Source organism: Paramisgurnus dabryanus, chromosome 9 (assembly GCF_030506205.2).
Source record: "Paramisgurnus dabryanus chromosome 9, PD_genome_1.1, whole genome shotgun sequence".
Classification (NCBI taxonomy): domain Eukaryota; kingdom Metazoa; phylum Chordata; class Actinopteri; order Cypriniformes; family Cobitidae; genus Paramisgurnus; species Paramisgurnus dabryanus.
Genome location: NC_133345.1, coordinates 19062247 through 19546150, shown reverse-complemented (window position 1 = coordinate 19546150; position 483904 = coordinate 19062247). Strand labels below are relative to the sequence as shown.

At 38.0% G+C, this 483904-nt stretch overlaps 8 protein-coding genes and 2 long non-coding RNA genes across 27 annotated transcripts; 5 read left to right on the top strand and 5 right to left on the bottom strand.

Annotated features, from left to right (window-relative positions):
* The first annotated feature begins 2998 nt into the window (after nt 1-2998).
* On the top strand, nt 2999-16807 carry itpkcb (inositol-trisphosphate 3-kinase Cb). The gene is made up of 7 exons (XM_065283008.1): nt 2999-4015; nt 10954-11053; nt 11450-11663; nt 11833-12037; nt 14296-14397; nt 14598-14669; nt 14773-16807. Exons 1-7 carry the CDS (start codon nt 3014-3016, stop codon nt 14992-14994), a joined length of 1917 nt encoding a protein of 638 aa, XP_065139080.1. The 5' UTR covers nt 2999-3013; the 3' UTR covers nt 14995-16807.
* Nucleotides 16808-17287: 480 nt separating this feature from the next.
* On the bottom strand, nt 17288-19545 carry actmap (actin maturation protease). 3 transcript variants are annotated; one of them, XM_065283011.2, is made up of 8 exons: nt 19495-19541; nt 19215-19307; nt 18895-19069; nt 18747-18815; nt 18521-18645; nt 18316-18445; nt 18084-18154; nt 17288-17934 (listed from the first exon to the last, which is right to left on the bottom strand). In XM_065283011.2, exons 3-8 carry the CDS (start codon nt 19053-19055, stop codon nt 17603-17605), a joined length of 888 nt encoding a protein of 295 aa, XP_065139083.1. In that variant the 5' UTR covers nt 19056-19069; nt 19215-19307; nt 19495-19541; the 3' UTR covers nt 17288-17602. The 3 variants fall into 3 exon arrangements, with proteins under 3 accessions (XP_065139083.1, XP_065139082.1, XP_065139081.1); XM_065283010.2 differs by having other exon boundaries at nt 19489-19526; XM_065283009.1 differs by having other exon boundaries at nt 19215-19545.
* A 577-nt stretch (nt 19546-20122) lies between these two features.
* snrpa (small nuclear ribonucleoprotein polypeptide A) lies at nt 20123-22461 on the top strand. The gene is made up of 7 exons (XM_065283012.1): nt 20123-20205; nt 20555-20631; nt 20734-20906; nt 21008-21178; nt 21296-21457; nt 21550-21638; nt 21883-22461. Exons 2-7 carry the CDS (start codon nt 20559-20561, stop codon nt 22040-22042), a joined length of 828 nt encoding a protein of 275 aa, XP_065139084.1. The 5' UTR covers nt 20123-20205; nt 20555-20558; the 3' UTR covers nt 22043-22461.
* A 556-nt stretch (nt 22462-23017) lies between these two features.
* LOC135773436 (uncharacterized) lies at nt 23018-84312 on the top strand. Of its 2 annotated transcripts, none has more exons than XM_065283007.2 (14): nt 23018-28000; nt 31474-31791; nt 63489-63546; nt 67071-67325; nt 67500-67560; nt 67678-67808; nt 71292-71411; nt 71855-71968; nt 74306-74416; nt 75869-75982; nt 77876-77922; nt 78033-78200; nt 80973-81123; nt 81227-84312. In XM_065283007.2, the coding sequence occupies exons 1-14, from the start codon at nt 27842-27844 to the stop codon at nt 81661-81663; spliced, it is 2244 nt and encodes a 747-aa protein (XP_065139079.1). In that variant the 5' UTR covers nt 23018-27841; the 3' UTR covers nt 81664-84312. The 2 variants fall into 2 exon arrangements, with proteins under 2 accessions (XP_065139079.1, XP_065139078.1); XM_065283006.2 differs by having other exon boundaries at nt 23019-28000; nt 74303-74416.
* A 1271-nt stretch (nt 84313-85583) lies between these two features.
* Nucleotides 85584-95202, bottom strand: tbrg1 (transforming growth factor beta regulator 1). 3 transcript variants are annotated; one of them, XM_065279219.2, is made up of 15 exons: nt 95061-95202; nt 94784-94935; nt 93989-94046; nt 93543-93625; nt 93420-93456; nt 93083-93145; nt 90856-91068; nt 90278-90348; nt 89842-90062; nt 89622-89761; nt 89138-89284; nt 88678-88775; nt 88457-88567; nt 87905-88068; nt 85584-86062 (listed from the first exon to the last, which is right to left on the bottom strand). In XM_065279219.2, exons 2-15 carry the CDS (start codon nt 94897-94899, stop codon nt 85974-85976), a joined length of 1611 nt encoding a protein of 536 aa, XP_065135291.2. In that variant the 5' UTR covers nt 94900-94935; nt 95061-95202; the 3' UTR covers nt 85584-85973. The 3 variants fall into 3 exon arrangements, with proteins under 3 accessions (XP_065135291.2, XP_065135292.2, XP_065135293.2); XM_065279220.2 differs by having other exon boundaries at nt 94784-94914; XM_065279221.2 differs by lacking the exon at nt 93083-93145.
* A 33264-nt stretch (nt 95203-128466) lies between these two features.
* cfap45 (cilia and flagella associated protein 45) lies at nt 128467-138563 on the bottom strand. Of its 3 annotated transcripts, XM_065283000.2 has the most exons (12): nt 137707-137845; nt 137509-137628; nt 137310-137434; nt 136277-136421; nt 135316-135486; nt 134996-135174; nt 134461-134590; nt 134234-134380; nt 133939-134052; nt 132677-132870; nt 132194-132418; nt 128467-130095 (listed from the first exon to the last, which is right to left on the bottom strand). In XM_065283000.2, the coding sequence occupies exons 1-12, from the start codon at nt 137707-137709 to the stop codon at nt 130020-130022; spliced, it is 1629 nt and encodes a 542-aa protein (XP_065139072.1). In that variant the 5' UTR covers nt 137710-137845; the 3' UTR covers nt 128467-130019. The 3 variants fall into 3 exon arrangements, with proteins under 3 accessions (XP_065139072.1, XP_065139071.1, XP_065139073.1); XM_065282999.2 differs by having other exon boundaries at nt 137509-137862; XM_065283001.2 differs by lacking the exons at nt 128467-130095; nt 132194-132418 and having other exon boundaries at nt 132745-133844; nt 137509-138563.
* LOC135773433 (uncharacterized) lies at nt 136403-150617 on the top strand. Of its 2 annotated transcripts, XR_010543525.2 has the most exons (5): nt 136403-136521; nt 139062-139170; nt 139505-139660; nt 146275-146399; nt 150410-150617. It is a non-coding gene; the product is annotated as an uncharacterized lncRNA (long non-coding RNA). The 2 variants fall into 2 exon arrangements; XR_010543524.2 differs by lacking the exon at nt 136403-136521 and having other exon boundaries at nt 138747-139170.
* A 6083-nt stretch (nt 150618-156700) lies between these two features.
* Nucleotides 156701-163227, top strand: LOC135773192 (uncharacterized). Of its 4 annotated transcripts, none has more exons than XR_010543466.2 (6): nt 156701-158072; nt 160737-160779; nt 161392-161505; nt 161647-161712; nt 161778-161876; nt 162657-163227. It is a non-coding gene; the product is annotated as an uncharacterized lncRNA (long non-coding RNA). The 4 variants fall into 4 exon arrangements; XR_010543465.2 differs by having other exon boundaries at nt 156708-158072; nt 161448-161505; nt 162657-163226; XR_010543467.2 differs by lacking the exon at nt 161392-161505 and having other exon boundaries at nt 156717-158072; nt 162657-163224.
* Nucleotides 163228-192204: 28977 nt separating this feature from the next.
* On the bottom strand, nt 192205-353287 carry LOC135773430 (uncharacterized). Of its 7 annotated transcripts, none has more exons than XR_012337326.1 (13): nt 353044-353285; nt 339738-339851; nt 203896-203940; nt 200418-200445; nt 199844-199938; nt 199565-199699; nt 199383-199439; nt 199010-199037; nt 197942-197973; nt 196464-196513; nt 195411-195873; nt 194749-195315; nt 192205-194686 (listed from the first exon to the last, which is right to left on the bottom strand). XR_012337326.1 is itself a non-coding variant. In XM_065282994.2 (13 exons), exons 6-13 carry the CDS (start codon nt 199908-199910, stop codon nt 194990-194992), a joined length of 1158 nt encoding a protein of 385 aa, XP_065139066.1. In that variant the 5' UTR covers nt 199911-199938; nt 200418-200445; nt 203896-203940; nt 281364-281454; nt 322773-322886; nt 339738-339851; the 3' UTR covers nt 192205-194989. The 7 variants fall into 7 exon arrangements, 6 of the variants coding, with proteins under 6 accessions (XP_065139066.1, XP_065139064.1, XP_065139062.1 ...); XM_065282994.2 differs by lacking the exon at nt 353044-353285 and adding exons at nt 281364-281454; nt 322773-322886 and having other exon boundaries at nt 192205-195315; XM_065282992.2 differs by having other exon boundaries at nt 192205-195315; nt 199565-199645; nt 353044-353287.
* A 1064-nt stretch (nt 353288-354351) lies between these two features.
* Nucleotides 354352-474268, bottom strand: lekr1 (Leucine-, glutamate- and lysine-rich protein 1). Its single transcript, XM_065282673.2, has 13 exons — nt 474163-474268; nt 473736-473818; nt 465941-466155; nt 439399-439518; nt 429786-429949; nt 417677-417862; nt 411001-411082; nt 395738-395815; nt 388368-388550; nt 373962-374055; nt 369383-369547; nt 362790-362993; nt 354352-355526 (listed from the first exon to the last, which is right to left on the bottom strand). The coding sequence occupies exons 1-13, from the start codon at nt 474164-474166 to the stop codon at nt 355119-355121; spliced, it is 1986 nt and encodes a 661-aa protein (XP_065138745.1). The 5' UTR covers nt 474167-474268; the 3' UTR covers nt 354352-355118.
* Between the last annotated feature and the right edge of the window lie 9636 nt (nt 474269-483904).

The window sequence follows — 483904 nt, the reverse complement described above, 5'->3', positions numbered from 1 at the left end:
CTGTAATCATCTGTTCCTTTATCTCTCGTCTGAAGTAAAGTGTTTGGTGAGGGTGAATCATACAGTATCAAGTGTTATATAACTTATATGGGTGTTGTCTTATTCATGCTTACCTGTGCCATAGTCATGATGAAACACTTGTGTAACAAGCTGATTGACGTAAAGGAAATAAAATGATTCAAATTTGATCCAGCCTTTTTCAAACCTTCCCAAAAGTATATATGAAAATATAAATGTGCATGTTGGTGCTTGTAACATGCTGGCTTTTCATATCTCAGGGAAGGGCAAGGCACTGCAGAAACCTTTACAAAGAAAATCAGTTTAAATGAATGAAAATAAGTAATAACATCCATCCAAACACTAGAAAGTTATTGTGTCATTAATTTTATTTTACACTCTGAAAAATGAATTTGTAATTGAACATATGCTGGGATGTTTTATAAACATTTTTGCCTTCATTTAACCCCTCGGCTGATTTTCGGTTCCTTTTTGACTCACAGCTGGGTTGTAAATATCAACGTTTTGATTTCTTGAACAAAGTTGTGATTTTTGTGAAGTTGTAAAGACTATCAGGAAGTATAACAGGGGTCTCCAACCTTTTTGAGTACCACAATGGGTAAAACAATCTGGAGGGCTACTTTTTGATATGGTCTACTCAAAACATTTTTGTTTTACTTATTTTATTTTACTTGTTGATATGTTTTATCATTGTTTAAAATGTTAACATGCATAAAAGAAGCCAAGATAATATAAAAATATGTAAATATTACAATTGAGACTATTAATAGAATTTTTCATACTGATCAGTTTTGTTCAATTGTAGGTGGATATATAGGTTATCCTTAAGAAAATGTGAATCTGAATGTATTTGTTGGTTAGTATGTTTTGCAAGATCTTAGAACTGTATATTAGATTAGTCAAGGACATTTTACATCACAATAATTCCTAATTTCTTTGTTTACACAGATAATTAATATGTATAGGCAATCTACAAGCCTGTAAGGATGACATCATGTATTGCATTACATGTCATATCATATCAATAGGTGTTGTGTTGTTGCTCATATCTAAATATATTAGATACACAAATAATTACATAAAATATTTTTTTGCAAAATGTTTTTTCCACATCGGTTTATGTTCTCTAACCCTATTTAAAACTGCCTTTATTTGTCAATGAGGTAATGAAAATTGTGTGTAGCTTGGATTTTCCCTGAGACAGTGATATCATATACAATCAGGCAAATCCTGTTTTATGCCAATGAGTAAAACTTTATTGCATTCATCCTCTGTCTGCGATGATTTTTGTTTTGTTCATCATGAGTCATGATTTATTATGCAACTTGGAATAATTTAATAGGGACAATTCCTAAATGTTCAAGGCCTCATCAAGTGTTAATATGTCAAACATTGTGAAATGCAAAATGTTTTGCCTTTGTTGTGGTCTGTGCACTACAAAACCTCACAGCAAGAGCAGTTTTTCACTCACCAGATCACATCCTGTATTCGTGTGTGTCTGGATCCTTACTGAACTGTGCATGAAAGTAGACCTTTATTTTAAAGACATCTTTATTAAATAAATTAAACAAAAAGTTTCTATAGTATCTATTGCAAAGTGTTCATGTATAGCTCAGTGTTTGTGATGGCAGCACAAAAGTTTGTGGGTTCAAAACCAGGGAGCACATGTTCTGATAAATGTATGCATGCCTTGTAATGCACAGTAAGTTGCTTTGGATAAGTGTCTGGCAAATGCATAGATGTGAAGTAATCTTCATTTCTTTATAAGAGCAACAGAATTATTTGTGCTGCTTCGTGGTCTGTGTTATAAAGCTCATGTAACGGTGGTAAATGTGGTCTTATACCTTGAGAGGTGTGTGTCGTGTGGTCAAACTAACTGTGTGACGTCAGCCTGTATCGTCTGCTTAATTTTACAGCTACAGTTAGTGTAGTGCAAAAAAGTTAGTGTAGTGCAATATATATATAAAAAAACATTTAGTGCTCAATAAAAGTATGTTCACTCTTTAAACACTGGAGGGAGACAAATATCCAGACGGATAGACCTTTCTCACAACTTCCGTATTTATGACCGGAACTACGCAATCGTCGCGGAAATCTACTTCCTCCGCAGTCAAGGCAATGTAAAAAGCCGTATCTGTTCCATCAATTCCCTGTTGATGGTGAAGGTATACAGAAGTGGATTCAGGCTATCCGGCGAGACTTATAATGTGTCGTTTTAGTTAACAGTTCAGTAACAGTTATACTCGCTCTCTACTTACCTAGAAATTTATTGACAAATTCTTCATGGAAAAAGTTTTCCTCCATTAGTCGTGTCACATCAGCAAATGTAATATTTGGCAAATCCGTTAACGAAGTTTTGTAGACTCTTTGATCCATTTTAAACTTGCCCGGGTTTATGTTTTTCTAGTGTGTTGACGCTTGACAGGAACTCCGCTTACACGACGATTACGTATTTCCGGTTACTGTGAGAAAGGTCTATTGCAAAAAACAAATTTTAAAATTAATTAACTTAGTAAAAACCGTTTAAATCTGTCGTTCACCTCAGCAATAAAAACATGGTGTTTATCATATACAATAATGACACCTGGTGGCATTGTCTTTTTTAGCGAATCAAAATTTTAAAGAAATAGAGCAGTTTGGGAAATGTTGGAATTGTTTAGTTATTCATTACAATAGAAATAACTAAAAAAACGTGCTTTTTGTTGTTTAAGCTTTTTTAGCTCATAATCTTGAAAGTTTGTTGAAGGCCCCTAGTGGGCCCTGTACCCATGTTGAGCCCTGTACCCATGTTGAGAAAGGAAATCAAAATAAACATATCATCATGACTGCGATGAATATGTGTATTCTTTTCATGTTCATGCCATAAGACAGTGTGCGTCACATTTGTTATCTTTGTACATATTGCTTCCACGATTCAGACACATCAGGGTTGCGGATTCGACAGTGGGCGTGGCATTTAAAGGGCTACGCGTGAGAGAAGTGTACGGTATGCACAATGGGCCAATCTCTCTACAGCAGCAGCAGCGCTTCACACTGCGCTCACAACGCAGCTCTGGCAAACGCTGGACAACATCGCATACAAGGAATTGTTTGTTTGACCAAAATCGGTGACCGGTTAGACGACAATCCGATGAAAACTAAGGAGCTCCGAAGAGTTCAGAAGAGCTGGCAGGACGATTTTAAAGCGGGAAAGTGCGTTGGTATAAGTGTACATAAAGCGAGCAAAACTGTTACAAATGAGCGTTCTTCCGGTGAGCACCGTGTGCCCAAAAACTTCATACTTTTGAGACGGGAGACGGATTTAATCGATGCGAGCTTTGGTTCCGTGCCGGGTTCCCAAAGCGGAGAGAGGGGAGGACTGCGAGAGAACCATGAGTGTTGCGTGTCACGGTTGGACATGGAAGGAGTTGCCGTGACTCCGGGCGAGAGTTCAGCAGAAAGTTCGGCGATCCAGTGCGTGAACGCGCCGTGCTGTCGCGTAGAGGAGCTCACCAACTCTTTGGCGTTTAGCTGTTCGTCTCCGTTAGACAAAGACATGACTCCCGGTATCACTTCAGCCCCCAACGAGCTTAACACTTCAACAAGCCGGCGATGTGACACGTTTACGCACAGAGAGGAGGAGGACCAACCTCTCTCCAGTCCCTTGGAGCAAACCACAAGCCCGTTTTCAGGAACCATTCCTAAACTAATAGTAACTCATGATGATTTGGGTCCTAGCCAAGACAGTCCGCATATCAGTGATTTAACGCTAAGCATGGGGGGATTTTCACTGGACTTGCATCCCGATGAGTACTCGCCCTGCTCGGACAGCGGCTGTGGGGGCTCTCCTGCTCCATTTGTGTTCCACAGGAAGCTCTCCAGCTCCTCATCTGCGGGATTATCTTCTGCCTCATCGTTTGAAGAGTCGGAGGATGATGTTACTGGGAGTGACATAGAGCCCACCAGTCTCTCCCCCAGTATGTGCAACATGTTTGGGAGCCCTGATGAATTGGGAGGGGTAGGTACTTCTCATGTTTTTCAATGTCCTGGTACAATACGTTTATTTAAGTATATTGGTGAGTTTGTTGTTATACCATTATGCATTTATTTATTGTGGGATAGTCTCAAAGGTTAGGGGAAGGGCGCCTAAGTGACTGTGGGCCGACATTATTAAAGGTTTACATTATGGTTTTATCAGTTAGTACAGGCATGTTATCTTCCTGTTATCTACTGATATCCCATATTTGGAAATCACATTGATCAGGGAATCTTTTCCCAACAGCAGCAAAATATCTGATTCATCTGCAACTTTGTCTACAATGGTGCAATGGTTTTCAATGCTGTATTAAGTATATAGCTTGTTTATTTGTGTTTTTGTATTGAATGAGGAGGCTGATCATGGAGTACTTATCTGTACTAAAGTCTCATATCTTTACTAATGGTTTATATAACATCAGTTATAACTCATTAGACATTTAGAATAAAATCGTGGTTAAAAAGGTCACTGAAATATTACTAGTTTCTTTTTGCTGACAAGGAAAAACATCAGTTTTTCAGTTTCAGATGTATATTGCTAGAATTTGTTGGCCTTTGGAACAGTTGATGGGTGGAGGCTTATGAGAGAGATGTTTATAACTGGAAAGTTATAAACCTGAGAAAAAGAAAGCGAAAAGACACAAAGTGAGTAATATAAACCCAATGTAGGCTAAACTGAGCTTTTTCTAAAACCATGAGCAAAAGGGTTTACAAATTCTGCATAATTTCCAAAGGTCACTGATTAATTCCACAATATGCTGTCGTTCATAAATGACAAAAAGAGCAGTCAGACCCCTGTGACCAGACATTCCCACTAGGAAAATCCCAAGATTCCAGACAGTTTTTATACCCTGCCTACAGCACAGCTAACATGTACAGCCATGCTGTATGTCTTGGTGAATAATTGATCTGTGTCTTGTTTTCTGTTACTGCTTCTGCACAGTGAGACTATGAGTAACTTAATATTTAAATGAGACAGTTGTTTATGTTGACCTTGGTCTGAGTAGAAACTTAGACGGATTGACCTAGTAAGTCAGCTGACTGGATGTATCTTGCTATGTTACCCTTTAATATATCTATGTAATGTATAAGTATTATCTATAAAGGTTTTTAAGGTAGTATTGGTATCATATAGTTGTATAAATAGTTTCACTACACTGAGTGGAAAAAAATGGTCCTTAGCTGTCACTTAAGTGGTACCCTTTCAAAAAGTCAATTTTACACCTAAGAAATTCATATTAGTACCCCAGAAGTACATATTGGTACCAAATGTGTACATATCTTAAAATACATGATACATATCATCATTTTAAAGGAAAACAACAGTTTTTAAATATTTTACTATGTTCTTACCTCAACTTGGATGAATTAATAAATACCTATCTTTTTTCAATGCAATGCACTTTTAATCTTTGTACAGCGCTTCTTAAATATGTTGGCATTTAGCTTAACCCTATTTCATTCTTATGGCTCCAAACAAAAGTTTTATTTTGTGCCACCATACTTACTTGTGTAACTGCTCATGTAACAGTCTTTAAATAAGAAAAACATGGAAGTGTTTGATGGCTTATAAATTCTTCCCTGTTTGGAGCCATAGGAATGAATGAGGCTAGGCTAAATGCTAACCCATTCATGACGTGCTGTACAAAGATTAAAAGTGCACGCTTTTATAAAATATAGGTATGTATTAATGAATCTAAGTTGAGGTAAGAACATAGTAAAATATTGAAAAATGGTGGTGTTTTCCTTTAAAGGGTACTGTCCCAGTGGCAGCTTGGCACCATGTAGAAAACTGTGGCATTTATTATTCTGTTGGGACCATGAGTAAAGTCATAAAATAACAGTCTTTACATAATAAATTGGCGATTGGCCAACAGCCTAATATCCAAAACGGATATTATGTACACAATGTACTATACCTATCTCAAATGAAGTCACATGTTTCTTGTAATTTTAACAATCCCCGTTTTCTGAGAACAAATGTATCAGATGCAGTCATTGCATTGTCTTTTCACCAGCTCATCTGTGCTCATTTCCATTGCTTTCTCATTCTCCCATGTTCCAGATGAATAAGCAATAGTGTTGTTTAAGTTTCATCCTTCTGTGATTCAGGATGAATCAGTCTGGAATGATTGTCAGGAAATGTGCTGTGTTGCTACTCTCATTGTTTTTCTAGTTTATTTTTGTCATTCTTTAAACATTCTTAATCTTTTTTTTATTACACAACTTACTGGAAACAGTATCCTGATGGGACAATCAGGACATTTACATATTCTTGTAGTTACCACACAAGAAGACTATTAAATGGACCTAGGTTTATCCTTATCTTACAAGTCTTAAAAAATGCTGGGTTATTTTCAACCCAGCACTGGTCACAAAGGGGTGAATGAATTTAATTTAACCTACAGTATCCTAGATTGTTTCAATTCAAATTAAATACTGGGTTGCTTTAACCCCAGTCAAATATAAACTTTTTCTGGATTCATTTAACCCAACGGCTAGGCTTGTCCCTTTTTGGCCCAATGCTGGGCCTGGAATGAAAATAACCCAGCATGTTTGAAAGAAACAAGACCCTCTCTTTTAGTTTGTTTTGCAGGTATTTTTTAAGTAAATAATGCCCCTGAACACAAAAATAAGCATGCCATTGACCTATAGTCTTGAAAAAGTACATTCTTAGAACAGATGTATTAAAAACAACACACTAAATGCATTGTCCCAGAATCCAACCATCTCTGTGTTATTATTGAAACAACACTTTTGTGTTACTTTTAACACTACTTGTGTTTTATTTTAACACAAAATCAACCCAAAAAGACACATAATGTGTTAAAATTACACAAAATGTGTTAAAAGCTAAACACAAAAAGATGTGTAAAAAATTAACACATCATTTCTAAGAGTGATTTGTTGGAAGGAATTCAATTCACACATGTTTTTGTTGTGCTTTTCACAATACATATTGAATATATGACCAAAAATAAACCTTTTATATCAGCTGATGACATCCACAAACCAATACACACACACATACGCACATTCTGAGACGCTACAGAGATTATGTCATGGAAAATTGAGTTGTGGGCGGTTCCTTTGTCGCTTAGTAACCATGAAGCCATATATGGTAGTGCTTCTTACTTCTGTCTTTTCATCTCTTTCTTAATCTATGTTGCTCCTTAGATGTGATCACGACACAGATAATTTTGCTAAGATTACGATCTATCTCTACTTAATGACACGTTTGACAGTTTTCTTGTCTGACAAAATCTTTGACATTCCAGACGAAATGGTACATCACAGAGGGAGGGGTTAAAATTTTGGTTGCTGGAAAGTCACAAGCGTGCTTTTATTCCACCACCTCTCTCAGACAAAACAAAACACTCCATACACAATAGCAGCATGCAAATGAAAGAGAAAAAGTGCGTATTAAGTCTCTCTCCCCTGCTTCCTACACTGTTTCTGAATGGCCCGATCTCTATGTTGTGAAGCTGCTGTACAGGTTTATCGCCTTTGTTATGACAATGAGTTTCTTTGCTTTGGGAGCTTCTTGGAGAGCGAGAAGAGCGGGTGGTAAAGGAAGAAGAGGGTGGGGAGAAGTGGAAAATGGAATGGAGGGAGGTGGGTAGTGGGGGTGGATGGGTTTTTTATGCCACTTTCAAATACAAAAAGAAACTGAAAGCATTTTTATGAAGTTACATTTATTAGTTTTGTTTGCTAAGGCGAGCATTACTGTTACTACTGCTCAGGGATTTTTCATAGAGATTGAAACTTGATGTGAAACTAATCCTGCACCAGACAGGTTTTTTATAATGAACGATACCTGAAATCACAGGGCTTGTTGAGATGTTTGCTTTAACTTTCCATGGTGATCAAACTTAAAAAAAAAAAATGCATGGTGGATTATATAACAAGTGATAAAAGTACTTTGCAAAGTAGCTCAAGCCTAGAGCAAATAAGTTAAACCGCAACTATTTAGAGACCACATAGCAACATATATGACTTCATTCATGACATAATATTTGATGTATTGTGTGTGTAAAGGAAAAATAAATATATATGGTTATATATAAATAACTATTTTTACTATGCTTTGTTAAAGCTAATGAAAAAATTTGTAAATGGATTGGGGTCAAGTAGATAAGATGTTTGTGGGAAAGGACATCTGAGAAAGGAGAAAGCATTAACTGATGATGAGTAAGTAGATGTTGATATAGGCCACAGAATCCGAGACAGAGAGATCGAGAGTAAGTTAACACAAGTGTGTCGTGTGTTTTATTGTTCAGTCTGTTTCCCGGATGCGTGTGTGGTTGCAGGGCCATGGCAGAGTCGTGGGTCTCTGCGTGCTTTTGTTAAGTGTGTGTTTTAAGGAGTGCATGTCTGGTTTTGTGTAATTTCTCTTCGTGTTTTTGGCAGGGAAGTCGTGCATGCTGCTGCTTGCCAGGAAACACGCATGCACAGATGACATGTAAACAGACTGTATGTGAAATGATGTTCGATGGCAAAGAAAGGTCTGGATTTGCAGGCCTTTAACTCTTTTCAGTGCTGATATTCAGCGGGTCAGACGTGCACTAAATTGATTTAGAGATGCAGTAACTCAACACGAGTCTGGTTCATTCATCTCTTTGTGTGTGCGTCCTAGTGATAAGCCACAAGGAAGCTGGAGCAGATCTGTTTGTACACTCACCCACAGGTGTATCTCACAAACCTTGTTTGTTATCAGCACGAGATAGGAGTGCTGGCCATAAATTGATTTGGAGTGATGCAATCATAATTGAGTTGTTAAATATTATATGAGCATAAAACGTTTGTTTGGCAATTGCATATCCTAAGCGACTTGCAGTGCAGATGCATACATATTTTGTCAGTATGCATGTTTGTTTCCTGGAAACACACATGCTCTACAAGTTGAGCTACAGGAACACAATTTGCACTAGAGGTTTAACAATGGTGAATGTGATTCGGCCTTTCATGAAAGATAAAGGTTTTTATGTAAATAATGTTATGACCCTTTTCTCTTGTGCATGCCTGTGGGCATATATTGAACACATTACAATATGTGAAACGTCAAACATGTAAAACAAAGAGGACTGTGTAAAGGATCATTTGTCCCCCGGGGAAGAGAATAAAGACTAAAAGACATTTGTGTGTGGATAGGGAGATTTGAGAGCAGATGTTGAGAGGTGTTTGTGACTGCTGTATGCATTAGATCAGGGATGGGCAACTTTGATAATGACGAGGGCCAGTATTTTTCTCCTTCATACCAAGGGGGCCAGAACCACATGCACAATTTACATCATTCTTAATTTTCTTTATTAAGAAACCACAATATACAATCAACCGGTCTTTAAAAATTTTAACTATTAAACTCGGCAATTATGCTAATTCTAAATCATAACTTTATTTTCAGTGGAAAAGCATTTTTAGATAAAACTTAAGTTAACCTCTGTAACAAACAAGGCAGTTTTAAATTAGTATAGAGGAGTTTCACATCCTGCCCTCAGAGAACAAAATTATTTAAAATAAATAATAATAATAATAATAAATAATATATACATTCAAAACAAAATATATAAAAATGTTAATAACAAAGTATCTCGGGTCGGACCTTGGCTTTTCGGACCACGTGAACTTGAAGACCTCTTCTTCACATAAGCCCAAACATAGGACTATGCTTACTGTGACGAGTCGCGGAACCTAGCGCCCCCTCCTGGTTGGGAGGTTTTACGTCCGAATACAAAAATCATCATTTTAAAAGTATTTGATTAATTATAATATGGTCCAGAGGGCCGTATTAAAATTTACTCCGGGCCGTATGCGGCCCTCGGGCCGCCAGTTGCCCATCCCTGCATTAGATAAAGAGAATGGTTGTGGGGAAAGACAAGGCTTCTGTTTAGCATCTGTGTAATTTTAAGGGATAGTTCATCCAAAAATTAAAATCATTTACTCATCATACTAATTTTTTTCTGAACCTGTATGAGTTTCTTTATTCTGTTGAACACTAAAGAAGATGGTAAGCATACAGTTGATGGTACCCATTGACTTCCATGGTATTTGTTGATCCTACTATGGAAGTCAGTGGGTACCATCAACTGTGCTTACCACCATTTATCAAAATGTCTTCTTTTTTGTTCAATGGAATAAAGAAACTCATACAGATTTAGTTAAAACAACATGAAGGTAGTAACTGCACCTTTAAAACACATTTTCATTGGAAAACAAATCTTTAATGTCAGCAAAATATTTTAAGGGAAAGTTTTATTGAAAAATGCTTTGGGATTTCAGATTTTTTTCCACACCTTGCTACCTTGCAGCAAAGGTTTGCACGTAACTCAAGGTTTCTCACTTGCACCCACATGCTAAGCTCCACCCATTCAACAAGCATATGCGTTGAAATGGTCTGAAAAGGTCTTTACATGTTGTAGGTATGCTAAAAACTGCCAAATCATGTCCTTGAGACATTCTTTCCGGGCAGAGCTACTTTTCTTATTTACGTGTTCCTGTCAAAATGAAGAAAAACATCTGAGGAATTTTGTAAGGAAATAATATAAGCAAGTCAAGTAAATGTAAAAACCTAAGAGGAATCTAGGACATCATGAGAGTGTTTTATACAAACAGTTCAGTTACATCATTTCCCACAGTCTTACGTACAATCACAAGCTTTAGATCAATAACCTGTACTTTACTTTGTAGGACATGTGAGTCACATCTACGATGTTGACATTGTGTGGTTAATAAACTCTCATGGAACTTTAATTCCCATGCGTAACGAAACACTCAGTCCGTCTGGACAGATATGGATTGTTTTGCCTCGGTTTCAGGTTTGAGGCCATTCCCAGAAGAGCAAAGTCAAAAGTTTCTGTGCCAGAATCTGGAGCCTTTCAAATAAACGTTGAATTCAGTTGACCGTGTTTTTTTTTATTTCAGACTAAATCGTGGAGGAAGTTGAAGACCATGGTGCACTGCTCACCCTTTGTGGTTTCCTTTAAGAAACGATATCCCTGGGTTCAGCTCGCTGGACATGCAGGTATTAACACATTTATTTCATCACTAAATATAAAGGAAATGGGTTGTATTGATGGTTTCATCCGACGTATGTGCAGTGACGCGATATGCGTCTGATCTGAACTTTACTTCCCGTTTAAGTTTTTTTAATGGTCTGGCTAGTTGCTAAACTGAACACTTGAACAAATACATCATCGAAATAACAAATGTTTTGGTGTCCTAGGTAATCTACGTGTTGTTTATTTTGCTTGTTCCAAAAATAAATTAAGTTTAAAGTACTTTTGTTGTTATTTATTCTTAGTGGAGTTTACCGGAAGTTACGTGTTTACCACGAAAGCCGATTGTTTATGTTGTTACTGCTGAAACCGTCTATAGCAACAAGATGACCTTTATTATATATTTCTTTATGTGCTTGAAGGTAACTTCCAGGCGGGCGAGTACGGTAAACTGTTGAAGAAGTATTGTGAATGTGAGCACGAGTCCCTTCAAAAGCTGATGAATGACAAGCTCAGGCCATATGTACCTGGTTACCACGGCGTTGTGCGGCAAAACGGCCAGGATTACAATTCAATGGATGATCTGCTGGCAGAATTCGAGTCTCCTTCAATCATGGATTGCAAGATGGGAAGCAGGTGAGAGGAAACACAAAAGCCATAAACTTCGTGTGATATTAGGGCAATCATGAGTCAAGTCTTGTTTAATGCTAGGATTTCTTTCAACAAACTATGTCATTACCTGCATGATGGATACATGGTACTGCAAGGGGTGTGATTGGTTTGATCGACGGTTTCTTTTACACAGGACGTATCTGGAGGAAGAGCTGATGAAGGCTCGCGAGCATCCTCGCCTGAGAAAGGACATGTATGAGAAGATGGTGGCCGTGGATCCAGGAGCTCCCAGTCCAGAGGAGAGAGCCCAAAAGGCCATTCTCAAGCCCCGATACATGCAGTGGAGAGAGACACTGAGCTCAACAGCCACCCTCGGCTTTCGCATAGAGGGCATCAAGGTGATTAACTTTTTCATATTAGGATTATGGAATTAATCTTTTCATTGTAATTGTTATGATAATGGATTTATTTTCTAATCTTGTGAATTATGAAAATTAAATTTCTCTTCTTTTTGTACTCTAAAGATGGTAACAACATAAACAAAGGCTTTCGTGGAAAATACGTAACTTCCGGTAAACTCCGCTAAATAAATAACAACAAAAGTCCTTTTAAAATAGTTTACTTATATAACAAGCTAAATAAACAACACGTAGATTACCTAGGAAACCAAAACATTTGTTATTTTTGACCGGGTATTTGTTCAAGAGTTCAGTTTCAACAACTAGTCAGAACATTAAACAAACAGAAACCAGAAATTCCAACCAGACGCGTTATTACCGCACATGCATCCAATGAAATGGTCTATATGAAAAGCTTAGATGCAAAAGCCTCTACATCCGTCAGAAATGAGATATTGATATTAACCAAATGCTGTTTCCACACCTAATCCTGGCCTCGAGCATTCAGAAATACCGGTTTGTTGGCAGAATCCATTAAACGCCACGCCGATTGTTCTTGTAAGCAAGACGAATGTGAAACGATTGTTGCTAACATTTAAACGTGGGTCCCTTGTGAGTACTTGGACCTGAATACAACACGAATGTGGCAGCTACATGCATCACAGCGCCCCCTAATGTGTGCTTTACATTCTGAATGCTGACATTCATCATTTGCAGTGTTTCTAGTTGCATCTGTAGTGATTTTGCAACTGTTTGATATGTCTTGTCCAAAGAAGTAGAGTTTTTTCAGAAGTGGAGGTTTTTTCCAAAAAAAAAGCGGTTTTACAGCGAAAGTCACATTTGTTAAATACCAATGAAATGACTAAAGTGACATTTGTGAAATCAGGAATTTCAATTACTAACCCTTAAAGGGACATTCCACTTTTTTTGAAAATATGCTCATTTTCCAGCTCCCCTAGAGTTAAACATTTTGATTCTTATAGTTTTGGAATCCACTCAGCTGATCTCCGTGTCTGGCGCTACCACTTTTAGCATAGCTTAGCATAATCCATTGAATCTGATTAGACTATTAGCATCGCGCAAAAAAATAACCAAAAAGTTTCAACATTTTTCCTATTTAAACTTGTACTAAGACCGACAGAAATGAAAAGTTACGATTTTCTAGGCAGATATGGTTAGGACTAGACTCACATTCTGGAGTAATAATCAAGGACTTTGCTGATTTAACATGGCTACAGCAGGCGTAGTGATATTACACACTGCCCGAAAATAGTCCCACTGGTTACTTTCAATGGCAGGGGACTATTTTCGGGCAGTGCGTAATATCAGTACGCCTGCTGCAGCCATGTTATATCAGCAAAGTCACTTATTATTACGCCAGTTTGAGAGTATAGTTCCTAGCCATATCTGCCTAGAAAATCACAACTTTTAATTTTCTGTCGGTCTTAGTAGACGATGTAACTACAGAAGAGTCAAGTTTTAAATAGGAAAAATATCAAAACTTTTTGGTTATTTTTTAGCGCGATGCTAATGGTCTAATCAGATTCAATGGATTGTGCTAAGCTATGCTAAAAGTGCTAGCGCCAGACCTGGAGATCAGCTGTGAATGGATTTCAAAAAGGTAAAAATCAAATGTTTAACTCTGGGGAGCTGGAAAATTAGCATATTTAAAAAAAAAAATCACTTTAACACTTTTTAACATTGCCATTAAAGTGAAATTACTAAACTTTGGTTATTTACAAGAAAACGTCAGATGCTGAGTGTTTTGCATCTGAACTCTTCATATATTATCTGTTGTGGAACATCAGCTTTTACCAATGGGTATATGTAAATAACAATATAGTATTGCTTTAAAACATGCAAATGTTTCTACCCAAGAATAACTGGTGAATAAAATAACTATCGTAGTCAGCTTCACAAACACAGCTTGGCTATTTATAGATCATTTTATTGTTATTTTTAACCTGCGGTATTGCTTTGGTTTTGTTGTTTGCTTTTGGTTTGGATTTAAAGTTTGGCTGCATACATTTAACATTAGTTATGCATTAGTAATGAGAAATAATGATGTTTGTTCATTTACAAATAGAGATTGATTTAATGTACATTTATGATAATGCACACAGTATTTATTAAATACAGTTTAGCACTTACAAAGGAACACTATAAATGCTGTAAAAGTATTGTTTATTGTTATCTCATTATGCAGCATTTTTACTTTACAGAAACCTATATTAACACAAAATGTTCTCTCTATTTAGAAAGCAGATGGTACGTGTAACACCAGCTTTAAAAAAACAAAGCATAAGGAGCAGGTGATGAAGGCCTTGAATGACTTTGTGGATGGAAACACACAGTTATTGGTGAGTTCATCCTGAAGAAACATTCACTGGTTCTGGATTTTTTATTATATTGTTGCTTATGTTAATTGTATTAAATTTAATATTTAATTTGCTTTGTGGATTTGTTTACTGTGGAGTTACTGCCTTATCTCTGTGAAGGTTGACATAGTTGAATAGAGTTCACACAGATTTCCATTAATCTTCTCCTCCTGTTTGTTTAGAGGAGTTACCTGCAGAGACTGGAGGAATTGCGCAACGTTCTGGAAGTGTCAGACTTCTTCAAGACTCATGAGGTGAGGAGCGCTGTTCATTTTCTGTATACTGTGAAATAATTTCCTGATAGCGTAAAAAAAATCTGGCACGTTCATTTGAGGTATTCCATCTCTTTATCTCCAGGTTGTTGGGAGTTCTTTGCTCTTTGTGCATGATGCTACAGGCCTGGCCCGGGTCTGGATGATTGACTTTGGTAAGACAGTCCAACTTCCACCGCCCCAAACCCTGGACCACCGCACACATTGGGCAGAGGGAAACCGAGAGGATGGATACCTGTGGGGTCTGGACAATCTTATTCAGATCTTTGGTGATATGCTGCAGGACGCTTCATCTCCTCTGCCCTGATGGATATGCTGAATCTGCCTCAACCCTGAAGATCACGTGGAGGAACACGCTTGGCGAGGGATCATTAGCCCTGAGAGGATGGTGCTCTTTGTGACAGCGCTGACGGGGGAAATGCAAGAGAACCACAAATGGGTAAAAAACTGGAACTGATTTTGTTGCCCGGACTTTTGGAATTCAGTGCGCGGAAACTCCGAAATAGCCAAAATACACTGATACCAAGACTGTAAAAAGACTACTGATGATAAAAGACTGTGGCATGTGTTTTTAAAGAGCACACAGGCACGTTTATTCTTTAAAGAGTATATTTTATGTTCACTTGTCCCATTTTTTTTTTACCTTATGGTATATTGATAACACTATGAAACTGGAAATGTGCTTTGCTTTTTTCCATAAATTTCTGTTTGGGTTCCCACGGTTCTGTAAATAATACTTATTTAATTGTGTTGAAAGTGCTTTTTATAAGCTTTATATGCTTTTAATTTTTATTATTGGTTTATAACTAGATAATTTAGCTTCTGTTTCAATTTAACTTTTATCCTATAATCTTTACCATGTCTGTAATAATGTCTATCAAGATTGTGAATCATAGAAACGTTTTTATTTTCTGATTCGGTCAATTTTAGATAGATGACCGTTAATTTACTGACAAATAACTGTTAAATTCATGCGTCAGGGTAGTCTTACTTTTTTCCGAAATATAAACACTAACTGCTTTTCCTTGACCGTGAGAATGAGGATTATCAGAGGACTTCACCAAGATTGTATTTGGTCTATTTAATGACCAGATAGCACAATGTTAGTATTCTTTAATCTAGCCATAGTAACAAAGTTAGATAACAAGCATGATCACAAGAAATTTTGAATAGTTTGGTCTATTTGTGCACTCTTAGTTAACTTTTTTTAGGTGACTTATCAGTCTGCAGTTTTATTTGTGCGTTGTTTCAATCATATCGTTTCGTTTTTCGGGATACGTGCAACTTGAGAATAATTGGGTTTAAGCTGATAAGTCTCTTTATCTGCACCAACATTACCTGGTTTATTTTTTCTTGTATGACCTCTGACCTCATTTCATAGCAGGTGCTACCAGAGTTTCAGCTTAATGTTTATCACGGCATATAAGAAATCTCAATTCATTTACGTCAGCAAACTTTTTTGTCACAGGCCGATTCCTGAAACGTGCAAATCTGGTGGAAAATTTCTTTATGTACATAAGCAGCTAAGTGTCGTAGGCACTCATGTGCATTCGCACTAATGCTGTGGTCAGTATAAAGAAACCCTCAACACTTCCTCTTTGCGTAAGACCAAAAGCTGCATTCTTAAACATTTAATTTTGAAAATAAAAATCATAAAATAATATTCTCTAGCAGCAAAACCACGTTATTAAAGATCACTCACCTAGAGAGTTTGAGTTAACTTTACAATACCATACATACCTAATGTTCTGCCCTTTTTTTCCCCCAATTTTTTTTAAGTTTGTTTGACTTGAGCAGGTCTGTGCGTGTCTGTTGGTTTGTCTGTCAACATTCCAACACAACATTCCAGTCTCTCAGTATTTTTCCGGCTGTGGAAATGGTGACACTCTTTTCAAGAACAATTGCCTTGTTTACAAATTATATAAAGTATTAAAAGGTTTTTTAAAGTGCATGGTTTATATGGGAAAGAGAACTGGATGGTGCATCGTTTTGGCTCATTCAGTGTGCAAGTAAGATAAATGTCTAGTTGCCGGAGAGATCTACTTTGTTTCTGTGCTCAGGTGTCATTTAATGTATGTTGTCTTGAAAGCCAATACAATAAACTGGATCTGTTTATTATGTTTCTGTTCTTTACTTCCATTACTTAAAGCAAATGATTGCTAATACATTCAGGGTAGGATGGGTTTTATGTTTAATATAATATGGAATATTATCTTGAGAATGAGAAAAAAGTTACAATATCTGAAAAACAAGATTATTGTCCACTAACCCACTTCTATTTCTGCTGAATGATGTTTCTTCTGGTGTAATTTCCTGTTGAGTTAAGATCCGTCTTAACATAGCAGTTATCTAGAATAGTTCTGAAATTGGGATTACATCATAAAAGCTAAACATTTTGTCCTCTTACTCATGGACATCACTAAACGACATCTTTGTGGTTCAGGAAATCATGTTGAGCAATACCATTTCGTTTGCTCTGAACCGTATGTTGATGTGCAGTTTTACATCAGTCAGTGAGAAAATAAGCGGTCAGAGTTAAAATGTTACATTAACACTTTGTGGCATAGCAGAACATCACGAACATGAAACAGAAGCAAATCTGTCATAGGAACTTATTTTATTTTTTGAAATGCATATACAACGTGCAAAATAAATAAAAAAACACAACTGCAAATAAGGCTCGGTTTTTAAATATTTGTAACCATGAAAATTCATTATGATACCTGGTTTGTCTCCTAAATTAAAAACTTTAAGGAGTTACCATAAACATTTAAACCTTATTTAAACTTCACCGCTTCACATTTCCACTGGGATCTCTGCATTCACTTGTGCTTTACAAACTAAAATAATAACAATGAGGACATCTAGTGGATCAAAACTATAATACAGTATTTAAGTCTACATTTTTTTCATGATCAGGTCATGAGTGTTTGAGTATGAAGCAGCACCACTTGACCTGCGAGACCTTCCTGTACCCCACCAGAAGGAAGCACATAATGTGTCCCATCACTGGCCCTCTGTGGGTCCATCTCTTTGAGCTGGGCATTGCTCTGTGCTACGGTCTCATACTTCCACAGCTGGTAACGTAAACTCTTCCCATGTTTGGTCAGAACATACATGTCTTCAATACCATCAATCGGCCAAGAAACACATGAACCATTCTGTGACAGATGAAGCCAGGGAAGTGTGATGTCGGGGGGAAACAATTTGCTATCCACACACCCCTGCCTAAGGCCCAGTAATATACCTGGATAAAGACAGATCTATTGTTTAGGCTAATAATGAGTACATTGAGGTTATATAGTTAAACTTGTTTTTCAGTTTATGAGATTGTTTGTTAAAAGTTGCTTATTTTAGTCTTGTATAGTCTTATATATCGTCTTATATTAGTCTTACCCGAGATAACTGCCCAATGGGCTTTGTGGCCATTGCGTAGACAAGGCTCATGATTAAAATCTTCATCATATCTTTGTCAAAGTGGTTAGGGAAAGAACTATGCATGATTCACATATGTTAGTTTTTTGTGTTGTGTTTCTTCCACTAAAAGTAGCGAGTTTAAGTACATTGACAAACAATAAAAAAAACGATTAATCAATAAAAACAATGAAAATGTACGGGAAAAGGATACGGTACAAGAATAGGCTGCCCATCGGAGAGATGTTTCAGAATAACAGCAGAGTTATCTCCCATCATGCCTCCTGATAAAATCTGAACTCTGCATCCGCATACTTCTTCTGCCAGCTTGGCCATGTCACTGGCTAATTAAAAAAAAACATTATAGCATTTGAAGTAAGTGTTTTAAAAATCCAGAAACCTGTTTATTAACTGAGTACCAGAAAACATTTCCCCCTGTGCGGTGTAGCCTTTGTCCTTTGCAACCTGGACCACCATCTCTATGGATATGATCTTAGGAGGCTGCAGTAAATGACCGGCCATCCATAAGGCCACAAGGCCACATCTTAAGTCACACAGAATAATAACGACATGTAATTACAAACATCATCAGCAATTTTATCGATTTATTGTTGTGAAGAAGAAAACTGTTTTATAGTAACTTACTGTGGACCATCTTGAATGAGTGAAGGCACATACTTGTTGAACAGCAACCACTGTACATCCTTCCTAAAGCTTCAGGGAGAAACTGTATGATGAAATCACAGTCGCAGGAGTCTGCTGCACATGACAATGCAGTCTGTACATCTCTTACCTATTTTCTCTCCGTGCTATAATAATCCTGGCCTCCTCATGATCTCCCTCCACAGGACTCTTTCCTGCTGCTATAGCCTGGTAAAGCTTCTTCTGGCTGGACACTGAGGTAGTCAGTGATAGTGGTGGAGGTAGAGGGGGTGGAGGGTGAGCTCCTGACATGCTGGACCTTCACACTATGAAATAAATGATAAGATAGAACATCAGTGTTGTAACTTACATTACAATAAACGCATGCTTATTATATTGAATGTCGTATAAAACTGCATCAAATTTTATTGCAATGAATGTGCACATAAGATTATATAAAATGGCACGAACCCTTATAAGCGTGTTCTCATTATTTTCCAGCTTCTTTCCAGAAACTTTGATCCCTACCTTACCAGTACGGTAACGTCTGGCTAGTGTTCCCTACTGAATACCAAAAAAGGACATACGTTGGAAGCGGCAGTGAGAGAGTCAATTAAAAATAAATAAATCCAACACATTGCAACATCATGCAGATATTGTTTACAAAGCAAATCAAATGTCTATCATTTTAACATATTTTATAGATATAAAATGTATTTCTAGTTTCTGTTCACTGGCGTGATACCCGAACCGAATAAAGTGTTACACAAGACCGCCCTCATCCAGCATCAACCATCACCCAGTCGCACGCTGTAGTGACCATAGATATGTATAAAGGCTAGATGTCTCGCCCTCGCTGCTGGCCGATCGAGTGGAACAGCCGCATTTTGGCGGCCATCTTACTACAGGGCGCTCGCTCGCTCACTCGTTTCATTAAGTTTTAATGATGCAGGTACTTTTAAATTACCATAATTTGCTTGATTTTTTACTTATTTTCAAACGGTTTGGTTTTTTATAAACGTCAAAGATGTACCTATGACACTGCATACTTATACTAAAAATAAATAAAAAATTAATGAAACATGTTTAATCATCCAGAATTATAGCTACGTTAATAACGTTTGTAAAAAAAAAACCGTTCGAAAATCGGTAGAAAATTGAGCAAGTTATGGTCATTTAAAAGTACCTGCACCATTAAACTCAATGCTACGAGTGAGCGAGCTGTCTGAGGTAAGATGGCCGCCAGGTGATGCCGTTAGAGACTCCGCCGTAAGACATCTAGCGTTTATACATATCTATGGTAGTGACCGGATGCTCTCACTATTTGACCAATCAACAAGTTCCTTAGAAGTTCTTCTGTCCAATCAAATCCTGATTTTTCAGATGGGCGGGTTTTAAAGAGGCGGAAGTTAGTTACTTTTTTTTTTCAATCGAGTGTGTAGTCGACGGCCTTTCTTTGAATGTAAGTAGATTTTTTTGTTTGTTTTGTTTTATTTATTTTGCTGGATTCTTGTTTTATGTTAAAATACGTGCTTTCTGTCGCATGATTAGTTTTGTTTCCGTTTAGAAAGCGGGCTCGATGGATGTTAAAAACGTGATCGATCCTTTCTCATCGTATAATCGTATAACGTTAAGTTAAATAAACTACTTACATCTGATTACTTGATGTCTTTTGACTTAAGATAGATCAGTATTAAGATGTTTGGAAATGTTGGTGGATCATGCGGCAGGGATTAAAATGTATCTAAATTAATTGTTTAGTCTGTTTGTTGACGTTTTATTCCTCTCCTTCTCTTTTCTTTTCATTCCAGAATCATGGCTGGCCAGGAGATGCGTTTGAACCACACTATTTACATTAATAACTTAAATGAGAAGATCAAAAAAGATGGTATGTCTCGTATTTCAAAATAAGAGCTTTCTCGCTTCTATAGTCACACCTTTAGTTCACTGATCAATGTTGATTTTTTTTCTCTTTGTCCTCTTTAATTAGAATTGAAGAAGTCGCTGTATGCTATATTCTCCCAGTTTGGTCAAATCCTGGACATTCTTGTTTCCCGTACATTGAAAATGAAGGGTCAGGCCTTTGTGATATTTAAAGAGATAAACAGTGCGTCCAATGCTCTTCGATCTATGCAAGGCTTTCCATTTTACGACAAACCAATGGTACGATATGTTTTTGTATTACGAGTAAATGCTGTCTATTAAATTAATTTTTGATTAAATTAAGCAATGATCTATGCCTAATTGTTTTCTGTTCACTTTAGCGCATTCAATATGCAAAGCTGGACTCTGACATTATTGCTAAGATGAAGGGTACATATGTGGAGCGAGACCGTAAGAAGGAGAAGAAGAAGCCCAAAGCCCCTGAAGCAGGTTCTGGGAAACAGAAAGCTGCTGCCGCAACTGCAATGGCTGGAGTACCGGCAGCTATGCCTGTCAGTATATTTGGGAAGGGGTGTCCTGGTTACAGCATTGAATTTTTTAAGTATCAATCGCTTCAGAGTTTAAAAGTTTCTTGTAAACAAAGTATAACTCTTTTTGTGTCTTAACAGGGAATGCCACCTATGAGCCAAGCCCCTCGCATGATGGGAATGCCTGGTCAGCCTCCTTACATGCCTCCCCCTGGTATGATGCCGCCACCTGGTATGGCACCTGGCCAAATGCCTCCAGGCCAGATGATGCCTGGGCAAATGCCTGGCCAGATGCCACAACAGGTATGTTTGTTAACTAGAATAAATCCTGAATGTTTGGTTTGTTTTGGTTTAACCTTTATTTATTTATTTAATTTATTTATTTTTGTCTGCAGGTATCAGAAAACCCTCCCAATCACATCCTGTTCCTTACCAATTTGCCAGAGGAGACCAACGAGCTTATGCTGTCCATGCTTTTCAACCAGTAAGTAATTGAATGCTAAACCTAGCTTCCTGTTTAAAGTTGTGAGGGTTTTTTTTACAACAGCGTAAAACTATTTAATTGCTGATTTGTTGACTTTGTTCAAGTCTATAATTTGGAGTCCAATTCATTCCCCCCCCCCCTAAGTCTCTGACTCCGGTTTCTATTGCTTGGTGATGTGACAAGACACTTAATTCCAGGTTATCTTGAATCAGATTTGTTAATTAGGATATCTTTCTTCTCACAGGTTCCCTGGATTCAAAGAAGTTCGTCTTGTTCCTGGTCGCCACGATATCGCCTTTGTGGAGTTTGATAATGATGTGCAGGCTGGAGCTGCCAGAGAAGCTCTGCAAGGATTTAAGATCACACAAAGCAATGCTATGAAAATCTCCTTCGCAAAGAAATAACCTCTGTGTGCACAAACACTCCTGCGTACATTCAGAGTCTGACAAATCCCAGATACACTCTTAGGTGTTAAGATGTCTACCGGGTACAGTCCAGCATTTTTAGAGACAGTGTAGATCCCCCACACATTCTTAAAGTAAAAAGATTGATCTTAATTAGCTCTTTATATAACTTGGTTAGCCTTGCCACAGCTTGTATTTGTACTGGACAATACAAGGTAAGGAGTAAGTAAGGTTACTTTTAAGGTTTATGTCTTTTTTACTTTGTTCATTCTTATTTGAAAGGATCAGCATTGAGATTGTAAGTATGTGCTTCATTATTTTTTACAAACATTGTCTTCAGAGGCATTGCACCCAGAGTCTGGTCACCAGACATTGTACCTGGAGCTTTTTTTTTTATTAAATGATTTGTTTTACATGTGTATTGTGTGTGATCATTATAAGTTTTTAGTGACCAAATATGAGTATTTATATGAAACAAAGATTTTTAGACCTGATTCAAACTTTTTTCGTGTTTTTTCTTTTCTTCATAACCATCTTTTTATTCAAGATTGGTTTTTTTTTTGTCTTTACAACAGTTACAGTTCATATTCTAGTAGTGATGGAGATTTACCTTGAAACTAAACACACAAGGATGTTCATAAGGATGTCAGCCATGAGCTTAGTGTACCTAACAAGCACCAGTCTTTATTACTTGTGGCTGTCCTTATTCATCAGGCATCCTTTCTGAAGTCTAAAGCCAGCTTGATCGGAAGAGATTCTCTGTTCCACTTCTTGGTGGTTATCTACATCCATATGGTATATGGGCAGGAAAAGTGGTTGAGTGAATAATCAAACATCCAAAGCACTGAAATGGCGCAATGTTAAAATGTGTGTAGGTCATATGGTGTGACTGTAGTGTGGTCAAACATTTGAACTTCAGGCCTGTTTGTGTCATGAGGTGATTTGGTAAGTATATATTGGTATATTTCTTTTGCAAATATGGACTGTGATATTAATCTTAAACTTTTTCATGCTATAAAGTTTTTCTTTATTGTATAGAAGATAATTGGCCAAATAATAATAATGTTTAGGAATTTTCGAGTTATATTATAAAGCATGCCTTCAGAAGTGTTATGACCTAAATGACGACGTCAACTTTTTTTGTGTGCGAGCGTGCATTCCTCTGCAGTTTTCCCTAGCATCTGCACAGTGTTGTTTCGCCTTGAGAAAAACCTGACCTTAACTGCTGGTGGGTGGGTGTATTTCATGCAACTGGCATCATGCCTAGCACTTTTTTGTGCACCAACACTGCCCCTTTGAGCCACAGAACAGACACGCATCTCATCCCAATCAAGAGTGGGACACAGCTGTCCCCACACAAATCATAAGACCAACGACAGGTTGGTCAGTTTGGGGAAAAACATACAGTGTGTTATCACTGCTGTATTTTAAATCCAGTCTGGCACAAATATGTGATTAAAATCTGTTTGGGTTTAGTTTAAGTAACTAGTTTGTTATTTTCATGGCAAATATAAATAAATGGACATTCTAGTATATACTTAGACTAAGTATATACTAGAATGTCCATTTGTTTATATTATACTAAGTAACTTAGTTATGCTATTTTTTAGGGATGCACCGATAGGATTTTTTTTGGGCCGATACCGATTTAAACAGACAACTTCTGGCCGATACCGATATTAAACACTTGTATACAATACTATACAGTTGGTCTATTAGCTAGTTTATTTCTGCATCAAATAATTTTTACTGAACATGGATTGGATCTAATTAACATTCAACTGACCAACATAATAAGAGAGGCACAAATTAAGCTAAAACAAATATAATAAGAGAGCATGACAACTTTCAAAAATGGTTTTTGCAATTCAGCATTTATTTTATTAACAACATTAACAAATTTTTTACATATAATGGATTTCTTTATGCAGTTAATTAATAAACAATCGGTATCGGCCTTTTCTCGTGCTATTGCCGATATGCCGATGGTTCAATTCATCAAAAATCGGCCGATACATCGGTGCATCACTACTATTTTTGTAGTATTAAAGGGGACATTTCACAAGACTTTTTTTAAGATGTAAAATAAATCTTTGGTGTCCCTAGAGTACACATGTGAAGTTTTAGCTCAAAGTACCCTATAGATAATTTCTTATAGCTTGTTAAAATTACCACTTTGTAGGTATGTGCAAAAATGTGCCGTTTTTGGGTGTGTTTATAATGCCAATGAGTTGATCTCTGTACTTAATGGCAGTGCCGTGGTTGTACAGTGCGTATTAAGGGGCGGTAATATCCCCTTCTGGCATCACCAGGGGAGCCAAATTTCAATTACCTAATTTTTCACATGCTTGCAGAGACTTGTTTACCAAAACTAGTCTACTTGGTTGATCTTTATCACATTTTCTAAGTTCATAGAAGCACTGGGAACCAAATTATAGCTCTTAAACATTAAAAAAGTCAGATTTTCATGATATGTCCCCTTTAACAATTTTTGTTTGTTAGAAACAGCATTTGTGGTGTAATGTTACTGTGATTTTGATGTTACCATATGGCATTTAAAATGGGAGTGTATGGGGCTTTAAAAAAATACTTGCATGAAATTATAGCCAGATAAGGTTAGAAAGTGAATTTGTCTCTCTCTAAGTATGTTAATACATATTTACTTATTGTGGCTATATTTTTGTGCCTTATATTTTGTTTAGGGTTACTTTTTAATAAAGTTCCACAAGTAGAAAAATAAAGTCCCAGACTAAAAACATGTTTGAGCTGCTTTAATTAAAAAACACCTTGTCCTGATGCATCTTAACATATATCAATACTATTTTTTGTCTTAAGATGCACACCAATATTTTTTATGTAAGGTTTGTTTGTAAAAACTAAGTAAATGTCCTTTTATAACTAAGGCCTATTCCTGGATTAATCTAAATCCTGTCTGAGAAACTGCCTCTATGGGGCGGTTTCCTGGGATTAGTTTAAACCAGGACTAGGCTTTAGTTTAATTAGGAAATATAACTAAAAACATTACTTGTGTGCATTTTGAGGCAAAACAAAGGGCACTGCTGTATTTTAAGATATGTCAGTGCAAGTTGTTTTCAGTTTGGACAGCTCTTACATTTATTTTAGTCTAGGACTAGTCTAATCCCTGTCTGGGAAACCACCCCTATAAGATGTGACTAAAAAAAAACATATATCTAGCATTTTTATTGTAATCGCTCTAAAAGATTTGTAAAAATGTACAAAATGTACTTCTAATCAACCAACTTTTCATCAACCTGCTCGTTGAAGTAATAACCTTGGATGCTTTTTAAACCATATTGAAGTAGATCACATATTATTGGCTTTTTCTTTAATATTTGGTTCAGGTGTTACGTATTTAGTTTTTTTTTTAAATAAATGAATATGTTGCCATACTTAAATTTTTGTACGGCAGTGTATATTTTAAACATTTTTGGGCTTGCCCTATTCACTTAAAGGGGTCATAGCGTGAAAATTAGATTTTTTCCATGTTTAAGTGCTATAATTGGGTCCCCAGTGCTTCTATCAACCTAGAAAACATGAAAAATATCAACCTAGTAATTTTATTTAGGTAACCCATTTTCTGCAAGCATGTGAAAATTAGGTCGTTCAGATTTTGCCTGTTTTGTGAGGTAGGTAGCAAGGCGAATTACAATAATACCGCCCCCTTAAGCTGCACTATCCAACCACATCACTGCCATTTAGTTCAAAGAAAAAGAGAGAAAGAAGAAATACTTGACAGCACAATTGAGTTTCAATTACAACAAACAACTTTCATTGTGACCAGTGTTTGCATTTCATCAGCTCATTTGCATTTTAAATGACACACCCAAAAACGGCACACTTTTGATCAGGCCTACAAAGTGGCAATTTTAACATGCTGTAATTAATCTGTGGAGTATTTTGAGCTAAAACTTCACTTACGCACTCTGGGGACACCAAAGATTTATTTTACACCTTAAAAAAATCTCGTAATATGACCCCTTTAAGCATGGAGTTTAGCTGTTCAGACTATGCCCAACAGATGGCAACAGATCTCCAAGCCATAGCAGTGCTGTTCGAGCACAGGTTTAAACCATCAGCTGTATATGATATACTGTATATCACAGTATTAACTCTCAACATCAGCTCTCAATGCTGGACACTTTAGAGTCATTAGGCATCAAGTGCTATTCAAATGAATGAAAATGCAGTTGGCATCAAGCTCAGCAGCATTTTATGCTAATGACAGTCGGGTTTGAAGGACCCTCTGTTCTGGCCGGGGTCACTGTACTTTGGAAAATAGGGATGGAGTAGGGGGGCAGGATCCGGCCAATAAAATTGTCTGATTATATTTTCAGCATAAAGCAGTGGCTTTGTGTGATAGCCTTTGCAACCATGCCTTACATACACACAGTGGAAACGTATGACATTTTTCCTATAAGGGATCCTGATAAAAATTCTTAGGGAAAACTGTGCAATTTCCTTAGATAGATTCTAGAGATGAAGATGATAAGCAAACACTTTGGCATAATCTCAAAATGGCCAGATATCACTTGTGGAAACTCCTATAGAATTGTAAAGGTTATCACAGGATTTAACCTGAAATCTGCAAATATCGTCACAGGGAAATAACGATATTCACGATATTTTCCCATTAATATATTGCCAAAATATAATTTGACGTGCAGAGTTTATTTCTTTAGCAGTTTAGTGTTATAAAGAGTTTACATGTAGTGTGTGTGGTCCCGCAATGATAAACATCTTACTGTAAACACAAATATAAATCCTAAAAACTAACAATCCACGCGTGTTTGGGTAGCATAAGGGCCCCACAAACATTGTTTAGTGGCCAAAGCTCTGAATAGCCCAGGTTTGGTTGTTTGCCTTCACCCAACGACCTTTGATGATGCGACAGTAACCCATCTGTATTGAATGTGTCTCTGACTGCGTCTTTTGTCCTGTTTGATTTTTTAATTGGCGCCGCGGCTCTTTGATCACGCGGATGAAGTGAAGCTTGAGACGCAATATTCCTGAATTGCCATTGGAGTCCACGGGAAAAAAACTAACTGTGCGTTACAGGATACGGTCTGTTGAACCAATCGATTAAAAGTTCTTGTTTAAACAGTTAATACACTGTATAATGAACGGTATCTGTTTCTCTTAAACTTGCTTTCTGGCTGAATCCCAAAATACTGATACCGCAAATCCATCTATCCATGAACTAATCCAAGAGAAATACGCACAAGGTAGCGGATATTCCCATTCAGAGGACACGCCCTCTGACAACTTTAACTGTAGCCTATTTCCCACGGTGATGCTTAGTTAGAGAGAGCACATATCATCGCGTATCATGGCTGTTTTCTGCGCAATTTTACTTCACTTTCATCAGAGGTTATAAAGTGTCGCTTCGCCGAAGTACTCGGAAGAGTCCAGTCGTGCGCGCGCGCGGAGGTTACGCGGGGATAAAGAAACGCGCTTTCAGTGGGTGGGAAAGTAAATGGGATGAAAGCTCAGGTCAGTGAGGCAGCAGGTCGGACATTCAAAGCTTCTTAAGTGTAGCAGGTGGAAGAAGGAAGATCTAGAGGAGGAGGAGGAGGAGGCGAACCCACCCTGGACTCCGCACGGAGCCTGGAAAGCACCGGTGTGCGAGACAGATAGGTGGTCGTATCATCTACCTGTGCACCGCTTACCAAATTTATTTTGCACATTTTCACGCAGTTCTCCTGAAGGATGGAAGGATTAACAGTTTAAATAAGCGGCAGTAAGTAGGAGAGGCTGTTCCTTACGCGCAGAAGTCAGCAAATGTCTGCTATGAGAATGGATAGGGACCGAAAGAGTTGGCACTCTTGGGATAACAAATCGAGTATGGACAGAAGGAGTGATGGTAGGATGATAAAGGATGTAGAGCGCGGACAGCAATGGACCGTGATTTTTCTGGTGTCACTCGCTCTGCAGCCGCAGGTAAGCCGCCGATTACGCGCTATTTTCAGTTTAACCTCGTCTTGATTGTATTCAGGGTTGTTTTCTCTCCACAGTGCTGTCCAGATACGATCCTTGTTTTTGAAGGGTAATGTTTTTCGTACTTTACAGCTCTTTGCAAGAAATGTGCACCTATGGAGACAGAGACCTAGCTGCGTTTTCCTGTCACCTTTTGGAGACACCTGTTGTTCCATCTTCCTTTGTCGCGCGCTGCACTTGTCTCTGTTTTGGGCGTGTTGCTCTTTTCGCATGCGGATCTTTTATTCACACGCTTAGCAATATATCTAATTTATAAGGAATTTGTTTCTGAATGTGCACAAACTTACAAACAAGGCAAAACATGTTTGTGTGTAAAATGCACTTTTGACAGCACTCGTTTATTCGTACAAGACCATTATTCTTCATTTAGCTCTGTTTTAAGTGGGGATGCAGTGTTTTTTTGTTTTTGTTTTTTGTTTAGAGAGCTTATTGTTAATTGCATTATGTATGCATCAGGCAGTTAAGTAGCAGCCATGATGTTTTATAAAGAGAAATGGATCACTTTGTAGGCTTGTGATTTTGCTTTCGTTTGTGTGATTTTGTTTGGGTTCTGCTCGACCCACTCCTAACAGGATTCAAACCAGAGACCAAGCTGGCCTTGCTGGCATCCATTACGTTTTCCTTTCCAGAAAAGATTACTGACAAATTATGCTGGTCCATGTCTTCCATCTCATTGGCTATGCTGTATTTGGAAAACATATCCTGCTCTTAAGTGCACATCACACCCCAGCCACCTACCATCCAGGTCTTTGAGGTCTCCGCTGGGGTTGTTGACCTGCCGTGGAGGGCAGAGGCATGGTTATGAAAACCCTTTGAGTTTAAAGGCTGCATGTGTGTTCTGGTGGATCCCTGCAGTATAAACATACCTGTCCTGACACTAAGGGCATGTGAAAACTGCAAATATTTTGTTTCTACAGTTGTTTGCAATAAAAACGTTCATTCTGGAAAGCTTTGAACATTCTTGGATAATATCCTAAAAACATTTATCACAGTATGCTGCGGGGAAAAGAGAACGCAGATGAGGATTTTAGATGCCGATATTATAATTGTCACCGCTTTGTTAGATGGGTTAAAAATAAAATTACATTTGTGCTACATTTGTACAATAACAGCGGTGCTTCGGCTAGACCAACTGTGTCCCCCGGTAATGTCTTGGATTGTGACAACTTGTGCTGGGACTGTGGAGAGCAGCAGTTGTCTGGTAACAGCTGGAGGATGAGATATTTAAACTTTAAACAGTACAGTCTTTCATTTATTGTGGGATGTAGGAAAAAGTTAGATGATGGAAAGAATGATTCCTGGTTAAGCAACTAAATGGACTGGTACGGTAGGGTTAATGTAGATTTTCTCCGACCGGTTGGGATCTTATTCTACAGTTTTCAATCCGGTATTCATCCTCATAGACATAAACAGTAAACATGTTATGCAGTCTTTTGTTTTGAACAACAGCATCTCTTTGTCTCTGATTACGGATAGCCAAAGTTGTGCGGGGTTTTAATGTCTCGGTAATGAGCTCTGTGATGCAGCTCCACAAGAGAGCCTGCTGAAATACAGGTATGTTGGGAATGACCCTGGCAGAGGATCGAGGGAGAGGAAGAAAAAGACATGGAGAGTGATGGCCGGTGGTCTATCTGCCGACTGTTTGATGTGTCCATGTTTTGGGAGCAGGAATGGGACAACACGGCCTGATGGAACAATAGCAGGACAGTGTAGCCATTCAGCAGCCCTGTTGAGACGCGGGGTCACGGGTAAAAAACAGGCACCAACGAGTCTTACTGTCTGACCCGGGCAGGAATGTCTCATTCACAGGAGAATCTGTGTGTGCTTTTGTTTGTGTGTGTGTTGCATGAAGGTTTCACCTCACATTGCCATCTTACAGTAATTGTGAATTAATTATGTAAGTGGCTTTAATTAAAAAGTATTTAACATAAGGGAGGTATGCACCTGTCAAAAGTCTGGACACCTGATGATTCACACATTAGAATATTAGTAAAGTTTTCAAATCTATTAAATAATACAACGGTAAATGAAAGAGAGACCAAAACGGTACATTTTCTCAAACAATGTCTCTCTCGAGTAGTGTAGACATTCAGTTTGTCTGTGTCCATTCACTTGGCCGAGTTGCTACAACAGTTTTATTAGTTTGACAAAATTAAACAATAGGGCTTTTTCTAGGAAACAGTTTGTCGGCTAAAGAACCTGAAATGCACCTCTGCAGAGCTTTACTGTGTGTGTGTGTGTGTGTGTGTGTGTGTGTGTGTGTGTGTGTGTCCTTCACATGAGAAAGTTAGATATCAATAGAGAAATGGCAACAATGAAGACTGGGAAGAACATAACGCTGAGAAAAAAAACTGTTCCCAGGTGAAAAGGTAGAGAAGAAAAGAAAGACAGAGTCGGAGAGGGAATGATAAGAGCTGTGTTGTAAATGTCCTTTTCCCTGAGGAGAGAGAAAGAGAGAGAAAGTGCAAAAAGGGAGGGGTATTTAATGCTATAGAGAAAGAATGGAAGAACAGAAAGGGGGTGGAAGAATAGGAAGCTCATACATGGAAAGAAAGAATAGAAGGAAGGAAGGACAAGAAGAAGTAAATAACCTGCCGTTAGAAGGTTGAGATAATAAAGTTAAGTGTATGTGTGTAGATAAAGAGGGCGATTGCAGTTGGGAGGAGAACTGAAGTCGTCTGTTAAGACAGAGAGATTTTACTTTGAATCAATGTTATCGTCTTTACTTTTGTGTCTTAATCTGCCTTGAGATGCAAAGGCTACTAGAGTCATTGCTGTTTGAGTTGCAGATGGGTTCCCATGTGGTTTGTAGTTGTGATGTTTGAAGGTTGTCGGATGTAAAGAAAACATCATGTTGTATGGATGCCATTAAATTAGCATACAAAAACAGATGTAAAGCAACAGACCTGTGGGTACGGACACACATATATCACACATATATTGTATATTTTGTATGTGGTTTGTGTGTATCCGACTAAATTGCTTTTTCTGCTTGTGTTTTAATGCGGTTGGGTTTGTACTGTTATGTCTTAGGGATAGGTTACCCCAAATGTATTAATGTTTTTTTTACTCAACCTCATGTCCAAACACATAAGACTGACTTTCTTTGAATGGTACAGAAAATAAGTTTCGCAAGGTGATGAAAGACATTTCCTTACCTGTAGATTTAGATAATACTCTATTTTCTAAAATAAAAGTCATACTTTATTTACAAACCTTCTAGCCTGCATACAGAGAAGGAGGGTCAACCAAAGTCCAGAAATGATAAAACTCTTTACAAAAAACTGGTAACTGCAGGGAATATGAATGAGACTATTTAAATTCATAACACCTTTGAAGGGCCTGCTTTGCATCTTAATGCCTTCATCGACTTGTTTTCATATTTATTTTACATGTGCTTTTTTCAAATCTTATAGGTGACGTGTGCAGTGGGCACTTTTGAGGTGCAGATCCGGCAATGGCTGAACCCTCATGGCTTTCTACAGAGTGGTCAGTGCTGTGACCCCCAGGCCAGCGGGGGGCAGCGCTGTTCATCAGGTGATCAGTGTGACACCTTTTTCAAAGCTTGTCTGAAGGAGTACCAGGCTCGGGTTTCACCTACTGGGACTTGTAACTACGGTACCAGCAGCACAGCTGTACTGGGTGGCAACTCCCAAACCTTACATCACCATGGTAATGAGGGAACCGACAGCAGAAATGGGCGAATTCTCATCCCGTTTAAATACGCATGGCCAGTGAGTACAACTATGTTTATTCAAGTTTTTGTGTACTATATTTTTGTAAATATATTTCATGTACTGCAGTCATCTTTGCCATGCTCTGGAATTCAATTTGCAGGCCTAAATATCTGGTATTGCACAGACAATTGAGCATTTTTGCACATATCAGACTCTCGTTTTCATGTCACCATTAAGTTGTCACCATTGTCACCATGTCTCAGTTGCCAAGTTGCTTAGAAAATCACTTCTGTTGATCTTATCAAATTGATTATTAAAAAGAAACACAAAGCACTGCACATTGCACCCCTAAGTATTTTCTTAGGAATATAAGCTGATGTGCTATTTTTATTGACCTGCTGATAAGGAAGTATTTACTTCACCTTGACCTGACTTCAGCGGCATTATGGCAAGCATACACTGTTAGTAATGTAGTCCAACTGTTGGCCAGACCTCAAGCATGCTGTGCCAGGGATCTTTACTGAACCTTTATTGAACTTCACTGCTGTACTGTGGTCAGTGTTCGACTCTGTCTTTCTCTCCAGAGTCTTTGAATCGATTACACAGAGTCTTTAACTCATTGATATTCCTAAAACAAATAAAATAGCCTGGCGGCAGTGATATTCAATACAGCATCTCTCTCGCTTTTTGGCCGAAGTATGTTTCTAAGAGTGACACAAGGTATACATCCTGCTTTTGGAAACATTGGACCTGTAGCCTGTATATGTTTTAATGATGCCTCATTTGCATCATTCTTAATGTTTTGTATGTTTTATTTTTGTATAGTGTTGTCTCTATGGATCTTTGTGTCTTGAATAAAGTTGATATATATGGTCCATTTTAATGCATACGCAATTTTCCTAATTCGAAGAGTGCACGCTTAAAGGGATAGTTCACCAAAAAATAAAAATACAGTCATTATTACTCACCCTCATGTCGTCCTAGACCTGTAGCAATTTATTTTTTTAATGAACCCAAAAGAAGAAATTTTGATAAAGGATGATAAGCACACAGCTGGTGGAAACCATTGACTTCTAAAGTAAAAACAAATCCAATGAAATTCAATGGGAACCGTCAACCGTGTGCTTACCATATTATACAAAATATCTTCATTATTATTTATCACAATATTACCATATATTTGTTTTTCCTACTATGGAAGTCATTGGTTTCCACCACCTGTGTGCTTGTCTTCATTTATAAAAAAAAATGTTTGTGTTCGTCAGAAAAAGAAATTCATACAGGTCTGAAACAACATTAGAGTGAGTAAATAATGACAGAATTTTTATCTTTGGCTTTGATATTTATATTCATTGAGTTATTACTTTAAGGCTGAAGTATAGTCCCATTTTTAGGCATATGCGAGGATCCCCATACAGTGCGTGTGACACAATTTTTGTTATCAGAAGAGTGCGCACAGACTGTAAGCGCACCACCGGATTTTTCGAACCAGTGTACATTATACGGATAGGTAAAATTCTCCTACAGGAGAATGTAGTATGTAGTAGGGGTGTTATTACACGTGTGTCATGGTTTTAGGTTCACAGTTTCGGGACGTTTTGGTGTGTGTATGCTGACAAAAAGTCTACTGTCAAATTCAAAGAAAATAAAAGTATTTATTTGGTTACAAATACTTTGATCACAACAGGCTTCTTTATAAAAATAAAACCTAAGCAGTTTTTAACCTCTGCCAACATTTTCAGCAAGCGACTTGTCTTATTAGATGCATTGTCTTGAGCATATTTTTACAGCGAATTTTACAGTTTTGTCCACATTTTCTTTAGCATCGCTGCAGCAGTAGACTTAAATGAAGCTGCCGGTGCCTTTATTAGCAGCTTTTCTCCTTGTCTTGCCACGCTAAATGGTCCGCAACACACACGCACGCACGCACGCACACACACACACACACACACACACACACACACACACACACTCCTCTGAGGTGGAACTGTGAGGTTGGCAACAAATTTGCATACTACTAGTTGATTGGACAGTTACTCTCACATAAACACAGGCAGAGCATATTCAGAACCATACATTAGCAGTTTTATGCATTGTTTTTTCACCAAACTATAGTAGAAATGTGTGGTCGAAATCAAACATGGTGCACCGTGTCTTCCGTTGTTACATCGTGTACTAAGACTGACAGAAAATTAAAAGTTGTGATTTTCTAGGCAGATATGGCTAGGAACTATACTCTCATTCTGGCGTAATAATCAAGGACTTTTCTGCCATTACATGGCTGCAGGAGGTGCAATGATATTACGAAGCAGCCGAAAGTAGTCCCCTTGGTAACTTTCAATAGCAGGGGACTATTTTCGGGTACTGCGTAATATCATTGCACCATGTTATCATCGAGTATGAGTAGTACACGATGTAACTACAGAAGAGAGAAGTTTTAAATAGGAAAAATATAGAAACTCTTTTGTTATGCGTGCGATGCTAAATGGTCTAATCAGATTCAATGGATTATGCTAAGCTATGCTAAAAGTGGTAGCGCCAGACCCGGAGATCGGCTGAATGAATTCCAAAACGGTAAAAATCAAATGTTTAACTCTAGGGGAGCTGAAAAAATTAGCATATTTAAAAAAAGCTGAAAAGACAAACTATACTCTGGGCTTTAGTTTTTTAGTTTGCTGTGTGGTCATTGTTCTCACTAGAATTTGTCTCCTATCCACTTAAAGTGTCTTTTTCTTATTCCCACTTTATCATTTTTTGTCTGCATTAATGTGAAACATTGTTTACTGTCTCTTATCCTCCAGACATATTTACATCACTTTATAGTCTGAACTAGCGGAACATACAGACCCACTACTACAAATCTAGACCATTAATCATTGACTTTAAAGCGTATCTTTAATTACACAGTGATTTAATTCTGCTATGGTTTTTCATGTTATACCACAACTCACAGAAACATAAAGATAGATATATTCCCATATTGCATCTCTTTTGTTTGTCCTGTGGTTGCCATCATAAATGCCTTGTCACTAAGTCACAGTTTTTTATTCCTGTGATCAGAATCTTAATTTACAGAAGAGGTTGTGGATATCAACCTCTTTAGTGAGTCACAGAAATCCCAAATGAATGAATGATGAGTCTCATGAACCCAGTCCCCCATCTAAAAGACTTTACAGTATTCCCCCGAGGTATCACGGTGCAGCATTACAACCAACTTCAGGCCACAGAATCCAAAATAGAGGAAATAACTTCGTTGCTGTGGGAAGATGGATGGGACCTTGAAAGTTGAGTTTGAAGGCCCTGTTTGTTTTTTTGGTTGGGGAAAAGAGGAGTTCTCTGGTTCTGTTTCAAATCTACCTTGCTGTCTATATTCTATGTAAGCTGGGTTTTCACACAGACTGGGTCACAAATGTTAATGTGTCGCTTAAAACAAGGGGTAAATGTGTGATTTTTTTTTAATTAATGCTTTTAAATTATAAGTATACATTTTGTAACCTACCTAATAATCTATTAAACATTTTCTTGCCTTATACACTATGCTTGTTTGTTCCATTGCATTTTGGAATTGCATTCTGTGTGAAGGATAAATGCAATGATGGTGAAAGAGATGTTCTTACATTTGGAAATTGGAAATGCTTCATAGATAGGCAGCTCGTGGGGTTTAAGAATAGAGCTGTGATTGTTTTTCTCTGTATGCAGGGCTGGATTGGTAATCGGGCATACCGGGCATTTTCCCGGTGGGCCGACGCATTTTGGCGGCAGATACAGTGTTGATTTATTTATTTATTTTTGCCAATGACTGTCACTGGCCCATCATACAGGGACAAGAGCCCATTGGTTTGTTTTCTTTATTAATAGTGTAAATTCAATCATAATGCTCCACACATAACATGATGAAGTATCTGCTCCGCTTAAAATATTGCTTTTACCCTTGCCCTCCCCTCTCTCTCAGAATGGGTAAACCGAGCACAAAGGTGGTCCCGCAACCCTATCTTAAGGCTATATAGTCATAAAATTTTGTATTATTTATACATAATCATGGACACGATTTTTCTAGTTTTTCATGTCAAGGAGCATAAATTTGTCTTTTTTGTGCCTTATTTTCTATAAAAGTTTTTCGTGTCCCCAAGCATGACTTTCATTTTCGTGTCATTTTATATTCTCATTTTTTTACCATTATATTCAGTTTTTTTTCCAGTTTTTCATGTCAAGGAGCTTAAATTTGTCTTTTTTGTGCCTTGTTTTCTATAAAAGTTTTTCGTGTCCCCAAGCATGACTTTCATTTTCGTGTCATTTTATATTCTCATTTTTTTACAATTATATTCAGTTTTTTTTCCAGTTTTCAAGGAGCTTAAATTTGTCTTTTTTGTGCCTTGTTTTCTATAAAAGTTTTTCGTGTCCCCAAGCATGACTTTCATTTTCGTGTCATTTTATATTCTCATTTTTTTTACCATTATATTCAGTTTTTTTTCCCAGTTTTTCATGTCAAGGAACATAAATTTGTATTTTTTGTGCCTTATTTTCTATAAAAAAAAATTTGTGTCCCCAAGCATGACTTTCATTTTCATGTCATTTTATATTCTCTTTTTTTACCATTTATATTCAGTTTTTTTTCAGTTTTTCATGTCAAGGAGCATAAATTTGTCTTTTTTGTGCCTTATTTTCTATAAAAGTTTTTTGTGTCCCCAAGCATGACTTTCATTTTCGTGTCATTTTATATTCTCATTTTTTTAAATCATTTTTTTTTTACCAAACTGGGGTTAGGATGACTATCTGTTACATCTGTTACATCCTAACCCCAACTCTAACCCCAATCCCAAACAACAATAGTTTCAAAAAGTTTTTTTTAACCTATACATAAAATGACATCCTAACCCAAATCTCAGACCGCAAACGACTCCAGGCAGGATCCGCACAAGATCTGGCCCGGAGTTGCAAAGTCCAGAACAGATCCGCTAGGAATCTGGTCCGCAGTCATCTGCTGTACACTGTAAAACATATGCAACATTTTTGTCAAATCAACACATATTGTATGTTAATTTAACTTAAAAAATTAGGTTAAAAAAACTTGAATTTATAAGTTATGGCTTAAAAATAGGGGAAAATAACGGAAAACTCAATACATAAAATTATACAAAAAAGAAAGTTGTTCTCTGGGTAACGGAAAAAGGCAATTGTGTCCATTTACACAAATAAATAAATTAACTATTTTGTGAATTTAGAGGGTATCCACGTGACGTCATGTGACTGTGGTTATGCCCACTGAGTGGCAAAAGACAGAGCGGCAGAATTTGTGTACAGTGTGAAATCAGCGAAAACACGAGGCAAACACGTCTAAATGGGAAAAAACTGTTGTGCGATAGACTGTATTAACAGATTTAACAAGAATTCGGAGCTTTGGTTATACAGACTGCCAAAAAACACAGAAGTAAATTGATTGTTGATGCCAACGTCCACTGACCACAGGTGGGTTGACAAGTTGCTAGGGTCACTATCAACTTCAACTAAATTTAATTGTTGCTGATAATTGTCACTTATACTGACATTTTTGCGGCCACCGCTAGAACAGCCGGCCATTTTGCTAAATGTTTTGCCACTCAACAAGACGAGCTCCGGGGTGGTCACGTGGAGAAGTGACGACAATGCATATCCTCTATACTACGAAATGCCTTGGGATAAGGTTGGTCCATACAGTACCACGAAATGCCTTGAGATTGGGTTGGACTGTACAGTACCGCGAAATGCCTTGAGATAGATTTGGACTATACAGAACCACGAAATGCCTTGAGATAGATTTGGACTATACAATAACACGAAATGCTTTAAGATTGGGTTATGTGCTGAAAAACTCTGGTAGGCTAAGAACTTTAAGAACTGCACCGTCCCCAAATGCAGCTTTTAGATATGATTTCTTCTCTTTATCTCTGTGTGAATAAGGCAGTGCATGCTCTTAAGGACACATCGGATGTGTCACTAATGTGAGTGTGAGAAAATTTTACAGGAAAAAGGCCGTCAGGATTAGTTTCAGGTCTGGGCTGCAGGGCAAGAGAGAGGGAGTGAATGGATTACTGTGGGCATCAAGGGGGTGAAAGAACAGTATTATCTGTCCATCTTTGTGCGGTGGTTAAAGTGGAGGGAGGGAAGGGGGGTATCGAAATCTCACAGCCTCAGGTGAGGAGACAAACAGGTGAGGAGAGTTATTATAGGGAAAGTTGAGCCGTCTGTTCTCTGTCTCTTTCTCTTCTGATCTTCTCTGCCTCTCTCTGTTCACACTGATAGTGTTAGTTGAAGTGGGGGACCCATACAATGCGTTTCACTGGTAAACTGTGTTGTCATACTGTAACGTATTGTGGCTTTCCTATTGTTTAGTGTTTCCTGATTAATGGGGCTGGGATTGAAGCTTTTGGCCATTGTGTGGTTACAGAGAAAATGAGATCATCTCTCTTCTTTTATTCTGTTATGAAGAGAGATGACAGAGTGGAGGGCGTCTATGCTCAGGATGAATGGACATGGAGAGGAAGTTGATGTGTGTGACCTCCAGGTTGTGTTGTTTGGGAATCTTTGGTTGTTGATGTCTTCTGCTTCTCATCGCCTCTCTCCCGCCTCACAAATGCAGGAGCAGGCGGAAGATCAAATTATTCTCGATTTGGGTTAAATTGGGGTCCTTGCGGAGTCCACTATTGAGGGTTGTGAAAAATCATCATTCTGATGCAAAACATTTTTGCATTAGGTGAAACAGGCATGTTTCACTTCATGCAAAAATGACATCACAAAAATAAAAATCACAATTTTAAAGGGGTCATAGCGTGAAAATCTGAATTTTTCCATGTTAAAGTGCTTCTTTCAACCTAGAAAACGTGAAACTTAGTTTTGGTAGTTCAGATTTTGCTTGTTTTGTGAGGTAGGTAGCAAGGCCAATTACAATAATACTGCCCCTTAATCTGCACTATCCAACCATGGCACTGCCATTTAGTGCAGAGGTAAAGAGAGAGAGAAAAAAAATTGACAGCACAATTGAGTTTCAGTTGCAACAAACCACCATTGTGATCAGTGTTTGCATTTCATAAGCTCATTTGCATTTTAAATGACACAGTCAAAAACGGCACATTTTTGCTCGGAAATAAAAAATGGTAATTATAACATGCTATAATAAATTATCTGTGGGGTGTTTTAAGCTTAAACTTCACATAAGCAATGTAGGAACACCAAAGACTTATATTACATTTAAAAAAAAATTCATAATATGACCCCTTTAAATATCCAGTCATGTAGGAGGGTGCAGCAATTTTCAAATAGGAAGTACATTTCACTTTCAAGTGTGAAGTTCAAAAATTGTCCCACATTAGGCCTATTCACCCTATATGTGTGAACTCACCCTATATCAGTTAACTATAAAGTCATCCTACATAATGTAATGAACATTCTGTGAAAATATATCTATTGACTGAGTAACGTAATGTCAAGGATTGAAGTCAATGTGTAATCAATAACCAAAATCAAATGTTGACGCTTCTAATCTAATTGTGACGTTAGCCTGGATTTCACAGACAGGGTCACATATAGATATACAATATATATATTGTTTAAAATGAAGACTAAATGCATTTAGATGATCTTCTGGTTGTCACTTTAAAGGTTACTCTACATTTCTGTCCGATTCAGCCATAAAACAGAGTTTTATTCATTCGCAGCGAGGTTGTTTTTTAATTCTGCCTGGTTTTGAGCTTGGTTAGTGTGTGTTTCATTATCCGCTAAAATTTTAAGTGAGTCCTGAAGGTTATCTGATGTGATGAAGATCAGATACTTACCTCCTGCGATATTCCAAACTATCTATCACTGTCTCCGCAATGCCTTGGGTACTGCTTTCATAAGCAGTGGCTTTGCAGCTTCTGGTCTCTTTAAAGGAACATGCCCACATTTTGGGAATTTAGCTTATTCACCGTATCCCCCAGAGTTAGATAAGTCCATACATACCTTTCTCATCTCCGTGCATGCTGTAACTCTGTCTGACGCAGCCCCCGCTAGCTTAGCTTAGCACAAAGACTTGAACTGAATGGCTCCAGCTAGCATACTGCTCCCAATAGGTGCCAAAATAACGCGAGCATTTTCCTATTTATGTGTTGTGATTTGTATAGTACAAATAACAAGGTCATATGAGACACAGCCATCTTTTAACAGAAAATATTCTGGGAACTATATTCTCAGAAGGCGAAGCACTGCTACATGGGCGGAGTGATTTGCACAACTCTGACCGAACTCTCTGCTCCTCACCAGGGGGCTTCTCGGGTGCTGCAAGCATACAAATCACAACACATGAATAGGAAAATGTTTGCGTTATTTTGTCACTTATTGGGAGCAGTATGCTAGCTGGAGCCATTCACTTCCAGTCTTTATGCTAAGCTAAGCTAGCGGGGGCTGCGTCAGACAGAGTTACAGCACGCACGAAGATGAGAAAGGTATGTATGGACTTATCTAACTCTGGGGGATACTGTGAATAAGCTAAATTCCCAAAATGTGGGTGTGTTTCTTTAAGGTGTGATTAACAGTGAATCTACATCGTTACGTTTGACATACACCTTTATCCAAATTGACTAAAAGTGCATTACAAAGTATACATTTTTATAGTACGTGTGCTCCCTGGGTTTGAACCCATGAACTTTTACGCTGCTAATGCAATGATCTTCCACTGTGATATACAGGACTGAACCGATGCCTTATTTATTCAAACTAGTTTACAACATGGTTATTGTGAGGATATTTTGGTTGGATGCTTTGTTCAAGTGAAAAGTATTTGCATATTATTTTTGTAACATCACAAATCATCCACACCTGAGATTATATCTGAATGTAGATTTGGTTAGAGGCTCATACACTGCCTCTAAAGCCACATACTTCCCTACTATATAGTAGGTGAAAAGCAGTAGGCAAGGACGAGAATTCATACTATCCAAAAAACAACCAGGCGAATAGTACCTGGACGACCTACTACTTCCGGCAAGAATTTGAAGTGTGCATTTAATGGACACTTTACTATTCTGTAACCCACGGAAGAGGAGTCACCCAGCGAAGAAGAAAAAGAATAGGCATCATATTCAGAACTGTCGGAAAATGGTAACGCTGCTCTATTCAAATGCAAATACATAGGAAACAGCTCTTCCTTGTGGTTAAATTGCGCTTGTTTAAAAGCATCCAAGTTAACTGCTCACCTGCAGTTACATCCGAATTTCATTCACACCACCCACATTCATACTGTATAGAACATACTGTTTTAATGAGTAGGTGCTTCATCTTATTCAGTACATATGCAGTTCGAACCTGGGGAAAGTCTTAAGCAGGTGGGATAGTTACAGTATTATAGTATAGTAATTTGCCATTTAGCTGACGCTTAACTTTCTGAATGCTAATTATAGTTCAGCATATTTCATTAGTTCCCCACAGTCATTATTCACTCTAAAGTCAAGAGAAAAGAAATAATATATTGGATTATATAATTTTAGGACCATTGTGTCATTATTACTATATTACAATATGACATTTACATCCCAATAATGAGAATTTGGGGAAATTTAGTTAATTGTCGTGGAAATCATGTTTTGACAACCATTAGCTTAATTTCCCTTATGCAAAATGTTCTCCCCTAATCATTTTGAAAGAAAAAATATGACCTGGACATGTTCTTGACAGGTGGATTGACTCTGGCAAGGTTTGAACCTTCCAATCTTTCAGTTAGCGGCCCAAATCTTTATTTACTAAGCTGCAGCGCACCATTTATATTTTTCCTTCATTCCACTTTCATTAAGCCTGTAATCCTGCACTTTAAAGAGGGCTGTGTAATATACTTGATAGGGATAGACCCATTTAAATGGCATGTAAACCCAGTAGGCCCAAGCAGACATGAATACCGGCTGAGTCCCATCCATCAATTAAACACGTAAAGGGCAATTTACCCGTGACTCCACCTCAATTCAGATGAGGAGATTGAATCTGGATGAATAAAACCTAACCCATATGTTTAAAAGTCAATCTTGAAAATTGTTTCTAAACACATTATACATGTTAGAAATATATACTGAAACACATTACAAAAACTGTAAACTATGTCCTACTGAATTGCACAGTTTTTAACCATTTCTAAATTTAGGAGTTTTAGGCAGGCTCAAGTGTGTCATCGAGCCACCACGCATGGCCGCGCCCCTAACACAATTGTGATCATTCATTTAGGTGAGAGAGGACAGCTTTCCTGCAAGAGGGCGTGGTTCAATGCCGACAGTGGACATGCCCCCACCATTTGAAAGCAGAGAATGCTGCAAAAATTTTTACCTCCAAATTTGCTTTGGTGGTTAAATACCAAAAACGATTAATCGTTGATTCAAAATCGATTCTCAAAGAGCAGAATCGATTTGTTTTTTTTTTTCATATTTTTCTGCAAACATTGAACGTAAGATTAACGTTAATCTAATTACTAGTTGTCTTCACTAGATGTCACCCTCTTTTTTGCCTTGCGCAATGTTACCATTCATTCAGTGGCGGTTTCAGGTGCTTCATCGACGTTGATGCCACATTCACATAAAAAGTCAGGGGTATGGAAGCATTTTAGATTTCGCAAGCAAGAAGACGACGATAGTGTTGTGGCTTTTAATTTCTTTTTATTAATTACCCACTTGTAAACTGGTGTTCACTGTTCTTTTTTATTAATATAGTATTTGAATTAAATCTATATTCATTGAGTTGAATCGAGAATCGAGTACCCGAGAACCGGAATCGAAAACTGAATCGAAATCGAATCAATTTGATAGCTTGTGAATCAAAATTGAATTGATCTGGAACATCTGAATCGCCCTATTAAATACACGTTTTTGTGGTGTAACAAACATTTCATATTGGACTTTACCAGGACTTTAAGTTGCGTTCCTTTAGAAGAAAATGTAAATATATTTACGTTTAAAAATATTAAGTTAAATAAGTTATAAAGTATCCAGAAAGGGAAGAACCAAGGTAAAACCAAAACCAGGGAACGGGACCGGAACACACAGTGTTTTCATTGATTTTAATGTTTTAAACAGAGTGACTAACGTTTCCACGCCTATATGCGAGTCAAAGTTATAAAGTATGTCCTGAATGGGGCACATTTCTGTTGATTTGCTTCGATACTGCTTTGAAACTATGTTTATGTTGATATCATTACTGCTTACATTGATGTCAGCATTCTCCATGTAGGTCATGGGTTTACAAACATGCTGTTATTAGCAGGAAAACACACCCGTGAACCAGCAAAACAAAAATACACAATTATACATGGGAACGAAAATATGGGCTCCTTTTGTAAACTTTCATCAAAACAGTGCCTGTATTTCTGAATCATATTTAAAGGGATGGTTTATCCAATAATCCAGTCTTATTTTACTATGCCATTCCAAAACGCTGTGCTGTTACTTCTTTCCTGGAACACAAAAGTTGCATTCTTTAAGAACTGTTCAGGCGCTAACAAGCTCCAAAATGAACAAAGATAAATAAACAAATAATAAATTAAATATCAGCCAGCTTCTCATACAAAAGCTACTGATGACTTTAGTGTTTCTTCATCTTTTTTTTTTTTGAAAATTTAAGAAATGATTCTGGTTTCTGGTGAGCTCTAAGTAACAACAACCATTCATGGAACAGCCTTCTTTAAAAATGTTTTTGTATGAGATGTTTCAGTATATTGCATCTGTGTGTAGCTATATGTGTGAGAGAGAGAGAGAGAGAGAGAGAGAGAGAGAGAGAGAGAGAGAGAGAGAGAGAGAGAGAGAGAGAGAGAGAGAGAGAGAGAGAGAGAGAGAGAGAGAGAGAGAGTATGAGAGAATGTGTCTCAAGGGTAAGCTGTAAACCGATCCACTTCTATTATGACATGTTGTATTTTGGAAAGTTTCACCACTCAGTTACCTGGACATTCCTGCTGCCTGGGAACCAAAGAAACTCATTTACCACAGGGACTAAGAGAGAGAGAAGTCTGTCTTTCTCTCTCTCCCACTCTTTCTTCCTCTCTGTTAACTCCTACAAGCACACACACCACATACCTGTGCAGTCACGCAGTTAGACTAATGAATATCCACTCAATTGTTTCACCATTTTCATTCTAATGAATGACTCCAGGTGGGCCATAGGATTGTCAGAGTTGGTGGGTTGACGGGGGGTGGGGGTTTGCATTGCATATTATTTATGATTTTAAAATACTAATCGACTGAAATGTCTTTTTCATTGCCCAGTATCGATATTGAGAAAGCAGTGTGGTGGATTAGCCGAAATGAGCTTGATTTAGCACAATGTAAATGTTAAAATTGTCAAATTCTCGTTGCTCACCTAACAATGTTTGTATTTCATGCACCATATAACCCAGCTTTAATTTTCGTTATTTGAATCCTTAGGTAAACAGTGTCTTGTTTAAATGAACCCACGTATCTGAGGAAGAGACAGTTGCAGGATTTGTGATTGTTTGGGAGGTAAATGTTTACAGGTTGGTTTAAATTTGTTTATATCACCTCTGTGTCCCTAGAGGTAGCTGGGCTGTGGATCTAACATCTTACCTTGATGTTTGAATGACTGTGCTGCAAACAAAGTTGTTGTGGTGTATAACATATGATGGTGAATGATGATTGGTCAAGCGTCTCTCAGACGCTGTCATCAAAGCGGCTTTTCTCAAGAAACGAAACACTAATTGACTATGGGGCGGTTTCAGAGACAGGGCTTTGTCCCAGACTAAAATGCATGTTTGAGCTGCCTTACTTTAAAAAAACACCTTTATATATTTTAACATACATCCGTGCACACCAGTATTGGTTTTTGTAAGGTTTGTTTGTAAAAACTACTAATATAAAGTCCTAAAGCCACCTTTCCACTGCACACGACATAACCACACGATTGTCGGACTTCGCCCCCTAGTGGCACTCATAATGAAGTTTCAGTTTAATCGTAACATGGGAAAAAGCTCATTACAGTGCAAGAGCCTTCATTTGCCATAGTGGAATAAATAAACGAACCCAAAACAATGAAACAATAAACAGCTATACAAAGACTACAGCTATACAATATTTTTTATGCATCCGCAGATGGTCGGCACCTCACGCAGCCCCTTTGCGACTCTCTCTATAGGAAATGAATGACTTACGATTTATTGGGTGTCGTTTGTTGTGTACAGTGGAAAGGCGGCTTAAGGCCTTTTCCTGGATTAATCTAAACCCTGTTCGGAAAACCGTTTCTAAATGTTGAGCAAACATAAAGATTTATCAGCCGATAATTAAAAAATTCAACCACTACTAAGAAATATAGATTTTTTATTTCTAGTTTCCTAACGTACCAACCTAAAATGGCAAACTGAGCAAACTGAAATTGGTTACCATTTGCCCATTCCTGGGATGTGTTGTGATTGGATAGGACAGGTCCACACTCACTCTGACTGATCGACATGTCAAGTGACAGAGGACGGTCGCAAGTTAATTACATTAAGATTCATTTGTGAATGTGCTTTAGATAAGATTCAGCCCTGGGACAGAATAGTCTAGAGATGCTGGTACATTATTATGCTCTCATTTGTGTGCAAATTGGATTGAAGTGGGAATTTGTATAATAAGGACTGTAAAAGAGGGGCGCTGGTCTTGTTCACCTTTAGTCAAATAAGAACACAATATAATTTTGTATGTTTTGCAAGTTACCCTGGACAAATACACTACAATATTAAGAGTGACAACTACATTTAAATGCATCTAGTATTAAGAAAAAAAAAATCTGAATTTCAGGGTTGTGAGGAAGCATGCAATGGTTTTATCGAATATGTTTTTACTCAAGTAAATATCCATAATGTACAGGAAGATGTTGAGGTGTGATGCAGAGCATTTGTTTGCCCAATTTATATGTGTGTGTGTTTGTGTTGATTTGTGTAGTCAGTACTGGAGGGTCCTGTGATGAATTAATACTGTAAAAAATTATGCTCTCATTCATTGGATTATAAGCACCAAATGTGGTTGGTTTGATAGGGAACACACATATTGGGAACAAAATATTTCTGTAGTTTTTTTATTATAAATATCTGTTTTTGAACACACCGCAGTGCCGCAACCCAACCACATGACACAGCAGGCAAGCAGAGGGAGAGCGCTAACTAATAAGCATTAACAGGCATGACTGAACATGGACAGGGTGTGAGCAAGTCACGCTGTAAGGGACATGCAGGAAATATAAAAAATTCAAAGATAACATATCTCACCCAATATTATTTGCATTTTTGATATGTGGATCTTGGTTTGTTAATATCTGTTTATTCATGATTTTGTTGATTGTTCATTGATTTGTATTTTTGATTTTGGATGAAATGCGTTCATTCTCTCTTCTGATTTGAATTGGTTTTGCATTCATTAAACAGAAAATTGTGTTAAAATATGTTTCAGTTCTATATTCCAGTTTTTTTTGCATGGATTTCTATTGTCTGCTAGCAATAGAATCGGCTATCCCAGGGCTGACTTAAATGCTAAAGGTAATATTAATAATGTTACTGTAATTTTCAAAAGTTTGTTATGATTAGTGGTGCCTTAACTTTTACGGAAGCTGAATGAAACAAGAAATAATTTATTTAACTCTTTCCCCGCCATTGAAAAGTTTTTTTAGTTGCCAAAGACAAGTTTTTTATGTCAATCCATATTTCTGCTATATTTTTAGTGTTTAATAATAACATGATTAAAGAAAATGGCAAATAATAACTTTTTATTTTATAAAACATCTTATTAATTAAAAACAACATAGCAGCAGTGTTCATTTACAGTTAACAAACAGTAAACTTGTTTAAAATCAAATTAAATGCAAATGGTGATAACTGATGTACACAGTCATAAACATCATCTATCACCTCTGTCCTCCTTTCATCCACTCTTGACAAAGAAAACTATTTTTCCTGCCTTCATTGCTCAATATTATAAACAAAAGTTTAAGATCCTAACTATTTGCTTAATCTAATAGTAGTGTTATTTAAAAAATAAATTATATTTAACTCTTTCACCGCCAGCGTTAAAAAAAAAGTTGCCAGCCAGCGCCAGCGTTTTTCATGATTTTCACCAAAGTTTAATGCCTTCCAGAAAATGTTCTTCTTTAAATATATAAACATACAATATAAGAAATGAAAGAACAGACCCTCTGCTTTCAAACAAAAAAACCGTTTCATCATACCTTCAGTGGTTCTTTTGTAATCAGCTTTCGAATATGGGTAGGTTTCTGCAAAAACACCACATTTTGAGCAAAAAGCAGAGATGATTCCATTTTTGTGACGGACTTTTCAAAGAGATCCCATTCAGAGCAATCTTTAAAACAGACACGGACATGCAGCCGCTTGCCATAGGGCAATACTTCCAGGTTTAAAAAGTTGCGGTATTGCGGAAAGACGGAAAATCTCGTCATTGGCAGGGAAGCGTTTTCTCTCGTCATTGGCAGGGAAGCGTTTTCTCTTGATTGACGAGATATCTCGTCAATGGCGGCGAAAGAGTTAATAAAGTTAAATAAAAAAGGCACAAGCTCGTTGGGTTGTAATTCAACCTATGCGTGAGGTGGTTTAACCCAAAAACCTTTTTTTTTTGTGTAAGAAGCCCATATATTTTATGGTGTTTTCACACACCAGATTACATTGTATCATTTTTCAGTTAGTGCGGTTCGTGTTCACATAGGTTGTTTTTACCATACTCGAAACGCCGCACCATACACCATGTGACAACGGTCAGCGCTGTTATTGGTCTCTGACAGCTATGACCCCTGACCACCCCCATGATTTTTCCATGACAACCAGCCTGACACGAAGAGCAAAGCTAGCAAAATATGGAGATAAACAATGCACATCTTTGCGAAGGTTCTTTGCTTTAACGCAAAATTGATCTATTAAAGCCCTTCTCACAGAGCCGTTTGTTAAAAATACCGCAAACTATTTTTGTGTGTGGAGGACAGCTGTGCATTTATGACATCATCAGCTCATACCTCCAGGAGACAGCGAATCTATGCAACAAACCAAGATTGTCCTGTTTGTTGTTTACCCACTATATAAAATCCCGATTCATGTTACGTTGGAAGTCTAGTGGCACAAACATCTCGAGAACTTCCTTTATTTAATTCGACCAGGGTTCGGTGACAGCCGCTCCTGGACCACCTGTTTCGAGCGGTCTCAGAGCGGCCATTAAGTGTGCACCAGAGTGCGGCTGTTGTGTTCACACCGACCCAAACGAACCGACCTAAACAGTGCCAGTGTGAAAACACCCTTAGTCTGAATTTTGTTAAATTAGCTACTGTAAAGTTAAGTTTTTTTTAATATATAAATTCGGTTAAGTCATCAAACTTTTGTATGACTTGCCAGTGACTTGCCCAAGCTACGACTTGACTTGAATTGCTTGCCATAGATCAGGGACTCATAAAAATTGACTTGGACTTGCTTGAGACTTACTTGTGACTTGCACATGTCTGACGTACTCCCATCTCTGGTGTACCTTGTTAACTACACTGTCCTCCCTTGTCTTATCTACTCTGAACCCACAGCTCCATGTCTTTTTATCAGGCTGTCTTCTGTCTAATATGGGATGGTTAAATATTGAGCATCTGGGACTCAGAGACAGGTTTGAGTTCAGTGGAGATTTCAATTTACTCTGATTGGCAGCTTATTTTAATTGGCCACTCTCCTTATAAACAAGCCTTGTCATTTCTGCCAATTGCATTCGGCTTTTCACAATCTTTTCTTTGTTTTTGTTTTACCCCAGAGTGTTTTCCATTTCTCTCTCTGCTTCTGGTGAAAAATAGGGGTTAGTGTCTGAGCTAGATAACTGGTGGTTTAAGGGCCATTATTTTCACACTGGATAAGGCAGGTTGTTGTGAAACAGACCTTCTTTAGACAAATAAGAGCACCAAGGTCTGAACGCAATCAGTCTCGCAGGACGAAAACACCGTGAGGAATGAATACATTACATGCTGTGCTGCTGATGTTTTAAAGTAAACAACATAATTTCTAAAAACAGCTTCTTTCCTATTAATTTAAAAGAATGACTCGAGGACTCATTACTATACACACACATGCTAAACGTGCTTGTAAGGTTTTGTTTTTAGCATGCCAGACGAGGTAATTTCCTGTGGAAGACAAAAGAGGATGCCCACCCCCGCCGTGGGGCCTGTTGCGGAGCAGCGCGAGGGGGCCTGTGGATTTTAGTGTTCAGGAATCACATACCTTTGTCAGGACAATTAACCCAGGAAGAATTTGACTTTGAGAGACAAGGGAAATTACAGAGGGTTGGAAAAAGAGAGAAAGTGAGAGAGAAAGGGGTTGAGTAGACTGGTGTAATTATGCCTGAAATGAGAGAGAGAGAGAGAGAGAGAGAGAGAGAGAGAGAGAGAGAGAGAGAGCATAGAATCTTAAATATCACTAGAGATGCACAGATACTACATTTCTTTGCCAATGCGATAACCGATTTTTAGAAGTGATGTCTGCCAATACAGATTAGCGATACCTACAGTTATGTGGTTCTTCTTTTTTTTAATTAATGATATTTAATAACAAAATTTTGTAAGAAATGCAAATAAAAACAAGTCAATTCAATTTCAATTTTCAATTTTCAATTGAATTGTTGTGTCACTAACAAAATTATTACAGCAATCCAAGTTTGTTGACCATTAATCATTAAGATCTGAATGCTCAGGCAAACTATTGAAACACATCTTGTGCTGTCCCTTTTATTTATTCAAACACAAAATCAAGGCGAAATGACACATAATGTGTTAAAATAAAAATGAACACATCCTTTCTTACAGTGCAGCAGCTGATGGGTGTCTAGTCTCTATTTCAACAACTTGTTTTAAAGTATTTGGCCTTAGACATAAAACAACCTGTTTCTCAAATTAACATTCTTAACTCACATTAAAAAAATTCTGAATATTAAAATAATATTTCTTAAGTTTTATGAATTAATGGTGATGTTTTTTTAACATTTCCTTTCTACACACTGTTAATTCATACCAAAATGCTTTTTTTCATAGTTGTGTTTGAAAAATTAAAACGTCTCGGGTTACGTATGTAACTGTTGTTCCTTGAGAAGGGAACGAGACACTGCGTCTCCCTTGTCATACTTCCTGCGTCCCTGTAATGCCTTCTTTGGCAATATTTCAGATAGCGATATACTTCCTGGCTCCCGCATCACCCTGGCTTTTTTGTTAAGCCTCACCGTTGGTTGAATTTGATATACACATTCAGACGCACTTACCCCTGGAGGCGTCCCCAAAGTGTCACTGCAGTGACGCAGCGCGAGTTCCCTTGAAAGGAAATTGGAGCAATGTATCTTAAAAGGTAACACGGTGTAACCTTGCTCTCACTTGAAATGTGTTCCCACATTTAGTCCTTGAATTTGAGGGTATTGGAGATGGAAAGTCCTTAAAAGGTCCTTGAATTTGAAGTTAACTAAGGTGTGGGAACCCTGCCTAAACTAGTGACTAAACTAGTCTAAAATTAAAACTAGTCTGAAAAATTGTTGCTACTGGTTATTTGCCATTGCCAAAAAATCAGTGCATCTCTAAAAATGTGATGCTCGTTTTACTTGGTAACAACCCATAGTTACTGTATGTATGTAACTGTACCTGTTCTTTTTTATGTGTTTGAAAATTCAAGTAAATGCCCAGTGTGCCTCACTGCGGCCAAAATTCAAACCGCCTGAAGGCTTCTCAGAAACCATCCATTCTTCACAAAGAGACAAACAGCAGGACAAGAAGGAGACAGGAGATGGTGGATAGCAGAGAATGTTAAACAGTTTTGAAACAAGTATAAACAGCTTTAAAATGTCAAACATTAACCAATAAAAATACCCAGGACATGATTAGAAGATGGCCAGCAATGTTTTATTTGAGTATAGGAGATTATATGGTGTTCCTCCCTCTTTATATTTGAGGTCATTGAGGTAAAGGGAGAAGATCATTAATGTACCTGTTCTAATTTAGTCTCTGCCTCTTTTTAAACCCTCTATGGCACTTCGTACCTTGTTACTGTGCCGGTATCATCTTCTGCTGCCATTAGGATTAGATGGAATGGTGCGGCTTCCATGGCAACACCTGCTCTCTATAGATGTGTGGAAGAGAGAATAGATAAGTGTACTTATTATAGGGTTGGGTATATGTGTGTGAATGTGCATAATTACTGTATTGATGTTTTAGGAGACTGTTGTACTGCATTGGTCGATGTGTAGAATGTGTGCAGTAAAAGCACATTTGTCCTTATTAAAGCAAGGATATGCTGTGATTTTGTTTTTCAGAGGATAGGACAGTAGGAAGGGGCATGCGTAGAATGTGATGTTTTTAATAAGCCATGCCAGAAACATTTTTCAAGTTAAGGTATTACTATGGGGGTGGGGGGTTAAGGTGTTTTGAAGGGGTTGCTATAGGCGGTTGTGCCAGACAGATGAATAGACTGACCCATAGGAAGGACTTAAAGTTTTAAAGTCACAATGAAATTAAAATTAAATTATTATTTTTTTTGAATATTTCGCTAATTCTGACTTAATAATAATACGTTTGTATAATGCACTGATAAGATTTATTTTTTATTTATTTTATACCAATTTTAACAAACCGCTTTGTCGATTCCGATATTTGTTAACCAATATTAGCTTATTGCTCACGCATGAACTTTTGTCATTAAAAATATGCATTTTGGTATATTAGCCAGTTTGCACCAAAACCAGTCAAACGACATGCAGGTTAGATGAATTAGAAATACTAAACTGCCCTTACAAAGTACTGTGGACATAAACAATGCTTATCTCCACAAAGAAGCCGGAATAGCATTAATTAAGAAAGAAAAAAGCTATCAGTTTTTTACATTTGACTTTTCAAGCCATAGCTGATATGCCAGTGTATTTAAACTCATGAAAAATGTATGTATTGATAAAAAATATCAGATGCCAAAAAAAGGGTTTGATGGAGAGCTTGGTCTGAGTAGAGTTGTGAGTATGGGATAGAAAAGAGACAGTGTGTCATTCCTCTCAGAGGGTTGGGAGTTTTTCCTGTTACATTGAGCTCTGTTTGTACAGGCCGTTTCACGCGGGATATCCTCCTATATCCCTGTCTGTGAGAGATGTGAGCTTTCATAACTTCTTCTCAACATTTTGCCTATATGACTCTTGTATGTGCTCTATTTGTGTTAATAGCATTGAAAGTGATGTAATATCGTGTTTTGACAGTCACTGAACATGAGTGAGAGAGGAAGCAACTGCAAAAGAGAAAGACAGTGTGTGTTAAAGCAACGAGTATGAGAATGAATTGGTAGTTGGTGAATGTTTATGGATGGATGGACAGATATTTAGAGAGAAGAGGGAGAACAAAAGATAAAAGGCCCTTTAGCTAAATCTGTCATCAGAGATTAGGAGGAATAAAGTCTTTGAAACATGAGTTGTGCCCCAGATGTCCACTTCTATGTGAATAGAAGTGAACATAAACATTTGTTTTCATAATGGGAGTCTTTACTTAAACTTAACAGAGTAGTGCACTACATTACTACTTTATCCTCTCTATCACCATCTCAGTTTAAAACCTAACACTGCATTTAAAGACACCATTATGGTGATCAGTGTTTGTTTTAGTGAACTTGACCTTTGACTCTTAGCTCGTTAGTTTTTTCAAACTGCTATAACTTTGTGTGTTTAAAACATGTTGGTTATGGCATAGAAAATACAATAGTGCCATTATATGGTGGTGGTTAGTATATAAAGTCTTCACATTATCATCATCTTGAAAACTGATGTATTAATGTAGTGTTTGCACACTTATCAGAATTATCCTTTACTATTAAAGCGTAACTAAACCCCTGGTTAGAGCCTGACTCCACCCACTGGCAATATTTGAAAAATGCAAGAAAAGTGGGCAGATCCCAAGGAGATAGAGGGGACGAACTAAGTGTGTGGTGAGATCGTAACAAGGGCGTGGTAAGCTTGAAACTGCTTACGTCATGAGTCATTTTTTGGACCCACCATCCAATAGGAAAATTCAACTGTAGTAGCCACCGTTCAACCTGAAGAGGGCAGCACTCAGACGTTTTTACACCATATATTGTAGTATTGAAACACTTTACATGCAAATGTCAAAAAAAGTACTAAAATCAATGAACAGCACTAATAAAGCCCCATTCTTACAGATCATTATCTAAAAAAAGTTGGTTTAGGGTTTAGTTACTCTTTAAAATGCGATACTACAGTATGAGTTCCAGCACTCTCATAGTAGTTTGTCATTCTGAACAATTTTGAAACACTGACACCTAAAAATTACTCACTGGATAATGTAGACCCACAAACATCAATAATCCGATTATGAATCACAACAATTGTGACAATAAAATGAAAAGCTTCATGGTGCAATTCATGCTGGGTAACAAATTACTAATCTCATCCTGGACTCCCAGAATGCACTGCGACATGAATAAATAATGAAAATCTTTACCATATTCTTTGTCACCATTGTTAAGATTCATACTGATGTTTGTGTGTATAATTTACATAGCGCTTAAAATCCTTTAGAATGACAAACTGTTATGAAAGTTTTGGACCTTACACTATAGTATCACCTTATTAACAGAAAATAATCCTTCTGATGAGTGAGGAAACACTAAATTAATAAATCTTTTCCTTGATGGTTATGCTTGACATTATGTATTAACCATCACCATTGAATTGCACTATTGTATTTTCTTTGCCATAACAAACATGTTTTAAACCCACTTAGTTATAGCAGTTAGAAAAAACTAACAAGCTAAAAGTCAAGAGTCAAGTCCAACTAAAACAAACACTGATCACCATAATGGTGACTTTCAATGAAACCTCTAAACCAGGGATGGGCAACTTCGTCCTGGAGGGCCGGTTTCCTGGAGAGTTTAGCTCCAACTTGCCTCAACACACCTGCCTAAAAGTTTCTAGTATGCCTAGTAAGACCTTAATTGGCTGCTTCAGGTGTGTTTAATTATGGTTGGAACTAAACTCTGCAGGACACCGGCCCTCCAGGACGAAGTTGCCCATCCCTGCTCTAAACCTAAGTTAAGAATATAACTCTACAAGTAAGTTGTTAATGAAGTTTTAGGTTTCAAACAGAGATGGTGATAGAGAGGATAAAGTTACAGATTGCAACTTTTAACTCTGCTCTGTAAGGTTGAGACAATATATACACCCAACAATGTTCATTCAACTTCAGGGGACTTTGCTGTGTATAGGTGTTTTTCAATAATTTTATGTCTGTCTGTCTGTCTGTCTGTCTGTCTGTCTGTCTATCTATCTATCTCGACTTCACTTCAAAAGTAGAAACAGACTGCTTATGTCTGGACCATGGCCTGAATAAAAGGACCAGACTTAAACAAATACTAATCTACATCTTAACCCCCCACCAAACACAGATTTTCGGCTAGACCTTTTATTAAAGGCTACTGAATGGATGATGGACTGCAGATGTGGCACAAATATTAATTCAGAGAACCAGACAAAATATGAGGATACATCAGGTTATCTCCGATGAGCTTGTCACAAAGTTAAAAAGTTTGGAAAGTTTTAATTCCCTTTCGACTGCATGAAATGCTGCTATTTTTAAGAGGCCGATGCAGTGAACTTTGCATCGAAGCCCTCATTATGAATTCATTGCGGTGCAATTTTGCCTCTTTTTCCCTTAAGCCTGAATAGAGCTCTTTCATAAGGAGGCATTCAAGCATATTAAACTGTCGAAAAATACCCCTTGCCAAAAGCTTTCAGAAATAAAAACCGTTCCATTTAGGCATGAAATTAAAGGATATGCATATACTGATCATCTTTATCCATAGATAGAATGAAGGCTCTACTTCCAGAATATTTTCTTTGAAAGCTCATCATTCTCATAGTCACTATTGTTCATGAAGTGGTTTTGCATGCTCATCGTGTGTTTTAATGCTGTAACAGCAGAGCCCTCGCTAAAGCACATCTACCGTAAGCAATGAACACAAACGAAGGAATAAAAACAAATGCATCTGATATGCACATATATACAGTAAGCAGACCTACCCCCATGAGAGTTATTAAAGACCCCATAAAATCATTACGGTGGAACGCGTACGAAAGCTTGAACATACACTATAATTTGCTATTTGTTAGTCGGCTGCAGGTGGTATTAGTGGGAAGGATCATTGTAGTGCAACGTGAGCCATAAATACTTCTGCTTCATTTTCATATAAAGAGATAAATAAAATTTTAAATCATGAGTTTGCTAAGATGATTGTTTTAGGGTATATGAGTATGGTTGCTTTTTTGGGTTAAGGTTTCAAAACCCTTAAAGAGGACATTTCACAAGACTTTTTTAAGATGTAAAATAAAACGTTGGTGTCCCCAGAGTACATATGTGAAGTTTTAGCTCAAAATATCATATAGATAATTTATTATAGCATGTTAAAATTGTAATTTTGTAGGTGTGTGCAAAAATGTGCTGTTTTTGGGTGTGTCCTTTAACATGAAAATGAGCTGATCTCTGCAACACATCCTCATCCCGTGGCGTCAATATTTGACGCCACTTGACCATGCGTCAATATGTTACGCGGAGGGTATACCCTTCGCGTCATTTTTTGACGAACTGGGGACTTCAATACTATTAGGTACGCGAAATTAAACAGTTGTCGCCTGACATTGGGGTTAGGGATAGGTTTGGGTAGGGATGTCATTATGTAAATCTAACCCTAAACCGACGCGAAAATTGTAAGAAAATGGTACGAAAATAGGAAAGAGAATGCAACGGACTCAATAGTATTGAAGTCCCCAGTTCGTCAAAAAATGACGCGAAGGGTATACCCTCCGCGTAACATATTGACGCATGGTCAAGTGGCGTCAAATATTGACGCCATGGGGTGAGGATGGGCTCATCTCTGCACTAAATGGCAGTGATAGTGCAGATTAAGGGGCGGTATTATCCCCTTCTGACATCACCAGGGGAGCCAAATTTCAATGACCTATTTTTTCACATGCTTGTGGAGAATGATTTAAAAAAAAAAAACTAAGTTACCGAGTTGATCTAATTTACATTTTCTAGATTGTTAAAAGCACTGGGGACCCAATTATAGCACTTAAACATGGAAAAAATCTGATTTTCATGATATGTCCCCTTTAATGCACTCTTGTTGCTGCTTTTGTCTTAAGTTATACAATGTGAGAGTTTTGTCTCTGGGCTCTTATCTTATCTGTGTTGATGTTGTTTATTGCCTGATCTTCCGGCATCTGTGCGTCTTTTCCCTGTTTGTTAATTTGGAAGTTTATTAAATGTGTTTTGGGTGTGTGTGCAAGAGACTATGCATGATTGGATGAGAAACAGGCTCAAAAATTATAAACAGGATATGATGTATTTGTTGTGCGATGGGACAGTCATCGCTCCGGTGTAGATTGTTCCCACAGGTCTTAAGAATACAAAGCGATAATTATAACTGTCTGACATACGTTTTAACAGACAACATTAGTGTATTAACTATAGATTTACTCACATTACTATTTTTGTAGGCAGTGGGTTGTGTACTGTACTGTAAGCATTGTATATTAAAGGGTTAGTATGAATTCAGGTGGTTAAATAAATACATTACTTGTAACTCCGTCTGTGAAAACCAAACTAAAGTAATTTTTTGTGATTTAATCTTTTCTATTGAAAGGCATCCTACGAAAGCATAACCTTAATATCTTTAATATTGACTGAGTAAGGTCATGTCAAAGATTGAAATCAATGTAAAATGTTGATGCGCCTAATCTCAAAGTTAGATTATGAGACTTTAGCCTGGATTTCACATGAATAGTGAAAACATAACATTAAATCATAATTACTTTTAACTGACAGATCCCATTGTTTATGAAAATATAGTTGCAAAATGTAATTAATTTTTTTTATATCCACACCAGTGTCACAGTAACTTGGAGTACTATGTAAGTTGTACTTAAATATGGCATTAGTCATTCAGAGATATTTTTTGTCCAAACACCTCACGCCTGGACGATGATTCATAACTCATTTGTTATACCATGATGACATCAAATTTACATCATGGATAAATTCACAAGAATGGAAATGACAGTGGTTCATTCTGAGCCAAAGGTGTGGTAGACCAAAAGAGCATTGATTTAATAGATTTCGGATCTTGACCGCTGACAGGAGAAGCTCATACACCCATCCTGCATGTGCATTTGTGACTCACCTGTGTTTTATGCCTGGATCTGACCTTGGCTCAGAGAGAAAATCGAGGAAAGGAGAAATGGGAGATAACAGTCTGGACACTGTCCAGCTCTGATGTAATGGGTGTGTTAGTGTGGTTTTGTTTTAGAGAGCTTCACTTCCTAAACTCTGTTCTTGTGTCTCATCTCTTCCGCCAGGATGTCACAGAGTCAAAACACAGACAACCAGCAATCGGCTAAAGCCACCAAAACACAGACATTACACAACGCAGATCAGACTTATACATGGCATTATATAGGCTTAACAAGAATCCGCCTCACTAAAGTAAATATTTATTATGTCTGAATGCTACTTGTTCATCTTGTATCATTTTCCCATCAGGTGTGCAGTCTAGAGTCTGTTGGCACACGTGACAGTTGTTTTAAACAATGTTTCTAATTGACTATATCTGAAAATATACCAATCATAACAGTGAAAAAGTTTATTTGTAGCAAATGCATGCTTTTAAAGCCAAGAGGTAAAAGTCAAACTAGATTGATTGTAATTTTTTAAATAATTCTTAAAGCATGTTTTCTGTTCTAAGTAGTAGGATGCAAGACTTTCTGCTTTATTGTTAAAATTACTACAGCATCTTGAGGTTATAATAACATTAAAAATTCAAATTCATAATTTGATTTTCAAAGATTTTTTAGAAAAACTGATTATTTTTTGCAAAATGCAATAAAAATATTGAATCAATATGTAAATGTGCATTCATCTTTGCCATGTTATATTCATTTAGTTGTATACAATGATAAAAAAAACCATTAATGGCATCTTAAATGATCAAAACACTTACTTTGTCACATTAATAACACTGTCATTGCTGCTATCATCCTTGGGACATCGTCACTGAACTTTTTTGACAGCAATCAGCTGTAAAATGTTTTGGTCCTGCTTGATTTTTGTTGACTTTGCATAAAATAATGTAAAGTTTTTCATAAGATCCCCTGGGGTCAATGTGTTAGCGTGATAGAAGCTTGATGCTGTTGTGTAAGAACAAGCAACAGCCGGCATTTTTCCTTTGCCCGAGTGCCTATCACGCAAATTATTAGATTTTGATGACTAACGTTTCTTCCCCGCCACAGAAAACCACCACAGGTTTATTAATGCCATCAAAAGTATTATTTTATTTTTGTTTGTTTGTTGATCACAAAGTACAAAGTAGATGAGGAAAATTAGGATTCTGTTTGTATTCAAAGCGCTGCCATTTGTTGTTTACAATGCATGGAATGGTGAGCTGTGATTTGTTGAGCGGATTTATTGCATTCTGCAGAGAAGGAGGACTGGCATTTATTGCGTTTTGGGAAAAACGGGAGAAAAGATGACAGAATAACACGGCAGATATTGTATTTTGCTCACAATTAAGAATTTACTTTTAAATACTGACCTGATACAATACTGATTTTGGCGGTAACTCATTAAAAAAAGGCGATTATCACGTTTTGGAACCAAACTCTTCATATGTAGTTCCAAACGTTGGTTCGGGAGGAGCCTAAACATTCAGGCCTGTCAATCATCATTAAGAGTGTATACTGCATAAGCATCCCTCCTCCTCCCCATCTCCTCCTTGCTCTTTCTTCCTCAATGCAGGTTTGTTGCAGGCGGGGTTGAACTTGGGGCTTAAGACCAGGCCTCATGTTCGCTCTCTCTGAAGGTTCAGAGCTCAAGTTCAGAGCTCCTTTTGAGGACCCCAAGCCAAGTTCATTATATTCTGTCCAATAGATGTAGACAGTGCTCTGGGTTATCTCTCTTTTAAAGTTAAATAAAGACCCCCAGGGTTAAAGAGATGACCTCTGTGGGCATTTTTTGTGTCTGTCTGAGAAATTTGCTTTTGTTCTGGTTGTTTATTTAAGAGTGTGGGTGCTGTGAATGTTTCAGACTTGTCAGACCACTGAGGGCTGTTTTTTATTTTTTTTATTATAAGTGCAGACATACATCAGATAGTTAAGTAGTAAACAACGAAAACATAACAGACAACAAAAACAACAATTGTGACAATGATTTGTTCTGCTCAATGATATAGTAAATAAATGGATAATAAATTAAACGGAAATATAGATGATAATATTGTTATGAAGCAATGATAATAAGCAAAATAATAATAATAATAATAAGACAAAAAATAGTAATAATAATTTAAACAGATAATACATATTTGGGTAGTATTAATAATAATAATAATAATAAATATAATATCATGTATATTATGTCATAATAGTATTTACAATAATAATGGTAATACCAATGATAATTCTAGGGATTGTTATGGTTTTAGGATAGTTTTTTTTTCCTAATCCCATTATAATAACTTAATAATAATAAATAATAAACAATGATTATTATTAATGATTATTATTAATAGCAATGATCTTTATCAATAGCAATAACAGTAACAATACTGAAAACAATCAATATAATATTATATAAAATGATGGTGATGACATAACATTTTGTAAAAAACAGCGATAGTATTAGTATTATCACTAATAATAATAATAATAATAATAATAATACCAACAACTACTACATTAACAACATCAATAGCACACATACCCAACACATAACACACCAATCCAAACTTCTGTATCAGTGTTTGTTTCTTTTTCTTCTTTTTGATTCATGATAAAATGATTAATTGTATATGTAAATATGTCCAAGCTAAGGTGGTGCATTAAAAGAAAGATGCGGTGCATCAAAATCAGCATGTGGTGCATTAAAATCAAGGGTGGTATGTGTTGGGTAACTGAGGGCTGTTTGTGAATGTGTTATGAGGAAAAATTTGTGTGCTGCTCGGCTTGTTTTTTTTTTGAATGAGCTGTAGAGAGCAATTTTGGAAAGCCATTCTCATATATATTCCTATATATTTCAATGAGCAGATAATTGTGTGTTTGTACGTGTGTTCGTGTGTACTCTAAAATGTCTATATAAATATTTTCTTGTCAAATAATGATCTAAAACATGTGTTTACATTATGTAATTACCATTAGCTCATTAGCATTTAAAGGATTAGTTGGTTAGCATTGCCAGCACATTAATTAACAGAAAAGTGTTATAATAGTTTCTTAGTTGACGTCTGGGAATGTTACAAGCAATAACATGCAGCATATGCAGAAACAAGTAATTTGGCGAGTAATCAGTATAGTTTTATAGTAAAAAAAGGCCTAAAAATGTATTCAATAATTTAATATGGTTTAATTACCTGACCTAACACTTTTTTGTTACAATAAAATTGAGCTTCAGTCATTTTTCCCAGTTGTATACATATGCTTCCTATGAGTTTTTTCAGTCTCATGAAGCCATTCTACCTAATCTCATGTCTATTTCCCAGTCAGTCATTCAATCACTGAATCACTTTTCCTTAACTGCACTTTTATCATGTTCTCTCATTGCAATCGTTGTCATGTCCCATGTGTTCTCCCCTCTTCATCCCGCACATCACTCCTCTCTTCTCCTCGGCGGTGGGCACTTATGAGCCAGACGTGACTGCACATCCACTCTGCCTTTTAGAGTTTCCTTACCCAGAATGCTGCAGCTGTGTGATTTTTATTGCAGGGTTTGGACCTCCCTTACCAGAGAATGACAGTGTGGTTTTGAATTATTCATATAAGAGACACGAGAGAAAAAAAAGAAGTCCATTTCTCTCTTGTTTATTCATTGTTTCAGTCTATCTGTATCTGTTCATTCTGTGCTCTCAGGAATTTGTCATTTGCTCCTTTAAATTGAGATTTAATGGTTTGGGCCGCTTGCTCAATACCGCAGTGTTTAAAGTGCTCTATTTATTTAAGTTTTCATGACTGCTTGGTGTCTAGTGATGATGGTATATCGAGTGACTGCAGACAGCAGTAGTCTCTGTGGTACTGTCAATCGATACTGTCATTCTGCTGTTTTCTTGCTGTTTATCGGTTTTATGTCCGTAAGAGCTTAAACCACCGGATTTGAACACACATCACAAATACCCATGTTGGACAATTTCACATCAGTACTTTATAGTTCTTGTTAGGGGAAATATCTATTATAAACTTGCTATACTATACTATACAATGCTATTCTTAAAGGGACACTCTACTTTTTTTTGAAAATAGGCTCATTTTCCAGCTCCCCTAGAGTTAAACATTTGATTTTTACTGTTTTGGAATCTATTCTGCTTATCTTCGGAAAAATATCGAAACTCTTTGGTCATTTTTAGCGTGATGCTAATGGTCTAATCAGATTCGATGAATTATGCTAAGCTATGCTAAAAGTGTTAGCGCCAGACCCGGAGATCGGCTGAATGGATTCCAAAATAGTAAAAATCAAATGTTTAACTCTAAGGGAGCTGGAAAATGAGCCTATTTTTTTAAAAAAGTGGAGTGTCCCTTTAAAGGAACAGTTCACTTAAAAATTAAAATTCTGTTATGGTATACCTGCTAGTGTTGCTTTCGTCAACGAAAAGTATGACGAAATATAGTCGTCAACGAACCTTTTTCACGTGACGAAAACGAGACGAGACGTAACGAAAATGCTGGTCATGTGACGATGACTATAATAAAATGTATAATGCAATATTGTTGACGAATAAAAACGAGACTAAAAGTGGTTTACAAAATAAAAACTAAGCTAAAATGTCTCTTCATTTTCGTTGACCAAAACGAGACGAGACGAAATGTTATAACGTTATTTCGTCTTTTACCCATCTCAGCATCTCCGCGCCCCCACCACCTGACTGCAGGTGATCACGTGTGTTGTTGGCGCTGCGTAGATCAATCAAAACATGAAAGTACCGCGAGAGTGAGTAGAAAGCATGCGGAGCAGTCTGCTCTCGCGATGCTTTGATATCATACGCCTCCATTTGCACGTTAATGGGCATTTCAAACAGTGTACGCGGCAACCGCGAGACATGCGGAAAGCGGAGAAACGGGGGCGGTTACAGAGGTGAAGCAGAGTTGGTCCACAAGCCTTGCTCGTGCACCTAAGATCCTCTCCCTTTTACGGACACGACTCTTCATGGCAGTCGCTGTTGAAGATAAACACATTTCCACTAAATGCTGCACAAAATGCTTCCACTAACGTTACATGAGAAAAGCTGTAGCCGCGTGGCGATTCCGACCGGGAAGATGCAGCATTCTGGCTCCAAATGTAAAAGAAAAGTCCAAAATAAATCCCGTGCATCACTTTCAGGTCAGTTCAACAAGCCTGTTAAAATCTATAGCTTTGATTGCTGACAACACCAGTATAACAATGTACAAATTTATATCATGTAACAGTTGTTTAAATGACATTGTGCTGCGTTGCGTTTTGAAACATTGTAAATATATCTATGCTAAAGACATTCGTTGTTTTGTATATGCTTAATAACTACACTTATTTATTATTTAAATAAACAAAACATACTTCGCTGAATACTTGAGTATTAAATCAATCAAACACCTGTACTGTTGAGAACATAACCATACATACCAACTTTGCTTTTCTTAATAGACATCTGCTGTTTTCTTAAAGCTGACTTTTAATTTACTTACAGGAAAAACATTAAGTAATTCTCCAAAATCGCTTGGATTTATACTGACATTTAAGATCAGCTTTGTCACATTAGATTAAGCCAAAGTCCATTAGGTACACTGGTGGTAACGTACAGATGCAGAAATATAAACTATAATAATATATAATTACATATGTATGATTGTAGTTTGTGCTGCTGTCAAAATACAATTATAAATGTTAACAATAGCATATTTCTATTCTCACACATACTATAGTTATGTGTGACCCATTTGACCTTGTGTGTGTTTGCTTAGACTACTTTTGTTTTGATTATGTAGACTTTTATGTAGACTCTTACGAACAATCAAGTCACTCACTCAGAGGATAGTAAAATAAATATCTATTCAAATCAGAGCATCTTCCATGTCTGGAATGGATGTATTCTTGGGTCTATAAGGTAACAATAATATAACTTTTGTTTGAAATGGGTTTGGCTAAAAGAAAATATAGTTTTGTCTATAATATTATTAGGTCATTATACTATATGGGTTAAATAGAATTGCATTACTAAAAAGAGACTAAATACATTTTCACTGACTAAAACTAGACTAAAATGTCATCAGTTTTCGTCGACTAAAACTAGACTAAAATAGTAATGGATAAGTCTGACTAAAATAAGACTAAAATGGCAAGAATTTTAGTCGACTAAAACTTGACTAGACTAAAAAGAGTATGACGTGACTAAAACTAATAAAAACTAAAATGACAGCTTGACACAAAGACTAGACTAAAACTAAAATGAAAACAGGCTGCCAAAAACAACACTAATACCTGCATTCATATTATACAAACTTTGTGTGTGAAACTTTATCGCAGATATGCAATGAAAGTAAATCGTGACTTAGGCTGTCAGGTTTTTAATTGTGCCTGTATCTGTAGAACTTGTACTCCATGTATACAAATAAACATTTAAAGCATGTATGAATATATCATATGGCATGATGTGTTTGCTGTCACAGTATAATGATACCATGATTTCTCTAACATTGTTTCCTTTGTCTTCTTTTGTTTAGAAATCGTTTTCGCTTGTGATTGAGGCACTGGACCATGACAATGAAACATCACAGACAGGTATGAAGTGTGCATGTGTGTGTGTGTGTGTGTGTGTGTGTGTGTGTGTGTGTGTGTGTGTGTGTGTGTGTGTGTGTGTGTGTGTGTGTGTGTGTGTGTGTGTGTGTGTGTGTGTGTGTGTGTGTGTGTGCGTGCGTAAAAACAAAAATCCATGGATCATATGCTTCCTCACACAAGAGATTTCTTGTAGTATACCAGTACAGAGACAGAGAGACGGAAAGACATTTTTCAAATGTCGGAGACAACCCTTATTTACCCCTCATGCTTCCTTCAGGGGATTAGATGAGAACTGGGTAATGCATGAGGTCACTCGCTGTGACTTTTTCATTTCCTGTGTGGCTTTCTGATTGTTTCTTCTTATAATTGAAGAAAACCTCCGTGACTGAAAATATGTTGCTTCATTTTACCCACAGACGCACAAACACACTGATTATGTTCTCACACTCAGTTATGGTCGACTCTTTCATGAATACAAATTATACATTCATGCATGCTTCAAAAATTATCCTTTTAATCATTTGGATACTGGTAAATCATGTTAAGAAATACCCCCCCACAAAAAAATTTGTGCTAAATAGCACTAAAAGTGGTTCATTGGCTTGTAATCATTGGAAAGGATTAGTCAATTGTCTTTAAAAAAATCCAGATAATTTACTCACCTCCATTTCATCGAAAATGTTGATGTCTTTCTTTGTTCATTCGAGAAGAAATTATGTTTTTTAAAGGAAAATTTCCAGGATTTTCATTTTAATGGACCCCAACACTTAACAGTTTTAATGCAGTTTAAAATTGCAGTTTCAAAGGACTCTAAACAATCTCAAATGAGGCATAAGGGTCTTATCTAGCGAAAGGATTGTCATCTTTGGCAAGAAAAATAAAAAATATGCACTTTTAAACCACAACTTCTCGTCTTCCTCCGGCTGTATGACGAGCCTGCGTGACCTCCCGGAATTGCGTAATGACATTGAAAGGTCAGGTGTTACATATATGAAATGCACATTTGCAGACCATTTTAAACAATAAACTGACACAAAGCCATTAATTAGTATCATTTTACATACAACAACGTCGGAACGGTCCTCTTTCTAAACACTTGTAAACACTGGGGAGTAGTTTTGCATACATCATCCGTTGACCTCTTGACATGATGGACTGAAGGAAGAAGAGAAGTTGTGGTTTAAAAGTGCATTTTTTTTCTTGCCAAAAATGACAATCATTTTGCTAGATAAGACCCTTATGTCGCATTTTGGATCGTTTAGAGTCCTTTGAAACTGCAATTTTAAACTGCATTAAAACTGTTAAATGTTGGGGTCCATTAAAGTCCATTAAAATGATAAAAATCCTGGAATGTTTTCCTCAAAAAACATAATTTCTTCTCGATTGAACAAAGAAAGACATCAACATTTTCAATGAAATTGAGGTGAGTAAATTATCTGGATTTTTTTTAAGAAAATGGACTAATCCTTTAAGTGCTAGCCTATATGACACTGTAAAAATTATTTGCTGCCTTAATTTTTTTTACTTACTATTATTTAACTTGACTAGAGACAAGTTGTTATAACGTACAAAATTAGTTAAATAAGTCATTTTCATTTTATAAGTTGTAGCAATTCATATCTTGTCAAGATAAGTAATAATGTAAGTTGAAATTATAAATTTGAGTTGATTGAACAAAAAATTAAGGCAGCAAAGTGGGTTTTCACGAAAAACATAACAACGTTTGGTTGTGGGAAGACATGAGAGTAAGTGAACAGTAACAGTGTTTTTATTTTCGGGTGAACTATCCCTTTTTGGTCTTGAGACTAATATTCAAAACCCTTTTTGATCACCACATTAAGAATTCAATTCTGGTACACACAGCTTCAATTCATTTCACTCTTGCTCTCTTTTATCTTTAGTCATATTTTTTGTAATTTTCTGTTGTCTAACTTTCATTTCACCATGCAGGAAATCCCATTTTTATTATAATTTACTCTTCTTTCCCTTGTTTCTCTTCTCATCCTTTTGGTGTCTTTTCTCTTAATCCCTCAATGTCTTTGCCCTCCAGCTCATGTCATTTCGTTTCATTTGCTTTATCCATTCCTTCTCTCATTCGCTGGATTTATAGTCTGTCTGCCGTGAGGTTAGGCTTAGATGGGCTGACTTGGGAGTATAAATGACGTGAGTTAGAATTATAGAGGCATTTTTCCAGTTTGGATTATACCACGCCATGTTTCTGAGTGTCAAATAGCTTTAACAAAATGTCCATCCTGAGCCAATTTGTCCTTGATAAAAAGTTTGAGGGACAAAGAGCACCAAGGACACAAATGTTGTTCATTATAATATTATGTTATCTTTAGGTAAGTTTAAGCGTGTGCACATATCTTAGATACAAACATGCGATAATATAAAGGACATATATTCCCTATGCAGTGGTGTTTAAAGGAGTTCACCCAACATTATAAATCTCACACTTTATGTGAACCTGTGTGTTTCCAATTTGAGTTTTTATAGGGATTTGTGAAACTAAATATTTTTGAAATCGAGTCAGAGGAGGCCAGAGCAACTAGAGGATCATTCAGTATTAAACCTAATACAGTTCGGTTGGTTTCGGGTTCATCTCACCCTGATGATGACAGGTTTATTGAGGGTGTTTCCATAAGATGCATTCTTGGAAAACAGGTAGCCGGAGCAAACCTGAAACACAATACAGGGTCTTTAAAGTTGGATAATTTTTCTCATAGTGAAAAGGCAGTGCCCGTGGCGGGATGCTCAAACAACAGGGCGAGACATGATGCAATGGCCCAAGATGCTGTTTGGATGCGATTGTGTATTGTTGCGTCTGCCAGATGCGCCATTGTAAATGTAGGGCTGTAGCATGCATAATAGTTAAAGCTAAAAATAATCCTAAAACAAAAAGTAATAAATTATAGACTAGTCAAATTAACATTCTTACAATCTTTGTTTTTTTACCTTCAGAGTGCTTTGTTAGAGAAAATTCAATGTAGTGTGACCCGATTCAACACAGACAATCTCTCTTGGGAAAACTCTTTTCTCTTAGCTGATCTAGAGATCTGTCTACTACAACACACCAGGGAATAAAAAGAGAGACAATGAAAGAAACCAATGTCTTATCATATCCTATTGTCTACCACGAGCTTCAGTATGTTGCTGCGATCTTTCACTAAATGTAACTGGAAGTCTCTCTCCTCTTGGAAACCTGTTGGAAAAATAATCTTTTTTACAAATCTGGCTCGATCCATGCTGAAGTCTCATAATCTAATCGTGAGATTGGGAGGTCTTTGACGTGACCTTACTTGGTCAATATTAAAGATATCAAGGTTATTTTTTCACAGAATGTTTTTACATTAACTGGGTCTTTTACAGGCATGGTCACAATGATAGTATACGTTTTATCAGTACATGTTTGTCCTGGAAATTTAACTCATGACCTTTCTAGTGCGATGCTATACCAGTTAAGCTATTGAAATGCACACGAGTTATAGAGGTATGTGTGTATAAATAAGCTTTTTTTCTGTCTTCAGGTCGTGAAGAATTAATAGAACGAGTGTTGATTTCCTCCATGCTGAACCCAGGGGAAAAGTGGCAGTCATTCCACCATCACGGCCAGACGTTCACTCTTGAATACCGTCTGCGGTTCCGATGCGATACTAATTACTACGGGCCGTTCTGCAACAAGCTCTGCCGTGCACGCGATGACTTTTTCGGCCATTTCGACTGCGATCCTTCCGGTAGCAAAGTGTGTAAGGAGGGCTGGAATGGACCGGAGTGCACCCATGGTGAGTGGATCCAGCACGTGTTCTTCACCCTGACATTGTAGACAAGCATGGAAATAGCTTAGACATTGCTCAGTGTATATGTTGATGATGTTTTATGGCTTGTTCTCAGCACATACAGTGCATATCATTACTAATCTGAATTAATGCTGTCTCTGTACGGTGATTTCCATCTAGCGGTGTGCAAGCAGGGATGTCATCTGGATCACGGCACTTGTGATCTGCCTGGAGATTGCAAGTGAGTCCAAGGAAGATATTACATAGCACTGACACCTACTATATTCAGTACTTTTTGCTCATCACTTTTCTCATTTCATGTGTCATAGCCTTTCTTTGTGTGTGTATGGTTGTGTAGGTGTAATTATGGCTGGAAAGGGGAACTGTGTGATGAGTGCGAGACATTTCCCGGATGTGATCATGGCACTTGCACTGAACCCTGGAAGTGTGTTTGTGACACAAATTGGGGCGGCCTGCTCTGCGACAAAGGTGAGATGCACCGGTAGCAAAAATTTGTCAAAAAATTGTCACAGGACCCTTTGAAATTGTCCTAATATGTACCATTTAGGTACAATGCAGAGTTGTACTTTTTGAAAGGTACTTACCAGTGATGGCTAGGGAGCATTTTTTTCTGACAGCATATGTGCATGCATGCAAAAATGCATGTGGGTTGATAAGCTTTATTATTAGGGCTGTCAATTAATAAGAATATTTAATCACAATTAATCTGATAATTTATTTGTAATGACCTACAGTAGTAGTAGGCTCTTTATTCAAATATTTTATTAAATTTGCATTAAGGTTTTTGTACGCATTTTGCATTGGTGTATTTGGAATATAAACTGAAGCTCAGCTTTGAGAAAATTTTTAAGTGGCATGCACAGCATATGTGCATAGTTTATACATTAGGAACATAGCCCAGGACAATGATTATAAAATGTTACCACAAGAGAGGATCAACCAATATTAATAACAGCTTAGATTGTAGCTTTTTTAGGCATATTTAGATAAACCATGATTCCCAAAATGCTGTGGTTTGCCTTTCTGCCAAATTATTTTCTCCAATAAATATATTAAAGGTGATTTACCATGTACCTCATATTTTGATGGTTTAATGTAACCTGAGGTGACATTAAGGGCCCTTTTGTAACGATCTGAAACGCAAGTTCGAAGCGCAAGGCGCAAGTGAGTTTGTGGGCGGATCTTGGGCGCTGTTGCTATTTTCCCGGCGTGAGAAATAACTCTTGCGCCAGGCGCAAATCAATAAGGGGTTGATCTGAAGTAGGTTCATTATTCATAGGTGTGTTTTGGGCGTAACGTTAAATAAACCAATCAGAACGTCATCCAACATTCCCTTTAAATGCAAGTGCGCAAGCTCCATGGCGGGTTGCTATTATTATGACGGATTTACCAGGCGCACACCAGGAGCGGTTCACAGCCGAGGAGACCGACGTTCTTGTAAGAGCAGTCAAAGACAGAAAAGTTGTTTTGTATGGGGATGGGAGAAACCCGCCCAAATCAGCGTAGGTTAAACAGGCGTGGGAGGAAATGGCCACAATTGTCTCATCAGCCGGCATCCCCAGGACGTTGCGCCACAAGCGCTACAATGATGTCAGGAGACGGGGGAATCCCAAGCTTGCCAGCATAAATCGGGCACGCCGTGTAACGGGAGGTGGATCTGCCTCTATACAGGACCTGACGCCAGCAAAGGACATCGCTGCGTCCACCCTCACCGCTGAAAGCCAAGAAACGCAAGCAGTCCAACCCCAAAGTACATTTACAAATCAAGTACACATACATTAAGGTTTCTTATGAAAACATTTGAATTATTATTTACATAAAATAAACGTAATACAGCAACACAACAAACTTATGAAAATATTTTAATCGTTATTTGCATGATAATTTTTTAACGCAGCCACACAAAATAAATAAACTATCACTGTTCACCACTATGATTCCCCTTATCTCATGTGTTAATATTTTTTATTGTAACAATTTATGATTTGCTACAATAACTGTTGCATCTGTGTAGATTAGATAAGCAAAGTGTGTGCGCGTTGTGCACGCTATACATTATGGTCAAGCATGCGCCCTTAAAATAGCATAATGAACCACGCGCAACGCGCCACTGACTTTAGACTAGTTTTTTCTGGTCAGTGGCGCAATTGTTTTTTGAAACTGCAAAATAGCATCAGGCATGGTTTGCACCGCAACATGCCTCCTTTTTTGCGCTGAACCGCCCAGGGAGCGCAAGTTCATTCCCTAGTTTGCCGACGTGCGTCTGTGGAGGGAAAAACCCGCTGTGCGTCGGTGCAAAATACGAATGATACATGCGTCACTGACAAAGTCAATTGCGCTGGGTGCAAGATAGAGCCCTAAAAATCAAATACGGTACTATTTCCCCAAAAACATGTTTTGTGCAGGTAAAATGGAGTTCTTCAATTAATTTTAATAAAATGTATTCTTTTGTTAAACACATTGTTCAACAACTTAAAAAAAACTGAAATCGCACCTATATATGTTTTTTAAAAAGCAAAAAAAAAAAGAAAAATCAGGGAAGCATTTCACACTTTATTTCAGGAACACTCTCTACCTGTCAATCATTTTGCTCATGGGGGTTTGCAGCCATTAGGTTTCATGTCTTTGTCGGGATAGAGATCTTGGAGAGAGTGGGTGTGGTTGTTAGCTAGGAAAAACCGTTATAATGCCATTCTGAAAATAAATGTGTTGAAGGCTTAAAAAGCATTTTGACCTGCTCATTCAGTACTTGTGTATTCACCATCATCAAATTTGTTCATCTCCTGCATGAAAACATGCCTATTGCTTACCAAATTTCGCTCTATTGTAGCCTTTCGGCCCCTCAATGCTAGGCAACGTTTGTGTAAATGGATCCAGTTTAGTTGATATGTATCCACGCGTGGGGTTTCATCAAAGCTTTGTATAAGTGTAAATTGATAGTCTTGGGTAAACAAAACGTGAGCTTACCGCTTCTTTAGAGGTGAAGGCTAAAACAAGACTCCTGCCATTCACCGGTCATGTGAGGAGCACTGTCACACCCTCACAAACACATGCACACAAATGAATAGAGAGGCAGAAAACTGTAAGCTGGATTGATCTTTAAACCTCACTTAAATCTCAGGAGCCAGTTCTGCATCATGTTCACTGCAGCAGCGTTGTCCCTTTCTGTGTATGTTTTTAATTCAAACCAAGTCGTTTGCAAACCAAGTCGTTAGATTTTGTATGATTTATTGAACTAACTAGATTTCAACAATCTCTGGAATGTCAATCTTCACTTGTGTTTAGACCAAGCTGGCATTTTGTTTAACCTCATGAGTCTAAGCTTGAAATTACTGTGTATAAATAATAGTTGCTATAAACAACAAAGGTTCCCCCTGGTACATGGAAATTTGTTTCCCAGAGCTTTCATATGTTTGCAGACTCATTGCAACCATGTTTCCTTCTTGAATTTGTACTGTACGTGGTGGTGCATGAAGCAAGATTAGTGGCAGTTTAGTGATTTTGAGTAATTGATAAGGATCTTTATTAATAATTTCTATGTATTTATTTCTAAATGTGTTTTTGTTGTTGTGGTTGTTGTTGGGTTGTGCTTCTGTGTTGGTGGCGGTGCAAGGCGACCCTTCAAAATTATAGGGCAGATTTGCATTGATTTGCTTTTTTTATTTAACATAAAATGACTTTTCCAAGCCATTTTACTTTCATAATTGATATTTGTATATTGAAACAGGATTTTCAATGGCAGGAACCGTACTTATCCATCATTAAAATTTTGTGTTATACCGGTTTCCAGTCAATTGTGGAAAATTGCTCTCGTCCTGAACCATTGAAGCACAACCGGCGGAGTTTGAATAAATGAATAAATGAATATTTTGTATTCAAGCTGCTAATCAGTCTCTTTCCCTGATGTGGTTTCTCTCTCTCTCGCTCTTTCTCTCTCTCTTACTCATGCAGATCTAAATTATTGTGGTAATCATCAACCGTGTAAGAATGGTGGTACTTGTACGAACACCGAACCCAACGAGTACTTGTGTGTGTGTCAGGAAGGTTTCCATGGCCGCAAATGTGACATTGGTGAGCAAAGTCTATTAAACACAACTAAAGCCAATCACCCACATCTATAAATACCAAACCTCAAAGATGTGCTGGAATAAAATTAAACCAAGTGAATAATCTAGTAAAAACCCACTCCTGGGCTTTAACACATTTAGCTTTAATTTTTTTAACTGTGCCATCCTGTCTGAGCTTGACCAGTTATATCCTTGTCTCATCTGTATTCCTAATTTTAGTCTTTGTTAATAAGATTTTTTTAAATGTGGCTCTGTGAGGTGTTGATAAGAGATACATTTACATTAAGACTGCATAAGGAGTAGGATATCTCAAAGACAGAAAGTATTAGACTTAAACACATTCCAATCTTTAATTGTAAAGCTCATTTTAATAATTTCTTCATTAGTGTGATTGGATAAACAGGTGCATGACTAAAATAACAAATCTTTCCTCTCATTCTCTAACAGTGGAGCATGCATGTCTCTCTTCTCCATGTGAGAATGGTGGAACATGTATTGAAGACCCAACAGGATTCAGCTGTGTGTGCATGCAGGGTTGGACAGGACCCACCTGTGCCGCTGGTACACACACACACACACACACACACACACACACCTGCGCAGATGGCAATCAGCACCAATCAAAGGCAGATGTTATTTCTGTACTGCTGCAGCCGATTGCTGTCAGGAATATATACCAGAATAATTCAGCTCACCTAAAGCACAAACAGCGAGCAATCACATAGGATGTAACCTACATCAGCTTTTAAAACTTCCTCAGGTTTTAGGAGGCTAGCTGACTCTTCTAACAATGCAAGAGCTTAATAGTTTATTGAGGGGCACCAGTGGCTTCTAGGCTTAGGTGAGGTGATTACAAAAATAGACTTTTTAAAGGGGACAGAGAATGAAAAACCATTTTTACCTTGTCTTCTTTAAATAATGGTAGTCTACCCGCATTCACAAACATACAAAAAGTGCTAGACATGCTAAACATCTAAATCTCATAGAAATTCCTCTTTTAGAAATGTCAGCCAGAAAACGGCCCAATCTGAAAAACTGATGCTTATGACATCACAGGCATCTCACTGCCCCTCCACTTTAAAATAATTGGCTACATTTTTTGAGTGGCAGCAAAGTCAGCCAATCAGTAATGAGATTGCAAGTTAAGCCAGTAGGGGGAGCCAAATAGGTGCAAAACCACTTGTTTAAAATCCCCCACCCTAAAAGAGCTATCTGAGAGAGGTTTTTAGGAAACTTCTAAGGCATTACAGACCCAAACAAAAAAATGTTTGTCTACATGTCACATCACAGAACAAGGATAAATACCCCGTTCAATCATTCTATGTCACCTTTAACAATTTATTAGACCTTCAAGCATAGTATGCATTGAGACCATGATGGCACCCATAGGTTTGGGAAGAGCTTCTTTGAAGCTTAAATTAGGCGGTGCCTGCCATCGCCATCTTGGCCATGCATCACCGAGCATCACTCCCGGATCACAGAAAAAGGGTAAAGAGTGGCTGGTTGCTGAAACCATGCCCGCCTAGCTTGATTCTAGTGACTGTAGTGGCAGTTTATCCTTCACTCAAGTGGCCACGCCCTTAAAGGGATAGTTCGGCCAAAAATTATATGAAACCCATGATTTACTCACTCCCAAGCCGTCCGAGATGCATATGTCCATCAGACATTTTCAGACAAACTAACACATTGTCAGTTATTTAAGTAAATGTCTTTGATCTTTCAGTTAATCAAATGTAAAGTTATGGGGTCCACTCCTTCAAGTCCAAAAAAGTGTGTCCATCCTTCACAAAATAAATCCAAACGGCTCCACGATGATAAACAAAGGCCTTCTGAGAGTAATCTGCACCATTTTGTTGTAGAAATATTCATATTTAAAACTTTATAAACGAAAATTACTAGCTTCTGGTAATGCCGCCATCTTAGACTCCTCTGTATTCAGGAGAGAGGATCAGCGTAGTGTACGCACTTTTCTTAGTGACGTATGACAAATTCGGAGGACGGGGGCACAGAGCAGCAGCAGAGAAACCTCCGTAAACTGCATACGCTCTCATCTTGAATGTGGACGCGACCAAGATGGCGGCGTTACGGGAAGCAAGTTATTTAAGTTTATAAAGTTTTAAATATGGATATTTCTACAACAAAACAGCGCAGATTACCCTCAGAAGACCTTTGTTTATCATTGTGGAGCCGTTTGGATTTATTTTGTGAAGGATGGATGCAAATTTTTTGTACTTGAAGGAGTGGACCCGTAACTTTACATTTGATTAACTGAAAGATCTAAAACATTTTCTAAAATAACTGAAAATGTGTTTGTCTGAAAAATGATGGACATATGCATCTTGAACGGCTTGGGGGTGAGTAAATCATGGGTTTAATATCATTTTTTGCCAAACTATCCCTTTAATTATGCAGAGCTTTAAGGCTTGATATAATTTAAAAGGATGAGTTACAAAAAATTAAATTCAATATAATAATTATCATTCTTGTTCCTCCTCTATTCCTTTGTCTTCTTTCAGGTTTATATCACTGAAACTCCCACTTCTCTCCCTGTCGTCTTCTTTTATCTCTGCGCTATTTTGTTTTTAATTCTTCTTTAAAGGGCTGTATGTTTACGTTTTTCTCTGCTTCGCTGTGTCTCTCTGGGTTTGATTTATCTGTATTTGTTCAGGATCCACAGGGTGAGTGTAGAAATAACAAAAGAAGCCTCGAGAGCTAAAAGCACCAATAATCATTACACCATTCATCCCTGTCACAACTACACCTCCAGCATTTACACACACACACATGCACAGGCTTATCACATTATTAGCTCCTATCCTCACCCAGATGCACATGAAAATCACATAGACAAACAAATGAAATTATCTATAAATGAAATCATTGTCTTCTCTGCAGCAGTGTTGCATTGTGACTCCAGTCCTTGTGGGCGTGGGGCTACGTGTCAAGAGACGCCTCAGGGTTTCCAGTGTCTGTGTCCTCCGTTCTGGACCGGAAGAACCTGCCAGCTGGGTAGGCATATAAAGCAGCCTTCACCTGTCCTTAGCCGTCCGTGCAAGTTCACACTTGCCTAGCTCGGCCTTACTCTCATGCTCACCTGATGAAACCTGCCTCGGCCTGTCTAAGCTTGTTGTAAACGGTCTTTACCTGTTTGTAATGTGAAAACCTGTTCGTACTTGTTTATGCTTGCGTTCCTCATCTGACTCTCAGAGGGTTCACGGACCTGCCTAAACATTATAAGGGATTAAATACAGGAAATATGAACAAATCATACAGAAACGTTATAAACCAGCAAACCATATGCATTAGCATTTGTGCATTTTAGTACATTTATCAATGTGTTATCTAAGAATCAAACCTATGACCTTGGCATTATCAGATTAGAAATTAAAGTAAATGCATATTTTATTCAAAACTTGCGCGTGCCACATTAAAATTGTTATTCATCATGACCCCCATCACTGTTTCCTTTATTATTATCTGTTAAAGCAGATCAGACAATTTCATGGTGCGGTGTGCAGCTTATTTAATTGTTGAATCAAGATGACATATGGCTGGATGTGGCATTAATGTTGTTGACAGGATCTCTCTTGAGTTCATCTCGGGCCCTGTGGAGTGTATCTGTCTCTCTGGACTGCTGACTGCTCAGTAAAACGTAGCCATGTGTCAAAGTGACACTTTAGAAAGTACCAGCAGCGTCAGTATGAAAAGATCTGTCTTAAATGGCGAGATGCGGGCCGGAACAGACACCAGAAGTGTGATGAGAAGTAATATATTGCTATTTTGTGATGGCACAGCAAATGAATGCACATGTGAATAATATTTAATCATTAAATTGTTTGACATTCATTCTATTTTACGAATAGAGGAATTATGGTGATTATAATGATGTATTCAAGCTGCCTTATGATGTGCCTAACACAATATCGCACCAACATATTCTGTTTAACATTTTAAGCAGTAGTCAGTGAGCTATAGGGGCAGTTTCCTGGACAGGGCTTATTCATGTCCCAGACTAAAATTTATAAACCTCTTGTACTGATGTATGTTAACATATATCAGTGCCATTGTTTTGTCACAAGATGCACACCATTTTTGTTTTTGTAAGGTTTGTTAATGTCCTAATATATCTAAGCCCTAGTCCTGGATTAATCTAAACCGCCCCTCAGGGTCCCGGACAGGGATTAGACTAGTCCTAGACTAAAATAAATGTAAGAGCTGTCCAAACTGAAAACAACTTGCACTGACATATCTTAAAATATATCATTACTCTTTGTTTTGCCTCAAAATGCACCCAAGTAATGTTTTTAGTAAGGCATGTTTGTTAAAACTAGTTATATTTCCTAATTAAACTAAGGCCTAGCCCTGGCTTAAGATAGTCCATGTCTGGGAAACTGCCCTTAAATGTTACATGATCACATAAGTACCATGATTGTTAATGGTGTGTTGTGCTCTCTTCCTCAGACACTAATGAATGTGAGACTGGTGTGTGTGTCAATGCCCGCTCTTGCCGTAATCTGATTGGGGGATATTTGTGTGACTGCCTTTCTGGTTGGTCGGGGCCAAATTGTGACATCCGTAAGTATTGAATGTTGTAAAAAACAGTACATTTAACTAAGAGTAAAAAAAAACACAGCATGAAGTTAAAACAACTTGGTAATGCAAGTCAATTTAATTGACTATTTTTCGTTTTGACTTGTAATAAGTTGACATAGATTTGTTTTACTAATTTTTTTCAAGTTAAAGTAACATAAAATATATGTTGATTTAACAAAAATGCTGCATTTTTTACAGTGCATTTATGATAAGTTAAAGAGTAACTAAACCCTAAACCAACTTTTTTTGGTTAATGATCTGTAAGATTGATGCTTTATGCTGTTCATTGATTTTAGTAAGTTTTTTGACATTTGGATATAAAGTGTTTCAATACTACAATATATGGTGTAAAAACGTCTGAGTGCTGCCCTCTTCAGGTTGAACGGTGGCTACTGCAGTTTAATTTTCCTATTGAATGTTGGGTCCAAAAAATGACTTGTGACGTAAGCAGGTTCAAGCTCACCACGCCCTTGTTACGATCTCACCACACACTTAGTTCATCCCCTCTATCTCCGTTGGGATCTGCCCACTTTTCTTGCGTTTTTCAAATATTGCAGTGGGTGGAGTCAGGCTCTGACCAGGGGTTTAGTTACGCTTTAAGATGCAAAACCCTGTAAGTGCGTCCGATATGTTTTTTTGTAAATGCACATTTTTTTTTAATCAGGTTCTTATGTTTAGGTTCAGTTTTTCTTCCTTTAATTTTCTTCCAGTTTCTAAAATGACTTATTTTTAGAAATGTCACTTTAAACATTTGATTGAAATTTAACAAGTTTCCCTGCAAAACCCCCTCAAGTGCATGTAAGCTTTTTTGGAAAAATATTTCCACTTCTAAAAAATCTACCAAAGACGTAGTAAACAGTAGGGCTGGGCCGATACCACTTTTTCTTGTCCGAGACCGATGTCGATCGATACCACAACCTTGAGTATCTGTCTATACCGATCCCGATCCAGTACCATCTCTATTGCCCTTTTAATCAATTAAACTGCAAATAACACATTTGTTAGCCATAAAAATTTAATCTAAATGTGTGAAGTAAACCATAACTTAAGTATGATAAACATAAAAGAACCTCCGGACAGGTCTGATCTATTGCTTACGCTTAGGTACGATTTCTACTTGCCGCGCTTTACAGCATGTTGCTTATGTCACGCTTTTACAGCATGTTGCTCAGTAAGTCGCCTTTATGGCAAGTTGCCATGACAGTTAAGGTCCGTGTTGGTATTGGATCAGATTGTACTCCCCGACTTCTACAATATTTGATCCAGCCATTTTCGCCAATATCGGACTAATATCAATACAGAATATCGGATTTGCCCACAGTTGCAAAATCCCTAAAGATGCGACTAGAAACATTGCAAATGTTGAAAGTCAGAATGTAAAAGTGAAGAAACTGAAGCACACATTAGGGAGCACTGTGATCCATGTGACTGTCACATACGGGTTGTATTCAGGTCCAAGTGTTCCCAAGTGACACAAGTTTAAATAAGCCCTGAGTTCAATTCCTGTCTCTGAGGACCTTTGTTGATCCCGCTCCCCTATCTCCACCCAACACTTTCCTGTCTACTCTCCACTATTCTGTCTCATTAAAGGCACAAAAGCCCCTAAAATATAACTTAGCAACTTAATTATGCTTCCGTATACGAGAGCTAATTTTAGCTGGCTAAGAAAGCAAATATTGGCCGCTATAGATTTTCAAACAAATTACTTTATTCACGAGTAGTTCATTTGGTTCATCATATTTTATTAATAAAGTCTTACTATCTGATCCAATCTGAATTTAGTTAGCTAGTCTCTTTCTTCTATCTGAAACTTAATGTTGTGCAGGTTTCCACTTTGTTGCCTATTGATTTTTGTAAATATCATCTATTCATCAGGGAACAGTAGCTGCCAGGGTTTGTGTCTGAATGGAGGACGCTGTGAGGTGAGATGCACTGTTCATTTTGTAAATCAATGTCTTTCTTCCAACTGTATTTAATGCTCATAGATGTGAAGTTACTTTGGTTGTGTACCTGACATGCTGGTTGTGTACAGGGCTCTCAGTGCGTATGTTTGCCGGGTTTCTCTGGTAAACACTGCCAGGTGGTGCTGAATGCCTGTGACAGCAACCCCTGTCTGAATGGTGGGCACTGTAAGGAGCATCAAGGTGGCAGAGGCATCTTCTGTAGCTGTCAGATCGGATACACTGGCGCCCATTGTGAAGTGAGCGTTTATTATTTTGAATCATAATAACAGTACTTGGGCTGAGCCATGGGTGGCACTGCAATTTGCTATATTGTGGTATAGGCAGCTCAAAGTCATTTTTAGCAATTTACATTTTTTAAATCAACTTTTTTAAGCTTACATTAAACTTTAAAGGAATAGTCTACTCATTTTCATTATTAAAATATGTTATTACCTTAACTAAGAATTGTTGATACATCCCTCTATCATCTGTGTGCGTGCACGTAAGCGCTGGAGCGCGCTGCGACACTTCGATAGCATTTAGCTTAGCCCCATTCATTCAATGGTACCAGTGGTGTAGTCTAGATTTTTGTAGTGAGTATACTGTGATTTTTCCCTCTCACCCTTATGCTTACTCGTTCTAGCGCGACACCTCATAAGCACCACCACACTCACAGATGCATACAGTATAGATATTCATGTAACTAAGAGCATTCTGAAAGTGTACTCATAAACACATAAACTGAACGTGTTATCAACATGTCAGTTTATTATAAGAAAAAAAGACTTTAACAGCCAATGGGTTTACAGCTGGGGAAACTGGACTGATTTTTAGACTGGTTTAGTGTTAATCAACATCTAACTCAGGGACAAAAGTTACTTAACTGTTAATTAAAATTAAATAAATCTTCAATCTGTGGCTAACACATGCATTAAAGGAGAAAAAATATTAAATTCTTTCAAAAGCTATTATCTGACAACTATTGATAACATTACCATGTGTAATTTAATGGTGTAAATGTTTTTAATTAATACACATTTAAGAGGACCATGAATTAACTCTAATTTGCATAGTCATTGATATAAAAGCTTATTTTTGCATATAATATAAGCATTGTCTAAAAATGAAAATAGGCTTATACATAATTATTATTACAAGACCATCATGTAGCCTAATATTAGACACCCAAACCAAACAGAAGTTTAAGATCATATACATCTTGAACGTAGATATATAAATGAACACAGAGAAGGGAAGTTTAACACTGTGAAGCACAAGCAAACATTCAGAGGAACTGAAGGCAGCTAAAAACCATCAGGGTATAATCACGGGCTTATTTTATTGCATTTGGAGCCTTACCTCCAGATAAAGTAATAAACTGGACTGATGATTTAAATGTTGTTTACTCACATGTGCGTTGTAAACTATATGGAGTTTATGTTGCAGCACTCGTTCACTTCTCTGGACTGTTTGTTTACAGTGTCGCGTGAGCAGCTACACTGTAGGTTCGACTTCATTTGGCGCTAAGCAGACCTCTTGGTGATGTCAAAGTACCGCGAGAGCGAGTCAAAGCAGATTTCTCCATGTGATAACTGGAGTCTCTCTCGCGGTACTTTGCTGTCACTCGCCAGTCTGCTACCCAGTTACTTTCGCGTCACTATAGTAATCTGATTTCATAGAAATTCATACGCCGATCGGATCGCGCAGTTTGGCATGAAGTATATAGCCTAATATGTATTTCAACCCGCTAAAGTAGCAAGTGTAGCATGCTAATGGTCAATGCTTCACATCTATATTATGACAAAACTTTAAAAATGTCACAAAACCATGCTGTTACGCATCCTCGCGCTATTTTTAGTGGGTATACGGAAATCCTTGACAATTTCTAGTGGGTATACGGCGTATACCTGCGTATCACGTAGACTACACCACTGAATGGTACCAATCAGAGATAAAGTTAGAAGTGACCAAACACATCAACGTTTTTCCTATTTAAGACGAGTAGTTATACGAGCAAGTTTGGTGGTACAAAATAAAACGTAGCGCTTTTCTAAGCGGATTTAAAAGAGGAACTATATTGTATGGCGTAATAGCACTTTTGGGAGTACTTCGACTCGCCTGAAAAATCCGCGGAGAGGGAGGGTGTTACTGCGCCGAGTCGAAGTACTCCCAAAAGTGCTATTACGCCATAAAATATAGTTCCTTTTTTAAATCCGCTTAGAAAAGCACTACGTTTTATTTTGTACCACCAAACTTGCTCGTATAACTACTCATCTTAAATAGGAAAAACGTTGATGTGTTTGGTCACTTCTAACTTTATTTCTGTTTGGTACCATTGAATGAATGGGGCTAAGCTAAATGCTATCGAAGTGTCGCAGCGCGCTCCAGCGCTTACGTGCACGCACACAGATGATAGAGGGATGTATCAACAATTCTTAGTTAAAGCCGCTCTAAGCGAATAATGTGCGACGTCACTTCCTGTTGATGTTTGAACTGTTTTCAAACAGACAGAGCGTAGCTAACTCCTCCCCCTCCCCCTCCCTTCCGTGCTTTCATGAACGCGCCCAACCCCCACCCCCAAATCCTTCTTGTCGTTTATTGGCTGGAATACTTTGTTTAGTTTTGTGATGCTAGGTTTGGCCATTTGTTGATATTGCCGTTTGTGAAGCCTGGGCTGTCTACAGAGATCGCGTTTTTTTACAGTTTGATCAGCGGACAGGCAGCAAGCAGATAGTGAGGATATGTTTCCGGTATGTAACAAAAAATGTTTTATGGTCTAAAACGCTTCAATTCGCTTAGAGCACCTTTAAGGTAATAACATAGTTTAATATTGAAAATGAGTAGACTATTCCTTTAACAGTATCCAATTGCAAGCACTGGTATATCCTTCTGGTATTGCAAATCTAGCATACAAGGTAATACATTATTGGCATAGCTTTTGACTTTATCTGTATAGAGTCTTAGGTTGATACTGCATTGTATCCATTTTGTTATGATGATTAAAGTTAATAATACCTCTTGTACTTCAGTCTGTGCTGGATCTTTGCAATCCCACCCCCTGCCCAAAGGGGGTACCGTGTCGCAGTACAGAAGGAGGCTACTTGTGTGTCTGTCCCGAAGGTTACTTTGGAAACGAGTGCATGAGCCTTAAGGATTCATGTCATGGACCCCACTGCAAAGGTTGGAGCATAAATTTTGAAATTTAAGAGTTGCTCATTGTAATTTAAATGTATAACATCTCTAATGTTTCTCTCTCTCTCTCTCTCTCTTTCTCACTATCCAGGTGCAATGTCAGATCCAGGTGAAAGTAGGTTTAGTATATATATGGCGTTGGTGAGCGTATTTGCTCTGCTCGTCGCAGGCGGCTGTTCTGTGTGTGCGCTCCTGCTCTCCCGTCTGCACCACCGCAATCGAACCAAAGAGCAGCTACGTACTTCAGCAACAGAGGACAACGCCATTAACAACCAGCGGCAGTTCTGCACTCTCATCCGTAACCTCGACCACAGCGTGGCTGTCCTTTCTCCAACACAAACAGGGCCCACCTCAATGCTCTCTGTGCCTGCGCACTGCAGTGAAGAGATTGAACTTACTCTCCCCCCGTCGCCCGCCCCATCCCCAGCTCTGAAACCGGCCCACGGGCCAAAACTGGACATCTGCAACCGCGAGCGGGAGAAACTAAATCGTTTCCACTATGCAGACAACCAGGAACTTGAGGTGTGACCGTTCCTTGACCGCTGGGAGGGACTTTTGACTTCCTGGAGGATTGTGCTCTGATTTGGTTGATTTTTGTTAATCAACCTCTGCTGTAGAACCTTGACCTCTGAGATTTACTTTATAAAGACCAGAGACGGTTCCAACTGAGAAGATAATATTGGCACGGGACCAATCCATTGTCAACTGAAGTCACTATATTGACAGGTCAACAGGAGTTTAGGACAGCGCGATGATTTAAAGGCCAGTCGTTCACCTTTATTCTTGGATATTTAAGTGTATTTTATTATGTTTACAATTGTGCCCTTTATATTCGTACACATTTGTTTGTTTGTAAGTATGTGTGCATTTGTGAGCGTGTAACAGAGATGGAGTCTTGATCTTGTGGGGGCTCATACTGTGTAGAAAGCGTCCTAAATTTGATCGTACGATAATCTTTTAAAAGAGCGTACGTGCGATTCATGGAACGAATGTACGCACAGAAAAAGCGCATGTGTCTCACTTTCAGATCAGATGTGAAATCTATAAATCGCAAATGATCTTAAAAATTGTAAGCCTTTAAACAATGTTTAATTAATGTCATTGACATATAAAAAAGTTAAACACCTGTCAATGTTTAAATCCTTTTTGAGCAGCAAGAATGTCTTCCGAAAACCTGGAGGAATTGGAAAAGCAAAAGTGCGTACGTCTGCTTAAACCCTGATGAACTTAAAACTTTTCCAATTCAAAGGTGTTTTTATAAATAGAAACGTTGCCGTGGATTTTTGCGTATGCACACTCTACGATCAAATCTAGGTGTACGCATTTCTTATGAACTTGAGACCTTTTGAGAAAATAAACGGATTGGTTGGAGTCTTAAGCTTGAAGTATTGTTTGTTTTTTACGTGGCCGCGAACGTACGCGCATGGTCGAACGCACAGCAATGCAAAGCATAGTTTATTTGTACGTGAATGCAGATATTCGGCGCATTGTGACAATACAATGCATCTCCTGGGCTATTTACTACTTTTTTACAGTGCAATTCTGATGTCAAAATTTGTGTCATGCACTTTGTACGTGGACCCTCGTGTAAAAATGGGACTATACTTCTAGCTTTACTAGTAAATTTCTTTGGTCTGGATCTGTGTCGCTTCAAGTTTGGTGTCTTGATCTGGATTTGGCTGTAGTTTAATGGTCTTAAATATGACAAGTCACCCCTGACCTAAATAAAAAATAGCTAGAAATTAATTTAATTTTACCAAAATTGCCTTATTTGTATATAAGGATTCTTTAAAAGTTGTTGATAAATATTATATGTTCTTAAATCATATTTAGCTTCAACTGGAACGAATATGAAAGCCTTTATTATTATCACTTAGGACATTTTTTTATTCATCCTCAGTGCACTGTAGCTCACTGATGTTGATTTATTGTGTACTTTTAAAAGCAAACTTACATCAACACACAAACAAAAACTAAACTTGTTTAAGTCTTCTACTGAGCTTTGGGAATTTCACTTAAAATGTTTAGCCTCAGAACTCCTCAGAAAGTTCAGCAGATGTCAGATATTTGGTACTGCAGTAAAATAAACCACAGTAAATTAAAAATCTGCATTTTCTGTTTCATTTCATTTCAAATGCTTTTTGGACTCATGAGTCTTTGTATGGTTTTAGTCTTGATTGGGGTCTGTATCTGGATGGTTTGATCTTGACTCCAGCTCTGTTGTGTACCTGTGTGACTGTTTTTGTGGATGGATACATTTGTCATAAATTTCCATAGCCATGCACATCAAATGTTGGAGCTCCCTGACTTTTAAACATTTTTAAAGGGGACACATAATGAAAATCAGACTTTTTTCATGTTTAAGTGCTATAATTGGGTCCCCAGTGCTTGTGTCAACCTAGAAAATGTGAAAAAGAACAACCCAGTTACTTAGTTTTGGTAAACCATTCTCTGCAAGCATGTGAAAAATGTGGCTCCACTTATGATGTCAAAAGGGGATTAGACCGCCCCTTAATCTGCACTATCCAACCACGGCACTGTCATTTAGTGCAGAGATCAGCTCATTTGCATTTAAAAGAAGGATACACCCAAAACTGCAAATATTTGCTCACACCTACAAAGTGGCAATTTTGACATTATCTATATGGTATTTTGAACTAAAACTTCACATATGTACTCTGGGGACCCCAAATATTTATTTGACACCTTAAAAAATGTCTTGTGAAATGTCCCCTTTAAGAGAAGTAAACAGTTGATTTATGCTATTATTGACATCTGAATTATGGAGAAAGATGACAGCGCAGACTGATTGACGTCTCTAAAATTTCTTCAAATTTTTCCTGTTATGTTAGAGATGTATGATTTTATAATACATTAATGTATATAGTGCCATTGTACATATTTTGTACATATAATTTGTTTTCCTTTTGTACTCTGGCTCCTTGCAAAATGTCGCCATTTTCATTCGGCAGGTGTTTGCCGCAAGATCACATTGTAATTAAAGTGCATTTATCAACCAAAGCGTAAATAGCCTGTATGTGTGTGTGTGTCTTTCTGTATGTGAGACATTTGTAGAGCATTAGGGTGTATGTGTGTCAGGCTTGGCAGTATATTGTTCTGTATTGCTGACGTTTTCTACCATTACATAAAATGTATGGTGAATAAAATATTCGAGGATCCTGCCCTTATGTGTCAGTTCCTGCATTCACTATTCTTTCAACCACTTCCATCATATAAACAAAGGCACCGTTGGACTGGATTGTTAAGTATCGTGCAAATGATTGTGGTTGAGAATAAACATATATTGGAGCATGTCAGAGAAAATGAGTCAGAGGTCAGCAGAGAGTAAGAGTGCCAGACACGTGGACCTAACAAATGTGATCTCTGACCTCTCACGGACAGGGAATGGGCGGATATAATTCTTGCCTTCCTGTTCCCACCCGTCCGTTAGGAAATGTAGGAAGTTAAATCCTCTTAAAACACATAAATGATCATACTGGCATACAGTAAAGCGGGGACCCCTCCTTGTTCACACCTGCTGTGTTTCAGGATACCCAGCCTTTCCCTCATTAACTGCATTGTATAGTGGATCAGCATATGACAGAATACTGGTACACCCCAAACTTCTGATGTGTTTTATCATTGCGGTGAAGTCCTTAAGCACCCACGTTTAACCCTTTAACAACAACCATGGCTGTTTGTTTAATACAACATATAAAGATGTTATAAAAATTTAATTTACAGTATACACCACTTACAACATTAGGCCAAGAACTGAATAGTGATCATATTGATTAACAGTGTATAATAATAATGCCACTATAACAGAGCATTGTTTCATTCAGAAACAGCTGCAAGATTTTACATAAACATCTTATTTAGTTTACATGTATGTGCATCTGATCTGATGGTGCCAAGCAGTTATGCTATAAGAGCTATGAAGGCATCTTTCTCTAAGCTCTGTAGTGACCTTCAGTGGTTGTCTGGGGTATTTGCAGTCCTTCAATTTTTGGGAGTCTACCTCATTTTTGTGGTTTAAACAGAAAACATAAAATAATCCAAATATTTAACCTAGATCTTTGTTAATGCATTCTGAATGGAGAAAACTAACGTGGCAACATAAAATATTACAATAAATAAAACATTGCATTTGCCCTGCAGTGTGGACAAAGCACAGTATGTAGTGACTCAACGTCTCTCCGTTCCCACAAGATAATTATTACCACATATCTGTAAGGGCATGAAACTTATCTATATTTTAATACATTCTGAAATCTCACTTTGCTGTAACTACATTTGCCACACATGACGAATGATATGGTGTTACAAATGCCAAGAGATGTATTTCATGTCTAAAGATATTTTGTCATTCGATGAGAGCCTTTCTCAAGGTTCCAACTCTTCTCATCATATACATGACATGACCTACATAATGCAAAATGAAAGCCTTAAGGGTTGGTTTTTTATTGTGTTGTGTGATTTACTGACAAGCGATACATCAGGGTTTTTGAGCTTTATAAAACTGGATTAACAAGTTGCGTTAACCTAATTGTAACCTCAAACACAATCCATCCTTTCAGTTTATCCAATGCACATGACAGTAATTCCAAGTCAAATACTTTAATAACAAACAATAATAGTACAAATCAATACAGAACAAATTTTTTTTTCAATCACATCAAACGTAATCAGACCAATATTGCTCTGTACTGTGACATGCAGAAAGCTATCCAAAAAGTTGGCACAATGCAAACATTGAGCTCCACATTACAAATAAATTTGTAAGACTAATCGTGAATAATCTGAGCACTTTGTTAGGCAAGTGTGTAAGTTGTGCTTCATGTGTTGGAGAGAGCTGTCACAGCATTGGTCTGTAGCACTGTCGAGCTCAGCAGGTGAGATGATGTGTTGGGCTGTTGGGTTCGCACTGTAAAAAAAACACATTTCAATCAATTAGACAAGTACTAAATTAGTAGAGTATTATAATATGTATTATTTTATATATCAGACATTTTCAGTCCTTGAACCCAATTTGGATGAGGTGAGTTTTAATAATAATATTAACAACACTGTGATGCTTTACTGGTTTGTATCACCTGTCTCTGTGTGCGGTACCCTTTTTAAAAAGTACACTGCTGTACCTAAAGGGGGCATACTGGCAGAGGTGGGACCAAGTCATTGTTTTGCAAGTCACAAGTAAGTCTCGAGTCTTTGCATTCAAGTCTCGAGTCAAGTCCCGAGTCAAGACAGGCAAGTACAAGTCAAGTGCAAGTCATCAATTTTATATTGTTTAAAGTTGTTAGTGCTCTTTGCCCAAATGAGTGTACAGGTATCAGTATTAATAATCATTTAAAATTTATATTAATTTATATCAGAAAGGCAGGTAGAATAAGTTTAACATTGCTTTAATTTTTGAATGATTTTCATTTCTATGTTCATGCAGACATATCAAGTGACGTGGCACTGACTGTATATGATTGCCGCAAAAAAAACCTGCAAAAATATTTGAGAATCTGAATATTGAATAATGTAAATAAAAATTAAATTAAGTGTGTTGTTGAATGTTGTATGTTAAATGTTAAGTTTATAATGGACATCTGATCGTTAAATTTAGGGGCTAAGTGTTGCAAACTGAATTTACAAGACTTTATTAATTTGTATATCTCGAAAGAAATTAAAGTGAAAAAAAAAAACGGAATTAAATTTAATAGTTACATACACAACGCTCATTTGGTCATATAATTAATTAAAAACAAATTAATTATATTGCTTCTTGCCTATTGTGCAATTTTTAGCTGCATAGTTTGTAAGGATTTATCTAATAATTCTGTTGCACCAAACTTTAAACCTTGTTTAAAAAAAATGAGGTTTACATTTAACCCATCATTTTGATTTAAAGGATTTAAACTTTAGTCCTGTTGCACCGTAACTTTAAACTCAGATTTAAATCTCAGTTATGGCTTCATTTAATAAAGGTTTAAATAAAATGAAATTAACATGCAATCAAAATATGTGACAAAACAGTAGCAGTCTGACAAAAACAGACATCTGTGAGGTGTTTAAAAAGTAAAAAAAAATAAAGCACATTGTGCTGTCAAAGTACAGATGGTGTGGTTGGATTCCGGGGATGCAGATGTCGGACAAACAAAAGAAGTGAGGAATATGTTTAACATTTAACATGATAAGGCGAGTACCAGTGTTTTCATGCCTGTGTCCTCTTGTGTGTAAGCTGGGCGGCAATCAAACGAACAGAGCAGCGCTGTCAGGAGCAGAGATGTCAAGCACAGCGGGTCAAGTGCACGCTGCAGGGAGCCGTCTAGACTGATAAGGACTCTGATCTGATTATGAAGTCTTTCTGAGTCACAGGGCTCAAGTCCAAGTTAAGTCTTGAGTCATTGGTGTCAAAGTCTAAGTCCAGTCTCAAGTCATCTTTAATTATGTCGAGTCGAGTTGCAAGTCATGTGACTCGAGTACACATCCCTGCGTCAAAGGTTCATATTTAAAGGTACATATTATGATCTTTTCAAAGGCTACTGTCTCAGTGGCACTGTAAATATGTGACAGTGTAAGTGTTTCTCTACACACAGAGACCTTGTGTTTACCTTAAATTCAGCTGTGATGATATATAGCCATATTGCATTCTTGTTTATGTACTGTAACATTGTTTTAATGCATATTGTTTCGCTGTATATGTTGCAGGACCACAGTAAGTCCCAGCTTCCCAACTAAAGGTTCATGTTAAATAGTTTCTGCCGTGTAATTGGCTGACCTGTACTGTTCTGTTCTGGTGTGAGGTTCTGATTGGTCAGGCTCTCCTCGCAGCTTTGCAATCGCTGGAAGGATTCAAAGTTCACAGATGCATCATCTTCTGACAGGCCGTGTGCCACCTGTCCATCTCCAGGCCGACATACCTCAAAACGTACCCACTGATAACTGAAACACCCAGACAAAAAATTTACTTAGAGTTAAACTGTTACAGTGCTCAATCTTGTGCCATTAATAAACCAATTAGGACTTGCAGCTTTTTAAAACTCAAAGGGGCGGTTTCTGAGGAAGGGGGTTAAGACTATTTCTAGACTAAAATGCATGTTTGAACTGTCTCGCACAGACATACATTAAAATATGCCAGTACCACGGTTTTGTCACAAGTAAGGTATGTAAGGTATGTTTGTAAAAACAACTTAAATGTCTTAATATAACTAAGGCCTAATCCTGGATTAATCTAAACCCTGTCCAGGAAACCGCTCCTAAATGTTCCAAAGCATACAATGTAACAACTGTAAGGCTAATGACATCACCCAAAATAGAAATTGCTACTAACTTGTTGCATTTGCGAGCCCCAGGACAGCTCTGTATTAAGTTCTGCATGGTGGGGTGAGAGAAACCAAAAAAATCTGCTCCGGATGGCACAATGTTTGCCATTGGTTTGCCTCTATTTGACAAAAACAAGAAAAAAATCAAATTTTTCCTAAACAAGTCAACAAGTGACTGATTCCTTTTAAAGTACTTTCTTAAAACGTGTGTAATTCTACAGAATTTTACCTTCGGGCAACAATGGCTTTCAGCAGGTTTGCGTGGCAGGTTTGGGCTGATGAAGCCACTATTGCATTCTGTGGGTCATCCTCTGGCACAATCTCAAACTACATATAACAAGAAAAAGATCTGAGTTCAGCTACAGCAGACTTATAACAAAGAAACTAAATGATTTTGTCACTTTAGTCAAATGGTATTTAACAAATTTGACTGTCTTTTCCTGCAAAACCCTCTAAGTGCATTTCTAAAAGTTAATAAATTCTGTCAAAATTCAAATAAGTTGTATATTCGGTAAACTTTCTTTAACTGATAAGGCAGTTTTAAAGCAAAGGTATTTCATGGACGTATAATGCGTTTGGTCAAAATATCATGATCTCATTTTTGACATAGGTGGCTTTTCCATGTGAGCTTTTCATACATATTTATGCTCACGTTTACTCTATGCTTGTATACATGTGCATGCACGCACCTGCGGTCCTTGGCCACCGTCTTTGATTTGGCAGGTGTACAGGCACTTCTGATCAGGATTCTTCATACTTGCGAAAACTCTGGTGCTACAGAAGCCCACAGGATAAATAGCAGTCTCATCGTGAAACAGAGACCTGTCTGTGATGATCTACCATGAAGAAACAACAACAAATGAAAATGAATGAAAATACCTGTCAAAACTCAAGCATTCAAAAACTTAAAGCTGCAACGCATTATCATGAAACGCTTGATAACTTCGCACATAACTGCCCAACACTGTACAGGATGACGCATATACAAGTTAAACTGTACTTATACATAACAATACAAAAATATATATCCAGACTTTTAACTTCTTACACAATAACTTTATAAATTGATTATTAATATAATTAAAATGCTTATAATAAGTGTGAACATAATAAATTATAGCTTATGCCCTTGAGTACTCTGGTATTACAGAAGAACTGATTTGATTGGCTGACCTCCCCCAGACTGTAAACAGTGAGTCCCCCAAGCACAATGGGAAAAACCGGCCTGCCGGACGAGTCTAGAGTGATTGGCTGCACAAGTTTGCGAACTCCTCCCTCTGTGACTTTCCTCTTCTTGCAAATCTTCTTTATAACTAAGTAGAAATAAGCAAATACACAAAGTATTAGTCTAAGAAACACAGAAACAACTAATGCAAAATTGATGTTGACTCACGTTCTTCCCTTCCTTTGTCTTTTCGCTCTTTTTTAGGTTTCTTCAATAGGCTGTCTTCAGATCCTGATATCCCAGATCCCTGGCTGTGGCTTCCTGAGAGAACAGCGCCCCCTGGTGTGCCCGAGCTCAAAGTGACTGGAGTATGTGTACTGCAGCTGGAAGTTGGGATTGGCTCAACTTCACCCAGAGACTGATACTGCAATAAAGACTTCAGCAAGAATCTAAAAGACAAAGAAAGTCACTGAGATATCTCATTTCATCAACAATAATTTTGATAATTAAATACATTGCTGTTGTAATGCACTACAATGTATGTTAATTATAAACAAAGCATGAACATCTACATACATTTTTGTTTTTATATGTGCTCTGTGCCTTTATGTATGAAGTACAACCAAAGTAAAGAACTATACAGAGTTAGTTTAGCTTAACATACCTTCTTTCCTCTTTCGCCCGCACAAACTTCTCTTCCAGGTGAGCAATTTCATCATATAGTGCTGCATTTTCCTAAAAACACCACTACACAATTGACTTACATTTCACACACATTATGCTATTGATGTAAATGTGACCCTGGACCACAAAAAAAATCCAAAGCTGAATAAATAAGTGTTTCATTGATGTGTGGTTTGTTAGGATAGTACAATATTTGGCTGGGATACAACTATTTAAAAATCTGCAATCCTAGGGTGCAAAAAAATCTAAATATTGAGAAAATCACCTTTAAAGTTGTCCAAATGAAGTACTTAGCAACACTAACTACTAATATTACTTATGATAAATATATTTGATCATATTTATCATATTTACATAATATCTTCATGAATTATGAACTTCACTTAATATCCTAATGATTTTTGGCATTAAAAAATATATAATATGACCCATACAATGTATTGTTGCCTACTATAACAAATATACCTGTGTGACTTTTGACTTGCTGATTTTGAGGTCCAGGGTCACAAATGAAGTTGATATGGCAATAGCTGAATAAAAATAGTAAAAATTACTTACGAATATCATGGCACGGGCAGCTTTGCGCAGACGGATGTATTTCAGTCTGTATTTCTCATTTTGGTTCTTGCGAGGACCTTTCCTGACCTTAGGCTTCGGCTCAGTGTGACTGGTAGGAGAAGGTAGGGGACCAAGGGACGAGCCAGACCCCGAACTTGAGAAGGTCGGCTGGGCAGAGAATGACTGCAGTGCCTGCTGTCTTTCTGCATCTGTCTGTATACACAAGTCATAAATAATCAAAAGTGTATTTAGTGGTGACAACATGTCCACATCTGTCTCAACCAATGGCATGAGCTTGGGCCAAAACAAACAGGTGATGTTTCAGGGAAAGTTTTGGCTTGATTTTTAGTCAACTCTGTTTGGTGCCACTTAAGTTAAAATACTTTCTCCAAGTGCAACAAAAGCATAAACAACCAGTCTGGACAGCAACCTTTGACTCCTGGCAGATGGTTTTGGATTTCCCGAAAACCATAATTTTCCAGTTTTGTCACACAAAGGCTATTTCTCATACCCCTGATTTGGAGCTGGCACTAGAAACACTGTTTTGATAGGCAGGCCACATTAAAGTAAACACCCATTGCTATGATTAGATAACAGTTTTTCGTAGTAAACTAGCTCAATTCCTGTTCCGTCATTACCTGTTGAGAATTGTTTTGAAAACTTCCAATGTGGAAAAATAGCAGCCGGAGGGATTAACACAAGCCGCCAGATGTTCTATGCACAAGACATGATAGGGAAGAGCGGGCTGTTTGGGTCAAAGGTTGGTTTGCACACAGTTCAATGCTAGTACACTATTGGGTGCTTCCACAAAAAATTAAAATGTGTGCCCTCTTGACCTGAACACACACATTTACCCAAGGACTTCAAAATACCATTTAGCACACTAAGTAAATAGCTGGCCCAAGGAATTTTGGCTTCAGTGCCACTCACCATAAACACACACCCCACACACATACAAACGGTTGTTTAGTTCAAATGAATATAAATTAGTTTGTTTTAAGTTTAATGGTAATAGCCAGCCTGGGGAAGTTTATCTTCAATGCCACTCATACACAAACAAACTGTATTTACTTTTGGTTTGGTTAATAATTTGGTTAAAAATGAGCAGAAAGTCAGTTTTGAATTAAATGCTCAAGTTATTTATATTTGTCACTTCATTTTCTGTAACTACATCATCTGTGCCAACCAACCCCATTGCATGTGCCAACTAACCCCCATACGGGGGCTGGTTGGCACAGGTGCACAACATGACTTAAATGATGAATAAAACAAATTTAGGAATAATTTTTGAACATTACATTTATCTGTTGATTAGATAAGATCTTAACCTTACTGTTGTTACTGGTTAGACTTTTTTAACATATAACATGACTGAGAAATATGACAGAGAGTGAAAAGTGTGCCAGCCAACCCCGCTCTCCCCTACACATATATGACAATGCGTATGGGTGAAGTAGCAAACAACAAAACTTAAAACACGATGGGCCTAGAAATGACCTTAAGCAGGCATCAGAATTTTGACTGTGTTTTCAAACCGCAGCCGGCTTGACCATAGACACTAAAAATGCATCAGCATGTTAAAGCAATTTTGTGGTTAGACACAGATGTTACAAAAAATCAGGCAATCTCTAACAGAGCAATAGTGACACATAGGACCAGTGGAACTTCTTTAAAAAACAAAATTCAACCACATTCCTTATATATTTCTAAGGTAGGTTATGCAGCGACTGTGTGCGACCAAGCATATTTTGCAGTTTTTAACAACATGTTTGTTTTTTGGATACTATCTGGTTTGGGAAAACCAGCGAGTGGGGCTACTGAAGTAAACGTTATGTGAAGGCAGTGGTCAAAAGTCGACTAGTACTATGTCATAACTATGTATATGCCAGAACCTGGCATTTCCTGGGCTTGGTGTCAAGAACGTTTTAGTAACAAGGACGTTTTCAGTTCTGAAAATTACAGGATGTTCGTTCAAGTACGATGACCTCACATATATCAAAGCTGAAATCAAAATGGACCACTCCTTAAAACAATTAATTATATGATTACATGATACAAGATGAGTAACAACAACAAAACAACATGTACAATTTTGGTGGAGACTTTAAATGATGTTACAGTAAAGTTAAATTCAATCTAATACTGTGTGTGGCCAGTGGGTTGCAACCCTCGATGCTCCCAAATTTCATTTAGCAGAAGCTTTTTTGTATTTAACACAGGAACTTACCAACAGGGCAAAAACTCCATTTCTGCTCTCAATCCTCTTGAAGCGTCGACTCCCTTTCTGTGTCTGTAACACAGCGTGACACTAAAGAAAATGCTACAATCTAAAGCCTAAATTCAGCAGGAAGGTCTCCATGTGTCCATAAAAACTCATCTACAGGCTACTCTGATCTTTCCTTTATACATTAGTAATAATTGTAAAACTTCAATGAATTTAGAACTAAAAACCAATACAAATGAAATCATGCACACATAAACTGAACACTGAATGGAAAACGTATGGTAAATGATTGACATGTAACATACATCCAGTGTCACAACTAATGTATAGTGAATCTCACCTCTCGGTACATGACTGCCTCAAGACTCGACTTTGCACTGAGAAGGAGGTCGAGAAAACATATATGAATCCTAATGGGCAAAGTTATGAAGGGATAGAAATTAAGGAACTGAATGGTTTTTACTTGGACTGCACCAATCCACGATCAATGATACGCTGTTTGATCTCCTTGATGTGCATGGGGCGTCCAGCCTCTTCCAGAACAATCTAAAACCATCCAAGATCAAAATTGTAAAACCCAGACATGTGCCTAACTGAATTGATACGTGCATAGGCCACATAGGCCATTACTAAAAATCAATATAGAAACAAAAAAAATGCATCTAGGGGTGAATATCCCTAAATAAATTGTGAAATGCATTAACAATTTAATAATGGCCATTTGAGAGGTTATGTGATTGTTAAATTTTTGTGATGCAATAGTTTCACTGGCATTTATGCATTTTTGGGGGACCAACAGACCCTAGACCTTAGGTGTCCCACATTAGGGCAATTTACCTTAAAGGTGTAAAGTTACACATTTACATAAAACATATCTAAAATAAATCTAGTAAGGTTAAAATATTAAACCTGGGCAGCGTCGAGCCATGTAAGATTTGGTTTGTCTGTAACCTCATTGGGGGTTTCACTGAAAAACAAAAAAACACATAAAAGTTAAGGTTCTCTTTCCACACTGATAAACATACAATATTGAGTTCCCAGTGCTTCTATCAACCTAGAAAATGTAAAAAAAGATCAACCCAGTAACTTAGTTTGGTAAACCATTCTCTGCAATTATGTGAAAAAATAGTTTATTGAAATTTGGCTCCCCCTGTGATGTCAGAAGGGGATAATACCGCCCCTTAATCTGCACTATCCAACCACGCTACTGCCATTTAGTGCATATATCAGCTCATTTGCATTTTAAAGGACACACCCAAAATGGCAATTTTAGCTAGAACTTCAAATACGTACTCAGAAGACACCAAAGATTATTTGACATCTTAAAAAAATCTTGTGAAATGTCCCCTTTAAAAGTGTTATTTTTTATTAAAAGGTTATTGCAATGACATATGCATGGCAGAACTGGTTAAATGAATGCAAATATAATTCATAAAAATCATAAAGCATAAGGAAACCTTCTATTATTGATACTGTTATACTTTGTTTTGTATTGTATTCATTCGTGGTACTTTAGCATCAAGATCTATTGATGATTGTGATAGTTTGTTGTTGTTTTGTTAAGCTGTGATAGTATAAAATTTTGTTACATGACACTGTACCTAATGTTTTACATATTCGTGTACCATTCATGTTATGTGATAAAAAAAACATAACATTACCACGTGAAAATAAATAAACAAGGTATCGTTATCTGAAACTCACGCGTCCAGACTCTCGGTTGCCCCCGTAAGGCTGCTCATATTGTCCAGGGCTGGAAACAGAGAATAACTGCCCTGCCCATCTGCCTCCATCTCTGACTCAAAGTTTAGTGAATCCATCACTGATCTTCACCGCTGTGTGTGGATTACAGATATCTGTAAACATGCAACAACACTCAGACTGACTATGCTAGGCTACGGTAAAAATACAAAATCCACGCACGCAGAACATGCAGGAGACCTGATCATATAAAATCACCAATAATTAATGCAATCCTCACCCGAAATTATGTGCTTCTTATCTGTGGGACATAAATAATGTATTTTTCATCTTGTTGACGACATGCGACATATTAGCATTTGTTACCAGAATCCACATAGGAACCACTTATCGCAGTGGTTAATGTTTTGGGGGAAACATTTTAGAAAACACTTCTCCTTTCAAATGGACCTGGTGCATCCTTCGGAGGTTGCATTTGTAGGCTCCATACGTCATCAAGACTGTCTTATTTCAGAATATTAACAATTATAAAGTTGAATAATATTCTTAGTTGATCGTAAATTGTTGTAATATGCTTATGTCTTGCGAATGTAATGTTCAGTGAACTTAAATAAACCAGGTTTGATGACGTATGCAACCCGCATATGAGACCTCCGGAGGCTGCAGTCTTCAGTCTTTTTCAGACTGAAAAACGGCCAAATGCCATCTAGTGGATGTTTGTATGGTTTACATAAAATGCCAGAAACTAAATCAAAACCTATGTTGGGCTGAAAATGTTCTTCTGTCTTGTTCACATCACTATTAGATAAAAAGTTTTTTTTAATTCTGACCATTTTATTTTGTTAAATCCAGCAATTAATTTACTATTTTAGTGAAGTGAAGGATTTTAATAAAGCAATAGAATTTTTACGATTGAAGAAAGAGGGTAAAATATAAAGTGGGCAGAAATTGCTGTAAACCACAGTCTGGGCTAGAAATTGTCTCTAGGAACCATGAAATGTTGGAAGTCAAAACTATATTATTTTCTATTCAGATAACAATGCTTGTTGCCTATAAGCATCAAAATACAATATGTCCAAACATTTGGACACTACACAATAACAGTAATATGACCATTAGCCTATAGTATTAATGATGAAAGGGCAATAATAATGAAATCCATCTATACTACATTCAGGGAAGCCTCGTACTTTTCTTAGTTTCAGGTAAGCTAAAGCTTCTGGTTGCAAAGCTGTTGCTGGAGAGTTTTTGTATCAAAGGCAAGTGTTTTCTTCCAGGAATCGTAAAATCAAAATGCTTAAAAAATGGGTTATATCTACCGCATTCATCGTATCTTGCTCTTTCAACTTCCACTCTGTTAAATCCATGTTAGTAACGTGCTTGCAAGAAACGCCAAGTGGATGACATCATAGTAACACGAGAGCGATATGAAATCAGCCTCCTTCGCAAGATTTCTCGCGGTACTGTGATGTCATCTGCTTGTCGGCTTTTGCGGCACTGCAGCGTAAAGTTGAGCAAACTTAAAAAAAACTCAAAGCAGCTGAACTCGACAGAAATGCACTGTTACTTTTCAGGGTGAGAAATACAAGGTGTGGCGTATGAACTGACTGAAATGGGTGTGTCTCACTGTGAATGCGTGAGACTTGAGAGCCCTGTATTGTGTAGGTCCCCCTTTTCCCACCCAAACAGCCTTGACCCGGCATAGACTCCACTAGACCTTTCAGCAACTTCAGCTACAGTAGCTTGTCTGTTGAATCGGACCACAGGGGTCAGCCTTTGCTCCCCATGTGAATCAATGAGCCTTACTCAGATCCTTACACTTGCCCATTTTTCCTGCTTGTAACACATGAACTTTGAGGAAAAACACTTGTGATGTGTTTGAAGCAGGAAAAATGGGCAACTTTGAGTGACAAGTGCCAAATTGTGGCTATGTGACTGGGTCAGAGCATCTCCAAAACTGCAGCTCTTGTGGTGTGTTCCCGGTCTGCAGTGGTCAGTACCTATCAAAAGTGGTCCAAGGAAGGAAAAGTGGTGAACCGGCGACAGGGTCATGGATGGCCAAGGCTCATTAATGCACGTAAGGGAGGGAAGGCTGGCCCGTTCCAACAAACGAGCTACTGTAGTTAAAATTGCTGAAAAAGTGAATGCTGGTTCTGATAGAAAGGTGTAGTGGAGTCCATGCCTCGACGGTTTAGGGCTGTTTGCAATATGTAAGATTTGATCCTGGATGAGCATTTTTTGTTGATCCTGGATCAACGTTTTAATCAAAGATACCCGTACTTACCCTTAACTCAAACCCTAACCATTATTAAACCCTCAAATTAGTATGACCGGGTAAAATAATTTAATTGCACTTTAATAAAACAAAGCATGTGATAAACCATTAATTTAATGCACTTAAAACAGCGTTCTTGCTTGTGTGAATAAATAATGAGCAGTAATGTGCTTTAATAAAAAAAGTGTTGTGGCCCCTTTAAGAGTGCACGAGTATACGATGAGCACGTGAGCTTGAGCGCAGAACGCAAGAGACTGGGAAGTAAACAGAGCTCCATGCGGTGAGAAAGCGTTGATAAAGTTTATAAACTAAGGACAAAACCTAAAATATCAACTTGTGACCGTGTAATGATTGCATCTTTTAAAGATTGGTCAGTGGATGGCTTCGTGTTGTTGGTTTGTGCTGTGTTTTGATCTCCTCGAGCGAGCGGTTTTCGTCACGTTGTTTGTGCTGGTTGGAGATTTCTCATATTGAGCGTAAGTGCTGTATTATGATACTGAGTGATAAATTATGACTGTAATGCAGCTAATGTTCAATAAAGTGTTGTAATAAGGGTTTGGAAACTCTCTCTCTTTGTTGTATTAGAGGGGAGAGGTTAAATGTGAGTTCACACGCAAAGCTGTATGTCACGTGAGCTAAAGGAGACTGTTGCAAAGTAAGTTTTGTTTATTAATTTCTTTACTGATGTGTCTCTGATTTCATAAAATGTAATGGATGCGTGTTGAATGTGTTTATAATTGCTATTGATGTGATAATTGTGTTTTTGTTATGATTGGGGTTAAAATACTAAATGTTGCTTATGTTATTATGTAATGTAAGTGATGAGTGAATTCTAATTGGCCCTATTTGTATCTTTTTGTATTTTTATTATCTTTCAGAGCACAGTTGGGCCACTACCGTTGTTTGCTTAGGTAAAAAATAGTGTTTTCTTGTGTAACTAAGGGGCTTATTTGCATTACAGAGTATTACAGCCAAAGAAACAATTTCATTTTTTTTTTGTTTTCTTTTATTTCTATGTTATGCCAATTGAAGTAACTTTTGTTATTTCAGTGTTATGTTATTTTTGTCCACTTTAAAAATTGTCAAAACCAACACTAAAAGAAAGCAAGAAAATATTTAATGCTGCACTCCTTTTGAGTGTGGTCAGGAATAAAAGAACCCCAGTTTAATGTTAAGCCACTGTTTTGGTTTCCTTTATTTTAAACAAAGGTACTCTTAACCCGGCTACACATTTTTGGTACCAGGAGTGGGGTTCCTTTTTTTATTCGACTTTCTTTTATTTAAGTACTATTGTGGGTGTTTGCAAACAACAGTAGTGGTAAGGAGCGGCCAAGTGTTGGGAGATCCTGCAAAGCATTGTGTGCCAAACTGGGAGGAGCCGTGCGAGGACGAAGGACTGCTGTCGAGGATTACTAGAAACGTTAAGGACGTGGCTTGTTGGAAAGACTGTTAAAGACCTAAGACTTTTCGTAACGATTCAAAAACATGGACGTTGAACCCATAGAGGGTGCAGCTGGGCAGGCTGAGGACATTCAAGGAGCGGGCGCTGCAGCTCCAGAACTGGACACTGAGGGAGGTAACCCTATTTCACAGCTTCAATCACAGATCCTTGAGCTGGGACGTAGACATGATCAAGTAGTGTCAGCTCTTGCTAACATGACTAATGTAAATACTAGGTCCTATGTGTATATACCAAGGGAGAGACAAATTGTACCCTTTAGTGGGGACCTGAGTAAAGACAGCCAAAATGTTGATGAGTTCATTGAGGAACTGGAGCGAGTTATAAGAGTGAGAGGTTTGAATACTGAGGATCAGGTGGATTTTATCCTCTCACACTTAAGGGGTTCAGCTCTAGATGAGGTTAAGCTGTGCATGGGGGGGGGAGATAAGTCACCTCAAGACCTGTTCTCTTTCTTGCGCGCCGCATTCAGGGAAAAACGAAGCACTCCCCAATTGTTACATGCGTTTTACGCACGGAAACAATTGGATGGTGAGGATTTTCGCGATTACTCGCATGCTTTATCTTTGATGTTAAGCGCTGCGCTTCAGCAGTCACCAAATGCTGTTCCGAACATGCAGTTGGCGTTAAGAGATCAATTTATCGAGGGGGTGAGGGATTTAGCCCTCCGTAGAGAACTGCGTAAGGTGGTTCGAGAGCGCCCCCGTGCTACGTTATTTGACGTCCGTGAGGAGGCTTTGATGTGGTGTTCAGAAGAGAGACCTCGTGGGGCTAATGTTGCTAAAACTAGAAACTTAATGGGGGTAGAAGAAAATGTAGAACATACAAATGTGAGTAATACTGTAACAAACGACCTGACTGTAGCCCTGCAAGAGGTAATTAAGGTAATCTCACAACAAGGGAAAGCAATCGGAGAACTTACCAATGCTGTCCGTGATCTCACTACCCACAGGTCTGATCCAAGTTCTGAGAAACCCAGTAGGCGCCAGTTTAAGCCAAGGTACACGCGTGATGGCCAACCCATTTGTTTGAGATGTGAGGGCGTTGGGCATTTAGCTCGGCAATGCACTATACCTCGTGCCCCAGAGAGCACTAATGTGCCAGCTCCACCCGAGTCCTCACCCCAGGGAAACGAGGCACCTTCATCGCGAAGAGCCGAGCGATGAGGGGTGGCACTGATGGCTCAAAGAGTGGCACGCTGACTAAAGAGCGGTTCCTAGAGCGTGCAGTGGGCAAATGCCCAGAAGTAGAAATTTACATTGGGGGGGTAGCTGTCAGGTGCCTTTTGGACACTGGTAGTAATGTAAGCACTTTAACTGAGAGTTTCTTTAAAGAGCATCTTCATGGGGAAGATACAGACATACATTGTACCACCAAGTGGTTAAAAATCACTGCTGCTAATAGGTTGCCACTTCCTTACCTTGGGTATGTTGAACTTGATATCCAAGTAATGGGGTTGACTGTACCTGGGTGTGGGTTTTTGGTGATACGTGACCACGATGATGTGGAGACTGACACAGCACCTCCAGGCATACTCGGCATGAATATAGCACAACGCTGTAAACAACTGATTTTGGCTGAATTTGATAATGCCTTGGAGGGTACCTTGGATAATGACTGGAGGGCTGCTTTTAGCAGAGTGCAGGAAGCTACCTTAGGGGAGGCAAACCGTATGGTCCGAGTGGCAGGTACATGTAAGTCCTATGTGCCCGCAGCCTCGGTGGCAACAATTCAAGCTAGAATACCGAGAGAACTGATGGGAAACAGGGACATAGGTTTGTTTGAGCCAGGAAATACGCCATTGCCGGGTGGCCTGATCTTGGTTCCTACCTTAGTGTCGCCTGGCAGTCGTGTATTCCCTGTGCAGGTAGTAAACTTTTCACCAGAGGATGTGTGGTTACCAACTAAACTAAAACTCGGGGTACTTACCCAGGGTCATCACATTGACAGTAGCTCCTGTGAGGTTAAGTTCCAGCGGATCTCTGCTGATCATGAGGAGGTTATAGTTAGCCAGAGGTCAATGACAGGGGTTGAGCCTGGCTTGCAGTGTCCTCTAGAGAAAGTGCAGATAGGCGGTACCCCCACACAACAGGCAGAGCTAAAGGCACTTCTGATAGAATATCTGGATGTGTTCGCAGTATGCGATGATGATCTTGGCTATACTGAGAATGTCACACATGAGATTCCTGTAAGTGATGATGTTCCTGTCTCGCAGCCTTACCGAAGAATACCACCGAACCAATTGGAAGAGGTAAAAGAGCACATCTCAGGACTTCTAAAAAGGGGTGTCATCCGAGAAAGCTCCAGTTCGTATGCCTCCCCGGTGGTATTGGTTCGTAAAGCTGACGGGAATCTGCGATTATGCGTCGATTACAGGAAATTAAACTCCAAAACTAGACGCGACGCGTTTCCGTTGCCGCGGATAGATGAGAGTTTAGATGCTTTAAGTAAAGCTAAGGTGTTTTCCTCCATTGACTTAGCCAGTGGCTACCACCAGGTGGCAATGCATGAAAAGGACAGGCACAAAACTGCTTTCATTACACCATTTGGCCTCTATGAGTACCAACGGATGCCGTTTGGCCTTTGTAATGCGCCAGCGACATTCCAGCGGCTCATGCAGGCCATAATGAGTGACTTGGTCTTTCAAATGGTACTTGTCTATCTGGATGATTTGCTGGTGTATTCCAGTACATTTGAAGGGCATTTGGTGAGACTAGAGACTGTGCTTCAAAGATTGAGACAGGCTGGGCTGAAAGTTAAGGTGGAAAAGTGCCACTTCTTGCAGCCTGAGGTAAAGTTTTTGGGTCATGTTGTGTCTTCCCAAGGGGTGTCCACCGATCCTGAGAAAGTGGACGCAGTAAGGCAGTGGCCAGTCCCTAACACTCTGAAAGAGCTGCGATCCTTTTTAGGATTCTGCAGCTATTATCGTCGGTTCATCGAGGGGTTCTCCAAGGTGGCGGGTCCGCTTCATGATGTGGTAAACATTTGTGTACGCCAGGGCAGGGTTGCTCAGGCCAATAAGTTGTTCAAGGACTCCTGGACGACGGAATGCCAACAAGCCTTTGACCATCTCAAGGAGAAACTTACCTGTGCTCCAACGCTGGGCTACGCAGATTTTACTCTACCTTTCATTCTTGAGACGGATGCGAGTAACCTGGGGTTGGGCGCTGTGTTATACCAGCAGCAGGAGGGGAGAAAAACTGTCATAGCTTATGCAAGCCGGAGGTTAAGGGGTGCAGAGCGAAATGACAGAAACTACAGCAGTATGAAGCTGGAGCTTCTGGCACTCAAATGGGCAGTGGTGGAGAAATTCAGGAGTTACCTGCTCGGATCCAAGTTTACCATACTGACCGATAATAATCCCCTCTGCCACCTCAACACGGCCAAATTGGGTGCCATTGAACAGAGATGGGCTGCACAGCTTGCTGTATTTGATTTTAAGGTGCAGTATCGTCCTGGGCGGTGTAACACAGCAGCCGATGCCCTCTCCCGACGACCAGGACTAGACGGGGAAGTGGAGACTGACGATTCAGAGTATGATGGCTGTGTAGCTCTTTGCAATGGGCTGCGGACAGGAGCAGTTGTGGGGCCTGACCTGGCAGAACTAGTGGTGGGGCCTAGCCAGGAAAGAACAGGACAACTACATGCCGCCATAGAGGATGAAGGTACTGGAGAGGAATACCCTCTAGAGAATACCCCAACGTTACCTGGATACACGAAGGATGAGCTTCGTCAGTTTCAAGAGGCAGATCCAACCATCAGCGTGTTTAAGAGTTTCTGGGATATGAAGAGGAAACCCGCAAAACCTGAGAGAATGGGCTTGTCCAGACCAGTTCGATTATTGCTCAAGCAGTGGGACAAGGTCCAAGAAAAAGAAGGACTCTTGTACAGAATCGTTGATGAGGTGTCCAGTGGGGAATGCCATCAGCTGCTGCTCCCTGCATGTCTAGTTGAGCTGGTGCTGCGCAGTGTCCATGACGAAATGGGACACCAGGGAGTAGAGAGAACACTAAGTCTTCTCAGACAACGCTGCTATTGGGTGGGAATGTATGATGCTGTAGATAAATGGGTGAAGCAGTGCCAGAGGTGTGTGTTATCTAAAATGCCACAGCCCAAAATTCAGGCCCCTTGGACCCCCTTCTTAGCTTCTCATCCATTAGAAGTTGTCGCAATGGATTTTACCACATTGGAGCCTGCATCTGACGGCCGAGAAAATGTCCTGGTGTTAACCGATGTATTCACGAAGTTCAGCCAGGCATTTCCTACCCGCGATCAGAAGGCGGACACGACCGCTAAGGTCCTTCTGAGGGAATGGTTCCTAAAGTATGGCGTGCCACAGCGCCTCCATTCAGACCAGGGGCGCAATTTCGAGAGTGCGGTTATTGCAGAGCTCTGTAAATTATATGGGGTAAGAAAGTCCCGCACTACGCCTCATCACCCTCAGGGGAATGCACAGTGCGAGAGGTTTAACCGAACGCTGCACGACCTCTTGCGTTCATTACCGCCTGACAAGAAACGAAAGTGGCCGGAATACTTACCAGAACTGGTCTACGCCTATAATGTGACCCCCCATTCCTCTACAGGCCACTCTCCTTATTACATGCTGTTTGGGAGGCAGCCGCACTTACCAGTGGACGCGTTGTTAGGTCAGGAGCCAGTGAGAGAGAAGGAGCCTACCTGGTTGACTGTTCACAGAGACCGTCTCCAGGATGCGCACTCTAGGGCACGAGACTATGCGGAAAGGAAGGCAGCGGAACGGGTTGCAAGACATGAAAAAGGGGTATTTTGTCCAGAGGTATCAGTTGGTCAGCACGTGTACTTACGACATCGTCCCCCAGGACGGAACAAGATCCAGGATGCCTGGGCACCCGAACCCTATCAGGTGGTGGAAGTGCAGGGTACAACCTACATGGTGGAGCCTGTGGGAGGAGGTCCTGCGAAGAGGGTGCATAGGTCTAATATCAGGCCCTGTCCGAGGGCAGTTCCAGTCCCAAAACCAAGAAGCAGAGTTACACCAACAGAAGTACCTACCTCTGAGATGGAAAGAGAAGTGCCTTCGCTGGATGTAGAATGTGTGCTTGTGGAGGAGACTAGACAACCTGGAAGGAACCCAATGGACCCAGTTATTGAGGAATCACAAGAACCAAATATGGAACCAGAGAATGAGACTGCAGCTGTAATGGAGGAAGCACAAGAAAGTTATGATGATGATATACAGTTGGGCAATGAGGCAAATAATGTCAGGGAATTTTCCCATCAAGAAACAGAAAGAGCTGGTTTACCTTTAAATGTGGTGGTAACTAGGCCAGTTCCAGTGCCCAGGAAGCAAAGAGCTGCACGCAGTCAGGAGGATGCACCAAGTCCTTTGCCACGTAGAAGCCAACGGTCTACGGCTGGTTTTCATAGTAATCCGAACAGGTTGCCAAAGCCCACTTGTAGTGCTTTGTCTGTCAGTCCTGATGTTCTTTCCCAGGTTTTAGCTGGTATTGTTTTGTACACATCTGGGAAACTCCAGGAATAGAGATAAGTTTTAGCAGTCACCGCGGACGATGACTGTAAGCAGGGGAGAGTATGACCGGGTAAAATAATTTAATTGCACTTTAATAAAACAAAGCATGTGATAAACCATTAATTTAATGCACTTAAAACAGCGTTCTTGCTTGTGTGAATAAATAATGAGCAGTAATGTGCTTTAATAAAAAAAGTGTTGTGGCCCCTTTAAGAGTGCACGAGTATACGATGAGCACGTGAGCTTGAGCGCAGAACGCAAGAGACTGGGAAGTAAACAGAGCTCCATGCGGTGAGAAAGCGTTGATAAAGTTTATAAACTAAGGACAAAACCTAAAATATCAACTTGTGACCGTGTAATGATTGCATCTTTTAAAGATTGGTCAGTGGATGGCTTCGTGTTGTTGGTTTGTGCTGTGTTTTGATCTCCTCGAGCGAGCGGTTTTCGTCACGTTGTTTGTGCTGGTTGGAGATTTCTCATATTGAGCGTAAGTGCTGTATTATGATACTGAGTGATAAATTATGACTGTAATGCAGCTAATGTTCAATAAAGTGTTGTAATAAGGGTTTGGAAACTCTCTCTCTTTGTTGTATTAGAGGGGAGAGGTTAAATGTGAGTTCACACGCAAAGCTGTATGTCACGTGAGCTAAAGGAGACTGTTGCAAAGTAAGTTTTGTTTATTAATTTCTTTACTGATGTGTCTCTGATTTCATAAAATGTAATGGATGCGTGTTGAATGTGTTTATAATTGCTATTGATGTGATAATTGTGTTTTTGTTATGATTGGGGTTAAAATACTAAATGTTGCTTATGTTATTATGTAATGTAAGTGATGAGTGAATTCTAATTGGCCCTATTTGTATCTTTTTGTATTTTTATTATCTTTCAGAGCACAGTTGGGCCACTACCGTTGTTTGCTTAGGTAAAAAATAGTGTTTTCTTGTGTAACTAAGGGGCTTATTTGCATTACAGAGTATTACAGCCAAAGAAACAATTTCATTTTTTTTTGTTTTCTTTTATTTCTATGTTATGCCAATTGAAGTAACTTTTGTTATTTCAGTGTTATGTTATTTTTGTCCACTTTAAAAATTGTCAAAACCAACACTAAAAGAAAGCAAGAAAATATTTAATGCTGCACTCCTTTTGAGTGTGGTCAGGAATAAAAGAACCCCAGTTTAATGTTAAGCCACTGTTTTGGTTTCCTTTATTTTAAACAAAGGTACTCTTAACCCGGCTACATTAGTGTGAAATATTAGTTTGAGGGGTATTTTTTAAAAGCCCCTAACCCAATCCTAAACCTAAATCTAACATACACCCTAATCCTAATCCTGCAATCTTATTGGTTAATGAAAATGTTGATCCAGGACCAACCAGGATCACATCCTACTTGGTAAAATCACGTTCACCTGGTGGGTCAAAGGGGGACCTACACAAAATTAAGCAGGTGGTCATAATGTTATGGCTGACAGGAACCATACGTTTCTATATGAATTAGTGTTTGTGTGCATGTGTGTGCTAATGTGTTCTTGTGACGTTGATACATATTGGGCAGCAATAAATGTCCAGTCTCCTGACGTCAAAATCCAACGTTGATCCGACGTCAAAATCTAACATTGGATCCTGACGTCGGATCAACGTTGGATCCCGACGTCAGGCCAATGTTGGATTTTGACATCAGGCACATGTTGGATTTTGACGTCAATATCCAATTTTGAGCAGATGTTAAGGTGAATTAAGACTATTTAATTGCAGCTAATATTTAATAAGCTAATATAGGCTAATATTTAGCAGATACATCTGTAAGATGTCTGCTAAAGAGCTGTTTTACATACATTCTTCAAAAACTTATTCAATATGTGTACATGACATCTTTTAGGAAACATCTCAGAGAGGTATTGCAGATGAGCAAACAATCAAAAAACATCATCTTGCAGATGTAAATGCAGCCATCAAATAGACATCTCTGAGATGTATGTGTGCTATCAGTAACAACAAAATATTCACATTCTTAAAATTACAATGCTTGTCTTATCAAATTAAGATAACCAATCATAAATATCACCAAATTTGTGATTGTTGGCACACTTTGTAGACAAAAATACAAAAAACAATGCCATCACAAAAAAAAACGACAGAGTGGAAAGGGAGGATGCTAAAGGCTTGGATTCAAAGCTCCAGCAAGCCAGCAGGTAAATCATATAGAATATTTAGCAGATTGTCACACTTTTATTCTTGATATTAAATATATTATAAACTAGTTATATTATAAACTAGTATAAACTACTAGTAATTTATAATAAAAGTCATATTTTATTAAAACCATACCACCCCCCGTAACGAAATTTGTTCAGCTACATGCAGGAATCTTCACCCTTGTTATACACAAGTAACAGGCTTACACCAAAAGTCATAAAATTACAAAATTTATTGATACAACAATTTAAAAACAACTAACAGTAATATACACAATTAAAACGAAGGAAAGAGATTAGATATGGCAAGGCAAGGCAAGGCAAGGCAAGGCAAGTTTATTTGTATAGCACATTTCATACACAAAGGTCATTCAAAGTGCTTTACACAGAAATGAGAAAACAATATATAAAAAAGAAAAAGAAAATGTAAAAATAAGATTTACACGATAAGATCACAATAAAGACAAAGATACATGAGAATTTAAAATAACAATTAAAGAAAATAAATGTGATTTTAATAAAACAGTTTAAAATGTTAAAAAGAATAAAACAGGAGTAAAAGTGACTTGAGTTAAAGGTGCAGTCAGTGTGAAGCAGCACAGTGCTCATTCAGTAAATGCAGAGTTAAACAGATGTGTTTTTAATCTAGATTTAAAAGTGTTTACTGTTGAAGCACATCTGATCTCTTCTGGAAGTTGATTCCAGCTAGAGGTGGCATAAAAGCTAAATGCTGACGCACCTTGTTTTGAGTGAACCCTTGGTATTTCTAACTGACCTGATCCTAATGATCTGAGTAATCTGTTAGGTTTATATTCAGTTAGCATATCTGTCATGTATTTGGGTCCTAAGCCATGAAGTGATTTATAAACGAGTAACAATACTTTAAAGTCTATTCTAAATGTAACAGGAAGCCAGTGTAAGGACCTGAGGACTGGAGTGATGTGCTCAGATTTTTTGGTTCTGGTCAGAATTCTGGCAGCAGCGTTCTGTATGAGCTGCAGCTGTCTAATGGTCTTTTTGGGGATCCCAGTAAGGAGTCCATTGCAGTAATCCACCCTGCTGGTGATGAAAGCATGAACAAGTTTCTCTAAGTCCTGTCTTGAGACAAAACATCTAATTCTGGCAATATTTCTGAGATGGTAGTAAGCTGATTTGCTTATCGCTTTCACGTGACTACTGAAATTAAGGTCAGACTCTAAAATTACACCAAGATTTCTGACTTTATTTTGTGTCTTTAGACCCCTAGAGTCAAGGTATGTGTTAACTTTGAGAGTTTCATCTTTATTTCCAAATACAATGACTTCGGTTTTGTCTTTGTTTAACTGGAGGAAGTTTTGACGCATCCAACAGTTAATTTCATCAATGCATTTACATAGAGAGTCAATGGGGCTGTAGTCATTGGGTGACAGGGCTAAGTATATCTGGGTGTCATCTGCATAGCTGTGGTAAGCAATTTGGTTCTTTTTCATTATTTGACCAAGTGGGAGCATATACAAATTAAACAGAAGCGGTGCAAGAATTGAACCCTGTGGGACTCCACATGTCATGGATGTCCACTCAGATTTATGGTTACCTATGTTCACATAGTAACCTCTTCCTTGTAGGTATGTTTTAAACCATTTGAGAACCATCCCAGAGAGCCCTACCCAGTTTTCCAGTCTATGTAAGAGTATGGTGTGATCTACTGTGTCAAAGGCAGCACTAAGATCTAGTAGCACCAGCACTGATATTTTACCTGAATCAGAGTTTAAGCGAATATCATTTATTATCTTTATGAGCACTGTCTCTGTGCTGTGATGCTGACGGAAACCAGATTGAAAGTTGTCCAGATAACCATTTGAGTTTAAGAATTTGTTCAGCTGATTGAAAACAACCTTTTCAATGATCTTGCTTATAAACGGAAGATTTGAGATAGGTCTGTAGTTGCTAAGTATGGTTTTGTCTAGGTTACTCTTTTTTAGGAGAGGCTTTACAACTGCTGTTTTTAATGACTCTGGAAAAGTGCCTGTGATCAGAGAGGTGTTTACTATTTTTAAGAGGTCAGCTTCTAAGCAGTTAAGCACCTTTTTGAGAAAAGATGTGGGGAGAGTGTCAAGGCTGCAAGTTGATGCTTTAAGATGTTGTACTGTTTCTTCCAAGGTTTTTATATCAATTATGTCAAATTCTGAGAGAATGGCTAATTTCTGAGGTTGTTGCAATGATATCTGACTGACCACAATACAATTTGAGGTCGTATTGATTGCCATTCTGATATTACTGATCTTCTCAGAGAAAAACTTAGCAAACTCATTGCATTTGTTGTCAGAGAGCATTTCACTAGGAACTTGATTTGGGGGGTTTGTTAGTCTCTCTACAGTAGCAAAAAGAGTGCGAGTGTGGTTTATGTTGTTATTTATAATATTGGAGAAGAAGGTCTGTCTAGCTGTGCCTAGTTCTACATTGAAAGCACGAAGACTGTCCTTATAGATGCTATAATGTACTTCAAGTTTTGTTTTCCGCCACATACGTTCAGCTTTTCTGCATGTTCTTTTCATGTGCTGTACTGCTGTTGTGTTTCTCCAGGGTGCTTTACGTCTGCCAGTGATCATCCTGACCTTTACTGGAGCTATATCATCAATAGCATCTTTAACTTTTATGTTAAAGTTTTCAAGGAGAACATCAACAGAGTCTGCGGATATGTTTGGCAACATTGACATAGCATTCATAAATACCTCACTGGTGTTCTCATTTATGAACCTTTTTTTGATATAGACAGATCTAGCATCAGTGGCAGGACAGATCAATAAATCAAAGTAAACACAGAAATGGTCAGATAGCGCTTCATCCTTGATTACAGTGGATGAAATGTTTAGACCCTTGCTAATGAGCAGATCAAGAGTGTGTCCCCGATTGTGTGTAGGACCTTGCACGTGCTGGGTCAGATTAAAAGTGTTTAAAACATTTAACAGTTCAATCGCAGTATTGTTTTCTGAATTGTCTATATGAATATTGAAATCTCCAGCAATAACAAAATAATCAAATTCAGAGGAAATTGTTGACAAAAGTTCTGTGAATTCATCAACAAATGCTGAGGTGTATTTGGGAGGTCTATAAATAATTGTAAACAGAATGCGTGGTGTACCTTTTAGAGCAATACACAAATATTCAAAAGACTGGTAATCACCAAGTAACACTTGCTTGCATTTAAAGGCATCTTTGAATAAAGCAGCTATTCCTCCACCCCTTCTAACAGCTCTACAGACACTTATAAAAGTAAAGTTGGGTGGGGCTGATTCATTGAGGACTGTAGCACTGCAGCTGTCATCTAACCAAGTTTCATTTAGAAACATAAAGTCCAGGTTGTTAGTGGTGATAAGATAATTAACTAAAAAGGATTTGTTCTTTAGTGAACGGATGTTCAGAAGTGCTAACTTAACAGTAACTGGTTTTGGAACTGTATCAATCTCAGAATGACGTATAATAGGCAATAGATTAGATAGAATTGCTGTGCGGCTGGAGACGGCCTTCATCTTTCTATCACATGTCAGGACAGAGATAGGGAAAGCTAAAGGGACATTGGGCGCCCGCTTGTTCTTAAAATATTTATGATTGTTACTGCTGACGTAGCGGGAACCCAACACACATCAGTTACCAGTGCTGTTTGCAGATGAGGGCTGGTGTGATCCCTGACGTTGAGGCAGAGGTCGGAGTGCTCTCTGAAATGGAGAGGGAGGGCGGGCTGGGCCCGAAGGCTTTTGTGGTTGAGGAGCCCGCCGTTTCTTGGTTGATATTTGGGGACTCGCAGCAATAGAGTGGGAGAGCTTTGTTCCAGCAGATACCAGTTTCTCCATTTTCTCTGAAAAGCCCAGAAGTGGTGATGTTGGAGAGAGGGAGAGAGAGTGTGACGACATCAGCTGTGATTCTGGTGTTCCTGAAGGCTGGGAGGGAGTGTTATCATTCCTCTGGTCATTATCAACAGAAACGTCCTTGGGTGTTGATTCACAATCCAGCTGTAGCGAGGTCTGTGGGCAGGGCTCAGCCTGAGCTGTGTCTGTGAACAGTAGTTGTGACTGCAGAGTTTTATCCTTGTCATCTGAATGTCCATCCAGGTGCTGGTGTAAAATCCTGTGGTCATTTCCGCTGTTCAGTAGTGGACTGGCACACTCAGCTGATGGATGATGCATGGAGAAAAAGATATTGTCTTTAAGCAACCTAGCACCTAGTTTGTTTGGGTGGATACCATCTGTGTTAAAAAGTTGCCTTTGACTCCAGAAGATATTGAAGTTGTCAATGTAATTCAGTCCTCTCATGGTGCAGGTTTTTTGCAGCCATGAATTTAAGCTTAGTAGACGAGAAAACATATTTGTTCCTCGGGCTGGAAGAGTTCCACTGATGAAAAATTGAACTTTCAGTCTTGTAAGTGTTTCAAAAAGTTCATTGAAATCCCCCTCAAGGAGCTCAGACTGCTCTTTTCGAATATCATTCTTTCCCACATGTATGACAATCCGACTGACAGACTTATGTTTCATCAGAATGTTGCAAAGTTCCTTGTTAACATCAGAAACCGTTGCCCGAGGAAAACAGTATGTACGGGTAGCCTTGCTTTCAAAGTTTCTGATAATATTGTCACCCACTATCAGCGTGTTTGGCTCGGCTGCTGTCTGAGCGGAGCGCCGCTGCCTATATGATGTTGAGCGTCTGTTAGCTCTGTAAGCTACTGGCTGACGTGATCTGTGTCCATTAACATTTGGGGATTCTTCACCCAAACTCATTAGTGCTTCAAATCTATTTTCAAGCCGTACAGGGGGTGGTAGAATACCAATATTGGCTACTCGAGTTGTACCCATATCTGGGGTAGATGATGCTAATGCAGCAATTTGTGACACTCGTGACAGTCTAATGTCTTGAGCACTTTTGGGTCTCGCACCCTGTTTATGCCATCGGTTTGTGTCCTCAATTTCTTTAGGTTTCTCTGAGCTCACTATGACCTGTTTAAAAGCATTAGGTTCACAGGACTCACCAGCTTTATGTTGAGAAGGACCACGATGAAGCTCCGCTGTATGTTCTGGCAGGGTCGGCAGCGCCACAAGTAACTTTGTTTCGAGAACTGCAATCTTTTGTAAAAGTCTGTGGCAATTTGAGCAGCAGGTGGATTTAGATCCAGAAGAAGGCATTCTTTCTTCTTTTCTTCTGTTTGAGTGTGGGCAGCTGTGTTGTCCTCCCACATGGAAAGAACCTATATGTGGATATATGTGCATATATGAAACCTATATGCAGCTTATATGCACATATATGCTGCATATATACAGCATATATGCGCATATATGAAACATATATGCAGCTAATATGCACATATATGCAGCACATATACAGCATATATGCACATATATAATAATATATATGCACATATATGAAACCTATATGCAGCTACTATGCACATATATGCTGCACATATACAGCATATATGCCCATATATGATAATATATATGCTGCATATATGCAAAATTGAGGTGCATATATGTGCATATACAGGCCATAAATTATGTGAATTATTAAATAAAGTTATGATGTCTGCACATTTAAAACATTTACAAGATCTGTCTAGGACATGTATAACAAAATGTTTTAATTTAACAGCTACTGTTCAGTGTTATTTAACAGTGACAGTAGCGCAGATGGTAAAGCGAGTTGTCTAATGATCGGAAGGTTGGGTGTTCGAATCCCAGCAGTGGTGTGTGGGATTGCATTTTTTTTGTGATCGGAAGGTTGGAGGTTTGAATCCTGGCTCCTGCAGGTGCAGACTGTCATTGGTTGGACCTTTATTTATGTTTAATTTATTAGCAGCTACAGATTTTAATAATTTTACCAATATATAGGTTAACATATATGTGCATATATGTACATATATGTACATATAATATAGGAAAACGGCCAATTTTATATATGTCACATATATGTAAAACTTATATCAAAACCTATATTGAAACATATATGTTTATATATGTTTTTTCCATGTGGGCTGTTTTAGGATTGTCAGCTGCCGGCAATAGCAGACTGGTAGACCGCTTTGACAAATTCCCCAAGATTGTTGAATGTTCCAAATATCAATATAGTTCCAGGAATTTGTAGTTTTAGTGTGAGTGCCCAATTGTTTAGTTTGAGCACTGTGCTGAACTGCTGGTAGTTGAATCAAAAGATAAAAGCGAAAAAGAAAAAGCGCAAAGCACAGAGCGCAAGTAAAAGCGTCCGAACAGTAGCGAAGCAGGAAGTAGATATGATTATTTAAATTCAAGGGCAAGGGAATAATATCACAATCTGGCGCCCCCTGGTTAGACGGTGAATGAAAAGGGCTAACACCACAAATCACGCCAATAAATTCATATAATACAGCACACAGTCACACGTGAGATTTACACAGCAAGGGCAAATAATAAATTTAAAATCAGTGTAAATACTACAAAATGAACCCCACACATTTAGAAATAATAATATAACCAAATTGGTCTGATCAGTATAGAAGCCCTAAAACCCAATTCACAAGTATACATCAAACCCAGACGAGCAGCCAATATCCCACTAAACCAAGAGGAATTTACAAGTAACACATCACAATCATATTATGCATAAAGCAGGGTTTCGTCAAACACAGTCAACAGTTTCGTCACTCACGACTAGGGTTGTAACGGTATACCGCACCTTGATATTAACTTTTATGGTTATCATACCGTAAACATTTGCTTATACACGGTTTTGGAAAAAATAAAGCAGATCTCACCTGCGCTACTACGCACATGCAACTTCATTCGGCGTGACTGCTAGACTCCACTCATTGATGTACAGCAGATGAAATGTCAGAGACTACAAATTCTATCCTCTATCCCTCACCAGAAAAAAAGTTAAAATCTACAGTATGGGAATACTTTGGGTATACGAAAAACGAATGCCGGGTTGTCCTTGAAGATGGATATCCAGTTTGCAAGAAATGTGGACAAAGAGTTGCTGCAAAAAGAGGCAATAAAGCCCATTTAAGTGATTTATATTCCAGATCAATTTAAGTTGATTATACTTAGGCCATATAATAAAAACTATACATTTCACTCACTATATGACGATGTGAACATATGAATATATTTAGAGCAGCTCTAAGAGTATTTAATGAGTATTTTATCATTTTATTTAAAATAATAAAATAATTAAGAATCAAAGTTAATTTAAGGGTCATTTTAGCTAATGATGATGATAATAATAATAATAATAATATAAGGGTTTAATACCGCCAAACCGCGAAACCGCGAAAGTTTCTGAGACGATTATCATACCGTGGAAATCTCATACCGTTACAACCCTACTCACGACCCGGCCCACTTTGCGCCCATAGTGCGGGAAGAAGGAAGCGCTACAGATGAGGCGATGACAGCGATACACACGCAACTCCCAGAAACGATGGCCAGCGAAAGAAACCGGAACTGTAGAACGGATCTGTGAAACAGAGGAAGGGCAATCAGTCCCAAATCATTACACATCAGTGCCCACTCTCTCGTAACCGGGAAGAGTTCACACTTCCCTCAACATGAATGAATAGCGCACGTTGTTTTTCTCTCGTGGACCTCTCGCTGCCCAGAGTCGATCATCGTCACTGCATGGAATCGAATACCCAATCAATCGGCACAACAGCGGTCAAGCTTATCTCGTTGCAGTTCCCCTCCCGGTCCAGGAAAATCTGTCGAAAGGGCTGCATGCTGGTGCTTATATTCCATGAACCTTCCAATCGTGTTACAACCCTGGCTCATCAGCAGCATTGAACACACCTGCGAACAAAAGCTTGGAGATACACATGCACACCTGGTAAACATTAACCCACCCTCACAAGATGTCAGACGGTCAGTGTTCTCCTCCCGTTACATTTGTGCCCCTTTTTTTGGTTTGTGCCACTGCCCCACAAAATGTTTGTTCACGGCCTTGGTCTTCATTCACCTTGATATCTGCCCAACATTAAGTATTGACGTGAAAATCCAACCTTGGCCTGATGTCAAAATTCAACGTTGATCTGACATCAAGACTGAACTTTGGCGTATCGTCAAAATCCAACTTTGATCTGACGTCAAAATCCAACGTTGATCTGATGTCAAAATCCAACACTGATCTGACGTCAAGACTAACGTTGGCCTGACGTCAAGACCTAACTTTGCCTGACTTCAAAATCCAACATTGATCTGAATTCAAAATCCAACGTCGATCTGGATACAGCAAACTGACAACATAAATGTTTTTCCAGTATAAGTCTGTGGACATTTATTATGAAATTTTAGCTTACAACCTAAAGGGTTTCTGCAGGTCTTAAATAGTCTTACTTACGTTCCATGATATTTGCAGGCTCTCTATCAACACTAACGCCGCATTCACACAGTCCGTCAGCGTTAACGCTTAACGGAAGGCTTGTCTGAAGCGTGTCCAACAGCCAATCACTGTGGCCGCAACACAAGCTCCGGTCTTCCATAAACGTAATTGGCTGGCTCTGCCTAGGTTATTTGCAGAAGGCGATATGATTGGCTGACGCACGCGTTGCCGCTTGAAAAGTTGAGAAATGTTCAACTTCTGCCACGAGCAACGGCACTGACGCGGCGCCGACGGATCCACAATTCAGTTCGCCAACGCTTGACGTCACCCATTAAAAGTGAATGGGAAGCGTCAACGCTTACGCCCCGTGTGAATGCGGCGTAAGACCTTGTTCACACTGTCAGTCCAAATCTGATCTTGGTGCATATCCTATTGGACAGACTCACTCTCCACATTGTGTATCACAACTGTTCAGATCTGTTTCTACGGCAATGACGTCTCGACATCTGACGTGTTTATGTTTTACGTGATGCATAAGCATGACGTAACCAAAATGCGATCAGAACGGTCAGACTGAAATGGATTTCCAGAAATGCGATTTGAAAAGGATTTCAAACCACCTCTGGATGTAACCTGAATCTGATTAGAAAAAAACTGATTTCATATGATTTTTGGCCGGTTACACGTTCTAGATTGGATTCCAATTGTATATGCACTAAAATCGGATTTGGACTGACAGTGTGAACAAGGTCTAATACACCTCTTCATTTACTTCAAGTTTTAGAGATTAAAAGCTTAAACAAGAATCTCGAGTTCTCATTATTCCTGTTACTTTTACTTTTTTAATACTCAAGTACAATTTTAATGTGGTACTTTTTTCTTTTACTCAAGTATGATTCTGGCCAGATACTTTTACTTTTAATTGAGTAAAATTTACACTCAGTACTTGTACTTTCACTTGAGTACTTTTCACTTTAAGTACTTTTTACATCTTTATTGATAGCACACATACAGTACTGTGCAAAAGTCTTAGGCCACCACCACCAGACTTGCTGTTTTAATGTCCATCCATATTTATTTTTCAATCTATTTTATTAAGATACAAACAGAAAATACGGGAAATATGTACAAAAGAAAAAAACTATTTTTCAGGACTAAATGTTTTCTTTAAGCATCATTTGTCCATACTCCCTACTGAAAAATCCAGATAAGACCAGCATAAGCTGGTCAGCTGGTTTTAGCTGGTCTCCCAGTTTGGATTTAGCTGGTATTGCTGGTGTAGCAAGCTGGTCTAGCTGTGTTTTGGTCACTTTTTAAGCTGGTCTAGCTGGACTTAGCTGATCAGGCTGAAAGACCAGCTGACCCACCAGCTTGACTAGCTTTGCCAGACTGGGAGGACCAGCTTTAAACAGCAACTGCCATCAACTTACACTTCAAATTTAACTTCAAACCAGAAGCTTTGAAAAAATGTGACACTAAATTAATGGCAGCTGGGATCTGGTCTGCATCCCTAAGAAACAGAGTAGTATCATCAGTTGTGACGTTCGCGAACGATCCAAATCTTTTGAACGGCTCATAAACATGAACGATGGGAGCCGAGTCGCGGCTGGAGGGGAGCCGTTCTTTCTGTTATTCTTTTTTCCTATGCGTGTTTCACAGATGCACACAAATTAGCTCCTCCGCGAGACAGAACAGTTATAGGGGGAGGGGCGCAAAGTTTATTTTACTTATTTGCAAAGTTTACAGTAGTTAGCTATAGTAGTAATAGTGGACTGTACGTAGACATTTCAATTATATTTATTCTAATTGTATCCACAGTATATCTCTACTACTTTAAATATTTTTTGTTATCTATCAAAATGTTCTTTTTGATACTGTTCTTGAATGGAATTTTTTCACTAAAAGCTGTTTTGCACAGACATTCATTGCAGCCCACTTTGTTATTGTTCATTTAAGACCTGAAGGGGCTGATGTCTTATTTGCAAAGTTTACAGTAGTAATAGTGGACTGTATGTAGACATTTCCATTTTATTTGTTCTAATTTCCTTTGAACGGCTCTTTGAAAGGAACGGATCGCCAAGATCCGGATCCCCTTAAAGAGCCATAAATCCCATCACTATTGACTAGTAATACTGCCCTACAAAGGCTAAGTGTAGTAACTACGCAAACACTGAAACTGAGTAAAATGTTTGCAGGATGTTCATGTTGTCACGGTAGGAAATCCACTGTTTCCTCCGTGTCATGTTTGTGTGTGTGTTTGTTACTCACAGCTCTGCCATGTGCTCGTTAGGCTGATGCCGCTCACCTGTGTGTTGATTGCCTCGCTCCAGCTGCTCATCATTACATCTCCTCCATAAATACTCACATGACTCTCTGTTCCCTGCCAGATGATCACTTTCTGTTTGGTCCTCGTGTTGTGTGGTTCTTCGTCTCTGTCTTGGATTACGAGTCGCATTGTGGATTGTTTATTGTCGTCGTCGTCTCCGTGTGGATGTTCCGTGCACAGTCTGGATTTACCACTGCTCACCACTCCACCAACGCCGCACTCAATAATCATCTACCACCGTAGTCCTCGTCACCATTGCCAACAACACCGGACATTTCCTGCTTGTGTCTTTTCTCTCTCTGTGTTTATAAATAAACATTGTGTTTTCACCTGCAATTGCTTCCGCTCAGTTCGTGTCATTACAGAATCATCTGGCCATACATGGAAGCAGCAGGAGACCAACCCACGGCCACGCTGGAGGAATTTCTCCAGCGAACTCTGGCTCGGATGGATCTTCAGGACCAGTCGATCAACGAAATGCGAAAGGCCGTCCATCCAATGGTGACGAAGGTGTCCGAGCTCTCTCAGCGTTCCTCTCATCCTTCGCTTCCCACTGCGCCACCCACACCGCCCGCACCATCTTCTCCTCCAGGGGGTGGCTTTCATCCGGAGCCCCGATTACCGATCCCTGAGAAATACTCCGGTGAGCCTAATTATTGCCGTACATTTCTGTCTCACTGTTCTCTGCACTTCGCTCAACAGCCCCGATCGTTCTTCCTCGAGGAGACCAAGGTGGCGTTTACTCTCTCCCTACTGAAGGGCAAGGCTGCCCTCTGGGGGACGGCGGTGTGGGAGAATAATGACGTCTGCTGTTCTTCGTTCACCCTCTTATCTGAGGAAATGAAGAGGGTGTTCGACCGCTCCGTCGCCGGGAGAGAAGCTGCTCGCCTCCTCACCGAGCTAAGACAAGAGAACCGAACTGTATCTGACTACGCGATCGAGTTCCGGACCCTGGCGGCGGAGTGTAAGTGGAACGAGGAGGCGCAGTGGGATCATTTCCTGCATGGGCTTTCGGAGCGTATCCAGCGGGAGATCGTCACCTCTGAACTACCCACATCTCTCAACGGGCTGGTGGATCTGGCTATCCGGGTCGACGCTAGGCTGACCGTAGCGGACCGTAGACGGAGACCTACCAGCATACAGCGCCGACCTGAGTCGTCCAGCCCTCCCAGAAAGACGCCTAGCAACGTTCTCCCCGATCCTGAGCCCATGCAGGTGGGTAGAGCTCGGCTTTCCCGGGAGGAGAGAAACCGGCGGAGATCCCTTGGTCTTTGTTTGTACTGTGGCGAGACGGGTCATAACTGCCAGAGATGTCCGGTAAAAGACCAAGCCCGATAGTAAGACGGAGGCTACTATCGGGCGGGATCTCTGCTCGCAAGACCTCGACGACATCAACTCTCCTTCCGGTGAAACTACGGTGGTCCACCAAATCACACACCGACCACGCACTACTGGACTCCGGGGCAGAGGGGAATTTCATTGACTTTTCACTTGCACGTAAGCTACAAATCCCCGTCATCCCACTTACTCACCAGATTGCACCCTTCGCTCTCAATGGACAGGAATTACCCACCATCAGTCACACCACTGCCCCCATCACTCTTATCACCTCAGGCAACCATACCGAGAAGATCTCCTTTTTTGTTACAGACATCTCACTCTCTCCCATCGTCCTTGGTCATCCCTGGCTCCATACCCATAACCCTAAGGTCGACTGGAGACTGGGCTCAGTCACCAGCTGGAGCGAGGAGTGTCATAAGTCTTGTCTTGTCTCTGCGTGTCTTACTGTTTCTGAGTCTGTGTTTCAGGGGGAAGCAGTGGATTTGGCTAACGTGCCCGCGGAGTACCACGACCTGAAGGAGGTGTTCAGTAAGTCTCGGGCTGATTCTCTCCCTCCTCATCGTCCCTATGACTGTGCCATAGATTTATTGCCAGGTACGTTTCCGCCTAAAGGCAAGTTATACTCTCTATCCGTTCCTGAGATGGAGGCCATGGAGAAATACATTTCTGATTCTCTGGCAACGGGGTTCATTCGTCCTTCCTCTTCTCCAGCGGGGGCGGGGTTCTTTTTTGTGGGGAAGAAGGACGGATCCTTGCGACCTTGTATTGATTACCGAGGGCTGAATAACATAACGGTAAAGAATACTTATCCTTTGCCGTTGATGTCTTCAGCCTTCGAGAGGTTGCAGGGAGCGTCTCTCTTCACTAAATTGGACTTACGTAATGCTTATCATTTGGTTCGCATCAGGAAGGGGGATGAATGGAAGACTGCTTTTAACACCCCTCGTGGCCATTTTGAGTACTGCGTGATGCCTTTCGGTCTCACAAACTCGCCAGCAGTCTTCCAAGCACTCGTTAATGACGTGTTGCGAGACATGGTAGATCAGTTTATTTATGTTTACCTGGATGACATACTGATTTTTTCTTCGTCTCTCCAGGAACATTTGCAACACGTACGACGAGTGCTTCTGCGGTTGCTAGAGAATGGGCTTTTTGTCAAGGCGGAAAAATGCGTTTTTCATGCACAGTCTGTTTCTTTTCTAGGACACATCATTTCGACTGAGGGTGTTCGCATGGATCCTGAGAAGGTTAAGGCTGTGGTTGATTGGCCATCCCCAGAGTCTCGCAAGGCCCTGCAGAGATTTCTGGGGTTCGCCAATTTTTACCGGCGTTTCATTCGCAATTTCAGCCAACTAGCCGCACCTCTGACCGCCTTGACCTCCCCTAGTTTGACGTTCAGGTGGTCAGACGCAGCCGAGGCTGCGTTTGCCAAACTGAAAAGCTGCTTTCTTTCAGCTCCCATTCTCGTCTCACCTGATCGCACACGTCAATTCATAGTGGAGGTCGATGCGTCAGAGGTGGGGGTAGGAGCAGTGCTTTCCCAGCGCGCATCCTCAGACGGAAAGGTTCATCCTTGCGCGTATTTTTCTCATCGCTTATCTCCTGCGGAAGTTAATTATGACATTGGCAATCGAGAGTTGTTGGCAGTCAAGTTAGCACTGGAAGAATGGCGTCACTGGCTTGAAGGGTCAGGGGTACCCTTTATTGTATGGACGGACCATAAGAATCTCGAATACATTAGAACCGCCAAAAGACTTAACTCCAGGCAGGCTCGGTGGGCTTTGTTTTTCGGTCGTTTCGATTTTACTCTTTCTTACCGACCGGGTTCCAAGAACATCAAACCCGATGCTTTATCCCGCCTTTTTGAGCGTTCCGATCGTACTGCCACTCCCGAGCGGATTTTACCGGAGACCATCATTATCTCCGCGCTCAGATGGGAGGTCGAATCGAAGGTGTTGACAGCCTTAGAAGGGGTAACGCCCCCGGCCCGTTGCCCACCGAACCGCTTATTTGTGCCGGAGGAGTTACGGTCAGATGTCCTTCAGTGGGGTCATGGTTCCAGTGTTGCCTGTCATCCAGGGGTTAGTAGGACTAGATTCCTAGTTAAGCAACGATTTCGTCTTGGCTTGCTCGGTTTGTGCCACTGGTAAGACTTCCAATCGTCCTCCAGATGGGTTACTTTTACCGCTGTCAGTCCCTTCGAGACCCTGGTCCCACATCTCGCTAGACTTTATTACCGCCCTCCCACCCTCCCAGGGTAATACGGTGATTTTAACCGTAGTGGACCGGTTCTCGAAGGCGACTCACTTTATTCCCTTGCCCAAATTACCTTCAGCCAAGGAAACAGCGGTAACTGTCATTGACCACGTCTTCCGTATACATGGCGTCCCGACAGACGTGGTCTCTGACAGAGGTCCCCAATTCGTATCCAAATTTTGGCGTGAGTTTTGCAAATTGCTAGGAGCGACTGTTAGTCTTTCTTCAGGGTTCCATCCCCAGAGCAATGGCCAAACCGAGCGAGCCAATCAGGATGTCGAGAGGGTGTTACGATGTTTGGTTTCCAAGAATCCTTCGTCCTGGAGTCAACAACTCTCAGTTGTGGAGTACGCACACAACTCTCTGCCAGTGTCATCCACGGGCATGTCTCCTTTTAAGTGTAGTCTAGGTTACCAACCACCAAATTTTTCTAGTCTGGAATCCGAGGTTTCGGTCCCCTCCGCACACGCATTAGTCCAGAGGTGTCACCGCACCTGGACCAGAGCTCGTAGAGCTCTGCTCCAGGTGAGGTCGCGCACCAAGGCTAAGGCCGATCGCCACCGGTCGAAGCCTCCCCGTTACGTCGTCGGTCAAAGAGTGTGGCTTTCTACCCAGAACATTCCGATGCGTTCCGTCTCGAATAAACTTGCTCCCAAATTTATTGGCCCGTTTTCTGTTACCAAGATCATTAATCCGGTAACAGTGCGTCTGAGCCTTCCTCCGGCGTACAGGAGGGTTCACCCTGTGTTCCACGTCTCCAAAATTAAACCGGTGATTTTTTCCCGTCTTAATCCGCCTGTCCCGGTTCCCCCCCCGCCTCGTCTCGTTAATGGGGAACCGACTTATTCGGTTAATCGTATTCTGGACTCCAGACGGAGGGGACGCGGATTTCAGTACTTTGTGGATTGGGAAGGTTACGGTCCGGAGGAGAGAAGGTGGGTTCCTGCTCGGGACATACTGGATCACCGCCTTATTGATGTTTACAATCAACAGGTAAAGCAGGCTGGGAACGTCAAGGGGCGTTCCTAGGGGAGGGGGTACTGTCACGGTAGGAAATCCACTGTTTCCTCCGTGTCATGTTTGTGTGTGTGTTTGTTACTCACAGCTCTGCCATGTGCTCGTTAGGCTGATGCCGCTCACCTGTGTGTTGATTGCCTCGCTCCAGCTGCTCATCATTACATCTCCTCCATAAATACTCACATGACTCTCTGTTCCCTGCCAGATGATCACTTTCTGTTTGGTCCTCGTGTTGTGTGGTTCTTCGTCTCTGTCTTGGATTACGAGTCGCATTGTGGATTGTTTATTGTCGTCGTCGTCTCCGTGTGGATGTTCCGTGCACAGTCTGGATTTACCACTGCTCACCACTCCACCAACGCCGCACTCAATAATCATCTACCACCGTAGTCCTCGTCACCATTGCCAACAACACCGGACATTTCCTGCTTGTGTCTTTTCTCTCTCTGTGTTTATAAATAAACATTGTGTTTTCACCTGCAATTGCTTCCGCTCAGTTCGTGTCATTACACATGTAAGTATGATGACCTCTTATATAACAAAATATCAAGTTAAAATTGAATTTTTTATTCACTGCCCCTTTAAATCTTCCCAGAAATATTTGTAAAAATTGGTAGTTAGACCATCCTGACCAGGAGATTTACCTAAAGGCATTTTTTTTATCAATTTCTTCCAATCTCAGGTCTGTATCACAGCTTTCTTTAAATTCAATATCAATCTGCAGAATAAAATATTTTATATTTTCTACAAAATCTTGACCATATTTGACAGAATATGAGAAAGAATAAATATTACTATAAAATGAATAAACTTCCTCAGATATTAATTTGGGGTCTGTGTTTACCTTCTCATTAAAAATCGAACTATTCTGCCCTACAAAGCCAAAGCGCAGTAACTACGCATTTGGTCAAAATTGAGCTAAGGGTTGAAATGGGCTTTGTGAGATCTGATGTGTATTGTGACAAAGTCTCCTGGTTAATTTTTGTCACATTTCAGAGAAACGTGTGTGCCATAATTGCAGTAAGATGTTTGACTGGCATCTTTACGGGCATCTTTCTCGGTTTCAGTGTTTGCGTAGTTACTACATTCAGCTTTTGTGGGGAAGTTTTCACAGCATTGTTTTTTCTGTCTCCTCTTTTCTGACTAATAAAAATAAGTTGTATTCTTCTCTCCTTCCTTCAACCAATTTGCACGAGGCCGTACAAAAGCTCCTTGTGCTTTGATTAAATACAAATTATCTAATTTAGCTTGAAGAGAGAGTAATTTATCATCTTTTATCTTTTTATCTTTTAAAATTTCTGCATTAAACTTCCAGCAGTCTTTTCTAAAGGTATGTTTTGTTGGTGGTGTTAAAATTAATGAAATAAGGCAATGATCTGTCAAAGGAGCAGCAGAAATGAAAACAATAGTGGCAAACTCAGAATATTCCTTAGTAATAATAAGCCAAAAGTCTATCCGTGACTTAAAGGATCCATTTGGTTTGACCCATGAAAACTGAGACTTGAGATGCTTTATCGTCCAGATGTCATTAAGAGAATTTGACTGGCAAAGCTCCTGAAAAATGTTATTAAAATGGTGAGATCTGTCCAGCCACTCATCTGGTGCTAGATTAAATCACCTTCAATTAGTACACAATTTGTTTGAAATTTCGATTTAAGCTGTGTCAAAACATCAGTAATTTAAAAAGAAAAATCTTGTTTTGCCCACTGCTATTATACCCATAAACATTAACTAAAATAAGAAAAGTACCTTCACTATTAACCTCAACAGCAAGCCAATGACCAAGAACATCAGACTGGCAAGTCACAATCTTCCCAGGGCAATTGTTAAGGCATATGGCGACACCTGCTAAACGATAAGAGCCATGACTAAACAAAATTGTCTTTCCCCACTGCATCTTCAAAAAAACAGCATCTTCTTCAGTAGAGTCTGTTGTAGAAAAACAAAATGTGACTTCTGCCCCTCGCAAAACAAAAATATACCTTTGCGTTTTACATTGTCCTTTAGTCCCCTTGCATGTAACGAACAAAAAGATAGACGAGACTTCCACGAGAACATACGCTCACTGGAACTCACAGTGAAGGGATCGAGAGTGTCAATAAGCTATTGACAATGAGATTAGAAAAATAAAGTGCAACACTTACAAAAAAGCCTAACAAAAAACAACATTTCCCATTTTCCAAGACTTCATCATCAGGCTAAAATGTGCTTCCCTTCAAAGAAAGCAAAGGGACAGTGAAAGTATGCCACTTTCCCTTCAGCTTGTGCTTGTTTCATGTGTGGCCAAAGAACTCCCCTAGCCTGCTGGTTTTCTTTGTTCCTCAGCAAATTGAATGCCTGCCTCCTTGTACATGGTTCTTTAACAGAGTCCATATTTGATCTCTGTAGATTCGCTTTGAAAACTGTATGATGATCTGGCACGTGCAATTTCCTTCTCTTCTGCCAATACAATGAACCGTGTCAACCGCCTCTTCCATTTCCCAGTGCACATCAGTATCACCTCCTGTCAGATGTTCTTGTTATGCTTCTTGTTAAGTGTCTTTTGTAGCAATCCAATTTTCCCACCCTTGATCTCAGCTCTTTATTTTCTTTTTTACAGTTCCAGCTCCATTATAGACACCATCTGCTTTTGTGAGCTTTGATATCTTCCTTAACCTCAGAAATGGAGTTACAATCGTCATCCATTTTTTTTTTTTGGACAGCTCCTCCAGCTTTTTTTCCTGTTTGTCAGATCTTCTGCCAAGGGAGTGAATTGCCAGCATATCAGCATTAGAGACATCAATCACCTGATCAGGCCACACTTTTTTCATTATATGAACTTTGCTGGAAGTAACAAGTAGATTCTCAGCAGCATACAGTTGTGTACCTCCAAAATATGCTTGTTAGTTTCTGCAGACACCTACATCACGTTATCATGATCATTTCTGTTACTACTCACGATCTTCTCTTCAGAGTTACGTGATCTTCATGTCATCTTTAGATGATGAAAAAATGAACCTCTATCAAACCGTTTGGGAAAAGTCTAAAAATAAGAAATAAAACTTTGAGACTTTGCTGGTGATTAAACTATGCAGCTATCTAGTACGCCATCTTGGCCGAAAGTCAGCAGAAAGTAAACAGCTCTTTAGCAGACATCTTACAGACGTACCTTTTTCCTTGCTAAGTTGTTAGCAATTTAAGAAGACGGAGAGAAAATCATTACCAATGGAAATACAAAAACAAACTACCAAATTACAAATTCAGCTGATCAACAAACAAGGTAATGTAATGAATCTACATGTGCATGCAACAAATTTAGGGAACTGTCGTTTCCACTCTCTAAAGACCAGACTAAGATTGTGATAGATGCACTGGAGCGGCCTGGAAAAGACAAAGTGGATTATTGGAATTAGTGGATCTTTAGCAGAGTAACAGAACTCTTTAAGGGGGGTTGGCAGATGATGAGAAGGGCACCTCAGCTGATGAAGGCAGAAAGGCAGTGGCTCTAGCCAACATGCCACCCCCTGTGCAGAGACTCCCTGGTGAGCAGAGACTCCCTGGTGTCTTAAACACAGGCGTCTGTCTGTGTTGTCGGTTTCAAAGAAGCGAAAAAATGAACTGTTGGCCAATTTCTTAGAATGGTCCAAAGGCTCCAGAACAAATACAGTTATTATATGTGTATGTTATTACGTATTTGGGCGCATGTGTGTGCTCATGTGTTCTTGTGACACTGATATACATTAGGCAGCAATAAATGCCCAGTCTCCTTCCACTGGAAATGGTGGTCAATTATAAAATTTGTAATTACAGAGTCAACATGTTAATATACCTTATTTCAGAGTCATTTTTTTAATTCTCTACAACCTTTGAAATAACTGGTAAAAACAACCATAGCATGTTATTCAATCCTTATTTTATCTGATAATGAGCTAATTTATAATGAAAAGAATAGCTCAACATGAAGCTCTTGGTAACAAAGCGGCATAACACAACAGAAAGTATTAAGTTTGAAATAAATCTTTAAACTTGCTAGCACTTTTACAGCCATCCTGTAGTTTGTAGTCATTTAAAGTCCACAATCCTTTAGCCTGCAAAACAGCAGCTATGAGGTAAAGTATTAATTTTAAAAAGTGGCGATAGGTTTCCTGGGGTATTTTGTACCATAATGTCAACAGCAGGTCCTACAGTTCCCATATAGTGTGTGGGGGGGTGTTGATATAGCGCAAACCCATTTTTCCAAGTTGAACCACAAATATTCATCAAGTGAATTTGGAGGCCAAGGCATTAACAGAAATTCACCATCATGTTTTTCGAACCACTCTGGTACTGGCAGTGTGGCATATGCCGCATTAGGGGTTGTGTACACCAAAGCTTTTACGCCCGTGGCCGGCGCATGTTTCCAATTGTTTCCAATGGAAGCTCTGTGTTTTTCAAATAAGCCAGCAGCTAGCGGTTTTTCCGCGCTCACCGCTGAGCACTTAGGGTTGAAAAATGTTCAACTTTGGATGAAAAGCTCCGCTCGTCAATGTCAGTTCTCACGCGGCCATCCAATCACAGTGGAGGAGGGGCGGGACAAGTAGCACAGCAACCAACCGTCTCACAGCTGACGTATCAGAGCTACAAAGCGCTTAGCTGATGAAAGCTGGCACTCAGCTCAGCTGGCATTCGGTGTTGTCCAGGCATTTTCAGCCGCGTTTAAAAGTTTTGGTGTACACAACCCCTTATCCTGTTGGTAATAGGCTGTAGCCATTGCTGGCAGGGAACACAGTTGCCAGAAATGGGTGCACTTGGTCCACAATGATGTTCAGTTACCTGACAGCTGTCAGGAATGGTGCAGTTGTGATAACGTAGTCTAAAGTATCCCAGGAAAACATCGCCCAGCCTGTGGTCCTCCAACAGTTTATCCAGATGCCATTTCCTCTTGTGACGCACCAAGCCACTTTCTTCCAACTACCCACTGCCCAATCACAATAATAATGGGCCCATTTCATGCATTGTGGTGATGGAATACAGTTGGCATTGGATCTGTCTGGGACATTGGCTTTTCATGCCCACCCTCTAAAAATAGCTGGGTTATTTTTAACCCATAATGGGTAAATATTGGACAGTTATAATATCGGATTGATTACAATAGCTCAGAAGTTAGGTTAAAACAACCCAACATTGGTTCAATTTTAACCCAGCTGTGTGTTCTGTCCAATATTTACCCATTATGGGTTAAAAACAACCTAGCCATTTTTAGAATGAATACGCAAACTGTTGCGATGAACTGGGTATTCTGGCACATTGAACTGGTCATCACTGGTGTTTCTGCCCTGCGGTCCCTGTGAAAAATGGGTGACAGTCTCTACTCCCCTCTGGCATCAATGAGCTTCAGAGCTGGATGCCAGTTTGTCATTTTGTCATCCGTGCACCACTTTTAATATGTACTTAACACAGTGACACGTGAACAACCCAAATGGCACGCACATCGTTTCCAAGACTGAAGTTCTAGGGTGTTGTGTCATCACAATTTGCCCTCTATTCAAATCTGATAAATGGTCAGCTTTTCCAATTCTGACACCAAACACTCTATTGGTCTTTGTGTGTTATTTGCACTATGAACTGTACCTGTGCCCACAAAACAATGGGTTGCAAAGTCCACTCATTATTGTAGGATGATGTATTACAATCTCTATGTTATTTCTTTGTAAACAAGCAGTGCACGGTCATGTCCAACTCACAGGGTGAACTCTTCACTTTATAATCTGTTCCTTCTGTGTCTTCCATGTTACACATTCCCTTTTTTTAAGCAAAGCAATTTTTCATCACCCACACATATTAAAGGGATAGTTCACTTTAAAATGAAAATTCTGTCATCATTTACTCGTCTTCATGTTATTCTAAACTGTATGAATTTTTTTTCTGATGAACACAAAAGAAGATATTTTGAGAAATGATGGTAAACACAAAGCAGATAGTGACCATTGAGTTCCATATTAGAAAAAAAATATTTTGGAAGTATTGTGATGAATGATGAAGAAAATATTTTGATGAATGATGGTAAGCACACAGATGATGGTAGCCATTAAATTCCATCATATTTTTTATTCCTACTATGGAAGTCACTATCTGCTGTGTGTTTACCAACATTTCTCAAAATATCTTCTTTTGTGTTCATCAGAAAAAATAAATTAATACAAATAAAGAACAACATGAGCATGAGTAAATGAAGACAGAATTTTCTTTGAAAGTGAACTATCCCTTTAACTTTTCATTTTTCAACACAATAACAACACTTAACCTTCTCCATGTTCAAACGCATAAGCATTTCCATCTTTTCCCTTTTTCTTCTCCTGTCTTATTTATCGAAGTCTTTCTGGGGTTTCTTTCTGCCAATTCTGAAAACAAGATGTTTTCTGTTTCTCCGCAACACCCCTCTATCAGTTTCTAAAAATGTACCATGTTAAGGTCTGAGCCGGTCTGTGAACAGATCCATAAATGCCCTCTGTGACCCTCCACACTTTTGGATCCATTGTGCAATGAAAGCAAGTGACGTGTCTTATGACGACAATTGTAGTTCCAATCCTGTTTTCTTGCTTCCTCGTCCTTTTTTTCTGTATTCCTGCAGATCTGGCTACTCACGATGCTTCATCTGACCAAACGCAGTTGAGATGAGAAAACTCTGTGCTCCAGAGGTGTTGCTCTGTAAGAAGCAAGAATTTGTAGTCCACAATCCTTTAATTGTGCATTACGCTCGTTCAGCCTCTCCGTTTGAAAATGAAATGAAATGATATTCCTGTGTGAGCTGTTGGAGTATATGTGATACAAACTCTTGTCTGCTGTCGGAGCTGAGTGACCTCCTCTGGAATACCATGCCGAGCAAAGACCTTTTTAACAGCTTTGACTGTGATCTCTGCCGATTTGATATTTAGACGGACAACCTCTATATGGAAAAGTAGTCCACAATGAGCAGGTACATTTTCTTCTTTCATTCAAACAGAACCATTCTGAACCTCTGCCATGGATGTGCCGGAATTAAAGAAGGTAAGAGTGGTTCACAGTGAACTATTTTGTGATGATTGCATGGATGACACTGTTCCACCAAGTGATGAGGAATCTGTGATGTTGTGCTCTGGCACAGCACTTTGTTATTCCCGGTTGTCCCTCATGTAGTCATTTCAGGATGTCGCTCTGCAGTGTCTCTGGAATGAGAAGTCTGTCACCGTTCAACAAAATGTCATTAGATATAGACAGTTCTGCTCTTTAATGGCATTACTGCATCAGCTCTTTGCTCAATATGTGTCCATCCCGCAAGTATTCTTGTACCTTTTGGCAGGTGACATCCTCCGCCTGAGCTCCTACTATGGAAGTGAATGGGGCTCATGATCGGCTTGGTTACAAACATGCCTCAATTTATCTTTCTTCACATTTTAAGAAATGTAAACTGGTTTGTAACAACATAAGAATATGTGAGAATAATGAGAGAATTTTTGGATGAACTATCCCTTTGATCTGCTCCAGGCAGTTGCCAGCCACTTGAAAGAAATACACAAAGTCTGGGAAAGAAAGATTTTCGTCTGTTGCCAGGTAGTCTGACTGTGACCCACTGGCTCCAGTGTTGCCATTAATAGTCTGTCTGCTGCTCTGATTAGGTTTTTCCATAGAACATGCTAAATGTCAAAACTAATTCAGACAAATGCAGACAAAGATGAAATCTGAGAATTTTGGATGGGAGTTTGTTTAGTCCTCTCTGCTTCCCAGCAGTGCTATGAGACGTTTATGGACATTAACAATTTTGTGGCAAAAGTGCAGACCTTGAAAAAAATGAAACTAGTCTGTTCCATGTCCATGTCACTTCTAGCATCACATACATCATAACCCAGCACTCTCTTATGCATTATCAGTAATGCAGTCTCTATTGTTACAGATGGGAAGGTCATAATATAATGACTCAAACTCATCCACATGTGAGAGATTGGTTTCTGCACTTCACAATGTTTTCCATTATTTTCTTGGATAACTGTTTTTTTAATTCTTTGGCATGAATAAATAATAAAAAAGACTAATTTTTAACATACTGTTGTTGATTTGAAATTTACTGACTGAATGTACAATAAGTAGACTGTGAAAGGTCTAAGGAGAAGTACATTTAAAAGTGATTACATAAAATTTTTTGGACAACTGTATGTGTCATAAAGCCAACGACAGCAGAACCCAGACATATTTTTACTAATGCAATCTGTCTGTAAGTACTCCCCTAACGTAACACATTATAATCATCTATTTCCTTTGGTTGTTTTAGTCTAGCCTGTACGGTTGAAAAAATCAGTCTGGAAAAATGTGTCATTCTCAGGCAGTGCTTCCAACTTCCTTTATCTTCCCATGGTTCACTATAAATGCACTCTGCACGTACATGAGAGTTTTTTTCATTTATTCAAGAAAACTGTGGAAAGATGTACTCTTTATGAATAACATACAAGAAGAAAGTATTTTCCTACAACAGCTTTTTCTTTAATCATTTCACAATGAACAATTTTGCTTCTCGTTTATGTTTAGATTTTGGTGACATTTGCTTAGTTTGTGTTGCTCCTTAGTGTAACAAAGCAGGAAGAACTCGAACTTTGCGCTCCACTTCCTTGCAGTACTTCTCTGAGAGCCCAGCTGCCCTGAGATCAAAAGAAAAAAAAAAAACGAATTATTCCAAAAATACTGGGAAGTTAAGCTTTGTTCAGACCACCAGCGACTTTCTTCCTGTGTGTCCGGTGTTCCTCTCTTTTAATGAGGCATTCCTAAATCTAGCCGTCATAAACAAATGAGTACCATGAGAAAGCAGACGTTAACTGTACTCCTTTCAACTTTTTTTACATTCTCGCTTCATTGTTCACGCCATTCGGGTTGCCAACGGTCACTTTTACTTGTGTTGCCGGAATCCATTTAAAATCACTGCTAGTAAAAGTTGATGTAAGCTATGATTAGCGATGCTGGCACAAGTCACAAACTGCACAGACACGGTAAACATGCAGATAGCAACTTGTAAACAGAGCGAAGAGAAAAACCTTTGAGAAGAACCACAATGCGAAGTTCGTCACAACATTTATGTAACCCGTCAGGTGTGTGGTTCATCATTTTAAAATATGTGTTCGGCACGTTGTGTGAACCAATGTGCATCACGTGTTTTGTCAAAATAAGTGCCTGCTGCAGATGCATCTAAAGGGTTTATGAAAAAAAAGACGCTCACGTTTGCCAGATACTCGCATAATCTTATGTGTAATCAGAGTTTACTGTTAAGGGAGTGTCTTGCATGTATTTTGTGAACGTGAGCGTCTCTTTTATCATAAACAATTTTGATGCGTGTGCAGCAGACACTTATTTTGACAAAACACGTGATGCACATGGTTCACATGACGCAACAAACACATATTTTGTAAACACAAGCAACACACATGATACTCCGGACACATATTTTGAATTTGCGCCCCTCGGAAGAGCAGTCACCAGCCACCACTGGTATACAATGTTCATACCTGTCAACATTGGGATTTTGCCTGAAATTGCAAAAAAATTTAATTTATTATTGTGTTATCCTATTTGACACAGTATGTGTCATTTTGGATTGATTTTGAGTTCAAATAAATAAAAGGGACAACACAAGATGTGTTAAAACAACACAAAGTGTGTTGTTCCAAAAATAACACTGAGATGTGTTAAGTTAAGGATAGTCTCAGCCTCAGACGTCACGCACACAGATTGTTGGCTAAACGTCTGATGTTTTTCATACACTTTTCTGGAAACCCTGTGGGAATGTCGAAGTCGTCTTTGATTGGTTGAAATAAACCGGATTTCCAGGAGACGCGAGTGTCGCGATTAGTTTCGGTCCCTGGAAAACAAAGCTCTGACGTTCCATTGAGGAAGAGAATCGGTCGTGTTCACGTGGATAATAATGACCAGTTATCATGATCAGCTAAACATTGGATTCTCAAAAATATGCAAAGTTCGCGGCATAGACTCTCTAAAAGACGTCTCAAAAGTTTGGTTCTTCTGAATTGCTTGTAGGTGTTAAAAAGTGAAGAGATATGCTTCAAACAGATGTTTAACGGGAGCGTCTCATTGGTGTGGCTGTTGATGAAGTGCACAACGTTGTTCTATGGTGAGTAATGTTGTTTATTTAGATGCTATTCGGTTGGCTGGTTATTTCAATAACTTTGACTTGTTGCCAACCGGCTCGTTATCGTGGGGAGTCCGAAACATGACACTAGACTAAACAAACTGTGATTGGTTGTTTGACATGTCAGTTAAACAGCTCCTGAGTGGGCTTTGTCCAGAAAAAGCAGCGAAAAACACCAGACCTTCTGTATTGAAGGTCTGGCTACGTGAGACTGAGTTAAGGACAACACATTAAATGTGCTGTCCTTAACTATACACAAGGGGGTGGTTTCCCAGACAGAGATTAAAATGGTTTAAAGAGCTCACTTTACTAATGCCAAACTGGCTAACGTCTGCAACAGATGCAAACAGTCTCAGGCTGATGATCTTCATATGTTTTGGCCGAAGCTGAATGATTATTGGTCTGACATTTTCAAAACACTTTCACAGGCCATTAACATAACACATATTTTGTGTGCTAGTTTAGTTAATATTTTTTATTTGTTTGTGTGTGAGAGCGATTTATTAGTGTATAAAAGATCTTGTTTTTGTTACTGAGGCCTACTTGGTAAAAAAAATGCAGAGGAAAGTTTTTTGTATTTGTCTGGTTTTAAGACCTACTTCAGTTCCCTCAGCTTCTTTTCTTTTATCTCATCTAGACGGGCCCTGCGACTGCGCGCCTCCTCCTCCAGTCGCTCTCCATCGCGAAACAGCTCTCTCCTCTGGGTGATGGCCTGAAGCTCTCTCTCACGAACCTGTTGCCTCACAGCGTCGGCATGTCTACGAATCTGCTGATTTTTCTGCAGCTCTTTTTCTTGCTCTTTCTCAATAAGCTCCTGTTGTGCCCTAGAAAAGTTGGAAAAAACGTTTGCTGTGACTTTTGTTCTACATTCCTTCACTGTCCAATTTCTCGTGTGGGCTGGAGGTTCTTGGACCAAATTTGGACTGACTTAAGTGTTTCAGCAAGAATTTCTTGGCCCATGTAAGCACCATAAGTTATCAAAAGCATATGAAAAAACCATCACTTTGACCACACAAGCTGTTGTAGACATTAATAGCATTAAGTAAAACCCAGCTGCATGATGCATGCGGTGGTTCTTTAACCTTAGGACCCTCTCAAACTCTGCCCTCTCCCGCGCAGCCACAATGGACAGCAGGTGTTCCTTATGAGTGACCTGCTCCAAACGTGCAGCCTTCAGCCTTTCTTCCTCCTCCTGCTTTCTTTTCATCTCCTCTTTCTCTTTTTTTCTCCATTCCCTCTCAGCTGCTTCCTGGTTCCTCCGTGCTCGAATCTCATCCTCATAGTTCAGAAAAACAAATTACTGTAGACTACTAAGAAATACATTTCATTGTTTAAAATGAAAAAGGGTATCTTTTGAATGGGTACTGAAGGGTATATTGATTAAAGGTGTATTGTATAACTTTAAGACGGATTTCTTGACAGAAATGCAATATAATATAAATATCTATATTATCAGTGGTGTATAAAGACCATACATAATAAACTGTATTGTTTTTATTACCTTAGAATGAGCCATTTTTATCTACATACACCCTGGGTCCCCTTAAATGAAAGTAGCCGTCATGTTTCTACAGTAGCTCTAAACAGACAACTGTTTCTACAGAACAAGTTTCGTCCCTACGTTATCTCAGACGACAACAAGTTTGTCCTGTGGTGGCTAACAAATGCATTTTAAAATTAAGGGATGAGCTGTTGGTTGCAAATCGCAACCTCACCACTAGATGTCGCTAAAATTTACACACACCACCTTTAAGGCTTGTTGAATTTTTTTATATAAATTTCAACAGTGGTGGCCAGTGACTTCTTTTTCGAGGGCGCATGATGCGAAGATGGTCACATCATGTATTTAGCCCATCATGTGTGTGGCTCCTAAATACCTGTTCGGCGCGCCATGTGAATCATGTCTCGTCAAAATACGTACCTGCTGCACACACATCTAAAGGGTTTATGATAACAGAGGCGCTTGCGTTTGCCTCTGTTATCGCTTAATCTAATGTGTTTTCATACATGTAGTGTACTGTTAAGTGAGTGTCTTGTGAGTATTTTGTGAAAGTGAGCGTCTTTTTTTATAATAAAACCTTTTGACGCATGTGCAGCAGGCACGTATTTTGACAAGATGCACGATGCACATGGTTCACATGACGCAACGAACACATATTTTGACATGACAAGCAACACACACGACACTCCGAACACATATTTTGCACCCCTCGGAAGAGAAGTCACTGACCGCCACTGCATTTCACGGTTCTGTAATTCAGAAAAGGTATTAAATATTAAGTTATTTAATAATTGACCTTATGTGGCAAATTGATGTCACAGGAGAATTATAAAAGTGTTTTACCCGCTCAGCTTTGTGATCTCTGTCTCTTTCCTGAAGAGCTCTCAGTCGTGCCACCTCTTTCTCTTTCTCCTTCTTTATTCGTATCTGCTCAGCTTCATACTCTGCTGCTTGCTCCTAAAATAAATGTGCATTTTTTTATATATAGATTATTTTTCACTGTGGTCCACATAAAAGGACAGTTTCTATCAAATCATTGTCACATATTAAACAGGTAACAATTCTTATATGTGTTCAATGCTTGCTGTCGATTCTGTGTTGTCCAACTATACATTTATGTGGTTTACACTTTACTTACCAATTTCTTTTGTGTATACTCTACAGCGCGCAGATCTGCCAATTTCTCCTCTTCCTTCTTTCGCTCCTTAGCAAGCAGATTCTCCTCATTTATCTTCTGAATCTCATGCAGTAGTTTCCTCTGCTCCTCTTTTTTCCTTTCAATTGCCTGCATCATCAAACAGATACTTGCAAATACAAATCACTGAGGATTTACACACTAAACCCAATTTGACAATGTGCATGTACCTTGAGCTCCTCCATCTGCACCCTTTCCATGTTCTCTAGCATCTGCTGGCCCTCTTGCTCCTTCACCTCTTCCTGTAGCATCTTGTCCTCTAGACGCTGTTGGATCTGGTCCAGGATGCACAGCTTACCCCTGTGATTAACACCCAGCATTCGAAAGGATTCATATAGCCATACATTGCAGAGTATTTAAAGGGGACATATCATGAAAATCTGACTTTTCTATGTTTAAGTGCTATAATTGGGTCCCCAGTGCTTGTATCAACCTTGAAAATGTTAACAAGATACAACCCAGTAACTTAGTTTTGGTAAACCAAGCATGTGAAAAAATAGCTAATTGAAATTGGGCTACCCTTGTGATGTCAGAAGGGGATAATACCACCCCTTTTTTGCTCACACCTACAAAGTGGCAATTTTAACATGCTATAATAAATTATCTATATGATATTTTGAGCTAAAACTTCACATACGTACATAAGTATTTATTTAAAAAGTCTTGTGAAATGTCCCCTTAAATGCCAATCGAGAGCATCCTTACTCAATCCTTTGCTGTTTGTGTAGCTCTTCAGTTTCCTCCTGGGCTTCCAGGGCCCGGAGTCGTTCCACCTCCATCATAGCATCCAGTCTCCTCTCCTCCTCAACCCACTGTGAGACATTTTGCTGCTTCTCTTGAATCTGAGCATCCCGCACAACATGGCACTGCACCTGCTGGATCAACTGCAGCAAAACAAGGAAAAAACTTTACATATAGTAATAATTGGGTCATAGCATTTAAAAACTAGAGCTTTGAAAGATCGCAAAATAAAAGTAACAGAAAAGAGTGCCAATCTATAACCAGATTTTTATTACTCAGTCTACCTCATTTAGCTTCTTGACTTCGTCCTCTTGTTCCATTCTCAAGGTGTTGGCCCGTTCCAGCAGGTACTGAGCACGGTCCCTCGCCTCTGCCTCCAGCTCGCTTAGGTTCTGGTTCTTCTGTCGGGACAGGTCTGCTTGGCGCATCTGTGCTTTTCTCTGCTCTGCAGCATCCTGATACAGTATCAACAGCTAGATTAATATTACATGGCAGTGCTTACAAGACAGCTTATACAATACATAACTGCATAAGTTGAATGATTACAGAAGACTATAATGTCTGAGGAATGTCGATACAGTTCTATCAAATCCCTCATCATACAAAAAAATATATAATTGATAAAGAAACAAACAAACACTGGATAGAGAGTTAAACATAATTTGTACTTTTCGTAAGCTATGAGGTTATGTGGTTTCCTGAGATTTAAATATGTATAACTATGCACACATACATTTGTGCATATATACTGTTTATACTGTAGATATACTGTAACATTGAATCATGTACAGGGCATTAAATGTCTTTGGCTTATGACAACCAATGACTTTAAGGTAACTGCCAAACCACCCCTTTCCTGGCTTAAAAAACTTGGTTCCTTTCAGCCAAAAAAAGTAAACTGTGAAATGGCTCTTTAGTAAAAATGAGGATGCGGTGTAAGCTCTTTTGAACACTGAAATTATTCACCATTTCTTGGAGATGGGGTCACACTAAACAGCATACTATTTTAGTCTTTGAGGAGAACAAACTGCCGTCAGCTGAAAATATTTACATGTTTTACAAAAATCGTTTTGAAGATGACTGGCAATGACTGGTTATTCTGCACACTGACCCATGAGCCCAACTGAAACAGATCGGGTCTGACTGGGTACCAGTCATTGTGACCAAATAAAATTTGTAAAGGCCTGATCATTGTTTAATGTGTCCACAGCTTTTGAATACAGTTTAAAATGACTGGCTTCACACCATGGCTTCCTCTCGAGCTTTACGCTGGGCCTCTTGTATGGCCACTTTCTCCTCTTCACTGGCAACATATGACTCGGATATGATTCGCTTGAACTCAGCGGAGGACAGAATGATAGACTGCCCCGACGGGTCTTCGCCTGGGATTCTGGTTCAACAAAACAAGACAATACTGTATGAGGGTTTTTACACATCTCTGTTCAGTAAAAAAAATATTTTTTTCTAATTTGCGAACTACAGGCCTTCAAGTAAGTAACTCCCAAGAGACAAACTGCTGTTGATATTATTTAATATTTATTAATATGATTGAATCAACAGGATTACATCAAAGACTACAATCAGACCACACTTTCCAAAAATAAATCAGGTGACTATCTCATCCAGGGGTAGTCATAAGCAATTTTGGGCCTTTTATATATAAAAATATATGAGGTTGGACCCTCTACCACACCCATGTTACTAATAATAAAAATGATCTTTTAGGGCCCCAATAGTGCGTGGGCCCTTGGAATTGACCCACCTTTCCCCCATAGACATCAATGAGTGTAAAGAATGGCAAATGGAAACATTATTCTAGTGAAAGACACATATATCTCACAAATGTCTTAATTAGGCTTTCAGAAGAGATCTTAAATATATCAAAAACTGAGCTCGGATGTGGCAAGTCTGTATAGGATCAATCAAACGTCAATATTATTAAAACATTTCAATATGAACTCAAACCCACATTATTTTACATATATGATCAATCATAATGTTAATTGTACAGTCCCATAATCTATTTGAACCTTTGCAATTTCGTATTTTTACTTATTGTGCAACTTTAGGAGAAACATTACTGTAAGTTGATACTTAAATAAAACATGGCTTCTTAAAATCTCATGGGATGTAAAAGAGCAACATCTGAGCAAAAACATTATTGCTCAAACTATAAAGATAATATCTTTATATTTATAGATATCTTTATAATTTTAGTCATGTCAAACGTACACAGCTCTGCAAAAAGTCGCTAAATACAGTGATCGAAACGACTTACCTGAGTTCCCTGATTAGATCTTTGGTGATTATGCGGACTGTCTCGGATTTAGCAGGAGCGGAGCGTGACAGTGAGCGTGACCTTGCACTTTCCCCTTCAGAAACATCTTTAATATCGGCAAAATGCTAAGGAAGATCAAACGTTAGATGCACTTGAACATGTATTGGAAGGTATGACTGTGAACTAAGTTTACATATACCTGTTTGGGGGTCCCGAAGAGGGTCTCGTCCACGTGAGAGGTAAGAGCTCGCGTGCGATAGCGACGAGAAAAAGCGCTGCTGCCTGACATCTTTCCAGATAAGGACGTGGCACTTTGAGGCTTCAAAGACAGTAAATAGTTTATTCCTCCTGTCCACAAATTATAATGTTCGTGTGTGTGGGTTAAAGGAATACTAACCATTTCTCTGAAGCTGTAGTGACACTGTTGTCTCGTAAAAGTGAAAAATTTCAGGCACGGGTATTAAAAATGTCCCTTTAATATGAGGGATTTGAGAATAACATCCGTGTTCACCACAATGAATTACACTACCGGTCAAACTAGAGCAGTGGTTTGTTGTTACATTTCTATGGAGACACTGACACAGTAACTATGGTTACGGTCTCGCGCAACAGCGCCTTTCTTTGTTTTCGTACATTTAATGCCTGCATATCAACGTAGCTATAACTTAAAATACCATACGAAATACTAATGACCTTTAAGACTTAAAAAAAATACAATAGTTGCCAAACGTGATGTCCGGAGTGCGTATTTACATAATATTGGCTTTTAATAAATCCTCAGTTTTGATTAATCCAAAATATAGGTGTATGGTACAAAATAGAGAAAACTAAACTTGGCTGAGGTAGCCTATTTATTTTAACGAAATTATTTGGAAACAGAGGCCAACTAAAATGTATCAGTGAATATGGATTTTATTCTATAAACAAATGCATAATAAAACAAAAGTGCATATTATAACTGCATGTAATATACAAGCTATACGAGTTAAACATCACTTTTGGCTCATTCTTTGGCCCTATGTTAATTTTTAATCTTCCCAATTGCACAATAAATTATAATTGTAATACGCAAAAAAAATCCAATGGGCCACATGAGCAAGTGGGACTGTGGAGGGTCAAACCAATTGGGCTTAAAGGCATAGTTCACCTAAAAATAAAACTTCTGTCATCATTTACTCATCCTCATGTTGTTAAAAACTTGTATACATTTCTTTGTTCTGATGAACACAAAAGAAGATATTTTGAGAAATGTTTGTAACCAAACAGTTTGGGTCCCATTTACTTCTGTAGTATTCTTTTTTCCTACTATGGAAGTGAATGGGATCCACGAACGGTTTGGTTACAAACATTTCTCAAAATTCTACCTAAACTAGGAGGTCAGAGATACTTGATTTAGTTAAGCAGTTATCAAAGATGCACCCTGCCTTTCACTTGCAGTGGATGAGTCAACAAATGACACAGACCAAGCCCAGCTGTGTGTTTGTAAGATACTTCAGCAAGGCAAAGGGACATTCTGTAAAGACTACTGGGCCTTACAAAACTCTGTCACACTAAAGATGGGGACATCTATGAAGCTATCATGCAGATGCTTAATGAAATATGAACTGATGTCAAGAATTTTGTTTCCATCACTACTGATGGTGCTTCAGCTATGATAGGGAAGGAGAAGGGAGCTGTTCAGCATCTGAAAGAGAAGCACTTAGACCTGCTGACATACCACTGTATAATACACCAGTCTGTTCTGTGTGCTAGCCTAGGAGAAGAATATGCAGATGTCATGGAAACTACTATGAAGCTTGTGACCTACCTGAGAGCATCAGCACCATGTCAGCACCATCTTCTGTAAGCATTCCTGACTGATGTGAGTATTCAATTAACTTTATACTTCTACTGTGTTAAAGTGTGGGTGGGTCAAACAAGGGTTTTTCTGTGGTGGCCACTGGCCACACGCACACACAGACCACACACATGCACGCACGCACGCACGCACGCACGCACGCACGCACGCACGCACACACACACACACACACACACACACACACACACAGACCACACACACACAAACCACACATACAGACAAACAAACACTCATTTGGGCATCAATCAATCATGGTGCTAAATAAGAAACTTAAGTAAAAATCAAGAGTATTTTTGCAGAAAACACAACATATTTTTATTTTATTTTCTCTTACCAGGCAAATGCTGCATATAATGACACTCCTTTATAACAATGTGAGGTGGCTGAGCAAGGGAAGGGTCATGGAGAGGTTTTGGGCCACCAGGAAAGATTTGGAGATGTTTTTATCTCAACAGAAGAATGTCAAAGCCAGGCATTTCCTGGATCTTCTGAGGTATGATGACAGCAGGAGCTTGTGACCTTTCTTCTCAGCAATGAATGTTGTAAAGAACTCATAAATAATTTTGCACCTTATGTTACTTTTGACATACTTCTCGTGTTTCATGTTTATAATAAATGCTGATTTGCACTTGTTGTTATGAATGTATACATTTTCAAACAATTACAATAAACAAATGATTTACATGAAGTTATTGCCATGCATTACAATTTTGTAATAATCAGTTGTTCCTATATGAAAATGATGACAATTCAGATTTAGACCTTTGAATGTAAACTTTCAAAACCCCAGACCTAGACTATTATCTGGTGTTATTTACAGTTTTTCTCAGTCACTTTGGTACATTTCTCAGATCAGATTTGTAATTTCTTAAAACTACCTGTTCATTTTTCACATCATTGTGTCAGTTTCTCATTTCTTTGAACAAGTTTCAAATGCTTTGGTACATCAATGCAAATGATTATGTACAGTTCTCTGCTCTTTCCTACATTATCAACTGCTTATGTCATGTTGATCAAACTGTATTATAATGGGTCTCTATCTCACCCCTTCCAACATTTAGACACAAGTTCATAGTATAAGCCTTTACATGCAAAATGGTTGAACAAGTTATCATAATAGAGGGTTTGGTCGAACATATTTCTATACATTTCCATCAGGCATTTTTTTCTAAATCTGTCATGATTTGGTAAATTGCTCCCAGGTGAATCTTGACTTTCTCTAACAGACAGGAACGTCCCCAGCAAGCAAAAACCGAGACGTTGAAATGCCGGCTAACTATAGATCCAATATAGTCCGGCTATGAGTAACCCACTTCTACCCTAAATAACCTTGAATTTGTTTACATGCCATTTTTGCAAAAATAACTTGAAGATGTATGATATTCCAACATGAAAGCAAAGTCAACAGGTGTTCAATGTGTTTGCTTTAATTTCTTTTACATGTTCTAAAAGTATATGCATTGTCTATTTTTGGGCTATGGTTAGACGTCTATTAGACTTTCACTGGCAGCCCAAATTTAGCATTGTTTTAGCCAAACATGCTTGCTGGGCAGGCCCGGTGCCACGAGTGTGCCCCCTCTGTTTTATTTTTAAATTCATAGTTACAAATAAGATTTTCATCTTTTTGAGTTAAATAATAATTTAACCGTATCCCCATATGGGATTTAGTATGTTCAGTGACGTGACATTACTGCCAGATTCAAACGTCTTTCGCGTTGTTTGCCGCTGAACCAGAAGGACGAGCTCAGCGCTGTCATACTATATATCAACACTATGGGGTGTTTTCAACCTCATAATGTTTATTTTAGATTTCAGACATTTAAATACATATAAGCACTGGTAAAACTATAGCCTATAGTTTGTAAAATACACCCTGATGTCTGTGGAAGCAGCAATACAAATCTATTCAAATAAGATAATCATTTGCAAATAATAAATACAAATTATTTTCCAATAATAATAATTTGCCAACGTGTGTTATTCATATAAGACAAACACAGTGGAAGCAACTATAAAGTTTACTCTATTGTTATAAAGGTTATAATGATACCTGTTTGAGAGACGGAGATGCGCACCTGTCAATCAGCTATTACATAACAGAGCGAGGCCAGAGACGAACGTGCTCATAAACAGGAATTAATATATGGAATAATTTGTGCATCTTTGAATAACTGTAAGAATACATTTCTCTTAAATATCATTTTTGTCATATAAGAGATAATAATGTTTTATCCACTTTTATTGCTTATTTAAACTTGCGTTTAATAGCGTGTTTGGCGCATTTAGCATTTTGTCCAGTCTCTTGTAAACAAACTCCCACATAACTTACAGGTGTAACCTACAATTTGCAATAATTGTCATCAGAACTTTAACAGAAAAGAAAATCTACATAGAAAGTCTACATTTCTCTAATCATCCTCGACATTTGCAAAACAGTAAGTGCATTTCTCAAAACAATTTGTACAAATAGCAAACACCATGGATTACCTGCAAAAGCCACTCTCTTTCTCAAAATCCTTAGTTCATCTCTCCAAAGTACATATTGGTGTTTGGGCTGCCAGTGAAAGTCTAATAGACGTCTAACCATAGCCCAAGAATAGATGATGCGTATACTTTCAGAACATCTAAAAGAAATGCAAACAAACACCTTGAACACCTGTTAACTTTGCTTACATGTTGGAAAATTATACATATTAAAGTTACAGTATTTTGGCAAAAATGGCATGTAAACAAATTCAAGGTTATTTAGGGTAGAAGTGGGTTACTCATAGCCGGACTATATGGGGTTTATAGTTAGCCGTCATTTCCACATCTCAGTTTCCTGTCTGTTAGAAAAAGTCAAGATTCACCTGGGAGCAATTTACCAATTCAGGACAGATTTAGAAAAAAATGTCTGATGGACATGTTTGACCAAACCCTGTATTATGACAACTTGTTCAACCCTTTTGCATGTAAAGGCTTATGAACTAATGCCTAAATGTTGCGTGGAGTGAGACTATTCAACAGAGACCCATCATTATACATTTTGATCAACATGACATAAGCAACTGATAATGTAGGAAAAAGCAGAGAATTGTACATACTCATTTGCATGGATGTACGCAAGCATTTGAAACTTTTTGAAACAAAGAAATGAGAAACTGCTTTTTTGATGTGCACAAGTGACACAATGATGTGAGAATTGAACAGATAGTTTTGAGAAATTCAATTCTGATCTGAGAAATGTACCAAGGCGACCAAAAACTGTAATATACTTGTTATCTGACTGCTTTGTGTTAGCATTTGCTTCTGTTGTGTACTCTTGTCAGCTGTAGGCAATAAGATTCCTTTCGCTGCTTGTTTTTGTTGCACATTATAAGTTTTTCTCTTTTAGGGCGTAGCGCCTAGATCACAGTTTTGATAAATCTATCAGTGAGTCATTCAGACTTTGTTTTGCTAATTATTAAACTGTGTCCAGCTGTTTTCTGTCAGTTATTGTTGACGCACATATTTAAACAGTGCTACGCCAGTGGTAGCATCAGCCCTCATGTGCACCCCTCCTTGTGTGAAGACCTACGATTGCAACGACTACACCGAGCAAAGACACCAACAAGGCACTTGAGTATTTATACTCTTTGCATTACTACTGACAACATGTGCATCCAGTACATTCCTTTCATTTAGAACAGACACATTTTCATCCCAGACACAAAACCAAATGATTCACTTCATCATGCGACCCATCCACACCTCCACTCCTACACCTCTGTGGGACTTTGCTCTTGCCTCAAACTACTCCTTCTCTCACTTTCCACACCAGTCAAGCAGGGGGGAGGCACAGGTTTGCTTGTTAGTATTGTTTGTTTTCTCTTAGTACTTGGGGACTTTAACATCCACCTGGTAAAGCCCTACACTGCTGACTTCAAGACCCTCACCTCCTCATTCAACCTAACTCGCCTCACCGCTGCTGCCACTCACAGATCAGAAGAAAAGCTTGACCTCATCTTCACCCGTAACTGCACTACTGACAACTTTAAGGTCATACCTCTCCACATATCTGATCACTTTTTTTAAGTACTTTTAATATGCACCTTTCAACACCTCATACCCACACCACCACCAGTTTACTTTAGGCGTAACCTTCACTCTCTTTTTTTATTAGTACTTTCTCCGCTGAGGTGGCATCCTCCCTTGCCTCTCACTTCTCATCCTAAGAAACTGCTTAAAAACCCACACTAAACCACTCTTTCACGGACAGCTTCACACCCTTCTGACTCCTTCCACTTATTGAGAAACACTTGAAAGTGCTGTTTTCAATCTGGTATCTTTATTCCTAGAATAACCTACTAGACAATAAACAGTCCTTCAAGGTGTCATTGAGGTGCAGTTGTCCTCAGCTCACCAGATTGTCACTAGGGCCCCTTAGGGATCAGTGCTTGGTCCACTTCTTTTCCTCATTTACACATTATCCTTAGTACCTACAATAAAGGCTCATGGATTATCCCACTATCATGCGGATGACACCCAGATCTACTTCTCATTTCACCCAGATGATCCCACTATAGCAACATGCATTACAGCTTCCCAACTAAAGCTAAGTAGAGTTGAGGTCAGTACTTGGATGGGAGACCTCCTGGGAAAACCAGGTTGCTGCTGGTAAAGGTGTTAGTAAGACCAGCAGGGGGTGCTCCCCTGTGGGCTGTGTGGGTCCTAACACCCCAGTATAGTGATGGGGACACTATACTGTCAAAAAGCATCGTCTTTCGGGTGAAACGTTTAACCGAGGTCCTGACTCTCTGTAAAAATCCCAGGATGTCATCCGAAAAAGAGTAGGGGTGTGCCCTAGCATTCTGGCCAAACCTTGCCTGTTGGGCTATTAATCATCCCCTCCAGCTGAACCTAATATGGAGTTGCTTGTATTTCCTGCACAACCCAAGGTACAGCATGACCCCTCTATTTAATTTGGCAACACAACCACAACCAATTGCAAAAAACTTCCATGTTATCTTTGTCCTACACTGAGCCCATCTTCCAAAAGCTCAAAAGAGCTCATGTAATAATGCTCTTCATCAGGGCCGGTTCTAGATATTTGGAGGCCCTAGGCAAAATTTATGTTGGAGGCCCCTCACACCCCTCTAATTTTTAGAATAATCTGAGAAAGTGTTTTTTTTCTACCCTGTAAAAAATCATTTAAGCACTACAGTGATAAGATTTATTAAATGTATGTTAAAATTGAATTAGAAATTATGCAAAACCACATGTGTTAAACATTTTAAGGCAGGTCAAATTTGTTGTTGTGGATGCAGTAATTTATTTAAAACAGCACCTTTTGGGGATAACACAGGATAACAGTTTTCCTTTCTCCAAAGAGTAAAATTAAAATGACAACACTACATTGCAAAAACCCTAACTGTAAAAAACTACAGATAAACACCTAGAAAACCTTTGTTGTTTTTATATAAGCTGGGTATTAAGAGAAATTCCCCTCTTACTGAACCAATATACAGTATAAAGTTATCTATTAGACTATGGATATTATTCATATCTATTTCAATACCTTTTTATACCTTTAATATCCATACAAATCAGCTGCCACTGGAAGTTAAACTACTAAGCAGAAAAAATGTAATTGTGTTTTTCTTTTTAATAAATATGCATCATATCTCTTCACTGGCTACCGATTGAAGCCCATATCAGGTTTAAGTCACTACTGAATCACTGTCACTGTACCGGCATACTTCACAGCTTCCTACTTATGATACCTCCACAAAAGGGCACTAAATCACTTTTCCACTTATTCTCCTTCACTACTTCCTGCTGGTGGAGCGATCTTTCAAATTACAGTTTTTTTCGATTGCTAAACGACAGTGGGCACAACTGGAGTCACATGTGCAAAACTCTAACTACAGTCTGCACAGCAGCAGTTCATGTGGACTTAATTTTTCATTGCTTGAACACAGTATTCAAAACTTTACACACTTATCCCATGACTTTAACTACAACCTGCACAACACTGTGGATTTACAGCACTTTGTTCAAATGCTAACACACTGCTGTCAAAACCGTCAACCACACATTCAAAACAGAATTGATTTCAGCCTTGTGCCTTTCAAACACTGCTGATTGCAATTTCAAATAAATAAAAATTCCAATTTCAATTCCAATTTCATATATATATATATATATATATATATATATATATATATATATATATATATATATATATATATATATATATATTTTATATATATATATATATAAAAAATATTACTTTTTATATAAATATGATAGGTAGAGCTCAGAAAGACAAATTTTGGAAATGGAACGAGGAAGACGGGTTTGTGGAGGGAGAAGGGTGGCAGGTAGTGGCTTGATGCTAGAGAGAGGCAGGATTTGCCCCTCAATTATTTGTACTTTTAGTTTCTACCTTTTGTTCTCATTACTGTAATTCCATAAATTACTCCAGACTATTGAAGCAAACTGCTAATTTTCATTTACCTTAAAGAATTGTTCTGTTCTAAAAATTTCAATAAATCATGTGATAAATCAATCAATAAATAAATAATTATTTGAAGAAAACATTACTTTATGAAGTCACTGAAATTGTTCAATCTGTAAAGATAAAAAGTTAGTATTTTGTGTATTGGTGTTTGATGTTAGTGTTTTTTCTGTCAGTGTGTTCTGAGTGACAGTGTGTGTTATGTCAGTGAGGGTTGTGTTTAGTGTTTGGCTGCACTGAGCTGTTTTGAGTCATGTGTTTAGAGTTGTGTTGCTTGAAGTGAGTTTTGCAGGTGATATGTACAGTTTAGCTCAGGTGACTTTTGGTATTGCAGACTGTAGTTAAGAGTTTTGCACATGTAGCTCCAGTTGTGCCCACTGTCGTTTAGCAATCGAAAAAAACTGTAAATCTGGTTAGCCACATCTCTCGCAACTTTAAAAAAAAGAAACTTTTCCAAAGATACTTGACAAGTCGATGTTGACTGTTCTGCTATCTTATATTTAAAAAATCTAACTGTCTCTTTCTCTCAACAAGGTGGTGTTTCGGAATTGGGAAAACTTGAAATAAGCACTTTTTGTATTATTGCCTCCATATGACAAATTCGCTTAAGTATTTCCTTATCTTTGTAGGTCGCTTTGGATAAAAGCATCTGCTAAATGTCTACGTCAATTTGTCTGCACAGCAATGCATGAAGTTGAACACACTTATGATTTCTGCAGCAGTAAAAACTGAGGATCCATAATGCCATTGAGAGGTGACTAAAATAGCAGATTTCTCTGGATTTAAAAATTGTTAAAAACATTTGGAATGAAGTAAGTACAGTATAGCCTACAAGTAAAATAAATACATACATAACACTGTGCTAAGATTTTTTGTATTTTAATACAAAAATGTACATATTGTGCCTTTAAAGTATTGCTTGTTTATAATATATATTAAATATATCTACACTGTAAAAAATTACTCTGGAGGGTGTTAAATTTAACCCATGAAAATTAGTTATAATTTAATTAAGTATATAAGCTAGCAAGTAAAATAAAAAATAATGGGTATATTCTACCTTCACTATCCAATTTTTAACAGTAATAACTGCAATACTAAAAAAATAAGTAACATATACCCCAAAATATTGGCCTTAGCACCGCAAAGTGCGCATGAATCAACATCCAGGCGGGACTCGAGTCACCATTTTTTCATATCATATCGGCGGGAGAACTGTGGTTTGTTGACAGGTAAGTTTTTATTTAACTTGTTGATATCATCATGAATGGAAATGTTAAGTTGGTTAACTGTAAAATCTACCAGAAGTTTAGTCATTTGCGTGCTTCTCTGTCTCTGTTGTTGACAGATTGATAGGTTAGAATATGTCATTCAGGTTAGCTTTGAATGAAACATCGCCCAGTTCTTGCACCTGCGAATACGAATAAATATCCATATTTATGATTAAAATATTAACTTCCATTATTATTATTTACATGTCTGAATCTCGTGAACAGCGGAGCTGCTCAATATGAGTGGTTGAACTTGAGCAAGCCACGTGACGAGAGAGAGCAGCGGACGGTTGATGTACGATACAGACGGGAGGGCGTCGAGCAGACAAACAAACAACGGTAAAGCTGTCGATGCTAGATAATTACTGTAAAAGTTTTCTTGCATTTATCTGTTAATATATTGAGTTTTGTTTTAGAAGGGATCCATTTATGAAGCCATTTTATTATTATTATTATTATTATCATTTACGGATATATACTTAACGTTGCCTTTCGCTTTTTAATGTCTGTTCAAAAAAGTATTTCGGAGTTCATATGTTATATATGAGACTTGTATATGAAGTTGAATCACTTAAAATTGAATGTAAGTACTTCTTGTTAGTGTTCAATGTTTTATGCACGTGTACTGTGAGTTATAGCATAATATGAAGTTGTATTTTTGCACTTAATACGTTTTAAATGAAGTTGAAATGTTTGTTTGTATCGATATAGCATGCTAGTCTACTGAGGTAAATGAGATCAGTTTTTCCTCTCATATTATTGTCTTCTTTAATTTTCTAATGATAACGTGAAGAACAGTATTTAGGAATCTTGCTTTTAATGGTTTTTTAACATCTCATGAAGCCTTGGTTTATTTTGTTTTATGAAATAATATGTTCAAGAAGCTTTATGTAAAACTATGATATGTTGTATTTCACTTGAAATGTATTGGGGTTATTATACGTCCAATAATTAGTTTTAAATGTTTACAGAATGTTATTTGGTCAATAAAGCAAGCAATTTATGCAATCTTGTGCATGACTATTTTCTTATTCAACCCTCTCTGAATAAGTAATATGTAATGTTTCTTAATGGCTTATCATTATTAATAATAATTTAATAGATCTGTGCCTTAATACCAATAGGGTTAATGTTATTCATTTTTTTATAAGTAATTAGTTATGAAAAAAATAGGTAGACCTTACCTAATTTTTTTTACTTTATCATAGTAATTAAATTTAGGTACTTTTTAATCAAATATATAGGATATAATTTACTCAAACAAAGTGAGTGCAAATTGTTACAACAATTTTTTTGAGTAAATTCTATAGGTTGTTTTTTACAGTGTACAAACATGATTATAACATCCTAAAAACTTACAAAAAATGTGTTTTGGATGATGACAGATAAAAGTGATTAAAATCTTTGTCAAACAACTAGAAAGCCATGCTGTCTAAGTAATGTGACCACTCTATAAAGGAAAACATCAGAAATCATGTCGTGAAACAAGCCAAACCAGTTTTCTTCCTAATAAAATGTTACGGCTACGTGTTATTTCATGTTGAATTGAGTAACTGACCTTCTGGCACAGCAGCATTTTGAGCCTACAGAGTCACACCTGCATGATATGTAATTCAAACAGAGATGGAAACTCTAGCTTGTGACTTGGACATCAGAGACTCATAAATGTGTCTGTTTTTTTGAACAAAGTGTGGGCTTTCCTTGACCCTCTTGTTTTTGTTAGAGCATCCAAAGCACATGTTCACAGCCTACGTGCCGGGGAAAGCATAGCTCTTTTCTGAAACGTGAAAGTAGAGCAGCAGCACGTCTGCATTTGAAGACACACCCACACACTCACACAACAGTAGGTTTTTCTACCAAACTAAAATCTCTTCAGCTAACTTTTGTCCTGCCTGATGAATTTCCACAAATTTCAATCTGGTTGAAACAATCTTGTTCAATGGCTAAGGCAAGCCAATACAAGTTTCCAATCTCTATATGCATACACAAACACAAGTCATCGGAAGATAATTAAAACATTGCAATTTTAAGTCATTTTTGTAAGTTATTGCAACTCAACCTCATCCAAATATCTATTGTTTCTTTCAACATAAGATCCCAAAACATTTTTCAAAATTTGGCTCACAACACCAATTTATAAATTTGTTTTGGTGGGGAAAGTCCAACTCTTCATGATGCCTCTTCATAAATTTCACAACTTTTGGAAAAAGGATACCTAAGCAGATGTAATATAAGGTATCCCAAAACTGTGCTTATAAAGTTTCATTTCAAAATACACCTCAAATCATTTAATACACCACACCCAATAGCCATTTTTTTGGGTAGGAGCAAAAACTGATCACATCAAGAAAGATAAACTATCCTGCTCCATAGAATTTTCTTGGAATCTCCCAGTGTTATCTAGAGATTCTCATAGCTGTATGTGTTGGGTTTAAGAGAATTAGGATTAGTACCTTTCTATTTACAGTAGGAGAGGAGTTTGTTAAGGACCTCACATTTGAACCAGTCCCCTTGATGAGATGTGATTTCCTGATCTAACCTGATCCAATTTTTTTCAGGCCAGGCATTTCCCACATATTTTGAACATGATCTTCAAGGGAGAGAGCTACATTTTCTTCGGTATAAATGGCAGAAACTTTAAAGGAGTGATTTGAAAGCTTTAATCTATCGTCTCTACTCAACTCCTATTTCTTAGTCAGACTTTTTCGGTCCAAGCAAATGGTCTCCTGATGGGCTACATGCTAAACCAGCTGGAAATCTTGGAAATGTCAGTCTGATTTGTTTAGAGAGCTAGCACTACAGGGAGGCTATCATAAATTATTAGTGGCCAAAATATGTTTCTCAAGCAAATTTAAGAACAACAGAAGCATTGTTTTCTACTTCTTGCGTTCTTTTTCTATTTGTATCACATTGTTTTGTTATGGTAACTGGGGCTGTCAATCGATTCAAATATTTCATCTAAATAAATCACTATATTTTAATGAGTTCACAAGTTAACTCGTGATTAATCACACCTCAATCACACATTTTTATCTTTACTATATTTACCTTAATTAACACTTTTTGTATATTAACCTTAATTTAACATGCTTTTTAATACTCTAATCAACATGGGCATGGACAAATGCTCTATGCAAATGTACGTTTATTATTAGTAAAAGAGTCAGCAAAGTTAATTTAGAAAAAAAGCCAGTTAATCCAGATTTTTTAAGGTACAAAATCAAAATCACCACATCCATATCTTAAAATCATTGGTAAAACTAATAGATTTGGCACACACAAAGTGAAAAATATATCAATATATGTTAAACTTTTTTCTTACTTTTATTGTTTGATTGACATTGAAAAACAGACTTTAGTTTTAAGATCTATGTAGGGGTTTTGTCTCGTGTTCTGTTGTGTTTTGTACTTTTATTTTGACACCCTGTTCTGTTCAGGCTTTTATTTTGAAATGTCATCATGCCACGCTTCACTTCCCACTTCCTGTTTGTAGAGTACAAAGCCACCTGATTCTCCTGAGGCGCCTAGTTCACCTGATTCTCCTGAGTCGCCTGGTTCACCTGATTCTCCTGAGGCGCCTGGTTCACCTGATTCTCCTGAGGCACCTGGTTCACCTGATTCTCCTGAGGCGCCTAGTTCACCTGATTCTCCTGAGTCGCCTGGTTCACCTGATTCTCCTGAGGCGCCTGGTTCACCTGATTCTCCTGAGGCGCCTGATTCACCTGATTCTCCTGAGGCACCTGGTTCACCTGATTCTCCTGAGGCGCCTGATTCACCTGATTCTCCTGAGTCGCCTGGTTCACCTGATTCTCCTGAGGTACCTGGTTCACCTGATTCTCCTGAGTCGCCTGGTTCACCTGATTCTCCTAAAAACCTGGTTCACCTGATTCTCCTGAGGCGCCTGATTTACCTGATTCTCCTGAGGCACCTGGTTCACCTGATTCTCCTGAGGCACCTGGTTCACCTGATTCTGCTGAGGCGCCTGGTTCACCTGATTCTCATTCACGTCATGTTCCAGTTGGAGGGTCTAAAACACCTCCAGCGCCACCCTGGTCAGCAGAAGCTTCCCCAAGTTTTTTTTGGGGGGGTACTATCCGGACACAGGAGGGAGGCAGAGGACCCTGTTTCCTGGTCCTAGCCTGCCTCACCACCCTGGTCCATTCCTGCCCCATGACCCAGGTCCAAGCCTGCCCCATGACCCAGGTCCAAGCCTGCCCCATGACCCAGGTCCAAGCCTGCCCCATGACCCAGGTCCAAGCCTGCCCCATGACCCAGGTCCAAGCCTGCCCCATGACCCAGGTCCAAGCCTGCCCCATGACCCAGGTCCAAGCCTGCCCCATGACCCAGGTCCAAGCCTGCCCCATGACCCAGGTCCAAGCCTGCCCCATGACCCAGGTCCAAGCCTGCCCCATGACCCAGGTCCAAGCCTGCCCCCTGACCCAGGTCCAAGCCTGCCCCCTGACCCAGGTCCAAGCCTGCCCCATGACCCAGGTCCAAGCCTGCCCCATGACCCAGGTCCAAGCCTGCCCCATGACCCAGGTCCAAGCCTGCCCCATGACCCAGGTCCAAGCCTGCCCCATGAGTGAGCTGGAAAGCTTCATCCTGGTGAGGAACCAGTTGTCCACCAGTTTCCATCCCCATCCCCACTTTTACTCCTGTTTTATTCTTTTTAACATTTTAAACTTTTTTTTATTAAAATCAGATTTATTTTCTGTAATTGTTATTTTTAATTCTCATGTATCTTTGTTTTTATTGTGATTTTATCGTGTATCTCTTATTTTTACATTTTCTTTTTTATATATTGTTTTCTCATTTCTGTGTAAAGCACTTTGAATGACCTCTGTGTATGAAATGTGCTATACAAATAAACTTGCCTTGCTTTGCTTTGCCTTGCCTAAATCTGGGTGGGGGTGTGTGGTTTGAGTAGTCAAGGATGTATTTTGTTTGAGCAAAATGTAATACATTGTGCTGCCAACAACATTTCAATGAGGCAAGCAATATCAAATGTCAGGATTCTCTTCTACCATCTTCTTAATTGCTAACAATTGTGAATTTAGTTTTGTTAGGTTTAGTATAATGCCACTTTTGTACTCAAAAACATCTATAGAGGATGCACTTTATATATAATACCTTATTCAAATTGAATAACCATTAAAGAGGGCTCACACACAGGCCTCTGTTCAGGCTAATTCAGAGTTGTTTATGATCAAAGTTACACAACTGCGTTTAAAGTTTTTTTTTGGTGCAATACATTTTACATTGAATGTCAAGTCTGTGTTTTGCACTGTTTTAGCAAGAAAAGGGTATGTGTCTAAAACACATATTGAGTAGAGTTAGGCTACATCGTTTACATCTCTGGTTCACCCCAAACAAAGATAAAACCTTACAGTAATCTCACAAAATCATGTATTCCATAAGTATGTGATCATGTCAGTGCAATTTAGACAAGTCTAATGTGTTCATAGACCCATAAATCATGAGGTTAGACACCAAGATTACTTGGCTAGGTCAAATAATTAAGGAGTTAGGATATTTTAAAGGCTTTCTGCCCATCTTGGACGCCATCTTGAAAATTACACTTTTCTAGTGGTCAAACTTTGGTAAACTATTATTGTGTTATTAAGGTCACCTAATACTACAAAAACAGCTGGGAAACCTTTTGTTAGATTTTTTTTAGGGTCATGTGTTTTTTTCATATATTGCAGCCGCCTAAGAAGCCCCTTTATGTCTCATTCAACAGTGAAAAACTTTGCAGTACAAAGTGACTAACATTACCAAAATAACCAATATAAACAACTGTTTTAAATCGGAATTAAATACAGCACATTTTCGATTGTGTAGACGCAACGTTAGTAGTTTGCTTGTCATTTTGAAAACATATATCATTACGCTAATTCGTAAAGGTACATATATATTAGGAAGTGAGCTAATGGCGGAAGAGATGGGTTTTTTAGCTGATTCTTAAAGACAGCTTCAGATTCGGCAGATCATTCCACAGTTGTGGAACAGCTCCTGAAAAGGTACGCGATAATGTTTTTTTTCCTTTTTGAGATGGCACCACAAGCCGTCGCTCGGTGACAGAGCATAGGGATCAAGAGGGTAGATAAGGCTGTATAAGCAAGTGAAGGTAAGGGGGTGTTGAACAAGTGGTGGTTTTAAAGGCCAGGAGCTGGGCTTTAAATTTGATGCGAGCTGCTATAGGAAGCCAGTGTAACTTGACAAAGAGAGGATTGACGTGCGCCCTCTTTGGCTCATTGAAGATCATTCTTGCCACTGCGTTCTGAATCATCTGTAGGGGTTTGATCGTGCTGGCTGAAAGTCCAGCCAGTAACGCATTGCAGTAGTCCAGCCTGGACAGGACAAGAGCTTGGACTGGGACCTGCGTATCATACTCATTTAGGAAAGGTCTAATTTTCCTAATATTATAGAATAAACAACACAATGTTTCATCAAAGTAGAAGCACTGCAACAACCCTTTCAGACCCTTTGCCTCCTGCAGCTGCCTCCATCTCATGGAAAAGCAGTAAAGTTACCAATGTTAATTCAGGTTTTTGTTCTTTGCAGATCCAGACGGGTTTTGCCATTGTTGTTTCAAAAGTTGTCTTTCGTTTGTGGTTCCTGTAAAGGTTGTCAATTCAGCAGGAAAGTTTGTTTGCCTCTGTTTACAGACGGGAGGTGAACGCGCTGATGACATATGTCTGCGTGAACAGGGCATGCAAATCACGTTCACAGAAGAGGAGCAAAAAAGTGTCCAATTATTGCATTCACAAACCCAAACGTTAACAAACGTGCCTTACTAAAACCTTGCTTGTGTTCATTTTGAGGCAAAACAAAGGGCACTGAGGTATTTTAAGATATGCCAGTGCAAGTTGTTTTTTAGTTTGGACAGTAAACTATTTTAGGTAATTTATTTCACATTGCTTAATGTTTTTAAAGCAACCAGTTTACTCAATTTGTTATAACCCCAATTAAACCAACATGATCTCACAAAGTTCAGTGGGATAGTCACAGAATTTTTTGCTTATTTTTCCGTGGCATTCTCACGGATCTCCACATATTTCCGTGGCCCTGGCCTTTAGGGTTAGATTTGGTGTTTGCGTTATGTCACTTTAAGTATTGGTTTATACTATTTTTTCTGATGTATTCTTTTGTATTTTCTAAACTTTAATCAGTTGTCGCCTGGCGTTAGGGTTAGAGTTGGGTTTGGGTAGGGATGTCATTTTATGTAAATCTAACCCTAAACGGAAGCGACAATGGTAAGAAAATAGGACAAAACAGTTGAGTAACCAATCCGTGAGAATGCTGCGGAAAAGAAAGTCCGTGGCAGGTCCACGGAAATATGCAGAGATCCGGGAGAATGCCGCAGAAAAATGAGCAAAAAATTCTGTGACTATTCCACGGAAATTCGTGAGATCAGGTTGATTAAACACAGCTGAAGCAGCTCATCAAGGTGTTCAGGGTTGTTTGATAATTACAGATAAAGTGTAGGACCAGGGTTTCAGACACCTGACCTAGGGTTAAGGAATGCATGAAATTAGGGTGACCATACGTGCCATTCTTCCCGGATGCATACTATCCAGGATTTTGTGTTCGTCTTCCGGAAGTCGTATTTGTCGACCGCATACGTCATAGAGGATTATTATTATTATTACAGAAAAGCAACCGTTACATTTTAAGGTAAGAATTAAACTACGATTGTATATCTTATAGTTTTAACTGAATGGCGTAGGCGGTCAACAAATACAAATTCCGGAAGACACACCGAAATCCTGGACGAGATGCGTCCGGGAAGAATGGCACATATGGTCACCCTAGTGAAATGTCAGATTACCCAGGGTTATTTCTTAACCCCTGGTTAAGTAGGAACAGTGTGAAACATTAAACAAATAACCTAGGATTCTGTTAACCGGGGTTTAGAATAACCTGGGGTTAACTATTTTCTGTGTAAAAAGCATCTGTTGACTTGACCCAAAGTCATTAAAACAAGCCCCAAACTGACATGTTTCCTAATGTTGACTAAATCTCAGGGTTAGCTCAACATAGCACATCAGCTAAAGTATCAAAAGGCATGTTATTGTCTCCTCTATTTTGTGCAAAATAAAAAATGTTTACATTCATACCTAACAAAGTTGTATTGCATAAAATGTATAGTGCAATTCTTTTCCTTTTTAAGCCAAAAAATAAGAAAATTGTGCTAGCGTCAGATTAGAGCGATCTTGACCAGATGTAAACACGAAGGTGACTATAGAAGAAGTCGTCGCACAAAGTGGCCATTTGATTTTTGAGATAGAGCCTCTAGTGTTGGAGTTAAGTGACAACTTACCCCACTGTCCCCTACTGTGAATTCAGCTTTAAAAATACCATTAAACTGATACCCTCTAGAAATCTTACCCCAGTTGCTCTTCAAGTCTAAAATTGTGGGGAATGGGGACTTCAAGACTCAACTTTCAAGCAAATGAAAGCTCACAGAAACAGCATAAAACATGGGTTGCTGTTGTAAATCAAACAAGTAGCATCTAATATCTAAAACCCCATTCACACAGACCTTTGGTCCCATGAAATACCCCAAAAATTGCCAGACAAGCTTCTGTGTGAACGCAAACACATCCCATTAATCTTCTGGGATCGTTATCAGGAAAATGATAAATGAGTCACATAAACAATGACACGCGTGCCGTGGGGAGGACGCAAGTGTCATGGCAACATGAAATTGGTTCAACTATTTAAAATGAGGGATTTACATGGATGTAGCCAGGCAATTGCCTAGGGGGGTGTGGTTGGCTAATTATTCCAAGACTTTTTAAGGAGGCACTGGGCAAGAGGCCTTGAAATGTGGGCCTTGTTTTGAAAGCACATGGGATATAGTGCTGCTTTGTTTGGCTGTGTTTTGAATTTGCCCCAGATGAGTTAGGCCAAGTTTTTTTTGTTTTTTGTGGTTGATGTGTTTACAGTTTTTTACGTTTGCTATGACAGATTTTTCAATACTTTTAACAAGTTTCCAAATCTCTTAACACAGTTAGCACTACATCCACCTGTGTAAGCTATACTATTAACACATTTCTTGTTGGTTTAACACAAAATGCATATAATTAACACAAATTTAAAATGCTTTAACATCTTTTACATACAAGCTCAAACAAGACCAAAACAATAGATTTTTAATGTCAAATTTACAAATGCTTTCACACAGCATGTCAAACCCTGCTGAAAAAACCAGCTAAAACCAGCTTAAGCTGGTCAAGCTGGTTTTAGCTGGTTTAAGATGGAAATAGCTGGTTTTAGCTGGTCTCCCAGCCTGGCCAGGCTGGTCAAGTTGGTCTCCCAGCCTGGCCAAGGTGGTCTCCCAGGCTGGCCAGGCTGGTCAAGCTGGTCTCCCAGGCTGGCCAAGCTGGTCTCCCAGGCTGGCCAAGCTGGTCTCCCAGGCTGGTCAGGCTGGTCTCCCAGGCTTGTCAAGCTTGTCTCCCAGCCTGGCCAGGCTGGTCAAGCTGGTCTCCAAGCCTGGCCAGGCTGGTACTAGGGCTGGTCAAGCTGGTCTTCCAGCCTGGCTGGTCAAGCTGGTCTTCTATCCTGGCCAGCTTAAACCAGACAAGCCAGCCTGACCACCAAGCAGGCATGACCAACCTTCAACCTTGACATTGATACAATGTTGAAACAACGGTGAATGGTAAACGGTTGCAAAAGGTTAATACAATGCTTAAAAATCAACATTGAAATTTGATTGAAATAATGTCAGTACGGTGAATGGTAAATGGTTGTTTTATGACATTTTAATTTGTGAATCCTTTAGATAAAAATGTAAAAACTCATTTTATGAAAATACTTATATTTTTAAAATTTAACAAAAGTAATTGATCAAGTTAAAAATATATTAGACACATGCAAATAAATCATTTTTGTATCTTTATTTTTCCCTTTCAAAACAAGTGCCTTTTTGGTAAATATTTTTCTAGGTTGCTCATATTATATAAAGTTTAAGAAGATAAAAATATTTTATGTATACTATTTGATTGATTTTTACACTGGTGGGGCATGTGATTTCCATATGATGAATTCAGGAGATGGATTAGGCTATTTTTGTAAGCATTATTATGGTTGTTTTATTTTTAGTATATTTTCATCACAATGTCTAAAATATAACGTTTCAAATATAAATTTTAAGAATACCATTAATAATGTAATAACATCCAACCTTTTCTCTGCTTTCTTTACGGTGCCACAGACAGCTCCCTCAGCCTTTTGTAAGCAAAACATGCCCATGCGGGTCCACTGTGGGGTTTACTGTGGGAGAGTGTGGGCAGGGCAAACTCACACCACATCCCAAATAGGCCCCACACAGGGCCCATATGGGCAAGGCGTGCAGGCTCCTTATGACTTTGCCCTTTTGAGCCCCATGGGGTTTTTTAGTGGGCATGCCCACAGAAAACCCACACATGCCCCATATTTTTTTTAGCTAGCCCCCATTAGTTTGCCATTAATCATAGTAGGGCCTAATAATTTTTTTAAATATTTTAATTATTAAAATAAGTATTATTATGAAATTATTAAAATAATTATCATTGGTTGTTATTATCTTAGCAGATAATTTTTTTATGTTTATTGTTGTTGTTAAATCAAAAACCAGTTACTACACTTTTATTATAATAAAAACATTTATTTTATTTTTTTATAAAGCTCTGTCCATTTAGAACAAAATGTGCATGCATGTTTATGAAATAATTGAACCCACCCCCGGATGAAGATCTAAAAAGCTATGTTTTAAAAGCACAATATTTCTGTTTATTTTAATAGAAGAAATATTTATTGTTAAACAAGTTCTAATTTTCAGTTCTTCTGGACGTGGGACATCTTTTTACCATCTTTATTGTTTTTTTAACATTTTGTCTTTTGTTATGTGTTATTAGCTATGGTTATTATTAGTCATGTTCGACTTCATGCTGCGCTGCGAGAACCGACATCATACGTTGATGACGTCAATGTATCGCGAGAGCGAGTCAAGAAATTACACTCTCGCGGTACATTGACGTTATCAACCTGTCAGCGCAGCAAGAACTCGAACACACGTATTTGCGGGCGCGCGCCTCCGTCCTCGTGAGTTCAAAGTGGATTTTAACCGTTTACCTCAGACGACAGTTTTCATTTCTATGGCAAATTCTAAGGTAAGTTTTTATTAATTCCTGGTTAAGTCATTAAAATAAGTTCACAGTTATGTTTATTTTGTTTTTAGTAACAGTTAATTCGATATGACTAAAATATTCTGAACTTTAATGTTGACTGTTGATGCAGTGGTTTGACTGAGCTCGTGACGCATCTGAGCTAATGTAGTGCATATCTTTTATTTGTCTTCAGTGGCGGTTCTACACGGAGGCCAAGGGTGGCCCGTGCCTCTGTAGACATGTCCCTGGCCACCCCTGTGGCCACCCCGTGCTGACCAAATAAAAAAGTATAAATGTATTTTGATTTTACACGCGAGCGCCAAAAGCGGAACTAATGCGACGCAACGTTCTACACGGGCAAATTAGAGCGGCGCACCCAGTCACTGTAGCCGCCTGCGTTTGCTGCGAGTGCTGCTCGGCGAGTGTCTCAATTCATTCCCAATCTCCTGATGTTGAGAATGTGTATGCAGGTCTGGGCACTGGTAGGGACTCTAGCTCACTTGACATTGGGACACTGTTCACTTGTTCTCCTGTGACGTAGCTGCTTAAGCGCGTTGTGATCATTCACAGCTGTTATTCATCAACAACCGGCAAAACCAACATCTCGCTAAACTTTTTAAAGTTTACACATTGTAAAAAGCGCTGTAATTATGCTCTTACTTATACGTGCATAAAATTGTAGGAATATAATTAAATGTTACATATAAAAATGTTTACAATTTAATATTATTAAATATTATTTAATATTAATATTATTAATATTATTTTAAATACTGATTAGATTGTGGTCCCTAAATGTCTAGCAATGTATATTTATATGTAAACTAAAACAAATGTTTGTCTTTATAAAAGTTTGCATTTTATAAAGTTTATTGAGTAGGCTTGCATGATTTTCGGTTGAGGGGCTTTAGAAAAGAGCCAAGCTTCCCTTTTGCACCTGTACTCACTCTTGTATTAAATAAATATTTATATAATTGCAAAGTAAAATAAAGTTTACGGGGCAGTTTCCCGGAAAGGGGTTAGACTAGTCCTAGACTAAAATTAATGTAAGAGCTGTCCAAACTGAAAACAACTTGCACTGACATATCTTACACCAGTGCCCTTTGTTTTGCTTCAAAATGCACACAAGTAATGTTTTTAGTAAGGCATGTTTGTTAAAACTAGTTATATTTCCTAATTAAACTAAGGCCTAGTCCTGTCTTAAACTAATTCGTGTAACCAGCCCTATAGGGGTGGTTTCCCGGACCAGGATTAGCTTAATCCAGGACTAGGCCTTAGTTTAATTAGGAAATATAACTAGTTTTAACAAATATGCCTTACTAAAAGCATTACATGCATGTGCATTTTGAGAAACAAAGGGCACTGATGTATTTTAAGATATGTCAGTGCAAGTTGTTTTCAGTTTGGAGAGCTCTTAAAAGTGTTTAAGTCTAGGACCAGTCTAATCCCTGTCCGGGAAACCGCCCCATAATCTTTAAATATAATTTCTTGTCATTTTTTTATGTGCCCCTCTGGTAAAACACTGGCCCCTCCTTGGCCCCCCTAGTGAAATTTGTCTAGAACCGCCACTGTTTGTCTTTAACGTTAACGTAGACTAACTGTATTCCGTACACAACGATGTTCCGTACAGATGACCTTTAACTGCCAATAACTCAATAAATAATTTGAGATCACACACAAAATTCATATCTGTGTCATCCTCATTTCCCCATCTTTAATCCACGACCAGGAAAGAGAACCTCATGCAAACTGTTTCAGTGATTATTCAGTAAATCTGCAGGGTGCGCCTCTTGTGTTTGAAAACGGCCGGTGGGCAGGCTTATGCTAACAGACTGCAGCTTCAGGGGGAGACAAGTGGGGCAGCAAAAATGTGGACTTCGGTTTAATTTATGCTTCACACTTTATTTACGTCTTTATAAAATGAATGATTTTTATCACAAACTGTTAAATATATTACCTTTTGTTGAAAAAAATATTTGAAATTGGAGTATTTAATGTTTAAAGTCGGTTGCGTCCGATGACTGCACGTCTGTCAGTACCATCTTGTATGCAGTGATTATGTTTAACTAAACTTTCATCATGCTTTAACAAATTAAAAAACATCACAATCAAGTAAAATAAAACATTATTTCATCTTTAATGTCCATTTTCGTAGCTGAAATCAAGTTTTGCGATCTGTACGGAACATCATTGTTAGCATGTACGGAACACCGTTTTCTCTAATCATCTTTCGTACACAGGCGGAGGAGGTACTTTTTCTCACTTTTCTCAAAAACTATTGGTCCAAAAGACATCAATCAAAGTGTAAATCATACAATAGACCTTCCCCCAGAGAATGCCCACACAAACATGCTTATTTTGAGCAAGTTACATCGAGGAGTAGACGAAAGCTTGCGGAAAAGCCCGAAAGTGTACGGAACACAGTTAGTCTACGTTACCTTCTATAAAAATGTGTTATCCTCATTCTTTAAATGTATTTGACATTGTTTAGTTAATTATAACGCAACTTATTAAAATGTAGGGTTTGACGCGTAAATGTAAGGTTATTTAACTTACAGTACGGGCACACAGTTCACAGTAGCCTGTTAAAACTGTTAAGAATTTAAACAGAAGCCATTAATTCTGGATTAATAACTATTGTATATTTATGTTCACTTTTCTTTACAGGTCATTTTCTTGTTGTGTTTTGATGTTTTCCATTGGCTGAAGAGTAAGTATTATTACTTTGTGTTTATATTTGCATCCAAAACACAAGTGCTCAAAAAGTGCATATCTGGTTTCTCATTATCATTAGGAAAATATAAGAAAATAATTTAGGATACAATGGTTATTGTTCAGCAAAGCAATTCATTTATTTTGTATGTCACTATTCCTTCTACAGTATGTAGGCTTACATATTTCAAACCCTTTGTTTTCAATAGACAGAGACAAAAGTTAATTCATAGTTCAGAGTGGATGTTGACATAAGTTTTAGAGAAGCTTCATATTGACATATAAAATTGGTCTTTGTGGTGGTGTACATAACAGCATTATTTTCTATCTTTATGTATTATGGTTTTAATCATAATTTTTTAAATGATGGCTATGTCCATGAGCTACCACCCACCATTGTAACGCACCACCAAGCTAGCATGTTGTAATAGAAATCAATCATTTACAATTTATTTTTGAAGCATCTCCCCTACAACATTACAATGCATTTAGTATTTGTTTTGTGTTCAGATCAAATTCTAATAATCATAATAACTAAGAGACAGTGTTTTGTATTTCACAATTTATATTTTCTTTTGTTTTTTATTTTATTATGTGTTTTATATTGTAGGCAGATTAATTACCATGCAATTTGAAGAATTGTGATAAAGTCATGTGTCTTTCCAGATGCCCAATCTGTACCACTCAAAAAGTAATGAAGTGACAGTGTACCATGACAAAAAATGTAAACATTCTTTATTTCTTTCAAAGTTGTACTTGGGCCACAGTTTTTTGTATTTCTAACCAAAACATTACATTTATGATTCTATACTAATGAAATATGTTTTTCTTTTTCCAAACTTTATCAAATGCAATGATCGCTAAGATGAGCCTGAAGAGGAGATTTGGGAAGATGCTGTTTATAAGTCTTTGCTTTGCCAGATCACCTGTGGTAAGTTTGTAAAACATATATTAAAAATAGGATTAGAACATCTCCTAATCAAATTTTTTGATCAGGTCGAGATGTCTGCTAACAAGATGCCTTGTTGGTCTGGGCGAGTTTGAAGTCTCTCACAGACAGTCCAGAAGGTCTGGAGTCCATCTTAGCTTTTATTGGTAAGGGACTGCACAAAAAGCAACCAGTCAATGTTTGCTCTGCTCAGCATCTCTTTTGGGGGGGGGGTTAAAGTTGATATGACCTAAGTATTCCGACCCTTTACTCAGTACTTAGTTGAAGCACATTTTGAAGTAGCAGTTACAGCCTCAGGTCTTTTTGGGTATGACACAGCAATCTTTGCAACTTCTGGATTTATTTGTAACCAAAGCGATCAGAAGCACCATTCACTTCTATAGTATTCTTTTATTCTACTAAGGAAGTCAATGGTGCTTCCGGTCAGTTTGGTTACAGCCATTCTCAAAATATCTTCATGTGTTCATCAGAACCCATCAGCAACCATCAAGAGAAATTGGAGGCAGCTGAGCTAAATTGCAGATATTGATGCAAATGATCTGTATAATGTAAATATAATATTTATTTTTTCATACATTTGCAGAAGTTTCTAAAATTCAGTTTTTACTTTGTCATGGGGTATGTACTGTAGATTTATGAGGAAAATATCTAAACAATTACAGTATCATGCAACCACCTTAAAATTTAAATGTGAAAGGGGTCTATCCTGAATACTTTCTGAATGCACTGTAGGTGATCTTGATTGAAGCTTATGGTCACCTTTGTAAACACAACAGCTTTCTTCCTTCATCAGATGGCTATGCTATGTTTCTAGACAGACCATTAAAGAACACACAAACACCCTGATGTGCAATAACAAGATTTTTTTATATATACTAAAAATGCATCATTTTTTGAAAATTAAATAACTTTTGTTTCCTCTTTAGATGCTGTCATCAGGTTTTAAGTACAGTATGAGCCAGAATGGAAGGGTGTTGGTGGCCATAAGAAGACTGTGAGCTAAACCTACAACAAAATTCATATTTGCAGTTTTCCTAGAATATTTTTTTTCTATTCAGATGAATAAAATGACTTTTAAATATTATTTTGTTTTCATATTTTATGTTTTTATTCTGTATTTGGAATATTCCACTTTCGCACTACTAACTGGAAACCTAACTGTTTGAAAGAATTTGTTTTTATCTATAAAAGATCAATTTTAACAGCTGCTTTCATGTTTATTTAGAAAAGGCACATGCCATTGTTCACATTCAAACTTTACCTACTTTAGGTGTTTAGTTTTATGGATGGGGTTGTACTGTTGGTAATGAGCAGCAAGTTGCATTCTTGTAATAATTACACTAAAACATGATATATACAGCAAATCATTTGGTGAGTATTGAAATTTAAAAATCTATATTTAGTGTTAAAAAGTGCGTTAAAACTGCGTTGCGATATCAACCTTGATTCACCTATGTTGAAAGTCTGACGTTGAAACAACATTGAAACCACGTTGTGAAGTCAACTTTGATTCACTTTGCAAAACCAAAAGGTAATTCAACGTTGATTCAACGTTGAAATGCCGGCTGAGAAGCTAAGACCAACCTAAACCAGCTAAAACCAGCCTGGCCGGCTAAGACCAGCCTGGCCAGTTTAAACCAGCTAAAACCAGCCTGGCCAGCTAAGACCAGCCATCCTGACCAGCTAAAACCAGCCTGGCCAGCTAAGACCAGCCTGACCAGCTTAAACCAGCCTGGCCATCTTAAACCAGCCTGACCAGCTAAAACCAGCCTGACCAGCTAAGACGAGCCACCTGACCAGCTAAGACCAGCTTAAACCAGCCTGGCCAGCTTAAACCAGCTAAAACCAGCCTGACCAGCTAAAACCAGCCTGACCAGCTAAGACCAGCCATCCTGACCAGCTAAGACCAGCCTGACCAGCTAAAACCAGCCTGACCAGCTAAAAATTGTCGCCAAAACCCCTCTTAAACCAGCATGATACACCAGCTATGAACCAGGCTGGGAGACCAGCTAAAACCAGCTTGACCAGCTTAAGCTGGTTTTAGCTGTTTTTTTCAGCAGGGAAATAGATAACATCATGTGCTAAATTTCACTTGTAGTCCAAGTAAACAGCTGTTTATATGATAAATTGAAACATAAATATATCCCCTGTATTTTATTCCATTGGGATTGAAAAACAACTATAAATCAATATAAATCACAGCTGATTCCCACCTAGGAAACACACTCTGGTTCTTTCAATTGCATGACTATTTGGTATACAATAGAGTAAATGAGGGCCCCTTTAGGTCGATCTTGTGTGGAAAAGAAACAATATGAGCAACACAGAAAATAACATATATGTTTGCACAAGTCAACGGAAGACCACCAGAACAAGGGGAATGTTTTCCTCCAGTCCCACTTGCAATAGATGCAATAGATGGTGCATTCCCAGACATCACACCTGATCACTGTCAGGGGTGGAAAAGACCAACCCAGTATCACCCCATGTCGTCAATATTTGACGACACTTGACCATTCGTCATATTTTGACTGTTTAATTTTGCGTAATCTAACCCTAAACCGACGCGAAAATGGTAAGAAAATAGGAAAGAGAATGCAACGGACGTAATAGTATTGAAGTCCCCAGTTCGTCAAAAAATGACGCGAAAGGTATACCCTTCGCGTCAACATATGACGAATGGTCAAGTGTCGTCAAATATTGACGACATGGGGTGAGACTGTGTTAAAAAGACATGGCAAAGGATTCTTCCCAGGATGCCTTGCCAGACAAGATATCAGGTGTGATGTTAATGTGAACATGTGTCCAAATAGAAACGCAATAAATTAGATGATAAGATTTTCTTTTTTTGCTTTATTCTTCAGTGCATTTTTCTGTTTGTATTTTTTTATTACTTTTGTACTGTAAATTGAAGTAATTTTTTCATAAACTGTACTCTAAGATGGATGATTCATTTTTGTCTTGAATTGCTGCAGCAAAACAAACATAATGCATGCATTTACTAAACCAAACCAAACAAAAATATGAACAAGTTTTTAAAAGAAACTGCAGTGCAAAACTCAGTAATCAAATCTACTGTCTATTGTATAAGGACATACTTACACATAAACTTATGCTGTTTTTGTTTTTCCATCTTATGTTTGTGTTTTTCATGACATTGTGTTATGATTGACTAAATGTTTCTGTTGAAGAGAACATGTGTTGGTGATTTAGTATGACTAGTTGATTCTGGGACATGTTTACAGTGTTTTGGTATACAAGTTTAGTTTACAATGTGTGGTTTTGAGGATAAAATTAAGTGTTTTGCCAGTTATGTGTTGTAGCGGTGTTGGTGCGTTAAGAGTCTAGAAAATTTGTTAAAAGTATTGAAAAAAGTGTCATAGCAATCGTAAAAAACTGTATTTAAGGGGATTTGTTTTGATTGTATGGGAAAATTGTGTTTTTGTTTATTTAGATGCAGATAAATTGAGCAATGCTAACTAGGTATGTTGACCGCTGCTTGTGTAGGTAAATAAATGGGCTTTGTCTTATTTTTTAAATAAGATTGCATGAAAGGTTTCATTTGTATTTCTCTTTGGAAATGTGTTTTTGACTCTCACATCTGGATAAATGTTTGAACTTTAACTGATTGTTATCTGCCAGCTGCCAATGAAGGTAAATGTATTAAATATTGTAATGTTTCAGATGTGGATGAATGCTGGAATGGTTGCTTTTTGGGTAGCTGATGAAGGTTAATGTGTGGTTTTGGTTTACTAATTTTAAGTTAATAAAATGAAATGGGGCAGTTGGTAATTGCGTTTAAGAAAATGTTTGAATAAAACACATGATGCATTGTTAATTTTTGTTTGTTTTTCTGTTTTAGTCAAGTCGATTGCTGTTTCTCCCATGTTGTTTTGTTTAGTCCCCTGGTTGGCCGGTCTCAGAAGTGTGCTGCATGGTGGAAGCAAGTGTATTTTGTGAATTGTTTGTGTATGAGTCCAGTTGGCCCGGGTTTTGTTATTTTTTCCCAGCCTTATCTCACCAGCTTGACTCATGGTGCTTGTATTCTGTGGTTACGTTTGTGCATCCCTCTGGGTATGGGATCCATGTTTGCTGTGGTTTTTTTGTAGTTAAGTGTGAAGGGTTATGTTTTGAGTTGTTTTCTATTTGATTTGTGGTGTTTATTTCCTTTAAAGAAATTTATTTAATTACGCACCGATAATATAAGACAGACAAGAGCATGGTTGAGAGGTGATTGTGAGGCGCATTTTGCAAAGACAGAGTTTGGTCGATCAGCGTTTTCTGTAACAACAGTTAATACTTGGAATAATTTACCAACTTAGATTAGACAATGCACTACATTTGTGCAGTTTAAATCACATCTAAAAGGTTGGTTGAAGGCATGTCAGCATGGCCGGACTTACCATTGGGCTTGAGTGGGCTTGAGCCCAGGGGCCTCGGCCAATAGGGGCCTCCGTGCTTGCTTGCGTTCGTTTGATTTGTTCAGTCGTTTTCATTTTTTATTTTACAGCCTATTGGTTGGTGCAGAATTGTTTGGTGCTCCATTTAATTCGTTAATATATATATGTCAGTCATCTTGGTGCTGAATATGACGCGCTTAGTTTACTGCTTTTGAAACCCATAGATGCTAGTACAATAGCGAATACGCGAAATGCGAGTCATGAATAAGCTTTACAGATAATGAGAAAGAGCAACGCGAAAATGAAGCGCTCAGTATGAAAAAGATTACTAGAGTAGGCTATGGTCTTGTAACTCAGTTTTTTTCTTGTTTGTTTGTAATCTTACGTGATACGCAGGTATACGCAGTATATCCACTAGTAATGGTCAAGGATTTCCGTGTACCCATTTAAAAAAGCGTGAGGATACTTAACAGTGTGTGACAAACCTTTGACACTTTCATTCAGAAATTGACATCTGAATCACTCACCATTCGCATGCTGCACTTGCTACTTTGGCGGGTTTAACCTCATATACAGTCGGCTATTTGATATTTGCGATCCGATCATCATATGAAATCAAATTATCACAGCGCAAAAGTGACTGTAAAGCAGACGGGTGTTTTCTAGTGGTTCAACAACAGCAAAAACAATTACATCAGAGTACCGCGAGAGCGATTCGAGAAATCACACAGAGAAGTCTGCTTTCTAATCGCTCTCGCGGTACTTTGACAACACCAAGCGGTCTGCGTAGCGCCAAATGAAATCCAATCTGCTCGCAGTCTGCAGCTCACGCGACAAACAGTTTCTGTGGAGAAATAAACGAGTGAAGCAGAGCTACGAAACATAACAAAATCCGGAGAGTTAACAACGCACATATGATTATGTCAACATTTAAATCATCAGTCCAGTTCATTTCATTAAATTATGGCCATGTTGATGTCCTGATGGTTTTTGATATAATCCACTAGCTAGCCTAACTTTCCTGTAGTTTCTCTTTCAGCATGTTTGCTAACAGAATCACAGTTTAAACTTCTGAAAAGTGTTCATTTTTATATCTACGTTCAAGGTTTTAATGTATTACGTTCATATCAGACGCAAAAATTAATTAATGATCATCTTCTCTACTTTGGTTTTTGGTGTCTAATATTACATGATGGTCTTGTCATAATTATTAAATAACATCCTAAAATCTTTACTTTTTCATTCTTAAACACTGCACCCCTTGTACGCTATTTGCAAAAAAATACACTTGTTGATTATGTTTATAACATTATATGGTGTGTAATAAGGTGAATGTTTATCAAGACTATTATTATTTTCTTAAGCTAAGTCTTACACAATGATTTTAAATGTTGTTATGGGGTATTTTTTAATGTGCATGATTAATTTGAATGTGTGACAGCCCTAAAAATACATGATTTAATTTTAGACTGGGCTTATGTTCTGCTTTAGAGATATAGTGGCAGTTTCCTAGTCAGGTCTTATCCTAGTCCCAGACTAAAATGCATGTTTGATCTGTCTTAATTTAAACACATCTTGCACTGATATATCTTAACATTGTCTCAAGATGCACACCAGTAATGTTTTTTGTAAGGTTTGTTTGTAAAAACTACTTGAATGCCCTAATAATAACCTATAGCAATAGGCCTAGTGCTGGATTAATCTAAACCCTGTGGGGAAACTTCCCTAAAATATAGTTCTATGATATATTTTTTATTTTAGGTTGTTTACTGTATGTGCACTCTCAGAAGATAATTTACACAAGCTGTCACTGGGGTGGTACCCTTTCAAATAGTACACCTTTGTACCTAAAGAGTGCATGTAATGGGAACAAATGTATATATCTGTACCTAAATACTAAATATTAGGACCCATTTAAAGGGTACCATCCTAGTGACAGCTGTTGTACCTTTTGTTCTGAGAGTGTAGGGCCCAAAATTTATTCAAGCCCAGGGGCCTCCACCCTGGTAAGTCCTGCCCTGCATGTCAGGCTTGTGATCATTAATCATATAATGTAGTGAACATGTTTTTATACTTCTTTGTATATTACTGTGTTTAAATTTTATTTTATTTTTTCTGTGTTTGAATTGTGTATTTTACTGATATATTGGTGTACTCCAGGGACCAGCAGATTAAATTTAGCTTTGTAGGTACTTCTGGGGTAGGATCATTACTGTCCATTGTCCCTGTCAAATAAATAAATAACTAAATAATTTTTTTACTGTTTTTATTTTGCAAAACGGATATTTCCTCATGCCTTAAAGGTTTGTCACATGCAACTGAACCAGCTAGGGAGCTTTGAGCTGGCTGTTAACATCTTTGATAGCTGTCAAGGCCGTAGCCAGGATTTTTCAAATACCGAGGACATTTTTTTTATTATTTACATTTTTTCCATATTACAGAATAATAATAAACATGTCCAAACTACGACATAGCACAAATGTAACTGTGTCTGTGAGAATTTTGTTGGTGACTAAAAGATTCCAAAATAAATCAATCGTTACATTTCATCATCTGAAGTGCAAGCCACCCTTTGCCTAGAAACTGCAAAACTGTGTCATTTTTTCAAGAAGATTAGCATGGATTGTCTCGTCGGCTATTTTCACATTAAAATGAAACGAAACTTCAAGAAAAAACTACCGAGGACATGACCTCGGTGTCCTCAATGGTAGCTACGGCCATGATAGCTGTGACCAATTTTGGATGAGTTATTTAAATAAATAATTTTGTTTCTATATGTTTGATTGTTGTGCATATTATTTGTGTCCTATTTTTGTAATAAACTTTTAATAAACAAAAAAATCAAACAATCCCGGAAAAATGTGTGAAAGGGCTTTATGACTACAGCATAATAAAAAACAGGAATCCAGTAAAAGGGATCCACCCTAGACAGATGGCCGACTTAGCGCAGGGGAAACAAAGGATTGATACAAATATACAAAAATACACCAACAATCATGTAAAAAATATGCTGCTGAAAATGATGTCTTTTGGCAAGGCCCCAGAATGATAGAAGTGTACAATGGAATTCTGATTTATAAGATGCTTTTGCAACAGGATATGATTTAAAGACTTTATCCAAATGTGATAAAGAATTAAAAAAAAAGGTTATAAATGACGCAAAATCTGTATTCCTGTAGCTCAGCTGGTACAGTATTATGTTAGCAGTACAAAAGGTCATCCCATGTTTGATCCCAGGGGCAGTGTTGGGAAAGTTCACTTTCTACATGAACTAGTTCAGTTCACAGTTCACAAATTTTAAAATGAACTAGTTCAGTTCATAGTTTATATTTCAAAATTTTGAACTAGTTCACAGTTCCAAAAATGAACTAATTTATAGTTCTTTTTTCCCATATTATTTTTTAAAAATGATTGCCGTTATAGCCCATACAGAACCACAGACAGCAATTATTTTATTAGTTTTAACACTGAAGCTAAATGCGTCAGATTTCATCTTCATATCCAACTTTAAATCCTTATCCAACCAGGGTTTACATTAGCATTGACTGTCTTTTAATTTTTGTATTTGCTTGCACATACCTTGAAAGGCTAGCCTGGTGCTTCAAGGTGGTCGCACATCGGGTGAGAAGCGCTGCGAGGCGTCGCGTGTAGTACAACCACTGATCTATATAAATGACGGGATTGCGCATAGAACGCTTAACGTAACAGCGTGAGGTGAAGCCAGTGCAGAGTTCGAGCGGCCATCTTGGTATACCCAACTGGCAGAGGGAGTCATTGCCTTACATTCAAAAACATGATCTAATTTCACCCGCTTTACAGCGTATCAGTCACACAAGGTTAATTTTTCGGATATGTGTACGTAAAATAATAGTTAATTTTGGTGTTATTTGCAAAGTTTATGTTTTAATCGGGCAGGGTAATGGATTTATAAAAAAACGTTAAGGTGAGTGTGTCTGCTGCATTCTGTTAATGACACGGGTATAAATAAAGTTTTTTTGACCTTCAGCTACACGGTCAGCTTTATTTCTCTAAAAAAGTTTAGGTAACTTGTAAAGATTACATAATTAATAAACCAGCAAATTATTGCGTGCACATATGGTACAAAGCATGTTATTTATTCAGATTTTAGAATGAGCACGTTTGTCATTCATACTAAATATGCTGCGGTCTGTCCGCTGATCTGATACTGTAATAAAGATAAATGTATAATAACGGTTTAAAAAGCAAAATGTACAATGTCAGTAAATAACTATGTACATGGTAAGTTTGTTTGCTTTGTAATGATGTACAGGGAGACTTCAGATATAAAAACAGAGACTAGTAAAGTGATGTTTTATCGTTACAATCTGATAACGTCCATTGAATTAATAGAATGGTTGGGTATACCAACATGGCGGCGCGGTGGCTTCACAATTGTGACGTCATGAGCAATCCAGTCATTTATATAGATCAGTGAGTACAACTCGCAGGTATTGCACACCGCACGTGCACGTTAAATAGTGTGAGCTTATGCTGTGTTCCAGGCAGGTTTTTAAACCCGTGAATTACGACTTCAAAACCACGACTCTATGGGCCCTATCTTGAACCCAGCGCAATTGACTTTGTCAGTGACGCATGTATCATTCGTATTTTGCAACGGCGCACAGCAGGTTTTTCCCTCCACAGACGCACGTCGACAAACTAGGGAATGAACTTGTGCTCCCTGGGCGTTTCAGCGCAAAAAAAGAGGCGTGTTCCGGCGCAAACCATCCCTGATGCTATTTTGCAGTTTCAAAAAACAATTGCGCCACTGACCAGAAAAAAAAAGTTTAAAGTCAGTGGCGCGTTGCGCGTTGTTCATTATGCTATTTTAAGGGCGCATGCTTGACCATAATGTATAGCGTGCACAACGCGCACACTTTGCATCTAATCTACACAGATGCAACAGTTATTTTTGCAAATCATAAATTGTTACACTAAAAAATATTAATACACGAGATAAGGGGAATCATAGTGGTGAGCATTGTGGTGATAGTTTTTATTTATTGTGTGGCTGCGTTAAAAAATTCTCATGCAAATAACGATAAAAATATTTTCATAAGTTTGTTGTGTGGCTGTATTACGTTTATTTTATGTAAATAATAATTTAAATGTTTTCATAAGATACCTTAATGTATATGAACTTGATTTGTTAGTCTACTTTGGGGTTGGACCTTGCGTTTCTTGGGTCCGATTTCAAAGCCCCCAAACCCTTTCAGCGGTGAGGGTGGACGCAGCGATGTCCTCTGCTGGCGTCAGGTCCTGAGGCAGATCCACCTCCTGTTACACGGCGTGCCCGATTTATGCTGGCAAGCTTGGGATTCCCCCGTACAAGGACGTCGGTCTCCTCGGCTGTGAACCGCTCCTGGCGTGCGCCTGGTAAATCCGTCATAATAATAGCAACCCGCCACGGAACTTGCGCCCTTGCGTTTAAAGGGAATGTTGGATAGCGTTCTGATTGGTTTATTTGACGTTACGCCCAAACCACACCTATGAATAATGAACCTACTTCAGACCAGCCCCTTATTGATTTGCGCCCGGCGCAAGAGTTATTTCTCACGCCGGGAAAATAGTCCGCCCACAAACTCACTTGCGCGTTGCGCTTCGCACTTGCGTTTCAGATCGTTAAAATAGGGCCCTATGCGTTCCAGGCAGCCTGTAACCCGTGTTTTTACAACCTTCTACCTGTGAAAGTGCAGTGGAACGGCAGTCAAACTCGTGACTTCCCACCCGTGAACTCGTACTAGATCGATGTACTCCCAGTTCAGAGTCGTGAGTCGTGGTTTTGAAGTCGTGATTCACGGGTTACCGGTTGCCTGGAACGCAGCATTAGTCAAAGTTTATTTCAAGATCCAGAATATGCGTAAGCAGCCTATGTTAATCGTTAACGGTTTAGGACAAATATGATGTTATTTAATGTTAAAATATGTGAGTGGCGCGGCAGGGATTACAGTATGTTCAGATCACGTTCGCCCAAAATATGAGTTAAAATTTGTTATTGTTATTGTTATGCCTTTTCTTGTGGTCCAATTCATTCCCTATATGCCTTTGCATCTTGGACACATTTTCTGTTGTTTAGACATGTCTACATTCACTTAAAGTATCCAAAGCACACAATAATCCATTGTACTCCGTTCAGTTCTTCACACCGAGTGCCTCCACAATGGCCGCGCATCCGGATTACCGCCCAGAACGTGATGTCGGTGAAAACCCTCTATTGTTATTACATCATCATCATAATTATTACCATTATCATAACTGAGATTACTGTTGCCGTCATCACAAAATATAATTATCATCACCATTTTTTTATATAATGTTATAGTTATTATTATTATTATTTATATGAAGCTATTATTATGGACATTAACTATAGTTATCATCATCATATGTAGCATCACTTTTAGCATTGTAATTATTACAGTTATTGCTGATATTATTATTATTATTATTATTATTATTATTATTATTAATGCAGTCATTACAAAATATTTCTGTAATCATAACCACTACTATTATCATTATTTTTATTTTGTTGTATTTCGTTTGCAACGTAAATCTCTTTTCTTGAACTACAACAAACACATGGATTCTAGGCAACAGTTTACTTCCTGGGATTGGTAATGTAGACGAGACCAACATTATCATAATTCCTCCCGCTTCGACAACCGAATCTTTCAAACATTGTAAGGAGCGTCACATTTCCAGCTGACATCAGAGATATTAAGGCCAATCACAATGTACAGATTAGCTGGCCAATCAGGGACACAGAGCTTTGTGCGTTTCTGGAAGAGAGTGAAATCTAGAACTACGAAAATGGAAAATAATGTGTTTTGGGTACGAAATGTGGAAAATAATGTGTTTTTTTGCTACCATAAACCACGCAAACACATTGTATTATACCAAATACACAAAATAACAATTGTTTTTTCACTAAGATAAAAGTTTTGTATTTTCCTTGCTCAAAGTTTCTCCTAGACTGGTTCTTAATCTAAGACTGATTTAGGCTGAATTAGGAGCTTTCTGAGAGGACTCTAAAACACTTTAAAAACATGGGCCCTGGAACATGAATGATTTAAGGTACTGGGACTCAAATCACTATGATTAATATAAACCACTGAAATCAACGTAGTATTTGTGGAAGTATTTATACCTGTAGTCAAGTATTGCCAAATTAAAGGGATAGTTCACCTAAAAATAAAAATGCTGTCATCATTTCCTCACCCACATGTTGTTCTAAACCTGAATGGGTTTGTTTATTCTGTTGCATACCATCATTTATCAAAATATATTCTTTTGTGTTCAATAGAACAAAAGGTTTAGAAAAACATGAGGATAAATAAAGAATGACAAAACTTTCATTTTTGGTGAACTATCCCTTTAAAGCCATTCTAACTGTATACTATAGCATAAGAGCCAGAGCTGAGTAACGCTGATACTTTTGTTTCAGGCTACCACATGAGCCTTACTGCAGCGTCATTTTCAACACTGTTCCTCTTGTTTTTGTTTAAATATGTGCCAGGTCTTGGAGGTGGACTTCTCCAAGTGAGTCTTGGTTCTTCCCGAGGGTTTTTCTCATCTGTATAGGGAGTTTTAACTTGTCACATCTGAAAGTGCAAATTCTGTATTTCAGTTTAGACTTTTCGCAATGTAGAGATGCCAACAACAGGGGCTAAAAGTGCATTTCCCAACACTATAATTACTATAGAAGGCAACATATGTTACCCTGTCTGTGACATCCATGCTAAAGTCTCATAATGTAATTATAAGATAAGGAGCATCAAAATTTGTTTTTATTCTTTCACATGACCTTCCTCAGTCAATATTAAAGATATTAAGGTTATATTTTCACTGAATATTCTTTACATAATGTACATAGGATGATTGTATATGAAACACTAAATCACAAGAAATTTCTTTAGCTTGGGTTTCACAGGCAGGGTCACACATCTGTCGGACAATAAATATCTGCCTTTTGGTTTTATTAGCTCCTGCATCTATCCTTAACAACAACTGGACCAAGCCTGAAGTATCTACAGACTATTTTTATTTTTGCAGACCATTCTAGATTGTAATATGGCTACCACTACCTCTCAAGTCATTGGTCTGAGCCTCCTACCCTGAAAGTCCCTGACTCTCCAAAACAACTTTCTTGTTTTTGTTATTTTGTTTTTGCATATTGGCACATTTTAACAGCAGCTATTTTTTTTAAAGACACTGACTGCACTGACTAATCAAAAAGACCTGGGGTCTTATTTATAAAACTGTGCGTAGGATCCTTACTAAAGGTCTACTATACGTACACACAAAAGCCAAAAATGGCATACGGCAAAAAATATTAAGACTAAAGCACTGTTTGCTTTTTAGATCACAGATCACCTGCAACTGTGCATACATGAATCATCCTCAGATCCCACCCTGCAAGCCCATTCTCCCATCAAATTAGTTTTTTAGATCAAAAAGATCACAACCTTTGAGTGGAAACTAGCCAACATCGCACAAATTTCTGGTTGGAACTTGCATATGCACGTTTCCAGCTGCATTTTGTTTGTATACAGGCTTTATAAATTAAACCCATGATTATTTAATTTCCTACATTGTTGCTCAAATACTTTTTCTCCCATAGGTCATACTGTTTTCCAGTAATCTAATAACAAATGATTTATGGGCTCTTTCTTAACTTCCACTTTCTCTTTCTTGAGTACAAACTGAATTCCTTTCAATGCAGTGTGATGGGAGTTATTGTCAAGTATCACACTCTCTACTTTGCCAAATAGCACTAAACAACATACACAGACTAGATGATTTTAAGGCCACATGGTGTTGGTTTGAGATGGTTGAGCCTGTTTGAGATCTGTAATTATAAAGCATCCCTGAACACCTTGATTAGCTGCTTCAGCTGTGTTTGATTGGGGTTTGAGGTCAAATCTGTAGGACGGTAGCTCACTAGAAGCAGGCTTGGAGACCCCTGTGCTAGATGATCCTAGAGATGACATGAGCAATACCTGAAGTATTGCTGGTCATAGATTTATGAACCACAAGTCATCTTTATCTGGTATTGACTGTCTAGTATACGTGTTATATAATTTCGTACTGTGTACTGTGAACGTTTATTTGTATTTTGAGTTTCTGTTTCCTGTCCAGCATGATCTTATGACTCTTTTTTTCGTAACGTGTGGATGTACCACATGCATAATTACTTAAATTTGTATACATACTGAAATATATGTATAATATCTTAAGCATCGGTTGGATAGTAGGCTGTCCCCCTCCACCATTAAAGTAGACATTGCTGCAATATCCACTTACCATAAAATGGTACTGTAGGTCAGTGGATCAGCACGATTATTAGGTTTTTAAGAGTTGCACGATGGCTAAATTCCTCGCGTTCCCCCTCTATTACTCCTTGGGAGCTGTCCATGGTGCTGAAAACCCTGCAGGTTGCTCCCTTTGAGCCTTTGAAGTCAGTGAGTATCAAGTTTCTCTCAATAAAAACTCTGATCCTGGTTGCATTGGCCTCTGTTAAGAGGGTAGGGGACCTTCATGCATCTTAGGTCGATGATTTGTGCCTTCAGTTCTGGCCTGCTGACTTCAGCCTAACACTAAACCCCTGGTGAGCCTGCAAGCGCTGCCCCGGACGAGGCAGACCCAACTATGGCTTTGTTATGTCCCTTAAGCGCACTGCGATTGTCTTTGGACCGAACTCAAAGCTTCAGGACCTTAGAACAGCTCTTTGTCTGTTACGGTGGTCAGCAGAAAGGGAAAGTTGTCACCAAGCAGAGGATGTCCCATTGGATTGTGGCACCATTGCCCTTGCTTATCAAATGCAGGGAACCCCACGCCCCTTTACAAGAAGTGTTGCTTCATCTTGGGCATTAGCTTGTGGTTCCTTGCTGACAGACATCTGTAGAGATGCTGGCGGGGCAACACCTAACATGTTCACTAGACACAGTGGTGCCATTATGGAGCTAATTTAGTGCCATAAATACTTTGAGAAGTTTTCTACTCCTCCACCACCTTGACGGCCGATGTTGCGGAACAGCCTTTCATTAGATGTATGCTCTGCATCTCTGTCAAGTTCATGTGACTACTCAGGGGACTTCAATACAGGGAACCGATCGGTACTGTTGCTTTCGTCAAGGTAAAGTATGACCAAATTTCGTCGTCAACAAAAACGAGACGCGACATAAATGCTGGTTATGTGCCGATGACTATAATTAAATGTAGGGATGTGCATTAATCTAATTTTTTCATTTCGATTAACTGTTTCGCCGCCATTGACGAGATATCTCCTCAATCAAGAAAAAACGCCTTCCTGCAAATGACGAGTATTTCCGGCTTTCCGCAATACCGCTATTATCCACCAGGGGCGCCCTTCCGCAACTTTTTAAACCCGGAAGTATTGCCCTATGGCAAGCGGCTGCATGTCCGTGTCTGTTTTAAAGATTGCTCTGAATGGGATCTCTATGAAAAGTCTGTCACAAAAAAATTGAATGATCTCTGCTTTTTGCTCAAAATGTGGTGTTTTTGCAGAAACCTACCCATATTCAAAAGCTGATTACAAAAAAACTACTGTAGGTAGGATGAAACGTTTTTTTGTTGTTGTTTGAAAGCAGAGGGTCTGTTCTTTCATTTGGTATACTATATTGTATGTTTATATATTTAAAGAAGAAAATTTTCTGGAAGGCATTCAACTTTTGTGAAAATCATGAAAAACGCTGGCTGGCAACTTTTTTTAAAACGCTGGCGGCGAAAGAGTTAATCCATAGGTCGGGGGGTGGGGCAATCAAAGGTACATGTCATGGTGAAAATGAAAATATTTTTATTAAAAACACTCAAATAAAACTTAATTTTAAAGAAACTATGAAAGAACAATGAACACAAACTAGATTATTAATGAATTACATTTTTTTTAAAAGCTGCGTGATTAAGTGAAACTAAAAGGTTAATAAACACAAACTGATGCGCTTTCTATATGACGCACTCTACATACTGTAATATTAAGCCTTTATGCCACATAAATGTACAACATGCAGCTATCTGCATAAAATGCAAGACTTCAATTTCACTAAGTTATTTAACGTTACAGAAAGTTGAACTCCCTTTGTGGATGTGCACCATAAACAGCACTCTTTTTAAAACGTCCAGTCAAAGCACAAGCTTTATAACATTAAGCAGCTTTAAGTCTTTTGCTATCATTTTAGCGATTAGCTGTGTCATGCTCTCGCCTGTTGTCAGTCAAGATGTAATGCTCGTATGGCTCTCTGGTATCTCTTGACATTTGATGTTTAAATATGAGATGATAACCCACTAAACTTTTGCAAAAACCTGCAACATAAAGGGACTGAAATTCATAGACAACTTCAGTCTTTTCTGGAGTCAGAGACAATTGTTTAAACAGGATGGGATCCAAACAGACTGGGTGCAAGAGTACGAGAGGACAATATCTACTTCTCCCTTCATCATCCTTCAGCAGCGTGTGCCAATCCACTCAACCTGAATGGCACACACACACCTGGACAGAGGATGAATGACCACAGGACTTCTCTTCAGCACCTGACTGGACATGCCGTTGACAGATCCCACAAGGACAGAGATAACACCACGCAGCCAAAACAACCTCTGACTTCTCACTAGATATGTCATTCCTCTCTCCAGCATCCCCGCTTTTAACCTTCTCCGGAAAAATGGAGGAACTGGTTTATGCTGGAACTAAACTATCCCACTCTATTGCTGCGAGCCCCCAGATTTCAACCATAAAACGTCAAGCCCCACAAGCACCAAAGCCAGTGGGTCCAGCTCCCCCTCCTTGTCCTGTGAGAGCTCTTTGGTCTCTGACACAACACCAAGGCACGCACCCCCCTCCATTGGCTGTCGGTGAACCAAAACAACTAATAACAGCTCTCAATCAATATGTCGGGTCCCCGCTATGATTTCTGTCAGGGAAAAAATTGTACTGTTAAGTTAGCAATTTTAAACATATGTTCACTTAAAAATAAATAACTTCTAGTCAGCGACTTAACCACAACCAACCTGGATTTTATGTTTCTAAATGAAACATGGCTAGAAGAAAGCTACAGTGCAACAATCCTTAATGAAACAGCCCCTCCTAACTTTACTTTTATGAGTGTTAGGAGAGGTGGAGGTGTAGCTGCTCTTTTTAAAGATGTCTATCATGTAAGCAAGTGTCATTTGGGAATTACCCATCTTTTGAATATCTAGGTATTGTGTTAAAAGGTACTCCACGCATTCTACGTAATTATTTACAGGCCCACAAAATACTCTCCAGCATTTGTTGAGGACTTTACAGAACTGTTATCAACGATTTCCTCAGAGTTTGACTGTTTTACTATTGCTGGAGATTTTAACATTCACATAGATATAAGGCAGAAAGCATTATGGGAAAAGACATTAAAGCTGTTCAAAATACTTTTGATCTGACTCAACATGTACATGGACCCACACACAATCGTGAAAACACTCTAGATTTACTTATCAGTAAGGGTGTAAACATTTCATTGATTGTTATTAAGGATGTACTGTCTGATAATTTCTGTATTTTCTTTAATATATTGATCTCTCCTATTATTGAAGCTAGATCTGTGTCTGTCAAAAAGAGATGCTTAAATAGGAACACCACTATTTATGAAGGCTATATCTTTAACACCAAGCATATCTGTGGACTCTGTTGATTTTCTCCTTGAGTCCTTTAATTCGAAGCAATAGTGCCATCGATGATATTGCTCCTGTGAAAGTCAGGAAGAAGAATGGCAGGCAAAAATCACCTTGGAGAAACTCAACAGCGGTGCAGAATATGAAGAGACAATGCAGAAAAGCTGAGTGCATGTGGCGGAAGACAAAACTTGTAGTACATTATAATATCTATAAAGACAGCCTTTGTGCTTTCAGTGTAGAACTAGGCAAAGCTAGACAGACTTTCTTCTCAAATATTATAAACAGCAACATAAACAACACACACACTTTTTTGCTACTATAGAGAGACTAACAACCCCCCCAAGTCACATTCCAAGTGAAATGCTCACAAATGCAATGAGTTTGCTTACTTCTTCTCTGAGAAAATCAATAATATCAGAATGGTGATCAGCACATCCTTGAGCTGTGTCGGGGTCAGACAAATCAGACCACAACATCGTTAAGTAGTTACCATGTCTGATTTCGAAGCAGTTGATTGTAAAATTTTGGAAGAAACAGAACAGCATCTTAAAACATCAACCTGCGCCCTTGACACACTCCCCACATCTTCTTTCAAAAGTGTCTTTAACTGTTTAGAAGCAGATCTCCTAGAAGTGGTAAATTCAACATTTATCTCTGGGACTTTCCAAAGTAAATGTAAATGTATTCCAATGTAAAGCACTTTGAATGACCTCTGTGTATGAACTATACAATGTGCTATACAAATAAACTTGCCTTGCATGCCAAGTTCAATGACGCTTTAGTAGCTTCTCACAGTAGGGATTGGTTCCGTTAAGGGCGGTCTCAATATGTCGGTCACAACGTGACGTCTCTGTTTCCTTCCTTGAGGGAATGAGGGTTACATATGTAACAGAGATGTTCAGCATCATTAAAAAAATTCAACCTCATTCAACTGCGTGATAGCAGCTGGCACAAAGCTGTTTTTAGGCCGCTTACTTCTACAATATGGAAATACAAATCTACGTCTAGATGGCAGAAGCTTAAATTTGTTCAAAGGATGAAATTGTTCACATTATGAGAATCGTAATTTAGAATTGAGTGAGTCATCCGCTGTAACTGTCTGGTACAGGAATGCTGGACTAAGCTGTGACTCCCCAGTCAGCATACTAGACCATCTAACAATTTAACTCAGTGAATTCTTTCCAAACCAAGACACCAGAGAAAATGTTAAGAGTGTTTCAATAGAATCACGATAAAATAACATCATCATAGTCCTGCCAATGTGAAAATGGGCCAGTTTTCTTAAACAGAACAGACGTTGGTTCCCCTTTTTACACAACACTGCTTCACAGTTCGCTTCAAAGTTCAGCTTCGAGTCAGTGATGGTCCCAATATATTTGTAAGATTGCACAGATGACTTTTAATAGATGTAACTTCATGTGGGTGGGTTTGTTTCCTAAAATCAATAATCATATATTTTGTCTTAGATAAGTGTCATGTGTGGGGAGGACAAAACCCAATTGCAGACAGCTCTCAACCAAAAGCCTTTATTATAAAACAAAAACACCCTCAAGAGGGTAAATAATGACAATAATCAAATATAACATAAGACATGACAAGACTCACACGAAAGTGTTATAAGACACACAACGATCCGGCACAAGATATAGAATTAGACCTTAGAATTTCTTCCCTTACCAGTTTTTTCAAGGCTTTTAATTAAAATTGATGTAAGCGCAACTGGTCTAAAATCATTAAGGGACTACTGGACTTGGGAACCGGGACTACCAAAGCATGTTTCCACACCTTAGGTACATGCTGTACCTGTACAGACTTATTATAAAAGTATGTGAACTCTTTTACACAGGCTTTAAGCCTGGTTTCATTACAAAAATCAACAATTAAGTGCATTGGCAAAATCAGCATCTGAATTAAACCCTTTCAGGATGAGACAGCAGAAACTACCGGTTTTTATCGAGGGGAACTCATAGGAAGACACAGGATAGAAAAAATGAGAATACGTAATTCTTTATTAAGTATTATGATTATAAACAAGTGTTTTCGCAAGTCTGGCGCAAAGCATAATGAAGGAATGTATTCTGGCATGTACACTTCAGGTTTTCGTATTAGTTGTTTTAAGTAGAAGGCCAGCTAGTCAGTGAGAGTGGTGCAGTAAAGATAAACCTTACTCAGCAAACTCAAGAAGTGACAGATGTTAGAGCTCATGGCCTTTAGCCTTCTTGTTAGAGTGTTTGACTCTCAAGCCAGACCAGAGTGGATTGAATCTCGCTCAGTGTAGGTGCGAGTAGAACTGGTTACTGGAAAGATTAAAGACATTAAAACACTCTGTTTCACAAACAGTCACAAAGATTGAAGCAGAAGGCCCATATCAAGATTTCTGCTCTTGTTTATGATACTGAGATTGGATAAAAATATAAATTAAGCTCAGATTCTAGTCAGGCAATGCATCCAACAAACTAAAATATTTCCAGAAATTACATTGGCTTAATTTTTTTAGGAAATCGATCAATCACAATGATGAAGGGCCATTGTTACTATAATTTATACTATGCAGTACTATAGTAGTCAACATTTGAAGTGGATCAAACTCTTTTATAAAGATTTTCTTTACATTTTGAACAATATCTTGTCTTTAATAAACAACTTTGATAAACTTTTTGATCAACTTGGCCTCGTACATACTGCAAACTTTCGGGAGTGACAACCGCATTCAAATGCAGGAGTGAATCCCCTCAATGTTTGTTTCATGTCTGTACAGAACAAGCCTCACTACTGAAAATATGATGATTGACAAAGAAATAACCATAGCAACGTTCTGCCGTCTCGCATGCTCATCACTCACAGCTTTGACCAAAATAATTTAACAGCATTATGTTTTGCAATAAACCTCCATCTTGGCATTGTGTATTGCACCTATTTATTATTGGATTTTTCTTGTTCGCTGTTTTTTAGTGTAAGATCTGGCAACACTCGTGCCTCTGTCATTTTCTGCACCGCGCATACAGAATAATTTTTTTTCTTTTTTCAGAAGAGAGACCTGTCATGTCCATGATGCAAGTTTAAACACTTTATTAACCAATAATTGTTCAATTCGGTTATGTACACACTATGCAGAATTTCAGTAAATGCGGTTGTCACTACCTGCATTTTGCGGGAGTTAATCCGGTTGTAGAATGCGGTTGTCAGTCCCGTAAATTACTGAATTGTGTGTGTACAGAACAGAATTAAGCATTAAAAGGTGAAGTGACAACCGAATTAATATGCAGTGTGTACGGGACCTTCAAATTTTGACTAGTGTATTATTACACTGCTCACATGTAAGATTATTTTTACTGTTAAATTGTTTGAAAATATTGTAATGTTTTGGACTACAAAGTTTTAAAAAATCCACAAAATTTTAATTAAATATTGTTATGTTTATGTCTAAGGGACTATTAAAGTGCCCCCTTTATGCTCCGAAATCCGATGAATATGAATATAAATAAGTAAAGCTGTGATGATTAGTGTGGATAGGGGCCCCCACACTTCTTTATATGGCCCAAGATTCCGTGCTATGACCCTGACCAGGCGAATAATGAGCTACACTTTAAAATTTTAGATCTGGTAAATATTATAGTAAGTTAGTGGTTTATTTCCCAACTCTGATATTTTTGGCATCACACACTTTCACCACATATTAAATAAAAATGGTCCGTGCCAATGTAAATTCTTTGTTACTACTATACTGACAGCCCTTGCTAGTAGTTAAAGAAAAAAATGTCAGTTACAAATACAACTTATAGCCCTGAAAAAAAGTTTTAAAGCTCATGCAGCTTATTTAAAGGGGACAGAGAAAGAAAAAACATTTTACCTTGTCTCTGTTGAATAATGGTAGTCTACCCGCATTCACGAACATACAAAAAGTTCTAGACATGCTAAACATCTCAGTCTCATAGAAATTCCTCTTTTAGAAATGTGAGCCAGAAAACTGCCCAATCTGAAAAACTGATGCTTATGACATCACAAACATCTAACTGCCCCTCCACTTTAAAATAATTGGCTACATTTTTTGAGTGGCAGCAAAGTCAGCCAATCAGTAATGAGATTGCAAGTTAAGCCAGTAGGGGGAGCCTAATAGGTGCAAAACCACTTGTTTAAAATCCCCCACCCTAATAGAGCTATCTGAGAGAGGTTTTTAGGAAGCTTCTAAGGCATTACAGACCCAAACAAAAAAATTTTTTTCTACATGTCACATCACAGAACAAGGATAAATACCCCGTTCAATCATTCTATGTCACCTTTAAAAAACAAAGAGATGGACATTGGGGCTTGGGTTATATACTGTTTCTAGTTAAATACTTTCAACGCCTCAGTTCAGTATTGTGAAATATGTGTTTGAATAGGGAAACATCCAAAATGTGCACCACTGATCTAAACTAATATCAACACTTGTGTAAATGTTGTATTACTAACATCCTCAAGAGACACTGCCATTAAAAGCATTTGACATGAAAAACAGGATACAAATGAGCCACAGACAGTGACCACGTTTGAAGTGCCCCCCGCAAATATTTGAAAGGTCTAGTCCAGATACAGTGAACTGGCCACCTGTCGGTCATATCTTTGTTTGATTTAAAATCAACGTGGTTACTTTTAACTTTCCAATGTACAAGCCAAATGATGGCAGATAAACCAGAAGGAATGGGTCTGCGTGGGGGACCAACCATCTGTGGTATGTAATTACAGATCCGATTTGAGCTTTGAAAGCACAAAAAATAAACAAACTTGTGTGACTACACCTCATGTGATACACCACAAATGTAACAATTTATTAAAGTTAAACAGCTATTAACAAAAAAGTTTAAGAGCTCTACGTTACAGTTAGTGCTATACAAAATACATGTGTTGATTATTTACACTTGCACTTTTTTGGAGATGGTCCTCACTGCAGAACATGAGATCAAGGGGGAGGGGTTGGATCTAGATCCAACTTCTCCCACTTTATATACTTCGTTCCACCAAATGAACCAGTATATTTGTGTTGTTGCAGCCCACAATTAGTTGCATCCTGTGGTCACCAACGTTTGCTCTTATCAGTTTAAGTGTTTGTTTGATTAATAATATAGTCGAGAATGAATCATAATTTAGTAAGTGATGATCACAGTTAGTGTAAGGGGAGGTAAGGGATACGTTCCAGACAGTGATATCACTGAAGGGATATATTTGCGACCCGCTTGGCTGTACATTATCACACTTATTACACATAAAAACACACATTTATTTGATATCTTTTATTAGCACATTAAAAAAACGTAAACCATGTTTAGGAAACCTGTTTCCTAATGGCTGTAAGCAAAGACGCGTAAATTCAAAGTCCCTACAATATAAACATTCAGTTTATTAATTTCTAAATAACTTGCCATATATATGTTAATAATTATGCATATTTATACTGTATACACTCATAGGTATTATACTGAATGTGGTAAGATTACTCGTAGTGCTCGAAATGTTTTACTTCAAAACATAGCAAAAACACTTACATTTCATCTTAAAGTCACTACTCTTTTTGTAGTCATAAATAAAGTTTGTTTTTCTGTCAAAAGAATAACTTTATTTAGTTACGACTCAATGTGGAAATGGTAACGCAACAACACGTGTATGACGTGTCTTGTGGTAAAACTGCCGACCAATCAAAATGCAGTGGGAAGAGATCCAGCTCCGCCCCTGGATCTGAATCCAACCCCGCCCCCTGGATGTCGTGTTCTGCAGTGAGGCGCTACTGCTTTTTTGTGCAATGTTCTAACTATTAACATTTGGCTCTTGCAATATTAAAATGCAATTGTTTTTAAAATATTAATAAAGAAAATGCATGTTTAATTTAAGACCTATAACAAAAAGTAAAATTGTGAGTAACATAAGTTATAATCAGTATTGTATCAGGGTAGTATTAAAATGTAAATTCTTCATTTTACGCAAAATTCAAATGAGCGGTAAATATTCTGTCGCACATTCTGTTTTTGTCCCATCCGCAAAAAGCCGTCCTGGGCAGCTGCTCATGTCACCCATGTGTAATTCCACAACTGCACATTGGTGACCGTGCGTTCTACTCATCTTTTAACATAGCATATAACAATCATAAAAAAATTCCAGATTTGTAGGTCACATATGTGCGAATGCTTCTGCTGTCTCAAAAAAACTGATTGCAAAATGTCTGGGGCTCTTAGTGACCTTCATTGGCTGGTTCCCCAGGGCACTCACCCAATCCCATGGATAATTCACCCTGGCCACAGACCATAACTAATCCAAAAACTGTATGACCACATACACACAGACAGTGTCTGCTTAAATGAGACATGAATGCCACTCTAGTTCTGTGGGTCTGTATGTGCTGCTGAAAAACTGTGTTAAATTCATCAGTAGTCATCAAAAACATTGACCACATTAAAAAAATACAAATTTTACTACACACTGAGAATTTTGTAGTGAATGAATACTGAAGAGCCTTGTATCTCCCTACGTCACAGGAACAGAAAAAGCAAACATTGCTTAGTTCCAAAATTCTCCACAAAGTTTATGCTTCTTACGAAACATGCAGGAATTAATTTATCTTAAGAATGCAATACTTCATAATTTTGTAAATTTTAAAATTAACTTTTTTCATTAATTTTTATAAAGAGACCCTTTGCATTTCTAAGACAACAGAAATGCTGATAGTGATCAAAAACGATTGGCTGTAATGTTTGCATATTCAGATCCAGTACAGTGGGGGTTAAGTTTGGTTCTCAAATCAATGGTCTAAGGTTGGATTTAATGACATTGTTAAGAAAATTATTAATTGGGATATGAAAGTGGGACAATGTGACAGAAGCCAAAAATATAATACCTTTAAAATAATAAATATTATCATAAATATAACAAATATTTTAAAATAATTTAAAATGTACCTTTCTTTCTTAATTCCTCACTTTATTTTAAGAAACATTAAAAACAAAGGTGGATCAACTGAAGAGTTTGCTCTAATAAGAATAAAATGGCCCCTTTGGACAAGACCACCTCTACTTACATTAAGTCAATGATACATTACATGACAGCTTTGGAGTAAAGCATTTAAGTTTTGATTTTGTGTACAGGAAGGAAGAAAGATAGAATGAAATAAAGAAAGGAAAATGGTGTAGGCTAAAGTAAAGACTGACAGGATGTGACTCAGCTGCAGGTCTGAATGAAACACTAACTTCACTTGTCCTAACCGGATGAAAAGAAATGTATGGGAATGAACAGTTGCTCCTGCTTGACATTTACTAATTATCAACACTTAAAAAAATTTGCTGTAATTGTGCAGCTGGTTGCCAGTAACGTACTATAAAGACTAAAAATGTTTCATATTCATTTAACTTTAAACAAATTGTTGCCAGTAAATAACATAAAATCTAATGTAAGTTATAAATGTAAAATCTACAGTAAGTTACTGGCAGCTAGTTGCCAGTAATACCCAGTAATACTGTAATTTTTACAGAAATTTTTTACAGTGAAGCTACAATGCTGTCTTGATCATCCATTGCGAAAGGAAGTACTGTACAGCATGATGGTATGGATGTCATAGAAATGGGTACATAACATTTCTATATAAGAAATAAATACTGTAACTGACAAAATATTTATTTATATGGATATATATTTTTGGAATGCCATGAACACATAAGAAGTGGGGACAATGAAGCTTTGAAGTTTAAAAGACGGACCTTAAAAATGCCCTTATTTATTCAGTTTTAAATTCATGTCTGAAAAACATTTTTATTTAGGCATTTAGAAGATGCTTTTATCCAAATATTAGAAAACAATAAAGTGATTTGTCATATGGAGGCAATAATACAAGAAATGCTACTACTGTCAGGATCTTTCCAAAACTATTGTTAAAAACGTCTCTTTCTGGTTCTTGATTCTGATCGGTTGAAACGTGTTCTAAACCATGATAAAATTCCCCGGTAACCCCACGATTCAGACCGCATTACATAAATATCACTGCGCTACTGTTGCGACCTGCTGATTTATCAAAATACACCCAGAGTCTTTATTAAATTTTTCTACAATTGCACAATTAATGGCGATATCCAGATAAATGTCAATAAATATTGTTGCGCATCTCGTCAATAAAGAGAAAACGTTCTCTGAGGAGTTTTTCATATGCATATGAAGTAAACTTTTATAAAAGCAATAAGCCCCACAAAGCAGTGGTGTTACAGTGCATTTTATAACAGCTTTGCATCGTGCCTAACAACAGCCCTTAGCTGTTATAACATACACTGGTAACCCACTGCCTCTTGGGGCTTATTGCTTTATTTTATGTCTGTATCTTGTTTATTGTGGCAGGGTTCTGACAGCCTCATGTTCTTTGTGAAGGCTCATGACCTTGCATATTCATTGGGCTCTCCCCTGTTGAGAGAGAGAAAGTTTTTTAAATTGAAGATAGAAGAGATAGAAGAGCAGTCAACATCTACTTGTCAGGTATTCACAGAAAATATATGAAGAGTTTGGATCCAAAACTAGTGGTATACACTGATTAAAAAATAAACATTAATTACATCCTTAGGATGTCGTCGCTGAAATTTTTGACAGTGATCAGCTCAGCTGTAAAATGTTTTGATCCTACTCGATTTTCGTTGACTTCGCGTAAAATAATGGAAAGTTATTCATAAGATCCATTGGGGTCAATGTGTTAGCATAACAGAAGCTGATGTGTGAGAACCGCTGTTGTTTTTCCGTCGCGCCATTGCCTGGGTGGCCTATGTTTTTTTTTTAACTCTCTGCCATTGATGTTTACAGTGCATGGAATGGTGCACTGTGATTTGTTGCGCAGATTTATTGCATTCTGCAGAGAAGGAAGACAGGCATTTATCACGCTTTGGGAAAAATCATGATTGAATAACATGGCGGATATCTGATTTTGCGTAAAATAAAGAATGTACTATTTAATACTGACCAGATACAATTTTTTTTTTTTAGAAACTAATCAAGTTTATCGCGTTTTGGAACCAAACACTTCATATGTTTTAATTTGTTATTGAATATTGGGAATTTGTGAGAGATGTGGATGACCAAACTGCATCTGGCTCCACCAGTAGGAAGTAGTGAAGGAGAATGAGCGGGAAAGTGATTTAGTTCCCTTTTGTGAAGGTATTACATGGCACCGCAAATTTGCTTAACGCAAAGTTCTGGATGAAGTGGAGTGACCAGGGCCTGGTTAAATGTTGATGGGAAGCTGTCGGTAAGCAGGGAGGTGTTGATAATATGTGTGAATGCTGATGTGCATGTGTCTAAAGTGGCCTGTAAAGATGAGAGGGGATTGGTTTGAGGGGGCATGTGATGGAGTGGGTGGAGAGTAGTGTGTTCTGCGGTTTGTGTTGTTAAAAATTGGATGCTGATAGATGATGTTTTGTTATTAAAAAAACAAACCGACTGGTAGAGAGAACAAACATTCGTGCAAGTCCTCTCTGGCTCTGTGAACAAGACCGGTTTCAGCTTTAATTTGTGAGGTGGAAGTGGCTGGATTCCAGGTTGGTCTTGTGACATTTAGACTGTAAGTTATATAAACTTACAAGCAGAAAGCCCACAAGTCTCAGTAGAAACTCTTAGAAAACAACCACTCCCATTAACAGGATTTAATGCCTTCCCAGATGGATTATTAAGCCAAAATCATCTGGTTAATGCTAAAAATCAAACATAAACTATTTTTACTTTCAAATGCACCTTTGAGTTATCATATTTCCAAATATTAGCCAAAGCCTCTGCAGACGTTTCTGAGAGCAAACTGAAAACTTTTTCAAAGGGGTGGCCAGCCAGAGGTTTAGTGATCACACTGATACATTTACATATCCACACGCTCATTCATACACGTACACTCATACAGTAGTGGAAAAAGTGACATCTAACACAAATCTTTGCTCTTTAGTTAAATATTTCATTAAAGATCCATATAATATTTGGTAACCTCAGGTAAAAAAGTACACTTTCATAGTGTACTTAAAGGGGTGGTTTCCCAGACAGGGCTTATCCTAAATGCGTGTTTGACTAGTGCGTGATATTTTTTCCTGTAGGGTTTTTGTAAGGTATATTTGTAAAATTTTCTTAAATTACGTAATATAAATAAGGCCTAGTCCTGGATTAGCCTAAGCCCTGCCTGGGAAACCGACCCAAAGTGCTCTATTTTTACGCACTATTTTTGTACTTGAATACTTGAGACACCATAAATATGAACTAAAATGTGCTAAAAATGTATTGAAGAAATGTATGTAGGTACCACTTGTAGTAAACTTGAACCTATTTTTGAAAATGCGGTTCATGCTTAATACAAGTGTTAACTAAATAAATGTTTTAATAGTTCATATTCATGGTGTCTTAAAATAAGAACACTTAGATAATCTTAAGAAGTACTAAAGATTAATTTTTTGTATATTAAGTACAAAATTAGTGTGCGAAAATAGAGCACTTTAAGTATATTATGAAAGTGTACTACATTAAACTTTTCTTAACCTTTCTCATGGTTACTTTCGCTTGTGTCACCCGAAGTCTCCATGCTTCAATTGAAATGAATGAGATCATGTCGCTCTGCTGGCAGTATGGGGCGTCAGGCTAAGCAGGAAACTTAAGGTCCTTACAATGGGTTGAAACGTGTCTTTTTTTTCTTAGTGGTCAATTTTGACTATTAATTGAATTGTTTTTATGTGAATCAGCGGGGTGTATTACAAAGATTCATAACTTTAAAATCTTAACTATTTGGTAACCATGGTAATTTCAGTGAGGATGTCATTTAAGACAAAAGCTATTACAGAATGACGTTCCTAGTGCATTATCTTATCTTAAAGGATAATTCCGGTATTTAACACTTTGAGTCTCATTTCTGGTTTGTTTTGGATGAACTACAGTGATGGACACAGAAATTTTGACAGTGGGTCGTGTCTTGACTTTTTGACTTGTTTAGAAGCATTTCTTGACTGCTTCAGAATGGAAGTCAATGACCATGCACAAACATGTCATTAAAACAACACTTAACGTTCATTTTCAAAACTGTGCTACTCACCGAGTGGTTCATGGTGTTCGTTGATGATCAAAAACAAATGTATTGGTGCAATGTATGATTTCAATCCGTGTTATTTGCTATAGTGGAACTATTTTTTCAGATACCTCACAACCGCGTATATACTTCCGCTCTATATTTGAGTCTGAAGCGTTAGCACACTCCCAACCACTTGATGGCGACAACCACTTTGCCATACAAGGTCGCTAGGTGTCTAGCGTATAGACAGTCACAATCGAGCTCAACTTCAAACCTAAAGCTGGTCACTGATCCATCAAATATGGGAAAAATTTATTCTGAGAGAAACCGAGCGAAAAACTACAACCACATGTAAACATACCCTTTTCTGTTTCCCAGCGGCGGAGTGATATATCAGCGAGCAATGAGTCTTCCAAGAGAAGTCAATGGAATTTTACAAAATGCCAAATAAAACACGACAGAAACTGTTTTTTGCTACATAACTTGTTTTTAATCATCAACGAACACCACGAACCGCTCGGTGAGTAGCACAGTTTTGAAAATGAACGTTAAGTGTTGTTTTAATGACATGTTTGTGCATGGCCATTGACTTCCATTCTGAAGCAGTCAAGAGTTCTAAATAAGTCAAAAACTCAAGACACGACCCATTGTCAAAATTTCTGTGTCCATCACTGTAGTTCATCCAAAACAAACCAGAAATGAGACTCAAAGTGTTAAATACCGGAATTATCCTTTAACTGCAGAAAGGAAAGTGGTATTATGGAACATCCTAACTTGATAAAACTTCCTAAAATGGTCTTAACTTTAGGGTAATGCCACAGGTGTCCCAACTTAAAATTTTAATGAAAGCCAGCTGAAACAATCACATTATGATAGACTTGCAGAAGAATGACATTGCATTTTTGTTCAAAGTGCAGGATGATAGACAGCAATATTTTCTTTTGGATTGCTCTTTGAATATTTTTTTCCTTCAATACAACACTCCCATTATTCACATAATCACAGTGTTTCTCACTAGTGGAGCGATCTTTCAATCTCTGTCATCCCTCATTATTTAAAAATCAGTTATGTTATCTTGATAGTGTGATGATAATGAATACACTACACACTTGACTCAGCAACTATTTCTTTTCATGTCTTTATCAAATGTTCTAATGTACAGTAGTATTCTAGCACTTAGGAAGAATAGTTTTCTCATTAAATCTAAACTTAAGACATTCTTCTTTAACAAAGCATTCACATAAAATGTCCAGTAAATGTACTTTTCCCGCAGTAGTTATTTTGTCTAGAACAAAGCACTCACATACCTCATATGGGTAATATACTATTGCCGCAATAGTTAGCCTGTCTGGAACCGAGCTGACTTAAACCACTATAATGTATGACACTTGCATTACATGCGAACGGCCCCTACGCTAATAGAACTCTGTTTTTGTCTCCCTGTCTCGTCCTCGACCCTGAGGACAATGAGACAAACAGACCCAGTTCCTGTTGCTGTGAAGGTCATCGCACCACTGATCTACTGGCTGTCCTACAACGTGATGCCCAGCCGATGCGCGACCACCGGCTGAACCAGTTTAATCCGCTTACCCGCTTCCTATCCCTACCGTGTCTATATATATATACATTTCTCCCAAGGGTTTTTGTCCTTCTAGGATTTTTTCCCATTGGGTTTTCTCCTAGGGGGTTTTTTCGTCCTAGGGAGAGTCAGCCAACTTTGGCTTAACTTAGCACTTTACTGTATACGTTACATTATTAATACGCTCGCTTGTACGGTTTAACCTTAGCCGCTATATTCTACTTCTTATATTATCTATTGATTTTCTGTGTTCTCCTCTACATCTACTCATGTAAAGCTGCTTTGCAACAATTAACAATTGTGTTAAAATTGAATTGAATTTTTGTAAGTCGGAAAGCGCATTGAGTTCCTTTTGGTTGTTGTAAGGCGCTCTATAAATAAAACTTGATTGATTGATTGATTTAAATGATGCTAAAACAATAATAAAACACAGACTATGACTACAATGAATTGAACAAAATGTCTTTTCTGCTTTCTGCTTGGAAACAGACCAAAGAGTTGATTGCCGAACATAATTAAGCGATTTAAGATTTCCTAACTAGAGATGAGATAAAATGTGGTGAGATAAGATGAGAATCCTAAATCAACTTAAGATTTCCTTCTGTTTTGATTTCACTCATTGATTTTAATCTTTAACATGGCCTTTTTTAAGGTTACATTTTCACAGAAAGTTCTTTACATCATGTAGGATGATTTAATATAAAACCAATGTATCACAAAAATTACTGCAGATAGGTTTTATGCCAATTATGCTCAAACACACATTTTATGATGTTTCATAAAGTTTCCTTTATTTAGAAACAAAATATTTAATATGAATGGCAGTACATTTGTGTCATGTGACTGACAATGTCCAGAATTCTACAATACAACAAGTATAAAGCCATTTTAATCACACAGTAAGTATAAAAGTTGTGTGATAAGCTTATCTTTACTGTTGTAAATAGACAAGACATACTGTAAGGTTACAAGAGTAAAAATTAAGATCAGTCTTAAAATGAAATTCCCATATAGATATTTGTATATAGTAAAATAATGCTTGGCAATAGCTGTTTAATTTGTTGAAGCAGTAAGCTTATTGTTGAGCTACTATCATTAAAATAACAAATGAGTTGATCTCTGCACTAAATGACAGTGTTGTGGTTGGATAGTGCAGATCAAGGGGCGTTATTATCCCCTTCTGACATCACAAGGGGAGTGAAATTTCAATGACCTGTAAGTTACTGGGTTGATCTTTTTCACATTTTCCAGGCTGAAAGAAGCACTGGGGACCCAATTATAGCACTTAAACATGGAAAAGTCAGATGTTCGTGATATTTCCCCTTTAAACCATTTTAACCGTTTAGTACTGTTAAAAGCACCTTTGAATTTTAAAATATAAAGGATTAAAAACCCTTTCAAATATAAACATAGAACAATAAGCTGGACCTGAGACAAAATATCATACTACAGTACATGATAAAAATGCTTATAACGGCATGCAGTATATCTTGAATGCAAGCAAGTTATACTTAAGTGTTCTCCCATGAACTCAATACTTGATAAAAGAAAGAAAAATCATATAAATGAAAAATGGAAAGGCTCTTTCAGGAACCGTACTGACTGACAAAGAACCCTTTTAGGAACCTTTATATTTAACAGTTTCCCGTAGATGTTTTCCCTGATAAAAATACTTTTAGTTTTATAAGAGATATGAAAGTCAGGAATGGTGCTAAAAATTGGCGAAATACCAAAGTGTGCAAATTTCGCAATCTTCGAAGATTGATATAAATTTCAATATACAGTACATTAAAAAATAAATTCAATCTAAATTCATAATTATCCAAGAAAATATATTAGCTTAACAATCAATTTAAATTTTATGGCTCAATATGTTTCATATTCTTAATCTTTCTCTCTTGAGGCTTATATGAAACACAACTGAGAATGGCAACATACTGCCTGAAGAAAACCATTGAGCAATAAAATTGTATTTTCATATTGACTTAAGTGCTCATTGTGATGTGCTCACATTTTCACATTAGTAGCTAAAACATTTTCCAAGTTATGAAAAAAAAGCTTAACTTGTCAGCATCCGATCAATCCATTTGTGGGATGAAATAAAACATTACTAAGTAGAAGGGTTACTTAGAAAATAATATATGAGGAGCTCAGATGCAAACCCGAAGTGCTACCGACATATTTTCTTGCAAATCAGCATTTTTTTCATTATAGGGTCTTAAGACATTCATTAAATTCCTCTTCGGTGCACTTTAGGGGACTAAATGAATCATTGGGTGTTTTCACATCCGTAGTTCGATTCTTGGTCTGGACCAAAAGCAAAAAATGATACATTGTAGCTTTTTAAGCAGTTTTGGTTCCTTTTCACACAACACTGATTGCTCTGGTCCCGCCAGTTGAAACGCAACCAAAATTCGGTCATGTGATAAGATCCACATCATTCATTAGTCAGATGACCAGTCTCGATTGGTCAGAATCAAAGTGCGCGAAATTCCAACGGAACCCCGGAAGTAAACAAAAAGGAGAAAAATACAGCAGACACCATGGACAGACGACTGAGCGCAGTAATTATGTCCGTGGTTGTTATACATATTTTGTATACAGCACTCTAGACAAACTGTTCCAAATAAAGCGCGTATGCGGCTTGAACACGTTTTAATGCACTACAAACTGTGAAGACACTGAAGTTCTGAGGCTCCGCCCACACCTCCTCACACTCCAGGGGTCTCATTTATAAAACTGCGCGTAGGATCCTTACTAAAAGTCTATGTACGCACAAAAGCCAAAAATGGCATACATCCAAAAATATTAAGACTTATCAAACAAAGCAATAGTCCCTTTATAAATCACAGATCACCTGCAAGTGTACGTACATGAATCATCCTCAGATCCCAACCTGCAAGCCCATTCTCCCATCAAGTTTGTTTTTTATAGATCACAACCTTTGTGTGAAAACTGGCGTACCCACGTTTCCAGCCTGGTTTGTGCATACGCACGCTTTATAAATGAGACCCCAGGTATGTCCGCGACCCGTCATTGTGCTAATATTGCTAATAGAAACCGTAAACGAACACTTCCTCATCCCATAATGCACTGCGCAGCTGACTACAGCAGCGGGTTTAGTGCAAAAATGCGCAGTACTTTTGCAGGTAGGTAGTTTCCATCTCAGATTGTGTTCTCACTACAAACAAACCGCTCCAGAGTTCGTTTGAAAGCATACGGAGACCATCTCTCCAAGGAGGTTTTGGTCCCCTTGTTTGGTCCATTTTTGGTGCGCACCAGAGTTCGACTGCTGTATTCTCGAACTCTGGTACGATTCAGCCGAACTAAATGAGGCAGGTGTGAAAGCACCCATTGACTGCTGAGAAATCATTGTTGCATTGAACAAATTCTGCCAAAAAAACTGTATTTCTGAATGGCTCCGGGTCAGGATAAGGCCAATTTGAAGCAAAAGTATTTGATGAACATATATTAGATCTAAATATCATTATCTCTTTTTTGACAAAGGTCGGTTTTGTGGATTTTGCATCTGAGCTCTTCATATTATTTTCTAAATTATATAATGCATGAATTTGCATGGAAATGACCCAAACAGACCTCACAAAAGTTTCTCTTCCTCGTTTTGATCATCTCACATGCGGTTACGAACATGTGATTGTCATAGGTTGGATTAACAGGGAGAGAAATAGGTTTAAACTTATTGGAGTCTTCTTTTTCCCACAGGTAGGTCATGCCTTCCTCAAGAGCTGGAGTGGCACAGTGATCCAGAGTCACATGAACCAAACGTTCACAATGACTGAGACTAACATCCTCAACAACTCTAAAGATGACGTAACGCTGGTTCTGGACAAGTGCAACACTTTCCACCCTTCCAAAGACTGCTAGGAACAAATATATATTCACAGGCATTAGCATTTACTCTATTTGCTTTAAAACAAATAGAGAGATATTTAAAATAACTCTTTAAGGACGTCACCTGTTTTATTGCACATGTCTGGGATCAGGTCAGTTAGCGGCTTAAGTGGGTACTCGCCAGTAGAGTTGTCAGTCTTTGGTGTTGGTTTGAGATGTCCACCACAGCAGCTCCACAGGGATTTGTTGTAATAGTAATGCCCACAGCAAAGGTGATTTTCTTTGGTTTCATAAATCAATGCATGGCTTGTGGAGGAACAGCAAGTTTGATTCTCATCTTCTTTAATCAAGAGTTTACCGCAGCACTCTGCTTTGGCAGCAACTTGGGTTATGTTGTAGAGATGACCTGAACAACACCTGAAGGACTCGTGGTCATAGACTTTTGAGCCACAAGTCATCTTTATCTGGTTTTGAGCGTATATTAATCCTCCTACACACTCAGAGTTTTTAGGCACATGATGATAAAGAGTCCCATTACAGCAGAGCACCGTGTCATCAGACAAGCTGTAGATTTTTTCACCACAGCACTAAAAGACAAAGATATACATTCAACATACACATACTGTACATAGGACTGTATACACTATTACATATAAAGGAAAAGTGTTGGTGGTCTTAAATATTTGATAATAATTTGGGACACTTCATCTCAGCAGTGATAAGAAATCACTGATGCATATACTGTGTAGTATGCATATATAGGCTAGTATAGTGTCTGATGCACCAGTCTGCCTGACAAAAAAAATGTAATGTGTCATTTATCATTTTGGTCAAAGAAAGAGCCAAGTATAACTAAGTGTCTGCTACAGTACATCTAGCACAAAGCAAGTATATTTCGTCACCAGCAAAAACATTTTCTGACTTACAGACTTCTGTGCAGAATTGTCTGTATTGCTCACTTTGTTATTTATGTTAATAGTGAAAAGTCTGAAACCATACATAATTATGCTTTGTAAGAATGTTCAATACAACTTATTATTATGCCTCTTCTGAAGAGCTTTGCAATAATCTAATCACACAGGTTTAAATGTGAACAGTTACAGACTTTGATTTTTCCTTTTTTTTTTTGTTCATACCCGATCTAGTAATTTTAAAAGAAAGTATCAACAACACTGACCTTATAAAGTGCTGATACCTTATATTCTTTCCCCAAGCAAAACATCATCTCTAAAAAAAATGAAATTTGAGTTAAATTAATGCAGGACACATGTCAGAGCCCAAAGAGAGAAAAATAGTGTATCACACAAATGTGATCCTGTCTGTGATATTCAAGTCTCATAATCAAAAAGGTTAAACCATTCGTTTCACTTTAATTTCAATATTTGAGTTGACCTTAATGAGTCAATATTAAAGATTTCAGGGTTACATTTTTCACAGAATGTTTGTGATGTTATAGGATGAGTTTATGAAAAAAAAACAGTAAATCACAAAAAAGCTGGGTTTACTGGTCAATAGTAAGAATGCCCCCCTAAAGTTGGCCAGAGAAGAAAGCTACTTTTACGTGTTACCAAAAAGTTCAATATAGTGCAAATTAATACAAAATAAAATCATTTAGTTGTACTATTTCAAGTCATTTTATCATTTATTTTAAAAAAAAAGTTTGTTGTGTGTGTGTCGTGTGTGTGTCTGGGGTGCCACCCAAACGAGTGTGTATGGCCCTATCCCAAATTATGCACTTAATGTGTACTTTCGGTCTCGTGGCCTAAAATTGCACATGCTCACCTTAAGGGGGGCGCACACTGGAGGCGCAGCTCAGCGCCGCACAGCGTCATGTCGGTTTACGTCTAGGACAACTTGGAGGTATTGTACAACGGAAGTGCACATTAAACAGTGCAAGCTTAGTCAGGTAGCGTCTACTTCAAAATGCAAAATATATGTTAGCAGCCAATGATAATCATTAATAATTTGGGACAAATAATATGTTATTTAATGTTAAACTATGTGAGTAGCGCTCTGTGGCGCGACAGGGATTTGAGCAACTTCCTGAGTCATAGCTGGGCGCTGCGGACAGGCGCCACCTGTCGGCACTGGTGTGCGTATACTCATAGAAAACAATGTGTTTGATTTTTTTTAGGAACGACGCGGCGCGGTGCTGAGCTGCGTGTACGGTGTGCAACCCCCTTGAGTCTATGAGTCTGTAGGGTGTCCCAGACAACGGATGGGAGTTCACAACTTCTCTTCCTATTTCTGACGTGACGCTCGAATCTGTCCCAAAATATGACTCAGGTGTGCCCTCGTGTCAAGGGTCCCTAAGGTCTCCACTAGGTGATGTCATCAAACTGTGGGGAAGTCCACAATTCTGGAGTGTGCTATTTGGGATGGGGCCCAATGTGGTAAAAGCATGTGACTTGAGGCTGAGCTCTGGTTTCAGATCCGCCTTGGGGCACAGCACTGTGCGCCCCAAACCCTCCCACTTTTGTTGTTAGCAAATTAGTATTGTTTGTCAGATGGGTAGCTTGGGTGTAGTTTAACTAATTTTACTGATAGGTAGCTTGTAGCTTATCTAACATTCAGTTTCAAAGTAGCTTCCACAACACTGCAAATATCAAGTTGGGAAAGTGTGAACTAAACTGCTATAGTTACTGATGCCTTTACCTTCAGTGCGATTGTCCTTTGCTTTTCTCACGCTAAAAACAAACACAGAAAGACAGAATTATTAAAATACTAAATGACACTGTGACTCACATAAGACAAAATGACTCATAACCCTTCTCACACAGAGATTACGGAAAATACACAGAAAAATGCACCCAGGATTTGTCTGGGATTGTTTGATTTTTGGTTCATTCACACTATCAGTGATTTTCTGAAATCTGTGCATGCATTAATACACATGCCTTAAAGAACCTGGTTGGTTTTTCCACTGCGTCTGAAGTTTGCTTATAAACTGTAATTTCTCTCTTGATAAACCATGTGCGTGTGTGACGCGCTGTTCTGTAATGCTGGTGAATGATCTCATGTTTCAGCATGAATAGTGACGAGCTTCATGATCTCTGCTTCAGTCCAATTTGCCAACATTTCTTGTCGTGAATGTTAATCCAAGTCCCTGTGTCAAAGGGCTGAACCATAAATGCTTGTTATGATGACAAGCTAACAGCATTGTTTTGCCTCCTGTTTACACCGAATGCTTTACGTAAATGTTCAAAATGCACGCCTTGGTTGCTGGAGAGAGAAATAACGAATAATAAGCAAACTTCAGACACTGGCGAGATAAGTGCAGGACCTTAAGTCTTTACGGGATCTTTATGGCATCTGTGTGAATGCATGCACAGATTCCAGAAAATCAGTGGCAGTGTGAATGAACCAAAAATCAAACGATCCCAGACAAATCCAGGATGCTTTTTCCGTGTATTTTCTGCAATGTCTGTGTGAAAAGAGAGAACAAAAACAGAAAGAGAGAATTGATAAAATACTAAGTAACAGAATTCAATTTAAAACCATTATTATAAAATTGACTGTTGTTTCTTTTTACAGACTAAGCTGAACATTTTTTTATTAAGCCTGAAACTTTTCCATCTTTTGACCCATGAAACGCAACAAAAAGAAGCCATGACAACAAATAGCTTCCTTAGCATATTCATCATCACAGAGGAGATTCTGAACAGAACTCACAGTGTGACTCACAGAAGACAAAATGACATGTAAGTTAGAGAAAACACTTACCTAGGGGAGACAGTGGTACAGATCTCACCTACACAATAAGTACACATGAAAAATGTTAGGGGAATGCATGTTTAAACTGAGCTTAGAGTACTTGATTTGTACTGGTGGATGAAAGCATAAGCAAATTAGCCAAAATATATATATATAATGAACATGGATTGGATGATAACATGTAGAACTTTGTTTAATAACAGATCCACATTGAACAAATTTGATCATTTTTAAAGAATGAGTTAAGAATTTGTAGTTACTGTATTGTTCAGTGGGATTATTCACTTAATTTGTTCACTGTAATTGTTAAATATTTAGTTTTGAGAACAGCATTCCTCCAGCTATTAAACTGTCAATTAAATTGAAAGGTATGAATACAAACCTTTAGGTGTAATGTTTTCTCCAGAACAACACTTATGCGTTGTTGGCAAGTACATTTCTGCAAATGAGTGAGAGAACAAAGTCACTTCAATGCGTAATATATCTAAGTGTACAAAACTATATTTACTGTGCTGCCAGCCACTAATTTAAACATTCAAGTCACTTCAAGTGGGTTATGCCTACCTGAGCCACAGCACTTAGCTTGAGCACTTTCTCGAGTTAGAATGTGGTCACCACAACAAATCTGATTTAAAGGATTGTAGGCTACGGAATCACAGCAAAGAGACACCAGCTTACTTATCCCATGAGTTATATTACCTAAAACACATAAAACTAAATCAAAAGGTATAGGAAACCACATGCCGTTTCCAAAAAAACATGATTCATACTTTAATTTTATTACTCATATCATCCTTCATTTCCCCTCTTGTATGGGAAGCTGCTAATGGTTGTCACTCCTACCTTCACAGCAGGAACTATTTGAGATGTTATAGCTGACGTTTCCACAATGATGATGATGATGCGGCATGCTTCCGTTTGGACTGCTGCTGCCATTCCTTCACCAAAACATTGAGCTTAAGTTACTTTAAAGTGATCTACTATAAAACCAAGTTGTATGAATATAAATCATATTTAATATCTCTTCTCAAATTGCAACAGCTTCAAGGTTTGCAAGGCAATTTAGGCCAGATTTACTAATAGCTTGCATCAGTGCAAACACATCTTTTGCCGTTATAAAGTACTGTTCCTAAAGACATGCAGTGAAAATTTTGTGCCGACTGATCTTATTGCATTTGCATTATAGGAGTTTTCCTTTCAGACACAACATTTATGAGAGGGGAGTATTGAAATGAATCAAGCATTATTGAATCATTATTTAATGCCCAAAACCATGTCCTAAATTTTGTTGGTCATTATGCAAATGAGATGCTGCACCTATGTTCCTGAACTTGCAACTTGTCAGTATTTTCCATGTTTAGTAAATCTGGCCCTTGTTTACAGCTCAATTACAAACAACTTATGTGAAATCACTCACCGGCTCCCATTCTCATGATGGTGTTTTGCTGAGAAAGAGCAAACAAAAATTAGTGTTGTTTTCGCCAGAATGAAATCTGCTACGGCTAAGGCTATTTTCCATCTTGAGATTTATGCTACATACACACCAAACGTGGGGCATCGCGTTACTGTGGGTTCACACCAGATGCGAGTTCAACGATTTACGCGAGTAGATTACATAAAGAGTCAATGCAAAGACGCGATCAGACGCGTCCTCGCATGGGCCGATGCGAATGATGCGCTATGGGCGCCGCGTTTGCCGCAAAAACATGTGCTATTTGCCTCAAACTCGTCTTCGCCCAAGTTGAAAATATTGAACTCTAGCGCAAAATTTGCATGACGTGAAGTAAAATCCCGCAAGTAATCTAGAGTGAATAACACGATGCCCCACATTTGGTGTGTACGTAGCATTACTCGCTCTAGATTACTCACGGGAATTTACTTCATGTCATGCAAATTTTTCGCTCAAGCTGAATATTTTCAACTTGGGCGAAGAATGGTTTGAGGCAAATAGTGCGTGTTTCGCGGCAAACGCGCCAACCATATCGCGCCATTCACATCACCCCACGTGAGGACGCATCTGATCGCATCTTTGCATTGACTTTGTATGTAATCTACTCGCGCAAATCGTTGAACTCGCATCTGGTGTGAACACACAGTTACACTGAACTTGGAAATCTGGATTATTTACATTGTCAGAAAAGAAATCAAACTGCAACAATGATTGCTATGATCTTGTAATGATATTGAAACTGAAATATTTTATTTTTAATTCCTATATAGAGAAAAGACCCATATGTGCTAATGCTATTCATGGGGTCCAGCTCAGCAATGAAAGCTGGCCTCACACAAGAAGATTTTCCCTCCCAAGAATTATATTTACTTTTCATGTTGACAAGCGTGATCACCTATAGGGTAACGAAAACTATAAACTGCCTGAACATGTAAACTTCACTTATTCATAATTTTATGAAATATATAAAGTTATAGTGTGATAATAATATGTTTATTCAAAGTACTGTTATTTATTTTTGTAATTAAATTATTTACACATTTGTCAGGAAAATAGCCTTCTGACTCAGTGGCCACAACTCAAAGTGGGTGGAACCAGGGCAGGCCCACCCGGGTCCACCCGTAGCTTCGCCACTGCTGCCAGCAAAGAAAATAACTCTGAAACTGGATTATTGACATTCCTGAACAATGGATCACAAACAGTCAGCATCAACACTCAGACTATGCGTCCCAACACGCTGCCGGTTCACAGGCATCCCCCATTGTAAACCCTGCTGACACATGACTATATTGCAAAAGCATCATACGCAATATTAAAGAGGAACAGGAAAAAGGCTTTGGGAACTTCGAAACCCTGCTCTCCACATTACCTGTGATTCGAACACAAAGCGCATGCTACTTCCATCTGGCATAGGTTCAACAGATGCATCATTACATTTTTTTTTACCAGGTAACCACCTACATCTCTGTCTGGTTTAAAAACGGCTGGGAAAGCCATGCAATTGATAGTCAAGATAGTCAGTGTTTCTGCCATTGCTTCCTTCTTATTTTAAATGTGAGTTTGTCTGTCCAGAGATTACTGTATGTGTACACCAAAAATGCAACTACTGCAAATGACTAGATACATTAGCCTACTTCAGAAATCTTTTAAGACAAAGCAATTTATTTAGAAAATGTTTTCAGTTGTTTCAAATAAACATTTCAAATAAGCTAAACAAATGTTAAATTTGTGTTTTTTACCTTTACATATTATATTTTAAACTTTTATTAATTTGGATACATAACTGATAATAGGCTTAATATCTGCTTAAATTCAGTGACAATAACACTATGGTAGCTTTACAGTCACCAATATCAATGCTGATTCTAAGGAGAGGCTTTTATCAGTTTCATCATGCAATTGTTTTTTACAAGACATCATTTTGGCAAGCAAAAGAAGGGAATTCCCTTCTAGGGAATTTCACAGGGAACCTCATTCAAGTAAGAAATCCCAGAGAGGAGGTGGCTTGTTATTTGTTATTGTTTTGATAGGTGTATTACGCATGATTCGACGTCACGAGCTGAGAAATGTGAGGGCTTCGCAACACTTGTTTTCAGCACTCACTTTCTCATCAGTTTAAGACACACCCCATTTTCTTATTTCTCAGAGACCATAAACAGGCACATCACTCTCATTTCGCTGTTGCGCACGGTTTTGATAACGCATTTGTGTTGTATTATTTTTTATGTCTGCACGTGGCACATTTTCTTGGAAAAACGCGCTCTAAGTCAGTAGACATTTAACGTGTACGGCTAAAATACTGGGATCGTCTTTTCTGCGCGCTGCAAATAGTAAGATGAGTTCAGTTAACGTTACATTTCAACCACCTTTGGACAGACAATTCAATGGGAAGTGTCCTATTCACCCTACTTTCCCGTTGGATATAACATCACAATTTGAACCACCTTTGGACAGTCACATCAAATGGAAGTGTCACACTAACAGATACGTTGTATTTACCCGTTGGACATAACATCAGAATCAAACAGCTGAAACTTGTATTAGAAATGTACTTCCAATGCGAGACAGCGGAGGAACGTATTTGAATTTCAGCCAAATACAGTAAATCCGCGTAGTACGCTATTGCGTCTCCACAGCACCCTGATCAAGCTCCCCGACTTCATGCTGCTTGTCAGTCAAATGTACTTCCAATGCGAGACAGCGGAGGAACGTATTTGAATTTTAGTCAAATACAGTAAGTTAAGTCCCGTTTACCGCGTAGTAGGCTACTGCGTCTTCATCCCCCTGATCACCTAATCAAGCTGCTCGATTTCATACTTACAAGCGGATGACATCAACGTAACGCGAAAGCGATACGAAAGCAAACTGATTCGAATAAACGTTCAAATCGCTGTCGCGGTACTTCGCTGTCAAACTTCGAACGGGCTGCGCAGCGCCACATGAAGTCGAACGCAAGATTTTACCCGCAGACAGGCGCGTGATCTCTCAGCGCGTTCAAGAGAGCCTCCGCCTCCATCCGTATACAAGCCCCATTCAAATTGTGTTCAACTTCACGAGTCGCTAAGCAGACCGTTTAGCCGTATGACATCATGACATACTGCGGCTAAAAATAGCCACATAAACACAAACGAATCGTAAACTAAATAAACTTTTTTAAACAATAAATTTACTGCAAATAATTTAAAACGCCAACCAAAAGCTTTAAGACTTAAAAATTAAGTAAGTAAAGTAAAATGAATGAACAGAACAATTAGAAAATTATACATTAAAAAATAAACAATGAAAACAGACATTCATTCTTAAATTATCTTGTGTCTGTGATCAGCAGAACTATTGATAATCTCCATCAATGATTTAGTTCCCCAATGTCTTAAAATTACAACAATAGCTTACACAATAAATTCACTATTACCTGCTACCACATCTAAAATATAAGTTTTCTTACCTTGTGCAGAGAATGTAGCAAAGAGGCACAAGATTGTCACCAAAACTGTAAGTAAGAAAGAAAGTACTTAAATATAAAACAGCAAAAATCCACATTTATAAAAACTACTTTAAAAAAATCAGGCTGTCATACTTGATGTGCAGAAATTCATTGTGCCCACAAAGATGAACATAAAGAAATTAACACTCACAAGCAAATGGATGGCAATTTATGTAGGCTACTAAACCCGCCTCTTCACCAATGAATAAGTTTGACCAATGATGAGAGCAATACAGTTTATCTAACAGCTGAAAATGTGCCAAACTTTTTTACCGAAAGAATGAATGAAGACAATTTAGCACAGATGTTTTGAGTCTCTACTGCATCTTAAGAGTCATGTGAGAAACTTTGTCCTATTCCTGCAGAACCTCTAAAAACCACCAATAAACCTATCATAACCAAAAGGTAGTGATGTAATCAAAATGTATTTTTAATATATTTGGAGGTTCCACAAGTGTAGCAGTTAAGGAACCACATCTAGTCCAATAATCTTTTTATTTTCCAGTCTGCAGAAAAAACACTTTTGTTTTTTTAAGTCTTGCATCATACCCTTTCAAAAAAAAAAAAAAAAAAAAATCTTGAGAATGATGCAACACAGAGGCAAGACGCAACATTAATTTAACAAATCCATTATCATATAATGAAATATAATCATATAATTATCATATAAGTATAATTTCATGTCTATTTATAATTCAGTTAGAAATTAAAAACAATATGGAAATGAATAATTTGTAAGATTAAAACCAGGGATTTCCCCATGCCCTTAGTTGGGGTGGGTTTGGTTTGAGTGGTTCGAACAAACCCACCCTCACTGCCAAAGGTACAGAATTTAAGTCAGTTTTTTAAGTGTCCTTTTAAATTATGACAGAAAATCAGGGCTTGACAAAAATTATAGCCTGATGATTGGGCTATTTCATCATGAAAGCTTATCATTTGCACATGTCAGACATTGTCAAATTAAATATTCAAGGAAAGAATATTTCTTTGAAAAGAGATCTTTCAATATGCTTCTCATGCGCTGTTTGAGACATTTCGCCCATGACCGAAACACACAGAAAGCCACATCTCACTTGTTCAGAGATGGGGCAAATACTTCAAGAGACAGCAGCAGGGGCGGCTTGTGGGTTTGTGGGGTCCTAGGCAAGATCATAAAGATGGGCCCCAATGGTAGCACTGTAATTCTGTATTCATGGTATTTACTGAATTGTCATGTTTGGATTACTCTCATTTTATTTTAATATTAAATCTTTATGGAGAAGGGCTCAATGCAAAGGGTTTTTCTGCTGGTCTGGTCAGCTGCTTTGCTTGCCCTGCCAACATTTTCACTGGCTGCACCACAAAACTTTTACACATTTCAAATGTAAAATAACACTGCATAGTCTTCACTATGTGAAAATCTATGTAACCACATTATATACTCCACCAACCTGTACAAAATCATACTACGACTGCACGGATGTACACTTGCAGACAACAATACGGAAGCGATACAAATGAAAAACAAAAATAGAAATCATGGTTGTTTAAAATGCTTTTCAAATGTTGTAATTCTTAACAAGTGCAACTCCAGCAACATATAAACTAATACAAGATAAAATCAAAACATACTGTAACATCCCTTCACAAATATTGTCATGACAGCCGCCAATAAACACTTAATAAACACACAATAAAGACTTTTAAATGATGTCACGTAGTTAACCAACTAAGACTAAAACACTAAATAAAACTCTTAGTAAAACAGGGCTAAATGCAAAAACAAGTCTTACCTTTTGTCGCCGTGCAGTTTTTATTCCACAAATTCAAAAATGCGCGGAAATAATAAATACAATTCACTTTGACTGCGCTACAATTTCCCAGTGGAACAGAACATGATTATTTATTCATAGAGAACAAATCATATTCATAGTCTGTTTGAATTTTAAAACAAAAAAATGATTTGTGAAAATAAAGATTAAAAACAGCAGCAGTCATCATGAGACCTCCTGCAGCGGACTTCAAGCTGCGCTGCAAGAAAGAGAGGCTGATGACATCAAAGTACCGCGAGGGTGAGTCGAGAAATCATCGGAAGAGTTTGCTTTCAAACCGCTCTCGCGGCACGTTGATGTCATCCGCTTGTCGGTTCCTTTGTTATAGGATGAAGTCGAACACACATGTAAATTATCCCTATTAGTGATGTACCAATGTTTATATATGGTCTACTGAAAATATTTAAAATGATCTTTAATGAGCATCATTATAGCCTGTTGATTTCTGGTGTTTTGTCTGAATGCAACTGCCATACCCTGTTATCCGCAAACGCCGCCCCTGGGTTGAGGCCTGCGATAATTAAACCTCCCAAATAAAAATGATCTAAACTACCGAAGCACCATGTGATTCTCCTTTAATGAATGTGTTAACCTTCGACGCAACACATATAATTATGATACAGAATAAGAGAAAACTTTAAAAGTTTCACTTTTTGGAAAAAAAGAACCTCCCTCTACCACTAGGTTGGCTATGGGCCTGTTCCTGTTGCAGGATGTTTGTCTGATGGTTGAGTCACCAAATGTTTCTTGATAATATAGTAATCTGAACTTAGTGGTAGGGGATTGCTTGCAAGTGTGCAACCTTTCATGAGATCATTCTGCACAGAACCGTTAACAGATACAAGGGGAGAACAAAAAACAAACAAACCTCTGGCTTTAGATCCACCTTAAATCTTAATTCTTTTGTAAGTGGATTTATAAAAGATTTTTTTTCAAAAGCTTGACTCATTGCTTTTCCTCTCCATGCTCTAGCACAACAAACTTCACATATCTTTTCAGCATGTTCATTGGTAAAAGTAATCACACAATCCATTAAAGTTCAGGGGGGAAAGCGTGGGTAAAACATTGCAATTATTTATGGCAAAGTACAGTATTATGACATCCTGGAACTTTTCTATAACTGTTTCTATATTTTGCTCTATTAGTAAAACAATACAACAAGATACACTTTTGTTGTCCCCTTGGGGAAATTTTTCTTGGGCAATAGTATGTGCTGCATCTTTAAGGTTACACAGTTAAGAAATCACATAACATCTCATGATCACATAGTTATGAAATCACATATACCACCTCAAAATCCCATAGTTCAGAATCGCATAAACCACCTCATAATCACACCAAAAGGTAATTTTGGCAGCCTAAATGTTTAACATCTGTATTGTTTGCCTGCCGTTGTATTTTAGTTGGTCCGTGTAACAGGTGTACAGCACACTGAAAGGTCCACAACTAAGCATCACAAAAGAAACAATGTAACACAGCGTAAAAATGAAAGCAGGGTCGGAGTGGGGCCCATTTTTTATCAAGGATTCTAATGTCCAAGACCATCCTATCTTATTTCTGCACTTTGTAGACATTATATTACTCATGTTTCCTCTGATGAACATATTTCCGTGCATTTATACACCTAAAATATGCAGGTGGAAAGCACACAGAACAGTACAGAAAATGGTGGCCTTTAGAAGCAAAGAAAGTCTGTATCTCTATTAGATTGTTCAAAACAAAACAAAACAACAAATACAAATACATAAAAATAATACAATAAAGTGAGTCTTATTGTGTATACTGCTGTTTCATCTTAGAGGGACATTTCACTTTTTTGAAAATATGAAAATTTTCCAGCTCCCTTAAGTTAAACATTTGATTCATATTGTTTTGGAATCCATTCAGCTGATCTCCGGGTCTGGCGCCAGCACTTTTAGCATAGCTTAGCACAATCATTAAATCTGATTAGACCATTAGCATAGTGCTAAAAATAACCAAAGAGTTGTTTTTCCTATTTTAAACTTGACTCTTCTGTAGTTACAGCGTGTACTAAGATGAAGGAAAATTAAAAGTTGTGATTTTCTAGGCAGATACAGCTAGAAACTATACTCTCATTCTGGCGTAATAATCAAGGATTTTTCTGATGTAACATGGCTGCAGGTGGTGCAATGATATTACGCAGTGCCCGAAAAGTAACCAAGGGGACTATTTTCAGGCAGTGCGTATCAGCAAAGTCCTTGATTATTACGCCAGAATGAGAGGCAGCAGTCTCTGGATGTCGCAATTGTAGGCTGCATACATCATTAAGACTGTCTAATGTCAGAATATTAACAATTATACAGTGTAATATTATTCTTAATCAACCATTAAGAATGTAATGCTCAGTTAACTTAAATATACCAGGCTTGATGATGTATGCAGTCTGCAAATGCAACCTCCGGAGGCTGCAGCTTTTGGATTTAGAAGCGGTCCAGATCACATCAACCGAGCTGATTGCACGGCAGGCCAGAACAACCGTCAGGCCACCGGGAAATGTCCCGGTGCTCCAGATGGCCAGTCTGCCCCTGTGTGCTAAACACAGATAATTAGAGCACCCGTTTTGGATAATAAGGCAGTTAGCCATATGAGGAGCATTAGCTTTGTGGGAACATGACATAAATCAACAACCATTTTTTTTCTAGGAAATGATTCCCTGCTTTATCCATATTTGGTGCTTAAAACCAGTATCTGACATGTGTTTCTCTCTCATCCCTCCCTCCATGCTTAGATACAGTAACTGAAAGTCTACTGTACCAATCCATGTTTGGGGTCGTTTTTAAGGTCATGATGCAGTGGGAGAAAAAGTCTAATTTCTTTACAGTAACTTGAATTAAGTGAACGAAACCATCTAGAACTTAAGGTCTACACTCTTTCCTGTGTGTTTTCCCAAAAGGAACAACAGAACTTTTTTAACTATGACATCTGTTTGTCTCTTCAGATTCCAAGAACCCCAGCAACCAAATTCTAATTTGAGACTTTTATAAGTTTTTAGCGATGTCCCAATTCAAAGGGTGAAGGACTCGGTCTACAAAGGACGCAGCCTTTGAAGTCCACTAAGAGAGCTGAAATGAGCTGGTCTAGCCTAGAGAGGATCCATATAGTTGCATCATCTACTGTTCCCCCCGCACGACTCCTGTCAGCGGGACACAGCAGAGACGTGTCTTGACTTTTAAAAATATATATTTTTTTGTTTTTTAGAAAATATGACAAATTGATAATTATAATAATCAATACACAAATATACAAATTAAAATGCAAAACATAATATTAATACAAAACATAATTAATAATACTTGTTAATAAACAACAAGCAAAATCACAAAATTCTCTGGAATACATTCTTCGTTCGAAATGGGACACAACTTTTGTCTCATCTGTTTTTTAATCAATTTTTTTATTGTTGTTTTGATACCTTTTAACTCACACAATGGCTAGGACAAACACTCAGCAATTACAGTAGTAAGGGAAATCTAAATAACAGACAAAAAAAACTTACATACAAAACATACAAAAAGGTAAAGAAATAGGTATAATAGAATATAAAAACTGTTCAGTTACACTGAAGTGTAATCCACAGAAATAGAAAACATCTTAAACTTTTGTCTTATCTGTGTATAAAAAAAGGGTTGGCAAAAGAATCTGTTGAGCATTCTGCAAACCTACAACTTTGTGTGTCTATCTATTGTGACGTATAATTGAATCTGAAGCAACCTGAAACCTGGTGAAATAAATTGATTTTCTTTTGTGTTTTATTAATGTATCCTTCTGAGTTAGCAACTAAGTACCTTAAATCTGATTTTACCAAAAACATGTGTCCATGATATGACCAAATGTGATGACTCAAAATCTAACCACTTCCATATTTCTACTGTTGTAAGTGTATATGACTGTGACTAAACAAACTGCTATTTGAGCAAGCAGGAGGCAGACAGAATTGTTAAACCCAGGCCAGCACATTTCACGATCCGAGATTCACAAAAAAATTCTTAAGACAAAAAATAAGATAAATTATAAGAATGTCGTAAGAATGTTCCTAAGTGCAATTCTTAAACATTTCTTAAAAAGTTCTCAAATATTTACTTAAGAACATCTTAAAATTTTGTCATAAAGAAAACACACCCACATTTTGGGATTTTGGCTTATTGACCGTATCCTATTACTCTGCTCAAGTAGCAGTGTTTCTCCTTCTGAGAATATAGTTCCCAGTATGTATACGCTTAAAAGATGGCTGTGTCTCATATAACCTTGTTATTTGTATACGGAGTGACTATACAAATCACAACACATAAATAGGAAAATTTTCTTGTTATTTTCTGACTTACAGTATTGGGAGCAGTATGCTAGCTGGAGCCATTCACTTCCAGTCTTTGTGCTAAGCTAAGCTAGCAGGGGCTACATCAGACAGAGTTACAGAACGCAGGGAGATGAGAAAGGTATGTATGGACTTATCTAACTCTGGGGGATACGATGTATAAGCTAAATTCCCAAAATGCGTAATTTATGCAAAATGCATAAATTATTCTAATAATTATTCTCATTAATCTTTTTACCACCTTGCTAACGCGATATATACTACATAAATGAGCGATGTGTTAGGACTAGACAATGTTATTCATTGTTGTAACAGAGGCCAGCTAGTTTATGAAGGCGGTGGGATCATTCCTTAATCTCCCAATTGGTCTGTCATGTGGGTTGAGCGCTCTGGGCCCTTGTGTGCTTCACTCTACTCCTCCGCACACGCGTCCACCTTGGGTGAAGTGTGCTCGGGCTTTCGGAGCGCTCGACTCCCATGACAGACTGATGACCAATGGAATTTATCATTAAACTAATCTTTGTGAAGTAAACAAATTAAATTGCCATTTCTGACTAAACAAAACATGTCACATTTAAAACAATCAAATTAACTTATAAAACATCTTACATTTTGAGATTTAAGACTACTGTGAGGCATACCTGTCAACACTCCCGTTTTTCCCAGGATTCTCTCCGCCCACCCTCCCGTTTTGTTATTTTTTCTGGAAAACTCCCATAATTTAAATGGCCCTACCTCGTTATATGAATAATCACATAAATATATTATTCCAAGGTTGTCCAGTTTCCAGATCTTGTATGAAACGCATCCTACTCACACAATAAACACATCATTTAAATTTGAACCCATTTTTGACAGCAACCTTGCAACCTACAACTCGGTTGCGCTGTTGATTTCTGCGCAGGTAAACGGTGTGAAGTTGAATCAAGCATCACTTTTAAAAATGGTATTAGAAGGCTCAGATAATGGTACGGCGAAAAAAATATATAGCTGCACATTTAACAACAGCTGGACGGAGGAGTTTAATTTCTTACTTACTGTGAATCAACATCGGCAATTCCCACATGTTTGTAAAGTATGTCGCGTTGATTTTAGTATCGGACATGGTGGGGAAAAAGACGTGTTTTTTTTTTATAAAATTGTAACAAGTTAAGCTATATTAAATTGTTAGGGTTTCCTAAAGTGAAACATATGAGGAGGCATTGAGAGGTTGCTGAAAGTATTGCATTATAATTTTTAGCGCTATAAAATCGAATGCAGACTGTCACTCTTTGCTAACCCCCCCAGACCACCAACACCCCCCCCCCCCATGAGGTCTCCCCCGGATTTTGGAATCCAAATGTTGACAATTATGCTGTGAGGTTATCTTAACTTTAAGATGTTGTTTAAGACAAGAATTTGAATTCTTCTTATTTTATTCTTAAGAACATCCTTAAGGAAAAAAATAAGAACTCTCATAAGAAGCTTATTTGAGAATACAAAATATTCTTAACTTTTTTTCTTAAGCTTGAATTTACGAAAAAAATGGCAAGAAAATATTTTTCTTCTTAAGAATGTTTTGTGAATCCCCATGGTCACTAATGAATAACCAAAGAATTAATACAAATTAGCATTTGTACATAATTTGGTCCAAATTTTCTCAAATTATAATTGGATTTAAACAAACAGCAGAGTCATTTCCGCCAGAAGCACTAAGGAGGAAGGACATAAAAGGCAGAGATATCTGAACCCCCACAACTGGATTCCTTTATTGAGTCAATGGCTGGTTAGAGAATGTCTGTATTGTTTTTGTTGTTAAACTGTTGGAATGGGGGGAAGGGGCTATATTTTTGGATTTACTTATCTGAGAAATTATTGTTATACTTGGATTGAAGGCTATCTGATAAGCTCCACTTGTAACAGAAAGATAAAAAATCCCCAAATGATGTAATGTATAGTGAACTACACTGTTAGGTATGTGATCCCACAAAATCACAAGTTTACCTGCTAAATTTGTCTGATTACCTTCTGTACTGTACATCAGGTGTTTAACATACCCGCAGTGTTTTAGAGGCCCATCCCGCATAGCACCTATGCATCAACAATAGAGGAAAGAAAGGGATCTTTTAAACAGTTTATAAACAGTGGACAAATTTATAAACATGACAAAAAATGATAAAAGTGATTAAATTTCCCAAAGTGAAAAAAATAAAATATATAAAAGCTAACATTCACTGTGTAAAGGACGAGAGCCATCTTTTAAGAATAAATCAGAAATCATTTGTATGTCTGATATACAGGGTGTGATGTATGGGGTAATTTCCCAAACATATTTTTACCATCAATTCGATTTAGATAATATCTTTTCTAAACTTTCAACACTCCAGGAAAAATAAAAACAATAAAAGCAACATAAAATAAGGTAATACTTTTTCTGTCAAGTATAAATGTGACAGTTTCTTTCAACAGAACAAACACTTCAAAAAAGCTACTTTTTAACACACAGCTTCACAATTTGCTTCAAAATTCAGTTCAAAATTGAGTCAATAATTGCCCCAAGTTTTGTAAGACTGCACACATTTTACTGTCTGATCCTTAAAAGATGTGACTTAAATCATGTTCTCTTAAATCATAAATCATGATTTTGCCTTGGATAAGTACACTTGAAGATAGGATTCCCCATACCACAATACATTTTGATATATTATTTGTGTAGAGAATACATAACAGAGGGAAATCCTTGTGGATAACCAGTGGAGGATCAAAATATTTGTTGGCTCAACACTGTAACAAAACTTCTTTAGAACAGTGGTTCTCAAACTTTTTCCGCGTGCGGCCCCCCTTGTGTACTGTGCATTCCTTCGGGCCCCCCCAAAGAAAATGTATCTAAAATTTAACATTTTAATTAAACAAAACATATTAAGTTATACAATGTAGTGCTGTTGGTTAGTAGCTTTATATCTTTTTAGGTTTAATTACACAGAATTTCATGATAAATCAATGTGTTTTATAAATTGTCATAAAACTGGGGCCCCCCTGGCACCATCTCGCGGCCCCCCTGGGGGGCCCGGCCCCTAGTTTGAGAACCACTGCTGTAGAAATTAAAGTATTACTGGGTGTTACTGGCAACTAGCCAGTATAATTTATGTTATAACAATAATTTATGTTATTTACTGGCAACAGATTGTTCAAAGTTCATTTAACAGCAACATGCTTTACATTTTGTTTAACTTCACTATATTTGCAAAGTCAATAATTCATCCCACAATTCAAATACAGGGTAAGATAAAAAAATCAATTAATAAAAGTCTAGCACGAGATCAACTCCAAGTGACTTAACAAGTACATTTAGCCAAGTGACTGTGGCATCTTTTACTCCTCTCTGTGGCCATTAAGCAAACTACATGGCAACAATTCACATGTTCAGTTTTCTTTTAAAACTATGACGTTACGTGTTTTTTTTCAGAGCATCAATCAAAACCTTGTCTACATGCTGTGCCTGTAGAGACTTACGATACAAAAAATGGAATGGAATGTTTGCCACAAGATTCAATTAAACGCCCACAGGTCAATAACTCTTATTTACTCTGAGAGGAAGCTGTTTGCCGCATCCTGGTTTATGTTCAAGTGCCAACCATTCTCATGTTTATGACGGAAACTGTAGGGTTCACACTTTTTTCGAGATCACTTTCATGACAAGCATTCTTAAATTCTTAATTTGATACAGTATAGCATTCGTTTAGTCACACTGCATAACAGCTCCCTGTATATAAATAAAATCTTTGTGTTCTTTGTTGATATATTAATAAAGTGCTGTATATTAATGATTCAATTATTAATGATTGAGACTATTCATTATTTATATATATATATATATATATATATATATATATATATATATATTAACAGTATTTAAGTTTATAGTAAAAACAACTTTGTGTCAATGTGATCAGAAACTTAACTCTTTCAAAACCAAACATTTCCAGGGAAGCTTAGTCTACTATAATAAAACGGTCAACTTGTGGAAAATCTTTTTAAATAATCCTTTAAGGTAGCTTTTCGCAATAAAATAAAATTTTTAAAATTAACTCAATGCCCTTTCGGGTGCCAATACTACATGCGGATAGATTGTGACTGCTAACACCTGTTGTATATACCTTATTTTCGAACGCAGAAGTAAGTAATGTGACATATTTCCTTTTTTTTTGTGCGAGACTTCCGTTTTAATAGCCGGCTGATAAAAACAATGTCGTGGGAGCACACACAAAACATGATTAAAAACAGATATTATGGTAAATATTCCGATTGCCTGATATAGCCTATGGTATAAAGATATATTCAATAATTTTGTGTTGTTGCTTAGAGTTAATGGGTCTGCGATGTGCAATTATAAAAGCACTGAGGCATACCATTTCCATGTAAAATATGAAAGTCAGTCAAGTGTTTGTACATGAAAGAATTCCACACTTTTTTTAACCTTTTTCATGCGTATGTTAAAACTGTCCCACTGGAGTGAGGTTTTATAAACTGCGATTTTTAATTGAGTGTTATAATGTTTGAGTTTCTATGGTGACACATCAAGCTTTTCACGTTAATGTGGCGCTTCCCCCTTACAGTCAGCAGCAGTTTCTTTCTCATTCAATACATTATAAGTCATTGGAATAAACCATATTAAACATATTAACCAATTACATTTATTCAGTATTTTTTTTTCAAAATATTATTATATTGCTTCTTACGGAGGTGAGACATGGGCAGGTAATTTAGGAAATTATTTGCTTTTTCATTTAAAACATAACAAAAGTACCCGGACAAATACATTTTTTCTTTATAGGACTTTTTCCTCATAATTAAATCAGGATTTTTTTCTCCTAGGAGTATTTTTCAACCCCTAGGGAAGTCATTCCCAACCACTGTGCTGCGGCACACTTGTGTGATGTGACCAGTTGTTTGGTGTGCCATGGAAAATGACACTGCCACAGTGTTTGGAAGAAGCACTCGAAGCTAGCAACAAGGTTACTGAGTTGGTCACAGCTGCGTGTGTCACTGTCATCAATTACAGCCAGGATATAATTTGTGTTCATCAAAACAAGATCAAGTTTCCCATTAAAAGTGAAAACAATGTTTAATACTGTATAATATTCTAGTTTAACAAGTCATTTAAGCATTGCAAGACAGGTTTGTGCAGATCTGTTTACTTATTGTTTATCAGATGGTTATTGTATATATAAATATATAAATTATATATATAAAAAATTAATTAATTAAAAACTTTGTTTTATATATTCTGTACTGTTAGCACATTTTTGTTAATATTTGGCAGAATAAATCAGCATATTTGTTGCATAGTTGTTTTTGAACAATTGTTGTATTGTTTACTGGCAGTTTCTATAACAGGTTTACCGGATGGATGTGTGGATACAAATCATGGGTGCGCATGCCCCACATCCACATTTGGCTCTTGTGCGTGGATTATGGCCAAAACAAATGTTTGGTAGAGATTTACTTGTAGCTTGTAACAGCTGTTATGGCAACCCCTAAATACAAAAATGATGCCGGTCTTTCTGGATTTCAAAATAAACGTAAACAAGCCAGTCAAAACCGCACACTCGTGGCAATACGACTACCATCAGCTTTAGTGGCTTAACAGAAGTCTTAAACAAAACAAGCTCAAATATGGCGGTGCCCACTTTTTCATAAAAAATACACATGGGAAGATTATTACTTAGCGAGTTTCTCTATTTTAAAATGGTAAGGTTACCAGGTACATTTTTTTCAAACATCCGATCAATGAATAACCTTAACATGTCTTGAGCATTGCATTTCACAAAGTGAAGCTGCTTGTTCACAATACATAATTTCATGTCTCAAAACTGCATCCATGAACCTGGCGCTTTCTCCTAACTTCATTTTAGCCTAAAGGAAAATAAGAGAGTTGTGGACAATAGTAAATATTCTTTATTTACATCATATTTTCCAGATACAATATGCTATATGTTATGATGGAAAATATTTTTATAAAAACACCCTATGGTGTTAACACACCCAGTACACAGACATGATTGAAAATATTTTTTAACATTTTTAAATAAAAACACCTTGAGGTGTTAACACACCCAGTGCACAGATATGTAAAAAGGCGACAGTCTTTCTTTTCTGCATATTTTGTGTCTTAGACACAGTCTAAATAACTGAGACAGCCTGCATCAAGCTAAACCTTACAGACAAAAATGTCTGGAAACTTCAACAAATGCTAATCAAAATGGCACTGTAAAACATTCTTCCCAGGTTTCTTTTGGGTGTTTACCGGAAACACCCAAGCTATCTGGCCAATTCAGACATACCCTTAAACCCTCCACCCTTCAGTATGATTTTCTCATATTTTCACACAGTATTAAAATAAATAATAGAAAGAGAAATAACAAAACAGACACACAATCAGAAAACCTTATTACAAAACTACAGAGTTTGGTTATCCTAATGGTCCATAATCCTAATAGTCCATAATCTGGCAGAACTGTATGTACAGTGCATCACATTGTCTCCACAGTAGTCCAGGGTGCGTCCGAACAAGAGCTTGGGAATTTGGTCAGAAATGCAGTTCATGCAACAAATGTTAAAGCGACCCAGGGTGTCAAGATATAACGTATGCCACTTTAACTTCTGAACGACTGTAGTTTTTCTTGTTTTATACAGGGGAAGCCTTGAAGATTATTTGAAAAGGACTGGAGGAAAAACACAGATAGATGAGATTAATAAAGATCATCAACTTAAATCATAGGAAACCAGGATTTACTGCTGTGTTCATAATCTCAGTGGCTTGGTATATTCAGGAAATCTGCAGGCTACTCAAATAAATATATTAAACACACACACACACACACACAAACACACACACACACACACACACACACACACACAGGCATTTTCGACTTACATTTTTTAGCTGTGCAGCATATTAATGGTATTTGCATGCATAAACATGTGGGTTATGAGAAAAATGTTTTAAAAGCAGATCACACATACTTTACGTAGAATCATTGTGTTGCTGTTGATACGGAAAAAGACACACTTGTGAAGCGTGTTTAAAACAAGCTTAGCCATTTCCTCAGTAACTCAAGATACACATTACACATGCACTCGTGAGAAATCCATGATATATACTCTCTATATAGGATTAGAATATTAGTATTACAATATATGTTTTTACAGATGAGAAATCTGAAAAAGCCTTAACACTGAAATCTGTAAAATCTGGCTAAATAAATGCAACAACAGAAATGAAGCATTAAATGTAGTATTTAAAAAAAAATGCAGTCTATAAGACCTACTTGATTAAAGCATGTGTCTTCTTAGTGAAGTCTATAAGTAGAAGATGCTATGCAGTTCTTCTCCTGCCGTAGATAAAGAAAATGGCAAATAATATTCAAAATATTGAGAAAAACTGGGGAAAGGGGAGGGAAGACGGAGAAACCCAACCCTGCTCTAGATCAGGTTTTGACCGTTTATATGCAATTGTTAAAAAGAGTTAAATGTTCCGACAACAAGGAATTAGTATATTAGTACGGTAGAAAAGTAAAAGAGACTAAATAAGACAATGCGGAAATACAGCTGGAAGCTGTATAAATACACCTGATATCCTGAGCATATCATGAGTCCTCTTTAAAGCACAGAACAGGACGTGCATTTAAAAGAGCAACACCCGTGAAACACAATCATTCAAAATATTCTTTATTATCATGAAAACACGTACAATTTGAAGAACAGCCATGTAAATATGCTTATAAACATTTCCTTGAATAGTGTTTTGTAATGGTACTTCTTCTGTGGTGCAAATGGCGTTTCGGCGGAGAGCGCCCCCTGACTTTTAGATGTGGCGGCATTTTACCGTAATTCATTAAAAATCATTAATTCAGAAAACGCAGCTTTTGAGTACCAGGTGACCCCAAATTGGTTATGTATACATATAGGAAATTTAACAATACTTTCATTCAACCAGTCTTAAAAACGGAAACCAAAATTGGCAATGAGCCAATCAACACTGTAAGCCGAGTTTGAAAAAAATGTGACGGCAATGTGGGGAATCAGGGTTGGGAACGTTTAATATTTTGAGCTTTAAGTCCTGAGGTGTTTTAATTTTACAGCAACTATTTAAAAATTTGTGTCACTTTCAACCGGTCGGTGTGATTCCGCTAGACTCGGGGGACAGCTGAAAAGTATTTTCAACATATATATATATATATATTGTTGTTAACACGTAGCATACAAACGTTACATGTATATTTGGCTAAACTTGTATGTGCATACAGTACGACAACATTTTTAATTGAAAGAAAGAAAGGCTCCTTCACATGCACCCTTCAAATCCGGCCTTCGTTTCCCCTGAAGATTCAATGCATGACTGTGACATCTCGGTATTTTAAAATAAACATTCAGGACTGTAGTTAAATAAAATAGTATATTTTGCAAATTAAAGGTCCTTGTCATCGTTTTATTATTATAAATTATGTTTTAGTGATGTGAATTAATATTAATTGCTGCTATATTTAGCATGCTGCGATTTACATTTGTATATTTCTTGTATGATACACTGTTGGGTAGGTTAATCTGCATTAATGCGTCATATTTTCTCAAATAAAATAAATAAAATCTGGCTCCATATTTATTTTTAAAAGTCTGAAAAGTCTCTGTTGTTGTGTCCCACTGACAAGCGTGATGGTCAGGAACAGCAAGCAACGCAACTCCCCCCCGTAGGCTAGACCGTCAGTTTGCTTTGTGGACTTTAGGGGCTGTAGCCTTCAAATACAGTGTCTTCCCTTCAAAGTCGATGTCCTGAAGGATCCAGCCCCTGAATTGGGATGTGGTTGTAACCACTAATGCTGGGTACACACCAAAAGATTTTTTACGTATTTGAAATGTGATAGACCACATACATGAGGATAAAAAATCCTAGATTGAACCGTTTTGGTCCTATAGTGTGTGGTGTGCTATAATGTGTCAAAGACAGCATACCACACGAACAGATTTACAACCAGAGTCTCGACTGTGAACACAGGAAATCTCGCCAAATCTTGCGAGACTTCAGAATAAGCATGACGGACGATATGCAGGAAAAATTTAAATGACAGTGTTTGGAATCATTTTCACAGAAAATTCAAGGAAAAAAAGGAAAGGGTTTGGCGTGAAGTTGTGAAGACAGCTGGAACATGAGAAATTGGCTTAAAATCAGCCGATTATCTTTTGGTGTGTACACTACCCAGCATTAGTAGAATTTATCCAGTTATTACCAATGAAATAACTTACGAAACAAACTTTAAAGCAACACTATGTAGTTTCCATGTAAAAATGACTTACAGCTCCCCCATGTGGTTGAAAAGCGCAACAGTGCCTGGTATCAGACACTCTTCTGCAGGCAGGGGGAGGGGCGGGGCTGTGTTTCCTACCCTCCACCGCCACTTTCAGAGTGTGCTTGTAGCAGCTAGGAGGCTGCTCAGGTTGCAGCAACAGTACAATTTGTCCAGTTAAAAGTTGTTCTATCACTGAAATTATTTTAGAGACATTATTTAAAGGTAAAAAAAACTACATAGTGTTGCTTTAAGGTCAAAAAACTGTGTTGCTTTAACATGATTAAAGTTTAAATGTGTATTTATAACTATAAATGATAGGGTCTTAATAGAGATCTTAAGATGAAAGAGGTCTTAAGAATATAGGTTTGAAAAATGTACAATACAAATTGTTCAGTGCCATCTAGGAGTACAGATTGTGGTAAATATTTGATTAAAGCGGTCCTATTATTCTTGAGTTCTTGATTATTCTTATTTTTCTTGAGTTGAATATTTTCAACTTGCACGAAGATGCATTTGAGCGTATTCGCGTCTTTGCATTGACTTTGCATGTAATTTACTTATGCAAATCGTTGAATCCACATTTGGTGTGTACCCCCCCATATAAGCGTACAATGCCAGACACAAAGCACAAAGGCTTATGCTGAATGATGAATCATCAGCACCCACTTTATCAAAACAACCTGCTGTTTATGGACCACCAACCTGTATGTTTTATTCTTTGATGATGTGTTTTCTAATAACAATTTGAATTCTTACTTTTTATGTTATACCAACACTTTAAACAAAGAGCAATGCTGTTTGGCTCCACTAGCCAGTTAGCCCAAGGCAATTTTTACCGATTCAACTCAAACTTGTTTTTAAATCAAAAAGCAAACTATGAATGTTGATGTTTACAGGCATTTTTGTTCTCTGTGTAATATCCTACGGCTACATATAGACCCGTTTAGTGCCAACACCACATTTACTTCATGTCCCCAGCTGGAGGCAAAGCAAACTGAAAACTGGGGGCACCCAATCCAAATTGACATAAAGTCATCAAATGTAATTTTGGTTGTGTTAGTACAGGCTCCAGTTTTAAATATTAACACACACCTGTTGCCTCTTTCAAAGAAAAAAATGACGACAGCTGTGGTTAAATGCAATAACATGGCAAAAACCTCTTGAATTCTGCCAAAAAAGCATTTTTTTTCCTGAATGGTCTAAGGTAGGGAGTAACTTGATTTGAAGCAAAGCTATTTGATCATTTGAAAGTATTACGTGCTGAGAGCATTCAGTCAATATCATCATCTAATTTTTGATGGTGATCAAATTAATTTAATGTCCTTTAAATTATATATTAGGGGTGTAACAGTACACATATTTGTACCGAAACATTTGGTAGAAGATTTCTGATTCAGTGCACATGTGTAGCGAATGCAATCTTCACAGTAGTTAACAGTAGGCTTGTTTTACGTGCAGAATATACTTTAAATCTGTGGTGCAAGGTTGTGTTTACACTAGCAAGTTGGCATGGCAATTTCTGTTTTTCCCTCATGTTTTATTCTATTGTGTTCTTATTTATTTTATTTAACCAGAGTCGTATAAAGAGGGAGTTACAACACGCTTTGATCTCGCCGCCGTGCGGTCATGTGAATCATGTAATGTTCTACAGTTCCAAACCAAGCCAGGATGTCAATCTGTTTGCATAGGTTTTCAGCTATTTTAGGAAAATATTAGCTTGTAATGTGAATTGATTACTATACTATGTTTATAACTTTTTTACTAGGGAGCGATGGAAATAATGTAAATCAGTTAATAAAGATAAACAGTCAATGGTGACCCAAAGATAACTGTGGTTATCTATTGCCACTACAGCAACACAGTTTATCTTTAATTTTTGTAGCAAAAACATGGCTATATAAATGGCTATCAATCTGCTAAAAACATAAATCCTACACTTTTACTATATTAAAATCATAAAAAAGATCGCAGATGCGGTTATTTGTAACAGTGAAACATAACAGAAACACACTTAATTCATATTTAATTATATTTATAGTACACATTAAATGTTAATAAAATTATAGATGATTTTCGAGGATACATCACTCACATTACCTACCAAACACAAGCAGCATTGTGAAGCAGTGTGACTTTTTTATGAGCAGGGAACTACACTGCGACCATTACTATGAGCATTTATTAAAACAGAAATGTGCATTTTAAGAATAAGTTTTATAATGTGCTCTGAGCCTTCCACACGGTGAGCGTTCGCGTGCTTTCTGTTTCTCAATGAATTGGGTCGGTGCGACGCGAAGCAAGTGTCACATTGTATCCTTCCATGTGTCTGATCTTGAGCAAAGTTTTACCACTAGAGGTCTTCACGGAATACCCGAGACCCGTGGGGTTCCGGGTTATATTTTAAATTGTCAGTCAGTTTGGGGTCGGTCCTAGTTTAATTACTTCGGGTCCCAAGTGATTAATATTTTGTGTAAAGCCCGACTCGAGTCAATCGGAGAACGGCCGCGAGCGCTCCGCGTAGGCTCGAGGGCAGTTTCAGCATGCCTCCGGTTTCTATGGCGATCACAACTGGCTTTTGTTACCACGCGCTGCATTTTCTTTCTCGCATTTTTTATAATCTTATTATTAATAAACCATATATTTTGTTAAAAGTTTGCACAGAATATGCACTGCATTGCACTGAACGAGCAAAGCTCAAGCTGACTCAAGATATAAAAAATGCAAAGCTGTAAGTAAAGTCACCTGTCACCGGCACCGCAAGAAGACTTTTAAATCTAAAATAATGAGTGAATTAAGCTTTTTTTAATCGGTAAGAGAGAAATAGAAAGATAGAGCAGAAGCAGTACAAGTGCCTATCTAATAGAAATTATAACCATCATAACACCAGTCACATTTATAATATATAGACCTGCACTGTCTATTAATATACTATACATAGTATTGTATATATTGAGTTTGAATATAAAGGGGTCATCTAATTGCTTCATATATCAGTAGTGTTTTTGTGGTGCTTTGACAAACAGTGTCAGCTTTGTTCAAAGAAACTTTGGGGTGGTTAGATGAACAAACTATAATGTGAAATTACTATTAATGTTCAATAAATCAAAGTATTGTGTTGTGTTTATAGTTCTTTTTTTACGACATATGTTTTTGAAGTTTATGTATTTTTCATTTTGTCACAATTTCACAGAAGGTTTATAATAAGGAAATATCCACAACAAGCTAAGCTTATATTCTATATGTGTGTGTGTGTGTGTGTGTGTGTGTGTGTGTGTGTGTGTGTGTGTAAATTGAAATCTTAAGCCTACAGAAAAATGGTTTCAAAACACCATGCAGATCGAAGGCCGAGTAAAATCCTTGGTTTCAAGTTGGTTGTTAGTACGATTTCAGTACCATTTGATCTTACAGAAATTATATTATACCAAATATTATATTCTAACACCAAACAAAGTTTAAAGTTTGAGAACTTCACATAAAGTACGCTACAGTATCATCATGTAAACAGACTTGAAACATCAAGTGAGAGCCCAGAACGAATGAAAAAACTTAGGTTACATGTAACAAACTGCACAGTAGTCATATGAATATCTTCTTTATTTAGTTTGAGATGTTTTTGTGAAGAAATACAACCATATTTAGCCTATCTGCTCTGATGAAAGCCTGCTCTTCTGACTACAATAATGCCGGGGCTGCGGAGAAAACTCTGCTCCTTGAATATCTGGTAAGAACAACAGATGGATCTAACAAAAATATCTTATTTGAACATTAATGTAAACTGGCTTAATACCTTTTTGCTGACTGTGCAAAGTTACGAGCTTAATTAAACAACACTCTTTCCCAGCCATTGATGAGATAACTCGTCAATTAAGAGAAAACGCTTCCCTGCATTACTCAACTTATAAAACCCAAAAGCAACCCCTTAGGGTAAACAGTAACTATTTTAGCTTTCTGCTCAAAATGTTTTCTCTTTGAAGAAACCTTTCCATATTTTAGAGGTGATAAAAGAGAACAAATGAAGGTAGGATGAATTTTTTTTTTAAAGCAGAGGGTCTGTTTGATGTATTTGTTTATATATTTAAAGACTTTAACTGGTTAACAATCTTGTGTGTCGGAGCATGCTACACAAGTCCTAATCCAGGATGTTGTCCTGTTCAGACTGGACTCTTGCAATCTGCTGTTGGGCAGACTGCACAACCAAATCTCTACAGATGATCCAGAATGCAGTGGCAAGAGTGGTATTTAATGAGCCGAAGAGGGCGCATAGGTCATTACTGTTGTTCCACCGGTGTTCATAGGTCATTAGTTTCACTCAATGTACAAGCAAGAAATTAAGCTCTGTTTTTCGCACAGGCCTACTAAAGGGTTAATGGTGCCACACGGTGATCAACAATATAAAAAGAAAATATGATGCTGCACAAAAACAAAAAATGCATCAAAGCCAATGTTTTACCAATCTTTGGCATGCCCTACTGTGAAAAAGGTTTAAAAAAAAATCCAGTCCACTTTTTACTTTTTATATTAAAATTTTCCCCAAAATCAGTGACACACAGCTGCTGTTTCTTAAAGTCACGGATACTTCCTTGGCAGGACTGGTTTTTCCAAGTCACTTCCTTCAGAGGCTAGACGAGGCTCCTCTTTAGAATTTGGAGAACACGTAAATGGAACAGGCTAGCAAGTGCACGTCATTGCGTCATAACGTCAGTTTTGGCGCTGTGTGCATAGGATTGTGGGTAATTTGAGAGGGCAAAGAGCCCGAAGGATACACATAATGCATCCTTTCCTGTATATGGGATATTTTTTCGAACGAAGGACTCTGGATCCTCGACATTGGAACAGTCCTTCAAAGGATGTCGATGACGTAGCATCCTCCAAATTCTGGCTTCCGAGGATCATTCCTTGACATTGAGAAACAGCCAGAGTCAAGCGAGTGCTCATCCCAGCCTTCTTCTTTCAAGTTTAATGGCGGTTGGCAACTCGACTAAAAGGTGCATTACCGCCACCTACTAGACTGGAGTGTGGGCATTAGAATGACGTCAAAGGAAAAAGGGGAAAAATAAAATAAAGCAAATAAGTAAACCCTATCAAATTCTTTTACTTAACCCAGTTTTTTTCAAAAATAAAATTAATAAATTGTGTATTTTCCCAGATGTTTTCCCTGATAAATGCTCAAGTGTCATCCAGTGGGATGTTTTCCTATTCTGTACAATGTTGTGTTTAAACCAGTGTGACCTATTCTAAGACATGAGACTAACATCTCTTCCCTTGGGCTCCTTTCCTTCCTCATGCTTGTGGCTACTTGATTTTGTATACTTTATAAATGACATCCTGTATCCGCTATGTTCCAATATTCCTGCCACATTTTAAGTGAATGTTGCTTTATGATGGTTTTGACCTCTGCTCTACTTATTGGTACGTGCACATCTGCTGTACTGTTTCATGCTTTGTAGAGTTTTTTGCTAGCATAAACTCTACAAAGGAGACATCTTTTATTTTCTTATGAAGTGTGAGGAGCCATTTGATGAATGAGGTCTTGTCTGCATGACACTCTCCCAGATTGAATGCTTATTAATGCTGATAAACTGTCTGAGGCTATAACGACACCTTTGTTCTGATTTCATCACAGCCTTTGCTCGCATGACTGCATTTGTGCGCTCTGAGCAAAGGTGCGCGCTCGCAAGGATTTTTTCTGCGCGCGAATAGTGTTCTGTGAACACGCGAAGATGCTTTTCCGCACATGGATAGTGTTCTGCACTGATATCTGTCGCTTGCGCGTGTTTTTCATGCACGTGAGGTTTGTGTCTGAATTAATAGCATATAAATCTAATGGTTATTTGATTATTATTTCACCTTGGTGAAAAATTCTAGATTTTGAGGTGAAATTCAATACCTTTTAAGGCATAAATTTGGGAAAATGAAATTTTATCAATTTTTAATTAAGACTCTGCAGGTACCCTGAGTAAAATTACCTGTCTCTTTCTGTAAAAAAAATCACTTAAAGAAATAATAACAAAGAAAGCACTTCTTATCACCATGTTTTGACAATGCTTTCCAAACTAAAGCGCTCTGAACACTACAACTTTAAGGAAGTGTGCATGTGTGCTTCCTACCTACACTGTAAAAAAATTAAAGCAGAAATGACAATGTTATTGCAGCTGGGTTGCCGGTAATTTACCGTAGATTTAAATTTATGTTATTTACTGGCAAGAGTTTGTTCAAAGTTTAATAAATTTTAAATATTAACAAGTCTTTATCTTTACAGAATAAAACTATACAATAACAGCCTCATGCAAAGCATTCTGGGAACCAGAAATCATCATCAACCTTTTTCTGTTTTTTGCTTCAGATTTTGTTTCCCAGAATGTTTTGCTTGATGCTGTTTTTTTAGTTTTACTCTATAAAGACAAAGACTTGTAAATGTTTAATGTTCATTTAACTTTGAACAAAATGTTGCCAGTAAAAAACATAAATTAAAATCTACGGTAAATTACCGGCAACCCAGCTGCAATTTCTACGGATTTTTTTTACAGTGTAGGTGAAAAAGTAGTACACTTTCATAATGCACTTGAAGTGCTCTATTTTTACAAACTAATTTTGTACATATTATACAAACAATTTTTTTTTCTTAAGATTATTTAAGTGTACTATTGTGCTATTTGGAGACATCTTGAATATGAAAAAAAATGTTAACACGTAATAAACTTGAACCCAATATTCATACAGAGATGGGTTGAAGTTTACTACAAATGGGGAAGAAGCAAATAATAAATAACACATTCAAAATGACTCAAACAATGGATGAACAAAAAAAATGCTCTTATGGATACTGTACGCACTATAAAATTAAGTCTATCCCTATCTTAAATAATAAAAGCAGTTGTTTCTGGCATTTCGATTCACTTTCAAAATTACTAGTTATGTCAAACAAGGTCAGTGTGAGGTCCACGAGATAAAAACAACGTGCGCTATTCATTCATGTTGAGGGAAGTGTGAACTCTTCCGGTTACGAGAGAGTGGGCACTGATGTGTAATGATTTGGGACTGATTGCCCTTCCTCTGTTTCACAGATCCGTTCTACAGTTCCAGTTTCTTTTGCTGGCCATCGTTTCCGGGAAATCGTTGGAGCCGGGAGTTGCATGTGTTTCGCTGTCATCGCCTCATCTGTAGCGCTTCCTTCTTCCTGCACTACAAACGCCAAGTGGGTGGGGTCGTGAGTGACGAAACTGTTGACTGTGTTTGACGAAACCCTGCTTTATGCATAATATGATTGGGATGTGTTACCTATGTAAATTCCTTTTGGTTTAGTGGGATATTGGCTGCTCGCCTGGGTTTGATGTATACTTGTGAATTGGGTTTTAGGGCTTCTATACTGATCAGACCAATTTGGTTATATTATTATTTCTAAATGTGTGGGGTTCATTTTGTAGTATTTACACTGATTTTAAATTTGATATTTGCCCTTGCTGTGTAAATCTCACGTGTGACTGTGTGCTGTATTATATGACTTTATTGGCGTGATTTGTGGTGTTAGCCCTTTTCATTCACCGTCTAACCAGGGGTCGCCAGATTGTGATATTATTCCCTAGCCCTTGAATTTAAATAATCATATCTAATCTTTTTTCTTCGTTTTAATTGTGTATATTACTGTTAGTTTTTTTTTAATTGTTGTACCAATAAATTTTGTATTTTTATATGTCTTTTGGTGTAAGCCTGTTACTTGTGTATAACAAGGGTGAAGATTCCTGCATGTAGCTGAACTTATTTCATTGCAGTTACTAGTTAAAATTTCACTGAATTTTTAAAAACACTGAATTTTTAGACTACTTGGACAGCTTTCACAAACAGCTCATTGAAAGTTTCATTGTTCTGCGTATGAGTAAAACCTAGGGGGCTTGCCGGAAATGGCGATATATGGGGTTGGAGTTACAATTATGCCTAATATATCTGAAATTGTTTTAAAGAATAGTCGCCAGAATTCAGACAACTTGGGGCATGGCCAAAACATGTGGGTAAGATTGCATGGAGACTAATCAGATATGTCTGGAAAGAGCTTTGATAGTTTGTCTTTACTATAATGTAATCTGTGGAAGTTAAATTGTATTAGTGACAGTCTAGCGCAGCTGGATGACGAGTTAACAACCTACATGGCTCCCTCCCAGAATTCTTCAGAAAGATTCAATTGGAGTTCTGACTCCCAATTCTGTCACGGTTGCAATGAGACAGAACCCAGGCGCAGACAGCAGATAAACACAAGGAGAAGGTTTATTAAAATAAAACAGAAACAAAAACCCACAAAAGGGGGGAAACAGCGCAATAAACTGACAGAAGGGTAACACAAAACTAGACAACAGATTGAATAAACGCAGAATATGACTTGACTTAACTGGCTTACAAACTCACAGGGAACAAACACACCATATGAACAAACAATCGAGCACAAGACAGCAAACACGAGGGCATTAAATAGGAAGCAAATCAAGATGGGAACAGGTGATCTTCATTAAACAATAAGGGCAAGAGAACACAAGGGAGCGGGGTAAAAGTGACGGAACACTGGAAACACGTGGCAAAATACAAACAATATAAAGCCACGTGTACACACACAGAACATTGTACTGTCAGGACCCTGCCATCCAGAACTAGACCAGAATACAAAAAAAGGATCTGGCAAGATCCTGACAAATTCGTCTTGATCTTATGTAAAATAGATTCACTGTTTAAGGACAATAAATTATAAAAAAGGAGATATGGCCCTTTGACAGGTTTTCAGCCTTAAGAGCCAGGTCCATCCCGCTGGGTTTTGGTATCTGTGGGAATGACGTGGGTTGTGTTTTCGCAAAGTCCCGCAACTGGAAGTATCGGAAAAAGTCTGATTCATGTAGATTGAAGGTAGACTAGGGATGGGAATTGATAAGAATTTAACGATTCCGATTCCGTTATCGATGTTGCTTATCGGTCCGATTCCTTATCGATTCTCATTGGGTGAGGGAATAAGCAAAAATTTGTATGTTTGTATTAACTCCCTTAAAAATCTGTTCAGAAGACACAGAACAGATTATACACAAATTATGTGTAGCAACCTCAGAACAAACTTAAAAGTAGGTGAGCTATTCTTAAAGTAAAATCCAGGGACCTATAGCCTATGGCAGTGTTTCTAAACCAGCAAATATGTGATAGGACTAGGAATTAATAAAACAGAACTAGACTAACATAAAACATGCAACTTTTGGTCATGCATGCATTTGTTATTTTCTTTTGAAAAGACATGATCCTGGACAAAATACAGCAAATAAAACCTTCTGTAATGCAGAAGCATCTACTGTGGCAAACGGATGCAAACCCTTTACCACAAACTTAGTCACTGCTCGGCAGAGGTGGACACTACTTGAGTATTTAGTTTCATTTTTCCAAGCATCTGTGCTTTATCAGAGTGTTGTATTGGGAAAAATTTACTTTACTTGACTAAAAAATTTTCACTACATTCTAAAGCATAGAATCATACTGTGTATTCCTTTTATATTGCATATTAAAATTGATTTAATACATAATTACATAAAAATTGTGTACTTTTAGTTTTCTTGAGTAAAAATACAAAAGTACTTTTTACTTAAGTAAAAGTAAAAAAACATTACTAGATTTTAATGTACTTAAATATTAAATATAAACCAAAAAACTTGAAATTATGAAATGTAGTGTAGTTAAAATTATGATATATGCTTTGGAATGTACGTTTTCAAAAAAAAAAAAAAAACACTGATAAAATACAAATACTTGAAAATGTACTTTTAAGCAGAAATACTTAAGTCGTGTCCGCCTCTACTGCTCGGTAAAATTTGTTTATCCTCGACTCGGTCATTTTATTCCTCCCTGCCTCTGTAAACGGAGTAGATAGAGGTGCACGAGAGATACTTGATGCAGCCTCTGAGCCAGCCAGACTCAATTTGATGGACAATGACAACGGAGATTATCCGTATAGTAAAAGTTTACGTAATGAAATGGGGCTCACATTAACATTAACACATTACCTTCAGCATTAATAACAGATGGCGTCCCGTTAACTCCGCTGCTGCTTGACTCGCTGGTGTTGTTGTTGTGTAATAGTGTATCAAACACGCGACCGTATTGTCGTATTTTCGCGTGAAATATAAGTTATTGATTCAACTGTTTCAGTGTTTCACAAAGCCTCGCTCTGCCCACTACTAAATATAACCAAACTTTGGATCGTTCTGCCTCGATGCAATGTTTGCTGCGTTCTAAACCAAAACAACACAGCGCGTGTGTGTGACGTAATGACAGTTTGCAACGAGCGGAACCGATAAGCGGAATCGTTAATCAGGTATCCTAACGGTTCAAAGGAATCAATTCACTGGGTTCTCGATTCCCATCCCTAAGGTAGACGCTAATTGATTGAAATGTGCAAATATACCATCAATGTACAGATCTCCCAAACTATGCAGCCCTTTGTTTTCTAACACTGAAAATCGTGAGTCAGTCTTTGCTGTAATGAACAGGTGATTGTTGCAAATAGGAGTTGCTGGGGGGGGGGGGTAAGCCATCCAAAGTGGCGTCTTATTTGCATCCAAATTTTCCGTCAACAACAGTTCCAACAACCGGATTAGAGGTGAATCTTGACGGGAAGAAGGGTAAGGTGTTACATGTTAAAGCTAGTAGCGACGAGGAGCAGGAAGCTGACTCACTCTGGCACCAACTGGATTGACGGGATATAAACCAAGACATTCAAATCAACACTTCACTTGCCTACAATAACATCTATATAAAATATATATTTTCAGCATATAACAATAATGCAATGTTGCGACGAGGTGCAGAAAAATTATGAAAAGGGCTATACAATCAAAACAAAAAAAAAACATGAAACTAAATAAACATGCAGGTTGCCTTACCTTACACATTCGCTATGCATCAATAAAAATGTAAAGCTTTACCATAGAACATGGCTATTCGTAAATCAAACAGTTAAACTAAGAAAAAAGTCTAATCTCAAACAAGAAAAAATGACACAGCATTCTTACATGACTACAGGAAGAAGTCTTTTATAGATTATGTCTTGGATGCTGTGTGCATAGATTATTCACATTTAAGGTTTTAATCCAGTCTTCCATTTATATTTTTTACCAGGTGCATTGTGAATGTGCGTGTGTGTGTAGTAGCGGACTCATGCGATGGGTTAAACGTCTTTGTTTTACAATTGTCAATGTCTCAATATTTCTTTAAATTAAATAAAAAAATATAAAAAGATGGTCAAGCCTAAAAAAAAGCCTGAGGCCTGGCCCACGAATCAACTCTGACGTTAAAACTGTCCGAAACCAACGCGAGGTGCATAACAAGGCTGACATGCAGGGCTCTAATAAATATCTATATCAAATTAGAATAAAACTGGAATAAAAACAATACAATTTTGGAATAAAAATTTTTATTCTTTTTTTGCTAGCCTATTATGCCTTTATGTGGCAATAATTTTTTTAAAGCCGTTGCTGCTCTCTGTGCTTATTGGACACATATCAATGGCTAACATACATAGGCGATCTGTTATTGTTGTCTGTGTTGTGGATGGTCAGGGATTTTTGATGGTTGCGGCTTGTGTCTTAAGCTTTAAAAACTCTTGATATTTCACGTTTGGACGAAACAGGACCACAGTTTGCACAAGACTTGGAACCAGTGTTGTTTTCATCAACGATGACGATAAGGAAATGATAACGCGGCGATGACTAGCTAAAATGCTTCTAAGGTGACAAAAACATGACGAGACGCTTTCGAGTTTTCAATGATGAGACAAGGCGGAACGAAAATGATTATAAGTCTGACGTTCACAATGCATGTCATTTCTGCCTATTTTGTGTGAAATCTGTCTGGTTTTAGCTTAAAAGTATTAGCAATTCTGCCGCTTCCTATCCTTTATTTGGGTACACCCACCACCCAGCTGCCACCATGCCACGCACGCGCACCAGATTTCACACAACAACACACCTGCGGCTGTGGCGGGTTCGAAGGACCGTGGCGGTATCGCCAATAAACTGAAACGACAAGATGATTTATGGACATACTTTCAGTATAATCCATCAGAAAGAAAAACGAAATGCATATTGGGAGATGATGGTAAAACTAGGTGGAAAGAACACCACCAACCACAACCGGCACCTGAAGGCTCATCACACAAATATTTTTTAAACGTAACTAACAAGTCACGCTGTTAACATATCATTTACATTCAATTTTACTTGACAATCCGCTTGTGACACATTTCATGGTAAGCTTAAGGTTTTACATGTATCTACTTGTTTCCAATACTTTTTGTGGTGTATTTAAATAACAAGGCAAGGCACGTGTTTCTCAACTTTATAAGCGAGGTCTCGGCGTAACACACAAACTCAACCTCAGGGTATATAAGGCTCAACTTTTTTGTTATGACATGCACAGAAGGCACAACGATTAAAACAACGCCAAGCCCTCAGAGACAACCTTAATGCACATTATAATAGTATTTAATACAACACACATTTTAACCTAAATTAATTTGTTAAAGAATACTTTTTTACTAAAATTGACTTGAACTTGACTAAAACCTTTGTGCGTTTTCATCGACTAAAACTTGACTAAAACCTTTTTGTGTTTTCGTCGACTAAAACTTGACTAAAACTATCAAGTTTATAAGTCACTAAAATGTGACTAAAACTAAAAAGCATTTTGATCCAAAAGACTAAGACTAGGGCTGCCAAAAACAACCCTGCTCGGACTTTACCTGATCAACATCACTTTCTTCAAATTTGATATAGTATAACCCTTTTTTGTTAACTAACTTGTTTATTTCTGCACTTTGTTCTTGCTGCTTTGCCATTATGTTTGTTCAAGGTGAATGACTGTAAATCTCGTGATGCCAACTTACTTCTACCATAACACAGATCGCGCTTGCAAATATCCACTCTGTATACTTTGACTCCGCCCATATCAAACAAACACATTGCTTGATTCTAGACCATCTACTTTGTGCTTGGTCTTTACACATTAATCGTGATGATTGTTTTTAACTAATCGTGGGGCACACATATCGTTATCAAGATAAAAATACGATTAACTATATTATACTATGAACACTGAAGATTTGTCCTTTATAACTGTTGAGGGCCCAGGGCAGATCTTGTTCACCCATGCACAGAAATAAACCAAGTTTTCAGAAATTGCACTTTTTTGTTGTTTAGTGTTAAATGTACCTTATCTGATGTCTTTGGCAGCTGCAATGCTAGTTTACAGAAATTGCACGTTTTGGGTTGTTTAGTGTTGAATGTACCTTTGGAATGTTTTTTTTTAACCATTGAGGTCATTTTAATACCAAATTGAGTTCAATTGAACACTGTTCGTATGCCCTATTTTTGAACAGTTATACAATTTGTTTATTGTAATGTGCTAGGTAACTAGAACTACAGTTGAAAATTAGTCAACTGGCTAACACTGGCGCATTTACAGAAATGTAATGTGCATTGTCCTAATCAAATAAACATAAGCTCAAACACACCTCTTGGAAATGTCACTTGAATGCTGATTCATTTATTGTTTTGTTATATATGTTAGTTATAAGCACATTTTATTTGTACAGTGTTTGTTCTCTTTAATGCTTTAATGACAAACAATTCTTGTGTCTGATCAGAATTAAACTGGTTGAAAAGCATTCAGGCTTGTGTCTGTAATTGTGTAAGATTCATACAGTGAAGTATGCTGGGGAAACTATAAAACCAATGACCATTTGTTACTGTAAACCTGGCCCACAAAACTGTTGAGTATCAAATACAAAGAACAAAATTGTAAAGAAAAATGCTTACACACAAACATTAGCCTGTACTAAAATATATAAATTTAAACAAAGTAGGCTGTAACCCTGGTGTCATCCACAGTGTTCATAGCAGCCCTGCTGTAATTATGCAGGACAAAGCATGCATATACGATGAAGGAAAGGTCATTAAGGTTAATGTCCATTGCTCTTCTCAGGCTCCAAACCGGCCTTTTTTCCCAGCACAAAGACAGTCCAAAGTAATGCTCCTGAGCATTGTTCCCCCATTCGCACACTCTTTCATTAAAGGGCGTGTTGCAGGTTAACCACCACTGTCGATTAATGGGTACATAAATCACTCAAGATATGTGTATAATTTTTAAAATGTCTCAAAAATGGTCTTAAAGAACGTTTTTGGTATTAACGGTTTTTTTACGCAATTCTGCGATGACGTCACGCTGGGGAGAAGTGGAGAAAGCCTCAGCCAGAGCCATAGAGATAGATGAGACATTTATTGCTGTTTAATACTTGCGTATACAATTTGGAAATCATATATACATCGTAGGAAATATATAATGTGTTATACTGCAAAGATACCATGCTAATTATTATTTATGATATCTTTGGAGATAAATAAAACTTCGCAAATCTGCTGATTTGATCCATTCATGTCCTGACCACCAGGCTAGAGATTTTTAAACATCCTTAATCCACACTTACTAGTCTATCAAATAATATCTCAAATATATTGTTTTGTGAAATAAAAGGATGCTTTGTTATATTGTTTATGCGATTATAACGAATCACACGATCATTTTATACGCAGCAGTCAGCAGCTGTAGCACACTCGGATCCGACCGCATACATACTGTAATAAACAGGCGTTCGGCGGCTTTTTACATCACGACAGACTATGCCATTTGAGGAGGAACCGCTCATTGATCACCGTATTTTTATAAATCCTGTACATGTTTGGACCTGCCGAACAGGTTGAGCACTTTCATATACTTTGTTGAACTGAGAGGCTGCACTTTGACCAGCGGGCTGCGGGAACCGGCGCCCATCACGCCGCCAGACGGTGTTGTTAACTCGAAACGTATAACTATTATCAGATCGACCAACCGGGAAAGTCCAGACTCTCTCGATTGCCATTCCGCTACTGGCTGTAAGAAAGCGAGTGCGTTTGGGTCGCTGGTCCCCGCGAACAGATGTGACGTGCCTCACTCACCTTCCTGGATTAGAGACATGCTGCCAAAACCGTTTGTGCTGAAGATCGCATAAAGTTACACCCATTTCAGGCAAGATCATGGACCCCCTCAAGCCAGCATGCACGAGTATGTTAATTGTTTGTTTACTTTCTACACGAAGATATGCTAACGTTATGCTATCTGGCTGTCTGCCTATCTCTCTATACTAGCCTATCCATCTGTCTGTCTGTCTGTCTGTCTGTCTGTCTGTCTGTCTGTCTGTCTGTCTGTCTATCTATCTATCTATCTATCTATCTATCTATCTATCTATCTATCTATCTATCTATCTATCTATTTATCTATTTATCTATAATCTGCGCTATCAGAACTGTACTTTACTCGTCTTTCTATAGTCATTCTCAATGCTCTCAATGCGGCTTTGGTAAATTCTCTCCCCAGCGTGACGTCATACAGTGCGTTGTGGGGGAAAGGAGAATCATTGCAAACCGCTGTACTTTTTCATACTTTTTCGGGTTTTGTGATACCCAACAACATAAAATACAATGGATAACACTTTAAATGGTTATTACACACAAGCAAGTTGCACAAATTCGTAAAAAAAAGAACCTGCAACACACACTTTAAGTATGGGAGCAGAGGATATGCATGATCTCCAAGTAAGTACACTGGTATGGCCTCTTTATCCTCAAGTATTTGCTTTTGACATGGTGGGATCTTTCCATCTTTCATGGCCATTGACTGTGGAATTTGCAAAATGCGGGCGTCATGAACACTCACAGGCCATTTAACTACTGTACCACATCAATGAAACAATATTTATAGTTGCAGGTAGCCTGCATGTTCAAACTGAACCTCCCTTTTCTATTGAAATAGTCTGTGGAATTTACAGATGGCTGCTTAATTTCCACATGTGTGCCATCCACAGCACCCATGCATTGAGGGAGGCCATGCACCTCTTCAAATTTATGCACAACATTTTTGGATGTGGGCAGTTGTATTTACATACTGTAGGACGTAAGTGGACAGCTATTGCCTCACACACTTGCCATACTGTTATTGACACGGTCGATCGAGAAAGACCAAAAGCTTTGGCTGTCTTGCGCAGTCTACCCTCGTCGGACAGGTAATTTAAGGTGCAGGCAACTTTTTATGACACCGACAGTGGACCGCATGACGGTCATCTGAGCCTCGATGTAGGGACGTAGCAATTCGGAGAGTGACAGCAGCGATGACCTTGACATTCTAAAATTTTTATGCCACTCATCCGGGACAACCACTTCATTTTCGAAGTTCTCCGATCAGACAGCAGTTCGCCCAGGTCGGACCCAAAACCGGTGGGGCTGGTGGTGACACGGACTGGTTCTTCGTGTTGGAGGGAGGAGAAGTTTGCACCAACATAAATGTGACGGCTACTCTGAACGCTTCCATGATCACATGAAAACATAGGTCGCACTTTTGATGTAGGTGCGAGCTCTGGCGTATGCATACATTGGCTGCCTTAAGTTTCCGTTTATTAAAGTTGCATCTCATAACATATTTACATACAATGCAAGAGCAAAAATCTTAGGTCTACCACACCTCTTTTGACCAACAACAGTATATAAAATGAAAAATACCTATATCCATGTATTAAAAACAACCCTAAAAAGCACATCCATACACACACACACCCAAGCACACACATACACCCAAACTCAACAACACAATATAAATTATGATAAACACAGTATAAAGCATGGTACATTACATTACCATAATAAATAATAAAATTCTATTTTATAAAAATACAGTCTATTTATCATTAAGAAACCTACTGTAATAGCTTGATGAAAAAATAAGTCTCTAAGTCTGCAGGTTTTTGCTCACAGACTACATTATTATTGCTTGCCTGAGGGTAGCCCCTGGAAGAGGTTACTGTTAGGGTGGCTAGGGTCCTTGGGCCTTCTTCTTACACCTCTCTTGATACAGGTCTGCTATAGATACAAGCTCATATTTTCTTAGAAGTTTGCCATACCAAGAAGTAATGGCCCCTGTTAGGATACTTTCAATTGTGCCCCTATAAAAAGCACAGAGAACATATGTACCCATGCCACATTTCCTCAACCGCCTAAGATGGAACAGGCGTTGCTGGGCTTTCCCCATTATTCCTGTAGTGTGTAGGTCCCAAGTGAGGTTATTAGTAATGTTAACCCCTAAGAACTTAAAACTGCTCATCCTTTCTACTGCACAGCCATGAATCATCAGAGGGGTCAATTCTGCTCTTTTTCTCTTCCTGTAGTCCACCACTAGCTATTTCAGTTTTTCCACATTTAGTGACAGATTGTTTCCTGACACCATTGCACTAAATTCTCTACTTCTTCCCTGTACAACAACTCGTTGTCATCTCTAATCAGACCCACTACTGTGGTATCATCAGCGTACTTGATAATGAGATTTGACGAGTGTAATGGTGTGCAATCATATGTGTACAGAGAATATGGAAGAGGACTAAGCACACATCCTTGAGGGGCTCCGATACTCACTGTCAGAGGGGCAGAGATGATGAACCCCATCCTGACCACCTGATGACGGTTACTTAAGAAATCCAAAATCAGATAACAAAGGTCCAATGGAATACCAAGGCTCCTGAGTTTTGTGACCAGTCTAGAGGGAATTATTGTATTGAATGGCAAGCTATAATTGATAAAGAGAATTATGGCATAAGAGTTCTCTTTTTCCAAATGTGTAAGCATGTAAGGTTTACTGTAGATATAGCATCCTCCGTGGATCTATTTTCCCGATACTGATCCATAGTTTCTGGTACAAGATTGTTAATGTTATCTCTTATAAACTGTTCAACGCATTTGCCCACTATCGGAGTAAGGGTAACAGGCCGCCAATCACTTAGGCACATGATTTTACTCTTCTTGGGAATTGGCACTATTTCAGATGATTTAAAATAGGTGGGAAATACAGAGAGAGACAGACTAAGAGCTTCTTTTCCAGCGTTTACGTCTCTGCCTGGGTCTTGCCGCTAAGTTGGTATATAAGTAGTCCTTTGTTGTTTCGACCAATGGGTCAATATTAGTGGTGGCACGGTTCACAAAACCCTCGGTTCGGTTCATATCACGGTTTTATGGCCACGGTTCTCGGTTCTCTACGGTTCTTGTTGTTATTTTTTCTTTTAATTTTTAACACTCCAGAAATGTATTATCTTAATGTATTAATGTATAAATTATCCATAATTTAGGATACAGTATTAAAAAGTTGTATAATGTAATCATGCACAAACTGAATTTGAATTAAGCACATTATTGGGACCATCTCTGAGGAAAGCCAGGTGAGATTTTGATACAGCAAGAGGGAAGACATTGATGATTTCAACATGCTTTTCATTTATTTGGCAAAAAAAGAGAATGTGTATTGCCATCTACATGAACTTTATGTGCATTTTTAGCACACAAAGATAACTTGCATTTATCAAAACGCCAACTCTAGTGTAGTAGCTCTAAGAGTTATCACTGAGAGGCTGCTTAAATACTGCAGAGAGTAACGAATGTGTTTTCATTGATCGGATCTCAAGAAACATAACGTTTATACCTGTAATATTTAAATCTGTCTCTTTTGTCCACTTTTGACCACTTATTTCCTGATTACTTTGAGGGGCAATTGATGAAATAAGATTGCGCAACTTTCACACGTTAGCAAAATGAAACTACGCGGAAATCAGCCGCTTTAGTTTTATCAATGAAAGGCTAAAAATAGCGCTGTATATGTGTGTTTGTGCCAGAAGTCAGAAAAGACGTAAAACATTGTGTTCAGTACCTCAGATTAGATAAATGTGCGGAGAGAAGGCTGTCTCCTGTGGCTGTTCGAACACATTCAACCCATAGACTGCAGTTCTATCTATTGTTTTATTTCTCCTTTCATAGGTAATATGAAATAAAAAATGTTTCCACACACCAGATTTATCCGACGTCTGGCCCATCCTCCATTCCGGCCAGACTTCCTTTTATCTCCCACTTGCCGTTTCTACACGTAAAATAACCTGCAGCACTAAAACAGTCCAAAAAGCACTCCAAAGTCAGTCAGAACATCTACAAGGGCATTTAGGATAACTTCCAGCTAAAAGAGGAGACCCATGCATCCTTCCGGTGTGCTTCTCCACATCCTCACCACTCAGGTTTGATAAACAGAGGAATATAAATACACACACACATACATGTCCGCAGTTTTACGTCATCGATCAACGGCAGCTGGGCAAACACACACTGAAGCGAAGGCAGGCAAACCTAAACAACATCTATTGTTCATTATAATCATGACTTGTCTCGAGCATAAAAAGAATAAAAAACAAAGGAGACGAGTACCTTGCATTTGTATTTCCAGCGTGATATCTCTCCAGGCTGCTTCATTTTTTTCCTACCATGGTACAGTGGCAATGACACGTTGTACAAACACTCTTTATCTTTTCATAACTCCACAAGTTTCTCCTCCTGCTGTACTGCTCTTTTTTGACTTTTTGACTCTTTTTGACTGACTTTCTGCATTTATTTGTTGTTGTTGCCGCACTAATTGCGTCACCGGGTTCTGTGCTTTTATTGGTTCTTGATCTGCCGGTTGGCGTAGGGAGATGTCACACAGCAGGATCCTGTCTCAAAATTTCTGACACTGACAGAATTTTAAAGGAGGATAATTTGTCCCAGACAGCTAAATCGTGGCTGAAATCTCACAGGATGCACCGGGCTTTAGTTGAATGAACTATCAAGCTAGTTGAGCAAACATACTTTTTTATATTTGAGGCAAGTTTGGGCCAACTAAAAAAAACAACAATACAGGTAACACTTTGGAGACAGAAATGGAGTGAACATAAAATTACTTAAAAAAATTATAATTTTTAAGTGTGGCTAAAAATATCCCTGGGCTCTACAGTGGGGTCATAATTTGATGGCATAATATTGTGTCTGTCTTCATCTTATCTACAAAAAAAGTCAAAACCTTTTACACACCTTTCAAAGTGTCATCATGCTATGCCATTGTTGACATGATAAAAACAGATAACTTCTTAAGTTCTGTGCATGATGCTTTTTGGCAGCACAGTGTAAACTTACCAGCATTTACCCCTGCTACTAACATTTCAAAAGAATTTTAATGGGGATGAGGAATGTTATTGCAGGCTCAAGAATGTTGATCCATGGCCAACATGGCAAAATAATGACGTTTTAAGCTTCAAAATGTGCATAAGCATGTCCAGTAAAACAAAAGTGTAAAATGTTTCATGAAAATTTATCCATGTTCTATAATAGATAGTCAATGAGAAATGTACTGTTAATCTGGATGGTAAATACCACATGTAGCTGCTGTGGTTTCTTTTCTTTCTCACATTATTAACACCAGCACCTGCTTGCCTTTGTAATTCCAAGCATACTTAACAACCGCAAAAAATATTCAGTGGGAATCTTTGGTTCTCAGGACATTCTGGGCAGGATATACCAATCATTAGCCAAAAATTTCACAGCTAAAACAGCACTGGAAACTATTTACATGAACCCAACCCATGTGTTAACCGTTATTTTTCAGGTTCACATTATGGTTTATGTTCGGCTTAGTTTGTATCATTACAGTAAGTGTGTTAGACAGTTCGGCATGATTTCCTGCTTCCATTTGAGGAAGGAGGAGGAAACATTTTGCACTGTGTTTGCTTTTTATCACAAAAAGGTATGAATCACAGTATGTCACAAGATAAGAAGAAGGTCAGATTGTCAGTGCTCAGACCCTACCCAGCACACTTCAAACAATTCGGTCCCTATCACTGTTGTCCCAGAAGGAATTCTTCTAAAGCCGGCTCACAAGAAAACAAACAAACACTTTCCTGAAGACAGTCTGACCAAGAGCATGAATTACTGGAGCCATGTCCTGTCATTTAATGAGACAAACTTAAACATAAACTTGTTTGGCTCATATGTGCAGCATATGGTCTGAGCACTGACAATCTGACCTTTTTTTTGCAACCTCTAAAGCAATGTTGGCAACACTCATGCTTCTTTTTTTAAAGCCAACTTCTGCACCTGACGCACAGCACAAGGACTAACCCTTGCGTTTCATTTTCCGAGTGGAAACAGTCTTGGAAAACCTCTGAATGACCCTGGCCACTGTACTGTCAAGCCGGGTACACTCCACCAGATAATCGGGCTGAATTTGGGCCGATTTACGCCCTACAACATTCCTACTGTACGTAAAGTCTGGATCTCCTTCATGGGTGAACCAATTATTTTATCCAGTTTTCCTGTGGTGCGCTGTGTGTAAAAGGGCCATTTCATCGATAGAAACATTCATCTTTATTGAAAGTGGGTCATATTTGTAGTCGAAATGTAAAATCAATTAAAAATGTTGTGCCTATTTAACCGAGAAAAGACAGAAAGTGACTTTAGGGCACATTTGTATGAAAAACTACAACTCTCACAATGCACCACTATGCAAAGCTCTGCAAGCCACTCCCATTAATCGAAACATCACTCAGATATGCTATTGTCTCAAGTCTCAATTTATTTATAAAGCACGATTAAAAACAACTCCAGTTGACCAATGTGCTGTACAATGATATAATGACTAATTAAAACAAAAATACAAATATACAAACCACATCAACATCAGACAACAAATATCATCACGAGTCATAGGCCTTAGTAAAAAAGTATGTTTTTAACTTTGATTTAAAAATATGTTGGTGATATTCTTATATGAAGCGGTAACGTGTTCCAAAGTTTAGGTGCGGCTATGGCAAAAGCTCGATCACCCCTAGATTTTAATTTGGACTTTGGAACAGTTAACAGATTCTGGTTGGCAGACCGAAGAGTTCTTTCTGGACGATATTCACACAACAGATCCGAGAGGTAGAGGGGAGCGAGTCCATTTAACAATTTAAAAATGAGCAAAAGCACTTTAAAATCAATTCTACACTGTACCGGTAGCCAATGTAAAGACATTAGCGCAGGAGAAATATGTTCGTATTTACGAACACCGGTTAACAGCCGCGCAGCGGAATTTTGAACCATTTGTATGCCACGTGGCATTTATGTAAACTCTATTGTGTACATAAATGCCACGTTAGGGCTGGGCGGTATATTGGATTTAGGGGATATATCGATATGTGTTCCCGACGCAATGCGGAATTAGCCAATAACGTTCATATCGTTTGATGCAACTCATGCACACATTCAGCAAGTACGCGACATGGAGAAGCACGCAGAAACTTTTTGTGATGCTTGGATGCGCCTCATGAATGCAGACATACAAAAACTGCAGCTGCATGCACTCGGAGGATTGTAATAATTGAGTTCAAGACTAGAAAATGTCTCCTCAATCTGCTTTTACAGTGAGATCATTGGAATTAAGTTACCGCTGCATACGTTTGCTTTCGTCCCAACAACATGTCTGACGCTCCATCACAACACCTATTTATCTAATACGCTATTGCAGTTATTCCTCATCAGTATTATAGCAATTTAAGGTGAGTGATAATGCATTTACACATCAGTTCGACGGGACAAGTGCGTAAATAAAACAGAATCTCCGAAGGAGTTTTAAAAATCCTATTTTGTGGGGAACTTTTCCTCAAAGCCCAGTATAACAGTCACAAACAAGTCTCTGTTATTTAATTTTAAAACGTCACTTCAGAATTAGTAATGAATGACTGTGCTGCTTCAGTGAAGCTATTAGTGTGAATTAATGAGATTGTGATTGAAAAAAAAATAAGGGAGGATGTGTGTGAATGAAACAGAGAAAGTTTAAACGTGCTGAATGTGTGCGCGTTATAGTTTCAGTTTGCACGTAGCCAATCAGATTGCAGAACCACAACTTTATTATTTTGGATCATATGTTTTTTAAAGGCTTTGTCCATTTTTGTGACTGGAATACACTGTAAGGACAAAAGGACTGTGACACCACCTTCTAATGCAGAGGTTTGGCTACTTTTAATAATTTTTTTATTAACACATATTAATGCTACAGACAGTTCTTCAGTATATTAATGAGAATTGTGTGTTTCTAATTTTATGGATTTAATAATTTCAATAGTATGGGCAGGACACTTTTCTATAATTATAATTATATACCCCTATAATTTTGAGGCTGTATTGCCCACCCCAATGCACACGCATGCTGTAGTTTGTCAAGTGAAATGAAACGATAACCAGAAAGTGATGAAAGATGAAACAATAACAACTATTGTATTAATGTAATATCTGTTGTTCACCATGTTTGTTTTCTGTGAAGTCATGTTTGGCTGCGAGATTTCCTGTGTTTTCAGATGAGACTCGCATTGTTTGTAAAGTTAATCTGATGGTGCGTGGTGTGCTGAAATGACCACATAGTGGCACTCCACACACTACATGTACTGTATAGGAAGTAAGGCAGACGATTCCGCAGTTTGATGGCAAAAACGGAGAGGCTCAGAAGTTTCTTCCCTCATGCAATCAGACTGCTAAATATGAACATTAAACACACTGCACACTGCACTTTTTCTACGGTAGTGTAGGGTTATCCAATAACTCTTTGATCTCTGCACATTTCTGTGATAATAACTATGCAACCCATTCTCACTGTAAATTGTTTACATATCTGCACATTATTTACATCTCTGCACATTATCTGTGTAGTAGCCTTATATTTTGTTTATATTTCAGAATTTGTAATTAATCATCTTTTTACTTTTTTTCTCTCTTTTTTACTTACTTTTTTGTATAGTTGGGCGGTTTCCCGGACAGGGATTAGACTAGTACTAGACTAAAATAAATGTAATAGCTTTCCAAACTGACACCAAGTTGCACTGACATATTTTAAAATACATCAGTGTCCTTTGTTTTGCCTCAAAATGCACACAAATAATGTTTTTAGTAAAGTATAGTTGTTAAAACCAGTTATATTTCCTAATTAAACTAAGGCCTAGTCCTGGTTTAAACTAATCCCTGTCCGGGAAACCACCCCATACTATTTAATTTTTTTGCACAGTCTAAAAAGAGTATGCCAGAGCTACTATTCACTAGTTGTTGAATGCCATATAACTTTTTCGTGAGAAATAAAAAATCTTGAATCTTGGCTGAACTAACTCTTGATGCAGAAGCAGGTCATCCAAAGGTCTAAAGGAGTACACAGGATGTTTAACTGTTAAACTTTGGTGCAGAAGCAGGTCATCCAAATATCTGAAAGCCATTTGTCTCTACTTCATGTTTGTTTTATCATTCAATCCTTACATAACCTTGTTATTGGAAAAGTTTAGAAGGTTAGAAGCAGGTCTCGACATCTCTATAGAAGTGCTACTGGCAGACACATTGAACATGTCTAGACTTTTGACACCCTAAATGCATTTTAAACAAAAAGCATTTTGTACATTGGCCTAGTACTGCTACTATAGTGCAACATTTGAAAGGCAAAGGTAACCTCACAGCACAACAAAATAAAGCCACAACACAACGAAAATGCTCCCAACCATTTGGGGGCGCTTCTGGCATAAAAATGTGTCACGCCACTGCCATATAAGGAAAGGTCGCGCTCTGCTAGTGTTGTTTTGCTAGCTGTCTGTGTAATGTTTTATATACATTAAGTATTTCAATTTTAATGGAGATAGAAAAATATGTAATGGGTAAATGCACTCATATTATTTTTTTATTCTGTGACCTTTATTTTAAAAACAACTTATTTTTTAAAACATATTTAAAACACATAATGTAAGTAAAAACTTAGCAATTTCATTTCTGATAATAAGTCATGAAGTCATTTTTGATCTTCATAGTCTCAAAAATTCAATTGTTCTGCATGATATATTAAAAATAAAAGCCTTCAGTAACTGAAAAAGGGACTTTTATGACACTTATCATAACTAAAAGTCCTGTGTAGCACATATTTTACTTGGGTGCAATAAATGTTTTTGTTGAGAAATGAGAATCGCTTGAGAGAATCATGATCACCTCTCCCATGGGAAAAAATGACTCACATTTTAGCAAGAATGGTTCAGCCCTATAAGAAGTAAATAAAAAATTGGTAAACAGTAGGGTTGTGAATGGAAAATGACTGGAGTCAGGACTAGCCCTGAGTTATCAGAACATTTAAGTAGGGTGGCCATTCGTGCCAGTTCTGCTGGACATGCCCCGAACAGGATTTCGGGGGCGTTCTCCAGAAGTTGCGTCGGTCGACCGCATAAGTCATCAAGGTTTAATATTTGGTTTCCATTTAGAAAAGCAACCGTTGCATTTCAAGCTAAGAATGAAACTACAATGATTGTATGTCTTAAAATAAATAAATCTTAATTTTCTAATGTGTTTTAACTGAAATGGGAGAACCTCGATGACGTATGTGGTTGAGCAACGCGACTTCCAGAGAACGCACCCGAAATCCTGTTCGGGATGTGTCCGGCGGAACTGGCACGAATGGCCACCCTACATTTAAGTAGTTTTTTCAAACATACCTTGCAATAAACAATACTCATGGATTAAAGTGAAAAAAATTCTTCTGACTGAAATTTTTTTCAGGCCAAGTCATATTCCTTGTAAATAGGCGATACCAATAGCATTCTAAGGGGAGATGTTTTTTGCCATTAATGCCATATTAAAGTCTACTGTGGCATTTTTAGGGTTGCCAACTGTCACTATGAAATACAGCAGCAGTGCGAGTATGTTTTTTGTGAATAAACAGTGTTAACACTTAATTACAACATATAATATAGGTTTATTAATAGTTTGTTAATTTACAGCTTTACCTTTAACACAGTTCTTTAATTGAACCATTATCTTTAATATCTGTCTAAAACAAAACACTTGTGACTCCTGCATTAAGGGTTAAAAACGTTATCCCGTCATGTTAATCTACTTGTTGTGACAAACTAAAAAAATGTATTCTGTAAGATTTAGTTTGCAGGGCATTTCAGAAACAGCTAAATAACTCCCTATATAAAAATAAATATGAATATCACCACCTTTAATGAATCTTAATTATTTATTAATTGTAAATCTTATTAATTTTGGCATTTACTTATACATTTTTTTAAATCAAGGTTGAAACTGTTAACATTAGTTAATGCACCATACTGCATTACTTTAATCATCTAACTAACATCAATTACTTTAATGACATAAACATGAATTAATAAATGCTTGTATACTCTATATAACATGAACAAACTATGGAAAATATAATGCATTTAAAAATGTGAACAAATACAACTTTTTCATATCATACTGTATTATTCAGTACACATAAACGAATAATCCAGGGTCTGTTCTGTTCACACAACAGCTTACAGTCACAGCTCTAATACAGTACCGTTATGTATGAATATAAACCCTGAACGAGCAACTCAAATAAAACTCGTGTACAATTCGCACAGGATGCCTGTAATCATAGTGACAGTTGTACATTGAATGATTGTACCCTTTATCAACAAATTATTATTTTACAATAGAGGCAGAGCTAAGGTGCTATTTTATGCGCAATGTTATGCACTTAAAACAACGCATTGTGCGCAACGTGCGTATATTACACAAGAACAAAATTCAAGCTCAGGGATAAACAGTCAGTGATGAAATAAGGATAATAAACAATAATGTATATATCTTAGTAAATTGATTTAGTCAAGAGCAGTGAGAGATTAATTGTTTGATTAACATTACAGATAAGCAAAAAAGGTAACTTTTTTCTGCTGTTTACTTTCTCCTAAGCCCTATATGGTCATGTTTGAGGATACTTGCAAAGACGGGATTTTGGACGCATAACCTTATGTGTATTTAAGGACAATAAAGCGGCAAAAATACTCACAAGCTCAAAGAGAAGCGAATGCGCGACTTGCTTATTCCCCTCATACAGAAACAGCGCATTTAACACTGTTGTTATTGTTTCAATTTAAAATCACTTGTTTTTAAATGCGGATACATGTACAAACGTCAACATTTCTTGACCATGTGCACATGCAATTGCAATAACTGACAGGTGGATGACATCAAAGTACTGTGAGAGCATTTCGGAAGCAGTCTCGTCTAATGAGTTCTCGGTTCGCTCTCACGGGATATTGATGTCATCTGACTGCCTCTTGATTCTTGTGGCGCCAAGTGAAGTTTACCCATGAGATTAACAAACTCGTTGTATCAGCCACTGGATAGATCAGCGTAGCAGTCAAAAACGATCATGTACGAGACAAATCAATTACCCCCAAAATACAGGACCCTAGGCTTACTGTGCAAAGACACGTAAATTACCTGGCTGTTTGATTTTCTTAGCCCACGAACTGATAGGCTTGCCAATCTTCCTCATTTCGCTAAGTCAAGTTAATCTCCATTGGTTTTATACACCTTTATCGATGTCCAAAACATCGGATCCTTCCTGCATTACAAGTATGTCCATGCTAGCAGAAACAAAGTTTTACCTCAGCTTAACGTGAGATACAGCCAGAAAACCCGGAGTGGATCTGGTGCGTATGATTACAGAACGCTTACAGTGGAGAGAGGAACGTGATTTCGCTCCACTCCAGGCTTTGATCACATTCCACTTAACAAGGTGAATACACTGCGTCTTTATGAAAAGTTAATTTAATAATTTTGCAGCTGACGGAAATCCGTCGTAGACTCGCTGCAATCGACGGAAATCCGTCGCTACGACGGAGAACTTTAATCCATGAATACTGGTGTGCATCTTGAAACCACTGCTATGTTAAGATATGTTAGTGTTAGACAATATTAAATTAAGGCAGCTCAAACATTTATTTTAGTGTGGGACCCCGATAAGCCCTGTCCGGGAAACGACCCCTCAATGTTCACAGAGCTATTCTGAAAGTTTTCTGTGGTTTGGTTAAATAATTAAAACAGAGGGAGCAAGCTGTCCCTTACCTTTGCAAGTAGTGCTTTCAAAGTTTGCGGCGTAAAGCATTTTTATGCTGAAACCGCCCCTATTGGTCGGGAGCATTTCTGTTGTGTTGTGGCTTTTTTCTGTTGTGTTGTGGCCTTCTTTCATTGTGTTGTACATTTATTTAGTTGTGTTGTGCCTTTTTTGTGTTATGGCTTTATTTTGTTGTGAGTAGAGATCGACAGATATATTTGTTTCCCGATATTTTCCCTAATATTTTATAATTTTTCTATTATCGGATATCGGTTTTGTAATATTGGATTGACCGAGAAATGGCACCATCTTGGATGCATCTGAGGAGCAACAACAACAACTGCAGTGTGCACAGCAAATATGAAGGCGGAGTGACGTGACTTTATTAAAAGGACTTTGAGTACTTACTTTGCTTTGATTAATCAACTTATTTAACATAACAGTCATTAAGGCACAGATGAGATGTCTTATAAATGCCTAATATGCAATGTATTCAGCTTGGCTAAAAATAGAGACAAACTCACAGAGTCATATAAGTTAAACTGATCCATCAAATCCTGTCCCAATAACAATGGAGCTTTGCATGAATAAAACAGCCATGATTGCTTGGTGTATTAATAAATGTATTATTTCAGTGATATAATTCATTAAATTAATATTATTCTTCACTCTTAGAGGCCCCTTTGTATGCAAAGCGGGAGTGATTGTGATTATTATTATAAGGGTTTGTTCAGTTCAGTAGTGTTGCAGGAATTGTGTAAAAAAAGTTGTAAAACAGTAAATAAAAATTGGTTCTGCATATTAAATATCGGACACATAAGGATCCAAATATTTGGTATCAGTTTTAAAAAATCAGTATCGGTCAATCTCTAGTTGGGAGCTTTTTAAATGCTTTTCAAATGTCGCAGTATGTGCACTACTGGGCCACCGTAATTTTGTCTTGTCTATCGAGCAGTGCTGTTTTGACAGCACGCATTGACTTCTATAGGAGGAAAAATGCTATGGAAGTCAGTGGGTGCCATCAAATGTGTGGTTTCCATCATTTATAAATAGAAAACTCATACAGGTTTAGAACTGCCTGAGGATTAATAAATTATGAAGTTGCTAGGAGTTGGTGATGTGTTTCAAAATTATGCTATGTTTAGACAACAAGACAACAATTAAGATGATATAAGGTTAGATTTGGTAACCTACACTCCCAATTCTGAAAATATATGACAAAACATGTGAGGAGCTCAGATGCAAACTCTGTTCAACCCCACCTTCGTCAAAAATGAGATACTAATGACCGATGATACTAATGACGAATGCTCTCGGCACTTTTTATACGCTTGATCCTGGCATCAAGCCATTCCAAAATACTGGTTTATTGTCAGAATCCATTAAACGCTATTCAATTTTTTAGCAAAGTATATGGCATGTATTGCTTTAAATGGATGAACAACTGCGTGGATAGATAGGATATCATTTGTCGAGCTGCAAGAGCTTTCCACTCGGTTAAAGGAGGTTTTCTGAACATATTAGGATATTGACCAAATTTTTGAACCCTTTATTCAGAAAGGACAGTGAAGTGTCACAGGAGAGTAATACTGTATGGTGAGAATGGGAATCAACTGTGGATCACATTCAGAATTTGGTCCCTTGTGAGGGACTGTTTACTATTTCTTGTCCAAAGAAGTGGATGCTTTTGCCAAAGCTTGCATATGAATACCAAAACAATGACTAATGTGACATTTGTGAAAAAATTTGCCATTAAAGTGAAACTACTGAACCTAAATATAAGATAAAAAATGCTGATTTACAAGACAACATGTGTTACGGTTGATGTCAGGCAAGGCAAAGGCAAGACATGGGTGCGGATCCAAATGCAGCTTAGAGTTTTAATATAAATAAAAAAAGTAACAAGAACAGATAAAAACACAGGCAAGGCATAACACGGAACACAAGGGGTAACACTAAACATCAACTGACCAACATGTAATGAAGAAGCAGAGTATTTAAATAGAACCAAAACCAATGACAAAGCAGAGGCAATGAATCACTATGACAATAGACAAGAGGGTATGAGTGAGTTCAATGAATGTCCATGGTAACAATGCAGACAAAAACACAGGGCAGACACAGACAGGACTCATGATAATAGAATAGAATAGAATAGAATGCCTTTATTGTCATTATACTCAGTACAATGAGATGTTTAAAGAGCTACTCCATATAAAGTGCACACATAATAAACACAGTGTAAATTAGCAAATACTGAGGTAGTTGTGTATAATAGTGCAGGGATCAGTGCAAGTTATTATCATCATTTCATCCTTCTTTAGTGCAAAGTTGTATTTAATATGGTGACAGCTTTAGGGAAAAAGCTATCCCTGAGTCTGTTTGTTCTGGCCCGTATGGACCTGAAACGTCTACCAGAGGGCAACAGGTTAAAGAGGTGGAAACCAGGGTGGGTTGTGTCCTTCAAGATGTTTCTGGCCCTGCTGATAAAGCGAGAATTATAGATGGCAGACATGGAAGACAGAGAGCAACCAATGATCTTTTGTGCATTGTTAACCACCCTCTGCAGTCTCTTCCTATCAGCCTCCGTGCAGCTGGAGTGCCACACTGTCACAGCGTAAGTCAGCAGGCTCTCAATGGTGGAACGGTAGAAGGTAACCAGTAGCTGAGTGTTGAGATGCTCCCTCCTGAGCACCCTCAAGAAGTGTAGCTGCTGCTGGGCCTTCTTCACCAACTCTGAGGTATTGATTGACCAGGAGAGGTCTGCCGAGATGAGGACACCGAGAAATTTGAAGGACTACACTTGCTCTACACATTCGCCATTGATGTACAGGGGTGCAGGGAGGGGTTTGTTCCACCTAAAGTCCATGATGAGTTCCTTAGTCTTGGTGATGTTTAATGCAAAGTTGTTTGATGCGCACCACTGCCCCAGTTTCAGGACCTCATCTCTGTAGGCCGCCTCATTTCCCCTGTGATCAACCCCACCACTGTTGTGTCGTCAGCAAATTTAACAATGATGTTATATGGTTGGGCGGGACTGCAGTCGAAAGTGTAGAGGGAATAAAGTGGGCTCAGTACACATCCCTGAGGGGAGCCAGTGCTGAAGGTGCGGGCTGATGAGAGGTGATGACCAAGTTTCACCTGCTGGGGGCGATTGATCAGACAGTCTTTTATCCAGGAGCAGGTGGATAGTGGCAGCCCCAGGTTGACTAGATTGGGCATCAGAATGTCCGGTATTATTGTGTTAAAGGGTGAACTGAAGTCAATGAAGAGCATCCTTACATAGTTTCCCTGTTGCTCTAGATGAGTCACCGCTGAGTGAAGAGCAATGGCTATGGCGTCTTCAGTTGATCTGTTCGTTCGGTATGCAAACTGATACAGGTCCAGGGTGGGGGGAAGGCAGGCTTTGATGTGTCTTAAAACCAGTTTTTCAAAGCATTTAGTGACAACTGGGGTGAGTGCTACAGGGAGAAAATCATTGAGGCAGGTTGTTGGTGGCTTTTTTGGGATCGGGATGATTATGGCAGATTTCAGGCAGGGTGGAATGATGGCTCGTTCCAGAGACAGGTTAAAAATGTCAGTGAAGACATGTGATAGCTGGTTAGCACATGCCTTGAGAACTTTCCCAGGTAACCCATCTGGGCCTGCAGCTTTCCTAGCGTTCACTGCGGAAAACACCCGTCTTACATCCTCCGCATCAAGAGTGAGTGGGGGGGGGGGTTGTGATGGTCGTTGGAGCTGTGTGGCTGAGTGCTGCGAATGAGAGTCAAAGCGAGCAAAAAAAAACCAACTGTTCAGCTCCATTGCCAACTCCACATCTGAGTCCTCGGGTGTCTAAGCACAGCCTTTATAGTTGGTGATGATCTTTATGCCCTGCCATACCTGTCTGGGGTTGTTGAGATGTTCCTCTATTCTCCTTTTGTATTCTGCCTTTGCAAACCTGATGGCTCTCCTTAGGTCGGCCCGCGGGATGCTGTACAATGCTCTGTCACCCGATCTGAAGGCTGAGTCACGTGCTCGGAGGAGTGTGCGGACCTGGTTTGTCATCCAGGGTTTCTGATTTGGGAACACCCTGATGCATTTTTCCACAGTAACATTCCCCATACAATACTTGATGTAGGACAGTACTGTTTCTGTGAAAGTAGCCAGATCATCATGGTATAAGGCATTCCACCTTGTGTGTTCAAAGCAGTCCTGCACACGGTGGATGGCATTCTCGGGCCAGGTGGTGATGGTCCTCTTTATGGGTTTTGTTTGTCGATTGAGGGGGGTGTATGCTGGAGTGAGGAGTAGGGAAAGGTGGTCTGACTGGCCCAGGTGAGGGAGCGCTATGGCTCTATAAGCATGCTTGATGTTGGTATACACATGATCCAGAATTTTTTTCCCTCTTGTTAAACATTTTACATGTTGGTGGAATTTTGGTAATACAGCCTTGAGATTTGCTTTATTGAAGTCCCCCGCAATAATTTGGAAACCATTGGGGTGGGAAAGCTGGTAAGTATTGATGGCGTTTAGCAGCACAGAAAGAGCAGTGTTTACATTAGCGTCTGGTGGTATGTAGGCTGCAATAATGACAACAACGGTTAGTTCTCTAGGCAGATAAAAGGGTCTGCATCTCACAGAAATGAACTCCAGGTCAGGGGAACAGTGTCTATCCAAAATACTGCTGTTGTTACACCAACCTTCATGCACATAGACGCAGAGTCCTCCTCCTCTCTTTTTCCCGCAGTCACTGTTCCTGTCCTATCTGTGTAGCGTGCGACCTTCCAATTGCACCGTGGCATCAGGGATGTGTGTGTGTAGCCATGTCTCTGTGATAATAAATACGCAGCAGTTACGAACATAGCGATTTCCAGCAAGCTGTATTTCCAGGTCGTCCATTTTGTGTACCATGGATCTGGCGTTTGTAAGATAGAGACTCGGCAGCGGAGGTTTGAGCGGCTGTTTCCTTAGCTTAGCCAGTAGCGCAGCCCTGCATCCTCTCTTTTGTGTCCTCTCGCGTCGCCGTCTTCGTCGCTTGCCAGATCCGATAACAATCCACGGAGATCCCGCCGGTCTCGTAATCTCGTCCGGAATGTTGTGAGAGCAATGGTAGTCGCTGGAGATGGTCATCTTTCAGTGGAAACCGATGTCCAGTAAGTCCAAACAACTGTAATGTTTAGTAGTGTAGGTAGACGAACACACAATACACGAAAAACATAATATAAGGCACAAATAGGGAGAGCTCTGAGCCGCTGCGTCTGTGCGTGCCGCCATCTTGTTTCCCACCGCCATCTTGTTTCCCACCGCCATCTTGTTTCCCACCGCCATCTTGTTTCCCACCGCCATCTTGTTTCCCCTGCCATCTTGTTTTCCCCCGCCAACATGTCAGATGCACTTAAGCTTTTACATCTGAGCTCTTTATATATGCCTGCATGTACTGTAAAAACAGCAATTAATGAAATGTTGGAAGGGCAAAAATATAGAAGTTAAGCCAATATTCTAGTTTGGGCTTAGTTGAGAAAACATTTTAGAAAATAACCTATTTTAAGTCTGCATTAATCTATTTTTGAAGAAATTAAGTGTTTGGTTCCAAAACGCAATAAATCCATTTTGACTTATTTTGGTAAAAATGTGTTTTCTATACCAAGAAAGTGACAAGATGAAAACCACTTTTTTTCTGTTACAAACTTTCACATAGCATCTTTAGGTCATAAAAACATAAAAAAATGTAATCCATAATTTGATTTTCAAAGATTTATTATAAAAACTGATAATGTTTTCCGCAAAATGCAATAAATCCATGACAAGTTTTTTTTCCAAAATGCTATAAATCAATATATAAATGTGCATTCATCTTTGCCATGTTATATTCAATTAGTTGACTAGTGGTATACACTGATTAAAAATAAACATTAATGGTATTAATTAAAACACTTACTTTGTCATATTAAGAACACTGTCATTTCTGCTGTCGTCCTTGGGATGTCGTTGCAGAACCTTTTTGACAGCGATCAGCTGTAAAATGTTTTGGTCCTACTCGATTTTCGTTGACTTCTAATAAAATAATGGAAAGTTTTTCATAAGATCCCCTGGGGTAAATGTGTTAGCATGACAGAAGCTTGATGCTGTTGGGAGATCAATCAACAGCCGGCATTTTTCCGTCGCCCGAGTGGCTTACGTTTCCCCATCACAGAAAAACCACCACAGGTTTATCAATACCATCAAAAATATTATTTTGTTTTTGTTTGTTTGTTGATGATCACGAGGTACAAAAGATGAGAAAAACTAGGATTTCGTGTGTATTCAATGCGCCGCCATTGTTGTCTACAGTGTGTGGATTGGTGGGCTGTGATTTGTTGAGCGAATTTATTGCATTCTGCAGAGAAGGAGGACTGGCATTTGTAGCGGTTGGGGAAAAAAGGGAGAAAAGATGACAGAATAACACGGAGGATATCGCATTTTGCATAAAATTAAGAATTTACTTTTTAATACTGACCTGATACTGATTTTGATGGTAACTCATTTTATTTTAAACGGCATTTATTGCGTTTTGGAACCAAACTCTCAAAATATCTGTGTTTGTATGTGTGCACGTGTGTGTGTGTGCGCACATGTTTTGAATTTAAAATATCTTTAGTCTGAAGGATTATCTGGATAACAGGTAATTTTACTGAGATCATTCTCGCACATAAATACTTGCCAACAGTTTCACACAAGTCGTCAGCTGTTTTCGCAAGTTCACGTCAAAACTTACAAAATACAGTACTGGTGTGCATTTTGAGACGAAACAATGGCACTGATATGTATTAGTCAGGGACTAGGATAAGCCCTGTCGGAGAAAACCACCCAATAGTGTTTATTTAGGTGTGATGTCTGACCAGCATGTGTGTCTCCTCGAGACTGTGATTAACACTGAAGGTCTGGATTTAGTTGAATGTGGCTGTAGTGGTGGAGGAAAAAGTTCTCCTAAATGTCCTTGCAGACTGCCGACTGCCTTTGGAGTGCTTTTCAAACAGTTTTATGCTCTATTTAGAGTACCCACAACAATGGGAGTATCTCTTTGAAGCTATGCAGACGGCCTTTCTGAATTCAGTCATGAAGAACCAGATTCAGTTATTTGTGTAAAACCCTAATCCTCAGTGATATCAATAACTTTACTTAAGAGGGGCATAGGCCACTGACAATATTTCTCCACCTCGTCCTGTTCTGTGCCAGCTTCTTCAGATCATGCCATCTGTAGCCAGCTCTTTTTATATTGGCTGTGAAATTCCTCCTCCAGGTGTTTCTTGGTCTTCCTCAACCACATTTACCCTGATGGAATTCTTTGGTTTCCGCAATGTGTGCCCAATCCATCCCCATTTTCGTTTCGTTATTTCCACTTTTATTGCAAGCCACTTTGCTCTTCCCCACAGCTCTTCGTTCTTTATCTGATATTAAAAAAAACATCTGAGGCAGTGGTTGGTAAAGACTTGCAGCTTGTTCAGGAGGTTTTTTGTTTTCCACGTCTCAGATGCATAGAGTAGTATGGTTTTATGTGTGGGTGGAATAACCATACTTTGGTTTTGAGTGTGATGTTACGTGTTCTCCATATGGCCCCATCATGCCAAATGCATCTCTTGCCTTTCTTATTTTCCTCTTTACCTCCCCTTCTGATCCGCCATCACTCGCTACATCACTTCCCAGGTAAATGAAGTAGTTGACGTCCTCTAGTGGTTGTGGTTTACCATCAAGCTGCCAAACGCCTTTGTATTGGTCCTGAGCAATTTGGTGATATAAACACCCCAAGATCTATAACTGCTCACTCTCTCTGTCCCACCAATGCACAGTGCTGACTCAGTGACGTTCTTTCTTTCTTCTCAGATCAACAATGATCTCATTGGTTTATTTTTAACAAACCTTTCTTGTTTATTCTGACATTACATCAATGCCTGACTCATTACTTTCAGATATCAGTCAATGATGTATCATCAGCAGAATTGATGATGGGGTCTTTTTGGGAGGCAACAAAGTCATGGGTGAACCGTGCACTGTAAGTGCATTTAGAAAGTATTACTTTAACTTTTTCCATTTTGTTATGTTGCAGCCTGATATATGTTTTTCTGTTTACTCAACAATCAGTATCCCATATTGACAAAGTGAAAACATATTTTTTAATCTTGTGACTAACTGCACTGAATCCAAACATCTGGTGTTGAATGTGTGTTATGTCATAGCAATCAATCTGATACTTGAGTTTAGCGGGCCAAAGATTTTTCTCTCTGGGTCACCTATAGATGGTTTCATCGGACGCACGTGATACACGTCTGGATCCGAACCTTACTTCCGGTTTCGTTTTTTTAATGGTCTGACTAGTTGCTAAACTGATCTCTTGAACAAATGCCTCGTCGAAAATAACAAAAGTTTTGGTTTCCTAGGTACTCTATGTGTTGTTTTGTTTGCTTGTTATATAAATAAACTATGTTTAAAGAATTTGTTGTTATTTATTATTAGCGGAGTTTACCGGAAGTTACGTGCGGACCGCGACAGCGGCTTGTTTATGTTGTTACCGCTGAAACGGTCTATAGACCCCTTCACAGTTCACGTCACAGGTGGTTCCCACTGCACATGTTGCGTTCAGAAAAGTCATCACAGCAGATTGAGTTGCGTATTATTCGATATCATCAAAAATGCCTCCTTGGGTCATTATTGACGCTCTCTCTCTCTCTCTTGCGCGTGTCTCTCCTCTATATTGATTCTCTCGCTATCTTTTCTTTGAGCCACCATTGAAAGTTGTAAAGAGTTCAATCCACATGTTATAGATGCCACATTGAGTCTCAAAGCAATAGGTGCCATATTAATGCAACACGCACCTCTGGAGCAGAGGTAGACAGCCGTACTGTGCAGTAATATAAAAAATAAGAATGCAAGCATTGTGATACATCGATATATTGAATCAAAACGTTGACCAGTGACGATTCACTTCCTACTATTTAGGAACCCTATTGTAGAGGCAAGCAGTTGAGCCCAAAATGTGAATGAAATGCACTAATGATGTGTTAAGCCACCCAGTGTAAGTGCTTAGTGTCAACTATACTCCCAGGAAACTCTTGTAATTTGTACGGGCCCTCACGTTATATGATAAATCACATCAGTATATTCTTCCAAGGTTGTCCAGTTGCCAGATCTTGTATGAAACGCATCCTATTCACACAATAGACACATCATACAAATTTGAATCTATTTGTGACCTCAACCTGGCAACCTACAACTCAATTGCGCAGTTGATTGCGCAGGGATTTAATTTCTTATCGCAAAGCAACATCGACAATTCCCACACTTTTTGCTAAATATGTAGCACAGATTTAAGTATTGATCATGGTGGGAAAAAACAACGTAATGCAGCACTTTAAATCACAATTGCATAATTGGGCACAAAGGGGCACACGGCAATCACAACCTTTATTACTAAGGGACGGAGGCAGAAACCATATTAAAGAGTGAACTAAAAATGGCAATGGTGATTGCAAAAAAAACATTTCATTTTCTTTTTGCGATGAATTCAGTGCTAGTGTCGCAGGCATGTTCCCCGATTCAGCCATAGGTAGAACATACTCCTCTGGAAAGACTAAACAACTGTCTTATCTGTCAATCAGTGCTCTGTCGGCCGGGCTGATCTGTACATTAATGCTATCTGTATATAATAGCCTTCTGACAGAAAACATAACTAAAACAAAGCAACCAACATCATCATATACTTTTTATCTATATTGTCACCGTCTTCTTTGACCACTTCTTTTTCTTATAATTTGTTAGGTGCCTTTGCCCGAGAGCTTGAGGATGAGGTCAAAAACTGCCAGACCAAGCCATTTTTATTACTTTGTGATGAGACCAACATGCAGACAGAAAAATAACTACAGTAGTAATTATGGCAAGAGTATATGATCAGAACAGTGTTGAGGTTGTGTTTATTTAAGGCTCAGCATAAAGGACTGGCCGATGGCCCAGGGCATGAGATACATATGCCAGTAAACAGTACTGTCACTAGTGGTGGGCGGTATGACCAAAAATCAATTTCACAGAATGAGTCATTTTATTTCACGGCAGTGAAATATTTCACAGTATACATGTTTTTCAGTTATATGGGAGAGTTAAAGCTAGTGTTAAAGTAAAAATGCCAAGAAGATAATAACAAATTAAGTCTTGATAGACACAATCTTGTTTTTAATTAAGTTATTAATTTTATAGACTATTGAAGCTATAGTATGCATTCATTGTATTTTGTATTTATGCACACAGTACATTGTAAAATGAACAGGTATGAATTATGCACAAACCTACAAGCAGGATAAAAAGCTGTATATGAGAGATGGAGCTCTAGATATAGATATTATAAATGTGACAGGTGCTATGATGTGATGACCATGAAGTCTGTTTTAAGGTCTTGTCGCCCTTTACTTTCTATTAGAAAGTAGTTGCGTCTCTTTCTCATCTTTCTGATCAAAGATGTTTGTACTATAAGCAAATGGCGCGTCAAACTACATCGCTCCAGCAGCGCACATGTCACTGATATAAACGTGAGTTTTGTCTTAGCTTGCTTAAATTTCAGAAAACTTTACAACTATTAGCATCGTGTGCTAGAAGAGCTTTCTTAATTTGGCATATGAAATGTATATGTGTAGCGAATTTAAAGAAGGGGCTTATGATAATTTATAATTAATTATATTTATTATTAATATTTTAAAACATTCTCCACCACCCCAATTAAGGGAAACAAACATTAGCTCAAAAGTAAAGTACTTACAATGAATTGTGATCAATTATAAGTATGTGGATCAAATAAATTAAGAGAAAATCTTGAATCTCACAAATGTCCAACGAATGTTTAGTCAGACATTATAGACTATATTAGGATATAGCTCTCTTGGCTAAGGAGATGAATATCCTAAAACTAGATCCAACAGCTTTAAGAGCAGGAAGCGATCACTTTAATGATTACAGTAGTTACCCCAGATTATGAGCATGAACTACAAACAACATCATGTGCGATACAAATCAGACTTTACTGACTAACTAAACAAATACTACTCTAAACATACAACTACAACCACGCACACAGACAGTACAGTTTAGCATTGGAAGAAGGTAAAGGTTTAGGTAGAGAATAAAGCATGAAGTTATGGCAGTATTTATAATTCGACAGATCAAAGCCTAAATGAATCAGTTACATAATTTGAATGCACCTTAGTTAAAAGGGGATAATTATGCGTAATGCATCAGTGAATAAGACTAAGTATGATACTTGCATGTCTTGCCCATTAAAAGAAAGTGTTCTGATGCAGTTTGAGGAGGCTTCAGTTGATCTTGGCTGTAAGGATTGATGAGCGAGAAGACCAGTCTGATGCAGATGATCCTTAATGAAATGACAAGGTCTAGGCCTGGCACAAACTTAAGAGGTACATTGAAAATGTCTAATTTCACATCTTCATCCTGATGAGAGTCCTGAAAGGACTTAAATGTATACAGAAAGAACTTAGAGATGACCCAACACTACACACACAAAACTCAGATAAGAATTCAGACTCTTAGGCAGGGGTCTTTAAACTTTGGAGATGTACAGTAACACCCTTAAGAGGTTTCTGACTCAATCAGACGTCATACTTTCGGAGGGATAGTTAACTGTCTTTGTCTTCTAACATGCGGTTTTGCATATGGAATTCAATGTTGGTTGAGGTGGAAATTTTAAAGAGTTTCATAATATTAATATGAAGAAGAGTTTCCAAAACATAATGCATATTTTCATTCAGGAAAAAAAAATAGAACAGATACCACACATGGTCTAGATATAATTTGGATTAGAGATGTTAACCGATGACCGTTTGACCGATGGCTGACCGTATCAATGTTAACCGGTCAAAGTTGGTACGAAATGCTTTCTACAAAGCAAGACTCAAGTGGTAAAAATCATGTCTGAGGATTTACAAAAAGAAAACTCAATCTGCACTTTAATGTTAGCCTAAAAGACGTAAATGTTAATAATTTGGAACACAATCAGGAGAGACTTTAATTTTTATTATTTTATTACTGTATTTTATTTACTATTCAAATGAAGGAATTTGACAAAAAATAGCCTGTAGCATTTACTTTTCGACTTTTGTGAGCGTGCGAACCCAAAGGCCGTGACCTCGCAGCTCGCTCAAAATGTTTTTATTGGTTTATTAAGTACAAACAGGCGAGTTATGAAATATTGAGTGTAAGGGATTTGTTCACTTCACACAAAAAGATCTTGGAATAAGATGACTAACTTTAGTAGTCCACTGTCTATAATACCGTTTGAAAATTTGAAAATCGGTCGAAAATTGTAAATGCTCTATTAAACGCAATGCTACGAGCTGCGAGCGCCCTTTGGAAAGATGGCCTCCAAATGCGGACATTCCACTCAACTGGCCAGCAGCGTGGGCAAGACATCTAGCCTTTATTAGGGCTGCACGATGTGAGGAAAAGTTGCGATGTGCGATGACATTGTTTAATGTTGTGATGAAGATGTGAGTTGCGATAAATCTTTGATATTTTTTCATGTTTTAGGGGCCATTCACATGTCGCACCTAAAAATGCGTGGAAAACGCTAGACAGGTAGGTTATTGTCACATGACCTGCACGCTGCGCTTGTGTCATTCTGAAAAGTTAAAATGTTTTTGAAATACCTGGAAATAACGAGCGCATCACACCGCGTGCGAGTCACGACCACGGCGCTTCCAGAGCGCACATACATTTGAAATAATGAACTTGAGCGCGCAATAGACGCAATATGTGAAACACCGCTTCCACAGTACCTGGGTTTGCGCCGTCATCTATCCTAAATCCAAAATAATTCCAGCTGAAGTGCTGTTCCTTTTTACCACAAGGTCTTCGTCTGACAACACATTTTCCCCACTCTTCTCTACTTCCTCGCCATCATTTTTGCTAACAGGCACAGCGTCGCAACTGAAACATTACAAATCAATCTGAGCTTAGCTGACTTGGGGGTTCCCCTGATTGGCCTAATAGCATGAACGCGCAAACCATCTGTGCGTTCCAAACTGCCTACTTTCATACTATATAGTATGCAAAGAGTACGAGAAGTACAGTAGTGCTTTTCGCCTACTATATAGTATGGAAGTATGCTTTTTGGGACGCAGGGCATGTCTTCAGGACTAAACCTGATGGGTCAAACGTTCATTACATGCGCTTACCGTTTTCCCTTCATTCATCGCGTCAAGGCTGTCTGTTGCTATGTGTTCATCGCGTGAGTTCATATCGCGATGGCGATGAAAATTCTATGTATCGTTCAGCCCTAGCCTTTATTATACATATCTATGAATACAATGAGATCAAAGGTAGCAGCCGCAAACACGAAGTATAATAAGCACTACTTTTCCATTTTTGAGTTGAAAGGCACGAATGTTTGTGTAATATGCAACTTATGTCCAGGAAGAAAAAGTCTCTCCATGACTGTGGCAAGTAATACTGATCTAATAAAGCACTTCACATTGTCACATGCTGGCACAAAATTGGTGCTTCTCATAAGTACTGTTCTCAACTCTGGTTAAGGAGCTCTCTTGAGGTACTTGTTGTAGGTCACACAGCTGACAAATAGTCATAGTGCGGAGGAGGCCATGATACCTTATGTCTCACAATAGGGTGTCGATTTCTGAAGAAACGATTCTTAAAGCTGAAGTCCTCCTCCATCTCAGGTTCATTGCGAAAGTCAGTTAAGCATGAGGTTGTCTTTGCAGCATGCAAGAGTGTTTTAGCTCTCTTGGGACAATTTCAAGTGTCTTGTGTTGAGTTTTACGACCATAAAAGATTGTGGGAGGTTTTGTGACAGACAGAAAAACTTTATATATAGTCATGCAGGGAAATGTCCTAATCAAATATTTCTTATCTTATCATGGATTATGTTCTTTGTGTTTATGCTATATTGGTATATTAATTTTAAACTATTACTTACTTAATGCAAATCATATTTAGACCATGTTTGGTATCTATGACCCTGTTCAGACTGCAGGCAAAAGTGGCCCAAATCTGTTTTTTGGGGGGGTAAATTAACCAGGTCAGACTTCTTCAGGTGTAGTGTGAACACTGAAATCTTGCCCAGATCTGATTTTTTCAAAATAGATTTAGACCACTTCCATATGTGGTCCTGAATCAGATCCAAATCAGATTTTTTTCAATGTGGCCGCAGTGTGAACAACCAAGACAAATTTGATGCGACTTTTATGTATCTACCATCACATACCCACCACTCCTGGCTTCGTCTCCACATCCACATAGACCGCTGTAGTGAATTTGCAGCCATAACCCCGCAAAAGGCCAAAATAGCTTTCTTTTCATTTTTCTCGTCCTCAGCACCTGCTCATTAATGTTACTTCTGCCATTACACAAACATTTTGAAATAAAAGCGAATATGCTTACTACCTCCATAACCTCGCCAACTTTAGCGCAATGGCGTGCTGCGTACTGTATGACGTCATTGTTATTGTTCGTTTGCGCATACGGGTCGGTTCGAAACAGCAAACAGTTCACACTGGTATCTGGTATAGGCCACATTTTAAAAGGTAATGTGAACAGCCAAACAAAAAAATCTGATCTGAGCTTAATTTCCGAATTGAGCATTAAGACTTGCAGTGTGCTGTCTGAAGTGTGCAGTCTGTTAAAATGTTGCATTTCATTCACTATCACTATTATTCATTTGATACATTCTTTTTATTTACCAAGCTAAAAAACCAAATATGACATCTTTTTTGCTAATTGTTATTGGTTTCGCTTTCACTTCTCAGTGAGCATTCACTTTTATTACTTTTGACAATGGCTTCCTTCCCTTGCTTAAGATGTAAATACATAGATTTACTGTAACTTAACACTTGTTTAAGCATAAAGCGGTGTGTGTCTCACACACAAATACTGAAGGTAGGTATTATGCTAATTTTAGTGTTACACAATAATGATCACCTGTTAGAGTTAGGGTTGGGTAAGAGTTACGTTTAATCAGACATCAAGTGTCTTTTTAAAATAAGTGCCTGCTGCAGACCCATCTAAAGGGTTTATGATAAAAGAAACGCTCGCGTTTGCCAGATATATTGGAATGTATATGTATACATGGGTAACTGTTAGTTGATGTAAATATGTTTTTTGTGTACTGAGGAGTGACTGAAAAAAGGAGAAAAAATAAAAAAATATACAAATTGCATGAAAGGTGTGTGGGTATAATATGGTACATAACCACACATCAAATAAACATACATGTGTATTAGGAATGTCCCGATACGATCCACGTCATCTGTATCGTGCCAATACTGGGCCAGAACCCTAAATCGGAGGAGAGAAAAAACATGATCCGATATCTATCCAACACAAACAGTAAATGAGTATGAGAGTTTGGGAACCATGCGGACGGGATCCTCCTGATGACAAAAATGATGTCATGTGGGTACTCTTAACTTTCAGAATAGCCATGTCAGCGCAGCGGTGTGGTAGTACTTTAACCTTAAAGAGGAAAAAAGTCCAATGGGCGAATGCAACATTTGCAAACGGAAATGTTTCAAGGGGTGGCACTGCTGTTGGTCGGTTTAACACCACAAACTAAATTTAACATTTGGAAAAACACCACACGGAACAACATCAGGAATTTTATGCAAGCATCGGCTGCAAAGAAGAGCACAACACTCCAACAGCAGACATTGCTGTCAATAAACAGTTGAGAGAAACTCTCCTCATGCAGCAACAGGGCGAAATTGATAACGGAGAAACTAGCTTAGTTTATTGTCCTGGACAACCAACCCCTTTCGGTGGTAGAAAATGTGTGGTTTTAATGCTTAATTGAGCATCTTAAGCCTCGCTATACTTTGCCAAGTTGCCATTATATAACGAAAAAGGTAATGAATGTAGGTGTGATTAGTCTCACTCATCTGGAGTTTAGACGTGAGTCCAATGTCCTTGTTAAGTCTGACCGTGCAATGGATAGACAGACTCAGATTTTAGTTTGAAAAAAGCTGTGTTGCATACCCAAGAGTTATGTGAGTCGCACACAGGGGATTCTGTTGCGGCAGCCTTTGAGGAGATATTGCGTGAATGGAAGATTAATAAAACAAAGTCCATGTACTGTAGTTTTAAGGGACAATGCAAAAACATGAAGAAGGCCATAGATCAACTTGGCGTGGCAAGTTTAGGTTGCTTCACAAACACACAACAGCTAATTGTACACAAGGGACTGTTTTCGAAGCGCAGTGTAAGTGACGCATTGGCCAATGTTAGAAAAATTGTAGGCCACTTTAAGCACTCACCGCTTGCCTATTCACAGTTATTACACGGCTCTCTGGAATGCTTGATTCTGATTGGTCAGTTGAGACATTTGCAGGTTCGTTCTTTTCAAATAATAACCGTTCCAAAATAATAACGCATAGCCGGACTACTTGCACGAGTAAAATCGCTCCGCGCCAATTAAGATCAATAAAGATTACTGTCTGTTTGGCGCCATCTTGTGACAAACACTCGACAACCACGACAAGACACAGAGAGCTTACTGAGACTGAACTTGACAAAATAGAGCATGACAGCTACGAAGCCAACACACAAAAAAATACAGAATGGGCATTAAAACTTCTCAAAGACTGGCTAAAAGAGGAAAAATGGAGACAAGTATGAAGCAGAGGATCTTAATAAGGTATTACGATCATTTTATGCATCTGTGCAAAATTTCGCGGAAGGATAAAAATGTTAATTTAAAACAAATATGCCAATAAAATGTTTCAAATTCATATTCATGTCCAGTTTTTTTTCTTATGTGGCAAGTAGCGGTGTAATAAGCGGGATAATGTAGAGGCAGCCGGTAGTTATTGGGAAATAAGCCCCTTCAGTGTGATACAAGACCCTCCGCTTCGCGTCGGGTCCTGATCACACTGTAGGGGCTTATTTCCCAATAACTACCGGCTGCCTCTACATTATCCCTTACTTAGAAAACATTCAAGTAGAGCTAAATACGCCACCTAAGCGTCTGCAGCAGGACGTGCGAACTAAGATGGAACAGCACCCAGTACATGATTGTCTCATTGCGCAAAAACGGCCTCTATCTGCATAAACAGCTAAATTCGACCTGCCACCCACACTGACAGCAAACCAGTGGGGGCGGTTGGAGAAGATTCCCACGGTTCTGGCCCCTTTTGAGGAGATGACAAGGTTGGTGAGTGCCTCCTCCGCATCTGTGACTGATGTCATCCCCATTGTGTGTGTCATGAAAGGTGTTCTCAGTTGGAAAAAACGAGGCTGATCAGGAGATTAAGGCAATGAAAAGTACCCTCCTTGACACAGTCATCAGAAGTTTTAATGACGTGGAATCTGGTTGCAGGTAAGGGAACTTTTTTTAGCCTTATCTGATTTAACTGTGTGTGTGGGAGAGAAAGAGAGAGAGAGAGAGAGAGAGAGAGAGAGAGAGAGAGAGAGAGAGAGAGAGGAAAGAGAGAGTAACAAAGCCCCTGAGTCAGCAGACAAAACTCCACGGATGGAGGTGTTAGGCACAAGTACCAGCAGCGTACTTCCTGGAGGAAAGCCAAGTATTACCTGTTCCTAAGATATTGTAACCACAAGTGCAGAAATTCAAGTGGAGACCTACCTCAGTGAGGCAAATGTTCCACGGTCGAACAACCAACCTCGACTACCCTTCCTGGCAGCCACCCCAGCTAAGTTTATCTGTGCTCCCCGCATAACCTCAAATATTATTGATGAAAGAAGTAGCAGGCTGATGTCGGAGACCGCTCCGCTAATCTTCCAAAAGAAGAATCTGGCCCTTATGGTTATGTGAGCATAAATACGTAATAGTAGCATAGAGACTGCACTCAGAGACTGAATCAAGTACAGCAGTGGTCTCAAACTCCCGGCCCGCGGGCCATTTGCGGCCCGCCCTCCCCCTCTCTGCGGCCAGCGGCACCTTTCAACAATATAACATAATCTGGCCCGCAGAAAGATTTTTATTCACTTTGTTTCATATTCATTTCATTTTTAATGTAAGCGTTTAAGGGTTCGTTTACATGTCGCATCTAACAACGCACGTTTAAACGAGTCAAGGCGCTTCTTACTTTCTAAAGTGCTCGGGAGCGGAAGTTGCGTTCCGTGGCATTGGTCGCGTCACCCGTTGCTACGCACCCATGAGGCGCGCTCCGTGATTGCGAGGATAACGGAATGCGTGATCGGACTTCAATTCCTCATCTGAACCTCGCGTCAATCATATCATTGTCACCATGCAATCAGTTAATCTGGTCGGGACTTTGTAGTGTTTGTCCAGAGAAGATTTGTTACTTCCGGGTGAATATCAGCTGTTACTCAGAGAAGAGTTGCGGTGGGGCTCACATCAACAAGTCACAGCTTCTAATGGAGACACCGCATAATATGAGGCAGAGTTGTAGATGTAATGCAACACATAAACTGCAGATAAGAAAAATTGCCATCAAAGTGCCCAGGTTAAAAGAGGAAAGATGAGGAGAAACATACAGAGGATAAAAGTATGTATACTGCTATATATTAATGAAGTATAATATATTATTATGTAGCTCGCTATGCAATTACACCTAGCAGTATTATAATTTTTTTTCTGTTCTGTTTAACTAGCTTATGTAACATTTACTACCCATTCAGAATTTTTAGGATCACTTTCACTTATTCATATTTTTCCACATATAATAGCAAATTCATTAAAACTGTGGAATAACAAAGATGGAACATAATAAAGTCAATACTATGACTGTAAAAAATCCAAAATAAATCAAAACACAAACACTTACTGATGCTAATTTTTTATAATAGTTTATAAATGTATACAGAAATTTTATTTGTTAGTTTAGTGCAAGGTTTTAATAGACCTTAGTTATTAAAGAGAAGGTTAAGAAATGATTTACTTATATAAAATAATGTATATTTAAAAGATAAAAACCACTGCTTTTATTATACATTAAATAATAGAATTTTAACAGTCAATTTACAGAAATATTGTACTTTTTTAACCTTAAAATAGCTCTGCGGCCCTCCGATTAAATGTCAATCTCAGAAATGGCCCCAAGCCAATTTGAGTTTGAGACCCCTGAAGTACAGAGACTGTATTAAAGTACCAAAGTCTCAGTGTCACAAACTTTGAAAACACTGATGATGGGCTAGGCCCGAAACTTTTGTCTTGTTTTGTTAGTCATGGCCTGTTGTATTTTTTCTGTACTTTAATACAGTATCTGTACTTGATAATGCGGTTTCTATGCTATTATTATACTATTTCATCTTGGAGCTACAAACCGAGCACATTATTTTATATTGGACGTTAGGCGCAGACGCCACTCTTCTTACGAGCATAAATACGTAAAACATTTTCAAGAGCTTTGTTACAGAGAAATGGCACCTGTGAAAGTGATTTTTTATTTTTATAATTGTTAAAAATAAAGCAGCTAGGTCAGTGAGGTCAAGGTTAAGGTTTAAACTGTTTGGGGCGGTTTCCCGGACAGGGATTAGACTAGTCCTAGGTTAAAATAAATGTAAGTGCTGTCCAAACTGAAAATAAGTCGCTCTGACATATCTTAAAATACATCAGTGCCATTTGTTTTGTTTCAAAATGCACACAAGTGATGTTTTAAGTAAAGCATGTTTGTTAAAACTAGTTATATTTCATAATTAAACTAAGGCCTAGTCCTGGTTTAAGCTAATCCCTGTCCGGGAAACCACCCCTTTAAGTTCAAGGTAAGGTTTAAACTGTTTGTCAGTGTTTTGTTATTTATTTGGAATGTTACAGTATACATATGTCTTTCAGTGCCTTTTTGTTATTACTACTGTGAATTTCACATAGCTGCACTGTGAGGGATAGTTTTGTATTTATTTGTTTACAATACGGAATGCTGCTGTTTTAACTTTAAACCTGTTGGTCGCTTTAAAGGTCACGTTCTTCCTGATCCCATTTTTCAAACTTTAGTTAGTGTGTAATGTTGCTGTTAGAGCATGAAATACTACTTGTAATAAGATAACGCCTGGTTCACTTTCAAAGCCTACAGCGAACGGCCGGGTTGGGTAACAGTCCTCTACTTCCTGCTTTAATGACGTCACTAAAGCAGTTTTTTGACTAAACTCCGCCCACTGGAATACGTCAGTCATCAGCTAAGCTTAAACGGCTCTAGCTAAGCTAAGCTGATTTCGAATCACAACACACTGAACAAACTACACAATCAGAACACGTTATGAATTTCTGAAGGAGGGATTTCACAGAACAAGGAAGACATCAGCCCGTATTTAGGACAGTGAAAACAGCGGTAAACAGATTATAGTAAATTGTGGGAAAAATACCAAGTTTTTTTTTTACATTTGAAACATGAACACGATATATTGCGCACTGTAAACACAATCAAAGCTTCAAAAACAAAGAAAGAATGGGACCTTTAAGTACTGAAGTACCTAAATTTTTATTTATTCATTTATGTTTATTTGATTTTGTAGTGTTTGAATAAAGGGTGGCAGTCTTTCACAATCAACTGTTGTTAAGGACTGTATTCTGGAGAAGTATTTGTTTAAGTGAGATGTTTTAAGGTGGCTAATTGAGCAAAGTGCTTCCATTTATTTTACATTATTATTAGAAGTAGTAGTATTAGTTCAAGAATAAAATGAAAATATCAGATTGATATTGGAATCGGCAAATAGTGGCATTGGTATCGGAAGTGGCAATTAGAAGGAGGTGGATGAATTAAAAGTTAACTGTAGAGAATGCTCAACTGAATGTAAATCAAATACAAATACAAATGACATACATAAATTGGCTTAATCTCTTTTGATATTAGATGCTAAAGCCAATTATTTGAAAGGTCAGTGTAAGCAGAATAATATAGTGGTGGAAGTAAAACAAATGATTCAAGAGAAACTACAGCTTTATCAAACTAAAATTACCTCGGAGAAAGCACATAGAATAGGAAGGATGAAAAATGGAAATTCTAATCCATCTAGACCCATTGGGATTAATTTCTTAAGTATAAAGATAAAGAAGCATACATCAAAGGCACAAATGAAAAATGTCTGTTTAAGGAGGAAAGAGCTTATCTTCATTATGATAAGTTAATCACACATCCATCATCCAAAGTTAAACATGAAAGAGGGAAATCAAAATAGGCTATTTTGCATCCTTAATCTTGATACAGAAATTGGATGAAGCAGGGGTGTGATTGGCAAAGGACAAAAAAGCAGGAAAATGTATGGTACACCTTTCCTTTTTGTTTCATATTTTATAAATTATGTCAGTATCAATCAAGTTACCAAGGAAAGGATTAAAATTAGCTCATGTTTAGATTTGTAGTCTTAGGAATAAACTTGTTGAAATATCTGATGTCTTAACTACAAATAAAATTCATGTTTTAGCAGTAACAGAAACACATCTTTATCAAACATTTTCAGATGATGTTGTACATATAAATGGTTATAATATTTACAGGAAAGATAAAAATAAATATGGTGGAGGGGTGGCCATACATTCAAAGTATATTTCATATTCCTGTATAGATAAGACAAGATTTAATGCGTACAGATGAAGAGGCTTTGTGGCTACAAGTACAGTTACCATTTGTTAAATCATTATTTATTGGATGTTGCTACAGACCACCATTTGCAAATAGTTTTTACTTAAGTGAATTGTGTGATATGATTGATGATTTATGTGATACTGGAAATGAAATTTTTTTGATGGGCGATTTGAATTTGTCTGTAAAGGGTGTGCATATAGAACAGGTATAGGAAGTTAGACTTCTTGAAGTTATTCTAGACAGTAGACTAAAGTGGTCGAAACAGATAAATATGGTAATAGCTATGGGAAGAGGCCTATCAGTTATTAAGAGATGTGCAAAATTTTTACCTCAGTATTGTATCTTTCTAGTTGTGCAAACAATGGTTCTTACTCATTTAGACTACAGAGCAGTGGTATGGTCAACTGTGTCAAGCAAAGACTTACAGTTAGTAAAAAAATTACAGTTAGTACAGAATAGAGCTGCACGACTAATTTTGAAATGTAAGATAAGGGTTAATATTACTGTATAAGAATGCCCAAAGATTTAGGTTGGCTAATGGTGAAGGACAGGGTATGGTTTCTCTGCTATGTTTTATAAGAAACATTTCAGTATCAATAGATCCAAGTGTATTGTACTCTAAACTCTTGTATAGTAATGTTAGTCATGATTTTAACACAAGGCATGCATTAAACCAGGGGTGGGGAACCCTGATCCTGGAGGGCCACTGTCCTGCAGAGTTTAGTTCCAACCCTAATTAAACACACCTGAAAAATAAAATTAAAGTCTTCAGGATTACTTGGAAATGAAATTCAGGTGTGTCTGATTAGGGTTGGAACTAAACTCTGAAGGACAGTGGCCCTCCGGGACCCAGGGTTCCCCACTCCTGCATTAAAGGGATATTTTTTGCTTCCTGTTTCAAAAACTAATTCCAAGCAACAGACTGTATAGAGGAATGAAAATATGGAATGAATTACCATTAGATATTACATGTTTTTAACAAGTAAATGAGGTTTAAAAAATCTTTAAAGAATTGTTTAATGGTATATTACTCAGTAAATTGCTGATTGTGATGTTTTGAAGGAATTATGGGTTTTTTTTTATTACATTTTCCATTTTTTACAAACATATGCATGAAAGCAGAGTCGTATAATAACAGAGTTACGAAACGCTTTGATCTCGCCGCCGCGCGGTCACGTGATTCATGTAACGTTCTACAGTTCCAAACCAAGCAGGGCTGTCAATCTGTTTGCATAGGTTTTCAGCTATTTTAGGTAAATATTAGCTTGTAATGGGAATTGATCACTATACTTACTATGTTTATAACGGTTTTTTTTTACTAGGGAGTGATGGAAATACAGTAAATCAGTTAATAAAGATAACGCTTAGGTTACTCACGTAACCCCGGTTCCCTGAAATAACGGGAACGAAGCATTGCGTCAGTTAGCTGACGCTATGGGGGAAACTCCTGTTTACTCCGTGACTGAAGCCTATTGGTTAACGTCTGTACAAAGTACAGACCAATGACGTTTGAACCCGCGCGCGGGAGGAACGCGTCCTTATATAAGCGCGGTTCAATCGTCAGGAGCTCATATTATTCGACTGAAGCGCGCAGCCGAATAACACTCGCTGCGTAGACGTTTGTAGCACGGCAAGAGACGCAATGCTTCGTTCCCGTTATTTCAGGGAACCGGGGTTACGTGAGTAACCTAAGCGTTCCCTTTCAATACGGTTCACTTCGCATTGCGTCAGTTAGCTGACGCTATGGGGGAACGTAATCCCATCACGCCGTGCATACACAACGTACTGAAGTGCCTTACCGGAGAGACACTGCGTGTGGCCCTATACCCGGCATATTCACAGCTTTAAAAGCAAATGTGTAAGCACCATATAAATTGTTGACGCGCACACGGTGGGGTTTTAAACGCACCGGGGGCACATAACATAGCACAAGACGGCGAGGTACCGAGCGCGCCGCGGCTGTGCGAGATAAGTAAATTCAGAGTCACGTTGGTGAGCTCGCTGAGCGCACCGTGGTGTACACATAAAACGCATGAGCGTGCATGATTGAGCCGAGAGAACCAGCGCTCGTAGGGCAGGGACGTCTAAGCTGTACAATCTGACAACGTAGATGGCGAAGACCAGCCGGCCGCGTAGCAGATATCAAATATAGATATAGATACCCCTGTAGACCAAGTTCATGAAGAAGCCAAACTCGCACAGAGTGGGCTCTATATAGGACATAGCTCATAGAGGGGCGTGAGCCAGTGCGATGGTTTCAACGATCCATCTAAATAACCACTGTTAGCAACAGACATACGTAGTGAGTGATCTGCGAAGCTCACGAACGGCCGATCTGACTATAATATGCGGCAGAACGGTTCGTAGCGTGGGATTATACAGATACCACAATAGTGTGAACCCAGGTGCACCCTCGAGCGCATCGGGATGCATGTAGGTAGTATTATAGTGCACAGATCGGTGAGCTTTCCAAGCGCGCCATAAATGTGTATTGACTATAAATTGCACGGGCACAGGTGAACACTTGAATACATCGTGAATGCATATCAGAGTGTTATAATGCACAGGCCGGCAAGATTCTCGAGCGCGCCGTCATGTGTTCTGATAATAAATTGTGCGCACACGGGTGAACTCTTCAGTGCACCGTGAATGCGTATAGATAAATCAGTGCACAGAACGCGCCGTGAATGTGTACAGATATGATTGATGAACGTAACGGTGGGCACCCAACGCACCGTGAACGTACACAGATGAACAACAATGTATGTGTCACAAAGCATAACACAGCTGTGTATACAGGTGAGCTTTCCCAAGCGCATCTTATTGTATACCAAAATGTTATAGCGTGTACATGTGAGCTTCTCTAAGCGCACGGTGGACGCATATAATTAAAAACCATATTGTGCATACAGGTGAGCTAATGGGCGCACCTTTAATGCAACAAACCTCAGTAGTGCGCGAAGCAGGGATGTCGAAGCTGTAAACTGACAACTTGGACGGCGGGGACCAGCCGGTCGTGTCACAATTGTCAAATGAGAAACCTCTACCATGCCCATGCTCTAAGACAAGTGAGCATAATTGTCACGGGAGGTGATAACGTCAACGATCCATAAATAGCCTGTATTGACAGGTGCTCTAGTGAGTGATCTGTGACGCAGATGAACAGCTGATCGTCTGATGTACGTCAGACGTATCTGTCATCCAGGACCTTGGACAGTTCCAGAGCGCTGTGCCTCGGGCACCGTCCACATCTGAGAAATGACAGGCTTATGAATAAAGTGAATGGCCAGCCGTAAAAGCATGGTTCGCTGTTACCGCCGCCGTCCGCATCTGAGAGATGACAGGCTTGTGAATTAAATGAATGGTCGGTCGTAAAAGCGTGGTTCGCTGTTATCACGGCCACATAGATATAGGTAGGGGAGAGAGCCGCCGTGCCTCTGTAGTGAGGAGAAAAGTGTTCCACCCACGATTCGCGGGGGGTATTGACTTTCAAATGTCACTAGACAGAATGGATCAGACTTTGCATAAGGACGCCTCGTGAAAGGGGTCCTAGCAGCTTGTGTCAATGTGTCATAAGGCACGTAATGTAGGTCGTGTCCCACGGATGCCATCTCCGCACGCCCATCGTAATGGGTTAATATTGGTAGTTTAAGCATGAGATGCGTATCACTCTGATTGAACATAGCTTATAAAGCGATGCAATGAGTTTATAAAGGAGATGACTCGTCAGCTTGTTCAGGGGGCGAGATCTCAGTCTGGTTCGGTAAATAATGAAACCACCGTAGATTGCCCGACCGCATTATCACAATAACACGGTCGAGCGTGCTGCAGTGCTAAATCATCCTCTTAATGTAACGTATTCACAGTACAAGGTGATTTATATGAGACAAACGGTGTTCCACGCGCCGAAGGCTGATTGCCGTCGTAAAGCGTGTTCAACCCACAGCAAATGCTGGGCTAGCTCGTAATGACAGCACTTCATGCAGCAGTGTGTAACTTAAGCAAGCTTCCCGGCCGTCAGCTCGGGGCGGGACCTTTGCTTAGTCAAACTGAAGTGGACTTATGAACAGAATGCCACGATATTCAGCTTTCTGAGGCTCGTTAGAGGGGTACGTGCGCCCGTCTTAAACGAGATGCCGCGCGCGTCTGACTGTGCGCGCGCTTTAAGCTTTGAAACTTATTGTGGCGGGTAGCAAGCTCACTTGAGGTTGATATTACCCTTAATATCTCCGAGTATTGGAGCGGAGGTGTGAGCGTCTTCGGATCCGCTAATATAAATCAGCTATATGGCCGAAAAACGTCATAAACCGCTTGGCTGTAAGCCTTTGAGTGGCCGTCCGGAGAGGGCGCGATTCAAACGCTTGGAGCCATGCAAAAGTCTGAGGCTGTCCTTTCTCTAGGAAGAGAGAATAACAGTCGTAAGACCGTGCTCGTTTGCGCCATCAGCATCGTAGCGGAGAAACCGAGGTGGGCTGCGAGCGAATTTGGCAGAAAGGTGTTAGAGACACCGTACAGTCGTGGGGTGTCAATACACAGTATATGGCCAAACCGGGGTTTTTTCGGCTAGCGTCGATAGAATTATGGACAGCGGGCCGTGTGTGCGTATTACTGATTGCTTGTCAGTAAGGCGATAAAGTGTTTAGAGACACCGTACAACCGTGGGTGTCAATACACAGTATAGTAAGCACGGAAATTACTCTTTTTAGAGGAATCAAATACCGTTCGCCACTATAGTGAGGTCGCATAGCCGACAGTATTACACAGTATGTTTGGATAAACAGCACACAGAAAACATTTCAGGGCAGTCCAGCCGAGGCGCGACATAACCCCTTTTTCCCAGACAGTTTCGTTCTCTGTTGATGCAGCTGTGCTGCGGAGACCAGAGCTCAGCCGTTCAGGTGCACAAGCCTCAGTAGTGACGGTGACCGAACGGCTCACGGAGCAGGGTAGTATGTCTAGGTGGTTAATGTCAGACTGAACCCATCGCAGAGAGGAAGTCTGCCGTGAGGCCCGCGGTTTTGCCGTTTATTAAAAGGGCAGAAAAACCGGGTATATATATAAGAATGTACCAATATTCAGCGCACTGATATAGGACGGGACTGAATAAAGGGAGGTATTCGGGCCTCAGTATATTATAAACAAATTCGTTCTGCCTCTGATTCCGTCTAAACCAGAGAGAAATTACCAGGCAGACGAAAAATGAGCTATCTGAAGTGAGATCGGCTCAGGCCAGTAAAGCTCTATAATAAGTGTTTTAGCGCTCCAATAGAGGCGTGTCCGCCTTATCGAGCAGACGAATGAGATCGTGCCGCTCCAGGAGGGGAGGGGCATGAAGCTCTCTTATAATGAGTGTTCTTGGTGCTCCAATAGCGGCGAATCGGCCCTATCAAGCAGACGAATGAGATCGCGCCGCTCCAGGAGGGGAGGGGCATGAAGCTCTGTAATCGTTGAACACTGGACAGCTGCATTTAGAGGCAGCGAGCCGTAATACCGCGTGCTAGCTAAGCCGTTAAGAGACCTCACCACTGTGGGGAAAGGAGCGAGGGACTCCGCGAGCGTGGAGCACGAGTGGCTGTGCTATGACAGAGACAGGGGCAGACCGCCCGTGTTTGCTTGTCGTATGCATCTATCCAGGTCTACGGTTCCCCGCTTGTTCATCTCAACAAGAGAGGAACGGCAGAGGGGAGCAGCAACACAGACAGAACAGCCATGCGTCGTGACGGTATCACCCGATGCACTCGGGGGATTAATATATGTGCCAGAGATCTCGCCACTGAATGTGAGAGGAGCGAAGGGACTCTGTAAGCATGAACGGTTGCGGTGTGACAGAACACAGGGGGGGGTTAGTCCGTGTGTGCTTGTCTATGCATCCATCTAGTCTCATGGCTCGCCGTGTGTTCATCCCGGCGAGAGAGGAACAGCAGGGGGAGCACGAAACATGGATAAGACAACCAAAGCATAAGCGCGGTCCCGGCGTGGGAGGTGCCAGACCGGTAACGCGCTCGGAGGAAATTCATAGCAGAGAGGCTCACCGAGCCGCTGTGCTGGACGCTATTACAACAGCGCCTGCTCTTTTAGCGTATAGCTTTATTAAAAGTATTGATCTTACCGGGCGGCCGCAGGGGAGACCTCGTCAGGCGTGTGTCCGCTGCACAGGGCTCGTACCACGGCAAGCGAAGGCTATCTTCGGTTCTCGGCCGGAAAGCGGCAGGGGAAGACGCTAGACCTGGACTCTGCTATCTTCGGTTCTCAGCCGGAAAACGGCAGGAGAAGACGCTAGGCCTGGACTCCGCTGCAGGGCTTTTGTCAACGGCGAGGTAAGGCTTCTTCTTTTTCTTCGGAGCAGGGAGAGGTTCGCGCTGAAGGAGAAATAATATGAGCTCCTGACGATTGAACCGCGCTTATATAAGGACGCGTTCCTCCCGCGCGCGGGTTCAAACGTCATTGGTCTGTACTTTGTACAGACGTTAACCAATAGGCTTCAGTCACGGAGTAAACAGGAGTTTCCCCCATAGCGTCAGCTAACTGACGCAATGCGAAGTGAACCGTATTGAAAGGGAAACAGTTAATTGTGACCCAAATATAACTGTGGTTATCTATACCAACTACAGCAAAACAGTTTATCTTTTATTTTTGTAGCAAAATATGGCTATATAAATAGGTATCAATCTGCTAAAAACATAATACCTACACTTTTACTATATTAAAATCACAAAAAAGATCGCCAACGCGGTTATTTGTAACAGTGAAGCATAACAGAAACACACTAAATTCATATTTTAAATTCACATTAAATGTTAATATAATCATACATGATTTTCGAGGATACATCACTCGTATTACTTACCAAACACAATGAAACACATAGCAGCATTGTGAAGCAGTGTGACTTTCTTATAAGGCATTTAGCTTGTCGCTGTTGCCCCCTAGTGTTACTCGTAATATATAAATAAGATAAGTATAAAGTAGATGGCCACCAGTAATAACATATTAAACCATTAAATCTATATTATTCACACATTATACACAACTCATTAAAATATAAAAATTTTACTAGTTATTATTAACGATAATCATTACCTACAGCAGAGTTCATAAAATATCACTGTTGACTATATTAATGAAATGTCCGAAAATGTAAAGAGAAACGGTAATTTCATCGATTTACCAGCAGGTGCCATTGAAATGAATGGGCTTCAGTGCTGCGTTTGGAACTATGCGTCACTACCGGTCACTACATGAAACGCTGTTACTTCCGCATTCCATTCTTACAACGGACGTCTATGTGAGTGTCGTAACTCTATTATTATACGACTCTGCATGAAAGCATATAAACTCATGTCACTCTAGAAACAAAGTGGCACATAATTATGAAGTGGAATGAAAATGATTAATGGTATCCATTTTTTTTTTACAAATAAATATCTGAAAGGTGTGGCGTGCATTTGTATTAGGGATGCTTAACGATTAATCGCGATTAATCGTTAGCAGAATAAAAGTTTTTGTTCACATCATATATGTGTGTGAACTGTGTATAATAACTTTGTATAAATAAATGTACACACATGCATGTATATGTTTTAGAAATGTTTACATGTGTATATACATTTGTATATTTATGTATAATTTATATTATATATAAATATAAATACTTAATATATAAAAAAAATTCTTAAAATTATACATGAATGTGTTCATATTTATATATATATACATATTTATTATACACAGTTTACACACATATGTGATGTAAACAAAAACTTTTATTCTGCTAACGATTAATCGCAATTAATTGTTTAGCATCCCTAATTTGTATTCAGCCCCCTTTACTCTGATTCCCCTAACTAAAATCCTGTGAAACCAACTGCCTTCAAAAGTCACATAATTAGTAAATTAAGTGCACCTGCGTGTAATTTAATCTCAGTACAGCAAAGAACACACCAGACAGGTCAAGGATAAATTTGTGGAAAAGTTTAAAGTAGGGTTAGGTTATAAATTAACCCTCTGGGGTCTAAGGGGTTTTTAGGGCCCTTGGGAAGTTTTGACATGCACTGACATTTGTGCTTTTTTCAGTTGCTTAAAAACATATTAATGGCAAAAGTCTCATAACACTGTGTTCATCACAAACTGGGCTACAATATCATATAATCAACATGTATGTACATGTTTGTATTTTTGAGAGAAAAATGTTTATGCGTGGTTTTTGAAAAAGCAAAATTTTTAAGTCACTGATATAACTCCACAAAACTCATTCTAAACATGTTTTCCCAAGACTTTCCAAACTGGATCTAGTAGTCTAGAGTTTTTTCTTCAAAATGATGTGAAAATCATATGGCCTACTCAATCACATAAAGCAAGATATTGATTTAAAATTTCTAAGACACTTTTGCTTGGGAAAGGCTGTATGCATGGAGGCGGGAAAGCTCCTGAATAATCAGTGATTGACAGCTGAGAGACAAAAGAGTTGAATAATGAGCCACATAATGAGCCTTGTGTGGATGTTCAACAGGAATAACTTTCTCTGTAGTAAAACCATGATAAGGTTTACTTTTCAATATAATGTAAATACACACACACATTATATATATTTATATATATTTCTATTGAAATATTTTCTATTAATTTCACAAGTATAAGTTACCTTTTAAAAACCATAGTAGCTTAATCATGGTAAAGATACTGTTTGGCCATCTTAACATGAACGCACTTCAACCCAGGGTTAGTGTTTGGTTGGCCAGCGAGAGGTTTACTTTTATGCAGTAAAAAGCTCAAAAGAACAACTGCCTATCGTTGTCTGGACTCTTATTTGTGTATTTGTAATCATTATAGTAGAAACACAACAAGGGACACGCGTGGTAAACGTATCAATGTTTGTTTACAACCGCCGCCATTACCTCACGTGTTGATCATGAAAGCAGTGAATGTGTGCACACGCGAGTGATCCTGTGTTTAATAAACTTGCTGTGCGGAGATATGCGCTTAGACGCAACTAAATAAGGATTGTACTGTTTGGAATCGCGCATTATATAAGAATACCAAAAAGCGCGTCGAGTTTCCTGACTCGCGTGTTTGTGTATGTGTGTTCCAATCGCGTGAACTGTTTGACGGAAGAACAAAGAAAACACTCGCGTCTGGAGATACTGACACACATACGCAAGGAAATAAGGATTTATGTCATGTTTGGTGCAATCGGATGGAACAACAAGGAATGGAGAGACTGGATTGTGGATTGCATATCCATTGACTGCAGGAGGCACGAGTCATGCATATGGATGTTTCTGCTCATTCACTTCAATGGCGCGGGGGTGTGGCGATCCGATCTCATTACAGATAATGAGGTAACTGGCGAAATACGGTACTTCTCCTCCTTCTCATACAGTTTACACCGAATGACAATATCTGTTTTCAATTTCACTTATATCATTTAAAAGGAGACATTCCAAGCATTATGTAGACATTTATCTTTTGTTTCTACACCAAGTATTCGTTAAGTTACAGTTTATTTTTCTGACGCGTTTCTGAAAGGACTTCACTGAGGGAGAGAGAACAGAACGTGCATCATGTTTATTTTCTTAATTTTGCGAAAAGCACAACATTCTGTTTTTATTGGGAGTGGACAGAAAAAAACTAGACACTTTAACGTTTGAAATGATGTATAAATCATATCTGTATGTCAAAAATCAGCAGAGTAATTTAAGTCTCTTTGCGGAGTGATTGAAAAATAAAGAGTTTGCGGCGCCCGCGCCACCGTCGACCCCAGAGTGTTAATATCCTAAGCCTTGAACAATGCTGACGCATTCTCATGTGTGTGAATGGCGCATTCACATGCGCAGGGTTTGGCGCATGTACATGTTCTGCTGCGACAACACAGTTTGTACCTTCCCATGAGTCAAGTTGGTGTCGGGTCGTCGTCGTGTTTGTTTGTTTCTTTCTTTTGTCTAAGCCATCTACGTTTCAATTACCACCATGTCCAATAGTATCTACCTCAGGAAAATGCTGTGGATTAGTGTGATGTTTTTGTTGAGTCACTAATAACAGCAACAGTCCCTTCTCTCTGGAAAACAGCCACCATTGTCCCTTTTCCCAAGAAACCATGCCCATCTGAACTGAATCATTACAGACCAGTAGCACTTATTCTATAATAGCAAAATGCCTTAAGAAACTGGTACTGAATATAATTCTTCCGGTCGTCTGCCACAACTGGTCCTTACCAGTTTGCTCACAAGGCCAAAATGGGAACAGAGGATGCCGTTGCATGTCTTCTTCAACATATGGACTCCTAGCCATTATGCCAGGATTCTATTCATAGACTTTAGCTCTGCATTCAATACGATTCAATGCCACATCATGATAACTAAACTTAACAATCTCCATGTACCACCTCTATTAATTTGCCTGATTCACAATTTCCTTAGTGACAGATTACAGCAACATAACAACATCCACTATTACTGTCAATACTGGAGCCCGTCAGGGCTGTGTCCTCAGCCCCTTTTTATACACACTGTATATATTTAGATGACACAGCTACTCGCCCTTCTTACTGGCACGGAATCAGCTGATGCACATCACCAATCTGTTGCCTATTTTACCAAGTTGTGTATAAACAATCGTCTCCTCCTCAACATCATGAAAACAAAGGAAATTATTATTGACACCCAGTAAAAAAATCTCACCCCTCACTGCCCAATCTCCATCAACGGTCAGTCTGTACAAATTGTCAGCAGTTTCAGATATTTCGGTGTTTACTGTCACGGATGAGAACCAGGTAAGACAATAGTGTAAACAATGAAAATTAGCCATAAAGTGTGCCGTAACCGGATAGGTAATGTCTTTTCTTTGAATAGAGCTCTTGTGTTCACTAATTCTTTTTTTCAATTGGCGCGTAGTTTTACCAACATAGCCTAAACCACACGGACAACGAATTAAATACACCACATGTGTAGAGGCACAAACTATCACTGAATTAATGTGGATTTTTTTCCCAGTTCAAGGGTGACAAAAGAATGACATTTTTTTCGTGTTATTGCACTGGGCACAATTACCACACCGGTAATTTCCATTTTGTAATGGACTAATAGTTCTCTGTGAAAGACTGTGTGTGCAACTCTGAAAACGGGCATGTACTTGATGATCTTTTACATTTTTTTGCTCGTTTGTACACTATCAGAAGAGGGTTAAGGAAAATAGAACTAAGCTCAGGATCAGATGACAAAAGATGCCAATGTTTTGTGAAAATAGACCGAATTAAATAAGATTTGTGCCTTTACACATGTGATGTATTTAATTCGTTGTCCGTGTGGTTTAGGCTATGTTGGTAAAACTATGCGCCAATTGAAAAAAAGAATTAGTGAACACAAGAGCTCTATTCGAAGAAAAGACATTAACTATCCGGTTACGGCACACTTTATGGCCATGAGTCATGATGTCTCTTCTCTAAGCTTTTGTGGGATAGAAAAAGTGATTATGCCACCGAGAGGCGGAGACATTGACATGCTCCTACAGAGACGTGAATTATTTTGGATTTTCACTCTACAAACATTATCGCCTCTTGGTTTAAATGATGAAGCCCTTTTCAATGTGATGTTATAATCTTGAAAAAAAGGTATTTTTAAAATTGTTGATGGAATTTTGCATTATGCTTATTTATTCAAAATTGTCATGCAGTATGTACTGTTTTTTATGTTTTTCTTTTGTCATTATAGACTGTTTCTGATTTGTGTATGATATTGAGGTTGTTGATGTGATGAAAAGAATTGTAGACAAATGTGATTGGTCATTGAAGGTCCGATACTGTGATTAGTCGGTGACTATTGTCTCATGTGATTGGTCTATGAATTTTTAAATGCAGTTCTAAACGTAGGTTCGGGAGGAGCCTAAACATTCAGGCCTGTCAATCATCATCATCATGGGCGTATATAAGGCAGCCTTCAGGCCTTCCTGTCCAGCTGCTTTCTTTTCCGACATCCCTCCTCCTCCCCATCTCCTCCTTCACTCTCTCTTTCTTCCTCTTTGCAGTTCCGTTGCAGGGGGTTGAACTTGTGGCTCGAGCCCCAGCCTCAGGTTCGCTCTCTCTGAAGGTTCAGAGCTCAGGTACAGAGCTCCCTTCGAGGACAGCAAGCCAAGTTTGTTTACCATTAATCATTAAGACCTGAATGCGCAGGCGAACTAGTGAAATACTTTGTGATACCATAATCATGTTCATATGCCTGAAGAAGATCTTACGATCGAAACGTCGCAATAAAATTTAATATTTTGCAAGTTAATAGTGTGCGGGATATCCCTTTTTTTATATATGTTTGGTGGACTTTATTGTCTCTTTATCCAACGCACCTAACCGGAACTTACAGGTGTGCGACATTGTTCTTCAAGACATCCTAACCCAAACACCAACTCTAACCCCAAGAGACAAAAATAGGGGGGAAAAAGATAAAAAACAAATATAAATTGATACGATAAAGAAAGTCGGACAAAAAAAACTATTTATAGAAAATTGTGCAGAGTGAAATGAAAAAAACATTCATGCTCATGGCACGAAAGAAGCGGAAAATGGTGTTAATAACACAAATAAATGAATCAAATATTTTGTGACTATAACACGACTTACCGTGAGATAAGGTAGGTTTTTGATTGCCGCTGTTAAGTCATTGGTTGCATTCAACAACGCCTTCCAGGTAGGTAGAATGAATGGTGAAGACCTAGGATTATATAAACAAAATAAATGTTTGTTTTAGTTAGGATTTAGCTGTTAGACATCCACATGACAGAAGAACATCCTAAAAGTCATACATCTGAGAAAATATCATATGAACAAGTAATATATCTGCTGCGTTTGTTTTGATAAAAATTAATTTGTGAATATTTTAACATGCATTACTGATGTTGCTGATGTCAAGAACTGAAAAGACCCTTAAAAAAACTGGCAACTAGACTCAACACTAAAGGAGCTGGATTGTGAATTAAGGAGGATCTAAAGACAAAATCTACTGAGACTGAGCAGCTGTAAAAACAGATATACATGTATTCCATATTTTGTAACTTCTGAACTTTTTTTAAGAGAACATTTGGGTTTTCCATATTTGACCCACCCATGGGTTGAAACAGATAAAAAAATTTTAAGAGTGCTGCTTCGAGTTAATCTCAATAATTAATCTCTTTCATAACCAGACACAACAAAACAGTTCTGTGGTCTTGAAAAAATGGTCAAAATGACAAAAATCTCTGGCATTCATAACCCCCTTAATGGGCAAATACCTCAAGTAAACATGTTAATGGACCATAACGGAAAAACTGTACAAGTTTTGTATATTTTTTATGTACTGTCACAAAGGTATTCAAACCATGTTTCTGGAGGTTCGCAGCCCTTCAGAGGTTAGCTCCAACCAACTAGATACACAGCTCTCTGCAGGGGCTAAGTATAAAAGGGTGTACATAGTGAGCTGCCACTTTTTGCCCTTGATAATCATCAAGATTTCCAGAAGCCTATCTAAATTTTGTTTAATTGGATATTCCATTTAATCATTTGTGTTTTTCAGTATATTCCCATGAAGAGTGTTAACCTTACTATTGCATCTGCATGAATGTGCCCCCCATTTGAGTTTAGAGTGGATCATGTCATGCATTACTGCATATGCGTGCGTAGCTCAACACTGAAAGTTAAATATAGCAAGCAGAGCCGCCGCGAGTGAGTGTGGTACATTAACATGAGAGCAAAGCCGCAAGGAAATAAACAAACAGTGAAACGTTAGTTACACCAGTGGTGCAGAAAAGATCATTCGCACAAAAATTTAGCCAAAGTCTCTGCTTTTCTCCACACAAACCCCACCACTGTCTGTCTCCACTGTTCTCAGCAACCTCTCTTCTGCCAAACACGTACAGCTCCCTCCTGGACATGAACAGTGATCTTTGCCAGTAAGAATTTTTTGCAAATAATACAGATTGCATTATAAGCTCTTAAGGTAGGCTTTTGTCCTCCGAAATTTCTGCCCAGCCCCACTAAAGATTGTAATTTATTCCCCAAACTGTAAACGAATTAGTGATCGCTTTAGTCTCATTTAAATCTCATATGAAAACGGCGGCATGATTCGGCTCTGCACTGTATTTTACTATATTACTAAGCTCATTAAATGCATTCAGATTCCACAGCAACAGCAAAGCGAACACATCAAAGTACAAGTTGAAGTGTACATTAACACATAGATGACATCTGTGTAGTTCATTTATAAAAAAGGTTTACATGATGTAATGAAGCAGCAATACCCTTTTAATAGCTTGTCCGTAACAACCACGGCTAACGCACATATCGGAATTGGATCGGTCCGATATGTATATGTACATATGTATGTATGTGTATGTATGTGTATGTATAATATATATGTATATGTATGTATGTATGTATGTATATGTATATATGTATATATGTATATGTATATATATGTATATGTATGTATGTATATGTATATGTGTATGCATATATGTATATATATATATGTATATATATATATATATATATATATATATATATATATATATATATATATATATATATATATATATATATATATATATATAAATATATATATATATATATATATATATATATGTATATGTATATATATATATATATATGTATATGTATATATATATATATATATATATATGTATATATATATATATATATATATATATATACATTCTCAAAGAGCAGAATCGATTTTTTTTTCCATATTTATTTCCGCAAACATTAAACGGAGGAATGGAAGCATTTTAGATTTCGCAAGCAAGACTTGTGGCTTTTAATTTCTTTTTATTAATTACCCACTTGTAAACTGCTGTTCACTGTTCTTTTTTATTAATATAGTATTTGTATTAAATCTATATTCATTGAGTTGAATCGAGAATCGAGTATAAAAACCTACATGAGAACCGAAATCGAAATGTAATCGAGAATCGGAATCGAATCGATAGCTTGTGAATCGAAATCGAATCGATCTGGAACATCTGAATCCATACCCAGCCCTAATATAAGCAAATGGTTTACAAATGGTTTGGTTTCTACAAACATTATTAACGTGGCTATATTTCAGGATGCTTGAACATGTGTCATGAACATTATTATTAGTCATAAATACATCTCTGACGTTTATAACAAACCAAACAGTTTGAAAATCAGTTATGGTTATTTAAAAAGTACATGCACCATTAAAACACAATGTTACGAGTGAGCGAGCTGACTGTGACAAGATGGCCGCCAGCTCTGGACGTCGACCTCCATCTAGCCTTTATTATGTGTATCTATGTTTTGGGTTCCAGGCATTTTCATTCAGGTAAGTGTATAAACTTCAGTAAGCAAAGGATTATGTGTTTTCATTTTGTTCTGTTCCCGAGACGAGAAGTCATATGTTCCTCTGCATTAACATTGGAGCAAAGTAAGAAAGCCAAGTTAAGCTAAAGTAAGCTGAGTCAATGTGATCAAAATAAAGCACTTAAATATTTCAAGGTGTAACCCACCCAGAACTAGAATTATTTTTATCATTGTGATGGAAGCATGGGGAATTCTCATATAATAATTTGTTTCAATATAGATACTTTTGTCTTCCCAAAGGAAAGCCATATGAGATGGGCTCCTTGCCCTGTCTGGATGAGACTCGTCCATCTCATATGGCTTTCTCACTCGGAAGTCCAAGAAGTTGCAGAATAACAGAGATATGGGGATCAAGCAGAAGCAGGAAATGCAGAAAAAGAGCAAAGGGCATTATGAAGAGCCAGCAGCTGTGGAAGAGGAGGAATACAGAGAACAAAAAGAAACAGCTGCTAAGAGACTAAGAGCAGAATGACAGTGCAGAATTATTTGCAGGGAAACAGGGAGCTTAGGTCTGCGTTAAACAAGTTAAAGATTGGATGTAGCATTTTTCAAAGATAATACAGAAAAAATGTATGCCCACAACAGCCGCAGCTGAGGGCGTCACATTAAATTGATACCACACAGCCATTTATAGAGGTTTATAGCGACGCCACTCACATCATTAAGAGCGTGGGGAGACTACATTTGGGGAAGGGTGGCCCTGGGCCACTTATATTGACAGCTGACCCAACCAGTAAGAAGAGACATAAAATTATTATGTGTAAGCCGAAGAAATCACGCATAAATGATTATAATCTCTTTAATAATAATCGATCAAACACGCATCATTCAGAAATAAATAATTATTAATATAGAAAGTTTATCATTTGCACGTGTTTCTAAACCTTGCAAATATGTACATTTAAGCCATTTTAAACAATCTGAGCGCAAGATGATGTTAAAGTGAGCTGTTTTCCGAAGGGCACAGATCCACATACATACTTAAATGGACACACACTCATACTTATAAACGCAGTGTGTATTAATACATGTTAGCGATATGCGAAAGGTAGAAACCCCAACGTAAATCTCTTTTCTTGGACTACAACTTTTGTACAACGATTGTAGGCAACAGTTTCCTTCTTGGGATTGGTGATGTAAGACTGGCATTAACTTAATTCCTCCTGCTTTGGACTCACAGACTGTCAGCATTGCATTGTGGGTGAATCTTTCAAACATGGTAAGGAGCGTCATATTTCCGGCTGATTTCAAAGGTATTCAGGCCAGTCACAACGTACAGATTAGCTGGCCAATCAGGGACACAGCTTTTCAAATCTGTGCGTTTCAGGAAGAGAATGAAAACCACGCGAATACGTTGTATTATACCAAATACACAAAATAACGTTTTTTTTAGAAATGAAATAGGTGCTCTTAAAAAAGCACGTAAACACAAAGTCTCTTTGCGCGTGAGCACATTTAGCAATGCTGCTTATAGGCCTTTTATGTTGATTTTGTGTTCAAATAAATAAAAAGGACAACACAAGATGTGTTAAAACAACACAAATAAATGCATTTTGTTTTGTCAATGATGGTTGGTTGTATTAATTTATCAAAAACATCATCAAGTGGTCTGTGTGTGAATGCACTTGATTCTAATGCTGCGTTCACACCAGTGATTTCAATGTTGAGTCAATGTGAAGATGCGTTGACGCACGTCTGGAGGTCTCGAGGTGTTAACCAATCAGGAGCTTGCTCTAGTAGTAACGTGATAACAGGAAGCGAGCGGAGTCGCAGAAGCCCCTTCCAATTTCTGCGTGAATGTCTCGATGACTAGATTTCACGTACAGCTCTCACGTGCAAATGAAGCGAGTGAACTCAAACTGTTCAAGCGGCAAACTAGGCACGGTACACGTGAATTTGACGCCTCAAACGTGGTTGGTGTGAACCCACGATCAGGTGGGGAGAGTCAGGGGCAGTGCCAGGCGATTTTCCCGGGGCTTCAGCCCTGAATGTTTTGAGTTTAGCCCCGAATGTATTTTGAAAAGTTGACTGACAAATATGAAACCAGACCAGTGTTGTTTTCGTCAACGATGACGACAACGAAATGATTTCGTTGACGTATCTATTTTTTATGACGCTAACGCGACGATGATTAGCTAAAAATGTCTCTAAGGTGACGAAAACATGACTAGACGCTTTCGAGTTTTCGTTGACGAGACGAGACGGAACGAAAATTATTATAAGTCTGACGTTCACAATTCATGTCATTTCTGCCAATTTTGCGTGAAATCTGTCTGTTTTTAGCTAAAAAGTATCAGCAATGCTGCCGCTTCCTGTCCTTGTTTTGAGTCAACTCTCGCTGCGTCCCAAACCGCCTACTTCCATACTATATAGTAGGCAAAGAATACGAGAAGTAGTGCTTTTTGCCTACTATATAGTATGGAATTATTCGGTTTGGGACGCAGCGACAGTCTCACTCACGCCCACCACCCGGCTACAGCCATGCCGCACACGCGCACCAGATTTCAAACAACAACAACAACACACACCTGCGGCTGTGGTGAGTTCGAAGGACCGTGGCGGTGACGCCAAGAAACGGAAATGACGAGATTATTTATGGACATTCTTTCAGTATAATCCATCAAAAATAAAAACGGAATGCATATTGGGAGACGACGGTAAATGTGGCCACAAACTAGGTGGGAACCTCAAGCGGCACCTGAAGGCTCATCACGTAAATTTTGACTGAACCGGACAATAGCCTATGTAAACCCCTGAAATCAAGTTGCCTTATTTCATTGTGCTTTTGCTTACCTGCATACAGCCTGTTAAAAAAATATCTACAAATAAAAATATACATAGGGATAGGTCTTCAAAAATCTAGCCTATAAAATACGCTTCTTTGCTGTCGGTAGCCTATGGGCTACTCCAATTCTTCCTCTCTGTTGAATATGCAGCAGGTAGGTAAAGGAGGAGCTAACGAGAAAAGTATTTTACTACCGGAATGGAACTACTGTAGCCTGGGTGCCAGCCGATCTTAGCCCCGCCCACAACATTTTGAGGAACGGGAAGATCGGTCTGGAGTTTCACCGTTGAGTTGCTACTATGCTCGACCCAAAGCTGGTCGAACCAATCAAATTGTCAGGGCGGGCTTTATATGATGATGGACAGATGATCAGTAACGTAAATCAACCACGTCACCAAAGAGCGCGTGTGTTGAATCTGTTGTTTACAACGAAATGGCTGCCGCGGTAGAAATCAGATGTGTGGACTCTGACATTGAGTCTGTTCTAAAAGATATCGACAGAGCATTGATTTTAAAAGAGGAACAGAGAAACGCGAGCAAGGCATTTGTTGATGTTTTTGCCATCCTACGGGATTCGACAAAAGTTGTCGCACTTATGAAAGATCAAGTTAAAGAAGCAACTAAAATGGGTATCACGGCGATGCAACTCGGTGTGCACGACGAGATGGATATAACAAGCAAACGTAATGGGTATCGTCGTGGATGAAGTTCAACTAATGTACAAATGGTAAGAGATAGTCTTACTGTATGACTTAATGTGATATAAATGAAATGTTGTAAACATAGTAGGTGTTGATGTACGTTCGCAAACTCAGACTTGTAGTGTGTGTCGTAGCGAAATAACTAGCAGTTCGGTCAAGCTGCAAATACGTCATTTCAACATACGTCTCACACCCCGTTGCTCTGATTGGTCGTAGGTCTATCCAATTGAGTGCAGAGGCATTTTTCGGTTGAGACACGCCTCATAATTATAGCTCAATGGAGCGGTATCAGACTCAAATTCTGACTAGAATTGAGTATGACAACGTCAGGCTAGAACTACTGATCTCTACAACGGTAACATGAAAAAGTATCTTTCAAATTTTAATCAGATAATTTAACGCATTATTACATTAAATGTAATAATATAAAACATAATACTATGAAACAAAATAGTATTTAGAAAAACATCCCCAAAATAGCCCCTGTAATCCTTTCTTACACTTCTTACACTATTTATTCAATTACAACAGCCAATGGCAAGTCTCCGACAGCAATACATTGTTACGTCCTTGAAGACGTTTATTATATTGTTAAAGGTGGTGTTTTTATTTTATCATTGATAATGTGCTGTTTTCTCCTGCTTGTTTTTCACTCCTCCCACTGTCTGCTTGCAGGGTAAGCAGTGCCACCTGAAAATCATCAGTGTGCTCGTTTAGGAGACTATTTAATCCTGAGTTCTCCAGGCCCAGAGTGTGAGAGAGAGAAAGGCTGGAGGTGTTCCTGGTCTGCACTCTGAGGTCCCAACGCAAAAGCAGTGGTTTTCTTCAGTGTTATATAAACGTAGTAGTAGTAGGTGATCCTAACTTAAAGAGTTGTGTGAATTTCATGCTTACCATGTAGTGATGGGAGAAACTAAGCTTTTCGAAGCTTCGAATCAATTGAACCAATTGCTTCGAAAATTGATTCAGTTTTTCGAAGCAGTTCGAAACCCACACACGCTGGTGACCCCTGCTGGTCAAAATAGTGTATAAGCAGATGTGTCCAAACATTTTACACTTTTCTTTACAAAATAATAGCAAGATTTTTATTAAAATATGTTAAAAAATTATGTAACTTAATTAAGACATAGTTAAAAGTGTATTATGTGTTTTTAGTTTTATTTAGGGCAAACAAATGAATAAAGCTAACTACCCTTTTAATTATGCACATTTTTGTCATTAAATCTGTCTATAAACAAAAAGTAGACAACATGGCAGTGTTATTAGTTAGAAGGATGAATGTTTTATGAACTTTCGTAATAAAACTGACCCGAGTTCACCTAAACTTATTAGACACTGGCAGTGGTGTAGTGGTGCCTGGAGAAGTGGGTATACTCTACATTTTGCCCCCAATTTTTTTTAAAGCGTCCCAGCAATAGATAAACACCCTCTGTTATAAACAGCATGTAAATAGTCTTGCAAGTAGATCACCACAAAATGGGCTCGTAGTATTTTCACATTGTCACTTAATTTCTGATGCTTGATTTCTTAGACTAAGGATCATTATGACATTAAAGCCACAAAGAGGTGCGTTAATAGTTATTAGTTATAGTTCTAACAAACTTTAATATACTGTATACTTTGTAATGCACTGTAAGTCACTTTGTATAAAAGCCTCAATATTTTCATAAAAACATAAAAATAACAGTATTTTATCTGTATTTAAATACATTTGACAACATATGACACTCTTAACCCAATGCAGGGTTTCTAAATTGATGCTTATATATTTTAGTCAAGTACTGTAGTTGGGTTGTGCAACACTTATCTAAACATGACATAACAAATAACTGATTTAATGATTTGAAACAGACTCATTGTCAGTGCAGTTTTTACATACAGCGATGGCCGGCCAAATCATAATTCGAGATCTGCGATAAATTATTAACATAATTTACAAGTTCCTGTAATTTTAAAAGTGCTCACTTTGTTTGACGTCTTCGATGGAAACTGTAGCGGGACGGGCTGCATCTCTGTCTCTATCCTCTCTGACTCGGGGTGCGGGAGGCGGATGGAGCGGACTAGGGCGCTTGGCAATCGTTAGCTGAGCTGCTGGCTAACAACACTGATGTTGATTACTATTGTTAGCTTAAACTGCTAGCTAAAAACGGGGATGTAGCATTGCGAGGTTGTTTGAAACTCTGGAAATAAAAGGTGCAGTAGTTTGCTTAATCTTTCCTATTAATGATATCAGGCAGTGAACCAGGAAGTGATTGACAGTTCTCTAATCCAATTGCGTTGGGCATTGTCAGATTGACGGCAACCTAGCCCAATGGTGTTTAGGGGAATCATATTTAAAAAATATCCGGTGCCTCGGCCCTCCTCGCATAACTTACTTATTTTACTGAGTGTTTCAGGGTATATTTGCGTTTATTTCCATCATGCGATTTGATTAGCTACAAGAGAAGTGGAAATACGCCGTATACCTGCGTATACCCTCACTAAATCACTGTTTAGAAGTGGGTATACGCAAATCCGACTGAAAAAGAAGTGGGTATACGCCGTATACCTGCGTATACCCTGGACTACAGCACTGGACACTGGTCATGTGATCAACTCCCCCTAGTGGTGAACCATTGGATTTTCGAAACGTTTCGAAACAGTTATGACGTAATGAAGCCTCTTTTGCTAAAATCATGTGACTTGGGCCAGTTTGAAACAAGCTCCGAACCACTGATTCGAAACAAAAGATTCGTAAATGTTTCGAAGCCTCATGAAGCAGTGCTTCGAAAACGACCATCACTATTACCATGTGCAGCATTACCCTAAAGTGCTGAAAGTTGTGTAAAAGGGCTGGTGAGCCTGAAAACAGTTGTGATTCAGAATAGTTATCATTTTGTTTGTTTGCTTCTGTTTAGTAATTATTCTTTGTACTATTTAACAAAGACTTGACCCTATTGAAGGAGGGAGAAGCCGTTCACTTTTAGTTTTAATCCTTTTCTCCTGTTTAATTTTTAGAGAGGGAGTCAGGGAAGTACATTGTTTTTTTTTTGTGTTAATTTATTTTTGTTCTAAGGGAAGGCAGAGGTTTAAAATTAGGAAGACTCCTTTTTTGTTTGTTATTTTGGCTGTATCCTTCAAGTTTTGCTTTAAGCCCTGAATACCTAAAAAAATAAATCAATCAATTTGGGCTTTAATCCTGACTTGTGTTTTCTTTTAACTGAGTGTGTGCCTTGGGACCTAGAGCCAGAGGTCTCTCTCTCTCTTCACCAAAAACAGTTACCTTCCCCAACCCCTAGACCATGGGGGAAACGTAACAATTGGGGGCTCGTCCATTCTCTTTAAACATTCGTCATACGTTGCTAACGTTTATGCGATGTGGTGAGTACAATTCTCTTTTCTCGCGTAACGTCTGTTTTGATGTTTTCACACTTGTGCGCAGGAGGAGGTACTCAATGTCTTTGAAGTGTTTAAGATGGAATTTGATTTAGTATCATTTACTCTTTCCCCTAGTATTGAAGTCTTTCAAAAGTGTAGAAAGAAAGATTTACTTGTAATCGCTGATTTCTATAACTTAAGAGTTGCGAAGGAGGCGAAAAAGAAAGTAATCAAAGAATCTCTCTATGATCAGTTGGTACGTGCTCAAATTCTGCCTGGAGATGATGAGGACGAATCAGCTGAAGATGTGGAGGGAGCTGCATCTGGGCTGAGTTCCCCTAAAGGGGGTGACGGTAAAGAACACAGTGACCCAATGCGTTTGAAAGAGCTAGAAATCTTGCTAAAACTTAAAGCCAAGGAAAATGAAAACCAGCATTTAAAACTCAGAGTTCTGGAAGCAGAAACTGAGCGAGACTTTGCGCTTTACAATTACAGGCGGAAGAGATGGGTAAACCTATAATTCCTAGTCCTAACTCTGCTCCTGTAGGAGGTCATGCTGACTTTGACGTTAGCAAGTACATTAAGCTTGTACCTCCTTTTAGAGAGTCAGAAGTAGATGCGTATTTTACAGCCTTTGAGCGCGTCACTTCAAAGCTAAGATGGCCAGTCGACATGTGGGCATTGCTGCTGCAATGTACTTTATCCGGTAAAGCGCAAGAAATCTGTGCGTCTCTGCCAATTGAACAGAGTCTCGATTATGACGTCGTTAAAGCTGCAGTTCTGCGAGCATACAAACTGGTCCATGAGGCGTACCGGCAAAAGTTTCGTAAGCATGTGAAAACCTCAAGACAGACATATGTTGAATTTGCGCGAGAGAAACGTGTATTGTTTGAGAAGTGGTGTTTCTCTAGCAATGTTAATACTTTTGAACAATTGCAGGAGTTGGTCCTGCTAGAAGACTTTAAAGGATGTCTACCGGAGGCAGTAGTTGTACACCTTAATGAACAGAAGGTACTGGCGTTAGTAGATGCTGCTATAGTGGCGGACGAATTTGTCCTGACGCACAAAAATGTTTTTCCTTCTGTCCGTTCACCTAATGCCCCTCTTCGAAATCCGGTGACACGAGAGTTTACGCGTGGGTTTTCTTGCACGTCTAAAGAGAGTACTCGTGCAGACGGTAAACCCGTTCCTTTAAGTGGTAAAGATAAACGGGTTTGTTTCTATTGCCTTGATCCAGGACATTTAATTGTTGACTGTCAGGCGTGGAAGAACAAAAATGCTGAGAGCAGAACTAAGAAAGTCGCACTTGTGCAGACCATGTCAGGAGTAAAGGATAAATCAATATTGCCTTTTCTTTTTTCTGGGTCCGTATCTTTACCTGATACTGAACATCTCCCTATAGTAATCTTACGCGACACTGGGTCAGCACAATCATTTATCCTTCAGGATTTGCTTCCGTTTTCGCAGAGTTCATATATTGGTACAGACGTCCTTATACGAGGCATTGAAATGGGATGTGAAAGTGTTCCTCTCCATCAAGTAAATCTGATCTTGTGAATGGAATTGTTAACCTTGGGGTACGTTCCCAGTTACCAGTAGAAGGGATAGGTCTAATAATGGGTAACGATTAAGCAGGAGCCCAAGTTTTCCCTAGACCTATTGTGATTAACGAAAACCCTGTGAATGTCTCTAATTTACCACATTTGACAACCACCTTTCCTGCATGCGCTGTAACCCGTGCCCAAGCAAAGAAATTAGAGGATGTTATCGATCTTGCGGACTCATTTATGCAAAGTCCTACTGAACCTGTCACCTGCGAGTTGCTAGTTAAGCCTGAGATTGCCCAGTCCAGTGACAAAATTGAAACCATACAAGAGAAGCTTTATTTTGGTAAGGATCAATTAGGTGAGGCACAGAAATCCGATCCTACGCTAGTTTTCTGTTTTGAAGCTGCAGTTGATTACAAGCAATTATCTGGTGAAAGAATAGCCTATTTTTGTGAAGATGGCGTACTTATGCGAAAGTGGAGACCTGTCGGTGATGATGCTGCTGAGTATGGCGAGGTCCGTCAAATAGTTCTGCCTTCGGTGTATCGTCAGCAGGTGCTTCAGCTTGCACACGAAAATGTGCTCGCTAGTCACTTGGGGGTTAACAAAACCTTTCGCCGTGTAACCAAATACTTCTTTTGGCCAGGTTGCAAAGCTTCTGTTGTAGAGTTTTGTAGAACATGTACTGTATGTCAAAAAGCCGGTAAACCGAATCAAAAGGTCCCAATTGCTCCTTTACACCCTGTGCCGGTAATGGATGAGGCTTTTGAAAGGTTAGTTTTAGATTGTGTGGGCCCATTGCCCAAAACAAAGACTGGTTTCCAGTATGTGTTAACTATTATGTGCACAGCCAATAAATTTCCCCAAGCAGTTCCCCTGCGCACGATTAAATCACATGCTGTTGTTAAAGCACTTGTAAAGTTCTGCACCACGTTTGGTCTGCCAAAAGAGATCCAGACAGACCAAGGGTCTAATTTTACATCTAAAGCGTTTGCGCAAACTCTAGCTGCAATGGGTGTGTCTCACCGTATGTCGAGCGCATACCATCATGAATCACAAGGCGCGCTCGAGCGACATCATCAAACTTTAAAGAGCATGATTCGTGCATATTGTCTTGAGACAGGAAAGGAATGGGATGAAGGGCTTTCTTTCCTCATGTTCGCAGTACGAGAGGCTGTGCAGGAATCGACTGGATTCAGTCCAGCTGACCTTGTTTTTGGGCATGCAATTCATGGTCCGTTAAAGTTGTTAAGCGAGCAAATGCTGTCAGTTAAACGGGCACCTGTATTGGTTATAGATTATGTCAGTTCTTTTCGAGAACGTCTTCATAAGGCCTGGGAGGTTGCCAAGAAGCAGTTACAGACTACCCAGACGAAAATGAAATCACGCTATGACAAGAAAAGTGTTAATCGAACATTTAGTCCTGGTGATCATGTTCTTGTCCTTCTACCAGTTCCAGGTTCAGTGTTTGATGCAAAATTTTCAGGACCCTACACCGTTGAACAAAAGTTAAGCGACACTGACTATGTAATCATTACACCAGACAGGCAGAGGCGAAAACGTGTGTGTCACGTTAACATGATGAAGCGGTACTTAACTCGTAGTGTGAAAGCGAGTGAAACTGGTTCGAGTGTTGCTCCCACTGCTGCTGTTCCTGCCTCCATTGCTACTTATTGTCCTATTGAGGATGGTTTAAGAGATAAACTCCCAACTAGCTTAGAGGTAAAACTCAAAAACTCTGCCAGCTTGCAAAAGTTACCCGAAATAATTTCACATTTAACTGATTGTCAGCGTAATGAGCTATTACAGTGCATCTACAAACATCCCTCTGTCTTTTCTGACTTACCAGGGAGAACTTCTGTGTTAACCCACGATATTGATGTTGGTAATTCTACACCAATAAAGCAACATGCATACAGGGTTAATCCTCAAAAATGCAAAATAATGCAGGACGAGGTTGAGTATATGTTACAGCATGATCTTGCTATTCCTAGTAATAGCCCATGGAGTTCGCCTTGTCTCCTTGTGCCTAAGCCAAATTCTTCATTTCGTTTTGGCACTGACTACCGTAAGGTAAATAAAGTAACTAAGGCTGATTCATTTCCCTTGCCACGCATGGAAGATTGTGTAGACCGGGTGGGTTCTGCAAATTATGTAACCAAACTAGATCTTCTCAAAGGGTATTGGCAAGTGCCTCTAACCACCCGTGCCTCTGAAATATCCGCCTTTGTGACACCAGACCATTTCATGCAATATAAAGTTTTAGCTTTTGGCATGCGTAACGCACCCGCAACTTTCCAGCGTCTAATGCAAAAAGTCCTAGCTGGCATTACGAATTGTGAGATCTACATCGATGATGTCGTTATCTACTCCCACAGTTGGGAAGCTCATTTGAAGACGCTTGATGAAGTGTTCAGAAGGTTAGAAGCAGCCTCGCTAACTCTGAATGTGGAAAAGTGTGAATTTGGAAAGGCGATAGTAACTTATCTGGGAAAATGTGTAGGACAGGGATGTGTAAAACCTGTCACGGCAAAAGTGGAAGCAATTCTACAGTTTCCACCACCCACTAACAAACGAGAGCTACGCCGATTCCTTGGAATGGCAGGATTTTATTGGGCATTTTGTAAAAACTTCTCTGTAAAAGTGTCTCCCCTCACAGATCTTCTAAGTACTTCTAGGAAGTAGTGATGGGTCGTTCGCGAACGAGCGGCTCTAAGAGCTGATTCTTTGTAGCGAACGAGCAGAGCCGAATCTTCAGACGCAGGTAGGGGAGCCGGCTCTTCTAAGGGAGCCGAGCCAGAAGAGCAGAATCTATGAAAAGAGCCGGACTGCCCATCACTACTAGGAAGTTTAAATGGTGTAGCGAATGCTCGCTCGCTTTTGATGCAGCTAAAGATCTTTTAAGCAACGCTCCTGTCCTCTCTGCTCCTGAGTTTGACAAACCTTTTAAACTACTGTACAAGTCGATGCCAGCGCTACGGGTGTAGGGGCAGTTTTATTACAGGAGGATCAATACAAAATTGATCACCCAGTTGAATTACTTCTCAAAGAAGTTTTCAAAGTGTCAGAAAGATCAAGAATATAATGTTGATATACACCATGTAAAAGGATCAGAGAATGTGATCGCTGATGCGCTGTCCCGTGTTGAGGGTGCTGAAAAGTAACTCGATAACTCGAGTACAATATACTGTTGGTCAGATGACATGTCTTGTTTCTTTTTGATCCTGTTTTTGACGATGAAACAAAACACTTAATGGTGGGGGTGTTACGTCCTTGAAGACGTTTATTATATTGTTAAAGGTGGTGTTTTTATTTTATCATTGATAATGTGCTGTTTTCTCCTGCTTGTTTTCCACTCCTCCCACTGTCTGCTTGCAGGGTAAGCAGTGCCACCTGAAAATCATCAGTGTGCTCGTTAAGGAGACTATTTAATCCTGAGTTCTCCAGGCCCAGAGTGTGAGAGAGAGAAAGGCTGGAGGTGTTCCTGGTCTGCACTCTGAGGTCCCAACGCAAAAGCAGTGGTTTTCTTCAGTGTTATATAAACGTAGTAGTAGTAGGTGATCCTAACTTAAAGAGTTGTGTGAATTTCATGCTTACCATGTGCAGCATTACCCTAAAGTGATGAAAGTTGTGTAAAAGGGCTGGTGAGCCTGAAAACAGTTGTGATTCAGAATAGTTATCATTTTGTTTGTTTGCTTCTGTTTAGTAATTATTCTTTGTACTATTTAACAAAGACTTGACCCTATTGAAGGAGGGAGAAGCCGTTCACTTTTAGTTTTAATCCTTTTCTCCTGTTTAATTTTTAGAGAGGGGAGTCAGGGAAGTACATTGTTTTTTTTTTTTTTTGTTAATTTATTTTTGTTCTAAGGGAAGGCAGAGGTTTAAAATTAGGAAGACTCCTTTTTTGTTTGTTATTTTGGCTGTATCCTTCAAGTTTTGCTTTAAGCCCTGAATACCTAAAAAAAATAAAAAAATAAATTTGGGCTTTAATCCTGACTTGTGTTTTCTTTTAACTGAGTGTGTGCCTTGGGACCTAGAGCCAGAGGTCTCGCTCTCTCTTCACCAAAAACAGTTACCTTCCCCAACCCCTAGACCATGGGGGAAACGTAACAACATTTATATTTAGTTTTAGATGTTCTGTTTATGTTTTAGACGTTCTGTATATTAAAATAAAAGAGTTTGGTTGTTGTATGGTACATAGTAGATATAAGATGGTTATACAGTAGGTATACAGTATTGTAGGTTTTTTATCACTTGATCGTTATTCCTTCGGCGCAGCGGTTTAAAATCTAAATTTGGCGGTTCTGTGACATCATCAGCTCATTCAGGTCATGTCTGAGTAAAACTTGCGTGCAAAAATCTACTTGAGAGGAAAGATTAAAGTTCTAATGACACTTCTGCCACCCGCCGCAATTAGGTGAGTACACTTTTATATGCTACATATCACCTTATTATACACTTTATACACTCTTTGAGTGATCCCTGTATTTAATATGGTCTGGGCTAAACCCGGGATGTCCTTCAAAGCTGGAATTGCCTCTGGGGAGGTTTAACCACCAGGCATATATCACCCATGTGCGGCCACCACCACAGCTGGAAAAATCCTAGAGGAAACACTACACACAATGGATTACTTACATCCCCAAGGCCAATTCTTATTTATTTCAAAGGGGTGTGGGGCCTGAGCATCTGACAAGGATGAGGGCTTCTTAACAAACTGTTGCCTGATGATTTAGTTAGTGGACAGATGTTGTGATATTAAAGACAATGTGGGAATGATGTGCACGGTCAGAATTCCTACATTCACTAAACGCAGATGTTAATGTGGTAGGGTACGTTCCCTCCCATGTAATTAATGGTAGCCTAACAGCATTCAATGTCTGTAGAAATTACAGTATTATCTGTTAACACTTATCATTACATTACTGGCAGCAGTTTGTTCAAAGTTAAATGAACAATAAACATTTTCCGTCTTTATCTTCTACAGGAAGTTACTGGCAACCAGCTGCATAATTAAAGCAAATTTTTACAGTGTGGTTTATTTGAAGACTGTAATTACCTGGATATGCTCCGCTCCTTGATGTTTTCTGTAAAAGGTATGTTAAAAGGCTAATGTTGCAGTGCTTTTTGGGCATTTTAGTAAACCGTATATACAGCTGGAATATCGTTTTGTTGAGGCATCACGATAGTGTGCAGGCTGTAATTAACCCCCAGTTATGTTGAATTGGATTATTTGTCAGCATTGGCGTTATGCCGGTTACGTTATCTCGTTTTTTTGTTCTAGATGCGTGTTTTCATTCATGTGTGTAAGCTGTGGTGACGTATACTGTGAGCTACTGTATGATTTGTGTTTCAGTGATCATTATCCGGTATATATAGTTGCTTTATTTTATTTTATTAACATTTTAAGTTAATTAAGTTTCTGTTTTTAACAGTAAGCGATTGCGTTGCAGGCATGTGGTCATTATGGAAATCCAGAGGCGCACATGGCTTTTTCATGCCTCTGCAGTGGCTCCCTCCTTGAAGCTTTAATAAATTCAAAAAAACATTGTTTTTATTGAATTGAATTGTTTTCTTTGGAATATTTTTTATTTTAACTTTTTTTCGATCAAAAATGTTTCAAATTAATTCGTCAACTCTGTTCACGTCGCCACATGCTGTGAATAACTGTGATCCCGGTAAGATATGGATAAATCTATAAAAAAAAAGTTTCAGAAGAAAATAGAATGTTTAATCCATCATGGACAGTTTAATTTGCCTTCACTGCTGATGATGCTGGCTTACCTGTCTGCTTGATACAGTGCCTTGCAAAAGTACTCATAACCACTGAACTTTTCCACATTTTGACACCTTACAACCACAAACTAAAATTTATTTTATTAGGATTTAATGTGATAGAACAACACAAAGTGGCACATTATTGTGAAGTGGAAGGAAAATGAAAAAATGGTGTCCAAATATTTTTACAAATAAATATCTGAAAAGTGTGATGTGCATTTGTATTCAGCCCCATTAAGTCAATACTTTGTTGAACCACCTTTCGCTGCAATTACAGTTGCAAGTCTTTTGTCTCTACCAGCTTTGCACATCTAGAGAGTGAAATTTTTGCCCATTCTTCTTTGCAAAATAGCTCAAGCTCTGTCAGATTTGATGGTGCGCATCTGTGAACAGCGATTTTTAAGTCTTGCCACAGATTCTCAATTGGATTTAGGTCTGGACTTTGACTGGGCCATTCTAACACATGAATATGCTTTGATCTGAACCACTCCATTGTAGCTCTGGCTGTATGTTAAGGGTCATTGTATTGCTGGAAGGTGAACATCCGCCCCAGTCTCAAGTATTTTGGAGACTCTAACAGGTTTTCATCTAAGATTGCCCTGTATTTGGCTCCATCTATCTTCCCTTCAACTCTGTCCCTGCTGAAGAAAAGCATCCCCACAACATGATGCTGCCACCACCAATGTTTCACGGTGGGGATGGTGTGTTCAGGGTGATGTCCAGTGTTAGGTTTCTGCCACACATAACGTTTTGAATTTAGGCCAAAAAGTTCAATTTTGTTCTCATCTGACCAGAGCACCTTCTTCCACATGCTTGCCGTGTCCCCCGAATGGCTTGTCGCAAACTGCAAACAGGATTTTTTTATGGCTTTCTTTCAACAATGGCTTTCTTCTAGCCACTCTTCCATAAAGACCAGATTTGTGGAGTGCACGACTAATAGTTGTCCTGTGGACAGATTCTCCCACCTGAGCTGTGGATCTCTGCAGCTCCTCCAGAGCTGCTTCTCTGATTAATGCTGTCCTTGCAAGGCCTGTCAGTTTAGGACGGCCATGTCTTGGTAGGTTTGCAGTTGTGCCATACTCTTTCCAGTTCCGGATGACGGATTGTACAGTGCTTTGTGATATGTGATAAGTGCAGTGGTTATGAATACTTTTACAAGGCACTGTATGTGGCCAAAAATTAGCAAACAACAAAAAATCTTATGTAAAAAGACATTTCCATTTGCCAAAAAGTACAAAGCTTGAGATGAATGAAAAAGTAATTTTGGAATTGCTGCGGAAAGCTGAGCAGAGCAGTGAACATACTTTCAACAAGTGGATCAAATCTACAAACTCAATTACAGCTGCTAGTTTTGTTGCTGCTCGGGAGATTGTCCGATGTGGAAAGCCATTCACAGACGGTGAATATATCAAAGAATCGTTTATACAAATATCAGAGCGTCTATTCTCGGACTTCAAAAACAAACATGAAATTATTCAGAAAATTAGAGATGCCTCTGTCTGCAAAAACTGTCAAGGAAAGAAACCTAAAGATGGCAGCAAACATCACCACTCAACAAATTATGGACATTAATTCTGCTCCAGCATACTCAATCGCCTGTGATGCATCAAAAGAAGTCAACAATATTGAGCAATTAGCGCTGTTCTGCAGATACGTGAACCCTGCAGGGCCACAGGAAGAAATCATTTAGCTCATCCTGCTTAAAGGTTAAACATGGGAACAGGATATGTGTGAGGCTATATTGGATTGCTTAGAGCCAAAAAAATAAACAGTAACCACATGGCGTAAATAGCTACGGATAGAGAAGGACAGAAGGGGTTTGTGACTTTACTGCAGAGGTCGCTAGAAAGAAAGCTGCTGACTTTTCACTGCATTCTGCATCAAGAAGCCCTGTGTGCTCAAACATTTCCCCCGGAATGCAAAGAGGTGATGAACCTTGTTATTCAGATAATTAACTAAATAATGGCAAAACGGTTAAACCACCGACAGTTCTGTTCACTATAAGAAGAAGTTGAAAGTGAGTATTCAGATTCCTGCAGCATAACAAAGTCTGGTGGCTGTCCAGGGGAGAGGTCCTGAAACGGTTTGCTGCTTGTCTGGAACACGTGAAAACATTCCTGGAAAGTAAAGGACTCATCTATCCCGAACTGGAACAGCCAGATTGCCTGGAGAAGCAGCACTTTATGGTAGATATGACAGTGCACATTAACATGCTGAATAAATGTCAGGGAAAAGGAAGCACAGTCCTTCAGATGCTGAAGGAGGTTTTGGCATTCAAGCGCAAGATGTGTTTGCCAGAGATGTACAGAGGGGTACACTTTCCCTCTTGAGAAGAGTTCAAAGAAGCACAAAGTCAGATTAATTATGACTATTTACACTGTGCAATCATTGCAATACAAACTGCATTTAGGGAAATTTTCTGTGAGTTCAGAGAGGAATAAAAACACTTTATCCTTCCCTGTCACTCCCCAGAATGTCGATTCATCCCTGTTGAACATGGCTGCATTTACATGCGTAAGTCAACCAGATCTTAAAATTGAACTGGCCGACATAGCTGATTAAGATGTATGGGTGGCGGCTGGCCACTTGAAGTTGTTCAGAGAGGAAAGCTACTTTAACATGTTACCAAAAAGTTAAATATATAGTGGAAAATAATAAAAAATAAAATCGTTTAGTTGTACTATTTCACTGTTAGTCATGTAATAATTTATTTAAAAAAAATTCAAATCAAAACTGAGTTTGTTGTGTGTCATGTTTGTGTGTCTGGGGCGCACCCCTAATGAGTGTCTATGTAGGTCAATAAAAAGGGTAAAAACATGTGACCTGAGGTTGAGCTGTAATTGGCTGGTTTCGGATCTGCCCTGGGGCGCAGGACTGTGCACCCCAAACCCTCCCACTTATGTTGAAAGTGAATCGATATTGCTTTTAATGTTTTTACCTCCTGTGATTGGACTGTTCTCAGAGTCTTATTACCGCGTTGCAGATTGCTGTGTTAACTGATAGCTACAGTACTGATCAGTGAAATATCTTGAGAAAATATGCTTTTATCATTACAAAATCAAACTATACAAGGTATTTAATTGATGAATAATTAACGGATTAAGAATCTTGGACCAGATCAACCAACAGAGTCAAATGATGGCAGTCTGTGTGCTCCACCACTTCTCATGGCAAACAGAGTTGGCTAGCTGGATATCATGTAAGTCTTGAGTTTTATTTTTTTCCGTTTGCCGTTTTAAAGTCTAAATGCGTGAGAGACGTGCACAACATGAAATTTTGTGGCGCGTTTGAGCTTGTGTTGCGTGGACATTATGAGAGCCAGAGCTCATATAATCGGGTATATTCCGTGGGTTGGTCAACTTGTTGTTGTTAGTTTTGTTGTTGTAGAGTTTAAAAAAGCACCCACAAGAAAACCACTGTTGTTAAGGAAACTTCACGAACCGTGCATATTGAGCTAATGGACTGTATGCACTTAGTCTGTTGTGAGGGGAAAAAATATGCTTGTGCTATTGCTATAAAAGCAAAAAGAAACGTACGAGCCCGTGATTAGACAACTTTGGTGTCTCTTTTTGAGTGTGTTCGTCGCGTTAAACGAAAAGTCTTTGACGGAGAAAATTTTAAGCAGGATAAAGAAAAAACTGAACGCCATTTTGGCAGATTGACCATACAACTTAACTTGAGAATGTAATTCCTATACATGTCCAGTTGGTGGCAGTGTGTTGCTCAAATGACGCCCTGGTTTCTAAACATTCTCGCGATATTTTGATGTCATACACTGATTGATCTGCTCATGGCTGCTGAAGTTAAACACTACAGGAGCGCTGCAACCAGACGCCTGTCTAAGGTAAAGATACAAAATCTAATGACAAGAGTCTGCATTAATCTGCCTTCATGCGTTTATTACACAAGATGGTTTCAAATGAGTTTAGTTCAATTCAGATTTTTTACACGTTTATTGATATTTTAATCGCAGTAGTGTTTTGGATTTGTTCATATTTGCCTGTTCAGCATACAGCTCGCGTGTTTTATCGCCTCCGCTGTCACTGTGAGAAAAAAAGCATTCATTCATCTGCTTTATGTAATGTTAAACATGTAAAGTGATGCACGGTCTCCGTTTATCTGTTTTCTAAACAAATAAATAAACACATTTGACTTGTATGCTCGTCTTGTAAGTTTATGATTAGAAATGGACATGTGAACAGAAATGAAAATAATTTAAACATGAAATGACGAATAATAACTGACTGTGACGGACTCTTTACAACGCTGTTTATCAAAAAAATGACAGAGATTGAAAAAGTCTATTGTAACCTATGTGTGTGTGTGTGTGTGTGTGTGTGTGTGTGTGTGTCTGTGTGCGAATGATTACCTTGATATTAGTTCATTACAGATTCATAGTACATTTATTTTGTGCGTTTGATTTCAACAGTAACATTTTCAGCATTTTAGCTAAGCAGTAGCCTAATGATACTCATCACCTGATAAATGGCTATTAACAGTACTGCATTACCAGGGCTCAACGCAAATGATTTTTTTAACTGGTCCGGTCGGGCCAGTGGTTCAGGTTTTCACTTGCCCTGCCAAAATTTTCACTGGCCCCAATAAAAAATGTCATTGTCACATATTGAAAAATAATAATTCAAAAGTCAAATATGATACAACAGACGTGTTCCAACGAAAAAAGGCTCCCAACTTGCTTTACCTGTAAACTGACAGCAAACTGTGCAAAATATTGCATTGTTTCTTTCGTCGTGTTTAACACAAGTATAAGTCTGCTTCCAAGATGTTAAATAATATACATTGATGAAAATATATTTTAGTGACTGAGGGTGAAGCCTTGACCCGATCGGGCAAGTGACAATACTTTTTACTGGCCCGAATGTCTCTCACGCTTGCCGAGGGCTCTTTCTAATAGGCAGCAGCTGTTTTACATTGTTTTAGTGGGCTGCTGTTTCTTTAATTTTCCACAAAAAAGGAAAGGACTTAAACAACCCTGCAATTTAGTTTGAAAGTAAAATTACAAGTGCCATTGTTTTTTCTAATGTTCATTAGAATTAGCTGTTTTCCTTTGTCACAAACAGCAATCAAATATAAATAATTTCCTTTTTGTGGTTCTGTAATTTCATAAATGCAACAAACTATAGTTCTTCTATAAATAGCCTAAACATATTATGCCATGGCATGTTATCTTTAAAATTAGGGATCAAATAAGTTTTGTGGCTCTCAGGATTTTTGTTAGACAAAGGCCAAAATGGCTCTATTGATGTTAAAGTTGCAGACCCCTGAAAAGTTATTCAGTGATTTCTCTCCGTGATTGTTACCAACTGTGAGTTGACTCCTCAACATCTTTGAAATAAATTTTTATTATTATTTGGTTCTTGTATAATTTGTTTTGTTAAGTATATTTAGTTAATTGTCTTTTTCTTTCGTTTATTTCAGGCTGACAGACCCCGGGTTCAGAGGCTACAGTGGTTTTATTGCCGTGTGGTGGTGGTATTTCAAGCACAGAGTGTTGTTTGCCACTTTAAACTGCTTACACTTCCCTGTGTGTGTGTGTGTGTGTACCTGGTAATTATCACGTTATGGGGACCAATTGTCCCCACAAAGATTGAAATACCAGTATTTTTATATATTCCCCATGAGGAAACAAGCTTATAAATCAAACAAAATGATGTTTCTTGAAAATGTGAATAGGAGAAGGGTAGGTAAGAGGAATAGAATATACAGTTTGTATGCATTACGTCTATGGAATGTCCCCACAAAACATGGAAACCAGAATGTGTGTGTTGTGTGTGTGTGTGTGTGTGTGTGTGTGTGTGTGTGTGTGTGTGTGTGTGTGTGGTTTTGATAATTACCCTTTTGCTAGCCTGCCCTGACTTATAACAGTGACTTAAAAATGTTGTTTTTACAAAAACTGCTCAAGGATGCCACCTACGGACCCAAGGGTTCAATGTAAATAGGTCATTGATAATTAAACAGCACCATTATTCACAGCAAATAATTTTGTGGACCCTCGGCTATAGAATGTGGATCAAAAGCCTTGATCGCCTTAAAATCTTTTTTGTGTGTGTTTGTTGGGAAATTGTGCATCTTGAGCATTTTATCTATTTTATGTGATATTAAGTAAACTATTTTGTACTGATATCCACGTCTCAATGCCCTCCATGGTAATAAACATGTGTGACCTATTTTTGGGTTGTCATTGTCCCCTTTAAACAGGGTTGGCTTGTATTACATATTACGAATTGGTAATAATAGCATTTATTATTCTGCTTCTTCACACTGCCCCGCCACATTAACATAACATGTTGAATGGTAAAAAGACACCAGGACAATTTTAGGTTTTTATTTGATGTGCGGGAATATGTGTGGTACGAGTATGAGCGTTGAGTGTTAAATATAGTGTTGAGGACATCTGCTGGTTACCCGATATGTAAATACAACAAGAACATAGTGAATTAGCATAAAGTTATCGTCCGGTGATATGGATCCTAATATAGTTATTGTTATAGTTAACGTTATAATATAAACGGCCTATACTCTTTGAGTCAAGTAAAACAATAAAAAAAAACTCTTAACTTAGCAGGCTTAAGTGCAATTATTTCATAAACAACAGCCACATTTTTAACTGCATGAAAAAACTGTATCTGGACAAAAAAGAGATGGGAAATCCCAGATAAACTTTGGGTTTGCCAGATGTATAAGGGAGAGTGCTTGGAAAAAACACTAAAAAAGGAAACTTTGTGAAAAATCCAGAAACATTACATATATAGGAACTGGTGAAAGTTCCCAGGAATCCTCACAGCTGGTTGTGTTTACTAAATATGTTTGTTTTTAACATGATTTAATTTACCATTGTCTCATTAAGGAAACCAGTTTAATCATGACTTTCTATGAAACATAAGGTAATACACATTGAATTTAGCCAAAAACATGATTGCTTTACTATTTCTGTAGTAAAACCATGGTTTCTATAAGGTATAATTATAACAAAATATTTCAATCAAATATGTGTGTGTGTGTGTGTGTGTGGTTAAATAGGTTGTTTATATAAGTATACAGACATGACCCTCAAAATCTGCCTTGACCCTTATTTGTTTGGAAAATATTTTATCTATAATTTAAATTAAATTTAAATAAAATAAGTACATTTCTTTCTTTGAGTTCACTCTCACCTACCTCCCTAAAAGGTACATTATGCAAGTCCTAGACTACTAGACCCAGTTTTGAAAAGTTTTGTGAAAACATGTTTAATATGGGTTTTGTGGACTTATATCAGTGACTTAAAAATATTGCTTTTTCAAAAACCACGCATAAACATTTTTCTCTTAAAAATACAAACATGTTCATACATGTTGTTCACATTATATTGTAGCCCAGTTTGTGCTGAACACAGTGTTATGAGACCTATGCCATTATTTTGTTTTTAAGCAACTGAAAAAAGCAAATGTCAGTGCAGGTCAAAACTGCTCAAGGATGCCAAATCACCTAAGCACCCAAGAGGGTTCAATGTAAATAGGTCATTGATAATAAAACAGCACCATTTTATAATTCATACAGGTAGCAAATAATTTTGTGGACCCTCGGCTATGTATTGTGGATCACCAAGGATCCCCATACTCCACTTTGATAACCCCTGGTCTAAATAAACTGGCAAAAACTAAATATATTTTAAAGAAATAGCTATTAACTGTTCTGTAAAATCATAAACAAAGGCTGTAGAGTAAGTTTCAGACAGTTTTTTCGAACATCGAAACATCAAGAATTAACAATGCCACAAAAGAAGAAGTGTGTTTTGGAAAAAATCTAAGGGCATGCAATTAGTTTCCACCTTTAAAGAGCACATATGTCATTGCGTAAAAACAACATTATTTTCATTCCACATACAGTACATTTTTGTAGCTCCAGATTTAAACTAAACTAAACTAAAGTTTGGGCAGCTCATTCAGTAATGACAAGTAAACAGTCATTTAAGGCAAAATGCCAGGCAAAATGCCACCCAAAATGCCGCCGCTGTGTAAAGGAACAGCTAAAACGAATTTAAAGTTTTCAGTCTGGGCCCTATGACCACTTAGAAACATTAAGTCTAGGTTGTTGGTGGTAATGATGTCATTAAATAAAAATGAGTTGTTTTTTATAGCATACACTCAAATCTGCTAAATCAACATTTACTGGTTTTGGCTCCATAACAATGACGTTTGCAGTAGATTAAATATGACCAGAAAAATGTGTTATTATGTCTGTTACATACCAGTTTTATAAACATTTCTGAATGTTGCTGCTATCACAGCAGGAACACACAAAAGTTACCAAAGCTGTTATCAGTTTTGTTTTATTCGGTTACAGCAGATAGGTAAAGGACAGAGAGCTCTCGGATGAAGGGGTAAGGCAAGCTGGGCCTAAAGTGTGAGTAGAGTAAAAAGTACCTGTCGTAAAATCTACTTAGAGTAAAAAGTAGCTCTTTGAGCTACTCAAGAGTAGTGAGTATTGAGTATTATTATCATGACTCCAGTGTAGGAAATAGTACTAAAATGTGTTTATTTACAGGTGATAGGAGCAATAAAAAAACAAATTTTTTCTTTACTAAAAAGACCCAACATCTTAAAACACTGATTGGAATTCATCAGTAGTATATATAGGCCACCTTCTGCCACATAAAAAAATTGATGTGACCTATGACCTTTGAGGGATGACCTTGAATTTATTCAAAATGGACAGTAGCAGGCGAAGAGAGCATTAGTCAAGCTGAAATTATGATTTTGGTGATTTTGGTTAAGACATACAGTTTAGACAAGTCCTAAACTAAAAAACTTTTTAGAACTGTCCAAATTGAAAACAACTTGCACTGACTTATCTTAAAATACATCAGTGCCCTTTGTTTTTCCTCACAATGCACACAAGTAATGTTTTTAGTAAGGCACGTTTATTAAAACTATATTTCCCAGTTAAACTAAGGCCTAGTCCTGGTTTAAGATAATCCCTGTCCGGGAAACCAATCCTTAATGTTTAGATCTGACGTGCAGCTATTATAAACATGACTGCACGCAATGACGCATTCTCACAGATGCGATCAGAGTAACACTCGACTAAGGCAATAAACCATGTGAAATTGGGATTTACATTGAACAATGACTATTAGCTGTTTAAAATTTAAATGCATATTTTATAATATTTATTTATGTTTTAAATATTTAGAATATTATTTAATTTCTTATATTCCAATTTCATATTATAATTTTATATTTTTATCTTAATATTCTTAAAAATCAAAGTTGTGTTCTTAGAAAGGATGTACTTGCATTATTATGCTATTTATATTATTATCTAATCAGTGACATAACATGTTCTTAAAAAGACGTGTAATAGCGTATTAATACAGACTATCGACATTATTTTTGCGGCAAATAACTGACATATAAAAAGTAGCTGTTGTGACAGGCTAATGGCAACTCTGTAATGAAGAAAACATTAGTTTAATAAGTTAAATTAAAGGGATTTTTCCCTCATGCTTGTGGTACTTTACAACCGTATGCGCAGCTTGTGCACCACGCTCTCACACTGCTCATGCCATCCAATGAATAAAAAGGATATTTGGATTGTTTTGCATTTTTAAGCTCTATTTTATTCCCGCCTTTTCACATCAATGGCCCTGTGTTTTTCCATAAATATTAAGGGTGGTGCACATGGGAGTGCACAGACATTTTGGGGTGCAGGTGCTCAAGTAAGATTAAGTCCCCCCTTATTTTTAGCACTGCACAGATGTCATAAAATCTAAAGACTGTATCAGACTGTTTAACTGAGCTCAGAGGGACATAAGTGTATTTACACACTATTACAAATGTTTACATATTTTATGAGACTATTTGTTTGTGTACTTTATAACTATTTTACTATATAAATAAAAACAAAAAAAAATTATACTGGGGTAATTTATAGGTTATATATTGAAATTATAAGCTTTTCAGAGTAGCAACTTTGAAAAAAAAAAACAGTTTACATCTAATGACCCTGAGTTCTACTGCAGGTTAGAAAAGCCAAATTTCACTCCTACTGTAATCTCCAAACAACCATTAATACACCCCCTTCTGGTTCTCAGTCAGCACTTCAGATATGTGAGGAGGATGTACGCCAAATCTGAAGATAAGAAATGCCAAAGGCCAAGACTGTCTCAAAGCCTGTGCTGTCCAGCTGTCATCCATCTTCAGATTGATCTTAAACAGATCACTGGAGCTGTGTGAATTTCCCTCCTACTTCAAAAAGTCCAGCTTTATCCCTATACAAGAAACAAAAAATCTCAGGAATAAATAACTACAGACTTCTTGCATTGACTTCGGTGGTCATTAAGTTATTTCAGAGAATAGTGTTGGCCCATCTGAATGACATTACTGGACCCTTGCTGGACCCCTGCAGTTTTCGTATCGAGCAAACAGGTCTGTGGATGATGCAGTCAACATTGCACTTCATTAGGGACAAACCAGGGACTTATGCAAGGATCCTGTTTGGGGATTTCAGCTCGGCTTCCAACACCATCATCAAATACCTTACTGTACAAACTGACACAGCTCTCTGTACCCACCTCCAGTGAATCATCAACTTCCTAACAGATAGGCAGCAGCTAGTGAGGTTGGGAAAATTCACATGTAGAAGTCGCTATTAGCACTGGAGCCCCTCAGGGCTGTGTGCTGTCTCCTCTGCTCTTCTCCCTCTATACAGTATCAGTTTACTCATTGTGCGGCTCGTGCAAGCTTTAATTTGTGGCTCCCATGGCAGAAAACACTACGATGATATGATCATGCAGGCATGCGCTTTTTCTATCTTTTCTGCTCCAGACGTAGCCTGGGTTTCCCCATGCTGCAAGTCGATGATGACGTCTATGCAACACATTGAAGCAGTTTTGTTTATCCAACACGGCAGCAGACACAAAGTTACATTTCAGTGCAGCCTTAGATAGTCTTTAAGTAGTTTTGAATACAAGTTGATTAAAAAAAAGAGCAACTTTTGGCATTAAACAATTTCATATCCAAGAAGGATGTTTGGATATGGCAAGACATGATAGCCACAGAGCTTTATAGGACCAACCTGCTAGGCATCGTTGTCAATGAAGTACAATTAACTTATAAATGGTAAGTGGTAACTTATATATTAATATCATATTGTCATTATGCCTGTACTGTGGTTGTCAAAGTGCCACTAAGTTGTGTTGCTTTCAATATCAATATACAGCTACCGGTTTAGTTGCATAGCTTTCAGCTGTGTGCACACGTACCAATAAAAGTTGTTGACGTTTAAATTTATGTCAATCTACATACGTCATCTGGTATAATTGAAACGATTGGCTATGAGCTACGTACAGACGCATTTGATAGACATTCGTAGCGACCAATAAATGGCTCTGAGCATTCGTAAACCACCCCTCAAATACGAAATAATGAGCATGTGGTTCCCAGATAAAGAATGATTCGCCCTTGTATTTATTGCATTGGAACAGATTGACAGATTGATAAGCAAACATGCTTTTTTAACTGGATGTAACTTTTGATACTTTGTAAAAGCGGCTCTCCTATTGAAATGAATGCACCTCTTAAGATCCCTCTGTTAAGCTCCTGAAGTTTGCAGACGACACGGTGATTGGCCTCATTCTAAACGGTGATAAATCTGCTTACAGACAGGGGCTGAGCACCAGGCTGTCTGGGTCAGTCATAACAACTTGGAGCTTAACACGCTCAAAACAGTAGAGATGATTGTGGGCTTGTGAGAGAAACCCTCCTGTGGCTGCAGTGGAGTCATTTGGGTTTCTGGGCACCAACATCTCTCAGGACCTTAAGTGTGGCAATCACACTGACTCACACAGATGCTGATGACCGTTCTGTGCACTTCTAAAACAGTCTGGTTTGTGGTTTGTGGCAGTCAGGAAATATAAAAAGACTGCAACAGACTGGGTAGAAATGAGCAGAGTTAAGAACATCATAACAAACCCCTCTCACCCCGGCCACGAACTGTGTGCACTTCTCCCCTCAGGCATACGTTACAGGTCTCTGTGCACTAGAACATCAAGACATAAAAACATTTTCCCCCCTGCTACTGTATCTCCAGCTTGAACAATTAACACAGCATTACCATCTTTCCCTATAGCATTACCATACCTGTCCTCAATATTGCTGAATACACATATTTATTTATACAGCTGTATATACAATACACAATGCAAAGAAGTTTCCAAGTGTATATTTTCTCTCATTTATTAAAATGTTATTCTTTCTTGTCATACATGTATGTATATATGTATGTACTGTATGTACCCAGTGTGTGTGGGTATGTGCGTGTATTTTACATTCTATTGATATTTTGTTATAAATTCCCAAGTTATCATGGTTTTACTACAAAGTAGTTTCCTCACACATTCCTCCCTAAAAGGCTCATTATGCGGCTTATTATGCAAGCTTTTGTTTCCTCAGCTGTCAATCACCGATTATTGAGGAGCTTTCACGTCTTCTCGCATATGGCCGTTCTATGCAAAAAGTGTTTTAGAAATTGTAAATCAATATATTGTTTAATGTGAATGAGTAGGCAGAATGTTTTTCACATCATTAAAAAAAGCCCTCTAGACTACTAGATCCAGTTTTGAAAAGTCTTGTGAAAACATGTTTAATATGTTTTGTGTGGACTTATATCAGTGACTTATAAATTTAGCTTTTCAAAAATCAAGCATAAACATTTTTCTCTCAAATATACAAACATGTACATACATGTTTAGGGCTGCAACTAACGATTATTTTCAAAATCGATTAATCGACTAATCAAATAAAATTAATTGATCGGCTGGTAAGAAGATCGCCTGAATAAATGTGCAGCTCACGTTGGCTGTTTCTCAATTCCAAGAATGCAATGAACGGACTTGCGTTCTCGTGAAGATTGGTCTTGCCAGGCCAATTGGAATTGAACTGGCCGGTTAATGATGACGTAGAGCGAGGACACAAGGACGCAAGATCACTGAAGAACGCATATTGAGAAACAGCCGTTGTATGAAGTGAAAGTGAGCTCGCGCTGTATTAGGAAACAGCACCTGACTTTAATTATAAGCGCACAGCTCGTCAGTATGAAAAAAAGTGAACTTGCGCTGTATAAACCAGCAGCCATATCACCCTGTAACCCAAGATAGCTTGCCCACTGAAGCTAAGCAGGGCTGAGCCTGGTCAGTACTTGGATGTATATGTATAGTTTCACTTTTTACACCTTTTATTTGCATTTCTAGTGAGAATTTCTAGTATTGTAGTTTTCAAATATGTGATTAGTTATCACAAAGGGGCTCTCTGTTTATATTTCAAACACACTGCCTTTGAAGTGTGTCCAAAAGCGATTCTCTGAGCTGCCTTCATGCCTCCGAAGTCATTGTCTCGTGAGGCAGAGAGGCAACAAGTCAGCTGCCTAAGTTTTCGGACGCAGCCAATGAATGTCATAATTGATTTTATCGATTAGTTTTTGCAGCTCTATACATGGTGCTTACATAATATTTTACCCCAGTTTGTGCTAAACATATGTTATGAGACTTTTGCCATTATTATGTTTTAAAGCAACTAAAACATGGCAGTGAAGGTAAAAACTGCAAAACCTAGAGGGTTAAAGCTGATTTAAAAAAAAACTAGAAGTTCCAGTATCCATCCATTCACGAGTTGATCTTTATAACTCCATATATTTATAAACAAGCATCATAATACCTGTAATGAACTCTGTCTGTGTACCCCTGTCTTGTACTCTTATTTTGAAGTTATGTCTGTAGTTCTTTGTAGTTCTTTGTTCATCGGTCCGTGTGATGATTGTTCCCCAGCTGTGTCTTGTTTTCCCTGATTACCCTGTGTATTTAAACCTTATAGTGTTTCCAGTGTCTGATGTCGATCGTTGTTTAGATGTTGCGTGTCCCTAGCCCATGTTTCTGCTTTGTTTACCTGTATATTTTATGGAATAAACTGCATTTGGATCCGCTTTCGTTTCATCGTGTTGCTAACCGTGACAATACCCCCCCCCCCTTTTTTTTGAAGTACGCTGTTACTGTGAGTGACTACACCCATCTGTGAATGAATTCCAGTCAGTGTTTTAAAATATTGGGTCTTTGAAGTAGAGAAAAGGCAGCAATGACCAATGACACACTACATTTTTTGGGAACTAACAGTAAGTATGATTTTTTTGTACTCTTTTCACCCCTGCTCAATAGAGTTGAAACTTCATACAGTCACTATTGCAAAAGGGTCAAAAGTACAGAAGATGCTGGCAAGCAAATTGTTCATCTGAAAATCAGTGAATGTTGCGCACATCAGATGGTGAGTAACGTGTGGATCAATGACAAAATGAGTCAATGTAGTTTGTGTCATCATCTATCTAAACTTATCTCGTGATGAAATATAATGACTAACTAACATGCACACTCTAGTAACAGTTGCAAGTAAGTACATGCTTCCATGTCAGAAAAGAGGTTTCATTATCATCATGTTATTTCTTTTATTGTTGTTTACCTCGCTTTCCAAGTCGTTGATACACTGTTTGTTGTTAATGAATCCAAAAAGCATACAAGGGCACTTTTCTCATCGTCACCTCCAGCTTGGACTTGCGGTGCACTTTCAGCAGAGATGTAATTACTAAAAATTTTCCAATCCAAATGAAATGTGTAGGCTAAGATATGTATTTTAACTCTTTCACCGCTAGCGTTTTAAAAAAAAGTTGCCAGCCAGTGCCAGCGTTTTTCATGATTTTCACCAAAGTTTAATGCCTTCCAGAAAATGTTCTTCTTTAAATATATAAACATACAATATACCAAATGAAAGAACAGACCCTCTGCTTTCAAAAAAAAAAAAAAAACGTTTCATCCTACCTTCAGTGGTTCTTTTGTAATCAGCTTTTGAATATGGGTAGGTTTCTGCAAAAACACCACATTTTGAGCAAAAAGCTGAGATAATTCCATTTTTGTGACGGACTTTTCATAGAGATCCCATTCAGAGCGATCTTTAAAACAGACAGGGACATGCAGCCGCTTGCCATAGGGCAATACTTCCGGGTTTAAAAAGTTGTGGAAGTTGTGGAAGACGAAAAATCTCGTCATTGGCGGGGAAGCGTTTTCTCTTAATTGACGACATATCTCGTCAATGACGGTGAAAGAGTTAATGATCACAACCTGTTGTTTTAACTGCTTTGTTATATTGCTTAAGCGAAACAAAAAATAATCGACTACTAATCCTTAACCAAACTCTAATCCTAACCCCAACCCTACAGTAGGTACATGTTGTTGATGATTATTGCTTAGTACTTAAATATATAATTACAATGTAACAGTGACGCCTTAAAATAAAAGGTGTAACCGGAATATATGTTAGGTCAAAAGGTTTAGCAAAGGATTAAGGACAAGTTCAGGCAACAGTATTGTTTTTCACAATGCGGCTTGTTTGAGGTTTGTAGTGATTAAATCATACATGGGAAAGTTTAGAGCCCTTACCTTAACAATGACTTGCCAACAATAACTGTGGTAAAGTATTGTTTGTCCAACAAAAGCCCTTTTCACACAGAGCTTAAAGGAATACAAAGCAGTGTCAGAAGTTTGCTAAATATCTGTGATTTCTTTTTTGAGAACCACTCACATTTCTGTTTATGATAAGATTATAAAGGAACGTGTGATGTGCTGTTCTATCATGCTGGTAAATTATCTCAGTTTCGGCACAAATAGTGATGAGCTCCCTGGGATCCGCTTCAGTTATGTTAATCAGAATTTTAATCCCCTGTGTCAAAGAGCTGAAGCATAAATTATTGTTGCGATTACACACGCATGCATGTTTGTTTATGCTAAGATCATAAAAAGAGTGCGACAGGTTGTTCTTATGCTGGTGAATGATCTTAGCTTCAGTGCAGATAGTGAGAAGCTCCTTGATCTCTGCTTAAGTCCAGTTTGCAGATATTTCATCATAAATGTTAATCTACATTTAAATCCCTCGTGTCAAAAAGGGCATCCAGCACGGCCCTTACAGCACTGCTTCTGCCATAGACTGTAAATAGGCAAGGCAAGGCAAGGCAAGGCAAGGCAGGTTTATTTGTATAGCACATTTCATACACAGAGGTCAAAGGTCAAAGTGCTTTACATAGAAATGAGAAAACAATATATAAAAAAAGAAAATGTAAAAATAAGAGATACACGATAAAATCACAATAAAAACAAAGATACATGAGAATTTAAAATAACAGTTAAAGAAAATAAATGTGATTTTAATAAAAACAGTTTAAAATGTTAAAAAGAATAAAACAGGAGTAAAAGTGACTTGAGTTAAAGATAATTCACTTCAAAATTAAAAACCCTGCCACCATCCACCCATCCCCACGCTGCTCCATAAATAAATAAAGAAACGCTCGCACGCCCAATTCAAACACACCGCTCGAATTTGACTGAAATTAAATACAACTTATTTTGTCGGTGTGAAGTAACACAGAAATCGAAAATTAATATTAGTTATATCTTCAATTTTCTCTCAAAGCTCCGTAAACCCTCTCAGAGAAGCTGTCAATTACAAATGTCAATCGTAACGACATGCCCGAGCATCACATTTCTAGCTAAAATTAGTTATAGAGGTCTTCTCGGGTCCAAAGAAATGTACCCAACACGAAATGACCTGAATCACTTTACACCTGAACCTGAAGTGTATAAATATTTTTTTTTTAAAGAAAGACCCGACCCGAGACAAACCCGAGAAAATTAGATGCGAGTCTGACCCGAAACAGTGGACTTTTTTTTAACCCCACTGGACTCGAATGTAAACGGCACCGACGTGAGTGCAGTGTGCAGCCCCGCACGCAGCAGTCAGACAGAAAGATACCCCGCTGGTCTCACAACCAATTTGGCGAGCTGCACCATTTGATTTACTTTGTTATCTGAAGACGACACTCAGGAAATGCTAAAATGTAGGCTACATTTGAAATTGACTACCATGTCTGTCTCAACAAAAATTAACCTACCACCAGCCACACAATGTCGCAAGTGCTCTTGGCAAATAGAGGAGAGGTTTGAAAAGGACATTGACGCGCACAAGCAAGAGAGTTCAGGTTTTGGGGTCCTAATTTGACATTACCCGAGACCCAATGCCGCTAATATTATACCCGACCGTGTCCGAGGCAAACATGAAACTTTTTGACCCGAACACGATCGGGTCTCGGTCGGACTTCAGGTTTTCAGATCTAAGTGGACACGTGAAGACCTCTACTTGGTTTCTGCCTCTTGTTTACACAGGACATTTCCGTAAAAGGCAGTGTTACCAGGTCCCCCTTACGACAACAATCCCAGGACATTTACGGGACACGTTTGTGTTCACACAGAAGGCTCTCTGCCAATTTTCTGGGATCAAAGTGCTGTGTGAATGGGGTGAAGATATATGACTTTAAAAAAACTTGGACACTTTTATATCATGGTGCTTGACAGCATATGAATATATATGAAATACAGTGCTCTGTTGAAATTATTATGTTAGTTATTTGTGAATTGCATTCAAAAATAAAAGGCCCAATGCATTGGTACTAGAGCTTTGTGAGTATACTGTATAGTTAGTTTGCAACAGTCAGTGCAAAATCAGTTGTGGATGGTTTCAAGAGCTATCATGAGCATACATTGGACACCTACTGTATAAACCTAGTAGTGAAAACTTTAAGTACAAAATTCTATTTATTTTGGGTTAAAAATGTCCCTTTCATTTGAGCCTGGTTAAAGCATGCATGCCTAGCACTTATGTAAGGAGGATCTAAGGAATGTTTCCAGTACCACATTTTGAATTAAATACAGAGCATGACACATTTTTAAAATGCCACACTGTGTCGGCCCTAAGTAGGAATCTTTCCCTTAATGTTTTTCTAAACGATTTACATGCATTCCTTACTGAATTTCCAAGCATGTTTGGGCGTCCTCCGGTAGTGTTGTACAGTATGTGGGTGTATGGTTATGCCTGGAATGTCAACCCCTTCCCTTGAGAATAATCTCAATTAAAACGTATTAGTTGCCGAAATGCCTTCCCTTTCCTGTTTCCTTCCAAAAAAAGATTATTTTATTCGGAATGTAGTAGGTGTTCCATGTCTGCATTATTTCCAGAAAAGATACCCCATCTGTGCCAGACTATACATAGCCTAATATGTTGAACTTTTGCAACTCTAAAACCTATAAAACAGCAAAACAACAAAGATCTCATAAATAATAAAGATCGGTGACATGATCGGCTGTCACAGTCCCAGTCTGTCTACCTGCTTGTTTTTCCTTTGTTTTTCCCGTCATGTCCCTTGGACTAAATTCCCCATGATCCTTCATGCTCCCTCACCTGTCTCTCGTCTGCAACCAACCTCACCTGCCAGGCAGTACCCCTGATCATGTCCCATTATATTGTTAATCCCTTAGCTCCTAGTGGGTGGACAAATATCCTCCATTTCACTCTGTTTATGGCTTTTTGCTCAGGCTTTCCCCAGTTGAGCCCACACTTTGACATTTCTGCCTCTACACGTCTTCTCCAGCTTTTCCTGGGGTGACCTTGTTGCCTTTTCCCTTGGGGGTTCCATTTCAGGGGTCGTTCAGGGTGTGTCCAATCCAGCTCCACTTCCTCTTTCGGATTTGGAAGTCTATGGGGTCTTTGCTTGTCCTTTTCCACAGGTCCACATTGTTGACTTTGTCTTTTTTACCAGATGTTTAATATCCTTCTGAGGCAGGTGTTGTGCAGATGAATGTTTGTAGACTGTTAGTTCTCCTGTTTTTCCCAGTCCTTGTCAGATGTTAATGTTATTGTAAGTGTCGGTTTATGTGGAGACTTTCTGCCTGTTTCTTACAACTAAAGTTATTGTTCTGTGGATTTTCTTATCTCAGTGAACATCCGGCCAACAAATGCATAATCCAGAGGAATATGTGCTTTGATCTCAACCAAACTGATTGGCCTCTGGAGGACTATGTGGAGGACCTCATACATTTGGTGAGCTGGGCCAATGCTAAGCTGAATACTTGAATGCTTTCGGTTGGGATTGGGTGGTCCTTGGTTTTGTCTCGTTATCCGAGACCTTGTTAATTTACCTCTAATGGATTTTTTACAATTTTGTCCACCAATTAAATGCCTCCCATTTCAAATTTTTTTTTAAGAGAATTTAGTAATCGTCCAACCAATCTGGTGCACCAGCACACCCAAAGTCTGCCCCTGTCTCCTCCACCTCTCCTGATTTTCACGAGTGCCGCGCTCGCTCACCTGAACGTTGTGAGTGCCACGCTCGCTCACCTGACAGCAGCATCCTTTCACGGTCTCACAGGGTGCCCATGTAAAAAACGTGTGACCGCACAATTGCAGTTTTTTTGCACTGAAATTTAGTACAGTGCATATAAAAAGTCTACAAACCCGATGTTAAAATTGCAGGTATTTAAAATTGCATCGCATTTTGACGTCATCTGGCCGTCGAATCTTGCGGAGCCACATGAAGTCGAACAATTTGAATAGCTTCTTTACAACTCAACTTGCCTCAAATCAACTCAAGTCAACTTGAAGTTAGCCAGCAGTCGAACCCAACCAAAGAGTAACTCTGCCTTTACCGTCTCTGAAGAGTAAATCACCAAAACCCTTGATAAAATCCCATGCAGTATGTCAGGGTTCCCCAAATCTTACGCTGGAGGGCCAGAGCACTGCAGAGTTTAGATCCAACCCATCAAACACACCTGAGCAAGCTAAACAAGGTCTTCATGATCACTAGAAAATCACAGGTGGGTAAGTTTGATTAGGGTTGGACGTAAACTCTGTAGTGTTCTGGCCCTCCAGGGTAAGATTTGGGGAACACTGCAGTATGAGGATGTAAGGACAACAAATTCAGGCCACCGGGAGTTAGTTTTTATTGTTTACCTCAACGCAACCCTCAGTTGACACACCACTAACAGGTTAATCGAAAATTTGAATATGCAGCCAGCACTTTCGTCAGGAGTACTTCGAGTACTGTTTTTCAGCCCAGTTTTCCCGCAGACTCAGGTAATGTAAAATGGTCAAAATATCTAAAACATCATTTGGCTTAGTTGTTGCTTGTTTTGTGTAACGACGATAAACATACTATGTAGAAAGTTGTTATCATGTTATTATTAGGAACACGAGCAAAGCAAGCTAATGTTAGCTCATCCTGTGCACAGCTGTCAATTAAAGAATGATATTAACTTCTGTCAATCATCTCGCCTCATCTCGCCATTCAGAACATTCAGAATATGTAGGTGTGCATTTTTCTTCCGGTGATTTGATGACGTGTCACATCACGGTTACTGTAGCAGTTCAAAGCTTTAATTTTTTATACAGTATGGAGTTAGTACATTTGATGGCAGCACAATCAACTAAATATATGTGATGAAATATAGTGTTGGAGAATAATGTGTTTTAGGGTGGAGTTCTGCTTAAGTTAAATATAAATTAGTACATAACTGTCATCAAGTAAAATGTCTAATTAAACCATAATAAAGTATGACTGGTGCTAAATGATTTTATCTGACATCAGTTTGGTAACATCCAACTGAGAAAGCTATGGGCCACATAGAGCTAACTCATTCAGCAGAGAAAATATGGCACAACAGTGACATTACTAAGATCAAGACATTCGCCTAAAATAGATGAGAAGACCAGGAGAAAACTGGTAAGGGAGGCTGTCAAAAGGCCTACAGCCACATTAAAAGAATTGGAACAATATCTGACAATTTCTGGTTGCTCCCTACAATAATCTCCTTAATTCTTTATGTTTGGGCTATGAGCTTTTTCCAACCAAAAACCACCCAAGCCGATCTAAAGTTTAAAATACACTAGTCAACATTTAAAGTGGAACAAAACCTTTAGTAACTGTTGTTTTAAAACCAATACCCAATACTCTTCTTCTCTTGGGACAATTTTGATGAACCCTTTTGATCCACAAATGTTGACTATATATATATATTTGGTGCTAAAAAACCAGAGCACGTCACAAAAAACCTCACCATGCCCACAATAAATAGCTTCAAATAACTGTCAATTTTAGCCCAAAACCATATGTTTCTTTAGCCAAAACCCAAAAGGTGACCTTTCAGCTAGAGCTGCATGATTCTTGCTGAAATGTGAATCATGGTTTTTCTCCATGGGAAATGAGATCACGATTATCTCACACGATTCTCATTTTCCCAACAAAAACATTTATTGCACTCAAGTAAAAAAAATTACTACACATGACTTTAAAGGGATACTTCACCGATTTAGCATTCAGCTTTGTATCTGTAGAAACCCGGCAGTATTACTGAATGACCATGTTTCCCTCCATCATTTCCCCCTGAGAGGAGAGATATCTGCATTTTGGTTCTGCAAAAAAGTCCTCCGATGATGTAATATGACGATTTTTGCATCATCTGAGGACTTTTTTGCAGAAACAAAATGCAGATATCTCTCCTCTCAGGGGGAAATGATGGAGGGAAACATGGTCATTCAGTAATACTGCCGGGTTTCTACAGATACAAAGCTGAATGCTAAATCGGTGAAGTATCCCTTTAAGTTATAATAATGTGTCTTAAAAGTCTATTTTCCTGACTTTATTTCCTCATTTAAAATGTGTGAGCTGTTAAACATAAACAATGTTGACATTAATAAATAAAAATAATTAGAATAAAGAGCACCTGTGCTTTTGTATTCAAAGTGGCCAACCTTAAAACTTTAAAAACACAAACCCTTTAAAACACTAAACGATCAACATTTTGAGGCATCAGGGAGGAACGCAGGCATGCAAAATGTTCCCCTCCTGCTAAAAACCCTTTCTGATGGGGAACTTGTGTCGGTGATATAGAGGCCGTTTCTCAATCTGAAGGCTGCAGCCTCCGGAGGTCGCATTTCTAAATATCTTTTTTCAAAATATTAACATTTATAAACTTAACTATTATTCTTATTGTTGTAGTATGTTTATGACTTGTGAATGTAATGAAATTTTAAACGTAGGTTCGGGAGGAGCCTAAACATTAAGTCCCGTCAATCATCCTGAGAGCCCATAAAAGCAAGTCAGTCTTCACGCCTTACCAGTGATGATTCATCCGGCATCCCTCCTCCTTTATTTTGCTCATTTCTCTCTCTGTACAGTCTTACCATGGGGGGTTTGAACTTGGGGCTCGAGCCGAGCCTCGAGTTCGAGTTCCCTCTGAGGACAGCAAGCCAAGTCTTATTTTACCATCATTCAATAGACTGAATGCGCAGGCGAACTAGTGAAATGCTTGATGGAATCTCCACAAAGACGTCTATCGATGGCTGTGCCCTGTTTTCTCTCGTGCATGCCAAGGTGGAGTTAAAATGACTTTTTTACATCACAAACATTGGATTTATTATACATCATAGAGACTTGGATGAAACCGGGTGAGTTATCACCACTTTCTAAACTGCTACCTCATGGCTGTACTTCTCTAAACTCCCTGTGTCTATCTGGCCGTAGTGGGGGATTGCTAACTTTTTTGACCACAAGCCCATAGTTTTTACTTTTCCCCCTTAAAAGTCATATTACTAAAAACTCATCATCAGTATGTTTAACTCGCCGTTTTACTCAACGATACAGTCAGGATTTCTCTGAAGCCTATCTTGATGTACGAAACTCTCTGGAGACTGATAGCATCCTGGACACCTTAGATACTGATTCACACCTCACTTTATTATCTCTACCTGTGCTGAAATTCTAAATTCAATTGCTCCATTCGGGCATAACAATCATAAACCAGCCCCAGTGCCCTGGCATAATGACAGTATGCAGGTTTGCAGACGTGCTGAGCGTAAACGGAAAAAAGACAAACTACAGATCTCCTTTTAAATGGTAAGAGACTCTTGTCATACTTTTCAGAAAACGGCAAAGGCTGCAAAATTGCAGAATTTGTTGCAAAAATCATTATAAACTTCAATCTTTGTTTTTATTGTTAATTCTGTTTTAAACTCTTCTGTGCATATTATTTTAGAGCCTTCTCTAACCCTCTAAGAACATTTTAGATTACAGTTCTAAGATCTCAAATATCAAATTCAGTGATAACATTTCATGATGCTCCAGTGTGTTCTTCGACCTGGTCTAAGTTTGAGCCCATGGACCTGGTCCCACTTATGGATATAGTCTGTAAATTAAAGGTGGGGTGCATGATCTCTGAAAGCCAATGTTGATATTTGAAATCACGTAAGCAAACACTCCCCTACCAAAATAGAATCTGGATCTTCTTTTGATAGACCCGCCCCACACATACGCAACCCAGGCAATGACGTCGGTTAGTAGACCCACCCTTTACTGCTGATTCCTACAAGTGTGTTTTGGTATTCGGCCCGACTCCCTTTTCCAAAGTGTTTTTCAAAAAACATGCACCCCGCCTTTAAAACCCACTATCTGTCCCCAGGACGTGATTCCACCCCTATTTTTTAGACAAACTATTGCCACTGTTGGTCCAGGTCTCTTAATGTTTATTAATAAATGCTTGTCTACTGGCTCTTTCCCAAAAGATCTAAAAAATGCTGTGGTGACTCCTTATCTAAAGAAACCTAATCTTGATTCTACTGTATTTTCAAATTTCCCTTTTTTTCCAAGATACTGGAAAATATTTATTTACCCATCTGCAAATTTATCTAAACATGAACTCTGTACAGGAAACTTTTCAGTCTTGATTTTAAGCATTACACAGTACTAAATCTGCTCTGTTGACAGTTTCACTCCCGTGTTAAATCTTGGATTTAGTTGATCATTAGATACTCCTTACTTGCTTAGAGGGTGGGTTACTCCCATCTTATCAGCCTTACCTTGGCTTTCCATCAAATTTAGAGTTGATTTTAAAATGTTACTTTATGTTTACAAAGCACTTAATAATCTGGCCCCTGAGTTTTTGACCAGTCTACTCTCCCGACATGAAACTTAAGATCATATGACCAATGCCTACTTGTTGTACCGCGATTTCGACTTAAAAACGAGGTGATTGGGCCTTTGCAGTTCTTGGACTCAAATTATGGATTAGCCTACCTTTATATATCAGGCTAGCCCCTTCTATTGCCACATTCAAGTCATCCTTGAAAACATATTTATTTTCCTAAGCTTTTAACACTGCCTGAATTTTTGTTATTTTTAATAGTTGTTGTCTTCCTAGCATGTTGTTTTTATGTTTATTTTATATTTTAATGATTTGTTTTTACAGAGATTCAATTGTGTTTTTTATTTGATGTCCAGCACTTTGGTCAGCGTCGGCTGTTTTCTAAATGTGCTTTAAATAAAGATTAATTGATTGATTGATTGATTGATTGAATAGGGTTTGGTTTAACACTGTGTGAGTGTGAGCAAATTTGACTGAAAAAGTATCCTGGATTGTAATGTAAATACGTGAACATGTGAATGCAGCATCGAAATTCAGGTAAATATATGCAAGTGAATCGGCATCATTTAGAAAGATCATCAGATCACATTTATGTATGAATCGATACCATGATTAATTTTTCAGTTAATTGTGCAGCCCTACCTTCAGCATGAGAATGACACCAAGCACACCTCCAATCAGCAAAGAAATGGCTTCACCAAAGATCAAGGTTTTTAAATGGCCCAGCCAGCAGGATCCAGATCTAAATCCCATGGGCTGTGCACAGGAGACAACAAACCAATTTGACAGAGTTAGAATGCTTTTGCCAGGAAAATAGCAAAATATTACAAAGTTAAGATGTATGAAACTGATTGACACTTATTCATTAAGATTGCATGCTGTCATAAAGGTGACTCAACTAAGTATTAGCTTAGGGGTGCGCACACTTATGCAACCTGGTTATTGTACAATTTTTACTTGCCATCTTTTCACCCCGAATGATTCTTATTGTTATTTACTTCAATATATAGATGAAAATTTCACAATAAAGGTGGAACAAATTCCAACATGATTCCTCTTGGTTTCATTTTTTACATTACAAAAACCTGCAATTTTGACAGGGGTATGGACTTTTTATATGCACTGTATACAGTTGCAAATAGAAACATTGCAAATATTAAAAGTCAGAATGTAAAAATGAAGAAATTGAACCACGCATTAAGAGTCTGATAAACAATGCCCATTTACAATAAAACACTTCAGAAACATTTGGGTGATCTCGTGAAATTAGACTTATGAGGTGTCATAAAACATTTTGATAAAAAAAGTAAATGCAAAGTAAGAGTCTCAAAATAAGAAGCATACAGTTAAACATCTCTTCAGGTACTATTTTGCACATGATTTCAAATGACATCATACAAACCAATTTTGTTGTTTTTTCCACATTTAAGGGGAAAAATTTCATTACTGCAACGTGTCCATGACTGGATTTGGGTTCCTTGACATGAAAATATTTATAATAAAAAAATCTAAATAAAAAGCTTCAGTGCATGTTATACTATAAACATTTACAGTAAAGAAACATGTGGTATTTGGTGATCATTGGTAAATGTAGAGACAATAATAAGGAATATAAATGTGTCCAAGAAAAAAAATTTCATCCTCCCTAACAATTTTCAATCATTGTTTAAGCCCTCAAGGAACTAACATTAAAAAAAAAAAAAAAAATGTTGGAAGGGACATAATTGACTGTGACACTCAAGATGGCTACCAGGTAAGCAGTTCTTATTTTTTCTCTCCAGATAAAAGTACAAATTTTGTTTATCACAGTACTTAGACAACTTTTTAGTTCTCATTATAGTTTGTAAATGCATATATTTAATGTAACATCATGTTGCGGTAATGATAATTTTTTATAATGATAATCTAAAAAATATAAATAATTCTATAGGAAATATTTTTTAAATATTGTTATAGTAAGGTCAGACCTTAATGTCATGTGCAAAAAAAATTGGTTTCAAGGGCTTTTAAAAAAAATCTGATGCTGGACACTTTCAAAGATTGTTTTCTTGAGAATCTTCCATTTAGGAAGTTTTGTACCTGAGCACACACGCACACACACACACAAACATTCTGGTTTCCATGTTTTGTGGGGACAATCCATAGACGTAATGCATTTCATACCATTCAAACTGTATATTCAACCCGGGGAGGCAGCCTTCTTGGGCTTAACTTAGCACCCTCTCCTATACGTTACATTAGTAATACGCTCGCTTATAATGTTGATTCATTGCCGCAGCAAATTTACCTGCATTGCTATCATGTATTATGTTGTGCGTTCTGTCGATTTTCTGTGCTTTTCTTTGCTTCTATTAATGTCAAATTACTTATTGTGAAAAGCGCTATATAAATAAAATTGAATTGAATATTCTATTCCCCTTACCTACCCCATTCCCTAACCCCAACCATCACAGAAAACTCTTCTGCTACCTTAGATGTTCAAGAAACATCATCCTGTTTGATTTATAAGCTTGTTTCCTTATGGGGACCTCAAAATGTGACCTCAATTGGTCCCCACAACGTGATATTTACCAGGTACACACACACGCACAAAAAAATTTCCATGGATTTGCATGATTCACGAGAGACTCATTTTTACATTGTAAAAGCCGGAATTTCCATATTTATCCGGAAAAACCACACCCCTGATTATGTCACAAAAGTAAGCACACCCCTGACATTTCAACCCACATGCTTCCTCAAGATTTTAGTATATCTTCTCAAGGAACAACACTGCAGAAATGAAATTTGAATATATTTTAGAGTAGTCAATGTGCTACTTGTATAGCAGTAAAGATTTATTGTCCTCTGAAAATGACTTAACATACAAACATTAATGTCAAAATAGCTGGCAACAAAAGCGAGTACAAGTGATTATATATGTATATCACTTAACTATGCAAAGCCACATGTCCTGTTCATCAAGTTTACAGTATGTTATAAATTTGTGTATCTAGTAGCTTTGAGTACAATTCATACTGACCACTGGATGTTGAACATGGCACCACATGGCAGAGAACTCTCTGAGGATTTGAGAATTAGAATTGTTGCTCTTCACAAAGATGGGCTAGGCTATAAGAAAATCAGTAGCCTGACAGCAAGGCCACAAAGGCATTCCTGAGACATGGTGAACCTCAGGTAGGATTCAATGAGTTTTAGCTTTTCATGGCCTAAGCTATAAGAAGATCAGTAACAACTGAGTTACAGTACAGAGGCCAGGGTCATACAGAGGTTTTCCAAGACTGAATTGTTGCAGTGTGTGGCTGGCATATGGTCTGAGCATTGACAATCTGACCACCCTCTTCTGCATCCCCTAAAGCAGGGTTCACCAACTTGCGGACTCCGGTCTGAATCCAGACTGTGAGATGCGTACATCTGGACCGCAAAGCCTTTTGACAAGATGAAATAAATAAATGGCAAACGCTATTTAACATTATTATAAAACCTAATTATATCAGGCACATATATGGTCAGCCCAGTAGAGCTATTTGGGTCCTACATCGACACAGGTTTCGAGTGCGGCGTCAGTACGAACAGTCACAGACAGGTGTGCAGTGAAGAGAGCAGAGAGACTTATCTGCTCGGAGTCTGTTGCGGTTGTCAAAAGTGGGGACATTAAACGCCATTACGAAACTAAACATAGACACTTTGGAGAAACGTACCCTCAGCAGTCTGACGTAGGGTGTGAAAATGAGTTAACTAAAAGCCCAGTAAGCGTGACCCACACGGGTCCTCTGTCACTTTTGGTGTTTTCACACCTACCCCGGATTTCCCCCGACTGCGGAACGGCTGTGGATCGGCGGCGGAGTCAATCGGTTTCCATTCAAGTCAATGTGTGTATTTCCACTGACTGCGCTCCGAATCCGTCACGGCTCCGGCCATCCGCAGCCCTCCGGCACAAATACGCAGAGCTTCTATTTTTGACGGATGCCGGACAGCTCCGCAGGGCGGAGCCATGACTTTATTGCGTGATCATACCTGAATTCACGAGAACTTTAGGGTTTTCGGTTTAGGGTTAGATTTGGTGTTTGCATTAGTATGTCTCTTTAACTATTGGTTTATATAATTTTTTCTGATTTATTCTTTTATATTTTCTAAACTTTAAACAATTGTCGCCTGGCGTTGGGGTTAGAGTTGGGTTTGGGTAGGGATGTCATTTCATGTAAATCTAACCCTAAACCGAAGCGAAAATGGTAAGAAAATAGGACAAAACAGTTGAGTAACCAATCCGTGACAATGCCACGGAAAAAGACAGTCCGTAGCAGGGCCACGGAAAAATGCGGAGATCCGTGAGAATGCCACGGAAAAATGAGCACAAAATTTAACATTTAAACAATGGATAGAAGAACGAACAACGACAAAACACAGAGAGCTAACTGAGACTGAACTTGACAAAATAGAGCATGACAGCTACAAAGCCAACACACAAAAAAATACAGAAGGGGCATTAAAACTTCTCAAAGACTGGCTAAAAGAGAAAAAATGGAGACAGACAAGTATGAAGCAGAGGATCTTAATAAGGTATTACGATCATTTTATGCATCTGTGCAAAGTTTCGCGGAAGGATAAAAATGTTAATTTAAAACAATTATGCCAATAAAATGTTTCAAATTCATATTCATGTCCAGTTTTTTTTCTTATGTGGCAAGTAGCCGTGTAATAAGCGGGATAAAGTAAGGTTGCTGGAACAGAATTAGAAAGCATGGCTAGTACCTGTGCAAGAAGGGTGTTGAAGAAAGGTCAAGCAATACATAAAGATGAGTCACATCCCCTACATCAGGCATATGAGATGTTGCCATCAAGAAGGAGATTTAGGCTACCTTATTTTCAAACAAATCGAGCTAGTAAGTCTTTTATACCAACTAGCATTGTATTGATAAATAAGGAAGGGGTACCTGGAGGACAGCACTTTACAATAGTACCATGTACTTTCTCCCTTGCGGGACTATAATGGTATGCAAAACTGCACTTTGTCCTAGTTATGTAGTGGGGGTCTTTTGTCCTGATTTTTTGTACATGAGTGAGGGGTTGTTGGGGCGAGGGGAACTCTTTTGTATATTTTGTTTTGTGTTTGTTCTGTTATTTGTCTAATTGTCATTATGTATAGATGTATCAGGCATGCTTTATGGTGCAGAACAAGTTTCCAAAAGGATAAATAAATAAATCTCATCTCATAATGTAGAGGCAGCCGGTAGTTATCGGGAAATAAGCCCCTTCAGTGTGATACAAGACCCTCCGCTTCGCGTCGGGTCCTGATCACACTGTCGGGGCTTATTTCCCAATAACTACCGGCTGCCTCTACATTATCCCTTACTTATTACACGGCTCTCTGGAATGCTTGATTCTGATTGGTCAGTTGAGACATTTGCAGGTTCGTTCTTTTCAAATAATAACCGCTCCAAAATAATAACGCATAGCCGGACTACTTGCACGAGTAAAATCGCTCCGCGCCAATAAAGATCAATAAAGATGACTGTCTGTTTGGCGCCATCTTGTGACAAACACTCGACAACCACGACAAGACACAGAGAGCTTACTGAGACTGAACTTGACAAAATAGAGCATGACAGCTACGAAGCCAACACAAAAAAATACAGAATGGGCATTAAAACTTCTCAAAGACTGGCTAAAAGAGAAAAAATGGAGACAGACAAGTATGAAGCAGAGGATCTTAATAAGGTATTACGATAATTTTATGCATCTGTGCAAAGTTTCGCGGAAGGATAAAAATGTTAATTTAAAACAAATATGCCAATAAAATGTTTCAAATTCATATTCATGTCCAGTTTTTTTTCTTATGTGGCAAGTAGCCGTGTAATAAGCGGGATAATGTAGAGGCAGCCGGTAGTTATTGGGAAATAAGCCCCGACAGTGTGATCAGGACCCGACGCGAAGCGGAGGGTCTTGTATCACACTGAAGGGGCTTATTTCCCGATAACTACCGGCTGCCTCTACATTATGAGATGAGATTTATTTATTTATCCTTTTGGAAACTTGTTCTGCACCATAAAGCATGCCTGATACATCTATACATAATGACAATTAGACAAATAACAGAATATCCCAGAATATCCCTTACTTATACATATGAAGAGACAGTATTCAATATACACGATAACATTATATTTTGTTCAATAAAAACAAATATTTACACTAGTTTCTTTAGTCTGGGGAAAGCCATCAAATTGTGTTTACGTGCAGTACATAACTGTCTGGACCTCGGCTGGAGAGGAGGGTTCATTTACTGGACCTCAAGCTATTTTAGTTGATGACCCCTGCCCTGAGGCAATGTTGACAACACTCAAGCATCTGTTTTTGAAGCCAGCTTCTCCACCTGGCGCATAGCACAAAAACTCAACTTCTTTGATCGACCCTTGCGTTTCCTGTCTCGAGTGGAAATAGTTTTGGTAAAATTCTGTATGACCCTGGCCATTGTATTGTTACTCAGTTTCAGGATCTCTAAACATGGTCTATTCTCAACTAACACTAAATTAAAAAGATACGTTTTAACTGAGACTTAAAACCTTCTAGAGCTGAGGCCTGCCGAATATGCAGACGGAAGCTGTTCCATAATTTTGGGGCGATGAGCATAAAAGCTCTATCGCCCCTTTATTTTTTGAAGAGCGGGGAACTGCCAGCAATAGTTTATCTCCTGATCTCAGAAACCTGACTTGGAGTATAGCAGATGCAATGTGCATCTGGCTTTCTAGATGGTTAGATCTAACTGATACTACATATGGGTCTGGTGATTTAACTGTATTCTTATCAGGGTTTTTTATATTTTTTGATGAAATTAAGGAAGCAAAAATAAAGAAATTAAGAATATAATTAACACTGCCTTATTTTATGAAATGTAAAATGGTCTTTAGCTTGGACTAACAGTATTTAAATTAGTGGGTTTATTATAGCTGCAACTTTAACAAAAACTTAAAATATTTATATGAGTGACTTAGTTTTACTGGAAATTTTTTTATGCATGTTTGAGTTTGTAAATAAAGACCTGGAGCCTCCGACCCCTAAAAACCATCATCATCACTTTTCATAGTACTCCTATTAGTAGAACTGCGCCCACTAGAGGGAAACGTAGTCTGCGATCCACTTTTTTCTCCTTAAAGGCTGGGTTTTACGGCTTGACAGCTTATGAAAACTTATTTCTGGGTTTTTTGGCTTGTTAGATGTACACCCTGTCACAAAGCAGCTTTTAGGCATTATTCTGTTTTTTGTTATAAGCCAGAAATGACAAGGAGGAAGCATCTCGCAATACAAAGTCAATGGAGACGGATGGATTGTTTCCCCCCCGGTGGCCGTGGTTTTCAAATTAGCATAACTGCGCTCTGTCTCTATGGTCATGAATATTGATGTGACTCACACCTGAGGAGAAGAAGACCCAACCCTCTAATAGCTCATTGAGCTCATTATTCTCATTTCTTCAGGACTATCGTGGTACATGCAGACACTGGACTCCCAAAAAACATAAAATGCATGTGTGCAACCTAGTGCAAACAGTGCCAGACAAGAGACTGAGCAAAAAGACACTATACTGCAAGACAGATGCTTAAAATGAAAATAAAAAATGAAGTAGTGTCGACCAGTACAATATGGCTCTGATTAAAAGAGAATGATTGTAAATGTCAGCTGTAAATGTACAGTTTGGTGTGCATCTAAAAAACTTCACAATATAAATAATAAGGTATAAATTTGTAAGCAGTCACACACTGTGAATCTTTGAGAATGGAGTTAAATGGCGTAGTGCCATTGTTCAAAACAGTTCCTATTTAACTGAAAACACAAGGGAATATTATATGTTTTGCATTTCCGTGTGTGTCCTGTCTCTTACCATCCACTGCCTTGCAGCGCACACAGTTCCAGTGACCAACAGTGGTGGTATTGCTTACATCTGAGCTACTGAAACTGGCACATGGGTACTCCTGGTCGGTTTTGGTTATGCCACAGAAGCTCTTCAACCATCTGTTTGTGGGTCATGTTACCACATAGCTCCTTGTGCATAATAAAGGCATTGGTGGCAGAAAGGTCTAAGAAGTGTAAAACGATCTTTCTGTACCACTTCATTGTCTTGTGCTGTGCAGTGTAGTACTGTATCAGCTGGTCAGAAAGATCAACAACACCCTCCATGTGTTGATTGTAGGCAGTCACAGGTGCAGGACATTGAATTTCTTTATTCTCCATGTGTCTGGTGAATTTACCCTCCTCTGCACTGTCTCTCCTGTATAAGCAGGGTGTATTGTTGAACAGACAGATACCACTCGTGTGTCCATCCACTTCACAAACAGTAGAGCTCCATTCTGCTTCCGTGTGATGAGCCCCAGATTGTTTTGAGAGTGAATTGGTTGCATTCCGTGGGCATTCTTTCCTAAAGTCCCACAAGCACCAAACTTCACGGCAAACAAGTCTGTCAGGAGCTTTGGGCTTGTGTAAAAATTGTCCATGTACACATAATACCCAGAGCCTAAAGTTTCACAGTCCAAAATGTCACAGCATCATATGTAAGTTAATGGCCTGTGGGAAAGTTATTCTTCACAGTGTACACTGAAAAGTCCACAGTATATCCATTTGAAGAATCTGCTAGCACAAACAACTTGAAGCCTTGATTGGTTTAGCTTTCATACTGTCTCAATCCTGTGTTTGCTTTGCATGCCACCTTTCTTTCATCTACAGCAAAGTTTCTTTTAGGATGATAGATGTTTAAACTTGATGGAAAGTGTTCATCAGAGGTTTGACCATGAAAAGACAGTCATGTTCGGCTGTTCCCCTTTCCTGTCATTAATCTTGTCTTCTTCTGTGTGACTCATGTGCACATTCCATGTAATAGTGCGGTATCTCTCTCTTGTTATTACTTTGGCAGGAAAAGGCACGGAGAAAACATTGTCCTGTCTCCAGTAGTCCTTGATGGAGATCACATTGACCATGTAAATATTTGCAACCCTTTGCTGTTGTCCTGGCAGCCTGAGCATTGGTGTTATGGCATAAAGTTGAAACTGCATTCTCAGAAAAAAAAAACATTTTGAAGAGACTCAGGGGTGTGTGTGGGACTGCGGGACTCATCAGTGGTCCACGTTCCCATGCAGGAAAGAAATTCAAAGTGTGTGTGAAACCACAATATCTCTGTTTACCATGACAGAACAGACTGCCTGCTGCTTGCCTGGATGTTAGTCTTGGCTCTCTTTGCAACAGGTGCCTTATCACTGTCAGTGTTAATTCTGTAAATAAATAAAATAATTATTAGAAAAATCAGGCATAGCGTGGCCCTGTTATGTAAAGTACTGTGCAAAAGTCTTAGGCCACCACCACCAGACTTATTGTTTTAGAAGTTTTAATGTCCATCCATATTTATTTTTCAATCTATTTTATTAAGACACAAACAGAAAATACAGGAAATATGTACAAAAAAATACGTTTTCATGACTAAATGTCTTCTTTAGGCATCATCAGTGTTTAGTGTGACCTCTCTTGGCACGAAACACATCTTGAGCGTTTTTGAGCAGAATGAAGTATAAAGACTAATTTCTTTAAAATAAGAAATTAGGATTTAATTTTATTTAGGTTTAACAGATCCTGCAGTTTCCTGCTATTGCTCAAGTGGAAGGGGAGTTTACCCTAAAGTTTTCAATGCTATATACACATTTCCTGTATTTTCTGGATGTATTCCATTAAAGAGACTGAGAAACAATTATATATGATCACTATAACATTGCAAAAACAACAAATCTATTTCTGGCATGGTGGCCTAAGACTTTTGCACAGTACCGTACATGCTAGTAAAAAAATATTACTCAGTATTTTACTGTAGCAGTGACACTTTAATAAACTGTACTTACACATGAGTCTCAGTTGCTAAAATATATATTATTATCATTGTAACACTTTATTTTACGATGTCTTTGTTAGACATGCTAAATGTAATTATTATTGTGATAACAGTTAATTATGCACAATTACATGCAACTAACCCTAAACCAAACCCTAATCCTAACCTCAACCCTATTGAAGTATATGTTGTTAATGATTATTACTTAGTACTTAAATGTATAATTACACTGTAACAGTGATGCCGTAAAGCAGGGGTTCCCAAACTTTTTTTCCTGCGCACCCCCTTCTATGTCCCAAACGGGTTGGCGCACCCCCAATCCCCATTTAAAAAAAAAAAAAATCGAAAAAAGCTTTATTTTCTCACCATAAATACTCATGTTTAATCATGCGCAAATAACCAAGGGCCGGTTGCACTAGCCGGACGTTAAGAAGTTGGGTGTAATAGTCCTACGTCGGGCTTAGCTACGTCCAACATTGTGAAAAATATTTACGCCTATTGCACCATCTGAAACTACGCTCAGCGTAGATGATGCGCGCCCCGTGTATGTGTTTAACCACTGTGATATTTAGACGCCATTCGAGTTTACTATGGTAAAAAACGTACACTTACTGCCGTCAGCTAATAGATGACATATGAGAGGTTTCCTCATATTTACCAGTGCGTCACGTGCAGACCCATCAAACACATTAACGAAAGCCTTTACTGTTCGCACAAAAGGTGTATAATAGTTTGCAGATTCATTATAACAGCTCAAGTTTCAAACAAAATTAAATGAAAGCTTTTATTAAGTTCTCTACAGTAAGTATTTATGTATTTTATTATATAATTCATTGGCGGTCTCTTTACCATGCATGAAAACACATTGCTCGCGTATCCTGTGCCCATGTCTTGTCACATTTCATTATTTCTATTTTTGCCATAAAAAAGTCTCTCTCTCTTGGTCCCTCTCTTCCTTCGTGACTAACAACTTTATCATAAGACGTCCCACATGACAGTTTCCCCGATTTCAGTCAGTTAAGCTTATTTATAATATATATGGAATGAATGAAACGAGTTGGCACGCATATAGCGGCTGTAGTGCATAACATAAGAGCAGTGCGTAGAAAAAGACAGCAGCTGTCTTCTACGTTTCTATCAAAAACTAATAAATTATAGTTTTTTATTTAAAATAAAAGCGATTACAAAGGAAATGTTTACTGTTAATTTTTTTATTTATTTATTGTATGGAAAAATCCCACTTAAAGAAACAGACCGCCATTACATTTTTCCTCTCGCGCACCCCCTGGTGGCAGGTCGCGTACCCCTGGGGGTGCGCGTACCACACTTTGGGAATCCCTGCCGTAAAGTAAAGTGTGACCATTATCATATATTTTCTTAAAGGGGACATTCCATGAAAATCAGACTTTTTCCATGTTTAAGTGCTATAATAGGGTCCCCAGTGCTTCTACCAACCCAGAAAACATGAAAAATACCAACCCTGTTTAAGATAATTTCCTAAATAAGATAGCACCTCGCCAAAGGACACTGCATGGGGGCAAAGTGAGTGCGCGGGAAAAGCCTCTCTCCACGATTCACAGTGGACTTCCCACTGAGACACATTTGGGTTTCAAAGACACACCTTTAGGGTGTCATACATTTGTATTCTTTTCTCTAAAAGCAAACTGTATATGAAATGCTACATGCACAAAGAATCTAAAATCTGTATCTTATTTGTTTTCTATTGGAATGTCTCATTGCAAGTGGTTACAATGGTCTCACTCTTATAACAACAGAATTCAATGTTAAAGTATATGTGAAACTTCATTCAATGTTGATAGACACCTCCATTTCTAAGCATAAACCAATCACCCACTGTATACAGATTAAGGACAGCCCTTAGTTTTTACAACAACCAATCATTACCAAATTCCTATATGCTTTGTTCTCTGGTTATTTAAGGAGATGTGTAGAAGATTTAGGCGGGACTTTCAATATCGAGAAATGCACCCCCATGATGCTGTCCTTGCACAGCATCATGTATTGTTATTTTACTCTGAGGAATCTGTAACCAGATCTTCATCTCATTACCAGGTATGCAATGGGTTTTCGTTTGATTTTCGTATTCGAATTGGAATGTAAATTGGCTTCTGAATTATGTTTTACCTACCTGGTTAATAAATTGTGTTTGGATTATTCTGTGTTGCTATGAAAGTTATTGACATGATTAGTAAATTACGATGTATCCTTGTTACCGCAATGTCTGAAAATCAGGCTAGTATTACGGACCAAAATCCCAGACTAGATGGCATAGTAGTACATCAGCGGAGGATTTTGGAGATCCGACTAGCACTTGGCGTTAGTTTAAGTTAAATTAGATGCGTGGAGGCTAATTTCCTGTTTAGAGTAACAAGTAAATGTTGTCTGACCACTCTAAATCAGATGAGCCTCAGCCTCTGGTTATTTCAATATTAATCTATCTAAGTTGCATATTAAATTATGACACGATTATACAAAGCTATCATTGGAGAAGACGGTCAGTGTGTTTTATGATAGTGGTCGTGAGCCTCTGGTTAGAAATAAATATTGTAATAATTAAGTTGCACCTCTATGGGGACTAAATAAAGTATGTTCAGAGATGAGCACGCGTAAAGGGCGGCCTTCTGAACATATGGTCTAACCTCTAGCAGCGACCAAGCCTGATTCGGTTGTGATCGTGGGCCCGCATGATTATTAAATATTAATAAACGGCTGGTGCGTGAGTCCAAAGCGACATGAGTAGCTGAATGAACGGATGCAATAACAAGTAGGGCTAAACAAGAATAACCAAACATCCGCCCAAATTCTGTAACTGTTAAAAGTAATTATCAATCCGATTTCTATTAACACTATCTTGGAGTCAGATAATAATACAAAATTACATAAATGCCAAAATGTCAACTGCAAGCGCCGGAAAAGACAGAACGCGTTATAATCCTCGTTTGGATTCCGTCGTTGGGCCAAACGGATGGATGGGGTCATATTTGGACCCTTACACCTGTAACTTTGTTTTGTTAAGGCTCTGTCTGCAAGCATGTGAATAAATAGGTCATGCGGATTTCGCTCCCCCCATGACGTAGGTAAGGGATTTTATTATAATGATACCGCCCCTTCATCTGCGCTATCCAACCATGAACGGCCTCACGAGTGCGATAGACACAGAGAGAAAGAATGACTGACAGCACGACGTGTTTGTATTCCCTCAAACACAAACAGGAGCCTACAATCTTACAACTTGTAGTTTTAATAATATTTCTAAAGATTGAATTAACGTTCTAAAGGATTAACCTTACCTCAGTGCAACAGAGAGAGAGCGAGTGAGTGCATGAGAGAGAGAGAGAGTGAGCGAACGAACGAGAGAGAGAGAGAGAGAGAGAGCAACGTGACGGTTCGCTTTCAAGTAAGTTATGTTGTTTAATATGTTTCTGTGAAGTTTATATGAATGAACACGAGGATTAATGCACTTCACGAGACAGAGTGAGTGAACAACGCGTATTCACTATCATACACAATAAGTAAATATGTTGTTTAATGTTTCTCTCAAGTTTCAAATGAATACGAGGAGTTACAAGATAGAGAGTGAGAGACTGACAGAAACGCGAATGTGTTCAATATGTGTAGATAATAAACTAAAACATGTCATTTGATCTGTTTCTCTAAAGTTTAAGCATTAAACGTGTTGTTTTATTACAGATCATTTAAATGTGCTCGTGTGGTTTGGTCAAAAAGTAAACTTCTGAGTGTTTGTGGAAGTGGATTTTATTGTAACATGCTGAAAAGCATTGTGCCTGTTTAAAAGCAGCATGAGACCTAAAAGTCTTTATTTTTATTTCACAATGTTCCCCATCTGCTGATAAACATGTGTTTAGTATGCATAAAACAGATGATTGACTTTTTAAACTATATTATGCTGAACATCTGTCATGGTTCTGCCATCTTGTCCTTTGTTTAATCTAGTCTTGTGGCAGAATCATGACAGACCCATGTTTTGTGTGGGTTCACGTGGTCTCAGTATTGGTTTACTAGACCACGTGTTCCCTGTGTCTCGTCACTTTTACCCCGCTCCCTTGTCATCCTCTCCTCATTATTGTTTGATTTATATCACCTGCTCCCCTCTTGATTTGCTCCCCTATTTAATCCTCTTGTATTCATTGTCCTGCGCTTGTGCATTGTTCCTATCCTGTAAGTACTCTGTCTCAAGTCCAGTCCAGTCTAGTCATAGTCAAGTGTGAGTTATATTTAGTGTTTTGTCAAGTTTAGTGTTTAGTGTTATCTTTTTTAGTGTTTTAGTGTAGTTTAGGTCTAGTCCTGTTTAGTGTTCTCACCCTCTGTTTTTGTATCCTGTTTATGTTGTTTTGCCCCCTCATGGGTTTTATTTTCTGTTTTGTATAGATAATAAAAGTCTTTTGTTAGTACCTCCTGTCTGCTATTGGGTTCCTCCATACATCCACATAACAACATCACTCACTAACTTCTTTTGTGAGAGAATCTTCCTCGATGCTCTGTCTTCTCTACAGCACGAGCGCTTGAGACTCCGCCCACCTGAGCAGCACGTTTAGATTTAAAGGGATACACACAAAAAACTGTGCATTTTTGCTCAGACCCATAAAGTGCCTATTTTAACATGCCACAATAAATTACCTATATGGTATTTTGAGGTAAAACTTCACATATGTACTCTGGGGACATCAAAGATTGATTTATTATCTTAAAAACGTCTTGTGGAATGTCCCCTTTAAGTACAAAGCAACAAATCAAATATACTATTATTGAAAACAGAAAAAACTGTAAATGTGACTCACTGTATGAATGTCGGTCGCGTTGCTACGTGCCCTCGTGCAAGTACATGATGGTGAAAGTGTTGGAGACGCATGCCTAAAAATATATATGTTGTATTTTCCAAAGTAAAACAGAAAATACGGTAAATGTGACTTACATTGGATGAATGTCAGTCGTGTTGCTGTTTGCACATCCACTGCGAGTAGCAGGTGAAGACAAGAGTGATGCAGCCACATTCCTACAAAAGTTTGTAATAATTAATATAATGTATTCTCCACAGTAACAAACTTATAAAGCAGTAACTAAGGCAGTAAAGCATTGCTGATATAAGATAATTGTGTACAGATGCGTTGTATATGTTTGTTAACGGGCCATTATTGGACATATTTATGGCTAAACAATAACACATGAAATATCTCCGAGCACAATTACAGCACATCGATACGGTTACACCCGAGCAGATATTCATAAACAAGACTTGTTGATAAGTCGGCATAAACACTTATATATAAGTCAACATATATTCTAAATTGTGATAATGCTTTATAACATTGTATCACATTACACTAGTCAGAGTTCAGTTGAATACCTAAACTAACATTTTAATGTAAATAAAAGTTGCCAATTACGAGCCGTTTCTATAAAATCACTCTGATTATCTGCTTACAATTAGTCAGTGTACAGTATATAAAAGTTTACATCACACAACATTTTAACAAATGTAAGTAGAACTTACTCTTCAAAAATGGTGAACTCTTTTTCACTGTCCAGGAGCATCTGTAGAAGTTCACCTGTAAAGCGTCATCTTCAAAACGCGTTGATAAGTGAATAAACTTGGTGCTTTTTATAGCGTTATTTGGGGGTGTTGCTCTTGTTTGCATAGCCCGTGTCAGGTAATTACCATATAAACAGCGTGCATGCGGTAGGTGGGATCACATTAGTGCTAATGAGATCGACCCAGAAAAACTCTAACTCTCTTTACTAACATGCAGATTACACAAACAGACAATGTTGAAATGACGTCATTTAAAATTAGATATTTCAGGCTTTTTTAGACATATGTATCACGTTCGAGTGACAAGTATTGGCGGAGTTATTAGCTCATGCTTGTGACGTGTTTCAGGAATATAGTCATGGAGACAGCGATGTCTGAATGCACACCGTATTTATTTTCTTTATTTGCCAAAAGCACTTTTTGTTGTTTTCATGAAGGCACTCAAATCAAAGTAGACACTTCACAGTTTTGAATGATGTATTACATGAATGTGTATGATTATGAATGACGGAGTATTTTAAGTATATTTCGCATGAAAGAGGAAAAAATACGGCAAAATGCCACGGTTTTTTTGGATCCCAGAGAGTTAAACGCATCGTTCAAATTTAACAAGCAAATTTAAGAGACACAGGCTGCACACGTGGGTCAAGTTGAAACCCCTCGTCTGTTGAGGGAGAAGCACGTTTTGGATGACGTGCCTCACACGGAGACAGCACGGCCATACTTGCGCTCACTAAATTGGTTAGACTGTCACAAAGCCTCAATGCATATTTCTCATATCACATCCTTTCACGATTAGCTAATCGCAACGTTTCAACGTCTCAAGCATGCCTTTGTGGCCTTGCTGTCATCGAGCATTAACTGCAGCGAGGTTAAAATGTATTTTCAGACCTAGCAGAAACAAATACAAAAGTAAGACTATTATCAAACCACTTGCTGATAAATGTACACGTACCCATTACTTCATGTTTGCCTTGGCGTACCCATAGACAAAATAAATACCAAGATGGGCACTGAGTGTTTTGGTCTGTTGCTGCAATATATCAGTGGTGCCACCTTCTGGGTTATTTTTATGCTGGGTAAATATTGGACAAAACACATGTTGGGTTACAAATAAACCTATGCTGGGTTGTTGTTAACCCAACCATTAGTTGAAACAACGCAGCATTGCATTAAAACAATCAAGCATAGGTTTATTTATTAACCAAACGTGTTCTGTCCAATATTTACCCAGAATTGGGTTAGCTGCACAATTCTGGAAAATATTGGAATCTCGATCTTTTAGGTTTTAAATGAAGATCACAATGATCTCACACAATTCTGAATGCCAACTAAACAAGATAACACAGAATTTACTAGAGACAAAAAATGAATTGCTGCAATCTCTTTAAATAATTTTAATTGGTAAGATTTTTTTCACTAATAAATATGTTTTTTACTGGATAAAAAGTGTTTGCACTAGATTGTTAACATTAGTGTTTATATGTAAACTCTAAACTATTATCCCAGTACCTCTGTGATAATTTAAATACAGTATTTTGAATATACAGTATAATGCAGAAAGAAATAATACTGTGCAGCTCAAATAAAGAATAAAGAAAAAAATAAAGAAAGATTATGACTGTTGCCATCATCAGCTTGAAATTTTTATGTGACTCATTATTCATATTTCTTTAAAAAAAAAGTTTATTTTTGTTACTTTGTTGTTGTTATGTCACTCATTATTAATCTTTCTTTATTTGATTTATATCTCTGATTTACACCGAGTTTAGGGTAGGGATTAGGTGCTCCAATAGAACCATAACGTTATGGAACCATAAATGTTTCTTCCTTTACAAATGCAGAATATTAAATGTGTTTTGATCTGATGCATTAGGCAAACAACTCTGAAACATAACTGTAGATCGTGATAAGTTGCTTTGCCGCACCTACGGGTTGTTTTTTTTGCAGGAAAGTCTCCTAAAATCAGATTTAACATAAGCTTTTAGTTTAGTGTTCACAGAGACCGGGAAGCAGTTTGTTGCAAAGTTTTTTCAATTTGTAGCACTGTATTTGGTTGTAACTTCATACACATCACCTATTACTTTTAGTGTCAACTTTTCTTACCCTCACTGTAAAAAATGCACCATGACATTTAAACAACTTAATTATGCAAGTAAATCCAACCTACAGTCAGTTCTCTGCGCTGCCGCCTCTTCCGCATGCTCAAACTCCTGACGCGTGCTCGCTCCCCTCTTTCGCTCTCCTTTCTTTCTTTCTTTCTTCATATAGCACTTTTACACAACTGTAATGTAAGAACAAAGTGCTGTACATTACAAAAAAGAAAACAACATTCAATAAAACACAGTCACATAGACTATTACAAAAAATAGCGTATTATAATATAAAGAGGCATATAACAGTTACAAGAGTCTAAAGATCTGACAACAATAAGTGTTTTTTTAGTCTGTATTTAAAAACTGGTAAAAAGGGTGCAGCTGTAATAGATATAGGGAGCTTATTCCACAAAGTAGGGCCAGAAATAGCAAAGGCTCGATCTCCTCTGTGGCTGAATCTAGTTCACTGGATTGTAAGGAGGCTGAGATCAGCAGACCTCAGGTGTTTGTTTGGGTTGGGGGGGTCTTCTATGTGCGATAGACTACAGACTCTGTACTACATTTAACAATTATTTATAAAATACTAATTGTATTAACAAAAAAGTAAAGCCATTTTATTACATGTGATAACAGTTCTGACCTTTTTAGAAACAGACAAAGGAAATCCAGTGGTCCGGGTACTTCTGGACTTGACCTCAGCCTCGACATGGTTGACCATCAAATCTTGATCTCTAGGCTGGAAAATTGTGGTCTGCAGGGTACAGCTCTGAAATGGTTCACATCCTTTTAAACAAAAAGAAGTTAAAGTGTGTCTATTGGCAAGCATAGCTCATCTCCCTGCAATCTGACCTCTGGTGTCCCGCAGGGTTCAATTTTAGCTCTTCTCTTATTTTCCATTTTTATGTCACCACTGTGCTCTATCTTTTAGGAAGCATGGTGTTCCTTTTCACCTGTATGCTGATGACACCTAGCTTTTCCTACCACCGCAGCTTAAAAGCAGTAAACCCTTAGGTCCTCTGCTTTCTTGTCTAGCTGAGCTACAATCATGGCTACAATCAGAACTTTTTAATGCTTAATAAACTTAGAAGGAAATTATTTTATTTGGTGTTAAATCATATGATGACCATGCCCCTCATTTTGGCCATCTCGCTTCTTACTGTTCCCTTGTTGTTAATAATTTGGCTTTCTACATTGATAAAAAAATAACCTCGACTTTGATAACCAAATCAGTCAAACAATTTGAACAGATTATCCATCTATTTGTACTCGCACGATTAGATTACTGTAATTCACTTTATTATAGTATCAGTTAGTCATCTATAATGCACCTTCCGACAGTACAGAATGCAGCTGCAAGAGTGCTGTCAGGTAGACGTAACTTTGATTACATTTCTCTAATCTTAATTTCCCTAAAATAAGTGACATAATAACGCGAACATTTTCCTATTTATGTATTGCAGGGCTCCAGACTCCCCCCAAATGGTGGCATTTTGCACCTAAAATTTGAGAGTGTGCCACTGAATTTTACATCCAGTCGCACATGTGCAACCAGTAAATTTGACCTTTTTTTCCAAAAGTGCACAATAAAATGTGTCACTGAATTTGAAAAAACACATTGTACTTTCTGCATCTATCATTAAAGTATTTATTAGTAATACAGTAGAAATTAGTAGAAATGTGAATATTTGGTTAGCATGTTGATTACGGTGTGTGCCCCTAAATTTTCTGGTTGCGCCCCTAAAATTTTCAGTTGGGGGCCACTGTGCTCCTAGTGAAAAAAGTTAGTCTGGAGCCCTGTATTGTGATTTGTATAGTCACACCGTGTACAAATAACAAGGTCATATGAGACACAGCCATCTTTTAACAGTATACATACTGGGAACTATATTCTCAGAAGGCGAAGCACTGCTACTGGGCGGAGTGATTTCCTCACAGCACCCGAGAAGCCCCTGGTGATGAGCAGAGAGTTCGGAGTTGTGCAAATCACTCCGCCCTGAGAGTGGTCATTGATGATCAACTCAGTTTCACAAAGCATGTTGCCAGCACCACCCGCTCTTGTAGATTAGACCTTTCCTACCTAAGCATGCTACACAAGTCTTAGTTCAGGCTCTTGTCCTGTCCTGTCTGAACTATTGCAGTGTGTTACTGGCCAGACAGAGAGATGTGTCTTCTTTTGTTGACTTTATTGATAAGCTGATTGTAAACTTCACAGCAACCGATTTGACAGCTTTAGCTTTGGAAAGCAGCTCACCATATTAAAGGTCACATTTTTTCTGATCCCATTTTTTAAACCCTAGTTAGTGTGTAATGTTACTGTAAGAGCATAAATAATAGCTGTAAAATGATAAAGCTCAAGTTCACTGGCAGGATATTTATTTTCTTTAACAGAATTCCCCTTTCAAAGCCTACAGCGAACGGTCGGTTTGGACTACAGCCCTCTACTTCCTGCTTTAATGACGTCACTAGAACAGTTTTTTGACTAAACTCCGCCCACAGGAATACGTCAGTCAACAGCTAATGGCAAGCTAAGCTGCTATCGAACAGAGTATGTGAGCGGAGTGGAGTGGAAAGAATTTGCGCTCCGCGCTCAAAGCATTTCATAATTACTCCGCTCAAGCTCCGCTCTGGGTATACAATTTTCCGCTCCTCGCTCACTCCCCGCGCCGTCCTTACTTACGAATCGCTCCGTTTTCGCTCTACGGCAAAAAAAATTTTTTTTAAAACAACACCGAATATGCAGTACTAAGAGAAGAACATCATATACTTTATTGGAATTTGAAACAGTAGCTAATATTAGCCGAAATTAGGCTATTATTTAGCTCACTTTTAAGCAAAGCAAAACAAAAAATGTGTTGAAATTAAATAAATTATTAAATGAAAAACCTCATATAAAATAAATAATCAAACGAAAAACATCACATTAAATCAAAGAAAGAAATCACAAACTGAAATATTAATTTAAACAAATAGCCAAACGAAAAAATATAGAGCTACTGCCTTCACTTTATGCCAACTTTTATAGGCTATTAATTACAGAACTATTCTGAACAAAACAAATGCTGGCTGGTTGAACATATTTTTTTATTTTATACGCAGTTATTAACTGAAGAACATCACATACTGAAATAGCTAATATTAGCACAAATTAAGCTATCATTTAGCTCACTTTTAAACAAAGCAAAACAAAAAATGTGTTGAAATGATTAAACGAAAAACCTCATATAAAATAAATCATCAAACGAAAAACATTACATTAAATAAAAGAAATAAATCACAAACTAAAATATTAATTTAGACAAATAGCCAAACGAAAAAATATAGATATAGTCTACTGCCTTCACTTTAAGCCAACTTTTATATTAATACTAGAACTATTCTGAATCTAAACAAAACAAATGCTGGCTGGTTGAACACATTTTTTATTAAAGCTATATCTCCAATGCTGTATTCACTTTAAGAAAAACGAGCTTTTGCCAAGTCGCAGGTGCCAAGCACTTGCCCTGAGAGTGTGCACGCAATTTATATCTCTTCAATCACTTCCATGCAATTGTTCTATATTTCCCGAAGTGTGTATGCGCTCAGACTGCGGCCTCTTGTGCATTCGCAAATCCATCAGCCCTCGCGCGCTCTCTGGAAGGTGGTGCTTTGGTCCGCAACTCTCCGCTGATCGCGCGCGCGTCTCAACAAATGGTCTCTTTGCGTTGCGCTTGGTGCATGCAGAGTGCTCATGGGAGTTGTAGTTTCCCAGTGTCGCGTATATAAATGTTTGTGAAAGTACTAGTAAGACAACAATACAAATGCAAACGATTGCAAAATATGTTAAGAAACATTTTAAGTCCCCCTCCGTTTTTATTCACAGTGGTTTGGTCCGGAGTCTGACGAGTCCTGACTCGTAATTGAGCGATAGTGGAGCGTTTTCGGAGCGAGAGAACATCACAACGCTCCGACATAAAAAAAAGCTCCTCGCTCCTGGCAAAATTACGCCACTCCACTCCTCGCTCCGCTCCCACTCCGCACCGCTCACATACTCTGCTATCGAATCACAAAACGCTAAACAAGCTACACAATCAGAACTCGTTACATATTTCTGAAGGAGGGACTTCATAGAACAAGGAAGACATCGGCCCATTTTGATTACAGTGAAAACAGACCTATACAGATAAGTAAATTCTGTTAAAAATACCACATTTTTTACACATGAAACATGAAGACGTGTTATATTGTGCACTGCAAAACACAATCAAAGCTTCAAATAAACAGAAAGAACGGGACCTTTAATTCAGAACCCATTTCGCATCACAGATGTCCAGGGCCAGGCTAAATGCTTGGTCTCTCCAGATGCAATTGGTTGATCTCCAAGCAGATGTGGCCCTGAAAGAGCACTTTGTAAGATCTGACCCTTCCAGTTTCTGGCTCAAATGGTCCCTGAGACAGCTTTCCAAGGTCTGAGGAAAGTAGCCCACATCTTGACCATGTTTGGCTCTACATACAACTGTGAGGCAGCTTTCTCTACAATGAACATAATCAAAACTAAATATCGTTCCAGGCTCACCAATGAGCACCTCCACATGTGTATGAGAATGGCCCTGACTTTATTCAAGCCCAGGTTTAAAATCCTGGCAAGCCAAATTAGAGCTCAATTCTCTCACTGAGCAAATTATGTGGCATGTATGTACACAATTTGTTCAAGCATTATCACACAGTTATTCCCGGTTAATACTTTACGTAACGTCAGCCAGCTGAGCTTGGCTTATTTACTACACAGCTTGCAGTTGCATTGCTACTAGAAGTTTTGTGTGAAATGAATGTGGTAGCTAGTAGGGATGCACCGAAATGAAAATTCTTGGCCGAAACCGAAAATGAGGAAACCAAGGCCGAAAAAACGAAACCGAAACACCGAAATAAATTATTATGCCAATTATTAGTACAAATGCATTTATGGCTATCACTGTGTACTAACTTTACTAGGGGTTTGTTACAGATCACAAAACTCACGGTTCAGATCACATTACAGTTTTTGAGGCATGGATCGGATTATTTTTCAGATCAGCAAAAAGGGGGTGGGGAAAATCTAATAACAAATAAAGAAATTACAAACATTTATAAAAAAGAACAAAGCTGCACATTAATAAGGGATAACATTAGCATTTGGTACAGAAATCAAATTAAATGAGTCATAACACTGTCTTTATTGTATAAATTAAATATATTATTATTTTTAGAGCTATTTGTCTCTTTGTTAGACTTCAGTAGGTTATTTGAGGTTACTGTAAGCAGAGACTGGTTTATGACTGTAATCTATACATACACTTAAGACATAAACAAATGTTTTTATTAGAAAAAGAATACTTTGGAGATAATTTTGTTTATATGTGCCCTGTCAATAACAGAAAGATTTTACGTTCGCTTGTTTGCGTCTTACTCGTGTGTGCACTATTGAGGGCACTTAAATGCGCGCGCGCACACAGAGAACGAAGACGAATCCCAAACAGAGCAGCATAAAAACGTTACGTTGTTTTTCATTACTTTATTCTGCACATGTATGTTAATGGACTATACAGTATGAGACACATTTGCGCGACTCTCTCTAAAGTTTACACATCAAGAGTTCTGATCTTTGAAGAGAGTACTCACTGTGATGATCACGTCTGGACCGGACACAACCGCATGTGCCTCTGTGCGTACTTTAGCGCCTTTTTGCGGTTAAATACATCCACGCCGCATACATGTTGCTTCAGACAAGCACGTGCAGGTCGCGGTTTCTGTTTGCGTCATCACAACATTTCGGCCGTATTGTTTCGGTGATAAAAGTCTTTCGGTGGCCGAATATTCGGTGCATCCCTAGTAGCTAGCCCATAGAGCTAGCTTAGTAGGCAGTGTTTTGGATTAGTGGGAGTGGCTTGCAGAGCTGTGCATTGTGGGAGTTGTTGTCTTTCATACAAATGCACTCTAAAGTCACTTTCTGTCTTTTCTCAGTCAAATAGGCACCGAATTGGAAATTTATGTTACATTTCGACTACAAATATGACCCACTTTCAATAAAGATTAATGTTTCCGCGGGTGAAATGTCTCTTTAATACTTTTTAGGGCCTTGAATTTGTTGGATGTGAATTTATTGCTTCTCCAGGCTTTTTAATGACCTGCGGATATCATGTTTCTTGTTAAAAGTGCTTGCATGAAATGATTGTTACTTATTTATCTTAATAATCAGTACAGGAAGTGCAGAATAAAAGTGCATTTCTATTCTTTTTTCTACTCTTTGATTATGACCAACATGTTGTATATTATACTAATGTTCATGAACTTGCATTGTCCCAAATACAATATAAGACACTTGTGTATTCCTATTTCAAATAATACCAAATCATACATTTCCTTTTGTCATATTGGATGCTACAAAACCAGCCCTATAGCAGAAGATGCGTGTGTGCTGGATTGGCCCCTTAATTAACGAATTAAGTATACGTAAAGGTTCAAGGAAACAACGTTTTAGAAAACACTGTTGCTTTACAGGTTTACAACGAGGACAGACCTCACGTTTATCAGCTTTACCAGAAAGACTGTGTTAGTCTATGCTTGATTTTTTTTAGCATTATGTCAGTGCTCAAAATTTCCTTCCACAGAACCGTTGCCACAGATGTTTTCATTTAAGAATTCCAAAAATACATCTTAATAATTCTGACATGTGATTTTAGGTTATTATTAGACCAGAGGGTGAAGAAAAGAAAGAGTTGGAGGGCCTAAGAATAGAATTAGGAAATGACTCAAACGTGTGCAACCACAGAAATCTCTGCTTTTTATCTTACATTGCTGATTAAAGCAACTGTTAAAGCACCAGATGTCATTATAATCAAATTTTTTTTTTTTGCAATCATTAATCATCCTATTTAAATTTCCCCTTTGGTGAAAATATTTTTTAGTTGTTTATATGTCTATGTTATGCAAGTACACCATTCAACACCATTGATGAGTATTTTCTCCACAAAATTTTCCAAAGAAAGTCTCAAAACCACGTTTTGAAATCACCACAGTTTCCTACATCCTCTTCATCCTCCAACACACCAGCACCATTACACATATTAATATATATGGTCCGAGTTGTGCGACTGAGTAGAGGCAGGAAACTAATTTGCATATTTACGCATCCAGCTATACTAAATGGAGCTGTAATAAGGGTGTAGAGTTACATTCAAGCTGCTTTACAGCATGAAGAAATAACTGTCACAGGAAAAACTTTTACTTATGTTATAACCATGCTTAAAAATGAGTTTTGAGGGATAAAATGATCACCTACAAGGGGACTTTAGAGTGTGTTTTAAAAAATTCAGAAAACCTGGGAACTAACATTGTAAGGATTAAAGTCTTTATTCAACAGGCAATATATATTTTTTGAATTACATTTTAATGTAACTCATTTTACTTACATTTTATTGATTGCGCATGTGAAGGGTGGGAAGAATCAGGGATGACGCCAAACAAAGGTCAAATGCATCACCACCAAAATACAACTGCAAAACACATTACTAAATTGCTGACTTCCAAGCATTTATGGAGCCAATTGACGCATGTAGTGAAAACTGGGGGCGGATTATGATTTACAGATGCCTCGTGGCCAATTTCCTTTTTAGGCCCCCTCAACCCACGTCAACTTTTCTTTCTTTCCAGAGTGTATACTGTGACACTCGTAAACTAATACTTTTAATTAGATTTGTTTTACTAAACGCCTGAAACAAGTCAGTCACCAACTGAATCAATCAGAGCTCAATGAATCAATTAGAGCTCAATGAATCATTCAGAGCTCAATGAATCATTCAGAGCTCAATGAATCATTCAGAGCTCAATGAATCAATCAGAGATCAGTAAACCAATCAGAGCTCATTAAATCAATCTGAAAATTTTGCGAGTGAACCGAATAAGGGAGAACTGAAATAGCTTTTTTATAAGATCACGCAGAGGATTGGGATCTTAACAGAACGTTTTGTGTTTATATTATATTAAAATTATTATAAAAATTAGCTTTTTTGAGTTGAGGAAAGGATGACACCAAGAGTGACAGATGATGTCTATGACCGTGTACATCAAAGACTTCAGTACACAGCAAAATAGCACAATGAATGTTATCAAAAAAGTTTATATTTCATTTTGAACTTTGCTGTTTGTTAATTGTAAATGAACACATTAGCTATATGTTGTATTTAATTAACGTAGTCCTATGTAGTGCATAAAAATCTGTTTTGCATCTTCTTTTAAGGCATCTTCTTCTTTCCCGCGTGGTCACGTGGAAAAGTGACGTCAATGCATTCCCTCTATAGAGGTTGCGGGGAGACCACAGCCACATCCGAGGAGTTCTCATTATGATCCGCTTTAGATCAGCTTTTTGGACATTAATCTTCTGTTGGTTTTATTGACTTGAATTGCTTACACTTGTATCACTTACACGCACATGCTGACAAGCTGACTATTCATTTACACTGACTACTTTACATTTCATGTTTATGCTCTTTAGTTTAATAAATTGTCTTGCAAATTTAGCGGTTGTGTGCTGTCTCCCTGTTTTTGTTGCGTTCCTTGACAAAGAACCGTAACATTATATTAACATTTCTTGTTACTTGTAAACCTGTTGTTAACACTGTTTAAAATGGATGAAAAAATATGTATGGCAACAAGGGGGAAGTCAGAATCACATAATTGTTACTGCAAATTAAAAAATAAATATTGATGACTTTGTCCTTTTTCATAGCTTAATAGGGCAAGGTATCCTAGGAGATACAACTCATAACATTTTGAATATATCAAATATTTCATTTTTTTTTAAATTATTATTATTTTTAGAAACACCTGTTAAATTTATGCAAAATGCAATCTAATCAACCAATCACATGGCAGTTGCTTCAATGCATTTAGGGGTGTGGTCCTGGTCAAGACAATCTCTTGAACTCCAATCTGAATGTCAGAATGGGAAAGAAAGGTGATTTAAGCAATTTTGAGCATGGCATGGTTGTTGTTGGGGCCGGTCTGAGTTTTTCACAATCTGCTCAGTTACTGGGATTTTGTCGCACAACCATTTCTAGGGTTTACAAAGAATGATGTGAAAAGGGAAAAACATCCAGTATGCGGCAGTCCTGTGGGCGAAAATGCCTTGTTGATGCTAGAGGTCAGAGGAGAATGGGCCGACTGATTCAAGCTGATAGATGAGCAACTTTGACTAAAATAACCACTCGTTACAACCGAGGTATGCAGCAAAGCATTTGGGAAGCCAGAACATGCACAACCTTGAGGCGGATGGGCTACAACAGCAGAAGACCCCACCGGGTACCACTCAACTACAAATAGGAAAACGAGGCTACAATTTGCACAAGCTCACCAAAATTGGACAGGTGAAGACTGGAAAAATGTTGTCTGGTCTGATGAGTCTCGATTTCTGTTAAGACATTCAGATGGTAGAATCAGAATTTGGCGTAAACAGAATGAGAACATGGATCCATCATGCCTTGTTACCACTGTGCAGGTAGGTGGTGGTGGTGTAATGGTGTGGGGGATGTTTTCTTGGCACACTTTAGGCCCCTTAGTGCCAGTTAGGCATCGTTTAAATGCCACAGCCTACCTGAGCATTGTTTCTGACCATGTCCATCCCTTTATGACCACCATGTACCCGTACTCTGATGGTTACCTCCAGGATAATGCACCATGTCACAAAGCTCAAATCATTTCAAATTGGTTTCTTAAACATGACAATGAGTGCACTGAACTAAAATGGCCCCCACAGTCACCCGATCTCAACCCAAAAGAGCATCTTTGGGATGTGGTGGAACGGGAGCTTCATGCCCTGGATGTCCATCAACTACAAGATGCAATCCTATCAATATATGCCAACGTTTCTAAAGAATGCTTTCAGCACCTTGTTGAATCAATGCCACATAGAATTAAGGCAGTTCTGAAGGCGAAAGGGGGTCAAACACAGTATTAGTATGGTGTTCCTAATAATCCTTTACGTGAGTGTATATTAATGGCTGCTAGCAATTGTTTCCCCTCAATGGGGACAGAGGCACATATGTTTATGGCACAAAATTGCATTCTATTAGAAGCATAGCCCAGGATTGTATTCTTGTCGTTTAGTGCATTTTATTGCTCAACAACTATTCAGTATTAGGCTAAACAAAAGAAATGAGTTACTTCTTAACCTGGGGCCAATAGCAGATAATGCTGTCTTGCCCTCCAGTGGGGCACTCCTCTTAGAATGTGATGTCACAGGAAAACAATCAATTGTCGAGCCCTGACATGTATGTGTGCATCAGGATAGCAGCACCTCCTCGTCATTTTGAGCTTGGAAAAAACCCAGTATATACAGTAAGAGAATGGGTCCTTTGTCTTCTGTACATAAATTAGGCTTACAAGAAATTATGCGGGGGAGTGAACACAACATCTCTGCCTCTTCCTTCCTTCCTTCCCCACAATCATTAATTAATTCATTTCGGCTTAATGATTCTGTATTCAACCTAAGGAAATGTGCATTTATAATTATGAATAGAGCCCGACCGATTCATCGTTTTGCCGATTTTATCGGCCGATATGAGCCTGTCACAGATATATCTGTATCGGCATATAAACCGCAGATATGCAGCCAAGATTAACGTTTCTTACAGAACACATTAAATGCTTTTGAAAGATGTAAGTACTTGTTTGTCCAGCAGAGCGCGCTCTATTGGTTGCTAATGGCGACCCAGGTCACTCACTGTAGTGACACCAGCCAACCCACTTCAGGTGGTGGCAGTCACATAGTGTCTCTTCACAACATTTTTACACCTGGTATTAAGACGCACTTTGTTCAATTGTATTGTAAGTGGACGAGAGAGACACATTTCCGTTTACATTTGGTGTTTTTAATCCGTCTCTTTTGTCCACTTGCGACTTGTTAAAAACGAAAATTTTAAATTACGCGAGGCGGAGAAGGACACATTTACTGACGCAGTCATGCAGTAATATTGCAGTCTGTAGGAGTAGCTGCTGGTGTTGTTACTGAACATGCTAATTTCAAAGCAATTGATTCAATAAGCTTGTGCAACTTTACACCCTCGCTAAATAAAAGAGGCGGAGAGCAGACGCTTTAGTTTTATAAAAGCTTATTTAAAGTCCAAACCAAACCGTTTGTGGACCCATTTACTTTCATAGTATTCTTTTTTCCTACTATGGAAGTGAATGGGTTCCACAAATGGTTTTGTTACAAACATTTCGTAACAACATATAATTGAGTAAATGATGACACATTTTCATTTTTGGGTGAACTATCCCTTTAAGAGTTTTTTGTACCACCTTGGATCATGTGGCCTTAAAGCCCATATACCCCAAAGAGCTACTGGTAACCATTGGGCTCTAGCTACTAGCCCCATTGGCCCAGCCTGATAGGAAGGTAGACATTTGGACTTCTCATTACATTTACATGACGTTTACATTAGGCATTAAGCAAACGCTTTCATTATAGAGATTTAAACTGAGGAAGGAAAACGTGAAGATTTGTCTTTACGTGCATCTTCTTTATGTGTGTAGAAAAAGTAGGCTTTAATAATGAAACATATAATGTATATAATAATAATAATGATAATGTACAATAAAACATAATACAGAAAATCTTATAATATAAAATATAATCATGTAAATGTTATTATATTAACATTGTAATTATTTCCTAGTATTTAATTATATACATGATTATTGCGTATACATGTGGTTTTAGTTGTTCTTGAATTCTTTCGTAAATTTAGAAGATATTTAAGTTTTGTTGAATCACGATTTGTTCGTCAAAACATCTGTACGCATATCTCACGCACAAATTTGTGCTTATGCATGCTTGGTGAATGAACCCTTTTTTTTTAAGAAGGTGAAGAATTCTTAGTGAAAAAAACAGACTTTATTATACCAGTAAAGCTCTATGATGACAGGAAAAATCATCTACTAACTCGTTTCTGTTGCTCCCACTCAGATTTACAGCCCCAGTCCTAATAAATCTTTATTATTTAAGGTGATGAACTAATGTTTATGTTGCACTGACACCTACAGTAGCAGCATAGATGCTGCATCACACAGCTGTGATTAACTCACAATATCTAAATTTCTAAATGAATAAACACAACAGTGCTCGCCCACTAGTGGTTGTAAAGTATTTTTACTTGTATATTAATCCTGATTTCTTACACTTTTTAAGAAATAGTTTAGAAACTGTAAAATGCTGTGAAATGCTAATAACTGGAGTCCTCAAGTGAGTCTTTGAATTTAAACATATTTTCCTTTTCTTTATTTCCAAGGCTAATAAACTGAGGATTTTTTAGCATTCCTTTTAGCATAATCTTTTAGCATTTGCAGCTCTAGTCAAATCTCATATACCCTGTCCTGCACTGCACCACTGACAATACAGTGTATAAGATTATATAAACAGAAGAGGGCATTTTAAAGGCACATCAATATTCTACATGCTATCTTACTCCTAGAAACATTTTTAAAGTATAATAAGAATTTTTTGGATTTTTGTAATAACACTGACGCATTACTAAACTTTATCCTCGCATCTGATTAGATATACAGTAACTGCAGATCTGGGATCTCCTCATGAGGGGGTGTAATACAAAAAAGTTAGGCATGCCCTGCCTGTCATTCGTTCAATATGAAAAAGCTCCGCCTCCTGATGGAGCTCCAACCCTTGGAGTTTCCTACCCTCATTTTTGAAGATCTCTCCAGGATGCAGTTAGTTACACTTTCTTTTCAGACAAAAATGATTGTGATTTTTTAACAAGCCACTAGATGTCAGCACAAGCCTAGTTATTCCCGGAATACGGCGTCAACAAATACGTCACTGGCCAAGAATTAAGGCGTATTCGACTGCGTGAGGCACTGCGCAGACCGATCAACCTATGACATCAAAGGACCGCGAGACTGTTTCGAAAGCTGTGATGTCACGCACATTTTGAAGTCTGTCCAGCGTCGCATACTCGCATAAAATCAAAGTCACCTATTTTGTGTAGAAGAATTTTGTGCAGTGCACCTAAGTAAGCGAAGTTACGACACAAGGTCGTGTTTAGTGAATCCCTATTTCTGTGTAACGTAGCCTTCAGCTGGTTGGGAGATAATAAAAAGAGTATCCAAACCACAAGCCATAGACTTCCACCATAGTCACTCAGAAGAAAACTGTGTTTTTCATAAGGGTACATTTTTATAAGTGAAAGGATGTTTCACATCTAAATCTCTTGGACTGATCTAACGTAAATCTGATGGGAGTGCTCTCTGTTAGTTCAGACGTGGCACAGCAGATAAAACCAACCCACATATACATTACATGCTATATATTCATATGACATGAGTTATAGACATATACGCGATACATAAGCATACCTGATGGATCTCCCAAGAAGACGAACCCTGTGGGGCAGCATATCCATTGCACAAGTTCACGCCCATCTTTCTCTCAAAACGTTTGCAACTAATATTCACCAAACTGGTGCATTACATTGTCGTTTTTCATGCATCCTTGACAGCGTTGTAACTTCTTAACAGAAATAAACTGATTTTGGTGAATGACGCAATGAGCTTGCTAACCCCCTGAAAGACAAAACGACTCAAAAACTTTCTGACCAATGAGGTGTCAGTTTGCTCATGTCTGACTATCAAGTTTGATCGCCTTGTTGTGAAGCAACCTAAACAAAATCATTTTAAAAAATGCAATATTTTCCTCATTTCAGAGCCAATTGCAGGTCTAAAAAACAAATGATTTCAGGTCTAAAAACGCCCCTGGGGTTGCAGTAAACGTTTTTTTTTTTTTTTTTTTTTTTTGTAATGGCACACGTAGAGTGTCCTATCAGAGACATTAACGAAATAGATGTCCTGAAATAACCCATAAATAAAAGTACGACTTTGACCCAATATGCGTTATCACCATCAAAGGTCATGAGTTCGAATCTCAGAGAACACAAATACTGATAAAATATATAGTTTGAGTGCACTGTAAGTCACCTAGCCAACCCTGCTGAAAAAACAGCTTCAAACCAGCATGGGAATTATGCTGGTCTATGCTGGTGGTCACCAGCATACCAGCACCAAAACACAACATATGCTGGTCTTGCTGGTATGACCAGCATGGGATGCTGGTGTGACCAGCTTGGGATGCTGGTGTGACCAGCTTGGGATGCTGGTGCTAGTGCTGGTTTAGCAGGTGCTGATGCTGGTTTTGTGCTGGTTTAGCTGGTGGTCACCAGCATACCAGCACCAAAACACAAGATATGCTGGTATGCTGTTTTTTTTCAGCAGGGAAATGCATTCATCTGTAGTATTGTTGTTAAAGGAACAGTTCATCTAAAAATAAAAATTCTTTGGAGACTGACAGATGTACTTACAAAAACACAAAAGCTACTCTACTTGGCCCTACTTTAAAGACTTTCCCACTTCAAAGCGAAGAGGAAGAGGTAGAGAGGTCAGATTGACAGGAAGTGTGAAGGGAGATCATATGGCACACAACTTTCCCATACATAAAAGCCCCTGGGTCAGATGTCAAAAGTTCATCTGGAAGGGTATGCATGCGTTAACTTGATGAAAATTTCAGAATTTAGGATACACACATACAAAACACATCATTTCCTTTTTCTTGTTATTTAGTTTAAGTATTACAAATGCATTTGGGAACCAAGTTCTTTACAACAATGCAAGATTCAATTTATTGGCACATGGTAGTGGTTTCACTGAAACATTTATCATCAAGGTTTTGGCAATAAAAAATGACCATTTCAAGACACATTTCGTAATAGTCCTTGTACAAAGCACAGATAAACAAGGTATTGAACAAAGAAAGTAATAAAGAAAGAAAACCAAGGATAAAAGTAACAAGATCAAGTTATTTCCTGCCATCTTTGAGATAGGAAATAACTTCAATGTCGCACACTCATTCATCACACCCCTCAGCAATATGAAAAAAGTGGAAATAGAGAGAATATGGAAAGTCCTTGGGCACACTGACACCAATGTCAATTGCATAAGATATAAAAAATAATGCAGAAGTCAATTGGAAAATGTGCGTGTGGACAAACTTTGTAAAAGTGTGGTGCGTGTATCCGTGTTTGACATATCAAAATTGTAGAAGGATGTGGCTAAGTGTTCGTGACACAGACCTTTTGAGTGGTTTCTGTGTGTTAGCAGTTGCATCAGGGCAATGTCTTAGGGTAAAAGCCATTGTGTATCGCTGGAGATTTGGATCTGTGGGTGGTGTTTGAATATCTTGCTGCTATGAAAGGATTGAAAATACGTATGCATGTTTTTTTGGATCAATACATGTTGGCTTTAGTTTGTGTCATGTGTCATAGCCCTCGCAAAAGACACATAACAATACAAACATGCAAATTAAGAGCACCCGCTCAAATGTAAACAATACGGAAACATCCCAAGATACTGCGTGTGCAACCGAATGATGTTTATAAGAATCAGAGTTTGTTCTTTCTGCTCAATAAAGCGGTCAGATTCGAGTCATTTACTGAAGAGACTCTCTCTTTGTTGATTTTGGGAAGGGTTGAAACAGGCCTTGATGTTCCATGCCAGGAAGCCACACTTCTGCTCACACTCCCAGACTGTAACTCAGCCAAACCCCTACGTCTGCTGCCCTGAGTGGAGGTTGTGCCATGGTTGCGTGTGTGAGGATGGATCAGATTGGGCGTGAGTTTAGAAGAAGGGAGGTCAGGGTGTGCTGCTGTAGATCTGGAGAGTCGGGTGTGTGTTTGGGTATCGAGGGGTTTTGTGTTGAGATGCAGCTGTTCTTTAGCCAGGGTCAGGGCTGAGGTCAGTTCTTCTCGTTCCTCACATTCTCGCCTTACTGTCTCCTCTAAAAGATAGGTCTACATGTTAAAGAAAGAGAGAATAGTGAAAATTAAAAGTCAAAGTAGAATATAAGTGCACAAATGTGTTGACAAATGGTGATAAAGGTGACCACAGTTACAGGTTTTACAGCCTCTACAATGGCTGCATAGGTGCACAGGAACAATCCTTCCTAGAATGCATTAAACTTTCGTTTACAAAGACGTGAAACTCACCAAGTGGTCAGGGGTGTTCACTGATATGCTCACACAAAAATCGCTGCAAAAGATGCTTTCCAACAGGTTTTATCGTATTTATTGTCTTGTATTAGATGTGCTGTGAGGTACGGTATTACTCCGCGCCAGGAACATTGTTTGTATTCTTGCAATTGACAAAGGTGGATTATCGCCACCACCTGGGCTGGAATGTCTATTATTCAATCTCTCAGCGGAAGAATATACGGGTGTGAGGCGTTTGGAAAAATAGGTCCACATGTTTACAACAAATGGTAAAACACCTGTTGGAAAGCATCTTTTGCAGCGATTTTTGTGTGAGCATATCAGTGAACACCCCTGACCACTCGGTGAGTTTCACATCTTTGTAAACGAAAGTTTAACGCATTCTAGGAAGGATTGTTCCTGTGCACCTATGCAGCCATTGTAGAGGTGGGGGCTGATACAACAAACACCCCAAAATTCTCGGGCCAGCATCATATGTCCAAATTTCAGTCAAAACCGTTCTATTTCATCATAAACAATCTGAAAACAGGGCTTTAAGTGTAAAATACCGAATTTGTCCTTTAATGTTGACAGTCGGTGTCATGTTGAGATTGGCGTGTTTTCCAGCAGTCTTTTGCATGCATGAGGTTTACATAAGTGGGAGTAAACAATAGTGTTTGAGGCTCACGATATGTCATTATCATGTAAAGAACTCTTATTATTAATTTATGCCAAGGTAAATACAGTTTTACATTCTACGGCATCTTTAAAGGGACACTGCACTTTAAAAAAAAAAAAATGCTCATTTCCAGCTCCCCTAGAGTTTGATTTTTACCGTTTTGGAATCCATTCAGCCGATCTCCGCGTCTGGCGGTAGCCTACCACTTTTAGCATAGCTTAGCATACCGTAATCCACTGAATCTGATTAGACCATCAGCATCGCACTCAAAAATAACCAAAGAGTTTCTGTATTTTTCCTATTTAAAACTTGACTCGCAATGATATTACGCAGTGCCCGAAAATAGTCCCCTGCTATTGAAAGTTACCATGTGGACTTTTTTCGGCTGCTGCGTAATATCACTGCGCCTCCTGCAGCCATATAACAGCAGCAAAGTCCTTGATTATTACGCCAGAATGAGAGTATAGTTCCTAGTCATATCTGCCTAGAAAGTCACAACTTTTAATTTTCCGTCGGTCTTAGTACACAATGTAACTACAGAAGAGTCAAGTTTTAAATAGGACAAATATCAAAACTATTTGGTCATTTTGGAGTGCGATGCTAATGGTCTAATCAGATTCAATGGATTGTGCTAAGCTAAGCCAAAAGTGGTACCACCAGAGATCAGCTGAATGGATTCCAAAACAATAAAAATCAAATGTTTAACTCTAGGGGAGCTGGAAAATTAGCATTTTTTCAAAAAAAGTGGAGTGTCCCTTTAAGTTTGTACACCCCTGTACACACCGACTCTAATCAGGATAGAAAAGAGATGAATTAAAACACTGTGTGTGGACGGGATTGTGTCTCTCTCTCGTCCACTTGTGATCAGATCGACCAAAATGCATCTTAATACCAGGTGTAAACAGAGCAAATATCATATTCAAAATTACCATTTGGTTGGCATGCCAGCTTTATGTGTGGTACTGTAAGCTGAGTCATCTTATTAATTCAAGTTTGGCTCATTGTATGTACAGTGATGTCAAGTCTTGCTGTAGCTTTTACTGTTTAGAAAGACTCTAAAGCAGCTAGAATCTATGTAAATGAGGCTCTATATTTACATTTAAACTCTTCAGATGCACTTATGCCACATTACTGAGAACATGACCAGCAAAGGCCTACATGATGAAACAAATATGAATCTGTTGGTGAAACACTGCCACCCAATGGTCAAACTGAGACACTGCAATAACCTTTTCATGCATCAATTTTATGCATTTTGTTGGGTATTATATAACTTTAATTTCATTACGAAATTTTACAAACAATGAAATCTTCTAATGCTAGAATGCTCTTAATATAGAGTAATTCAAATATGCGCTGCAGCTCATGTGTTTTTAGCACTAATCACAAACCCAGTTTATTCCCTGCGGCTAAATACCCACACACCAACCATGCATGCATCTCATCTACACACACACACACAAACTGCTGCACAGATGTGCTTGCTTAACAAGGCATGCATACTTCAACAGCACCAGAGAGACCAGAGTGTGCATGTCAGTAAAGGTTAAACACTGTACGGGCATCTGTGTAGACACAGTGACCTTTGCTTCACTCCGCTCCTCGACTGACACGTGAAGCCGCAGAGCGCCAGAGAGTTTATATCATACAAGCATCCGACCGCAGTCAGGCTGACTGAGCAAAGCCCCGATGCATTTGTCAGGCTGCCAGAGTTACTCTGACCCCTCCCCACTGTGGGGATGCGGGGACCGCAGTCTTAGTGATGAAAGACGCTAAATGTGATGCATAAACATAATATATCTGCATGTGAAGAGAGCTGTAAATGCATACACATCTGCTGTGACCTCAGAGGGATTTAAGAGACCTATTTTAAGAGCAATATATCCTTATGTCCTTGTTACATTCAAACTTTTCCTTTCACTAGAGAGATTGGTAGGCACGCAGGGGTTCAAAACCAGCAAGTGAGTTGTCCCCGCTCCCTAGCACACAACAAATTTCAAAACATTAAGTTTAAGAAGGTTGCATCTTGACGGTGTTGCCAGCTGCCTTAGAGTAAATCAGATTCTTTTTGTCCACCAATCCTTGTCATAAACAATAAACAAATGAGTAAATTATTGCCCTGGCCCCCAATACTACCATGCATCTGCGATCTCACAGGCTGACGAGAGGACTATCTTACTATGGGGCTAGTTGAGTCCATGATTTTCTTGCCGAATTGATATACTTTTTAACTGTTGCTGCTGTTTTTTTTCTGTGTGTTAAAGAGCAACTAGCGCCATATTCACGTTTTTACATTTCGTTTGGTGTTAAAGTGTGTGTTTGTACATTGTAATGATATGCAAAAGGTACAAACCCCAAGGTAAACGATGACGTGAGTTATCATCTCCAACGTAAATCTCTTTTCTTGGACTACAACAAACACACGGATTGTAGGCAACAGTTTATTTCCTGGGCCTGTTGACGTGGACAAGACCGACATTATTATAATTCCTCCCGCTTTGACTCACAACCTGTAAATTAACGCCTGTCAGCATTGCATTGTGAGCGATTCTTTTAAACATGGTAAGGAGCATCATATTTCTGGCTGACGTCAGATGTATTCATCCCAATCACAACGTACAAATTAGCTGGCCAATCAGGGACACAGCGCTTTTCAGATCGATGAGTTTTGTACAAAATCAATGCATTTGAGGAAGGCAGTATATCTGGAGCTACAAAAATGTACGGTATGTGGAAAACGGTAATTTTTTTTTAACCATAAACCACGCAAACACATTGCATTATACCTAATAGACAAAATAACATTGTTTTTAGCAATGAAATAGGTGCACTTTAAATCAGTCAGCTATCTGCTAGATATCTGCTAAAGCAAAGTTTTGGCATTTGGGATAGGATAACTGGGCTAGTTTTGATTGCCTGTTGGGCTGGTTTTGTTATGCAGATCTGGCAACCAGCATGTTCTATCACGACAAATGCAGACCAAGCGAGAATGAAAGGCAAACAGTGAATACCTCACGTTTCTTTTCTTGTGCCATGTTTTGTCGGTTGAGGAGAATGTAAAAACAAAAAAAGAGTTAGAAATGGGTACAAAAAAAACATTGCTAAAAGCAAAGTTTATGTGTTTTGGAAAAAGCGTGGCATGCTTTCAAAACTAGCTTTTCTGAAATTGCCTACCCTCCCTTTTAGGCTGTTTACACCAAGAACATTAAGTATAAAGATAAATGTAACAATAACTATATTAACGTCCACACTATATTAGCTAATAACTATATTAGCTTTAATGGACAATAACATTGTTTCTTCTTGCACTGTAGACCTTTTAACTCTTTCCCCGCCATTGAGAAGCTATCTGGTTAATTAAGAGAAAACATTTGCACAAAAAAACGTGTTTTCTAATCAGGTTTTATGTTAATCTGTAGTACTGCAATCCACTTACCCAATTTATAAAAAAAACTGAAGCAAAAAAATGATTTACTAATTTAAAAACTGTATTTGTTTTGAAAATCGTTCTGAATCTCATCTCTAACAAAAAATTTCACAAAAATGGAATTATTTCAGTTTTTTGTAAAATTTTATTTAAGAGTTTCTAAGCAGAGAAAAAATATAGATAGGATGAAACGTTTTTTTTTTTATTGTTTGTTTAAAAGCAGAGGGTCTGTTCTTTCATTTGATATATTTGTATGTTTATATATTTTTTGAATTTTTTTTTCTTGTAAGGCATTTTGTGAAACTTTTGTGAAAATCACAAAAAATGCTGGCGGGCAACTTAAAAAAAATGGCTGGCGGGGAATGAGTTAAATTCGTATGGACTCGGATTGACTCTCAGTGTTTTATCATTCATTGTTCTGAAAGCGATCACAACAATGTCATTCCTTTGTATATTTATTATTTTATCTGTTGTGATGACTCTGCTATTCTATCTTTTTTATTTCATAAGTTACTCTCCTTGTTGTTAATGGATCTATACGGTCTATCGTCTATGTCCTAACGAAAACTGAACCCTTAATGTAGATTGCCAGTTTTTTATGAATTTTCTGTGCTGATTTTAATGGAACTCTTTTATTCTCAGAAAACAGCATAATCTTATTGTCTACATCAGGGGTGTCAAACTCAAGGCCCGCGGGCCAAATCCGGCCCGCCCCCTCATTTCATCTGGCCCGCGAGAGTTTACAAATTATGTTAATTATGTGGCCCGCGAGAGTTTACAGATTATTTTATTGTTTTTATAAGTTTTATTTTTGCAGGTTATTTCCTATATAGATTCAGGCTGCATACTTCTTCAAGACTGCCTTGTTTAAGAATATTAAGAATTATAAAGTTTAATATTATTCTTTGTTTATAGTAAATAGTTGTAATATGCGTATCACTTGCGAATGTAATGGTCAGTTAACTTAAATAAACCAGGCTTGATGACGCTGCTTATGCGACCTCCGCATATGGAAACGGACAGTATCTGCTCGTTCTTTCTCTCCCTCTCTCGCGCCCGCTCACGCGGATCCAGCGAGAAAATGTTTTCCGTCTCGTGTACAGAAATGTTTCGCAATGTCCAGCTGGGATTAGTTTATTACGCGTCTATTCCCGCTAAATACGCGAACTAATGACTCATCTGAACCGATTACTTTCAATAAACGATTGAATCTTTTGATTTGTAGCCTACAACACTGAACTCATGAGACGTCAGTCAATCAGACACTCAAAGCCAGGTAAAAAAAATCACAGCTTTTTTGTAAAGATGGCAAGAAATGACAAGCGAGGGTAGATGTGTTTAATAAATGCATAATTTTGTGGTGGAGATTGTAAAACTCTTTATTAGTATCTAAAATGCCTCTCATTTTCTGACCTGCAAAATGCAGGATAACAGAACATTTTGAGTGTACTTTACTCACATACAACATGTGTTTTTGTCATCACAATTATTTAAAAAATAATCTGTAGAATAGTTGTACTCTATACACTTTGTCATTATTTGCCTGGGCTTCTACTTTCAAAGCTAGGTATTTATTGAGTTATTAACAAAACCAATAGTAAGCAAATGCAGGGAAAATTATGCAATGTACAGTAATAAAAGAGTTGATACATTTATACAGTCTTTCAAATACAACCGGCCCTTTGAGATTAACCGTAGTGCTGATGTGGCCCGGGATGAAATTGAGTTTGACACCCCTGGTCTACATTATGGGAAGATCTAGGTTTTGGACAGACAGTCTTTACCAATTACCTCTCTCTCTCGAATCTTGGACCTCATAAATCTTTATAAATTTCAAGCTAAAGTTTGCCTCTGAGGAAAGCAAGCATAGTTCAAAGACCAGATGAAAAGAGAGAGAAAGAGTGAGTGAGAGAGAAAAGAACATCAAGAAGGTGCTTTTTATAAAAGGTGAAGCGTTAAATGCCCTCAGGTATTGATTTTATATCACAGTCAGATCTTAGATAGCTTTAATGGATTGTTAAAATGCAGTGAAATCTTTCCTACAAAAGGACACCATTTGCTTTGAAAGTGTGGGGGGTAGGGAGAGGTACAGTAGGGATGCTGCGCTCAGGGGTCGGCATTAAAAGAATATCTCAGCTGTGAAATTCATGTCACGGCACCTTGAACTGGATGAACTGGCGAGGCATGCAGCAGCTAGAGGAGCGGGTCAGGTCAGAGGAAAGGGGCTTTTGGAGTCTGAGAATGTGAGCGAAAGTACTTTCAAAAGTGTTTTGACTGAAACCTTTGACTGTGACACAGGCATGCATGTTAACAGAGTATTGTCCCAGATATAAATCTTACTCATATAAACACTGGACAAGCTCATGTCACCTCAGCTGGTTTGTATTTCAGTTTCTGTTCATTTATTTCACTAAATCTCATCTACTCTGACTTTGATCATTGGGTAAGGTTAAGGACGATAAGCTACTGTGCTAAGCTGCTGTCTATACTTCTGGTTATTCCAGTTAGTATCTACAGTGTCTTGACGTAGGTCATTCAGGTTTGTTTTTTTAACACAGTTTTCCATATCAGCATGCTTTAGTAATAAGCTGTCAAGTATGTCAGTCTCTGTAATTTTCTCTGTTATCACAATTGATGCACAGTACTTTGAATGAATTTTCCATTTCAAAGCTTGTCACCCGAATTGTTCGCCTTTGATAACAATTTTCTTCTGTGTGCTTGAATTTGTCAGAAGTGGGAGAGAGATAACAAATAATAATAATGATGATGATAAACAGTGATGTATAACAAAGCAAACGCCAAAATATCAAGAAAATAAATTCTAAGTAAAAATTTGGACTTTGAGTGGCAGCTTTACTTTATTATTCAGCACATGTTTTGCAGTCTGTCAAATCTCTCTGACTGGACTGTGACAGGACTCAATAAATAATTGATCAGCCCTTAACTGGTATAAATATAAACACATTTTGTCTTACTGTACCTCTTTTTCTAAGGCTGCTTTCTCTTCTCTGAGCTGCTGTAAGTTCTTCTGAGCTTGTTGCAGTTCCTGCAGTACTTGCTGCTCCCTCTGCGTGGCGCTCTCACGAGAACGCTGGCTTTCCTCTTGCTGCTGTTTAATGCGCTCCTGCAGCACTGCAAGCTCCTCTTTGAGCTCCTGTGTGGCTGAATGCAGCAGATGGGGAATCTTAAGACAGAAAAACACATGCAAACATAGTTTAAAAAATAAATTGTGTGCTGTGCAGTCTGCTGTTTTTAATAGAGCTTTTCAGATTGTCGACTTTAAAGAAATTAATTAGCATCTTCAAGCAATAGGTTCTTATTTTTGAAATAGGTTTTTAGAATAATAGTTTTCTCAGTCGCTTTGGAGCATTTCTCATATGAGAAATAAGATTTGCAAAACACTTTTTTTAATCTTCTCATCATCAATTCAGTTGTGCACAACATAAAAGCAAATTCTCATTATTTTGAAAATTGCAAATGCTTTCATACAATCATGCAGATGCTTATGTACAATGGTCTGTTGTTTGCTACCTTTTCAATTGCTTATGTAATTTCTTTTGAATAGTCTTACACCTCGAAACAGGGCCGGAGTGGGACTCATTTTCTGCCCTGGAGTTGCATGTCTTAGACCGGCCCACTTTAGTTCACGACTGCCTATATTAAAATAATATAAATAAATCCTCAGAAGGAGTATATACGTCTGCAATAGTGCACCTTGCAATTCATTGTATTTTTCAAAAATATCATTTCCAATTCAGTGCAAATACAGTAGCCTAAACAATTATGATTTTTGCCATAATCGTGCAGCCCTACCATAAGGTATTTTAATATTACTTAGTTAAAGGTGACATCGAATGATTGAACGGGGTATTTATCCTTGTTCTGTGATGTGACATGTAGACAATTTTTTTTTTTTTTGGGTCTGTAATGCCTTAGAAGCTTCCTAAAAACCTCTCTCAGATAGCTCTATTAGGGTGGGGGATTTTAAACAAGTGGTTTTGTACCTATTTGGCTCCCCCTTCTGGCTTAACTTGCAATCTCATTACTGATTGGCTGACTTTGCTGCCACTCAAAAAATGTAGCCAATTATTTTAAAGTGGAGGGGCAGTGAGATGCCTGTGATGACATAAGTATCAGTTTTTCAGATTGGGCCGTTTTCTGGCTGACATTTCTAAAAGAGGAATTTCTATGAGACTGAGATGTTTAGCATGTCTAGCACTTTTTGTATGTTTGTGAATGCGGGTAGACTACCATTATTCAACATAGACAAGGTAAAAATGGTTTTTCATTCTCTGTCCCCTTTAAACTTATTCAGAAACTACTGAAAGGAAACAAAATGTCTATGTGTTTTCCCTATATTTTTAATAAATGGTGGGTCTTGAATACCTGTTGGATTGAAAACGTTTGGAAACGCCTGATAAACAATACACAAGCAAGATTTATCAAGTATGCAGGGGAAACAGATGGAAAAAATAATCCTGATATATCCTTAGATCATGTATATTGCCAAATAATGTATGGGAGGCCTATCTTGTGTCAAACAGAATAAATATATAATGGACTTTAAACATTTTACTTGAGAAAAGATCATTTTGATATGAAACATAGTTTTCCCCCCTGATGATTTTGCATCAAATAGATTTGTTACTCTTGAAATAGATGATGAATAACTATTCATAGACGATTCATTGTTACATCTATGACTTAGATTAAATATATGATTTGTAGATCCTTTATCGTTTAGAATAAAATGCAAGCGCACTCAAATATAGACGTGTCAAAAAACTCAGACGAGCGTTTTGAAAAGCAGAAGAAAGCGGTGCATCCTGCATTGTCCATACGTTTTAGATGTTTATGGACCCTAACGGAAGAATTACTCTGTGGTCAGGAGTTGGGGCACAATCAACTTGGGCATAAAGTGATGGGGACATCTACCACCCACAAATTACGCAAATAAGTGGTGGCCGCATAGTATGGAGACAGCAACCTTCAACCTGGTGCCATGATAACACTGGCCCTAGTGGCAAAAAACTGACTGGCCCACCGGGAATTCTCCCGGTCCTCCCTATGGCCAATCCGGGCCTGCCTCGAAACATTTAACTAGTTCATTGTATAAGTCATGACATGCAGAATGGCTGACCTTTTTGTCCTAATCTGTTTGATCACAGTATAAGACAGAGTGAGTATTTGCTACGCTGCCAGGAAAGATATCTGTTGTGATGTGGATGAGAATCTACCTGACAGCCTGGGACATCAGGGTTTTCGTCAGGAGATGAGATTTGAATTTTTTACCTTTTTAGGTTTGTTATTTTGTATTTGTACTGTAAAATATGATTTATTCAAAACTTTTTTACAGAAAAGTGTAAATGTGAATGTTGTCGAAATTATTAAAAATTGCAGCCATGTTTATTTACAATCATCATTATCAAAACTGTAGCTCAAAACTGTAGTATTTATGCAGCTGGTTGCCAGTAACTGACTGTAGAAGATAAAGACTGAAAATGTTTCATGTTCTTTTAACTTTGAACAAACTGTTGCCAGTAAATAACATAAATGTAAAATCGACAGTAAGTTACTGGGAACCAGCTGCCAGATTTTTACAGACTTTTTACAGGGTAATTTTGTACTCACAATTTGTTATATTGACAACATGGCTAAACATTTGTCTTGTTCATAAACAATGACACAAGGACTTGCCATTTTAATGAGACTGACATAAAATGTTCACTGACATAAAAATGTACTTTTGAGAGATGAATTAAGGATTTTAAGGTTTGAAGGTTACATGCTTTTGCATGAAATCCATGAATTTGTGCAGTTTGTAGAAATTGTTCTGAGAAATGCTAATTTAAAAATGGTTCGAGAAATGCTACAAAGCGACTGAGAAAACTGTAAAAAAAAATCTATAGTTAAAGGGATAATTCAACTTAAAATAAAAATTCTGTCATCATTTTCTCATCCTCATGTTGTTCTAAACCTGCATGAATTTCTTTTTTTCTGATGAACACAAAAGAAGATATTTTTGAGAAATGATGGTAAACACACAGCAAATAGTGACCATTGACTTCCATAGTAGGAATACAAAATATTATGGAATTGAATGGGTACTGTCAACTGTGTACTTACCATCATTTATCAAAATATTTTCTTCATCATTTATCACAATACTTCCAAAATATTTTTTTCCTACTATGGAAGTCAATGGTTACAATCAGGTGTGTGTTTACCATCATTTATCAAAATATCTTCTTTTGTGTTCATCAGAAAAAAAGAAATTCATACAGGTTTAGAACAACATGAGGATGAGTAAATGATGACAGAAATTTCATTTTAGGGTGAACTATCCCTTTAACATTACATGATGAGGCTTTCCTGCCAAACTAATTCAACTTTGTAAACTGTATAACTACCACAAGAATGTGTTTACATAAATTTGTATGATGTTTATGTAACAAAAAATAATCCAGCCATTTCAAAATTTACTTTGGAGGGTAAAATTGTAATTTCACCCCATTCGGTTTTTGACAGCATGCATGGCACTGACTCTTATAGTTTGTGCAAAAGAACATTTTGTGGGCTTTAAGGGAAAACACCACCGTTTTTCAATATTTTACCATGCTCTTCCCTCAACTTAAACGAATGAATATATACCTATCTTTATTCAATGCATGCACTTAATCGTTGTACAGCGTGTCCATTAATTCTAGCCCCATTCATTCCTTAGGATCCAAACAGGGATGAATTTAGAAGCCACCAAACACTTCCATGTTTTCCCTTCTAAGAAGTGATAATGTTACTGCACCCGAGGTCGAAGTGCTGCAAACTAAGTGCTTCTTCACCATACGATATAGTTCTCATTTTTTATTCGCTTAGAAAATCGCCACATTTTATTTTGAGCCAGCATACTTACTCGTGTAACTACTCATGTAACAGTCTTTAAATAGGGAAAACATGCAAGTGTTTGCTGGCTTCTAAATTCATCCCTGTTTGGATCCTTAGGAATGAATGAGGCTAGAATAAATGGATGTGCTGACAACGATTAAGTTCACGGAGCAAGAAAAATGTTAATTTGTCCAAGTTGAGGGAAGAACATGGTACAATTCAAAATAACGATGGTGTTTTCCTTCTTTTTGTGGTATTCTTATAAAAGATACGATTGTAAACATTACATCTACTTGTTTACTCTTGCCTGTAAATAAAAGTTATCTCCAGACGCTAATGTTTTCTTTGTGCTTCCGTCAGACGCAATCAACGGCCAAACGCACACACAATGCCTCATATTTGATGCACTTTGTATTAAGACGCATCTAAACACATCTAAAACCTTGTTTATTTGCGTATATCTCTGCAAAGTAAGTTTATTTAACGCAGGATCATGCATGGAAAGGCATTTCTTTTGTGTTGCTTTCACAAACAAACACGTAACAATAATGGCGTTGTCTTACTGCCTAAAGGCTCATTATGCAGCTCATTATGCAAGTGTATTGTTCTTCAGCTGTCAATCACAGATTATTCAAGAGCTTCCAGCCTCCTTGCATATTGCCTTCCTAACCAAAAAGTGACTTTGAAATTGTAAATCAATATATTGTGTTATGTGAAGGAGTAAGCAGAATGATTTTCACATCATTTTAAAGAAAAAACTCTAGACTACTATAGTAGATCCTGTTTTGAAAAGTCTTGGGAAAACATGTTTAGTATGGGTTTTGTGGACTTATATCAGTCACTTAAAATGTTTTTCTTTTTCAAAAACCACGCATAAACATTTTCTCTCAAAAATACAAACATGTACATGTTAATCATATAAAAAATAGCCCAGTTTGTGCTGAATGCAGTGTTATAAGACTTTTGCCATTATTGTGTTTTTAAGCAACTGAAAAAAGCACAAATGTCAGTGCAGGTCAAAAGTTCTCCAGGGCCCTAAAAACCCCTTAGACCCCAGAGGGTTAAGAAACGAGGAATGACCTTTTGTACAAAGTGAATTAACATGATGATAACACAATGTCACAAATAAGCTGATTTATTACACGACTCATTGGAGTGCTTGATTTTGATCGGAATAACACTCGGTAACCCAGATGCTGCAAATCATTTTGACAGGAACAGTTTAATATTACAAATAAATTTAATATCAATATGTCTTTTAATAACATAAATGACATTATATTTACAAACGATTAAACCAATCTTATCTTATCTTATCTTATCTTATCTTATCTTATCTTATCTTATCTTATCTTATCCTTAAAATCCTTTCCTCGTGGAAAGTCTGCATTCATTTAAAATTATCTAATAATATATGTCAAATATATATTTATTGTTCCTTACCTTACTTATGAGGTAAATAGCAGTGTAATAAGTAGAATAATGTACAGGCACCTCGTTGTTATCTTGAAATAAGTGCTGACAGTGTGATCACAGTGCTGTGGCTTATTTCTGCGATATGAACTGGCTGCCTATACATTATCCTTTACTTGACATATATAACCAGAAATATTTTTTATTATTAATAATGTATCTAACATTGATTTGTTTAACATGTTTTAAAATTGAAAAACTTTAAAATTGAAAAACTTTTTTTTTTGTTTATTTCTATTTAAAACTTTCAATTCATTTAAATTAAATTAAATTTAAATCCCAGATTTTTCAAGGTATTTTTCCATTACATCCAATTCAAAACCTCTTCTATCTTGGTCCCCCCCAAATGTCAGCAGTGCATAACAATTCCTCATCTCAGGCATGCATGCAGACAAAACCTCTCAACATCACTTATGGACCAGTAGACCTGCCTCTACCAATCTGCCTCTGACCAAACAAACACATACTGGATATCAGGCTCCACTGAACAGACAGTAATCAGACTTCATTTATTAGCATGAACAAAAGAGAGGTGTGACCCAAGAAACAAAGACACACGAGGGGTCTGGGAGAGAAAAAAAGAGCCATGGCACAGAGAGAGCGAGAACCAGTAGTTCTTACCCGATGGACTGTTCTGATAAAGCCAAAGAAAGCAAGAAAACAATGCTACATACATGAAAGGAAAAATAAAATAGTCTCAAGGTAATGTCTGAAGATTTTAACACAGGCTATAGCATTACATTTATGTAGTAACCACACATTGGCTCTGACATCACTGATTCACTACCAAAGGTTTACTTTAGTCAGTCAGTGCTTACCAATGAAAGTAGTGGGTACCGTAGCATTTTAAAGGAGTAGTTCACCCAAAAATGGTCCCCACTTGACCACAGTCATTTTTATTCCTACTATGTAAAGTTAATGGTCCCCAGTTTTAAGGGTGGAGAACTCCTTTAAAATGAGTCACGCATTTCAAAAAACTGTCTATAATTTTTATATTAGATACCAAATATACCTCACCCGAAAACTACTGTAAGCTTCTTTAACATTAAAGAGCTTTCTATCCAACCACTCTGACCTTGATTTGATCGGCTAACATTTTTCATATTAATAATATCATAAATAAACCCCCCTTCACTGCTTTGAAGAGTGGAACGTTTTTAACCCACAGTCAAAAATGGTGGAGGTCACATGGGTGTGCCACGAGTCAATTAACTGTACCTTCTTTTGCAGCTGCTGGTTTTCAGTCTGGTATTTTTCAAGTAGCTCCTGGCTTTTCTGTCTGTGGATGTCCAATTCAATATCCGCTTCTCTCCTTAACTCCATCTCCAACTGATTCAGCTGTTTCACCTGTTCAGCCTGTTTCTGCTTGAGACAAGCCTCCATCTGCACACAAATGCAAACACATAGACGTGTACACAAATGCGGGTCAAACAAGAGATGAGGTCAAATTAAGTTTAAACATCTTCAGTATACCCTTATCATATTACTGTCTATACTGTCACCAATAAATGAAGAGTTTGGATCCAAAACGAGATAAGTCAGTTTTTTACATAAAAAAAAAATACAGCTAAGCAGCAAAATAAAACACAATAAAAACACGATGGGCCCTATCTTGCACCCAGCGCAATTGACTTTGTCAGTGACGCATGTATCATTCGTATTTTGCACCGGCACACAGCGGGTTTTTCCCTCCACAGACGCACGTCGGCAAACTAGGGAATGAACTTGCGCTCCCTGGGCGGTTCAGCGCAAAAAAGGAGGCGTGTTGCGGCGCAAACCATCCCTGATGCTATTTTGCAGTTTCAAAAAACAATTGCGCCACTGACCAAAAAAAACTAGTCTAAAGTCAGTGGCGCGTTGCGCGTGGTTCATTATGCTATTTTAAGGGCACATGCTTGACCATAATGTATAGCGTGCACAACGCGCACACACTTTGCTTATCTAATCTACACAGATGCAACAGTTATTTTTGCAAATCATAAATTGTTACAATAAAAATATTAACACATGAGATAAGGGAAATCATCGGCGATAGTTTTTAATTATTGTGTGGCTGCGTTAAAAAATTCTCATGCAAATAACGATTAAAATATTTTCATAAGTTTGTTGTGTGGCTGTATTAGGTTTATTTTATGTAAATAATAATTAAAATGTTTTCATAAGAAACCTTAATGTATATGAACTTGATTTGTAAGTTTACTTTGGGGTTGGACCTTGCTTGCGTTTCTTGGGTCCGATTTCAAAGCCCCCAAACCCTTTCAGCGGTGAGGGTGGACGCAGCGATGTCCTCTGCTGGCGTCTGTGTAGAGGCAGATCCACCTCCCGTTTCACGGCGTGCCCGATTTATGCTGGCAAGCTTGGGATTCCCCCGTCTCCTAACATCATTGTAGCGCTTGGCGCAACGATGGAGATGCCAGCTGATGAGACTGTGGCTATTTCCTCTCACGCCTGGTTGACCGACGCCAATTTTGGCGGGTTTCTCCTATCCCCATACAAAACAACTTCTCTGTCTTTGACTGCTCTTACAAGAACGTCGGTCTCCTCGGCTGTAAACCGCTCCTGGCGTACGCCTGGTAAATCCATCATAATAATAGCAACCCGCCATGGAACTTGCGCCCTTGCGTTTAAAGGGAATGTTGGATGACGTTCTGATTGGTTTATTTGACGTTACGCCCAAACCACACCTATGAATAATGAACCTACTTCAGACCAACCCCTTATTGATTTGCGCCTGGCGCAAGAGTTATTTCTCCCGCCGGTAAAATAGCAACAGCGCCCAAGATCCGGCCACAAACTCACTTGCGCTTTGCGCTTCGCACTTGCGTTTCAGATCGTTAAAATAGGGCCCGATAACATAATAATAAACATGTTTTGTCAAAAATTTGAAAAAAGGAAAAACAAACTCTTCAAATTTACCTAGAGCTTCAATTAAATGAATTGATCAATTATTCCATTATATATGCGCATATAAATGCATAAAAGTTAAATAAACAACAAAGATGAAAAACTTGCATGACAACATCTAATCACTTAGTAAACTCCATGCAAACCACACAAACACCTGCACACTCGCTTCACACTTGGCAGTTTGAAAACCAACAAAAGCTAAACTCAAACTATACATGGGCACTACAGTACAACTTAAAGGTGTACTGTGTATTTTTTTTTTAAGGATATCTTGAAAGAAATGCAATATAATATACGTAACTATATTATCAGTGGTGTAAAAGGATCTTACATAATGAACTGTATTGTTTTATGACCTTAGAATGCACCGTTTTTATCTCCATACACCCCGGGTCCCCTTACATGAAAGCAGTCGTCATCATGTTTCTACAGTAGCCCTAAACTGACAAACTATTCTACAGAGCGCGTTTCATCCCTATGTTGTCTCAGATGACGACATGTTTGTCTGGTGGAGGTGGTGTGTGTAAATTTTAGGGGCATCTAGTGATGATATTGCAATTTGTAAATAACAGCTCCCACCTAATTTCAAAAATCATATGGTAGCTGCCACAGGACAAATATGTCCCCTGAGACAACATAGGGATAAAACGCACTCTGTAGAACAGTTTCTTTTGTCCGTTTACATGACGACGACTTCCATGTAAGAGGACCCGAGGTATACGTAGATTAAAGTGCCTCATTCTAAGGTAATAAAAAATACAGTTCATTATGTAATGTCTTTATACACTACTGATAATAATAACATAGTTACACAATGCAACTTTAAAACAATACATTGACTTTAGTTTGTTTTCAACTGATGGGGTGTGCGGGCCAAAAACTAATGCGGGGTTAGTTGTAACACGGACCGTTAATATTGTTGCACAGGTTTAAGCGATTTGTTTATTCCGAATTGTTTTCATGCTGCCAAAAAACGGTCTCCCACAAATTTATGATAATGTATAATGTTTTTCCATAGAGTTATTGATGAAAGAGTGTTTTGGTAAATTTTTTCATCATATGTTTTTTTTTCGGTTTCTGAGTTGGGTGTCTAAGAGACCAAAACCAATGTTATGTCATCTTAATTAGTGTCTTGTTGACTAAAACATAGCATCGTTTTGAATTATGTCTGCAGCTCTAAGCAGCTTTTATGGTGGGCTTGAAAATATTTTGACCCAGCGGGGTTAATTGTAACGCTGTGTTACTTTTAACCTCTCAGCACTTACGATATGAAAACCGCTAACGTTAGCGTAATTCTTGCCGTTGTTTTAAATAGGCTACAGACACACAAATGATTGCTGGCTGCCAACAAAATAAACGTGCCTGTCTTATTAAAAAATGTGTGTCAAAATTTATTTTTGTTCATAATATTAATATTGATTGAATAAGGTCACGTCAAAGATTTAAGTCTTAATGAAATTAATGACTAAAATCAGACTTTGATTTTCATTATCTCAGAATTAGATTTTGATACTTTAGTATGGTTTCTACAGACTGGGTCACATAAATTATTATTTTTTTGTCATTATTGTGCTGCTTTTTCTCACATATTCAGACATTTGTATCCATTTATAATTGAACTATGGTTAGATGAGGGATGAATAGTGTAGAAACTTGTCTAATATAGGCAGATGTATAAACAATATTCAGTTTAAGTATAAAGACAAAATAGTATTAAAATATTTGCCTGCAAACTTAATTTTTAGCAAGTGTTACCACTAACCCCCTGCCTGTTACAATGAACCCCACCTATGGGGTAAGTTGTAACGCAAACCTGTAGTGGATGAAAACTAAAACTACAATGTTCAGTAAACTCAAACCAGTCATTTTCCAAAGATACAAACAAATGACCTGCGCACAAATAAAACTAAAACTAAACTGTACAACTGAAAAGTCAAATACTGTAAATAACAAATATATATATATATATATATATATATTTAAGCACGTAACAACCCTAGATAAGACATGTTTACTTGTCATTGAATAATAACACAGTGAAGCAGCTGACAAAGCAAAAGCATAATGAGATATAATAATGCCCTTTTATTATGATTAATTAGGCCTCATGTGGTTGGGATAAAGCAATATAAAGCTGTTTATGCAGTCATTCTGTAACCAACGGCTGTCATATCAAAGATGTGGATTTCTCACCAACAGTGGGTTTTGAAATATTAAAGTGTCAGCGGCTGAATAAAATGGTTACAGCAATTACAAACAACAAAGAAGGGGGTGGTGACACGCCATGTATTTTTAGTCGGGGCATGACCAAGGTCACCATGTTTTTCATGAAGACGAAGTGCATGTGAGAACACAACAGGGTCTGTGTAAGTGTGTGGCGGAGAAAGAGAGAAAGTTTGGTGAAGAGAGGCCCTCTGTGTCTGCTGCTTCCACCTACAGTAGACTTGCATGTCTGCCATATAACTGCAGGAAACCAGTGAGTCTTAAATGTAATTTCACTAAATCAAATTCCTCTTAATACTGTTTTGCTAAGGGGAAACCTCAGCCCACAAAAATAAAAAGATCTAAATTAAAGTGTGTCAGTAGCTTTCCAAGGTAGTGAAACGGAATAGAAATGTAAACATATATGCGTCACCCTCGTGTAAAAAGGAAATAAATCCATTACATTTATACACAGTGGGCCTAAAATGGATTTGGATGCTAATACCAAATTTAAGAGGCTGTAGAATTATATTCCTCGAAGTAAAGTATCGAGGGCCTAAAAATGTCACAAACCAAAATAGTTACAGAAAAATTCAGAATAGTGTTTCATTTTAGGAATAAAAATTTTAATACAATTATTGAATTAGGATTAATATATTCATCCGAGATCTTTGTTTTGTGACCTCACCTTTGAACTGTGCTCTTCTGCATCATCCAGTCTCTTCCTGAAGCTCTCCTCCAATCTCTTTAGTTTTTCTGCATGAATCCTGTTTAACTCCTCCCTGGAAAGAGAGTCCATAAATGTCATTAACATACATGCATCTAACAATTAGACATCCAGTACTTTTAATAAAAAATATAAATAAGCTGAGCTAAGTATAAAGGCCATCCCTGACTAATGCTCTTAACAGTACAGCATGCGATGATATCATTATTATTATTATTATTATACATCTGCAACATCTCTTTTAAACTGCAGAGAAATAGGTGGGGAAAAATTACACAAAATGGCCAACTTTAGTGGCATAATGTCACATAAACTGTGTGCTAAAAGTCTGCTGTGCATCGAGGGGAGAGGGTAGTCCCAAAGGGGGCGCTCAAAACCACCCTTACAAAAGAGACAGTCCATGTCTTGTGTCTTTTAGGGAGACGGTCATTGAAAGACTGCAAGTACACACCAAGAGCCAAGAACAAGAGTAAGCGTGACACATTCAGAAGCATCCATATTTTCCATAATTGCCATTTTTAATGATAGTCACATGTCATGATATGTTCTTAAATAAAATCATGACTAATGTTATGACTAATAAATAAAATTACAAATATAGGTCCTTTTTAAATTTTAACAAAAGCAGTGCAAAATTATGGGTTCAGTTCCTAGGAAAACACATACCAATAAAAACGTATACCTTGAACACAAATGCATAAAATGGAAAATTTTCCAAGGAACAACCAAACTAATAAAATGTGTACCTTAAATACCCAGTATTTAATGGATGAAAGCAATTGCTGATGAAAGTTAATTTTCGTAGGAATTAAAATCTACAGTACATCCCTCCATACCAGATGCCCATTAATAAAGATTAATATATCTGAAGCTCTGTAAAATGTGTTTTTACTTTGAGCAAACAAATCCTAGCGTTTTCTCTCCTTGCTTTTAAACCGTGATCACAGTTTGACTCATCTTCATAACCCATTTATAAATCTACACTGTAAAAAAATGTCTGTAGAAATTACAGTATTACTGGGTATTACTGGCAACTAGCTACCAGTAACTTACTGTAGATTTTACATTTATGTTATTTACTGGCAACAGTTTGTTCAAAGTTAAATGAACATGAAACATTTTCAGTCTTTATCTTCTACAGTTAGTTACTGGCAACCAGCTGCATAATTACAGCTATTTTTTTACAGTGTATAAATCAATATTGTAAAATCATCTTTTGCTATTTGTATAGATGATGCGAGGAACCCTAGTGACTAGATAGACAGTTTGGTAGATATTTCATTTTTACAGCACATTCCTCTGTGGCTCAAACATTCCTTTCATGAGACATTCACTGACAGAGACTTAGACAGACTATTTCCATTCGAGACTGGTGAAGACGGAGACACGAACATAAACAAACAAACAGCTTACAAGCAACATCAAAGTTTAAACAGACTGACTGAATCACAGACGTTGCAGTGTCCTCCATCCTAACCTGACCTCTAGTTAAAGCTACATCTGTCCTAAATACATGATATATAAGATATTACTCAAGATAGCAAACCTTAAAGGGTTAGTGTATTTTGGCTTGTCATTTTAAACCCATATGACTTTGTTTCTTCTGTGGAACATAAAAGACGACATTAAAATGTCAAGCTTTTCAGTGAACAATGACTTACTTTTCAAAACAAACGGCTATCGTATAACTTCAGAAGACATGGAATACAGAACACATGCTAATTGACTACTTTATGACACACTTATGGTTCCTATTCATTTTACTGTAATTGCATGGAAATGACCAACCAGTACATATTTCAAAAATTTTCATTTGGCAGACACTACCCAAGCGTCTTACAGTACATTCAAGGCATATATTTTATAAGTATGTGTGTTCCCATGGCTGCTAACTCAATACGCTATGCATTATGCTATAGTAACTAAATTATATGGGTTTGGAACCTCATGATGGTAAATCCTTTTCACATGTTAGATACACTAAAAGAGGTCAACTAACGTACACAGAAAGATGTGTTAATAGTGATTTCCCAAAGATGAGACAAGTTACAAGAAGAACAGGAGCAGGAAGACTAATAGAAAACAAGAGGAAAACTGAATGAGTGATGCATATTTTCACCTTGAGAAAGAGGATAGCTGTCGGTGAGCAAACATACTATTTATGTTAGACAGGCTGGAGATTGACAAACAGACACGCAGCTCTCTGACAGGAAGAGTTTGCCTGTAATGGTGCTAGCTGGAGGAAGTGGCTCTCGGATACACAAGTGTTAAATAGACACAGTCTGGAATGTCCACACTTCACTGCACTTGTGTAATCAAATCACTGGCAAACATGTTGAAATGGCAGATAGAAACCAAATGCTGTTGAAATGCGAGAAGTTACTGGAGATGTGAAGTAAAAACGAGAGAAGGGACATTTTGTGCTATAAGTAGGATTTTAAATGCAGCTTTGAGGGCACGAAAACTAAATATAGAATTGCTCACAGCCATGGGATTAAATAGGAAAAATTAAGTATGGATAAAAGGGGTCAGTGCCAAGTGTTATTATGAAGTAAAATGTGCACTTTAAAAAATGCTGGGTTATTTTCAACCATTATTTTCAGCAGGTTTGAGCATTGTCTGATATAAAGCTGTGTATGTGTATAAAGATGCGTCCTCGCTTGGGGTGATGCGAATGATGCGATATGAGCCGCGCGTTTGCAGCAAAAACATCCGCTTTTCACCTCAAACCAACTTCGCCTTAGTTGAATATATTCAACTCAAGCGAAAAAAAATTGCATGACACGAAGTTAAATCCCGCGAGTAATCTAGAGCGAGTAACGCGATGCCATACGTTTTGTGTGTGCGTAGCATTAGAATGAAGCTTCAAAATGTGTCCTTATTTATCCGCGCTGCTAAGGATAGAATAAATGTATCCTTAAAAGCCGAGGGTATCCCAAGATTCATTGCGCGCCTGCAACGGCTGCATATAACAGCTGGATATTCTAAAATAAACAATTAAAACCTTTATGAAATAAAATTGTGTATTTAGCAGAAAAAATTTTCTTGTCACTGTTTTAGTATTATAAGTTATTTTTTGTGTTAATATTATTCTGTTTATGTTGCGTATATTTCTAAGGTTGATTAATTTGATATACAGTTGAATAAATTAATCTAAATCAACGTGTCATATTTTCTAAAATAAATGAATATTTTTTTATATTTCTATAGTTGTGCGTAGGTCTTATGGCGTACACTGAAAAAAACAACTTGTAAAATTTACTTTAAAAAATCCTCGTAACAATTTGCACGAACTTTTTTTAAGTAAAATTTACTGCTTTTTTATAAGTAAAACTTACCTACTAAAATCAAATAAAATTTACTTAAAATTGCATGATAAAACATATGTTAAATAATTAATTAAATGTTACTTAATTATTTTATTTAGAAGTTAGATTTATTTTAATCGTTTAGGTAAAGTCTATTAGGGTTTTTTTTTTTTTAAATTGAAGCATTGCTGTCCTAATAATATTAAATAAATCCTTTTTTTCTGTTTGTTATTTTCTTTACATATTTCTATGGACCTAGTTATTTTTAGTGTTATAAATGGCATTATAACACAAAATTCATGACTGACAACAAACTGTGTTTCTGACATGCATTATCAGCACTGTGGAGAGAATTACAATACAATGTTCTGAACAGGGTTCATGTAAAGAAACACTGATCACCTGAACGGTGACTTCACAAAATTATTATTTACAACAAAACAATATCAATAATATAAGAGCTTAAACCTTTATGACATTTTGCTAACAAATATTTAAGTAGTTAAAGTTCTTATCAGTTCTTATTATGTGATAAAGCTTAAAAAATAAAAATATTCAGGCGCATAGAATTGTGGGTATTCCTTACAACATGTGCAAATAAATGTAAGTAAATTTTACTTAGATTTTTTAGTTAAATGGATTTAAAATGTACTTAATTATTTTAGGACTATGTGCAGTGACTATAAAACAGTTAAATAATACAAGAAAATATCTAATAAGACGTACTATTCCCACACAGTTCATTTTTTACTTGAATTAATTGTGTATTGATCATCATTTTACTTATGAAAATCTAGTTCTCAATAAATGTTAATATTATTATGTAGAAATTATGAGAGTTAATCTAATAAATATTACTACACCAAAAAGTTTGTTTTATCAGTGTAGGTTCTGCGTCGGTTTTCATTTATACTTTTGTGTCGTCTTCCGCGTCGATGCGCTGTGAACCCATGTGCATCCATGTCTTGTCAAAATAAGTGCCTGCTGCAGACGCGTCTAAAGGGTTTATGATAATAAAGATGCTCGCGTTTGCCAGATACTCTCATAATATCATGGGTAATCAGAGTTTACTGTTAAGGGAGAGTCTTGCGTGTATTTTGTGAACATGAGCATCTCTTTTATCATAAACGGTTTTGACACATGTGCAGCAGGCACTTATTTTGACAAAACACGTGATGCACATGGTTCACATGACGTAACGAACACATATTTTGAATTTGCGCCCCTCGGATGAGCAGTCACAAGCCGCCACTGGTACGTGTACACAGATGTTTGAGGCATGCACGTTGCAACAAAATGCAATGCATCTCCTGGGCTACATAGTACATTCTTGCACTACGCACAATGTATGTGGGGTTGCAAAAATCCGGCAGTGCGAGTACAGTACATACTGTAATTATAAAAACTTATGACGAAAATTGCGTACTGCACACACGAACAATAATTCAGCCTTAACCCTAACAGAAAACTTTTAACATTTTAACAATAAAAACCTTTGTTTACTATATTTTATAGCATTTTTACAAATTAAGACGTCTCCAAAGGAAGGTTTTGCTGATGTTTGTCAGATTTTGCTTGCTTTTGGGTACCAATTTGTCACCAAATCATATTTAAGTACACACACTCATTTTTCATCATGTCCTCTCAATCATTCCAACTTGAGAATTTTTCTGTCTCCCTCTGCTTTCATATTATTTTCTCTCACAAGCATCTTTCAAATGATATTTCTGTGAGCCAAACAAATATCTTTATAATGACATTAACCTCCATGTTAATTAGTAACAGAAAATCCCTTCAGCCAATAAAAACTCTGAATAATGAAACCTGTCAATGGCAATCACATACATGCTGAAATTGTATGCATGTATTAATCTGCAAACAGTAAAAAATAAGTAATTAAACTTTTGACAGACATGTGTATATAATTACTTTTTGGTTCGGTTTAGGAGTGGTGGTAAATTGTCTCACGGTTTCCATGACAAACAGCAACACAAATGTGTAAACATACACTCACAAAGATAAAATGTACTATACTTGCTAGCCAGCTTGTTATGATTGTATACAAACAGAATTTGGATAGAAAATGATTGGATGGAGTGGAGCTGTAAATGTATGTGCACACACTGGATACATAAGCAGTCCAGGTTCACCTTTTCACACACACACACACACACACACACACACACACACACACACACACACACACACACACACACACACACACACACACACACACACACACATATTGTATAATATTGTAAAAAAACAGAATTTACTCAACTATCTAAAGCAATTATAAACAGGCTCACATAAATTTCTGTGAAATTTTAACTTTGATAATTGAACATCTTATAGTACTGTAGTCCCCCAACGTCCATGGCAGTTTCTTGATGCTTGTAGTTTCTTGAAAGTTTAGATGTAATCTTTTAAAATTAAATAGTTAAAATATCCTAAAATTATGCACCACAAATTGCACCTTTTCCTAACAATCATAGACTGTAAAAAATATGGACATGATGTTTGTGATGTCACCCATAGGTTTGTCAAGATTGTGTTTGAATCTTGGCTGCGCATCACTTGTGGATAACCAAAAATGGGTAAAGAGGCGGGACGTGGGTGAAGCTGAGGTGGCTGGTTGTTGAAACCACGCCCGATTAGCTCGATTCTAGTGACAGCAGTGGTAGCTCACCCATCACTCGGGTGGCCACGCCCCTAATTATGCAGAACTTTAAAGCTTAATATAATTTAAACGGATGAGTTACAAAAAAATTCACCCCTCACAGTTGTCATGAAGGGCAAAATTAGCTGTATAGACCAAAAAAAACTTTTTGTACAAGGCTATAAACATATTATTAAAGGGGCCATGGCATGAAAATCTGACTTTTTCCATGTTTAATTCTTTCGCCGCCAGCATTTTTCATGATTTTCACAAAAGTTTAATGCCTTCCAGAAAATGCTCCTTTTTAAATATATAAACATACAATGGGCTCTATCTTGCACCCAGCGCAATTGACTTTGTCCGTGACGCATGTATCATTCGTATTTTGCCCCGGCGCACAGCGGGTTTTTCCCGTCACAGAAGCACGTCGGCAAACTAGGGAATGAACTTGCGCTCCCTGGGTGGTTCAGCGCAAAAAAAGAGGCGTGTTCCGGCGCAAACCATCCCTGATGCTATTTTGCAGTTTCAAAAAACAATTGCGCCACTGACCAGAAAAAAAAAGTTTAAAGTCAGTGGCGCGTTGCGCGTTGTTCATTATGCTATTTTAAGGGCGCATGCTTGACCATAATGTATAGGGTGCACAACGCGCATACACTTTGCTTATCTAATCTACACAGATGCAACAGTTATTTTTGCAAATCATAAATTGTTACACTTAAAAATATTAATACACGAGATAAGGGGCATCATAGTGGTGAGCATTGTGGTGATAGTTTTTATTTATTCTCATGCAAATAACGATTAAAATATTTTCATAAGTTTGTTGTGTGGCTGTATTACGTTTATTTTATGTAAATAATAATTAAAATGTTTTCATAAGAAACCTTAATGTATATGAACTTGATTTGTAAGAGTACTTTGGGGTTGGACCTTGCTTGCGTTTCTTGGGTCCGATTTCAAAGCCCCCAAACCCTTTCAGCGGTGAGGGTGGACGCAGCGATGTCCTCTGCTGGCGTCAAGTCCTGAGGCAGATCCACCTCCCGTTACACGGCGTGCCCGATTTATGCTGGCAAGCGTGGGATTCCCCTGTACAAGGACGTCGGTCTCCTCGGCTGTGAACCGCTCCTGGCGTGCGCCTGGTAAATCCGTCATAATAATAGCAACCCGCCATGGAACTTGCGCCCTTGCTTTTAAAGGGAATGTTGGATAGCGTTCTGATTGGTTTATTTGACGTTACGCCCAAACCACACCTATGAATAATGAACCTACTTCAGACCAACCCCTTATTGATTTGCGCCCGGCGCAAGAGTTATTTCTCACGCCGGGAAAATAGCAACAGCGCCCAAGATCCGCCCACAAACTCACTTGCGCGTTGCGCTTCGCACTTGCGTTTCAGATCGTTAAAATAGGGCCCAATATATGAAATAAGAGAACAGACCCTCTGCTTTCAAACAAAAAAATCAGTTTCATCCTACCTTCATGTGTTCTGTTTTTATCACCTCTCAAATATGTGTAGGTTTCATCAAAAACACCAAATTTTGAGCAAAAAGCTGAGATAATTCCATTTTTGTGAAAGACTTTTGATAGAGATCAGATGCAGAGCGATCTTTAAAACATACACGGACATACAGCTGTTTACCCTAGGGCAATACTTCCGGGTTTTATAAGTTGCGAAAGAGCGCCTGGTGGATAATAGCGGTATTGCAGATTGACAAGATAACTCGTCAATGGCGGGAAAAGAGTTAAGTGCTATGATTGGGTTCCCAGTGCTTCTATCAACCTAGAAAATGTGAAAAAGATCAACCCACTAACTTAGTTTTGGTAAACCATTCTCTACAAGCACATAAAAAAAGGGATTTTTAAAATTTGGCTCTCCTTATGATGTCCTAAGGAGCTCTTTGAACCGCTCCCTTATCTGTACTATCCAACCACATGACTGCCACTTAGTGCAGAGAGAAAAAGAGAAAGAAAAAATAATTCACAGCACAATTAAGTTTCAATTACAACAAACCACCATCATTGTGATCAGTGTTTGCACTTCATCCGCTCATTTGCATTTTAAAGGACACACCCAAAACGGCACATTTTTGCACACACCTACAAAGTGGCAATTTTAACATGCTATAATAAATTATTTATATGGTATTTTGAGCTGAAATTTCACATATGTGCTCTGGGGACACCAAAGATTTATGTGACATCTTAAAAAAGTCTTGTGACATGGCCCCTTTAATATGCATCAATAAACAACTTTTTAATAATTGCATACGGTCCAAATCCAAACCTGCTTGTCCTTTGCAGGGTCGTAAGGACACAGGCGGGACACACCCTGAATATGATTCACATAATTCTAATGAGGAACATTACTGAATATGTAGAACTTAAACTGTATGTGTTTGAGCTTGTGTGCCAAGAGATCATTTCAAAACGGCCTTATTTAAATTTGACCAGAAGTAAAATGATGACACGCTCTCATTTTGAACTGGTCTTTGTTAGCAAGTGTAAAGGGGGTTGCTCATGGTTGTACAACCCCAGGCTGTGTGTATGTGAGACCAGAGAGTATCTAAATGCGCTCCCACAGTAAAGTGTCACACTCCTTCTCTCTTCATCTAAAAACACATCAACAGTGTCACTGTGATCCGGCAAACGAATGAAAGACGGGTCTGTCCTTATTATTCTATGGACACACAAAGACTGATGAAGCAGTTGGGCAAGAAAACTAGTGAGCTGGGGGACAAGATGTCCTTTATAGGGTAAAAGAGGGGTCAGAAACTCTTTTGCTCTGGTCTGCCAGGACTGTGATAATTGGCAAAGCGTGGTTACCGCAGGGTCCCAGTTATTTTGTGTGTGCATGTGTGCATTTGTCCCTCTCAAGTAAAACAGCACGGTTAGTTCAAGCACACGGTCAGAACGTTCTGTTAACCTCTTTGTTTATCCTTCAGAGCTTTAGAAATAATGCCAAACTGACCGAGTAATATAGAAACTTCACTGTCAACAGGTTGAAAGAAAGCTGGAGTGTTTGTGTATGTCTTGACTTGCTTTATTCACCATCACTACAAAATCTTGACATCTGCCGAGGCTCTTGGCGTATTCACAAAAGTTAATGAGAAAGCAATGTTTAATTTGTAAACAAATGGATCTTTTTAATGAACTGGTTGATTCAGTTTACAAAAATTTGAAAATACGAATGATTCATCTATGTATGAGATCTGATTCTTGAGTTCAAAACACTGATTCGAATTGGAGACCCTGTCTTCATTTAGTTAATTATCTTGAAAAAATTCCCAGAACATTCTTCAAAAAATTCCTGCTGTGTTACACAGAAGAAAGAGCCGGGAACGTTTTATTTTTTCCTCATTCCTTTAGATATTTTCGCAAAAATGTAATTTGTTTTATGCTTGAGGCTTTTTCTTGACAACCTAAATAGTCATTTCCATCTTATTAGTCAAGCATCTGTGACCTTTGACTCCACCTCACCTACAGCACAGGTATGAGCATGTGTCTAATAAGGCCCTCACATTTGACTCATGCCATATGACTAACCGATCACTGTACTTTCAAAAATCAGATATCTGCCTTTCAAGACGTCAAACTCCAATTGACTAAGGCAGGAAGTTTTCACGGTAGACAGTCAGGCAGAAGTAGACAAAGTTGACACTAGTGGAAAACCCTGTGTATTAGTGTAGGCTAACTGCAATGCTGGGAAACATTCACAAAACATGTTAAGACAAGCATCACTATTTTATTACTCAGACTTTGAAGGATTTGTAAGTGCACTAACTAAACTATTAATGATTATATTAGCAACCAGAACATCACCAATGCTGCGTTCAAAATCACCTACTTCCATACCAGAGCCGATCTTGGCCTTTTGGGGGCCCTAAGCAACTTTGTGAGGGGGCCCTGTCTTCCCGTTCATAAAAAAACATTCACTGTCTCTGCTTAAATGTAGCTATAAACAAAATGTTAACTTAAACACGTATTATCTTATAGCTGTACATTTTTGCCACATGTACATTACTGTGACACTCATCAGAATACTTCCTAATTATAACATTGGCACATGTTTTCTGAAAAACCCTTAATCTGTTACATTAGTACTTAGAAAACATTAAAAAACGTATTTTTTAAAAGACGTAGAACATAAGGTAAAAAAAATAAAATTATGAATAAAATAAAACCGAAAAAGCTGTCAGATAAACTATAACAAATAACTCAACAGATTTTCAAATTTGTTTAAAAACTAAGGCATGATCAGACTCCACAGATAAACATATCAAAATACATAAATAATTCTCTAGATATGCAAACTTTAGACCTAATATGCATTGTTTTAAAATGCTAACAGGAGTCACACAACATCTTGCATGAATAAATGTGTTTATTTTTTGACACGTATGAAAGATTTTGATTTTAAATGTTTACAAGCATTTCTAACAAAACACACTGGACTGAAACTGAATCTAGAGATTTGGACTGCAGTGTTTGTTATAAATCCATTGCATGGTTAGTCAAGACTAAATAGGAATTTAAAACATTAATGTGTTCTTAATTTTTTTACTTCACATTCACGATGCTTGTCTTTCCTGCTCCGGGCGGATAGCTTTAAACCATATCCAAATGAAGACACATGTCGATAGGCGCGTCAACCACATGCAGAGCTGCATAGATGAACTGACAACTGGAATTAAAGTATCGTGAGATGAGACTGCTTGTTATAATTTCGAATGGCTCTCACGGCACAATGTTGTCACTCGCCAGCTAGTTTATGCAGCACTGCATGAAGTTAAGAACAAGGGGGCCCCATAGTGGTGCGGGGCCCTACGCAGCTCGCGTAGCCTGCGTATAGGGAGGATCGTCTCTGTTCCATACTATTTAGTAGGCAAAAATCAGTAGATAAAGTGAGTAATATGTTCCCAGAACATTCTTAAAAAAAATCCCCGCTGTGTTACACAGACAAAAGAGCCTGTAACGTTTTACTTTTTTCTTCATTCCTTTAGATATTTTCGCAAAAATGTAATTCATTTTATATAGTAAGAAGAAGAAGAAGAAGAAGAAGAAGAAAAAGAAGAAGAAGAAGAAAAAGAAGAAGAAGGAGAGGTGTCATATTCAACAATGTCGTAAAGCGGTAACAGCTCTATTCAAATGTAAATACATAAGAAAAACAGCTGTTCCTTGTGATTAAATTGCACTTGATTAACATCATCTAAATTGTTGCTATGACGACGAATGTCACATTATCTATCAACATAGAACAAACAGTATGTCCAAATTAAATTCACACTAGCCATATTCATGCTACAGTATATAGAACGTACTGTTTTAACGGCCGATGAGTAAATACTTCATCTAATTCAGTATGTATTGTCAGTGCACTAAAAACCACTCTGAACAGCTTTGCATAATAACACACCCAACTATTGTGACCTTACAAGCACCATACATGTAGTTCCCATTTCCACTATCAGCAATATTCAAAATGTATGCCAATCGGGAATGCACAGGCTTAACAAGGAAAGGGGGTTGAAGATCAAACAAGCCTGAACATCAACAGGTGAAAATGAGTGAGACATGAGTGAGCACAGATGGAGGATAATGAGACCATCACCCGATGGTGCACTGAGACACACCAGCTGAGGTGTAAAGGAGCTTGAATAAATACAGCACACGATGCAGAGATAGAGAGCCCCAGTACTGCTGGTTGCTAACAGACAGGTAGACCACAGGGACAGAGGCGTGTATACAAACAACACGAGACATCTAAACATGCAACAGCTGGTAAGCAACAAAAGGCCACTGACGGGGAGAAAAACACATACAAACAGTAACTCAAGACCCAGGTGGGGATTGATACAATTAGGCCCTAATAAAGGAGAGGATAGACGTGAATTGAGTTGCAATTACCCCGGTGAACAGGTGGAAAAGAACAATGGAAGATCAAATAGAAAACAGGTTTGAGAAGTGGAGGGCGGGTGAATGAAAAGATATGCAAGAGGAACACAGGTACTCAGACTATAAAAACAGGTCTTGATCTGGACTGAGCCAATCAGCTGAACCTTGAAAACAAGGTAGGATAATGAGTCTGACACAGAGAGACAGATTCAAACAAAGACCGCTTTATGACAGACAGACAGACAGACAGACATTGTTTTGTAATTAACTGTTTTCTACATTAAATCATTATGCATTATGTAAAAAAAAAACATTCTGTGAAAAATAACCTTTTTTAAAGGTGTAGCGAAGGATTTTCTCGAATTTTAGAAAAGAACCGCCTTCTCCACTTCTCCCCCCCCAAAAAATGCAATTGTGCAACACTCCTGATTGACAACTAGGAGGACCAATAGTCTTGATGATCCACCCGGAAAAAGAAAATCCTCCGCAATACCTTTAAATATTGACTGAGTAAGGTAATGTTAAAAATTGAAATCAAACTTTGTTTGCCCCAAATCTAATAATAAGATTATGAGACCTTAGCCTGGATTTGAATTTTTATTTATTTTTTGTGGTATGGTTAATGCCTAAAGCCCGATTTATAGTCGTGCGTAGGTTCGGCGTAGGCTATCCGTAGCCTGTGCGTAGCTCTGCGTAGCCTGACGTGCACCGTGCAAAAATTGTAACAGCGCGTCAGATCTACGCGGACCACAAGCGCTGTGATTGGTCCACCAGAACCCCTCCCGTCAGGTAAAAAAAAACTGCGTCATAGGTATTTCCGTTTGTGACTGTGAAAACAAAGATGAGCCAAGTTGAGGAGTGATTTAACTCAAACTGCAACAAAAGTCGCTGTTTATTTACTTCCATCATTGCTGGTCTTCTCAAAACATACACAACAAGTTGCTGTTTCTTCTTCGTTTGTGGGTTAACTTGCCAAGCTTCTTCTTCTCTGACGGTCGCGCTTACACGCGTGGTTACTGCCTACCAGCGGTTTCCGCATGTGTTTGCACATTGACGCAGAGGACGACGCAAAAGTATAAATGAAAACCGATGCGGAACCTACGCCGTCGCGGCTACGCCGTAGGACCTACGCACGACTATAACGAGCCCTTAAGCGTACAAGAGTTTGCTTTATACATTACATTTATCACTTTTTAACTATTTACATTATATCAGGCATTTAGTAGACACTTTTATCTAAAGTGACTTACAAAGTGAGGAAAAGAACAATAACTAACAAGTTATTTGACATAGATCATTTGAACTACAGTGTATAAAACTAATAGTTTAACTCTGAATTCAGATTGGATAAACTTAAATGGTTATAATCAAAATAAATGTATCTATAAATCTATATTCAAAATTTACTGGAGTATTTTAATATTTTGGCATTGCATATAGGCACAATATGCCAAGAGTACTATATGCAATACCATCATTTTACCACAATGTTAAAAAAAAAATTTTTTTGCCAGTTTTTGCCTTTTTTATTTAACAGTGAGTTTAGGAGAGGACAGGAAAGTACAGGGAGAAGAGAGGGGTATGGGATCGGAAAATGACCACGAGTCGGGAATCGTACTTGGGTCGGCGAAAGTGCGAAAGCACCACATGTCTGAGCGCTGCCCACTACACCATCGGCTCCGACCATTTTACCACAATTTTTAAGTTAGTACAGATTTTAACCACAGATTTTATGCACTTTGTTCACTTCATAACCATGGTAAAATCCCTGTAATGCAGGCCTAGTAGCTTTTTACTTAAAGGGGCAATAAGTAGTGGTGAAATTGTATTTTGCATTCAAATGAATAGTGCTCTCTAGCGCCTCGCTTTTCCAAATGCGTGTTGCAACTACAATAGCCATTATGTACTCACTGATCTCCTTGTTTGTTTCAGCTAGTTCACGTGTTGTGAATAAAAACGCAATATGGAAACGAGTTGGTAGGCTAGTGCTTTTTGTCCCTCTTTGCTATTATAGTTTATCAATACGGCAAAACAACATGGAAGCCTTCTTGGACTTAAGTAAAGAGAAGAAATTCTAAGCTTACAAAGAAAAGTCAGATCATTGGCAGATGGCATTTGACACCAATGAGGACATATTTATGAATAAAGACATTGATTGTGACTAATAAAATACTTAAAAAACTACATATTGTTCCTTTACATGGAACTTGATGTTTCTTTGCCAGTAAGCATTTGTGTAAAGGTTTTTTGTATAAATGAAGACAGATAAAAAAGAAACAGGTTCATGAACAATGAGTCACGTCCTACAAGTCCAGACGTGCCGACCGATTATTTAGTGGAGCAGGTGGGACAGACGGATGCAAAGAGAGAAAGCCAGACAGCTGTAGTGTGACTGCACACAAATGTATTTGTATGTATTAATGCATGGCAACTGAGTAAGCAAGACAGTATTTGTTTACTCCAGCTGTGGAGCGCGGCCGGTAAGTGTGTTTTGTGTTTGTGTCGAACCTCTCCTGCTGTAGAGCGGATCGGGCTTCTCTCAGGTCCTTCATCTCGACCTCCGCCCGCTCCAGTCTCCGGGTCACCTCCTCCTCTTTCTGTTGCCACGCCAACAGCTGCTCCTGCAGGGACTTGCATCGCTGTTGACATGACAACCGACTCTCCTCATTTTCCCTCAAGTCTCGGGACAGCCTTCGGGGAAAAGCGTGAAGATATTGACTCACGACACATGCAACCATTTACACCCACATGAAAGCCGCATATCTGCACACATCTGTACGCACACACACACACACACAGCGGCTCTGTTGTGAAGGATACCGAGCTGCCTCTCTGTGCTGCCTACATAGTAAACACAGAATATGAAAAGCATAATTGGTGAGTTTTATATGCTGGTCCCCAGCATGGGATGTTGTGATGAAGTCATCTTATAGTGCAAGCTTGGTTTTTAGCAGGGTAACCCAAAAGGAATGTGATAAACGACTAATTTAAAACACTCCCTTAAGTGTAAAAGAGACTTGATTAACACCTGCTAACACTTACAGTTGATTCCAATAGAGTGGGGCGTTAGTGTTAACTCTGTCTTAGCTTTGTGTTTACATAATAAGCACAAACAATATACAAATAACTATCGGATAAAATAGCCCATTTCAATCAGATGGAATGTAATAGTGAAACAGAAACATTTTCTTTAAAACATATGTTATATGTAAGTATGATGCAATGCATTCTGGGATTGCCCTCTCCATGACGAATATATGTGACTCTGTCTGTGAAAACCAGGCTAAAGCCTTATAACCTAATTATGAGATTTAAAGCATCAAAGTTTGATTTCACACTGATTTTAGTCAATGGTCCCTTTCACACATACAGTCTTTACTGGTAAATAGCAGTTAACAGGTCATGTGTGAACAGATCCTTTCTGGTAAATCAATGCTGCAAATTTACGAGTAGAGGTTGTAAGATTACCAGTAATTTACCACTAAATGCTATGTGTGAACAAAAAAATATAGATTATCGGCATTTAGAACGGACAACGTCAGCTTCAGGCCAATCATAACCATTACCTCCGCACTGTTTTCGGACGTTTCCACACACGCTGCTTAAACGTCGAGCACACCTGAAGTTAACGTCCACATTTGTTTACCAAAGTTGTTTAAAAAAGCTTACCACACTGCAAAAAATTATTTTCAAGAAAAAAATTCTCAGTATTTTTGTCTTGTTTTCAGTAAAAATTTCTTAAAATTCTTAAATAAAGATGCTTTTTCTTGATGAGCAAAATGACCCAAGAAAATAAGACTAGTTTTTAGACCAAAATTATCAAATTTAAGTGATTTTGTGCATGAAACAAGCAAAAAACCTGCCAATGGGGCAAGCTAATTTTTCTAGAATTTTTCTTGAATTTAGTGTTTAAGAAAAATGTTCAAGATTCTTTTGCTTACCCTATTGGCAGATTTTTTGTTTTATGCACAAAATCACTTAAATTTGATATTTTTGGTCCAAAAAATAAAATTTTTGAGGGTGCATGTTTTTGCAGAATTGCCGATGTCCTTAGCCTAATCTGCAAACAGTACTGTTGTTTAAGACGTGTTTGGTCTTAAGCAACTTCGCGACCGTCTGCGTTTGCCACAGATGTGAAAACAACAAAATATGGACCATGGATATTAAAGGTGCAGTGTGTAAAGTCCACTGCTTACCCTCGTTTTGAAACACAAAGAGAAGTTACGTAAGCCGTCACTGGAAAAACATGTAATTGACAGAAAAAACGTAGTAAAAAAAGTTTGTCCGTTAAAGGAATATTCCATTTTCTTAAAAGAAAAATCCAGATAATTTACTCACCACCATGTCATCCAAAATGTTGATGTCTTTCTTTGTTCAGTCGAGAAGAAATTATGTTTTTTGAGGAAAACATTGCAGGATTTTTCTCATTTTAATGGACTTTAATAGAGCCCAACATTTAATACTTAACTCAACACTTAACAGTTTTTTTCAACGGAGTTTCAAAGGACTGAATGATCCCAAACGAGGCATAAGGGTCTCAAAACGATTGTCATTTTTGACAATAAACATAACAAATATACACTTTTAAAGCACAACTTCTCGTTAAAAATCCTGCAATGTTTTCCTCAAAAAACATAATTTCTTCTCGACTGAACAAAAAAAAGACATCAACATTTTGGATGACATGGTGGTGAGTAAATTATCTGGATTTTTCTTTTAAGAAAATGGAATATTCCTTTAAGGGCTTCTGTAGAAAACATGTCGGCACAAAATGGCGACTTCCACTTAAGGGGACCCGCTGTGTATGTAGATAAAAAGTAATATATAGTTAATAGATAATATAGTTTTGTACTATATATTAGTGTGCCTTTCTGTCAAGAGATCCTTCTAAAAATTACACACTGCATCTTTAAGTCATAACCCGCCATTGTTTACAAATATAACACTGAGCTCCCTATACGCGCCACAGGAAACTTATGCATTATCTTCGAGTTTACCGGTATTTTGACACTGATGTGTGAATAATGTCTTACTGGTAAAAAGATGGAACGTCACTGTCTGTGTGAACAGCACATTTTTGTATTTACTGGTAAATTCATTCTGGTAAATTCATGGTAATTTACAGAAATTACTTTAATACTCACTCAGTATTAAACATTTCAAGGTTATATTTTTACGAATGTTCTGTACATTATGTAGGATGATGTGGAAAACAAAGTCCTTTAGCTGAGTTTTCACAGGCAGGGTAACAAATATGATGCATAATTACGTTTTGGAATAGCCAGAAGTGCACCAACTGTAAACAGGCTATTTAGGTCTGGTTCCACAGACAATGAGATGAGAAGGTGAAAAGGTCTTCGTCTTACACAAATACATTTTCATTGCTGTACATTTACTTATCAGTTACAGCAGGTGTCCAAAAACTTCCGCTACCTCCCTGAACAAGGACCTTCAGGAGACCCTGTCCACTCTCTATCTTTCCTTCCAGGAAAAAACTAGGAAATTCCCAAACACAGCAAACCTTATCTGTGAGCCTCCATCCTCCTGACAGAGGAAGAGACACTTCAGGAAATAGTGTGACAATGGTACACATCCCATGTGAACCGCATTAAAGATCAAGACAGTTTCCTCTATAAAGCAGCTATAACAGAAGATACAATATCTTCAAGGCCTCTTTATGAGGACCAATCACGAAAAATGAAAGAGCGTGTTCAGAAGATGACTGCATGGTCTTAGTTCTATAAATCAAACAAAGATAAGCGTCATCCCGCAGGCACACTCACATCTGTGGATATTTTTTGTATGCGGCAGATTAACGTGAATGTCATGGATAAAAAAATGCTGAAGTACACACAGACCACTTCTGGAATGCCTAAACAATAAATGAAATGTTGAAGCTTAACATATGTTCAATATAAAGTGAAATACAAAATGAACGCAATGTGGGGAGCACATGGGTGCATCTGTGGGGGTTTCCGAGAGCGAAAAGCGTGATAAAGGATTGGCGGGGGGTGAATTCAACAAAGTTTCAGTCTGATATCTGTCCTCAGAAAAATCGTTAGTGCATGTGACAGATGAGCCTGCTTTGGAGATATCATTGCTCCTCTGGGGTGGTGAAAATTAAAGAAGCTTTGAAAACTGAGATGAGAAGTGTGTATGTGTGTGTGAGGGAAGCTCTGAAACCCAAAGCCTCAAATGGGAAGTGCTTCCATCTGCCATCACAGAGCTTCACACGCAGCTTCAGCCTGCCGATGCTTTACAGAATGTAATAACTTTAAAATATCTCTCTATCTGAAACACTGCTATGGTACCGTACTTGGAGAGGGTGCGACTTCAAAAAGCACAGGAAGACATGCATGTCGCTTTCTGAGCTCACACGCCTTACGTTCCTCTTTATACTTCTATGGTCTTCAAGATCTTACAGATCCCCGTCATTGTGTCTGAGGTCTCTTTGCCCTATGCGAAAAGCTTTTATGCCTTTTCATAAATCCTCTTTATATCACAGTGTGTTCCCTGACCTCTCTTCGGGAAAGCAATCGTGTCACGCCGCACAATGCTCAAAATCGCATCCAGGAATGAGCATAAAAGCACCGAGACACTTGAAATTACAGATGACTGACAGATACTAACAAAATCTGTCTCTGCCACACACACATACACACACTTATACACACACAAACACATGAGCACACCCTAGTCAAACAGGTACACCATAGTTCATGGCTGTGCACAGTTTAATAGTCCATGACATTAATCAAAACAAATAAAATGTGACTGCGGAGGCTTGTCACGCTTCTATTTATATCGTCCTGATACACGTGAACGTGAATGGAAAATATGACTGTTTAGAGGTCAAGAGATTTTTTCTTCAGTATTAAGAGTTTATCTAAAACAAATAAATATTAGATTTTTAACATTCAGTAAGAGCTATATGATATAATGCACTATATTTTATATGCACTATTTTAATAATTTTTATTTCTCTTGTTCTTATTCTGATTTTTAACTGTTTTATACTTTTATTCCTGTTTTATTCTTTTTCACACATTTAAACAGTTTTTATTAAAATCACATTTATTTTCTTTTAATTGATTACCCTTAAATTCATGTATCTTTGATATTTTTTGTTTTCTCATTTCTATGTAAAGCACTTGGAATGACCTCTGTTTATGAAATTTGCTATACAAATAAACTTGCCTTGCCTTGCCTAATGAATATAATGAACATGGATAGTATATCTAATACTGAATTTGATGAGAAACTCTGACATCCAGATCTTTATTCGAAACTCTGAAAAACTGAAAACCTTTGTGTCCCAAGAACATATATATACATATATACATATTTGGAAAAACAAAAAATTATAATTTTCAGCTATAATTTTTGATTGACAATAAGTATCAAATTATGTAAAAAAAATAACCATTTGAAAAATCTGAAAAAATCAGGACATCAAATGTAACTGCTTTGTGAATGTGTTTAGTCTTTATTTTTATATATTGTACATTTATTATATATATATATATATATATATATATATATATATATATATATATATATATATATATATATATATATATATATATATATATATATATATATATATATATATATATACTAGGGGAAAAGTACCCAGATGACCTTTTCTCCCGAGATTCATTCAATGGATACTTTACTACCATGGAAGCACACAGGAGAGGAGTTATCCAATGAAAAAGAAGGAGAGGCGTTATCCAATGAAAAAGAAGGAGAGGCGTTGTTTTATTCAAAAATGTCCGAAAGTGGTAATGCGGCTGTATTCAAATGCAAATACATACATTAAACAGCTGTCCTTTGTGTTTAAATTGCACTTGTTTAACTTCATTCCAGTTAACGGCTCACTTTTTGTTATGACGAAGTGTGTCACGTGATGTATAAATATGGCGGATGTAGTCTGACCAAATTCATTCATACTATATCTATTCATAATATATAGTACCTACTGTTTTAACAGCTGATAGGTAATTCATCTAATTCAGTACGTATTGTCACAGTATGCGATTTAGGACGCAGCAACACTAGCTACGTTTACATGGACACCTTTTGCCTCAATCTGAAGGAAATCTTTGTGATGGCTAAATCTATCATAGCGTTTACATGAACCCTTAATAATGTGATCGGATTGGTGTGCATGTTTATATGGCACAAGTTTTAAATCAGATTTGATCATTTGACATGCGCACACTAAAGAAATATACTTTTGCACCATTTCAAGATACGCATACAAATCATCCTCCTAAAATCGCTGCACGTCTATTTCAGGTCATAATTAAAGGCGGGGGTGCATGATCTCTAAAAAGCCAATGTTGACATTTGAAATCACCTAAATAAAACACACCCCTACCCCAATAGAATCTGGACCACCTTTTGATAGACCCGTCCCACACATGCGCAACCCAGGCAAAAATGTCTACTGCTGATTGGCTCCAAGTGTGTTTTGGTAGTCTGCCCGACTCCCTTTTCCAAAGTGTTTTTCAAAAATCATGCAAAAACACCCATTCACGTGTGTCCAAAAAGCGTGCTTGACTTCACGTGTCCGCGAGAGCGAGTCCAAACATACGTGTTTGAGGATCAGAGAATAAATCCTGGACTGACCAGAGCCAAACCCTGTCTCTTATTTAATAAGAGACAGGGTTTGGCTCTGGTCAGTCCAGTGACTGTCCTGTCGCTTAAATTTTTCCCAATCTCCTTCCAATCCTCTGTAAAGTAAGGATTGGAATGAGATTGGGAAAATTTAAGTGACAGGAAAGTCACTTCATGTGACTTCCCTTAACAACACAAGCTGCGTTCTTTGCGTCATACGTAAATTTTACATCATTGCACATACACTCCAGTCCAGTAGGTGGCGGAAATGCACCTTTAAGCGGGTTTGCCAACCGCCATAAAAAAGAAACGAACAAGAAAATTGCACAGCGCAGAACGCCCGATTAACGTTATTAATCCGATGAAGTGTGTACATGTCATTTTATCTCATTTTTGGCTCTTTTTATTCCGATTGAGGTGTTTTAAATGACGCATTTTTATTCGTTTTAAACATTTAAACCTTTTACAATTGTCCATGTAAACGCAGCTGTGCATGACTGCCAGTTCTGTTACATACAGTACTGCCAACATTGTTACCTTGGTAACAGAGTTTGACAGTAACAGTATAGAACACTGACTAATTATATAACCACCCAAATAAATTACACGCCTCACCTTAACGTTAGCCTAACTTGTAAAATTAGCCCACATTCAGATTATTCCCCTTTTAACAAAAAGCTGATACATTTAGTCTTTAACAACTGTTGTGATTTTGCGCTTATAGTTTGGGGCAGGTTGCTGTCTGGATGTCTTCTATATCACCCTTCACTTTGTGAATGCAATTTGCGTTGATTTCTAGAACGGAGTACGTCACTTTAGAGTCTCGCTTGCAAAAAGTACTGGGGAATATTTAGTTCTTGGAAAAGCGGCCCATTACTCATTCCTGTGAATTTATTACCAGAACTAAACGGTCTGAAATCGACTTATGATACAGTCCTGCTCTTAATCTTCTCTCATGTAAACTAGAAAGGCATGTCTGGTTTAATTTGATACCTGTCATCTATACTGATTGAATAAATGTTCTATAGTCAAATATAAGTAGTGGTAGATTACGATTGTTTATGAGGACAAGAACATTTTTAATAATACTTGTATTATATTCTAAATGTTTAATAATTTTTCAGTTTACTGTTTTTTTCCTATTTCATGTACCAATGCAACATTTTAGAAAAGCACTAAATACTTAAATTAGACTTGATATTATTCACTAAAAGAAATAGTTAAAAAATCAGACAGATCTCATGATTGTGATTTACCTCTCCACTGCAGCCTTCTGCTCGCTGGCCTGTTGGCTCCACATCTCTTGTAGTTCTTCCTTCTCTGCAGACTTCATCCTGAAAGACAACAGCAATGTGTTTTATTAAAAGCAGCAGCTTCTCGCATCTGTTCTTTCTTTCCTTTTGGGAGACACTAACAAAAAATCTCCCCTTTCCAAAAAGTCACCCAAGCATGTCTCTCTGGCATCCGCTTCTGACACCACGCAATTGTGAACAACGGCGCGTAAAGCAGTGCCGCCCAGGGCACGAACATGAGTGATCTTATCAGGTACCACCGAGGGTATAACGGGTGTTAAAACCTCAGTGAGTGATGGCGAAAGATAAGCAGGAGGTAAAAAAAGAGATGGAAACGCATTCTGACATACAGCTGTTAAGCGTTATGCTATTTTGCAGCATTGCCCTGTAGTGTGAGTAATAATGTTAAATTCAGTTAGCTAGCACAGAACTGACAAGTGCGAATAGGGAGTCTCATAAAACTTGAACTGAAAGGAGTAAATGGAGTGAGTAAGTGTCCATTTCTAAATGCAATTTAATGCTTTGTGTGCTTTAATGTGCTGGTCTCGCTTCAATGGTCATTATATGGACCATTTTACTGAATTGGTTTCAAAAGTCTGCATAAAAAAATGCTATGATCTATGTATAGTAAAGTAAGGATAGAGATGATAATAATAAACTAAATATGTACAGAATCTTTTGCAAGACCCCCTCAAAGACATCTCCGAAAAATTCACCCTCTGGCTCACAGATGATCAGGATACTTTGCATGTCTGATCCCAGTTGCTAACGGAAACTCTTCTCCACTTTCTTCTTTTTATGCCCTGCACCGAACATCAATGCCAGCCAGGCTCCTGGGGCCTAACGTTAGGCACAACAAAGCAGCGAAATCTCCGAATTGCTAAGCTGAATAACAATCAGTTTCACCCCCTGGCTCTCTATTCCTTCTAACTCTCTCTCTCTCAAGGTCAGCGTGGTATAGATTCCCTGTGGGTGTCGTCTGTCAATTGTAAAGCCTTCTACATCCCCACATCCGCCCAACCCAACTCACAAATACTTTGCACCCTCTCACGCCAACACTTCCCATCCGCCCCAACGGCTCTCTTAATACCAGTCACAGGAGTCTCTCAGAAGGACTGTTATCAAGGATGGTGGTGTTTGGATTGGAGAGTTGATGAGACTGATGAAGGTTTGGCGAAGACCTTTCCTCCTTTGTTTATTATGGTTGCATGAAGGTTTCGCTGAGCTCTGTGACACACTGCTATCTGACAGCGGGTTAAGATAACCTTTATTTTCCCTGGATCCCTGTGACACTGGAGATAAGAATAAGAGGGAGAGATTGCAGAATTAACATGTTAAAGATGGTTGTCTCCGTTTGGATGAAAACATGCAGCACCCTTGATGGCTGTCAGGTCAGATGGACCTGAAAACAAGATCGTAGCCTGTAACTCTAGCTGAAATGCTTACTAAACGTCAGACTTCTGCCAAAGAATGGATTATATTTGAAAGAAAATAAATGATCTGTACTCTTCTGTGATTAGCTGTGTTTGCTATGGCAAGCATCGCCGCTGCTTTTGCTCACACTTAAAGTATTAACGTTTAATGAATAACTTGTGCTGCTTTGTGCTTTAGAAAATGTGAACCGTTAAGGAGAAGTTTGCAGTTACGTTTCTAATCAATTTTCATCCTGGCATCCACCCAACAAACTTCCAAACATCTTGAAGTCAACTTCTGCATAAGCAAACACGACTCACATTTTGTTAAAAAATTGTTTATGAAAAATTGGCGTAGGTTTTTGACTAAATAAAATATTTGTAGAAATTTATAAAAAAGTTGATGTAGATGTTCACATATCTGTTTCTCTGAAAAACAATAATTTAGCCAGTTATTCTCTTTTTTAAAGTGCCTTCCTTGCATGAATGTCTGTTTTTGTTTTGGTTTGTGTGATCCTGCCACTGCCAGTTTACCCAATAGTGTATTTTGACAGCTCGGTTGCCAGTTGTCACGGTTGCTTAAATGCAATTGCCCATAAATGTGACCTCCGGTGGATGCAATCTCTGACATGAGCCACATATTTAGTTCTAGAAATCCACACGAGCGGGTTTGTGACTTGCAAATATAAAAATAAACATTGCAAACATAAAAATGAGCAGATAAACTTGCTGCTTTCCATCGTCACTTGCACTTCTGTCTGGGAACTGAGGGGGTGCAGGGGAAAACGTCCCCAAACCTTTATTGAATTTAGACTGCGATATCAAGTTCAACCACTAGAAGTTATGTTACATACTGCTCCTTTAAAGGATCACTCCACTTTCTTCAAAAAAATCCAGATAATTTACTCACCCCCATATCATCCAAAATGTTTATGTCTTCCTTTGTTCAGCTGAGAAAAAAATTACTTTTTTTGAGGAAAACATTCAAGGATTTTTCTCATTTTAATAGACTTTAATGGACCCCAACAGTTTACAGTTTAAATGGGATTTAAAATAGCAATTTCAGTGCAGCTTTAAAGGGCTCTAAATTATAGCAAAAAAATTGTCATTTTCGGCAAGAAAAAGTTTATATATGTACTTTTAAACCACACCTTCTCCTCTTGCACTAGCCAGCGCGACGTCCATAGACAGTAAAAGAAATGGACACAGCGACCCCATTGGATTCAACGGAGACAAGTGAAGTCAATTAGAAGCACGCACTTCCTGGGTGTCGAGCGTACTGCGCAGACTCAAACTGAGCTCAATGACGTGGATGTCACGTGAGCAACCTGCCTGACAATTGTAAGTCTTCTAATAGCCGTGCCACGGGAAATCTGAATCACCTACTGAATCTTGCAGAGACGGCGAGCGTGAACAGGAGCACATTTTGGTTAGTATTTTGATTAATAATCTCCCTTGACTTTATGCCTTCACGTCCACCCGATTGCCTCATAGTCAGTAAAAGATTGCCTGTGAGCTTCTCTCCCAGTCCATGCGGTAATTTCTCTACTGTGCGACAGAAAGTCGCAGGTTATGACGCAATCGTTAGCCTATTTTTACAAAAACTGCTTCTACTGGGACATAACGTAAGATACATGGTAATGGAGCCTTTTATACATTTTCATGTTTCTTTAGAAATAATTAATGGACAAATGGAGTCTTTAAACGCCTCAGATGTAAAGTTATTCGCTGTCAAAGTGACGCCAAAATGAATGGGAGTCAATGGGATGCTAACAGCAGATGGGTGTTCGCTAAGCAATGGCGGCGTCCAGGGAAGCTTCAATAAAATATGAAACCCTGCCCCCCTGGCGACGTCACACAATGTGTCATGAAACGCACATTTGCGACCATTTTAAACAATAAATATAACACAAGGACATTAATTAATATCATTCCACATACAACAATGTCAGAACGGTACTCTTCTCCACACTTGTAAAAACTGTGGCGGTAGTTTTGCACGCGTGACGACCTTTGACCTCATGATGCATTATGTGAGGTCACGCTGGTGCGTCACACAGATAGTGTAAGACGAGAAGTTGTGGTTTTATAAGTGCATTTTTTTTCTTGCTAAAAATGAGATCATTTGGTTTATAAGACCCTTATGCTTCATTGGGATTGTATAGAGCCCTTTGAAGAGGCGTTGAAACTGCAATTTTAAAATGCATTTAAACTGTAAAGTGTTGAGGTCCAATAAAGTCTATTTAATTGAGAAAAATCATGGAATGTTTTTATTAAAAAACATAATTTCTTCTCGACCGACTTCAACATTTTAGAAGACATGGGGTGGGTAAATTATTGGGATTTTTTTTAAGAAAATGGAGTGATCCTTTAATGGAACTGTCTTTTCTTTATTCTCTTCCTCCCTCTGTTTTTCAGAAAAAGTTCACTGGACAATTAAAATTAGGCTTGACAGTGATCTTGAGCCTGGGAAAGGCACTTTGCCGATACCGATATTCAATTACTTAGAATGACATCTGATTCTGCTAAATGCAGATTGGCTTTTAGTCCCTTTACTCCCTGAAATCCTGAAAGTGTGGAGCATAAAAAAAATGACAATTCTGTTGTCATCGTCACCCAAAAAAAAGCTTTTATAGGCCGATACATCGGTGCATCCCTAATTATTATTATTATGGATTATGTATTTACTCACCATCATGACTTTTTCTTCATCTGAACATATTTGGAGTTATATTAAATAATATCTTGTGTCTTTTTCTTATGCTTTGTAACACCACTGGATGATTGTCAACCTTCTAAAGTTCCAAAAACACATTCATGTACATCCATCATTAAAGAAATCCAAATAATCATTGACTCCATTGTGTTAAAATATGTGTTCTGAAGCAAAATTATATGAAATGATTAATATTTTGAGCTTATATAGTAATCGATACATCATGCCGCATTTTTCCAAATCTGAATGTGTTGATCGTTGTGTTTAAAATAATACACGGCACAGACAATACTTTCTGAGGTTAATAATGGGAAACAAATGGAGGTGGAATCTGTGGCATGTAACAAAGTCTATTTTTTTAAAAGCGCCAACCTCTTTCACAGGAACACTATAGGCCTGAGGGACACTCGCTCGAGTTCGAGGAGCAGCGTAAGATGCATGAGACCAGGTATCTATGAGGGAAAAGGTGTGAAATTTGAACTCAAGGGACTGAGTGTAAGATTAAATGTCCTGTTCCTGTAAAAATATGAAAGGAGCAGAAGACAAAGGCAGTAACTTCTGTTGAGAAGCTCCTCTGAGGTCAAACAAAGGAGGTGATTTGCATATCATAACCTCTTCTAAGCTATAAACTGTACATCTCATAAATTTTCATATCTTAGCAGACTGAGATCATTTATTACAAACTTCTCTCTCTTATCTTGCTTGCTCTTTTACACTGCCTCTCCCTGCAGGTTAATCACATTTGTGGTCTGTCACTTCTTGTGTACTTTATATCGTCCCTAATTATTTATGACATGGATCATCATAGCCACGGAAACAAACTAGCTTGGTAGTGCAGCAGATGTGTGATGCGTGTCTGCGGTAGGGTTAAAGGTTGCATGATTGCCATGGCAACAACGTACACTGCATACAAACACTGATCTTTCTTCCCTGGTAGGGTGAAATCAAAGCTTTGGCACACGGATAATGACACACACATTCACATCATGTTGTTCAAAGGAGCCGAGCGCAATCCAATACAAAAGGTCCAAAGGTCCTCTGGGAAAAAGTATCTTTACCAAGAAAGTTTGAATAATTCAGGCCGTATTCCTGGCTTGAATAATTCAGATTAGGTTGAGAATCTGCATGTCTCAAGAGGAATTTCGGGTTGCAAATGAATTAGATATTAAATATAGCACATAAATATGTCCATTTCCATTATTGATTGTTCTATTCTTCATATTTCCATATGCTCTCATGAAAAATTAAACTTCTTCAAACAATGTTTTATCTGTTTAAACATTTATCATGACCTGGAATGAAGATCTGATTTTGGTTTTGATCAATCGTCAAATGGATTTTGCTATAATGTGTGCTGGAGCAGATAATTGATACTGTGTGTAGTATTTTATTGATACAATATGTGTTAGTAGCATTAGATGGTAGCAGCATTTTTCAAGTTCAACGTAGTAAAATGTTAAATTTTTAACAATTCAATATGAGAAAAATGCAGTTGAAGGGACATGTGTGTTATTAAAAAACTGGTAACACGTTCCATTAAGGTTGTATTTGTTAAAGGAAAACACCACAATATTTTACTATGTTCTTACCTCAACTTAGACAAATTAATACCTGTCTTTTTTTAATGTGTTAACTTAATCTTTGTACATTGCTTGGTGCTTGTGTTAGCATTTAGCCTAGCCCCATTTATTCCTTAGGATCCGAACAGGGATGAATTTAGAAACCACCAAACACTTTCACTTTTTTTTTAAACAGATAAAAAATGAGTACTATATTGTATGGCGAAAGAGCACTTAGTTTAAGCACAAAGATTAAGTGTACACATTGAAAAAAGACAGGTATGTATTAATTAGTCTAAGTTGAGGTAAGAACATAGTAAAATATTGAAAAAAAATTTGCGGCCACTAGTGATAAGATTGCGAATTGCAACCAACGGCTTAGCCCATCGCTCACCCCTTCCTAAAGCTGTTACTTATTCACGATACAGCACTTGCCTCAAATACCTTATTGCTTTTATAAAACGGCTACCACACAATGTTAAAATAAAAAAAATGATTAGTGCAACTTTCAGGAAGTAAAATCAATAAAAGCATTCCTTCTGCTAGAAAAAAAATAGTCCCTGACCGTGAACAACAACATTCCAATGTGTAATATGCATGAAAGCTTTAATAAAAACAACAAACCGTTCACAAACTGATACGTGTGGTTGCTAAGGGTGTTGCTAAGGGCGTAGTGATAAATAGAACCATTGGGTGAAGCAGTCATAGCTGTGTTTTATTGTAAATAAAGCACAGCTTTTGACCAATCAGAATCAAGGATTGGAACTAACCATTTTATAAGGTCTTTATACACCACTGATAATATAGTTTGTTTATTATTTAGCATTTCTGTCAAACTCTCCTAAAATTTCACATTGCACCTTTACCATAGTTAATTGATTTCCCCAATCAGTCCCTCCAGTTTTTCGCAATTCTGCGATCGTGGCACACAGCCAAAATCAACAATATGTAGCAATATTTTGTGATCCTGCATAGTTTGTTGCAAAACTGAAAAGCGTTTCATATCAACACCATGAAGCATTTCACGTTTCACTGTTTTGTAGTCCTTATATTAAGTTGTTTGGAAAAAAAGGCATCTGTCCACTATCATCTCAGCGTTAGCAAACAGGTGCACATGCCACCTGTTATTATTTAAGCACTTTGTGTGCTACAGAAAAGAGCTATATAAATGTAACAAATTATTTTTAGATACATATTTGTAAAAAAGTAAAAATTATTTTAAACCTGTAAAAATTATTGTAGTTATGCAGCTGTTTGCCAGTAACATACTGTAGATTTTAATGTATGTTGTTTACTGGCAACAGGTCTAGGTGAGACCTGTGTGGCACACATGCTGTCCCACATAAAAGCGGTGAAGCAATATCATAATGCATTTCAATTGACTGTTTTGTAGTCCTTATATTAAGTTGTTGGGAACTTGGGACACAAAAGAAAAGCATCTGTCCACTATCATCTCATCTCAGCGTTAGCAGGCATATGCGCATGCTGCCTGTCAGTGCGTGAGGACCTAACTGTTCTTTTTTCAGCCTTATTTGCACTTGAACGATCACATACACGAATAACACACAAGTAAACATAGAGTTTAGGGAAACGGCAGTCACTTAATTGTGAATTACTATAGGTCAGTCATTTTCAAACTTTTTAAAGAACGACCCTAAAAAAAAACCAAGATTACGTGACGCACCTCTCTCAGTGTTGGCTATAAGTATTGATTCATATGTTCTTATCAATATCAATTTTTTTTAAACATTTATGCGGCTGAAGCGGTTCATTATTTTAAAAACATCTTCCCTTAATCATCCTGGCGACCCAGTTTTTAAAAGCACTGTGTGACAGCTGTCTATGTTAATAAAAAAACTTTATCTGTATCTTGAAGTTGTATTTATTTCTCTGTTCTTATTATATCACTGACTGTTTATCAAATTATTAAATTACTTGAGAACTTCTAAATAATAATTAGACAAGCATGGATTTCCTAATTATAGAGAACATAAATCCAAATTTTCTGTGGAAATTTCTGGAAATTACCACAGTAAAATCAACATTTTCTATGACATTTACAGTATTAATCGTAGTTCATGTTAATTTCATGTTTCAAATTCATTTACTAATACATTTTTAAAATCAAAAATTGTAAATGTTTACAATAATTAATGCACAATGAACTCACATAAACAATTGTGTTGACATTAACTAAACTATTGCTCATTGATAGTTCATGTTAGCCAATAAACTTACTAAACTTATATTAACTTATACCACCTTATTGTAAAGTGCTACCAAACAACTAAACAGAAACTATTTAACAGAAAATTACACTACTGAAGAATCAACCATACCGACACATTTCAATGATGTGTTCCCACAGACATGTACAGAAGCGAAGGTCTGTCAGTTGCATCACATCTGTTTATCAACCTAACGAAATGCATTAACAGATGACAGAAAGGACCCACACATGGCAAGTCCGCTCACACACACACACACACACACACACAGCTGTCAATGCCAGAGAAACCCTGACGGCTAGCACTGTCACATCAGATAAACTGTCCTGCCATGCCACTGAGCTACCTATAAGCTCTCATTCAGAGACATAAAGAAAAAACTGATATACGGAGGGAAAGAGTTATGAGAGCACAGGGCTAAACAATGAGAATGAGACCAGTGCGAGACCTTTGTGTGTGTTTTTGTGCCTTTTACCATGGTAAAGTATATGGCTGGCTTACATAAATTAAATGTATGTCTACAGATACATATTTAATAATAATAATAAGAATAATAATTATTATTATTATATATATATATATATTTTTTTTTTAAAGCGCTTTGAGTGCTTACAAGTAAATGTAACAAATTATTATTAGATACATATTAGATATTTGTCAAAAAAGTCTGTAGTTATGCAGCTGTTTGACATCAACATACTGTAGATTTAAATTTATGTTGTTTACTGGCAACAGTTTGTTAAAGATAATAAGAAAAATAAACTTCTTTCAAGTGTAGATATCTGCAGTATCATAATGATATCATCATCCCTTTGTTTAGACAAACATATATCGCGTGGAGAGCAGCACACTGGCATGCAAATGAAATATAAAATGGTTTGCATCAATCAGGGATGATGATAGATGCTTGTTACCCAACGGAGCATGATGATAACTACTTTACTTTCTCCCTCCCCACACATATTATATCATTCTAAAGAGGACCTGGTTGTGTTTTTATAGATAATGTTGTTGTACTGAGCTGAATTGTGAGCTGTGTTTAGATGTGGTGTGCATGATGAAGACTAAACGGATTCAGAGATAAAACATCTGAATAAAAGCTGACTCCTTGATAAATATGGATGAAATTAAACATTAAATTCTAATAAAATAAATGTATTTGGTTGATGTGTTGATGCAAATTATGGAAGCATATGGGTAGCATAATTCAATTTAAAATGTAATATGCAATATGACAATGCAATATGTAAAATGGCAATGCATTTCTGTATTTAAGTTTACATTTTCCATGCTTGTATGTGCAATGCTTGGTGCAAAATAAAAATGAAAATGTAATACTTTAATTTACATTTTCCATTTTCTACAGCCCTGTTTTAAATACATATTTTAATGCTTTAGAAGTTGCAAAATTAAAATGGAAATGTATTACCCGAACTGATATAATGTGTTTCACATGGTCAAGCAAAAACTGTAGCAAAATTATAATTTAAATGTAATTCTCCCTAAATGCATTTACATTTACAGGTGGGAAACTTGGGATTGCATTTTCATTTACAGAGAGCGCAACGAATGTAGCAAAATTAAATTGGAAATGTATTAGCTGGATTGATTAGATGTGCTTTACATGGTCAAGCAAAAACTGTAGCAAAATGATCATTTAAATGTAATTTTCCCTGAATGCATTTAGATTTACGGGTGGGAAACTTGGGATTGCATTTTCATTTACATAGAGCGCAACGGATGTAGCAAAATTCAATTGAAAATGCATTCCGAGTTGACCACGCCCCCGCACCCGTGAATCACTGCGTCAAGGCGGGCCAACAACTCCCATTGCCTGGCCTCTCACGTGGGAAACATGGCGGCAGCAGGGCTGATTGAGAGTGTTATATTCGCTGACCGATTAAGTGAAGCATAAACAGAGAGATATTAGTGTTTATGGAGATTATTACTGTCTGTAGGTGACAGAACAACAGCGTTGTTTGATCCTCTCACCGAATTGTCTGCATTATCAGACGCTAGTTCACCCCGCACTGTCCTGTGGTTGTCTTCGCATGCAAGTAGCCTACGGATGTTTCTACCCCGAACATTTCATCACAGTTCAAATAAACACTGACTGTTACATATATGTGAATGTATTTTTACGTTGAAAACATTGTACATTTTTTAAAATGATTTTAAAATAAAGATAATGGCGTTAAAACCTCACACGGTGCGAATGATAAAAGGTTTATAAGCTATAACAGACTACTTCTTCATTAAGTTTGACATGTTATCGTGAAGAAGAATAAACATTACCTGTTCCGGTGAAAGTCTTTAACAATTATGCAATAATAGATTATCAACTAACAAGAATGGTTTTACTACAGTAAGGTTTAAGTTTTTTTTAAAGCTCTTGTGTGGTTGGTTTTCAAAACCATCCTGTTGTAACCATGATTTTGGCTTTAACTGTCAAACTATGATAAATTTTCGAAAGGGTCTAAGACGGCGTCATTGCTTGTTTTACTGTTTGCATCTCCAGCAATTCGGTTCATAACCAGAGCACCGCATATAATAATCTAAGTTTCGTTTCATTCTCAGTCTCGGTTAGCTCTTCTGTTTTATCGGTAAAAAGGCTAATTTATCATGATGCGCACGTCTAAGTAACACGCGAGCAAGTGAAATCAGAAAACCCAGCAGGGTGTTAAATCTCGAAATAGGTTACTGCGACCTAAATGGCCAAAACAATCAGAAATACATACAAAATAATTTTCAGGTTTCTTTACATAAAATAAAACAAATGACGTGATAGCGCATTAAATGACCATTCTATAATACCTTAACCCTGCACTGACACGTTAAAAAAATTTTGAATAGATTTTTTTCTTTTCGAATAAGTATTGCAGATCGACTCTTGCACACCCGGACATCAGCATATTGACCCGATCAGACCAAACGTACATTTAACTTTCTGTACTTTTATACACTTTCATCCTAGCAGAAGGGTATGAATGAAAGGCTATACTGACCTGTGGCTAGCTTATCTTATTCACTACTTTTAATGTTCCATTTATTTATATCCACAAAAGTTATTAACAAAACATAGATTAAAATGAAATTCGTTTTTAAAGAAGCAAACAAAACAAAAATTACGTTTAAAATGGCCTATTCTGTATTTCGCAATAAGCTAATTAAATTTAAACAAATATTACAACAATATTTAAACACAACAATAGCCTACTCAAACATAAATATATAAAACAGACATCCATCAGGATCCATGTTAAAAACAATCTGGTATAGCGTAAATAATCTGTGATTTCCCTCTGCTTGTTTAGACTAGACATGCCTCGCTCGCATCATGACAGATTAGTTAAATTCATGTTACTATACTGAAGTTTTACTGATACAAGAGACAGACATGGAGAATATGAAACGAAATGGAGATCGACAATTTTTACATGCGGTGTTCTGGTTAGAACCGGATTGCTGGTGGAGATGGTCGTTTAACGGCAAACAGTAAAACAATGACTCTGTCTTAAACCCTTACGAAAATGAACCATGGTTTTACCTTAAAGCAACAACAACAACAAAACATGTTTACTACAGATTTTCTGAAACCATAGTTAAGCCTTAATGTAGTAAAATGTTTATTCTTGTTAAATGATAATCCATTATTGCATTATTGTGAAAGAACAGAATTTTTCCAGAACAGATAATGGTTCTTCTTCTTCACAAAACATGTCAAACTAAGAAGTTCAGTCTGTCTACCTTTTTTCACTCCGTGCTGTTTTCTGTATTTTAAAATTATAAAAAAAAGATTTGAACAATGTTTTCAACGTAAAAATACATACACTACATATGTAACAGTCAGGGTTTATTTGAACTGTGATGGTCAAAAAAAAAACCTAGGGTAATACAAACCGTAATCAATCTGCCAAAAATATTTATTATGTTTATTATATTTATTGCCATATGAGATGTTTATTGCCGTTGAATACTCTTGTCTATAATATGGAAATCATATATACATAGTAGGAAATATAAAGAAGTATATCGCAAAGTTACACTGCTAATTTTTATTTATGATATATGTGGAGATAAATAAACCTTTGCTAATCTGCTGATTTGGTCCATTCATGTCCTGACCACCAGGCTAGAGATTTTAAACATCATTAATCCACACTTACTAGTCTATCAAATAATATCTAAAGTATATTGTTTTGTGAAAAAAAAGGATGATCTGTTATATTGTTTTTGCGCTTTTCCGCAGGAAGTGTCAATCACGCGATCATTTTATAGGCTAAAGCAGCGGTCAGCAGCTGCAGCGAACTGCAAACAGAGTGTGAAAGCAGACACGTAATAATCTTCATAAACACTAATATTTCTCTGTTTATGCTTCACTTAATCGGTCAGCGAATATAACACTCTCAATCAGCCCTGCTGCCGAAATGTTTCCCACGTGAGAGGCCAGGCAATGGGAGTTGTTGGCCCGCCTTGACGCAGTGATTCACGGGGCGGGGGCGTGGTCAACTCGGAATGCATTTTCAATTGAATTTTGCTACATCCGTTGCGCTCTATGTAAATGAAAATGCAATCCCAAGTTTCCCACCCGTAAATGTAAATGCATTCAGGGAAAATTACATTTAAATGATTATTTTGCTACAGTTTTTGCTTGACCATGTAAAGCACATCTAATCAATCCAGCTAATACATTTCCAATTTAATTTTGCTACATCCGTTGCGCTCTATGTAAATGAAAATGCAATCCCAAGTTTCCCACCTGTAAATGTAAATGCATTTAGGCAGAATTACATTTAAATTATAATTTTGCTACAGTTTTTGCTTTACCATATGAAACACATTATATCAGTTCGGGTAATACATTTCCATTTTAATTTTGCAACTTCTAAAGCATTAAAATGTGTATTTAAAACAGGGCTGTAGAAAATGGAAAATGTAAATTAAAGTATTACATTTTCATTTTTATTTTGCACCAAGCATTGCACATACAAGCATGGAAAATGTAAACTTAAATACAGAAATGCATTGCCATTTTACATATTGCATTGTCATATTGCATATTACATTCTAAATTGAATTATGCTACCCATATGCTTCCATAGCAAATCACTAACACAGTTTATATGTAATACACCTTATTAGGATTTATAAAGGATACATTGTATATTTAGATGCATGTTCAGATGTCCAAATGTCAGTATGTGACTATCATTAGTAGTCACTTTGACCCAGAAACACATTTAACGGAGTATGTACTTAAATAGCTTTCTGATGATAATATTAAGTTCTGCTCTGAATTGTTCCCAAGAAAAATCCTGTAACACTTTACTTTAAGGGGTGTTCATAAGACTGACATGATATCTTTATAATCATGACATGACACGTGCCATGAAAATGAAGGAGATTTTATGTAAGGGATAATGTAGAGGCAGCCGGTAGTTATTGGGAAATAAGCCCCGACAGTGTGATCAGGACCCGACGCGAAGCGGAGGGTCTTGTATCACACTGAAGGGGCTTATTTCCCAATAACTACCGGCTGCCTCTACATTATCCCGCTTATTACACGGCTACTTGCCACATAAGAAAAAAAAACTGGACATGAACATGAATTTGAAACATTTTATTGGCATATTTGTTTTAAATTAACATTTTTATCCTTCCGCGAAACTTTGCACAGATGCATAAAATGATCGTAATACCTTATTAAGATCCTCTGCTTCATACTTGTCTGTCTCCATTTTTTTCTCTTTAGCCAGTCTTTGAGAAGTTTTAATGGCCATTCTGTATTTTTTTGTATGTTGGCTTCGTAGCTGTCATGCTCTATTTTGTCAAGTTCAGTCTCAGTAAGCTGTCTGTGTCTTGTCGTGGTTGTCGAGTGTTTGTCACAAGATGGCGCCAAACAGACAGTAATCTTTATTGATCTTTATTGGCGCGGAGCGATTTTACTCGTGCAAGTAGTCCGGCTATGCGTTATTATTTAGGAGCGGTTATTATTTGAAAAGAACGAACCTGCAAATGTCTCAACTGACCAATCAGAATCAAGCATTCCAGAGAGCCATGTAATAAGCATGTTTATGACGACTGTCATTAATCAGTCATGTCATTTTAAAGCAAATATGACATTGTTTGAGATGTCTTTGTTATGACAACTTGACATTAACCAATACTGTACATCATAACTTGTCATGACAACTTGACATTACCAAGACAACATAACTGACCACTTTTAACCAGTGATACACATTGAATTTCTCCTTAGAATGTCATTATTATTATTATTATTTTTCTTGACCTCAACTACAGTGGTACAAATATAATCTGACATTAAAATGTCATTAAGTGTTAATACTCTGTCAAACAGTTATAAATATTCTTCAGTTCATAATGTTTTTTTTTCCTCCAGGTGTTCAAACATCTAATAATAATAATTATAATAATAATAATAATACAATTAATCAAATTATACTTGATTGCATTTGGAGACCGATTCACCTTAAATTAAATGAAAACAGTACAATAATGGGTTAACAGTTAATTACATTAAATTACATTCCATTTACATGTAGTTATTTAGCAGACGCTTTTGTCCAAAGCGACTTACAAATGAGGTAAACAATAGAAGCAATTATAGCAACAAATAAATTAATTAAATTAATATATTTTTTTATGTCAGAAAATTTTAGAACCCTCTGTGTGTACTGTGCACATACATAAAGTTAAGTATAATCTTTTGACTATCTGTTGCATTTTGTTAAGGTATTTAAAAAAAATTTAGTATTAACACTTATTGACATTTTAATGACAAACTCAATTTGTACCACTGTAGTTGAGGTCAAGAAAAATATTCATGATGCTGTTTTAAAACTATTTGACAGAGTATTAACACTTAATGACTTTTAAATGACAGTTTAATGTAATGTTAACCCATAAAGCTGTTTGATCATTATTCTGTTATGTCATGTTTATTACAGATTGTTAACAAGTTATCATGTATTGGTTAATGTCAAATTGTCATAACAAAGACATCTCAAACAATGTCATCTTTGCATAAAAATGACATAAGTAAACAAATGACAATTTTTGACAGTTGTCATAAATATGCATAACATCTCCTTCATGTTCACGACACATGTCATGTCATGATTATGAAGGTATCATGTCAGTCTAATGCACACCCCTTCAAGTAAACTATCACCAAAAATCCTTTAAATGACACTTTCCTTTTAACTAGTGGAAACTGGAGTTTGGTTAAAGTGAAAACAATAATGAAGAAAGTCATACATATTTAGTAAAGTGTAAATACAGTACTTACTCCAGTAGTTTCTTTACATGCTCTCGTTCATGCGTGGTTTTCTCAAGATTTTTTTCCAGGGCCCTTACCTCCTCCCTCAAGCCTGTAAGAACAAAAATAAAACATGTAGCCAGTTTAAAGTCAGAAAAGATACCTTAATATAAAACAACATGCCCCATAGCAAACTAAATGCATCCAAGTTGGTAAGGTAATTTATTATCTAAATACTTTTTCTATTTTTAGATATTCTAAAATGCAATTTATGCAGACATTTCTTATTATTAGCAAAGTTGAATGGTTGTTATTAGACACTTTTAGTTGTACAAGCTACTTTACACTTGCAAGTCAACTTTTGGTTTTGAGAAACACTTTATTTCTCTAAACACCCCTCAGTATGGTGTTAGTTTTTGAGAAAAGATGGTTCTTGCATGCACTACTGTCTTAAAAGAGCAACAAAAAAGACACATCAAAGCACATTAAAATCTTGCAGCCTTATTGCATGTCCCGTTTGCAGCCTTATTGAACAGAACAACCTATTTGAAACAATCTAGAGAAACATCTGAGATGCTGGCCACATCTGTCAAAAAAGGCCATATCTGACAAAGAAGAAAAGCGCATAATGATAAATGATTAGAAAAGGGTACTAAAGTTTGATAAAGCCATGCCTATCACAAAAGAAATCTTCTAATGGGAACATGCATGTGATGAAACTTGAACTCAATATCATAATGAAACTTACTGCTACTCTATACTGAATGAAGTCTGTACTAAAAAAAAAAACACTTTAAAAAAAGCAATAGTTACAAATGTTTTAATTCATTGTCTTGCGCAAGTATTAGTTTATTGTACATTTAATGATTAGTAATTCCAAACTTTGGAAAGAATACTGTATATCTATTATTCCCAATTTATATGCAAATGTGCAAACATTTTGCTGCACTTGATGTGGCTGATCAAAACTAAACAGAGAAGGTGATTGGTCATCAGTGATTTCTAGTTTAAGTATGTAGTTCCATTTGGCACAAGTAAAGCTTCATTTGCCCTTGGCCGAGTCGGATCTTGTAAATTCCTCCAGAGATTGTTAGAGTGATCCGATTACTACACGTCTCCATCGTGCCTCCATTGTGCCAGCATTTACACCTGCTTTATTTATGAGCATAATTTCAGCTACAGTATGGCATCAGCGAAACCAAGAAAGTGTAAATACCCCCAAATGTTCACAGATGGAGAAATAAATCAACCCTTTTTTATTTGTTTGTACGTTTCTTCGAGGATTACTCGCACTGTTAAAATTCCAAACAGATTTCTGTCCCAATTCTGTGTTTTGTCAATCCCTTATAAACGCTCATCTGGTTTTCTTCCTCAATTCATCTGTTTCCTCCTCAGCCAATAAAGAGTCATTTTTTTCTCTGTTTCTTTCTCTTTTTTCTCCCCCTTCCCTGCTTTTTATCTCCCAGGAAGCAATGAAGGATAATCTGGTGGCTATCGGTTGGTTGCCAGCAGCCATAATTGAGGGTGAACTCTACACCCAAACACGGGCCCGTAAAAGCATTCTCATTCATCATGTCAGCTCGGTGACACCCGATGCAGCATTCAGGGGAGTGTATTCACCCGACCCTGCTCTCATGATCAGTGAAGGAGGCAAAGAGACAGGGACCTCGTAAGAAAGCCAAGGACTTGAAACTGTAGACACTTTAAAAGAGGAGAGAGAAGAGAGGATGACAGAAAACTGTAGGAGTGAGAGTAGCTGGAGATTTACAGTTGTGCTACTGCAGTCATCCTACATAGAGGATATCTATGCATTTATCAGCTAAACTGGCTCTTATTTTTTGTTTTTACATTTAATATAAACAGGATAATGAATTGGAAATTAAACAATAGAAATCAACAGTAAAAAAAAGAAAAGTAAATAATTCATGCAATACACTTTTTCTGCTGATTTATACAACATCACAAAATGTCAAAAAGCAGTAAAAAGTTGGTAATAAACAGCAGTGTTCAAAAATTGTATAGGCCACCATTATATTTGTTGTGTGTTCAATGGTATAGTGACCACATGTCATTATTTTTATGCCTTTTTGTTTAAATACATCCAGAAAATACAGGAAATGTGTATGCAGTGTTATTGCATATTAGATTAAAATGATAAACCTAAGTGTAAAAGTGTGAGCTCTCCTTACACTTACGCAATAACAGGAACCTGCAGGCTCTCTGCAGAAAATCGAATTTCTAATCGAATAGCCCCAAAAGAGTTCAAAATGTGCTAAGTGCCAAGAGAGCACACACTAAATACTCACGTTTACCTGAAAAGCCATATTGTGTACATATTCCCTGTATTTTCCTTTTGTATCTTAATATAAAAAAAGTGAAAAATAAATATGGATATCATTAAAACAACAAAGTTTTTACACGGTACTGTATATAAAAATATCAATATGTTTAAACATTAATCAATAATATAATTGAATGTTTATGGAAACTGTTTATGGATTCCCACTTTACAATGTCAGTTGTCACACGGCCGTCCAATCACAGTGGAGGAGGGGCGGGACAAATATCACAGCAACCATCCGGCGCATCGTTTAACGACTGATAAACAAAGCAGAAGTATCACAGTAACTACAACGACAGCAGTTTCTTGGCATCCTTCTATAGACCATTTTGCAAGATGTAAACAACACTGGTCCAGATGCACTTCCTGTTGTTTTTAAGTTTTTTAGTTCACATTTATTTTACATTTTGATTCAGTTCTAAATTTTCATTTTTAAGGACAAGTTCGGTATTTTAGACTTAAAGCCCTGTTTTCAGATTGTTTATGGTGAAATAGAATGGTTTTGACTGAAATTTCGACATTTGCGGCTGCCCTGAGAATTTTCGCGTGTTTGTGTTTCAGCTCCTACCTTTACAATGGGTTTAATGGTGCACTGGAACAATCCTTCCTAAAATGCATTAAACTTTCGTTTACAAAGACGTGAAACTCACCGAGTGGTCAGGGGTGTTCACTGGTATGCTCACACAAAAATCGCTCCAAAAGACGCATTCCAACAGGTTTTATCGTAGTTTTTACCAGCCCCATGGACTTGTATTAGATGTCCTGTGAGGTACGGTATTACTCCGCGCCGGGAACTTTGTTTGTATTCTTGCAATTGGCAATGGCGGATTAGCGCCACCACCTGGGCTGGAGTGTCTATTATTCAAGCTCTAAGCGGAAGAATGTACGGGTGTGAGGTGTTTGGAAAAATAGGTCCACAAGTTAACAACGACTGCTAAAACACTTGTTGGAAAGCATCTTTTGCAGCGATTTTTGTGTGAGCATATCAGTTAACACCCCTGACCACTCGGTGAGTTTCACGTCTTTGTAAACGAAAGTTTAATGCATTTTATGAAGGATTGTTTCAGTGCACCTATACACCCAAGGTAGGAGCTGAAACACAAACACGTGAAAATTCTCAGGGCAGCCGCAAATGTCGAAATTTCAGTCAAAACCATTCTATTTCACCATAAACAATCTGAAAACCGGGCTTTAAGTCTAAAATACCGAACTTGTCCTTTAAGGTGAACTATCCCTTTAATATTAATATTTTGTTCAGTGTTAAAAAAAACAGCTTCTGGACCAGTGTTGTTTACATCTTGGGTTACACTTTATTTTGATAGTCCACTTTAGACATTTTACTAACTATAAATAACTTTGCAACTACATGCCAACTACCTTTCAATAATTTGCAACTATACGTCAACTTACTGTCATTAGAGTATTAGTAGACTGTAAGGGTTGGGGTTAGGGAAGAGGTTTGGGTTAGTGGAATAAGTTGACATGCACCTGAAAAGATACTTATAGTCAGTTGAATGTCTGTTGAGATATCATCACAATAAAGTGTTAGTAGATATTAAGCAGACAGTCTACTAATTCTCTAAAGATTGGTAGTTGATATGTAGTTGCAAAGTTACTTATAATTAGTAAAATGTCTAAAGTGGACTATCGAAATAAAGTGTTACCACATCTTGCAAAATGGTCTATATCCCTTAATTTCAATTATGCAGTCTGCTTGTTAAGTCTATTCAAGTCCTGGATGTCCCACTTCAATTCTGAATGATGATGTAAACGATTCTCTACCACTGATCTATACTGTACATGAAAACAAGCTCAGGTGAACCTATGTTCAGATAAAAAAATGATAAGATGGACAAATTTGTATTGAAAAAAACACAAAATGTAAATGTAACCGGAAAGACACGGTTGTAGCAGGCAGAGACGTGCAGAAAAACACACAGGTCTTGGCAGTGAGTGCTCAAATAAATGAAATGATGTGTAGAGTCAAAGAGAGGCTGTCCATTACTGCCACCGACCAGAGCAAGTCACTCTGACCTCTCTTTCTCTTTCCTCCTACACTCCTAATGATTAGCATCATAAACCACAGGACAAAAATACTGAAGAGAGGCTGCAGGACTTCTGAGATCCAGAGAGTCATCATTTGTAAAACTCTAGCCTAATTCTGAAGCACATCTCTTGGGAACACACAGGCCATACTGTAGGGCACATCAATATAGTGAGGAGATAATAATTAGAACAGAACAGCCGGTAGCCTGATCTCACACTGCAAATGCAGCGACCGCACAAAAGAGGGTGTATAACAAGAGTAAATTATAAGAAACAAACGCGTTTGTTGCCAGAGGAACTGAGGGCTGAGCCATTAGCATCTGAAGCCACAGTCCATCACAGCTTATAAAGAAAACAATCATTCTGTTCTCAAAGAGCCAGCGAGCATGCAGGTTTGCTCAGCTCTGTTCTGGTAACTGTATTCGACCACAACACAATGTATTTCAGGACTGCACAGAGCACGGGGCTTTTGCTTCCTGATGGGATTGGTTCAGACCGCTTTCATCCAGAGAAAAATGCTCTGTTTTGTTAAGCCTGTTTGTTGGGGAATTGGCTGACTGGCTGCTTGTGAGAGGCTGAGAGCGGTTAAGGTGGTGCTTTTTCTGGTGAAAGTGCTCTCCACTGCTCTGCTTGTGTCAGTCTGACATTTTCTCGATAGGGGAATAAGAGAGTGGTTAGAAGGAGGGCTTTTTCTGTTCAGTAATGAACTGATAATTGCTTTCTGGTCACTGTAACATGACCAGGCTAGACAGACTCGGAGAGGTATTAACATTCTCTTTTTCTTTCATTCTTCAAATTCAAAGGAAAATTTTCTCGGCTCCATTTAGCAATCAGAACAATGATTACTTGATAGTGGAGCGTGTTAATGTAATAATTGCATGTGTGGAAGAAAAGAACGTGTGTGCTGCTGATTAGGACATTGAATAATGGGTCTCCACTTCTGGTTTCAATAGAAAAGTCAAAAGAAAAGAAAATTATGTCATTATTTAATCACCCTCATGTCGTTCCAAACCTCCATACTGCTCTTCAATGAAATAAAAGGGGAAATTGGTGGAAAATCAGTATGAGGCTAGTTCGTGGTGACCTTGACCATCCGTAAGACTATGAATTATGATGATGTACTCGTGGTGCTTTTGTTTGTCCTTTTTGGAGCTTGACAGGGATTGGCAACTACTGCATGTTTTTGTAAGTGAAGAGCTATGAAATAAAAAAGAATCTGTGTTTCAGAGAGAAAATAACAACACGGGTTTAGAATAACATACGTAAACAATGATTTTTTTTAGCTTTGTGTGAACTATACCTAAACAGACAGCTCCTATGGTGGGCTTGTTGGCTTTCAAAAACTTTATGTGTGCCACATGCAGGGGAGTTGAGACTGTTACCCCAAAACACCTGTCTAAATCCAGCGAGCAATTTTGTGTTCAAGACGTCTAACAGCCGTCCAAACACAGCCCAGAAGTCTGGTCTAAAACAAGGCTGTCATGTAATAGACAGCTCAAATATGTTATAGACATCTATCCATTGCCCAAAAGTAAATGAAATAAAATAAATAAATACATGAAACCAAACACCTTGTAATCACTGTTGACTTTGCTTACATGATGAAACATCACAAATCTTGCATGTAACTAAATTCAAGTTTACACTGGCTAGAAGTGGGTTACTCATGGCCAGATTTTATACATGTGTCTATAGTTAACCTAGACCAGGGGTGTCCAAATTCGGTCCGGGAGGGACTTCCCCCAGAGTTTAGCTTTCCGAGTATCTTACCGCAATGTTACGTGGTCCTCTTTCCGGGAGTGATCCCAGAACATTTATCGGATGTGTTTGCACTCACACAGAAGCTTGTCTGCCAATTTTATGGGTATTTTCTGGGACCAATGTGTGAATGAGGTTAAACACATACGCAAAAATTTCAACTGAAAAATCCTAGCAAATAAATAAAGCCCCAAAACACACATTACCCAAAAACTCAACACACCAGATGTGCATGGATAAACAGCACTGATACACAGATTGAGACGGAAAGTAAAAAAGTGTCCTTCACTGGTCAGGCAGCATGCTATGGTTACTAGTAAGTGAAAGGTGATGTGTGTACATTTTGCACCAAACGAATTTGTTTAGGTGGCACAAACTAGCTCAACCAATCAGGAAAAGTATATTCTATTCTATACTATTCTATTCCATTCCATTATATTCTATTGGCACACGGTCACAACTACATAATCAATCTAATAACGAAAAACTTATAGTTGTCTTTGCACAGCAAGCAAGAAAAATTTTAACATTAAAACAATTACACTTATACAATATACACACCCTGTATGAGAGAATGGGCTTCCTGGTTTTGATTCTGCAGTAGCTTCTGGGTCTGGACTTGACTCTCCAACTGCAAAATCTGCTCTCTTGCACCATTTAGACACTCCCTCAAGTCAGGCATCTCCTCCGGCAGCCTCTTCAGCTCCTCCTCCAATCTGCCCACTTCGTGCTGCAGGTGCACACACTCTGAAAATGAATTTATTTGTAAAAATGGTGAGACAATTTACTTTTATCTACACTCATTTGATTTGTGAGTGATGGAGTTTAGTTAATAATTTAAAGGAACTTGTAGTGGCCAACGCATTGGTTTAAAGGGCACCTATTTCATTGCTAAAAACAACGTTTTTTTGTGTATTTGGTATAATACAATGTGTTTGCGAGGTTTATGGTTATAAAACACATTGGGCTCTATCTTACACCCGGCGCAATGCAGCGCAATGCAGCGCAATGCAGCGCAATGCAGCGCAATGCAGCGCAATGCGCGACGCAAGTGTATGTTGCTAGTTTCCACCCTGCGCAATTATCATTTTCACGTTTAGCGCCATGGTTGTTTAAATAGCAAATGCCTTTGCGCCCCCTTTTGGGCCCATGGGCGTTCTGGTCTGAAAACGAGGTTTGTTCAGGCGCATTGTTGGCGCGTTGCTATTTTGAGGCAACTAAAATAGACTACCCATTGACCAACAAAAGCCTGGTCTAAAGTCTAAAGTCAATGGCGCAATATGTTTTTTGTTATTTAAAGGGCGCATTAGTATGCACCTTTAACGGGACGTCAACGTGGGTTTGCTCATCACATACATGAATGCGCAGCAGCACAAAAATGCTTTTAAATATGAAAGATTAAAGGATTGAATGTAAAAGATTATTATTGAGTCTCTTGGACATAAATGAGGACTAATTATGAGACGTTACAAGACGTAAAGAGCTGCTTCACCTCTAGCCTGGTAAGTAAATAAATGCTTTGCTTTAAACAAATGCATCTGTTTTTAAATGTTTTTTTTTTTTTAAATGCTACCTCACAGATTTATTGTATATGATGACTCTGTACCTGTGGATATGGTGAGATGAGAAACATTTTTAAGTCATGCTTAAAAAAACTGACGCTGTCCAAGTGCTGAACCTTGTGGAGGGCCGTTTGTAAATTCTTTATCTCCTGTTTGTTACAAATAAAGTATTTTTACACTACAAACCTTTTCTTACATACTTGTAAATTATTTTTGATGATATTGGATAGCCATACATTTAAAGCAATTTAAAGTCTGCTTTTTTACTTCCATGACTAAAAGAAAACGGGTTTTAAAGGTTTTAATAAAAAAATAACAATTTCAATACAAGTGTAAAACAACACAATTATTTAACATTAATCTTAAACCTGGGATCTTCTTCTTCCGCTTAGTTTTTCCGTTTACAAAATCCGTCATCTAAATAGGGATTAAACATAACGCCAGCGCAACTGGCTTTTAAAGGGGATGAGAGCTGAGACTCTCATTGGTTTATTGCACATTACGCCCAAAATACTCCCATTACTCATTAAAAAAATAGGACCAACCCTTTTCGACCATGCGCTCGGCGCACAAACCATTTTTCCCGTCGTTAAATTAGCAAAAGTGGATTCGGACACGCCTATTTAGACGTTGCACTGTGCGCTTAAGACAATGCGCTTAGATCGTTAAAATAGGGCCCATTATTTTCCACATACCATACATTTTTGTAGCTCCAGATTTTACTCTCTTCCTGAAACGCGCAGATTTGAAAAGCTCTGTGTCCCTGATTGGCTAGCTAATCTGTACGTTGTGATTGGCCTGAATAGCTCCGACGTCAGCCGGAAATGTGACGCTCCTTACCATGTTTGAAAGATTTGGTCGCAATGCTAACAGGGGTTAATTTACAGGCTGTGAGTCCGAAGTGGGAGGAATTACGATAATGTCGGTCTTGTCTACATCACCAATCCCAGGAAGTAAACTGTTGCCTACAATCCATGTGTTTGTTGCAGTCCAAGAAAGGAGATTTACGTTGAAGATGATAACTCATGTCATCGTTTACTTTGGGGGTTTGTACCTTTTGCATATCGTTAACATGTAATAATACACATTTACACACCAAAGGAAATGTACAATCGTGAATCGGACAAAAGGTGTTCTTTAACTTTGGTTTATTCCTTATATAGAGTTAAATACAACCTCTGTAAAAGGTAATAACCACAAAACAAAATGATTGCTAATCTAAGCTGCTGACATTTACACTTATGACAATAAATTCATTGAGATGCAGGATAATTTAGTGAGCATGGTTCCCACCCTCTAAAGCAGACAGTATTATGACATAGTGTCCAAAAATGTCATGATGGTATTTATTTTGAAGTTGGCACAAGCATACTTTTTAAGCTAAATTCAGAAGTTTATTGATATTGCTTGTGTGTATGTTTTTTTTTTACTTTTTGGGGAATGTTTTATTTCTCTGAATAAAATGTAATTAAATCTTCTGAATGCATGAGATTGTATACACATGAAGTGAGACGAAACTAAAACACACAGTAAATCATTCAACCGAGAAGGCAAAAGGCATCGCTCTGTAAAAGCTCATTGATGTGCTCGTGCATGGCATGACAAAGATAACTACATAGAGATTCTCCGATGTGTGAGAAAATACCAGAGAACTTTTCACATCGACGGCAGACAGAGAAATTCCCGTCAACAAGCCAGACCAATAAAGTGCCAGTACATAAACATAGCAAAACAAAACAGAGAAAGAGAGCGAGAAAGAATGAGACACAGAGAAAGGTGGAGCCTGCGTCTAATGATTGACACACTTCAGGTCATGAGGCGGTTACCTTCAGCTATGCGCCACTCGGTCCCAAACCTGCTGTCTAGAGCACATGAACAAACAAACAAACACACAAACACATACGGTCCAGATTTAAACTATACCTGTCTCCTTCAGCTGACGAAGAACCTGAATAGCAGCTCTTAGTGTTGACCCAGCATGGGTTTGGGTTCAATGAAACTTTTTAACATAATACTGGATTAGGTAAGTGTGTGTTTACAGTATCTGCATGTGTGTGTGTGTGTGTAGGAGGTGCAACCTAAAGCCCCGCCCTGCATTACTGTTTAAACTTGCCTTGGTTTTCCAAAGTTGTATGCACCATGGTGGCAGATTTGGGTATGAACTGTAATCAGGAATCAAAGATATTTCTGTACCAAAGAGACTTCTGAAATGTCCATACCAATCATTCTGTTCATAATTAAAGAAAAATCACATAAGAAAGAGCTGTTCGACATGGCTGTGATTCATTTGTAGCCTCTCTGTTCAACCAATCAAATTAAAGAAAAGGACCAAACTGCTGCAAAATATCTAATTTTGAACATAATACCTTTCATCACGATAATTTAATTAGAAAATATACATATTTTTAAATTAAACTTTATGAATTATAGCACTGTGGCACAAAAACAAATATTTACTATTATGGGTCACCAACAGTAAAATGTCTGTGACTCTAAACTGTGCTTTAAAAGAAAACACCACCGTTTTTCAATATTTAACTATGTTTTTACCTCAACTTATGATGAATTAATACATTCCTATATTTTTTCAATGCGTGCACTTTTAATCTTTGTAGAGCGCTTCTTGAATGTGTTAGCATTTAGCCTAGCCCCATTCATTCCTATGGCTCCAAACAAAAGTTGTATTTTGTGCCACCAAACTTACCCTCGTAACTACTCATGTAACAGTCTTTAAATAGGGAAAACATGGAAGCGTTTGGTGGCTTCTAAATTAGTAAAAATATATATAGAACATAGTAAAATATTGAAAAATGGTTCTTTTCTATAAATGTGTTTAAAACATTACAGATTTATCAAAATACTGACTTTTAAAGCAATTACATAAAATAACATTGTACATTGCATTGTTACAACCAGAGCCGTGCACAGACATTTTGAGGGGCAGTGGCCCAAACTAAAAAGGGGGCACTGGGGCGACACGATTTATATGATTTTAACAAAAATATTATAAATGTGTTACAGATTAGTATTAAATGAGAAAAGTGTTTATAATGGAAACTATACTTAATAACAAGAATTAAAGTGTGACAAACTGCTTAATATTCTAAATGATTTACGTGCTGAAGCTTTGAATCCATGTTTGCAATGTTGAACTGCCTTTGCAGCCTCCCTTTCAACTCTCTCTTCTTTTTTGTGAAATCATTGTTTTTTTATTTTTTGTCTACAAAGTGTGCCAACAACAGCAGATTTTGTGTTGTTTATATTAGGTCTCACCGGGTACATTACTTTTATTAGACAATCACGGTAATTTTAAGAATGTGGATTTTTTTGTTATTTACTTGCTAAGTTGTTAGGACCTTTAAGACCGAGCGCAAATCATTATCAACAGAAATACAAAAACATACGGAAGCTGAGAGAGGTCATACATATTTTTATTTTGGTTTGCTTGTTTTCTAGTGATCACGAATCACGACATAATTTCTCGTGATTTCAACATAACAAAAGTTGTTTTCTCGTAATCACGGCTTAATTTTCTTATGATCTCGAGATAACAAAAGTAGTTTTCTCGTTATCCTGACATAATCATCCAAATGTCATAATGTAATTTAACTGATAAACCTAATTAATAAATAAAGTTGGATGTTTGATGTTCGTGAATTTACGGACCATCTCTAAAGTAATAATACACGTTTCTATCTTCAATAGTATTTAAGAGTTTATTTGAATAAATATCAAAAATCTAAAAAAAAGTGTGCGTTATAGTTGACAACCACATGAACACTTTACAGTTGGTTTTGTGACTGTTTGTTGACTTTAAGTCATTCCATTTATTTAAAGTAGAAACGATTATGGAGTTACTTTAAAGACGGTCCCTAAATGCACCACTATCAAATTGTCAAATCTATTTCATCTTGAGCGAATCCCTGATCCAAGTAAAATCTCATTTGTTCATCCATGCTAATTTAGCAAAATATGCTTTTGCTGTCTACAAACAAAACAACACGTTCTATTGAGTACACGTAAGCTTTATTCACATCACAAGAATACAACTTTTGTTATGTCGAGATCACGAGAAAATTAGTCTAGATAACGAGAAAACAAGCAAGCGAAAAATAAATATAGTACACCACCTCTCTAGGCTTCAAAATACCAAATTAATTCAGCAGCTCAACAACTGAGGTAATGTAATGAATCTACCTGTTAATAAAACAAACTGTCCTCTCCGCCCTTCAAAGAGTGAACACAGATTGTGAGAGATGCTGCGGAGCCGGCGGGAAATCATGAAGTGGATTACCAGATACGTATCTTTAGACGAGCAGTAAAAGAACACTTTGGCTTCGTTCATACTGCAGGGCTTAATGCTCAATTCCGATTTTTTGAAAAAATTAGATTTTTTTGCAAGGCCGTTCACATTTCCAATAAAATGCGACCTTTTGTGATCTCCTGTGTGAACGTGAAATGACCCAGAAGTGACCCGCATGCGCATAAGAGTACTCCACGGTCAAGGACATCACTTGTAAGCTAACGTATCATTTTAAAGCCACGATCTACAGAACATCACACAAAAAACATTTTGATAACTACACCTAAAAAAAATAAAGGAGATCCTGCCTTGGAAACTCCGGCTACAATTCAGTGTTTTTATATAATTTGGAGATTTAGCGCGTCAAAGCAGTCATGACAAAAAAAACGACAATGAGAAATGAAAAATAATTTGTGTTTGTTACTGTAAATGATAAAAACTAAGCTTTATATACATACAATTCATTAAACGTTAATTTATAACAAGAAAAACACTGAAATTAATGATTTTATAGACACTACGCGTTATTATTTAGCATAGAAATACCTGCTTGCTTTGACTTTGATCATCTCTGTATTCACTTTAGATACAGAAAGACCTGATGAAATTATTTATTTCAGGAATCTCTTTGCTATCATTTGAAAGTGAACACACGAAGACAGTCGTGTCAGGCATAAATATAGGTTTGGTGCAGATATTTTCCGTTTCAGCACCGAAATTTAAATAAACGGCTTACCTGTTTTGTAGTTTAACTTTTGACAAAATAACCAGTTTGTTTTAAATACATTTTAAAAACTTATACCCGTCGAAAAACATCCGTTTTTTAATGTTTAGTTTGATGAACTCCTAAATATGAGACGAAGAGCACCTAGCACGTTCGGCTAAATTGCATGCGCAAGCATGGCCAGCACGCAATAGCGCAACATCGATACAGTACAACGAAACGCAATCCAAAATTTACAGACTTAAATTAGATCAGAATTTACGTTTACTATAAATACAATTTTTTTATAAAATAAGGTTAGAAGTAACAAAGTGCAGAACAAATGTGCAAAATGCCTCAAGTGCACGGAAACAAAACACAAGCCAAAGAGATAAATCAAATAACCCAGAGTGATTTATAAATAAAATAAAGAAATTATTAAAAGAACGAAAGTATAGCCAGAATTGCCAGCTTTGTCTTTTAAATGTAGAAACAAAGAGGCAATGGTTTATAAACAGAAACCTCTTATGGACGTGTCGACCGGTCACAGGGGTTGTTGGATTTATAAACGCATTTTAAAAATATTTATTGAAAGCTGCTACTTCACATATTATTCGCAGCATTATAATAATATGCTATATTAATATATTTGGAGAACGCTGTTATATGTGAAATCATATAACGTGTGCACCCATACGGCCAAAATTTAATGATGTGGAGCAGTGTCGCCCATGGTTGTTGTTTATCTTATCGTTCTTGCCTACTTCAATGCAGAATTATGACGTTTGTAGCGTATCAGTGACGTACGGGTCGGATCCATGTGGCCTGGCCGTTCAGACGAAGGTCGCATTTCAAAAGATCGGATACGTATCGGATTCAGGACCACATACCCAAGTGGCCTGGGTCACATTTGAAAAGATCGGATCTGTGTCGTTCAGACTGCCATGAAAAGATCAGATACAGGTCGCATAGGGGCAAAAAAATCGGAATTGGGTCGTTTCAGACTGCAGTATGAACGTAGCCTTTGACCGGTGTAGGCGGTTGGTGAGAGGGGCACCCCAGCCGATTAGGGCAGAGGGGCAGTGGCTCTAGCCACCGGGCCACCCCCCTGTGTACGGCCCTGGTTAAAACCGAGCCTTTATCATCGGTGTAACTTTATTGCAGTATACATTATATTTTTATTTTCTTTATTATAACTTATGTCTTCGATAAACTGTAAAAATGCCTTGTTGCACTTTGTTTAAGTTTAAACAACTTAAATAAATAAGTCATTGACTAGTTAGAATATAATGATATTATATTGATAAAAATAAAGTTGTAAGAACTTAAACACATTCAACCTATTTTTGTATTTATTTATGCCAACTCCTCAATAGTCAAGAAAGTTGAATGATACTTGTTATTTCAAGTTGTTTAAACATAAACATTTAAGTGGAACAAGGAATTTTTTATAGTGTACCTCTCGACTTGCCTCCCCTGAACTCTCATAACCGTGGAAAGCAGACAGACAGGTAGCAGCACATAATTGTTGTACCCACACCCATATCAGATTGCCCCCCCATACATACATATATATATGTAAAGAATAATTGACAAAAGGCCACATAAAAAAATTACACACACTCAAGGTGGTAATGTGGCACAAGTGAAGTGCCGTTACACCGCAAGTGTGCATTTTTCCCCCCCGAATAATTCAAAGGACCGGAGTCAATAATTTAGCTTATATCACGGTAACCACAGACATTGCTCTGGTGTTTTTTTTTAAGTCAGGTGTGCATATATCGAAATATACCTGTGGAAGACTTCTCAACCAATAAGAATAAAGCTTTCAACAGCCCTGTGGTACAAATATATCTATATGCATATATATATATATATATATGTGCACATGTACATTCTCTATTTTTGAGCAGAACCGATTCGACAGGCACAAATAGTCAACCGTAACATTCTTTGAGTGCTTTCTACCGAAATGACTCATAACGTGTGCACATGCTCAATTCAAAAACATGTACAGTATATGTTACACGCACACGTGCTGAAAATCAGCTAGGGGATGGCAGTAAAAAAAGCTAAGTCTAAACACTCCTTAGGCTACTGTAAACAAAATACCTGTGCATTGGTTCAAAGGAGTCTGGCTCTGTGTACTCATTCACCTCTAGATGACACACATACACTAGCGCATGCGCACACAGGAATCAGGCAGAGAGAAGGCGGTTCGAACCGTTTGTGGGGAGAAGACACACACCCCATGGGGTGAGCGAAAGGTAAACTCGCCCTACGGCATACAAACCATCTGTTAAACAAAACTATGTTGAACAACACATGACAAACGCACATATGCTCATATCAGCCCAAAAAGCGATTTGCATGCTGCAAATCTTGCAACCAAGCAACCGAACTCAAACATGCAAACATTCTCTGAACATACACACAAACATGCAAGTCACAACATAACCATTCTATAAAAAATACAGAAAAATACTAATGAAGAACACACGTCTGCCAAATATTATCTCACACAAGTGTAAACAATTCTCAAACTCTAAAAATACTAACTGATCCCAATCCAAACCCTCCAAAAATACTAACCCTGTTTATCAATGTGCAGTCAAATTTCTAATCATTGTGTTCCTTTAGCTCAACTGGTAAAGGATTTCATTACCATCACAGGTCATGAGTTCGATCCCAGGAAACATGACCACAAATTCGTTATTGTCTCCTTAAAGGTAAAATTCACCCAAAAATGAATTTTCTGTCATCATTTACTCACCCCCATGTTGTTCCAAACCTGTATGAGTTTCTTTATCCTGTTGAACACAAAGGAAGGATATTTTGATAAATGATGGTAACTATACAGTTGACGGAACTCACTGACAAAACAAATACTATAGAAGTCAATGGGTTTGATTACCATCATTTATCAACATACCTTATTTTCCTGACTATAAGTCACACTTTTTTCATAGTTTGGCTGTTCCTGCGGCTTGTAGTCAGGCGCGACTTGTAAGTCAGTATGAATTAATTTTGACATATATAAACCAAGAGACAACATTAGCGTCTGCAGCCGCGAGAGTCCGCTATATGCTGCTCTGTATTTATGTAATTCAATGGATTCAGTGATGTGAATTGACGATCCTGCGAACTTGTTATGTGTTGGCTTGTTCTGTTCATTTAACCTATTCAGCCTTCCAGGTATGTTCAGTATGCTATTGTGTAAATAACTGTTTGTATTACGTTAACGTACAGACACCTATTCAGCCTGCTGTTCTGTGTGCTGTTGTTTAGTTGAATAACTTGTCTTTCCAGATTGGCTTGGATTTTGTGAAATAATTTTCTAAATAAATGCGATGTGTAGTCCATTGCGACTTATTTATGTTTTTTTATCTTCATGACGGATTTTTTATTGATGCGACTTGATGCAATATGAATGTCGATTTTTGTCGAAATTGAGGTTTTAATAAAATTAAGTACATTAAGCCATCATCCAGCAGTCTCAATGCTCTAAATAGTAATTAAACATCTAAATTATCTTTATTTTTAAGTTTTCTGAGAGGTGTATTGTCCTTAATGCTTAATTCAATATAAAGATGCGTGTCCATCCACATGCGCTTGACAATTTGGTTTAGTTTTTGACTTGCTTGATGTTAAAAGAGTTATTAAGCGAAATAAAGTTCAGGACCTGATTGATGTTAAAAAAGTTACAAGACTCAAAAACTATCTTCCTCGCGCTGACTGACAGATCTGAAGCTTCCACACAGACGCACAAGCACACGACCCCGATATTTACCCATATACACCAGATTACAGTTATATGTTTTGACAAGAATTCATGCAGATATAAGCTGTTATGTGTTACGTGTTATGTGCGAAAAATATTTTAGATCCTTAAGCACTATTCGGACGAGATTAGTTTTATGGGGTAGATGGCGTAATGCATTTTTACCACAGGACTTCTGTAATATTGATGGTCAATTCGCACAGAATTAGAAATCTCAGTAAAACATTCAGAAGTGGGAGGGGTGACTCGATTAAACAGCGCGTCACCTCTCTTGTCGTTACGTGCACATTGCCTTGCTCCCTGATATCACATGTGCAAACAACATGACACAGACGAGAAAAAATTTTAAAACATTGTGTTTCATTTCAGCTTGGGGAGAACGTCAGTTTCAGAAACAGTTCTGTGCCTCTGAGAAGTGATTTTGACTTAAAAGTCTGTATCGTGGTATTCAGGAACTGACTTAGTTGCCACTGACTTGTTTTTCTGCCTAGAACGCAAGTTAAATGCTTCTTTAAGCACTTTTATATTTGAAAGAAACCTGCAAAATAACAGGAAATTATGAAATTTACATGTATATTTACAGCTGGTCTATTCGCACTGGATTAGTATTACATGAGGTAATTTCTCCGGACCTTTTCACAGAAGGTAAAAGTCGCCGTAAGTTCTACTGACATTGTCCGTAATGATTACTGACATGGATCTTTCGGATGGGACTAAAATCACTGAGAAGCTCTGATAAAAATAGCTTTACCCCACTTCCCTATGTAGACTAATCACTTCCGATTAGTACTTTAGATGTCTATAACATTATATTATATGATCGCTGTTTTTGTGTGTGCCAAATCCATTAGTTTTACCGGTGATTTTAAGGTATGGATGTGGTGATTTTGTTTTTGAAACTTCAAAATTAACTAGTTTTTTTTTCTTGATGACTATCAACTTCAAACAAGTGTAGAAGTGTCATTTTTTGTCAGATTCCAACAAAGCATACTTGATTTTGAAGTATAAAGAACTTATTTTTGAACACTTTCTCATTCCGACTCAATTTCCCAGCACGGTTCACATTTCTTCTTTAGTATTCAACACAATAACAAAACTCGTACAGGTTTAGAACAACGTGAGAGTGAGTATATGATGACAAAATTTACATTTTCTGTGAACTGTCCCTTTAATTTACCCCGATTTGCAACAGTAAGCCTGTAATCAGCTTATTTGTAAGTTGAGCTGTCGGGTACGATTACAGGAGTAATGTCAGTTTGACGTCATTTGTCTTCAACCCACGTCAAGATAGGTATGTAAAGACACCTGCAATTTTATGTTTCAAACAGAGATGGCGATATAGAGGCAAAAGTTATGAATTGCAGCTTTAAGGGCAGGTAAATCTAAAACGTCACCCTTGACCTTTACACAGTTCATTTTAACTGTGTGTGTGTCTCACATTGCAAGAGAAGGAATTTAGGTTATGCATTCAAGTCCTAAATGCTAAAACCTTGCATTGAGTATAAACTGTTAAGTAAATATAAAAAATCAATGAAGTAAAATTTTAATTTCCATTTGTTTTTAGTGCTCCAGTTTTCCAGTCACGTCACACACCAGGGAGCGGTCTGTGTACCACACAACATCCACTGATCAGAGAAAGGTGTGGGGGCCTTCTTTACCCTAATCCTAAACTAATCCTTACCATTATCCTAATCTTAACCTTTAACCCGAAACACAACATTTCTTCTTATAGATGTGAACAAAGTCATTATCTAGATCAATAATAAAGGTGTTTTCACAAGATATGTTTGTTAGGCTTTGCTGCTCTATTCTCATGAGAACTTCTCAGAAATTTTATCCTCATGAGAGCAGTAAAACAACACACACATAATACGCACACACTTCTGCGGGTCATAAATCGGCCTTGTCTTTCTCTGACACTCTTCTCTTGCAGCTCCATTAGCAAATGTCTCACATCCTCTATTATCATTATACTGCAATTATCTCAGCACAGCGGGTACAGTGCGCCCTCACTCTAATAGCCATGGACACGCACACACAGAGACTAAGGGAGAGTGTGTTCCTATTTTAATTTTAGACCATGACAAGATATATTGTGAATGTCACGCTAGTTGTGCAAGTGATGGGTGGGCTCCGGGCATGATGATCCGTCCGCATTAGCTCAGAGCACGCGCATTATGAGCCTGCTAAATGAACACATGCAGATGCATATATACGCACAAGTTTGACCAGATGTAAAATGAGATAGGAGAGAAGCACTTGTGAAGCAGGACAGAGTTCATGGGGCATCAGCTGAGGGAGTTTTGTGTGTGTTTAATTACCTGCGTCAGCACTGATGCAACTCTGCTGTATCAGTGCTTTGCTGTTGTCCCAGTCCTCGAGGAAGTGTAAAAACCGGTTCTTTATGGTCGTCATTTCCCCACGAGATGACTGCAGTACGGCCAGAGCTTTACTGAGAACCTGCTGCTGCTGTACACACCGCCGTCTGACCAACACACACATACAAAGACTTATTTATATAAAAAACTTAATATACTGATAACCTACCAATTTAAAGTATGTACAGTATATTTAAAGAGAACATAACATGAAAATATTCAGACTTTTTCATGTTTAAGTGCTATAATTGGGTCCCCAGTCTTAATTTCAACCTAGAAAATGTGAAAAAGATCAACCCAGTAACTTAGTTTTGGTAAACCATTCTCTGCAAGCATTTGGAAAAAATAGGTCATTAAAATTTGTCTCCCCTTGTGATTGTCTCCCCACTGCACTGCCATTGAGTGCAAGAAAGTGGCACCTACAAATGACAATTTTAACATATGATAATTATCTGTGGGGTATTTTGAGCTAAAACTTCACATATGTACTCTAAGGACACCAAATATTTACTTTACATCTTTGAAAAGCCTTGTGAAATGTCCCCTTTAAGTAAACAAAGTCAAATTGAAACGGAAGTAGCAATTGTCTTATTTTCCCTGTCGTGACGTATATCTGAGTGAAAAGGCTTTTGAAATGAAAAAAGGTAGGGCTGGGCTTGGATTCGTCTATCGAGAATACATTGGATTGTTGGAAGTAGATTCACCCCATCCGAGGGGCGCTTATTCAAAATAAGTGTGGAGTGTCATTTGTGTTGCGTTTTCAAAATATGTGTTTGTTGCATCATGTGAACCATGTGCATCACGTGTTTTGTCAAAATAAGTGCCTGCTGCACACACTTCAAAACCGTTTAGGATAAAAGAGACGCTCACGTTCACAAAATACACGCAAGACACTCTCTTAACAGCAAACTCAGATAACGCATGAGATTATGCGAGTATCTGGCAAACGCGAGCGTCTCTTTTATCATAAACCATTTAGACGCATCTGCAGCAGGCACTTATTTTAAAAGACACGTGATGCACACAGGACTTCGCGATGTACATACATGTTGTGACGAACTTTGCATCGAGCGCACTCGAAAAAAGGGCCGCCACTGGTTTACATGCACCATAAACATTGCAATCTGATAAAAATGTTTGTTTACATGTACATTCTTGGAATCCGAACCAAACGTCTTCGCAAGCGCACAGCCTCAGTTGCCAGATTCGCATAACAAAACCATCGTAATGGACATTAAAAACTAGCCCGAAAGCATCCCAATGATCGTCCACAACCCAAATATCAATAACTAATCAACGAAATAATTTAATCTTTAACCCGCAGAAAAAAAAAACAGGGAGAAACAAGCCCAAATCTAAATATGAAAAAAGCTGAGGACTTGGCAACGCTGCGGACAGCGTCTCTCGTCGAGTTCACGCTTTACCTCTGGATAAATGTCAAAACTGATTTGAAGAAAGTTGATCTTAAGAAGTTTTCAGATATAGGTAATGAAAACACACCTTTGGTACAACACTATTTTATTGCTTTATGTAGCCTAATGTTTTAAAAGTACACATAAACGCGGCAGAATGTACATCACGTGTACAGCGCATGACCCCATTAATGTTACCTTAATAATGCATCATGCCATTGGCCTTGCTGTTGCGTGTGTTTCTTTCTCCTGCTGATCGGATCAGAGATCGGAGTAAACCACCCCCTTCAATATGATCCAAATTTGCATCCGATAATCCTCAATCAAATTGATTTAGGTGTTTACATGAATGCTTTTCAATACGATTGAGCCATCAATACTATTACAAACAGATTATTTGTAAACGCATGTAAACGTACCTACTGTGACTTTAAAGCAACATCCTGCAATTGAAATTGATAATTGTAATTCTTTAGAACAACTTCTTTAAAATTAATTAAGTTACTACAAAACTGTCCTGATGTGCAACTCTAAATATCCCAAAATACGGGCAAAAAACACCTTACATAAGTTTACCATCATGTGTTGATAAAATATTTGAACTCAGTTTCATTTGAAGCTGTGTCTTATTTCAGTTCGACTTTGAGACCGTCTTCATCTCTTTGTGTTTGGTCTCTCCGAAAGTCTGGCTGGCTGTCAGTTCTTTGCGGTGTGATTTAATGAGGTCTGAACTTTTGAAGTACCGTGTCAGTTCAGTGTCTGTACTGCTGCCCTAAATCACGCCCCTCTGGTTTCAACCAGCATTACATCATCATCAGCAGACAGATGCTGATAAGAGCTGCCAGAATTCTAAAAGTGAATAAACAGGACGGTTACTACTCACACACACACACACACACACACACACACACACACACACACACACACACACACACACACACACACACACAATCTCTTCGGCGACCACACACATCCATCCTTCCATCCCAGCCTGTCACTGCGTAAACAAACATACACAAACACACACTCAACCATTTTTCTAAGTGTCATGGCAACCGGCAAACACGGTAGTATTGCGGTAAGACACGGAGACAGAGCGTAAAAGTGTAAGAAACGGTGAGAGACAATTGTGTGTATCCATCCTCCATAACAAGTGGATCAAATGAATGACAGCAGACATAAGAAGAGCAGAAAGATAAGAAAAGCACATCACAGATGAGAGGAGAAAAGAGGTGGATGGTAAAATGAGAGGATGGAGATAGACAATAGGCCACACAGAGCCTGTTTGAAAAAAGCTGTCAACAACTCGATAGCAACAGCTGTCTGCTGCTGTTTTTTTCCTGGTAGTACATCTGGTTGTGTCAGTTAAACTGAACTCCTCAATGTTTGACCCTTTTCACTTTGACCCTTGATGCCTTTCTTTTTCTCTCCCTCTACTCCTGTCCAGTCCTTTCTCTCTGTTCGCTCTCTCCGTTTGAAGTGTTGCTGGTGTGTCTGGACAGCACATGCTACGTTTTTGATGTGTGCGTCTGGCCAGCTGCTAAGCCGCCTTTCCCCAGTTTCCAGCATTCTTGCTTGTCCGGTTTAGGAATTGGGATGCATGACTTCATCATCTCGGTCTGTATAAATCACCTCCCACATCATCATCATAATCATTTTTAAAATGATCCTCTTCACCTTGCAGAGGAAGGTAGGGAAAAGGATGGTCGTGGATCAAACAGTTTATACATCCTGTCTCATTCAGTGTCCTTCTCTATCTCTCCCTCTCTCTCTGAAGCGCTGGGGCGTAGTCTATAATCAGGCTATAAACCTTTTGACCGAACAGACTGCTAGACCTCACGCTACAGTGAACTCACGCTGCACACGCACATGCTCCATATGTGAAGCACACACTTCATTCTCAAACGCACATAAAGGCGCACGCGCTTTTACACGAGACATGAAAAGGGCCTTTATGGACACGTTAGCATTATAGCTCGGTGGGTTAAGGAACGAAGACATCAAAGAGTATTTCATTTTCTCTTTGCTTTGATAACTAGGCAGTTCAAAGATGTGCAATCTGCTGAAAGTTTAAATGCACCAAACTTCACTAGATTTTAACACCTTTTTGAGGGGTGCTTGCTAATGTAAAAGACATTGCTACAATGTTACTGGGTGATTGCTAAAATGTATTTAGAGTGATGTTTAATGTGATATATGCAGTTGCTAGGGTGTTCTGGGTGGTTGCTAGGTGGCTGCTTACTGGCCCAGGACAAATAAGTCCACCTCTACATCTTTAAAGAGATAGTTCAATGAAAATCCTGTCATCATTTATTCACCCTCATGTTGTCCTAGACCTGTATGAGTTTGGACAGGTTGAACACAAAAGAAGATAGTTTGATAAATGATGTTTAACACACAGTTGACGATACCCATTGACTTCCACAGTATTTGTTGTTCCTACTATGGAAGTCAGCGGGTACCACCAACTGTGTGGTTACCATCATTTATCAAAATATTTTCCTTTGTGTTCAACAGAATAAAAACTCATACAGGTTTAGAACAACATGAGGATGGGTAAATGATGAAAGAATTTTCAATTTTATACCTTTAAATAAGGTTCAGATCCTTTAATGTATGTTATGAAAAGTGATACATAAGTTTATGAAGTGATAATTTTGAGACTCAAAATAAGCATATTCTTTTCTCAATATTTTGCACAAAAGGGTTTAAAATAATTAAAACCAAGTGAGGAATGAAGTTAAAAAAAGATCACACGTCATTTGTTACAGGTGCTGTTCTCATTCTTTTACCTAATCTTGCTCTACCAAAAATTTACAAAGTACGTATCTGGGTAAATACAGTAAGAAAATAAGAACGAGAGAGAGAGAGAGAGAGAGAGAGAGAGAGAGAGAGAGAGAGAGAGAGAGAGAGAGAGAGAGAGAGTGAGTGAGTGAAAAAGAGAGAGAGAGCGTGTGTGTGTGTGTGTGTGTGTGTACCTGGTAATTATCACGTTGTGGGGACCAATTTTCCCCACAAAGATAGGAATACCAGTGTTTTTGTGACCTTGTGGGGACATTTTGATGTCCCCATGAGGAAACAAGCTTATAAATCTAACAAGATGATGTTTATTGAAAATCTAAGATACAAGAAAGGTTTTTGTGATGGTTGGGGTTAGGGAATGGGGCAGGTAAGGGGAATAGAATATACAGTTTGTATGGTATGAAATGCATTACGTCTATGGAATGTCCCCACAAAACATGGAAACCAGAATGTGTGTGTGTGTGTGTGTGTGTGTGTGTGTGTGTGTGTGTGTGTGTGTGTGTGTGTGTGTGTGTGTGTGTGTGTGTGTGTGTGTGTGTGTGTGTGTGTGTGAGAGAGAGAGAGAAAGTGTGTGATTGAGTGAGTGTGTGTGAGAGAGTGTGAGTGAATGTGTGAAACAGTAAAGGGGGTTGCACATCGGACGGGAATCTAAAAACATTATTTTGTAGAATGTACGCACAGCGGTGGCGCCTGGTGGCGGCTATCCGCTGTGACTCTGGACACTGCTTAAATCCCTGTCACGCCACAGAGCGCCACTCACATAGTTTAACATCAAATAAAATCACATTTGTCCCAAAACGTTAGTAATTAACATTGGATGTTAACGTATATTTAGCATTTTGAAATAGGCGCTATCTGACTAAGCTCATGCTATTAAATGTGCACTTCCGGTGTAAGATACCTCCGAGTTGACCTAGACGTGACATGGTGCTTCTCGTCCGGTGTGTGACCCCCTTAAGAGAGAGAGACTTTAACAATATGAAACTTTACTACCCATACCAGCACAGAACAGAACATTTTGTTTATCCAGGGAAACATTTTGATGGGACACAATGTTAGAACGAGAGCAACTTTATTACCTCTTGACACTTTGAGAAATGTGAAAGGCATCTTGAGAAACTCTGATGTAATAATAACGTCCAGTGTATATCATAACCATTACGCCCAACATTCCAATATACCAGTTCATAATACATAAGGGAACCAGGGAAATAAGATGATTGTTCTACAGGTGATGAAATCTGATATAATCATTATCATTAAAGACTGAATGAATCACCTGGTAAGATATTGTGGTCACAAGGGTGTGACATAACACTTTTACGTGCTGGTGTGTGTGTGTGTGTGTATGCCCAGACAGCATATTTCTCAGTTGTGTCATAAAACTATAAGAATGTGAGTGAGAAAGGGAGAAATAACACCAGAACATAAACTACAGCAGAGTTCTTCAGTTACGTCCCTTGGGTCAACAGGTATACTGAGAGAGCGAGAGAAAGAGATCCAAAAATATGCACAGACGTCATCCGTCTGCTGAAGTGATCAATCAAAGTCAAACTGGCAACAATGAGAAATCAAAAACACGAGACAACAATGACAAAAAGCATAAAGCCAATTAGAAAAGGTTTTTCAAGTCCCTCCTGGTTATTTACGTCACAACGAACTGCTACACACAAACCGCAAATAAATGTTTGCCGCACACTCCTTTAGTCACATACATTCCCCCGACACACACCTTCCTGAAAGCACTTCTCAGTGTGTGATGCCATCATTTGCTTTGTGTGCACGGCTCACACAGACGGTTGGAGAAGATGAAGAAACCTGTCATAGAGCTCATGACGGCATTATTATCACCTGCCAGTCAACCGAGACCGCTCGCCTTTCATGACAGCTTCACTTCACAGCATTTGATTATTAACTGTTTGCAACTCAAACATCACATATCAATCGGATGAGTCTCTACAGACTTTATTTAATATGGTTTGTTTATTTTATATTACAATGTGAAGTTTAATATTTGTGGAAATATTCTTTATGCCACAACTATTTTGAATCAAACAAGGTGTGTAGGCTTACGTTGTATAGTTTTTCCTATGGTTTTCAACAGTCTTTATTTACTTAGTATTACCTCATTTACTTTACTATTTATATAGACTTACAGTAGCTAGCTAGCAAAAAAAATAAATAAGGGCTGTATTTTTTCATGCTTGTTTCTTAGTATAGAAACACCAAATCAAAATAGTGTCCAGGTGGCTTTGAATGAGTTTATAAAGTAGCTTACACTTCTTTGTGTTTAGTTATGTTAATGGATAGGGTAAAATGGCACAATATACAGGGGAAACCGGATGAATACAAATAATTACATTACATTAAAAAAGATAATTCATCCCAAAATGAAAATTCTGTCATTATTTACTTATCTTCGTGTTTTTCTAAACATGTATGAGTTTCTTTATTCTGTTGAACACAAAAGAAGACATTTTGATAAATGATGGTAACCAAACAGTTGACGGTACCCACTGACTTTCACAGTAGAAAAACAAATACTATGGAAGTCAATGGCTATCATCAACTGTGTGATTTAATATCTTATTTTTTTGTTTAACAAGATAAAAAAACTTTTAATTTAAATTAATGCATTCAGCAAGTGCTTTTATCCAAAGTGACTCACAGTATATTCAAGTGCTGTGTACATGTTTTTATCAGCATATGGGGCTTGAACCCATGACGATATTGCGCTGCCAACTAGTGATGCACATGTCTGGGTTTTTCCAACCCATGGGTCTCGCTTTTATGAAATTATTTGGCCCGCCCCAGCCCTCCCCGCACCATTGTATCTATTTTTACAACCCGCCTCGCCCCACACCCACGACTATTAAATAGACATACTAGTCATTGTAATGTAAGTGAAAACAGGCTTTATTTCAGCATAAAAGTGCTTGGAAACAGCCATTAGATTATATTGGCATGTAAACTGGCAACAACATACGCTTACAGTATGAACCATAGAAACCAGCATGGTCATATAAATAACAAGATAGGATAATGATACACATTTTCAACATTTACATTTACATTTAGTCATTTAGCAGACCCTATTGTCCAAAGCGACTTACAAATGAGGTAAACAATAGAAGCAATTATAGCAACACAGGAACAGCAATACATAAGTGCACTGGAAATAGTCTCATCAAGTCCAACACAGTATTCATAGCCAAGGGTTGGTTTGGTTAGTTCCTTTTTTTTAAGAAAAAGGAAAAATAGATAAAGATATTAAGTCCTATATTATGAGGTAATGGCGGAAGAGATCGCTTTTAGCCGATTCTTAAAGACAGCTACAGAGTCAGCAGTTCGTATCACGACCGGCAGATCATTCCACAGTTGTGGTACAGCTCATGAGAAGGTACACGCTAATGTTTTTTTTCCTTTTTGAGATGGCACCACAAGCCGTCGCTCGTGACAGAGCAAAGGGATCAAGAGGGTAGATAAGGCTGTATAAGCAACTGAAGGTAAGGGGGTGCTGACCGAGTGGTGGTTTTAAAGGCCAGAAGCAGAGCTTTAAAATTGATGCGAGCTGCTATAGGAAGCCACTGTAACTTGACAAAGAGAGGAGTGACGTGCACCCTCTTTGGTTCATTGAAGATCACTCTTGCCGCTGCGTTCTGAATCATCTGTAGGGGTTTGGTTGTGCAGGCTGGAAGTCCAGCCTGGACAAGACAAGAGCTTGGACTAGGACCTGTGTGGCATGCTCATTTATGAAAGGTCTAATTTTCTAATAGAGGATTAATCTACAAGAGCGAGTGGTGCTGGCAACATGCTCCTTGAAGCTAAGCTGATCATTAATGACCACTCCCAGGTTTTTGGCTGTCCTGGAAGGCGTGATGGGCGAGGAACCTAGCTGAATGGAAGGGTTGTGCTGAACCTTTGGTTCAGATGATATGACAAGCAGTTCTGTCTTCAAGGTTAAGCTGGAGATAGTGATCCTTCATCTAGAGTGAGATGTTCGGCAGGCATGTTGTGATGCGGGCAGAAACCGTGGGATAATCAGGGTGGAATGACAAGTGGAGTTGAGTGTCGTCCGCATACTGTAGCAGTGGTAGGAAAAGCCATGTTTTTGAATGACAAAACCCAAGGAGGTCATGTATATCGAAAAGAGCAGTGGTCCAAGCACAGAGCCTTGAGGCACCCTGGTATCGAGACGTTGGGGTTCGGAGACGTCACCTCTCCAGGATACCCGAAAGACCTCCCTGAGAGGTACGACTTGAACCATAAAAGGGCTGTGTCAGACACACCCATAGCCATGAGGGTCGACAGGAGGATGTGGTGACTGACCGTGTCAAAAGTGGCAGATAGATCCATTTACAAAGTTGTGTTTGTATTCATCTGTATAGAAGAACTATAAATACCTCTACATTAGATTTAGCAGCTTGACCTCCTTTATCTTTTTAATGATGTAAATTCCCAGCCTTAGTTTTCCCGCACCTTGTCTTCAATCGTAACTTTTATTTCTCAATTTGTTTTGTTGTTGTGGCTGTCGGTGGGAGCTGCTTGGTGCTTTTTTTGACGTGAGTTCAAAGGTTTAAGGACATCACGCAAGTTACAGTAGTTGCTACTGTATGTAGGCCTAAATATTATAACCTTTTCAAAGAACCTAATAATATATATACATGTTTTTTATTGACCCGCCCAAACCCGCCCAGCAAATAAAGTGACAATTTCTTTATCCGCCTAACCTGACCCACGGGTTACCCAGGGGGCATGTGGGTTATAAGACCCGCGCATCACTACTGCCAAGTCCCAACACAATGCTCCTCCAGTTGAGCTACAGTAACACTGTACTGCACAAACACTTAGGACTCTCAACTAACCACCAGACTAGGAAAAGATGTCACAATAATTTGGAAAATATAAGGTTTCAATAAAAAACTGTTTACATTAATGTTTTATCTTTAAGTGTCATTTTGTTACCATGCCATCCTACAAAATATCAAAACAATCATTTTGATTTCTAGAAGACTATTGTTTATTTAGGCTATGTTACGCAGGAAATCTGATTGCAAAAAGAAATTCAATGGTCAAGCATATCGGCAAACATTTTTGTTGAAAGCCAAAGCTCGTTCTCTTTTTTTCTTCTCCTTTCTTTCTCACATGTGTGCCTTCAAACACCCACAAGTGTATACACACACGCACACAGTTGTTTCCCATCTGCAGAGCTCTTCCTGTCGTGCCGTGGCTGAGGTAGCTACTGCAGACACGCCACACGCGCTCTCACGAGCCAATGGGAGCTGGCCAATCCACAGCGCTTTCTTTTGTCCCTTTATGCCATTGTTCCCTCGTTTCCTTACCTCAGGTGCAGGCGGCAAGAGCGCTCATTTTCCAGCTCCGTACACACTCTCTCTTTGTCTGTCCTCACGCTCTCTATCTCATGCCTGACCACGCACAGCTGCAGGTCAAGGGCCCTTGTGCTGGAACAGAAAGAGAAATCAGAAGAGGGATATTATGAGGGAGGCATAATGGAGCCGTGGGCGTTGACAGGACACAAAATTTATGACATTGAGTTTTCTGCGGAACAATATAGTTTTGTGTGGAAACATTTCACATTAGTTTTCCAAATATATCTCTATCAATAAAAGTTTGATGGCAGGAGAGCCGCCCGGGCACATAACAGGATGGTTTGTGTTGCGCGTTGTGTGAGTGACACTAAATGAAAGACAGATTTCTGTAGGGTAGATATACAGGCTTGAGAATATTATGGGCTTCGGAGGATCTCACACAAATGAGGTCGCTATAGCAACGAGAGAGCATACGCCAAGGCTGAGTAATCCATGGCACGCAGGGGTTTATCGAACCTGAGGCAATAGCTGATATATCAGTGCGATAACACTGAAAATGTAATCGTGTGTTTGTTTGTGTGTGCCTATGAGCATTCGCCGATGTGTTTGTGTAAGTGAGAGAAAAAGAGAGAGAGAGAGAGAAGAAGAATGTAAGCTATTGTTTGTGTTTGTGCTGGTAAAAGACATGGTTATGAATAAATTTAGATCTTCAGAAGAGATTCCCAGCTGTGAAGTTGCAGATGCATTGGTTCTTGTGGTAAAGTCATGTATCGCATTCACACCATCTGTTTGTGTGTGCTGAATAATCAGAACGCAAGCAAATTTGTAAACTTCTGTTAAATCCTTTTTTTCCCTTCTCTCCGAAGCTGTAACTCAGAAAGAGTGTGGTGGGTTTTTTACACACTTTTGAGATTGTGTTTAGAGAGCTTCTGGTATTTGCTGGTGTGTTACAGCTGTTGAATTGTGTTTTGTTATGATCCAAAAATGCAGTTCAGAATCTACAGCAATGTTTGCCAACCACTGTGCCGTGGCACACTAGTGTGCCGTGACCACTTGTTTGGTGTACCGTGGAAAATGCCACAGTGTTTGAAAAAGCGCTCGAGGCTAGCTACCAGGTTGCGGAGTTGGTCACAGCTGCGTGTGTCACTGTCATCAAATCCAGCCAGGATATCATTCTTGTTCATCATAACAAGATCAAGTTTCACATTAAATGTGAAAACTATGTTTAATAAAGTATAATATTCCAGTTTAACAAGTCATTTAAGCATTGCAATACAGGTTTGTGCAGATCTGTTAATGCTTATTGTGAAACTGGTGTGCCGTATGATTTTTTTACTTATCAAAAGTACCATGGCAGAAAAAAGGATGGGAAACACGGATTTACAGTATGGCAACAGCTGAAAATGGCCAAAAAAATTGTTTTTCTTAAAATTAAAGATCTACTTATTCAATTTATGGATTCTTTAGATTTAATGTTTAAATGAAAAAAAAATCTGTACTTTTCAAAGAGCTAGAATATTATACATCAATATTATATATATTATATATACACATTTATAATTATATAGCAACACCTATGGATGGGAACGCAAAAAACAGGCTCTGCCACCAGTGTTGGATGTAACTAGTTACTAAGTTATTAGTTACTGTAATTTAATTACATTTTCCTTGAAAAGTAAAGTAAGTGATTTCTCTTATTTTTCCAGTAATTTAATGACAGTTACTTCTTTTTCCTACTTAGTAATTTAGGTGTATATATTGAGGCAAAAGTAGTTAATAGTGAGAATTGGACCTTTAAAAGTGTGACCAGAATAATTTATGTACTTTATATATGATTTATTCCAGTCTAGGGATGTTAACCGATGACCGTTTGACCGATGGTTGACCGTATCAACGTTAACCGGTCAAAGTTGTCGGTTGTCGGTTAAAAAAAGGGGTCTGTAAATTAGGCTATTATAGACAGTGGACTAAACGCTACTACAGTTAGTCATCTCTTTCTTTCTAAGATCTTTTTGTGTGAAGTGAACAAATCCCTCACACTCAGTTTTTCATAACTGGTCTGTTTGTACTTTATAAACCAATAAAAAAACATTTGGCGCGAGGTCACTGCGTTTGGTTTGGCATGCTCACAAGGTTTGCAAAAAGTAAATGCTACAGGCTATTTTTTGATAAATTCCTTTATTCGAATAGTAAATAAAATACAGCAATAAAATAATTAAAATTAAAGTCTCTCCTGGTTGTGTTCCAAATTATTAACATTTATGTCTTTTAGGCTAACAGTAAAGTGCAGAGTTTTGTTTCTGTAAATCCTCAGCCATGATTTTTACCACTTTATTAAGTTTTGCTTTGTAGAAAGCATTTCTTTAAAGTGAATTTCGTTTTGTATAAATTGTATCTTAATTTTAATAAATGTTTCATCAACCAAATGCATGTATTTAATAAATAAAAAGCAAATATAGCAGACTATATTATTATCGGTCCGTGCATGAAGGCGCCGGCACGGCGCGTTCACTTGCATTGCATTGTTAATTAGAACGCACCTCATCATAAATAAATAAAACTCAGCGTAGGCCTATATGCCTTATACATTAGCATTAAATATCTTTGCTGCATTTGTTCTAGAACAAACAGTGCGAGACCTGCGAGATGTGCTTTTACACATTCTGAAGGTGCCCGTTTAATCCATTGGTTTTATCGTGTTGCAGTCTATTAGGCAACATTCCACATAAGATGGGTTTAGATTTGGAAATACATTACATCTATATTTCAGTGGTAACAGAAAAGGTGATGATGATCATCCTATGTCTTTATTATTACTACCCCAAACTAAAGCGCAGTCTCTTCTGAGCTGTCATTTTCTTAAATGAGCCGCGGCAATTTTCAAATGAGCTTCACAAACGCCTTTATTTTCAAGTTCAATGCGATCACCTAGTACCTTAACTATTTCGAAACTAAGCACGGCGCCGCGTTTGCGGGACTTATGTTTCGCGCTGTAGGGGATTTAAAAAGTGTTGTGAGGTCTGTGTGTGTGTGTGTGAGCCGGAGGCAGAGCGCAGAGAGATGCGAGTTGCGGAATTGCAGGCGCGGCTCGAAAAGGCTGTTATTTTAAATAGCATAGCATATTTTAAACTAATAGGCCTATCGGTTAACCGGTTTCAACCGGCTAATGAGGCTCGGTGGCCGGTCAAGAAAATTTTTCGTTTTCGCCATCCCTATTCCAGTCATTTCAAGCCTATCTTTATCATTATTAAATAGAATTTAGAAAGTAACTAGTAATAAGTAATTAAATACATTTTGGAAAGAAACAGCCCCAGTGACAGAAAAGGTACAGTTTTGTACCTTTATTTCTGACAGTGTAGTATCTGTGGTGTTATAACTTGCAGATTTTACATATTTTAATAAAAATTTGATAAATACATATTTCCTAAATGTGCCCTAATCTTGAAATCATCATGATGGCAGCCTCTATTTAAGAAAAGACTGGATTTAGGCTCATTTGTCTGTGGTGTTACTGTCTGTGGTGTTACTGTCTTAATTACTTCAAATATTGGTAACACCACAGACATAAAGTGGATGTTTCACCAGTGTTTTTGTTTTTATTTTTTATTTTTATTATTTGAAATTAGACATGTTATTAAGCTTTAATTTTAATGGATATGGCATATTAAACTAAATTAAATGCATTACAATACATTTTATTAAAAGAAAACAAACAAATATTTTTACAATTTCTGCCTCTCATTTGCCACCTTAATTAAAGAATGACCCTAGCATTTCTTTTTTTCTAGTGTATTCCTGATTATTTTCCTCTAGAGGTCTTGAAAAGTTTCAATATTATCACAAAAAATACATTAAAATAGGCCTATTACAGCAGAAACAAGTACAATATTGCATGTTTATCAAAAGTCTTAGATCACCACCAGCTTTGTTGTTTTAGCAGTTTCAATGACCATGTCTATTTATTTGTCGCTCTCTTTATTAAGATACAAACAGAAAATTATTTTGTAAAAAAATTAAAAAACTATATTTTCCAGACAAAATGGCTTCTTCAGGCAAAAGTCAGTATTAAGTGTAACCTCTCTTGTCAGTAAGCACTTCTTGAACTTTTTAAGAGACTGAAATGCTGTCATTAGATTAAAATAAGAAATTAGGGTTTGACTTCATTTAGGTTTAAGATAAACTGTGGTTCCTGCTATTGCTCAAGTGTAAGAGCTCACACTAAAAACATTACACTTTAGCTTATAATTTGTTCATAGTTTTATTAATACTGCATACAAATGTCATGTATTTCCTGGTTGTATTTTAATAAACAGGATGAAAAAATAACAATGATATGAAGAGTGCAAAACCCAAAACCCTAAGTACGTCTGACATGTTTTCTTGTAAATGAGCATTTTTTATAGACAAACAGTTTTTTCTGAAAGACCTGAGGCCGGAATTTAGCGGATTTGAAGCAAAACTAGGTATTTCGTGAATGTATAATATGTGCCGGAAGCATTTGGTTGATATCATTATCTTATTTTAGCTGCTTTTGCATCTCAAGCTCCTCATATGGTCATTGTACCAAAACCAACAAATCTGAGTACATTTCTTTTTGGCTGTTATGGACTCTCCTCATATAAGAGGGGCAAAAACATTTAGCAGATTAGCATTTTAAAATATGGTCCTTTATGCTAAGTTAAGTTAATGCAAATGTTAAGTTTGTGTTCGTATTGTGAGAAAAGACTTCACTTCATAAAACAAGGAGGTTCTCGTGACTCTTTATTACCCCTTAACAAATCTCCAAGCCACAGCAGAACACAAAGAGTGAGAATGTACTGTTCTCACTTCTGCTGTCAGAAGATCCAGCCATGCTGAAATATGGTGTAGCCACAGATGGCTTCAGAATGCACTGTACCCAGTACTGTCTGTGAAATTACACACGCTACAATCTTGTAAGGACATGAGAGACCTGTTCCAGAATCTTCATCACTTATTTAATACCACTGAGAGAGCAACACGAAACAATATATTTTTTATCTCCAGATGTCTCTGTTATTTTCATTTTACATTCCCGCCATCCGCACAGGTAAATATCGGGGCTTATGGGTATTTTTTAAGGCTTGAGAGGCTCACGGGTGCCGAAACTGATAGCTTACAAAGTATTTAATCAGAGCATAAATCCATACGCTAAGCTTTACCACAAAATAATTTCTGTTCCAGTACTGAGCGGCACTGCTGCATCATGGGTTCATGTAGCAGATGTTGACTTTTTTGTCTTATAGCGATTAAAAAAACTCGGGCGATGTCTGGCTCATTACCTCATAAATTACTCAAAATTAGGGCAGGACTAGAGACACTCATTCAGCTGCCTACCGAGTGGGTGTTTGTCTGTACCAAGAGATACGAGTCGTGATAATGGGCTGCAAATCCCAGACAACTTCTTCTGTCTTCTATAGGGCCGTGCGTATGTGTGTGGGAGTCTCGAAAGAATCGTGATAACAGATAACAACTGGCCGTAGCTAAGACCATGTGCGTGAGTAAGCCGCTGAACTGGCCTGCTCTTTCCATTAACGTGCCATTGAGTGGGAGGCATGAAAATCTGTGTGTATGTGCATGTGTGTTCGGTACTTATATCACTGTGAGTCCATGCAGCAGTGAATCACTTTCATGATATTACGCTAAATATAGATACGCATGACAGTGTGTCAGTGTCTCCAAAGCCTAGGGAGCTGGCTTACTGTCTAGTGCTTACGCAAGCAGCTGCCCTCTAATGCTATATATCCTTATTATAATAAAATCTTATATGTTATCCCATCTGTGAAATCCAGGCTAAGGTCTTATTATTTAATGATGAGATATGGAGCATTAAACAAGTTTAATTTCAATCATTGATTTGACATTGATATAAATTTTTCACATGCATTACTGGATTGCCTTGTCTTCAATTGATACTGTCAAAACAATGCCACCCAAAAAAAATGGCAAAAAAGGCCTCTGTACCTTTGCTTTACTTATACATGTATTGTACGCTTCTGCCTATATAACTACTGAATCTCACTACTGTAGGTTTTGGAACAGAAAACATTTTTGGTAACACTTTATTTTACGTTGTCTTTGTTACACATGCTACATGCAATTATTATAGTAATAACAGTTAATTATGCATAATTACATGCAACTAACCCTAAACCAAACCCTAATCCTAACCCCAACCCTATAGTAAGTACATGTTATTAATGATTATTACTTAGTACATAAATGTGTTATTACACTGTAACAATGATGCCATAAAATAAATAAATAAATATTTTGGTCACACTTTATTTTACGGTATCACTGTTACAGTGTAATTATACATTTAAGTACTAAGTAATAATCATTAATAACATGTACTTACTATAGGGTTGGGGTTAGGATTAGGGTTTGGTTTAGGGTTAGTTGCATGTAATTATGCATAATTAACTGTTATTCCTATAATAATTACATGTAACATGTGTAACAAAGACACCGTAAAATAAAGTATTACCTATTTTCTATATGTAATATGTATGCTTGTTTGTGGTAATAAATAGTTTGGTGAGGTTTCTAAACATTAATGGGGTATTAATGGTGTAATGGTAATTTCACTCCTAACAGTAATCAATGCATACACAATAAAAAATCCTGCGTCAACCCAGCGTTGACTTTTTTAGAGTATATAGGATATTTTGCATTTGCTCATTATAGATCAAAGGAGCTACGGCGTAGCCTCAAAGACGTAGGCTACGCGTCGGTTTTCATTCATACTTCTGCGTCATTGTTCATTTCGACGTGCAATAACACATGCAGACCACTAGTTGGCGGTATCCACGTGTGTAACCCACAGCAGCAGTGCAACAGCAGCTTCATAGATATATACACTAGATGTCTTCTTGGGGTTCTGAGCATGCATCAAAACAGCTGCCATCTTGGAACAGAGGTCTTGAAGTAGCCAGGTAAAGCTGCTATCTCCCCCTTTACTTCGAATTCATGGACGATGCCGGACTTTTGTGCCGTGTTGGGTGTTAGGTCTACTAGCACTATGCATTATAGTTATAAAAAGTAGATATTCAAAATATTAAAACTTAGATTTTTTTTCTGGTACATGTCTGACTGTTGAAAATCGCATTCATGATGATTTATGGTGATTTTATTTCCATTACACCATTGCGTACAAAGATGCTGATGCGGGGTTCCCCTGTTTCAAGATGGCGGCTCTATTTGACGCATTCGGTCCAATGAACTGCCGTAGCCAAGGCGACATCTAGTGTACATATCTATGCAGCAGCTTGGCCAGTAAACCCACAAAAGAATGAGCACCAGCTTGAATGTAGGATCTGAGAAGGCCAGCAGTGATAGAGCTTAATATCACTCCCCAACTTGGCCCATCTTTGTTTTTACTGTCGCAAGTGGAAATGCGACCGGGATTTTTTTTACATGACAGGAGGGGTTCTAGCGGACAAATCACAGCACTTGCGTTCTGCGTAGAATGGACACGTTGTTACCAAGCAAAGAAAAGTGAAGCCAAAACATCTCAATCACCCGCCAGTGACTGGTCTCAGTAAAGGTCATAAACCCCGCCTCCCCATGTTATTCAGTGGGACTTGAGACCAACTAAACAATTTAATTACACTTCAAGTATCTTTTTTCCGAAGCTGGTTTCTGTAATTTACTGTAGTTTTTATCACGCTGATGTAAATTCAAGATTCAAGTGTTTGTTTTTAGTTAGATATTTAATGCTATAAAAACTGTGGTGTGACGTCATGATTGACAGCTGTGATATCCGCATTCTGTGAGAGCGAAGGCGGGGCCTTGATTTCAGAGCTTTACTTCCTGCTCACTACTGCGCAGGACTGGTCCCGAAATCGCTACTGCGCAGACTCAAAACCCAAGATGCCAGCGACGTATCGGGACACTGGCGGCTTCACTTTTCACCAATGGAAGAGAGCGAATGGGCGTCGTTCAAAGTTTATGGTTGTTACATTTTTGATGAGGTGCGCCTCACACTATGTACGTATTCATAGCATACGTGGCTAGCTACACATGAGACTTCTGTCTCATGAATAATGAGCTTAGAATAATGAGTCGTGACTCGTGGACACATTCCTGATCAGTCAAGAAGCTCAAAGAGCTTGACTATAAATTAAGCTTAAGAATATGCATTTGCTTTTCAGACCCTTATTCCTTACTCATGCATGCAACATACATGTGTGTGTTTGGAACCGAATATGTGGTTGTAAGCAGAGGTGAAGTTCACAAGCTGTGAGAGAAAAACAGCTGGAGTAGCAAACACATGCATCATACTGTAATCATCAAATGCACATTAATCCTCATCATTGTCTTCCTCAGAGGATGCACACATAAAGATAAATCTGTTCAGTGCAACAGGATTGCATGGTTTCGTGAGACAGAAGTCTCATTCTGTGAAAAAATACACACGCAGAAGGAAAATTCGCACGCCAGACAGTAAACTAGAGAGAAACATGTGAGTCAACAGAGCAAGTCTTTATGCCTATAGACAAGAATAGACATCCAGCTCTCTTCTGAAACATTTTCATTTGAGTCGTTTAAGGAAATCACTTTATGTTGTTCCTTTGCAACAGTGTCACTTTCCTAACTGTGCTGATAACAGCCACATTACAGATATGATGCAGGATTCGACCATTTGAGTGAATGTTCGAATGGGCAAATGAGAGATGCACACAAATGCGGACATGCACAAGTTACTCATTTTTGTAACTTTTGCGTGGCTTCGTATCCTACCTGACTGCATATTCGGATGTGCTCCCACAATTAAACTGTAAATCTTTGCGGAAAACTGAAATGTCAATGCAAAAAAAATACGTAAAATAAATAAATTATAAAAAAATATTGCTTTATTTGTAATATAGCTTTGTTCTATACCATTCAGGTACAACCAAATTGACATCTAAAATGTCATTAATTTTATCTCCTGGCAAGTAACTTTTTACTTGATCAAGTGACTGACAAATTTACTTGACAGGCTTAATGTCAAACCCTGTGATGTGTTTAATATTTTTCCAAACACGTTCTCGTTCCAGTGTAAGGAAACCTTTAATACAGCTATTCAAAGATGCAGAAATTACACACTTCTTCTAAAGGGAAATTCCACTTTTTTGAAAATATGCTCATTTTCCAGCTCCACTAGATTTAAACATTTGATTTTTACAGTTTTGGAATCCATTCAGCTGATCTCCGGGTCTGGCAGTAGCACTTTTAGCGTAGCTTAGCACAATCCATTGAATCTGATTAGACCATTAGCACCATGCTTAAAAATAACCAAAGAGTTTCCATATTTGTCCTATTTAAAACTTCCTATTTGGCTGCAGCAGGTGCAATGATATTATGCAGCGTCTGAAAATAGTCCCCTGCTATTAAAGAATACTAAGGGGGCTATTTTCGTAATATCAATGTTACGGGAGCAAAGTCCTTGATTATTACACCAGAATAAGAGTAGTTCTTAGTCATATCTGCCTAGAAAATTGACTTTTAATTTTCTGTCGGTCTTAGTACACGATGTAAATACAGAAGAGTCAAGTTTTAAATTGGAAAAATATCAAAACTCTTTGGTTATTTTTTTAACGCGATGCTAATGGTTAAATCATACTTAATGGATTATGTTAAACTATGCTTAAAGAGTAACTAAACCCTAAACCAACCTTTTTTTAGTTAATGATCTGTAAGAATGATGCTTTATTAGTGCTGTTCATTGATTTTAGTACGTTTTTTGACATTTGGATATAAAGTGTTTCAATACTACAATATATGGTGTAAAAACGTCTGAGTGCTGCCCTCTTCAGGTTGAACGGTGGCTATTGCAGTTGAATTTTCCTATTGGATGTTGGGTCCAAAAAATAACTCGTGACGTAAGCAGGTTCAAGCTCACCACGCCCTTGTTACGATCTCACCACACACTTGGTATGAGCTTAGTTCGTCCCCTCTATCTCGGTTGCGATCTGCCCACTTTTCTCGCATTTTTCAAATATTGCCAGTGGGTGGAGTCAGGCTCTGAAAAGGGGTTTAGTTATGCTTTAAAGTGGAACCGCCAGACCCGGAGATCAGCTAAATGGATTCCAAAACAGTAAAAATCTAATGTTTAACTCTATGGGAGCTGGAAAATGAGCATATTTTCAAAAAAGTGGAGTGTCCCTTTAAACACACAAAAGAGATTTAGGGCTACAGTACTTATTTACATACTTTCATTTATAAGTTTAATTGTTTTTATCAGCATGACATTTCACACAGAACAAGGCCACAGGCCAAGTGGCTAATGATATATTATAATGATATAAGGGATGATAATTTTAAGAATGTAATACACAAGGTTAAGGATCTTGTTAAATTACAAATGTTTTTACATGTTACTTCGAACATAAGAACAGCTTCTTTCCCTCTGCCATAACTGTGCTAAACTGCAACTATGTGGCGTCAGCCGCTCTATGTCCATTCACCACAGTACATACTTATAATCCTATATACATCTTGCACTCATTACATACATACATACTTACTGTATATTTGTATATCTTATTTGTATATTATGTTAATAGGGTGACATGTGCCTACAGTCTTGTTCAAAATAATAGCAGTACAATGTGACTAACCAGAATAATCAAGGTTTTTAGTATATTTTTTTATTGCTACGTGGCAAACAAGTTACCAGTAGGTTCAGTAGATTCTCAGAAAACAAATGAGACCCAGCATTCATGATATGCACGCTCTTAAGGCTGTGCAATTGGGCAATTAGTTGAATTAGTTGAAAGGGGTGTGTTCAAAAAAATAGCAGTGTGGCATTCAATCACTGAGGTCATCAATTTTGTGAAGAAACAGGTGTGAATCAGGTGGCCCCTATTGAAGGATGAAGCCAACACTTGTTGAACATGCATTTGAAACCTGAGGAAAATGGGTCGTTCAAGACATTGTTTAGAAGAACAGCGTACTTTGATTAAAAAGTTGATTGGAGAGGGGAAAACCTATAAAGAGGTGCAAAAAATGATAGGCTGTTCAGCTAAAATGATCTCCAATGCCTTAAAATGGAGAGCAAAACCAGAGAGACGTGGAAGAAAACGGAAGACAACCATCAAAATGGATAGAAGAATAACCAGAATGGCAAAGGCTCAGCCAATGATCACCTCCAGGATGATCAAAGACAGTCTGGAGTTACCTGTAAGTACTGTGACAGTTAGAAGACGTCTGTGTGAAGCTAATCTATTTTCAAGAATCCCCCGCAAAGTCCCTCTATTAAAAAAAAGGCATGTGCAGAAGAGGTTACAATTTGCCAAAGAACACATCAACTGGCCTAAAGAGAAATGGAGGAACATTTTGTGGACTGATGATAGTAAAATTGTTCTTTTGGGGTCCAAGGGCCACAGGCAGTTTGTGAGACGACCCCCAAACTCTGAATTCAAGCCACAGTACACAGTGAAGCATGGAGGTGCAAGCATCATGATATGGGCATGTTTCTCCTACTATGGTGTTGGGCCTATTTATCGCATACCAGGGATCATGGATCAGTTTGCATATGTTAAAATACTTGAAGAGGTCATGTTGCCCTATGCTGAAGAGGACATGCCCTTGAAATGGTTGTTTCAACAAGACAATGACCCAAAACACACTAGTAAACGGGCAAAGTCTTGGTTCCAAACCAACAAAATTAATGTGGCCAGCCCAATCTCCAGACCTTAATCCAATTGAGAACTTGTGGGGTGATATCAAAAATGCTGTTTCTGAAGCAAAACCAAGAAATGTGAATGAATTGTGGAATGTTGTTAAAGAATCATGGAGTGGAATAACAGCTGAGAGGTGCCACAAGTTGGTTGACTCCATGCCACACAGATGTCAAGCAGTTTTAAAAAACTGTGGTCATACAACTAAATATTAGTTTAGTGATTCACAGGATTGCTAAATCCCAGAAAAAAAAAAAATGTTTGTACAAAATAGTTTTGAGTTTGTACAGTCAAAGGTAGACCCTGCTATTTTTTTGAACACACCCTTTCAACTAATTGCCCAATTGCACAGCCTTAAGAGCGTGCATATCATGAATGCTGGGTCTTGTTTGTTTTCTGAGAATCTACTGAACCTACTGGTAACTTGTTTGCCACGTAGCAATAAAAAATATACTAAAAACCTTGATTATTCTGGTTAGTCACATTGTACTGCTATTATTTTGAACAATACTGTATATGTGTATTGTTGTCTATTTTGTACAGTTTGTGTCTTATCATTATTGTTCTGTATATTGGGTGTTCTACTATTGTATTATACGTTTAAATGTTAAAGTATAGAGAGTATTTACAATCTACCGGAAACAAATTCCTTGTATATGTAAGTATACTTGGCCAAATAAACTGATTCTGATTCTGATGCACTATATGTGCTTTTAACACTGGATTTAACGCTTCAGGAAATCTGGCCATGATCAACTGAACTGAATGGCTTTGAAATGTCCTGTCCAAGATCTCAATGTAGACAATGTGTTGGCATTGTTCAGTTTTTAACTTGTTTCTTCCATGGCAATGTTAACACAGATCCAATCCAGAAGGCCTTACTTTGCTATCTGAGTTCAATCAAAAATGTATAATAGCTTGGCAGCAGTGATGCCAGCAAATGTCATTTGTTTGTCAAGTTAATAAAGAAAGAATGAAGAGTCATCGTTTCATTAACTTTAAAAGCGATAATGTTGCATTTAAATAAACTGTGCTGGTCTGTGACCATGAATAAAAATCTTTGCCTGTTTCATGGCATCGCATCAAATGAATCCCTTAACAGCCATCATAGTCAGCAAAAGCAGCATCACACCAACTAACTGCAAACCAATTACTCTATGATTACCAACCACGAAACGACATCAGCGTGTCGGTTGACCCCGACGGCTTCTTCTCTGTCTGTTGAACAGCAGTGAGTCTGAACGTGAGGTTTTGATCAGCAGTGTGAAGCCGGAGAGCATTAGAATAATGGACAGAGAACAGAGTCGTGACTCAACGGCCACATTCCCGATCAGTCGAGAAGCTCAAAGAGCTCGACTCTAAATCACCGTCGCAATGAAAGAACCAGGCTACTGGAAACTAGAACATCTTTACAGCGATGCACACTATTCTGAGTTACACTCAACCGTTTTGAAAAGACTTGTATTCCTAATTGCCTGAACTGAAATGCAAATGTCTGACTTAATTTATTACAGTAAGCAAATCAAGAGAAAACAAGAAAGATGTTGAAGAAAAGAGTGCTGATGTACAAAGACAGAATTGTACGTGTATGCATAAAATACAAATGGAGAGGGAGAGAGAGAGAGAGAGAGAGAGAGAGAGAGAGAAAGGGAGAGAGAGCTTGTCCTTCCTATCCAAAAGTATTTCCTTGATTCTAATCACAGCTATGGGATCATTCTTGGTAACCAAACATCATAAAACAAAAACAAGATGAGATATATACAAACACAGACGTTACACATATAGCCACAAATATACTCACTGTCGTTTCCGCCCCCACTTAGGGACATGAACCTTTGATGTGATTTCAGTTTCTCCGAGCTCATCCAGACATTAGGGTCTTAAATGAGATCACCGAATGTCTGGATGAAATATGAAAATTATATGCACCATCGTAAGACTCATACTTCAAAGCAACAACAGGAGGACTTGACGTAGGTTAGCGTGAAGCTTAACAGCGTTGGCTTTTATCGTTTATTTTTTTGACATTTTACTTGTGCGTCACTCCTGTTGTCTTCCCAACCACTGAGCAGAATCTTAAACATGTCAACAGCACCGGGTGAAGCTTAAGTGAGTAGTTTCTCTCTTAAGTTTACTTACTCAAGTGAGATGCATGCAATCACATATCTGACGTTTTTTATAGCGGAGCGAATCAGACCTGTGAGCTTGCATACACAAAAATATCTCTCCCAATCATATGGACAAGCATAGACAAGCAAGATTACAGTTTAAAAAATGCTGGGTTATTTTTAACCCAGCACTCTGTCAAAGAGACAAATCCAGTCTGTTGGGTTTTACTGTAATTGAACCAATGCTGGGTTGTTTTAACCCAAAACATTTTCTGGTTTAATTTAACTCAATGGATGGGCTTGTCCATTTCTGACCCAATGCTGGGTAATTTTAAATAACCTGCTGTGTTTGGTTTTGAGGATTTGTTGACTAATGATACAAAGAGAAACTGACCATTACTAATAATAATAATATAGAAGAGAGTGGGGCACAACTTAACGCTTTTTGACTTTGGCTCTATCATTCAAAAAATATTTATGTTAGATAAATAATTTTTTTACACAATCAACACACCTACTGTTATCATACAATTACACTAAAAGTGACAGGAGTGCAAATGTTACAACTTACCCCACAGGTGGAGAAAGATTTACCCTGCGTTAGTTTGTGCCCTGCTCACCCCTATATATTAAAATACAATAACACAGTAACAAATATATGTAAAACTACGTAAACCAGAATTAGAATTATGATGTGAGTTGGAATAAATAGGTCAGTCAACTTCCCTTTTCATTTTAGAAGTCCACAATACAGCACTGATACAGACATACAAAAGGTGTATGTGCTGATAAGGCTGAGGGCATGAGGTAAGAAAGGATGGAAACTGTTGCTCATATTTCACCCCTGCTCCTTTCCAAAGGGATACCATAGAAATCAGTTTGTGCGTTAATAAAAGAAAGAAAGAAAGAATGAAAGAAAGAAAGGTGTCATCTATATTTAGTGTTGTCTGAGCATGTGTTTAGGAACAGACTGTTGGCTCATTGTAAGGTTCTTTTGATTTGGAAATATGAATGTCCCATGAGAGACAAACAAAATGCTGAATTTGCATAATTTGCGCTGACTCAGACCCACAGCATGGCAGAATGATGTCCAGCCTTTCACTGTTTGTTTATGGTTGCTAACAATAACATTATGACAAGGAAATATTTGAGTTATTGTAATCTAATCTTTACCCTAAAAGGTTGCTTTTTCATTGTCCAGTAATTTAACCCAAACGTGCTTTTGTCTTGCTTTATAGGAAGAGTCTTATAAAAATATACAGTGGGGGTCCAACTGTCAAGAACAACTTGTGAAAATCTTTCTATATTGCATTTTATTCTAATTTATGGACGAAACAGTTTGAAATAAAATGAAAATATATATTGATAACATGAATTTCAGAATTTATCAGTATTCATGTCATTTATGGTATAATGACCGTGCACTCGTGCTAGCATAAACCATGTTTATTCAAAAGCAGATAATCCATTTTATACCAGCATTTAAAAAATGTTCAACAGAGCATCTCGTCGTCAATAAAAACAAGGTTATCTGACATTTTACAGTAGATGTAGAAATGGCACAGAATAGGTGCCAAAGAATGCATTTAAATATTATGTTTATTTGTTCTCTGATATCTACATTTAATGTTTGTGACTTAAGTCACAAAAATTAAGTGCAAAAAATATTTTTTAAGTTTTTACAAGTCCATATACGACCCTAAGATAAGATATTAGGGAGTAAACAAAGACTGACAACGAAATATCGGTGTATGTTATAGTACAGTTTACATATACTCATGGGCGTAATGTCCACTGGGGATGGAGGGACATGTCCCCCCACTTTTCAAAATCCTGATCGTGAATTTTTAACGGCACGTTGTCTTCGACAAGGAAGAACAGGAACGAGCAGAACAAGGAAGAGTCTGCCTGTGTCGACGGGGCGCCGTAAGGGGGATGCTTGGGATGATTCTAATGGCCCATAAATTTTTGAAGTCCCCAACCATGGACCTTTCTCCGCCCAGTCTTTACTCTCAGTTTTTAGCACGGCATGAGGAGTAAACTTTAGAAGAGAACAAGTTGTGTGTATTTACTGCTATTTGCTATGCATATTTCCTTACTATAAATGCAGTTTACATAATGTGACACTTGGGGAATACAAAACAAAATTACGTTCCCTGTTTTGTGTTATGATTCTGACGCAAAGTCAACCGTTATAAGCTGTTTTAAATTACATAGCCCGTATAAGATAATTAACATAAACAAAAAAAAAATTCAGTTACACACCGAAACGTCTTGTAACAAAATATGCCAAGGAAGTATTTTTATGCATCCCCGAGAATCGAGTTGATTGTGATGAGACAGAAACGCAACGAATGCTAAACTAGTATTAAACAATAATGTATATTAAAGCTTCTCTGCCTGTGAAAACTAGACTAATGTCTCAAATTTTATTGTGAGCATCACAGTTTGATTTCAAGCATTCATTTCACTACAATTTCAATCACTGTCATGACATTACTCAGTCAATTTTAAAGATATTAAGTTTATATTTTCACATGTTCTTTACATTATGTAGGGTGATTTTATGCAGAAAACAGTAAACTTTACAAATAAACCTTATACATAGCATATTCTTCTTGGCAGAATTGATCATTATTATTTCCTGTATTTTGTATCACAATAGTCCCTAAACGTACGTAAATGCAGGGAATGGGATTTAAAGCAACACTAAAGAGGTTATTTTTACCTTAAAATAACATTTCCAAAACAGTTTCAGTTGTTCATCCACTCGAAACAGGGTGAACGGCACTTTCACATTCGCTTTGCAGCTCTCAATCGGCAAAAAAGCACTGAAGAAGTTTTCAACCGTTGGGTCGCGGTCCTGGAATTCGAGTGAAAACTACAAAAACCTGCTTTACGGCAGATCTACAATCCAATCAGAGCCAGCTTTGCTGCAGTAGGCTAAATTATTTACACCAGTGGTAATGGACAATTCCGCTTCCAACCTGTAGGGGGAGCAAAGACCAAAAACTCTTTAGTGTTGCTTTAAGTCGAAAAATTTTCCCCCATTTTGTCTCCCCCTCACTTCTCAAACCAAAGTTACACCCTTGCATATACTACAGTATATTATACTACAGTACTGTACATAGAATACACTATATACATTAAAAGAATATAAAATAAATACATTTTTTAAAATGATCACTCACAAATGTGGTGACCAAACACTTAAAATGACGTGACAAAGATTTGTTATATAGGCAGGTGTGTTTAACATTTTAACAATAAACTTTATTATTTAAAATGAGTCTGATATCAGTGCATAAAACAGTAAACTTTGCTTATTATAAATAACTTTAAAACTGAAACAGAACAAAATACATACAACTTGAATCAATGGCAGTTTTGAAGAGAATAACGTTATATTGGACTTGTATTGAAAAGGGAAACTTGAAGACAATGCTTGACTGACAACATACTGATGTAAGCTAATGTTTAATCTAGTGCACAAAGTTTTTATAACAGAAACCCACAGTGTTTGGCGCAGACTTTAGACTTTTATAACTAAAGCATCTGCTCTCAGCCTACTTTATTTAGCGAGGGTGTAAAGTTACGCTACCTTATTTTATCAAATGCTCTGAAATGAGCATGTTCACCAACAACACAAGTAGCTGTTATCTCACATACTGTACGATTAGTGCACGACTTCACGTCAGTTTGGCCTAATAGCTATCATTAACTAGCATATAGGATTAACTCGGCAGTCACAAATTTGTTTTTAGCCTTGTAACAACATTGTACTTAATTTAATGTGTAATATAATGTTGGGAGCGTACATTGCGACAGTAACGTCACAGTTGGTGTTATGTTGAGATTGGCCTGTTTTCTAGCTGTCTTTTGCATGCATGAGGTTTACATAAGAAAAGAGGAAACAATAGTGTTTGAGGCTCATGATATGTCATTACCATTTACAGAACTCCTAATATTAATCTATGCCAAGGTAAATACAGTTTTTCATTCTACAGCACCTTTAAATATTTTACAGTTTATGACCTAATCTTTCTCTGTTTTTGTTTTTTATATGTCTGTTCACTTTCAGGTTTTAAATACATTAGGGTTTTTGGATCCAGCTCTATATTTACATATACGCAATACTGTATTTCTGTCAACACCTTAACTGTGGCCTAGTTAAAACTGTCAAGTAAAAGCATAATATGTGTGATATGTCGAGATATGATGCATGACAGTGCTATGCAACACTTCTTACAAGACACACTGAACTTTCAATAATGCATTCAGTGGTAAAGTGCCATATAATTAAGATGAAGGCCCAAAAAGGTACAGAAAAGAACAAAACATCAAGAAGAACCACAAAAAGATGAATGTACTTTTCCAAACGTGCCCCTAAAAATGACTAAATAAACAAATAATACTATAGTGGTACTATGCTATAGTAATGGTATCAGTCATTTAATACCATGTTACTAAATGATTACTATATAAGTGTATAAAGTATTTTCCAAAACAGAAAAATGCCATGTTTAGTTCTTATTAGAGGCAGATTAAGGTGACTCGATTACAAAAAAGACCCACAGAATTCACAACTACAACCGTCACAACCCCATAATTTTACTATAGATGGCTCTAATTTTCTTAAGGAATGCATTAAACCTTGTGTCTAGTATTATTGCGTTGTAGAGACTGTGGTCTGTTTGCACTTTGTTTACATTAGCACTGTTGTGTAGGGAGTGTACCTTCTCATAATGACAACACCAACCACCGAAGGCTGTTTATCCCTTTTTCCATTTCTAAATCATGTTTTGCATTTTGGCTTATGGGCTTCAACTGAGATCATGTCCCGGCACATCAAAGGAAAGCATTAATAGTGATGCTGTTTTTAAGTGCCTGGTACACTACAAAAGCATGATGCAGGAGAGATTTGTATCGGTAATCACTCTGCCGACAGGGATTCAGAGGCTTCTTTTTTTGACAGCATAAAAAATAACATTACAAAGTGCCTGATCTACACACTCACTGCTTTCATTTTCAAACCTGTCAGCGCAGGTCTTCTGCAGAGCCGTGGACAAACTTCATTTAGCTGAATCTGTTCTATTTTGAGTTATTTTCATGCATTGACCCTTTGTCCCTGCCAATCACGCACCTGCTGCATTTGAATTGGATAGGGAAAGCGATGCCCTGTGGGTGTGGCACAAGCTCACGAATGCGATGGTTTAAAAATGCTTAGAGCTAAAATAAAAAGCCACTGATAAGGTCTTTTGAGGCCTGCTGTGAGACCCATGGGGTCTACACTTCGATACACACACACAATCACACAAATAGGCGCATGCTTGAAGCCACTTATTAATAATGAAAGCAGCCTTTGTATGACCTCTGTTTGAACTCACGCAGATGAAAAATAGGAACAGCTTCACCACTCGCTGCCCTGGTGACCACATCCAAGCAACTAACTTCAAATGTAAAACCTGCTAAAGGAATATGAAAATATGCGATTATTAAAAAAACATGAGATGAATAGAAAAATATAAACACCTAAATGTTTTAGAATGGTGTTTGAAGAGCATGCATCACAGCTGGCCTGTCAATCATTATTATTTAAGGTGAGACTAAAGCTAATGATAGCAAAGCTTTGATAGCAAACTAATCAGGCACCATCGGGTAAAAACTAAAGACCTACAGACCTCACAAACATACATTAGCATATACATAATGTCCTGCTGTACTGTATACAGCATATTGACATCCTGATGGGACAAGGAGAGAATTACTCATCTAAATTTAAGCTTTTGATTAATGTGTGTACGCACTAAACATCACTTTCTCATTATATTTAAAACCCTAATGAGAATAGTGTTTGTGGGTCAGGAATGCATGCTGAGAAAAACACTGCATCTATGTACTTGCCCTCTTCCACTTCCTGTGCAAACCACAGCCTTTAGTTTCTATGCTCACACGCTATAGATCTACAGCCGCATTTTACAAGACGGTTTAACGTATTCAAGCACGCAGGCACGCAAACACGTGTATACAGTAACCTATAAGTAACCTCCCACAATGACAGAGATCCAGGAATGTTAACAGATACACCAGCACAGATCAACAGCAGGGCAACAAATAACGACATACAGAAACTTCTTCATCACTAAGCGAGATACGCTGAGGAAGTGAAAAACCCGAAACCTTTTACAGTAACATCAGCACGATTATTCTTTATGCCAGTGATACTGCCAATGCCATACACATTAAAAAAGTCATACATAAAAAACACCTATTTACTAAATAGCTAGCTGTGTATGTTATATTAAAAATGAAATTTGTTACATTCTTTAGTTTTAGAAACAGAAAAATAAAAAACAAGCCCTAAACAGTACACCAAACACTTTCTATTTTCTCGGTTTAATAATAAAAAGATAATTCACCCAAAAATGAAAATTCTGTCATCGTTTACTAACTCTCATGTTGATACAAACCTGTATATATTTTTTGTTCTGATGAACACAAAGGAAGATATTTTGAGAAATGTTTGTAACCAAATTGTTCATGGACCCCATTTACTTCAAAAGTATCATTTTTCTTACTATGGAACTCTGGGGTCCACGTACGGTTTTGAATTTTCATTTTTGGGTGACGTATCCATTTATTTCAGGACTAGGCCTAAAGGGGGTCGCATACCGGACGCGCAGCTCAGCGGTGCGCCATTTTAAAAAAATCTAACACATTGTTTTCTATAAGTATACGCACACCGCCGCCGACAGGTGGCGCCTGTCCGTGGCGCCCAGCTACGACTCAGGAAGTTGTTCAAATCCCTGTCGCGTCACTCACATAGTTTAACATTAAAGGGACAGTAAATAGGGTTTTAAGTGTTTTATTAATCAAAATCAATGTTTTTATTCATAAATATTTCCTCATTGGTGTCAAATGACCTCTGCCAGGGATCTGACTTTTCTTTGTTAGCTTAAAATTTATTTTCTTTACTTACATTAAACAGGTACGTCAAAAGAGGCTTCCATGTCGTTCCGCCATACTGATAAACAATAATAGCAGACAAAAAGCACTAGCCTACCAACTCGTTTCCACAACGCAATTTAATTCAGAAAATGTGAACTAGCAGAAACGGACAAGGAGATCAGTGATTACATAACGACTACCGTAGTTGCAACACGCATTTGGAAAAGCGAGGCGCTAGAGAGCACTATTCCTTTAAATGTAAAATACAATTTCACCACTAGATGGGGTAAAACCTACTTATTTTCCCTTTAAATAACATCATATTTGTCCCAAATCATTAACGATTAACATTGGCTGCTAACGTATATTTTGCATTTTGAAGTAGACCCTATCTGACTAAGCTTGTTTAATGTGCACTTCATGTGTACAATACCTCCGAGTTGTCCTAGGCGCAACACGGCGGTGCATGGCTGTACGTTCGGTGTGCGACCCCCTTTAGTTATATTATGATATTCAATCAGTTTTTATAAACATACCTTACATACAAAAAAAACAATACTGGTGTGCATCTTAAAACGAAAGAATGGCACTGATATATGTTAAGATATGTCAGTACAAAATGTTTTTAAATGAAGGCAGCTCAAAATGCATTTTAGTCTGGGACTAGGATATGTCCTGTCCAGGAAACCGCCCCTTTTCCAATAGATCCAACCCCAAGCAAACACACCAAAGCCATAATGTGCTAAGGGTTACTCGAAAATTCAAGGCAGGTGTGTTGGAGTAGTTTTGGAATTAAAATCCACACCGCGGTACCGTAGCCCTCCAGGAAAAGTGTTGGCTTGGTGTAAACAATGTGGCTCTGTGGTGCTTTCAACATCACCCTGTTTGTTTGAGCGGTCCAGCATAGCAACATTAACCCAACCAATGACACAGGCAGGATTATCTATTAATCCAGCCAATGGTATTGAGGTCAAATTTTTGTGACATCTGTCTGAAAACATTATTGTTTGGTATTTGCTCAGAAAAGACACTTTAAATTGGCTTTGTTTGGTTAAAAAGGTTGAAAAAATAAAAATGCATCTATGCAGCGGTAGTTATGCATAACATGTGCATCAGAAATGAGCACCTTTCAGTTTCTCACTCACTCTGTATCATTCTCACACCAGTCACGGATGTTGTTGCCCACTAACTATCTACATCTCCCACGACCCACTTACTGCCATCTCACATCCGCCTCTTCCTCTCTTGCTTTGAGTCATATCAATGGGTTCACAAGCAGGTCGCAAAATGACTCAAAATGAAAGTCTCAACAAGGTCTGGAGCTGATTTGTTATAGAAAAATGTTTCGTCACTGGCATATTAAGCTATGACCCAATTTTTTACAGTGAGATCTGATTGAAGCTCTTAATAAAATGACTTAGCTTTGATTTGATTTCATTTTTGGTTTAGGAGAATGAACAGTCTAGTCGTATTCACCTTGTTACCATCTGTCTTCCTCGGACAAAAGTGCACAAGGAAAACGTGCACGCAGATGCACGCCGCTCAGTCGTGTTGGGTCTGGAATGTGCTGCGTATGAATGAATCGTTGGAGCATTGATTCAGAAGCACGACCGCTGCGCTGTTTTGCTTTTCTCGTGAGCTCACAGGGACGACACAACCTGCTATTATTATCAGCCGCAGTGGGGAAGAGCCCTGAAATAGGACCAACTATAGCACCATTCGCTCTCCGCCTCTCTCTTCATTCTGTCTGTGCTAACCTGTAGAGGCGTAGGTGTTGAGATGTTTATTTTTTGAATGCCACGTCGGTATAATTATGCTTGGAATTATGCCTGCGTAAGCTGGGAGAGAAGATCTGCACGTACACGGCTCTACCGTAGCGACTCACAAGGGAATTCAAATGAGGAACGACCAGAACAACACCTGTAGGGCATGATGAACTATTAACACACACACACATGCACAAGACTACGCATAAACACACTACGTGACCACAAATACACACGCCCATACGAAAACTTATGAACCAGATTTGGTACACTATGTTAACGTTTTTCCTGACTCACTAACGAGTTCAACCGGGTTGAATGATGGATGACACGTGATTCTAAAATGTGCAGAGCAATTAATGCTGAGTGGGTGGATGCTATATGAAAAGTATAGTGTGTGAAAGACTGAATTGAATTGACCTGTGTGTGCTTATCATTGGTTCAGAAGACTATCAGGCAAAGTTGTGACTCTAGAAAATGTACAGTTTTTCAGCAGCACTGACAAGTTTTAGAAACTATGATAGGAGTTTTTTATCCTTACTGTAAATATTTATGCTTAACTGCAGCATGATGATAAAAAGTAGTGCTTGCTTGCCCATGCAAAACTTGATGTCCACCCAAATCGATTGACATTCCTATTTCCCAGACTAAAAGTGTGTTCACACTTGGCTTCTCAGGCTGTTTCTAAACAACTTTGGTTTGAACCAAAGTAATCTAAACAAACCAAAAACAGGATGTGATGACAAAATGCGACCCAAAAAAACACACAATTTGTAATATATGTGTATTATATTTTCATGTATGCTTATAATGGAAGAGTTCCTGGGTCTGTTTTGACACTTGTTATGACATTTTATAAGTTTTTTGTGAGTTGCCATAGGTAAAAATACCCTTATATGTTTACTCGTAATAAGTGCGTTTAGCTTAGCACAAAGCATCGTATTGATTTGTCTGCAAAACCGGTTGCAAAATACATCTTATAAAAGCTGACCAATCAGGTGGTGACCTTACCCGTATGCCTTCAGGTCCGGTTTGCTGCTAAAAATGCCAGTGTGAATGCTAAAGCCTAGAGTATAGTTTGTTTTTTACTTTTACATGAATGTAAATGCATGGTCCAACGCACTGCTTTGCAAAGCATAGTTTATTTGACTCGTACGCAGATGTGCATTGTGACAACATGCAATACATCTCCTGGGCTACATACTACATTTTCCTGTATGCGCATATGTGCGTACAGTATGCGTGGTTACAAGAATCTGGTGGGGGGACTACAGTGCAGGCATACAATTCTTATGATGCAATTCGTGTCATGTGCACTGTACGCAGACCCTCACGTACACATAAAAACCAGACTATAGTTCTAGTTTAAAGGGGACATATCTTGAAAATCTGACTTTTTTATGTTTAAGTGCTATAATTGGGTCCCCAGTGATTCTATCAACCTAGAAAATGTGAAAAAGATCAACCCAGTAACTTAGTTTTGGTAAACTAATCTCTGCAAGCATGTAAAAAATAGGTCATTAAAATTTGGCTCCCCTTGTGATGTCAGAAGGGGATAATACCGCCCCTTAATCTGCACTATCCAACCACGACACTGCCATTTAGTGCAGAGATCAACTCATTTGCATGTTAAAGGACACACCCAAAAACGCCACATTTTTGCACACACCTACAAAGTGTCAATTTTAACCAGGGTTGTAAAGTACTTGAGTAAATGTACTTCATTACTGTACTTAAGTATTTTTTGGGCTACTTTGTACTTGCACTGAGTATCAAAAATATAGGCAACTTTTACTCTCTACTCAATTACATTTTTGATTGGGTATTTGTACTCTTTACTCCACTACATTTCAAATGACACTTAACGTTACTCGCTACATTGTTTATTCGTCAAATAAAAACGAGACGAAAGTGTCAGAGGGTGATGATGGATAGAATCTGTGGTCGCGAGGTTACACGCACACACACAACTGAGGGACTTCATTTGGCGCTGCGCAGAGCAATCGTATGAAATCAAAGTACTGCGAGAGTGAATCAAATGCATATGGAGAAGTCTGGTCTCGCGGTACTTTGATGTCAAACGCTGAATGGCTTGCGTTAGCCACCGTAGCGGGACATCTGCGTGCTGCGTATGTCATAAACTGTAGAGAAAAGTTCGCGTCTTGTCTGAGAGAAGAGATAAAGAGCAAACATATGGATGCATATCACATTTGCTTCAGTCAAGGGACCCTTTGTTAAACATGTGATGCTACAATCAAAACAAAAGTGATGCGCGATTGGAGGAGGGTCATCCCGCAACTCAAAGGCAAGCACAAATGTTTATATACTCTGATGCTACTTTATCAGCTAACCTGAGCTGTTAAGTTTCATAACTTGATATAACTTACTATATAAGCCAAAATAAACCAGCGAGGTCCTGTACTTATTGCCCGAGTAACTTAAGTACATTAAAAGATTGATAATAAGTATACAATTTCACTGTCCTCACATTTAATCAAGTATGCTGTAATGTATTTACTGTAAAGAGGGATGCATGAAGGAAGAAATGTAGTGCACCTAATGTGAGATAGTGGTGTTATGTACTACATGTGTTTACAATTAATCTTTCAAATTAACAACTTCACGTTTTTAATTTGCATTATCATATTTCTGTTAGTGTAATTTTAGTTTACTGTAATTTTTTAAATATTAAAATTATATCTTTTTTAGAATAGGCCTATATAAGAATATTTGGTAACACTTTACAATAAGGTTCATTAGTTAACAGTTAAATAGTTAATGTATTAACCAACTTGAACAAACCATGAGCAATACATTTGTTACATTATTAATTCATCTTTGTTAATGTTAGTTAATAAAAATTGAAGCTTTAATTGTTTGTTCATGTTAGTTCAGAGTGCATTAACTAATGTTAACAAGATTTTAATAAAGTATTAGTAATTGTTGAAATTAACATTAACAAAGATGAATAAATGCTGTATAAGTGCAGTTCATTATTAGTTCATGTTAACTAATGTAGCTAACTAATGTTAACTAATGAACCTTATTGTAAAGTGTTACCATATATTTATATCACAAAGTTAGGCTATATATTTTTCAGCATGGCACATTCAAGTACACAATGACACTAGACTAAAATTAAATGGGTTTAAATTAAATTTAATGTAGATTTCTAGACTAAAATCTCATGGCATTTAGTTGAATAAAATTAGACTAAAACTAAATCAATTCAGATGACAAAAATATGACTAAAACTAAATTAAATTTTAGTCAAAAGACTATCACTATGTTTAATCTGTGTTTGTTCTGCCAGGTCAAAATTTTGAGGTGTTTGATTTCTCTTCTATATTAGGAAATAAAACCTAATTTCTTAGTTTTCACTGCCCAGACCTACAATGTCTCTTTGTGTTGAGGACTAGTGCATCTTTGAGCCAACATTCAGTACGAGTAAAAATACTTGAGTACTTTTAAATTGGGTTACTTTAATACTTTTACTCAAGTCGTATTTAAATTGGTGACTTGTAACTTGTAGTGGAGTAATTTTTACAGTAAGGAATTTGTATATTTACTCAAGTATGGCTTTCAGCTACTCTTTACACCTCTGATTTTAACATTCTATAATAAATGATCTATATAGTATTTTGAGCAAAAATTTCCCATATGTACTCTGGAGGCACCAAAGATTTACTTTACATCTTAAAAAAGTCTTGTGAAATGTGGCCTTTAAGCAAACCAGGATTTTCTTTTGTGGTCCAGACCAAAATAACCAAGAGAAGTGAACTACAAGTACGAACACGGCCATCGTTCTTTCCTTCTGTGTAATTTTACACTTTATAATGTCCACCAAGTAAAGAATTTTGAAATCTTTTCTCCTACTAAATTGCTAGCACATTTAGCCTTGAGGTATCAATCACCCCTCATCTAAACCTTAAACACTGAGGTTAAAAGACATTCCAGTATCAAGATTATAGTATAAAATAAAGCAATGAGTTCTGGATGAATATAATATTAATAAGATGTGTGGATCTATGTTTGAGAGACTCACGTTTCCTCATGCTGAAGCACAGTTGTCTTCATCTCCTCCAGATGAGTGTAGGCTTGCTGGAGCTCCTCTCTCAGTGCTCTCTCTCTCTCCACACTCCCTCTCTCTCTCTCCAGCTCCCTCTCCACTTCCAGCAGACGCTCCTGCAGACGCTGGAACTCGTGCAGGATCAAATAGCTCACGCCACAGTAACGGCAGGCCTTCTCTGAATGATCCATCTGATCACACACACAGTATATACATTCATTAATGTGCAGTTTTATAATTACCACAAACACTATTAAAGGAATATTCCATTTTCTTAAAAGAAAAATCCAGATAATTTACTCACCACAATGTCATCCAAAATGTTGATGTCTTTCTTTGTTCAGTCGAGATGAAATTATGTTTTTTGAGGAAAACATTGCAGGATTTTTCTCATTTTAATGGACTTTAATAGACACCAACAATTAACACTTAATTCAACACTTAACAGTTTTTTTCAACGGAGTTTCAAAGGACTCTAAACGATCCCAAACGAGGCATAAGGGTCTTGTCTAGCAAAACGATTGTCATTTTTGACAAGAAAAATAACAAATATACACTTTTAAAGCACAACTTTTCGTTTAGGTCCGGTCCAGCGCGACCTAACGTAAATGCGTAGTGACGTAGGGAGGTCACGTGTTACATATATAAAACGCACATTTGCGGACCATTTTAAACAATAAACTGACACAAAGACATTAATTAGTATCAGTTGACATACAACAACGTAGGAACGGTCCTCTTTTACCACATTTGTAAACACTGGGGCGGAGTTTCGCGTTCGTCCTCTGTGACCTCTTGACGTGATGACGTATTGCGTCGGGTCACGCTAGCGCATGACGACCAAATCTAAACGAGAAGTTGTGTTTTTAAAGTGGATATTTGTTATTTTTATTGTCAAAAATGACAATCGTTTTGCTAGATAAGACCCTTATGCCTCGTTTGGGATCGTTTAGAGTCCTTTGAAACTCCGTTGAAAAAACTGTTAAGTGTTGAGTTGAGTGTTAAGTGGTGGTGTCCATTAAAGTCCATTAAAATGAGAAAAATCCTGCAATGTTTTCCTCAAAAAACATAATTTCTTCTCGACTGATCAAAGAAAGACATCAACATTTTGGATGATATGGTGGTGAGTAAATTTTATGGATTTTTCTTTTAAGAAAATGGAATATTCCTTTAAAGGATTAGCCCATTTTCTTAAAAAAAATCCAGATAATTTACTCACCACCATGTCATTCAAAATGTTGTTTTCTTACTTTGTTCAGTCGAGAAAAAATTATGTTTTTTTGAGGAAAACATTTCAGGATTTTTTTCATTTTAATGGACTTTAATGGACCCCAACACTTGCAGTTTAAAATTGCAGTTTTAAAGGACTCTAAACTATCCCAAATGAGGCATAAGGGTCTTACCTAGCGAAACGATTGTCATTTAGAAAAAAAAATGCACTTTTAAACCACAACTTCTCGTCTTCCTCCGGTCCTGTGATGCGCCAGCGCGACCTCACGTAATACGTCACCACGTCAAGAGGTCAAAATGCCAAAAATGTTATTTTATTTTACTACACTTATGCCTCATTTGGGATCATTTAGAGTCCTTTGAAACTGCAATTTTAAACTGCATTAAAAGTGTTGGGGTCCATTAAAGTCCATTAAAATTAGAAAAATACTGGAATGTTTTCCTCAAAAAACACAATTTCTTCTCGACCGAACAAAGAAAAACATCAACATTTTGGATGACATGGTGGTGAGTAAATTATGTGGGTTTTTTTTTTTTTAAAGAAAATTGACTAATCCTTTAAGGTTTTCTTAAATTATGATCTTGTGGTATGGAAAGCACTGTGTTTTACAAATACCGTAAATACAATTTTAGGTAACACGCATAGATACTCCTGAAAACACACAACTACACAAATCCAAAATTTCCAGGCAGCATTTATCATCCATTGCATTACATAGCACTTCTTTTTAATTTATCTCACGAGTTAGTACACTCTAAAAAAACAAACGGTGCTATATAGCACCAAAACAATTGCTTTGGATCGTAACGATAGAAGAACCATTTTAGTGCCATATAGCACCGGTGAAGAACCAGTGAAGCACCAGTGAAGCACCAGTGAAGCACCAGTGAAGCACCAGTGTAGAACCATATAGGGGCCATATAGCACCACATATGGTTCTACATAGCACTATATGGTTCTACACAGGTGCTTCACTGGTGCTTCACTGGTGCTTCACTGGTTCTTCACCGGTGCTATATGGCACTAAAAATGGTTCTTCTATCGTTATGATCCAAAGCAACTGTTTTGGTGCTATATAGCACCGTTTGTTTTTTAGAGTGTACTGTACACAGTCGCACTTCACTAAACCTAATGGCAGTTTTATAATAACCTTCTGAGCATGACAAATTACCAAGTCATGCTTCTTTTACCCGCACTGCAAAAGACCTGTCAGAGCACAAATACCACACCAAAGACCACTAACTTCCTACTGAACACAATGCTGTGAACGTGTTCTTCTTACGTTTCATTTGTGACTATAAACAGAAGTTTGTACATGAGGTCAGGCACTGTATGTTTCTTTAGTTTCTAATCACCTCAGTTTCTGTCGCATTTACTGTAAGAGATCACGTGATCATGTTTGCCGAACCTGCAGCTGTGTTAAAGTAGTTTTACTGTAAAGATCACTGTGCACTGTGAAACATTAAGATTTGAGTGGTCATGAAATGAGAAGTGATAGAGATGTTTCTGTTTAGAGGGAAACCAGAAAGATTTATTTGCATTTGTATCATTACATCTCGTGTCACATCGAAGATATTCATCTGTTCGCTCTGTGCTATTTATTCACAGGATGGCAAATGAATGCAGAACATACTGTAGACATATTCATAAATATGTCATTCTTATTTTCTATATCCTTAAACAATCATGTAGTGTCTTGGAAAATGAGTACAAAAGATCGCTGCAAGAAATTTTGGTACACTTTACAATAAGGTTGTATTAGTAAACATTAGTAAATGCATTAACTAACAATCAATGAACAATACAGTTTTTCAACATGTATTTATTCTGGTTAATGTTAGTTAATGTCAATACAGTAATTCATGTTAGTTCATGGTAGTTACAATGTTTGATTTCATAATTGGCCGAAATAAACATTAACTAAGATTACTAAATGGTGAAGAAGTATGGTTCATTGTTAGTTCATGTTTGCTAATGCAATAACTTATTGTTAACAAATACAACATTATTGTAAAGTGTTCCCAAAGTTTGTATTTTATTACTAAATTATTATTTAATTAATAACACACCTTAATAATTTTGTTTTAAAGTATAACTAAATATCCTTTTAACAGGATGACAAAGAAACAACATCAAAGATTTGAAAAGAAACAAAAGCTTTGAGATAATATAACTTGAATTACCACAGCGAAGATTTTTTGATCATCCTCTCATCACTTCATTCATTTTCACGGGACGAACAATAACAGCATCAGAATTTAATGAAGTAAACGCACAGTATTTGGTTTAAAGGATATTTATACAGTATAAAAATACTGATTAATACTGATTTTGCAATGCTGAAAGAGAAAGCAAGGACTGAAAATTTCAAGAGAGAGAGAGAGAGAGAGAGAGAAAGAGAGAGAGAGAGAGAGAGACACACACACACACAGTCATATATAACACAACTGCTCTGTGAGTTTGACCCCGTCTCAGTTAATGCCAATCTGTGATCCAGCTTACCCAACTGTCTAAACAGACACGCACACATGCAATCCTCTGCCTCCCGGAAAATGCAGACATTTGCACGAAATCCAAAGGCTCTGATCCACCCCTCTCCATCACATATTCAGTCACATTTAAAGACAGGCACGCATGCTAGGGCTTACAAATACACGCACATGCTGGCCTAAAGGGAGATTTCTGCCACAAGTAGAAACGTGTTCCCGTGACAGTAATGGCCCTCGGGGAGACCCTTGCCCCTAGCACTGACACATTCGCTTAGTGCTGAAACACACTTACACATAAACACTGCATCCACCACACATTTAAAAATATACCTTGTACTAACGCACTAAATTTCAGAAAGATGCATAAAACAAGACAGGAATAGTCTTGGCCATCCTTCTCATAGGAAATATTCTGAAAGTTCACTTTTTTAATCATTATACATTAAAAAGTACAATGCATTACATTTATGCGTTATGCAAAATTGTCTTCAAAGCCTTTTAAAGTGCATTCAAGTTATAGATTTTATTAGTATGCGTATTTAAAATGCAGTAAAATAATTAACAGTCTGGGAAATTAAATTAAAAGTGAAGTATTAGAATAATAATGCTTTGTTTTATTTCAAACAAGTATTAAAACTCCCACTGTTTGTTATTGTTCAAAAGTAGGTAGTCCCACCCAGAACTCACTTAAGCCAATGGTGTTTTGGTCAGGCTACACAAAACTCAATGCTGTTATTAATCTAAAAAGTGCCTTAGAGATCCCCAAAATATGCCTATTTTTATATCTTTTTTTAAACAATGGGTCTTCCCTAAGTTCCCTGAGGAAAGTAAAGATGAATTTAACATATGACTTAGCAGTTATCTTACAATAACAGGAGAGGCCTTGTTAGGAAAGACCCATAATTAACTTTTAGCCGTGATTAAGCATTGGGAAAATTGTCTCGTGAGAAAGGTAGGTAAGAGCAGTAAATGTACAAAGTCAAAAAAAAAAACATTATTTTGTTCAGCTCACCCCCTCCCTTCTCTTCAAATGAACCCTGTCAAATCCCATGGCAGAAATGGGTCAGTGTTACAGACACGCAACATACCCCCAATACCTCTGCAAATGACAACAAGCCCATCCAAAACATCACGCAAAGGAGCCTGTTATGATTTCTTCTTAAAGATTTAACTGTGCAGTTAAATCTTGTTTGTGGAATACAGAACTAATTTATTCAGCAATATTACAATGGACTTCAGAATCCAAAAAACTGTCCGCCCCACATTTTCTCTCTCATCTCCTACTAACCATAAAATAGTTACAGACACTGCTGATCAATTAAGCATTTACAAAGAGACTAAGCTAGTGGAAGAATTTCTTCTAATCTTTTCCTAATTTCCCTAAATTATGTTTGCGAGGGATTGTGCGTTTCGCATGAGCGTGCCCGAGTGAACGAGAGGACGGTTCGTGACTGCAGCTTTGTAAATTTTAATGGAGATAAAGACCCCCCGTTGTGCTCACTGTACCATGAGCCAACGCCGAGATTCTCATCTGGACCCACCGTGCCAACACATTACATGAGAGCGGGATGCCTGTTGGGAGGGGGATGGGGTCTAGACTGGCACTTCACTTGGAGAAGTGCAATGGGGTGGGGTTGTGCCGGTCAGACGATGGCCTTCAGCAGTCATGGGTGCATTTGACGCCTGGATGAGCTCCCCAATTCCCTCCTTCTCTTGTCTTCGCACACACTTCCTCGCGTGGAGAAAGAATAAAGGCAGTGACTGGGAAGAATCACCTTTGACTGCATGTTGATGCTCAACGCACACAGAGACAAATGCAGGGTGGGTCTTTATCCTTAAGTGTGCTCATGAAAGTTGAGAACGGCTTTTCTTATGTACTAAAGTTTAAAAGGAGGAAAGATGATGGGTTCATTAAAATGTAATCTATACATTATAAACTGAGACATAGGAACATGTCCTTCTAATCTATCAATAAACTATCAGTGTGTCAACACTTCCAGTATCTCTTTGTCTTCCTGACTCCATCGTATTACCGTATTACCTATATAAACTTCAAAACAATGGGTAGATAAATTAAAGCTTAGTAGTTAAGTCTCCTCCTCAAGCCATTCATTTGTGGACAGCAAGCCAAAAAAAGCCAAATGGCCGATAATTCCTATTGTTGATTTTAAAAAGTAAATGTTACAAATTATTTGTGCTTGCCTGGCAAAGGAACCATCATCAACTTTAGCAGAAGCAGATGAGAGGCCAATAAAGGGCTGTTCGTGAGCAGAACTACAGAGGATGTTAAAGATACAGTTATGCTTTGCACGCACAACACTTGCCACCATTATCCCCTCACATTTCCCAAGGTAGAAAAATGTGGCTGTTTTTTGTCTTATTCATTATTTAGAAAGGAGCAATGTTACAGAGAGGCACCATAGTGAGACTCAGTAGGATCTCCATCACTTTTCTTGTCACAGCAGAGCTACTTGCCACGCTAACATCAAAAATGAATAGAAGAAAGGCAAAAAATTCTGAAACAGCAGTCGACTTGGTTTTTAAGACATTAAAGTCAGGAAGTAAAAACAAATTAGGAATAAAAGTCACTCAGAGTATACCCAGAGAGATAAAGTTATAGAAGGTGTCAATCAATTATTTTAAAAGTATGTTGGATATTTAAAGCATTGATGCTTTGTGTGAAAAACTATTTTTACAAGGCATATAAAATTAATTGTTCATAGTCTGAAGATAATATCCAAAGGGTGTTAACCCTGAAAGAAGTATGCCATGCATGCCATGCATTTGGGGCACAGAACACAATAACCCATCTAATTGGAAACCTCCCTGTTGCAAGGTTGCAAGCTAATGAGTTGTTTTGAAATAGATGGGACAGAAGCAATATTATCTATAATCAAATTAATAAAAAAGAAAATCTATGACATTAAGATTACAATACCTGGTCTATGCAGGTTAAAGGAAAACATCACTTTTTCTATATTTTACTATGTTCTTACTTCAACTTAGATGAATTAATACAAACCTATCTTTTATTATTACGTACACTTAATCTTTGAACAGCGTGTCGTGTAAGCATTTAGCCTTACTTGACTTATGTAACACTTTTTAAATAGGGAAAAACATGGAAGTGTTTGGTGGCTCCTAAATTCATCCGTTTGGATCCTAAGGAATGAATGGGGCTATGCTAAAGGCTAACACATTCACAATGAACTGTACAAAGATTAAGTGCACGCATTCAGGAAAGATAGGGATCTATTAATTTGTCCAAGCTGAGGTTAGAAAATAGTAAAATCTTGAAAAACGGAGATGATTTCCTTTAAGAGGTTAGGTTTGCGGATAGATTTGATGAAACAAGACAGAACAGACAGACGGAAATCTCTTATGTTCCTATCAGGCAGGGCAAGTTAAATAAATGCTATAGCCATCTTGAAATAAGTTACATAAGGAATAATTTTTGAAGATAATGCACACCCTAGGTGGTAATGTGGCACGACGCATGACGCGAAGTGTGTATTATTATCAAAAAATCCAAGGACCAGAGTTTATTATTCTGCTTTATACCACGGTAAACACAAACATTGCTCTGATGGTTAATTTGGTTAGGTGTGCGTTTTACAAAAAAATAATCAACACCCATGGAACATTTCTCAACCAATCAGAACACAGCATTCAACAGCCCCGGGGTATAAAAGTATTTAAAAATATTTTTTTGTAAAAAAAATCCTGCCGTTTTAAATCCTATTAAACCCCATTCCTAAACTTTCATCCTGGCAAACTAAGGTATGTCAACTCTCAACTGGTTTATGATAATACAACTTCTCTAAATGACCTAGAGCAACATGACCTTTGTGTAAATCTGAGAGAGTGAATGTTGCATCACCTCATATCTCTCACCAGCTGCCCCTGAGCACAACAAATCACAACGTATCAAACGTCTTTCACTATTGTACAGAGATTCTGTGTCCGTAATAACAATACCAACAAAAATGAGAACCTATGCAATTATATCTGCACAGTAGGGGTGTAAAACCTGTGAAATTAATGTTTTTACCTGCTGTATTTCTAGAGGCAGGGGGTAGGAGGGGATCTGCATCTCCATTTCCTCTTTATCAACTCGCTCTCTGGGTATCTTCTCTACAGGGCAGATGATAACATACAGTTGTTATTGTATGGACAGACACAATGTATTAAAATGTTACTTACATACAACTAGAGAATATAATTTAGATCATGTGTGTATCTATCATGATTTTAACTAAATTTGCTAATTTCAGGATTAGGTTACATTTTAAGTAAACACCATGTCTATCTGACGACAATTTGTACAACAAACTTATTTGGGGTTTCATTCTGAATCATTTCTCACCATTAGCAGAAACCTAGCATAGCAAAATCCTCGAGCTTTAATAACAAACATACCTCGTTCAAAAGTTTAATAAAAAAGTCGAACTATAAAGAATGTTTAAATGTTTACTTACCCATATTCTCAGTTTGCTACAAAAAAGCTTTAAATTCCTGTCCTGTAAACAAATACCCGTGATCCATTCGGTCAAACACGCTGAGTGAAACGCAAGTGGTTTAGCGTTACGCAGTCTCCATGGAATCACCGCTGTGTTTACGCAAATAGCGTAGAGATCAGAGTGATGTGATCTGTGTGTGGACCTGTAAACCGAGTTTTCTTTTCAGAGCGCATTTTGGGTAGGTTTTTTTCATCTTGATTTTATATTACTCTTGCAGAAGTGTTTATTTCCTGCTAAATATGGTTTACTGTGGACTCGGTGTCGCTGCGTAATCTATGTTTATAAAAATTGTGTTTGCAGATTACCTCAACTGCTGCTGCTCTCGTGCATGTTTAATCCTTAGCCTACTGCTTAATGTGACTAGATTAACCCTAAAAGGGCAATACCATGAGGAGAGATCAGAAATTACATTTATTTTGCTATTTTCCTATTGGGACAATCATCACTTTTGATTTAAATGTTTGTATCCCCAAGCATCACGTGTGAATTGATAGCCAACAGTTGATAAGATAGCCAACCATCATGGCAGCCAAATTCACTCCACCCATATGTGTGGTAATTATTGGGCATGGAACACATTTCACTTTACATTTTTGAGAAGCGTTTTAACTTCATGAATAAGACTGACAGCATCACAGGTCATTTTTATACCTAATCTTTCACAGACATTTCTAAATGTTCTTAAAATTATCTTCATCTGAAAAAACCATTAATCTAAAAAACCTAAATGTTTTAAGCATAGACCGTAAAAAAATAGGTTTTAAGGAATGTTATGACAGGCAGTTAAAGAACACCTATTTCATTTCTAAAAACAACATTATTTTGTGTATTTGGTATAATACAATGTGTTCGCGAAGTTTTAAAAATACATTATTTTCCACGTACCGTACATTTCTTAAACGCACTGATTTTGTACAAAATTCATCGATCTGAAAAGCGCTGTGTCCCTGATTGGCCAGCTAACCTGTATGTTGTGATTCATAGATATGTATATAAAGGCTAGATGGCTCAAGGCGGAGTCAGCTGTGTCGTCACTTAGCGGCCATCTTAGGTCAGTGCTGCCATAGTGCTGCTCCCTGCTGCTGTGGACGGAAGGTGAGTGACATACGCCAACTAAAATGCTCGTAACTTGCTGAATTTGTGTGGAAGCCTTCCCACATCTAGTTTAATTCGCTGTTCTCATAGTGGATAAATAAGGATAAAGATTCCTGTTAGAGAATCAGTCAATGGAGAAGTAATTCCTCAAACTTCTATTTATTATAATTAAGCAGCCAAGCAATGATAGCCATATACATTGGTAGGAGTATGGAGAGTAATGATGTATTACGTTGTGGTCTGTAAAATAAACATATAAATGAATAAATCTGTATACATTCACTTCAGTAGTTAAGTTTAAGTTATGTGATTAAAACAGTCATGTAAACATTACACATAACTATTAGTTTAGTTAAGTAAATGAACAATATATAACATGAACTCAAACAGTTATTAAATATAGTGCGATAGTGCGAAGCACATGGTTGCACGTGAGCATCAGCGTGTACAATGCTAACATGGCTAATATACATATCAGATTACAGCGTCGCGATCGTCATTTGCATATATAAACACTGGCATAACATCGAACATTCACAATAGCAGGCACAAGGTGCTAAAGATGTAACAATATGCATGATTACTCACATATTTGACATGAACGCACAACATGAACGATATCAGAGAGCTCAGCTGTCTGTCACAGCTCTCAGGTCAGTGGCAACTGTTTAATGGTCCACCGGAAACAAACTATAAAGGCAATAAAGTTCCCTTCCGTGAACGGACTTTATGACAGAATTCTTGACGGATTTACAAACGGTTTGGTTTTTTACAAACGTTATTAACGTGGCTATAATTATGGATGCTTTAACATGTTTCATGAATTTTTTATTTATTTTTAGTATACGTATTCAGTGTCATAGGTACATCTTTGACGTTTATAACAAACCAATCCGTTTGAAAATCGGTAAAAAATTAAGCAAGTTATGGTCATTTAAAAGTACCTGCATCATTAAAACTCAATGCTACGAGTGAGCGAGCGCCCAGTCCTAAGATGGCCGCCAAAATGCGGACGTTCAACTCAATTGACCATCAGCGCGGACGAGCCATCTAGCCTTTATATACATATCTATGTTGTGATTGGCCTGAATACCTCTGAAGTCAGCCTGAAATGTGACGCTCCTTACCATGTTTGAAAGATTTGCTTACAATGCTATGCTAACAGGATTTAACTTACAGGCTGTGATTCTGAAGCGGTAGTATTATGATAATGTTGGTCTTGTCTACGTCAACAGGCCCAGGAAGTACTGTTGCCTACAATCTGTGTGTTTGTTGTAGTCCAAGAAAAGAGATTTACGTTGGAGACGATATCTCGCGTCATTGTTTACTTTGGGGTATGTACCTTTTGCATATCACTAACCTGTACTAATACACAACAAAGGAAATGTAAAATCGTGAATCGGAGAATAGGTGTGCTTTAAATTATTCAAATAATGCACACCCCAGGTGCTAATGCCTTTACGCCACAGGTGTGCATTTATCGAAAATAATGCATACCCATTGAACATTTCTCAGCCAATCAGAATAAAGCATTCAACAGACCTGTTGTATAAAAATGTAAAAATGTATTTACAAACCTAAAGTTTCTCCTTCTTTTGTCTGGTTGTGCTTCTGACTCTGTTTCATCCTCATTACACAAGCTACCACTGCCCTCACTGCTACTGCTGTGCTGTCACCAAATATATTCAGATGGGGTTGTCGTAGTAGCCTGTTTAGAGTTGCTCCCCTGGTGTTACAGGAATAGCTGCCCACTGCCCCGGGTGTGTATGTGTTCACAACTTGCTGTGTGTGTGTGTGTGTGTATGTGTGTTTGCTCACTTCTCACTGGGATGGGTTAAATGCAGAGGTCACGTTTCATGTATGAGTTACCTTCCAAAAAAAATTTTTGTATCATTACTGTTGACACATAATGCTTCATTATGTGAAAAAACTACTGCTTGAGACTCTCTTACTTCTACCATAGGGGTTCACAAAAACTAAGTAATTAAATGACTAAATTATTGATTATAAACTATCATTTAAGAATATTGTTAAGTATTGAACTGATTTTCTCTCAAGCCACAAAGTCTTAAAGTCTATATATATTTTTAAAATGGGTCATATGATGCAATTTCATGTTTTCCTTTATCTTTGGGGCATTAAAAGCTGTTTATGCATATAAAAAAGCAGTAAAGTCCCAAACATTAAAGTATCTAACCCAAGAGATATCTTTATAAAGGTGAAGGCTCATCCACGCTTTCCAAAAATGTCTCATTCAAACAAGCCCCCACATATCATTCAAACAAGCCCCCACATATCTGTGTCACTGCGTGGGAAGATTTGCATAAAACCCCTAAATTTATATGCAAAGAAAGAAGGAGTGACTTTCATTCTCACTATGGTATTTTTGCCACCGACCCCATGTTGTGGAAACCAGTGTTTCTCAAACAGGGGGCCGGGGCCACTAAGGGGCCTCAATAACCTTTCAAGGGGGCCGCGAGATTACCTAAAATGATTCAGAATAAGACAAAACCAAGATTTAAGCTAAAGCAAGTTAAAATCTAAATATTACTTAGTGCTTGGTTATTTTGTAATGAATATACAGTATGTTCTGTCTAGTTAAATTGAATTGAAAAAGGTTGAGAACCCCTGGTGTAGACATTGTGCTTTGGGAGCTGATATTTCAAATATGGTGGGGGCGTATCATTTGCGTCACATGCATGACCTCATTAGGTCAATCACAATGCACTGGTGAACGCGATTCGTCCGCGATTATGAATGCAATATTTCCCAGCTTGTCCGTGACTACGGCTCTGTGTAGTAAAAAATGTTGTTTCTAAATTCATCCCTGTTTGGATCCTATGAAATGAATGGGGCTAGGCTAAATGCTAACACATTTACAACACGCTGTACGAAGATTAAGTGCATGCATTGAATAAAGATAGGTATGTATCAATTTGTCTAAGTTGAGGTAAGAACATAGTAAAATATTGAAAAACTGTGGTGTTTTCCTTTAAGTGCTGCCTTTTGGCTAAACACAGAATGTATAAACATGTATAAAAAGTCACCTGACCTAAGTATTCACAACAAACATCTTTTCAACTTGATGCCAAAAAATGAGGCTCAAACTTTCTCTCCCCACAGCTGTTTGGATCCCCCCAAGATATGTCACCTCTTTTATGGTACAAGTGGTTTTTAACAAGTGTACTTTCAGGATATTGTGCATATAATGAGTTTCTCAGATTTTTATCATGTATGAAGAGGGGTTACATTTTCATTAAGGATTAGCCTACGTTGCTGACCTCTCTTTTTAAACAAATATTTATTGTTAAAGCTTTTTAATATAAGTAGCGTCCTGTCATTGTGGTAATCCGACAGTGCTGCAATGATAATATGCCCGTGGGACCGGGAAGCATTCGTTTATAGAGTTATACAGGCACGCTATGGTGTGGGTGTGGGGGGGTCATATAACCTTGCTTAGTAGTAGTGCGTGTCAGGATGTCACAGTGTTGTGCGTGCGTGCGATCTCTGTGTTTGCAGTGGGGTAAACTGCGTCTGTGCGTGAGAGTAGGGAATGAATGAGTAAAGTTTAAAGACACATACTACTGGAATTCAAACGATCCCATTTGATTTATCAGTGTTTTCTCGTGTGGAAATACAGTTCCGTGATAACAGCATTTCACGGGAGTTGAAATATTACAATCTATGTAAAAATGTGACTGGGAGTTTCTGTAACTGCATCTTATAATAAATTACACTTTTAATCGATCAATCAATGAACATAAAAGACACAGCCTTCCTGTATGCGACATGACTTTCCTTTGAATAAATGCCAAATAGCATTTTTATTTAGTTTTAGCAGTTGTGTGGTTATAAATAGTCATGTGAGGTTTATATTTGCTTTCCTGTACAATTTTTTAGCCTTGCGCTTAGCTCAGCCCTGTGGGATTTCTGCCTATGGGGACCCAAACACCAAATGGTCTTTTCGTGCTGTCTGCACGCAAACGTGTTTAAAAAAAATCAATTAAAACTGATGGCAAGTGTGTCGCCGGGAACGGCAATGGCGTGACTGACCTACACTTAGCGTGCCTGTTCGTGAGAGAGGACTATAAAGTACAAGATAAGGCTATACCTGATATTGGTTGGGAAGTCATGCAAGCAGCCTATTATAGGCTACCTGATTTGAGAGCCGGTTGAAGAACAGACTATGCTCTTATTTTCTTGACAATGTCATTTCATTTCGTTTTTATAAAGAAAGACCTAAATTCCATTATATAACAGGGCTGCTTTGAACACGTAAAATTAATAAACTCACGATGTCGCTTTGTAGATTGTGACTGTGCAGAATGTTTGCATTTAACTTACTTCGCTAAAGAAAGCCGTTTTATTTTGTTATTGGGTAAAAATAGGCAAATACTAAAGTTTTCAAAGCGCCAGCTAAGCGTATGTGTGTTTATGGAGGAAGGGATAGTTAGAAAAGCTCTCGTGAATGGATTTGCATGAGAAACGCAGAGGCAGCGCATTTGAGCTGAGGATGTCGTGACAAAACCCCCGCCAGGTCAGTTCAAATAACGGCAGCAGCGTGACTTACTGAAGAGAGTCACGCATCAAGCGCTGGGGGCGTGGTCTTCATAACTGCGTCACCAAAATATTCATCTTATGCCTCATCACAAAGAACAGGACTAAACTGTAAACTACGTCTGAGGTGTTTAAACTTTCAGTAGCTCATCATAACTCACATCTTGGTATAAATTAAAAGAAATGTAATTATCATATTTTCCCTTTTTTATATTATTCATAATTCTTTGAAAACCTTTTAGAATTAATTATAGCATATGAAAGACTGATGACAGTCTTCATTTTCTGATGACATATTCAACATTTTCTAACCGTATACAATTCATTATAATTAATCTGTGTTGGCCATACAGCCTGTTGTAAGACTCTTTGTTCATACATATCTTTGACTTGAATATTGCACTAAGGCTTGGTTTCACCGACAAGGCTTAAGACTAGTCCGAGAAATGCATGTTTGAACTCTTTTAACTGAAAACAACTTGCCCTGATATCTTACATCACTTATTATTTGCCATTATTTTGTTTCAAGATTCAAACCATTTTTTTTGTCACATTTATCAAACCTACTTAAATGTCATATTTTAACTATGGCCTAATCCTGGCTTGACCTTAGCCTTGTTTGTGAAACTGGGAGTTTTTTAAATCAAAAGACATTAACATCTTAATTTCGACATTTGCACATTGCTGTTAATTTATAATCAAAAAATGTATAACTTATTTGAAACATACAAATAGTATGTATAGTGTGATATATAAATCAATTTGATTATAAATAATAATATATTTTACTTGTATTTGTTATCGGTAGTATTTTTTTTATTTTTAGAATGTAACAAAATCCTCAAATAAAATACCCAAACTGTGTAACTGAATAATTTCAAACGCAGTAAGCACGAAAAGTCTTCAAAAGCTTCTAGTTTTGAAAAACATAAAAAAGGAATCATAATGTAACACTAACAAGCACATCACAAACTCAAAAATCACACATTTAGGGGACGTGCACACAAAAGCTTTTTTACGCGGCTGAAAACGGCAGGCGGACGCAGACTGGCAGCTTTATTTCAGCCGACTGACAGTTTCACATGGTACGCGGCAGCCGCGAGTGGTAAGTTCATTGTCAATAGAAGACGTGCAGAAAGCAGCAAAACGGGGGTGGTTACAGAGGTAAAGTGGAGTCGGTCCACACTCCTTGCACGTGCACCCAAAATCCTGCCCCTTCCGTGGACACGGCTTTTCACAGCAGGCGCCGTTGAAGATAAACATATTGGCACTAAATGCTGCACGAAACCGTTCCACTATACGAGATCAAGCTGTAGGCGCATGGCGATTTCGTCGATTCTTTAGCTGAGCACTTTGGTTGCTGTGATACTAAGGGGGCGTGCACACCAAAGCTTTTACGCCCCCAGCCGGCGCGTGTTTTCAATTGTTTCCAATTGTTTTCAATGGAATCTCAGTGTTTTTCAAAAAAGCCAGCAGCTAGCGGGTTTTTTTTTTTTCGAGTGGAAAACTATTGAACTTTGGGTGAAAAGCTCTGCTCGTCAATGTCAGTTCTCACACGGCCGTCCAATCACAGAGGAGTAGGGGCAGGACATTACCACAGCAACCAACCAGCTCACACCTGAAATATCAGATCTACCAAAGCGCTCAGCTGAAGAAAGCTGGCACTCAGCTGAATATTTGTGATATTTGTCCAGCCCCTCCTCCACTGTAAATTGGACGGCCGTGTGATAACTGACATTGACGAGCTGAGCATTTCATCTAAGGTTGAATATTTTTCAACTCTCAGCGCTGAGCGTGAAAAAAAACGCAGAGCGCCAGCTTCCAGCACAGAAAAAAACGCTAGCTACTGACTTTTTGAAAAACGCAGCGCTTCCATTGGAAACAATTAAAAACATACGCCGGCCGCGGGCGTAAAAGCCTTAGTTTGCACGCCCCCTTAAAGCTGAGCTGACCTATATCTCAACCACACAATACTTATCAAAGCTGCAGTTCATGCTGTGAGGTGTAATTAAAAAGATTACCATACAACTGACCTGGAATCAACATGGTGCCCTGAAATAAACCTGACAGCAACATGCTAAAGACCAGATCAAATTTTATTACTGTAAGCTCCAATGTTTTTCTATTGCTATACCTACCAGTGCATAATCTGTAAATAAAATCACAGGTAACAGTGCATATTTCAGAAACAAGGTAGCAGCAGTTGTTTTTCCGGTTGCTGATAAAGAAGTCAAGCTATTGCTTGATAATCTGTCCAGCAATCAGTAACCCTGTCATTCCCGTCATTGTTCAATTAACTGAAATCCCATAAGCAGATTGTTTAATCCTCAACAGAACCCTGTACCCGTGCTCCTTTTCTCATTCATGAGAACTCTAGGCCGGATTTGACACCACTTTCCTTTCCCTTATTACGGCTGTTTTAGCATGCCATTCTTCAGCCAGTCCTCAAATCTGATCTGTATCAGCACCTCTCAGTTGGGTTATCTTCACCAGACCACCCCAGAGGAAGGCGGGAAAGGAAAAACAGTCCACTGCCGCAATAAGAAAGAGATTCCTCTGTGAGAAGGCAAACACTTTAAGTGACAATAGCCCATTTTTGGGAATGGCTATTGTGTAGATGTTTACTACTAAGCTCTGTGAGAGACTGGTGGGAAATATTGTTGTGGAAAGTATCCAATTAAGCCTTTGAATGAGGAAAAGGGGGAATTTAACAGATAGATTGAGCCTGACAATGTGCGGGTGTGTGTGGGTTGGCATATGTGGTTCACTGGGACATGAATAGTGTATAATGACATGTTGACTATAACAATGTGACATGGTTAACTATGCTAAAACCATGGTTTACGGGGACACAGGAAGTGTCCCCATAATCTGAAAAGCTAAAAAATGGTAGTTTTTCATAGATTAAAGACTAGGGACTAAGGTAGGTTAGGGGAATAGAACATAACAGTTTGTACAGTATAAAATGCATTGCGTCTATGGAAATGTGTGTGTGTGTGTGTGTGTGTGTGTGTGTGTGTGTGTGTGTGTGTGTGTGTGTGTGTGTGTGTGTGTGTGTGTGTGTGTGTGTGTGTGTGTGTGTGTGTGTGTGTGTGTGTGTGTGTGTGTGTGTGTGTGTGTGTACCTGGTAATTATCACGTTGTGGGGACCAATTGTCCCCACAAAGATAGGAATACCAGTGTTTTTGTGACCTTGTGGGGACATTTTGATGTCCCCATGAGGAAACAAGCTTATAAATCAAACAGGGTGATGTTTCTTGAAAATGTGAAGTAGCAGAAGGGTTTTTGTGATGGTTGGGGTTAGGGAATGGGGTAGGTAAGGGGTAGAGATCGACCGATACTCATTTTTTTAAACCGATGCCGATAACAAATATTTGGATGCTTATGTGCCCGATAACCGATATGCTGAACCGATTTTTATTTACTGTTATACTTCTGTTTTTGACATAATAATTACTACACTACTGAACTGAACAAACCCTTATAATAATAATAATAATAATAATCATCACAATCACTTCCTCTTTGCATACAAAGTCATAAATAGAGATGTCTGAAAGAGTGAAGAATAATATTAATTTAATGAATCATGTAGAAACTATATTCCCAATACATGGACCATTCCAAACACCCCTATCATTTCGTCAGAAATGGACTGATCCAAAGTTCGCGCTCCGGTTGCCAGGTTACGGAGCGGGAGAGAGAGAAAAGTATAGCAGAGTTGGCTGCTTGTTATACATAGTTTATAGAGTAAAACAGGTGGATTAAGTCTCTTTTTTGGGATATAATATCGTTGTTTTGACCAGTAACCTGTAGCCTTCAGCAGTCCAACAAGTAGTTAGCAAAGAGATTTTACAAATAATATCACTGACTGCAATACTACATTCAGGAAAGTAACAATTAAAACGGCTTATTTATCACTGAATTTCTTAACTGGTAACATTATTTGATTTCAGAATAATTAATATTTAGTTGTTTTAGCTTATGAAATGGCTGTAGACAGCGCTGTTTATCTATGCATTTACTCGCGCATTAACTGTATCAAACTG

Excerpts from the sequence above, each read along its gene's own strand:
- itpkcb (XM_065283008.1), top strand. The coding sequence starts at position 3,014 with ATGGGCCAATCTCTCTACAGCAGCAGCAGCGCTTCACACTGCGCTCAC. Across the intron at positions 11,054-11,449 it reads TCAGCTCGCTGGACATGCAG|GTAACTTCCAGGCGGGCGAG; the intron begins GTATTAACACAT and ends ATGTGCTTGAAG. Across the intron at positions 14,670-14,772 it reads ACTTCTTCAAGACTCATGAG|GTTGTTGGGAGTTCTTTGCT; the intron begins GTGAGGAGCGCT and ends CTTTATCTCCAG.
- actmap (XM_065283009.1), bottom strand. The coding sequence starts at position 19,055 with ATGTCAGGAGCTCACCCTCCACCCCCTCTACCTCCACCACTATCACTG. Across the intron at positions 18,155-18,315 it reads GGGCAGCCTATTCTTGTACC|ATATGATGAAGATTTTAATC; the intron begins GTATCCTTTTCC and ends ACTTTGACAAAG. Across the intron at positions 17,935-18,083 it reads CCATTGGGCAGTTATCTCGG|GTATATTACTGGGCCTTAGG; the intron begins GTAAGACTAATA and ends GTCTTTATCCAG.
- snrpa (XM_065283012.1), top strand. The coding sequence starts at position 20,559 with ATGGCTGGCCAGGAGATGCGTTTGAACCACACTATTTACATTAATAAC. Across the intron at positions 20,907-21,007 it reads CATTTTACGACAAACCAATG|CGCATTCAATATGCAAAGCT; the intron begins GTACGATATGTT and ends TGTTCACTTTAG. Across the intron at positions 21,639-21,882 it reads CTGTCCATGCTTTTCAACCA|GTTCCCTGGATTCAAAGAAG; the intron begins GTAAGTAATTGA and ends TTCTTCTCACAG.
- LOC135773436 (XM_065283006.2), top strand. The coding sequence starts at position 27,842 with ATGTCTGCTATGAGAATGGATAGGGACCGAAAGAGTTGGCACTCTTGG. Across the intron at positions 67,561-67,677 it reads GATCTGCCTGGAGATTGCAA|GTGTAATTATGGCTGGAAAG; the intron begins GTGAGTCCAAGG and ends ATGGTTGTGTAG. Across the intron at positions 75,983-77,875 it reads GGGGCCAAATTGTGACATCC|GGAACAGTAGCTGCCAGGGT; the intron begins GTAAGTATTGAA and ends TCTATTCATCAG.
- tbrg1 (XM_065279219.2), bottom strand. The coding sequence starts at position 94,899 with ATGGATTCACTAAACTTTGAGTCAGAGATGGAGGCAGATGGGCAGGGC. Across the intron at positions 88,776-89,137 it reads ACGGTGGCCAAGGACCGCAG|TTTGAGATTGTGCCAGAGGA; the intron begins GTGCGTGCATGC and ends TGTTATATGTAG. Across the intron at positions 88,568-88,677 it reads AAAGCCATTGTTGCCCGAAG|AGGCAAACCAATGGCAAACA; the intron begins GTAAAATTCTGT and ends TTTGTCAAATAG.
- cfap45 (XM_065282999.2), bottom strand. The coding sequence starts at position 137,709 with ATGGTTAGTATTCCTTTAACCCACACACACGAACATTATAATTTGTGG. Across the intron at positions 136,422-137,309 it reads GATCTAATCAGGGAACTCAG|AATCCCAGGCGAAGACCCGT; the intron begins GTAAGTCGTTTC and ends TTGTTGAACCAG. Across the intron at positions 132,419-132,676 it reads GAGTTTGAGAGGGTCCTAAG|GGCACAACAGGAGCTTATTG; the intron begins GTTAAAGAACCA and ends CAACTTTTCTAG.
- LOC135773430 (XM_065282990.2), bottom strand. The coding sequence starts at position 339,834 with ATGAAGAAAGAAAGAAAGAAAGGAGAGCGAAAGAGGGGAGCGAGCACG. Across the intron at positions 203,941-339,737 it reads GGCAGCGCAGAGAACTGACT|TTTTGGTGACAATCTTGTGC; the intron begins GTAGGTTGGATT and ends TCTTACTTACAG. Across the intron at positions 196,514-197,941 it reads AAAGGACAATCGCACTGAAG|AGATGATGTTTTGCTTGGGG; the intron begins GTAAAGGCATCA and ends CATTTTTTTTAG.
- lekr1 (XM_065282673.2), bottom strand. Across the intron at positions 388,551-395,737 it reads CAGAAGGCTGCAGTGGAGAG|GCTGTCCCGAGACTTGAGGG; the intron begins GTAAATCACAAT and ends TTTTCCCCGAAG. Across the intron at positions 362,994-369,382 it reads ACCAGCAGCTGCAAAAGAAG|ATTCCCCATCTGCTGCATTC; the intron begins GTACAGTTAATT and ends TTCTGTCTTAAG.